The sequence below is a fragment of the Vidua macroura genome, chromosome 21 (genome assembly GCF_024509145.1).
Source record: "Vidua macroura isolate BioBank_ID:100142 chromosome 21, ASM2450914v1, whole genome shotgun sequence".
NCBI lineage: Eukaryota > Metazoa > Chordata > Aves > Passeriformes > Viduidae > Vidua > Vidua macroura.
Genome location: NC_071591.1, coordinates 5,417,958 through 5,903,944, shown reverse-complemented (window position 1 = coordinate 5,903,944; position 485,987 = coordinate 5,417,958). Strand labels below are relative to the sequence as shown.

The 485,987-nt window shown below is 47.5% G+C and overlaps 25 protein-coding genes and 2 long non-coding RNA genes across 57 annotated transcripts; 15 read left to right on the top strand and 12 right to left on the bottom strand.

Annotated features, from left to right (window-relative positions):
- The first annotated feature begins 5,867 nt into the window (after positions 1 to 5,867).
- On the top strand, positions 5,868 to 25,018 carry CIZ1 (CDKN1A interacting zinc finger protein 1). Of its 7 annotated transcripts, none has more exons than XM_053996422.1 (17): positions 5,868 to 5,949; positions 6,273 to 6,406; positions 8,293 to 8,408; positions 10,873 to 11,039; positions 12,015 to 12,150; positions 13,058 to 13,118; positions 15,947 to 16,026; positions 16,379 to 16,458; positions 17,386 to 17,568; positions 17,893 to 18,023; positions 18,438 to 18,522; positions 19,104 to 19,217; positions 19,558 to 19,737; positions 20,340 to 20,409; positions 21,496 to 21,617; positions 24,284 to 24,494; positions 24,579 to 25,018. In XM_053996422.1, the coding sequence occupies exons 2-17, from the start codon at positions 6,300 to 6,302 to the stop codon at positions 24,875 to 24,877; spliced, it is 2,142 nt and encodes a 713-aa protein (XP_053852397.1). In that variant the 5' UTR covers positions 5,868 to 5,949; positions 6,273 to 6,299; the 3' UTR covers positions 24,878 to 25,018. The 7 variants fall into 7 exon arrangements, with proteins under 7 accessions (XP_053852397.1, XP_053852402.1, XP_053852396.1 ...); XM_053996427.1 differs by having other exon boundaries at positions 24,284 to 24,483; positions 24,579 to 24,722; XM_053996421.1 differs by lacking the exon at positions 5,868 to 5,949 and having other exon boundaries at positions 5,958 to 6,406; positions 24,284 to 25,018.
- Positions 24,958 to 29,652, bottom strand: BBLN (bublin coiled coil protein). Its single transcript, XM_053996428.1, has 2 exons — positions 29,502 to 29,652; positions 24,958 to 26,492 (listed from the first exon to the last, which is right to left on the bottom strand). Exons 1-2 carry the CDS (start codon positions 29,587 to 29,589, stop codon positions 26,299 to 26,301), a joined length of 282 nt encoding a protein of 93 aa, XP_053852403.1. The 5' UTR covers positions 29,590 to 29,652; the 3' UTR covers positions 24,958 to 26,298.
- A 1,448-nt stretch (positions 29,653 to 31,100) lies between these two features.
- On the top strand, positions 31,101 to 36,875 carry PTGES2 (prostaglandin E synthase 2). Its single transcript, XM_053996402.1, has 7 exons — positions 31,101 to 31,321; positions 32,239 to 32,433; positions 32,544 to 32,599; positions 33,201 to 33,353; positions 33,893 to 34,093; positions 34,405 to 34,522; positions 34,898 to 36,875. The coding sequence occupies exons 1-7, from the start codon at positions 31,106 to 31,108 to the stop codon at positions 35,024 to 35,026; spliced, it is 1,068 nt and encodes a 355-aa protein (XP_053852377.1). The 5' UTR covers positions 31,101 to 31,105; the 3' UTR covers positions 35,027 to 36,875.
- LOC128817676 (uncharacterized) lies at positions 36,632 to 38,346 on the bottom strand. Its single transcript, XR_008440254.1, has 2 exons — positions 37,917 to 38,346; positions 36,632 to 36,712 (listed from the first exon to the last, which is right to left on the bottom strand). It is a non-coding gene; the product is annotated as an uncharacterized LOC128817676 (long non-coding RNA).
- ODF2 (outer dense fiber of sperm tails 2) lies at positions 37,616 to 55,461 on the top strand. Of its 3 annotated transcripts, XM_053996400.1 has the most exons (19): positions 39,396 to 39,518; positions 40,696 to 40,812; positions 41,431 to 41,604; positions 43,442 to 43,608; positions 44,644 to 44,773; positions 45,082 to 45,213; positions 46,087 to 46,161; positions 46,795 to 46,866; positions 47,435 to 47,551; positions 48,427 to 48,612; positions 48,905 to 49,014; positions 49,706 to 49,841; positions 50,453 to 50,563; positions 50,742 to 50,846; positions 51,357 to 51,515; positions 52,373 to 52,473; positions 53,003 to 53,165; positions 53,492 to 53,617; positions 54,346 to 55,461. In XM_053996400.1, exons 1-19 carry the CDS (start codon positions 39,411 to 39,413, stop codon positions 54,517 to 54,519), a joined length of 2,463 nt encoding a protein of 820 aa, XP_053852375.1. In that variant the 5' UTR covers positions 39,396 to 39,410; the 3' UTR covers positions 54,520 to 55,461. The 3 variants fall into 3 exon arrangements, with proteins under 3 accessions (XP_053852374.1, XP_053852375.1, XP_053852376.1); XM_053996399.1 differs by lacking the exons at positions 39,396 to 39,518; positions 40,696 to 40,812; positions 52,373 to 52,473; ... (1 more) ...; positions 53,492 to 53,617; positions 54,346 to 55,461 and adding exons at positions 37,616 to 37,805; positions 38,596 to 38,680 and having other exon boundaries at positions 51,357 to 51,656; XM_053996401.1 differs by lacking the exons at positions 41,431 to 41,604; positions 52,373 to 52,473; positions 53,003 to 53,165; positions 53,492 to 53,617; positions 54,346 to 55,461 and having other exon boundaries at positions 40,696 to 40,755; positions 51,357 to 51,656.
- A 486-nt stretch (positions 55,462 to 55,947) lies between these two features.
- GLE1 (GLE1 RNA export mediator) lies at positions 55,948 to 64,686 on the top strand. Its single transcript, XM_053996557.1, has 16 exons — positions 55,948 to 56,133; positions 56,452 to 56,673; positions 57,284 to 57,406; positions 57,570 to 57,718; positions 58,040 to 58,100; positions 58,379 to 58,633; positions 59,378 to 59,606; positions 59,725 to 59,840; positions 60,012 to 60,081; positions 60,389 to 60,531; positions 61,384 to 61,574; positions 62,018 to 62,147; positions 62,468 to 62,572; positions 63,515 to 63,597; positions 63,744 to 63,807; positions 64,496 to 64,686. The coding sequence occupies exons 1-16, from the start codon at positions 56,038 to 56,040 to the stop codon at positions 64,562 to 64,564; spliced, it is 2,106 nt and encodes a 701-aa protein (XP_053852532.1). The 5' UTR covers positions 55,948 to 56,037; the 3' UTR covers positions 64,565 to 64,686.
- Positions 64,687 to 67,286: 2,600 nt separating this feature from the next.
- On the top strand, positions 67,287 to 113,349 carry SPTAN1 (spectrin alpha, non-erythrocytic 1). 6 transcript variants are annotated; one of them, XM_053996529.1, is made up of 58 exons: positions 67,287 to 67,365; positions 75,339 to 75,578; positions 76,205 to 76,330; positions 76,644 to 76,712; positions 77,655 to 77,795; positions 78,772 to 78,918; positions 79,515 to 79,648; positions 80,314 to 80,458; positions 80,553 to 80,707; positions 81,953 to 82,088; positions 82,517 to 82,618; positions 82,849 to 82,986; positions 83,418 to 83,528; positions 83,993 to 84,070; positions 84,244 to 84,399; positions 84,741 to 84,945; positions 85,073 to 85,254; positions 85,532 to 85,775; positions 86,093 to 86,215; positions 86,927 to 87,144; positions 87,883 to 87,975; positions 88,314 to 88,448; positions 88,834 to 88,982; positions 90,330 to 90,389; positions 92,534 to 92,732; positions 93,304 to 93,408; positions 93,941 to 93,964; positions 94,317 to 94,352; positions 95,366 to 95,413; positions 95,744 to 95,835; positions 95,964 to 96,108; positions 96,222 to 96,403; positions 96,567 to 96,666; positions 96,796 to 96,993; positions 97,116 to 97,262; positions 97,998 to 98,101; positions 98,229 to 98,391; positions 98,876 to 98,890; positions 100,531 to 100,662; positions 100,981 to 101,118; positions 101,478 to 101,582; positions 101,797 to 102,005; positions 102,702 to 102,822; positions 102,969 to 103,090; positions 103,561 to 103,693; positions 104,088 to 104,186; positions 104,456 to 104,615; positions 104,844 to 104,920; positions 105,072 to 105,281; positions 105,515 to 105,811; positions 106,291 to 106,403; positions 107,219 to 107,236; positions 110,151 to 110,205; positions 110,724 to 110,920; positions 111,312 to 111,365; positions 111,771 to 111,917; positions 112,209 to 112,356; positions 113,030 to 113,349. In XM_053996529.1, the coding sequence occupies exons 2-58, from the start codon at positions 75,342 to 75,344 to the stop codon at positions 113,153 to 113,155; spliced, it is 7,503 nt and encodes a 2,500-aa protein (XP_053852504.1). In that variant the 5' UTR covers positions 67,287 to 67,365; positions 75,339 to 75,341; the 3' UTR covers positions 113,156 to 113,349. The 6 variants fall into 6 exon arrangements, with proteins under 6 accessions (XP_053852504.1, XP_053852506.1, XP_053852505.1 ...); XM_053996531.1 differs by lacking the exon at positions 76,644 to 76,712; XM_053996530.1 differs by lacking the exon at positions 98,876 to 98,890.
- On the bottom strand, positions 109,867 to 120,321 carry DYNC2I2 (dynein 2 intermediate chain 2). Of its 4 annotated transcripts, none has more exons than XR_008440272.1 (10): positions 120,118 to 120,321; positions 119,193 to 119,447; positions 118,410 to 118,519; positions 117,229 to 117,386; positions 116,697 to 116,806; positions 115,827 to 115,994; positions 115,201 to 115,433; positions 114,339 to 114,496; positions 113,418 to 113,740; positions 109,867 to 109,953 (listed from the first exon to the last, which is right to left on the bottom strand). XR_008440272.1 is itself a non-coding variant. In XM_053996537.1 (10 exons), the coding sequence occupies exons 1-10, from the start codon at positions 120,295 to 120,297 to the stop codon at positions 113,502 to 113,504; spliced, it is 1,491 nt and encodes a 496-aa protein (XP_053852512.1). In that variant the 5' UTR covers positions 120,298 to 120,321; the 3' UTR covers positions 113,333 to 113,501. The 4 variants fall into 4 exon arrangements, 3 of the variants coding, with proteins under 3 accessions (XP_053852512.1, XP_053852511.1, XP_053852513.1); XM_053996537.1 differs by lacking the exon at positions 109,867 to 109,953 and having other exon boundaries at positions 113,333 to 113,555; positions 113,676 to 113,740; XM_053996536.1 differs by lacking the exon at positions 109,867 to 109,953 and having other exon boundaries at positions 113,333 to 113,740.
- A 797-nt stretch (positions 120,322 to 121,118) lies between these two features.
- Positions 121,119 to 131,590, bottom strand: LOC128817747 (uncharacterized). Its single transcript, XR_008440273.1, has 3 exons — positions 131,407 to 131,590; positions 130,268 to 130,427; positions 121,119 to 124,219 (listed from the first exon to the last, which is right to left on the bottom strand). It is a non-coding gene; the product is annotated as an uncharacterized LOC128817747 (long non-coding RNA).
- Positions 131,591 to 131,977: 387 nt separating this feature from the next.
- Positions 131,978 to 141,674, top strand: SET (SET nuclear proto-oncogene). The gene is made up of 8 exons (XM_053996650.1): positions 131,978 to 132,315; positions 133,484 to 133,541; positions 134,495 to 134,637; positions 135,239 to 135,342; positions 135,520 to 135,633; positions 136,906 to 137,076; positions 137,178 to 137,324; positions 138,214 to 141,674. The coding sequence occupies exons 1-8, from the start codon at positions 131,979 to 131,981 to the stop codon at positions 138,235 to 138,237; spliced, it is 1,098 nt and encodes a 365-aa protein (XP_053852625.1). The 5' UTR covers position 131,978; the 3' UTR covers positions 138,238 to 141,674.
- Positions 141,675 to 143,585: 1,911 nt separating this feature from the next.
- On the top strand, positions 143,586 to 162,544 carry PKN3 (protein kinase N3). Its single transcript, XM_053996654.1, is given in 23 exon segments — positions 143,586 to 143,661; positions 143,664 to 143,887; positions 147,248 to 147,530; positions 148,070 to 148,218; positions 149,020 to 149,149; positions 149,263 to 149,414; positions 149,783 to 149,978; positions 150,272 to 150,460; positions 150,687 to 150,796; positions 151,271 to 151,414; positions 152,370 to 152,445; positions 153,682 to 153,868; positions 154,563 to 154,674; positions 155,490 to 155,566; positions 156,344 to 156,410; positions 156,970 to 157,061; positions 157,436 to 157,612; positions 157,700 to 157,762; positions 158,309 to 158,385; positions 158,894 to 159,036; positions 159,270 to 159,377; positions 159,928 to 160,008; positions 160,835 to 162,544. Coding segments are annotated over 23 exon segments (3,126 nt in total). The 3' UTR covers positions 161,048 to 162,544.
- Positions 162,545 to 162,574: 30 nt separating this feature from the next.
- ZDHHC12 (zinc finger DHHC-type palmitoyltransferase 12) lies at positions 162,575 to 168,925 on the bottom strand. The gene is made up of 5 exons (XM_053996658.1): positions 167,795 to 168,925; positions 167,383 to 167,519; positions 166,388 to 166,474; positions 165,088 to 165,254; positions 162,575 to 164,593 (listed from the first exon to the last, which is right to left on the bottom strand). Exons 1-5 carry the CDS (start codon positions 167,877 to 167,879, stop codon positions 164,284 to 164,286), a joined length of 786 nt encoding a protein of 261 aa, XP_053852633.1. The 5' UTR covers positions 167,880 to 168,925; the 3' UTR covers positions 162,575 to 164,283.
- A 1,039-nt stretch (positions 168,926 to 169,964) lies between these two features.
- On the bottom strand, positions 169,965 to 189,837 carry ZER1 (zyg-11 related cell cycle regulator). Its single transcript, XM_053996655.1, has 16 exons — positions 189,172 to 189,837; positions 185,098 to 185,361; positions 184,096 to 184,246; positions 183,366 to 183,802; positions 182,279 to 182,455; positions 181,069 to 181,183; positions 180,437 to 180,583; positions 180,022 to 180,195; positions 179,231 to 179,446; positions 178,567 to 178,608; positions 178,109 to 178,228; positions 177,551 to 177,666; positions 177,248 to 177,436; positions 176,194 to 176,291; positions 175,811 to 175,913; positions 169,965 to 174,851 (listed from the first exon to the last, which is right to left on the bottom strand). The coding sequence occupies exons 2-16, from the start codon at positions 185,253 to 185,255 to the stop codon at positions 174,794 to 174,796; spliced, it is 2,301 nt and encodes a 766-aa protein (XP_053852630.1). The 5' UTR covers positions 185,256 to 185,361; positions 189,172 to 189,837; the 3' UTR covers positions 169,965 to 174,793.
- Positions 189,838 to 190,046: 209 nt separating this feature from the next.
- Positions 190,047 to 200,342, top strand: TBC1D13 (TBC1 domain family member 13). The gene is made up of 12 exons (XM_053996656.1): positions 190,047 to 190,160; positions 190,348 to 190,421; positions 190,663 to 190,703; positions 191,119 to 191,180; positions 191,458 to 191,557; positions 192,632 to 192,714; positions 192,870 to 193,029; positions 193,802 to 194,009; positions 194,571 to 194,734; positions 196,248 to 196,408; positions 196,559 to 196,616; positions 197,342 to 200,342. The coding sequence occupies exons 1-12, from the start codon at positions 190,138 to 190,140 to the stop codon at positions 197,405 to 197,407; spliced, it is 1,200 nt and encodes a 399-aa protein (XP_053852631.1). The 5' UTR covers positions 190,047 to 190,137; the 3' UTR covers positions 197,408 to 200,342.
- Positions 200,343 to 201,454: 1,112 nt separating this feature from the next.
- On the top strand, positions 201,455 to 203,911 carry ENDOG (endonuclease G). The gene is made up of 3 exons (XM_053996657.1): positions 201,455 to 201,970; positions 202,433 to 202,542; positions 203,204 to 203,911. The coding sequence occupies exons 1-3, from the start codon at positions 201,470 to 201,472 to the stop codon at positions 203,484 to 203,486; spliced, it is 894 nt and encodes a 297-aa protein (XP_053852632.1). The 5' UTR covers positions 201,455 to 201,469; the 3' UTR covers positions 203,487 to 203,911.
- Positions 203,912 to 204,551: 640 nt separating this feature from the next.
- Positions 204,552 to 209,622, bottom strand: SPOUT1 (SPOUT domain containing methyltransferase 1). Its single transcript, XM_053996019.1, has 12 exons — positions 209,412 to 209,622; positions 209,279 to 209,321; positions 209,070 to 209,189; positions 208,594 to 208,753; positions 207,749 to 207,838; positions 207,589 to 207,638; positions 207,294 to 207,424; positions 206,831 to 206,903; positions 206,360 to 206,458; positions 205,662 to 205,764; positions 205,241 to 205,388; positions 204,552 to 205,136 (listed from the first exon to the last, which is right to left on the bottom strand). The coding sequence occupies exons 1-12, from the start codon at positions 209,457 to 209,459 to the stop codon at positions 205,062 to 205,064; spliced, it is 1,140 nt and encodes a 379-aa protein (XP_053851994.1). The 5' UTR covers positions 209,460 to 209,622; the 3' UTR covers positions 204,552 to 205,061.
- Positions 209,623 to 210,220: 598 nt separating this feature from the next.
- Positions 210,221 to 222,920, bottom strand: KYAT1 (kynurenine aminotransferase 1). 3 transcript variants are annotated; one of them, XM_053996017.1, is made up of 14 exons: positions 222,791 to 222,920; positions 218,725 to 218,846; positions 216,399 to 216,457; positions 215,287 to 215,437; positions 214,855 to 215,004; positions 214,417 to 214,503; positions 214,183 to 214,311; positions 213,732 to 213,852; positions 213,056 to 213,132; positions 212,733 to 212,822; positions 212,202 to 212,388; positions 211,925 to 212,001; positions 211,673 to 211,759; positions 210,221 to 211,253 (listed from the first exon to the last, which is right to left on the bottom strand). In XM_053996017.1, exons 2-14 carry the CDS (start codon positions 218,806 to 218,808, stop codon positions 211,185 to 211,187), a joined length of 1,368 nt encoding a protein of 455 aa, XP_053851992.1. In that variant the 5' UTR covers positions 218,809 to 218,846; positions 222,791 to 222,920; the 3' UTR covers positions 210,221 to 211,184. The 3 variants fall into 3 exon arrangements, with proteins under 3 accessions (XP_053851992.1, XP_053851991.1, XP_053851993.1); XM_053996016.1 differs by lacking the exon at positions 222,791 to 222,920 and adding an exon at positions 220,371 to 220,590; XM_053996018.1 differs by lacking the exon at positions 222,791 to 222,920 and adding an exon at positions 220,371 to 220,590 and having other exon boundaries at positions 215,401 to 215,437.
- Positions 222,409 to 243,344, top strand: LRRC8A (leucine rich repeat containing 8 VRAC subunit A). Of its 2 annotated transcripts, none has more exons than XM_053996014.1 (4): positions 222,409 to 222,446; positions 223,808 to 223,933; positions 233,099 to 235,262; positions 237,858 to 243,344. In XM_053996014.1, the coding sequence occupies exons 3-4, from the start codon at positions 233,106 to 233,108 to the stop codon at positions 238,131 to 238,133; spliced, it is 2,433 nt and encodes an 810-aa protein (XP_053851989.1). In that variant the 5' UTR covers positions 222,409 to 222,446; positions 223,808 to 223,933; positions 233,099 to 233,105; the 3' UTR covers positions 238,134 to 243,344. The 2 variants fall into 2 exon arrangements, with proteins under 2 accessions (XP_053851989.1, XP_053851990.1); XM_053996015.1 differs by having other exon boundaries at positions 222,436 to 222,485.
- A 2,854-nt stretch (positions 243,345 to 246,198) lies between these two features.
- Positions 246,199 to 252,256, top strand: PHYHD1 (phytanoyl-CoA dioxygenase domain containing 1). Its single transcript, XM_053996736.1, has 11 exons — positions 246,199 to 246,483; positions 247,303 to 247,461; positions 247,971 to 248,046; positions 248,178 to 248,225; positions 249,588 to 249,643; positions 249,828 to 249,890; positions 249,989 to 250,010; positions 250,368 to 250,496; positions 251,016 to 251,132; positions 251,279 to 251,405; positions 251,589 to 252,256. Exons 1-11 carry the CDS (start codon positions 246,451 to 246,453, stop codon positions 251,632 to 251,634), a joined length of 876 nt encoding a protein of 291 aa, XP_053852711.1. The 5' UTR covers positions 246,199 to 246,450; the 3' UTR covers positions 251,635 to 252,256.
- A 1,428-nt stretch (positions 252,257 to 253,684) lies between these two features.
- Positions 253,685 to 258,309, bottom strand: DOLK (dolichol kinase). 3 transcript variants are annotated; one of them, XM_053996255.1, is made up of 2 exons: positions 258,241 to 258,309; positions 253,685 to 256,163 (listed from the first exon to the last, which is right to left on the bottom strand). In XM_053996255.1, the coding sequence occupies exon 2, from the start codon at positions 256,063 to 256,065 to the stop codon at positions 254,494 to 254,496; it is 1,572 nt and encodes a 523-aa protein (XP_053852230.1). In that variant the 5' UTR covers positions 256,066 to 256,163; positions 258,241 to 258,309; the 3' UTR covers positions 253,685 to 254,493. The 3 variants fall into 3 exon arrangements, with proteins under 3 accessions (XP_053852230.1, XP_053852231.1, XP_053852232.1); XM_053996256.1 differs by lacking the exon at positions 258,241 to 258,309 and adding an exon at positions 257,666 to 257,841; XM_053996257.1 differs by lacking the exon at positions 258,241 to 258,309 and adding an exon at positions 257,183 to 257,308.
- NUP188 (nucleoporin 188) lies at positions 258,303 to 283,542 on the top strand. Its single transcript, XM_053996253.1, has 44 exons — positions 258,303 to 258,399; positions 260,206 to 260,260; positions 260,852 to 260,925; positions 261,147 to 261,231; positions 261,861 to 261,941; positions 262,340 to 262,384; positions 262,964 to 263,056; positions 263,173 to 263,292; positions 263,692 to 263,903; positions 264,338 to 264,452; positions 264,676 to 264,876; positions 265,578 to 265,667; positions 266,313 to 266,378; positions 266,919 to 267,038; positions 267,478 to 267,604; positions 267,727 to 267,882; positions 268,237 to 268,363; positions 268,981 to 269,068; positions 269,148 to 269,224; positions 269,377 to 269,491; positions 269,838 to 269,958; positions 270,175 to 270,241; positions 270,652 to 270,780; positions 270,933 to 271,066; positions 271,461 to 271,567; positions 272,381 to 272,587; positions 273,004 to 273,173; positions 273,463 to 273,532; positions 274,138 to 274,205; positions 274,804 to 274,999; positions 275,499 to 275,576; positions 275,907 to 275,992; positions 276,495 to 276,640; positions 277,757 to 277,938; positions 278,310 to 278,510; positions 279,157 to 279,249; positions 279,385 to 279,543; positions 279,747 to 279,884; positions 280,290 to 280,364; positions 281,020 to 281,229; positions 281,882 to 282,013; positions 282,149 to 282,219; positions 282,387 to 282,516; positions 282,700 to 283,542. Exons 1-44 carry the CDS (start codon positions 258,374 to 258,376, stop codon positions 282,868 to 282,870), a joined length of 5,214 nt encoding a protein of 1,737 aa, XP_053852228.1. The 5' UTR covers positions 258,303 to 258,373; the 3' UTR covers positions 282,871 to 283,542.
- Positions 283,543 to 285,616: 2,074 nt separating this feature from the next.
- On the bottom strand, positions 285,617 to 309,767 carry SH3GLB2 (SH3 domain containing GRB2 like, endophilin B2). Of its 6 annotated transcripts, XM_053996088.1 has the most exons (12): positions 309,674 to 309,767; positions 301,589 to 301,730; positions 301,152 to 301,280; positions 300,322 to 300,455; positions 299,755 to 299,847; positions 295,954 to 296,016; positions 291,884 to 291,907; positions 289,312 to 289,401; positions 289,011 to 289,111; positions 288,508 to 288,522; positions 287,665 to 287,926; positions 285,617 to 287,033 (listed from the first exon to the last, which is right to left on the bottom strand). In XM_053996088.1, exons 1-12 carry the CDS (start codon positions 309,734 to 309,736, stop codon positions 286,926 to 286,928), a joined length of 1,224 nt encoding a protein of 407 aa, XP_053852063.1. In that variant the 5' UTR covers positions 309,737 to 309,767; the 3' UTR covers positions 285,617 to 286,925. The 6 variants fall into 6 exon arrangements, with proteins under 6 accessions (XP_053852063.1, XP_053852064.1, XP_053852065.1 ...); XM_053996089.1 differs by lacking the exon at positions 288,508 to 288,522; XM_053996090.1 differs by lacking the exon at positions 295,954 to 296,016.
- A 396-nt stretch (positions 309,768 to 310,163) lies between these two features.
- MIGA2 (mitoguardin 2) lies at positions 310,164 to 326,349 on the top strand. Its single transcript, XM_053996087.1, has 16 exons — positions 310,164 to 310,238; positions 311,387 to 311,629; positions 312,274 to 312,484; positions 313,310 to 313,422; positions 315,402 to 315,513; positions 315,991 to 316,130; positions 317,592 to 317,709; positions 317,876 to 317,976; positions 318,465 to 318,580; positions 318,997 to 319,069; positions 319,295 to 319,381; positions 319,570 to 319,668; positions 320,025 to 320,159; positions 320,873 to 320,926; positions 321,885 to 322,001; positions 322,132 to 326,349. Exons 2-16 carry the CDS (start codon positions 311,534 to 311,536, stop codon positions 322,333 to 322,335), a joined length of 1,776 nt encoding a protein of 591 aa, XP_053852062.1. The 5' UTR covers positions 310,164 to 310,238; positions 311,387 to 311,533; the 3' UTR covers positions 322,336 to 326,349.
- Positions 326,350 to 328,996: 2,647 nt separating this feature from the next.
- On the top strand, positions 328,997 to 345,358 carry DOLPP1 (dolichyldiphosphatase 1). Of its 2 annotated transcripts, XR_008440316.1 has the most exons (9): positions 328,997 to 329,164; positions 337,345 to 337,445; positions 339,028 to 339,112; positions 339,362 to 339,461; positions 340,203 to 340,301; positions 341,593 to 341,721; positions 342,224 to 342,313; positions 342,797 to 344,442; positions 345,043 to 345,358. XR_008440316.1 is itself a non-coding variant. In XM_053996721.1 (8 exons), the coding sequence occupies exons 1-8, from the start codon at positions 329,089 to 329,091 to the stop codon at positions 342,831 to 342,833; spliced, it is 717 nt and encodes a 238-aa protein (XP_053852696.1). In that variant the 5' UTR covers positions 328,997 to 329,088; the 3' UTR covers positions 342,834 to 345,358. The 2 variants fall into 2 exon arrangements, 1 of the variants encoding a protein (XP_053852696.1); XM_053996721.1 differs by having other exon boundaries at positions 342,797 to 345,358.
- A 397-nt stretch (positions 345,359 to 345,755) lies between these two features.
- Positions 345,756 to 361,592, bottom strand: CRAT (carnitine O-acetyltransferase). 3 transcript variants are annotated; one of them, XM_053996718.1, is made up of 15 exons: positions 361,237 to 361,592; positions 358,949 to 359,051; positions 357,565 to 357,828; positions 356,973 to 357,091; positions 354,853 to 354,906; positions 353,811 to 353,976; positions 352,946 to 353,120; positions 352,330 to 352,508; positions 351,230 to 351,330; positions 350,922 to 351,041; positions 350,331 to 350,453; positions 350,064 to 350,199; positions 349,547 to 349,609; positions 348,919 to 349,056; positions 345,756 to 348,385 (listed from the first exon to the last, which is right to left on the bottom strand). In XM_053996718.1, exons 1-15 carry the CDS (start codon positions 361,575 to 361,577, stop codon positions 348,170 to 348,172), a joined length of 2,298 nt encoding a protein of 765 aa, XP_053852693.1. In that variant the 5' UTR covers positions 361,578 to 361,592; the 3' UTR covers positions 345,756 to 348,169. The 3 variants fall into 3 exon arrangements, with proteins under 3 accessions (XP_053852693.1, XP_053852691.1, XP_053852692.1); XM_053996716.1 differs by having other exon boundaries at positions 358,949 to 359,040; positions 361,237 to 361,276; XM_053996717.1 differs by lacking the exon at positions 358,949 to 359,051 and having other exon boundaries at positions 361,237 to 361,319.
- A 52-nt stretch (positions 361,593 to 361,644) lies between these two features.
- PTPA (protein phosphatase 2 phosphatase activator) lies at positions 361,645 to 384,274 on the top strand. Of its 2 annotated transcripts, none has more exons than XM_053996719.1 (10): positions 361,645 to 361,767; positions 363,807 to 363,907; positions 365,072 to 365,158; positions 370,063 to 370,188; positions 370,930 to 371,047; positions 372,517 to 372,616; positions 373,477 to 373,601; positions 374,098 to 374,198; positions 378,704 to 378,811; positions 383,808 to 384,274. In XM_053996719.1, exons 1-10 carry the CDS (start codon positions 361,743 to 361,745, stop codon positions 383,880 to 383,882), a joined length of 966 nt encoding a protein of 321 aa, XP_053852694.1. In that variant the 5' UTR covers positions 361,645 to 361,742; the 3' UTR covers positions 383,883 to 384,274. The 2 variants fall into 2 exon arrangements, with proteins under 2 accessions (XP_053852694.1, XP_053852695.1); XM_053996720.1 differs by lacking the exon at positions 361,645 to 361,767 and adding an exon at positions 362,127 to 362,202.
- Positions 384,275 to 398,217: 13,943 nt separating this feature from the next.
- IER5L (immediate early response 5 like) lies at positions 398,218 to 399,532 on the bottom strand. Its single transcript, XM_053996482.1, has one exon. The coding sequence runs from the start codon at positions 399,233 to 399,235 to the stop codon at positions 398,246 to 398,248; it is 990 nt and encodes a 329-aa protein (XP_053852457.1). The 5' UTR covers positions 399,236 to 399,532; the 3' UTR covers positions 398,218 to 398,245.
- Positions 399,533 to 485,987: the final 86,455 nt, after the last annotated feature.

Below are 485,987 nucleotides of genomic sequence, written 5' to 3'. Positions count from 1 at the left end.
GAGGCAGCCATAGTGAGCAATGAATTTGCCCCATGCTCTAACACATCACCAGTGTGCAGGTAAGAACACTGAAGGAAGGGAAGGGAGCTGCTCCATCTGTACGGGTAACACCATTGTAGGGCATACGTGGGCAGTTTTGGGGGCTGTCAATGCTATTTTTTCCTCTCAGCAAATTACCCAGTAAATCTCAAGAAATAAGCTTAAGAAATTCAATATAGGCTGTGGACAAAAGCCTTTGAGCATCCCTGCAGCCATTCTGATAATTTATGTTGAAGGATTCTGGGAAAAAACTGCTATGGATAGCTGCTCCTTGTAAGAGGTCACCACAAAAAGGACAGTGAAGAGTATCAAAGGCTCAAATAATGATGTCACCTCCCTCCCTGGATCAGAGCTGAAGCTCAGGGAACTTTAGACCATGAGGATCTTTGAAGCTTTATTTGAGGAACCATAGGAAGAAAACTGTCCTTTTACCAGGAAGTAAAAGTTCACCAACTGCAATACAGAGAAAGACTGCCCAGTTGCATCACTTCAGTCACCTCACACAATTTACCAGCTGTACTAAAAACTCTCAGTGGCCATGACCAGCCTCACCTGGGGCTTCCCCCCACATCTGTGGACCTGGGTGGGCCATCAGTCCCTGCTGACTTATGAAGAAGTGTTTGTCTCTGGTTCAGTTGCAGCCTATGGAGTCTTTGGGTCTGGCTTTCGCTCATAGGTTGACTACTTAGCTTTGTCCCCATGTACTCTGAGTAGGTATTTTGTTCTGGTTGAGTCAGCTCTAGAACTAATCATTCAGGTGATATTTTTTTGGAAAAGCTAAAACGAAACGAATCCATTTGCTTTGAGAAATGTTTGTGAAAGACTATTGGAAATACAGTATATCAACAGCTGATGTTGAAGACTGAGGGGAAAAGTAGGATTTATGTTGCCAGTTAAGGAGCTTATACAGTATAAAGGCTCATGCATGACTTCTTTGCAGGTGCTCTTTCCTACACTATCTAGTTTTATTTTTCCATGAAACTGATACTTAGTTCTTAGGAAATGTGGTCCTTTGGGGGACATATGGGGGGTTTTGGCCTAATTGAAGTCTTAAAGGGCAAAACTGGACAGCAGGGATGAGAGGAGCTAATAGGGTGCTCTCCAGCTACACAAGAAAGGAATAAAAGATATCATGGAATTGGTAAAACACGCAGAAATATTGGCGAGCTTTACATGGATCAATATTAGTGTAAAACTGAGAGATGCACAGAATCTGCTCCAGCTTCTTTGTCCTGCAGAGCTATTTGTAAGCAGATGAGCTCCAGTGTCTGCCTGCAGCGTCACCCTAAACCACTCATTTACAGTGTGAAGTCTGAGCGCTTCTGCAGCAACTGCAGCCGCTCAGCCCAGAGAGACTGACCTCGAGCATCCCAGACAGCGAGGCTTGGATTTTCTGAAGCTTTATGAACCTACTCCTCCCGTTGATGAAAAAGCGAACTGCAGGCACTCGGAATCGCTCCTAGAGCCTTCCATTTTCTCTCCTGACACAAACTGAGTTGCAAGGATGTCTCAGCAAACATACCTTTTGATTCTGTAATACCTCCTACCTGTGACTTACTCAGCAGCATTTAGCTGACAGAGCAGGAAAAACAACAGGAATTTTAGTAACTGGAATGAATAGGAAAGATCTGGTTTTTTAAATCTTAGTAGAAAAACTGAAGATGTTAGCAAAGAAAAACAAGAGGAATGAAAGATTCCCCCCCACCCCCCGCCTGTGCTATAAATATTTCTGAATGTACTTTAACATGAATCCCTAAAAATGCATGTGGCCAAGCATATGTGTGTTTCTATGTATGGCTATCAACATAACCACAGTTGTGTGTGCTGATTTTGTCACCACATGCAAATAGGACTCCCAGTTTAGTTAGCATAATTAGAAATAGACATTTGAGAGCTGGATTCTGTCCTTCATTCCTTGCCCTTGCAAAAATAACATATCTAGTCCTCAGAGGAAAATAGAGGCAAAAATGTGGAATGCAATTAGCTTATGAGTCTCTAAGTTACTTGCAAACTGTTTCTGCTGACTCCAGGTAGTGTGAATGTTTAGAATATTTCACTGTGGGTCTTGAAGTGGATAATTCTGGCCTTTTGGGTTCCTAAAAATGGTTATAGACACAGATAATAATTTAAATTGAATGTTTAAAAGCAGAGGTTAAAAGTTCCAAAAGGAAACTGGCCTAGGATTGTCATTGTCCATACTAATCCTACATGATACAGCTGATCAATAGTTTAAATTATTAACTAAAATTAGCCTCTTACATTTCCATAACTATATAAAGCTGCCTATAGAGATAGAAAATGCTTAAGTATCTATTTTATAGGTACTTAAGTGCTACTATAGTAGCAATGGTACCATAGTAACATCATCAATCTCTTGTGGTATCAGTTGCTTAGAGAAAAAAAGTTGATTTCTACTGCTCCTATTAATTGCAAAAGCTATTTGAAAGAAAAGCGGCCTTTAATTTTGAGTTTTCAAATAGAATGCTTTTCTTTGTAGAATAACATAGTGAGATGCTTCTGCATCTTCTGTGTTTAAACTGAATTGGTGTGCAAATCCCCCAAAAAGAGGTAAAAGAAGGTAAATCTGGTGAATAAGACACTAGGACAGTATTACTGTGAGTGTGACTTGCCAGAAGCCAGAGTATACATAAGGAAAGAAAGAAGCTGAATGTTATACTCCATTAAGAATGGGATCTGCACATGGATGTAAGTTTAAATTAATATTTTAAGAGCAACAAAGCTGAGTTCTCTGTGCTTTCTGCATCCAGTGAGATATCATAAAATGGCTCCTGGTATATATTTTACCTTGTGAGACTGAAAATCACTGATAGGAGCTGATTGACATGTGGTAAAATGGATATAAAAGCTATCTTCACCTCTTGTGGACTTGTCCTGCCCATCAAGAAATATCAGGACTAGGTTTCTAGATCTATATTACAAAGAATAAGAGAAAACACCCTTTAATGCACAGATCATTTTGGTTTGAAATGTTGTGTGAATACAGTCATCCTCCAGATAAAACAGACATGGAAAACAGTGTAATTCCAGTAACTAATATCAGCTGTTAAGACCATGTCTGGTGAAACTTGACCCATTCTTTCAATAGATAGGCCCCCAAACTAGGAGAAGAAAGTACTTTAAAGCTCCATATGCTTTTTCTCCAAGAAGTTTGTGAGGCTTAAATACATTATGGTGAGAACTAGTTATATCCTGGTGAAATGGATGAGTAATCACACCATCCTTGCAGATTGCAGAGGAAATTGTGGGCACCGCAGTATGTTGGTGCTGTCATAGGCACTGAGAAGCTTGGGTTTTCAAAAGTGATGTGGCTTCACCAAGGGTTGCATACCAAGCCTTTTCAAAGCCAAAATTAAAACATAAAACTGCACAGTGTAGTCATATGCTGGAAATTAGAAATCTCTGGTTATCTGCATGCCTGATCCAGTCCCTGGAAAAAATTCATATAGCCCTGCAAGAACTTGGCTGTATAATACAATCCAGCTCCTGAATAAAAAGCATTCATGTGCTCTGTCCTCTTATCTGCCAACAGATTTCATAACCCTGATCTAATCATACAGAGGTATAGTGCAGGTTGCCTTATAGTCATGATCCAACAACTCCACTGACTATAGTCTCTGCATTGCAGGATGCTTTCTGGGTCATTCTCTTAGCTTGAACTTCTAAATCTCACTCTGTTTCATTCACTCCCATTGCCAGTGAGGCACTTCCAAGCCTAGGGGATGCATGGGTTTTTCTTGAGTGATAATGCTGTAGTGTGCATTGTGGCTCTTTTTAAGGTTCTGTGTATTCTCCGAATATGAGCTGTATTTGCCACTGCACACTGAGTAGTGAGTTGCTTAATTATTGAAAGGGAGATGTTCTTTGCAGGAAAAAACAACTGTCAGTGGATGGGAGGTCAAGGTCTGTGTTCCAATGATCACTGGGCACTGACAGCATCTTTCAGCTGTCAGCCTGACACACTGACAGCCTGGTGCTTATAGTGAAGGAAAGGATCCTAACCCAATTTTCTGCGGTTCCCTTATATCTCTGTATGGCTTTCAAACTAAATGGTGTGATTACATGAATCTGGAGCTTTCTCTTCTGCATTCAATTAAACCTTCTCTGGTAGGTGTGATGTTCACATTTGAACATAAAGGCATGTCTGAAATCAGTCTTTGGGTTGTAGATTGATGGACCAGCATGTCTTTCTTTGCTTCCTACAGCTGTAGTCCTGTCTTGTGTTGTGCAGGCACAGGACTAAATCCATGTCCAGGTTTGTGTTCAAGGCAGTAGACCCATGGACTATTTATAAATTAAAAAATGTAGTTTATTTAATGATTTGTATGTAGCGCCTCAGAGAGAAAAGCCCAGTCTATGAGGGGAGCCTCTAGACTATGTCAGAACATAAAATCTAACAGTGAAGAAACTTAGTTATTTGCATGTTTTATTAGTATGGCAGTTTGTAGATCTCCAAATGTAACACACAAAGAATACTTACAAGAGTTTTAGTTGTAGAATTAAGAACAGAGGACATCAATTTCAGATTTACATTTATCTATACAACCTGAATAGGTTTGGCTAATTTATGTACTGGGATTGTAGGATTAACCCTCACCCCCACTGCTGCAAACCAGCCAGGCCAGTGGCTGCTCTAACAGCACGATTACAGGAGCAGAGGATGAACTATGCAAACTGATTTTTAAAAGACTCCATACATTTTTTTTTTTCCTCCATGTGTATGTTCCCTAGGATGACATTTAAGTTTTCATGCTTAACAGAAAAGCATTTTCTCTGTGTGCAGACAGCCATAAAGGGCTCTGGACATGAACAGAGCCCCTCATTGATTAACACGGATGATCATCTCGAAATTGATGATTGTGAAATCAGGATGGTATAAAAAGGACCAAAGGAAAAATCAACATATGCTGTTGCATTTAAAATTATTAATCATAACTGTAAATCACCAGTAACTGTCTGTGTTCAGCTTACAATGCTTTCAGGTAAAAATCAATTCCAAGGACTTTATGAATCAAGTAGTCTTTACTGGCATGAATAAAAAGACTATAAAGTAAATTACTTCAGGATGGATTCTCTGGAATAGCAAGGATCAGAGATGCATCTTGATCCTTCTGACATTTAGCATAAGAAGAAATGATAGTCACAGTATATGTTCATAGAGAGCTTGTGTGTACTGAAAGCGCTTAAAATTAATTTTACTATGGAAAACAGGCTGTGCAGGAAAAGGTTTTGCTGCAAACCCATCCCCTGCCAAAAAAACCCAAACCAAACAAACAAACAAACAAAAAAAAAAAAAGGGGGGGGGGGATGGACCTGCTAGAGAAGTCATCTCAGTCTACAGCATAAAGCAATATTGCAATCCCTGTTTGTTTTCTTCCAGGTTCTCATAATAGGCCTGCCAAGATGTGACCACTGCAAATGGCCAGAGGCTGCTTCAGGTTCTTTCGGTTTTTTCCATCTTCTCGGTGAGATGGTTACCAAAGATTACCCAGGACTATTAAAAAAAAAAAAAAAAACCACAACCCAACAAAGAGCAGAAAGCCCACGCTGTTGGATGCCATCTGCCGCTCCTGTACAGCAGTTTATTCCATTCCCTGCCCAGCCCTGGGCAGATGGTGTCCATTCCCTCCCAGCCCTCTCGAGGGACAGGGGACTTCAATGCCGCCTCTGCGCGGGGAATGAGGGATGGAGGTGCTGCGGGCTGGGGCGACCTGAGAGGAGGCTCCGGGGGTGATCCCCAGCCCCGCGGGGGCGGCCGTGTCCTGCAGCCCTGCCCAAGGAGCTGCCTCCCGCCTGGGCTGGGCCGGGGAGCGGGGCCGGGCAGGTGCTTGTTGTCCCCGGCGGGAAGATGGAGGCGGCGGGCGGGGAGCGGTGATCGCCGCGGGCTGCGCCGTGAGTGTCGGTGGGGCGAGGAGGCGAAGGGACGGGAAGCGGCTGCGGGTCCCGGCGCGGCCCCGCCGCGGGGAGCGGGACGGGCTGCGGGCGCCGCGGGCAGGGGAGGGTGGGAGCGGGTTTTGGGAGGTGGGGTTTGGAAACCTCTTCCACAGGCTGCCGCTTGCGATGACCCCGGGGGAAAGGAGGAGGCGGCAGGGGGGGATCGGCTCAGTGAATGAATGGGCGGCAGCGGCGGCGGCTCCTCTGCTCAATGGCTGCTGGGCTGATACGCGCCAGCCCCGCAGCCGGTGCCTCCCTCGCCCTCCCGTATTTTGTCTCAGGCTCGCCTCGCTCGGGGCTCCCCAGACATGTTCAACCAGCAGCAATTCCAGCAGCAGCTGCTGCAGCTCCAGCACCTCCTCCAGCAGCAGCAGCAGCAGCACCATCACCACCCTCCGGCGCAGCAGGGAGGCCGGTAAGCGTCGCTACGCGAGGCCGGGGATCCGGGGCCTATCCCGGGGGACCGCTCTCCTCCGCCTCCCTGCGCTCCGTCCCTCCTCGCCGCGGCGGGGCTGGTGCGGGGCTGCCCTCCCCTGGTGGGGAAGGCGACAAAGGGAGGCGGGCGGGGGTTGGGGGGCGCGGGCCTCGATCGGGGCAGAGCCTGGAGGCACCGAGGGGGCCGGGGCTGTGGGAGGGAGGGCGGCGGCCCCTGTGGGGTCTTGCCGCGTTCCCTTGGCGCTCCTGGGCGTTCCCCCTGTCCGCCGTCCGGGGCTGGAGTCCCCGAGAGCCCGTGGGTGACTCGGGCAGTCCGTGCAGGAGCGGTGGGTGGGTGGGTGCTCCGGGCCGAGCGTCGCCCCTCGGGGCGGGCAGGGCAGCCGGGGCTCGGGGAAAACGCCTTCTCCTGCAGAAGCACAGCACTCAGCAGAGCCACCCTCAGCAGACACGAGCTCTTTACTGTTTTATTGTTGAACTTAAGCTGTTTATTTATTTGGTTTCTCTGGCTGGGTCTGCTGGTGTGGGTGCGATGATTGAACTTGTTTCTGCAGTGGCACCAGCGCTAAGGCTGTGGCTGAGCACGGTGGGGCAGGGAGGGGATGGAGAAAATTGTGTTTTGTTTGTGAAAGGAGAAAGAACATTTGCCAGAAAATAACCACGGTTTTCTTAAGAAATGCAAAATGTGAAACAACTTAAATAGGAGCAGTTGTCCCCGATGAACTGAGACTTGTAGAACCAACACAAATTCTCCAAAATAATGCATTTATTTGCAGTTACTGTTACCTTTAAAGCTATATTCTTTGCAAATTCAAAACAATGGCATGTGAATTTAGAAAGAAATTTAATTTGTTATTTAAGGAATTATTGTATTACTTTATCCTTATAAGGCATTTGTCTCTGTGGTAAGCGTGGGAATTTTTCTGTTTTACTAGAAATATGAACCTGCAAATCTTTTTACCATTTTTATATGTTTTATACTATAAAAAAAGCTGCTCTTAAAATGCCAGTAAGGGGCTGACTGCTAGATAGCACGGCTGCATCTTACACCTATAAAAGTATGGTTTTTGTGGTATAAATAACTCAGCTCAGAGATTGGAACAATCTAGAGCAGCAAATGTGAAGATGAGCTGCTGTGAATACTGTTAAAGGAGTTGGGTTTTTTTGTCAGGGTGGATATTTCGATCCGTGTTTGTACCTCTCTTCAGCTCTGACAGATTTAGCTGTGTCAGCAGCGTGCATAGAGGTGGGCCTGACCTTGCAATCGCCTCAAGAAGTGCCTGCCAGTTTCCTCAGACTTTTCTCTCGCATCTGCTCCACCCTCCTTAGAACTGGAGAGTTCTTCCCTGCTGCTTCTTCCTCCTCGTGTTTTAAATATGAAGGCCGTGCTTTATTTTTCCATCTGGTTCTTGCAGTTAGGGGGCACCATTGACAGTTCTGACCTGTCTGGCTCCGTGTGGGAGGTGTTGATTTTGGGAGAATGAGCTCTAAGCTACTGCAAAAACTCCCTGTTTTTTAGAACTTTTTTGTTGTGTTAAATGTAGCTGCTGATCTAGATCACTCATTTCTCCTGACGGGTGCTGCATAATTCTGTAGAACCGCAGTCAGCTCCTGGGCTTTTTTTATGCTGCTTAGGAGGCTCTATGTGGGCTTGGTGCTAAGGAGTTGTCTCTGACCTCAAATTCTTTGATAGACAATCTGTCAGCTTTGGAAATTCCAGGAGAGTGGAGGAAAGAGGATACAGTGCCAGTGCATGGTATCTTTTCGTGCATGTATATCAGCCTTTCAGCTGTTTTATGCTTGCTGGGTGCCTGGAATAGAAGGGTACAGTTTTTATTGGGTTCTCATGATTGATGCCTTCTTTTCCAGGGGTTTGCCGCCACCGCAGCAGCAACAGATGCTGAGCTTACGGGCAACAAATCAGCCATCGCTGCTCAATGCCAATCCTATGCTTCAGCGGGCCTTACTCATGCAGCAGATGCAAGGTACTGTCGTTATGGGAAACGCTTACTTACTGGAGTTATTTAATCATCCTCTTGGACTGAAACCATACCATGGCTATTTCCTGCTGAACCAGTGCAGTTCTTGTACTTGGCAGTTCTGTTTGTTATCTTCTTTTTTTTTTTTTTTTCTCCCATCTTCTCTTTAAATTAGTCCATAGTCCTCAGAACAGAGGTTCTTCAGTTGTTGGAAATTACATGTGCCCAACTGATCAAAACTGGGAATAGCACTAAGAGGTATCAGGTTAAATACTAAATATATGCCTTCCCTTTTAGGCTTGATAGAGCAAGTGTTTTTTCATCAATATACTTAGATAAAATACTGAGATTTTGATTATTTGTTTGTCTTTCTTGGTTACAAGGTTAAGGCCATTTATTTAATTATCTGTTACATACACACTAACCTTGTTTGCAGTAGATTCTTGTCTTTGTCCAAAGTTAGTGCAATACAAACATATACAGTATATTAAGGTAGAAGATGGTTTGGGTGTCAATTGTATTGTGAAATGTTGATTCACTGAAATGACTGCAATTTCTATGGTGGGCAGTATCTCTGTCTTTCCATTATTGTTTCCACAAGTAGATTTTCCTTTTATTTTTGTGTTTTCAAAACAAATTTATGAAGCTGCCTTAATAATAGCATTACTAATGTAAAGATAATAGGAATAAAGATATGTTTTTATTTTTTGCTCATATCTTAACCTGACAGTTCCTTTCAACTCAGAAAATCAGTACCTGGGATAGTTTTCAAGTACCTAGTCTAGATAAATGCCTGCAGTTTCTACCTTGCCTGTGAATCATCTCCAGATGTGAAGACAAAAGATTTATTCTGCATGTCGTTAACTCTCCTTTTGTTCTCTCTTGCCCATTTAATGAGAGGGCTCTCTAGTGACTCCAGTGGCTCTCCACAGATCTCTCTCTCAGGTTGAAGGGAAAGTGACAGTGAGAAAGGACAAGCCATGCTCTGATGATTGGTGTACATATATCGTTGTCAAGAAAAATTGTGACTCCAGCCTTCAGTTAGTCATGCTCCTAGAGACGTTTGCAGTCAGCTGGCGTTTTTCCCTGAATCCTTTATTGAGAAGTTGTATTTAAATAGTGTGCCAAGGACCTGGGGCTAATTAGATAGAGCAGAATAAGATATGTTAATGAACACTTTACATGCATTTTGTCTTAGTGTTGCTCCTCTTCACCTCTCCATGGAGTTGTGACTTTGCTCAATCACCTACTTCAGGTAGCCACAGCTAATGTGGAATATGGTTGCCAATGTCCATGTGGCCCTTTTTAGTGATATGAATTTTTTGGCCATTCAGGTTTGGGTTACATGTAAGAATATCTGATGCTGTGCCATTTCGGTCCCTGGGAAGCATCAGCATAAATAATTCACTGTCTGTGTGTGGCTTCAGCAGTGGGAATAGGAAGAGATAAATACTTCAAATTGAAGCAGATGTGTGGTTCTTTAAAGGTATCAAACCTTGAGCAGAAGATGATTTCTTGTGTTAGATTTTTTTTTTAATATAGCTATGCCCTTTTACAGTAAGGGATTATATATGGGAAGTAATAATAGATTAGATTGCTTTGGCAGATAAACATAGGGAGTACTTCCTATTGTGTTGCAGGCTTTTAAGAGTGTAGCTTGGTTTTTCAGATGTTGGGTGCCTGTTTCCAAACTTTGCTGCCCTGTTTTGACAGCTGCTAAAAGGCTGGAGTATGCACTAATTCAAGTGAGAGAGAAAAGAAGGCAATTTAAGTCCAGGTTCCCTGAATGATGGATGGTTTCTGAGGGTATAGCTGAGGCATCTGGGCCCCTCCATTCCCTCACCCCTGAAATGGGGGTGACAAGAACTGTCTTCAGAAGAAATTTTTGACACTTGGTTAATAGTCTGTGGATGCTGAACTGTTCAGAAAGCAGAGCATTATAATTGGAAATGGCAGAGTCTCAAGTGTCAGAGTTGAGGTTGACATGTTGAACTTGCATGACAACCAGGTGGCAGAGAGGACTGTGGGATTTTTTTTTTTTAAAGTTCGGTGTTGTTTTAAATGAAATGCTGTTACTGGCTTGTTTTTTAAAGAGCTCCAAGCTATGGTGTGGGCAGTCAGCTGCACAAATGTGGGGTGAATTTTCCTTTTTTTACAGAGAGTTTTTGTAAAATGAGACCTTGTTTGTTGCAAACACGAGCGCTAATGTGCTCAGATCAAATAATTGCTCTAATGATCTTTGCCTGGAGTTACAATTATAATTAAATAGCCTGATCCATAGTAATGGTTGCTATCACATCAAATCATTCTGTGTGCTGAAGAGGGTTGAGCACAGAACACCTATGCAGTGCCCAGTAAAGGGTCATGTGTAGAGGAGCCCTTCCCTTCTACCTGCTGCTTATTCAGGTGAAAGATTTTCTCTCTCCTTTGCACAGCACAGGGTGGTGAAATGCTGTGTTTGCATTTATAGGAAACCTGCGTGGATTTAACATGACAGCACCAGCACTGCAGCAGTTCTTTCCTCAGGCTACAAGACATTCCCTCCTGGGACCACCACCTGTTGGGGTCTCCTTAAAGCCAACTCGGCTGGGCTTCCCCAGCCTCCCATTCCAGCGGCAGAACCGGACCTTTCGCAAGGTGGGATTGTGATTTCCAGCTGCTGGGGAGCTTTGTGCTCCTTTTACACTTGCACTTGTTGAGTGTATAGTAGGCGGAGTACAAAGGAAAAGGGAGAGAGCCTTACAAAGAAAATAATGTTTTGTGCCATGCTGCTGACACAGAAATGCATAAATCATTGCATCTGAAAGGCTTTTGTGGTCCATATTTACATTTACCATGCAAAGATTTCTTGTCGCTACTTGCCCAAGAGAGGGAATTAGCCATGATAGAACTGTTTAAACCTATGATATAAAAGGAGCCTTTAGAAGTATCAGCTTAAAAGTAATTACAACAGAAGAAATCCTGGCTAAGTGCTTTGCTGTTCCAAAGCAGTTTGTTCCCAAACAACTTGTTCCTACTATGGACACTCGGCCTCTCTGGGCTGTTCTCCCACTTTTTAAGATCAGATTCATATTTGTTCTTGTGGATTTTGTAAAATCTACAATTCTTGTTTTGTGAAAACCTTTCTCACTTTCAGTCATTAAGACCTCTTTTGTACCCTGGAAATGGTTCTTGGGTTGACTGCTACTTGCCTCCTCTTAGATTAGCTTTAGCATATTTCATCCCATTCTGTCAAAAAGATGTGGTGGATAAGGTAAACTCACACTCTTGGACTGTCCTCCAGAGTCAAAAGAAGGGGGATTATTTTGGAATATCCTTTTCCCTGCCCACGCAGCTCTTGCCAGAGTTCCTCTAGCATGATCCTACCCTCTGCAAGCAGATGGATTTCCTACAGCTGCTGCTTAAAGCACTGGGGACATGTCCTGGCTGCTTGTGGAACTGAAATACCTTGTTCTCTTTGACCATGTAAGCTTGCCTTAGGCAGGGCAGTCCATTGTGAACCATCTATTCCTTTCCATTATCACTGGAATTCCTGTCCCACAGTAAAAATCTGGTGCTTTAGGCAGTGTGTGTTAGGACTAAGAGATGGTAGTGACTCTCTGCCCATTGCAGGACTTCCAGAGAGTTCCTGACAGGAAGAGGGAACTAGATCCTGGTTCTTCATCTCAGACACAAGGTGATGAGAAAATGGAAATTCCAGAGGGAATGCAAGCAGGGTCAGAGCAGAACAATTCCTCACCATCCACAGGTAAGGGGGAGCCCGTAGTGAAACACTGCTTGCAAATATGATAAAATTCTCTTGACTCGTCCTGCAGCAAAAACTGGAGATGATTTTAGACTTAATCAGCTATGTTTCTCTCTGATTGTAAATACTCGAACTGCTTGTGATTGCCCTCTGCTATGTGCTTCATGTACCACTTTTACGTGAATTTTTTTTATTTTTTATGAGCCTGCTCCATTTCTCTTGCATGGAAGCTTCTCAGAAGTCCCTTTGACACTGAGTTCTGTTTAAGATGGGGGGGGAAAGAAAACTGGTCTGAAATTAAAGCTTCCGCATTGCCTTACCCATGCTGAAGTCAACTTCTCATGCAGCCAAACACATCAAGCAGAACCAGTTACAATCAGCTAAGAAAAAGATGAGTTGAAAGTCCTGGTGCCCCACTTATCAAAACAGAAACTGCTGGCACTGAATATCTTGATGTCACATACAACACAGATGTGGGAATGTCATTTCTGACTGAAGAGTGCACGATTTAAAACTGCAGGCTTTGATGAGGTTGTGACCAGGGAATATGCAGCAGTGAAAACTGTCTTATTAACTGGTTGCTGTCAGGTAGATGTGCCACCTTGGCTTATATTAATGTTCCCATGTTCATGGCTCTTGTCACTTAGGTACAGGACTGAGACCCACTTACTAGATATGAACATAGATTTCTTTTTTTGAGCAACACTTCATGCAGTTGCATTGCAATAAAGCTCAAATATTTGAGGTCATTATCTAACCTTGTCAGAGCAGCTCATAAATTCAGAATAAGCAAGTCTTTAGTATTATTTGCTCTAACAGAGCCTCATTGGCATTTGCCATTTAGATATGGAACATGCTCAAGGTGGCATGGTCTGTTTTGCTAAGGAAATCTCCTTCTGTGTTCCTGCAGAGCCAAGAACTCCAGCAGAGTCTGTGTTGATCACTGAGCCTGCAGCAAAAAGACTGAAGAGGTATTTATTGAATGGGGTATTGAGATAGTTACTGAGTATAGAATTATTGTCTAATTTTATTTTCTGATAACTAGGGCTGTATACTCTATTGGCCTGATGTCTAGCATGTAACAGGTATTTCAGATGCTTGTGAACAGCTTGCTTCAGAAAATCTTGTGGTGCTTGCTGAGATACTGTGTTGTGGGGTCTCTGCTAGGGGTGATCCAATTATGAGAATGAAAAATGAGAGATGCAGCTCCTCTAGATGTGCAACAAAGCTGAGTTTGCTCGTGTATTCTTCTGCCAGGATCCCTGTAAAAAGCATAGAGGTTCTTTTCTATTCTGCTGTATTTCTCTAAGTTTCTTCCCTAAATGTCAAAAAAGTGAAATGAGCAGAAAGGGAAAGAAAGCCTTGGAATATATTAGGTTACAGTAGGTGTACAGGAGGGTAGCTTATTTTGAGAAATGATAAGGTGAATCAATACTCCCTAGTATCCAAGCCTGTATCCATGAGCGTTGAGTTCTGTATCCCTTCTGCAAAGGTTGCCTTGCCGGTATCTGTGTCTGTTGGGTAAAAATAGACAAAGGCAATCCTATTATCCCCCAGGGATGCGCGGCAGGCTGGCCTTGGCAGGCCCATCCCGGCACTCCCGGCCTCCCGAGGGTGCGGCAGGGACAGGCAGGGCTGCATTGCCATCTAGTGGGAAGGCACCTCGTGGAGTTCCCGCTGCCATCTGCACTGGGCTGCACCTCTCCCAGAACTGTCACCCTTGGCTGGTGTGGAGGGAGAAGAGGAAGGAGTGAATACAGATTTCTGTAGGCACTGACTTGAGAATTCTCCAGCATATGTTAACGACGATGAGTCAGGACTCCTGGGTCCTCTTACCTTCCCTGTCAGGCATTCGCCGCCTGCTTTTGGACAAGTTTCCTCACCTCGCTGTTTCCCATCTGTAGATTACAGATTAATGGATAGCTTTAGGGGGAATATTCCAGGATTACATTATCAAGGTAATACCCAAACATCAAAGTAAAACATTAAAGAGTGGTAAATATTGTGTGCTCAGGGACCATCGTGAGTTATGGACTCTGATTAGCAAGAAAGTGAATAAATTCAATTAAAGCTAGGTCGAATACATTTGAGTGCATGCTTTGTTAATCTGTTTGCCAAAGCTAATTTAATTTTAATTACATTAATATTTAGCAGGGTATTAATCAAAGTCCTGTTACACGCACTGAAAACAAGAATCAAGTCTGAGGAATGACAGCTCTCACTGCAGCAAGCCAGCTATTAGGAAAATTCTTTCCTAAGCTGCAGTTAGGGACTGCCAGATTTGATGCATATATTATGGCTGGTATTTACCTAGAATAGATTATTCCTTAGCTTTTTTTTTTTTTTTTTGAAGTGTTTCTAGTGTCTTCCAATGAACAGATGAAGGATCTGGGAAAAAAAAAAAAGTTTACTGTTCTCATACTGTCCTTCACAGATGAGAAGGGCATCCCCCCATCTATGTCATAAAATTGTGTTTCATGCTTCATTGTTCCATTTCCCTTTAGCCAGAAATACCAGCCTCCTTCTTCATTTCAGGTTTTTCCCACTTCTGCCTTTGCTCCTATGTACCATCTGTACACCTGGAACAACATCCTCATTCCAGTGCAGAAAGCACTCATCATCTTCAAATCCTTCTTGAACACCCACTTCTAGCATGGCATGACAAGTATCCATAGAATACAATTTCCTCTTTAAATCATGCTCGTGGTGGCTTTTGCTCCCTTAGATTGCTCCTTAGGTTTCCAGTTCAGACTGCAAACCCTCACCCTGAGTGCTGGCACCATCTGTGTGTGGTACCGTTAGCGTTGAGCCTGCTGGCAGCACCTGACAAATAATGTTAATGCCAGTCGCTCTTGTTTAATTCGTGTTTGCAGTGCCCAAACCCTGCTGCATATTTATAGCCGTGTAACCCAGTTCCGTTATCACTTATCAGTCTGATAAATTATGCGGTGTGCGTGCGTTCGGATAACGGGACGCGGTACCTGCGCTATCGGCTGTCCTGCTTGTGCAGAAGGTGCTGCTCCCTCTTGGCACAAGGACACCAGCAGGTGGGAATTTGAGCCGCCCTCAGAGCAGACAGTCAAGTCATGGTGGAAAGTTAGTCCTGACAGAAAAATGGGGGATGTAGAAAGAGAATGCAGAGAACACTTTGTGCCCTCTGGAAGTCAGACATTTATTCTCAATAGTCCCCTCAGGAGTGCTTTTCTCCTTAGCAGATCACTAAAAGCAAGGCCTGTTTGATTTGCATCTTGTAGAGTTTCACTTCCCCCACAAGCAGAGCTGTAGGGACTCTGAAATGAAACACGACTGGTATGAATAGAGCAGGCAGCTGTGGTGAAATCCCTGTAAAGGCACCATGGAGAACTCCTTCAGTTCTGATAGGTCTCTTTTCTCATGCACAGAGCAGCCAGGAGCACTGTCCAGGTGTTGCAATTTCCTTAGAGGTCACCAGTCACGACAAGAGAGAGCTCTCAGAGCTCTTATTAAGAATATTTCTTGCATGAACTTAATTCCCTTCAGGCTTCTTACAGGAGAGGGCAGCTAACCAAAAAATCAGTTGTAACCTTCTTGTCCAGATTACTTGGCTGCTCTTTCTGAATCCATTCTAGAACACCCACTCTGCATTATTTTTATTTATTTATGTCAAATTCTTGCCTGAAATACCACTTCCAGTAGCTTATTGATTTGGGAGTTTAGTAGAGAGTGTGGTAGGTTAGACCCCAGCCTGTGCCTTGGTGTGCCTTTTGAAACTCTTGTCTGTAACATGGCAGTTAAGGTACTTTTCTTGATATCCTTGAAGTGTGACTGGGGAGTCTGCGTTAGAGGATGCCACAGAGAGCAAGAAAGCAGAAGTCTCATGCACCCATGTCCAAGCTGATGGTGAGTTGCTGAACCCTGTGATTTGAACTTTTAGGGCACTCCTTGTTGGAACTGCACCTGTAGGTCCCATGGGTCTATAGAAATGTTCTTCCCCCAGCTGTACAGGATGGGGAAAGAAGAGTAAAATCTAGGAACCAAATACAAACTGTGTCCCCTAGTATCTGTTACCTGCCAAAGGCAAATGATTGGATGTTTCTGTCTTAATTATTAAGGATAAGGAGAAAGGTTTGTGAACTGGCTTATGGCCAACAGTGCTGTGAGGAAAGCTCCCTGACTTCACTCACCTGCTGCTCTGTTTTTCCTGTCATTGCTGTTTTGATTTAAGACCGCTAAAAGGACTCTTCCTTCTTAGGTGCAGACAATGCAAAGGAGTACACAGCTGAAGATCTCTCCAGAGAGAGGAAATTCTCTGAGGAACCGAAGGCTCCTGAGGTGAGCAGACACTGCTCCATGCAGGGGTGGTGCAGAACATACAACCTCCCCCTCCATCCTGGAGAAGCCCGTTGCCACTGGGAACCAGCTGGCACCCACGTCTGGAGCTCTGTCTCCTGCTGTAAGCTGTTGTCCCTGGCAATAAGGCATAATATGTCTGCAATTAGTGCGCAGTCTGCTCTGACTTGCTGCTTTTGTACCTCTGCTGGCCTGCTCCTTACCTACTGCTGCCTATGGATGGGGCGTTCATTAAGATTTTTGTATTCAGCTGGAAAGATGGAAAGCTGAATTGAAAGAGTTAATTTAAACTCTATGTGCGGAGGGCCATAGCTAAATACATCTTTCATATTGCTAAAGAGCAAGTGCAAAAAGATTCAGGTGGTGTTAAAAGATGCAGCCTGAGAGTCTTTTGTATGAAATACGTAGCCCCTATGCTGGATGTTAAATCAGGACCTTGGGCTGTGTAAAGCTGTGAGCAGAGAAAGATTTAACCTCAGGTGTGAATCAGACTTGACAGTCTTCCATAATTGGAGACATTTATTGATGTGATCAAATGTATCATCCTGCCCATGTCTGAGTTCCTGACTCCATCAGGTGTTGTGCTGAGTAGGCTTTAGTTTTGCTGGGGAGAAACATGAGCCGACTGTGTCCCTTAGCAACAATTGTTTGTGGCTCCAGTCCCCGGAGACTGGATCATACAGTGGCTGCCGGGGCTGCAGAAACAACCATCTGTACTAACAGGGCTGGTGCTATGACACAGGGATTGCTGATTTAGCAGCTTTGGGAGGAGTGTGTATGAGAGTCCTGTGGATTCAAGCTTAAGTACGTTTTCCTAAAGGGTAAAGAGCTTAGGTGACATACAAAAAGCAGGTGTAATTTTTATTCTACTGAGGGATTGAACTTAATGTTGACTTCTTCTTTTGACAGGTGTTGAGCTCTGGAGGTTCACTGAAAGTGACTATTCAGCAGAGCAGTGAGAGCAGAGCTATCAGTACAACAGCTCTGAAACCAGGGCACTGGGCCTGCGACGTGGGCACAGCTGATCCCAACCCGGAATCGGTCCTTAAATTCTACTGTTACATCTGCAAGACCAATTGCTGCAGTCAGCAGGTAAAAATGCACAGGTCTGACAGGGATCCAGGTGGTCAAAAGATGGGAATTAGATGTCTGATCTCTTGTTAGCAAGGGCTCATGTTTTAGGAACAAGGAACATAAGAAATTATGACAAGTATGCAGATAAAATAAGCCTCTCCTGAGAGCTGGCAAGAAACCTGCTAGAGAGAGAATGTGGGTGGATCCACAGGCAGCCATGCTCTTAAGCTTTTATATTTCATTGTTAAACAGCAGTCAAAAGAAAGGAAAGCATAGCTCATACCTATTATTTTCTATGTTTTGGATACATTTAAAAGCATTTTTCTCCTAACTCTCTTTCAGAATTTCCAATCCCACATGGCTGGAATTCAGCACCAGCAGCGACTTGGGGAGATTCAGCACATGAGCAATGTTTGTTTTGTTTCACTACTGCCCATGGTGAAACAGCAGAAGGTGCTAGCAGGAAAAGATGGGTAAGTGTTGGTCTGCAGTAGAAAATTCAATCTGAGTGTGGCCCTATATGGGTTCTAAAATTTTTCACTGCACCAGGTTGCCTCTCAGTTTAAGGTATGGTACAAAGCCCCTCTGGTTTCAAGGGCCTTAATCTCCTTCAGGTAACTTTCTATCTTGCTGAAGGATACCAGAGTTGACTTTGACCTGTGTAGTTTTTAATACAGTAGATTAAGTAGGAGACCTGTTTTATCTGGTGCATTTCTGTCAGCACAGGCTAAAGCAACCTGTAAGTGGGTGAGAAGGAGAGAAGATAAATTCGAGCCTGTAAAGATAGGAGTTGTGAAGAAAACAATGCCAGGGACAGATTGCTACCTGCAGTATTCCATGGAGAATGAAAAAGGTGTGACTTACAGCTCTATCTGTTGTCACTTCAGAGAGACCCAGCAGCGGTGGTGTAACACGTGTCAGGTGCATTTCACCGGGGACCTCATCAAACATCGCAGGACCCAGGAACACAAGGTAACAGCCATAGCGTGGACTTCATTTTGCACTGACCTTTTGTCTGGGGACTAAATGGAAGCCTGTAGCATCTCCTACTCCCCAAGAAGCAAAGGAGAAGTGACTGAAGTGGAGGGGTGCACATTAAGTTCTGCCAGTAACTCCCTCCCTAAGGGCAATGCAGTGCTACCTCCTGCCGCTGGCATTGTTGGAGCTTCCAGTTGTCATGATGTGTCTGTATGGCCTGAGGCACCTCTAGTCTGTAATTCTTGACTTTTCTTAAGAAATATAGCTTACCATACTCACCTAATCAATTGAATGGAGGAGTTGGTGTGCAGCCTCTTTAAGCTAAACTTCAGGCAGGCCAGCATATTTATTGACTTTAAGGGAAGAAGTGACAGAACACCTATTTTAAGACACACTTATTTTGCTCTGCATGTTTTTCATCTTTTTGGTGGGTAAGAGTTAGGGAGCCCTTTCTGCTGAAAAGACTATTGTCTGTGTGGTCTCCCAGGATGCGGGGCTGACTTTATTTTAAGATTCATCTGCATTCCTCCAAGTAGTGCCTCTTGTGACTTACAGAATTGTCCCTCTTTCCTTAGCTGGCCAAACGCTCGCTTCGTCCTTTCTGCACTGTCTGCAGCCGCCACTTCAAGACCCCTCGCAAGTTTGTGGAGCATATGAAGTCCCCTGAGCACAAACAGAAAGCCAAAGAGGTAATACTGCCTGTGTGGAGAGCTGTGCGCATCTGGAGGCAGCTACACTGTAGAGCAGAATAGCTGTCTGCTTCCCTGACTACTCCTGGGCTGAAAGGAAGATGTGCACTTCTTCCAGCCGTGTTTTAATTTTCATCTTTTGCTGGACTTCAGTTGTTAGTGCTGAAAGAAGTTGAGTGAAAAGGGGAGAAGGTGTTGGATGTATCTAAAAGTAAGAGAGCTTTATGCCCCTCTTGCAGTCCCTTCTGCTCATCACATACAATCTGTCCTGAGTCTGGGCTCTTCTTGGTTAAATGGCAAGTGCAAAGTTGATCTGATCTTTCTTTTCTGTACCTTACAGGTTAGGCTAGGAGAGAAGGAGTTGGGGAGCCCAGAAGATTCAGAGGAGTTGATCACTGTGGATGCTGTTGGCTGTTTTGAAGATGATGATGAGGAAGAGGAGGAGGAGGAGGGAGGAGCTGGTGAGGAGGAAGACCATGATGCAGTGCTGATGGAGAATGAGGATTCTGCTGCCAAGCAGGTATGCTGTGCAACAGAAGAAGGAATGGCCTATCTGAGAATCTGCTGTGGGATTCTCTGAGTTAGTTGGTCTTGGCTGGCTGAGCTCAGGCTTTCAAGAGTCCGCTCAACCTTGCACAGCAGTAGGGTGGGATTCTAGGGTTCTTCCAGAGTACAGGGTGATGCAGAAGAGAATCAGGCACTATGTGTGGGATACATGAAGGTGTTTCTGCTGGGCTGTACAGCTTCTGCTGTCTTCAGACATTAACCTTGTTGAGGAGCACAAAGCAGTATTAACATAGTCTCTTTGAACAGCCCAGCAGTAGCTGGGTCTGATAGCAAATGTGTAGAGGTTTATCTTGACAAATACATTCCTAGTAGAGAGCAGTTACCAAGGAGGTACATGGCTAAGCTCCTTCAGGCTTGGAGTGCAAGGGGTGATTTTAACCCTTGTAATGAAGTGGTCTGCTGACATTGGGGTTTGCATCTGCCCCTGATCAGAGGCTGTGCAACTCTGACACTGGTATGTGAATCTTCTGTTTTGCTCCCAAGCTTACCAGAAAAATGCAAGAGCCTGACAATTGCCATAGATACAGTAGGCACTAATGTTCTTTCGGTTTCCAGACTGGGCTGAAGGAAGTGTCTTTGGAGGATTACGAAGGAAGTGAGAAGTATTGTCCAGACACAGCCTATGGTAAGCAAACAGAGTTAAGCACAAAGGGCCACACAGCCTTCTCTAGCCACATGCTGTATCTGTAGGAGAGGATGGTCTCTACCTACTGTTATAATGACTTCTTGAGCCATGGTGCTCCAGCATCTGCATTGGACTGGTGCAGGTCACTGCTGCCTGGAGAAGAACCTCTCCTGAAAGCAGGATGTTTCTTTATTACTATGTGATAAAACATGAGGATGTGATTGATGTTTGTCAACTGCCTTTTGCTTTGAAGAAGGATGAGAGCCAGACACATTTCTAAGGTAGGACATGGAACAAGCAGGGCAGGAGTACTGAAGCAAGTAGGTAGCAAATGAGGGATGCTCTGGAAAGATGGAGTCGGAAAGCTGTTGATTGGAATGCTTTCAAACGGAAATGCAGCTTGCGGAGAGATACTGAGCATCACTGACAGTATCAAACTCTGCTAGACCCAAACTGTGCATGTTTCCTCCGCTTCAGAACCCCCACGCTGTACCGAGCAGTTCCTCAGCCGTGCTGCTGGCCTGGTGGGCAGTGGTTCCTCCAGATGGCTGTATCTGGTCCCCACCCTGTAAGCGACTGACTTCAAACCCCTGACGGCCACTCGTGTTTGAGGAGGGCAGCTCTGCAGAGGCTGTTTTGTGCCCAAGGAGAGCTCTGTTTACACGAATCTTCCATATCGCTGTAACCTTCCACTATCGTGTGGCAGATGGAATAATGATTCATGCTGTGAATGTTCTCTGCGTGTTCCTCTTGCGCGCCTGCTGTCTTCTGCTTGGTTTGATCCCATTACATTAGATCACATGTTATCTGTAGTTTTCCATTGTATTCTTTTCTCCCTTTTTCCCCTCTTAATGCTCTGTGTAGTTTCTTTGCTCTGGCAGCCAGATTTCTCTCTGAATATCAACCACAGCCATTCCATGGTAAGATGAGATATTCAGCAAGTCATCTTGCAAATCCCTGATTAACAGAAGCAAAGCTTTCCACCTCTCCTTCTTTACTCCCATCCCCCTTCTCTTTTAACATGCTTTCATTATTTGAGTTCTGTTCAATGTGATCTGTGATTTCCCTTCCCCTCCCGTTTCGCAGGCCTGGATTTTCTGGTCCCCGTCGCAGGTTACCTCTGCAGGCTGTGTCACAAATTCTACCATAGCGACTCCGCTGCCCGGCTCGCACACTGCAAGTCCCTGATGCATTTTGAGAACTTTCAGGTTAGACCCTTTGGCGATTGCATGGCCTGGCATTTGTTACCCCTGCGCGTGTCTCTCCAGTGAATCCACCATGTTAGCTGTCTTGTCTCCAGCTCATTTCCATCATCCTTGGTGTCCATTATGCTGTAGCTTTCTCCTGGTGTGTTCTGTCTTTGTCTCCCTTGGCCCTTGTAGATCTAAAACCAGTCGAGTCCTGCTTCCCAGCTACTGCTGCTGTCATCTTTTTGCCTGTTTCCGGCTGGGAATCTTCCTCAGAGTGTCCGCTCTGTTTGCTGAACCTGTGGAGTCTGTCATTTAGTCTAGGCCTCTTCTCTGTTAGATTGCAGGTTGGTCAAGGTGGGATTGAGCAGGAGAAAGAGGCTGTTCCTTGTAAAGAAAGCTGGTGCATACACATCTCCAGGTGTGATACTGCAAGAACAGCTCCTTTAGCCAAAAGTGGGTGTGATTCATCCAGGAAGAGGCCTGGTAAAATCAGATACCTTAGAAACCTGAAAATTTAACATTACAGACTCTTTATGTGATAGAATCTACAAGCTGGTGAGAGTCCATTTGTCCCCAGGGTCAGCCTGCAAGAGGAAGTCTGTCTGTCTGTCTCTCTCTGTCTGCTACCCTTTCCTAGAAACTCCTTAGCACAAAGCTCTGCAAACTGATGCTGTTCCTTTGCTTTTCTGGCTCCACCTAAAGAAGCCGTATTGCCCCTTGCTGCTTTCGTATCTAAAGCTTTTCCTACTGGGCTGGCCTGGAATCTGCCTCCATTGTTCTGTCCTTGTTGACTTGCCAGGGGGTAAGGGGCCTGGATTAGTGCTTGTGGAGGGTAGGCAGGACTTGCACTGTTTCTGCCCTATCCCGTGACCAGTGCCTGGGCCCTCCTGTGTGGGAGAGCACTATTCCCTGTCCTTGGCAAGGAGGGAGGCTCCCACATCGACTTGGCCCTCTGCCTGCACCCACAATCTACTCTCAAAAACTGCTGTGCTTCCCTACCCGCTTTTTAAATAGTGTTAAAAAAAAAAAACCCAAACACACATACACACACCCCTAACCCCCCAAAACCTCATGGTTTTTTTCTAGTCCTCAGACAGAAGAAACTATTCCCATCACTGCCTCCAGGAAGGGGTGGAGTGTTTTAGAATTCTGCCAGCATTCAGAGCAGTGGATTTGGAAGGGGAGGAGACCACAGCTGTTCCTTCATGGTTGCTCATCCTCTCCCACTCCTGCAGCTAGTCATTTCAGGAATGAAGGAATTGGATTTGCTGATTTCCTGGCTTGTTTTAGATCAGCATAGAGTAAAACTTGCAGCAGCAGTCACTTATGTCACTGTTTTGGCCCACTTAGAGCTGAAATCAGATGCTCTTCAAATGCATGCCAGAATGACCTGGGGAGTTCATGAGAAGAGTCCAGACTTACAAGTCTGCAGGCAGATAGCTATTATTCTTGGCTGCCTGGGTGCCTTGGGGTTGTCACAATCTGAGTTAAATCACTGCCAATTGCTGGGGTATTCTCAGTAGAGTAACTCAGCAGAGGGTTTCAGAGCAGAGAATTGTGTGCTGTTGAGACAATTTACAGCATCACTCTGGACACCAGTTTGCATGCCTGCACCTGCTTAGGTTTGGGTACAGTATGACTCAACTGATCCAATTCCAGTGTGATATGATACTGTTCGTATCCCATGATTTGAGGACAGAGGAAGAACAAGCCTGTAGTGATAAACTGAATTACAATGTAAAGCTGCCCTGTCAGATGTGCTGTAATTCTACATTGCAGACTGGTGAAAGGCATTGTGCTCGAAATTGTTTCCTTAAATTGTCAGGTGTAATGCTAGTGCCAGTTCAAGGAACCCTTCAGCAGGCAACAGAAAGGGAGTTGATTATGAAGGGAACTGCTGTGGGAAAGAGTGAACTTCAGTTTGTTCCTTTAGGTCATGATCTGTCTGGGCATTGAAGACTGGGTTCCTGCTGTGTGTTAGCTAGCTACAGTGAGTTGTTTTCCTGAAATCCAGTCTAGAACATGCATAGTAGCCATTTTAATCTCTTTACAGACCTCTACTGGTTCATCATGATATTGAGTGCAAATGAGTAATTTTATTGATGATATGCTTACCTTTACTCTGTGGAAAACCCAAGTGACTTGTAACGAGATATAATGGATATGATATCATAGCCTTCCTGCCAACAGTTCCACTGACCGTGCAGATTGTACCAACAGAGTGAAGAACTACCAAGCTTTCAGCTTAAGCCTTGCTTTGGCTGATAAACATTAAATCACACCAGTAGCTGAGGGCTGTGCAGAGCCTCACATGCCCAGGGTATGTGTCTTGGCAGTAGCTGTCACTTGTACTGTTACATCTACAGAGTCCTGAGTCTGACTGAGATTAACAGTTGCCAGATCATTATTTCTGTCTCAGGAACCACAGGTCTGCCATGCACTCGCTCAGCATTAAGTAATGTGAGAGGGACTTCAGTTTTTAATATTACTTTTCCTCACAGGAGCTGACCCCTCTCTGTTGAGAGCCTCAGCAGCCAGGCCAGGAGCTGCTGAGATCACTTGTGCCCCTGCCACTCACCACTGGTTTTGTACAGGTGTTCCTGGACCAGCTGCTGCTTTGCTGCAGTGACAGGAGCTGAGCTGAGCTGGGCTTCTCTCTCACATTGGTTTGTTTGTATTTGCAGAGATACAAGGCAGCAAGGCATCGTGCCACAACTGCCTATCCCGAGGCTCCTTTGCATTCCCAGGGCTCCAGCTCCCAATTGCTGGATGATCCAAAACAGCCTCTTGCTACAACAGCACATACCAGCAAGAAGATGAATGATGATCATGGGATAGATAAGGAGGGCACAGAGCTGTCAGCCCTGCAAGAACAAACTTCAAGGTCTCTGGAGGGTAAGGGTGAGCTGGCCACCTCTAGGCCAGAGGGCAAGAGCCTGGCCAGTGTGACTGACGATGTGTGTGGTATCATGGTTGTAGAAGAAGAAAGTCTACAGGAAGAGAACAAGTCCACTGCCACTAGTGCCGACTGCCTGTTCTCTGAGGAGAGCCACACCGTAGGGGAGTCACTGGGACGTGAGGAAGAAGCCAACACAGCCAGGCAGAGGGCAGGCACAGATGAGCACCAGGATCCAGGGAGTGGAGGAGGCTTAGGACAGAAGGAGGCAGCAGATGCAGGCCAGGAGGCAGCAGCAGAGCCTTCCTCCCTCGCCAAAGGTGAGACAGCCGGTCTCACCTCTGCTGGGTGCAGACGCTCTTCCAGGCGCAAACCCAGATAGAGTGGCCTTAAAGGAGAGCCCTTTACATATGATATTTGCTGGAAATGTTTATTTTCTGAGTCTTTTAATAGAGCAAAACCTTCAACTTTACTGCTGTTTTTATTTTAAGAATAAATAAGCCTGGCTTTAGCGTGTCTAATACAGGATAGTGTTGCTTATTACTTGTACAGTTGGGATACAGCAGTTACTTGGAAAGACTGAGGCTTGGATTGTTCAACCTGAAAGAAGATGGTAATGGGATTCCCATAGGGGACAAACTTCATGGAGTGATGGATGCAGACTTAAGAATTCTTTGTAGTTCTTCTCATTTCCTTTCCAGGCAGAGAAAATGTTTATCTCTTGGGAGACTCTGCTGAATTCTGCTTCTCAGAACACTTTCCTTTCTAAGACACACACTGCTGGACAAGCAGTCTTGGACAAGTCCTAAACTAGGCAAAAACATGCACCTTGGTCCTTTGTTAATACTACAAGGCTTAATCCAATCTGTTCTCATAGTGGAGACTCTCAGGAACAAAGTTTGTTTCAAAGTGATTTTAATAAAACAGATTTCTTTTAAATAACTTCTTTAACTTTCCAAAAAACTCCTTTAACTCTACATAAGTAGAACAGAAAGACTTGCTTCAAAAGTGCTGGCTCTAGGACATACTGACAAGATCACAAAGTACAGACCAGACCTCTTGTGCCTTGTCAGAATGTACAGGGCAGGCTCTGCTCTCTATTGCTGATGCTGTGGTGGGGGCTCACCAGGCTGCTCTGCCTCTCCACACCTTGGTCCTTAATGGCAGCTGAAGGAGTGGGGCAGCTCACAGTTACAATGGTCAGATATATCGCCCTGGTAGCTTGTTTTATCTGCTTGGAATGGAGTGGAAGTGTCCAGTGATCTGGAACCATATGCCAGTATTTCGTACATCACAGTTAATGTGACTAAGGGAGAAGAAGTTGTAGCTTCAAGGCAGCAGCTTGAAGGGCCTAGGCCCTCCCTCTGCAGGCCTGTCATCAGAGTTACACTTAAGAGACAAGCCTGGAGTCAGGACAGCCCCTGCTGAAGGGAACAAGAGCCATAATACTTCTTGCTTGGATTTAAGGAAATGAGAGCAGAGATAATTTTTCCACTCTGTGAAGAGGGCCTGCCTGCAAACTACCTGCATGGGCTCAGGTTTCCTACAACCAGCTTTAACCAAATGTGAGTGCCAGGCTCATGATGGGAAGCAGAAAGACCCAGCTCTCCTACACCCACCCTTGTGCTTCTGCACCTGTCTCACAGCTAAAGGTAAACAGAACATGGAGATGAATGGCAGGATACAAACACAGAAAGGAACAAGTAACAGACACGAGGCACCTCTGCTATTCAAGTTTTACATTAAGTTGGTGACCACTAACTGCTCCCTTAGCAACACCAGCTGAGAGTGTGTGGTCAGACCCTAGGCAGGAGGCTGGGATCCCTGCACATCAGCTCCCGTGTTCAGCTGCTTGCTCTGCTGCTGGAACTCCAGCCGGGTCTGGCGGTTGGACTCCAGCAGTTCCTTCAAGCAGATGTGAAGGTGATCATTCTTCTCCTCCAGGTGATCCAAGCAGGAGTTAATCTGGTCCAGCATGGAGTTTATTGCTGCATATTCTAAAAGCAAGGGAAATGAGACACTGAACAATGTAAGTACAAAGTCACTGCAGTCAGAGCAGGCAGCAAGAGCTTTGGCAAAACATGCCTGCCAGCATTTTGGCTGTGTCTTATTTGCCCCTGGGTGGGTGAGCTAAAATGCAACTGAATCCTGCATGTACTCTGTTCCCTGATCAAATCAGGCCAATGAGAAGCTGGAACACTGGTAACAAGATCTAAGGCAAGGTACCTGGGCAGTCCAAACCCATTGTGGGCACATCTAACAACCTCAGATCTCACACACAAACAGCCAGCCACAGGCTGCGTGCTGACTGCAACAGTACCAGATAAATCCCAAAGACAGGTCAGCCTTTTTAGCTGCCTTTGGAATCATCTTTCCTGCTAGTACAGGCACTTTGTCAGCATGTTGCAGGGTTTATATTCTGTGAATTATCTGGATAAGGCTTCCAAGCTGGGATGTGCTTCACTTGGGCCTGGCTGGAGTCAGGCTGCCACAAGAGTGCAGCCATCATGGCTGTGGCAGGAGGAGGGCATGAGCCCAAAGGTGCTGGTAGTGGCACCATTATTTCCACAGGAAGGTAAGTGCTGGGCACTGAGTTCAGCCACAGGATTTTCATGCTCTATTAAGACTTTGGGTACTTTAGATTAAACCTAGACTCACTGGAGACGATCCTGGCAGTTGTTTCTCTAGGTAGTTTCTTACTCACAGCATTGTTTCAAGTGCAGCAGTTTGCCTCAGTACAATGGCATTTCACAGTGGTGTGTGTTAGCACTGTTACCCAGCTGAAGAGTGCTGTGCTTCTGCAACACTTGCTTTTGGATTGCTCCAAGCAATATACACACAATCCTGAAGAATAACAAAAACCCAAACTGAAAAAACAGACAAGATAAACTGCTGAGGTTATTCAGGACCCCTGGGAGGCTGAAGGGGACCCCAGAGGGAGCCAGTCCCACGTTCCTTTCTGAAACCACACAGCTGGGTGAGTGCAGGGAGGCAGAGGTGGAGCTGTGACCTGTGGGCTGATGTTTGTGAGGATCATGGGCTGCAGGACAGGGAAGGATGCCTGTGTGGGTGGGACAAGCCCACACCTCATGGGCTGGGGCTGGCTCCTCTCTACCCCGCTCCTCTGAGCCCTGTGTGATTCTCACAGTCCCTGGAACGCTGGGCTGAGCTGAAGCACGTGGAGAGAGGATGAGGATGTGCTCTGGGCACCCTAGGAGGGTCAGGCTGTGCTGAAATCCCCCAGACCAGCTCTGCCTCTCTCAGTTGCCCTTTTGCCAGGGTGTCCTGGTGCCCCAACACACCAGGTCCAGGCACTGCTATTTCCAGCAGCTTTAGAAAGAACTGTGAATATTTAAATATTGAAGTAATTTGCATTATTAGTAGCTAAGAAGTTTCATTATAAAAAAAGAATTATCCTCCTTTTCTTATAACCACTTTGGAGCTGTTCAGAGTGTTGCAGCCTTTAATTCTTTGGAGAATTGTGTAATGTTGCATTTGAGCTCATTAATAAAAGTTTGGCCTTGTAGGTTTACATAGAGGTGGCATTACGAGCGAGAGCACTGATGGTGTTCTTGCATTTAAAAATCAATTCCACAAACACATGCTTTCCAAAAAGGTGGCCAGATATCAGTATTTTTCAAACTATCAGCATTTTTCAAGGTACGTGAGTTACAGCTCTTCAATCTGATCAACCATATTCCAGTGAAAGGGTGAGCAGATTCCAAGCAGACATGGTAAAACTACTTCTGGCAAGGGACATTCATCAACTTGGCAAGAAGTCTGTAATCACAGCAGAAGCTTAATTTTCTGCATGCCTAAAACTCAAATGAAGGTTATATAATTTCTGCAGCTATGGGAAATGAAAAAAATTTAATCATTTAAAAATAAGCCGCAAAAACCTTTTATTTGATTGTTTTCCATTAGTTGCAAGCTTGGTGGATTTTTGTGGAAACACAACCATGTCCCTGTTGGAAACACTGAGCAGGAATATGGCAATTGTATTAACTCCTCTACATTCTTACAAGAATAGTTGACAAAAATCAGGTTTCCTACTTGAGATGAAGGAAGAGATCCACAGCCTCAGCCCCGCTAGACCAGGAAAAAGCTGCAGCCCTTTATGACCAGCTACTGCACACAAAGCCCAGTTAATTACAAGCTGGACAACCCAGTTAATTAGGATGTAGATCCAACTTAGTGACTTTCTCCATCACATCCAATCTTGGCTCTTCAAAAAATATTAAATACAAATCACTATGATGATGCAAAGCAGTGAATGCTCCTGGGGTGTTTCAGGGCAGAAATGATTGTCCTGTCACTGCAGCTAGATCCCAAATATAATTCCTAAAATCACCTGTGTGGGTCACATCTGGGAACAGAATGTTTTGGGAAACAGCAGAACCCAACTCCGCCGTTTTCAAAGGAAGAGTAGCAAAGTGCTTACTCTGGAAGAATTCCAGTTTTAAGGGTGACCCCTACGTCCACGTTACTGCTCTGCTGTCGTCTCACTTTCTCCGTGGGCTGGTTCTAACCGGACAGGGCAGTATCAGAAGCGGTATACCCAGGCACTGCAGAAATGCCACAAAGTGGAATTGCCAGGCTGCATTAAATTCTGTTTTTCCGTGCGTAACTACTTCTCCCAGATCTGCCCACGTGATCTGCCCTGTGGTTTCGAAACCTGAACATCCTCTTTCCTGATTCCGCATCCCGTACACCAGCAAAGGCACAAAATAATTTTTTCACAGAAAAAAAATCCATCCCAGGGCAACACGTAAGAGCTCGGTACCCCATGGCTGGGTGGGAATCAAACCCTGCAGCCCCTCAGCCCCTCTGCCGTGCAGCGGGTGCATCGCTGGCATTGGGCACCGCTCCCATCAGAACATCTGGGCACACCTGAGCACATCTGGACACACCTGCGCTCTGCCACCCGCAGCCCAGGGGACCAGGCCAGACCATCCTGCGCCACGGGATCCCCTCCGAGATGGCGGCCCCCGCTCTCCCCCACGCACCTTCCTCCTCGAAGGTGTCCCCGCCCTCATCGCCGTCGTCGCCGGTGCCACCGCCCAGCACGTGCGGGTCTCCGTTGGGCCCCGACATCCCGCCGCGCCCGCCCGCGCCTCGGCGCCTCCCGCACGGCGCGCCCGTGCACGCGCGGGGCCTTCAGCCAATGGGAGGGCAGGGCGCCTTGCGCGTCACGCAGGCCGGCGCCGCGGCGAGCTCTGTGGTTAGCGCGGAGGGCGCGGGGCGCGGGCGCGCGGGCGGGCGCGGCGAGCAGCGCTGGGCAGGGGCGGCCCCCGGGGTCAGCGCCACGTTCCCCGTTCCTCGGGGATTTTTCCCAAACGCGTGCCCAGCGCTAGGCTGTGCCCTTGCCCTCCCTAAGGTCCTCCCGAACTCCCCCGCTTAGGGTCCACCATCAGCACTAAGCGCTTCTTTCCCAACACAAGTGATGCTCCGTAGGGATAAATCTGCATTCTGTCCGTGCGGGCCATCACGTCCCGGCTAGGGCTTTGCTGCTGAACTCCCAACTCCAGCCCTGTCTCCAGCTCTGCTTCGTCCACTAAGCGGCTTGAACCAGCCTCAGGTCACCTTCACACTCCTTCCCTAAAGCAACAAGCACGATTCACTTTGCCCTTCCGTGTCTTTGGCCTGGTATCAGCCACACCTCAGTCACCTTGATGAGGAGATCTCATCGCTGTGTGGTGTTTTCATTCCCGGGAGAGAAGACACTAGGATGAAAATAACCCACAATTAGAACATTGATTCAAGCAGTGCTCCTGAGATCAATTATTCTGTTACTAACTGGGTATTTGGGACGAAGACGAAAGAAAAGGTCGTGTCCTCACTTAACATTGCAGCCACCTCTCCTTTCTGTGGGTAATAACCCTGCTGCAGAGTCAGGCTCGTGTTTCACCCCAAATAGGGAAATTGAATGTAAGTGTAATTAATGGATGTAACCACATGTTAATAAAACATCTCGGTGTGGAGATGTGCACTTGCATTGTGGGTATGTGCTGATCAGACTCCACAGCCCCACTGGGCAGAAGGGATCAGGTTGGAAGGGATCACAGTGGCTCATCTGGTCTCACCTTCCTGCTCAAGCAGGGCCACCCCAGCGCTCACAGCACAGGATTGTGTCCAGACAGTTCTGGAATATCCCCAGTGAGGAAGACTCCAGACCCTCTCTGGGCAACCTGTTCAGGGCTTGGTCACTGCACAGGAAGGAAGTTTTTCCTCATGTTCAGGTGGAACTTTCGGTGCACCATTTCCTCTTGTTCTATTGCTCGGCACCACGGCCTGATCCATTCTGTGGCCCCTCTCTGCAGACACCGACAGACATCGATTAAATCCCCTCAGCTGCCTTTTCTCGCGGCTGAACAGGCCCAGTTCCCTCACCCTTTTAACTTATTCTTTTCCTCCCACTTTAGACCCTGGTGTATTCTCAGATTTGATAATTCCAGGGCAGCGGGTCCGCCCCGTGTCGAGTGTCCCGTGCGGGGCGTGCCCTCAGCGGGGTGCGGTGCTGCCATGCCCGACCCCCGAGCCGCGGCCGTGCCGGGGCGGTGCCGCGGTGCCCGGGGCGGAGCGGCCGCTCTCCGCCCGCCCTCAGCCGAAGATGGCGGGTGCCGGCCGTGTCTGGCGGGTCGGAGCGCTGCTGTTGCCGCCAGCCTGGCGGCTGCGGGCCCCGGGACGAGCCTTCGGCGCCGCGGCGGGACGGGGAGGCAGCAGCGGCGGCGGCCGCCTGGTGCTGGGCGCTGCCTTCGCGCTGGGCGGCAGCGCCGGGCTGTGCCTGGCGGCGCGGCAGCGCCTGCGGGAGCACTCGGCCGCTGAGGTAACGCCGGCTCCCCTGATCCCCGCCGTGCCCTCCCCGAGGCCTGCGGGGACCCCGCTGCGGCGGCAGAGAGCCCCCGGGGACAGCGGCTCCCCGCGGGCCGAGCGGCTCCTTCTGCCCCGGTTTGAGTGAGGGAAGAGCTTAAAAAGGTCTGGGAGGCCCCTGGCAGAGCATTCCTTGAGGAGCTGTCAGTGAGGGCTTCCTTGGGGGTGTGGAGCTTTTTTTGTTGTAGCTTTTTCGCAGCACTCTCTCAGGGTTGTGTAACGCAGTAAATTGTAAATGAGAAACAAAGCGGGGTGGCTGCATTTGTTCTTTAATTTGTGAGGAATGATTGGCACGGCCTGTCAGGCTGCTGAGGTGTAGCAGCTTTGCGAAACATCCCGTAAGTGATGTTCCGGTTTTCCTTGCCTTGTCCCACTTTTGCCCAGGTTGGTTAATCCCAGGAATGTGAATTTGGGCAGACACGTGCTTAAAATCAAATGCAAACTCTGCTCTCCCCACCTTGTGGCGTCAAAAGAGGCTGTTGTGGGGCCGGGATTGTCTTGTAAAGGCATTATTTTTGTTTATTTGAATATTACTGCAAATGGTCGTGTTTTTCTATAAAATTCTGTTTTACAGAATAGAAACCATAAAGGGGTAAACTGTCTGGATTTAACTTTTTTTTTTTCTTCTGGCTGTGAATAGGAGTTTCCAGCACATTAAATAGATGTGTAGAGAAACAGGTTATTGGTCCCAATGGATGGTTAATATTTAAATATTTGATGCCATTTAAAGAAAGCATCTGATAGCCAAGATAGGCTCATGATCAGATGTTGACACTGAATGTCAGAACATTCAGGACAGAAATAAGGGTGGAAGGAAGGTAGTGTTTATGTTTTTAGCAGGAAATGGAACCTTCTGTTCTCTTTCTTCCCCAGCTGCCTTCAGGGAGCCTGCAGCTCACTCTCTACCAGTATAAAACGTGTCCCTTCTGCAGCAAAGTCCGAGCTTTTCTTGATTATCATGGACTACCCTATGAAATTGTAGAAGTGAACCCAATCATGAGGAAAGAGATCAAATTCTCTTCCTACAGAAAGGTGCCCATCCTGCTAGCCAATGCTGGGAGCCCTCTGGTAAGTCTCCCTGACTTGGAGCCTCAGCATGCAGGGGAAAAGGTTTTGAAGAATTTCCTTTTCAATTTAACCTGTTTCTTTTAAATGGTTGCTTTAATCCTGTTTTTCAGCAATTGAACGACTCCTCGGTGATAATCAGTGCAATAAAGACCTATCTTGTTTCCAGGTAAGAAAACAGGGTGATGAGAGAAGAGCTGAATGTGGAGGGCCCAGGTTAAGTAGAGATTTAGAAGACTCTGAGTGTGCCATAAGTCTCTTGCTGACCTCAGGCTCCGAAGCTCTGGGTGACCTGAGCCTGGCTGTGATAATATGGGTGGTGCCTATATATGTTGTGATGTGTGTGATGTAAAGCAAAGCTTGTACCTTCCAGAAAGCACTTTCTCATCTGTGAGATTTTGTCTGCACAAAACCTACTTAAATATGGACTAGTGTTAGTCCTGGAACTGAGCTTACAATTAGCCAGTTATAATATCTAGAATGAAATGGCATTGCTGTGCCTATGGCCTGTCCTTTAGGTCTGTTTGAGAATGGTAGGAAGTTTTATGCCTGCAGAAATTTCTGTTCTGCCACAGACAAAGGTATGTGCACTAATAATAGTTATTTGCAAGTAGCTGTTCCAGTCACTTTTTTTTCCAAATAGAATCTGGAACATTGTGTACTTACTTTTGGAATAATACATTTTATAGTGTGTATCTTTCAATCTGGCCTTTGCTCTTGCTCCTTTTTTGTAAGAGCCAGATCAGTGCTAAGTGTGTTTCTTTTCACAGGAGGAATAGCTTAGAAGAAATCGTGTCCTTTTATCCAGCTGTTAAAACGGTGACTGAGCAAGGCAAGGAGGTGCTTGAGTATGAGAATAAATACTGGCTCATGTTGGATGAGAAGGAGACCAAGAGAGTCTACCCTGTCAAAGAAGTGAGAGTGTAAGTGCTCTTCAGTTTCTGAGCTCTCCAAGTAAGGTCACAGCCTGCTCCATATGTACTCAGGGTTGATGTAGATGTAAAATCCCACTAGGGCTGACAAGGCTTGTCACACTCCTGTCAGTGTTTCAAGCCTCATTAGTTGGATTGCTGTGTTTGTTAGATAATTTAAAACAAAGCTGTTAGCCTAGTTACCACCACCATGGTCACACAGGCCTTCAGCTACCTTGACTTTCCTTCTTGGCCTTTCCTTTGTGCCACAGAGGAATGCTTTTGAGGGAAAGTTTCCCTTCCTGCTTTATTTCTCATATTGGGCAGAGAACTTAATACTCTATCTTAGTCTTAAATTCAGTTTGAGATTGGAGGAGCCTTGCCAGAGATAATGATGCTGAGTGCATTTTAGAGAGGTCAGCAGAGTACCTGGGTAAGAGTGTTTGACCTTGGAAGGATCTCTGGCTAGGGCAACTGTGATCCTGCCTCCTGTAGCCTTTCTATCGGTATTAATCTCGTTCACTGAAAACTTTTCTTTTGACTGCTCGTAGGGAAGAAATGAAGTGGAGAAAATGGGCAGATGATTGGCTTGTTCACCTCATCTCCCCCAATGTTTACCGCACCCCCAAAGAAGCCTTGGCATCTTTTGATTACATTGTCCGTGAGGGGAAGTTTGGCACCTTGGAAGGTCTCTTTGCCAAATACGTGGGGGCTGTTGCCATGTTCTTCGTAAGCAAGAGGCTGAAGAAAAGGTTGGTATCACTAAGCACCAAGTCCACAAGAGGAGAAATAGCACCTCCTTAGCTGTGAACTCCAGCTGTCAAAGGGCAGAACCTCAGAGTTTTAAACTGAACCATTTAATCCTGTATGAGTAACAGCTGTACTTCTGTTACTGGAGGTACTGAGCCCCTTTACTCATCCACTATTTAATTACTGACTGCCCCTTCACTCTGAAATACTGCCCTTACTTGCAAACCAAGACCAGCCCATAAGATGAGAGGTGCTAGAAGGTTAAAGAAAGAAACAAACTTGTGTCTTCAAACTGATTCTTCTCTTTATGCAGACACCAGCTTCGAGATGATGTCCGAGAAGATTTGTATGAAGCAGTTAACGAGTGGGTGAAAGCTGTTGGCAAAAATCGACTGTTCATGGGCGGGAACCAGCCAAACCTCGCTGACCTGGTAAGGGCTTAATCCCTGTGGCTATTGTCAGGTGGATCACAAATTATCCTGCTGCTCATCTCTATAAAATGGTTAATACAAGTACAGGCAGTACATGAGATACACTGTCCTTTGTGCAGTAATACGGTTCTCACATGGTGGGTACTTCCCCATAGCTGCACATAGGTCCTGATCCTTCCTTATATTTCCTCATGGAAAAACATGCATATTCTTAATTACCTTTCTGCCATTCACTCCTCCTTGCTAATCAGAAGGATGGCTCAGATGGCAGGACAGAAGAAGAGCCATACTGGCTTGGCTGTTAGGACACTTGTTGTACCCTAAGCTGTTCTCCGCTGCTTTTTCATGTTGTTCTCACCTCTCTGCTCTGCACAGGCAGTGTACGGGGTGCTCCGGGTCATGGAAGGGCTGGAAGCCTTTGATGACATGATGGTTCACACCAATATTCAACCCTGGTACCAGCGCATGGAAGAAGTCATTGAAAAAACTGGAGTTGCAATCTGATGCCAGCTGCAGCTGCCTCCCTGAAGTACTTGCATGGTGAAAACTTCAGAAGAAATGGCTTTTATTTTTAGAGTTGACTGGTCACACCTAATGGACTGACATGTGGGGACAGAGACCACCCCGTTCAGAACATCAAGTCACTGTGAGAGAACGGCCCAGCTGGGTGTTTGTAGAAGGATGGGGACAGGGAAAAGAAAGAGATTTTGGATGCTGCTGGAAAGGAGATGCTTTGAACTGGAGAATGCAGCAAAAAGGCTTCTTTCAGACGAGAGACATCCTCAGAGCAGGCTACTCTAAAAGCAAGATGCTCTTGGCTGGTGTTATGTGTCAGATGTGGTAGGCCTGACCAGCTTCTGCCTCAGGCTGTCTTCTGCTACTCATCCATGTCACCTGAAGTGTTTTCCTGACTGAGACACTGGATACTGGTTTTTAAGTGACAATATTTCCTGCAATAGAATCTTGTAAACCTAGTGCTAAGGGAACTGGAGGAATCTGCAGTGCTGGAGAAGACACCCTTCCTCTGACAGCAGCGAGGCTGCGCTTAGCAAGGCATCTGCTTTCACTCTTCCATGTAAACGGTTCTCTCAGGATTTGATTCTGTACGGTCTGCAAGGATAAAGGCTGGCTTTATTCTGTCCCCTTTGTGAGATCTGAGTTCTTACCTTACCCTTTACACCCAAAGAACATGGCCTACACTGAATTCATAAATGCAGAGCAGTTATTGGAAAGACTTGTCTTGCATGAGATCTCTCTGGAATATCCCTGAAGATCAGTTTGTTCTTGTTTTAGGAAAAGGATTAAGAGCCATCTTCATGGCCAGGGGATCTCCAGATGTTTCTGTCATGCAAGAGTAACAAAGGATTTGCTGATGTGGCAGTCAGATTAGGAGCTGTACCTGCAGCTAAGTCTTCTGAGCTGTGCTGGGTAGAATCATAGAATGGTTTGGGTTGGAAGGGACCTTAAAAACCATCATTTTCCAACCCCTGCCATAGGCAGGGACACCTTCCATTAGATCAGGTTGCTCCAAGCCCTGTCCAACCTGACCTTGAACACTTCTAGGGATGGGACAGCCACAGCTTCTTTGGGCAAGCTGTGCCAGCCATGCCATCCTCACAGGGGAGAATTTTTTTGTAACATCCCAGGTAACCCTGTTCTCTGTCAGTGGGAAGCCAGTGCCCATTGTCAAAGTCCCTCTCTAGCTGCAGAAACCATATTTGTCATAGCAAGAGACAATGCAGGTTCAAATGTGAGTGATCCTCTGCACAGCCCAAGTATCCTTAATTACCACTCTGCTCAAGTTCTGTTTCCCTGGAAGAACAGGCAGGTTTCAGGGAATCTGATTTGTTGTGATATTTCAGGTGCAGCTGAAGTTGGTCTGTAATACAAGTGCTTGCCCAGTGTGTGTTCAGGGAGGTTATAACAACAGTGGTGATAGATGTTTGGGGTTTTTCTGAATGGAGGACTAATTCCAAATTCAGTTATGATCTGACATTGAAGGGAGAAAGAAAATGTTTACAGTACAAATGGCTGCGTGGCTGCTCTGACTTGTATTTCTTTAAACTGTTCTGTACTGAAACTTGTGTTCCACAGTATCATCAGGCAATGTTCTTTTAAAGAATTATATTGAGCATGCATAAACAGGAGGTTGAAGAAACTCTTGATGATAATTTCAGCATCCACCTCAACCTGAGAGGGAGGAAGAGATTTTCATGAGGATCTGAAGCACCAAGGGCTCAGTGATTTCACTTGCTGTGCTGTGCTATGTGAATCAGTCCTCTCAAGATGAATATCCATAACACTAACATGCCAATAATATTACATTAAATAAAGATTGTTTCAGGATTTTTTATCACCTTTTATGGAGTCTTAGATTGTTAAGGGATTGGAATGGGCCTTAAAGATAATTTACTCCCAACCTTCCCTGCCATGGGTGGGACACCTTCCACTAGACAGGTGCTCAAGGACTTATCCGACCTGGCTTTGAGCACTGCCAGGATTGGGGCATCCACAGCCCCCCTGGGCAACTTGTGCCAGTGTCTCGCCACCCTCACAGGGAAGAATTTCTCCCTAATATCTAATATAAATTTCCCCTCTTTCAATTTTCACCTCGTTCTATTACTACAGTTCCTGATGAGGAGTCCCTCTCTGTCTTTCCTGTAGCCCCCTTCAGATCCTGGAAGGTGCTCAGGTTTCCCCACAACCTTTCTCTTTTCCAGGTTGAACAGCCCCAACCCTCTCAGTCTGTCTTCATAGGGAAGGTGCTCCAGTCCCCTTATCAACTTCGTGGTCTCCTCCAACATTTCCATGTCCTTGTGTTGGGGACGGCCAGAACTGCACAGTTCTGCTTAACAGTTTACAGCAAAAGTGGCTGTGTACACAATTCTGGTATCACCTTTAAGACGGTAAAACTCAAAGGCAACGCCAAGAAAATTTACTTATTAATCGAGTTATTTCATCCTCTTTTCAGACCTCCCCATTTCTGCACGGATGAGCCGCCGCTCCTGAGGGCGCCGTGCCGCGGCCGGGGCTGCCCGGGGCCGCTCGTGCCGGCCGCAAGGAGCTGCGGGCGGTTACCGGGGGCGGTTACCAGCGCTCAGGACCGTTCGAATCACCCAATGGTGGAGCCGCGGGCGGCGCGCCGGCGACGGCGGCCGGGAACCTGCGGCCGCTCCTCCTGTCCCTTGTGCGGGCAAGGTGGTCAGAACTCGGCCCACGGCCGTCCCTGCACCACTTGCCGCGCTGATGGGGAGCTGAAGTGGCTGCGGAACCCGCGTTCCTGGTGAGAGCGCCGGGCCTGCGGCGGGCAGGGCGGGGCGGGGGGGGGGGCTCGCCCTGTGGGGTGTCCCCTCACCGTGTGGGCGTTCCCTTGCCTTGGAGGGTGTCTCCTCACCGTTTGTGTGTCCCCTCACCGTGTGGGTGAGGTCCGATCCCCGGGAATTATTCCTTCTTCCCGGCCTTTCGGGCTCCTTCCTGCTGGCAGGCCAGCGGCAGCCCTCGGGCTCGGGATAACGGCGCGGTGCGGGCGGGCGTTGGGAGCTGCCGGGCCCTGCTGGCTGAAGGCCTGCCTTGCTCAGGGCTGCGAGCAGCTCACGGCCCACAGACCGCGTCTCTGCCAGTCTGAGGTGACCACAGATTCTATGGAAAACCCGCAGAGATTGCAGGAGGAATTAACGCTTACGAGTGAGCCTTGTTGCTAAGGGAGGCACAGTGACGTTTGGTTGTTACTCGTGGTGACTCAAAGGCTCTGTCAGTGCCTGTCCTCTTCCTGAAGTAAAGGAAGTGCTGCTGTGATCCTTAAAAATTGCAGCTCGAACTTGAAAGTTTGTAAGTGAATGGTGGCATCATGTAATTGTACAAAACATTTCCACTGTTTAAAACAATTTCCACTGTCAGTATATTAGGAATTATAATTCTGTGCTTTATAGAGAAAACTAGGGCACACCGACTTTTATTGTTTGGGTTCTTGCACTTGATATGTTTGAGCCTTGATATTCTCTTAAATCAAAAGGAAGAGGATGCTCAGAAATTGGCACCTTTTTCTCTAAATCATTTTATTATTTCTGTACCAGGTGTATCTCCTCTGTTAATGATGAACGTTCCTCTACACCCAAGACTGTGTCCAAGAAAGCTTGTGTCAAAAGCTTGAAAGTAACTGTAAGTAACTTTACCTAGGCTGACAATATCCTTTCTGCCAGAATCAGATTAGTGCTGCTGGTGACTTTGTGTAAGATTTGCAATTGCGTTATGCCTTTACATCAACTGAGGCTCCAAGCTGATGACCTGAACCTTGTGTCTCTAGGCTTTTCTGTGTTGTGTCAGGTTCTGGTTATGTATTTCTGTGGCGATTAAAAAAATGCTGTGATGCAATGGCTTTTAAGGATTTCTGCTTTAAAAAGATGCTCAACATTAAGCACATATGAAGGAGCATACAGGTTCAGGGTTCTAGGATGGATTGGTCTGATGATTTCCTCATGGTTTTTCTTAACTGTTCAATTAATTCTCCTCTTCTCCCTGCTTCAAATTTCTCTTTGTAATCAGATTTTGTTAGTTATGGGAACCCTTGATTTGCTCAGTTGCTGTAAGACTTTGAACTTCAATGATTCTTACAGACACCTGCTATTGATCCAGCTGTGTTTGATCTTCAGTAACCACGTTAAAAGCAGAAAATACTGGAAGCAGAGGAATTATTTGTGTTATTCCTGGCTTTACAGAAGAATAGTGTGAAGTTCAAAATGGCAGATGCTACTGATAAAAAGCTCAAATGTTAACCAAGGCTGGCCACTGTTTCTCTCTGAACACTGAAGGAAATGTTGTTATTTCCAGTTTCCTTATTCACAGGTTTCCCTTCATTGTATTTTCCTTTCCCATTTGTGGGAGAACAGCCATGAAGAACCGTTCCTCATCTCCCCCTTTGCACGTCCATGTGGATGAAAACACCCCTGTCCATGTCCATATTAAAAAGGGGCAGAAAATCACACCTGCAAAATGCCAGGTAGGAGTGTGTACATGGTTGCTTGTAAGAGCTGCAGAGAAGGTGAATGGCCCTAGAAGCATCACAGAATCTTCCAGGTCTGTTCTACTGTTGTATTAGAGCTGTCAGACTTCATTTCGTATTCAGTGGTGAATTTGCAGTGGCACATTTGCTATGTTGATTTGTTGAAAGATGGTTTTGAATTGCTTTCATGTTCATGTGAGAAATGTTGCTTCCAATGTGATATCATTTGGAGGATTTTTTCCCTTTTATTTCTTGGTCTGTGTCCTGATAATGTTTTGTATTTGGCTTCATATCTGTTTTTGGAGGAAAGCTTTGAGGAGAGGAGCACTTAGGTATTTCAAGTAGCATCTTGATTGTATTAAAAGAAATGTGCTTAGAAAAAGAATCTTGATTCAGACCATCTTCTGACATTAAGGACATTCTCTGTCCACTGAGCTCTGCACCCAAGAAGATCTCTTCCCAGCCTTATCCACAGGAGGCACAAGGCAAAACTGAAGCTGTGGTTCTAGCTATACATGGGGCTGAATCCTCTTTTGTTACTGGATATTTATGGAAAGTTGTTCTAAAAAGTTGATGGAAGTTGCTATGTCATTCTTCCTTATCTACAGACATCCTGTTCTAAGTCTTCTATTAATTCTGTGTTTGTTGCTAGTGGCAAATTTCATAATGGGATGAAATGACAGTGAAAATAATGAGTCCTATGAATTAATTGCCAGTAGGGAATGTTTACAGCATCTGATTTTTCTCTAAGGTTTGAATTGTGCAAAAACACTTTAACTCTCCTTGAGTTAGAGCAGCTCAAGTTCAATACAAATAAATGTGGAACTTCTAGTTGACTACAGAGTAGGGAAAACACTTCCAGGGCTTTCCAAAATCGATCATGGTATTAAATGATATAGCTGCTTTTTTGCGAGGTGAATTGGGGATGGAGAAGGGATCTCCCAGGGATCTGTCAGGTCCTACATCCAGCCATCCTGTCAGCTGAGTGTGCAATAACCTTTCCTTCTAGCTGGTGTCAGCTTCTTTGATGGCTGCTACCTCATCTCACCTGATGCATCCTTTGAAGCACTACTGATAGTTCTGTATGAATGATCTTTCATGTAGTTTTGCAGCACTAAAAATTGGAAATGGTTCTTTAAGGGTCTGTAATTGATTTTATTTTCTCTTTCTTTAGCAAAAGCACAAACAGAAATCTAAAGGGGATGGTATGCGCACCGTGCGGGTGAAAACTAAGGCCCCTTGGATACCCCCAGGCAAAACAAGTACTCGTGATACCATCTTGAAATGGGAGGTACAGCTGGTTTTGCTCTTTAAAACAAACTTTGAGGTTTAGCCAAAGAGGAAGAGAGCAGTTGTGTAGTGAGAGAGTTGGGCAGATCTGAAAGAAGGCTACTGTCCCCTGCCATCTATTTGAAGTGTCTTCTGTAAATCTTTTTCACTTTTTAATGTAGAAAAACTGAGAATTCATGAACAGCTTGTGGCCATGCCTTTCTGTCTCGAGAAGCTAGACACATTTATTTATTTTATTGTAATTTACTGGTGCACTTCAAGATCTCATCTGGAGGCTCAGCAAGGGACTGCTGGTCTCAATGTCTTCCAAAGCATGGAGCATTTGTGTAGCATTGCATCATATTTTCTTTCTCATGGTTCAATAGTTTTGCCTGTTGTATTCCTGGCACTTCCTAGATGAGGATTTGAGCTTTGATTAGTTTTTCTTCTTTTTCATTGTAGTCTTTCTGCATTCTTGACCTTCCCCAGATGGAAACAAAAGAGCTGTTTGTAAACAATGTTTTTTTTCTTTCCTAGCCTTGCTGCAGTGATGTGACCCAGTGTTTGGTTTTTTTTGGCAATGTTAGAATGCTATTTATAATGTTATACTAAAAAAATTATACCCTTTATTCCCTGGCAGGAATCAAGTGAACGCCTGGAAGCTACACGTAACGGTGAGTCTGACAGGATGCAGTCAGTACTGCACCTCAGTGACCTCTCCACGGATGACGATGATCCTACTTGCTGCAAAATTAACAAATATGAAAAGAAGATAGACAGCCTGATGAATATGGTGGGAACACTGAAGAAAGAGGTGAGGAGACAGTGGAAAGACTTGCTGACTGGGGCTTTGTAGTTGATCCTTTGACAAGAGGGGGCTGGAGGCAGGTCTTGGTGCAATGGAAGGCTACCCAGGCTGTTGGTAGCTTGCTTGAAAATCAATCTGAATTGTTTAGAGTAGTTGAACTATCCTGGTGAGAAATTCACTAAGCCACATTATGAAACATTTCAAAATATTATTAATTTAATAAGGTATTGCTGTGCTTTAGTTTCCACATAATCTCTCCTGGTCAAGCCCAAAATCTGAAAACTGATGACTCCAGAAGGGAAGAATACAATGCATTGATGTTTTATTGTCAAAAAATCCCCTATTCAATGATATTGTTTCTTCTGATTCAGTTTCAAAAATGTGCAACCCAGTGATGTTGTGTTTTCCAGATAAATAGATTCTTATTTATTTGACACCACTTAAAAAATACATGGGAGATGTTCCAAACTCTCATAAGATGCGTCACGATGGGCATAAACTGCATTTTTAACATTGAGTTAACACTCAGAGTAGGAAATTCTGTATTATTATTTTACTCAAAACTACATGGATATCAAATCAGTGAACAAGAATAGGATTTGAGTCAAGTAGATTCTTACATCAAGCATTTTCCATTTTATTTATGCTACAAAATTTAATGGAATTACTTGCATTATTATAGAGCAAAAATCAACTTTAGAACCACAGAATCATTAAGAATCAAGGATGAACTAGGTTGGAAAGACCTCTGAGATCATCAAGTCCAACCTATGACCTTAACACCTCCTCATCAACTAAACCATGGCATCGAGTGCCACATCCAGGCTTTTTTAAAACACATCCAGGGATGGTGAATCCAGCACCTCCCTGGGCAGACTATCCAATGCCCAATCACTCTTTCAGTGAAAAATTGTTTCCTGATGTCTAACCTAAACTTCCCCTGGTGCATCTTGAGACTGTGTCCTCTCTTCTGTCAGTGGTTGCCTGGGAGAAGAGACCAACCCCCACCTGGCTACACCCACCTTTCAGGGAGTTGTAGCGAGTGATGAGGTCACCCCTGCGTCTCCTTTTCTCCAGGCTAAACAACCCCAGCTCCCTCAGTTGTTCTTCATAGGGCTTGTGTTCCAGGCCCTTCACCAGCCTTGTGTTTGAGCATCTCAACGTCCTTCCTAAACTGAGGGGCCCAGAACTGGACACAGCACTCCAGGTGCAGCCTCACCAGTGCCATTGGGGAAGAATGACTTCCCTGGTTCTGCTGGCCACACTATTCCTGATACAGGCCAGGATGCCATTGGCCTTCTTGGCCACCAGGGCACACTGCTGGCTCATGTTCAGTTGGCTGTCGACCAGTAGCCCTAGGTCCTTTTCTGCCTGGCCAATGTCCAGCCACTCTGCCCCCAGCCTGTAGCACTGCAGGGGGTTGGTGTGGCAAAAGTGCAGGCACTTGGACTTGTTGAAGGTTGGAAAAGACATTCAGGATCACTGAATCCAACCTTTAATCCATCATCACTTTGTTAAATAAACCAGAGCACTGAGTGCCATGTCCAGTTGTTCCTTGAACACCTCCAGGGATGGTGACTCCACCATCTCCTTGGGCAGCCCTTTCCAATACTTGACAACGCTTTCCATAAAGAAATTCCTCCTGATGTCCAGCCTGGACATCCCCTGACACAGCCTGAGGCCGTTCCCTCATGTCCTGTCACTTGTTACCTGGGAGGAGATGCTTCATTTTTTTTAAACTTTCAATAACTTAATTGACTATGAATGGTTCACTGATTTGGGATGTGGATTCTGTGTATCACTTCCAAAGTCCCTGGTTTAAGTTTTATTCCAATATCTTCAGGTCAAGATGCAGCAAATGGAGGAACAGGAGGAAATCACAAAGCGTCTCCTGGAGGAGCGGAAGGAAGAGCTGAATGAGATGACACAAGAGCTGGTAGAAACAGAGCATGAGAACACGCGGCTCCGGCGCAACATTGAGCGCATAAAGGAGGAGAAGGACCTGACTATGTAAGAAAGCGTCGCTTCTCACTGTTCCTGCACTAGTGACATTCACAGGCACCTCCCTCCTTTATTGCTGACGTGATTTGAGGTTATAGCTGCTGCTGAAGAACGGATGCATTTGGATTTTTTGTCACCTTTTAGAAGGGGGCTCCAGATTGCAATAGCTTCAGAGAAAGACTCTAACATGATTTTTGGAATGGAAAAAAAATCCCTCCTTTGAGAGGAACCTGAGAGCAGTTGGCTTGTGTGGAGGGTCAGCCTGGCTCTGCAATTAGTATTTTGAAGATTAAGGGATTTTGCTTGAATTGTGATGATATTGATAGAACAATAAATGAATAAACATGGGGCTGAAAGCTAGAGGAGAATTTTTTACATTTATAAAAATCATACAGAGCCAGGAGTGACAGCCCCTGAGAGGACTGAACCATGGGCTTTTTTCTTAGTGATCCTGAAGGTCTGCAAGTCTGACATTCTTCCATCTGCTTTGTATCTAAAGAATTAGTGAAATTTGTGTCTCCAGGGGGACGTTAGTGTTTTAGGAGAGTTAGTTTTAATTTTCCTTAAGAAATATCACTTGGAAGTTAATACTTTGTATTCCTTTTTCAGAAAACTCTGTGAATGCTTCTGAGATTACAAGTGCTGGCTAAAACATTGAGCTGCATATTGTGGTGTACTCTTCTGTTTTTTGTTTGGCCATTTGGAGTCTTATTTCTGGTGTGGCATAAGTGCCCAGGAAAAGCACAGCATTGTGTTTTGGGTTTAGCAGTGTGTTCACTTTTGGTATATGCCTGTTTTGTCCCCTCTAAATTTCATACCTGTGATCTTAGCAAGCTCCTGGTGTCTGCTTACTGCCTTTTACTGCCTTTTCTCAAAACAGCTTCCACACTGAAAGAGGGTAAATCTTAAGCAGTTTTCATTTAAAGCTTTTTATCCTCTGATTTGAGCTTTTTATGAATTTTAACCCAATTAACTCTATATCAATAGTGGCTGGTACAGCTACCAAAACTTCTTGTTTCTCTGATGGCTGAATTCTCCTTGCAGGCTACAGAAGGAGTGCTTGCAGCAGGAGAAGGAATGTTTGATGACCAAGCTGAATGAAGCAGAAAGGCATGGAGCAGCAGCTGCCAGACAGATCAATGCTCTGAAAAATACCATTGGGAGACTCAACATTGTAGGTGTCCTTTTTGTTCTTGCCTTCACTACGTTATCTTGTTACATGGCTGTCTTAAAAAAGTAATATTGTAGTTGTTAATCCAGCAAAACCTAAGGAAAAGTGGAGGGATTTAACATCCTTAAGATGTTTGCTGGTTTGGTTTTAAAGTGGGGTATTTACTTCCAGTTACCTTTTGCACAGAAGTGAAAGATTACATCCTTTTGTTTATGTTTTGTGTGTTTTGTTTGAGTTGCTGTGTTTTGTTTTTCCTCATTCCTTTGTTTATTTTTGTTTCTTTATTTGTTTGTTTAATGTTTTTCCTTCAGGAGAAACAGATGAGCAGCACAGATATAAATGCTCTTACAAGACAAAAAGAGCTTCTGCTCCAGAAATTGAGCACCTTTGAAGAAACCAACCGGACACTCCGAGAACTTCTTGCAGAGCATCAGTCTCGGGAGGTGAGAACTGCTGGGTATGGAACCTGGCTGATTACAGGAGGCTGTGTTGTCTCGTGGGCTGGAAGGGAATTTTGAGTTTGAAATCTTTCAACACTTTTTCCCAGCCCTGCAGTAGACCCTGTCAACCCATAAATGTTGGATAGTTTTTATTTGGATTTTTTTCTTTATCTCTGCCTAATTCATAGAGTAAGACTGGCTTTTCTGCTCTGAGGATGATAGAGCCTCTAAGTCTTTGACTGCATTAAAAGGTTCAGGCCCTGCTGTGTTGCCAGCTGTCTCCTCTGGATATGGCTGGATCTGCTGATCCTGCTGGTCCCAAACACTGCTGCTGCACTTGGATTGCTGGAGTCTGAGGACCTGATATGGCCTCAGCTAATGGGAGCCTATGGATATTCAGAACTTTGATTTTGTAGGCTCTGAGGGCAACAACAGAGAAATTGGAAACAATTCTGTATTGCATGTACAGAGCCATTCTCTATTGTTCATAAGAGCAATAGAAAAACAAAATTTATATTTTTTCTGTAGTTTATATTCCATTTCAGCAAAAGCAGGCTGGTGGTTACCTCGGCCATCAGTGAGGTTGGATAAAAGGTCTGAATTCTTCCACACGACTTTCCCTGCATAGTGGGAGAGTTCAGAATGATCTTACATTGCCATCATGCTTTTTATTTTAATCTTTGACTGGGAAGTGGAAGAGCTTTCTAAGATGGGTAATGATATGTGAAATATTTAGCGAATGCGATGTTTTTGTATATCTTCTAAGAATTGCTGCTGCATCTGGGAGGAAATAGTTGATTTTCCCAGTTCCATTTAAAGAACCTGTATAAAATTGACTTTTTAGTTAACAATTTTTCTCATGCATTTATTTTGTAGAAAGATACCCAGAAGGTAGTGGATCGGCAAGCAATGCTGCTGAAAAGGCTGGCTGACTCAGATGCAGAGAACATGGTAAGCAAACCACAATTTCTCATTTTTAATGATGCAGCAGAAAGATCTAAAACGACATGCCCTTCTTTGTCTTATATTCTGCTGTCAAATCTTACTCTAGTGCCTTTTAGGTCAATAAAATAATTATTTGAGCTTTTGTGGTAATCAGAGCCACTACATTGCTCCTCTGGTTAACAACCTGCATTTAAAAGTGGGTAGATTTTCATTGCCTTTGAAATATGGGGGCTTAGAATGGGAATAATTCTGTGTATTGGGCTCTGTCACTGAATGAGTTACCTTGTGCCATTTTTTGTTAATTTCCTTCTCTGTAAACTGAGACAAGAGTTCTTGCATTTGCAGAAGCTACAAAACTTTCTGTGAGACATAGGTAAATGCCCTTTTCAGTCTGTGGAGTGTATATGGTCCTGACTGGATATCCTGTGCCTTGTGGCACAAATGTATGTGTATCCCTTTTGCTTCCTGCTTGAGTAGAATGCATCCTGTATTTCTGGGGATGAGGATGCTGTTGCTGCAGATGACAGACCGTGCCACAGATAGGTGGTCTTGACAGGGAGGCAGTTACACCTCTTGCCTTCTACCTGCCATCCTAAAGGTGTTTGTTCCTGAACGTCTGCATACTGTTTGTTTTTCCAGCAACTTCAGATCAGGCTTCAGGGAAAAGAAAAGGAAGTGGAAACCCTCACACTTCAGATAGTGGCAGAAAAGGTAATTTTGTTTTTCTGTTTTTCCCTCTGTTTTCTGCTTTCCAGTTCTGTAAAACCACAGGCAGTCCAAAAGATGAGTTTGTTTGCAGACTGCTGTTTTGAGATCAGATGACTGGCGTGCTTATAAAACTAAGCAGATAGCAATACCCACACCATTGTAGGTTCCATATTCTGCTAATAAGACACCTGTGACAAGGATGGATAGGTAGAATTCTCTTTGCTTGGGCACTGAATTGCCATTCTGTTTAAGGTCCTGTTTGTTCCCAATGGCAAATTCTAATCTGTTCCTTAGTTTAGGAAGTAAAGGGGGAATGCAGTGGAAGAGATCAGATATGAAGGATATTTTGCTCTAGAATATACCTTTCAGGCCAGCCATTCACATGTGTTGTAAAATAAATGGCTGCTCATTTGGTGCCTTTTTGTTGGACTAGAAGAGCTGTGAGGATCCATCTGGAGGTGGCTAGAGATCATTCCGTGAAGAAATCTGAGATTACTACTGCATATTATAAAGTGTTCCTTCTATTAGCTTGTTGAGTAAAAACATGTTTGTCTTGTTCCTGCTTATCTAGGAACAGGCAAAGAAAGCATTTGAACTCGCCAGATCCTTGGAGTCTGTGAAAGCCCATTTACAAGCCCAGCTGCAGAACAGAGAAGCTGAGAACAGCCGTCTGGCCACAAAGTTGCGGGTATGTCTGCACTGCTCCCTGGGGATTGTCTCTTCCTTTGCTCCCATGGACTGAATTCGCTCACAAGGGGAGTAGCAGAAGCTTCTTAAAGTGTCTGGTTGACTGAAATATTGGCTGGTGATGTTTATGGCATTAACACACAGCGTGATTTACAAATTAAGTAAGAAAAGAGAAATCTTTTCACTTTTGAGGCATGAAGCAAAATCTTAGCCTTAAGGTCTATGTGCATTAATTAGATTTTCTTTTTCCTAAGTTAGTTACTCCATAATTATTGAAAAGATGGCTTTGGTTTAGTCAAGCATCAAGACAAACTGAAACTATTTAATTTGCTTTTTTGGAAAAATGCTGTGCCAGTTTGATCACCCTCGTTCATCTGTTCTCCAGTATTAATGAGGAGGAGAAAGTTCCTCTGGTTTATTTTGATTAGACTTTTATATTTAGCATATGTTGGGATGATGTTACAAGGAACATAAATGTGTTAATAGTTTAGAGGAGCTTTAATCTGTTCTAGTAAGAGTTGCATAAAGCAACATTATTATAGCAAACATTTCATCAATAAAAAGATTTTTCTCAGGTAGATCAAAAGATTGTTGAAACCGTATTTATTTTGGTCAGGAGAGAAATCAGTATTTTAGGAAGCAGCTTATGAAAGAAGAAGGGAAGACTCTTGGAAGAAAACGAAGATGTCATGCTGCCATCTCTTTCAGCATTTACACAGGATTGTGTAGGTGAAGCCTGACTGCAAATACCTCCAGGCTGAACACTGGGGATTTGTGCCTGGTTCTCATCACCATTTCTAGGAAATTAGTTGCTGCTTTGGATTTGCAGGTGTAATATGGGCATTAATCCATGTGGTGGGTTTTGTTCCTCCGCAGAATCTGGAAGTCAGTGAAAATCAGACTAAGGAAGAGATGGATCTTCTTCTGGAGCAGCTGCAAGACCTGAAGTGCAAGGCAGAGAGCGATAAGGAGGCCCTGAAGAAAGCGGTCCGTGCACAGAAAGAGCGGGCGGAGCGGAGTGAGGAGTATGTGCAGAAACTGACTGCCCAGCTAGCAGAAAAGGTACCTGCTGAAACAGGAGAGGCCTAGTTTGAGGTCATGCTTTTAAATTGTTGACTTCTAGTAACAGCCCTGGGGAGAGTCTTTTCTCTTGACTAATGAAATTTATTTCTGTCTTGATGCCATGGCCCATTTATGCCAAGTTTAGAACAAATCCAGTTTGCTCAGCTGTCACTGTATTCACTGCATGTCCTAAGTTAAGGGCATCTTTGTGTATTGGCTGCATATCTCACACCAGTGGTGATTTTGTCTTCTCCCTTACTTTTTTCCCTCTTATATTTCCCTTGTCTGACAGGAAAGCACTGTTGCTGAGGCCCAGGGCAATCTCGAGTCCTGGAAGAGTCGCTGCAGCAAAGCAATGAAGGAGAAGGATGACCTTGAACTGGAAGTCGTTACACTGAACAGGTTAGAGTTAAATCAGTGCAGAGAAATAAGCATGAGTAGGGATGGGTTCAAAGTTCAAGGATAATTTAATTGAATAATAGCATTGAAATGAATATTTTAATTGGATTGTTTGTAAATAACCAAGCAAAACCAACAGTGCCTAAGGGCTAGAGCAAAGTTTGAAGAGGTGGAGAGAGACACATGACTTCTGCTGCTGACTTGCCACAGCAAAGGCAGACTCTTTAAGCTTTGCTGACTCTTAAAACTGTTCTTTTGCAATTTTGTAATGCTTTGAATTAAGATTATTTTAGTTTTGAGATCTTTTTGAATAACTGGAATGGAAGATATAAAAGAGATAAGTAGTATAGTTGATGTCAGTTTTGTTGTGAAGGTAAATAAATATGTTGGTATCACTGCAGTACAGGTGTTGCTGCAGGGAAAAGTAAGTAGGTATGAGTTGAGAGAGGCATATCTTTATCCTGTGCATCTTTGAGACAGTTCATTTGAGCTCCAGGGGGACAACTCCAGTGAATTTCCAGAAAGTATAAAAAGATTGAAATAGTCAAACAGTGTTAACAGAGAGGTGTGCATACGTGACCGGAGAAGGAAGATGAAAGGATAGGGAAAAGCCATGTGTCTGAAGCTAGTTTTCAAAGGTTTGGAGCCTTACTCTTCTTGTCACTTAAGGATTAATTTTCTTTCTGTGTGGCAGCCGTGTTGCAGACCTGGCAGAACAACTGGCAAGGATCCAGGAACAGACAAGGGACGAAAACGAAGCTTTGGCAGATAAAGTACAGAAAATGACTGGAGAGAACGGTTCTTTAAAGAAAGACAATGAAAGACTAAAGGTCAGTGACTCTAAGGGTTTGAAGATGAAATGCTAGGAGGAAAAGAGGGGGGGAATTATAACAACTTGCGTGGCCACTGAGGACAGAGTCAAATTTCACACATTTTTCCTATACAGTTTAAACCACTTCATATAACCTGACTGAGACAGTGCCAGTGTGCTGGGAGGAGACAGAGGAAGTGTACATACTGGGAGAACTGTGTTTCTTCCATGTTTTGGCTAGGAGTATCTCCAACTACTGTTTCATCTAGCTGGGATCTTAAATCTTGCCCTTACACCTTCATGCTACTGACCAGAGAACAAACAGCTGTTGTACCTCATACAGAGAGAATAGTAATCTCCAGAACAAAAAAAAAAAAAAAAAAAAAAAAAAAAAAAAGGCGTATTTCTACTGTTGTCCTTTACCATGAGTGATCTTGTGGGTGACTTACATATTTTTTTCCTTCCCAGACCTCTTTGCTCTGCTGATGCAAATTTGGCAGTCTATTGAAGTCTGGAAAGTTTTGGCAACTTGCATGGACAAAGCTGTATTTTCTTAGTCTAGGCAACATTAGACAGTTCACATGGCAGATACTTCCAAGCACTCAATGGAAAGTGTTTTCTTTTTTTCAGGCTGCTCTGATTTCAACGGAGGACAAGCTGAACCAAGCACAGATGGAATTGCAACATCTCCAGAACTCTGTCAGGAGCTACGAAGGGTTGATTGAAAACTACATGGCACAGGTGGGTCTCAGAACCTTCAGCCCTTGCACAAAGGTGTTTTCTCCTTCCACTGTGGCTTATTCTGTAATGCCTTAGCTATTGCCAACTGGGGCAGTTTCAATTACTCTAAGGCATTGCAAACATGTGTTGAAAACTATTTATAACAGATGAAGTCTGGGGTCTTTTTTTGAATGTCCAGGCACAGATGGCCCAAAAGGAAGCAGATGAGATGGCAGCAAGACTGGAGAAGTGTGAAGCAGAGAACCAGTCAATAAGGGATGAAATGAACAAGGAGATTGAAGAGGTAACTATCCCTCTAAAGACATGTTGTAGACATTCATGGGTATTAGTGTTCTGAATCTAGTGAAAAACAGCTGTAAATAGGAAATATAAGTTTTGCAGAAAGAACATTTAGCAGCTTCTTTTTGACTATATGGCATTTTTCAGAGGTGTAGAAATTATTTTGTGTGTCCTTTGCTGCAGAATTAATGGCTTTGAACAATGGATTAGGTAGGTTACACCATTATCTGATGTGGAACAGCTGACCTCAGAAGCAGAGCTTGTATTTCTAGTAAGATTCAAACCCACAATCCAAAATACTTATTCTTACATCATCCATAGGGAATTCCAGATCCTAAGTGAAAAAATTTTGGAGCAAGAAAAGACCTTAGGCTTTGAACTCCAGCACTGGCCAAATATCCACACAATGTTGTCATGGTTGTGGACTAACAAAGCTTCATTGAAGTTGAGAAATTTTTTTGTCTTGATCTTACAAACATTTGAAAGTTCCTCATGTTCTCTTCTTTGATTACAGACTCGTGAGAAGTTCCAGAAGCAGCTTTCTCAACTGGAAAAGCTGCCTGAGATCCTGAAGTACACTGAGACACAGCTGGCCGAGTGCCATCAACGGCTCATGTGTTTCGAGAAGAAGAACACGGACCTGTGTGCCATGATTGCAGATCTCCGTCAGCTGGTAAGGGACTGGGATAAACCACCCATACCAGTGCAAACCTCAACTGTGAAAGCAGAATGAATTTCTAATCACAGCAAGGTTCAAACTTCGTCTCTGTTCTCGTCTCTTTCCGAAAAGATTAAACGTGCACTGCAAAATAAAGGTGTGTGCCATGTCTTTGTGCAAGAAGTTAGCGGCTTTACTGGTAGCATTCCTTAATATTTGAAAGGTTTCTCATCCCCTGGTGCAGAATCTTTCTGGGACTTGTTAGCAGCCATGGCAGCACTTGCTAATGCCAGCCCTTGTTTCTGTTACCTCATCCTCTTGTCAGCTTTCCCTCCTGTAGTTTTCTGGTGATGGTGCTGGCCCAACCATTTTGTCACTCCAATTTCAGGTTGTTTTCCCAGTTTCTGTTTTTTGGTCCCAGAAAGACTGTGAAGGTATTGCAGGACAATTTCAGACACGGATGACATTTACAGCTGAGCCTCACGACAGCACATGATCTCTGTCTGACCACTTTAGTCTGCTTGGTTTGGAATTATGAACCTCCCGGGTGTTTCAGGCTCTGATGCTGTTGTGGGCTGCTGGCATGTTTGTGGCTGCTGTTGTTGTGTGTGTGCTTGGCTTGTAGCTGCTGCTCTACATGCAGGAATTTATGGGCCTGGCTTTTCTTTTGCAGTACAGATGACTTTTCCTACACCTTCCCAGACTGTAACTGGAAGCATCAGCAAAATGGATGTTTAGTTCTTTTCTGTCCATGGTTCCCTTTCTGAAGCTCTCCAGAAGTTATGAATGGAACATTTCCTTCTGAGAGCTGCATATGTTTTAGGTGGTTGGACACCCAACTCTGTGAAGTAATTAATTCCTGTAATTTTTAGATTGACCTCCAGGGGGACAAAATGGAGATGACAAGAGACAGATATCAGTCTGCCCAAGAGGAGAAAAAGCAACTCATCTTGAAGGTGGAGGAGCTAGAAAGGTTAGAAATACTGGGCTCTCTTGCTTTTTTAACCTTCCATTTTTATTGTTTTTACAGGGGATTGAAACAGCTTCAGTCTTGTTCCAGTTCCCCACATGCCTCCAGGATTCTGTGCATTTGCTTATCCCACAAGGTTCTCTCATCAGTAGCTGTCCACTGAGAGTTATATGCTTTTGCAGCAGCACCTGTTGTGAATGTTGTTAGACAGGATGATGGCTTAGACAGCAAAGAAACCAGCTACTTGTCCAATCTAGCCTGGCAATTCTGAGGTTACTAGATATTACTTTATTTTTACCTATGTTTATACATTTCTTTTAGTGACAGTGTCCCAGAAAATGCAGGAAGATGGGTGTAGGTCCTTCAGTATTTGAAATTTTGATTTGAGGACTGGAGAGGTCTTTCCTGGGGCTCTCACCTTTCAAGTGGGAATAGAATCTATTACCAGAGGAATCAGGACCTGACAAAAGGCAGAATGAAACACACTCAATTTAAAATGAATAGGTTTCCTTCCCTTATTGTCTTAAACTAGAAAACTAGAGTCCACGAGTGCCCAGAACATAGAATTCCTTCAGGTCATAGCAAAACGTGAGGAGTCGATCCACCAGTGTCAGCTGCGGCTGGAGGAGAAGAGCCGCGAGTGCAGCTCCCTGGCACGTCAGCTGGAGATGGCCATTGAGGATGCCAAAAGACAAGTGAGTAGTTCCTCATGTTTGTGAATTCACCCAAAGCTACCCAGGCTGTGAAAGAGGAACAGTGAGAATGCTGAAAGTATCTTCTCAGCTTATGACCAAACCCATTAAAATTGTCATGTTCAGTGAAATACAAGTAATGTGCTGGTGCTATTTGTCAGCACTGTTGAAGAACTGAACTCGGTTTGTAACAGAGAAAAGCACAACACTGAGCTGCTGTTTATATTGAGAATGTGTCAGTTAAACTTTAAAGGGCTTTTGTGGGCAATGAATAGGGAAAAAACATTCTTCCACAGACATCTTTTTAACAAAGTTGTTGTTCTGTGTAGGTGGAACAAGCTCGAGAACGAGCAGTCTCCAGAGAGAGGGCAGCCCAGTCCAAGGTGTTGGATTTGGAGACCCAGCTGAGCAGGAATAAAACAGAGCTGAACCAGTTGCATCGGAGCAAAGAGGATGTGAGTGGCTTGTGGGGAATACTCTTGCTGTACTTGTGGTGCCTTGGCAACAATTGGATTCCATAAATCATCCTGTGGATGTGCTGCTGAAGTCATGCGGAGGTGTGCCTGAATGTGATGTGCTGTTGTGTGTGTCCATGATGTGTGATGTAGGACATGTCTGCTGTCTCCAATTCAGGATTGTGTAGTAAGTGATAGGCAAGTCAGAATACAGTGATGTGAATGAACCTAGTGTAAAGTTAAGTGTGTGTAAGAAAATAATCAGACTTTCCTTGTGTTCAAAGTAGATTTGCACCACGTATCATGGACAGATTTCAACTTCATTTCCCCTATATCAGAGAGAGTGCAATTCCTCTTCTAGATGGAAGGATTTCTTCTTTTGTCCTGTCCTATTACCTTGTTTCCTTGCTTTAGTTTTACTTGGAATTGTGTTAGCTGATGGATCAGGTCAAGTTGCTTTTCAGAAAAGGGTGTGTTTCATTCCCGGTAACTACAGCTAATACATTTTAAAAGCCCAACTGATAAACCACATTGTCTCCTGCTTTTATCAGCGGGTTGCTGAATGGAGTTGGGAACGAGCAGAAATTATAAATATCACAGCACCATCTATGGTAATGTCATCTCCTGCTGTGCTAATTCTGGCTCTCCTCAGCACTTTGGGGGAAGAGTTTAACATGAACGTGATGAATGTTGCTGCCTTTCAGCCTGTTTTGTGCTCCCCTGTGCAGGCAGAGCGCCGATACGAAAGCTGCCTCCAGGACCTGCGGGATCGGCTGGAGCAGTCGGAGAGCACCAACCGCAGCATGCAGAACTACGTCCAGTTCCTCAAGTCTTCCTACGACAACGTTTTTAGGGAGAGTGTTTTTCTGGGCTCCCCCAGCCACACTCGCTCTCTTCTCTGAGAGCAATGCTTTTCTTGCACCTTTTTTAAGCACACAGAAGGAGCTTTGTTTCAAAAGCCATATTGATTTAGAAAACTGGATGGCATTTCAGGGTCACTGTTGGGAGATTTTTTTATTGCAGAATGAGAAAATAAAATGTTGGGATCTGATCAAAATGCGGGGTATCAGCAATACTGGTTTGGTGCTGGAGGTTAGTGTTACACCATAAACTGAGCCCCAAAACCAGGTGGTTTTACATATAATGGAAAAGATCCTTTTCCTCCTGTCAGGTCATGATGGTTTCAGCTCTTAAAACCTGCCAGAGGTTTGTTGAGTGTGTTAATTTTTGTAAGAGCTCTCTTCGTGCTTCACTTCTCATTCAGTTTCTCTGTTGGAGAGATCATGCGGGGTTTTTTTTAAAAATTTTTTTATACTGTTGGTGTGATGCTGAAAATAACTGAGGAGCCTGGGCTCTACACTCATGAGAGATAATCTCCTGCACAACCACAGTGTTTGTAACAATTTTATACCAGATATTATGAGTTTGGTTTGGTTTTTTATACTTGATTCTTATATACTCCCTGATCCTTACCATTTTTTTGTGAGTGCGATGCTAATGATGCTTTACTCCTCTTACCCTGATTTTCTCATCCTGAGTATACCCACCCAGGACTGAGCCAAAACAATCTAAATTTGAAAGAAATCAGCATCACTTCATTTCGGATCTTGGTGCAAATGCCATGTGAGTTCTGGGGGTGTGTGAAATCCTGACTTTGACTTTAGCCAACTTAGGAGCAGCTGGAGATCTTCATCAAATTCCTCTACACCGTCTGGAAAATCAGATCTTTTGTATTTCAAGTCTCTAAAGTCCATGTGCTCTCTCGTGTCCTATTGATTCTACTAAATGGTTCTTAGGGGAACAAAAATAAACTTTGTTTTTATTTTTCTCTCTTTTTTATACTATTTATATGCTATGTGATGTGGTCACTGGCAGTATTTGTCATGAAAGTTTTCTAAACGAATCATTTTTGGAAAGATCTGTAATTGTTCGTGTTTAACACTTTAAAAATCCCAGAAGTGCTGGGGGAGAAACCAATAAACTATATTTTAATTGGTTATGGTGGGGATTTCCTCTTTAGTAGATGTGTGTGAATTTGGAGAAGCAAACACATCCCAGGGCTGTTGGTACAGGCAACTGAATTCCAAACTATTTCTGTGGCTCACGGGTGGAGCCTTCCCTCTGCTTCTGCGACCGGGGCTAAGCAGCACAAGGCGGCCGCAGCGCTCCCTCGGCGAGCACGCACAGAATAAGCGGCAGATCGCTGAACGCGCGTCCTTAGCGCGCCGCTGCCGGGGCCGGGACTCGAACCCGCGGCCCCGGGCCGGGCCCCGCCTCTCCGCCAGGGGGCGGCCACCGCCCCTCCCGCCGGCACGAGGCGGATGCGGCCATCGCGGCCCGGAAGGGGCGGGATGGGGCCGGCCCGGCCGTGAGACCCGCCGGGGGCCGTGAGGGAGCCCCTGGGCCAGTGCAGGATCGTCATGGAGTCGTGGCAGCTCCGCTTCGACACTCTGGAAGCCCTGCGCCTCTCCAGCAAGGGCCGGCTGAGCTACTGCAGCCACTGGCAGGAGGATGAGGTGAGGGAGTCGGCCCTGCCCGCTGGGAAACACCGACCGCTCATCTCGGTGACACTCAGGGCTTGAAATATCCCCAGAGCGGGTCCAGGCTCGGGAGCGCGGGGTCAGGGAGCGCGGCTGGTCCGAGGGGGTTCAAATGTCCTGCGAAGGTAGGAGAGTCCGGAAAAAGTGTTGGAAAGACAGCAGAAAAAAGGGTTAAATGGGATACTGAGCTGCGGTGATAAAGCAGCTACTAACTGTGCGGATTTGCTCATGGTGTGTTAAAGTTTTATTGAAATTAAGGCTGTGCCGCATTCACGGGGAATGTTTTCTCTCAAGGCTGCCTTGGAAGGATGTGTGGCTCCCGTTGAGCTCTCCCCTTACTGCGGCTGGGTGCTGGACAGCCTCGGTGGGCAGTTGGCACAGGAAATCACACCCTCCGGGACTTCAACGCCCAAACAGTCCACTGCACTCCCAAAACGAGCTTCTGCGGAGAAGATCCCGCCTGGCAGCCACCGGAGCTCTTCACCACCTTCATCTACAGAGCCCAGTGAGACCAAGGTAGCTTTCTGCTTATAATTCATATGTTTATGGAGCAGCTGTGAGAAAAAAAAAAAAAAGAAGTCCTAACTTGCTGTCATAAATTGTCAGCTTAAGGCTGGTTTGTGCTCTGTTAATTTATGGGGAAAACATCCTTAGTTTTTTTGTTTGTTTGTTTGTTTTTTTTGTTTGTTTGTTTTTTTTTGTTTTTTTTTTTTTTGTTTTTTTTTTTGTTTTTTTGTAGTATGAACAGGTGATGATAAAATCAGTATTAACAAGACTTTCATAGAAAAATGTTTCGCAGTAGACCCAAAGCAAACTCCATTTTTCACCATAACTGAGGAAAATAGTTGGAGCTCTGTTGTGTTATGGATTAGCAGCACAGGATTTGTCCATTTGGAGGGATAAGGTCACAGAGGAGGGTCAGGACTGTTGGAAAAGTCCATGAGTAACCACACTGGGTTCTCTGGAGTCTTTGAGTGACTTACATGTATTCTGACTCTAGTTTACGAGGCAGAAGGGTAGGAAGCTGGGCAAATAATAGTTTAGGAGACTTGCTTTTTCTGTTTTCCTCCATGAGTTGTTTATCCTGTGCTTAGTTGCTGATTTTGCTTTTATACTGACTGTACAGGAAAATGATCATAGTCTCCTGGAAATCAATCAAGAAGTTGTTCCAGCAGTTCTGTCATCTAAAGTTGCAAAAGTCGAAGGCTGCATTCGGATGTATGAAGAGATGCACAGGCTGAAAGCAAAGGTAAGAAAAAATGATTGAGGGGCTGTCTGTGAATCCCAGGAGAGCTCCACAGTCAGAGGTAACAGTGCAAGGACAGCAAGTTATAAATGTTGGGCAGTTCAGTTTGTGTTTTCTTCTGTCCACATTGCTCAATGACTCCCTTTGGTGCCCCTCTGTAATGCAGGAGAGGCTGAGACAGCGGCAGGAGGAGCAGGAGCAGATGGTGAGGGCAGCCTATGCCCAGGCCAGTGAGCAGCTGAAGCGCTTTGATGAACTGAGGGAGCTGAAGCGGCATCAGGAATTCCAAGAGTTGCAAGAAGTAATGGAGAAGAGGTGAGATTGCCTCTGGTATCAATAGAATTTTATAGCATTTAATCAAAATGCAGATTAATTCCTGTTCCTGACAGTTCTATGCTAGTTACTTGTGGTTGGAAATTTCACCTGCTGTTTGTCTTACATTAACTATCCTGTTATAATTTAGCTGTCAGAGTAGATGTCTGGCTATTGTTGAGGTTTCTGTGGTTAGAAAAAGACAACATTTATGATAGTTAAAGTTCCTTTAGCTTGTTTTAAAAATAACTTCCTGTGTGTTGGTTTGTGTTTTGTCTCCTGAATGTCTTGAATACAGTTTTTCTGTCTTTATGTGTATTGTAGCTCAAAGGAGGCTCAGGGGCAGCAAGAGAAGTTGAAGGAAGAACACCGACATAGAGCAAAGGTCTGAGATTCTTAAGAATTGTCTTTCATAAAAGACCATGACTCCTGGGTGGGAACTGGAAAGACCAATTGATTTATTTGTATTTTCATGACACTCTGAAGTAAAGATGGATTTTCTGGTGCTGTCCTGGGCACCTGCTGCAGTGTGGAAATGCAGTAAAAGCACTTGTGTCCTAGGAACAGGAAGGCCCTGTAAAGCTGGAGCCATCAGACCAGGAAGGAGCTGTACAACTAGAGTTATTGAGGTATTTTATGACTCCTGTGTCTTTGTCTCCCCAGATATTGAACCTAAAATTGCGTGAGGCAGAGGAGCAGAGGCAGCGCCAGGAAGAGCTGGAACGTTTGCGCAAGGAAGAGGGCCAGGAGAGACTGCGCCGCCTTTATTCCATCCAGGAGGAGCTGCTGCAGCTGAACCAGCAGATTGATCCCAACTACAGGCACAAAGACTTGCCCAGAATTGATCTGTCTGCATACAGCAATCGTGGCAACCAGATCTGTGGACTGGTGTCAGGGCTCATCCGCACCACGAGCGAGGTACAGGCTCTGGAGCTGTTAACTTGGGCTGTCATTCCTTCATAAGGCTCCCTGTCATTGTCTTCAAAGGCAGCTTCTCATGAAGCCCTTAAATAAGATATCACAGCAATGATTTTAGATATTCATCCTATAAAGCACTCAATTTCAAAGGGGAATTCTTTCCTCTGGCACTTCAGCTGTTCTCTTCAAAATGGCTTATCAAAATGCATGAGAACTTCTACAGAAGAAAGATTCAAATTAAATTGCTGGAAACTCGTGCTGTAAAGTTCCCTCTGTGACAGTGGACTGGTTCATGAATTGTTAAATACTGAACATCTTACCATTCTCCTCTCCTCTCAAGCTTTTCTGCAGTAGCTGGCTTTCCTTGACATTTTTTCTTTCTAGGATGGATACAAGTCTTGAAAGATAAAGTGCTAATAAGGCTAATCCTATGTTCCAGTTTGTCACAGCTGGCTTTCAGCAGAGGGGGCTGTCAAGGCTTTGCACTGGAGTTCACTTGCACTTGTACAAGTGTATTATTAATTTTTGTTGTCCAATATCTTAGGATATTTAGTCATGGACTTGCATTATTTACAAATATTATGACCAGTGTTATGTACAAATAAAGGAGATGGGGATAAAATACGTAGTTAGCTCCCAGATTATCTGAAGGCAAATGCTTCAAAGGCTCCTTGTGCTGGCAGTTGGCCCTCTGACTCTGGAACCAAAGGTTAATGCTGTGTTACCTCTCATGTTTCTTGGCAGAAAGGGTTCCCAACTCAAACAGATGTGGCCAGCACTGAACGAGCTCTGCAGGAGATGCGAGGGTTGATATCCAGCATGCAGCAGGAAATCACTGCAGCTCTAGAAGAAAAGAAGAGGAAAGATGAAGAGGAAAAGAAACAAAAGCAGAAAGAGTTAGAGAAAAAAGAGCAGATGAAGAGTCAGACTCCTGCCCCTGCACAGCAGTCAGGGGAAAAGCAGCAGAAGGAAGGTTGGTGTGGCTTTTTTAAAAATATTTTTTATTCCTTTGACTTGCATTTTTAAAAAATGAGTTTTCTCACTAGAGGTTTAGGTCTTTTTTAGTTATCATTTTTTTTTTTTAATAACAGGACTTCAGGTTAAAACAGAAGAAAGTATCATGCAGTGGTACCAGCAGCTTCAGGATGCTGCTGAGCAATGTGTTGCTGCTTTCAGTGAAATTGGAAACTGCAAAGGCAACACTGAGGTATGAACAAATTACTAATATTGTTGAAGAGAGATTATATTAATTTCTAATTTCTTAATTAAAAAAAATTAAAACTATTGTAGCAGCCTCTGTTACCATTCTGCTCATCCAAGCTAATATAGATATATACTTATTTGGAAAGGATTTTAAAGTTGTTTGTTTGTTCTCCAGGTGAAGAAGATAAAAACCAACTTGCAGAAAGCAGCTACAATCCCTGTGAGCCAGATCTCTAGCATATCAGGTCAGGACAACACCAAGAGCTCAATCCCACTGAAATTCCTTTTGCTTTAGAGGTTTTATGAGGGCACAAGCATATAAAGTGTTCCTGTAGCAGAAAGCTGACCTGTACACAGCCTATCTGTGCAGGAGGGTTTGCTTGTGTTTTGAGGGCCTGTTGCTTAAAACATCTTTCTTCAGTGGGATTAAGTTTGGTTAATCAGATGGAGCAAGGATGTGGGTCTGGTGTTGGTGAGCTTGATGTGGTCTGGGTAAGCCTTGTCTGCTGTTCCCTTATCTTCTGTCTCCATACATTCCTTCTGTATTTGCAGGCTCTAAGCTGAGGGAGGTGTTTGACAAGATCAATAACCTGCTGTCTGGGAAGCCTGTTCAGACTGAAGGGCAAACGGTGTCCGTGACTCAGCATCCACAGGGGCTGGAGTTTGTTTGCTACAAACTTGCAGAGAAGTTTGTGGTGAGGAAATCTCTTTTTTTGGGGTGGCACAGGTAGCCAGTGCACCAGGAGATGCCTTTGGACACTGAACTGTCTCTTCAGCTATGAAGAACAAAATCATTGGGTGTTCAGTTTGCCTGTATGAATGCAGTGAAAAAACTTAGTTTCTCTTTAACTTCCAACCTTTGTTTTATTTCTTCTGGGAGGAAAAACTTCTAAATTTCAGGCATATGTCTTACATATTTTGAACTAGTTAGGTGCACTGTTGTGGAAAATAGTTTGATAGTTAATTTATGGTGTATATATATATGGTATATATATATGGTATCACAAAACTGTATATAGGCCCAAACCTTATATTTTGGCAGAATTTGGGGGACAAAAACCCGAACACTAATACTCAAGAGGCAAACTTCAGTCCCTGCTTTCTTGTTAGCACCTCTCAAGAAATGAAGTTTGAGTTGTTTTTTGAATTTGGCAGAATTTTTCTCTTGTCTTTATTTGCAAAATTTGGGCTCTTTGAAACTTTTGTCCCTGCAGGAACAAATGCATGCAAAAATCAGCATATGGAGTAAAACTGTCACTAATTTGTAAACATTTGAAAGTGATTCTTTGGGTTGAGAATATCTGTGCAGCCTGCACTTTAGGCCTGTGTTTGCTAATCCCATTTTTCTATTCTGAGCCACAGTTTATTGTCATCCTCTGTGGGAGCTAAGGATATGTGGCTTCATCAGCTTTTCTGTCCTTGGTTCATAGCCATGGAAATGTTCAGATTCTTTAGTAAAGGCTAACTACAAAAATGAGGATTTTTTTTTTTTTGCCTGAGAAATTATTTGAAGGAGTGGTGGCTGACTTTCCTTTTCTACCCTCCAGAGACATGGGGAAGGAGAAGTATCTTTTCACCATGATTCAGCTTTCCCAATTGCTGTGGTGCTCTCAGGAATCTGGGAATTACACCCTCGAGTCGGAGACATCTTTTTAGCTCATCTGCACAAAAAGTGCCCATATTCTGTGCCATTTTACCCTGCTCGGAAAGAAGGGACTTCTATGGAAGAGTATCAGAGGTAAATTTACTACTGGACTTACTCTGCATGAACCCTGCAAGGGTGAAGACTGTTTTGAGAGAGCTCCACTTTCCCCCATCCCTGAGCACATAGGCATTGACTCTGGAGGTTCACTCACAAGTGTGTACAAACCATCTCATTCCAGCCCCCTGCCATGGCAGGGCCACCTTCCTCTAGACCAGGTTGCTCAGAGCCCCATCCAGCCTGTCCTTGAGCATTTTCTTGGATGGGGGAGCCATAGCTTCTCTGTGACCTGTTCCAGTGCCTCACCAAATGGTGGAACATATGATCCAGAGGGTAATGGTCAGCCTTTGCAATAATTCTTCCATGTTTTTGAAGAATCCCTATTCTCAGTACAGTTGACTTCAAGTAAGCTGAGAGCTGCAGGGACTCAAGTGAATGTGTTTTCCTGTACTAAAACTAGAATGTTTTCTCATACTAAGGATGCTTGGATATGAAGTTCATGATTCCAAAGTGGAAGAACAAGATCATTTTCTTAAAAGGATGTCAGGAATGATTCGTCTCTATGCTGCCATCATTCAGCTCCGCTGGCCTTATGGAAACAAACAAGGGGTATGTGTGTGGCATAGAACCATGTTACTATCCCAGGATTGTATTGTTTTAAATGTATTGGAAGCTTGTTTTGTAGTTGAAGTGTGCTGACTTTAACCTAGCTCAGGATATATTTGGAGGAAAATGTTCATAACCATGATGAACAAAGCAATGCCAAGTAATTAATGGTGTGAACTTCTATTTCCTTTATGTTTTCACAATGATCAAGTTTTATGTCAAGTTTTATAAAGAAGAAAGTCAATCAGAAAACTGTCTGCTTTGATAATTGTGTTTTACAAGTCATAAAGCAAGTGCTGAGTAGCTTCTTTCTTCCTTTATAGGCACATCCTCACGGTCTGAGCTATGGATGGCGCTGGCTTGCGCAGATGTTGAATCTGGAGCCTCTGGCAGATGTGACAGCTATGCTGCTTTTGGATTTCCTGGAAGTAAGTGGTGTAGATAACTGTTAGTAGTTAAATGTCACCAGTTTACATCCCTTTTGGGTTGTGAAGGAATTGCTGAGGTGAGATTCACAGCAGGTTTTTCTAACTTGGTCTTATTCCTTCAGAAAGGAATGTGAATATTTCCACCTTCTTGCAAATACAGCTTTGGAGCTGAATGATTTCAAAACTGAAGTTTTTATAAACACAAATTCTGTTGTTGTATTTGATTCCGTTTAAGGTTTCTGGTATTTTAAAAATAGCTGTATGGCCTTATATAAGGTCTGTTCTAAGTACTTGGCAGTTTGTATTGTGCAAAGAGGTCCTGTGGCTGCTCCAGCCAAATTAGTTGATAAAACAGGATAGATTTTTCAGGCTGAAAAGATCAGAGCCTGATGGATATTAATTGTTTCTCCTAAAATAATAGGTCTGTGCTAAATAAGAGCCAAAGTTAAAGACTGAAGTCAGGGGACACAAGCACTGTTGAACACAAGCAGCTTCTCTGCTCTTCAAATGCTTCTAAAGAACTGTAAAAGTAGAGATGAGAAAGTAGGAGGTGAAATACCCCATGGGGGATTCTGTTAGGGATGGTGAAGTCAGAGGAACATTTGTCCTGTAAACTGTATGGAGAAAACTGATGAATCACTGCACACAGCAGTAATCACAGTGGGGAAATGACCACAGTGTGCCCCAGCAAATGGTGTTAGGAATGAGAACTATTTTTGGAGGGAAACTGGGGTGAAATGAAGGATGTCAAGATTCATATAATAGGAAAGAAGGTGATTGTGGTAGCAGTAATAGCATTTAGAGGATTTGCTTGTTTTAGTGTAGGTGTATTTCTTTAAATGTCTGAATAAAGCATTAAGTTGTTGGTATGGAGCAGATTCATTGCAGCTGTCATGCAAGTCTGAAATCCAGTCCTGTAAACCTGGCCTTTCTGTATCACAGGTGTGTGGCAATGCTCTGATGAAGCAGTACGGGATTCAGTTCTGGAAAACAATGTTCTTTATCCAGAAATCCTATATCCCAAGGTATGATATCTGGGGTTAGGAATGTTGGTCTACACTCTGAAATGACTCATCCATGTTTTCCAATCCCTGCCATCCACCCCCACACCCACATGTGAATCAAACACGACTTTCTAAAAGGATTTTGAAACATGCTGTTGTTTCTGCAGAATTGAAGCTGTGACCAGCTCTGGCCAGATGGGCTGTTTGTCACGTTTGAAGAATTTCGTGCAGGTAAAGCAGTTTTGGGGTTTTTTTTTTGTTCATTTAATTTTCAGGTGTTTTGGTTTGGGTTTTGTTTTTTCCCACCACTGAATATATGCATCATTTGGATAATGAGGTTGGCACTGCTTGCCACCACCAGACCTCTCTCTATGATCTAATCCATCTTTTTTAACTTTTCAATTACTGAATTACCTTAATGATAGTTATGATATCAAACATGTCGCTGCTTTCTTACCTCACACCTAATTTTTATCAATGAAAATGTATTTTGGTTATAAAGGAAGATCAGTGAGAGGGGATGTACAGGTTGAGGAGGATTCTGCTGAGTCATTTCTGTCACGGCTGTTTCTTATCAGTAGTTGCGTGTTTTTAGCACTTGTCCTGATTAAATATATGGGGAAGTGACAATTTGAACTGCTCTCTGTAGTGTTTGTTTAGCATTGCATTCTGTATATTTTTTTAATAAAGCTTGCAGAACTGTAAAATACTTGATTGTTTAAATTGTTCTGTGAATGTTGACTTAGATGATATTAAAATATGACAGCTTTGAAGTTGTACTTTCATTTAATAATTAAACTGGCACATTTTATTACTAATGCTTTGAATGTATAGTAAGAGCCATCAGAATGCCTGAGAAGAGGTGCCAAATTAAGATACACATTTATTTATCTTTATTATTTGTCTTTCTCTCCATTAGAAATGTCTACGTGCAGAGGAAATTCCATTACCAAAGGGCATTCTGACACCTTCCTTTTGGAGAACATAAATCAGCCTGTATTTCCTTTCCCCTTAAAGTTTAATTCAAGAAGACTGATTTGTTAGTCTTTGAAGCTAATCTTTGCATTAGATCTTTATAAGTTTTTGTATAATAAATTACTGAAAGTTCAAGACTTTTCCTTCATATGTTTAATCATGTGGAAGATGCTTTAAATCCATTGTCCTGATGGCTCCAGAGGTTAAGGACTCTTGGACTGAAAAATTGCACAGTGCTGTTTGGCTCATGGAAGTGAAAATACCTCACAGCTTTATGAACTCTTAACAGCGTAATCAATCTCAAAATTACTGCTAGAAATTTATTTTTGTATTTCTTACATCTTTTCAAATTCAACTGTAATTATGCTGATGGACTTGTTTGTCTCAACATCATCTAAAATCTATGGTGAGGCTGGTGAAGGTTGAGCAGTGCTGACATCTCCCTTGGATGCCACTTCACTCCGAAAGGCAGGATTCTGGGTTGAAGGGAAGTAGACTCACTGCTCCAAAAGTTCTGTGGGCCAAAGAAGAGCTCCTGTAACAATCAAAGTTCTGGTTTTTTTGTTTTTTTTTTTTCAGTCAAGGAAATCCACAGCTCCTTAATGAGTAGGGGAGATGGGAAATCTGTTGGATTTACATTGAGCTGTCAATTGAACTGTTTTGGTGGCCTCTAAGATGACAAAATTTACTTCTGAGGTCTACAAGGTAGTTAATTATTCTGGCAGGTATTCTACAAGGTAGTTAATTATTCTGGCAGTATACTGTTGCAAGTTGAAAATGTTTTTTTTTTTTTACCAGACTGGGGCTTGTTTTTCCTAGAGGCACCATGATTTGAAGCTGTAGAACATGGAATTGAGGTTCTCATATGAAAATATGAATTTGATTTTCCATATAGTTCTTGAGATTGCTTAGAAGAGGTTGTAACATGTGCTTTGGAATTCAGGCCTGTAAAACCCTTAACATTGTCTTTAAAATGGTCTAGTACCTAAGTTAAATTTGTATTTGGTTTATGTATTTTGTAAACTGACTCTGGAATACTTCAGACTGTTACCTTGTGATTGTTCTGGGAAATTGGAAATATCCTCCTGGTGTCGTTTTTGCCAGATAACTCTGAAGCAATGTGACTTTTATTTGTATACTTGAAAATGTATGAGGTTTTTTGATACTGAGTGGAGATGTTTTAATTATATATTGCATATTCATAAATATGGAGGAGATTCACTTTGCCAAGACAGTAATTAGTCTTGTCTGTTAGAAACAATTGTCTGCCTGTGCCAAACCCAAGGAAGAATTTGTTGATGTACTTGTGAAATACAATACTACTTTTTTTGCTGACAGCTACTTGGGGTTTCTAACATTTGTGGGGTAAATAAAAGTATATATTTTTATAAAAAAGCCCAAGATATCCTCTTCTGCCTCAGTAAAGAGAATCCACATGCCTACTATTTTAAAAATACTAATATGAATACTAAATGAATAATGTGTGTGCTTCATAAGAATCAATATTTGTTTTTAGATGTAGCTTGAGGTTGTATCTGCTGCTTGAGCTGAATGTTTGACTTGTTTTTGTCATTTTAGCAGGTTTGGATGTTAGCCAGTTGGTGCTGTTAAGATGCAATGCAAATAAGGTCATGTGCATATATCCCTGGTGGTTTTGCATGTATGTTTATATCAAATATGACCAAGGAGAGCATTGCAGATGTGAAAATACTGTGCCTTCAGGAAGAGATGCATCAAAGTTGGTGTGAGTCAGACTTCTGCTTGGAGACAGGAGTTCCAGGCAGTCCCAGGGATGCAGTGTCACCATAAGTGCCTGTGCTTCCAATTAAGTACTTCACTCAAATAAAGTGTTATTAATTCACACAGCCATCAAACCCACTCACCACTTTGAGCCAATAACATTCTTGCTGCCTTTCAGCCCTCTAGACTCTAATTATTTCATTTTTTTTTAGAGTAGAATGTGTCTATTTTAAACACTGATTTAATGCTAAAGGCTCATTTTCCTTTGAATTTATGCATCAGCTTTTCAGAAATAGCTTTCCCTTGACAGGCGCTCGCAGCCTTTTGATGCTGTGTCCTTGCCAGGCTTCTGGGTGACACTGTGCAGTGCTTCAAGCAGCCACTCTTACCTATACATCTGGATATAAATTTTATATATGAGTATGTGCGTGTGTTATACATATATATAAACACATATTTATATAATGTAAAACTAACGAAGCTGCTGCTTTGACCGTGGCTGGATGCTGCACTGGTGACCTGTCCCCATCACTGAGCCGCAGAACCTCGACTGTCACACCCAAACTGACCCTGACTCCGGAGAAGGGGGCAGAGACCCCTCTGCCGACCCCCTGCGCGGACATTTTAACCGATTCCCCCTCTAATAAAGTGATTTTGTGGTGCCCGAGGCCGGTCCTTGCAGGGCACAAACGCCTCCCGCCCCCTGCTCCTCGGCTCGGCTCTTTCCGGAATCGCTCGGACCTTCCGAAACGTCTCGTTCTTTTCCGGACCCTCTCCCTCGTTTTTTTCCGAACACCTCTGTGTCTCCGGAACTGCTCGTGGGTTTCCGGATTCACTCGTCTCTCTCCGGATCCCCGTCGTTCACCGGCGGAGCACTGGTGGGCGTGGCCTCCCCGCGGTCCTTTCCCGATTCTTTCCGAAGTTCTTCGTCTCTTTCCGCCGACCGGGCAGGGCCGCTCTGCGGCGCTGACGTCACCTCCGGCCGGGCTATAAAAGGGCGGGTGCGGGCGGCGCGCGCGGTCCGTGGCGGAGGGCGCGGAGCCGGCGGGAGGTCCCTGCGCACCCACAGACCCGGTGAGGGGATGGGGCGAAGGGCGGGCGGGGGGCGCCGCGCGGCCTTCACCGCGCCCCGCTCGGGCTCACCCAGCCCCGCACGCACAGCGGGCACAGGTGTGCGGGTGAGCCGGGGGAGGCTGAGGCCGGCCCTGCCCTGCCCTGCCTCCCCGGGCGTCCCGGCCGCCGCTCGCTCTCGCCCTCCGCGACTCCGCCGGGCGGTTCTTTATCGCAGGGCGCCGCAGAGCCGGGCCCGGCGTCTCCCCGCGGGCCTCGGGCGAGCGGAGCGGAACGAAGGGCGGGGGTGCGGCGCGAGTGAAGGGCGGGCGGGCAGGGAGCGGCCGCAGCCGCCCTGAGCAGCGCGACCCGCGGCTGGAATCCCATTCAGCGCCCCGGGGAGGGACAAACGGGCGGACAATAACATCCCCGGCGGCTAACAGCCCCCGCCGTGCCCGCCCGTCCCTTCGCGGGTGCCACCCGGCATTTCCCGGGGACAATTCCCGGGGGATGGAGCCCCCGGCGCTCCGCGGCGCCGGGAATCGTTGCACAGCAATGGCTCCCGCGGCTGCCCAGCCCTGTCCAAGGTCAGGAGATGCGGGAGGAGAAGGAAGGAGCGATGGAGGGGCCGGGGCCGCGGGGAGAGCCCGTGCCGCAGGGCCCGGGGGTCTCCGGGCAGGGACGGACACGGGGGCGGCTCAGCAGAGCTGACAAGCAGGGAGGCATTTAAACGGAATCTCCCGACCTCTGTTCCTTTCGTATATGTGTTACTTTGTATGTAGGGCAAGGTCTACTGCTTCCTTTGTAAAAGAATCAGGATTTGTCCCTGCCCTGCTTATTTCTTTAATTTTTATTTTAAATTTATTTAAAATAAATCCAAACCAAGTGTTTCTCAATTTGTTGCCCACATACACCTTACCTGGTTATAACCATAAAAATCTGCATTGTTGGATCATAAATATGTGCCAATAGGGCAACCATTTTCCCTGATATTGAAGGATAACCAAGCAATTACCACTGTATATTTTTTTCAGCAGGTTCATATTGGCTGTTCAGGATTTTTTTGTGGCTCTTTTATCATAAACCAGGTTTGTGATCCAGTCGAAAATGTACGTGACTCCTGAGCAGTCTTTCATACATATTTAAATAGGTTTTGAAGAGCAGTTGTCTGGAGATGGCGGATGAGCATATCAGGGAAAAAAAAAGAAAAAACATCCCAAAAAAAGCCAACTCAGCCTGAAATGGTTCTGTATCTTTCTGGAAAACAAATAATCCATTTTCTTTTGGCATTTTTGTTTTCAGCAAAGTGCCAGAAGATTCCAATGACTGTGTTCACCAAAAGGCCTTAGTCAGGGATTCAGATTTGTTCAATACAAATTTTAAACCCCACTGTTGGATTTTCATGCATTTATATGCAACTAGTTCTTCCTTGTGCTCTTTCTTGAAATCTTCATTTGTCCTTATTTATGGATTGTGCAGAGAAAATAATGGTCAAAAGGTTGAAAATGGGTTGCTTTCTGCTGCATTGTGTGCAGTATCTGTAACCGTAATAATGGAATTGTTAAGCTGTGGAAAATACTTAAACTAAGATAACAGGCTACATTGTTCACAAGAAGTCATTTATTTCTGTTCTTGTTGAAATAAAAAGCCACAATATCCATATTGGTCAAACTGAAATCAAAATTTTATTTAAAGAAACAGATTTAGATGTAATGCTCATATGAAATCTGTAGTTCAGGAAGTTAAACATAATTCTGATTGATTTTAACAAAAATGGTGGTTACATTTACACGTTTTAAACAGTTTTTGCACATTTTTCTCCTGCACAGCAGTCGGATAAGAGAGGCCTTGATTCTCTTGGTGGAGGGTGGTGCCTCTTGGTGAGAAATTTGTATTTACAACTAACACAAATAGCTTGGTATCTTCGCTGCCTTTTTTTTTTTTTTTTTAGTCTGTGTAATGTATTTTTGGGGTTGTAAATGTTTTAATCATAAATACATTGCTTTTTGGAGACCGTTGATCACTTCCCCTCTATCGGAGGAAATAATACAAATTCCTCCCTTTTCTCCTCTGCTCGTTAGTGTAGTGTGGGAGTTTGTTTTTTCCATTTGTCCCTGGAGTGAGTGTAGGCAGCAGAAGAATGGGGTGGAGCAGACTGCAGATGTCGTGGAGGGAGACTGAGGCTGGGAGCCCGGCCCGGGTTCCAGCAGGGGGAATGTGCCGGCTCCCTGCTGCAGCTGACACAGGTGAAGCTGTGCAAATGCCACAGAGACGTCCACAGCTCCAGCACGCACAAGGACACACACACTGCTGCAGTTATCCATGGAGGGATTGCAGCACGTCCGTGGGGCTGGGGAAGACAAGGAAATTTTCAGCTGAAAATTCTGTGGATTGGACATTCTTAACAGCTGCATCTCAAAAAATACCTTCTGTCGCAACTGCTACCTGTCCATTTTTTGTTGTGGCAATTGAAAGTCAACATTTTTGTAGAGATTTACATTCCAAACCTTCTCATTGAATTTGTGTCTTCAAATTAAGCTGTCACACTTGATTTATACTGTGGCAAGAACCATCATTTGCCAAGTCCAGATAACTTGCTTTACTTTCTGTTTCTGACCTTCAGATTATGCTATTTTTTTGTTTGTTTGTTTGTTTTGAACTAACTGGAAGGGTTAGTACATACTGAATTAACTAAGTTTTCCTGTTTATATTGTAACCTTCTTTTTGCATGAGAGGGTCTTGTCATTTTCCATAGCTTGGGTAATACTAACACCAAATTGTTTTATGTAAAAAGGAAGCAAAAGGAAAGTGATTAACAGGTACTTTGACAGAAAAATTTCAGCCATATCCTTATGCTGGTCGTTAGTTGAATGTTATCTTGATTTCCCCCTCCCTTTTAGACTCTACATTCTTCCATCATGTTGTCATCGTTTCGTAAAGTCAAAGTCCAGGTATTTTTCCATAATGCATGAAGTGCCCTTGCCACACTTGCCTGCCTTTATTGCAGTGACCTGTTTGTAACAAAAACCACTCGTTTGAATTTATTCTATACAGCAGGTGCTTTATTTGCACTTAGTGTGAGTCTGATCTGCCTTTCCTTTAATACTTTGAGTTGCCTAATTTCTGTCTGTGGTGCATGATGTGTGAACATTTTGTAGGAGTTATAGTTCAATATAATCAGGTTTTGATACTGATTCATTTTCCAGGAGGTTTTTATTTTAAAATGTACATGAGCAGAATCTTTATAGCTTCTGCAAATCAACTGTGAGGAGATTTACAGTGTAGAACATTGTGCATTCAAAGTTGGTCTGGTTCCTATTCATCCACTTGCACAAATTTATAATCCTTGAGTTGTTGTGCTGTAACTGTTTCTACACAGTGATGCTTCTGTTTCAGTGGTGGTAAAATAAATAGGATGTATGGATCAGACTTCAGCTGGGGAACACAAGCAATTAGATTTTATTTGGAAATGGTAGTGATGTAAATGTTTATACTGCAATTAAAATTATAATGAAAAGATAACAAATGGGGATGAAAAATGCTGGGGTTAATGATATAATCTTGCATTACCTGTAAACTGCATTTCTGCAATGCAGTCAAGGTAATTTGCTTTCTCAGGAGTCTCAGCAGAGTGCAGTCCTTGCCAGCCCTGGATAGTTTTATCAAAGGTCCGTGATGTTAAAGCAAATTCCAAAAGCCCCCTTCTATGTGAAGACACCAAATTCAGATGGGCAGTTCAACTGCTCTTGTTTAAATAGTGGAATTGAGATTTTAAGATTAAATGCCTAAAAATGTCTTTATCTGTCTTCGTATTTCAAAAGTGCATAGTTGAGGCTGTGCTCAAACCCTCTTGTCAGCCTAAATCACTAGCTTTGCAACCACTTTGGTTTAAACAATTTACGTTTCTTTTCTTCTAATGCGACAGTTTCTGCATCCCCTGCAATACCTGCTTAAATTTTGGGGCTGGTTTGAATTTTACCTGCACTGTGGTTAGTTCTACAGCATCAAACAGCAACTTCAGCACATCTTGATTTTTTTTTTTTTTTTTTTTTTGGGACTGCAGTCCTTGACTGATTTTTCTGGCTTGGAATTTGCGGAGGTTTGGGGCTGTCAGTGACCTTCCTTAACAGCATATTTGGACACAGTGTTCTGCTGCACGTAGTCTAACCTTAAAATGTCTTTATTTTGTAAAAGTTAAATTCAACAAACCAAAAGGCCGGGCATTAATTTTGTCCCAATAGTGTCCCAGTCTCTAGGATAGGATATGGCATCCTTTAGCTCCTTCTCCGTAACACAACATGCTCAGGCTCCCTTTGCAGGAGCTGTGCATGTTTTCAGAAGGATTCTCTTTGATTTCCTGGCACTACAAGTACTTATGGACTTCCCTAAGCCAGGCAGTCATGGTGGTTTGTTTCTTCCCTGGCGTTTTGAGGGAGCTGTGAATTGGAGAAATCAAAGCTGGGGAAAATGTGTGTTTGTTTTTTTTTTTTTTTCTCTGTTCTTTTGAAGGTTATTTTCACATCCATTTTTTGCTTAAAGAAAAAAGCTCAGCAATCTGTTCCCGTTCCTCAGGAGGGAGTAGCTGATATCAGTTAAATCTTCTTTAGACAAGATTGATGATGTGTGATGTTGGTGAACATAAAAAAAAAAATGCATTGAGCTATTCATGTGTGCATACTTGGGAAGCAGGAATGTTTTAGTAGGGAAAATATTTCTGTTACAGGCTACTGCTGAGGTCATGTATGATGAATATGTGTAACACATGAGGACGTGTCTTAAGGGAAAATTATTTTACTACTTCTGAAGATCTTTATGTACTGATACCTGATTGTTTTTCAGGCAAAGGAGTTAGATTTTTTTTAAGCTTTGTGTAATTGCTTTTAAAAATACACTAAAATCTTCTGCCTAGCACTGAATGTATTTCACATTTGTGCATTTAAATCCCTGAAAACATGTTTTGATGAGGGAAATGCTGACAGCTCTGCTGTGTGGCACCGCTGTAATTCCTGTTGAACCCACCTCGATGCCGCTGTTCCCGAACTTGAATGGTGTTGCTGACATCATCGCTGTTGCGCTGCAGTATCTGTAAATACCTGCAGTTGTGTATTTTAGTGTGCTATTATGTATCACTTGATTTGACTGGGGAAGGCATAAATGGAAGGATGAGAGTAATAAGTTTGTTTTGTTGTTTCAGGCTTTTCCCCTTAATTTTCCAACTTCTTTTTGTTGGTTGTTTCTTTTCCTTTTTAAATAACATCACCAAAACGGTGCGGAGTGAAGAAGCATTTCTAATATTTTTAGTTAAGACATAAGCTGACCTAATATTAGTCTTACAGCATGAAAGCAGGAATGAAATGTCACCAGGACAGTCCAGATGTGCTGTCTGGGGCCTGGAAAGTTCCCTCAGCCCCGTCGTTATCGCCCTGCACCGGCTGTGCCGGGCGGGGCGGAGGGATGACACTGGTTATCTGGGGACAGCCTGGCACAGTCATATCCCAGTGCTTTTCACCTTAAAAACTTTTAGTTGGTGGGATTCGTGCAAGAAGTGCAGAGGTGTCTTCACACGGTGTAGTTGAACCAAGAAGTTTTGGGACTATTTTGGAGGGGTGTTTGATATTCCAGGGAGTGCTGCAGTTGGAGGTGATAACATGGGAGGGAGGGAGACTGCATTGTTCTGCAGCATCCATGACTTTTGAGTTCTGAGCTCCCTGGTGGCTCTGGCAGCACAGACACTGCTGACGTCGGCTGGGGCTGCAGGAAGAACAGTCCATTATTGCTACACTAAAGCACTTCTTTTACAATTGACTCGCTCCACTGTAGTTACAAAAGGAGCCTTTCTTTTAACCAGTTCCAGCAAAAAGAGGAGCCAGATTGCCTGGCTTGTGTGGTGAGAGGCAAACCAGCTCCCAGGGTAAATTACAGAAGGTCTCCCATTTGGCTTTCAATATTTTAACAATGTTTGAAATTATAATTTAAACAATTGGAATATTTACCTAAATTAATAATATAAATAATTTAATAATTTAAAATGTTTTCAAATCACTTTGTGGAGGTTATTTTTTAATACTGAAATACAAGTTGAGTTGTATTGTACAATGAATGAGTGTACAGTGTTCCAGAGACTGACCAGGATTTAATTTTCTCTCAGCACTGCTCAAACCCAGAATCAGCAGAGGGGCTCCAGCCATGCAGTGCGTTAGACCAGCTGCCACTGTGTTATTCCAGAACACAATGCAGTTTAAAAGAAATGTTTTTGGGATTCAAACACAGCATGACAGGGCAGGAAAGGAAGTTTTTAGCAATAACTTCCTCTCCTGGTGGAAAAAGGCTGTTTGAAAGAGTGCTGGAACAAACAGCTGCTTCCTCAGGGAGCCATATCTGTGCCTGAGCTCGAGTTATGTTCAGGGGTTTGAGCTTTTAATACTCAGATACACTAATCAAGTGGAGATTTTGGTAGCACTGCCAGGCAAAACCTGGGTTTTGTTTATGTAACACAGTCTGCACACACTGGGGTGTTTTTTTTTTTTTCCTTGCCCTCTTTTGACAGTAATGAGTGGAAGGAAAAACAAAGCTGAATTTTCTTTCCTTCCTGCAAGTGCCGCAGTGCAGTTGGGGCTCAGAGTTGATGGGAGCAAGGAGTGCTGCTGGCACGGCTGTCCTCTGGAGGGTGGGACCTTGGAAGGGTAGCTCAGGAATGTGTGGATTCGTCCCCATATGTTCCTTTCTGTCAGATTGTCCTTTTACAAGTGCTTAGAAAACATGGCCCTGTAGATCACTTTCCAACCTGTGGAGTTTTCCATACAATTATGCAAGATACATGTCTAATTAAAGCATGCAGCTAACTAATGACTAAATAACAATTTAATATTTAATGACTTATTTTAACTGATTGTCTATGCTTTGCAGTCTGCAATTCTAGTCTGGATTCTTCCAGAAAGATAGGATTGAGAAGAACCTTTAGCTTGGAGAGTGTGGAATTGATGGTAGAAAAGTATTGAGTGAGTGACTTGTGTAATCACTTGCACAGAAAGACATTAATTGCAAAATGGTTCAGGCACAGAGTGTTTGTTGCAGCAACCTCTTGATATGCACTTAGTTGTTAAATAAGTGGTTAAATATTCAAAATTCAGTGATAATAATAGTTCCACTTTTAAAATTTGTGTTACAGTTATGTTCTAGTGCCCAGGTCTTTTACTGAAAGTCACATTGCTTTTGGAAAGTTTAGGAACTAAAAATTAAAGGTTGTTGCAATTTTAATTAAAAAGAGCAAAAGCAGATCAGTAGTCAGGTCTTTGCTGCCTGTGGTAACAATATTAGGCTTTAGTACATTAAGCAATGTGGAAGAATTTTCAGTCAGAGCAAGAATCATTGGTTAAACAAAATGCTCCTTGACTTACTTGGCTAAGGCCACATCTGTGAAGCCTCTTACTGCCTTCTGAAAGGTTATGTAGAGAGTGGCAGGATGGGTTTGTAACATTTTTAAATGAGAGACTAAGGAAGAGATGCATCAGACAGAGAATGTGGCTCTATATATGTATGTAATACATGTGGGCCACTTAACTGTTGCTCAAAGAAGAGTAATATTCTTTAGTTTAGTATTGAATATTTTAAATACAATATTTTGAGATATTGTATGTTGTACAAGAAATATGTTTTGTCTGTATCTACACATATTTGTGCACAAACCCACATTTTTAGCTGTTGTGTTGGACACTTGCATGATACAGTGAGATGACACAGACTTTATATGACTGCAGCCATATTTGTCCAAACCAAATAGATGTGAAATGTCTTTCTAAATTTTCCTTTACCACTTTCTGCTGGAAGTGTGGTTTTATTTACATGTAAGATTTTTTACATGTACCTGTACACACAGAGTAAGACTGTAAGTAAACCATGTGTGATTTTAAAAAAACACTTTTTTTCTGCATGAATCTCTTCCTGATCTACCAATGTTTTGTAAGACAAACATAATGGGGTTTTATTTTTGCTTTCAGAAAATGGACCCAAGTGGTGTAAAAGTGTTGGAAACAGCAGAAGATATCCAAGAAAGGCGTCAGCAAGTTTTGGACCGTTACCACAGGTTCAAGGAACTCTCTTCTCTAAGGCGCCAAAAACTTGAAGATTCCTATCGATTCCAGTTTTTCCAGCGTGATGCAGATGAGCTTGAAAAATGGATCCAAGAGAAACTGCAGATTGCATCTGATGAAAATTACAAAGACCCAAGCAATTTGCAGGCAAGTCCTCCTGCCACTTTATATTTCCTGTACTATTAATTTTAGGGCGTTCCAGGTCAGCTGGTATAGAACAAACACAGAAATGAAACTTGATTGAGAGTGAAGAAAGATGGATGCAAATACCCATGACCTTGCAAAGTGCTCTTCAAAAGCCTGGCTTTTTTGCTGATGTAATTGGAATATTTCTAATAATGGATTAGATGCTACATCAGCAAAGAACAAAGTGATCAGTGTAATGTAGTGTAAAACCAACTTTATTTAATTCTAGAATTTGTGGGATGCCTTAACTCTGTGAATAAATGTGAATTATCACTTATTGTTTCCACAAAAAAAAAAAAAAAAGGTATTTATAGAAAATAAGCTTGTGTTTGTAGAACTAGCTGACAGGTTCTCAGGGGTTTGAACACTGTCATGTGCAAGAGCAAACACAAGAAAGAAATTACTAAAACTGGGATGTTTGAATCCGCGTGTTGATCCACCACATGATACAACTGATTTCAATGGTGCAGTTTTAGTATTTGTCAGTCCTGAATATGCATAAAATACATTTAAAATTTTGCTGTTGGGGAATGTGGAGGAGTTCCTGCACCAAACCTCATTTGTATTCTTTGATGTTTTCCTTTCAGGGGAAGCTGCAGAAGCACCAAGCCTTTGAGGCTGAGGTGCAGGCCAATTCAGGGGCCATCATTAAACTGGATGAGACTGGAAATCAGATGATTAACGAAGGCCATTTTGCGTCTGAAACCATAAGAGTGAGTTTTAAAGCTTTTTTCCCCTCCCTGCCTCTTACAGGCCTTTCCTTAAGCAGTTTGTTCAGATTGCACAGATAACTCTATATTCAAAACCTCTCTTTAAAATTCTACAGGTATTTGATTAGTGAAATCATGAGAAAATTTGTATTTGTAAAGCTTGGAGGTGGTTTTCTCTTTCATGAGCACCCAGCTCATACCTTCTTTTGGATCTGGTTCTGAGGAGAACTGTTTAAAGATGAGATGTTTTTGTAGTGATTATCAAACTTAATTGATAAGTTCAGCATTTCATTCTAACTTGCCTTTACTGGTTCAGTCCTTCACGCCGTACCGGACTGCCCAGCGCCCGATAGTCACGGCCACCCAAGTGGGGTCCCACATACGAGTAGGTGAAGCTTGTGGCTCTGCAGTGCAACTTGTTTTTGCAATGTCTCCTTCCTTCCTTAGTTGACAGTTTGCACCATCCTTCTGGGCAGTGCTCAGAGCTCTTTCCTCCCTTGAAACCTCTTTAATTGAACTTTCTGAGTGGATCAAGTGGTACCCGCCCGTGATGTTCAAAAGCTTCTCTTGAATGACTTTCAAGTTTCAGGTCTTGATGAGCAAAGTGTAATAGACAATGGGTGGAGCAGTTACTTTCCTGTTTTGCAAGTTGTGTGCATGTGTAGGAGTGTGGTTTTACTTTTTGTTGTCTCTATCGTTTCTAGTGGCTCCCAATAGTATTGAAAGGCCAAGTGCAGCCAGAGAAGCTCAGTATTAAAACCAGTAATTGCTCCTAGTATGTCCATATCATGTCACTTCACAAAGTTAGCTAAATATATTTTTATTTAGTGTTAAGTGGTTAAAATACAGTGAAATAGCTTAAGTTTGACTTAAAACAAATATGTTGTCTTAAATTTGAATAAATTCTGAAAGGAAGATGCTATTCATTTACTGGTAGTTGACTTTCATATAAAAGACTGAACATTTGAAGGGGAGAGCAGCTAATTTTTGGTATGACTTCATATTAGCTTAAAATTTAAATCAAATTTTATCTCAATATGTTTAGCTCATAGTTACTTAAAGATAACTATTTGATAGCTTCATTAATTAATAACAACTATCTAAATACTTGGTTCAGTAATTTCTAATTTTGTGTTACAACACTTTATGTAATTTGAAAACTATTTACTAGAGATAAAATCATGAGGTTTGTCCCTCATCCTTTGTCTAAAGTAAGATTTAGGATGTACAACTTCAGAAGAATAAATAAATCTACTGGTAAGGACAGGAAGGGAATAAATCTCATTCTTTGACAGGGGATTTTAATAACAACATCTTTTTGTTTCAGACTCGACTGCAGGAGCTGCACCGACTATGGGAATTACTGATGGAAAAGATGAGAGAGAAGGGAGTCAAATTATTGCAAGCACAGAAGTTGGTGCAGTATTTACGGGAATGTGAAGATGTCTTGGACTGGATCAATGACAAGGTGTGTAATTACCTCCCTTTATTGTGTCCTTGATGGGAAATTTGATGTGTTTGTGTGAAAAATTTCTGTCAGCATGGAGTTGCTGGAGGTCAGGTAGCCTCAGAAAGCTTGTAAAGGTGCCTGTATGTTTTATTTAGTTATTCACACAGCATCAGCAGTATATGTGCAAAGTACTACTGTTCTTTTGCAGCCACAATAAAAGTTAGTAGTCTAAGAGGAAGCCTGTTTGTTGGAGAGTACTTTTAACATAATCATTTCATTCTTTGCTTTGAGAAGACAAATAAAGTCTCCTCTAAGGGAAATCTTCAACATGTAAAAGCAAATTTTTAAAAATATATATCCTAAATTATTTGTTTCAGACAGGAGCCAGCCCAAGCATCAAGCAGTTACTAAATGGTTGGAATATATTTAGATATACATTGTAAGGACATGAACTGCAGGAGGACTGTTGGTTTTGATTCTTTGAACTCTAAGGAAGCAAGCCACAAACCACACTATCAAGAGGAAAAAAAGCCACAAAATAATCACACTGGTTTCCTTAAATGATGGTTTGCTATTTTATATCACTGTGGGTTCAAACTGTAAACCCTGTATAACTGTTACTGAATACAATACTGCACTTTTTGTGCAGAAATCTTGAGTCAGAAGCCTGCAGCAAATGCCCATAAACAGTGTAAAAAGGAACTAATTCTAGTCACTCTGTGCGTTAAGAATTTGTACTTGAAAACTTAATATGACCAAGGAGGATGAAAAAATAACCCCCTTAGTGATCTTGCATATTTTCTGCAATAAGTGTTAGGTGTTGGGGCAGGGAATGGAACTTAATGAATAAACTTCATAGTTTTAAGTCTGACCTTAAACACTTTGATTGTCTTTGACCTATTGAAAATTAGGACACTGTGCTTCCTAATTTTTAATAGTGATTTCCCATAGGATATACTGAAATTAACTTTTTTTTTTTTTTCCAATGTGCTAGGAAGCAATAGTGACATCAGAAGAGCTTGGACAGGACTTAGAGCATGTTGAAGTTTTGCAAAAGAAGTTTGAAGAGTTCCAGACAGACCTTGCAGCTCATGAAGAAAGAGTAAATGAAGTGAACCAGTTTGCTGGCAAACTTATCCAAGTAAGTAACTTATCATTTATTGGTGTTGAAAATCTCTCGTGGCAAGTCAGTTATCACAGTAAACATTTGTCTGTAACTTCTCCTCTTTCCCCCCTGTTTTGGGGCAGATCTTTAAGCTTTGCTCCACATGGGTACTTGGCTATCTTCTCCTTAAATGGTTACCCTTTGATTCACTTGTTCTTCTGCTGAACAGCCTGAATAATTGCCCCTTCTGGGAATGCTCCTGAAAATATGGAGAGTAGTGATTAGTAAGAGAAACTGTTATATTGGAGTTAAATTTATTTCCCTTGGACAGGGAGGTTTAATATCTCTTCTGGTTTGATATCTGGGGCCTGATCAAGGATGGAGGCAGGGCATTGCAGGGAAAAAGAAGATACTGTTTATAGCCCTCTTCCCATGGCCTAATCAGTATATAGGGAAAACACTACATGAGTATTGAATGTTTGCACAGTGAAATTTCAGGGAAACTATTGAATTGGGTGATCATCTGGAAAGGACAGTAATTATAAATTGATCTCTTGAAGACCAGCAGCATTTTGTCGATGGATGTAAAAGCAAAGAACATATGAAAGTAGCATTTTTCCTTTGCTTGCCAGGAAACACATCCTGAAGAGGAACTGATAAAGTCCAAACAAGATGAAGTAAATGCAAGCTGGCAGCGTCTTAAGGGACTTGCCCTTCAGAGGCAAGGAAAACTCTTTGGGGCAGCTGAAGTTCAGCGTTTCAACAGGTAGGAACTTGGCTGGATCTGCTGAATGATGTAACCCTTGTGTGGGTGTTTAATGATGCATTCAGCTGCACACAGTAGTATGAGAAGAGCTACTGTCTCCTATGGCTTTGCTTTGCTCTTCTGCATGACTTGCTGAATGAAGACCTCATTGTTCTACAATTACTTCAAAATGGTCATTCTGATGGAGCTTTTCAGAACTTGGCAGTTTTGCTCTCCTTTCCTCTGAGGGCTTTTTCCCCCAGTTCTGTCCTAGATGAGCCTTAAATGGGGTGTGCTTTTTTTATTGGATGTCAGCCCAATTGTTCTGGAGGCTCTGAGCAATGTTTTTCTATTCTCATCTCCATCTATAGCATTTTGAGATTTGCTGTAATTAAGTTGGGGAAGGGTCCAGAGTGGGAAATGGATCCACTCCATGACAGTGCTCAGTGGTGCTGTAATTCCTGGTTTGCATCTGGTAACAGTGGCCTGTTAATATGTTTCAAAGTTTCTTGAGATGCAAAGAAAGTCTATTTATTTGTTTTCTAAAGGATGTTTGTAGTTGGCTGCAGTGTTTATATATATGGGTTTGTGTGCTACTACGTCTGGCACACGTATGGGAACTCATCCTGCTTCCTTCCTTTTTCCATACAAGACAAACTGCTTTCAATTTGTGCTTTGTTTTGAAGGGATGTGGATGAAACAATCAGCTGGATTAAGGAGAAAGGGCAGTTGATGGCCTCAGATGATTTTGGCAGAGACTTAGCCAGTGTGCAGGCATTACTGCGGAAGCACGAAGGCCTGGAAAGAGACCTGGCAGCTCTGGAAGATAAGGTACCCCTGTGAGATGTATTTCACTTACAGTTTAAATGAGGTAACCAGCTTGTAAAAGGCTGGAAGCTCACTCTCAGTGTGTGCCTGGGTTTAGGTGAAGGCCCTGTGTGCAGAAGCTGACCGTTTGCAGCAGTCTCACCCAATAAATGCTTCCCAAATTCAAGTGAAACGGGAGGAGCTCATTGCCAACTGGGAACAGATCCGCACGCTGGCAGCAGAGAGGCACGCTCGCCTCAACGACTCCTACAGGTGGGTCACTGCAGCAGGACAGTGCTGCTTCCCTCCTTGTTCACATTTGACAGAGGGATCTTGGAAGGAGAAGAAAGGGGTGCCATTTCCAAAATTTTGGGATGATTCTGGTATTTTCGGAGCAATCTCATTCACCAAATTCTATTTTACAGTAACCTCTTGTAGTAAAAGAAATATTTATGTGATTGAAAAAATATTGCATCTTTTTGTCATTCCCTGGGTGTGGCTCAACTATGAAAATAGACACAGTGATGTTTTAGGACATTTGCTATTTTCTCCATCTGGGTTGAGACGTGCATTTGGAAGTACATTATCTGAATATGTTTCAGTTTTGCTGAAAAGAAAGCTTTTTTAATACTTTTATTACAAATCTGTTCACTAGTCTTTAAGAATCTCTATGAAGACTGAAGTATCATATATTGTTTGGTATATTGTCTGAGTCCAAATGAATTCCCTGTTTCTGTGGTAGGTTTTTTTTGCTGTGGAGTTTGTGTTCATCCAGTCTGTGTCTGTACTAACCTGGTCTCTGAAACATAACCTGTTAGATTACTGTTGAGAAGACATGCTAAAAACAAACTAATCCCAATATGGTGGTTAGTTTACATTCTTTCTGGTTCTGTTTTTCTGCCCTTTGTTCTTTCCCACATTGTGGGATTTTTGGCAGTGGAGACCCACACAAATAATCTTTTCCTTTACCTTCCCTGCCATAGTCTCTTCAGAGCAATTAACAGCAATTGTAAAAAGGGAACAGAAACTGATAACTTTTGCTGATAAGTGTTACGCATATGCCAAAAGCAACAACTAAAGGCATTCTGGAAGGAATTTGAGGATTTGTTTGCTTGTTTTAAGGCTGAGGCATGTGCAGTTGAAATTTTCTGTCAGTTCCCTCCCCCACACACTATTACAGTTGTGACACAAGCAGCCCTGTGAATTATGTTTCGAACTAGATTTTGATTTCTGTTGTCCTCAGCGTGTAGTTAGGAATATTAATTTTACTTACAATATTAGCTATATGCAAAATGTATCTTTGAGACATTGATTTAGAACCCAGCTTTTTCATAACTTCAAAAGACTTCTTTTTTGATTGAAAGCATATTTAGTTACTTAATATTCTGAGCAGATTTTTGTGTTGTTTTATTCGTATCTGAGGAACAGCTTTAATGTTTGTAACCCTTTCTTTGGGGAAAGGGAGAGAAACTCTGCAAATTAATTATTCCTAATAATTTTTTGCTTTGCTTACCTAAGGCTGCAGCGCTTTCTTGCGGACTTCCGAGACCTCACCAGCTGGGTGACTGAGATGAAGGCTCTGATAAATGCTGATGAACTTGCCAATGATGTGGCTGGAGCAGAAGCCCTCCTAGACAGACATCAGGAACATAAGGTAGAGTGGTTATACAGCCAAATCCAGTCAGCATGATTGTATGATTTGTATGTCTAACACGGTCTCTGAGTCAGTGTTGTAGCACTGGAATGCTACATATGATCATGCAACTAACACAGTAGATTGCTGTCTTGATTTAATATTCTTAAATTGTTTCCAGATGGTTGATATATACTAAGTATTAAAGAATGCTTATGATAATATTTTGTAAAAAATAGGCCTGATAGCAGCCAGTTGGATTAATGATTGTTTTTGTTGTCCATCATGAGGAATTCCTATAATTAAGCAGAAAGAACACAGCTCAAATAAACTTTTTGTTTAATTTTAATATAGAAATTTATACCTAACTTATGTGCATTGTAAGGTAATTCTGTCACTCTGTGCTAAGATAAATTTTGGTAACAACTTTTTCACATCTCCTTCCATAGGGAGAAATTGATGCCCATGAAGACAGCTTCAAATCTGCTGATGAGTCAGGCCAGGCTTTGCTCTCTGCTGGGCACTATGCTTCTGATGAAGTTAAAGAAAAGGTAAGTTGAGAGCAAGAGATCCTAGAGGAATTTTGTCTCTTCCTTCTGTGTCCTTTAATTTAAAAGGATAATCACATCAGGAACTGGAGATTTCATTGTTTACACAGGAGATCATTTTCAATTCAGTGTTAACTACTTTTTTTAGAGTCACAATTTGATTTTACATTGAGATGGAAGGGAACTAGAGTGTTAAATAAAATTATTATATTTTCCTCTTCCCAATCAATTAGCTGACCATCCTCTCAGATGAAAGGTCTGCCTTGCTGGAACTGTGGGAGCTCCGCAGACAGCAGTATGAGCAGTGCATGGACCTGCAGCTTTTCTACAGAGACACTGAACAAGTTGACAACTGGATGAGCAAACAAGAAGTGAGTGCATATCTTTGAATTCTTCAGATATGGTGGACTTTAATTTCTGGGTAGTCTTTTGTAAGCTTAAGCAATTGGTATTACCTGCTGGCAGTGCCATGAACACCCACGAGTGAGTGGGTGCTGTGCAGAGTTATTTATCTGACTGCCTGAAATGGTGTGATGGCTGTTTCCATCTAATGCTGAAACTATGAGCTGTGACTAGTGGGCTTGATGTGGCTTTTGTGTGTGTTAACTCTTGTAAAATGCTGGTTGAATAAGAAGATAAAAAGAATTACTGGCTGTTAGAAGCATAAAGCAAACACCATGCCAGTAGGCCATCTTTACCTTTCAGTAATAACATATGGCAGGAAATATCCTTGGCTGTGCTTGAGCTCACTTAGAGAAGCTGAGTATGGAAACATAAAAATGTATTTGTGTCCTTACTTCAGGCATTTCTGCTGAATGAAGACCTTGGTGATTCTCTGGATAGTGTGGAGGCTCTTCTAAAGAAGCATGAAGACTTTGAGAAATCCCTAAGTGCCCAAGAGGAGAAAATCACAGTAAGACATTGACATTAGGTCATCACTAAATGGACAAGAAGTGAAACAAAGGCATTTATTGACTGGAGAGGAGACACTGCTAGAGGGTGGTAAAGGATGGAGTTTGCTTTGCCCAAATGATCTTCTGTTAAGTGGGATGTATTAGCTCTAAGTAACAGGTATTGGCTCTAAAATGGAAAATAGTGGAAAAGGTGTGGGATAGGGCTCAATTTCTGCCTCAGAGCCAGGTAATCTGGTGCTTCCTTATCATACCAGCACACAGGTGTATGAATATTTGTCAAAAACCTGCCCTCTTCCACATGGAGAGGATGAAGGTACAGAGAGCAAGGAGTGTAAGGATATAGATCTGCTAATGGCTTTCTGCCAGTTTTACTGTGATAAACTTTGGGGAATTGATACACTAAGCAAATTTGCACAAGCAATTTCTAGTACACCAAATAAATGGAAACTTGTTTTCCCTCTAGGCATTAGATGAGTTTGCTACTAAGTTGATTCAGAATAACCACTATGCCATGGATGATGTTGCTACACGCAGAGATGCTGTAAGTATCCAAAATACATTTAGACTGTAGGCATTAAATCTTGTTCTGCTTTATTATTTTGTATGATTTGACTTCAATATAGGGTAAGTCAGTGGAGGTGTCCCAGGAGGGTACAGTGGTGGTTTTCACGAGCTTGAAGAATTTAAAAACCTTTTACTTTTTTCTTTTTTCAGCTGCTGAGCCGCCGAAACGCCCTTCATGAAAGAGCCATGTACCGCCGTGCTCAGCTGGCGGATTCTTTCCATCTGCAGCAGTTTTTCCGAGATTCTGATGAGCTCAAGAGTTGGGTTAATGAAAAGATGAAAACGGCAACTGATGAGGCCTACAAGGTAAACACAAAGATGAGTGGTAGAATGCTTTTATGGCAGTACCAGGCTTAATCAGTCTAATGACACAAAACAACATCAGCCAAAATGTTGCTGATAGTCAGTGGTATTAATGGCAACAGGAGGAATTGTGTAATTTCTTCCTGACCCCAAGAGGCATTTTCCCATCGTGGAGTAATCGTGCCTATCCAATAGCTTAAGAATTCTGATTTGAGGCATATTTTTGGCACCAGATCCTCTGGTTACACCATGGCATGTCTATGAATGTAGTCCAATTTCAAAAATTCTTCAGAGATCTTTAGGTACTGATTTTGCATTGGAATGTTCTATTTCTTCATCTGTAGGATCCATCGAACTTGCAAGGTAAAGTTCAGAAACACCAGGCTTTTGAAGCAGAGCTGTCTGCTAACCAGAGTCGTATTGATGCCCTGGAGAAAGCTGGCCAGAAGCTGATTGATGTCAAGCACTATGCGTCCGATGAGGTGGCAGCTCGCATGAATGAAGTCATCAGCTTGTGGAAGAAACTTCTGGAGGCCACTGAGCTCAAAGGTATGACTTGCTCAGAAGAATATGGGCAAATTTCTAGAGGCTTTAGCTGGAAGAAGACAGGAAATGAGTTAACTTCAGTTTCCACTTGACTTACCTGTCCTGTTCTCATCTTGCCTGTCTCTGTCAGGTATAAAACTGCGAGAAGCCAATCAGCAGCAGCAGTTTAATCGCAATGTGGAGGACATTGAGCTCTGGCTGTATGAAGTAGAAGGACACTTGGCTTCTGATGATTATGGAAAAGATCTTACTAATGTTCAGAATCTTCAGAAGAAACACGCACTGCTAGAGGCAGATGTTGCTGCCCATCAGGTAAGGGAAATAATTTTTATTCCTGCAATTACAGATCTGCTCGCTCAAAAGATGGTATTTTCAGGTATGTTCAGTCAGAGACCTTAGCAGGTCTGGTCTTTATACTTTTTTTAGCTTTGGGTTTTACAGTTTGCTTATCAGAAATAATTTTGAACTAAAACATAACTTGTACGTCTCTAAAATAATAGCTTTATAACTTCAATAGAAATGAGCTTCTCAGTCACTGCAGCCACCTCACAGAAATTCTGACCTAACGCTGTTGCTGGATCCATTTTAGGATCGGATAGATGGCATTACCATCCAGGCACGCCAGTTCCAGGAGGCTGGGCACTTTGATGCTGACAATATCAAGAAGAAACAAGAAGCTTTAGTGGCTCGTTATGAAGCTCTGAAGGACCCCATGGTAGCTCGCAAGCAAAAACTTGCAGATTCTCTTCGCCTGCAGCAGCTTTTCCGTGACATTGAGGATGAAGAGACCTGGATTAGGGAAAAAGAACCTATTGCAGCTTCAACAAACCGAGGTTGGTCCAACCTGGTATCTCTAGGATTCAAATGTCAGAATTGCTCTGTTATAAATTGCATCTGGATAGAAAATTCTCTGAAAATTTCAGAGCTGTTTGTTGTATTAACATTGCCCAGAGTTACATATTTGCCATTGCCCCTGGGTCTCTGTTGTGTTGCTTCTATAATTGCATTGGTAACAAGTTTCCATAGCACTCTAGGCTCATCCTTAGCTTCTCCCTGTGCAAGTTTGTGTATTGCTGGCTGCAGCTGCCTTGAAATTTTTGTTTCATCTAGTGAGTCTGATTTAGCTGATTAATTATTTTGTATCTTTCAGGCAAGGATTTAATTGGTGTCCAGAATCTGTTAAAGAAGCACCAGGCTTTGCAGGCAGAAATTGCAGGCCATGAGCCTCGTATTAAAGCAGTCACACAGAAGGGAAATGCTATGGTGGAAGAAGGTATGTCTCAATATTTTTTAACTCTGGCTGTCTTTTGTTCTCTGGCCCAGCACAGTTAAGAATTTGTGCCTGATTTTATCCTAATAATAGGCCTGCTAGCAGAATGAACTCCTGGTCATCCTTTCATCCAAAAATAAAAATAGGTTCCTAGATGGGAACCTGTCCTAATTTTGACAGATCTCTGTCTACTCTTGATGAACACTTATTTAGCAATTTTGTGCCTATTGTATTTAGTCTCTATAAGTCTGTTAAAGGGCTCTATCTGAGGTACATAATCATGATGTGAGAGAAAATTCTCTACAAAGACAGTAATTCTTGCTTTTAAATAAATAGGCATCTTTATTTCTGTGTGTTATTAACATGAAAATTTAAAAAATATTAAAAATTAAAATTAAAGAAATAATCCTGCAGGTCTGAAATAATATTTGTCTGCTGCCAGAACTCTGGAAAGAGATGACCTTTTCTGTTTCATCATTAAGACATGTTTTATGTGTCTTATTTTATTCCTATTGGTTAAGATATGCTAGTACAGCTTGATTGACAGGGTCAGTGTTTTCCAGTCTGAGGCAAAAGGACCAGCTGAGTTATGTTTCTGTAATTGTAGGCTAAATAGGCTTTAAATTGGTCTATTTTTTTTACTTTGAAGAATTACAAGTAATCTTTTAATGTTGTCTGCTAAGTCCTATAGTTCCCTCTGCTTCTGTTCCATAGGACACTTTGCAGCTGAGGATGTAAAAATCAAACTGAACGAGCTAAACCAGAAGTGGGACTCTCTGAAAGCCAAAGCATCTCAGCGTCGACAGGACCTGGAGGATTCCCTGCAGGCTCAGCAGTACTTTGCTGATGCTAATGAGGCCGAATCCTGGATGAGGGAAAAGGAGCCCATTGTAGGCAGTACAGACTATGGGAAAGATGAAGACTCTGCTGAGGTATTTGAGATTGTTTAAATCAATTTTGCATAAGTACAGTGAGGATTTGTCCAGTGGTAAAAAAATGAGCTGTGATAGCTTCAGGATTCTTAACAAAGAGGGCAGATTCTTGCATCAAGCAAGATTTTGGCTCTCAGTCAAAAGATGACATATTTTCCTGTGTCTTAGTTGCTATTGCACATGAAATTCTGCTGCTCAGTATATTAAACCAACTGTGAGGAAGCTTTACCTCTGTATTCACTCTTTTACTGGGTTTTGTTTTTTTAAGTATAATGAAAATAATATCAGCAAATTCCTCATGGGATGAGCATTTCAGTATGAGTCTGGTTTTCAGCAGTTCATTAGTCTGGAAGTAATTTTTTTTGTCTGGATATTGTTTTATTGTTTTATTATTCTGTAGTCAAACACTACATCCCAGGCAATGCTGACCGACATTTTATCAACATGAAGTGCAGTTTAAAGACACACTTTAAACTTACCCATATCACTCTGGAAATAGTTATTTCTGGTCAGAACAAAAGAATGTTGCTAAGATAAGGTAGAGGCCAAGCACCAGAAGCATTAGGCCCACTATCTAGCCTGTGAATAAATAGAAGTGATTATTCCCATGGGAGTCACAAGGCTGGCAGCTCTGAAAAACCCACATTCCCTTAGTATGGAGTCAAAGTATTTATTTTAAGCAGAGGCATATTTGTAAAATGGCAAGGTGTGCATGTTGTTATTATCATCCACTTTCAGGCTCTTCTGAAGAAACATGAAGCTTTGATGTCTGATCTCTCTGCTTATGGCAGCAGCATCCAGGCATTGAGGGAACAGGCCCAGTCATGCAGGGTAAGGAAAGATGCTAATCATGTACCTAAAATTCATGGGTCAGCAAAAGGTAAAAACAAAGCTCAATAACAGTTGCTGGTTTTGAGAGGTTATTGCAGACTTTGCTTGATTTTCTCAAAAAAATTAGCAGTCTATTTTTATAATCATAAGACAGCTGTATTGTTTTGAAGTAAAACAATTTAATATGGTGGTTTTCAGGGTTTGAGCCCAGACAGCACCTAAACTGACTCTAGAGTAGCTTTAACTAAGGCTGAAGTCTATTCTAGGATGACAATATTGATTAAAATAAACATGGAACAGCTCATTTTTTCTTGTGCTCTTTTTTTTTTTTTTTTTAGCAACAAGTTGCTCCCACAGATGATGAAACTGGAAAAGAGCTTGTTTTGGCACTCTATGATTACCAGGAGAAGAGTCCCCGGGAGGTGACAATGAAGAAGGGAGATATCCTCACATTACTCAACAGCACCAACAAGGTGGGTTCTGGTTTCCTGCTTTGCTGCCCTGCTTGGCTCCCTCAGTGCTGTGTGTTTTGTTTGGTTTTGGCACATTTAGCCCATGCCCCCATTTAGCACTTCAGCTGAAGCTCTTCACTTCATTTCCATCATTCCTCTACAGCTGCCAACTTTTCCAAGACAGGGCATATGTCTGTGAGAACTTTAATTCCCTGATATGGAGGAATTATAATAGATCTCTATCTTCAAAAGACTGTTTGAACTGATCTCCATAGCAAGAGCAAACTGTTGAGAGCATCACTGGTTTCCTTGTGTTAATAGAAGTCTCTGATTTGCAGCATTCAGTTGCCCAGCATTCTTTGTTTGATGTCCTCACAGTGGTTGCTTTGTGGTTTTTTGCTTCCAGGACTGGTGGAAGGTGGAAGTCAATGACCGTCAGGGATTTGTACCTGCTGCCTATGTGAAAAAACTGGATCCTGCCCAGTCTGCATCCCGGGAGAACCTCCTGGAGGAGCAGGGCAGCATTGCACTGCGACAGGAGCAAATCGACAACCAGTAAGATCTAACTGATGAGATATGACACTGCCAGCATTAGCTGGCTTGGCCTTTGCTTCACAGATTGTCACCAGCTTAGGTTAATGCTTCTTACACTAGGGAGTAATTAATTGGAGCAAAACAAGGGCCTCCTTTGCCAGAGGCACCAGATTCAGTTGTTTTATTCCTTCTCTAGATTTTCTAGTTGCTTTTCCCATTTTTAACCGTTGAACTCATGACACTAGAGCTCAACTTACTGTCTGACCTGAGCATTTTATGTGTTCCTTTTGTTCTTGTACCTAACTACTTAAACTTGTTTGTGAGTTATATATGTCCTAAGCAACTCTTGTATATGTAGTTGTCACTTCTTAACGTGTGATCTGTTTTGAAAAGCTTTCTTAAATTTGATTCCATTAAGTACAGTGCTCTCCCTATACAGGGCTGCCTCTGGAGGTGCCCTCCTTACAAGCTAGGGCTACTTTGCTGCTAGCTCATCACTTTTTTTCTGAAATGTGGTGCCAATATTTGTTGCCATTATAGGAGCTAAAATGTGTTCCCCCCCGACTTTTTTTTTTTTTTTCTTTCAATTTTTATCATCTTTTTTTAAAAGAGCAGCATATCGTTGCAAACAGAAAACTGCAAGGCTGCTTGGTAATGACCTTCTTAAAGCACATGGTGGCTGGAGATTAATTCAAGCAAGGGCTGTGGGTGATAGCTGTGAGTGCTAGCCCTTCTTATCAAGCCACTTGAAAGCTGAAGCTGGAAGTTTTCTGTATACTCCCATCTGTTTGTGCAGCTACGCTGTTGTTCTGTGTGAGAATTTCCTCCCACTCAGTTGTGTTGAGTCATCAGTTATTACAGTGCCATGCAATAATTACTAGCCTTAGCTCTAGAAGTAAAAAATTAAAATAAAATCACACAAAAAAAACCCCACCAACCCATAACAAAAGCCCTTTTTACCAGTACAAAGAAAAAATTCTGGAGAATTGTGGCATATTGGTCAGGATTTTAATAATATAATTCCCTCCATGGGTTTGCATATGGCTTTTAGTAACTAGAACAGGGTGCCTTATTTTAGTGCCAGGGACAGGGGACCACCTTTTAGTTTCCAATCCCATGGCACAATAATGAGGAAATGAGGAGACCTTATAGAGAGAGCTCAACTGTACTGCTGAGGTTTCCTTACATGAATTCTACTCCTGGTCTGATTTGCTTTGCTTCTGAACAGCACCTAATTTTCTCCATTTAAATGTGAACTCTTACCCATCTCCTACCACGGACCAGCCATGGATGGAGCTGCTGCTTTCATTATTTTTGTTAATCTGACTAATTTTTCGCATGCATTTGCTGTGCTCCCTGTCTGTGCAGGACTCTCATTACTAAGGAGGTCGGCAGTGTATCTCTGCGTATGAAACAGGTCGAAGAACTGTGAGTAGGATTAGCTCTTTCCTAAACCATGCTGTCTCCACACTGTCACTGTTCATCCTCCCTTTGTTTCTTTCTTTGGGAACGCTGCTCCAAAGAGACATGAAGGAGGCCATTTCTGCAATGAGGATTAGTTTAGATGAATGTGGTGGTCTGTGTTTCCTCTGTTCCTCACAACCAGCTGCTGATCTTGCTGGGCACCTCTGTGCTGCTGAATTGGTTCATGTTTATTCCATCACACTGGTTTTGCTTACCAAAGAGGCTTTAAGGGTATCTGGACTGTTTTCCTTAAAAAGTATCTCCTGCATTTTTTGAGGTGCAGATAGAACTATTAGCTTGTTTATATAAATATATATAAAATACATCTACCAAGTATTGCATCACATCTGAATGTCTCAAGAGTTTGGGAAGGGTGGGGCTGTCATGGTCTATCATATAAAGTAACATTCATGCTGGATGCTCAAAAAACATTATTTATATAGGGTAATTATTCCTTAATTCTAACATGAACTAAATTTTTAAACCTGTGTTCATGTCTCCTGGAAAAGATACAAGTTTGCATTATACTAGTGGAAGTTGCTGGGAAATCCAAAGCCACAGTGTTCATTGGCTGTGCCTGGCTTTTCATAGCAAATTTATTCATTGAAAATTAAAAGTAAAACTTTTATGTAAATCTCTCAAGTGTTGCAAAGCAACTCTGAAGTTAGGTTTGCTTCTGAAAGAGTTTTGCCCCAGATCCTCTATGAGCTTTACAAGTATTTAATACCTGATGTTGTTTGCTGAGGCAAACAGCTGCAGTTAGGGCAGGATTCAAAACAGTGTTTTCAAGTCAGGGTAGAAAGTTTCTATCCAAACCTAATATGAAAGATTCTTAGTTCCTTTCTGCCCACTCTTAAACTACAGTAAACAGGAAGACACAAAGCCTCTGCTTCCATGGAATATCACTTTGGTATACAGATGTTACAGCCCAGGATACTGAGGATTTTTTTCAGGAGACTTTGTCATGTCTGAACTGTTGGTTAGGAAAATGCTGCAGGATTGAACTCCTCAAGATGGGAGGTTGTAACTGCTCAGTATGTGCCCTTGTGTTTTGGGGTGGGAAATGAAAACATCCCCATTTGAGGCCCCTCTAGGTACCTCAGCAGTGTCTGGTATTATTTGATTTAATAACATCAGAAGGAATGTGCTTAATAATGAGAATCTATTGCTGCTGTTGATCACTGTGGTAGACCCATGTCCAAACTGATTCAGGACATAAAAAACCCTTCCAGATGCAGCTAAAACATCTCATCTTCTGGAAGACTTAAAGTAAGAATGAGCATTAAGTGTGTTTTTTCTGAACGCAGGTTTTTAAAAAACAGGCATTATGCATTGCTAGAGAGATTTGTAATTCAGTATCAGTGACTGCAAAACTGCTCTTGGCTTTTTTCAGCAATAGCTTGGGAAAGGTCTTGTAGGATCATCTGTGTCTAGTTGATTACAAGATGGTTTTAAATAACTGGCTGGTCTTAAAAGGTTTATTTGCCTGAGCAGACCAATTTAAGCATGTTTGAGGTTTCACTTTGTGTCTGTTCTATAGTAAAGGAAGAGTAATATCACTGATGTTGAGAATTGCACAGATATAAAAAGCGTACATGAAATTAGTTTCATGTATTTCCCAGTTGAATATAGGTGTGTTATCAAAGATTCACACCTTGCTTAAACATTCAGCAGATTTTGCACTGGAAAATGGCTACTGAAGATGTTTGTGCCCAAAAGCTGGGAGGCTGGTGGATTTTCATAACCTCATGGCAAACTTGATGTACTCTAGGAAAATACCTCTTGGCAAGTAAGAGCCTGTGGAGTCATTCCTGCCCTGCAGTGATGCTGTAGTTTAAGAGCCTACTCCAGTCTAGGCTGTGATTTGGGTTTACATTTGCCCAGTGAGGTGTTGCATGGGGGAGTTCCCATTTTGGTGTGCAATCCGTGTGGAGGAGAGACATGGACCGTCTTCATTCCCAACTGCACGTGACTAGCTCATCCTCTACTGGAACAGGGCATAAGTTCAGGGATTCCTCATTTTTGGGGATCCCAATACTTGGGAAATTCCTGTGATTGGACTCAGTTCCATCTGATTGTTCCTTGCTTTCCTTTCCTGCTTGTCCCAGGTATCACTCTCTCCTGGAACTGGGAGAAAAACGTAAAGGCATGTTGGAAAAAAGCTGCAAGAAGTTCATGCTTTTCCGTGAAGCCAATGAGCTCCAGCAGTGGATCAATGAGAAGGAAGCAGCACTCACCAGTGAGGAAGTGGGTGCTGATCTGGAGCAGGTGGAGGTTCTGCAGAAGAAATTTGATGATTTTCAGAAGGTATGTTGTGATGCTGCATAATGTGTATGTTAATTTTGGCCTTTCCCTTCAGGCTTTCTGATCATGTATCCCATGACAATTCTTCATAGCTGAGTAGGAAACATGGCTTTGATTGGACATAAAAGGTCCATAGAAGGTATATATGAATTTCTTATTTCATTTTGTGAGGATAGAGAATCCCACTTTCAAGTGTCTTCAGTTTGATTACGTTCCCCAGGTTGTTCCATGCTTCCCAGCTCCCAGAGAGCTGAAACTCTTTCAACACTTTGCAGTAGAGTCTGCCAAGCTTTGGAGGAATTTCACTTTGTGTAAAGCATAATCTTCAGTTAAGCTATTCCTATTGAACAGAAAGATGCATTTGGTTTCCATCTGTAGAGTTATTTCCCCAAGATATGGGGGAAAAAAAAATAATCTGGCAGCTGAGATTCCCTGGCACAGGCTGTCTGGGAACTCAGGGTCACTGTGCTCAATTCCTGCTGTTCTCACACTGGGCACTCCTGGTGAGCCACCTTGTTCCACGTGTTCTGCTTGGCTGAATGTTAATGCTGGGATATTTCCCTGTTCTGTGTAGGATCTCAAAGCCAACGAGTCACGCCTGAAGGATATAAACAAGGTTGCCAAGGACCTGGAGTCAGAAGGGCTGATGGCAGATGAAGTACAAGCAGTACAGCAACAGGTGCTCTTTTTCTTTGCCTTAATCTAATCTAAGAAGCAAAATATTTTCCTCCTTTCTTTTGTCTGTTGTCTTTGCCTGGCATTGCAAGATTCAGGCTGTTTTCTAGTGTGGCCATCCCAAGAAGACCTTTAGAATTATATTTTGTAATAATGCTAGAGCAAATTGCAGCACCATCAAGAGCTTTTTCCTTTCTTTTTTTAGTAATGAAAAGGCTTTACAATAATACTAAAAGTCATGGAGAATACATGCATTAAGTCTGCTTCATATAAATTTCAAATTTTGCCTTTATTTATTTTGCAGGAAAATGGATGAGGAATGTTAGGGAAAAAGAAAAATAGAATAGAGCACAATTCAGAGTGGAGGGAGTTTGTGGGTTTTCTGTTTTGGTTTGAGTTTTTTAGCTTTTTTTTGCCAGCATTTTACATACTTGTGCTACAAATATTTTATCCTGTGCCAACTAAGTATGAAACATGTCGGGAAAACATTCTTTCTGTTAGAAAATAACAAATTGTTTGTCCTCTCTCCTCTGCAGGAAGTCTATGGGATGATGCCCAGGGTAAGTGTTAATTTCTGAAGTGGATGGAGTGGCAGTTGTAACAGGTTTGGCATGTACAAGGAGAAGTTCAGCCATAACTGTAGTTCATTTCCATGATGGAACTCACTAATGACATTGACTGGACATTCAAAGATTATCTTATCTATGATCCCTTTATTTCCTGAGTGTCTTGCCCCACATCACAGATCTAAGCAAGCAGCATAACTCAAATTGATACAAATACTTGCACGAAAAAATGTACTTGCTCTGTTAAGGATTGAACATAGAGATATTTTCAAGATTTTTTTACTGTATTCTGATAGTTTTAGATTCTGCTTCATATTTAAAGCTGTTTCTTCACATTTTCAAACAGGATGAAACTGATTCTAAGACAGCCTCTCCTTGGAAGGTAGGTGTCATTGCTTACTAGCACACAAAAAGAAAATAAAACAAAAATTACAGCATATCATCTTTTTTAGACCATTTGCTTCGCCTGTGCCATAGAAATTCTCAACAGCCTGGTTTTTACCTCTCTGCTACAAAACTGTTTAATTTTGAGCTTGTACTATGAGGGTGATTCCAGTTTCTGGGCAGTAGATGTTGAATAATCCCTTGTTCACTCTGCATGAGTTCTTTGCTTTCTGCTTGCTACAACAAAAATGGTTTTATTCCTCAAAGTAAAAACCATTTATGTCAATACTCCTTTAGTAAGGAATATGCTGTATTCCATTAGTCATCTCCAGCTTATTTGCTGCAATAGTTAGAAAAGGCCTTTCTCCATTCATTAGAGGCTTACAATGGAAGAGCTGTCACTTTCTAAAGCACAAAAATACCTTAAATATTTTTTTAATTATCCAACATGATGTTTTCCCTAGCATTTCATTCCTGTCTTTTATGTCTTGCATCCACCCTGTTAGACTTAAAGCTGCTTGTACATCTTTTAAGCTGTATAATGTGTGGAAACCACGTTAGCATGCAGTATGTTGACAGAAAATGCAGCCAAGTTGCCAGGAACTGATGACTTAAAGTATTTTTTTGCAAATTGCAAACATGTACATTGAATTCTAAGAGTCTTATAGTAACTTATCAGACTGATATTTTGGGGGTTTTTAATTAATGTATTGAATGTTGCCTTTAAATTTCCTCCTCTTTGTCCTCATAAAGATTTTTTTGCTTCAGTTTACACTAACATGACAGTGTTTACTTGTGAATTCTGAGTATTCTTACTCTGCTCTATAAGACCTTAGGAATTACAACCAATTATTCTTAATTCTGCGCTGGACCCAGGCTTTTTAATTTACTTACATTGTCTTTCTTAGTTTTTTCTGTTTGGTTTTTTAAGGACTTTTCTTTCAGTCTGGTTGTGCTTTTGGTTAGAGTTGACTTCAATGCTATATTTTTTATTTCTGCCTTTTCACACAGTCTGCACGTTTGATGGTACACACTGTGGCAACCTTCAACTCAATCAAGGTAATTCCACAACTTTCTCTGACCTGATTTAGAAGTTGTGGACATTTTTTATCCTCCTTTTCTATAGCCTTTGTCTTTCATTAAACTTTATAAACTCTTTCGAATCAATTTATTGAAAGAAGAATTAGTATATACAGCATTTGCTTCTCAAGTTACATCACTATCTTATATACATAAAATCATTTGGTTTTACAGCTCAGGAGAAACCCTTCAAATTATTTTATTTAACTAAGCTATCTGAATTTTTGCATTCTTCTGGAATGAAGCAGAATTTAGTAGCCTTTACCTGTAGTGAAAAGCCAGTCTTGACTTTTTGTTTCCCTCATCCAGGAGCTGAATGAGCGCTGGAGATCCCTGCAGCAGCTGGCAGAGGAGAGGAGCCAGTTGTTGGGCAGTGCCCACGAGGTACAGAGATTCCACAGGTGAGGGGTTTGTTTGGTCTTGACTCAAATGCTTTGTTTATCAAGAATTCTAAAATATTCAATCCCCAGTTTGTTCAGTGGAGGGTGGTCTTTTAATTCTCTTTTTGCCTTTCCTTCCTTCAAATCAGAGACGCTGATGAAACCAAGGAATGGATAGAGGAGAAGAATCAAGCATTAAATACAGACAACTATGGGCATGACCTGGCCAGTGTTCAGGCTCTGCAGCGCAAACATGAAGGCTTTGAGAGAGATTTGGCAGCTCTGGGAGACAAGGTGAGATTCTGAGGAAGAAAATTCAGAAGCTTTGTTTTTATCTGCCAGAAATGATTGAACTACAGCAGTTCTCTTTGTCTTCACTGTGTTCATTTCCCTTTCTCTAATCCTAGGTGAATTCTCTTGGTGAAACTGCCCAGCGTCTAATCCAGTCACATCCAGAATCTGCTGAAGATCTCCAAGAAAAATGCACTGAGTTGAATCAGGCTTGGAATAGTCTGGGAAAACGTGCTGACCAGCGCAAGGAGAAGCTTGGAGATTCTCATGACCTGCAGCGTTTCCTCAGTGACTTCAGGTAGTGATGTGATTCCCCCTCTCAATTTATTATTAGTGAAGTATACATGGCTTATTGTTCCACAGGAATATTTCTGTGAAGGGTTCAGAAAAGGATTGTTCTCCCTGTTGTGACTTATTTCAGTGGAGGGAGGGAAAAATTCCCTATTTCTGTGTGTTCACAGGGACCTCATGTCTTGGATCAATGGGATCCGGGGCCTGGTCTCCTCAGATGAACTCGCAAAGGATGTGACTGGAGCTGAAGCTTTGTTGGAAAGGCACCAGGTATGTGAAAGATAAGTGTATCATAAACATCAACAAATGTTTCTTTTTTCTGACACTTTTCAATTAGAGTTCCAAAAATAGATCAGTTCCAGCTCTGGTTATTGAGCAGTACATCTCTGCCCCTTGCAGGAACACCGCACAGAAATAGATGCAAGAACTGGCACTTTCCAGGCATTTGAACAGTTTGGACAACAACTCCTTGCCCATGGACACTATGCCAGCCCAGAGATCAAGGAGAAACTGGATATTCTGGAGCAAGAACGGACAGACCTGGAGAAGGCCTGGGTCCAGCGCAGAATGATGCTGGACCAGTGCCTGGAACTACAGGTACTCTGCTGCAGTTTGGATAAGAAAAATAATTCCTCTTTTCATTAAAAAGTTTACCATTTCATGGTGATAACAGTGCTCTTGATCTGTCTTGCTCATGCTTTGGATTTTTTTCTCCCCAGCTGTTTCATCGGGACTGTGAACAAGCTGAAAACTGGATGGCTGCCCGGGAGGCTTTCTTAAATACAGAGGATAAAGGAGACTCCTTGGACAGTGTGGAGGCACTCATCAAGAAACATGAAGATTTTGATAAAGCAATCAATGTCCAGGTGAGGAGTGAAGCTGAAGTAAGAGGAAAATAGTTTCCTTTTTTCATGTGATTTATTAGCAAAAGGAGTTCCTGCTGTGTATGGCTTCTGAAGTTCAGTTCTGAATATTCAACCATGTGGAATTTACTGCAGAAGTTTAGAAACAGTTTATGCACATCAGGATGTATCCCATTGCCTACAAACAGTGTAGAAATAGTGGCAAGTATTTGTGTAAATCTACTGATTTACTGTGTAAATCTACTGATTTGTGTAAATCTACTGATTTGAGTTCCTGCTGTGTATGGCTTCTGAAGTTCAGTTCTGAATATTCAACCATGTGGAATTTACTGCAGAAGTTTAGAAACAGTTTATGCACATCAGGATGTATCCCATTGCCTACAAACAGTGTAGAAATAGTGGCAAGTATTTGTGTAAATCTACTGATTTGAAATTACTTTTTCCCTTTATTTGTGGCAGAAAAGAGTATATTTCCAGTTTCTTGTAGCAGAAAACTGCCTAGATTTATTGAGAAATCATACTGCTGAAGTTTTTAGCTCAAAAGAGCCTTTTTTCCTAAAAGCCACAGGTGAAAAGTGTTGTAAGTTGAACTCTGCAGTCCTGTAGAAGAGAGGCTACCTTTATTAGGGTCCCAGTGTAAATTTAAAGAAGATTAAAAGGCTTGTTCAGTTCAAGACACTGCTCATCATTTGACTTTAGGGAACCACAGTTCTAATTCATGGTTTCTGGTTTGAATAGGAAGAGAAAATTGCTGTCCTGCAGTCCTTTGCTGACCAGCTGATTGCTGCAGATCATTACGCCAAGGGAGTCATCGCCAACAGACGCAATGAGGTCCTGGACAGGTCAGTGCTGCCTGGGAGGAGAAGGCAGATGACTGGAAATACTCTTTAGGGATGTTCTGTAGCTGTTGAAGGTAATGCCTCATGTGGCTCCAGTGTTTTGTTCATTGTATGTGTCAAATTACTACAGGTGGCTTCGTCTGAAAGCCCAAATGATTGAGAAGAGATCGAAGCTGGGAGAGTCTCAGACCCTCCAGCAGTTCAGTCGTGATGTGGATGAAATAGAAGCCTGGATCAGTGAAAAGCTCCAGACTGCAAGTGATGAGTCCTATAAGGATCCCACAAATATCCAGGTGAATGTGGTTCTTGGCTTAAAGATCAGAATATCATTGTTAATTTTGCAAGGCCTCCTCTGGTTTGAAAATCCATGCTCAGGAATTCTTGTTCAGAGATGACAGAATAGTACATCATGTTGGATATGTTCTCCTTTTAACAAGGAGAAAATGGAAATTACATTATGCATGAAAGGAGACCCAAAATAGGATTTGGTTAGTAATTATTCATGCCTATAATTAATTATTCATGCATATAATTAATAAGATATGTGGTATCTGCAGCAGAAAGTTTCCTAAAGAAACCCAAGTGGCTGTTCTGTCTCTCTCCCAGCATCTAGACAATAAGGAAATGGAATTCTTGGGTCTCAACTCTTTTACATTATAGAATGTGAAATCTCATTTATTTTTCAGTATTAAGGAATAAAGTTACCTCTTATGTTTTAATTCTGGTTTATGAAGTAGTATGAATGCACTGAACTACTTCTCTCAATCTGTTTTATAGCTTTCCAAACTGCTGGTAAGTAGTTTGGACTAGCCCTGGTATGTGAATTTATTTTCTCTGTATAAGCTTCTGTGTAAGCCCAAGCTCTGGTTGCTGCTCCATCCATCAGTTCATGCAATCTCTTTGTTTTCTGTTAGTTCTTGACCTCCATCCAGGTACAGCTGTTGATCCTCGTCCTATGGGTGTGGCTTTTTTTTCATTCCTATTCAGCATCATTTATTTATGTATTTGTTTTGCAGGTGTTCTGCATGATCTGTTTAATCTATGCTGTGTAATAATGAAGTTTATGCTTTTTTAGGAGTTAGCCTATAGGAAAATGGGGTCCTGTCCCCCTTTTTCAGAAATTTGGCTGTTTGATCATCACTTGTGATGATTTAACACAGGGCATAATGTCAAATCCATGAGCTTGTGTTTGTAGAATCAGATGCTGAAAATGGAGGATTCAGTTAATGATAGAACTTGATTGGCTTAGTTCTTGCAAGAACATAAAAGGGAATAAAACAAAAAGAACACTCCAGAAAAAGAGATGTACCAGATGAAAAGCCGACAACACTTGTAAGAATCTAAGAAGTGGAGTAAAAGGATCTGTGGAAGGAGAAGATAGAACAAAGAAAGGGGAAGTTAACGAGTAAGAAATGAAAAAATAATTTGTCACTTCAGAGTGTGGTACATTAAGCTACTATTTTTTTAGTTGGGGAAAAAAATTATATTAAACTAAGAAAGGCTTCTCTGCAATTTGTTGTCATAGTAATTATATGGAGATATGCAATTGGCAGCTTTTAAATTGAATTTTCCAAGTTGGTTGATCTATCTTTGAAAGGATATGCTTCCCCAAATCTCAGGATTTGTGGTTTACAGTTCCCAAAATGAAGCAGTTCATGCAGAATTTCTCATACCAGCACTATAGTATTTTTTCCTTTTTTATTTTTGATCTAACATTTCCTTTCATTCCATTCTCTAGGACACTCTCTACCCATTTCCAATGTCACTAGCATTTCCAGTTTATACTTGCAAATTCTGTCTTGTCACTTTTGTGTTGTTGTCATATTCCTGGTGGGTGGATGGATCATGGATACATGAGAGCTGCACACTCCTTCCCACACCAAGGCTCCTGTTGTTCTCATGGTGGTCTCAATTTGGCAGAGAAAAATTCTTACCAAATAATTCAGTTACATTTTTATAGAAGCTTTTGGCTGTTAATTCAGTATTTATCTATCTATATATATATAATGGGGCTGTGCATGTCTAATATCAAAACTGTGCAGAAAGTAGATAACCTGGAGCAGTGATTTCTGTTAATTACTTATAGATTAGGAAGGGAAGTAGAGATCTGTGTATTTACAAAGGGGTGCATTGAAAACTAGGAATCGTTATTCAGTACCATCTCAGCTTAGTGCAGGGAATTTTGCATTGGCACCTGTGAAATGCAGAACATGCTGCCAGAGTTCTGTGTTATCAGCTCACCCACAGTTTTGCCAGGTCAAAACTTGGTGGTTTCTCAGGTAATGAGAGTAACCACTGCAGCAAGTAGTAAATACCCTACCCAAAGAGAACTTCAGCTCAGCCTGTGCACAAAGCCGATGACCACCCAGCCCATGAGAACAATGGAGCAGCCCTGTGTGCAGAGCCTGATGGTGTTGGGTTTGTCCCTGCAGAGCAAGCACCAGAAGCACCAGGCCTTTGAAGCCGAGCTCCACGCCAACGCCGACCGCATCCGCGGTGTCATCGACATGGGCAACTCCCTCATCGAGAGGGGCGCGTGCGCCGGCAGCGAGGACGCCGTCAAGGTGGGCACCTTTGAGTCTTGCTTGGCTTTGCTTTGAGCAGTGTTTCGGTAACTGAGGCAGGACAATGTCCCTCTAGAACAAATTTTGCTTTTGTGTATCAACTACACAGTGTAGATCAGGCGAATCATTCTGCTGTGGTCTCAAAGAGGATACATTTTCTGATCCTCTGATTGAGGTGTAAATTATAGCTGAGCAGCTCGAAGTAGTGACTCTAACTTGCATACCTGGAATCAACAGCCAAACTTCCACCATGTTCTGGTTTTGCATTGATCAGAACTTTTTCCATGTTTCATTTACTTATCATTCCCACTTTGACAGGCACGCCTGGCTGCCCTGGCTGACCAGTGGCAATTCCTGGTACAGAAATCAGCAGAAAAGAGTCAGAAACTGAAAGAAGCTAATAAGCAACAGAATTTCAATACTGGAATCAAGGACTTTGACTTTTGGCTTTCAGAGGTAATAAGATGGGAATTAATTACTTGCAAAGTGTCTTTTTTATTAAAAAATAAAGTTTTTATTACCTTTGCTGATGTTAGATTTTGTGGAGCACTGTTTATCTTTGAGCAAGTCTAGGTTTATTTTAAAAAAACCTATTACTAGTAAAATTCTTGTGTATGTGTTCGTGTTATTAGTTATTAACAATAAGGTAAGAAGAAGCAAATTTGCATGGAGCCTTTTAGGTATTAAACAGGTGACATGGTAAAGGTTTAGTAGAAAATTGAGAAGTAATTTGCATGGTTTTAAAGCATTATAGTTTCAAGGAGTTTGTGAAACACAATTTGTTCTTCATTCCATGTTTCCTTCTCCATCCCCAGGTGGAGGCTTTGTTGGCATCTGAAGACTATGGGAAGGACTTGGCATCTGTTAACAACCTTCTGAAAAAACACCAATTACTGGAAGCTGATATATCTGCTCATGAGGTATTGCTTTCCCTTTTAGTTTTGGAAGATAAATCATAGTCATAAGCAAATTCTATAGGTACAGCTCCTGATACCTGCTGCAGTCACAGACTTGTTGAAATGTGGTTTTTAGCAAAACCTGTGATTGTGAGTCAGATTCTGATTTTCATCCTGACATAATGAGCACAGAAACAAGCCCTGAGCAATCCCTGCTCTCTCTCCCCTCCGTGTCCAGGACCGCCTGAAGGACCTGAACAGCCAGGCTGACAGTCTGATGACCAGCAGTGCCTTTGACACGTCCCAAGTGAAGGACAAACGCGAGACCATCAACGGGCGCTTCCAGCGCATCAAGGGCATGGCCAGCGCCCGCCGCGCCAAGCTCAACGAGAGCCACCGCCTGCACCAGTTCTTCCGGGACATGGACGACGAGGAGTCCTGGATCAAGTGGGTGTTTGGGAAGTTCTGGGCTTGCCAGTGTCACTCATATCCTTTAGAGTGGCTTTAGAGCTGCCTTCCAACAGCTGTGCGTCTATAGGAGATCACCTTTGCTGCCAGTCAAGAAAAACTGTTTCCAGTGTGGTTTCTTAGCTGCAGTTTTCTTTGGTCAAATCCCAGTAAGCAGAAAAACACTGTTTAGACTCAGACATTTCATTCTAGTCTTTTTGGAAAAGCTCCTACCAAAAATTCAAACCTTTTTCAGTTTCAAGTACTTTCTTGATTCTAGCCAGTTGTTGTAATTAATCAAATGGTCTTTCCACATTGGTACCTCAGGAGGAGGGAAAGACATGAGGCTGATAGAAATCATTCAAATTAGAGCACTTCTTTTGTCATGCTTTTAAAACAAAATTTGGACAACTTTACAAAACACATCTATATTTTTTAAAAAGAAAACAGTACAGAGGAATTCTGTCCTTCAAAGATAAATGATGGACCCTTTGTCATCTTCTTTCCCTCACACAGGAATGTGCTGCCAGGAGCCACTTGCTGTTTGCTAGTAACTCTCGCACACATTTTACATCCAAGATCTTTGTGCAATGCAAAGCAGTTGTGTATCTGAGGGGTTTTTTGTTTTCTTTGTCAGTTTGGACCTTTAGAAGTAATTTTCATGTTTTATATTTCTCTCTTCTCTGTTGAATTTAGAGAAAAGAAACTGTTGGTTAGCTCAGAGGACTATGGCAGAGACCTGACTGGTGTGCAGAATCTGAGGAAGAAACACAAGCGCTTAGAAGCAGAATTAGCTGCCCATGAACCTGCTATCCAGGTAAAACCCTGTCCCCATGGCAGATTTCTCTATCAAAGCAGCACCTTTCTTGATTGTGGAAGAGATGAAAGCCAGCAGTAGTTTTTCTGGACCCAAACAATGCACATAGGAAGGCAGGTGATGATCCAATAACTGTTTCTCTTTAGGGTGTTCTGGACACGGGTAAGAAGCTTTCAGATGACAACACAATTGGAAAGGAGGAGATACAGCAGAGACTGGCTCAGTTTGTGGATCACTGGAAAGAGTTAAAGCAGTTGGCAGCTGCTAGGTATGAATTTGTGTAAAATTCAGTATTAATTCAAAGTTACATGGACTCATAATGATCAGATTTATAAAATTTCAGGGTATGGGTTATTAGGAATATGATGTAACAGCATCTATCACTGATCACAGACTCTACAAGACTATTGGCAATTTTCCTCAGTAGAAACATGAGCCTCTTTTTGAGGTGTATGTTGTGTTTAGCCTTTTCTTGCACCAGTTGGAAACCATAGGCTTACAATTAGCTGTCTTTAATCCACAACAGGAGATTTTTCCTGATTAGAAACTGTTGGGAGAGAGTTTGCTTCAGTCCTTTGGCAGCTGCAGGCTTTGTAGTCCAAGGAATTCCTAGAGCTCCAGCCATGGCTGCTGCTGGAGGAGTGAAGTGTGAATGATGAGGTTCAGGCTCTGCACACTGTTTTTTATATCTTACATCTCAAGGCCATAAAACTGACCAGTTGCACCTTCCCCACACAGGGGCCAGCGTCTGGAGGAGTCTCTGGAGTATCAGCAGTTTGTAGCAAATGTCGAGGAAGAAGAAGCCTGGATCAATGAGAAAATGACACTGGTAGCCAGTGAGGATTATGGGGACACACTTGCTGCTATCCAGGTATGGAGGAAGTTGTCAGCACTTTATTGTTGCATTCCTATTGGGTAGAGCATAACAAACCTTTTTCTTTAATTGTCTTTACAATTTACAGGCTATTGTTGGTTCCTTTTGAAGTCCTACATTGTAAAAAATGTAAATTCATTTTATAAAAGCATCCAAATACTGTTATTTCCTGTAGAATTACTTGTAGTTTGATGTAGCTTTGTATCTCTTGACCTCTGATTGGAAGTCAGTCTCAGTTTCCTTTTGTCCACAAAAAAACAGTGAGTTGTGCTAACCAGCTAAGATTAATTTTTGACAGAAAACGTTTATGCTAACTGATTTATAAAATGAATTGCTTTTTTATAAATGGTGAGAAATTATTTTTAGAAGTGCCTGTGTCTTGTATTTGCAGGGCTTGCTGAAGAAGCATGAGGCATTTGAGACTGATTTTACTGTCCACAAGGACAGAGTGAATGATGTCTGTGCTAATGGAGAGGATCTCATTAAAAAGGTGAGCATGAACTAGTAAAGAGAAACCTTCAAAGGCTCCCCAGGACATCTTCATGTTACAGTAGACTTTCTCTTCTCTGTCATGTCTTTGAAAAGAGCTCTTACTCATTTTTTGCAGCTGAATAAGCTGTTGGTGTTTTGCCTTCAAAGCTGTTTCATAGACAATATCTTTCAGCTGAAGTCCTTGCTCTGTTACCAGCATCCTGAATGCCTCAGATGACTTCAACATCATACAGGATGGCTATATTTGTTTTCCTCCCTGTCACATAGAACAATCACCACGAGGCGAACATCACTGCCAAGATGAAGGGGCTCAGAGGGAAGGTGTCAGATCTGGAGAAAGCAGCAGCTCAGAGGAAAGCCAAATTGGATGAGAACTCAGCTTTCCTCCAATTCAACTGGAAAGCAGATGTGGTGGAGTCGTGGATAGGTATGTTCTGTGCTGAAGTACAATATTTATTAACAAACAAACCTTAAACTCCTTCATTTCCAAAAGTCTCCAGTAGCTTCTCATGTGCTGTTGTAACAAGCAGACCTAAGCCCAGAGTAATCAGCAGTGCTGTCCCTGCTTTATGCCTTTGTAGTAACCTGATCTGGAACAGAGGGAAGGTTTGAGATGGAGAAATGACATTTTTGCAAAATTTGTTTCATTTTCCAGGAGAGAAGGAAAACAGTCTGAAGACAGATGATTACGGACGTGACCTCTCTTCAGTGCAAACCTTGCTCACCAAACAGGTCAGTGCTGATGCTGCTGCCACCCCATGAGGGAGGGACCAGCTGAACTCCTGTGAACACACAAGAATCTATGTGTGAAATATATGCAGGTTATTGAAAAGGCTAAAGAAAAATGCAATCTCAAATACCTTTTGTTCTTTTAATGCTTCAGGAAACATTTGATGCTGGACTTCAGGCTTTCCAGCAGGAGGGAATTGCAAACATCACTGCTCTGAAAGACCAGCTGCTCGCAGCCAAGCACATCCAGTCCAAGGCCATCGAGGCCCGGCATGCTTCCTTGATGAAACGCTGGAATCAGCTACTGGCTAATTCTGCTACCAGGAAAAAGAAACTCTTAGAGGCTCAGGAGCACTTCAGAAAGGTGAGTGGCCAACCATGGGGCTACAAAAATCTAATTGCACACTCGATAAAAATTACATACTTGCAACTTCTGTAGCTTGTTCATGCTTTTGCAACTAATGATTTTGGAGATCCTGGAGAATTGACATAAGAATTTCTGAGATGCTTGCAAGGCAAACTCTTGCATTTTAATTCCAGATGAGCTCATCCAGAGTATTTCCATTACTGAACAACTGGATTTTTTCTCTTTTCAAGGTTGAGGATCTCTTCCTGACCTTTGCGAAGAAGGCCTCTGCCTTCAACAGCTGGTTTGAGAATGCTGAGGAGGACCTGACGGACCCTGTGCGCTGCAACTCACTGGAGGAAATCAAAGCCCTGAGAGAAGCTCACGACGCTTTCCGTTCCTCCCTAAGTTCTGCCCAAGCTGATTTCAACCAGCTGGCAGAGCTTGATCGCCAGATCAAGAGCTTCCGTGTGGCCTCCAACCCCTACACTTGGTTCACTATGGAGGCTCTTGAAGAAACCTGGAGGAATCTGCAGAAAATTATCAAGGCAAGTCAGTGAGGGAAAGAGTCTCTTCATATTTTATGACCTTTCAGTTGTCCCTGGAAGTTGTTCTCTGAGGTAATGGGTACAAGACTTTGTCACCATAATACAGCCAAAATATCTCAAAATTGGTGAGCAAAGAAAAATTGCCGTTAACTTTAAACTTGTGCTATTGTCAGTTGTTCTCATGGTTTTCCATTTGTGGCTCTTCTAAAGGCAAGACACATGTCTCACTTCCTAACTGTAATAGAAATTTAACTTCTCTGCTATGCAGTGAAGCAACTGCTGGTTCAATTGCAGTTCTCAGGACTTAAGTTCTGAATTACCACCTGAGACGCTTTTCTCTAGGTATCCAGGACACCACGCATTCAATGTTGTTTTGAGGCTCAGGACTGTGCTGGGATGCAGCTTTTAGTTTTTGCTTTCTGTTACAGGATGAGACCAATCCCTTTATTTCTCTGAAATTACTGTTGTTCGTTTCTCAGGAACGTGAACTGGAGCTGCAGAAGGAACAGCGAAGGCAGGAAGAAAATGACAAACTGCGTCAGGAATTTGCTCAGCATGCCAATGCCTTCCATCAGTGGATTCAGGAGACCAGGTATAGTTTCTTTCCAGGACCTGCCCTTAGGAAATCCCATAGGTAGTGTTTGTGTGCATCCTCTATCTCTTTGGACTGTCAAAGTTGTAAATGTCTCCTACTGAAAAACAGCTCATCAGGACTTTTCCATTCCCTGCAGTTGGGATTTGAGGGAGGCCTCATTAGCTACAGGGGAAAGGAAAGCCCTGGAACCACCAGACTTTTAAAATGTTCCTATTTCTGAATTAATTTTCCTGCAGTAATTCCAATTATCCAGGACTTCATTTTTCTCCAGTTACTCCTGAACTAGGCTGTAGCACAGCTGGGGAGGTGGAGCACAAATAGCTCCAAACAGATTCTGAAGTGCCAGCAGCATTTCTGTTAATGCCCCTTTTGTATTGAGCAGCATATTGGGAATCTTACTGGTGTTCAAATAGAGAAAGATGATGTGAAAAGAGCTTAAAACTTTGTAATCATTTCCCTGGGCTGCTGTATAATAATAACCTTCTCTAAGGAGAGGGAGTAAAGACTTAACAACTCTGTTAGAAATAAAAAGTCTCAAGGTTGAGCATTGCAGGTGCCTGCACTCAGTCAGTGCTGCCAGCAGCTCTGACAGGTTCTGGTTGGGGCTCAGAGGAGGTGAGTTCTGTTCTATGTAACCCTGTGATTCTCTGTCTGTGTGTTTATAAACAGTTCTGTATGTGTCTTCATGAAATACTGAAATATAAATATGATTTTTAACTTTTTGATGTTTGCTTCCCACCCAAATCTCTATCCCTCTCTTACTGTCTTGTCTCTGTCCTGCTGCCTGATGTTTGGATCTTCACATTCTACAGGACTTACCTGCTAGATGGGTTAGTATTGAATTTTGTATCTTTCAAATTTTGGTGACGTGTTCTGCTCTGTGTGTTTTCTCCTGTTGTTACATTGCTTGTGAAAGCTATGCTCAAACCCCTCTTATTTAAAAAGAGCAACCTTTTGCTAAGGTGCACAGACACAGGAAACAAGATTTTGGAATAACTATAACCCAGTAGAAACATAACAATCTCCTAGTCAAAAGTAGAATTACAACAGGCAGCCACTGGCACACCATGGAAGTCCTGACTTTTGCTCTTGCTTTCTCAGAGGGCTTGCACAGGAAAAGGCCCTTAAGTTGAGAAGATATGTGAGAGTGTAGCTGCTTTCCAAAGGCAGGCTATTCTGACATTTCTAGTTTTTCAGCTTAAGATACTTGCAATCTACTGCAAAACCACGGCCCACACAGATTTTAGCCTTGACAGGAGAAAACCAACCTTCCAACGTGAATTCAAGAAGCTGTTGGAATTTTCCAGCAGTTTTTAGCCCACTCTGTGTCCACAGCAATGGTTCCTGATGAGGATGTGTGCTGGCCATTTGTCTGGAAGTAGAAAGGAAATAATAAGATCTTTAAATGTTTTCAGACTGCCAAAGCCTCTGCAATTGTCTGTCCAGTTAAATTCCTTCAGCAGGACGAATCTCAGCACAGTGGAAGCTTTGTGAGAAGATGTGATGTCAAATGCCAGCAGTCTCTGGGCCAGGGCAGAGGCTGTGTGTGAGCCTGTGCACAGGGCTGGAGGAGACCAGGGCCTTGCTCCTAAAGAGAAAGCTTTTCCTAACAGAAGGATGGAATCTTCACAGATAATTCTGCTGCTTAGTTGCTCTGTAATGATCACAGTCTCTTGTGTTCTGCCAGATAAAAATAGTTTGCCCTGGTTTTGTTGTATAGTTTAATGGAACAGAGCAGATTTTCCTGGAATGGATGCTGAATTCCCTGCTCCTTTGTCAAGTAGTGATGTAGATTAGTTCTGGTATCCAAGAACGAGTGAACAGAAAGGAGCCATTCACTGAAAGACGCAGGGTCAGTTAGAGATCCTCATGCCAGGCTCTTTTGTTGAACAAATTACCAGAGGGCTGCTGATATGCCAGGCAGAATTTGTCCCTAATTCTCTGTGAGTAGATTAAAAACATGGATTTCGTTCCAAGAGGCACTGGCTGTGCTTAGCCTGGCTTGGCGAGAGGGAAGGCAGAGCTTCAAGGAAGTGTCAGAAGAGCTGCACTCCTTGCTTTGCAGCTTGTTTGTGCCCAGCACTGCCTGGGAGGGGTGTTCTTTGGGGAAGGGAGGAAGAACAATTTGGAGTTTAGAAAAAAAATGCTTTTAAACAATCTGTAGATGAGCTAACTGCAAAACTTCAGTTTGTCTCTTACCGAGACTCACTTTTTTGTGACTTACATGAAAATAATAACAGTTTATTTTTGTGTATGTGCAACCAGCATTTAAATACTTTTCTCTCATTAAGTGCTTGCTTGTGTTTGCTTCAAGGCAGTGCTGGCTTGGAGTGTGGCTCCATTGCAGTGGCCGTGTTTTGGTGTGTTCTTTCCTCTGTTCTTTCTTTCTTCCTTTTTGGAATTTACTTGGTTTCTTTCCTTTGACTAGCATAGCATATCGTCGTGTCATTCGTGTCTATCAGTATGAAGTTGGGGATGATCTATCTGGAAGGTTTTTTTCCTCTTATTTTCTTACCTCACTTTGGTTTTCAAACGCACTCGTTAATTCCAAGGCTCGCTTTCCTTCCAACTAACTTTCACGGCTTAGAGATGCTTGGAGGTTTGTTTCCCTGTTGGTTCTTTCCACGGTTGGTTCCCAGCTTCCTGCTCAAGGCTCTGGGCGTGCGCTTCATCTCTAGGCGGGCGTTGAGCCTGAGCCTTAACCCTGTGGTGAGAAACACCCAGATGTTTGGTGCATTTTCATCGCTACAGAGTGATTCAGCACTTTAAATCCCCATTCTCAAGAAGCTCAAAAACATGTGGGAAGACAGAGTCCGGTGGGGATGAAAACCTGGTTTTAGTGACTGAAATACCAGAGATTCAGGTATTAGGAACTTTAATACCCAAGAGTCAGAGGATGCCCCACCTGCACAGCACCCAGACTCACGGTCCATGTGTGGGTCGTCCAGTGCGAGCTCTCACCGTACGTGTTGGAAGGACAGAGATTCCCAAACACGGCTGCTTAGAGATTGCTTGGGATCTTGGGGTGGGGGAAAAGCAGCATCCCAGAGACTGTCCATAGCTAGTCTGTATGAAGGAGATCTTGGAGCCCCAGGCCACTGAGGGGACCTGCATGTAAAGCTCAGGGTGGAAATCACTGGGCAGAGTGGCTGAACCTCAGCTGCTCTGGGTGCAGCATGGAGAGGTGGGGTGGGAAAGGCACCTTTCCACCAGGCACTGCTGAGCAGCAGAGGTCTGTAGCTCTCTGTAAGGATTTTGCCACATTAAGATTACTTTTCAACCAAACCAGTAGTTCTCACCATCTTTTTTTACCCTCATTTTCCCCTTTGTAACACACCTTCGTAGAGCTCCTGTACCTGACTGCAAATACAGCCCATCCCCAGTGACTCACCTGCAGTTGGTGTGTGTGGTGTGTGCTGGGCACGGGGCAGGGAGGTGGGACTGCACTAAATTCTAATTCCATGAGGTCCAGTAAAGCGGGTGCTTTGAGTCTGGCATGAAGTGTGGCTGCTGATCATGTTGCCTTTCAAATGGGGCTAGAAATTAACTATATACAGAAATAAGAATCAGACAAAATGTACAGTGTCAGTCTGAAATAGGATGAGTCAGAATAAACAAAACACAAAACCAGTGTTTAAATACCTGAAAGGATTTTTCATTTCAAGGAAGGACTGTTAATTTCAAGCCCCACATGCCATTTTTTTATGAGATAAGTGCCTTCTCTCACTGTTGCTCTGTGTTTAGGTCATGTATGGTGGAGGAATCAGGAACACTGGAGTCACAACTAGAAGCTACTAAAGTAAGTGATGTGCACCTATGGCTAAAACAGCATTTCCTGCTGGCTTGGGAACACAGAGCAGGAAGGGAAATGCATGGAATTGTGTGGGAAAATCTTAACTGATTTTAGACATTTGGAATACTGAAGAGACCTCTGGGATTTTCTGTTTACATATCTGATGTCTACTTACATTGCAGGCCATTAGGCCATTAAACAACAGTGATGTAGTTTTCCTTTTTTTTTTTTCTTTTTTCCTAAAGGAGATGGGGTAGGGCAGAGAGGATACAGTATTTTTAGCACATTTCCTAATAAGAAGGTTTTTATTCTCCACAATTAGTTTACAAGTTTCCAATATTGAGCATGAAGATGAACATTGCTCTGAATCTTATTTCACAAATCCCAGTATATGGACATGAAGTCCTAGGAGAAAAAGAAGAGTATAACCCTTCCTGCCCTGCCAGTCTCTGTTCTAACTTTTTAAAGATTTTTTTTTTTTTTGGTGCTCCATGATTTCTCTCCTCTTTGCTCCCTTCTCACAGCGCAAGCACCAAGAGATCCGAGCTATGAGGAGCCAGCTGAAGAAGATTGAGGACCTTGGAGCAGCCATGGAAGAGGCACTTATCTTGGACAACAAGTACACAGAACACAGCACTGTGGGGCTGGCACAGCAGTGGGACCAGCTGGACCAGCTGGGGATGAGGATGCAACACAACCTGGAACAGCAGATCCAAGCCCGGTACTGCCTGGCCCACGTGTGGTTTGAAGTGTCTGACTGGGGGTGGGAGGAAAGACAGGAGCCACAGCTGCCCGTGCCTGCAGCCAGCCCTGCATGGTCTGTGCTAAAGAGTCTCCTGTGCTCAGAACAATGGATGCAGTGAGCTTGTACATCCCCACCACCTCCCAGTTCCCTTCAGAGGGATGAAGTGAGCAGTTTTGGAATAGCTCCTGTTGGCCAAGAGCAAGGGTGGGATCTCAGTGGAACAGTTTTATTCTGTGGAATAAGTGTGTACAAGGGTTCCCACATGGAATGTGTGTTTGCTCCTTTGTCCTCACTGTGTGGTGCAGCCACTGGACTCGGAGTACCACAGCTCAGGAACTGCTACTCATCTTTGCTGCTTCCTTTTCAGGAACACCACTGGAGTCACTGAGGAGGCCCTGAAGGAGTTCAGCATGATGTTCAAGTGAGTTGCAAGGAACACAAGCCAGAGGAAGGCCTGGGAGATACTTCTGGCACGTGGATGGCTCCTGTTTGCAGGATCCATTTGTGGCTCCTTTGTTGTCTGCCCCACTTTGTGCTGAGCTGCTCCATTCTCTGCCAGAGGGCAACAGCCTGCAGCCCCTGCTGCTGACAGTGCCAATGCATTCCAGCTGGGAATACAGCTAGGTTTTTTTTGGTGGGGAATGGGTGGTTTTTAAGCAAAGTTAAGAATTTGTGCATATTTTTCATGTATGCTAGATAGAACTATTTATTGATACAAACTCATTTGTACAGAATAGGGGCTGGTTATAACCTTGATCTAGTTTTCAGCTCACTTTACAGCTCTCAGGACTCAACTGACAGATGTGGGTTCTGGTTTTGTTTTTAGGCACTTTGACAAGGACAAATCTGGACGACTTAATCACCAGGAGTTTAAGTCTTGCTTACGCTCTCTCGGCTACGATCTGCCCATGGTTGAGGAAGGAGAGCCAGACCCTGAGTTTGAGTCTATTCTTGACACTGTAGATCCCAACAGGTATGTGAGTGGGACCTTTCTGTACTGCAAAATACATGGAGGTGTTGACTGGGGAGTTGGCTGGAAGGTCCTTCACAGGCTGAGAGCTGTGGCTGTTTTTACAGTGACTCACGTGAAAGCCTTGAGGAAGGCAAGATTGATGTTTGTAAAGAAGAAATTCACTTTGAGAGAATGATCTGGTGTTGAGTCTCCCATGTTAAGACTTTCACTCCTTCCTGAACAGCTCCAGCCCCTCTCTGGAGGGCCTGGCAGTGCTGTGCTCTGGGTGCTCACATTGTGTTTCTCTGGCAGGGATGGACACGTCTCGCTGCAGGAGTACATGGCCTTCATGATCAGCCGGGAAACGGAGAACGTGAAATCCAGCGAGGAGATCGAGAGCGCTTTCCGCGCCCTCAGCTCCGAGGGGAAGCCCTACGTGACCAAGGAGGAGCTCTACCAGGTAAGTGCTGGTTGTCAACCCCCAGGGAGGAACACAAGACTTTGGTTCATAGCTAAAGCCTGGCACTAATGGCTTGGAGGCTCATGTCACTGGGGCTGAGTCAGTTCTGACCCTGCCAGGGGATCCCCTGCAGCAAACACAGAAATTGCTGTGAGAGTCCTACTCAGTTGCTTTCTTGGCTCTATAGAGGAAGAGGAAAAGCTTTATGTACCAAAGAACTGCTCGGGTTGAGTAAAACAAGAGCTACTCAAAGGCCTGGAAGGGAGTGCACTGTCCTCAGAACTTCCATCATTTGGGAAATTAGATGGGAATGTTTCTCCAGACAGCAATTCAAAGGAAGAGCTTGAGCCTAAGTTTAGACAGTATGAACATCTCCTCCCTCTCACTGCCCTGCCAAAACAGCAAGTTTTTCCTGTCTGAATACCACCAGCTGGCAGGGAAATAAAGAGTTTGCAGTGCTTCCTTGTCCCAGTTACCTGTTCTGTCTTCTGTTTGGTGGGAAGACTCTGGTCAGGCCTTCCAACCCTTAACCAAATAGTGCCAACAGCCAGAGCATTTCCATGGTGGGCGTAGTTGTGCTGCTCTGGTTTCTGCCCCGGGGAATGGGAGGGCTGCCTGTCAATCCCCTTGGCAGCCCCAGAGCCCTCTCACTCCCACGCTGTCTCTCTTTCAGAACCTGACCCGGGAACAGGCCGATTATTGCATCTCTCACATGAAACCCTACATGGATGGCAAGGGCAGGGAACTGCCTTCTGCCTACGACTACATAGAATTTACACGTTCACTCTTTGTGAATTGATCTGAAACACTAGTACCAAAAGATGCAAAGGACATGCTCACGTTTGCTGACTGTAGCTCTGCATGTGTCTCTCCTTGTGCTCTACAATAATCAATGTTACTTTATGATGTAACCTTAAAGTGCTTAGCTTGAAACTCTTAGGGAAAAGAAACATGTTGCAGTGTGCTTCAATAAAAGTTACTGGTCGAACCACATCATCTTGTGTTTAATGGTTAAATGCAAATTTAACTGTTATGTGGAGGCAACTCTAGCTGTTGGTTACCTGTGTTTTCCAGGCCAACACTGGAACCAGGTGAGTGGGGAGTCAGGGCAGTTACAAGCTTCACACAGCTGTTGTGCTGCTCCATCAGTCCATGATCTCACTTGCCAGCTGCTCCAGGCGACTCATTTCCCTTGGTCCCTGCTCAGTGAAGTCGGAGCTCAGCTGCCAAACTTTGACTATCCCAGCAGCATCCCCTGCTGCCAGGAGCTGCGTGTGCTTGGTGTTGAATTCCAAACAATACACAGGGCAGTCACTCACAGACTGCTTCAGGGACACTGTGGGCTTCTGCGTGCTCCTCGCCAGGTCAAACAGGTGCACCTCTCCTGCAGACACAGACATTCATTGCACCTCTCCTGCAGACACAGACATTCATTGCAGCTTCGTGGCAACAGACATCGTATCTAACAGCAGGTGAATATCTGCTTAGTCTGGCACTGAGAATTATTTTTAACCTGTTTCCCCTGCTGATGGGTGTCTAGGCTGTGACAGACAGCTGACATTACTGCAGGCAGCATGGATTTGTTCTACTGTCAGAAACCTGAAACCAGCTTGCCAAATTCTGTGAAATCTCCATTCTTTAACTCAAAAATGTTTGGGCAATTTTCTAAGGAGAAAAATATTTCATTTTAAACCATTAGTTCTGTAAGTAGATGTCAAAAACAAGCTGGAAATAGATTTAGCCACAGTGATCTTGCTGAGCTGTATTCCTGTGAATACACACTATGGTAACAGATTTAAAGGTACCATCAGAAGTGAAAAATGACTGCTGGTTCACCTTGTTAAAGTTAGAAATTACTCCTTTGTACTAATTACACAGTGAAAACAATGGCCACTGCTCTGTGCTTGTGGGATCTGCTAATCAGTAAAATTGATCTGACTAATTAATACCCAGCTCAAGAGGAGGCACCTGCAGTTACTTGCCTTCCCCAGATGCAGCTGCAAAAACCAGTGGTCGAACTGGAGACCAGCATACACAGAACAGGTATTTCTTTGATAACTGTAGAGCAAAGAGGGGCTGTGTCTGCAACATGGAGTGCAAGTGAACTTGTCCGTCGGTCCCACAGCTCAGAAAGAGGTTCCTGGGGGAGGGAGAAAGCAAGAAACAGCTCTTTTTGTTTTACTGCTAGCGATAAAGAACAGAAATCAGTCAAGGAGCATGACCCCGGACAATATTCCTGCTTTGTAAAGGTCTGTGTTTCCTAAAGCAGTAATTGCCAGGCTGTGCTGTGGGCTGTTTGTTACTGCCCCCAATTAAGCTTAATGAGGGCTTGTATTGACCACTGGGGGTGGCCCAGGGCTGCCAGAGAACTGCTGATCTAGAGCTGAGCATTGTTCGAGCTGGGCTTGTCTCATGCAAATTAAAGGCAAACCTGGGCTGTCAGCATGTTTCACAGAAACAGGGCTTGGGGCCTCCACGGATGGTGGGTGAATTGCTGGCAGAGATGGGAGCTTCTCATTTAAATTCTGGCAGCTACTGATGTCAGAAAAATCTTCAGTAAGATACTTAGTGATCTGCCCAAGTGAAGGACTTTTTCGTCTCCTTGGCTTCAAATTGAGTTTTAGTTGTAACAAACAGGATGATCTAAGGAAAGTGTTAATGTTGCTCATGTGCCCACATACAGCATAGTCCAGTAGGCAGCTTCACCAGAGCCAGTGGATGTTGTTTCTCCCACAACAGGAAGTTCCTGATGCCAGGTGACCCTTTTTTGGAACTTGTACACACCCCCAGGGGCTATTTTGTGTTTAGAGCCAGGCAGTGATCATTTCCACATGCAGCACTTACCTGTGGAAGGGTGAGCAGCTCACGGAGTACACGGGCCCAGCATGAGGGGAGAAGGCGAGTTCTGCCGGTGCCCTGAGGGGAACGGAGCCAGCCGGCCGCGGGACAGCCGGAGTCTGGGCCATGGTGGAGCACCGCAGGGAGTGCCCACCTTCCACACCCACAACGAACACCCCGGGATCGAAGTGTGAGAAGGACAGTGAGGTCACCCCCACGGCTGCCTCTCCCCAGGCCACCTGGGCAAAGAGAGAGCTGGTTGTGAGCTGGCACTCCAGAGAGAGGCACACGTGGGCAGAGCCTGCCGGGGACACAGTGGGCTGTTCACAGCACAGCTTGTGACAGCTCTGTGTTTGTAGCACTGAATCCTTCCTACAAATGGGTTCACATGCATGAACACTACAAGCAAGTTCTCCATCCCGGCAACTTCTCTTTAGAGCATGGCAAAACCTGAGCTGTTGTCAGTCTTCTAAGAATGATTTCTGTATGGCAAAGGAGCTGTGGATCAAGGGTGTGTGTGTTCAGAACGGGCTTTTCCTGGCCCTTCTTGGAGCACAGCAAGGTCTGACACTTGGGCTCCAGGGTTCAGAATGTTTTTGTGAAAAGAGCACTCTTTGAGCCACTGAACTCACCTTCTTCAGCCGAGTGCTGCGAGGGATCTGCTGAGCCACGATGGCAAATCCTTCAGCCAAGGCCAGCCGCCCATCCCGCTCCTCCCTCCACACGAGGATCTTCCCATCTGTTGCCACACTCAACAGCCGGGTGTGGTTTCTGTGCTTGGTGTCAGGTAACCAGTTAACCTGTTCCAAATGCCATGAGCTCAGGACAACGGCGACTGTCACAACTGCCCAGCCCATGCAGCCTGCAGTGACACAGGAGCAGAGCCAGGCACCAGCCTGGTACCAAACAAGCTTCTGCTGGGAGCTGGCACAGACAGATTCAAGGAGAGAAACACATCCAGTGTTCAGGGCTGAATCTCCATTGCAGTTTCTATGGGTCACCTGCCCTCAGTTTTGGGATGGGTGTTTATGGCACTACTTTCACCCAGCTCTAAACAACAGCATTTTCCTGAGTAGCAGATGAGAAAAATACACAGAATGTCCAGGGTCACAAGGCCCCAGAAGGGCAAAATCCTTAGGAAGCCAGATTGCATGACATGCTTGTAAATCCCCTTAAAGCATGTGGCTTTAAGCTTCCAAGGATCAGTGACACTTTCCCATTTGTGTTTTTAAACCATTCCAAGTATCATTGCTGCATCTTCCTTAATAAACTATTGCAGTTTGGGAATGGCTCTGCTCTTCATTTATCCTGGACAGTGAGAAATTATTTTTTAGAGGCTGTCTGTTCAGGAGCTAGATTTGAGAGAAAACAGCCAACCAAAAAAGAATATAACTGCTGAAATGTCTGTGAACTGCCTGGCTGTGGATGGAAACCAAAGGGATGACACAAAGCAGCAGCAACTCTCACCTTCCCAGCCCTGTCTGCTGTCAATGTTCTGTTACCTGATAGACTGGGTCAGTGTGGGTGTCATCTGTCATCCCTGTCCTCCAGATCACAGGGTCTTCTGTCCTGCTGGTGTCCCACACCACCAACTCCCCACTGAACAGGCCACCTGAAAGGACAAATATAAAACATCTAAGGTCTGACAGCTCAGAACAAATGCACAAATGGAGCAATGGTGGAAACAGACCCACCAGCTTCAAAGGTTGGGCAATTCTGTGCAGGGCACAGCCAGTTCTGGTGTAAGAAAATATTGCTCTGCTGAAATCAGTTTACACCCAGGGCTGGATTTCCTTCTGTCACCTCTCTCTGAGAAAGGGATATAAAGGCAGGTGTCACTGCAGAGGCACCAAGTCCCAGTTCAGATGCAACAGTGCACTTATCTGTGTTGGTAGGCATTAGTTCCTCAGTTTGAGGAGCTGCAATGCTGTTCCTTTACAGGAAATCTGAGGCTGGACTCAGAGAAACCAAAGGATCCAGGTTGCAGGAAAAAAGGGTATGTTTCCAGCATGGTCTGAAGTAAGAACAACCCACCAGCTATCAGTGATGGCTGGGAGGGATGGAAAGCCAGGCACATGACAGAACTGGGAACATCCACCACCAGGTCAGGGTGCTGTGGATTCAACCCTCTTCTGTCCAGATTCCAGGTACAAACATAGGATTTTTCTGTGCTCCAGTCCCCATCGTCCAACCTGAAAAACAAAAAGCTACACTTTGCTTTGTGTGTTCCAGAAGATTCCACTCCAGCAGAGCTCTGAGATTCCCCCCTGCTCACCTCAATGTGCTGCTTTGTGTCCCATCAAGAAGGAATCATGAGGGGATGGAACTTCTCTGGGGGCTGGTTTATACAGGATGTGACAGGGCACATGTCTGTGCTTACAGCGAAGTGGCAGCCAGTAAATTCTGGGTACAATTTCCCTATTCCAAGACCCACTCACCATTCAAATAATGGGGACAATCAAAAGGGTGCATATGGAAAGTTCATGGAAGGAATTCTGCTGAGGGTACCCACAGACAAAGAAACCACATCCTCATCTGCAAACAGTTGTAGACTGGGAGAGCAGAAGGAGCAACTAACATATGGGTTTGCCCTGTTTTACTTTTCAGTATGCATTCTCTCATGGAAACCCTTTTTGCTGGGGCTTTTAATCTAAGGAAAGAGGAGCTTAAAAAAAAGGGCAGCAGTAGGGCCAAGAAAGAGGGGGCAGTTACAGACATTAATGGATTAGATGAATGATTTGTGAAACCCTTATTTCAGAAATCCTTAAACGTGTTCTTACATGTCCATGGCACCAGGCACATGCATTAACAGGTGCCAGGTTCAACCAGGGTGCTCAGAGACCACATTAAACATCACGATCTCAGTGAAGATAAAGTGCATTCTCCCAAACCTCACCTACAGATATTTGCAAGTGCATCTGCTCTTTACATTTTTCAAACAGAATCTACCTAGAAACAAATCAGTAAGATCATGTATCCATTTTCAGGATGGAGAGAAGGTAGAAGAAATAAAATATATAATTCAGGACTTGCCTGAGATTTTGTTACTTTGAAGATTAATAATTTAACTTGCATAAGGAGTATATATATATATATATATATATATATATATATATATATATATATGTGTGTCAGTTTATTACTACAGAGAAAGCAAACATATCTAGACCTCAGGTCAGCCTCAGCTGCACTCCCAAATCCATCTGGATACCCACCGGCCGTAGGAACATGCAATGACAGATCCTGTGGCATTCCATGAAACACTGGTGACCTGCAGGTTTTGATCCTGAGCCTCTGGGTAAGACAATGTATGCAAACACAACACCTGGAAGAGATCAAATCCAAGCACTGAGGCAACAATCTCTGAACAGAGAGAAATGAGATCTGTGCCCACCCCTGATGTGATTGTGTGGTTACAGTGTGGGTTTTCCTCAGTCCAAGAATTTATGTGAAAAGGTTGTTGAATTCCTGTTGGGAAACAAACCCACAACACAACTGTCACTCAAGCACAACCTCTCAGAGAGAGCACAGCTCTGAAAGGCTGTGCCTAAGAATTTACAGCAGCTGCCAGGTGTGAGTTTGGCACTCACTGAGCTTCACAAGATAGTTTGAAGATGCCAGTCCCAACATGTACTGTCTGATACAAATTGCTTCCATTCCTGAGCACCATGCAGTAAACAAATATAATCTAAGCAGGCAGAGCTGCCAACTCACTGACTGCAACTGTTCCTAGATCCCTGCTTGGCTGGAGTGCTCTGAAGGGGCTGAAGAAAAGCCTACACCAACTGCAGGCTTCCTCCTCCCACTGCTGCTACAGCTCAGGCACCAGCAGGAAGAACAGTTTTACCACGCAAGGGGAAAGCTGAAAAAAACCCCAAGGCAACCCAAGTGGTAATGTTTAATTATTAGAACCTGGTAAGAACAGTCACAGCAATAAGGACTAACAACTTAGAGTAACTGAACTCTGCTTGGACAATGACCTGAATTCTGTCACTTACTGTTTCATCCTGATCTGTCCAGTTCACTTCAAAGCCATCAAAGGCATGACTTTTCCAGTTTTTATTTAGTTCTTTGATAACAGCATCCTCCACTCTCTGAAGGAATGACAGAAGCCCAGTGTAATCTACTTGGACTTCTTGCTGGAAGTCTTGGACAGCATCTTTGCTCTGTTCTGTCTGCACCGCAGCATCTCGGGCTGTATGAGACTGTGCTGCAGCTTCTGCTGTTGAAATTTTCCCAGTCTGGCAACTTTTCTAGTGAAAGAAGACAGAGAGTCTATAATCCAAGCAGAAAAAACAAGTGTTTCACAACGCATTCAAAGCACCTTCCCCTTCCTGCCATTTCACGGAGACATTCCAGCCTCTCTGCACAGCTCTGGATCATGGTTAAACACGGGGTACCTCTGTACCTGCCCAGGTGTTGGTGACGCGTTTGTGACCTTCCCATAATCTGATCGGAGGCAGGGATGCCCGAATGCCAGTCAGACTCAGGCAGTGCTCTAAAGCATGGAATGGGAAGGACGGGAGAAGGCAAGAAGGCAGCGAGCTCCAGAGTAACGAGCGAGCAGCGCACACGGTGACAGCGCAGCATTATCAGCTCTCAAACTGCGGGGCGGCAGCCGCTCGGCTGGTCCTTCGCCAATTCGCACACAGCGGCTAAATCAGCAAAACGCTGACGGGACAGAGCCGGCGGGCGGACACAGGCCCCGCTGCCCCGGAGCCCGCACGGTGCCAACAACTCCCTGAGCGGGAGGTCTCGGTCCCGGGCCGCGCTAGAGCCGCGGGACCTGCGGGGGGGAAGAGGGAGAGGGCAAGTCAAGGCAAGATCCCAGAAGGTCCGGGGAAGGCGCAGCCTTGACAGCCGCCCCCTGCCCGGCCCGGCGGTACAGGAGCGCGGAGCGGGGCCGCCCCGGGGATCTCTCACCGCCTCGCAGCGCGCGCTCCGGGCGCTCCTCCACAGCGACTGCACGTCGGCACCGGGTGCCGTCCTGTCCGCGAACATGCCGGGACCGGAGAGGGCCCGGGGGGATCGGCGGTCGCGGCCCGCGGCGCTCCCACCGCCCGCGCCTCCGGTTCCCATGGAAACGGGCGCGCGTGACGTCATCCGAGCGACTAGCCCGCCGGCCTGCGAGCGGTAAACTGAGCCGGGCGGGGCCATGTTGGGGAAGGGCGCGGGGCGGCGGTGCCGGGCGGGCGGGCGGTTACTCCGTGCGGGAGAGCGGTGCGGTCTATCCCGGCACCTTCGTTAGAGCCGAGGGTCCGGCTGAGGCTGTTTCTTCCCCTTGGGTCGCTCCCGCCGTAGCTGCGCTGGGGCCCGGCTGGTCCCGCCGCGGGCACGAGAGGCAGCGCAGGCGAAGGGCGCGGGGCTGCCAGGAGTTAAGATGGCGGCGGGGAGGGGGCGACAAAGCCCAGCGCGGTGGAGAGCGGGACTGGGCCGCCTTGTGAGGGAAGCTCTAGTTGGCTGTCACCATGTGGTTGCCCAGGGAGTGGGCCCGACTCAGTGCACACTTAGTGCCCGGGGTGTGCTCTGGCTCTTTGCTTTGCTCGCTACATCGTTGGTTTTGATGGGGGAATGGGGGTAATCCGTGCCGAGGGTGAGTTACTGTGCGGCCGGGCTGGCTGCACGCCCGCGGGGCAGCTCTCCGGGAGCCACCCGGTACCATCCGGTACCTGGGAAACAGCCCCTGCACCTGGATAACCTGTGCTGTTCCTGTCCGCAGGGACAGTGACTGCTGGTGTAGCTTCTTTAAGTGATTATTCCTAACAGGTATGACTCTGCTTGGAGATTTTTTCTAACTAACTCATTGGAACAACTTGATGATGAATGCACAGGCTAAATTTAGTGCTGGCATAAGCAGGCACAGATGCACCAACTTCAGTGGAGTTATTCCGGCTGTTGCTGGGAAGGAGTCTGGCCTGTGTGTAGGAATCAAGATTGCAGGATACAGAGTAGGAGCTCAGCAGAGCGATCGTAGTGCTTTCACCTCTTGAGCACATGTGAGTCCATTTATATCACAGCTGAGTGCAATGTTCTTCTGAGGAATTTAAAGCACTACACAATTAACAGTGAAGTAAGAGTCCCTAAAACGAATGGTAAAGAACTCTTATAGCCATTTTACAGACAGTGAAACTGGAGCAGAAAGAGGTTCCGTGGACTGCCTTCAAAACCAAAAAGTCTCAATGGAACTGAATCCTCTAGAATTTCAAATCCTGGCTGGAGTTGGCCATCATGATACCCCATAGAAGAGACAAGAACATAAAAGCATAAACACTCTTGGGCTGGACTGATGACCCTTTTAGCCCTGTCATCTCTCTCTGATCAGCACAGGAGTTAATCTGAATTTCCAAAGTTCAAGTTTGGCATCTCCAGCAGCAGCTGGTTCATGTGGAAGCGTGAGCAATGGCAGTTGGAGACTGTCTGGATGTAACTGAGCACTTTCCCAGCCCACTTCTGCAGGCAGCTCCTCACTTTGGTCACTGCATGGGGCAGCTTTTCATGTGTTGAAAAACTGATACTAAATATTTGAACCCAACAGCAGAGTAGTTTTCTTAAGAGGGTCTTAATATTTAAAATTTATCCTCTCTAAATAGATAATCTTCAGTCATCAATAAATTATCTTTAATTGATATGATTAGAACTGCCAAGGCATATTATTCTTTATTAGAGGAGTAAATATTATGAGTGTGAATTAATATACAGGCTGCATCATCATAAAAATGCTAAGCACAAACTGCAATTTAAGAACTTTAAATTAAACTTGTCAGGGGGGACTTAAGGGGAAAGCTTTGTGGGTTTTTCAGATGGCGAAGAGATAAGAAAACTGGAATTTAGGTATGTGAAAGAGACCGAAATAAATCAATTTTTTTAGCCAGTAGTATGCAAAGTTACTGCAAATGTAGAACATGTTTCCTGTATCGTGGTGCATGTCTGGGCTTTTTCTTCCCTGAGGATGAGAAAGGAGCAAGCAGCTCCAGACAAGGACTGTTCTAAGTAACTGCACTTTGATCCTTTATTCCAATTTCTCTGATTTGCTGGGGTTTCGGTATATAAAAGGTATTTCAAGTAATCTTATGTTGCTTTTTTTTTTTCCTGGCCTGGCAGAATCAGATATATGGATGTTTTTGTCTTCACATCATCAGAAATAAGGCAAAATCGGGGATGAGTGGGGGAGGGCTGTTACTTGCCTGAGGCTACCCAGTCTCTTTTAAGTGGCTGCTTTTACGGGGCTGATCTGTGCTTTTTTCCTTCCAGTTTCAGGAGACACAGTGTAGGAAGTTTTCACTTTTACACAATGGAGCAAATCAGCATCAGAAAACAAAGAGAAGGTTGAGGTAAATAGAGAACAAAAACAAAAGTGAGGGGGAAAACGGCAGAAAAAAGCTGCACGCTAGCGTGTGATCGCTGTGACCTGAGCAAAAGAAATACTCGGAGCTGCATCTCAGTAAAAATTCCCCCACTAGTGGGTGCAGTCGCTGCCCTCGATTTGTGCTAAATGCAACTATTCAGTTCTGTTGAGGCTCCAGAGGCGAAACAGGAGATTGTACCCGAAAACGGAGAGTCGTAACTGAGCCTTCTCCTTTTACACCTTCCCCTTCGTTCCTTCCACCCCAAACAGATGCATGTAAAGACGACTAAAACAACAAGCACAGATCAATCCGGCCATGAGAGAGTTCTTGGACTTAGTCTGGCAGGGAGTGGCTTGACAGGGGATCGAAGGTATTGCCTTTGGCGTTTGATGACTGTTCAGAGGAACAAAACCTCATACATATTCTCGTTTATTCATAGCGAACCACAGCCAACAAACAAAACTCTTCAACCGACAGCAAGGGTTTGTTTCAAAGAATTGTCACTCCAGAACCTACTTGTTTCTTCAGCTTCTATAACCAGCAAGACCTAATGCTGTTCCCTGATAGTTCCTGTCCTACCTGTGCACTGCTGAACAGCCCGAGGGGACAGATGTGGTCTGCCTGAGGCCTGGGAACTGAACTATTGCCTTTGCATTAACCAAAGGATGTAACCTGGAGTTTGAAGTGGCTTTATGCTGACGTTTTGTGTTTGTTAGTTGACTATGGACAATATCTGATTAGTTATTCCCATGTTTCTTTTTTGTTAGAAATTCATGATTTTAAAATTCACCAAACCTTAAGGGAAGTGAGGTCCCCACAGCTGTCAGTGTTGAACCCATGTCCATGTACCCCACCAGGTGCTCAGTAGCCTGATGAGGGTTCAGGTCCTTGTGTGGACTCTGTATGTTACCTCAAGCTGTGTGAATCCCCCAGCTATTTCTTTTCCAGTGCCATTTGTAACAGGCTCATGTATTTTCTCTAATTTGTGACCTCCTTTTCCCTGTCCCCCCTCCCAAATGTCCCTGCAAATGCTGTGCCCTTTTTGCTTTGAAAACCTATTTTTCCTTCTTAGCAGAAAACATCAGCTTGCTTCTGAAGTCCTGTTTTACCAAAAGACATGACACGTTATCAAAAGAATCCATCTCCTTTAAAATCATGACCTATTGTGCTTTGCAAAATTAGTTGGGGGTTCCTTATAAATATGGGTGTGATTTCTTGCCCTGTACAGGTATTGTTTATCCCCTATTCATTCCTTCATGATTAATAATAAGACAAAGATTTTTAGTCAAGTGTAACCAGACCAGGAAGGAGCAGGGGGGAATCTCTGTGGCAGGTGGCAGCAAGTTACCGCCACAGGGGCACAAAGGCACTGCTGGCAGGGTTGGAGGGGAAGCAGAGCTGGCACAGGGCCGAGTGCCATGGATTGTCCAAAGAGGCATCTGTGAAAGGCTCCTGAATCCTGGCTGCCACGGAGCTCTGAACTCGGTGGCAGCTGGGAGTCTCTGCCTTGGGCAGGGGATTGCTGCTGTCAACAAGGTGACTGGCAGTGTCTCTCTCCTTTTGGTCTCAGCAGCCTCTAGTTCCTGCTGAGTTCGTAGCAGCATGTCCAGCATCTCATCTCAGAAATAAAGGTACAATCTGCTGTGCCACTCCTCAAAGGTACCTGACCCTTTGCAGTGCTGACAGCATGAAAGAAAACAGAGATCCCTTAAATTAATCCCATATTTAGTAACCATGCATGACTAAAAATTAGTTATCTGTTCTGTACATCACTTCATTAACTCATATTGCATCTGTAATATCTCAAACAGTTGTTGGAATTTTAACTGCTATGTTTAAAGTCAGTGGCTATATTAGAAAGTAATGTGGACAGATATTAATCCTCTAAACAGAACTGTCTCTCCTTGGCAAAAGTGTGGTTTCAAAACAGGACATTCAGAAGTAAGTTGTCACATTCCACTTGGTACCATCAGATTTGTGCTTGTGTAAAGCAAGCAAGCAGAATTTGCATGATAGTTCTGGGTTGCTCTTCAGAAATCTCTGTATTTATTTAATTTCAAGCATGCCACTTTCATTTCTGAGACATTATTTCTATGAACACTGAATGTTCAGTAAATACATCTTAGTTTTACTGGGGTATGGATATGTAATTTAAGAGTGGAGAACAAAATAATGTTTCTACCATGTTAGCTAATGCAGCAGGAAAGACAGATTTGCAAGGACTCCTTTTACTGATATAAATTTTACCTCCATTTAGCAAATTTGCATATTGCCAGATTAGCTAGACCAGCAAAAGCACTTACTGTGAAAGCCACTTCTTAAATAGCAAAAAATACCTCATTTGATTTTTTTTATCCCAAGTATAACAGAGATTACAAAGAACCCTGGAATGTATTACACAAGCACAGAGAGATAACTTTACAAACTTATGCACTGCAGAAAGATTATCACCTTCTCAAAAGCACATGGAAGATGAAGGGAAGCAGGGTATCTTGTATAGACAAATTGGATATGTCAGTACAAGTGTTTTAACTGCTCGCAGAAAATGCCAAGTGATTTGTAATGATCACTTTCTTTTTATCATCTCCCTTTATCTTGTAGCAGAGTGACAGTCTGGTACTGAGAAATAACAGAATGAACCACCCATACAGCCTGTTTCTGTAACTTCTTTCTTCAGTATATATGTAGGGTTCCCAACATAAGTACTGATCCCAGTCCAGCTTGGAAAAAAAAAAAAAAAAAAAAAAAAAAAAAAGGGAAAACATGACAAAACAGGGCTTAAGCAGCATGAATGTGGCTCTCTCTGGAGAAATGTAAAAGACAATTGCACCAATTACATGCTGGTTTTGGAACTCCATGTAGCTTAAGCCTATTGAAATATATATTTGTGAGCGGGAGTGGAGGGGAAGGAAGATGCCCTGGAATGAAGCCTGGAGCTGGAATGCTGTTGTAAAGGCAGCAGTAGGAGGGAGAGCTATAAACTGGCTGCAATCCTCAAATTTAAAAAAAGGTCATTAAAAAAAAAAGGAAACATTTAAATGCCAAATTATGTGATACCTTTCATTCCTGTTTTTTCTTTTGTCCTTAGTTTTCCATTTAATTGACCGAAACATTTCCTATTTATGCCACCAACTGTGTAAACTGGGCTGACTAAAGGCATTTTTATTTTTCTCTACTCTAGCCTGACAAACTGCTTATGCAACAGCTTACACCTTTAATAACACCAATAAAACTGCATCAGAACTTTAAAAAAACCCCCAGATTTCTTAGCATCAAGGCCTGAGAGAAGTTGCTGCAGTGCTGGCATGTGACAGGAGGCAATTTATAAGGAATTAACTCTGACAGTCACTTTATACTGCTGATTTTCAAAGATCTAGGCACTAAAGATGTGTTAATGAGGGTACTGAGGCTTCATAATTAATTATATTAGCATCTCTTTGTTACTCTCTACAACGGTAGTGGCTGGTTGACATTTCAATAGGAGTCTGGTGGTATTCTTTGTGATTATTATCCAGGAGTACAGTTTTACCTTAGCTCCCAGAGGGAAACGTTGCATGTAAATGCCGCTGTGAATTGCAGGGGCTTTTGGAGCTCAGTAAAAGCCCTTGAAGGAGACCCCGCTGGAAACTGAATGGATGTCAGTAAAATTTCTCCAGTCTGGAATCTCTCTTCAGATATGGACTCTCCTCCCCCTTCCTTTCCCTCCCCCCTTCCTTGCAGTGAGCTGGTCCTTCTCACAAGGCTTAAGAACAGCAACATCCAGCCCTTGCTGAATGTCGAGTTCCAGACCCCTAAAGGAAGGGATACTGACCTGAACAAAGCAGTGAACAAAGTAAACCTGAAAATAGGGAATATTTTCACAGGCTTGAATTTTCAGTGCAATAAAACCAGAGCTGCCAGAAGGAGTCCCAGAAGTGGTGAGTCAGATAATAGATGTACGGCTGTGGTGGGAGGGAAATGGTCTCTACTTTGTTTTATACCACCCCACCCCCCACTTTACAAAGGCAGATGAAATTATTTTCCAGTCATACCACTGCAAAAACAAACATGGAGTTTAAAGGTTATTTCCTTTGTGTGTTTCTGAGAGACATTAGTTTTGACTCCAAAGGGGAAAGGAAGATGTTTTGTCAATGACCTCAGTTTTTACTCTGAAAGTTTTTACAGTATCACCTGAGATGGCAGACCTGCTCTTTTGTTTACTGATATATTCCACTTGTTTGTGTTAATTTTAAAAACTTACAAAACCAAATTGCTGTTTTTTCACACCAGTGGCAGTTAGAACCTTATCATGGTTGGGCTCAGTTAAGGACACAGTTTGACAAACACCTCTGCTAAGTGAAACTTGTGCAATGTGTTCCTGACTCTTTCATTCCTGTCTTCATGGGACTCTCTTACTTGTAACATTGTTCCTGCATCTGCACCAGGGAACCAGATCAGAGTACTAGTCTGAGTTTTAAAAAAAAAGGGGTTGTGGGTACTATTTCTAATTGAAATCAGATTCAGATTCAATTTAACACACACAAAAAGAAAATCACTGGCACAATGCAGGAACAATGTAAAGGGGAAGAGGGGAGGAATGTGTGGTGGCGAATGCATAAGTAGGAACTTCTACCAAAAAATAGTTTGTCAAACCATGTCCTGAAAGACTTTACATTCTTCCAAGCCAGAACCACTCTTTGCTGTGTGTGCAGGTAGAACCTCACGCGCAGGGATTATAGTTGCAGGACTCTCAGAGCTATTGTAATACCAAAAAATAGTAACTGTTCCTACAGACTGACACAATTAACCAAATTCCACTCACAGATCATAGTTGGCAACTCATGCAGCATTTTATGTAGCTGAAGTTGGAGACCAGTTCTATTCCTGAGTTCCATCTCCAGCTCTAATGAGCAGTAACTCTGAATAACTCTGGCATTCAGTTCACCTACCAGTAAAAGAATTACTTTCCTCACAGAGCTTTTTACATTTAACCAGATTTTTAAAAATGAGCTTTGACATTCTCAGATGAAAAGAATAATGTGCACAATGTATTATTATAGCAAAAACTGTATATGACAGATTCCTACATGTTTTCCTGTCTTTTGTTTCACTTTCCTGTCACCATACTCCTACACGGGACTCAATACACACTGTAAATGTTTGAGGAACGCCAACTTCAAACTAATGAATTGGAATTAATGTACTTGTTCTTTGCTGAGCAATGTTGTGTGTGTTTATTTTTATCTGATACTTTTTGGATAGAGACAGAGGTTACTCCCCCTGAGAGTTCAAATATCAATAGTGCTCTACATAACAAGGGAAGTTTTTAATGATTCCCACAAAAACCACTGCCACTTCATAACAAGACAATGGATGAAATACTCTGAGTGTAAAATTTTTGCCTCTAGTGCTATTCCCAAGGGACCAAATCTAGAAGTGATAGTCAACTTTGCCTAGGATTCAGCAAGAGTTTTCCTCCTGTAGGACAGAGGAAATGATAAATAAGAGTTTTAATAATTGGCCAGAGTTAAAATCCTGGAAAGCAAACATTTATAAAGTGACTCTGCAGAAATATTGTCTCCCTTTTAATTTCCCCATGAGTGGAGAAGATGGAGAGGATGCTCTGTATATCTCCTTGCAGAAGCACAAGGTACAGTTTTATCTCAACCTCAACATGACTGAAAAGCTTATGCCTCATGTTCAGAAATGTCTAAGGTTTTGTTGACTTTCAATTTAATATTTTAAAGAGTATTTTGACTGCCTCTTTGCCTCTAGTATCTGGGAACAAGCACAGGTGTTATGTAACTATACATCTCTTCATGGATTACAAGCAGGTGCTCTGGTAAGTTAGAGATGTTGGTGTAGAAAAAAATAAAAGTCAGGTTTAGCAACGATGTCTAACGGATGTGTCATAAAAAATAAAAACTAATACAAATAGGATCACTGTACTTATTCAGTGACATATTGTTAGTCACTGCCTGTTGTCTGTGTTACTGAACTGCTGTCCTGCCTCAAGGCAATTATCAGTCCCGAAATATTTTCATCCAAAGGTTTAAACTGCAACAACTGTGAGGACATGTGGAAGATTCTTCTGTCATTATCTCACCCTTCAGTTCTAACATGAATACTTGACTGGGAAGGTCTGTGACGGTGGAGATGAATAAACAGTTGGAGCTGGTATTTGACTGGTTAATGTGTGTGCCAAACTGTGTGTGTAGTGCCGGGGAGGCTCAGCACTTCCTGGGGGCTGTCAGACTGATCACACACAGCAAACCAGCCCTGTGTCTCTGCCTGTGGCTCCCAGCAAGCCCTTTGCTATCAAGTACAAGCTTGTGTGTTCTTGAAATGTGCCTTCAACTCACACGTGTACTCAGTGAAAGCTTTCATATACTCTGAAAACTTGTCTTGCACTCCAAGGGGGAATCTTAATACAGAGCCCAGGCCTGCAAGTTCTCTGTGGAAAACTGGGCTCCCAGCATAGTTGTACAGTTCTTAAGCAGTTGTTTGCATTTCAACGATGGTAAAATGATCCTTGTTTTGTATTTCTCTACAATAATTCCCAGTTCTTTGGGATGGAAGGCTGTGAAACCAGGAGTTGCTATTAATTACATTGGCTTACCTGCATGATGGTATATATGACCATTTTGCCTTGCAGAAATACTTAAGGGGAGATGTACTCTTCCTTTTTTCACACATCACTGCATTATATTATATTATATTGGAGAAAATTTTAGCACATTTTCTGATTTCATTTGCCAAATTGGGGGTTCAAGTTTAAAATTTACAGCTGATTTGACAGTCCAGAAAGTAAGCATGATTATCCATTATGTCTCTCAACTGTAGTAACATACCTAGTCAAGGAAAGAAACACTGGAGATCTGAACTTTAAGGAGCAAATACGAAATTTCCTTTAGAAAGAAAGGAAATTGAGTCTGTTTAGTCAATTCTTGAGGAAAATGTGTAGTTATAACTGTACATTTAAACCCTCAACAGTTATTCAAGGACTAAAACTGCCTTAGAGGTTAGCTACAGGTCATGAAAACATTAGAAATATTTGAAGGGAGGTAACTGAATATTTATCAATAAACCCTCTATATTTTTGGGGATTCTTTTCTTACTGTTTTGGGGATATTAAACAAATATTCTTTTAATATTTACATGTATTTATATTCTTTGAAATATTTATATATAATCAATAAACCCTTTTTTTGTTGATAATAGCTAGTTTTAGGGTAAAACAGATCTTGGAAATGTTTTTTTTTAACAGTACAGCAGTTAAAATTCATGATTACTTGGTTTTAAATACATCAGAGTATCACCATAACCGTGTATTTCAGGAATACCTGGTAATTTATAGACTAAACAAGGAGTTCTAGTAGGGAACTGACAGGTGTCACTTGTTCCTGCTTGGAATTAGCTTTCAAATTTGCCACCTGTTTATTTCAAATTATAGATCTTCAAAGATTAATCTAGAGAAAGACAATATAGTAAATTAAAGGTGAGAAAAGAGCAGATATAACTTCATCGTCAAGAGACCCAAACGAAACAGAAGGAAGAAAACCAAGCTGCACACATGAATTTATCTCATCTGAATTGGAAGATATCCATATTAATCAATCTTGGGAAATGCAGACAGAATAAGGAAAGAGTCATCTTGCTGTGATGGGCTTCAGGAAGGCCTTGACACATCCCCCCCTTGGGGAGGATTTCATAATCTTGCATTTATAAAGTTGTGATGTTTTGCTTACCTTTTATGCCCAGTGGTTACAATTGCTGTATGTGAGGAGTAAGGGATGGCAGCTCCTCTCTCCTGCTGTTTGCACGGGGAAGCACAACACAAACCCTGCACATGCCGCAGCCCTTGTGGGTGGCAGTGGAAACGAGGACATAGCTGGTGGGAAGTGACAGCTGGGAATACAAAAGAAAAAACAATGGGGATTTGCAAGCAACAGGTGGGAGCAGGATTCAGAAAAGCATACTCAGGGCTTCTGAGGAGGCAGGAACTAATCCAGGCCTCACTGAGTAGGTCCAATAGAAGAACAACTTGAAGAGGCAAAACAGGAAACGAGCAGGAAGACTATGCTAAAGTTGTATGACTGGGGAAGCAAATACAGACAGCAAATTCCTACTTCATCAGAACTGTACTTAACCCGAACTGTATCCTAACACTCATCTGTGAATGATATGCTGCTGCTTTTGATAGAAAAGAGTGACTCGGCTATTCCTTTAAAAGCAAACACGGGTGAGCTGTAGCTGTGGAGCTGCACTGAGCTCTTCCATGACAGGTGGACAGGAAAGGGACAAAAAGGGTTATTTAAAGTCTGCCTGCTCTCGGTGCAGTGGCAGGTGTGCTGGCAGGCAGCTCTGTGACCTTCTGGAGTCGAGCTCCCCAGTAACTGAGCTGGATGTGACTGACAGGGCTCTGTGTTCTCAACACAGAATGTCCCAAGTTATTTATATGGGTTTGGGTTTGTTTCGTCTCAAGGAGGCGCGGGGGCACCTCATTGCTCTCCACAACCACCTGAAAGGAGGGGTGGTCTCTTCTGCCTTGCCTGCAGTGAGAGGCCTTAAGCTGAGATGGGAGATTCTGAGAAGATATTTGAGAGAGATTTTTCCCTGCTAGGGTGGCCATGCTTTGGAATAGGTGGAGTCACCATCCCTGGAGGTGTTCAAGAGGTGTCTGTATCTGGTTCTGGGTGATGTGTTTCAATGATTTGGGCCTTACAGTGGTCATACTGGGTGAACATTGGACATGATGTTCTTAAAGGTCTATTCCAACCTTGGTGATTCCATGATTGCTTTGTGCCATGTCCCAGGTAAGGCAGGCAGCACAGGGAGACCTGGGTGCACATCCCCAGAGCGTGGCAGGCTGAAAGCGTGACCTCACCCCCGGCAGGGAAGCGCTGAGCCTAGAACCAGGGGAACACCACACGCAGCGGGACCGCAGCCTTCTGAGCACTGTCTGGAGGTCGGAGGTCCCGAAATCCATTCCTGTCCCTCGATGTCCCCCGGTCGGGGGACGGGACGGGCCCCATCCCGGCCACACCAAGGGGTCGGTGCCTCCGCGGGCCGTGAGGGGACGGGACGGGACTCAGGGGGCCTCGCGCGCGCCGGTGTAGCGAGGGCGCGCGGGCACGTGCAGCGCGCGCATGCGCGGCCCCTTCCCCTACACACCCCGCGCGCGCCCCCGCCCTCCCGCGCGCCCCGTCCTCTGTGTCTCCGCGCCGCGGCCACGCCCCCCAAGCGCTTCCCGACCAATGAGCGCCCGGCTTGGGGCGGTCGGGGGGTGCGGCCTCTCCACGGCTGCGCACGCGGGACCTCCCCGGCGTGTGTGTGTGTGCGGGGTGCAGTGCGCCTGCGCATCGCACCGCCCGCGGCACAGCGCGCCCGGGGCGGGGGGCTCGGTGCGCACGCGCGGTGCGGCCGCCGTGGCCCGGCCGGGCGGGGGGGGGGCCGCGCATGCGCGCCGCGTGCCCGCCCCTCGCCAGCAGCAGAGGAGGAGGTGGCGGTGGCGGCTCTGGGCGAGGGAGCGAGAGGCGCCGTTGCCGCCCCGGTATCCGGCAGGACCGCGCGGAGGAGGCGGGAGCGCCCCGGCGGCGGAGGGACCTGAGTGGCGGCAGCAGCAGCAGCAGCAGGAGGAGTCAGTGCCCGGCCCCCCCCCCCCGCGCAGCCCCGTTGCAGCCCCCCCCTCCCTCCCGCCCTCCGCGCTCCGCAGCCACCAACATGTCGGCGCCGGCGGCCAAAGTCAGTAAGAAGGAGCTGAACTCCAACCACGATGGGGCCGACGAGACCTCAGGTGAGGCCGCGCCGGGGGCGGGACGGGAATGGCGGCAGCCGGCGCGGCCTCCGCCTCGCGCCGACCGCCATTTTCCCCCGCCGCACGGGCCGCGGCCGCGCCGGGGGCGGGCGGAGCGCGGGCCCGGCCGGGCGGATGTGCAGGCCCGGCGGCGGCGGGAGGAGGCCATGTTAGCGCCCTTTTGTCTGCGCTGCCGGCCCGGCTTCCCTCCCCGCGGGGCCGGGCGGGGGGCGCTGCGGCTCGGCGGAGCAGCGGGACCCCCCCGCCGCCCCTCCCGGAGCAGCATCCGCGGAGCCTCATTGTGCTCCGCCGCCGCCGCCATGATGCGCCGCCGCCTCCCGCGCCGGCCGCGGCCGCGTGGTGCTGCCGGGGCCGCGCGGGGATGGAGCGGCGGAGACACGCGGTGCTGGGGCCGCCCGCGCCGGCCCCACGTGCGATCTCGGCTTTTAAAGGTCGGGGTTGTCCCCGGCCGCAGCGCCTTCCCCACGTGCGTCCCCCGCGCCGGGAGAAGGCAGAGCTGTCCCCCAGCGCGGGCCGGGCCGTGCGGGACGCGCACCGGGCGCTGCTCCTCCGCTCCAGCCGCTTCCCGCTGCCGCTCATTCATCTCCCGCGCGGTGGGTAAACAGCGCTCCGTAACCCAGGCCTCGGCCAAACTCGGTCCGGGGGAAGTGCCCATTAGAAAATACCTGCCAAACGGCGGCTTTCGCGTCTCTTTCATTTGTAACTGCCTTTTTGAACGTTCTTTTCGGTTTTTGGAAGGTGGCATGTGCCCAGATAGGCTATTTCTATTGATATTCCAGCGCTCTGTAAATTACTTTACGTTTTTTCAAATGTGTTGGTCGTAGCAAACGTGGCTTACAACTTTTTTAATTAAAATATTATTCGCTTATAATTTAAGTTGGCTTGTAAAACATTGTAGCGGGATGTGAGCTGTGGTTTCTAAGGGTGAACTCACTTTAAGGACTGTTTTATCAAACTTTGCTGCACTTCATCTGCAACACACCCTGTAAAGCTGGTGCTTTGAGGCCTTGTAACTCTTGTGACATTTAATAGAAATACCTGAGAACTTCTACAGTAGATCACTAGAGAATTTCTCAAAGAGAAACCCCAGGTGATTTGTCAGGCTTGTGAATGAAGGGATATTGACACGTTTTCATCTGTTTTTCAGAAAAAGAGCAACAGGAAGCAATTGAACACATTGATGAAGTACAGAATGAAATAGACAGGTAAACATTATCTAACTTTTAAAATGTTGTAGCAGAAATTGAAATGTAGCTGACAAAAGTGAAAGTGTTTAGTAAACCCAGCGCTCAGTAGTCTTTGAACTCGCCAAGATATACCTGTGTTCTGACTTGATTAGAGACATTAAAATAACAAAGAAGTGTCCTGGTTTCTTGCTTAATTGTGTATAATTAAAGAGGTAGAACTTGAGTTTAAATTTTTTAATTAATTGTGGTATTTTTGATAATAGACGTGTATTTCACACTGGCTTCTCAAGTTAATGTGTAAGCTATTTGGTTAAAGTATTTCCCTGTTAGCAAGCAGAACCTAACACTTAGTTGAAAAGTCAGCTTTTATTATACATTTTTATTATAATATTCATGTGCTTGTGCAATAATACACAGAAAATGTCTCTGGGATGTTAATTTTGTATGCCAAAGCTCTTGGGGCTGTGGGTTCTGTGTCAGTCCCTGCCTGCATGTTCTCTCCATGCCAGTGTCCTACAAGGACTGCAGGTGGCTGTTGGGGCTGTGAGTGTGTGAAGCTGTTGCAGTATGAGGGCTTTGCCTTTTTACAACACCAGTTCAATTTTAAGTCTTCAGATTTTACTTGCACAGGGTGCAGAATTTCTTTGCTGTAGCTTCCTTGCCTGCCTAAAAGTTATAGAGGGCAGGTGATAGGGCTGTGTTAGCCTTCTGCAGGTTTTATGCAGGCAAAATGTTGAAGAGATAAAACACTGCTTTGTGTTTAGAAGGTTCTGTTCAGACCAGTGAGATTGCTTCTGTAAGAGTGTTTTTTTTACAGTTACAGCTCTGAGCTTCTGAGGTTTTTGGGACATTCATCTGCAGAATATGGCAGACTGGTCTTATCAAACCCTTTCAACTCTTAGTTAACTGCTCTGATGTGTCCTTAAATCCCAGTTCTCTCCATGTGGTTAACGTGCCTCTTTCTATTACAGACTGAATGAACAAGCCAGTGAGGAAATTTTGAAAGTAGAACAGAAATACAACAAACTCCGCCAACCATTCTTCCAGAAGAGGTCAGAATTGATCGCCAAAATCCCGAATTTCTGGGTAACAACATTTGTCAACCACCCACAAGGTACATTCTTAATAGCCCTCTTTTTTTTCCCCCTGTAAATTCAATGTTTGCTTGCTTGTTATGTGAGTGTCTTAAAGCTCTGAGGGTCTTGTGGAGTTGTTACTAGGCATACAACACTTCCTTTCTGTCCTAGATTTAATTTTTAAGCTTCTTCTTTCTTGCACTTGTTGGCCAAAGGAACATCTTGTTTACTAAAATATTTCAATCCTAAAATTTCTTTCTGCATTTTAAATTGCAAGGTTTCCACTTTATGCCGTTCATTGGGAACTTAAAGCAAAACAAACAAACAAAATTGTTCTAAATTGTTTGGGTGTTTTTTACTTGGATATGAGCTCCTTGGGACTCCTGACAATAAACTTTCTACAAAACAAGTTCGTAGACTGCTTTAGATTGGGCAAAACTGCATGCATGAAAATCTGTTTGAGAGGGAAGGGTGGGTATGTGTGGGTAGGCTGTTGGCTGGTAACTTGAAAAGAAAGAGCCATGAGAAGTTGGCTTGGACAGATGTGTTGCTTTTTAGATCTTCCTGGCTACCAGTTTCCTGTGTTTTGCCTGCCTGTTTCATGGCTTTGTTAATGTGGGGTTCCTCCTTCTCTCTCAGTATCTGCACTGCTGGGAGAAGAAGATGAGGAAGCACTGCATTACTTGACCAGAGTTGAGGTGACAGAATTTGAAGACATCAAATCAGGTTACAGAATAGATTTTGTAAGTACTTTAAATGGTTCATTCACTTGTGATTTTGCTGTTGTTTTTTTAATGTAATTGCATGTTGGGTTCTAGTTTATGACTTAAATCTCTGCAGTTACCTATTTAGTGCCAGGTTTGACTTGGTATGTGTGTTTCCATTCCTTGGGTTCTAACTCTTTGCTTTCCACTCTCCAGTATTTTGATGAGAATCCCTACTTTGAAAATAAAGTTCTCTCCAAAGAGTTTCACCTCAATGAAAGTGGAGACCCATCTTCAAAATCGACTGAGATCAAATGGAAATCTGGAAAGGTATGTATTGCATCTGGGAGAGCACAAGTAAAAACATTACCAAGTGCATTAGTTTGTCTCTTCCTTGGCCAGGATCTAGACTGTGTTGTGTTGTTTAGTTAAAATAACTATTAAATGAAGAATTCCAAGGACAACAGGTTTAGGGGGATCAGATAGCAGCATGTGATCTTATTTTATATTCTATTTCATTGACTTCATTCCCAGATGCCACATCTTTTGTAGAATTTGTAGCCATAATAATATGGGCGTACCTGTCACCCAGGCAGTCTTCAAGAATCATTAATTTACTGCAGTTTATTTCTGTAGAAGTTCTTCAGTGTTATCCTGAAGATTTTCAACTGAGTTTTTAGAAGTAGAGCTGAGGCTTGCAGTTAAATTGCCACTTGTTTTGTCACTCTCAGACCAAGGAGAAGATTTATGTTTTTTGTATTGAGAACTAGAACTTTTCCTCTTGTACCAGAAATTGCATTCCTGTACAGGCCAGTCGTGTGATCTTTAGAATACACTACAAAATCAGTGTGAATTCTGCTTTGTTCTTCTTAAACAGTCTAAACCTATAAATGTTGTTATTCTGGCAGGAGAAAAAAACACTGGAAGTGTGGTGTAACCATATGGTCAAAGAAATAAATTATTTCATTTCAGACTTAACAAAAAGATTGTTGCAAACGTACTACACTTCTTTTCTAGGATAAGGTGATAGATACAGACCTTATCCTGTGGCCATGTGTTTCAGCAGTTTGTGTGGGGTTTTTTTTGCACTTACTACAGAGTGGCCTGAAGACTTCAGAGTAGGAAATCTTAGCCAAAAAGGCCTAGGCAGGTCTTTATATCCAAATGATAAAAGAGCTTAGAGGTGTGGAGACTTTCTTAAATTGGGTGTATGTAGTAGTTGCTGCAATTACAACTACTCTGAGTGGCATTTAGTCATTGTGAGACCTTGTAAGTTCAGTGTGTCATTAAACAATTGTCATAATTGTGTTTCCCTGAGATAGGGAAACGTAAATCAGATGTGATATTATGTGAATTTTCAGTGTTCCAGTGGAGGCCGTTGGAAGAACCAAGTGGGTTTGCTGTTCTCTCCTGTTCATGAGAAATGCAGTATCTTCTGTCAGTTGTTTGGGCTTGAGATGTGTTTTACAGACTTGCCCTTGAAGAGGGACGGGGAAAGTGACTCCTTACGGTTGTTTAGACAAGTACATTTTTAAATGGTGCTTATAGGAAAAAAACACCATAGAAAGATGACTTTAGGAAACTTCTTAACTTTCTTTTCAGGACCTGACAAAACGGTCAAGCCAGACACAGAACAAAGCCAGTAGGAAGAGGCAGCATGAAGAGCCAGAAAGCTTCTTCACCTGGTTCACTGACCACTCTGATGCAGGGGCTGATGAGCTAGGAGAAGTCATCAAGGATGACATCTGGCCAAATCCCCTACAGTACTACTTGGTAGGTAACAGTCCTGACTGAGCAGGGCATTTGCACCCACAACAGCTCTGTGAAAGAGTGGATTTGATCACTGTAGTTGATGTTGCAAATGTATCTTTAAGGTTCCTGATATGGATGATGAAGAAGGGGAGGGAGAGGAGGATGACGATGATGATGAAGAGGAGGAAGGATTAGAGGATATTGATGAAGAAGGAGATGAAGATGAGGGGGAGGAAGATGAAGATGATGATGAGGGAGAGGAAGGAGAGGTGAGTAATCTTGCCCTTCATGCCATTCGTGTGGAGTTTGAGAAGGATCTTGTAAGAATACCAAGCCATTGTGGCAAAGGTGAACTGGTTCTTTTCTGCACCCCAAGGTGTGAGAACTGTGACTGCATTAACTTGAGTGGTTTCAGGTAGTAATAAGTATATTTGTGTATATGAGACACAGTGGAAGTACATATTTTCAGTAAATTTGTAAAGAAAGTGCTCTAGGAGAACTAGGATATTAATGTGACAAAATTCTTACTTCATTACTGAGTATTCTAGCAATGCTTCACATATAAATGGCTTTTGTTGATGCATCCAGTCATCCTTCCCACTTGTTGGTTTATTTCTACTTATGGCCAGCCCAGCTAACACTTTCTGTTGGGTTCAAGAATTAGAAATCTGCTTTGGTCATAAGTGGGATTTCAGGTTCATCATCCAGGGTGTTGGGAAGTTAGTTTAGAATGTCTTTGTTTCTTGGAACTGGGCGTGGTGTGTCTGACTTCCAGCAGCACAAACCACGTGCCCTGAGAGGAGGGCTCTGTTTTATAACCTAGAATTTGGCATGTGACATGTGAAGCATTTTGTTCTTCAGAGTTTTAAATGAGAGGAAAATGACCCCTTCATTTTCCACATGTTAAACTCGTGTCAGTGCTTGTAGGGATTCCAAGTCAGTTTCTCAAACCTCTGATGTGTTTTCCTTGGGAGACCCAGGTAGTGAGTGATTTCTGTGTCAGAAGCTGGGCATCCTGGGCAAGTGTTACCATCCTTTAGTGAGGGAAGAGATGATCATACAGCACCATGAGTAGCACTGTAAAAAGTTCTGGTCACTGCATTTGCTATCTGAAGTTTAGTGATTAGATTTATTTAATTCTTGCTTATCTTTCAACAGGAGGATGAAGGAGAAGATGACTAATTGAACACTGATGGATTCCAAACCCCCTTTTTACCTTTTTAATTTTTCTCCAGTCCCTGGGAGCAAGTTGCTGTCTTTTTTTTCTTGTGCTCAGTCGCCTTGTTCTCTTGAGGTCTCTTTTTCTCTCCTCTACACCATGGTTCACGATTTCTTTTGGGGAAATATCTTGAGCAGAATACAGTGGAAAAGAATCTACCAGTTTCTGTTTCAAGTTCATTTTTATCCCTTTCTGTCTCAAAACAAAAACTGTTTATGAATTCAACACACCATGTTCTGTGGGAAAAAAGAAAACCTTCTGCTCCCTTCACTCTGCTGGAAGCTGAAGAGTGCTAGGCCCCTGTGTAGTAGTGCATAGAATCTAGCTTTTTTCCTTCTTTCTCTGTATATTGGGCTCAGAGATTACACTGTGTCTCTATGTGAATATGGACAGTTAGCATTTACCAACATGTATCTGTCTACTTTCTCTTGTTTAAAAAAAAAGAAAAAAACAACAAAAAAAAATAAAAATAAAAATGGGGTTATAGAAGGTCAGCCGGGGTGGGTTTCAGAAGTTTGGGTGGGTTAAGTGGGCATTTTGACAACATGGCTTCTTCTCCTTTGGCATGTTTAATTGTGATGTTTAACAAACATCCTTGCAGTTTAAGATGACACTTTTAAAATAAAATCTTCTCCTAATGATGACTTTGAGCCCTGCCACTTGATGGAGAATCAGCAGAACCTGTAGGATCTTATTTGGAATTGACATTCTCTATTGTAATTTTGTTCTTGTTTATTTTTAAATTTTTTTTTTGTTTTGGTTTTTTTTTTGGTGGTTTTTTTTCCTTTTTTTCTTTCTGTTTTGTTTTGGTTTTTTTTTGTTTTTTTTTTTTTTTTTTGTTTCACTGGAAAGGAAAGAAAGTTGCTCAGTTTTAAACGTTAAAGTGTACAAGTTGCTTTGTTACAATAAAACTAAATGTGTACACAAAGGGACTGGTTGGTCTTCACTGAAAGAAACAGCTTTTATATCCTATTTAGAACTTGCTGTAGTTTCTTGGCATTTTTGGGGGCATTTTGTCAGTATTTCTGTAGTGCAGTGCAGCCTTGTGGTTGTGTGGACTGAACCAGTTCATGTAGTTCCCACTATTTCAGTACCTCTGAAGTGTTTCCTGTGGTAGTTCCCACTGCACACTGACTCTTGAGTTCCCTGTAGGGTCATGTGCTGTGTGTGAAGACACAGGTATATATCCATGTTTTGCAAAAAGGAAAGTCACTTGATTTGTAGAATTTTTAGTAATTTGCAGTACTGTATCTCCAGTACATAAGTTTGCATGAAAATACCATGCAAGCTCAGAATAAAGAGACTAAGGGGTGGTTTTAAAATATTTGGGTGGTTTTGTAAGTCTTTTCAGTTGAAAACGAATCTTAATTGCAACCTAATTTGCGGGCTATTTCAAAGAGCAAGATTCTTAGTAAAGTTCATGTATAAAAAGTTGCTACTTCACTGTTTTTTTTCCCTTGGTAGCAGCATGTATATGTGCTTTAGATACACTGTATTCTCATTTTAAGAGACTGCATTTGAGAAACTTGTAACAATTTCACGTAAGGTGTTGGAACTGGTATTCCACAAAATGTAATGGAAGTTGTTTTAACATGCTTTGCTTTTGAAATATTTAAGAAAAAATGTTCTATCAGCTCATCTGAAATTCAAACAGCTCTTTGGATGTGTAGAAAAGACTGTCTTCTGGGAAGACTTGTTATATTCTCTGATTCCTTTTCCTCACAGAATTTGCTGTAGTCAAATTCAGCTTTTTTTGATGCTTAAGAATACACTTGGCAGAACAAGATCAATGTCTGGTTGAGACGTGCACAAATAACATGTGTGAGGGAAAACATTCTGTAAGTGTGTGGTCCAGCTTGGATTCAATCCATTTATCAGAGACAATGCAACGTCCAGTCTCATGTGATCAATGCAAAAATAAGACAACCATGTACTTTATTCAATCTCAACAAAAGCTTCTGCCCTCATCCTGCTTTGCAGAGCCAAGTACAGCGTTGATCAGTAATGGTTTCTTACCATCTAGAGAGAGAAGGAACAAAACCCATGAAGTCCTATAAATTTTAGTGTTTTTTAATTTGATTCCTTTTTGTTGTAAGATTGAAAATAGCTTCCAGTTGTGGTAGAGGGTCAATGTGCTGTTTCTTGCCATGATGCCTCATTACTTAATTTTTATGTAGTCCTAATTGTAGTTCCTCAAGGAAAATAATCTTTTGCTAGTCTTTAATGCTTTAGGAAAAATATTGTGCCATTGTTGTTCCATCCCTGTTGGTTACTAGCAGAAAACTTATAAAAAGTGTTTTGAAAGTAATCAAAGCTTCAGGCTCTGTAAAGTCAAATACCAGAAACAAGAAATGAGAAGTCTGGATAATTAAATGCTACTTAAGAGGTTTTTTTCTTGCGCATTCTTAAGGATTTTACAGGGTGCCAAAATACTCTTGCTACTGTACTGATAATACTGAATTTGCTGTGAAACTTGAGGGTTTACTCCTGGCAATGGCTAAAGAGTAAACTGACATGGTAAAAGAATAAACCATATTAGTCAAGTGTTATTTTAATTTTTTTTTCCTAGCATGGAAATGATTAGGGATTAACACATTTCTCTGCAATGCTCGAGAAATACTACAGCTGGCCATCATGTGCTCTGACTGTTCACTTAATGTCTAATTTGGCTGAATATATGTAATGGGTGCCCATTTTTTACTGGATTTCTTTTATATGTGTATAAAGAGCTTTTAAAAAGACATCTACCTTGGATAATAATGGGAATTTAATTCTTATTAAATATCATTAATTCCCCACTGATTGTGCTCCTCACATACAGTTAATCTCACCATGTGAAATCTATCACAGGTGGTAAATGACTTCAGGTTTTTTGGGTTGAATTTCCAGGATTAGAACATAGAGTTGGCAGTAATTTAATGAAGGTGAAGCTGCTGTGCTGGGGCTATATGGCCTATCTCAAAGGTTATTTTTAAGTTTAAAGTTTAATTGCTATAAAATGGAATCTTTTGTCTGTAATTTCTCGTGCCAAAGGAAACAAATACAGCTGAGTGTGTAAATACAGTCGGGAAGGTTTGGGGTTTTTAAAGAGATTATCTGTGTACTTATTCATACTTGTCAACATAATTTCTGTCCCTGTAAACAAGCATTATCTGAATCGATTTCTCAGTCATTTATGATATTCATTTGAATCTGTAAGCTCTTTGTACCACACTAAACCAGGTGCATAAGGATAGTTCTTTGTTTATTGGATACTGTTCCTGAATTTTGAAGCCATGTTGTTTTTTGGTTTGGTTTGGTTTTTTGTTTTTTAAAGAGAATGAAATCAATGAAATAATTTCTCTGCTGTACCTTCAAGCTATCCTTCTGTTTGAAGGAATTAAAATACATTTAACTGTTACTTGATGCTACCATTTCTAAGAGTCTTTTTCAAAAGAATCAGTTTTTTAGTCCCAAACTCGGCACAGTCTTTCACGGGTGATGTGGACAGTGCTTGCTTTTCCTTTATGGAGAAGAGTGAGGGGAGGTCGCAAGACACTTGCTTCCTGTGGGAAACAGATTTATGCTTAATCTCCTTCCTCCCTCTCCTGGATTAAAATTTGAAACTTTTAAGACTTTTTCTCGATCATCACCTTTTCCGCGTGCTCTCTCGGGTATAACGGAGGCCAGGGGCTGCCGGTTGAAGGTCGGGACACACCTTTAGCCCCCGCCCTGCTCCGGGAACCCCCGAGGAGTCCGCACAGCTCCCGGGCCGGTGCCACTGCCCCTTGCCGGCTCCTGGGCAGGACCTGCGCCGGGATCATCCCCGGCACCAGGGGATGGTGCCCTGCGGGATCCTGGAAGGGCTGGAGGGGCACGTCGTGCTCCCAGGTGTGACACTTACCTTCCCGCGGGACAGGGGGCAGGAACTGCTGATCCCACGTACTGGGCCACTCTCTCTGCAGCATTTGCGGGACACAGCTGAACCATGCCCGGGAAAGGGGGCTGGGATGCTGGGGAGCCACGGCCTCTGGGATCACCCAGGAGCTGAGAGCCAGCCCTTTCCCTCCAGCTCCCCAGCATCCCTGAACTACCCCCTGCCCTTCCTCAGGCTCCCCTGGAGGGTCTGAGGCCTGAAGGAAAGAGGGGGAAGCTGCTGTAGGAACCCCGAGTGCGTGGTGGGCAAAGGACCCCTGGAGGCACCGTCCCAGCCCAGAGCCCCCCAAGCACATCCCCAGCGACGGCCAAACACAGCCTTGATCTGCTGGAGGTGTGGAAGCATCCCTGCTCCTCTAGAACTCAGTCTACACTTGCTAGTTTGATTTTCCCCTTTCCAGTATTTCCACTGAAAGAACAGTCAAATTAAAATAATTGCTTAAACACTAAACAGAGCCTGGACCATGTTCTAAATAGCATCAGGTTTCTGAAGGGTTTATATTAATCAAATGCACTTGCTTTATTAACAACAAGGGCATATTCAAAGGCTTTGTATTAGTTTAAGGCTTTATTAATTCAAGTCAGTTAAGCTAGGTTCAATTTTTTAATTTTATGATGAGTTCATTTTATTAATTACTCAGTTGCAAATCACTTACAAAATGTTTAGGCTAAAAAAACTTTTCTAATTAAGTAAAAGGAACACGTTTCTGTTTATTAGTATATTTCTAAATTTGTATGTGGGAATATTATCACCTCCAAATGCCTTCTGATTCACAGTTGTGCACTGCTCCATGATTGAAAAGCATTTTAGGATAGTAACATGTAATACTGCTGAGGAGCGTCTTTAAACACCTGAAAACAACAAGTATATTTTTATTTTGTTTAAAGCACTGGGCCTGTGACACACTGTCGGTTCTGTGTGATGTTGTGGCACTACTGCAGCACGGTGTTTTTTCTCTACGGTAGCTAGGGGATTGCTGCCAGCCTCGCCAATGTGGGACGTTTTTGCACTCAAATACCCAGCAGAAACTGCGTGTGAAGGGGCAGTTCTGCAGGGGAAAGCTTCCCCAGAGCCCAGCATCGCCCCGTTCCAGGGATGGGATGCAGGGATCCCGTCGCAAGGAGAGCTGCACTTCGCTGGTTCCCCTTCGAACAAGCGCCGGTCACGAGCCCATGTAGAGAACTGAAACTGGGAACCACCCGATGGCCCCAGCACAAAGGGCCGGGCTGGGGCCACCCGCGGGGCTTTCTGCTCAGGGCTCCCAGAGGGACGGCGCGGGGATCCGCCACTGTGCCTCCCGTCCCTTCCCTCCGGCACGGACCCACAGCCTCCACAGTGCCACCGCGGGCACTGACCCCGCCAGCCTCTCTCCAGCCTCCCCTTCCCCGGCGGGCGATGTCCGGTACCTCCGCGTCCGCGGCGTCCTCGCTCCTTCCCGCCGCCTCACGGGACCTCCACCGCGCGTTTCCCTTCGGGGCGGAGGCACCTCCTCAGCCGGGGCCCGGAGCGGCGGCTGCCCCGGGGCCGTGTGGGGAAGGGCGGCTCCCGCTCCTTGTCCCGCTCCCGCTCCCGAGGGCCGCCCTCCGGCAGCTCCCCCGGGCCGCCCCCGCGAGAGGGCGCTGGCGGCGGCCCCGGGACCGCCGAGTTTGAAAAGTGCCGGTCCGGGCGGAGCAATGGCGGCAATGGCGACCCCGCAGGTGAGCGCTGAGGGCTCGGGGGTGGCAGCGGGCCGAGCAGCGCCTTGGGGGAAGGCGGTGCCCGCGCCTTTTGGGGTTTTCTGTGTCCTCTGGGGGTCCTTGTACACTTTGGAGGTCCCTCCATCCATGCCCGGCATGGAAAGCACCGCACCCTGCTCCGCCCTTCGGAGGTCCCTCCATCCATGCCCCCGCCGGGAAAGCGCTGCGGCCCTCTGGGAGTCCCTGTGTCCTTTGGGGGTCCCTCCATCCATCCCCCGCCGGGAAAACCCTATGTCCCGCCCCGCCGGGAGCCCCCCAGAGGCGGCTGTGGTGGGGGGCTTCACGCCGCTCCCCCTCCGCTCGAATGGCCGCGCTCCAAGGAGGTGGGAGAGGGCTTGGGAAGCTGGTGGGATCCCCTAAAAATGTCCCTCTTCGCCTCAGGGAAATGGGGTTCGGGCCAAGTTGGTGCCTGCTGAGGAAATCTCTCGGCGTCGAGGAGGTGTTGGGGGAGAGGCGGCTGCTGGGGCTGGCGCGGGGCCGGGAGGGCAGCCAGGCTCCGTGTTGGGAAAACATTCGTTGTCTGGAGCAAGCTCCTCGGAGAAGGGGAGATGTTCTGCCCTCTTCCCTTGAGACGGAAGTTTCAAGCCTAATCTAGGAAAGAAGGGACAGAGAGACCGACACAAAGAGCGCTGGCTGCCGCCCGCCCGGGTTCTTCCCATCCCGGTGCTTCCCGGGCTCGCTGCTTCCCACCCTCAGCCTTGGAGTTGGGAATGCTCCAGGCAGGACCGCAAGTGTCTTTTTCCTAAATTAGCCGTGACTTTTTCTTGTATGACATGAATATAGCTGGCGTGAGGCTCCCCAACATGGGTCTCATCCCTACGGCACAAAGTTGTTGTGAAAGCTGGGATTTAAGATGTCCTGGGAATGTTTGGGCTGCAGGGAGGATGGCAGCCTCACTACTGGCTTATTAAATCAATTTCTGTTTTAGTGTTGAAAGTGTAAAGGCCAGGTCTGCTCTGGGCTTTGTGCAGGTGAAACTCATTTCCAAGCTGGGCATAACTGATGGGATGGGATCTCCCTGGCTGCAGTCCAAAGGATTAAGTGTAACGCATACTGCTGAAATTTTTGCTAGTTAGAAAGCAGTCTGGACACTTGGGTATGACACGAGCCTGGCAGAAGCTCTGGATGAGCTCCAGCATCCCCACTACAAGTGCCAAAAGCCAGCCAATTTCAGCTACTTTGGGTATTTCTCTGCAAGCTGTAAATGTATTTCAGGATTGTGTTGGAGACTGACCTTTCCAGGGAACCCTAGAGCAGCTGCAGCACAGCTCAGCTGTGGCAGTGTCCTGACACCCCACCGAAATTCCTGAGCCAGAAGGCAAAATGGCTCAACCCAAATGCAAATTTGTCTTTCCCATGCTTCTCAAAAATGGAGTGTTTTATCTTCCTGGTGCAAACAATGTTGATGTTATGGCACCCTCTGATCCGCAGACGGGAAAATGGGGAAGTGAAACATGTTGCATTCTAAACATAGAAATTTATCCTGGTGCATTTAGTGATATTCAGATTAGCTTTTGGCAGAGACTGATATAGAGGAAAATTGACCTGAGAACTGCCGAGACTGTACCTGTTCTCTGAATCAATACCCAGAGCCTCATATTCAGCACCTTTTATTGGCATTACTGTTGTACCACTGCTCATTCCTTTACTTTGAGTGGATGCGGGGGGGAAAATTCTTACACTCATTTGCATAATTTGGATAGAAGATTAATCTATGTGCTTTTATTAGTTATTTAAATGAGAATTGTAACCATCAAACTCATTTTAGTAACTTGCTACAGACTGAATAAAGAGCTTTTTGATTTTCCAGCTAAGGGCTGGTAAAGGTTGCCTGTGACTCAGGAACTCCATGATTCAAATTCTTCCTCACAAAACTTTGGATGTCTTTCAAAGCTCTGGCTTAGTTCCTGGCTTTACTAATTGGGCGAGAACTTCCTGAAATCAGGATGTTAGTCTGAACCTTTTTGTTTTGCTACCAATCTGAACAACTCCTATTTTGGCTATTGTGGCCAAAGCTTGGATTTAGGCCAACTTTTAAAATGGATTTTTTTCCTATTTTTTCTTTGTGCTATTGGACTGAAATTGTAGCAAAAACTAATCAAGGATGTTTGGTTGAGTCTTTGATTAAGTAATTGTTTCTGGAGGAGGCTTTGGATGCGCAGCACACTCTGGAAGTGTATTAATGTACATGAGCAACACAAAGCCATCATGGTTTGTTGTTGGAAATGTGGTCAACCAGTGAGAGAGTGTGAAAACTAGTCGGGATTCCCGAGCCCTGTCTTGAGGCACTGATGTGCTCTGTGATGTTAAGCCAGTTACTGTAGCAGTACTTGACCACTTCTTTTGCATTTAAGCCATGGGTGTGAGTCATTAATGTGAGGTTATGAATGCATTCATTGCTTTGGATGCCTTAAAGCTGCTCTTCCTGTTGAAGAGAGAAGCACAAGCTCTTGCTTGGATGTGTTCTGGTGTTGGGTAGCACCCTTAGGGATGGTTTGCAGCTTCTGTATGAATCCAGTGTTTATTTGGGCAGTGAGATAAACCTCTGCTCTGCCCAAACTGGATATGTCCAGAGTCTGTGACAGAGCAGCTCTGTCCAGAGCTCTTGCTGAGCCATGTATCACTAGAACAAGTGGTATTGGAAATTATGTAAAACAAAGCCCAGGACAAACGTGAATGTCACTAATGCTACTCAAAATAATCAGTGTTTATCGTGGCCTTTAGAGAACAGATATTGAGACATTAGTGTGCTCACCTTTTCAGACACAGCAGACAGTCAGACTTATTCTTTTGCTTGTTCATTTGTAGAAACAGCTGTAGGGCTTGCGATTTTCTTCTTCAGGGACAACAGCTGAGGGTTAACACATGCTTGTGGCATTCCTAAAAGCTCTAACAGATTAGCTGAGATGTGTCTTTAAGCAGTCAGCATCAAGGCATAAGCAGATAAAAATCTGTATCTAAAACATTATACTGGTAAAAGTTAATGTTGATCAGAGCAAGGGCAAATATTGGCTGAGCTTTGATTCTTGAAGAACAAAGATGTGTGTAGACATTAAATAACAAGGAAATGAGTAAAATGAAGGTTTTTTTCTCCATTATGGTTTAAAATCAAATTAAGGCATGTTAAGATCAAAGTTGTGTTCTGTCCTCTGCAATTGAAATGTAGGTTTGTCTTCTTGAAAAATTGGTGAAAATATTGACTTCAGAATTTCTGAAAGAAATGAAGGAGTGGAATCTAATGAGAGTATTGCTGCAGTGTCGTAAAAATGGTTGAACAGTGTTCTCTCTGAAATTCTCTTGCTCAATGCTCTTGGGCTGCAGGGCAGCTCTCTCTTGCAGCTGGGCAATGATGTGAACTTAATGGACCCAGGCTTCCAGCAGAAACTGGAGGGTGAGAAGGAACTGCTTCGCCGGGCTATACAGAAAGAACTGAAAATTAAAGAGGGAGCAGAAAACCTGCGCAAAGCGACAACAGACAGAAAGAATCTTGTTCACATCGAGCATGTGCTGAAATCTTCCAACCGAAAACTGGAGCAGCTGCACTGGGAACTTCAGGAGCTCAATGCAAGGATTTTGATAACAGAGAAGGAGAAGAGTACAACAGGTAGTTCTTGGATCATGATTGACTGGAACATTCTCTTAGAGTGCTTAATTCTCTAGAGATATTGAATTGATGGAGTCTTCTATTGAGGGCTCACGAGTAGTGGGAGGTTCTTGGTATTTAGCTGATGAAATTATCTGTGATATTAAAAGTTCAGAATGGTGCTATGAAGGTGAAAGGAGGTGTAGGGAGAAAACCAGCTGAGAGTGGTGGGCATGGGCAATATTCAGGAATAGGTTGTAGGTGGAACTGAAGAGATTTGAATAAAATTTCTGGGCAGTTCAACATCCAAGTATTTTATAGGACAATGAGTATAAAATTGGAAGAGTGCTTGTTAGGACAGGTTCATTGATAAATTAATAAATATTTACAGGTATGAGCTTCAGCTTCATTTGAAAGTGTTTCCCAATCAGTTTTGTAGACAAGACCTTTTTGTACCTCATTTTATAGCCTAACTTTCCTTTGCAGAGTCACCCATCTGTAACGCGGTGAAATGAAACGAGACAAGATGACTAACGGTATTGATTGTGTTGTTTGTGCAGATGGATCTGTATCTCCAGATCCCTGTCTCTGGGAAAGAAACCCAGACCCCATGGCAAGGAAGGTTGAAGCTTTGAAAAAGCAGCTTCATGTTGAAATGAAAGTGAAACAAGGAGCTGAGAACATGATCCAAATGTATTCAACATCCAAGGTAAGCAGGAATAAAGAGCCTTTTGGGAGCATGGATTACTGGATCAAAATTTGTATTTTAAGTCTATACACAAATCTCTCTCTGATAATTGATTTGGGAGAGAAATTAATTTGCAAAGTTTGCTTGCCTGAATCCTAGCTCTGTACCTTGAGTCTCAGCATAATGACAGCACATGAGGGTGGTATAAGAGGTACATTAAGTCACTGATGAGGAAAGAAAGCTAAGAAAGCATTGGTATTGTAGCTGAGTTAGTTGGTGTGATGTTTTGATATAATTGAGTTGTTTAGGATAAAGCACAGCATGTGGTATCTCTTTATATGAGAAAAATTTTCAGAGGTTTAGTGGATTCATATTCATCTTATTTTTTGAGTTTGGCATAATCGTATTTAAAAGTCAAAAGATAATTTAAAACATTTCAAATCCAAGCTTATTATGAAACTTAATTCAATAAGACCAGCAGTGTAAGAGGGCTGTGATATTTTTATTTGTTCAAAACCTCTGCTCTGCTTACAGAACACTGTAAGTGCAGTTAACCAGGGAACAAGGAGTCTCAGTGACTGCAGGACTTGGTATTAACTGGGCATGTCCTTGACCTGTCCTTTCCCTCTGCAAATGGAGATCGTGATCTCAGAGTCCTTGATCCTCAGTGGTGCCTCCTTTACATAACTACTTGTGTATTCCATTTCAGAGTCAGTTATGACCCTTTGTGCAAGTACCACCTCACCCTCATATGCGAGCACATCATCATCACCCATTTTTAGTGATCATGGTTCTCTCTCTGCATCTGATTCCTTTTGGCAGGAGCGGAAGCTGTTGGCTACAGCTCAGCAGATGCTTCAGGACAGCAAGACAAAGATTGAAATAATCCGCATGCACATTGTGAAAGTGTCTCAGTCAGCAGGAGGGATGGAAGATACAGTGGATCCAGCAGGTAACATGCTTTAAGTAACTGATACAGCCCGCAACAGATGCAGACAGAGGCCTAAGATCCACAGTACTCGGTTGGTTTTCATCCTTGCCATGTTTTACCTCCCAAATGGCCAGTGAGGATGGGGACCACCATCAGTGCTTTGGAGCTGCGGATTGAGGAGCTGAGGCATCATCTGCGCATTGAAGCTGCTGTAGCGGAGGGGGCGAAAAATGTGCTGAAGATCCTGGGGGGGAGTCGGGTACAGGATCGCAAGTTTTTGGCTGAGGTAAGCAGACATTGCTCAGGCCTTCTTGAGAGGATGGTTTCATGCCTTCACATTAGTGATTTAGCATGAACGAGCAGGGTTAACCAAGTTACTAATTTAGGAATTTCTTGTCTCTCTGCCAAGACAGACTGGGATCACTTCCCCTTCTAGGCATAGTGTTCCTTGCTTTGGTGAAATTTCTCAGGAACATCAGAAGTGACACTGGTGGGGGTTCAAGCTCTATGGGAAAATATTTTATCTTTGTTCTGTATTAGCAAGATGTTGTCTTGTTGGGTTCTTTTTAAGCTTACTCTAGTTCATAATACCTGGTCTGCATGGCTCTACATGGAAAATTTCTGCCTGCTTTCTGTTCTCCTTCACACTGGTAGGCTCAGGGTCGTTTGCAAGAGTCCTCTCAGAAGATTGATCTGTTGCGTTTCTCCCTGGAACGTCAGCTCAGTGAGCTTTCTCCTGATCACCCAAAAAGAGCACTCATCAAACAGGAACTGGTAAACACTTCCTCCCTGGGAGCCCGGCATGGCAGCATCCAGCCCACTTCAGTCATCAAACCTACAGCCCTTACAGGTAAAGGGATCCTGCATCACATGTTGTGAGGAGGACAGAGAGAAAAGTGAATTCTGTTTCTTCTCATTGTTGTCACTTGGACATTGGATTTTCTAGCAGCTGGACTTCTGTCTTCTAGGTCAGGCAGAGCTTTCTGAGCATACATATTTGCAGTCTAATAATCTGGAGTCAATTTAAACTATTAACCAAGAAATCATGAATCTAAGAAATTCTGGGACCTCTTTGAGGCCAGGCTGACTGGAATCACTTTATTTTTACATAATAATATTCCTTATTCTCCTAAAATTCCTCAGGAACACTGGAAGTGAGACTGATGGGGTGTCAGGATCTATTGGAAAATGTTCCAGGACGTTCCCGAATGACAAGTTCTTCTCCCATCTGTGGCAGCCCAAGTGATTTGAGGTCTCTTTCCCGAACACGAGTTGGTCTGGGCATCCATGGCCGTGGTGTTGCAGGAAAATACCGGAATGAAGAGCCAAGTAGTGAGTACAGGGTTCCTTGCTGACCTGCTGGTGGCATATCAGAGCAAGGATCTCACTGGATCAGCCTGGTACAAGTGTTATTATAAGAAACCCAGTTTCTGCAAAACTAAGAGAATGAATTGCATTATGCCTGGTCCTCCTGTGACTCTCCTGGAAATTGGTTGGGATTTCTACCTTCAGCATGAGAGATTAAACATTATAATCCATGTTTTCCTCCTTTGTCCAGATGAGGTCCTTGCTGTGCTCAAAGTGGACAATAAAGTGGTTGGCCAGACAAACTGGGGACCAGTGAATAACCAGGCGTGGGACCAGAGCTTTGCCATTGAGCTGGACCGGGTAAGTCTGCCTCAGATCCATGTGGTGTTTATTTTTCCATTTAACCTTACCTGATTTGCTTGTTTAGCTGTCATTCCACTTAGCTCAACCCCATATTGCTGCTGTCCCCACGTCCTTTGATTTGCCAGTTAGCTCGGCCTTCCCCTGAAGGCAGAGCATCACTGCCAGAGATTCAGCTTGAACAGCATCTGCTGTCATTCTCTCCTTATCTAAGCAGTTTCATTTCATCTTATCAGCAAAGTGGCTCTTAGGGATTTCTAAATGGGGACTCCAAGAAGGTCTGTAGCTAAGAAGATCTAAAGACATCAAAAGCAGGGAACAGAAGCACTCAAGAAGTATTTTATGTATACTCTTTAGTTTACTGATTTTTTTTTTTTTTTTTTTTTACAAATACATGTGCCATTTCTAGAGCATGGAGCAGTAGATAATTATTCTTCCTTTGTTTTCTCCCCCACCATTCACCCATCCCACCAGTCTCGTGAGCTAGAAATTGCAATTTATTGGAGAGATTGGAGAGAACTCTGTGCAGTGAAGTTTTTACGTTTGGATGATTTTCTTGATAATGAACGTCATGGGATGTGCCTCTCGCTGGAGCCCCAAGGAATGCTTTTTGCAGAGGTATAAATGTAAGCTTTGTTTCTTTCTCAGAGAATTCCATCTGTTTAGGTTGTCTGTCCTGAAAGCATTTGTTCAACCCAGAGTACAAGGAATGGAAGGAGCAATAATCTAGAACTGTAGAATGATACCTGAAACCCTCTTGCATCAATAGCCCATATAAGAATAAGGAACAACACGATAGAATAGATGTGCACATGCCATAGCCTGGAGTGACTCTTCAGCTGCTCTACTGTAACTATGTGTGTGCTGTGAAATCCATTCGTTTTTATTTGCTTTCGTTATGAGTCATTGGTGGCACTTTAATTAAACATATGGCTTAATGGTCAGGATTGAATCACAGAGACTGTAGAATCAGAGATCCAAACTCCCTCTGGCTATGCTTATTTTACATCTTTCTGAGGCTAATAATAGTTTGAAGTACCATCAATGTAGAGATAATCTCGATAATCCCTTAAAAGCCACAGTATTTTCTCCTTTGTGTTGTGATGAAAGTTCCTGTGATTTTCATTCCAAAGTAGGATCCAAACTTCATGTACCAAAATTTGCCTTCTCTCCCTGCCTTCTTGTTTTTTATGGTTGGTTTGTGGCATTTGGTTTTGGTTTTTGTTGTTTTTATTCTGTGCCATGAACTACTGTGTTTGTTATCCTACAAATGGGCGTGTTCTTTATGCATGGCTTCACAAATTAGATAAAGTTTTTGGGAGATACAAATTGGTCTTAATTCTGGGGGTTTTCTCAATTTCAGGTAGCAGATAATTCCAATCTCTAAACCCACAACTGAAGTAGCAGCTGATTAGAGGGTGAATCTAGAATAACTGAGTCTGGAGTCTGGGATTGACTCGAAATTTACCAAACAGATAGGAATGGAGATTTTGATAAGAAAACAGGCATGTGAAAATTTGGGTTTACAATTTAAATGGAGAATCCTGACAAATCCCTTTTACTTCTTTGACAGGTGATGTTCTGTAATCCTGTCATTGAGAGGAAGCCAAAACTGCAGCGACAGAAGCGCATTTTCCCCAAACAGAAAGGTGAGGTACTGGAGAAGTGACTGTCCAGGGTGAGAGCAGGGGTTTGCACAAACAGGTTCTGCTGTCCTACTCGATCTGAGAGATGTTAAAACTCTTTCTAATTACTGTGTTTGTGAAAGTTTGTTCAGTCACATGAAGTGCAGGCAGTCTGGCTACAGCACCATCTGTAATGTAGTATTGTCATGGTGCTGCTACTCACAATTAACATTGCTAGGGAGATTTAATTGCTAGTTATTTAACAGACTACTTAGCTCTGGGGCATAAGAAGGACATGGATCTCTTGCAGCAAGGAGGGCTGGAGCCCCTCTGCTCTGGACACAGGCTGAGAGAATTGGGGCTGTTCAGCTCAGGAAGGCTCTCAGGAGACCTTGGAGCCCCTCCCAGTGCCTTAAAGAGGCTCCAAGAAAGCTGGAGAGGAACTTTGGACAAGGGTCTGGAGTGACAGGACAAAGGGAGAATGGCTTCCCACTGACAGGGCAGGATTAGATGGGACATTGGGAAGAAATTGTTCCTTGTGAGGGTGGTGAGGCACAGGTTGCCCAGAGAAACTGTGCCTGTGCCATCCCTGGAAGTGCCCAAGGCCAGGTTGGATGGGACTTGGAACAGCCTGGGACAGTGGAAGGTGTCCCTGCCCATGGCAGGGGGTTTGAATTGGATGGTCATTAAAGTTCCTTCCAATCCAAACCATTCCATGATTCTATGAGAAGGTCCAGGACTCAAACTGTGCATTTAACCACCCATGCTGTTACTGATAAACAGATATTGGAAGGTTTTCTGGAAAACTCTGAATGACAGAACACTGTAGCATTAACAGGCTACTGACTGTCAAGTCTGTAGAGCTGGCATCTCAGATTTATGACATTTATGGACTGGAATAGCTTGCATACTTCTGTATTTCTCTGCAAATTCTTTCTTGTGAAGCTGAATAAGGTGAAACTTTACATACTGAGCTTTTGTGGCAATGGGGATAAATGAGATTTTATATTTAGACTCTTCAGGAAGTAGTAAAAATAATGAAAATATCCCAAATATTTCACTCTTTTAAACACATTTTCATAAACATGATCATCATCATCATTAATCTTTATTCCCTGAAGAAAAGCCCATTCTCCCAAGGGTAAGCTACCCTTTTGGGGTAACCCACAGGTGTTTAGTTGAAAACTAGAGTTTAACACTATGTGAGACTGTAATTTATGTGTTGTGTTCTTACTCGTGGTTTGACTCTGGCTTCTCCAGGGAAGGAATTTCTCCGAGCTCCTCAAATGAACATGAATGTTGCAGCTTGGGGTCGCCTGATGATGAGTTTCCTCCCTCCCTGTAGTTCCATCAGCACGCTGAGTCCCCCACTTCATGATCCCAATCACACAGACTTTCCTCCAGTTTCCCCACAAAGTCATGGTGATTCAGTGTCCAAATTGAGTAGGTAAGTGATGTCCTGAGTGTTGGAATGGCTGTAGGGTAGATCTTAAAATTCTGTTGCACCTTACTGAGGTGGAGGAAGATACTGATGAGAGAAATTTGTCTAGAAAAAAAAGTTGTACGGTTTCTGTGTTCTAAAGGAATGAAAATTCCATTCATTAAATGTCTTCACCAGAGCTATGCAAGGTCACCATGTGATTGTTGTGATAAAAATGCACTCTGCTTTCATGAGTAATGTAGCACTCAGAAGGGACATAGCTGAGATTTTGAATGTGCTATAGAAGAAAATTTCCCCCAAAATATTTTTTTTTTAAATTGAATCAGTTATTCTCCAAAGAGATTATTCCCACTGATGCACAGGACCTAGGAAAGTAAAAAAAAATTACTCAGTTACTGTGTTTCTATTAAAATCAAGATTTCTTTAAATTCTTGACTTATTTCTACATACCTGTGTTTCATTAATTTTATAATGAAATAAATATAGAGAGCCAGTGTTAGAATGTGAGTCTAATCAACTTTTAATTAATTTAGGGGAGAATATTTCTTGTTGGGACTTCACAGACTTATGGTGTGAGCCAGGGAGTCCTGTTGTCCAGTGACTTGGACTGAACTAGCACAGCAGAGGTGATGCAAAGGTGTCTGTGTAAAGTGCTCTGCCCTGAGGCAAAATCTCCTTCAATTCTGTCTTACAAATGCAGTGACTTCCCTGTGGCTAAGCTTACATTTGCTGATGAAGCACCACCCAAGCCTCCACGCCTTTTTCTGATGGCCAACTCCAAGGAATCAACGCCCTCTCCTGCAGATTCTCCGGTAACCCTCTGGGCTAATTGGAAGTGTTGTCTCTGCTGGTTGGTGTTCTTTCAAGGCCCTGTTCTTCTAATTTATTACTGAAGAAATTTGCTGTACTTTAGGCAGGTGCCTCATTAGCTGGCTGATCTCTAGGAATTCAGAATCCAGTGAACCATTTTGGCATGGAGTCTTTAAAAAGAGTTGCACTTTTTTTTTTTTTTTCTTCTCTCTTTTTAAAAAAATGATAACTTGCTTTTCTTGGAGATGCAAAAATGGGGGGTTAGGTCAGCATTGGGAATTCAGACCAAGAGTACAGAACAGACTACACAGAGAAAGCAGGGAAGGAGGGTCAGCAGGCTTTCAGGAACAAATGAGATTCTTTGTCATTAAAGAAACTGGACAAAACTAAGAGCAGGTCTACTTTTCTGACAGGAAGGAGCAGGAAAATTGCTTTGAGCAGTAAAATGACCTGTTCTACCACCTGTTCCTACCCTTTCTAATTTGGCTTTTGTGATAGAGGAAACTGCATTCTTTGATTATTGTGACTCTTGACATGAGATGCCATTAAATGAGGAATTAAATGTTCTAGACTTTTAAAAGTGTTTATTTAAAAAGATTTGACCTTATAAAAATCATTGTACATGGGAATAGTTTTGTGTGCTTATAGACAATCTGGTTTTATGCTACTTACATCCAAGCAGAGGCAATGACCATCTGCAAGAACATGTCTGTGGTCATGCTGGATCCTGGCAGAGGAGAAGAGTTGGATGTGGGTGTTCAGGTTAGACTTGGTAATTTCAGAGAATGACCGACTGTATTTTTCTTTCTCCTCCTAGTGCCTGAAGAGGCTACACGTTGAGGAGAAATCTTGCAGCTCTCCTGTAACAGGATTTCCAATCCCAGCGTCTCCAAGGTAACTGTGGATAATATGGGCTGTCTCAGGTCACAGATTAAAGAGTCACTGGGATCAAATTTTCTAGCATGAAGTCTAAAATTTTGCTCAAGGTGTGCTTTGGTTTCTCAGCAACAAATCCTTACTGCTGAGTGCGGACAATACAATGAAAAATCTGCTCTGAACTTCACTTGTCTAAATGTCTGCTGTGTCTTATCTGTTCATTAACCCAAATACTGAGCCCCTTGGTACGCTGTGCACTGCAGTGTAAGAGGTGATTTAGTAGAAGGTAAAGTCATTTAGCTATCTTCAAGGGCTTTCTTGTGTTTGAAATGCTGTGGTGTAGTATATTTAGATGTGTCTGTGTGCTAAGTAATACATTCCAGAACTACTTTTGGCATCCCTCACACTCTTCTATTTCTATTGATTTGCAGTACACTGTCTCTCGTTACGATGGAAGGCATAAACCAGGAAGTTGATTATAGTCTGTGGCACTTACACAGACACATTTTGTATATAACAAGGATACTCAGCAGTAAATATACGCAGGGCAAGTAAATAAACAGTTTATTATTATTGAAAAAAGACAATTTCCTTACATCAGGGTTACCTTCTTCTTTCTTAAGTAGCAGAACAGCAGCACAAGCTTTAGTTGTCAGGATTAGGTGAGGGGTGGTTGGCACAGCTGTTTGCTTTCCTTTTTGCTATACAGAGCTTCTTTCCTTGACACAAACACACACTCCTTTGTTATCTGCTCATGAATCTCTTGGGTACTATCTCTTCTCTGTTTTTCTGCAGGAAAAGGACAGTTCAGCTGGAGGATTTTCACTGCATTGCTGTGTTGGGCCGTGGCCACTTTGGAAAGGTAGTGGAGAAGGCCACTTTGGAGGGGGGCAGTGGTTGTGACAATGGGGCTCTGCCTGGAGGTCTGAATAGAAATATTGCAGGATAGAAGAGATCTGTTGCAGTGCAGATATGGAACAACAAACCCAGCCCAGCCACATGAGCAGCTGGTAACTGCTGTTAACAGTCAAAATTCCTGAGGATTTGTGACTTCAAAGCTGTCCTGAGAGTGCTAAATGAAAGCATACCATTACCATTCCTTTCATGAGGATCACTACTGGAAGAGCTCCATTCCCAAAACTTTGCAAGCTCCCTCTGTGAGAACTCTGAGGTGCTCCCAAAGCACTGGGCCAGCTCTGATAGTGCTGTTTGGGAGAAGGACATAACTTACACTGACATCCTTCTGGACTGCTGCAGCACAAGGAGCAAAACAGAAGTGCTGTGTTTTTCGAGTTCCCTGAGTTTGGCCTTGGGGATGACTGTATGGAGTGGATGGAAATAGTTGGTGTCAATTTGAGTTAAAGCAATCTGATAAGGAAATACGAGATTGCTTAAAGTACAGCTTTTCTGTTGTCTTTCAGGTGCTGCTGGCCCAATACAAGGCAACTGGGAGGCTGTATGCCATCAAAGCCTTGAAGAAAAAAGACATTATTAGAAGAGATGAAATTGATAGGTGAGCTTTGTTTAGAGATGGTACTATTGCCAGAGGCTACATTACCACAACTGTAATCAAACGTTAGCAGGTATGGTACTGGCTGTGTACTGGCTGTGGTACTCTTAAGGTTAAATGTGACTTTAAGAATTGGATAACTAAAATCAGAAACAAGGAAACTTAGAATGCTGTCTAACTTTTTTAAGAATGACACCTGAAGAGCACTCTAAAACTTAAGGTTTGGAAGTATATAAGATAAATATTATATTAGCCCTCATTTTTTATTTCTCTAACTTCAGATGTAAAGATTTTCTTCTTCGTCCTCTCTTTCGCAAAGCAGGCATTTCTGCTGAGTCTGTTTAGCACTGACGTTTTTGTTCTTTGAATCCTGGCAGCTTGAACTGTGAGAAGCGAATATTTGAGGTGGTCAATTCTTCTGATCATCCATTCCTTGTGAACATGTTTGCATGTTTCCAGACCCCTCACCATGCCTGTTTTGTGATGGAATACACTCCAGGTGGGGATCTGATGATGCGCATACACGAAGATGTCTTTCCAGAGCATATGGCACAGTGAGTTAGAATTACTCTTGTCTCCAGGCACTATACATTTTTAACTTGAATCTCATATATTGCCTGATAACTATTTCTGTCTTTTAGGTTTTATACAGCCTGTGTAGTCTTGGGGCTCCAGTTCTTGCATGAGAAGAAAATTGTTTATAGGTAATGCAGCAGAGACTCAAGACAGTTCAGCAACTTGAAGGTTGATTTTTCCTGTAGCTGTGTCTGGAGCTCACTTTCTTGCTGGGGTTTCTAATCTTTCTGCCTGTCTTTATTTTCCCTGTCACTATCAGCATGTTCATCATGCTCACAGTAGAGAAAGTCACCTAGAAGCTATTCATCTGGCATGTTGCAGGTGATTAATCCTCTGTGACATGTCAATACATTCTGGGGGGCACCTGTAAGTCACTGCTTTCTTTTCACTGGGATAGTCAGGTAATTTGTCATGCTGTTGTGGGAGCTCTTTTCCAGATGAATAATCCCCACCCAACTCCATGCTGCTTTTTGAGCCTTTTGTTTAGGGGAAAATATCAATCAATTAAGGGGAATCTTCCAAAAAATGCACGATTAAACCAAATGTAGACTTTACTTAATCTAGATTTTATTCTCTTGATTAACATCTACCTTCTACCTCTTGCAAAAAAAGCTGTATTGGATGGCAATCTTCAGTCTTCATCCACTGTTTTCTTTCATCTCCTGTGCTTGCAGGGACCTGAAATTGGATAATCTCCTTTTAGATGCTGAAGGATTTGTGAAGATCGCAGATTTTGGATTGTGTAAGGAAGGTGAGTAACTGGAGAAGCTTAAATTGAGCCATCAGAATTAGTTTAGGATCTAAGGGCTTTAGTAGGTGTTTGTGTGTAACTTGTATTAATCCCCATTTAAAAGATTACCATCAAAAACGCCAAACAACAAAAAACCCCTCACCTGTCTGGCCATGATGAATTTGGGAAGAATACCTTGTTGTGTAATCTTCAGGAGATTTATGAAAGCATTTAAAATGTGCTTGTTTGCTCAAAGGAGCCAGAGTATAGCATCATATAAAACATGTAGATGAATAAATGAGCAATGGAACGTGCAGGAAGTTCCCTTGGGTTTGCTGCTTATTTAAGCATTATCTGTATATTTGTTATTTGGAGTCATTGGGGGCCTCAGGTTTCACACTTCTCACTGGCAATTCCCCGTGCCCAGGTAACAACATCAAGTGACAAACTACAGTTTCAGGAGGTGAGGCTGCATCAGATTCATTCAGTAACTTGTGCTGGATTTTACTGAAGTGTCCTTTTCCTACAGGAATAGGTTTTGGAGACCGGACAAACACCTTCTGTGGCACCCCTGAGTTTCTGGCCCCGGAAGTGCTGACAGACATCTCGTACACACGGGCAGTGGACTGGTGGGGCCTGGGTGTGCTCATTTATGAGATGCTTGTTGGTGAGGTAAGGTCAGCTTCCCTTATGGGATCTCACTAACCAGGCTTGGGACTTGACCACCCAAGGTAAAATATTGCTAAACATAACCAATTAATTAGTACTTCAGTTACATTTTTCTCGTTCATAGTGCTTGCCAAACAGTAATTAATGAATCCATACAACTCCCTGCTATTCTCATGCCTATTTAATAGTGAGGAATAGGTGCTATGTGGGTTGATAATAGAATGTCCCAATTGCAGTCACCATTCCCTGGAGATGATGAGGAGGAAGTCTTTGACAGCATTGTCAATGATGAAGTTCGGTATCCACGATTCCTTTCAACTGAAGCACTTTCCATAATCCGTAAGGTAAAGGGCTGACGGGTCTCTGGGAGCCTGAGAAATTTGCATTTACTGTGTAAGTGGATCCAGAGGGACTTGATTAGGATTGTACAGCATTTGTGTGTGTAATCTGGAGCTGCCTACATAGGCTAAGGAAATATTTAAAATTTGCACCTATTTTCTCTTCCTTCTCTTTATGTAAATGCAGTTCTTCTGTGTAAGGATGACTAAGCAGGCTGCTTACTGTTCCTGCCAAGTCTGGCACATAGAAGGGTTGATTCAAGGGCAAGAATGTCACAGTCATTCAATGGAGATGAATGGATTCAGTTTTTGAATGTGACCTCATAGTCACAGGTGCACAGTTAAGCTGAGATGCTCCATGCAGTTTATGGCAGGTATCTTATCGCTGTTGGCAAATTGTTTACAAGGAACTAGGTCTGAGTTATTCCTGGCAGATGATGACCTTGGTGCAAAGTGAGAATGAAGAAACACCTCCTTTCTTTTGTTTTTCTCTCTGAAACATTATTTCTGTCCATTCTTGTTCCCATTGTTTAATTTTGAACTGATATCTCTGCAGCTGCTTCGGAAATGTCCAGAGCGTAGACTGGGAGCAGGGGAAAAAGATGCAGAAGAAATTAAAATTCAGCCCTTTTTTAAGGTAGGAACTTGGTTTATACCTCTCCCTTGTTTCTTGTGTTTGAGCAGAGAGTGATTTGCTCTCTGTTGGTATTGAGGCTTATTTCCCTTTGTTATCAGGGAGATCTTAGTGATAGTTTCTGTTGCATCTCATTGCTCCATTCAGGAATATGTATTTCAAGTCTTGCTTGAAATGACATCTCCCAAGTCTGTTTTCTGGGATCTTTATGCTTCCAGAGTCAGTTTGTTTCTGATTGTGCTGCTTCTATGTACAAATACACTTAACTTTAGAGACATGAACAAATATTTCTTTTAAAATCAAACTGAAGCATCAAAAATGTTATCTAGTGATGACAGTGATTGTCAGTCAGTCTATGTGATCACCTGCATTTGCAGGATACACGACTCTTAAGAAAAATGGAGGTTAAATTGCTTTTGTCAGGGGTATGTGTTTGTTCCAGGCAAAGGTGTTGCCATCCCTCCTCATTATTACTCATCTGTCCAAAAGTTTTTAGCCTTATAACCCTTGTCTGGCTTTGCACTGGAGCAAGAAAAGAACTTCGATGTCAGCAGAAATTGCTGGGATCCACAGATGCACCTGGCCATGGCTGAGCTGTAGTTTTGTCCCTCCTAAATACAGTTGCAGCTGTAAAATCCACTGCATGGAATCTCTTCACTACCTCCTGTGCTGTTTGTTTTGGGCCTTTTTTCAGTTCTCTTTTTTTAATTAGTAGAAATAAGACAGGTTGCAAACAATCCGTAAGGGAGGCTGCAATTCTCCCTCTGACTTTCACATTTCATAAATAATCTTTGTGTCAATCTGGCCTGTTGCCTTCCTTTTCATACAGGGAATTGATTGGAATGCCTTGTTTGCCAGGAGGCTGAAGCCCCCCTTTGTGCCCTCACTAAGAGATCCAACCGACATCAGCAACTTTGATGAAGAGTTCACTTCCCAAAAGCCAATCCTTACTCCTCCTGAGGAGGTTTCTGTCCTAACCCGCAAGGAGCAGACCGCCTTCAAGGACTTTGACTTTGTTTCCAGACATCTTTTAGATGTGTGATTCCTGGGCTACAAAAACGTGAAGAGATTGTTACCACCTTGAGAGACATAGAGAAGACTTTGCAGGGCCAGTGGAAAAGCCAACAGGATTTGTAGTACAGGTAGTGATGATGGCCCCAGTATGAGGTGCCCTGCAAGCTGAATTAACCTGCTGTGGGTTTTCCAGCCTCATGTGTTGGAAGGATCCTGGATGTCAGTTACCTTTAAGGAATAATTAATGTTTGATGAAGTATATCTTCTTCTGTCATTGAACGTAGATGAAATTTGGAATTTAAGCTGGACTTGAAATCAAATCATCTCTGCAACCCAGGTTACTCTTTGCAAAAAGCCTAAGCAGTGTGATTTTTAAAGTTGTAGCATAGCAGGGGAGTGGCCACTTCTCACTGATTTTCTAGAGATGCAGCATTCCCTCCTGGTAATGACTGTATGCCATTTCCCACTCATAAAAATGTTTATGCTAGACAAGGAATGGATTTTAACACTACCAAGACAATGATGTTTGATAATGATCCAAGTGATTTATCGGAAGGAAGATGAATCTTTCTACTTAAGGATACCAACTCTTAGCTATTGTTTATCATTTTATCAAACTCCACAGCTTTGCACATGTTTTTTTCTTTTTTGAAAATAAAGATACCTTTCTATATAATAAATATTCAGCTTTTCATCTCCTTTGTGTCAGCTGAATGTTTCAGATCAGGGCTAACCAAAATGCTCAACAGGCAGGACTTCAGTTTTCTCCATAAATGCCAGCAGTAATATTTTCTTTCTTTCTTCCTTCTCACTCAGGTTGTCTGTGTACATATTGCACAGTGTCACCAGCTGTCAGATACCAATGACTGCAGTCAGGTTATCTCTCCACAGATTTTATCAGTGTACATCCTGTATAATTTTTGGGGACAGCTAAGTAATGACAGTCAGTACTGGAAAATCAGTGAGTAAAAGGTGATTTCATTGCCTTGTAATCTATCTTTGTAATTATACTTGATAACATACATTTTCATAAATTCATAATGTTAGCTCATTGGGCAAAAAGGGAAGGGTTTTTAGAGCTAAAGCATCTGATACAAACAAGGACACAATCATTGCTCTTTCAGTTTGTCTTCACCAGATGGAGACAGGAGTGGGACTAAGGCAACTGTGATGTAGCTGGAGGCAAGAATCTAGGGAATTGTTAAGCCAAGGCAGGTCCCAGTGCTTCAGGATTCAGTGAGGTAAGAGCTCTGTTTGTGCAAACCGGGGATATTTCACACTCAACCTAGATTTCCTATTTTCAGAGCCAAGTATAGCTGCTTCTGAAAATTCCCATGTACAAAGATCCTTTCTACCTCCCACTCACCCTGGCAGTGCACTGGCCTCTTTAGAGCAGGATACACATTTTCCTCACTCTTGCTGGAGTGGCAGTTGCTGTTGGCCTCTGTGGTGTGTTTTGTGGCTTTAGTTCAAGGCCACTGAGCAGTGGCAGCACAGTGGATTGTTAGCACAGGTGAAACCTAGAACTTGGGTTCAAAGAGAGAGTCATAGACAATTTAAAAATGCATATTTAATATTTTATTTTATAATTTATGGTTGAGTAAAAAAAATGGTAAATTAACACCCAAGTGTATTTTAAAGAAACACCAGACAGAGCAAAACTGTTTTGAGCTGTTGTACCTGCTGATAAACTTTCACTTGACTGATACCTGAGGAACCAGGTATTGCAGTGTGACAGATGATCCACACTTTAGCAGGTACCACAGCAACACAAACAAACTGCAGAATACTTCTGAATGGTGTAGCAGCTTTACAAAAACAATCCTTAGCATTCTGATCTCCCTCTGATAAAGCTTCTACTCTGAACAAAGCAGACTGTGTACAGATTACAAACTCTGGAGCTGGTCAAAAAAGGGATCTTTTGCTGCATTTAAATTGCTTTTGGAGTGTCATGCTGTATTAGTAACTACGCTATCTTTTCATGAGTGTTCATCAACTTTAAACCCTGAGTGCTTCTGAGTTGGTGTTAATTCCTGAGCCAAGACAATTAAGGCACAAGATAATTTTAACTAACATTTTGTTGTGGTGGTTTTTCTTGTTTTGTTTGTTTTTGCTTTAACAGAAAAGGGTCGGGACTAAAATTCACACCACAGCCTTTTTTGTTTTAAAGCTAAGATTGGTCATCCCAAACTTCCTTTTAGTTCCCCATGGAAATCTGAAGTATGACCTTTTATTTCAATGGAAAAGAGATCCTCTTGCTACTGTCCTGAAAGCTGTCAGCATCTCTCATCTCGGGACCTGGCAGCTTTTCTCTTGCACTGAAATTGTATTATTTTATTAAAATGTCACTAGTGAGTTGAGGTAGTAGTAGTTTTACCAACAGTGTTACTTTAGTTAGGCATGAGGTGCCCACCTCTGCTCCTGCTTCTCTCCCAAGCTACAGCAAAGGCCTGAGCACAATGTTATCTGCAGAAATAACTCAGCAGCCAAGGATTACTTTTCTGTCCAAAGAAAAGTGATGGTATCATTCTTCACTGACTTGATTCAAAACAGTGAATTGTTAGCAGCATCATCAGCTTAAAAAGCTGTGAGGAAGCTGCTCAGGCCATCACAAAATACAGGTTAATTATCTCATAAGATTAATTGGATGTCTTACAGCTCTTTCTTATGCACATTAACAGTATTAAGCCTTAAGTCTTCATGGAAAGCATTAAGTTGAGGCATATGGACAAAATAAAATTTGCTTTTGACTTTCTAAATATTTACTCAAATATTTCTCTTACATGCCTGATCCTACTGCCAAAAGGCACTGCAGTTCTCACAGTCAGAACTTGGCTGAAAAAAGGCCACAGGAATTACACTGATCCTGGCTGGTTTTATCTGTAATTGCTGCTGTTCCCTAGCAGCAAAAGGCGAGGGAGACCTTGGAGAAGAGAACACGAATAGTCACACTAATCTTGCATTTCTTCTGGAGAGATGTGGATGCGCTTAACAAAAGGAAATAAATTTAGAGAGATACTTCCTTCAGTCTGGAAGTCAGCTCTCCTGGCTTTGCCCTTCCCAGAACTGTATTCTTGCTTTTAACAGTGTTATTTATACATAAAAAATAACCCTGACTATCCCTGAAATGTAATCTGCAGATGAACAGGTTGTGGAGCAGGTTGCATAGTCCATGATGTATTGAAGTTCAGTGCAAGGAAACAGCAGCCATTGCATTAGCAAAGTTTTACCCAGCAGCCTGCCAGGTGTGCTGGCACACTGGGACTAGACAGGCTCACTGTTCTTGTGAAAATAGATGTTCTCCCATGCAGTGAGGTGGTGTGAACAGAAGAATCTCCAGAGATTGAGGATTATCCCTTGGTCAAAGGGGTTCTCCAGCTCGGAGTGCCGCAGGTAGGAGATGCGGTGGTGTGACATGAACTCCCAGGTCGTGGTGTTGCATGAGATCAGGTACAGGTGAGAAACAAGCAGCAGCAGCACCACAATGGTGAATATGAATATCAGGAGGAAGGACACAAGGAGGAGAATGTTGTGCTGCAGCCACTCCCGGGATTGTTCAAAGTAGAGGCCTGACCTTTCAATTCAAACAGAAATAAATCTGCAGTTAAAGAAGCTGAATTAGTTTCATAAACTAAGCAAACCTGATGACACATTTAAGTTTGATTCATAACTAATGAGCTGCTAATAATCCTTGACTACAGAGAGTTAATATACTATGAAGTCCTGACAGACTGCACCATAGGGATTGGAATCTAAGTTTAGAAGATGCTGTTTCCCTGACAGCTGTGAGACACAATCACCCTGCCTTAACTCCTCTCCTGAACAGCTGGAACCCTGTTGGAGTTTCCAGCACTTGAATGTGTAAACAAAGATCCTGTTACAGGGACTGAAGCAAAATGAACAATGAAACCTAAATTATCAGAGACTGCTCAAGATTAGGGGGCTCTAGGATGCAAAAGAGGGTGAAGATCCAAAGCCAGTCTAGCCACTGCTATGTTCTATGCCAGCCCAAGGAGCACTACAACTTTCAGCAATCTCAGAGGTCCAAAAGCCATCTCCCAGCCTTACCAAGCAACATGGCCTCCCCACAGCAGAACCACAAGCTGCACGCTCAGGTAGACTATGAAGAGGGGGTGATTCCTTTCTCCTACACAGTTCTCAAGCCAGGGGCAGTGATGGTCGTAGCGCCGCACGCAGTGCTGGCACACCTGGCAGTGCTTGGCTCGCATGGGTTGCTGCAAAAGAATCAGGAAAAGAAAATCCCACTGGCTACAGTTCATGACTGTCCCACTCCTGTTTGGTAGAAGAGAATATCATGCAAATCTGTCTTTCTCCACAATACTGGCCCTAAAACACTCGCTTGTGAGACGACAGCACTTCAACATCACTAAGAAAAATCAAAGGGATTGTGATTGTCCTGATGAAAACCCAGAAGGGTGGCATTCAAATTAAGTGATTTTCCCACACTCCTATCTACACATTTTCTTTATTATCCACCTATTATAGGAAGTCCAGCATCCCAAGGAGGAAGACAAAGCCAATCAGTATAGTCAAGAAAGCATGAACCAGAGTATTGAAGTGAAAAACTAGAACCACTGCTATCAAATAGAGTGGGCAAGGATGTGATGCTTTTTGGGGATGCACAGAGAAGTGCCTCCATGTGAGTAGAAAACAATTGCACAGAAAACAGCTCAATTACCAGGCACAGAGAAGGTGAAAGACCTGGCTGAGGAAAGTAGTGCTTCCTAGGATTTGTCCCCTGCAGTGTATAAATGCTTTGCCAGCTTTCCCCTCTTGCAATAAGCTCATTCCTCCTCGTTGATACTCTTCAGGACTTTATGGGAGCTGAGGTAATGCTTAATTTCTTTAAACTGATAAGGATCACTCTGAAAACAAGCCTTTCTAGGTTTAGGCAAACTGTTTTAAGAGCTAATTTCATTGCTGTAATTTCTCCTTCATGCTGTCTTTTACCATTCAGGCCAATGTTTTGTTGTTTTAAGGCCCTGAACAAGTTCACAACAATGAGCAGTTCCCACATGTTACCCTCAGCTGCCTTTCTGACTATCAAGGTATTTTCAAAATAACTTCTTTGACAGTTCTGCAAGGTCTGGCTGACATGACAGTAAGAATGTGGAATACAATTTTCTCATGGCAAAAAAAAATTCTTGTTTCTGTAAGCCAGCAGGGACTTGTTTCAGCCTTGGAAAACTGGTCTGTGTGCCAGTGTCCATCACTACTACTTGTGTAGCTACACAGTCAGCCCAGCCTCCTCTAAGCAGCAATTACAGACCACCAACAGCAGCTGAAGAACAATATAAGCTTTCAAATCACTCATCCCTGTCTCTTCCAGCATGTTTTGGATGCCCACCTTCACCAGGCAGTAACCACAGCGCCGCAGCTTAATGTCACCTGTAATCAGAGGGATCACCACACCTTGTCCTTTATCTTCACCCTCCTACAAAAAAGAGAAAGGGAGGGACTGAGGAGGGTTCTTGGGCTGCTGTCTAGGCATGACTGAGCTGTCTTGCTGCATCTTTTTACTTAACAATTACACAGTGCTTGTTATCTCTATTATTAGGAACAAAATAATCCATTAGAATACCTACAGAAGCTGCAGACAGTTGTGGTACAGTGAGAGAGAACAGGTTACTGTAACCCTCCAAAGAATGTTTGCAGAGAGGCAGAAATAGCTGTGGACAAGATACAGTCTGGGACAAAAACAAGGTTAGACTTCACTTCTAAACACAATAACAATGTCTTTTCAGTATGAGCACTGCTAATTAGTCATACACAGGCAACGCTGACATTAATGATGGATGACTAAGATTGATAGTGCTTCTGTCCTACACAGTCTATAAGGCAGTGAACCTTGAGCAGACTAGCAGTTACTAGAACTTTGCATCTCCATTTATTTCACTGTAACTTGTTTGTGGATGTGTCCTCTGAGAGAGCAACAAATCCATAAAGAGTTCAATAAATAGAGCTGCAGAGAGCACTGTCTGCCAAGCCTGCCCCTCAGTTTGGGGCTTTTTTTGCACTTGTACCACTTAGCAGTGGTTATTGTAAAATAGGTCATATACACATTTCGCAGGGCACTGCAGCCTCTGCTCTAGGAGAGGACTTGAGCTCAAATGGCACAGTTACATACAAGGGCAGTGTGGTGTGAAACGCACATTTAATAGCCCTATTGCTGTTAAAAAATACCAGTGTGAGACAGTCTGTCCTCATCTCCAACGGTCTGTGCATGTGTCCTTCAAGCCAGCAGAAAAGAAACTGTTTCAGACTGTTCTTATCTACCAGGGTGGAAAAAGTAGAAAAGACTTTACAGCTACTCCACTTTGTTCTATTCATGAAGGGATTTACCTTCACTTCCTCTTCAGGCTTAACAAAACCCGGATCCATGAGAGACACCTTGAAGTACAGCAGGATCGAGCATAAAACCAGCAAAACGAAGATCAGCGGCTGAAGCAGCTCCCCGCGCTCCTCTTGCTTTTGCAGATCTGAAAGGTACCCATAAAAGACAGAGAGCAGCAGCTCCTTGTGAAGCGTCCTGGATTTTTCTCTCTGGCCTCAACAAAGGCGTCCCGAATCTATGAAGAGGAAATGAGGAGAGACCAGGCGGAGAGAGGAGAGGCTGAGAAGGGGCTCCCCAGACCCCCCGCCCGTGTTCCGCAGGGCCCGCACGGCCCGGCCGCGCTCCGCGTCCTCCGCCTGCCCCGGGGGCGGAGCGGCCCCGGCCACCCCCTCCCCGCAGCCCGGCCGGGCCCCGCCTCACCCGTGCGGTGCAGGAGGAGTCCGAGCAGCAGGGCCGCGCTGAGGGCTGTGTGTGCCGCTCGCACCCAGCGCCCGCCGGGGCCCATGGCCCCCCGGCTTCACCGGCTCCGGGGCTCCGCCGGCCCGGAAGGCCTCAGGGCAGCGCTGGCAGGGCCGGACGGGACACGGGCAGCGCCCCGAGGCGGGGCCAGGGCGGCCCAGCCCTGCGGGGGAGGCTCCGCTGGGCTGTTGGACTGGTTCCAGGCCCAGCGCGGGCCCGGGCTCGCCAAACATCGTGAGCCGGGGCTACTTGGCTCCTTTTGTCCCCCGCACCGTTGTTGTGCCCTGCGAGCCGGGCCTGCGGGGCCTTTCCTCGAGGAATGTGTTTTCCCTGAGCCCTTCCCGCGTGTCCTCCCGCCCTCACCCCGGGCTCTGGAGCGCGGGGCTGGGCAAGCTGTTCAGAACCTCCGTTACACCGGGGCAGACACTGCTGGGGGTGCAGAGCTGTGGAAGGGTCTGGCAGTGATGGGTCGGGCAGCAGGTGCCGTTCAGAGGCTCTTCCAGGTGGTTCCCGAGGTGCTGCTCTGCGTTAATCCTGCTCTCGCCATCGTGGTTATTCCATGCGTTGGTTTTCAGCCCCCGGGAAGAAGCGCAGAGAGGCTGTGCCCGGCTGGAAGCAGCTACACGGCCCCCATTAACCAAACAGGGCCTGGAGAACCTCTGACATAACTCGAGGAGGGATTGGATCTGGTTGAGATGGCTGCAGTCAAGAGGCTCCTGGCTGGGTGAGGTCGTTGAACTCCCCCGAGGGCTGCCGAGGGAAGCAGGTGTGTACAGACTCTTCTCAGCTGGAACAGACACCTAAAAGCAATTGAATTGCACCTGAGATGCCTTTTTGTCTCTTGCTAACGATAAAAAAAACCACCGAGGTGACTATAGCACGTATATATTTACACTTTGAGTGTCTAAGGGAGATTCATGTCATCACAGATCTGTAGAAATTCCAAAATCAGTGCTTTATCTCCTTTCAGTTTTAACATAGATAATACCTTGCTGTTTTTGTTACCTTCTTTCCCAATAAAAATTTGGAAAGAAATATCATATTCTTTATAAATTTACCCTCCAGCACCTGGTAGTGGATTCCTTGGCATTGTTTGCCCACAAATTGATTATTTTAGTCTCTTCACATGAGTCAGTGGCCACCTGCTGATGCCAGGAAAGCACCTGGTTGTGTGGGTCACTTAAATGGTTTACCTGAGACAGCTGGGTTGAAAAGTTAACAAAAATTGTCGACTAAATTTCCAGCAGTCATTCAAAATCTTTTGGGTTTTTTTTTAATTCTATGTAAATGCAAAGTCTATGGCTGTCTTCCCTCAGACACCTCAGGCTGTACTGGTGCTCAGAAAAAGGTGGGTAGTGTCTTTCCTTCTTCACAGAGAGGTGTAAGTTTTAAACCTTAATGAAAGAAATTTGAGTAGTAATAATATTATCCACTTGATAGTAGAAACATGTTGATCTAGAATAATCTATCCTAAGGAATATATTCTCACTCTTTGTAATTTAAATAATTTTGTGCAAGTTACTCTTTTTATCTTCTCCTTCAGCTTTGAAACCTATCTTACAGAGATCAGAGCTTATCTCTTGTCTCAAGAGTTTCAGTCTCAGGGACTGGTTGGAATTAGGCTCAGTTATAGAAGGTCTCTACTAGTAAGTTTCTGAGGAGAATCTTGGTTCCTATGGCATTCCAGCTCAGAACCCCATGCTGCTGGAAGGCTAAGGTATCTCTCTGGACTTTTACAACACAGCATGTTTTCAGAGGCAGTTCAGCTTCATACAAATGTTCCTCCCAACCTGTTCACCTCACTCCTTTACAGACTCCACAGTGAGCACTGAATTAACTGGCACTGAGCCCTTCCAGGACCAGGGTCTTAAGAAGAAAGTCAGGCTGGCCTTAAAGCAGATTGGCTTTTCTTAAGGGCTCAGATCCTGCCCCTTACAAAGCCCAGGCTGTGGAGTGTGAACTGCAGATACATTACAGAGTTGAGAGCAATCTGGACACTCAAATATTGTCCTGATTTTTTTCTCCTCTCACACAATTTCCTAACAATGCTCTTGCTCCACTGCTTTCTTCTGTTGACAAGCAGTATTGTGTCTTTTGGAGTGATGAAAGGCAAAGGCACTGAACAGCATCATCAACACGTGGCAGTTCATTTTTAATTAAATATATGACAGCCAATGGACCAGTAATGTACCTAAATAAACCACATTCATAGAACAAAGGAAGAAGACACTCTTGAGCGCTAGGTTTAATACACAGAGGGTATCCAACGGATACAACAGAAAAGTTAATTCATTCAGAATTGTAAGGAAGCAACAGTTGTGCATTTTGATTTTTTGCTCAGTTTCACCAGGTACAAACATTTGAACCAGGCCTCAGCATCAGGCAGGTCCATGGACAGAGTAAAAGGAGACACTTGCTCATTATAACTGAGGGTATTTTCATTGCAAAACAAGGAAATACATATTTAGTTAGCTTAAAAACTTTTTTTAAAACAAGAGTTACAGAGAGAATCAGTGACAATTATATGAAATCAAAACAGTCTGCTAAAGCAAAAGTGTTTCAGTTCAGCAGAGTATCTCCCTCATTCCTTAAGTGCTCTCTTCTCCTTCAGCCCCTGTGTTGCTTTTCATCTATTCCTGATGAGTATTGCCCTCTGTGCTTCATCCATATACATGGTTGTCTTGGAGACCAGCTGTTTCCCTACTTTTAATTATCTGTTTCCAGCACAAGCTGTCCTCTAACACCTGAGCTGTGGCAGATTCCTCCCTAAACAGTCTCAAGGAAATGTCTTTTCTATGGATAGTGCCTGACTGCAGTGCCCTCTAGCTCTTGCCCTACTGGTAATTAATTGCCTTCTTCAGGTAATGAGAGGGAACTGACTCACAGCTCCAAGACTTTTCTTCCCACTCATCTTTTGCAGAGGCCAGAGTGACAGCAGCAGAAGCCCAGCCAAGGTGACAAGCTGGGTAGGATTCAGTGCTGAAGAGGGTAATTTCAGTAGGAAGGTGCAGGGAAACAGCAGCCATGGTGCAGATGAATTATCTGCAGTGTTCTGATTGCCACAAATATCAGTGCTAAACTTTCTTGGCTTGGTCTAGATGAGAAAGTCTGGTGCTTCTGGGTGTTAAACATCATCCAAGTAGATGCCAATCCTTATGAGCAATTCCTCCCACAGATTTTGTAAAATGGAAGCACTGGTGGGAAGTTGCTCACCAGTTTGCTCTTATCTGCTCCAGAGAACATGGACACCTGGCACTGCTGGGTCACTGACAAGGGCCACTGGAGGACAGGGCAGCCTCCAGCCAGGAAGGAAACCACACACAGTTCAGGTGGAGGGTTCCTTTGTTTGCACAGTCTCTGCAGGGAGCTACTGAGTTGTTATACATGTTGTACATGTTCATGCTCTGCTTGCCAAGCTTTGGAATATTAAAGGAAATGTAGTAGTGAAAACATGAAGAGTCTGAGTGGGCCAACAGCTATTGAGCACAAGGAGCCCCTCTGCAATATCCTTACGTGCTATGAACTTCTCTACAGCTGGATTTTCATTTGAAAAACAGAACCCCATTCTGGTTTTCTGAGCAGGGTTGATCACTGGCTGTATAATTTTGTGTGGAGCTGAAGTTTCCTGGCTTGTTCCTTTGATCCAGCAAAGCTGGAAGGCCTGAAAGGCATCCCTGGAGCAGTCAAGCATTTCAGGGTATCCAACTTCCCCTTTTACATTAAACCTTCATAAAAAATCTGCCACTTGGCCCTCGCTTCCTTTGCAGAACATTGATGTGATGTCTGCAGGCAACTCTCCTGTTCTGTCCTCAGCTCTGCATCTATGGCACCAGTTAAATCCTTGCCACCAAAAAACGTTTGCAGGTCATGCATATACCGTTGTTTCAGTTAGGGAGACTGCGGCCCAAACTAGTTTCAGACTTCTGATTAGGGGAATTGTTGGATTGTGCTCTGGTGCTCAAAGGATACTTTTTACTCTTTGATCCTTACTGAAGGGAAAATGTTATTTTTCAGCTCACAAAATCTTGAAGACACTGAAACTTGTAGGCAAAGCTCATGTTACTCTAACAGGGGTGTTACTCCTTTTAATGTGCTGCTTTAGGCATTTACCTTGCTGGTGGCCTGACTCAAAATCTTACGTGAGGCTTTCTGCAGTTGCCCAGTTAAGAGTTCCCTCTTTCACCTGGGAATGGTGACAGATTTCAGCAAGCTGAGCTTTTCTGACAGCCTGGCCTGGTTCCATTCATCTCCTTATTGCTGGGAAATTGAAATCTTTTTAACCTGGTTCAGGCTGAGGTACAGCTTGCTGAGATTCTGTGAGCAGTGAGAACAGAAGTTACCTCTGCAGTGTGAAACAGCTTTGATGCAGCGTGGATCTTGTTAGTTTGGGATGCAGCAGGTGAGACTCCAGTAACTGCTCAACTTGTGGAAGCACCCCAAACCTTTGGGGTCTTAAGGCATTGGTTATTATTAGCCTTGACGTAGTTGTGCTAAAGTCTCAGAATAGAGCCCAGCTGCTTGGCTTGGATTGCAGTGAGAGGCTGGGATCTGCTCCAGCTGAGATGGGAGTTTCCCAGCTCCACTGTCTCCCCAGCGTGGCAGCTGCTTTCTGGGGACAAGGCTTTCTGATACCTCATATCTGTCATCTGTCCCCTTCTGCTCTACTCCTACCTTGCCAACATGGTCAGAATCTTGAGTGCTTTTTGTCAGTTGGTTCAAGATTTTAGTGGCAGGAGCTTTCACTACATGGGCATTGGAAAGGAAGCAGATGTGGTGGGTGGTATTGCCATGTGAAACAACTTCCCAAGGACAGCAGCACTAAATGGAGGCTAAAGAGCAAAGCCTGACTCCCCTAACAACCAAGGCTGTATTTGCAGCCCCTCTTAGTTTTGCATCTAGAAGGAAGATTAGCAAATGTTACACAGAAAACAGATCTTGAAATAAGCTTCCCCATCTAAAAGCTCATAGGGACACAAATTCTTGGGAAACAAGAATAAGAGAAAAATACATTTCAAATGACTGCAAAAAAGTATAATTTGTCAAGTTTTGCAATCTTATGAAAACAATTTAAAAGTGACACAAAAATATATATAAGTTTGAAAAATACTTAAAAGAAAATAGTACAGATCTCACAATACCAAAACAAATTGACGTATGGTTAAAAAGAAAAAAAAAAAAAGACATTGAATAACACCGTATTGGCAGTAAAAGTAAACCTCTCCAGGCAGTTGTGTTTTGTCAGTTAAAGTGTCAGTTTGTGGATCAAGGATCCATCTCTAACGTGCTCACAAGGACAACATGAACTCTGAGCATTAGCAGAACCTCATAGCAGCGACTCAAATCCGAGAGCAAAGGGTACAAGGGAAGAGAGCAGCGAGTTACTGTGCTCTGAGGCCTGAAATGTCCCAGCCTGCATGGCCATGGGCTCATCTTCCTTCTACCAGGCACGGCATCTTTTCTGAGTCCCTTCTAAGGGAAGATTTGTCAAAGAACTGTGATGAGCAGTGGGCTATGACATAGACAACTGTGCTGTTGAGTGCCTGGCTGTGAGGCAAACCTTGGCCTTCAGCTTCTTGAGCCATTATAGGTCTGGAGTGTCACAGGTGAAGACCAGCTCAGTGGGACTTTCCTCTCACCTGTGTCACACAGACTGGAGTAATGCTGCTGATGGGACTGGGACTGCACTGGTAAGTGCTTCTGGGAGTCAGAGAGGAATAGGGCCTTCTGCTTCTGAGAATAGGGGGAAGATGTTGGGGTGGAACAAAAGGTGCTGTTTCCTGGGACTGCCCTTCAGAGGGTGCCTGGAGACTCCCCACCTCCAATTCCAGCAGTTGTGCTGCAGTGAGCAGGAGAGTGAGGGAGAGTGTGATGCTACTGAGTACAGCTTGTGATGACACAGACTGAGGAAGGGCAGAACAGCTCCAGTCCCTTCTGGGACTTGCATGAGGGGGTACAGCTGCTCAGGACTAGGGCCTAGCAGAGAATAGTATGCAGAGGGAAATACTCTGGCTTTGTAGCCCTTCCCTACAAAACAGAACACAACTAAAAAAGGTGGTGAAGGACTGGAATGAAGATATGTAGCCCTTTGTGAACAAACCTTGTGCCTTGTTGCACAGACTCCCTTCAAGAGAGAAGCTCTGTGTAGCCAAGAATGAATAACTGGTTCTACTGGTCATCCCTGACCTTTTGAGGCTGGGTGGGCTGGCAGATCCTACTGTACTGCCAATGGGGACAAAACAGACCTCTTGACTTCATTGGGAATGTCTTACTTCCAAATGACCCACATAGAATTAGCAATGTTTCCATTAATGTGAGTCTTCTATTAAAAAGCCCTTAAGGGAGTGAATTAGCTTCAAAGATCTTCTCTAGTTTTTCCATTTCTAAGTCTCACTAAAATGTCAATTCTTTTGGTCTATCTCTCTGGTATTGTGTCCCCCAACCTCTCTAACCAAATAAATAACTCATCACTGCCTGTTGCCCCACTGAGCAGCCAATGCTGATTCAGGACCGGTGTTCTTGCAGACATCACAGGACCTCATGCAGTACAGCAAAAGGGAATTTTCTAAAAAGTAGGAAATAAACATGTCACACTAGTGATCACACAACTAGGTCTTCAAGCTCATGGTCATTTGAGGCTCTCTGTGTGGTCTAAAATAAAAGGTTAAAAGATACATAAATGTAATTGTCTTTGTTTTTTGTTTTCTTTTTATACAGAAATCATACACACAGAACTTCAACCTGAAACTTCATAACAAAAAAGTCCACTAAGTTAAGGAAAGCATTTTGTTGTGCAAAAAGTCCCTCCCCCCTCCCCTATTCACCTTCATCTACTGAGGGTCTCACACACACACATAAAGTTTCCTTCCAACGGGCGAGTTGGTAAGAAAGAGTCCTCCCTATGTACAGTGAGTTAGAGAGAAGCTGGATACAGTGCTGGCAAGAGGCATTGGGTGATTGCCTCTATCTGGAAGTGTCCATGTTCTCCTCCTTAAAGTTACTGCAGTGCTCTATAACTTTCCTATGGATAAAACAAGGACAAGGAAAGAGGGTTTAGTTTAAAGCTTATTGCATCTCAGCTGTGGGACAGTAAGGCAAGAACTGTCCCAGAGTTGATTTCTGTGTAACAGTGTCCTGTTTGTATCTGAGACACAAGCTGTGTCAAAACCAGTAAACTCCACAAAAGCAGCTCCCAACTTGGAATGTCAAGTTATGGTAGTGCATATCCAGATGCAGTTGTGACCATTCATTCATTACCCCCACACCCAAAACCTCAGATGCCTTTAAATCCCACCAGGAAATACATTAATACAAATGTTTGTCCTTTACTGTGCTGTCACCTGTCCTATCCCACACACTGTGTAACTGTGACTGTCTTCTGCAGGCTCCAGTCCCCTCCAGAATTTAGCAACCCTCAGCTGTGGGAATACCTGCTGCCCACTCACCAGGTATGTACTCCCAGATCTCTACCTCTCTCTTCTATTCAGCCTGCAGGTATGAAATTACAGCTCTCACTTTGTCAATGATCAGAAACTGCAGCTGGCTTTTACAGCTCTGAAAGGATGACTCCAAATAAAGGTGTCATTGCAAGGGTGATGGACTCTCTAAAAAAATGCTCTCATTTTGGCAGTTCAGTGACAGGCCACTACGATTCTGAAGACAGGCAGCCCACCCAAGTACAGGGAAAAGTGGAAACTGGAGACTACTGGCCTAAGAACTGCAATTAGCCATGTGGCTCCCTTGCTCAACAAGCCAATCTACAACCCAGTTGCCTGGTAATGATCTGTGTGTACTGCTCATCTATAAACATCTCTAGTATTCTGTTTTCATCCTCTTTTTCCTCTGCTTCTCCTGTATTCAATTCATACCTCTCGTACACATCGCTGCAGGCCTTGCTTTGGTAGCCTCACTTTATGTGGAAGAATTAAAAACTAAACTAAGGCTAAACTGAGAGTTTGTCATGGTGCACTGGTGTCCTACCGGGCCATTTCCTTGGTCTCTTGTCGTGCTGAGGCCATTTTAATCATGTCCTTCAGGAGAGGAATCCCACCTTCTTTGATCAGCAGTGGGCAGTACTTGTCAGCTGCAGAGAAAAGAATAAATCAGATCCTTGTTAACCCTCACAAGAGTGTACAAAGGGTGGCAGGAGGGGAAGGAGAAGGATCAAAGCAGTGAAGGAATTTCCTACACACCAAGTCTAATTAGCTATATTTGGCTGTGCTGCCTGGACATTCCTGCATCATTCAGAGAAGGTTTTCTCTACCTGCGTAGTTTATCTCATAAAGCCTTTTCTACTGACAGCCTCAGGTTCACCCCCTCAACTTCTACAGTGCAGGGAATATGATTTCAAAAAAAGAACCTACGGTAGACAGAGACCAGGTTGTAGAGTGCCCAGGTGGCCCAGTGCTGGCTGACTGGGGAGATCCCTTGTGGAAGAAGTCGAAGGATTGGTTCAAATGACCTGCACAGAAATATTACAGGAGTTGTTAAAAATCCAAGAGCTACTTCTTTCAACACCTTTGTCACTCACAGCAATACAGTACAGCAAGGGATCTGCTCTTAGATACCATAGCAGTAAATCCGTTGGCATTTCAAAGATTCTGGCACCAAGGCTAAGTCAGTGTCCCAGGGCAGTGCTGGCAGGATTAAAGGCCCCACCACTTCAGCACAAACACACTGCTCAGAGAAATAGCTGCAATGAAGGCAACTGAGCCCAGGAACTGATTTCCATCTCCATTAGGCATTTCCTCACAAGAGCTGAAATCCAGCAGCATTGATTGAGGAGGGACAAAGCCAAACTATAACCAGGCAAAGCTGGCTGCACACATGCAACGGTTCCTGTGTTTCTTCTGACAGTGGTATATACTGTCTATACTGTAAACAGGCACTGGAATGCCAGTTCTGGATCCCTGCCCTGGACTAAGGGAATTCTGAGTACCTGATAACCTCTTACAGGAAGGGGTTTAGAGGATTCCAGCAGTTGTATTAACCTTTGAAGGGATTTCTGGTACCTGTGCCCCAGAGAAGAGTGAAAGCATGTAGCTTTGGGAAGCAAACAGACTTAAAAGGACAGATTGCAAAGGACAGCAGTATCAGAGGAAAATGCTTAGGCAGTCCCAGACAGACCGTGGTTTTCCTGAACTACTCAATTTCAGCAGAAACTTGCAGGAGAAATTCTGCTGGGCTGCCAAACTTCTCCCATAGGAATTGTCAGGTAAGGTGTCTAATTTCAGCATCTTATGTAACATGTAAAGGAAGATGTAAAACCCTCACTAAAGATTATGTCCCCAAAGATGTTTCTCCTTCACTCTCAAGAGAGCCTCCATGCTAGGCTCTCTCTCTTCCTTTCTGTTGGTGTTTCCTTCCTGTGACAATCCTGGCTCCCATGTGAGTGGACCAATCTTTTCCACTGCTCACCTGTAATTGATATTTCTCCTGGAATTGATATCCCAGCTCTGGATGGCTGCCCACATCCTCTTCACAACTTCTTCTCTGTGAGGCTCACAGATCCCCCAGGCCTCTAAACCATCAAACATGATATGGGAGAGCACTCCACAGGCATTATATGACACCTCAATCCCATCAGCTTTGCTCTCCAGCAGGTTGCTGCCAAGAGAGAAGAGATCACTTAGAGCTGCTGATTGCAGTAAACATTCACAAGTCACCAGGTGGTTCAGGAGAAGAGATCAGAGCCCAGATGGTCACCAGCCAGGCACTCACCTGAACACACTGATGAACTGGGAGGTCATGAGCTGTGGGCGGAGCTCCTTCACTTCTGCCACATTGCCCAGGAGGCCCAGCATGTTGCGGTGCAGCTCCTGTTTCTCTGGGAACTCCTGTCCAGGCAAGGAACAGGATTATACACAGGTAGGATTCTGTGATGCTGATTACAAGCAACCCTGGGAAAAAGCTGTACAGCACATCTAGAAAAGCTCAGTATTTTTGGGTAGTCAGCAATGGCTCCTTGGCAGGTGCCAAATGGTGCTTAAGGTATGTGTGAAAAGGGAGGATCAAAACCAGGCTCACTGTTCACTGCTGCCCTGCTTGAGGGGGCTGAACAAAGATGGGCAAAGGGGAAGATGTGTTTGGTGTAAGTTTCTCTGTTCTACTGGCTGCATGGAATGATGTGAGAAAGAAGAACTTACACAAGCTTTCTCTTTCCTGTTTGTGAAGTGTAGGAAGTAATGCTTGGAGAGGAGCAGAGCCAGGGATCCTGCCCAGGCACCTGCATCTCCACTGCTCCTGTCAGCATCTCTCCAGAGACAATCAGACACTTACTTTCAAGCACTCCAAGAACAGTTTCATGCCACTGTAGTTAAGGAACATCTCACAGTTATCTGGGGTCTCATCAGTGATGTTCCAGAGGGCACTCCAGGAGAACTCCATCACCTGATCACACTATAGGGAAAAGGACAGAATCAGAGCTTTGCTAATGCAGAAGCCTGGTGCAAACCAATCACCTGTTTGCTCTCTGGCATCACCCTAGATGACTCCAGAGGCTAAGAAAACCTTGTTGTTCACTTTTAACTTTTCAGTAGGTGGGTTTTTTGTTTAATATTTTTGCCTCCCTGTCACATTCCCCTGACCTCATCCTGAACAAGAAATTCTGCAGCATCAGCTGAGATGTCTTGTGTTTGTTAGAGAAGCTGAGCTGGCACTCTGGGCTGATTTCCATGCCTAAGTCAGACTGAAGAGAAAATACTCTATTTTTTTTTTTTTTTTGGGGAAACACTCACCGTTTTATCAGCCAACTTCTTCTGAATCAACTTTAGCATTGTCTGTGGGCAAAGAAAGGGGAAGAGTGAGAAACGGTTCAAAACTCAGATAAAACTTAACCAGCCCTGCAGTATGACAGCAGTTATGGCCAATTTTGATCTTTTGCATAAACTGGTCTAAACCAGTGGGACTGGGTCATCTTCCAAGTTGTAAGTATTCACAGAGCTGAAATATGCCACAGTCCCTGAGCTGTTGAGTTTGCAGTTGAGTCAGTTTTGAGCTGTATGACAAGGTCTGAGATGCACCATAACTGCACCAAAGCAACAGCCTTTGCAGTTCTTGGAAAAGGTGGGGGATATGGGTTCAGTTGGGAAATTGATGCAAACTTGGGGAGAAGCAGGAGACAGTCACAAGGTGATACCAGATCTAGAAATAACCTGATATGATGAGGTCAGGTGTTAGGTTACAGTGCCTTCCTGCCCTCACACCAGCCTGTCTCCGAGACCATAACCTCCAGTGCTAGTAAGCAAGTAAAGGGGTGGGTTCCAGGAGATGTCAGCATTGCTGGTTCCCTTCTGTGATATTGCAAGGTTGGATCATGGCTGGAGGCATTTGATGGACAGCTGTAAGGGAATTGTCCTAGCCTGGGTTATGGATAAGTAGACACCTTGGGACCATACCAACCATGACAAACCCCATCTTGCCCACGGCTTCTTTGTGGTCGTTGTCCACCTGGCAGACCAGGGCATTGCAGAGGTGCACAGCGATGCGCTGGATGGATTCGTCCTGCCGGCTTTGGTTGAGGATGTTCAGCAGCAGCTCGTTCACTCGGCGGTACTGGAACTCCAGCTCCTCGGGAATGCTGAAGTTACACAGTGTCAGGCAGCAGTTCCGCTGGACCTGGGTCAAAAGGAAGCAAACACTGGGCCAAGTGGCTACAAAAGCACAGACCCCACCATCTCATGTTTCCTTGCTGCTTTGTACTGAAAGCTTCTTCTTGCCTGACTGCAACTACTGAGATTTCTGTTACCCTCTGATCTTGTGCTGTGCTTCAGCCATGCTCCATGACTGTCACTCCAGTCTCACAAGGCCACCCAATTATCCAGGGCCCATTGCTTTCCAAGCCAGTTCCTTACTGCCTATTGGCTCTCTACACAGCTGACTTCCAGTACAGAGATTTGAGATGATTCTTTTCGTTGACTCAACATCCCCTTTACCCACAACAATTTCACCCCACAGACAGTGCCGGGTATCTGTGTGTCACACACACGCTTTGACCACTGTTCATGGATAAAAAGGAGCATTCTGTAGGTAATCCCCATTGCTGAGTGGAGACCAGGAGAAGACCTGTGCAGGCAGTAACTTCTCTGCCTTGTTTAACTCCCTGCAAGCAGAGGAAACCCAAATGCTGACACATGGCTAAAGAATCGATACAGGTGGACTATGGGAACCAAAGGTGCCTGGGCTGCTCTTACTGTGACCTCCTGGTAGGACTCCATGCCATTCAGCACCACCTGGATGACCTGGCGGCGCAGCTTCACGCTCTGCTCCATGCGGTACTCAGAGTTGGTCAAGTAGAACAGCGCGGCGCTGCCTGTCACCTGGATGTTTTTGTCATCTTTGTGGCACTTGAGGGCTGTGATCACCAGCTGCAGAGAAGCAACACAGAGCTTCAGTGCCACGGACTTGCTGCTAATTCTTGGAGTGACTGTTAGAAGCCTGCAAGGAAAGTGTGGCCCAGGCATTGCAGGAACGTGCTTAGGAAATGAAGGTACCCAGTTCCACTGCGTCACTGGAACTTTCTCTGGAATGGCCTGATACAGTGTCCCAGGGTGGAAAAAAAGACTGGGAGTGCAAAATTCCCCTTGTCAGGGTGAGGCCAAGGCTTACCTGGAGGGCTCTCAGCAGCTGGCTGCAGCGCTCGATGCGGGCAATGTCGAAAAGCAGGTTGATGGCCCGGGAAGTGATTTCCGGCCGGTGCTCGGTGTAAGCCTCGATGGCATTCAGGACTTGCTCTTCGTTCTTGTCTCCACTCACCTGGCGTGGAAGAGCAAAAGGAGTCAGGGGAGAAATTATGAAGGAGGAAAACCAACATAAGAAGGAAACTCTGCAAGGTCAAAACTTTCCCTTTGCCCTGAGAGTAGATTCAGCCCAGGATGAGGCAGAGGTTGAGTCACTTTTCAGTCCAGGGGGATGAGAAAGAGCACCCTTGGGGCAGGAGGATGCTATTCAAAATTAGGTCTCCTACTGTCTTAAATCCTTTTCTGTAGTCACAGACATCCTCCAGGAAGAATGACTTCTCCATGCTTTTCTCCAATGTTTTTCAATCCTTATAAAAACTATGTGGGGTACAGGTCTTGCTTTCTGGCAGTTTTCTTGCATTATGAAGTAGTTATTGAAAGGTCAGAGCTCAGTTGTCACACCCAAGACCCGAAGAACTCCACTCTACTGGCAGCCAGGGTTCTCGTGTTCTTTCAACTTCTAACAAGTTCCTACTGCCAATATCCCTGCAGCCTCCTTACCTTGTAGGCTGGAATGTGGGTCAGGCGGCAGAGGGATGTTTCAAAAAGGCCCAAGAACTGCAGTGGTCGTTTCAGACCCCGGAAGGGAGCAATGCTGCTCTTTGCTGGCTCAATGCTGGGGTGAAAACACAAGAGATTGCTCGTGTTGGTACCATGTTTCTTTAGGTGTCTCCTGCCACAGAGATGGCTGCCAGCCCTCCATTCACTCTGACTGTACTGCTTCATACCCACAGTGGTAAAAGCTACACTTCATTTTATACCAGGCAGCTGCTTATGAACATAACTCTAAATATTTGTTCCAGGTGATCCTGAGTAAAAGGTGAATGTGCTGAATGGAACCAGCAGTAAGAATTACTGCAGACAGGATGCAGCTTTCCCAGGTAAAAATTTATCCTGGAAATTCACTAGTTGGGGTGAAAATTTCCTCTTAAAGGGCTGTGGATTTCACTCATCCAATGTATTTGTAATGTGATAGACATGCTAAGTCTGCTTCTGTGAGCATGCAAGAATACTGTTTTTGCTGCCATGTTCCTTATTGACCAAGAACCAGTGCATTTTCACCAGCTCTGGTGAAAAGGAGCTAGTACTGTCTCACTTCTTTGTTTCTGTTCAACAAGTGCTTAATAGGAGGGCAGAGCTCTTGGCTGATGTGGAAAACCAGACCTCTAGGTATGCCTCTGCTGAGGGGGCACCAGGATTTCCAAGGGTTGATTTCCCTAGTATCCAGGTCAAATCTGAAAATAGACCTTTAGATTCCAAGCTCCTAAAACACTCAGCCCTCCTATGAGTGCTGATGTATTGATTCAGTGTATAAATGTTCTGTTAGAAGAGCCTGGATTTCCACAAGGGTAAGAGTATTTTGTGTAGGAAATGTGTAAAGGGCTTTGGAGAAATTTCAGAAAAAAATCCAGCAGAAGATCCCTAGGAGAATGTGTGTGGAAAAGAACTGAAATACTTCAGATATGCATGGCAGGCAGATGGGATGAATTCTTTATTACTCTTACAAGTCTTTACATGTGTTGCATACAGCAATCACAGCTGATTCTCACACTAGTCTCTACTGTCAGGGGAACCTGGCAAGAGTTGTATCCTGCTTTTTAGTACTGATTAGACATACAGAATTTGAGAACTCAGAAGAGGGAACTGTTCTTAATTCATCTTTGACTGATCTACCCATCCAAGCAGACCTCAGTAACTGCTGTTCCCTTACCTTGTCTGGCCCATCTTCTCCTCCATGCTGGGGATAGTGCAGTTCTCCAGCATGGTGTGCCCTGAGATGTCGAGCGAAGTGAGGTTCACCAGGTTTTCCACAAACAAGTTTAGAACCCGCCGGGTCAGCTTGAACTTGTAATAACTGGACAGATGGTCTCGAGAGATATCCAGGTGCCTGCAAGTGATAGAGAACATCTCACAGCCTGGAAAGCATTAGCTGGGGCTTCTGCCTCCCTACCAGAGCCAAGTGTGATTATTATTTATCATTATTTCCTTCCCAAGATACAGGAATGTGATTCTGTAGGCTCTGGCAGCAGCAGCTGGCTGTGTCTAACCAAAGCACACAGGTATCTGGTAGAGGGCTACTTGGAATGGACCACAGTGAATCATCTAACCACACATCACAAAGGAAATTGCTCCAGGCTCAGAAACTGCCTTTTCCAAACTCCATCACAGCAGCCACCTGAGCATTTCTGCCTGGAGATTAAGATGCACCAGAAGATCCGTGCATCCTCAGAAATGTATCTTGCCTCATCCCACAAATTAAATTGCACAGGTTTTTGTCTGCTTCCCCAATCTTATAATTTTTCCACCCCAGGCTATTACATTATTCTGATTTCTTTCAGGTATTTAAATACTTAAGCTTTGAGGAAATCTTGCTGCTAAGGGAGTGGATGGACAAACTGACCAGCCATTGTGTGCAGGTGGGGTTCCTTACAGGACAGAGAGACTTTGCTGGCTCGTACTGAAGACTGGAGCAAACATCCCCCTCACAAAAGTGTCTTCTACCTGTTGCACATCAAGTGGGTGTGATGGGGTCAGATATGTGTTGTTTTTTGCTTTTTTCAATGGGAAGTTTCTGCTAAGTGGTGTCTTCTTACAAGCAAAATTCAGGCTGGCTTTAGACATGTCAGATATGTACAGTGATGTGTACATATATAAAATGAGTGAGCCTGTTCACAGGAAGGTTTATAAGCTGAACCCAGCAGTGTGTGCTTCTCTGATAGCAGGCAAGAAGACCATTCCTAAAAGACCTTTCCCTATCAGCTAGAGAAAGATAAAGAAGGAAGAACAGATCTGCTGACCTGAGCTTGCGAAGCTGTGCAATCACTTGGATGTGCTCCTCTGAAAGGTCCATGTTGTAAAGCACTAAGGAAACCAGACTGTCCTTCCACTGGGTCAGGAATCCCACATCATTCAGCTGGATCCCAGAAAGGTCGAGAGCTGCAAGGGAGGCCAGGGGCCGCAGCAGCGTCTCCACGTTTACCCCCTCGATCAGGCGGCCCAGGTTCAGGATGCGCAGGCGGCTGAAGCCTTCAAAAGTAAAGTCCTTGACCAAGACCTGGCGAGTGGGGTTCACCAGGCAGTCGTCCTCACAGCCCCCAGGATTCTCCTCCTCGTAGAAGATATTGCTGCAGCCAAAGAGGCTCAGGGAGATCAGTGTGTGGCTGAAGCTCACCAAGGTTTGCAGGCTCTTGGCTGTCAGCTTCTCACAGTTAGTCAGGTAGAGCTCAATAAGATCCTGAAATAAGGGAAATCAAGGTTAGAGATATTTCACAGGTAAAGTGCCCACCCTGTTTGCCCCACACCTCCCACTGCGACAGCCTGAAATCATGTATCACCCAACTTGACAGTGTCCTATGCCATTCCCAACACTGGCTTTGGGAGCTGAGAAAGGAGAAGCTGAGGTTAGTCCAAAGAAGACTTGGGCAGCGAAGGATGAAGCCTTGGGAATCTCTGGGTGTCTGGGATTCCAGCTGGTGCCCGTGCAGCAATGCTGCTATGTGATGTGGCAGCTGTCAGTGCAAACCCCACCTGCTTCCTGATGGCCTCCAGGTCCTGGTCCTGCACGATGTGCTCCCGCAGGTGGATCCGAGCTAGCCTGGTGCTCCGTGGGTCTGAGAAGAGGGTGAAGAAGCTTTCGTGGGGTTCAAAGATGCTGTCTGTCTTCACCAGCTCCACGTACCTGTGTGGGGCAATGGTGTTAGCACAGCACAGGCTCAGCTACAGCTCTGGCACCTGCACTGGTGACAAGGAAGTGTGACAGAGTTGTGAGCACACTCCAATCCACCCTCTCCCAGTATCACCCAGATCAGCCTGTGGGGCAAAGGAGCCCACCCACCTCTTCTGGCACAGAACCAATGAGCTGTAGGAAAATCTTCGGCAAAGATTTGTGCAGGACTCAGTATGTGTGAGCAAACTGGATTCTGGCAAGTATAGACTCCAGGAATTTTTTCCCTAGCTGTTTAAACTTAGTAATTTGATGATTTTTTCCCCCATTTTCCAGAAATTAGCTGCCCAGATTTCTCTCAGATTTTGTGGGCATAAGTTCAGCCAAGAGAGACTGTGACAGCCAAATTACATAAATCTCTGGAAACAAGTTGCTTTATAAAACTATGGGAGCAGCAGCATTAAAATTTTACATCTGTTAGCACTTTGCACTCTTATTTCTCTGCTTGGACAGAGTGTTATAATGCTTCAGTGATAGGAAATGGGAAGGCTTCCTTGTTGCTCACTGACATTCTAGGAAGAAGCAATGACTGTTTCACTCTGGGTTTACTCTTTTCATTTCCCTTTTTACAGCATCTCACTGAGCTCTGACTAACTTGGAAAGGGTGACTACCACAGAAATTAGAATGATAGCAGTACAAAAGGGAACATTTCCTTCTGAAGTTCGTGCAAACCCTTATTTGCCAATATGATCAATAGGAAAAACCCAGCCCTATGAATTCTTTCCCATAATTCTTTTTGGAGAATTTTTAGAGCTTCTCTGAGCTCCCAGCTCCTTCCCAAACCAGAACCAGGCCTGAAACGTACTCGTTGACAAGTTTGTCACAGATCTCGCTTGGCAGGAAGATGTCGGGATGGAGCCGGAGCGTTTCGTTGTCCAGGAGGTAGCAGAGAGTCCCCTCCAGGTTGCGAAGGCAGTAATCAGTGCACAAGGTCATCAGCGACTCGGGACTGTCGGATGCCATCTTGAGGGAAATTATGGGAAGGGGAAGAGCAGAAGGAAGCGTTTGATGCAGGAGATCCTTCTCTCAAATGAAGTCCTGGGATGAATTTATGGAGTCATCAGGATAGCTATAAAGCAGAGAAGGGAAAAAAGATGCATTGAGAAAGGCACAACTGCAAGTGTCCCACAAAGCTGTCACACCAGCAGGATGTTGTATTTACAGCTCATCACTTGCTGACCTCAAAAGTACCTGCAGCAGTTTGGCCTCTCTGGCAGTGTGCCCTTAATTCCTTGGTATTCCCCCTCCAAGGGGATATTGTGGGAATGAATTAGTGTGATGTGTTTGGAAACGAGGCTACACAGCAAAATGTTTCCTCATTGCAGGGTTATCTGGCTGACAAAGGCCCTCAGGAAGGGAAGTGGTAGAAGCCACATTGCTTGGTTTCCTTCAGGGTGGATTGGATAAACCAGCAGAACATTTACTGTCAGCATAATCCTTTGTAAAGCACCAGTAGGATCTGTGGCCCTGTATCTCCTGCCTGTCATTCTCTTTGCAAACATTCCAAGTCAAGTTTCATTTTCGAGATCAGTGTTTTTCTGTAGTACCAAGTCAGAAGCTTCATGCAAGTCCCTGAACTAGAGCATGAAGTGGATCAGAAGCCAGAGTTTAAAACACAGACTGGTCTGGGATCCCCCTGAGTGCAGTGTAAAGGCAAGGATTGTGATTGTGCCGGACACCTCTACATCCAGCTCACCCTCACCACCCAAATCTGTCACAAAGAGTGACTAAACTGGAAAAAGGCCAAGGTGCTTTTGCCCTTTTCATTTTTGGAACAGGATAAACGATGGGTGAGGCAGACAAGTGGGGGAAGCTATTCCTGTTTTCTGATTTGAAATGACCTGACTGTTCTGGTATCAAGACTTGCTCACTGGGGCCCTTAGGGGCTTATCAGAGAAGTTAGCTTGAAGACCAACAGTGACATTTCACGTCCAAAGGGTCAAATCACATTACAAACAAACCCAAACTTTTCTAAATATTTCCACAAACACAAAAAAATGTGTTGAAATGTTTATTTTTGATATAAAACCTATGTCTTATCAAAAGTCTGTCCCTGCTGGCCCTGAGAACACTGATGCTGTGGAGGTAGTTGTTATTCTCTCTCCCACAGCTGAGCAGCCATTGCTGGAGAAGTTGCTGCAAAATGTCCTTAACCATATTCCGTTTCTGATCTTTATCCTGCAGCTGCAAATAGCAGGACATTTTTATGTGTCACCAGCTCTCTGCTTCTCTAAAACCTCTGCTGCTCTCTTTCCTTCATTCCTATGGTATCAAGACAGAAGAGTTTAACTCCCATTCCTCAGCTTAATCACGCTAAAAGCTAATGCTGAGGCAAAAAAACCCCAAAACTTCAGCAATCATACAAATTGTACTTTAAACTCTCTCCAATCATGGTGTTAAGGGTGGAACTTGCTATTTTGGTCACCGAGTGCTGAGGTGGGGGTCACAAGAACATAAAACTGAGACTTTTCAATAGTGCCACAATAGCTCCATTGAGGTGCATGAGGTCCAATAAACGAAAATGGAGGGTTTCAATTTTGATAAAGGAGGAGCTCCACAATCCATAGTTCTCACCTTTGGAGTTAAGAAAGGTGAGAAGTCAAGGCTGAAATGTACCAGTGAGTGCAGAGTCTTCCTGGCTGGGAGGTCCTGGCAAAGGGAACGCAGGTGGGAGGAAGCTGTCCTGTGTCTGCTTTGGAGATGAATCGGCCTCACCTCCAGAACAAGTCCCTCTCGCAGATTTTGCCTGAAGCTTGCTGGAGAGAATCTTTCCAGAAAGGCAAGATCAACAGGAAGATCTGAACCAGCTGGGAAGCGTGTTCTGCTGTCCCTACCAGTTCCCCTGTGCCATCAGACAGGAGGTCTCTGCAGCCAGTGTTCTTCCACTGTTTACTACCGACGGCCAGAGAACTCGAAAACAAATTCCCATTGACAATCTATTGTCACGTGCAGCTGGAAACGGCCAGTGCTTGGGACTTGTCCAAGCAGCTCAGAGCACCAGAGGGCAAGGACTGCCTTCCTGTGGCTCTGACAAGCCTCTGTTCCCTCTCTGCTGAGACCAGCACAATGCAGCTGGTTGATCTCAGCCCTGAAGAAATCAGCTGCCCTTTAACTTCTGAGCTCCCCCGTGATCCACCAACACAATCCCATGCAGAAGTTTAATATCAAGAATGGTTAAACTGTCCCACTGAAATAAGATCAAAGAAAAGCTTTCATTCTTCTGATTTATTACATATATCTGAGCAGCTGCTGTGACCTTTTCTCCAGGAGACAACACAAGCTGGCCTCTCCCTCCTTAGACTGAAGATATGACACCTCAGCAGCAGAGAGGGAGGTAAAAGTGCCAATAGCTGCCCTGATCAGTACTGTCTCTAGTCATAACCTCGATGTGTGACAAAAAGAAAAGAACTGGAGAGGCTGAAAAATCATTAACGTTTGTCTAATTGTTCTCCTCGGGAAGCTTCACACAGGATGAAGCTGCCTAGTGACTGCCACCAGTGCTTTTCCACCAATGGGCTTCCTGGTGCCATGTGGGTTTTGGTAGAGTTAAAGATAGATGCATGAAGGATGCAGAAAATTCAAGAGCAAGAACTGAGAAGTGACCAGAACTTCAGCTGCCAGTATTTTTTCCAATTTATTTCTCTGACAGGTTTACTTCCATCTTAGTGCACCAAGGAACTGAGTTCCTCAGAGCCTCAGGAACAGGCACACAAGAGCCCTTTCCATGGGCACACAGCCCCCTGTGCCCTAACAGCACCCCCCTGCTATTCACAGACCCAAAACCAGGTGCAGTACAGGCAGCTCTGCTTATCCCCTCCCCAGCATCCAGGACCCACCTGCCTCTTTGCAAATATTGCTTATTTCCAGGCTGCACCTGCATTGTTACAGCACTCCAGGCTGCGCTGGCACGTGAGGCTCGGGGCCTCTCGTGGGGCTGCCGGTGCCAATATCCTCTCCCTTGGACTTCAGACCCATCATCTCTCCCAGCCTCTCTCCAGGCAGTGCCCGGAGCCAAGCCAAGCCTGACTCACTGTGGCTCCACGCCAACCACACAACGTTTACGCTGTTGCTACAAAAATTATTGGCAAAGCTGACTGTTCCAGCATCAGGGACTCATCCAAGGAGAGGGCAAACAATATGCACTGACATGAGCTGATTACAGCGACTTCAGAATTACAAATGTAATGTAAATGCAGAGTTTGGCACAGGTTGTGCTCTGAAAGGAAACTGCACTGTCACTTTAGCTGGCATCTTGCAGCTGCAAATCATTGTGATTTTATTAATTGATGGGTCATCGCTGCCTTTGTGGGGAAACACCATCCCTTCCTACACTAGGGAAAGTGAAGTAGGAGGAGATCGAACTATCCTCTGTCCCAGCAAGGCCTGCAACTTCCAAACTTGTCAGCCAGCCAGGCTGACATCGTAAATGAGGCAGCTCGCACTTGCCGGGGAATGCGTTGGTCTTTACCTGCCTGCAGTAAAGATGCTCCTTCAGCTCACTGAATTACAACACGGATTTTCATAGGTCGCCTGCCCAAGAAGACCACCTGCAGTCCCTGGTCACGGCTCTCTGGGCGCTGGGGCTCCATCAGCCCGCGATGGTCTCTATCAACCCCGCGGGCAGCGCTGGCCCCGAACCCGAGCCCTCCCTCGTCCCCAAGGCACTCAGAGGTCACCTCGCCGGACAGCGCCGGAGCTGCTGCCGCGGGCCGGAGCCCTGCCCGGCGGGGCCCGGCTGCCCCCGGCAGTCCCGGGGAGAGGAGGGGGACTGCGCCGGGAGCACCGTGCGGCACTGCCGGGGGCGGCGGTTCCTCCCCCCGCCCGGGCGAGCAGGCCTGTTGCCCCAGGCCGGGCTGGGGAGGGGGGCACCGGAACTCACCTGGCGCCATGGGGGACTGGTCCCGGCTGGTCCCGGCTCCCCGGGGCGGGCCGGGGTCCGCGTCCTGCTCGGGCCCGCTCCCCCCGCCGCAGCCTCCGCTGTCAACAAACCCGCCGTCACTTCCTCCGCCCGCGCCGGAAGCGCCAGCGAGTCCTTCCCCGGAAACACCGGCCCGGCCGGAACGCTCGGTCAGCGGGAGCCCGGCGGGGACGGGGATGTTCAGTGACGTCACAGGGCCGTGACGCCACGCGGCGGAGGCACTGACGTCACCGCGCGGGGCAGAGCTTGGCCGCGGCCTCCCGGGACGGGTCGGCGCAGCCCGGCCCGTCCCTCGCTAGGGCCCGCGGCTGCCGCCAGTGCAGGGCCAGAGTCCCGCCGCGCCTCCTCACTGAGCGGGGCCATTCCCGCGGGCCCCGCTCACGGTTGCCATTGGCATGAGCAGGAACGTGCCCGGGACAGCGCGAACCACCCCGCGGGTCTCCTCAGTGCTTGGGGAACCGGCTGCTCCAGCCCGCGGGGTCTGTCCTGGCGCTTGGTGCCCGGGGAGGGACCCACGCCGTGTCCCGCAGGCCGAGGGGCGCGGGGAGCCGGGACAGGGCAGGGACCGGGCCCGCGGGGCTCCGGGAGCGCCCCGAGGCGGACAGGGGGCGGGGCTTACCGGACAGGGGCGGGGCTGACCGGATCGTGAACGCAACGGGGGCGGGACGCGGCGCGGGGGCGGGGCTTGGCGCTACGGGCGGGACGTACGGGGGCGGAGCTTTGCCACGGGAGGGGGCGGGGCCAATCGTTCGGGAAAGGCGCCCTGAGGCGCGCGGGGGCGGGGCTTAGCGCAGGGAAGGGTCCGTGTGGGGCGGGCGGTTCCGCCACGCCCTCACGGGGCGGGGCCCGTCCCGCATCCCCCTCCCCGGGCAGCGTTTCCAGCCGGAGCGTTTATGCGGCGCGCGGGGAAGGGGCGCCGGGGCCGCCATGTCGCGGCTGCACCAGAGCAGGTCGGTGTCGGTGTCTGTGTCTGTGTCTGTGTAGGCACGGGGGTCTTTCCCCTCCCCACCCTGCCGGGGCTGCGCTGCGCGGGGTGGGGGCTCTCGAGAATCGGGGGCTGTGAGGGGTTGGAGGCTCTGGCGGATCTCGGGTTGCCTGTACCAACCTTGCTGACGCCCGCGGCTTCGCTCCCCTCAGGATCGCGGACTTCCAGGAGGTGCTCGGCGAACCCACGGTGGCTCTGACCAAGCTCCGCGAGCTGTGCTTCAGCGGTGAGTGCCGCGGGGACCGGCCCCAGGCTGGGGAGGGGGCTCCGGGCACGGCGGTGCCTCGGGCTGGTGTCGCCTGACACGGGGTGGAGATAACCCCGTGGATAACCCCAGCAGCGTCCCTGGGGAAGCTTCGTGCCCCTCGGGGAGGAAAAGTGCTGCCAGGCCTGTTTGTGAGGTGACATCAGCAACCCGCGGTGAGAGATGGGCTAACGTGGTTATTTCTCTGCCTGGTGTTCCACAGGAATTCCCTTTGATGGTGGGCTGCGCTGCCTGTGCTGGAAGGTGGGTTTTGCTTGGGGCGCTTTTCTTTCTTGCGAGTGATGCTTTGGGTTGATTAAGTACACATAGCACTTTTTTGGCGGTTAAAGTTGTAAACAAACAATAAATCCAGAGCTTAAAAGCCATTAGAACTCAGCAGTAGCTTGTGGAGATCAGCACTTTTCATGTGAACAGCCTCAGTTTTAAGCAAGCAGTGCATTTCGGTCAGGTTAGCTATTGATCCGTCCTACAAATAGCTCTGTGTGGAAAGCCAGTCCCTGAAATATTTCTGACTGTTGCTTAGCAAAGTACTTGGCTTTCTGGAGAGAACTCCCAGTATTTTCCAAGAGCCAGTTCGAGCCACTGTGTTTGCTTTGCTCATCTTGCAGGTGTGATAGCTCGTTGAATACTAATTCCTGTTCACCTGTTTCCTGTGCAGATACTCCTGAACTACCTCCCTTTAGAGAAAGCCTTATGGAGCTCTTTGCTGAAGAAACAGAGGTGAGGCTGTTGGTACTTGTCCCTTTATTTTCAAAAATACCTGCAGAGAAGAAGAATAGTCTCTAAATAATTAAGTACTTTCATAAAACAAATTGTTCTGGTGTAACGTGCTGTTCTCCCTGCTGCCTGGTAGACTGACTCCTTCAATTACACTGAAGAGAAAATCAGATGTCTTCTGGCTGGGCAGGGTGGAACAGAAACATCTGTTTGAACTCTGTCTTGTGTGCTCACCTTGACCTTATCTTCCTCATTGCAAATTCCTCTTTCCTTCTTCAAGGGATCTGTATTCCCAGTTCCTAAAAGAAATGATTATCCAGCCTGGGATTGCCAAGGCCAACCTGGGTGTTTCCAGAGAAGATGTGACCTTAGAAGATCATGTAAGTGTTGTTAAGCCTTTGTTCTGCAGAAAATTCCTCGGGGATTTTTCTGCCCCCCTGGGCTGCTCCTGGCTCTGTTCCCAGCTGTTCTGCCCTGCCAGGGGGAGGGATGGTTCCCAGGTGGCAGCCTGGCACTTTTGTCCTGCTAGCCTTGAGTGTGAATTATTGGCAAAGCACCAATAGCTCCATAGAGAGCTGTTTCCAGCTGTGCACTTCCCTCCTCCTGCCCTTTTGGGGCTGCCTGCCCAGGCTATGGGTCTCCTAGGGAATGGGAGAGGCTCACAAGAGGTTCCTGGAGCCATGAGATGCTCCCCTGGGAAGTTGGGTCCATGAGTGGATTCGGAGCAGAGGATAGAAAAGAAGCAGGAGAGTCAGGCTGGGCTGTGGTGTGGAAGGCAGGAGAGTTGATTATTTCTAGTAATGCTGCTGGGTTGTTATTTTTTCTAACAGACTATTTCCTGCATGCCTTGGCTTTCTCCTCTTCTGAAAGTGCTGTTAGGAGTGTGTGTGTGGGAGGAGTGAGGGAAGTAACTGATCAGAAGAGACTGTAAAATGATACAGCTGCTCCCATGAGCATTCTGAGCGTTCACTCCCCTGCAGTCACCTGCCCCACTGTGATCTCTGGAGCCTTGGTGGTGTAAAACTGGCATGTCTGTAATACCACACAGGCAGGTCACAGTGATCTTTGAAGCCCTTGGAATGTAGCTTGTTGTTTTTTTCTTGGTTAGTTGTTAACTTTGTGTGGATCTTGGTGTGGAGAGAAGAACCACAGCATCAAAGTACCGGGTGGGTGGATAACTCTTACCCCAAGTCCAAATACCTTCTCCATGGTACAGGTTTGGAGCTGCAGTTAGTTGGAGTTTGTTAACAGAGGGGAAAAAAAACTGAATTGGGAACAAACTTTTGAACAGATGAGTGAAAAGAATCCAAAATGTGAGAGAAAAAAGGACCCTGATGTGCTCAGATTGTGCTGATGGCAGAGGGACAGCAGAAATGTTAAATCACTGTATGTATACTGAGGATTTTGATATGTGTGGAACACGCTTGTTCTGTTTCTGTTGTTTCTCTCTTTAGCCCCTCAATCCAAATCCAGACAGTCGATGGAACACTTACTTCAAGGATAATGAAGTGCTCCTCCAGATAGACAAAGATGTCAGGTGTGTGAGGCACAACGACTCAGATTTCTGAACCCGAGAGGTTTGGTCAACAAATTGTACTTTGAAAACAAAGTTTAATATTAAACCGAGCCTCCCACTCAACATGGGGCACGTACTTCCTTCTTGTCCCTGATTTCCTTCTGTGTCCATCCTAGGAGGCTGTACCCTGACATGGCGTTTTTCCAGCGCCCCACGGATTATCCCTGCCTGTTAATCCTGGACCCCCAGAACGAGTTTGAGACACTGCGCAGGCGGGTGGAGCAGACCACGCTCAAGTCGCAGACGGTGGCACGAAACCGCAGTGGGGTGACAAATGTGAGCTCTGGGTGGGGGCTGTCCCTGTCACAGGGCAGGGTCTCAGGTTGGGAAGGGGAAGGGTGATTCTTGGGCTGTTCTCTGTTTCTCTTTCTGCTTGTGCAGTGGAATCAAGGAAACACCCCAGCATACTGAGCCTTCTGGGGGCTGGACATTGTAGAATCAGTTGAAGTGCCTGACAGACTGTAGGGAATTTTAGGTGTATTTAATTTTAAAGATTGTTTTTACCTGACTTTGGTAGAATTTAGAGTCAGAAGTTATTTTATGCTGACATATGGCTTCCTGTGTGGCAACAAAACACCAAAGAGTTAATTTACTATGAATTTATTAGAAATTTCCATAGTCCTCCAGAACTGGATCTCAAACTTGGAATTAGGAGCAGAGCTGAGTGTCTGTTAAAATGTCTAGTCTCTTTTCCCTTTCATGAGTGTTACAGCACACGTGCTCTTGGGGAAGGTGGCTTCTCCCACAACTCTCAATACCCTTCCCTCATACTACTAACAAAGAAGTGGAACTGCTGTGGTTTTTACTGTGTGAAATCATGTGGTACAATGATTCAGAGTGTTGTGCATTGCTGCACAGACTTATTCTTCAGGGACAGCCAGCACCAGGACTTCTCTGCCTGTGTGCTCCCAGAGTTGCTTGTCTTGGTTTATGTGATATAAACAGCCCAGATCTTTTGGGGGGGCCTATGTATGTTAAAAGCCAGGCTTGGCACAGGTGCTAAGGGATCTGTGCCACTTGGTTATCCTGATTCAGCTTTGTTTTCCAGGTGAGCTCCCCTCTTAAAAGCACCCCCAGCTCCCTGAGCGAGTACGAAGTTCTGCCCAACGGCTGCGAAGCTCACTGGGAAGTGGTGGAGCGGATCCTGTTCATCTATGCCAAGCTGAACCCCGGGATAGCCTATGTCCAGGGCATGAATGAAATCGTGGGGCCTCTTTACTACACCTTTGCTACAGACCCTAACAGCGAATGGAAAGGTGAGGAAGCCTTCTGACTGCTCAGCAGTGCCTGTGGTACTGTGACTTCTCTGCATGGCATGAGGAGTTTTGGGGAATTGCTAGGAGCTGAATGGGCTGGGAGTGAGGACATGGGAAGTGAGGATTTTTGAGCAATTTTTGTTTGTTAAAATCCCCTTAGCTCTTGTTTCCTTGTACTTTATATAGATGGTAAGGAAAAAATGGAAAGAGAGGGCTTTGCCTGTTGCTTCTGCTTCATAGGAGCTCTGTGGGTGTGTGCTGGTGGCAGATTATGTTCTTGTGCATAGATAACTGTTTTGTGACCTCATGTCACGAAGACCTTGTGTTGGACACAGGGTTAGTATCTGCAGTGGCTCTGTACATGTTTCTAGTTAAAAAAAAAAAAATCTAAAAAAAAGGTTGTCTAGTTTTGACCCAGACCAAGGAAGCCAAGATCTGGTAGGATCTACTCCTCAGATCCAATACAGCAACCAGATTATGGAGCAAGGACAATTTTACAGCTCTGTACCTCTCTCAGTGAGGCTTCCTCTATTCTCCCATGTTCTTCTTTTCTTTCCCCAGAACATGCTGAAGCAGACACATTTTTCTGCTTTACCAATCTAATGTCTGAAATTCGGGACAACTTCATTAAGAGCCTGGATGATTCTCAGTGTGGTATTACCTACAAAATGGAGAAGGTGTACTCCACCCTGAAGGAAAAAGATGTGGAGCTGTATTTGAAACTGGTGAGGAACTAGGTGTTTCCCTGGGTCTTGGGTGGGATTACAGTGGCTTAACAGTGCACATGAATGTCAGTTTTGTTAAACTGTGCTTGAGTAGAACACAGAGAGTGCATGAAGGGCTTTGCACGTGGGGCAGAGAGACTCTTAGCTGAGAGCTGAAACAGCCTCTCCTTGGAGTGAGCCCAGAGTGAGCTGACACAACAAGGCTTCCTCCCCTGCCTGCCTCTGAAAGCAAACTGTGGTTGTTGCACAGCTGCCAGCTGGGAGTCTGAAGGGACTTGGCCATGATCCTTGGTCACCTGCATAGCTGGAGCTGGAATCTTTACTCTCCTGTAGACATCAGTCAAAACATGAGTTTTGCTGTAGAGCTCTTCAGCATCCAGCTTACAGAAATCGTTTCTGCTTTTAAGAGCAAAACAGAAACCATCCCTCATGCTGCACACACAGACACTTCTATTGCCTCTGGCTGCCCTGACAGCACTGACTTAAACTCCATGGAGCACATTCCAAAGGAGAACTGAAATCCAGTGAGCTGGGTGATCCCACTGGCCAAATTATACTGTTCCCTTTCATCCAAAGGTTTTCAAGTGCTTTGGGTTTGTGTGAATTTTGTAGAACAATGTAGAAAGCAGCTTTCATTACAAACATCTCCAGTTTTATAGTCCATTTGGTGTGAAAGTGCAAGGAGACTTTGGAAGGGAAAGCCATTCTTCTTACTGCAGCCTTGACCAAATTACACTGAGATCTTTTTCTGTCTACAAAAGTCAGGATGTATTACTTCTATAATCCAGAAGATGGTTTGTCAGCACACTGACACAGCTGAGAGTGTTGGCTGGTAGCTGATTCAGTGGGGAGAAAAACTGCTTAATGTTTGGCTGGCAGGAAATGGTCTTGGCCATGCAGCAGCTGGCCCTTAAGAATATCAGCAGAATCCTGAGCTTGTTTGACCTTGGTTAAACTTAGGCTATATTGGATTTAACATCAGAAAACAGGAAAACTTCAGGCTAAAGGTGCTTACAGCATGTTTTACCAACCATCAGTGTGAACAGTGTTCCATCTTTGTTTATCTTTGTGAATAGTAAACCTTTTCATAAATACAAGGGTTCTGGAAAGGAGAGGAAATCCTGACAAACAGTGCCTGTGCTAGTGGGGGAGGGCTGCAGCTTTGCAGATAAAATGCTGTTGAAATGGGAACTTTAAAATTACTTGGCAGGTTCAACGGAACACAAATAGAGCCTTTAGGGAGAAAAGCTTCCTTTACTCCATGTTGTGGATAGAGAAGCATTTTCTGGCTTGACTGTAGGTGTGGAGTGTGGCTGCACTGAAAATGTCTCTGTCAAGGTTGAATGGGAGAGTTTCCAAAGGATGCAGAGGTTTTCCTGCTGCTGCAGGATGAGCTGGGAGCTTAGAACTGTGTTGGGGAGGAGGCGGGGATGGAAACATGGGGTGCACCTCTTGCCTGTAGGGAACTGGCCGGGAGCACGTACTCATTGTTTGCCTGGTGCCTGTCTGACAGCAAGAACAGAACATCAAACCCCAGTTCTTTGCCTTCCGCTGGCTGACGTTGCTCTTGTCCCAAGAGTTCCTGCTGCCAGATGTCATCCGCATCTGGGACTCCCTCTTTGCTGATGACAAGCGCTTCGATTTCCTCCTGCTCGTCTGTTGTGCCATGTTGACGTAAGTACACACACGGCCTTCCTCTTACTCTCTTCCATGGATCCTGGAGTCTTCTGAAGGCATGTGTTAGGGCATCTGGTGAAGAGGTTATTGGTTTTAAAGTTTCTTTGTAAAGAGTCAAAAGTAACTGGAATAATTTTAATCTTTCAGACTCATTCGGGATCAGTTGCTGGAAGGAGACTTCACTCTGAACATGAGGCTGCTACAGGTAATTAAATAGAGTGGGTGCAGAGAGCAATTGGAAAAGTCTTAAAATAGTGCTGTGAGAGAGGATGACAGTATGTGAGAGGGTGGGAGTGTATGCCTGGTTCAAGACAAGTACCACATTTGTGATGTTTGCATGAAGGAAAATCTGCAGGGATCTTACAGCACTCTCATTACTGGAAGTGGAAATCTTTAGCACACACACCCTTTCTACCCTACTGAGAAATTATCATAGGTTGGAGGTTTCTAATGTTCCTTTGGTTTGCAAAAAAAATTTGAATAATTTCAAGCAGAAATCTGTAACCTTATGTAACACTGCAAAATTTTTTGGCCATAGGGTTTTGTTCAGTTCTGAGATCTGTGAGAGCCTTAGGTTGGAAACGCCTGCACTGCACAGTTGGATATCTCACGTTCTGCCAGTTCCTGCTCTGGGCTGTGCAAGATACTGGCTTTGATAAGGCTCTCTGGCATGAGACAGAGCCCTGTGGCAGGCCAGGTTACTGTGCCCTTGGAAGACAAAGTGAAAAAAACCAGCAACAAACATTCTGGGAGGGTATTGAGGTTTGATCAGTTACAAAACAGGAAACTGTAGCTGTTAAAGGAGTAACTGAACATGGCTGTATATTATAATAGGCCAAGAACTTTGTCAAGGTTTGCCTTGCTTAAGTGAGATGATCTGTATCAAAAATCCTGGGAAGTCACTGAAATCCCTTTGCTTCTTTGCCATAGGATTATCCTATCTCTGATGTTCATCTGATTTTGAAGAAGGCAAAGGAACTTCAAGATTCCAAATAGTCCATGGGCCTAACAAAAGGTGTTAGAGAACTGTGTGGCAGTGGATCCTGGGAGATGGCCCCTTGCAGTGTGGTGCACTAAAGCTCCTACTGGTCTCTGCAAGACTTCAGGTTTTGTTAGGGCTACTGGCCACCTTGAAGACTTCTACTCTATTTATTAGGTCAAGGACTGATTACTTCCCTATCTACTTGGGTCCTGCACTCCAGATTTTTCCACATCTCAAATGCCTCTTTGCTGCCAAAAGCAGTTCTTTGTATCTTTTTTTAATGACTTTGAGTTTGGGGAGAAAGAAGCCTTCTGTCTGCATATCCCTGAAGGGATGGACTCCTGTATTGTGGAAGTAACACACGGAGTAACTTCTGATGGGGAAAGGACAGACTTAAGTCCAGTGAATTTTGGTGGATGAGGATAGAAGGATCTTCCTCCTGTGAATAGAATGTATTCCAGTGAAGTCACACATTCTGCCATTCATGTAGATTCTGGATTCTCCTCTCTCTGCACTTGGCTGTCCCTGAGGCGTGTGAAGAAGATTGCATCACTTTCTGGTGAAGGTCACCTGGCAGTTTGCACTCCTTTGACTGGGAAAGAGACTTGGGAAGTTGAGGTGGGAGGACATGGTGACAGCTGGTGGCTTTGTGCACTCAAACTGCCTGAATCCAGAGCTGCCTTATCAACGAGGTGTCCTTGAAAGCAAGACTGGTGATTTTAATCCCCCGCTGAAGTGTAGTTCCAAGTAAAGCCTTACTACGCACAGCCTTAGAGCAGGATTGTTGCTGAAGGGAGGCCTCATGCTGCTCTGAACTGGAGCATATCCAGCTACAATCAGGATTCTGAAATACAAGAAATGGACACCTAATCATGTGCAATGAAGACAGATGTAGTTTAGGGGCTTATACAGGCACAGAATTGGAGTTTTCTGCCTCAGTGGCTTAAATAATACTACTCTCATTGAGGTCTGGTCACAGTAACCTTGCTATTGTCTCACAGTACTTCTTCCCAGGAAGAGACAGTTCTGATCTGCAATAAGAGTCCTCCTCTAGCACAATCCAGCAGGCATACAAGCATCTGTCATGAGCTGACTGCTGGGGCTGATCCACTGTTCTGCCCTGGTCCTGTTGGAGTCACAGTCCTGAGTTGGACACTTGTTCCTCCTGAAAGGGAAACTGCTGCACTTCAGATACGGTCCAGTGGGCTCAGGTGAACAGGGACTGAGACAAGCCACAGGGAGAGCTGCTGACCTGCCACAGTGCCGAGCTGAGCAGAAACCCTAATCCTCAGAGAGAGAAACTGCCAGCACCCAGGTGCTTTTGTGGTGCAGAAGCTCTTGAGTGAACACTAATCCAACATGCTTTTCCCTTTCTTTCTGTGCTGTGCTGGCTCACCTCTGCTGTTGGACTCTGCAGTTTTTGGTATTTATGGGTGTTGATTTGTTAAAGGTCAGTCAGTCTTTGTAATACCTGCTTAAGCTGCTGCTGGCCTAGACTTGCCCTAGCAGGAGGGATGCTGGCAGCCTTCATTTTTTTTACTGGTGTTATTTCCTTCACTGAAAGCCTTCACAGGCTGCTGTAATTCTCACCAAGGTGTGTGGGGAGACGGCAGGACAGGTTGGTGCACGTACCCATGTTCTTATTGGCAATCCCAAGCAATCTCTGCCTCTTGAGAAGATGCTCAAGTACCACTTGTGCAGCCATGTGTTGCTGCTGTGTTGCAAGAGCAATTTAAGGTTTAAAGCAATCTAATTAACACCTGTGGCAACAGTATCTCCCTCTGCTGCAATCTTTTCTTGAGGGTATAGCTTTCCTCCAAGAAAAATGGACAGCAGTGTGATGAAGCAACCTGGCTGCTCTGGCCACTGGATGGATGTTCTTCCTGAGCTGTTCCAGGTGGTCTTATGTCTCAGCTCTTGGGTACCTGCATTAGGGAGGCTGTTGGCCAGACCTTGTGTGGCCAAAGAGCCACCTGGGAGGTTCTCTACAGATGTAGAACCACACTTAGGCAGAATTGTGCCTGCTCCAAACACTTCTGCCTCAGAACTGCTATAAATACTGCAGCTTTCCCATTCCATGCACAAACTCTGCTCTCATCTCCCTGCATCCTTTGCTGGGCTGTTCATTTTGGGTTTCCCTGGCGCCTGCAGGGTTTCCTTATGCTGGAATTTCTTACTGGCAACAAGACCATCCATGAGTGTTCCTGCTCTGAGCTGCTGGAAGACTCCTTAAAGTAACCTGAGGAGGCAGCAGGCAAATCAGGATGAACACATTACTTGGAGATGAACTCCTTCACGTTTTCAGCATAGCTTTGGGCCCTGAGGGTGACCATCCCACTGGGGAAGGCACGGGGGAGGTGGCAGCACAGGTGTTGTGCTGTCTTCTCCCTTCCTAGGTGTCCAAGGGCTCGTGTTGTGTCACCTTGCTTCAGGGGGTGACAGTGAATGCTTTAGAAAGGAGTTTGCAGTGGTTTAAAGGGATGCAATGAGAGATTTGGCTGCTGGAAAGGATCTCTGGGACAAATTCTGTAGCCTTATCCAAACTATGGCTGCCAAACCTACTGAGTTCTGTGGGGAGAGCTTGCAACAACTTTGAAACATCCAGACAGGCTGTTCCATACATAAAAAGGTGTTCTATACTCCTGCTTATTTCCTTCCTGTGTGGTAGAACCTCTGTCCTGCTGGTGAAAGGAGTGGTACTTTTCATTGTCTTGGGACATCTATTTCTTTATTCCAAGACTTTCTCCTTTCTTTAAGAGCAAAACCAGATTTTCTGAGGAGACAAAAGAAAATCTTAACCTTTTACCAGCTTTTGAATCTCCTCATGTTTCCCTTGACTTCATTCTTCAAAGGTTTTTGGTGATTTATTTTTGTTGTTCTTGAAGTGAGACAATACTTAACTGGTGTTTCCTTGCTTGTGTGGCCAAGTAACACCTGCTCCAGCCCTGAGATGTTTCTGCTTCTGGTTTCTTACAATCCTGACCTGCTGAAAGAACTGATCTTTGGGGTGGGAGGTGTTAGTCTGGCTGCCTTGGGGACCCATAATCTCACAGGGACTTGAACAGAGGAAGTTTAAATAGGTCTTACCATGTGTTCCTCACAGGCAGGACTACTGCCAGACAGGGGAAAGGGAAATCACCTTCAGCTGGGAGGGTAAAAGGACACTCCTGGATGTGGGAGGAGATGAGCCTTCCCTGGGAAGGAGAGGTCTGTTCTACCTGCACCTCACTGGGGTTCAAGCTTTGTAGAACTTTGTGGCTTTGCCAGTGAGGTAGATCAAGTTGCTGGTGATGGTCACTCGGGAGGCTGATTTTGAGTTTTAATTTTGTGACCTGACCTAGAATTATTTGCACTTTGGCATTGAGCAGAATGAAGGCCAGAAGTTGTTCTGGGGGAGTCTGGGGTGTTTGGGAATCAGAGGCTGATTTTCCTGAAGGAATGTAAATGACTTTGTTTTAGATGTTTAGAGCAGTCTTCTAAAATGCCCTTTCCCCAAAGAAAGGAACAGATAACACTTTTTTTTCCCACTTTGTTTGTGAAGAGCTGTGAGAAAAGGGTGTAGTGAACATTTCATCACACTAAAACGCCTTATTTTATGCTTCTTTTTTCAAACACTATTTTTATAAGGTTTCCTTTAACTAAACGGATGTCTGTGCAAACCTCTCCAGTTGGTGTGAGTCGGAGCTGGGGCTGTTCCAGGTTGCTGCTGCGGCGTCCGTAGGTGTGACAGCAGCACAGCGATCAGCAGAGAGCCCTGGCGAACCAGCCTGGCTCCTCCACCGCCTTCTCCTTTCCGCGATGGTTTTGCTTTGCCTTCCCCAGGAATACGTGGCACAGGTGCCACCGCACCCGCGAGCGCTCTCGGTGGCGGTGGGAGCGGGCGTCCCTGACCGCTGTGTCCTTGTGCCCCGTGTCCCGGGGCCGCTCCCGGCCCGGGGCCGCTCCCCACGAGAGCGCTCCCGGGGTCGCTGTGCGCGCTCCCCCCTTAAAGCGGCGATGCCGCCGCCACAGCGCGGCCGCCTGGGGCTCGGGCGCGGCCCGTTTAAAGCGGGGCCGGGCCGCGCGGTGGAGCGGCCATGCTGCGGGCCCGGTGGGTGCTGCCGCTGGCGGTGGGCGCGGGGCTGGGGGCGGCCCTCGCCCGCTGGGAGCGCCGGGAGCACCGGGAGCGGGGCGATGCGGCCGACGGGCTGCTGGCCCGCCTGCCCGTGCTGCCCGCCGTGGCAGCGGCCAGCCCGCCCGCGCCGCCGGGCTCGGGGCGCACCGAGCTGAGCAAGTACGGGCTGCCCGGGCTGGCGCAGCTGCGGAGCCGCGAGTCCTACGTGCTGTGCTACGACCCGCGGAGCCGCAGCGCGCTCTGGGTCATCGAGCAGCTCAACCGGGACACGCTCAGCGGCGCTTCGGACCGCGCCGCCTGCGACTTCCAGGAGGACGACTCGGTGCACGAATATCACCGCGCCACCAACGCCGACTACCGCGGCAGCGGCTTCGACCGCGGGCACCTGGCCGCCGCCGCCAACCACAGGTGGAGCCAGAAGGCCATGCGGGACACCTTCTACTTGAGCAACATCGCCCCGCAGGTACGGCCCGAGGCCCGCGGGGGAAGCCGGAGCTGCCCGCGCTCAAGGGCAGACGCTGCTCCGTGCGGGAAACCCCCGGGAGCGTCGCTGAGTTTGTGCCTGCAGCAGTTCAGGGGTCAAAGTCACTCGGAGGCGCCGATTTCCTGCTAAATTCAACAACAGGGATTCCCCAATGCACCTGCGTGTGTGTGCCTCTCAAGCCATAAAAGAGAGACCCCGTTCAGTGCAGCTCCTGTCAGGAGCAGAATCAAACAGGTAGACGCACACTTGATAAAAATTGAGGCCTTAGGCAATGGGTCCTGTCCTGGGTGTGCAAACCAGGCCATCATTGCTCCCAGAGCAGAGGTGATAGTGGAGGTCTGGTATGGAAAGTGCTTGGGGCTCTGTGGGATGTGTTACAGGTGGCGTTACTCTGAACAGTGAGGAAATACCCCAGCAACTGACTACTGGTTGTGTTTCTAGAATCCTCATTTAAACCAGAATGCCTGGAATAACCTTGAGAAGTACTGCAGGAGCTTGGCAAAAAACAACAGGAATGTCTATGTCTGCACAGGACCCCTCTTCCTGCCCAGGTAAACACGAGGGCTGAGCTGGACTGGCACCCAAAAGATGTATTGTGCTGGCAAAGGAGAACAGGCTAAAGGACCAGACAGGAGGGATCTATCTACTAAGGGCCTTCTCAGTAGGTGAGACCAGCTGTGCACAGAGATTCTGTGGAAAGGTACCTTTTTAGGATTAGGATTAGTTTATGTATTTCCCATCCAGATGATTATTTCATGAGTCAAGTGGCATTGCTGAGCTGCAGTATAACCACAGCTTGTTTTTGTTTGCAGTCCTTAACAATTTAGTGGATTAGCTGATTACCAGATTAGACTACTGACCCCATCCCTGCAGAATAAGGCTTTCAGGTTCAGTGTCATGGACTACTTCTCCACTTAAGGACACAATTTTATTTCCAAAGATCTCCACGTAGCACCAAGGAGCAGCTGTCTCGTGTTGAGATCCCTTCAGCAGCAGGAAATAGCTTGGGAAGCCTGTTAAAGAGAGCCAGCAGGGAGGGGATTTGGGAGCAGCCCCAATGCACGGCTCACCCTTACCATGTCACATGGCCCCAGCCACCTTTTACATCCCTGTTGCAGGAGCAGAGCTGCTGCCTGCTGTGGGTGGGGTCTTACTGAGGGAGTGGAGTGACACCAAACTAGGAGGTAACCCGGGATGTTGCTCTTGGTGCAGGATGGAGGCCGATGGGAAGATGTATGTGAAGTACCAGGTGATTGGGAAGAACAACGTGGCTGTCCCCACCCATTTCTTCAAGGTGCTCATCTTGGAAAAGGAGAGTGGGGAGATTGAGTTGCGCTCCTACGTGATGCCCAACAGCCCTGTGGATGATAAAATCCCCCTGGAACGGTTCCTGGTTCCCATCGAGAGCATTGAGCGAGCTTCAGGGCTCCTCTTTGTCCCAAACATCCTTAGGAGGACAAGTAACTTGAAAGCCATCACAGCTGGAAAGCAGTGAACCCTGACTAGAACAAATACAGGTAACCCCTGGCAAGGGACTGGCAGTCACCTGCAGAATCATAGTTCCTTGTGCAGTTGTAAATGTGGGAATTAAGATTCAAACCTGTGTTTCCTTCTCCCGTTCCCCACGTGTCTAACTGAAACACAGACGCACAACAGGTCTTCAGAGTGGTCCTGCAGGAGGCTCAGGGGCACCTGACACTGCAGTAGCTCTCTAGGATTTGCCCCTAATCCACTGCTGCCTTGGAGTTGTGTGAGGCTCGCTCAGGCAGAAAGGGAAGTCAGCTGTTGCTGTTTAGCAGGGAAGGAGGGGGAGCAAGGTGGGTGCCAAGGGAGTAAAGAAGTTGCTGCCTTCCTGTGGCCAAAGAACTGTACAATTGTTTTCTCTCAGAAGATGGTTTTAGCAGTAAAGCTTTGAACACCCATGGTATTGGTTGTTTCTTATCTGCTCTCACCAAAGCTCTGAATATCTCAGCAGGAGGAGGGGAGGATGGAGCCAACTTTTGCAGCTGCTTTCCTGTCTGAGCTCACTGTAGGCAGAGCTTAAGGCATCACAGACAGAGCCAGACTGTAATGAGATGATGTGTTTTAGTGCTGAGGCTGAATTGAAGCTCCAGCCCTTCCTGCTGCTGGGAAAGATGAAGCCTTGAAGGGGGGCTGGGGGAAATCAGGCTGAGGCAGGAACAGTTTCTTAGCATAAGGATAAGTTCTGACTTTGTTTCAGTCTGAAGGCCGCATCGCTCCAGAGGCACTGCCTGAAATCCAGGCACACACCTGGATTTCACAGCAACTGAGGTTCTATACTGCTTTATTCCCACCCCAGATGTCCGAGTTGCTGAGACCAAGTCTGCTGCCAGGCTGGTGCCAGCTGCTGGGAAGCAGCAACCAGCCCCTGGCTGGACCATGCAGGCAGGAGGGCACAGACTTGCTGCTCCCAGCAGCAGTGAATGCCTGGTTGGGTGTTGTGGCACATCCACAACCAGTGTCTGTGAGCCACCTGCACTCCCAGAGCCCGGAGCACGCTTGCTTAAACTGCTGACAAATGAGGCAAGATGGGTCTGTGTGGGGCTCCAAACGTGGTTTATTGCAATGAAGACGGTCCAGGGACAGAGACAAAACGGGGCTGAGGACACAGGGTTTTTTAAGGGGGAAAAGGGGCGCGTCTGAGGGTCAAGGGCCAATGGGAATTGAGTACCAGTGGTGCACAGCAGGGGCAGCCAGCTGGGGAACAAATGAGGTAACAGGGGGCAGAGCATTGCACTAAACCAGGACCAACAGGAGACAAGAGAGGGGAGAACATTTTAGAGGGAGTACATATAAGGAAAAAAGAGCAGTTTTACTAGGTGATACCAATATAACCTGTGGCATTAACATGAGCCTGCAACTGCTTATGGGCGAGGCCATTGTATTCAGAGAGATGTCTCTCTTTGACCCTGGGCTTCCACAGTTGGGCAGCACTGCCAGCTCCAGTCACACTGTGCCTTGGTCCCTCCAGGCTCCTGGAGTGACTTGCCCAGCACCCCACATTTGAAGAGCTGCCTCCACAGGGGCAAGGTCAGTGGTTTCCTTTCTCTCAGCTGTCTCTGGGTGTCTTCACAGCCTCCTCCATGTGTGGTCTCAGCGCAGACAGAGAGATCAGCAGCGCTTCCTGCAGCAGAGCCAGGCCAGTCAGAGCACACCTGGGCACGTGTGTCACTGCCCCAGGCAGACACCCAGCACTGCCCTGTGCATGCCCAGTACCATCAGCCCCACCTCTGTCCGGATGGTTCTGCTGCCTTGGCTGGGACACGTGTTCAGGTAAAAGTCAAACAAGACACTTGGGTCGGTGACCTCCAGGTTTGGGTCCACATCAACCCCAGCTTCCAAGCCCTCAAGGCCTCCAAATACAACAAGGGCATGCCTGGGGAGAGCACAAAGACAGGTGAGAGGGCAGACTGTCTAGGTCTGCATCCAAGCTCCTGTGTGCTGCTGGAGCTGTCTGTTGCTGATGGTGCCCACTGCAGCTGCCTCCCCACCAAAACCCCACAGCATCTGGCCAGTGTCACAGTCCCTGCTACCAACTCCAGAGAAAGAGGAAAAGATTTGGCCTTGTTCTGAGGTATTTCCCCTGCTCTGCTGCCTGCACCAGCCTCACTGTGAGCTCTGAGTGGTGCCAAGCAGGCAGGACACAAACCTGAAGGAGGGCAGAGTGACCTGGTCCACGGAGCTGCCCCGCTCTGAGGTCCCAATAGAGAGATCATAACCTTCCTTGAATGGGCACTCAGAAAAGACAGCACCTGGAAAACAGAGTTTGGGGTTACTGCTGCCATGTCCTCACCCATGTGCCTTCTGGACAGGTTAAACACAAAAGGAGTTGCTTTCAGTGCCAAAAGTGCAGCTAGAGACAGAATGACTCCTCTTTTCTACATAATTCCCTTGCTGCAAGAGTCTCCCACATCCTCTTCCTCAAAGCTCAAGACAAGTGCCAGGAACCACCCCCTAACAGCTTACAGTCTTCCTACAAGGTCCAATCAACCAGAAGATACAAAAAGAATTTTCCAGGGCTCTTGAACTGAAATTCGACTGCTGCCTCTGATGTGAATGAGTGGGATGTAGTTATCATGGAAATAGAGAAGGGCATCAACTCATCTTTTGCTGTTGTGCAGCCATTTGGAGCAATGGTGAGTGGAGGTTACAAGGCGGAGACCTGGAGGGTGACTGAGGTGGTTCATGCCTAATTTCAGCCCTAAAATTTGACTGCCACATGACTGCTGGCTGCACGTGTAATGTGTGAGTCCTCTTCAGACAAGATTTATAGGAAAGAGATGCATGCAGCCAGTAGCCCTGAGACTGGTGTGGACGTCCATGTGGAGAATCTCTGTGGATACTCACTCAAGCAGGAGGCCAGGCGGACGCTGTAACCCCAGTACAAGCCTGAGATTGTCCGGGGGTGGTGCGAGGACACCACGGTGCCTTTCCGCACTTTGGCTTCTGAAAGAAAGCAAAGAGGTTTAACAGCCCCTGTGATCTGGTGAGATTTGACCAGCCACAGCCAGCAGTTTCTCCTGGAACAGGGCACTGACTTGGTATGCAACATCACTTTCTTGTTTTCCAGAATGTGAATAAGTATTCTGAAAATTTGGTGAGTTCTGGAAAGCCTGTGAGTGTGTTTGGGCTGTTTACTGCTGAGAAGAGCTGACAGTTCTTTACACTTATTGAGGGAGGCATGGTAAGGGTGTTATTGAATTTGTGTATGGAGTGAAGGGAACATGCAGAACTATTGGGTACCTTCAAACCTGTCATACAGAAGGACCAGCTCCTGCAGGACTGAAGTTTACAGAGGCTCCTGGAGCCATGGATTACCTGGATTCTGGGGCTCCTTCAGGCGCACGGTGACTCGCAAACCAGGGTTCAGCTGTTTGTCAATCTGCACCTCCTGCAGTGACAGTCACCATCAGCACCAGACATTCTGGAAGAACTGGGGAAGGTGGGGAAGGAAGGGAATCCTTTGAGGAAGTAGGGGTCTGGAGTTGGGATGAGGAGCTCTGTGTGTGGCTCAGGGGCTTGCTCATCAGTCTGAAGCTTATTTTGCTACTCAAAAGTTCAGCTGCAGCAGTAGAGCAATGATCTGCTGGAATGCGTGGGGCCTGCTGGGACTTGGGAAGCCACAAACATTGCCAGGTCAGAAGGGACAAGACAGCAACAGCCTTAAACCCCCCACCAGCCCACTGCAGCCTTCAGAAACCCAGCAGCGCCCACCCTGCCTGCTGCAAATCTGCCAGAGAGACGAGGGAAGTTGTTTTGGCATCTGTGGTAACAGACACACCTTCTTCATCCCACAGTTAACAAAAGAGCCTCTGCCTGGCTTCGTTGGCCGGTCCAGCACGATGCCCTCCCGGTACTCCGAGTCCTCGTCCATCCGCATGTGGTGGGGGCTGTCCAGGGGGTTGAGCAGCCCTAGAACAGCACAGAGCAAAGAGGAGCCGGGAGGAAAACGCAGGTGTAGGAGCAGCTGCTCCCCTGCTCCTTCCCTCTCACGTCCAGTGCCAAAGTGGGGAAAAGTCCTGGCTGTCCCACACACAGAGCCAGAGCTCAGGAAGGAGAGAGACAACTGCACTTACCTGCAAACTGCAGATCTTCGTGCTTTGGAAAAAAGGACTTCCTCAAGTACCTGTCACCAGAGAAAGGTGAAGTGTGAAAAGGTATTTTTATGGAACCTGGATCTCAGTTCTAGCCCTATTCTGACTTAAATGAGCAGAGTATAGAGAAAAGCAAACTTACTGAGGGCACTCCAAGTACTGCAGGATCCGAGCCAGCTGCACACAAGCCTTGCCTTTCCTCCCAATTCCTTCAAAATCCCCCTCCACGCTCCTGAAAGTGAAAGCAAGCAGCCTGTTAACTCGGCATGAGATTGGTCAGGTCTCCAGAAGACAAGCCTTGCTTCTTAATCTGACAATAGCAGCATATCCCTCCCCTCTAACCCTTGTAAGAGGGCTGCTCCAGAGGCAGTCTGTGAACACATCATCCTTCAAACTCTCTCCAAACCAAGTACCTTTTTCAGTTTTGTTTTTTGATCTTTATGTATTAATGTGATGTGGCAGGATGTCAGGAAGATGTCCTGACAGATGTCCTGTCCCTCCACAGCAAGGTTTAAGGGTATAGGAGAACTCGACCTCCTGTTGCTTTGTGAACTCCATGTTGGGATAAATGATCTGAGCTGCCAGGGCAGTTCAGTCAATATCTTTTTCCCTGGGGTATAGTGGTTCCTGTAATCCTGGCACATGCAGTTCCTTCTTGGCCTTAGCTTAATGAAAGAGTGAAGAAACAGAAAGCTGAGAGGAAATACTGTGCAAAACAAGATGGCTCTTCCTTCAGAGAATCACAGAATGGCCTGGGTTGGAAGGGAGCTTAAAAGATCATCTTGTTCCACCTCCTGCCATGAGCAGGGACACCTTCCACTATCCCAGTTTGCTCCAAGCCCTATCCAAGCTGGCCTTGGACACTTCCAGGGACAGTGCAACCACAGCTTCTCTGGGAAAGCTGTGCCAGGGCCTCACCACCCTCACAGGGAGGAACTCCTTCCTGAAATCTAATCTAAGCATGCTCTCCTTCAGTCTTCGCCTTACTTCACATCCTCTCCGTGCTCGTCGAACACCACGATCTCATCCACGCAGAAGATGGCGCAGGCGCGGGCGATCTGTCCCGCCAGGTACGCGCGCAGCGCCGGCGACTGCGCGTTGTTCAGGATGGAGCCGGGCAGGGCCACGCTCAGCGTGTGCTGACGGCCTGGGGAGCAGAGACATGAGAGAGCCACGGCCTGGCAGCCAACGTGCAGCATCACATTTACTGCTTCAGCTGCGCTCCCGGTGGGGGAAAAGCAACTTCTGGTTCTTAGATTCAATCACTGGTTTTCTCTTAAGAAAGATCTCTAGTGCAGTGGTTGCTGCACAGTGTTTGTGCCTGTTTGGGCATGTGGACTGATCCACGTCGGATCTATGAAGTAACACCTTTCCTATCGATAGGTAACATGGACTGCCTTTTAACAGCCAGGTTTTCTAGCACTTTCCACCCAGGTCTCCCTGCCGGGTCACAGCGGCATCACCTCTGTCTTCCTTCTGCTCCTCCTGCGTCTGGGCTTGTTGTTCTGCCAGCTCTCGAACCCGCTGTTTCTCCAGTTTCTTCAGCAGCTTAATTTCCTTCCATTTCTTCGTCTCTGCTTTCCCTGGGACGGAGAACAGCGCCTGGCGTTAAACACCGCGCCGTGACCGCTCCGAGCGGCCCCAGCCCCCGCGTGTGCCCGCCCTTCCTTACTCTCCTGCTTCCAGCGCCGCCAGTCCACCTTCCTGTCCTCAACCTACGGGGGACAGCACGCGTTACCGCCGGGCTCCCCTCAGAGCCGGATCCGGGGAATGCCCCGGGCTCCCCTCAGGCCTCCCCAAACCACCTGCGCGCCCCTGGGCCGCTTCCCCACGCCGCTCTCCGTGTCCGCCATCTTCCCCGCGCTGCCGGCCGCGCCCCCGCGCTGCTGATTGGCCGGCGGGCGCAGGCCCCGCCCACGGCGGGGAGGGGCCCGAGTGACGTGTTCGGTGTTTCAGCGGCCCGCGCGGCAGCGGAGCTAAGCAGGGTCGGCCGCGTTCCGCGGGAGGATGGGTGACCCCAGGGAGAGCGGAGCGCCGGGCGCGCCCCGTGCGCCGAGAAAGATCGCAATTCCCGTGTGGGTGTGCGTGTAAAATCTGCGTACTCGCGTCTGCGTGTCTTTGCACAAGCCCTGCGTGTGTTTTGGACGATAGGTAGATGTACCCTGCCCTTTGCAGGTTGTGCCATGGCCTAGATAAGAGCCCGCACATCGGGGGTGTTACAATTAATGTTCATATTAACAATCTAATTGCGCGGTTCTTCCTCTGTTGCAGCGACTGCGACTCTCCCCACGTTTGGTACATATATGGGTGCAAAAGGGCTTTCAGCAGCACCCTCGCCCACCCAGGCTGAGCAAGCAGGTGAGATGGGACACCAGAAAAGGCAGGTGGCTGTTTGCCTCCTTCCCTCTCTCCCTCCCTCCTGCTGGCCCATGCAGCTCTGCCTCCAAGGGGACTGGTATCACCACCTGCAGCCCAATATGGAAAACCTACGGAGCTCTCCCCACCAGCCTGAGTGGGACAAGTAGCCACCATCACAGGACCCAGCACAGATGAGGTAGCTCTCATGGAGAGCTCCATCAGTCCTGCAGTCATTACAGAGACACTTACTCTTCTGTGATTGCAGTAATTCCACTTTAATAATTTAACTGCTACAAACACTCATTGCACAGTCTGTTGTACACAACTCCCATGTGGTTGATGATGATGTTTTACACTCTTATCCAGGCTGAAATCGACCCTGATGCAAGAATTGCCTCTCCAGAATTGCTCGTGTCACCCTAGCAGCTGACTGGGTGGGAGGTTGTGGTGGCCACCGGCAGTAGGAGCAGCCAAAGTCACGGTGCCCATTCTCCCCAGCCACTGTGTGTATTTGTCAGAGGCCAGAAGATTTTGCTCTGCAGCCTGGACGATGCTGCCAAGCTCTGAGAAAGTGCCAGGAGTAATTTGGAAGGTTTGACAATAGCCAGGCTACTGGTGAAAGCCTGTTTCCGGAGGGAAACCCAATTTTGTGGTCATCTTCTCCAGAGATTCACAGAAAAAAATAGTGGGAAAATAGTTTATGGTGGGAAATGTCATTTCACTGGGTTTGTAATTGTCAGGATCATAGGAGTCACCTTACTGATGGCTGGTGATACTGTCTAGTCCTGTGGGAACGTGAGTGCTGGTGGAAATGCTGCCCTGAGTGGGGATGTGGAGAAACACAAACCACACTAACCCTCCAGCACAGCCTTAAAGGTAGGTCCTGAAACACCTTTTCAGAATTTGGTGGTGAGATAGAGCCCTGTAACCATCCTCACCTTGTGTGTTGCTGGACGCATCCCAGAACTGATTAGCAGAATTTTTACATGTAAGAAATGTCAAATGTTGTTAGTGCACACAAAGTCTCACTTCTTGAAATCATTTCACAGTGACTGAAAATGTCCCCCAGGCCCTGAGCCTGGAAAAACATAACCATTTGTCTCACAGAAAATGTTGTTGAAAGTACTGAAGTAAGAACATACCAAAGTTTGTAGATAAGTGAAGAAGAAGAGCAGTTGGGGCAGATGAGGACCAAGGAGAGCCTGGTTCTCTCAGTGTATTCAGGAGCTGGTTTTCTCCTGTTTCCATTTTTGCAATATGTCACTTGCTGCCTTCAGTGTAGCTTCCTCCTAAAAAACACCACAGGTTTGGTCAGTGGCTCCCAGCCAAATCCTATTTCCCCTCACTGCAGCCATTGTTGATACAAAAATCCTGTTCTCATTCCGAAGCATTGCAGGTTCAGTATGAGACAGGCACAGCCATCTGTGGGACAGGCACAGCCACTGGGCAGCTAAAGGGGCACCTAGAGAGTCCCTTCCTTGGCCAAGAAATGTAGGATGCTGATGGGACAACCTTTAGGATGGCCCTGGCACATCTGGTGGCCCCTGCTCAGCTCGTGTGTCTGCAGGAGTGGTTGCTCCAGCTGGGATGCCATGGTGGGGCTCCAGTGCCCACGACATCCTGAATTTCTTCTTGCCATTTCTCTCATTAAACCGGCCCTGATTATTACTCCCAACCTTGCCTTCCTTAGTGCTGTCCCATATCTCACTTTTGCAAAGCAGAACCGGATGAAATTGGTGTAGTTGCTCTTGTGGGCCTCGCTGTAGAAAGCAGAGAGCGGGATGGCAGCAAGCCCCTGGGAAGAGGAAGCACAGGGAGCTGAGGGTCCTGCTCTGGGGCTGGCCTGCAGCCTGCTGTGCCCCAGTGTGGGTGAACGCCAGGCCCCCCAGCCATGAGCTTGGGTGGGCACAAACCCACCCAGGGCCGGTGGTAGGAAGCAGGAAGGGCCAGACCCTTTTACCTTGTTCTTGACCATCCACTTTGCAAATCTGGAGTCATAGGGCTCATCTGAGCTGGGGACATCAGGGACATCAGATTCTGCAGGAGAAGCACAGCAGGACAGAGGCTGGGGCAGCTGCCAGGTGCTTCAGCCGAGCCCCAAGCCCACATCCTTGCAGCTGGTATGGGGAACATGCAGCCCATCCCTGCTTTGATGATGGTTTATGCAGGTTCCTGTCCCTGCCAGTAGTACCACACCCCACACCCAGCCCACCTGGGCAGGACTGCAGGTGACTCACTGAACGGGGAGATGTCTGCCACCAGGAAGTAGGTGCCCTCTGGGATGATGGGTTTCATCCCCACACCATCCAGGCTCTGAACCAGCCAGTCTCTCTTCTGCTGCAGCTCCTTGGGCAGCTGGACAAAGTAGCTCTCTGGTTTTCCATAGAGCATGAGCTCCCTCTGGAAACCCTGAGCCACGGCCTCCTGTAAGGAGAGAGGAGCCAGTGCCCAGTGGGAAGATGGTCAGGGCTGTCTTGGGAACTGAAGTTCCTGCAATTCACAGGTGATTAGGGAGCTCTCTGCCTCCAGCCCCTCTGAACTGCCTCTTAAATTTGTCAATGCAAGATAAGGAATATACCCCAGGCAGGCTGGACTCCCCCCTTCCTCCCAGACACAGAACAGCTGTAGGGAGAGAGGAAGGAGCCTCTCCAGGGCACCACAAATCACTTGTGTGTGCCTTTCAGGTCAGCTGTGGGGAAGAGGACCATCTCTTACCCCTGCTCTGAGGGCTTGGGAATTGCAGGGCCAGGTGCAGGGAGGTGCCTTACCTGGGCAATTGTGGCACAGTGGTACACCGAGTTCTGGTGCACAGTACGGAGGTGCTGCAGCAGCCTGTCGGGCCCCACAGCCCAGCCCACCTGTGGCCAGGAGAGGAGGAGGAAGATGGTGAATCTCTGGCTGCCTGCGCAGGCTCTCCTTTCTGTGCCTGTGCTGGTTTCATTGCACTTTCTAGACAGAACTTTCATAAAGCACCTCTGGTACTTTCAGACCCCGAGGCTCAAAGCAGAGCGTGGCCACAGTGTCCCTGGTGCTGTGCTGTGGCAAAGGGACGGGGATGGGGACACAACGAGGTGCCACATGGGATATTCACCTTCCATCCAGTGGCACTGAAGGTCTTCCCAGCACTCCCGATGATCACCGTGCGGTCCCACATCCCTTGCAAGCTGGCTGGCAATGAAAGGAGAGAAACCCCAATGGCAGAGCTCAGCATTAATGGCACGTGGTCTGTCCACTATCATCCATGGTGATCTTTTGTGTTCACAGCACATCTTTCACCTGGATGAGCCTCAAAGCACATCCCAAGCAGGCAGCCAGGTTTCTCAAAAGCATCTGATTTTAATTAAGCATTTTCACAGTCATGTACCCAGCCCTAGGGGCTCTCAGAGATGCCAAGCACCATCACCCTGCATCAAGGTGATGGCATGTTACTCCAACTGGAAGAACAGGTTGAAACCGTGTTGAAATTGATTTCCTGGAACTAGAGACACTCGGAAAACTGTCTTTACAAAGCATGGGAAAAAAATCAGTTTCACTGGAGCCAAATGGCTTTTTGTTCTAGACTGCCCTTCTGACTGGCTCTGAAGTCAGAGCTTCTGTTTAGGACCTGGTTTGGAAGCTGAGACTGAAGTGCAGCAAACCACCCTCAGTGAGGGATTCATGCCTAGTACAGCTGTGCATGCAGGCAGCTCCTGGGATTTCCAGGGGCTGCCAGTGCAAAGCCCATTCCCTGCCCTGAGCAGCCCCGCCCAGCCCAGCCCCGCCCGTACCGATGCGGGTGTGCTGCTTCCCGTCGTAGACCAGCCACTCGTACACCTCGTCGCTGATGCACAGCACGTCGTGCTTCACACACAGCTCCGCAATCAGCCCCAGCTCCCCGTGGCTGAACACCTGCAGCAGGCACAGAGTGCAGCAGGGGTACAGCAGGAGCATTTCTGAGCCCCTGCCTGTCCCTGCTTGTCTCTGAAAGTTGTGTGTATCCTCCTGGCACCATCTCCCATGCCAGGGAGGGGTAGGAGCTGGCTGCAGTGGTCTAACAGGGCAAAAGCACTGCTGGCACAAAAGACAAGGCTTAAAAACACCAGGAGACTGAGCACAGCATGTGGTGCCCCCACAACACCCACTTCCCTTGTGTGCAAGGCAGGCTGAGTCAGTGCTGCACTGCAAATGTGGCTGCAGCACCCCAGCAGCTTCAGGGCCCAGCTTGGCCAGCAGCGTTACCTTGCCCAGAGGGTTGTTGGGTGAGTTCAGGACGATGGCTTTTGTCCGTTCACTAAATTTAGAAGCCAGTTCAGCTGGGTCCAGCTGCCAGTCTGCACTAGACATCAATTTTCCATCTTTTGGAGGATTCTAGAGAGAACATGGGAATCTTGGTTTGCTTTGCTACCTCTGCACCTTGTTTACCACTCACCTCTTTCCTGACTGCTGTGACTCTTCCCTTCTCCACCCACTCACCGGCCTCAGAGGCACAAACACAGGTGTCCCACCAGCCATTTTCACCATTGGCTCATAGCAGTCAAAGAAGGGTTCAATGATTATCACCTGGAAGAAAGGGACATGTCAGCATCCTCATGGTCCTGCTCAGACTTTCCCTGAGGAGTGCAGAGAGCAATGGGAGGGACAGGACATTTTAATCCCTAATTACTGTAATGGAGAACCTGCATTGCCTGTGGGGAGTGCCAGGAAGGACACCACCACTCAGGACAGAAAGGGTTATTTTGCTTTATGCAGAAATGATGCAATACCCTGCAGCAGATAATTTCTTCCTTTGGAAGCTCAGGTACTGCAGAATGGGGATAAAATTGGTTTTGCTTTGGAAAAGGACAATGAAAACCAGCCTGCAGGACCCCTGGGGGAAGGCTGCCAGTGCAACAAGGCCTTCTCTTGGGTTACCTCATCACCTTCATCCACTAAAGCCTGGAAGCAGCAGAACAGGGCCTGGTATGCCCCCACAGTCACCATCACATTGGTCATAGGATCCAGATCTCGTCCAAGCAGCTTCTCAAAAAACTGGGCTAGGACCTTCACCAGAGGCGGGTGGCCCTGTGGGGTGAGAGGAGGGTGGGAATTGGGTTGCAGAAGACTCCTAAACCAAGGATAAACACTTGGAAGGGGACTGGGAAGCCAGGAGCCCTGTGAGATCTTCCAGCCCAGCTGCTTCAAGCATCCCAGTAAAGCAGGGAGTTACAGGGAACAGTGGGTCGAGGCTGGATGTATGTTTTGTCTCATGATTTTTCCTGTTTACTGCTGCCTGGTGAGCTCTGAAGCAGCCAGGGCTGGTGGGGACTGAGGGGGTAGTGCTGGGCAGGGGGATCTGTCACGCACGAAGGCACGGGTGTACTGGTGCAGCATGTGGTTCCCCCCGCCGAGGGCTCTCGTGAGTGCCTCTGTCAGAAAGTCTGGTGGAGGGAAGTCGGGGAAGCCCTGGCCCAGGTTCACCTTGGAGTAGGTAGCAGCCAGTTTTACAAACTCCACCCTGGAAAGAAGGGAAACAAAAGCACTTTCAGAAGGTCTGAGCCATGTGCTGGCACCGGGTCTGCTCGCAGCATCCCTTTGGAAGGGAGTGGGGTTGGAGTCCCTCCTGCAGAGCCATCCTGCTGCTCACAGGCAGGCAGGACCAAGCACAGGTCATTTCAGACCTGTTGCAATTAAACCAAGGATGATTAGCTATTGCACTGGGGGAACTGTTTCAATTTAATTTAATTTAATTTAACTGTTTTTCTCCCAGGAAACAGCTCTGTGGTCAGTGTGTGGTCACAGCTGAAAGCCTGTGGTGTTTCTGATCACACTGGACTGAGCAAGAGGGCACTTGGAGGTTTTCAAGCTCATACCAGCTCTGCAAAATTTAGCAACTAGACATTGTGAAGGCCTCTGCAGAGGGCAAGGTGGGTTGAACTCGCTGCTCATCTCAAACCAAACAAGAGCCAGCTCACTGGCAGTTCATAGCTTGAACCCAGACACAGCAGGACCTTGGGGAAAGACCATTTAAGTCTCTTCCAGCGCAAAACTTTCCCAGTGCTACATTGTGCCTGGCAGGATGGGAATGGCATTGCAGCAGCCCTGCCTCTCTGGTTGTGGTGCCCCAGGGGGAGCTTGGAGCAGGTGCCAGGCTGCAGCCAGTGTGCAGCAAACACTTGGCTCAGATTTGGGTGCCACTGGGATCATTTGGGTGGATGGGTCAGGGGGAGGGCGGTGCTTCTGCCTGTCCAGTGGTGCAAAACACCTGATACACCCAGAAGTGAGAGCTGCAGGTACAGCACTGACTCATGGTAAAGTCTTCTGGGACAAACTTGCTCTGATGTGCTTCCTGAACACATGCAAAACAGTTGAGGGAAACTTCTGCTCTGTGCTGTGTGGCTACTGTGGTTTCAATCTGGTTTTAGGATGCCTAAAACCACATCTACCACCTGGGTAAACCAGATATTCTTTTAACTCACCAGATATTTTTATCTATTCCCTCCAGCCTCCGAGCTTGCACTGGCCTTGACATTTTTGCCTGCAGAGAATGAGAAAGAAAGTGAGTTTAAAGCTTTTAAATGAGGCCACAAAAGGGCTGTGGCCTCCCTAGAGAAGTTTTTCCCAACAGAAGGTGTGCCCTTTAGTATTGCTTCATGGGCTGTTCCTGACTGATCTTGGAGCAGTATTACTGTTGCAGTGGTTTCTGCTTTCACTTACAAGTTTCAACAAGAATTGGGAAAATAGATGAACAAGAGAACCTTTTGTACACTCACTGTGGAGGTGGCAATGCCTTAAACCTCATTACCTGTTTGGATCAGTCATGGGGTCAAGCTCAGCCAGGCTGTATCAGCCAGGCCAAGCACCCCAGACCTCAGGCTTTTACATTCCATAACCTCTCCATCTTCATGGGAAGGACCTCCTTACTCTACAAGCCATGAAATACCCCCTTTTCCTAGAAGAACAAACTAGTTTATTCCATGCTGTTCTATGAAGGAGCAGAAGTAGATACTCTTCTGTACTGATGAAGTGCTTGGTGAGGAGGCTTGCTCTAGATGCTATAAAATGTGCAGTTTTCTATTTAAAGTTCATGTCAAACCCAAGCAGTAACTAGGTACAGACAAGAGAGAGCAGAGCACAGAGGTCAGTGTGATGTACAGACACTGAGGTACCATGCCATGACTGGTTTGTAATTTCCATGTACATCATGGCTCAGGGGAGTGGAAAGAAAGACAGCAGGAAACACTGAAAGCAAAACCCTCCTTCCAGTTGGATAAGCACAGTGGGAGAAAGTTAGATGTGCTTTATGGGGAATTCATCACGAGGATGATGAAAAGCAGCAGAGACAGAATTTAGTAGCTCAGCAGTGCAGGGAAAAGGTACCAGACAGGGAAAGGGCTGGAAACTGGAGACAAATGATGCTCAGTGCACCAGAAAGAGCCAGCGTGGGGGCACGAGGAGGGCAGCCCTGAAGCAGTGAGTCAAGAAAACCATTGTCACCACAGCAAATAAAATACATTTGAACTGGAACAAGGAAGGCATGTGAAAGCAGCTGAGCTGAGGTGCAGAGCTGGGATGTGCAGGGGTCTGTGCTCTGCCCTGCCAGGATGGTGGGGGGGATACCAGGTCAGCCTCCTCCCAACACTCAGCTGCAGCAGGACTTACCTGCTCCCCTCTGCTGTTTACACAGTACCGCACTAGAATTTGGCAGTGCCCCAAGGATACTTTGTGCTGAGGTCCTTAGATTTTTATACAGCTTCAGCCCTTACCTTTGCAAACACCCAGCCGAGGAGCCCTGTGTTTCAGAGGGCACCAGGTGGACTCTGCTCCACCCTGGTGCCAGGCAGGCAGCCAATGACAAGCAGAAGTCACTGGCTCCAGGGCAGCCTCTCTTCTCTCCCTGTCCATCTCCCTCTCCTCTCCTCTCCTCTCCTCTCCTCTCCTCTCCTCTCCTCTCCTCTCCTCTCCTCTCCTCTCCCTCAGCTTTGCTCTTTCTGCACAAGCTCATGGCTGTTACAGTCACAAGACCCGGTGCCTGAGCTGATTTGGGTGGGAGCAGAAGAATTTATGGCTTGGGAAGTAAAAGATAGCTGGAGGCAAAATATTAACAGCTCCAGCGCTGTTCTTGCAAGGTGGGGCTGCTGCAGGCCACAGGTCAGAGAATTTAACAGATGACAAAGTGTGGTGGGGATCAGAGGGAAGAAGGTGCCTTAAGCCTTGAAATTCCCAGTTCTGAGGAAAGGCCTTGTCTGCTTCAGGAACAGAAATAACAAATATTTTTTTTTTTCTCATGCCCCCTCCATCCCATCTTATCCCAGCCTGTGTGTGATGCTGCCATGGAGAGCAACACAGGCTCAGGACCATGCAGCCCTCGAATCTGTTTTAGCCTGTTCTGTCCCCAGACAGAAGGTGCAGTTTGCCTGGCAGCCACACAGGAGAGCTGAGTGCCAGTGCAGAAGACTTGGCATCCATGACCTTCCACCACTGACTCTCTGCTCTGCTGTGTGTGACTGCCTTGCTCTGTATGTTGGGATCTCTGAGTGGGATGCTGATATTTTCCAAGTACTTTGCAAGCCAAGAGGCTCTAGTAGAGACCATCAGATGAAGCAACCCCACAAACAAGGAGCCTTCTCCTCTATGAAGGATATCCCCTTATGAGGATCCTTTAAACGCTCCCTGGAAATAAGCAGGTACAGAGGAAGTTGCACAGAGTGACTTTTCCTGACGTGCTCTGTCTGCTCTTGCTGCCAAGCTGAGCTGCCCTGGGCAGGCTGCCAGCCAGGAACAGTCCCACTGGGCATTCCATACCTCTCTGGAGCGCGAGCTATGTCCAGCACTGCTGTTCCTCTCCAGCAAGAAGTGACGCAGGGACGGTCCCGCTCTCCTGAGCATGCCACGGCTCCTGCTGTCTCACTCCTGCAGGCACAGACCTGCAATTCCCAGACAAAGGACAGGGCTGGGACAATTGCTCCACAGGGTTAAAGCACACTTGTACCTGTACCAGGCCCAGACCCAAAGCAGAGGTTGTTCTGCCACAGAGAGGAAAAGGCAAAACGAGCTGCTTTGTGTGTCATCACTGCAATGTCCAACAGTACTGGGGCTGTACTTTGTGCCCATGGCACACAGGATCAGGATCACAAGGGTAACCATGACTTCTGCCTCCTCTCTCCCAATCCAGGCTTCCCCCACTTTCCTCTGCACCAATGGGAGTATGGACACCAGTGAGAGGGCATCCTCTGGGAATTTGGTACTCAGCATCAGCTGCCCATCCAGTGTCACTGAGCCCAGGTAACTCTTGCCTCTGCCCTTCCTCCCTTGCAACATCTTCGCCTTCCTGGCCCACACAGAGAATCTCTCAGCTGCTGCAGCTCTGGTTTAGTCACAAGTTTTATTCCAATTAACAGGATGTCACCTTCTATCTCTAAAGTGATTTTAGTGATTATCTTTCTTTCAAGGCCCCAAACAAGTTGATTTCTGTGTGTAAAATGCAGCCTGTTCCTTCACCTCAGGTTCCTTCAACTATTCTACAGCATTACTTAAACATGCAGTATTTAAGCTAAAATAAGTGAATGTTTTGTTAGGTACTTGAGATAAAAGCAATGAGGCTGGACGATGTATGCACCTTTATTATGACCAGCCATGAATTAATTTACCCATGTGCCAAAAAAATTAATTAAAACAGATTTGAAGCTAAGCTGACCAGCCCAGAGGTAAGCTCTCAATACTCTTAAGGGCACTTTCCATCCTTTCGTGCAGGATGCAAATCCCCAGTGTCTGCATTTTCTGTTATTTCTAAAAAAAGTGCAAAGCAGCTGCCAGCTGAGACCAGCGGGGTTTCACATCTGTTCATCAAGTGGGAAAAAATAGCAGAATTTATGGAAAATTTGGAAGCCAGAGCATCATATTGCTTATAACTGTAAAATCTCCTTGTGCTTGCATGACACTGAGATGTGGGAGGACACTGCTTTGGGGTGCAAAGCAAAGGAGTCCTGGAATGAGGGGATCTACCATGCAGGGGACAGAATCAAAGTGTGGCAGTAGAAAAGGCTTTATCAGATTGCAGCAAACTCCAGAGCTGTGTAAGAGCTGTGCACAGGGCTGGGGGCAGCACCCGGGAGCAGCTGACCGGGACACGGCTGACTCTGGAAGGGTGCACTGGGCTGAGCAGAGGATTTTGGAGGTGACAACCGGGAAGGTCACCTCGGGGACTGGTCACTCACCACCTCCAGCCCGCGGGTCGCAGCCGTCTCCTCCATCCCGGTGCTCCTCAAGCCCACCCTTGGCAGCTCGGGGGTGCACCCGGGAGGCTTTGGGGACACGGCTGTCCCCAGGACACACTGCATGTGCCCCAGGACCAGGGCGGGTGCAGGGCGAGAGCAGCAGCAGCGCCAGCAGGAGCTGACACTGGGGACAAAGCAGCTGCCAGAGGGACTGCGGGGACAAAAACAACTTACATCGAGCTGGGCCGCGCTGCTTTACGCTGCAAAGCCTGGCACAGCTGCCCGGGCACACATTGTGCCTTCTCCTCTGCCCGAAAGGCTTCACCTGCGGCTGGGACTTCCTGGGAGGAGTCGCTGAGGCCGCAGGAAGGCAGCGGTGGAGCTGCAGCCCTGGCGGGGAAAAGCGTTCCGGCAACAGGCTCTGAGGGCTCTGAGGGCTCTGAGGGCTTCGGCTGCCTGGGAAAATACCCCAGCTTGTTGTTCAGGCGGAAGCTCATGCTGGCATAACCATAGCGCCGTATTTTTCGTGGTTTGGCTGTAAATACTTTAGCGTGGCAATGGCAGGGAATTTCCCTTTGAGTGAAGCGTTCCGTCATTTTGAAAAAATAATTTATATGTCAAAATCCTCTCAAAAATTTCATCCTGCAGGCTTAATATTATTAGAGAAGGGAAGGGATAAGTGTAAGGTCCTCTTGCCTAAAGCAGATCCTGCAGCATTGCCCGACGCTGGGCTGTGGGTGGCCAGGCAGGGATGGCAGCGATCTCAGTGGGGGATGCAGGAGCTGAACTCTCCGTCAGTGCTAGAGAGCTGGCAGCTGCTGCAGTGAGGTGTTGGGAGAAATCTGTCCTCTCTTCCCTCTTCCTTTTGTGACAAGGCGTGACCTGCACCCATGAGTCAGGTCGTGTAAGTCTCCTGAATAATTCCTGTCGCCCTTTCACAGCAGGAAAAAGTGAGCCATGGGGAAAGGAAGCGGCTGCATCCGCTGTGCCAAAGGTTCCCAATCCCAACGCGACACCCCACAGGCATCCCTGAGGTGATTAAGCGGGAGGGAATGTCTGCAAGGAGAGGAAAACTCTGTTTTCTACGTTTCTGTTCAAGTCAAACGCTGAAACAAACAGATGGAAGGAAAACTTGGTTCTGTAAGAATGTTCACATCACATCCAGAGTCATCAAATGGCTCAGTGGCATTTTTTCCTGTGCTTTCTTTGCCCTGTCCTCCACCAGCCTTGTGCCTTCCCTGATTGTTGTTTGCCCCCAAACTGAGCTCGTTTAATTAGATATTAGTAAAAAGCCAATTTTGCAGAAAAGTGGCCAATTTTCTGTCAGGTCCGTGAGCTGAACTGGCTCAGGGTAGATGTGAGGGCAAAAGGTCCTCCAAGGAAAAAGAGATGTGGGCAGGGAGGAGTAGGGAGAAAAAGGGATGGACACAAGCCCCCACCTTCTCTGTCAGGATTTAGACTTTATATTGGTCCAACAGTATTACCTTAATGCCCTCTTGAAATTTAGCAGAAATTTCTGGATGGGGTCAATGATGTAAAGGCCTTGTACTTTTTACTGTAAAACTCAAGGAATATTATGACCTTCTTTTTCTTCAGGTAATTTTAATTTAACAAATGCATCTGGATATGAACAATTCTTAATTAGCGTTGAGTTAAAAAAAAAAAAGCTATTGCACTGGGATCCCAACACCTCTGGTATACTCTGGCATAGGTCCTGTGCCTGTGGCTACAGGAAGTTGCAAAAACTTATAATATTCCTAGAAAGCCACAGATGCACTTTATTGTTACAGGCATCACTGGTGTAGACAAGTTAAAATTGGCTGCATTTAACCACTCAGAACCGCCTGCTGTATGCTAATAAAATTACAACTAATGCCTTTGAACCATCCTTTATGAATTTAAAAAGAAATTGTGCTGCACAATGTTCTCCATTGCGTCAGACAAGTAAAAATAACTACCAGTGAATCACTTTTTTCAGGCACCACAAAATTCACAGCAGCTGAATGCACTCAGTTCCGGCTGGAGCTGAGGCGGCTCCTTTAAGGCTGGCGCCATTTTGAGCGCTGCCCGGCACCAAGATGGCGCCGCCGCCCTCACTCCCCCCCCCTTCCCGCCCACCCCCCTGTGGAGCGCGCCCTGCACAAAGATGGCGCCGCGCCCGAGTCGCCCTGCCCGCCACCAAGATGGCGGCGGGACGGGGCGATGGTGGCAGCGCTGGCCGGGTGAGGTCAGATCCGGGGCGGGGCCGCTGCGGGCAGGGCGGACAAAAGGCGCCGGAGCGGCGTAAGGGAGGGTGGGCGTCGCGGGCAGGTGGGTGCGGTGGGTTCCCGTCACGGCCGCGGCGGGCAGGTGGGTGTGCCGCGCTCCCCTCACGCCATGGGCGGGCTGTGGGGACGTGTCCCCCTGTGGGGTGATGTCCCGGAGGGGATGGGGTGGGACGCCGGGTCGGGGAGGGCGCGGCTGAGGGGGCTCGGAAGCGGCGAGCAGGAAGGATTTGCTGAGTAATTGGGCAGCGATTCGGTTTCTCCGTGTCCCGCCGTTCCTGCTCTCACACCGCCCGGGCAGGGGGGGTTCTCCCCTCGTCTGTGGGGCGAGGCAGGGCCGGGGTGTGCGCAGTGTCCCTCCAGCGAGGGGAGGACGCCGCTGTTCGTTACCTGCGGACGGAAGCGCGGTGGGATTTATTTATATCTCCCAGAGGATGTTTCTTTCTGTGTCCGGAAAGCCGCGGCGGAGTGGCGGGGGCTGGTGCCGAGGTGTGCTAGGTTGAGGCTGGTACCCATTGCCTGGAGCGGGGAGAAGGTCAGAGAGTCCTCTCCTCCTAGTGCTGCCTTTGCGGCACTGTGGTACGGCTAAAATGCAATAGCTTTGGATTCCAGGGTGTTGCTTCAAAATCTGTCAGCCCAAATGGTAACTTTGGGATCACGAGGAATGAACCCTCGGACATGTTCAGCACTGTGGGGCTGGACTTTCTCCTACTGATGTCCGTTCTTATTTCTCCCTGCTGTTGACACAACGCTCTCCGATGTTCCGCAGTCCTCTCCTACATGGCCGGGAGGCTGGATGCTTGAGAGATCCCTCTAAGGATCTGCTCCCTTGCCTGTTTTCCCATGCCCCGTGCTGACATGCAGGAAGCAAGGAAAAAAAACTCCAGCCCTGTTGTAATTTTTGTTGATGGTGCTAAACTGCTTCCACTTCAAGAAGATATGTGTTGAGAGGGAAGGGGGCAGTTGCTTGAATCTGGAGTGGTTAGGAGTGTGATCTATGCTGTCTGATACCCTTGATAATAACATTTAGAGGATCAGGCCTTTCAGACTAGAAATTAGGCAGTAAAGTCATCTCTTTCCCCATCTGATAATGATTTGTTTTTCTGCCTCTGCTTGTGTAGATTGAGTTGTGATATTAGTGTTCAGCATCTCTTTTGGCTGGGTCTGCAACACCTGCTTTTTGGTAACTTCTGTTAGAATAACAGATGCTGGAAATTCTTTCCTGCTGAGTTTTACTTGGCTCCTAGTGTTCTTGCCATATTTCTAGGTATCAGCATGTCTCTTTCTGGCTCCCAGTGACCCTCTGAGTTGTTTGTTGCTTCTTAAATACTGTTTGCTGAGCTTTTACATGTCCCTTTCTGAACTCAATCCCTTGTTTTTTTGCTGATAACCTGTGTTTCATTTCAGGGAAACTGTTCCCATGGCTTGTGGGGAGTGCAGCGCTTCAGCACTCGCTCGGGATCCAGCAAGTAGGAATATCAGCCACTTCCAGCACAGAGAACTGACGTGCAGATAGCAGAACCCTGCTGCAAGGTGAGGGCTCTGGGCCAGCTCTGAGTGGTCAAGCCAAAAAAAGAAAAAGACCAGGATCCTGCTTAAACATAGATGCAAAGCACAGTGCACGAAATAATTGATATGGAGGAAAGGTGGCTGGTCAGACAGTAGTGGGGAGAGTGGTGGTATTTAATTGTGGTGGTATTAATTAAATTCCGGGAGCCCTTAGCCAGCTTGGAGATCACAAAGGAACTGAGTCTTGTAAAAAGTATATAGTCACCCATAAAACAAAATCCTGGCCACATAAACCCTGACTTGTTACTGTACTTAACGGTAAACAGAGAGGCTGCCCAGTAGATGTTGTGGTGACTGCTGCCTGAAAGGAATGCAGCTGAGAAATAGGAAGAGCTGTTGGGTTTGGTGGGTGCTCTTCCATTTCCAGTGGGGTGATGTTTGTCCTCCTGTATAGGCGTCTCCAGGCAACTTTTCCCAGTGCACTCACCTGTTACCTGTGTGGGTGTCAGTTGGGCAATGGCAGAAACTAGCTGGAGGAATCTCCCAGCTTCCTTGGTTCTGTACTAGGACAGTGATTAAAGGGATTGCAGTGTTCTATGCCCATCTTAAAGATGGGAAATTCTGCCCAGCTTGGCCGGGCTCTGAGCAGGGATCAAATTGATTCCAGAATAGAAGAAACCCCTAAGGCTTGTCTGGTGTTCTGGCAGTTCACTGACCCTTTTCTTTTTTTAACTTTGTCATGGTATTTGAAAACTCTTTTAATTCTTGTAGGTCAAAGACAACATGCATAAATATTTCCTTAAAGCATGCCAGAAGCCATGTGTTAAAAGCTAATGTTGCCATGCTTGAGATGTAAGTGCCTGAAACCTTTCAGTGATGATTTTTGTAAGCTGGTTACATTATAGTAACTGCTGCAGGCAGTCAGAGAGATGGTCTGTGGTTTGGGGGTCCCTGATGGTATTTTTAAAAAAGAAATTAAATAAGCAGTGGAGGTCACTGTTTGATTAGAGCAGGCATTTTAGACGCCTTCATGTGCTTCTTCCACATACTAAAGAAGGTTTTTGTTCAGTAGAGTACTTCAGAAGCAAGCCTTTTTGTGTTTGACTGAGCTTAACTGGTATCTCAGAAAATAGGGGGCACTATCTGGTGAGTGGTGTTAGAGATGGGTTTATTAGGATTTCTGTATGGGGCTCATTAAAGTGAGGAGAGGTGTGCACAGCTATTGTTTTGGTAATGGTCAAAATTCAGTCTTCAGCTGCAGTGTGGTGAGTCTCTCTTTGTGCATTTTTACAAGTGTTTTCAAACCTAGCCTCAGTTTAGGATATGCACACTAATACTGAACAGTCATTCAGCAGTCTACATGCTTTGGAGAGTGTATCTTGAATGCTTCCAAGCAGCTTTTATCTTAAACAGTTGATGTGGTACATGTGTCTTGTATTGCAACTTGAAATCCAGTTCCTGTAGCTGGGTTATATCTGCCCTTCCCGCTGCTGTGGAACTGCTTTTGAAACTAAAAGGTATTCAGTCCTGACTCCCTTGCTGAAGTAACAGTGCTGCTGTTACACAGGCATTGTTACAAGCATTGTTGTGTACCAAGCATTGTTAACATCTGATATAAAATTACCTTGGCAATTCACAAAGCTCCTCTGGTGACTGCTGCTCCTGTAGATTCAGCCTGCTTCTGTGTGCAGTAAAGATGTGTGCTGGACTAGTTAACAGGTTCTCCTTTAGAGTTGTGGTTTTATCAGGCCTTGATGATGCAGGGTGAGGTGGTCTGTTCTTTATTAACTTATACAGTCAGAAAATGTTCTGTTTTGGAGCTGGTGGTCCTGAGGGCAAGCCCTATAGGGAATGTATGAAGAGGTACTTGCTCCTCTTTGCTCAGGCTGGGGCAAAATATTAGTCTGCTGATAGTTGATGTCTTAGTTGTCTTGCACTGCTCTTGTCTGTGTTGTCTTTCATCCTGACTGGCTCATCTCTCGGAGCTTGAAAATAGCTGTGGTAACACCCATGGATTTGTGCATGTTGTGACAGTCTGTCATCAATGAATTACGTTATCCTTGCTTTTACTCACTTGGAATTTAGTGTTGACTTCTTATCTGTTGTTAGTTATGCCAAAGCTCTGCTCTGTCTACCCTTCCCACAGAGAACTGAGAAGAGCTGGTTCCTCCAGCTCTCAGTGCTGAAGAGCCCCCTCCTGCATCTGGTGAGGTGCTTGGAGCTGGTCTGGTTTTCTTGAGTAGTTACTAGCAGAATTAATTCAATCACTTCTATTAGGCAGCACAAGGGACTGCTTCATTGTGTCCTGTTGGAGGAAGCCAGTCGTACTTTTCCAAGACAGCTTCAATTCCCTGTCCTTGAAGCATTTTTGTTATGGCAAAGAGAAAATTAATTTTGGATAGGAAGCCTGTGGCCATGTACATTCATAATTTATAAGCTGACACAGCCGTTTTGCTCTGGTTTACATCAGTGTTGCAAGTCATCTGATGGACTTAAATTTACAACACCAGCACGCAGTCCCTGCCCCAAGTGTCAGTGATGCTGGTAACTACAGACTGTGCTCAGTTCTGTGCAGCTGGGGCAAAACACTGTCAGGAGGCAGAAAATATGGCAGGCCAAGTCTAGCATGGATTGTTTTGGTGGTGCAGCTGTTCTTCCCTGTACTTGTCAGGACACGCGTGGTTGTGTGATGGAATACAGGAGCTGTTGCACTAGGCTTAAGAGTGACAGTCTTGCATCTGACAGAGTCAACTAATGGGTAGGTGTAAAGATGATAAAATACTATCCCTAATGTAGGTGGATTATGCTTTTTAATGAACTTCAATAAAGACAATGTGATGCAGAGAATTCACTTCATCCTGCTTTGTCATGTGGCTTGGGTGGGGCTGAATGTTGTGAAAACCACCTTACCCTGCTTTCAGTGTTGGGTTCGCTGCCTGTTCCACTGAGAGAGGAGTGTAAGTTCTGGCAGCTGCTCTTCTACCAGTCTCCCTGTCAAAATGATAAATGACCCTTTTAACTTGACATAGAATCATAGAGTGGTTTGGGTTGGAAAGGACCTTAAAGATCATCTAGTGATCATGTTCATTTCTCTGCCTCAGATGTTTTGTCCCACAGGAGGGGTTTATCTTTTTAAAGCAGAAGGGGCCTGATACAGGAATAATGGTTATTTAGGGCTTTGGCATCTGGCTTCACTGCTGTTTTGTTCTAAGCAGCAAAGGACAAAGCAACCTGAGTTGTTCCATCTCATGTCTTGGGCTTTTCCAGTTGATCATGTGGCTGTTCTTGAGCTTGGAAGGTTTTCTGAGGGGTGCCTGAAAGCAGCTCTGTTTTCAGCCTTCCTTCCCCCCCCCCCCCTCTCTTAATTCTGGACCTAATAAACATGGGGGAGGAGAAACATAAATTCCCAGTCCCATTTCTGCCCAGTAAGCTCTTGCATTTCCTGATTTTTGAACAAAGAGCTCAGTGTCGTGCCCTTCTTTAGGATTTCAGGTGGCAGCTTGCTGAGGAGGGAAGCTCTGCTCTGTTGAAAACTTACTGTAACGTGTTGTAGCTCGTTAATAATCAGGGCTGTAGTCTTGAAAGCATCAAGGCTTTTTATTTGTTTTATCCACCTCTGATGCTGTCAGCACCTGAACAACTCCCTCTTTCTCTGGGCTTCAGAGAGGTAAGAAATTCTGTCAGCAGGGTTTGACTTGTGCTTTGCAGTCCACAATCTTAAAATGAAATCATCTGGTAATTAAAATGTGTAGATGAAACAAAAGGGTTGCCAGGTTCAACATAAAATTCATGCACATCTACTTACCCAGAGCTGTTTTGTGAGACGAAACGTGAGGATTTTCTTCAAATCAGGGGAGTTTGTGCATTCTTGTATGTGTCTTGAGGTTGTGCATCTAAGTGCTTTCTGACCAATAGCTTTGTTAGTAACAGAAAGGCCAACAGAAAAGAGGAGGCTGGATAAAGTATTCAGCAATGATGAGTCAAGCTGACAAACTGGCCATGAAACAGAACAGTGATGTTATTTCTGTTCACTCAGTCCTGGGCTGGATGTGCTGGCCAGCAGCTGCAGGCTGGAATTTGAAGTACTGTTCAGCTAGGTGTCTGTTGACAATAGGTCAATCTTCAGGATTTTGAAATTAAATGGCTTTGGATAGAGGAGTTGTCAAAATCAGAGAATAGTTACTCTGTTAATACCTGTGGTTTGTGGGAAGTATTCATGCTCTCAGCTCTGTCAGCCTTTAAGAAGGTACTTACTGCTTTTATGCTAGATGCATTTAATCTTGTTTCTGAATGGTTTTACTGTGTAGGTGTGGTTTGTTCAGAATGTCCCTGTTACTCAAACATGACTGATTATCTTTCTCCTCCAGGTGTGTTTGGTAAAACATAGGATTAGTACTTGGTGATGCTTATGGTTGGCTGAAGGCTGGGTAGGTTTGGCAGGCTGGTTATGTAAGTCTGGAACTGCTGTTTCTTCACTTGGGACAGCCTGTTCAGCATTAGTGGGGAGGCTGTAGGTTTGTGCCCAGCAGGCTGAGGCAGGGATGGTCCCTGGTGGGATGCACATCTGGATCCAGGTGAATTTGGAGGCTCTGAAGAGGTATGTAGTAGCCAAACATGGAATGTGTAAACATTTCAGGAGCATATTTATCTAGGCTGGATTGATCCTGTTGTATGACAGTGGGGCTTTAGCATACAGGTGTTTTACTGAACAGTCTCAGATGTTGCTGCTCTAAACTGTCCTCAGGTTGTTCTTTATTGGGTATAGAAAAGCTCAAAGTAGTGTTGCTTGATGTAGCTGAAACCCTCCAATGTAAAGTCATTTCTGAGGGGGCAGGGGTTGGGGGACTGCTCAGGGACTGTGGTAGATGTGTCTGGTAAGTTGACAGGAGTTTAGACAGAGAAGTTTTGATGTATCAGCTTATGCAAGTTTAGTGAAGTCAACTTGTCCTTAAACTTAAGCACTCTTTCAGAATCTCAGTATTGATGACTTCCTGTGGCAGAGATAACTACACTGCAAATACATTGCTTGTTCCTGAGCTCCAACTGGAAGGCTCTGCAATTTGAAATGTATATGAAGGAGCTTGGACCCTTCTTCACCAACACTGCTCTGACACTGAACTTCTGTAGCATCCCATGAACTCTCCCACCTTGGTCAATTCCCAAGTCCTCGACCCTGGCAACGGCAGTAATTACTCACCATAGAGTCAGTCCTCCTGGGGGGAAAAGCAGTCTCTGTGCCATAACTTCCCTTGGTTTCTCCTTCCCCTGTCCCCTCACTGGATTGGTATCCCTGGTGGCCACCTCCCTTTCCTTGGAGACCAAACCCCTCTGCCCAGCCCTTGGCTCCGCCCCCCACCCCTTCCCCTTCTTAAGCTGTCTCCTCCAGGCGGTCGGCCTCTCTTTTACCTCGCCGTGTTCCCTTCAGCTACGTGTGATATCCTCCGCTGGAATAAAACCCTGCAAAAAGAGCCTTTCTTGCCTCCATCGCTGAGCCAGCTGCAGTGAGTGTTGAGTGAGGGTCTGACTGCGTTGCCTAAAGGTTTTCTCAACTTGCTTTTCTACAGGAAAGGCTTGTGGAGGACAGATTATAGGCAGCAGCAAGCACTACTCCAACACCTGCATTTTTAAACTTCCTTTTCTGTAGCTGTTCCTGTCCATAAACTCAGTCACTCAATTCAGGTGTTCTGTGCTCAGCCCTTGGTGAGGCTGTGTGATAGAAGTGACTTGGCAAATAAAGCTTCTTCACAGTGGATATTTTGCTGCTGACATACCATCCTGGAGTCCAACTCTTAAAAAGAGCAGAAGCTTGAAATCTCCACTGTGCTGGTCCCAGGGATCTTGGTTTACTCTTGGTCACAAGGGAGGTAACTTTATTTCTGGCCAGCTCTCTTCATGCAAGGATTGCTCTCAGTCATAATAATACCCTCCATGTAAATCCCTCTGTTCTACTGCCCATGTTGGAAGAGTTGGTGTCTCAGCTACCTGTGTGTTTTCTTCCTATAGAGTGGTGGAAATCCCAGTCCGTGTGGGAAGAGTCCTTCTGTGCATGGGAGAATCAAGTGACAGAGATGAGCCCTGAGAATTTGACTTTTAGTCTGTTGTTGTCATCCACCCCAGCAGCAAAACTGCTCTAATCCAGCATGGAGAATGTTGTAACAAGAATCGTGTTCTAAAATCATTACAGGATGGAGTTCACAAAATAAAGATGACGTTTGATGACCAGATACATCTCCTGATGTAGAACAATCAGGAACTAGAACTGAATTGCATGCACAGGGAACCTGGTGAGGAGGGATGTGACTTTCCCCATCTACTTTTTCAAGCTTTTGCTGAGTACTTTTCCCTTGTATTGCAGATACTGGGAATAAGTGTAGATAAGATAACAAATTCCAGCTCCTGCAAAGGTGGCCCCTAGTTTGATTGTTCCTCTCTGGGACTTGGCTGGGGTCTCCACTGCTGCCAGAAGTGGGAATTTGCTGTCAATGTTCTTTTCTTCCCCTAGTGCCCCTGTCATTGTTCCTGGAAGGCAGGAGATTTCCTGCTCCACCCTGTTAATTGCTGACACTGAAGTGTAATAGGTTTCAGGGGATGCTCGTGATTTTTTTTAGCTGTCTTGTAAGTGCACAGTGTAAAGGGGGATTTCCTACCCCATGTAAATGGTAAGCAGAATTAGGGAGACAGCTGTGCTAATTTTTTTTCTTGTTTTCTTTCCTACATATCCTGAGCTACAAATCAAAGTGAGTAAAAGGTTCATTTCTTGTGAGAAAGAATTAAGCATTTTCTGGATTGAGCAAAATGAGTAAACCCAGCTCTACAACACATGTTTGCAAATGTCATGAGACCCCAGTTCCTGAAAAGAAATCATCCCAGTTTCATAATCCTGCTGTGGAGGGTCTGATATTTCCTACAAGTTTCTCTACCAAGAGGGATGAAGGAGGAAGCAGGAAGGATCTTTAAGGACAAGTGGTATCAAGGCAAGAGGAAAGAAACATATTTTTCCCTGTTGATATAGAGTAGAAGGAGTAGATTGTTTCATTAATAGCTGTTTAACTGCTGGATTCATTTCAGGTGTTCTGGTGTGTGGAGAGAGCTTCTGTACCCTGCTTTATCCTGCAATTATTATTTCTCTGTACTCACAGACAGCTTTTCCTAAATGTATCTCACACATGGGCTCTCCCTTCCTGAGGCAGATGTATTCAAGGAGGAAGCTGGAATGCTTTGCCTAGGGCTTGCAGCAAGGTAGTCACAGGGCTGGGAGGGAGGCTTTCAAGACGTGTCACTCTTCCCTGGCTGCTCAAGTGCTGTCCAGAAGAGGTTCAGCTTTGCCTGCTCCCTCCCCTGTGGATGCACAATTCTCCTGCCCTGTTTAGTGCAGTTCCTTCTGCAGAGGTGTGTCAGCCACTTCTCAGGGGCTCTGCAGTCCTAGAGGACATTTTTTTTTTTTTTTGTCTGACAGTGCTCTAGATGGCTGTTTTAATCCCTTGTTTGTGACTTTCCTGGTTGATCATTAATAGATTTGCTGTTTCTTGTTTTACTGAATTTGTAGAACAGGCAATACCACTCTTTCCTCTCAAAATTACCCACAAAAAGAAAGTGGCATTTCCCCAGTCTGGCTTTTGTGATGGACTAATGTAGTGTTGGACCTGGATGGGCAGAAGGAAAAACTTTACTTCAGAAATGGTTTTCATCTATCAATCTACTCCTGTAGTTGCTTGAAACCTTCCCAGGCAGCACTGAGCCAAAGCTGTCATTTGATCATTTATTGTTGTAAACAGCAAACCAAAGAATAGAGTTCTGTATTTAGTGTCTCTAGGCAATGAGGTGCTTTTTGACTTCATGTTAGGAATGGCTTTCTTTGCAGTTCAGTGGTGGAAGTTAATTTTAAATAACTTGAATTCTACCAAAGCAGGTGGTGTGAGCACCCCCCGCCCTTGTCACAGAAGGCTTTGTCCCAACCAGTGATATTGAGCTTTTGGCCCTCCAGGACTTGTTGGACTGTCTGTACAAATGAAATCTTATGGCTTGGGGTAGCATGCTTGAATTTTTGTTTTCTCCTTTATACTTGAATTGTATGAGTTTCAAAATGACTGAAAGATTAGTGCTTGTCTTACTCCTGAACTTTACTAGAAGGATGCTGTGGTATTACTGCTTTTTTGCCATCATTAGAATGAGTTACAGTGACTCCATGTTCTTCTGTGTTACCTGACAAATATGGGAATTTTGTGAGCTCCATTATCCATGGATCAGTCAGGCTTTGGGGCTGTCTATGGCTTGTTGAGGAGCATACTCAAAGTTTTATCTGCAAGTCTAAAGGACAGAATAAGCACTGCCATCAGGCCTGTGCTTCCCAGAACCTTTTGGTTTCCTTTGTGACATTTAAATCCCAGCTGAGATGAACTCTAGGTGGGAGTGGTTGGTCAGAGAAGCAAATTCTTCGAAGTATGTTTTCCCCTTTCTCTATTTCTGAAGTAAGTAAGGCAAAAACCCAGCTGCTACAGCATTTCAGTACTGAATTTATCAGAAGGCAAGTAGCTAATCTTTCCTTGGAGAATTAACACAAAGGAAGGAAGCCAAAATTAATTACTTGGAAAAAATAATGATATTGAGCAATGTTTTTTTCTCTTTTCCAGCTTGTTTTATGAATGTCATAATGAGTTGCATCAATGAAGTGGTTATAGGAAACATGACTGTTTTGTATGTAGATCTTTTTCCTTGTCCCTTCAATCTGAGAACCAGCCATATGCAGAATTTTATGTAGAAGCAGTAACAAACCAATGATAAATATGCTTTGAGTGTAGATTTTACACTTCTAACAGTGCTGGCAAATTCCTTCATCCCTGAAATTAAATCCCTAGACAAAACAGTAAATTTCCAAATACTGGTCTGGTCAAGGGAGTTAAGTCTGCCCTGCGAGCTTTCTTTGAGTGAGTCTTACCCCACAGACTGCTAACAGTAAGTACCATTTCTGAAGTTTTGAGACAATTTGTCTGTCAGGGAAGGCTGAACAAACTTCACCGCCTGGGCTGTAGCAAATGACTCACAGGCAGCCTCATTCATTTGTCTCACAGTTACTTGAAATTGCATCTCTGCTAATCCCGGTTTTGCTATGCCAGCACTTAACATGTGTTTTCTCATGCCCTCTTGAAGAGCAGAACAAAACCCTTAAAGCTATTTCTGGTTTGCTTCCAGGTGAATCATGATTCCAGTCACCGAGCTGCGCTACTTCGCTGATACTCAGCCAGCCTATCGCATCCTGAAGCCGTGGTGGGATGTCTTCACGGACTACATTTCCATAGTGATGCTGATGATCGCCGTGTTTGGAGGGACGCTCCAGGTCACCCAGGACAAAATGATTTGTTTGCCCTGTAAATGGGTTACCAAAGACTCTTGCAATGACTCCGTCAGGGGATGGACAGTGGCAGTCCCGGAGCGTACCTACTACAACACTAGTCTTGTTCCCTCTGCTGATTCGGGGCCTACAGGGATCCGATACGATCTGGACCGGCACCAGTACAACTATGTGGATGCGGTGTGTTACGAGAACCGTCTTCACTGGTTTGCCAAGTATTTTCCTTACCTAGTGCTGCTACATACCCTCATCTTTCTGGCTTGTAGCAACTTCTGGTTCAAGTTCCCAAGGACCAGCTCCAAGCTGGAGCATTTTGTGTCTATTTTGCTTAAGTGTTTTGACTCTCCATGGACAACGAGGGCATTGTCTGAGACGGTGGTGGAAGAGAGTGATACCAAACCAGCATTTGGAAAAATGAATGGCTCCATGGACAAGAAATCCTCCACGGTCAGTGAGGATGTGGAAGCCACTGTTCCCATGCTGCAGAGAACAAAGTCTCGAATTGAGCAAGGGATTGTGGACAGGTCTGAGACTGGTGTCTTGGACAAAAAGGAAGGTGAGCAAGCCAAAGCACTCTTTGAGAAAGTGAAAAAGTTCCGTACTCACGTGGAAGAGGGAGACATAGTTTATCGCCTGTACATGAGACAGACCATAATCAAAGTAATCAAGTTCATTCTGATAATTTGCTATACTGTGTACTATGTCAACAACATAACGTTTGACGTGGACTGTAAAGTGGACATTGAGAGCTTGACTGGCTACAGGATGTACCGCTGTGCTCATCCTTTGGCCACTCTCTTCAAAATCTTGGCTTCTTTCTACATCAGTCTGGTGATTTTCTATGGTTTGATCTGCATGTACACCCTGTGGTGGATGTTGAGGCGGTCACTCAAGAAATACTCCTTTGAGTCCATCCGGGAGGAGAGCAGTTACAGTGACATTCCTGATGTGAAAAATGACTTTGCTTTCATGCTCCATCTGATCGATCAGTATGACCCCCTCTACTCCAAGCGCTTTGCTGTCTTTCTGTCAGAGGTGAGTGAGAACAAATTGCGGCAGCTGAACCTCAACAATGAGTGGACTTTGGAGAAACTACGCCAGAGGATCACCAAAAACTCTCAGGATAAGCTGGAATTGCATCTTTTCATGTTGAGTGGCATTCCTGACACAGTGTTTGACCTCATTGAGTTGGAGGTCTTGAAGCTGGAGCTTATCCCTGATGTCACTATTCCCCCCAGCATTGCTCAGCTCACCAGCCTTAAAGAACTGTGGCTCTACCACACAGCTGCCAAAATTGAGGCCCCAGCCCTTGCCTTCTTGAGGGAGAATTTGAAATCTCTCCACATCAAGTTCACAGACATTAAGGAGATTCCTCTTTGGATTTATAGCCTGAAGACACTAGAGGAGCTTCACCTGACAGGGAATTTGAGCGCTGAAAACAACCGGTACATCGTGATAGATGGACTGAGGGAGCTGAAGAGGCTGAAGGTGTTGAGGATGAAGAGTAACCTCACCAAGCTGCCACAGGTGGTGACAGATGTTGGTGTGCATCTTCAGAAGCTTTCCATCAACAATGAGGGCACCAAGCTCATTGTCCTCAACAGCCTTAAGAAGATGGTCAACCTGACAGAGCTTGAGCTGATCCGGTGTGACTTGGAACGCATTCCTCACTCTATCTTTAGCCTCCACAATCTGCAGGAAATAGACCTGAAGGACAACAACCTAAAGACTATTGAGGAAATCATCAGCTTCCAGCACTTACATCGTCTCACTTGCCTTAAATTGTGGTACAACCACATTGCCTACATCCCCATGCAGATAGGCAACCTGACCAACTTAGAACGCCTTTACCTGAACCGTAACAAGATAGAAAAGATCCCTACCCAGCTCTTCTATTGCCGAAAACTTCGGTACTTGGATCTCAGCCACAACAACTTAACTTTCATACCACCAGACGTTGGACTTCTTCAAAACCTGCAGAATCTGGCTGTAACAGCCAACAGGGTAAGTGAGCAAAGAGCTGAGTTGCTGTGTGAGGAAATAGTGCTGGCACTTCTGTTATCTGTGTGATTAAACATGCTGCAATGGTCTGTGGATACAACTGGCACTGCTTTTGTATCTCTGAGGGGTTTATATAAGGCCAGACATTGCAGATAGCTCCAGGGCAAGCCTGTCTTCCAAGAGTCCCTGTCCTGTTGCATTTCCTCTCTTGACAGTGAGACTGCTTCCAAGTGCCAATTAGAGGCTGTTTAGAAACCCTGCAAGTCAGTTGTTTCTCTGCAGTTGGAAGCATGTAGTCTCTAGACTGGCACCAATTTTGGGCTTAAAAGGGAGATCTGAGAAACTGTAGTCTTAATCTAAAACGATGTGCTTAACCCTGTCTACTTCAGACACATACATACACTGTGGGAACAGCCATTTAGGGAATGCATGACTGGCTTACAGCTTTCCTTAGAATACTTTGCATTTGCAGGGAGTACTCCATAGTTTGTTCTTGTAAACATGTGCTTTTTGTTTCAGTCTAAGTGCAGGGCAGATAAGAGAGGATGACCAAGTGTGCTCTGCTGCCTGATTACCATGAGATGTTTCTTGGCTTGTGTTGGAGGGTGTTTATTTGCTTAAAGCAAACTATACCCATGTCTAGTTCTTTGTTTAAGACTAAGGAGACTTCATTTACCATATCTGACAAAGCTGAATCTTTCATTCATTCTGTCTGCAAATTCCTGGGAGATTTTTTTTTCCCTTTATTATCACCTAAAGTTGAAAGAGCATCTAACAAGTACAAATTGCAGACAGATAATTAGGTTCTTCTGGGACCAAGGAGAATTGTCCTGGAGCAGTGCTAGTTTTCACTGTCATACATCAAGGTCCTTCCTACTATTGGCAAGATCTGTTCTGGCTGAACACTGCCAGATTGCTTGTGAGAGACACACAACAGCTTGAATGTGGTTTGGCTTTTCACAGAAGTGCTCTCAAATCAAGTATTTAATTGCTAGTGTATTTCAGTATTAGACAGGGTTCCTAAAACTCTAGCCACATTTTGAGGTTAGTGTCTGAAAGCTTGTGCCTCTGCAGACAAGGGGCAGTCATTCAGCAATTCCAGCTGAACATCTGCTCACTGGGGTTTCCTGGCACTGGAGGGTTGTGCATCTGTTTGTGTGGGTGGCTGAAGCTCTGGTAGACTCTGTGGTATGTTACTGTTAGAACTCAGATAATTCTGCACCATTTGCCTTCTGGCAGCCTTCCTAGCACAGCTTCCCAAGGGTTAATCTGCAGTGTGTCCTCTGCAGTTTTGAGGTGGAGCATTTCTTGGATGAGTGGAGTTAAGAGGCAGCTCCATTTCCTGCAGCACACTGTGGCACCACCCATTTCTCTCTGGAGAAAAAACATGCAACAGGAAGGCTGGAGCAGCCTTTGCTCCAGTGTGTTCGGAAACAAACGGTGATGAGGACCCCATGGAGCAGCCAACCTGTACTAGATACCTGGGCAAACCAGAATTACTGACAGCCTGGTTACTCCCAGTAAATGGTGACAGCAAGAAACACAAGGACTGGTAGACTGGCACTTCCCAAGGCCAGGAATTATCTCAAATGTCCTTTCCTAGCTCAGCAGTCTTAGTAAATAGAGACCTCTGGAGTTGGCTGGCACTACTGTCCTGTTCTGGAGAGCGGGCTGTTTTAACACATTGCTTCCTTCCTAAACCAATACTTCTCCCTCAAATAACTCTTATTTTCGAGAGTCTGTGATCATATGTTGCTGTTTGCAAAACACTCCAGTACCAGTAACAATGACTGCATTGAGTTGTCTCTAATTGGTCTGGTTTCATCTTGGCTTTTCCTTCGATTCCTCCTCGTTCAGAATGGATTACAGGCTAATTTAGCCACAAATGATATAGTACATAATTTGAGTTTTAGAAGAGTTGTGTTTGCTTTTAAAGGCAAACAATAGCCTCCAAGCTGAGACTTTGTATTAAGGGGAGAATCCTGAGTTGCTCCATTTAGTTTCTAGCCTAGTGTTTGCTAAACCTTAGCCATAGAAAGAAATTCTTTGGGAAGACTGGACTATTACAAAGATTTGCTAAAAATAAGACTTACTAAATTAACGATTCATGGTTATTTGAAGATGGTGCTGGGAAAGCTAACAGCTGATGACTTTGCTGTTGTATTTTGGCACTGTAAAAAACCCCTGTGACTTGGAGCTTAGAAAGTCTTTGCAACATTTTGCAGCCCTACAAAAATGATGGAAGAAGATTCCCAGTTCTCAGGGCCAGGAGGTTGTACCTGTAGCTGATAGAGATGAAAGCATATGACCGTATAGGCTGTGAGCTGATTTCTGGTCCTCTAATCCTGGCCTTGGAGACAATATCTGCTTCACCCATCATCATTGGTGATCTCTTGTAACTACTGCAGTGTCTGAAAGAGGAATCCATGCAGTCATAGTGCTGGGAGCACCCAAAGCAGGAACTCGCTTAAGGGAGAAGTGGACAATTGAAAACAATGTCTCTGTAAACCTTGGAGCTTCGTGTTGGCTTGTTGGTCACCAACAAGGTAAAGGTGTGTCTGTTGGTGACTTTGCCTGTGATTGGTTTCTTTTTTTCAGATTGAGAGTCTCCCACCAGAGCTGTTCCAGTGCAGGAAGCTGAGAACCTTGAACCTGGGGAACAACGTGCTGCAGTCCCTGCCCTCCAGGGTGGGAGAGCTGACCAATCTGTCACAGATAGAGCTGCGAGGGAACCGCCTGGAGTGCTTGCCTGTGGAGCTGGGAGAGTGCCCGCTGCTGAAACGCAGTGGGCTCGTGGTGGAGGAGGACCTGTTCAACACCCTGCCCTTGGAAGTCAAAGAGCGCCTGTGGAGGGCAGACAAAGAGCAAGCTTGAACCCCCGAGAAAAGGGGAAAGCCTCTGATCAACTAGAAGGAAGCAAAAGGCCATTTCAGTCCCCTTTCACCCAGATGCTCCCCTTTCTCCACTCCAATCACTATCAAGCTGGCCAAGGAGTACTTGACAAACATGACTCTTGAGTCAGCTTCTTGCCTCAGATGCAGGATGGGGGAGGCTTGGGATCAGGATGTGGATCAAGACAGATTAATTGGCCTCTGAGCAGGGCCCAGGGGGAATTAGAGGTGTTGCTGTTCTTCTGGACAGGAATTGGGGTGAGGTGGATAGTGCTGGTGAGAAGAAATGACCTTTGAACAGAGGAGAAAATGAATGTAGGGATTGCTGCATTGCTCTTAATAGGGCTTATATGTGTCAGGGACCGAGGGAGTCCAGTGTCCTGCAAGCAAAGATCAAGAGACAAGGAAACCTCTTGAACCTCCATCTCTGGGACAGCTGGTACTGCTCTGTTTGGACTCTGATTCAGTCAGTGATCCCCCAGACTGGGATGGAATAGGACACAGACAGCTGATCTTATCTAGATGCTGGCATTAGGATTTGGGAGATAAACATCTCACAGCTGCTTGAAGGCAGAATTTTTTTTTTTTACTAATTTTCTTTCCCCTTTGCACACTCCCCACCTTCTCTGTCCCTCGAGAAGGAACTAAACCTTTAAGATTGCACTACTGTAACGGTTTCAAGTCACTTGTTCGGGTGAGTAGATCACAGCATCCTTCTCCAGCTGATGTTCTGGAGGCACTAACTGACACAGTTCCAGAGCTTTAGCCTGTTCTGAAATGGATGGTTATAGTGCAGGTGGGAGATCTGGATAAAAAGCAGTTGGATTGTCTAAGCTACTCTCTCAGAAGCATTGAGTTGCTTCTGGCTTTTCGTTCCAAATTACTTTTTATTTGCTGGTGTTTTGTTGCATATCAAGTAGAAATGTACAACTGGCCAGCGTGTCAGGGGCTCTCATGGGGCTGGAGAGGAAATTTGGGTTTCCTCTGCACCTCTTGTCCCCCATTCTGCCTTCCCCCAAAATTAAGTTGATAAATTAAGTTGTTCAGTGCTCTGCCAGCGTTTTTCATGGATGCAGTTTAGAGAGCTGCTTGATTGTTCTCTTCTGTTGTTCCCCTCACTTTAACAGCTGTCAGTTCCTGTTACATCTCTTGACCTAAATAAGCGGCTAATGCTGATTGAACCTGGTGCTGGAAAAGAAATCTTGTCCTCTTGTTTGTTTCTTCCCTTTTCATTTTCTGTGTTAAGGAGGAGAATGAGAATCCTCTGTGGACTGAGCTCTTCTGACTTCCTGAAACAGAGCAGCCTTTACTGAAACAAGTTTGACCTGTTTGGTGGTATTTGTCAAAAAACCCCTCAACCTTCTGGGCTGGCAGAGGTAGATAATGTGTAACAGTTACTGATCATCATGTCCTTAAGGTGGGGTGGTTAAGATGCCTCCAGGACACAAAGGTCGTCGTTTTTCCATCAGAAGGAAGAGGAGGAGCCTAGACCTAGAGGTCCTGGTTGTAACATTCTGCATCAGACCAGCAGGTCAGCTCCAAGGTGCAGTTCTGCAAGCTGGGGCATGAGAAGTTTGGAGGCCTCCCATGTGTACAAAGAGGGAAGCTACATCCAGCTGCAGAGTGATTCCTGACAATCTGCCAGCAAGTGCCCTGACTTATCACCTGGCTGGTGATCCCGTGGATGTTGGGGCAATAAGGCACAGTGTGGCTGTCTTCATCAGATGTAAGATATGAAATACATATATACTAAATATGCTGAAACCATGAACAATGTTAACTGGACTCTGGATTTATTGATGTTCAGATGCTTAAATAAAGCTACATTAAAATCAGGAGATCTGTTTATAAAACTGCTTTTAAGAAAAATGTAAATCTTGCTTCCCTTAGTCCATTCATTATGAAACCTCTAAACAGTCCAGGGGATAATATAATTAAATCTCCATCTGGGAGGCAAGGTACTGTAAAAGCTTTTCTGGCTTCTAATAGAGTTAGTGTCTTGAAATTGTGTTAGAGCTGGGGCCACAGCTGAAAGGATGGGGAAGGACTGATGCTGATTGGATTGTATTTGTATTTGCCTGAGCATTTTGGATCACAGAAAGGACAAATTGCTAGGTGAGCTTTGCTTCCTGAGTAAAGCAGGAATGGCTTCAGGCTTAGCTACAGAATTGCAGTTTTCCAGTCAGTTCCCTGTGGTGGATGTGAGGGCTGTTTGGGTGGTGAAGGAAACTTTTCCTTAGTCTGTGCTAAAAGATAGCACTGGAGAATAATAGCCATTGAATGGAGATGTGGACTCTGTCTGCTATTCAAGGCCACTGGGTGACTGTTTTATTACACGTGTATTTTAGACCAGGAAGGGCTGAAAGGGCAAAGCACCCCCTGGGAGTTTCACCTGGCTCACAAGAGCAGTGAGATTTCTCCAGGATGTCTAGATTGGAGATGAGTGCTTTGGTTCTTAATTCCAGGTGTGGTCTTAGTTATACAGCCTAAACTTTGCACAGCTAGGTTAGAGTTTCTATAAGCAGCTCCCAAAAGTATGCTGCAGTGCTTCTAGAAGCTTGCAAGCCTCCTGAACAACTCTATCCCAGCAGGCTGGGTGAACAACAGGCTGTTCTACCAGAACAGGGGAGGGACTGCCTCCAACTCCTGACCGAGTCACAGTGCTGTCCTCCAGCTGCTTCCTGAGTAGAGACTGCCCTGGGCCTGAGGTGTGCAAAGCAATTGTAAGACAGGCTGGTAATTGATCATGCATGAAACTGCCAGCTTTGTGCTGCTTTTGCAATAGTTCAAGCTTAACTCTTTTGGTTATGGCTGCTGGGGCTCCCTGGGTGGCAGAATGGGGATGAGCAGTCCGATAACATTTTGTACTGGAAACAGGTGGCACAAATACATTGTCACTCTGAAAGACAGTAATATGCATTATTTACTTCTGATGTGTGCTGCTTGGTCTCCCTTTTGATTCCAGCGTATCAGTCTTGTATGACGAGGTGGAAAAAGCTTTAAAACTTCCAAAGACAGGATCTAGACCATAAGTCCTGATCATGTTCATCACTGAGGACTGCTGCAAAACTCAACCCACAGCAGAGCGAGTCACTTCCCAGACTTTTCTGGATTGCTCATTCTGTGAGGGATGTCCTTCCATCCTCACTTGCAAGTATTCAGTCCATGAATATTCTGTATTTTTCTTCAAGTTTCCATCAGACTGAAGCTTAGGGGGTTTATTTCTGACACAGGTCGGTGCATTTGCAAAAAGCATTCCGTTTAAGCAGTCACTGCCCTGGTCAGTGTCTTGTTCTCCTGACAAGCTTTTCAAAACAGTAGCAAACGAGATTATTTATTAGCTGCTAAACCATACAGCAACTTGAATTCAACCCACCTGTTTCCTTAATAGCACTTCTGAGCTGAACAAGTTCTTGGGGATCACAAGCATGCTCATCCCATGTTAGGATTGAAGGTTAGTGACATACACTTTACCTTTCCTGCTAAATACCCCAAAAAGTGATAAGTTGCAATTAATTATTTTGAACCAGCTGAAAGGCAAGGAATACCAAACCTATTAAATGTGTAAAATTGTGCTGAACTCTGACACTATGCACTGGAATGTTAGCTGAAGTTGTTCTGTGTTTCAGATTACTTTCTGATTTTATTATTTGATTCCCAATTAATTTAGCAGCTGGAAGTATTTTACTCTGTCAGTCTGAGTGGTTAAATAGCTGTTACCGGTCTCTTTCATGATGTGCTGGTCTTTTATATTAATTGTCACTTATTTTTAATAGCCTACCTCATTTTTTATTTTTTCTTATTACCATTTATACACTCCATTTAGCTCACTCAATTTTAATTAAAGTTCTGGGTGTTCATTACTGTAAATAGTATTAAGTGGCTTTCTGTTGCTGAACCACATGAAGTCCTCTTTTTCTTTTTTTTTCCTCTTTAACAGTTGATTCTAGGAATTTCGAGAACAATAACACATCCTTTACAGAGGATGAGTTGTCTGGAAAAAAGCTTCAAATTTTATTGATTCCTAGGCTGTGACATTGTTTCCTTTTCTTACCTCTTTTCCTGCTTTAAAATGGAACCCACATGGTTTGAGTTCCTTGGATTTTTAAACTTTTTTTAGTCCTCCTTTGGGGAGGAGTAATTTTTTTCCCCTCATCAATAGCTGTGCCTTCTCTATAGATCTGTTAATGTAACATCTCCCCAGAGGCACTTGCTCCCTGGAGTGTATTTGTAGCAGTGCCTGCCTGAAGCCAACTCATTGCTTGGATTCTTTTTCTTTCAACCATGGAGAGATTGCCTAACTTCTGGGGTGATTTCTCACTGCCAGACAACACTGTCATACTGTAAGCAGAGTCACCTGCTCTGAAGGTCACCTAAGGTAAGGCTGTGGGGATGCTGACTAGTAAAATGATTGCTTAAACTTCCATTTTAAAGTTGGTTTTTTTTCCATTTTAACCCTACTGTTTTTTTCCATTTTAACCCTTACTGTTTCCCTACTGGCCACAGTGGATAATGTACTTTTCCCAAGGATGTGCCAAAAGTGAATGAGTTTTCTATCCCACCTCATTCTAACAGTGTACAAAGCACAACTAGAATGGGGCAGGATTATTAAAATTTGATTCAGACCCTTCTCCCTCCAGCTGTGGCAATGGGTTAATATTAAACTGCTTTGGGAGTATGAAATCCTCCAGAAATCTCATATCCAAAATCCAGTTTCAAAAGTAGCAGCACTTGAATTGCTGGACCCCAATGGCAAAGGTTAACTTCGTGTGAGTTCACACAAAGACTTAATTTAGGATTCCTGGAGTTTTCCATCCCTTCCTCCATTTCCTTTAAAGGAATTTTATTTGACAATGGAAGAGTTTTTCTGGAGGAGGCTTAATGAGAAGGGGGCTACTGAGCCTGAGTCATCTTTACAGCTGACAAATGTGTCCATTTCAATAAGTCACTACTCATGGCTTAAACATGGTTCACTCCCATTGTGTAAATGCACAAGCAGAGCTGTGGTTTGGCATCTGGGACCTGCAACTTGGTGTAACATTTCAGAATCATGACATTCACTTTGTACGTGGGATTGTTTGGGCAGCTGAGCAACAGCACCTTCCCCGTGAGCACTGAAGGCTGTTCTTGTTTGCTCTGAAAGACTTGTACAACTGGACACTTCACCAGAATAAAAGTTTTAATTTGCATTTTCTTTCTATGTCTGCTTTCTTTGGTGTTTCCTGTGTATGAAGTCATTCAGCTTCCATGATGTCACTTTTCAAAAGACAGATGTTAATGATTCCAGCTATTGTGTAGGATTATTGGGTTCTTTTACTCATTACAAAAGTCTTAGTGGATTATGACAATCCTCTATGAATTAACTTGATGTATAGAGAAAGAGGTGTTGCTCTGTGACAAGCTGGAGCTGTGTCACAGATTTCACTATCACTTCAACAAGTGTCTGAAACAGTTTCCATTGCTGAATTTAAGGCTGTTGCCATAGGAATTGTCTTCAGACTGGTAAATTACTTCAGTACCTGCCTTCCCCATGGGCTCCTTAACTGGAAATGCTGACAGATAGTGTCTTTCCCAAATCCTGAAGTGTTACAGAGAATCAGCCTGTGACTTCCAAAGAACATTGAGTTTCTGTGCAGCTCTTTTATTGTGTAGAAAGGTGTTTCTCTTGAGTTTTGCCTTTCCTCACTTCCTTTGTGACTACTTGACCACGGTGACATTGGACCCACTTCAGACAGAACGTAAGTGGGCTTTGAAACAGGTGAGTGGGAGTTTGTAATGCTGCTTACTGATGACTTTTAATGAAATGCAAGACTGAACCAAGAAAGGAGAGGACAAAATGTCCCTTGTCATCTAAGGCTCACCTGGACCTCAGCTCCTTTTGGCTGGTTTACCTTTTGGAGGACTTACCTGGTCTTTGAGGAGCTGAGGAAATCATGATTCCTTTGCTCCTTGTTTCTCATTAAATATTCTCTCACTTGTTGCTGATCAAAGACTTCAGGAGAGGTGAGGTGATCCAGTGGAAAATTTTCCTCCTTGATAGCCCTGGCAGTTCCACAGCAGCAATTTTGGTGCCAATGCTGAGCCGCTTGAGCTGGCTTGGCTCCAAACGGCTTCAATAGGAACCCTTACTGGGATAATCATGCCTGTCCAAAGGCATTTGGAACACATCATCTGCACCTTTCCTGCAGACATGGGATGGGCTTTGGCAGCCTCCAATGGAGCTTGCCAGAAGTTTTCTTGCAGAGCTGGCAGGAGAAAATGTTGAGTCTGCAAAAAGAACTCTTGGAGGGGGAGGAAGGGAAGGAAAAGGAGCCATTTCCCACTTTTGTCTAAGTACTGTCAACCTTTCTGTGTAAACTTATGGGGAGAGAAGGCATTACAATGGTAGCATCCTTCTCTTTGACTTTTTTTGGGCATTGTGTGGCTGGAGTGGTTTTCCTCTTGCTGGAAAGGTCTTTCTGAGCCTCAAAATAGGGGCATGGCTGGAGTGGCAAAGAACAGGAGGACTCCTAAGGACAAACACAGAGAGCTCCTGGAACCAGGATGGGTTTTATCTCCTAGTAGTTGTTGCATTGTTTGCTGTGATCTGCTATTTATATTGCTCAAAACATCCCATGGAACAGGAAAACTGTGGTTTGCTGCTGTGGCATGAACCAAAACAGCCTCTGGAGTCATCGTGTGTGCGTAAGGTGGGGAGTGGAGAAGGTGACGTGATAAATTGCTGGGAAAAAACACTGCGTGTGGGAATGAGAAGGACATGACACGACAGTGACGGAGAGGGGCTAAGGAGTGGTGTGGGAGTGTTTTCCAGGAGTGTTTCTCCAGGATTGCTGCCTCCTGGGGAGGGGTGAGATGGGTCACACAATGAGCTTGCAGGCAACAGCCTACAGCTGTCTTTTTTTCCCCACTGGTCATGCATCTTCCTTAAAATTTTTTCCACTCCATCAGCTGGTGAGAGTGTTAAGAGGAAGGAGGAACTACTGGAATTTTTTTTGAGCTTTGCAGCATTGGAGACTGATTTTTTTTTTTTCCTCCAGGTTTATAGTCCAGTGATTAAAGTATCTGGCAGAATTTAGCTTTTTAAACTACTGAGTTTATATCCTCCTGTGTACAGGGAAAAGCTGAAAAAAAGTTAAACCCCTAATTTCCTCTTTATTAAAAAAAAAAAAAAAGTTTTAATAAGGTGCAGAGGGATTTTATCCACGATTCCCTTACAGAATAGTAAACTTAATTTTTTCAAACAACCTCTCTTAAAATGTATTTTCAGTTGCTAGGATGTAAACACTTTTCTGTGAGCATTTTGCATTCCTCCCTTTTGCTGGGTTTTCCTTTGGCTGGGTGAATGATGCAAGAACACGCCCCCATGGTGTTATTTTTTGTGAAGTCCTGCTGCTGCAAGGGTGTTTTCGGTGTTTCCTGTAGGAGCCAAGCTCATTTTCTTCTAGAGAGAAAAACCTTCCCCAGGGATTCCCGATGGGAGGGATGTCTTGGCTGGGAGCGCCACCACTGGGCTGGCAACTGTTGCTCCCTCTCTGCCTTTTAGACCCATTTTCTGCATTTTCCCTCTCTGGTTTGGACTTTGGGTGGATTTGGCTTTACTTATTTGTAAATATTACATGGACTTCTGGAGCTGCAGGAGAGTGAACAGAGCTGCAGGAGAGTGAAGGTGTAAGTTACCAAAAGCAGCTGTGAATGAAAATAGTAGAAGTATTCTCTATGGGTTTTACCAAACCCTCAGTGAAAGCTTTTTACCACATTTTAGTGTGTCACCTCCTGGGCTGGGGAGCCCTTTCAGAGGATATGCTGAAGTGCTGGCAGGACTCACTGACTAAGCAGAAAGGGCTCTATAAGACCTTGAATCAGTACTTTAACTTTGTTCTAAGACATCTTGATCTTTTCTTCACACTTTAATCTTATTTTAACTCTCCCTTATCTTACTTACCCCTGTGATTACCAGTTTAACTGCCTTATTTTTAAATCTGGGTTATTAATTAAAAGCGATTCCTCCTTGGAGCTCAGATGTTCATCAAGTTTGTGATTGCACTTGAATAGAAAATGTTTGTGTGCTTTGTTACCACCAAGAGCCAAAGCAATACTGTGCAGTCCTGAATGTCCCTTCCAGGAGCAAAGAACTGGTGACGGGGACAAAAATCTCTGGAGCTGTGCAAGAGTCCACCTGCCCAGTGCTGGCTTTTATCACATGCTGGGACAAGGATCACGTGGAGAGGCGGGGAGTCAGCCCTGCAGGGCCCAGGTGGCATCGCTGTGTTGGTGGTGGGATCTGGGGAGCTTCTGCCCCGATGGCATCCGTAACCCAGCAGCAGATCCAGAAGGTAAGGAGCTGCTCTGCAGGGAGGGAGCGTGTCCAGAGTGCAGGCAGGTGACACAGTGTGTAGGATGGTCACTGCTAATTAACCTGGCAGCAGGTGTAGCAAAGATCTGCTCTACAAACATTTCATATTCTCCTCAGCTGCTTCTATTACGTTAATTTTGGTGCGTGAGTGTCATGGCTACAAACCCTTCTGGGGGCAGCTTGTCCCACAGAGCTCTTGGAGGGATTTCTCCTTTGCCCCTTCTGTCTGTATTGCTCAGCTCTCATCCCTGAACTCGAAATCTTCCAGGCAAAGGATAATCCCCAGGGTATTCTATATAAAGAAACTGAGTTCCCTGCCAGCAGAGTTCATTTTGTAAAAGATTGTGTAGTGAACTGTGAGAAATCACCCAGGGTTTTTTTTTTTTTCCCTTAGAGAGAACAAAGCTTTCCAGCTTGTAAAGGAATCTCATTCTGATTTGGCACACAGGCATGATTGCCCTGTTTGTGTTAGTGGGCTTGGTAGTTTAATAGCTACTGGTTACAAGTGTTAGATAAAATATTCTTGAACCACAAAAGGCTCTAGTTATGAGATCTTCTCTGTTTTGAGTAGACTGAGGGATTGAAATAGATTGTTCTTAACTGTTTGGAATTTCAGCCTCTTAATTAATCTTTTGCAACAGAAGCCCCTCCTGAAATTAAAAATTAAGAACATGCTGCCTGGCTGCAGAGCTGGAGCTGGGATGCTCTTCACCCTATAAAGGGCCAGAGCTGTTTCCTCTTGCTTTGTGCTGCTTCTCCCGAGGACTCTGGGGAAGAGCAGTCACCCCGTCTCTTCCAGTTCCACAAGGATGGCTTCCTTGTCCTGGAGCAGTTTTTCAGTGCAGAGGAGTGTGACAGCATGAGGAGCCAGATCCAGAGAATCATCGCGGAGATGGAAGTGCCGCCGCACTGCCGCACCGCCTTCTCCACCAAGCAGGAGGAGCAGGTCCAGGAGCAGGTACCGAGAAGGGCAGGGCTGCTCCTGTTGGAGAGCTGGGAAGAGGAAGGGAAAAGGCAAATTGCTGATCAGGGTTTGCTCTGGGGGAACAGGACTCTTCCTTCTAACTAAACATAACACCGGGAGAGGAATTTGCTCTCCAGCTTTTTGCAAATGTTTGCTGGGGTCTTATCAAGAGTCTTATCAATGTGTGGCTCTGCTGTGCTTTCAACCCCTGGTAGCCACAAGCAGCTCTGACAGATCCCTTTGTACATGTTCTGCCGACAGAAAACAGGTTATTTTCCAGGCAGCTAGCAAAAGAAAAGCGAGGTTAACCTCGTGTGAGAGGTTCCCTGATCAGCACAAAGACATGTAGTGTTGTGGAAAGCCTTTTTGAGTGATTTTCCACTGTGTTTTGCTTATGCTGCGGCTTGGTGGGAAAAAGATGCAGGTGAGTGTTAATGCTTTGATTGAAAGTTCATTTATGTTTTTACAAGGATGCTGTCTTTACTGGGCTCTTATCCCTGCAGGGTAGCTCGGATTATTTCCTAACCAGTGGAGACAAGATTAGATTCTTTTTTGAGAAAGGTGTTTTGGATGAGAAAGGTAAGCCCTGCAATGAGCTAGCTACACAGAGGGGATCAGAAAAAGCTGAGTGAGGGATTGGGGACCAGTTTCCAGCTCAAGGAGTGATTCCTGCTTTTCAGACAATGTTAAATTATGGTTTTGTTTTGTAGGTAACTTTCTAATTCCAAAGGAGAAGTCCATCAGCAAGATTGGCCATGGTATGTTTAAAGGATGGCGTTTGGAGAGGGATGGACAAAAGAGATGTGGTTTTGAGACACAAGGATTTCTCCAGACCTGCTCGCTGTACATAACTGTCTCTGCAATTCTCTCCGTGCAGCCCCTCACTCTCTGCTCTCAGAGGACTGGATCTTCTGTCCCAATCCTTTTCAAAAACCCCTTCTCAGAGGTTTTTCAGTGATGAATAGCTCAGAATCACTGACATGCGAAAGTTGGGACTTCAGCCCTTGGCTCTTTTATGTAACAGATTTGCTCTAAAAATTTACCACCTGAGACTGGTGACATTCAGTACAGACCAAACTCTCTCCTATGTCCTGTGCTGTGCTGGGTTGCTGATATTGAAGCTGTCCTCCCTCCTGTGGTGTCACCAACACCTTTTACCCATACTGGTCTGTTTGACCTACTTCTTCTTTCCCAGTTCCTAGACTTGCATTTTGATCCCTTTTGTTTTCCAACAATACATGGAAAATGAGAGCAGGATTCCCTGTGCCTGCAAACATGAACTTTGTTCAGACTAAACTTGACTACATTTGGAAATTCAGTACTGAGAGTTCTTGTTCTTTGGTTTTCTCAGAAAACCACTCTCCTCTTCCCAGGCCCACTGCCATTCTGTCACACTTCAGCTTTTCCTCAAGGGAAGTGAAAACAACTGTAGATTCCTGCTGAGCCAGCAACTTAACAATTCAAAAGCCTTCTCTAGTCTTATTTTCTGTAATTACTTATTTTGGTCAAGTCTCATCCCTTGCCTGAGAGCAGCTCCTGCTGGACTTGAGCATGTGTCCTCATGGCAAATCTGACCAGGATGAGCTGGAGGCACAACTCTGAGTCTTTGCTTTGTGGATTTGTCAGAGCTGGGTTGTAGCAAGAGTCTATGCACACACTCTGACCTGCTGGTTGGGGCTCTCTGAAGGGCACCAAATATGAGCTCTAGCTCCTTTTTGCAGTACTTCACTTTTCTGGTAGGTCTTAAGAGGTGTGTTTGTAAAGGATGAATTCACCCATATGCCTCAGGGTCATGTGTAATGGTTGTCACTTGTGTAATATAATAATACTGAATCACATAATATTTCATTTTGTTCACACAGTTGTACACTGGCTTTTATGTGTGTGCAGTTTGTGGCTAGGGAGTGATAATATTTATAGTCTTTAATGATGATTGTACAACCTCTAAGTGTCCTATTACCTTAGGTGTGATAAGTCACATTTATCCATCTTGGGAGGGATGAAAGTTTCTGGCTGCAATTTATCCTGCTTGGCTGTGGTGTCTGCAGCTCATCACTGAGGGCTACCATGTTCCCTTCTCTCTCTGAAATCTTCTGTCTGAGCCTTGTCTTTCCCCTTAGCTCTACACGCTTACGATCCTGTCTTCAAGCAAATCACCCACTCCCCCAAGGTGCAGGTGAGCTGTTACTGCTTCCTAGAATGGTCTTGGGGAAAAATAATAAATTGCAGAGTAGTTAATTTTAGTTTTCTATAGTCCCAGGAGAGGAGTCATTTTGTCAGTGAAAGGAAATTTTAATATATTCAAATAATAATGCTAAATAGTGTGCAGAAAACATAAATCTTGGAAAATTTTCTTGCAGGAACTGGGAAGAAAACTAGGCCTTGAGAGACCAGTAGTTGTGCAGAGCATGTATATCTTCAAGGTACAGTAATTCAAGTTGTCTTGTCACTCAAGAAATAAGACCCTGTTAAGTGGGAAGCTGTGAAATTCTTCACACATCACTTTTCTTTTTCTTTGCAGCAACCTGGCATTGGTGGTGAAGGTGAGATTTGTGTTATCTCTATATTACACTGCAGAAAATGCTCCTTTAGGAAAGGAATAGTACCAGGGAAAAGGCTCACAATCAGACTTAAACCTGTGAGTTTGCTGGTTCAAACCTTCTTAAAATAATCTTTGAAATCCACATTTTTTCAGAAAAGTTTCTATGTCATATGCAGCTTGAACAAAGAGCTGTTTTTACACTTGCAGCAGGCTAAAAGGTGGTATTTTAATGTCAGATTTAATGTATGTGATAGGTGGGTGGGCAGGGGAGGGCTCTGAGTCAGGGAGATGCAACCCTGAAGTCCTTCTAGAGGAATTGAATCCCACTAAAGACCCCAATGGCAGTCTCTTCTTGCAGTGACACCACACCAGGATGCCAGTTTCCTGCACACGGAGCCTCTGGGCAGGGTCCTGGGGTTCTGGATTGCCCTGGAAGATGCCACACAGGAGAATGGCTGTTTGTGGTTCATCCCTGGCTCTCACACCAGTAAGAGCATGTGTGTGACCACTGCTGGTCACCAGCACAGTTCTGCTTTTCCCCACCTCTAGAGCACACAGAGCAGCTTTAAACTTCTGCTCACTTAAAGATTCACTCAGTGAGTGTAATCATAATGCTCTTCAGGTTTTAAGCTACTCATTCCTCAAATCCTGGAGCCAGCTGTACTCATATCATGGTTTATGCTCCTATAGAAAGCACAAATGGACCAAAGGTTGGTTTTTCATGTGTGTGTGACTATTTGTGTTCCTAAGGGTCTGTTGCAATGCACAGAAGGGACTAAAAAGGCAAACAAAAGGCAGCTGTTTTATCTATTTCTGCCACAGCTGGAAAATCCTAAATATCTACTTAATGAAAAAGACCCCACCCAAATTATTAAGGGAAGTGTGAATATAGTAATAATAAAGTTCCTATCATTACCAAGAGAAATCACTGATATTGTTCCTTTGCTGTGCAGAATGTAGCCAGGTGTTTAATTTTTGTGTGTTTGCTTATTCTGTGGATTTGCAGATGGGATTAACAGGAGGATGGTCCGTGCAGCTTCAGGTGCCTCAACATGTATAGAGTTTGTAGGCTCAGAGCCAGCCTACGACGACAAGCAGTTCATACCTCTGCCCATAAGTAAAGGTACAAACAGCCCCAAACATGGCACTTCACAGCTCAAGAAAACACAAGGGAGCTAAAATCATATTTTAACCCTGCACCTTCCCTCCCACTGGAAAGCCAGAGCTCATCTTTTGGAAAACAGCAGCCCAGGTGATTCTTTCCCACAGGTGGACTCATCCTCATCCATGGCGAGGTTGTCCATAAGAGTGAACTCAACAGCTCGGAGTCCTCTCGCCACGTGTTCACCTTCCACGTGATGGAAGCCAAAGGCACCACCTGGAGCAAAGAGAACTGGTGAGGTTGTGATCCTCACCAGTGGCTGAGGAAATCGAAGCCTTTCCAATGCAATAGTTAGGATAACTGTTGGGGGTCTTGCCTGTACAGTTTGTTGGTAGTGCCTCAGCTGGCGTTGATTTTGTACCTGCAGAACTGGAATAGCCTCTGAAGTTTTGCTTTCTCCTCTTCTTTACTCCCTAGGCTCCAGCCAACTCCTGAACTGCCTTTTCCATCGCTCTACACTTGAAGTTAGTGACTGGCTTGTGGAGTCAATAGCTGATAGCTGATCAATATTCCTTTCTGATTGTTCATTCACAATCTCTTTAAAAGTAACCTCCACTAGATCAGCTCTCAATGTTAATTTATCCTCCTCCTCAAAACCAGGACCATTATAACAGCCCAAAACCTGCAGCAGACAGAAGCTTCTACTGCAGCAGGAGCCCTGCCAATATGAGAGTAGTCACCCAGTCCTTTTGGTAAGGAAACACCTTCAGTCTTGAAAACAAACCAGTGAAGACCATTGCACCTTGACTGGGACCACTTACCAAGTATTTCTCCTTGTAGATACTCAGTATTTTCCGGTGTTTAAGAGCTTAAGTGCATTTCTTGGCTGGTTGACTCCAGCAATGCAAGTGCACATGTTGTGGGGAGATGTTTGATTTTCACCCCTAGTTTTCTGTCTTATTGTTGGAATAACAGTGATATAAAACGATCTTGTTGTGGGTGAAATGAAGCAAGAAGTCTGCTTTTTATAGTCAATCTTCTAAGTACTCCTGGCAGAGAGTAGCTGAGTGTTTTCTCTGAGTGTGATTAAAAATACAACAATTTTTAAAGATTCGTGTTGAAATGATGGAAACAAAGAACCTCAATCAAACTCTTTACACTTAAATAAAAAGATAGAAATTCTTGTTTTCATCTCCATCATCTTTTCTTTGAGGAAGACACAATATGACCTCCAACAGATGGGGACAGTGCTAAACTGTGAGCAGCTGGAACTCTCAATATGCACAAGAATAATTTCTATCTCCAAAACCTCACCAAACCCAAACCAACTTAGAGCAAGTAATGTTTGGAAATGCAAGCTACATCCCAGGCAAGCTCCAGTCTGTATCCTGAACTGAACAGAAGCTGTGTAGGTGTGATTTCACCAGCACTGGTGCAGCAGCAACCCTGAGACAGGAGCCCAGTGTCACCAATACAAGAATTATATCAGAGTAACCCTAAGGCTGCTGAGGGCTGTGGTAGAGTGGACCCAAATCTTACTGACTCATCTCTTTCAAAAGTAAATTGGGGAGCTGGGTCATGGCAACAGCAGGATCATTGAATGCAAAATTTCTGCATTCAAAAATGACCTTTCCTACAGTTTGTTTGAAAGTTGGAAGCAGGGTGGAAGGAAAGCAAATTTCTCTGGTGCAATTTATGAGATCAGTGGTGAAGGCTGTGGCTTGTGACAGAAGCAACTCAAGTTTTGTCTATGTCCTTCCATGAGAGCAGTTAATAATTTAGAATTCTGCTGAGGAGGGATAATTTGTCCTGCACCACTACCAGCACCACAACCATCTACTTTGAGTGCATAAATAAGATTTTAAAAAGCTGGATTGATTGGCAGGATTTCCTGTTAAACATGAAGGAAACAGCCCAGCAGTTACTGAGTTTGGTTTCCCACACAGTCCCTGACAATTTACTGTGTTAGTAACCAGCTGTGGCATCCTCAGGAAAAGCAGCACCAAATTCCAGGAGCCCTTCCCAGGCAGGAGGATGAATTGGGCAATGCTGCTTCTCAGCTATTCCAGTCCTGGCTTGTTGCAGGGACACACAATACTGGATTCTGGAGCTAATTCTGCTGACTCAGGCACTGGTTTCACTCCACCCCTGGTCTTAGGCTCCCTCCCAAGGCATGGCCTCAGAGCTACAGGCCTGCAGGACGGTGTTGTGTAAGGTACCTTGGACTTCCCCCAGACTGTTCCCAAAAGTGAATTTAAAAAGGGTCAGAAGTGAACTTCATGGTGCAAACTAGAAGCCTGGGATGACAATCTTCTGCTTGGACACATCCCTGGAGACAGGAAGGGCACCATTGTTCTAATGGACACTAATGGGCAAACCAGTGAGAAGAGACTGTTGATACAGAAGGGTTTCATACATAGAAATGAAGTGCTTTTTTTGGCCACAAAATGGTAGTTGTAATTTTAATTAAATGGATGGAATTCAGTAGCTTTAGTCAATTTGTTGATAGAAGCATTTTTATACGTTATTTGATTAAATATCTGGCTGAAAAAAAAAAGTGAAAAGTAGGAAAGTGTAATAGTAGAAAATTTTATTGACTTTGACAGATGTTCTGCTTTCAGGATTAATGTGTAATTAGTTTTAGCTGTGACTTAGCTTAATTTCCCCCCCTCTCCCCAATATTCCTTCCAAATTAATTTGGAGATTAAATCTTGAGAAAGATAAAACATTTTTCTTGCTGAAGCAAACTTCAGGGCTAAAGATCCACTGTTCTTATTAGTATGGTCTGGAATGAGCAGTGTCTGACATCCCCAAACCTTCACCACCCACCCTGGATAACTCGGCTGTGGCAAATACTGATTTTGGAGTTGTGTTTGTGCATCGTGGTGTGGTTTTGGCTCTTGCTGATGAGGACTGGACATAGCTGGACACTTGTTCCTGGTTCCTGTGCCCCCCCCATTATCAAACATGCTTTACATCGTGCTTATACAGACATCAGAGTTCACACATTAAACACGAGGTGTGGGACTCGGTACAGAAAACAAGGTACAGTACAGAGGTAGCAACATCTGAGAGACTTGCTTGTTTATTTTTTCCTCTCTAATTGACTTACCTCTTCTTCCCTTGGGCACCCAGAAGAAACTTAAATTGGATTATTAAACACAAGTGCTGCTTTTATCAGTCATGTTGCTGTTAGAACATAAATCTGTCTATTTTTAACAGGGGTAAAAACAATCAAAATCTTTATTTTAAATTAGTCTTTCTCATTTCTGTTCTCAACAGCTTTCTCTGCTGTACCGAAACATCAGCTTTGAGCTTTCACTGAAGTGCATTTTCTAGTACCTTTCTCTAGGAAGGGAGAAAACTGTTCCTGGAAGTGCTTCTATGCCATGAGCATGATCTGGAGGTAGAGAGGCAACAGCAGATTATCAATTTGAGTCGTGTAAGCTTCCAAAAGAGAAACCAAACTCACAGATGCTAGAATCCAGGCATAGCTGGAGTTCAGATTCACACTGCTGTCAAAGATCAGAATGAGAGCCACAGCAATGATCTGAGCAAAAATAGCTGTCATTGTCCCTTCAAAGGTCTTCTTTGTTCCTGGCCATTTGATTTCTCCCATTGTACTGCCAAAAACAGAGGCAATGGTGTCTCCTACCCCTACTGCCAGCACTCCAGAGTAGGGGACCAGTGCCCCTGCCCCGGGCAAGGTGCCTTTAGGAGCACAAGATCTGGGAAACAACCACACTGGGAGGGACATGCCAAGGAGGAGATAAATATGAGTCAAGATTAGAGGTCCACTGTCTCTTTCATCCAAGAAGAGAGAGAGCAAATGCCTCAGGGTTTGTCCAAAAGGTTTGATCCTGAAGTACCGAACGTACTCTAAGAAGATAAACACTGCCAGACACAGCACTGCAGCAACATAGAGGAGCTGGCGGTCATAAATTAGTCCGGGAACGTAAGTAGCTACAACAATGAAGTGGAAATATTTCCTGGTTATAGTTGAGGCCTGGTGTTTTTTAGATTCAGATGATCTCTTAGCATTCTGGTAGAAAACCACCCCACATGCTGAGGCAGCCAAGAAAGTCCAATACACAAGGAGGTAAAGTCTTGTCTGTGTCTGAAACAGAAACTGGAGCAGCCAGAACAAAGGGTTCCTCTGGATCAGTCGGTACAGCCAAGGCATGATGACCCCTAAGCCTAACACTGCTGTCATCATGTGGAAAAACATGGAGGAGATCCACGTGCCCGAATCCATGAAAACGAAGAGCACGGTGAAAAAAAGACCAAGAAGAACAACTCCGACAACTGCTACCAGAAGGAAGAAGTCAATGGGATCCCCTCTGCCCTCAATTACATTCAGTGAGCGTTTAATGAGCTGATTGAGAACAAAACTTACACCTCCGAGAACCAGCAGCGCTTCGCCGGGAGTAAAACATCGAGGCAACAAGTACAGCAAGATCATACTGAGGTAGACAAAAATGAGCAGCACTTCTAGAACCTCTATCACTTCTGAGACAGTCAAGGAATGTTTCATGGTGTAGATAATTACGCTGCCAGCAACGCCAGTCAGGATGCAAGTGTTGGTTGGCACAGGTTTGGTGATGCCAACTGCTAGGACGGACAGGAAGAGAGCGAGCAGCATTCCCGTGGAAGCCACGACGATGCCGAAGCGCTCGAAGTAGACGATGCCGGCAGCCCTGCACCTCTCCTTCATCACCACCCCCAGCAGGGGGATGACCATGCTGGCGGGCAGGAGGCCGCTGTTGGCTGCCCCCCGGAACTGGAACACGGCCCCCCCCTGCTGCAGCAGCCGGTCCCACTTGAACTGGACGTAGAAGGCCTGGGCGGCCAAAGCCACGGCGCACCAGGAGAAGCGGTCCCACACCACGGCGTGCACCGACAGCACCACGGCGAACACCAGCAGCGACTCCACCAGCACTGCCTTGTTTGACATGGTTCCAGCCCAGCCTGCCTCAAGCTTGCAGAATCTCAGGAGCCCCGATGTGCTCAGTTGTCCATTAGGAAGAATTCCCTTCCATGCTACTGCAATTGCTATTAAAAAAAAAAAAAAAAAAAGCAAGCAATTAAAGCAACTACTTGGACAGCTGAACTGTTTGCACAGCTGTTTGGTCCTTAAACTCGATTTAAACTGATAAAGTGACAATTGCTAATGTCAGCACACAGATGAATTAAAAAAAAAAAAAGTGAGGTGAGCAAATCCTGCAGTTCACCTTCTCTAAGTGAAGGCTCACAGCTCACTGACAGCCCTGCAAACCAAACTTTGCTTTAAACTTTTGGACTGGAAGGTAAGCACTTAAGATAATCAGCAACAGGCACATTTACTCCGTTAGATTATATCTCATCTTATCTCCTTCAAAGAATTGTGGGCATTGACAACATTGTGCAATTCTCACCAGCATTTATTGCTTTCTGGCAACCTTGATTTCTCTATGGATACATAATTTGAAAATCGGTCATATGTAAACCTCTGCCATTACACTGGCACCTCTTCTGGGATCTTTGAAGTTCTCAGGTTCTTTATTTTTATTGGAAATATTATGGTTGATCCAGCTGTGAAACAGGGGCTTACTTTATCCTTTCTGGCCCACTCTTAAGCTGATTAGCAGCAAAGTCTTACTAAATTCTGCTCCCCAAGTCTCAATGCCAGTATCTACACCAGCTCCCTCATGGAAGGCCAAAAGTTTATTTAAGGTTCTATTTTGGGTTTTCAGCCAGTGTTCAATGGTGACACCAGATTACAAAGTTGACAAAGTAATAGGAATATTACTGAGGAACTATTACAGTTTGTACTGTCAAACTTCCTTAGTGTGTCTGCAGTGTTTAGATATTTATAACTTTGTACTGAAAACTTAATTATTGATGGATTGCTTTTTGGCATCCTTATCCATATAGCCTGAAATACTTGATTGCCAAACACCTTCATTACATGCACTGTTGCTACACAGCTCCTTCAGGCCAAATGTAATCTTTTGTCATTGCAATTAAATTTTAAACAGGAGAAGAATTAATCATACAATCAGTAAAACAGAACTGGTCTGGGCAATACCTACCTCCAACCAATAACAGTTTTTGGGTTGTACTCCCTGCTGTTTCTGAGCACTGGGGACGGGGAAGCCTAAGGCTTATTTGAGAAGAAGCAGAGTAAATGCCACCTGCCAACCAAAGACCGAGTCCTCCTACTCAGTCTGGCAACCTTAAGATTGCACTGACACCAGATGACACAAGGAAAAACGAGCCACCACAGCTTTGGTCACGATGAAGAGACTCATTTATTTTCTCTGACTCCAATCTTTTATAGTTCTCAAAAGGTGCCAGTGGATTGGAGGGTGAACGTGCCACCTCTCCAACGACACTGGACAAACCACCTGTACATCAAATTTCTCTGCCTCTATGAAAGAGTGCAGAACAATAGGTTGTTTACAGAAAGTTGTGTGGGAAAGTTCTCTACAAGAATGTAAACTCAGAAGGCTTTAGAAAACTCTTGAAAATCAGGGCGACAATTGCACCCCAGCTCCCGTATCGATGGCACGTACAGCTCCCCCGCCAGGCTGCAGAATTTCACCCTGCCTGAGGTCTCTGATGGAGCAGCTCTGAATGTTTAGACCTGACAATCTGCAACGCGCTGTATTTCACTGCTGAGTTATTTCGTTTTCTTGTGCCTGCCGCAATCCCCTCCTCTGCACCTTCTTTCAGGTAATGTGCCGCTCTCTCATCATCGAACGGGACCCACCGCCTGCGCTTCAAGCCGGACCGAGCGTTTTGTGCCCGTCTCGCTCTCCGCGTGCCGGCTGCTCAGGGCAGGGAAGCTTTCCACTGACGCGCTGCCAAACATCCGCCTCGCTGCAGCCCCTGCCTGCTCCCTCTCTTCCCCACGACCCCGCAGCGCTGTGGACGCCCCTCAACCCGCGGGCTGCCCGCGCCCTGTCCTTCTACGCTGCTCGCCGCCGCCTCTCGTTCCCCTCAGCCGCGACACCCACATCCCAGCCTCCGCTACTGGGAACGACATCCGCCCGCGGGCGGTGTCGGAGGCGCTCGCGGGTGATTCCCGATTCCAGCGCGAAGCTGCGGCCCCGGCCCGGCCGCCCCCGGGAGCCCAACGCGCACCCACCTCGCAGGGCGCCGCCATCTTGCCGCGCCGCCTGTCACATGACCCACATATGGGGGCGTGGCTTGTGCGGCACCACGTGACACCGGCGTGGTGGAGGGAGGCAGCCCCCGGGTCACGTGACAACGGAGCGAAGATGGCGGCGGGCGGGCTGAGCGCGAGGTGCGGGGCCGGGGCCGCTCGGGCGGAGGGAACGCGGGGGCAGCGTGGGGGAGGCCCCGGCTCTCGCTGCGGGCGGACCGCGCTCCGCGGGACCGGGGGCCGAGAAGGGCTGGCGGGGAGGGGGCGCAGCGCGGGGCAGGGAGGTTTTAACTGCGGCGGGGCGCGCGCCGGGCTGGCCCCGCCCCCGCCTCGCGCGCGCGGTGAGGCCCCGCCCCCCCCGGCTGAGGGACCCTCAGGGACCCCCGGCTCAGAGACCGGAGTGAGGAGCGACTGTCGGGGGTTTTGTGGTTATTCGGTTCTGCCGTGCGACATGAGGCGCCGGGCAGCGCTCTGGGGCAGCCGCTGCTTTGGCGGGGCCGGGGGCCCGATCCGCGCTCCCTTGGCGGCGGTGCCCGTCAGACGCTCGGCTCTTCCCTGGGGCTCGGGGCGCGGCTCCCGCAAACGTGTGAGTCAAAATACACACGTGGAAATGTGTAACGGAAGCGATTTAATGAATCCCGTGTTCAGTGATCATCTTAGTTCGGTGGTTTCGTTCCTCCAGAGCACGTTTTTTGTTATTTATTATAACGGTTTTTTGTTCTGGAGTTTCACTAGTGTCTAATTTTTATTAAATTAATGACACCTCTGTTACTTGTGGTCGTATACAGAGAGCTTTCCTTCCTTAGCTGTCTTGGAGCCTTATTAATGAGGGGACAACAAACCACAGTCTGTTTTATTCACAGAGGAGATTGTGAAGGAGTGAAAAGTAGGTGGGTTGGCGTTGCTAGGCTGGGGCTCAGATTTGACAATAAGTGAAAGAAACTGCGTGCAAGACAAATGAAGGCACTGATCTGACATGATCACTGAACACGGGATTCATTGAATTGCTTCTTTCACATTGCTGTTCAGTTCTTGGTAAATATCTGGGCCTTGGGGTGCTCTGTTCATGGCAGAGAAGTGCACCCGGCTATCGAGGAATGAGCAGGGAGCAATTACGCTGATGGGTGTGCTGGAAATAACAGGTGTTGTCATTCATTAAGTGTTACCACATGGCAGGAGTCACAGATGACTTTTACTGCCACAGTGAGTTATTTTAATAATGTTATTCTAAAAATAAGGCAATGAGTGTTCTTGTGTAGACAGTCTTTGTGTGGGGAGTTGGAGTGTTTAAATCCTCATTTGTAATGTGTTGCTAGCAAATCGTTTATCTAAATGAAATACTCTTTTTGGCAAATATCTTTTCTCTGGGCTGTTATAGGGAGACTTCTTTTTGAATGCATGTGCCAGGGTCAGGGAGTGATCTGTAATTTTTATAGTGCAGGTTGGCTTTTCTACAGAGATCTCTTGAAGAAATGAGAAGCTGAGTGTAAATGTTCTGGTGTCTGTGTAAAGATGGTGGAGTTTTTCACTTCATACAATTTTATGCTCTGCCTAGAGTGGATGATGAAACTGATGGAAAACTTTGTTTGAAGGAGAGCATTGAATGAAACAGTAGAATATTGCTTTATGCTTTAATTTTCTTCTTAGGAGCCTTAAATGTTCAGATAGCAAAATCAAATTGAGCTGGTAACCCAATATCAATGTGAAGCTTTGATGTGAATTCACAGGTCTTGCTATGTCAGTTGTCACCCTCCCTGGGTTTTTCCTTGTTTTTTCTAGGACATGTGAAACTCATTAGCTAAAAGCTAATGTTCCTTAAATCATTTTTCTTGCATCGCAGTGTCATTCGCTGCAAGTTAATTGTAGGTTTGAAAAGTGTAAGCTAAATGGAAGCCTGGAATAACATTCATCATTAAAATGCTCTCCACCTTTTCCTTGTGTTTGCAGGAGCAGCAGAGAATTATGGACAATTCTGCTGGGCAGATCAGCTTTAAGAGAACCAGTAAGTTCATTCCCTGCAGAACAGGTTTGGCCATCACTTACTGGGCTCTGTGGCCAAACACATCATTTGTACATCTCTTTGAATATTGGTGAAAACATTTTCTGCTGCCCTTCCTTCTTTCGCAGCATGATTTTTGTTCCTATACCTCTGCTACTTGTTCATTCTTCCACTGCTTGTTTTCAGCTGCTGCATGAACTGCCTGGAAGGGTGTATGGAAAAGGTGGTTCCTTTTCTGGAGTGGGCACAAGTGCTGCTGCCTGGATTGCCCTGGGGTGTTCATGTGTGGTACAACTGCTGTCTTATATTGAGGGCTGGAGCCTGTGCTTTCAAGAATTTGGCCAGAGGTTGGGAATCCAAATGTTTCTAAACCCAGTCCATTGCCTCTCTTTTCCCCACCCTCCCTAGGAATGGGCAGTGCAGCTCCCTGGCCTGTTCTGTACTGCATCTGGAATCACTCTGAGCCATAGACACCTGTCTTGTGTTATTCCTGCTTCTTTGTGGTGGGGGGATTTCTTTGCTGAAGTTTAACAGATCTGATGTTTGGTAATGCACTTTGAGGAGTCTGTTCAGTGGTGTTTGGTTCTGTTTTAGGCTCAGATTGCTGCAGAGTTGAACAAGCACTGGCAGAGGCTGTTAGAGGGACTGTCATACTACAAACCACCGAGGTACAGTCACTGCCTGCCTTTAGAAATGAATCTCAAATGTGGAGTTTCCTAGTAGATAAAGAAAACTTACAGAGTTTTGTTGTATGAAGTATTGAAAGGTCACTGAGGAAGAAGCAAATGTTCAGTTTAAACTGATAGATTGGAGAACTTTAAAATTATGCCTATTTAATTTTTCTTGAGATTGCTGCGTTTTTAATGACTAAAATTTCTTTTCACTTTAGTACAACTTCAGCAGAAAAAATTAAAGCTGATAAAGATGTAGCTGCTCCACTAAAAGAGTTGGGTCTGAGAGTCAGCAAGTTTTTGGTGAGTGAAACTGCTCTTGGATTATTTTTTATCCCTGGAATGAATTGTTGCAGGATTCTGATAATGAAGTAATCTTCATGATGTTGAGTAGAGAGACACTTAAAGTCCTTTCAGTTCAAAGTAATCTAAAGGATGTTCTAAAGTACATGTTGAGGCTCTAGGTCAAACTTCCAAAGTGATGAGTAACTTTGAGATACTGTGGTTTTCCTGGTCCTTTTCAGGAGCAGCCACCTGCTATGGGTCTGAGTTGGGTTCTTCCAGGCCAACTGCTCAGCTAAAAAGCTGATGTCCCTCAAATCAGTTGCCTTATTTGACAATCCTCTCAGTTTACCTGCAAGGTTCTGTTTCTTTAAGGCAGAAATTTAGAGTTCAGTGGCTGGTGGTACCTTTATTTAAATGACTGGTGCTTCTTTAGCTGAAGTTAAACTGCAGCTCAGTGACATTAAAGGTTATATATTTGGCTTTAAAAGAAGTGCTGATTAAAGCATTTGCCTGGTGCAAAAATATTCTTTTGGCACGTTATTTGTTTTGAAGAGAAGAGCTGCCTGAGTATTTGAAGAGGATATTAATCTTGAATGAATTCTGTTGCCTTTTATTAATTTCAGATAATTTCTCTTTCTTTTGTTCAGGGTCTGGATGAAGAGCAGAGTGTGCAGTTATTACAATCTTATCTTCAGGAGGATTACAGAGGAACAAGAGACTCCCTGAAGGTCCATAGCACCCATGTTCTATTTACTCCACATCTTTCCTTAATAACAGTAGTTTTTTGATGCAAATGGTCACATGTGAATCCTAGTTCTGACTGGGAAATGGCTTTGTAGCTTTTCTTCTCTGGAGCTGCATCCAGTCTTATCTCTTCCTTCTTGGAGCTCTGCAGGAGCTCAGCCTCTCTTTCCATCACAGGAATACAGGAAAGCTACAGATTTGTGAATGAGAGTGGGGCTGAAAAATAAATACGTAGTTAAAAATGAGTGGTTCGACTTTGCTTTTGGAATCTGTCTTTCCAAATGAAAGAAAATTATCTTTTCTTTTAGTCATTTTGTGAACATATGTTTTGTCAGTAGGCATTTCTCCAGTAGCTGTTTATTTTGTTGTATTTTGTTTACAGACAGTTCTTCAGGACGAAAGGCAGAGTCAGGCTCTGATGCTGAAGGTTAGTCATTTCCATTTGTATTTTCTGTGGAAAAGATCTGTTGGCAGCAAACCTACTTTATTTCTGTGGAAAATCTTGAAATAATTGAAATATTCCTTCATATAAAGGATGGCTTTTAGAAAGCGCTTCTGAAATTGAGGGATGTGCGTGTAGACTTGAAGAGCGTTAGTAATTGCTACAGAAATGAAATTTTAGGCTTGATATTAAGGAATTTAGCTGGGTAGATGTAAACTGCCTTATTTTCCAAAGCTTGTAGGTTTGTGTTTCACTCTCTGACATGACAAGATTGATGATCATTTCTGACAGAGGGTAATAGGGATGTCTTTTTGCCTTTCTTTTCCATGTTTTCTCATTCAACAGTGTAATTATAGACCTGTCGTTATGGCAATGCTAGATTGAGTTCTGTAATGTTTATTAAGTGGTGGTTATTTTCCTCAAATTCAGAACTGCTCCGCTGAAATTCCATCTGTAGTAACTCTGTATTCCTGTGGTGAAGGCCTTGGCAGTGGTTGGGAGAGGGAGGTGGCTGGTAGTTAGACACTGTGCCAGGTTGGTATTGATGGCACTTTACATTCACAGCTTGCTGACTACTACTATGAGGAGAGGATCTGCATCCTGCGCTGCGTCCTCCACCTGCTCACCTATTTCCAGGATGAGAGACACCCTTACACAGTGAGTACAGGATATCATGTCATTGAAACAGGCCAAATGTGGGGTAATTCCCTGCTTGTGCAAAAAGCCCACCAGTGTGCATGTGAGAAGTTCATGGACTTGTTTGTTTCTTTAAGGCACAGTACTTCCAGTGTGTTGAAAAGTTGGACAAGGAGCTCGTTCCGAATTACCGCAAACAGTTTGAAGCGCTGTACAAAGCAGAAGCTCCTACATGGGAAACACATGGAAATCTCATGGTATTTTGTTTCTTACTATTATTTCTCAATCTTATAAAGCAATTTCTTATATGTAGTGTATTGGAAAATACATCTGTACAGATGCAGTTAAACAGGACATTTCTCCTGGTCCAAGAAACATAAAATTTGTTTTCTCTGTAACAGAACACACTTTTGCTCAGAGACAGAGTTTTGTGAAACTTACTGTTCCTTGTAATAAATCTGTGGAAAGCACTGGGCCAACAGAGCCATTTATGTGTAGTTGTTCATGATCTCTCTGGACCTAGAGTGGCTTTCCTTGCCATTGACACAGTTGCTGGCTGCACAAGCTGTTGAAATGCCTCCACACTTCTCAGCTTCTGACTTCTTTGGCTGCCTTGTGAGCTTTGACTTGTGATGGTGGAACTTTCCTTTGTGCAGACAGAACGTCAGGTTTCCCGGTGGTTTGTGCAGTGCCTTAGGGAACAATCCATGCTCCTGGAAGTCATCTTCCTCTACTATGCATACTTTGAAATGGCACCTGAGGAGCTCCTGGCATTTGCAAAGATGTTCAAGGAGCAGGGATTTGGCACAAGACAAACCAACAGACATTTAGTAGATGAGAGCATGGATCACCTCGTGGATCGTATTGGGTAAGTGTTGTGTGTATTTGTGATGTGGGTACAGAGCAAAACAACTGTTTTTCTCAGGAAAAAATGCATTTATAATTATATCTTCGTTGTTCTGTGTGGGTCATGACTCGAAGGGGGAATGAGAATCCTGCCATACCTCCTGGTGGCAGAGAGTTATAATGGTGGAAAAGCTGTATTCAAATTTCAGTGACTCTTTTTTGTCTGTTCAACCAGAAAAGGTAGTTCTGAAGATTGTATTTTTTCCTGTACCAGCATTTCAAGACAAAATTTGGATTATATGCAGTTCCTTTCTTGTAATTTCTTATTGCTTCAAAGAAAGCTGAACAAAGCAAACTAAAGGCTGCTTTTTGACCTCTTATAGTTAAAAAAAACCTCACCTGAATTCTCAAATAAAGTTACTGACCTACTTGTTTTTATTCTCCTACTGCTTGTAGCTACTTTAGTGCTCTTATTCTGGTGGAAGGCATGGAAATTGACTCCCTCCATGAGCGCGCTTTGGATGACAGGACAGAGGAACACAAGTTGGCCAGCAATCAGCACATCCACCAGGTAAAACACTGGCAGAGTAACCAACCCCTCCTCAAGCCTAACAGTACAGAACTTACTGTGATTACCCAGGCTGTGTCTGTCAACTTCTGGTCCTTGTGCTTGTTGGACAAGTGTAGAAACTGTCATCTACATACCCTGAGAAGGACACAATCAGCTATGTGCTTGTTGAGTATGAATTACTTTCAGATCTCAGTTATTTTGCTTTTGATTTGTCTCTGTGCAGGAGATGGACAATCAGCTGCTGCAGTTAGGGGATGTCTCACATCATGCTCCGGTGCTTTTGGCCTGGGCTCTGCTCCGTCACACCATAAACCCAGAGGAGTCCACAAACATCATCAGGAGGATGGGCAGCACTGCTATCCAGCTGAATGTCTTCCAGTATCTGACAAAGCTGCTGCGGTCCCTCAGCAGTGGGGGCAAGAATGTGAGTTTCTTCAGTTGTACATGTAAGCTTTTGACGGTCTAACTGCTCCTGATGTACAGATGGGAAGCAGATGATTGATTGAACCAATGTTCTTTTCAAACAGGCAGTAAAGCATGTTCTGTCATCTTAATCTTCTTTCAGTGAGGATCAGAAATCAAGTTGGAGCAAAACAGATTGTTATGTCCAGAGAATTAAGAAAAGCTGTGTAAAGCAAGGAACTACATCTCTCTTGAACAGAATAGACTCCAGTTAATCAAAGTTTTTGATTTGCCTCTATAAGTGTATTTGCCATTGTGGATCTTGAGTATTGGATGATTTAACTCTGTAGTTATTCCTCTCCACTATTCTCTGTATAAAGCTTCATTAGACAACATGGTGTATTAGGGTAAACTGCTTTGTAGACAGAAGCCAGTGAAAGCAAATCCTTTTGATTCCTAGAAATGTTGAGTGCTTCTTTTTTATTTTGATACGTGCAAGGCATTTCTAGTGATAGTGGTAATGGTAACACTTCCCCTTTCAGTGAAATATTTTGTGTTAATGTGGAGCTTAACTAACGACTTCTCTCTGTTTTGCTGCCCCTTTGCAGCAAGGATATCTAAAAAAGGCAGTTACTTGGTGTGTAAGACAGACTGAGTAGAGTTACAGTGTGTTTGTAATTCATAGTCTTTTCCATAACAGCCTTGTGTATTCTGTCTTTGCAGTGTACTGCCAGCACAGCTTGTATGTGTATTTATGGACTTCTTTCCTTTGTCCTGACGTCACTGGAATTACATACATTGGGCAATCAGCAGGTAAGCATCCAAGACCTGTTGCATTTGTTACATAATTTAAAATAACCTGTCATAACTGATGCTAATTGCCTATTAAATTGTAATCCTGCATTACAGACTGCAGATTTGAAAAGCTTTATGCAAAAGTGCATGATTTATGCAAATATCCTTTATACAAATTTGCTTTAAACAAATTTGAAAGCTTTATGTGGCTTAGGGAGACCCAAATGAGTGATTTGCTGGTTTTCCTACTGCATTTACACCATGCAAATCTGGTAAACACCTCTACAGACTGTCAGATTAGTAATGAAAGAGCACATCATGCATTTGAAGTCTTATGGATATGAAGCTAATTGTTGATGTGTTATTCCCAAAACAATGGAAATAATACAAACTTCATTTCTGAGTTGCACTGGACATTTTACAGCCCTCTACAGATATTGTGGACATGATTGTTGTGGCCAGTTCATTAATGATGAAGAGCATGGCTTTAGGTTGTGGTCTAGGGGTGGGTGTGTTTGGTATTTTTTGGCTCCCAAAAAGTAGTTACATCTTGGTGGGTAAACATGGAAACTTAAATTTGAAAGATATGGCAGAACCTGGTTGGAACAAAATCCTTCTGTGTAAAGTAGCTTTGATTTTTTTCCATCCTATCTTCCTTTGTAGGATATAATTGATGCTGCATGTGAAGTTCTGGCAGCTTCCAGCATTCCTCAGCTCTTTTGGAAGACGGTGAGTGTGTTTGCAACTTGTTGGACCTACCTTGTTTATAACTATGACCTGATAAAAGATTCCCTTTTAGGAAAGGAACAGCCTGGTTGTATTTAGTGAGTTGGTTTCTAGAGGGCCTGAAGAGCAAATGTTCATTTGCATCTATCTTTGATTTACTTTTGCCCTTTCCTGCTTTTTAGGTACAGCCTTGGCTTTACACTTGAAAAGGATACTGGAACGAGTTTTAATATAGGTGATAGTTGATAGCAGGGCTGGGGCTGCAAGGATTGAACTAACTGCTGGCAAAAGCATTGTGCTTATTTTTTGTTGTCACAGAATTAGGATGATATGTAATGCCTTACAGTCTTACTTCTTGCCTTATATTTGCAGGCTGCCTCATGCTTTAGTCTGTGCAAGTGTGATCTCCGGTCACTGGAGTGATACTTTTGTGCATGATTAATGTTAAATGTACAGCTTAAAATAGAACTGTAACCTTATGCTGAGACCCTTTTAGCTTTTCTTTTTAGTAATAAGACATTTGTTTTCTGTTTCCACCACCAGGAACCTACTGCAGGTCTGGGTATTATCCTAGACAGTGTTTGTGGAATGTTCCCCCATCTTCTCACTCCTCTCCTTCAGCTGCTCCAAGCCCTTGTGTCTGATAAATCGACTGCAAAAAAGGTACAAGATCTCTCTTGGTGTTTTGGAGATGATTTATTTTGAGTCAGGGATGACATGTTCTGTGATTCTTTCTTTCCATTACATGTGCTTATCTCAATTGCAGTCTTAGATAACAGACATAAGCCTTTGTCTAAGAACAGTGGACACGGCTCCTTCAGAGTTGTGTGCTGTTGCAGGATGCTGTTTTCTGGCTTTTAGAAAAATTTTAATCTTTAATGGTTGAAGATTAAGATGCTAATTTTCAGGTGGTCCTTACCTGATTCATTAGATGAGACTTGTCTGAACATGAGGGCTGTGTAATAATGTTTTGGTAGGGTTGATGGTAGAAGGATATTGTACACCTCAAGTAAACTTGCCTGTTACTGGAAATGACCTGGTTGATAAATTTTTAAGAAGCTCTGGCTCTTTGGCTGTGTTGTTGAAGCTCTCTCTGATGCAGGTATACAGTTTCCTGGATAAAATGTCCTTCTATATTGAGCTGTACAAGCACAAACCTCCAGATGTGATCTCCCATGAGGACGGCACACTGTGGCGAAGACAGGCTCCAAAGCTCCTCTATCCTCTTGGTAAGGAAACTGCACTTCACCTTTTCTTACTGAAATGCTTTGGGGAATTTAGCTTTTTCTTTACCTGGCTTCTAATTTGTGGGTAAATCTGTGACTTTGTTTTACTTGCTTCTTCAATCAAGGACTAGGTCAAACAAATCTACGGATACCTCAGGGAACAGTGGGCCAAGTGATGCTGGATGATCGGGCTTATTTGGTACGGTGGGAGTATTCCTACAGCAGCTGGACTCTGTTCACCTGTGAGATTGAGATGCTGCTCCATGTTGTGTCAACAGCAGGTGAGACAGGCTGGGAGTGTAAAAAAGAATAAATAATTATTAATTTGTGTCAGTTTGAGGTTAGTAGTAGGACTGAACAGCTCTGAGTGCATTTGGAAGAGCATGGAATACTTATTCAGAAATCTGATGATGATTATTCTGTAAAAATCACTGCAAAAGGCTAAGAGCATGTAGTGTAATGAGATACACTATAGATGAGGGAAAAGCTGAGATAGATAAACAAATGGTTTTTGATATGGGAGATGGATGGTTTTGAATCATGCAGATATATGGTAAGATAAATGTGCATTGTTCCAGGCTTGATTACTGCTGAAGTAAAATTTTCTATTTTAATGTTTGGTTTTCTTTACCCAGACGTGATTCAGCATTGCCAGAGGGTCAAGCCCATAATTGATCTGGTTCATAAAGTCATCAGCACTGATGTGTCAATAGCAGATTGTCTTCTGCCAATCACATCACGAATCTACATGCTCCTGCAGAGGTGAGCCACTGACAGCAGAGGTACCTAAGCAGATAGAGTGACCCAAAGGATAACTGATTACTTATTTTGCCAAGAGCTTTACAGGATGTGTGTCAGTGCTTGAATTCCCCAAGACTGGCGTTCAGCTCTCAAAACTGTTCCTGGTTACACATAGATTAATGTTTTAATACAGCAGAAATGGCCCCTCTTCTACTTCTTTCCTGAAAAGTGTGCAATTTTATCCCTTTAAAGGTAATTTTGATTAGTACCTGTATTTACATGAAACAGGGATAAAACATAGCATTAAAGCAGTAGCTCATGGGTTTCAAAACAGTTATAATTATTAACTCCTCCCAGAGTTAACTGCCTGGGAATTGATGTTCAGCTGTATAATTATTGTTTGCTGTAGCAACCTGCTGTCTTGCCAGCCTTGTTCTGGCAGTAAATTGATCTGACTCAGGTGTGAGGGGGAGGTGGCAAGTCTAGACTGAAAGTGCTGACTCTGGTGTCTGTATTTATCTGCTTAAATTTTATATATGCGTACTTCAGTGAGAGGGAAAGAAGCTTTTTGATTCAAAAACCAGACTAGACTACAGGTGGCAGTGCTTTTTTTCATGCATGCTGTTTCTCTTTTATAGGCTAACAACTGTAATCTCTCCCCCTGTGGATGTTATTGCTTCTTGTGTCAATTGCTTGACAGTCCTGGCTGCTCGGATGCCAGCCAAGGTGAGGAAAGGACCTGCTGGTGAGAGCTAGTACATTTATATGTGAATCAGAAGGAGTATCTGTACCTCTTCTCTTGCAGGTTTGGACAGACCTTCACCACACGGGGTTCTTGCCATTTGTTGCCAATCCACTGTCCAGTATGAATCACATGATTAGGTATCCGTGTTCCCCACCCCATTTATTTTGCCTAATCAATTCATAACATACAATAAGAACTTCTTGCCAGTGTGCAATCTCTGCACCTGACATCTCTCACTCATGTCAGAATCCTGCTATTCATGTGATGACCTCTCTTGCTCATTTCACAGTGCAGAGGGAATGAATGCTGGGGGCTATGGAAACCTCTTGATGAGCATGGAACAGCCCCAAGGCGAGTACAGTGTTACCATCTCCTTCCTGAACCTGGTAACAACTCTTGTCCGGGTGAGTGCTTCTGGAGTGCTCTGGTGTGACACCAGCTCTGAGCTGTTATGATTGAGAAGTGAAAGTGATCTCAGCCATGTCTGAGATCAGTCTCTTTGCAGCAGGGCTCTCTAAGTAATCTTTGCTTGACTTTTCCTTTTGCAATGTTGTTTGTGCTTTCTTTGATCTGATTCTTACAAAAAAACATTTTGACTCATCTCAGATGACTACAAAAGACTAGAAATTGCTTGTAAATCTATGTTCCGTGTTCCATGGTTTTCTCACACTTCAAAGACAATAAGAAATATCTTCCTCCAAAAGTTCTCTTGTTCCCCTCCTGGTTAAATAACATTTCTTTTTCTCCTAGGGACAACTTGGTAGCACCCAGAGCCAAGGCCTGGTGCCCTGCATCGTGTTTGTTCTGAAGGAAATGTTACCAAATTACCACAAATGGAGATACAACTCTCACGGAGTGAGAGAGAAAATTGGTAAGGATGTTAAAAGGGGGGGTATGAGGGGAAGGGAATACAAGGGATCACCTACCTTCTTTTCTCTAGCAGCCATTTGGGATTTGCATTGTGTATCTCCTGATTTGGGATTTGCATTGTGTATCATCCTTGTTAGATGCTGTGATTTGTTTGAAAACACTAGGAACGAGGCAAAAGTTTTCAAAAACTGAGTAGTCCATTTCATCTCTGTTTTAGGGTGCCTAATTCTGCAGCTGATCCATGCTATACTGAACTTATGCCCTGAAATGGATCCTCGCAGCAGGTAAGACAGGTGAGAGGTCTCACACCTGCACTAGCCTGGTTTACAGTGCAGGAATCACTGTCATTTTGTTTCAGTTTTTGAATTCAAATGACTAGGAGGGAGCTGGCATAGCTGTGTGGTGCTGGTTTCAGCTCTTTGCTGCATTACTGAGTACAGGAAGGGTAGCAAAAGATTAGGGACGGAGCAAATCACATTGGTTTCTAGAACTTCTGGTAAAAAAAAGAGTACATAGATTTCTTGGGACAGACTGCCATCCACTTTCCTATTTGGTGTGCTCTGGTGAAAGTAGAAGGGAGAGTAAAGGAAGGGGATGTAGAAATGAGGAGACTACTTTGTGGTAGTTTTCTAAGTGCAATGTGGCAAAACACCTCAAGTGCTCCTGGTGACACTGTCCTGTGTTTGTGTCACAGCAATGCCCCCAGCCTGCAGTCCTTGTGCATCTTCAGCCTGGCCAACACGGAGGCAGGGCAAGCTGTCATTAACATCATGGGAATTGGGGTGGACACCATTGACATGGTAATGGCCTCCCAGTCCGGCAGGTGAGCGGGGCGTGGCTGCTCGGGCAGCTTCTGTGTGCTGGCTCTGAGTGAAAATGTCTTGTAACTGATGGAGTTTCCTCTGTGAATGTTGTGCAGTTCATAAATGTTGGTTGTGAATGCAGTTCCTTACTTTGGTTTCTCTTTGGAAGCAGTGATGAGTCCCAAGGCCAAGGCCAGCTGCTGATCCAGACAGTTAAGCTGGCGTTCTCCGTTACCAACAACGTCATCCGGCTGAAGCCCCCGTCCAGCGTGGTGTCTCCCCTGGAGCAGGCACTCACTCAGCATGGTGGGTACTGCTCCCTGGAGTAGCCTGGGAGCTGTGCTTCTGGGTCATCTGCAAATGGCACTGTGTTTCTCATCACAAACACTACTCAAGGTTACAAAAAGTGGTCGCTACTGATGGGAGAATGCCTCTCCTCCCTCCTCTAAGGCATTCTTCCCCTCTGGGACAGCTTTTAATGGATTAATCAAACATGGGCTTATCGTTTGCTGCTTTGTAATGAGATTATTGTAATTACAGAATATATTAAATCAGCTGCTGTTAATGTCTCTGGCTGGACCCATACCATGTTCTTTTGGGAGACCAACTTAGTTTTCATCTTCTGCTGTGGAAATCATTATTTGGTAAATAGTTACATCTTGTTGTTTCTTCTCTTTGATTTTATTTGTGTTCTCTCCAGGTGCTCATGGGAACAACCTTATTGCTGTCTTGGCCAAATACATCTACCACAAGCATGACCCTGCACTTCCACGCCTGGCCATTCAGCTGCTCAAACGACTGGCTACAGTAAGATAAGACACACATCAGTGCTCCTTTGCTTCTCCCCTTGTGACTGATTCCACCATTGAAATTTTTTCAGATAATCTCCTCAGGCTTTTTTGTATCAGGGAGCTTAGTGCAAGTCACTTGAAGCAGGGTGGACTGACAGCTGTAAGTTAGGGTACATGAAAAAATCATCTAAATGATCCTTTAGTTTTTTGATGTGATCTGCTGTTTCAGAAGTCACTCAGCACTCACTGAGAGGCATCCCATGAGTGGGGTTTTTTCTGCAAAGTATTTGCACCTCCAGTTGTTTTCTTCCCAATTTTTGAGCAACTTTCTCTAGTCACACTCTTAAATACAATTCCTAGACCTTCCTACCTGGAATTGTACCATCTCACTGAGAAGAGTATCCTATTTAAGTTTTTATTGGGACCTTTCAACTTTTAGACTTCTGGACTTGGTAAAAGTAGACTTTAGACTTACAAAGCCTTCTACACTTACTCTTTTTGTCTGCTGTTAGAATATTTGTAGCTTTCTAAAAGCATATAAATCCAGATATTAGCTTATTTATTTCAAGAAATGTAATTCCGAAACTGTTTTTTCCTTTGTCTTTTCTATTTCTTTTGTAACCTTTGAGAAATAGGTGAGGATAGAGCAGAATTGCTCAAGAGGAAAGTTTGGATCACTTGTCACATTTCTTCGTGCTTAATGACAGTTTACTTTGATAGATTCAATATTAAGTATTTTTGAGTTTCAATACAATCACCTTTTATGTAGAATTAGGCATTCTGTACAGCATGTTTATTTTCCCCATGTGATGTTTGTTTCCATGGGCAGGTTGCTCCCATGTCTGTGTATGCCTGCCTGGGCAGTGATGCTGCTGCCATCCGCGACGCCTTCCTCACCCACCTGCAGAGCAAGATCGAGGACATGCGCATCAAGGTCATGATCCTGGAGTTCCTCACAGTTGCAGTGGAGACACAACCTGGGCTCATTGAGCTGTTCCTGAACTTGGAAGTGAAGGATGGCAGTGATGGGTCAAAGGTACAATAGCAGATACTTGCCTGAGGACTCATTAGCATTTTTTTTTTGCATATTATGGCACTGGATGCTAAAATCTGATAGTTCTTACTTGTAACCTGATGTCTTAATGTAGAGATAAATGCAGGTTGTGCTTGTGTTTAATGGATGTGGTGCTGTCCTAGTTTTGCTTTTTCCTGTAACCAAAGAGAAGCTTTCCCCAGTATTTCAAGGCAGATACTGAGTTAGCAACAGAACATCTTCTAAGACCAAGGGTGCCCGTGACCTGCTCTCTTCACTCTGTGTGTGTTCTTTAAGCAACCTTAAAACACTTGTTCATGACACTCTGGCATTGAGAAAGCTAAAAATTTGTGTACAATGGACAATATAATTCTCCAGCATTATAACCTCCTGTAACCTCTTGTCTCCTTTTGCTTTAGGAATTCAGCTTGGGGGAGTGGAGTTGCCTCCAAGTGGTGTTAGAGCTGATTGACTCCAAACAGCAGGAGAGGTACTGGTGCCCTCCCCTCCTGCACCGTGCTGCCATCGCCTTCCTGCACGCGCTGTGGCAGGACCGTCGTGACAGCGCCATGCTCGTGCTGAGGACAAAGTGAGTTGGTGTTCCTCGACAAGGCATTTTCCTTCCTCTTTTCCAAAACACTCTTTCTGTGGTTTATCAGACTTTTCAGGGACATTTACATCTTAGTCAGTGTGTGGTGAGGGTACGTAGTGTGTTGGCTTTGAGTGTGGAAGATGAGAAGCCCCAGTGTGTCAGAAGCAAATATATTTTTATTTCATTTACCAAAGCATATTTTCTACAAAGTTTGGGACACTCAGAATGCTGCTAAGCATGTGGCATGAGGCAGATAACTGATAATACTTTTGTTTATGTCTTTTAGGCCAAAGTTTTGGGAAAATTTAACTAATCCCCTCTTTGGGACCCTTCCTCCACCTTCTGAATCATCAGAGGTGAGTTACATCCAAATAAAATGAAGGGATTTATGTACTTCTCAGAAAAGGCTTCTAAGTGATCTGTGTGGCTGTTCCCTCTGCTTGCAGCTTCCTAAAAGGAGCTGTGACCAAGTAGGTTAAACAAATGCAGAAGATGAAGTGAATGCTGTCTGACTTTTCAGAGACTGGGCAGCTGTGAACTGTCTTTTGAAAATCTCTGCTATTTATTCACATATGAAATGAAAATAGTTGTGTGGCAGCTATGGTAACACTCACTGTACAAAGTGTGCTGTCTGAAGTATATCCATAATCTGGACTCAGGCTGACTGGTATGGAGGAATTTATTAGGTTCTTGTTCTTCCTTTCTGTGCGAGTTTTTTCTTTCATTCTGAAAGTTCTGTGCTCTCACTGAAGAGTTCAAACTCTGAGCACAGTATTCTGTCCCTATTGTCAGCAGTCTGTGGTCAAAATAGCATAAGTGTTGCTATTGTGGGAGAAATAAGTCTCCTGCAGAACTGGAGTATCAGCCATCCCAAGTGAATGGGTAGGGATAATTTCACTTACCCTGTAGAGCTCAGAGTTTGATTTTTTTTTCTTGGTGTTTTGGTTTTTTGTCTTCATAGCTCAGTGTCCTGGATACCTGTGCCTTAATAATGAAAATCATCTGCTTGGAGATCTACTATGTTGTCAAGTGAGTCTTTGGTAGTCTCTCCTTCATCCCTGTTCTTTTTAGTTATCTAAACTGTGTGTTAACTCTTGATACACCATATGGGCTTTGATGGGCAAAGCACATATAATCCTGTGAAAATCTGGAGGTGATTCATGAACACATGACAAACATTCGAGATTCTTGTAATCACTAATTGCAGAAAGATATTACAATTCTTCTGCAGCCTTTAGGTGAGAATGCATTGGTATTTTCCTTGTATCCTGAAATAAGAATATACAGTATTTATTAAAACTTAATTGTCAACTAAGCTGAGTAAACCTGTAGTGATGGAATCACATTTAGTTGTTTTCTCCTACCTGATTTGTTTTCCTGAAAGTAACATCTGTTGAAACGTCAGGATTAATTAAAATCTGTTGTAAAAAAATTATAGATTTTTATTCAGGGACCATGTTTTTCCTTCATATTTGATGCAAAAAGTGGGATTCCCTGCACAGGTCAAATATGTGGAATAACCTTCCCTTGCAAGCTGTGTCCTTGGCTTTCCTCCCTGAATCTCAGAAGAAGTATATTTTCTGACCCAAGAATAAATGAAGATAACTTCTCCTCTTGATTTGGTCAGGGGCTCACTGGATCAGTCCCTGAAAGACACGCTGAAGAATTTCTCCACCAAAAAGCGCTTTGCCTACTGGTCAGAGTACGTGAAATCCCTGGCACAGCACGTGGCAGAGACCGAGGGCAGCAGCTGTGCCTCTGTCACCGAGTATCAAATGCTCATCTCAGCCTGGCGGATGCTGCTCATCATCTCCACAAGCCATGTAAGGGCTGCCTCTTACCCTGCAGGAGAGGCTGAAATGAACATTTTAAATAATACAATGTCAGCAGCTTCCTAAGGCCTGCTAAGCAGAATTCACTGTTTTTTTCTTTCAGTTTTGTTGTGTGTGTGAACACAGTATGGGTTGGCATGAGCAGGGTGCAGGCATGAGCAGGGTTGTGTTTTGCTGTTTGATCAAAATGAGCATATTGTCCTCTCAGCAGAGGACAGAGGTAGTAAATAATTTTTAGAAGGTTTCTAAGTCCTGACAAAAGCTGCAAAGCCTTTCCTGTGTTGAGTGACATAGGGATGCACCATTAAGCAATTAGTCATTGCCAGCTTCTTTTCAATGGTAATGTAGGACTAAAGTGATTTCTGTAAAACTCAGCAGCTATAATATTGATGGATTCTTAAAGTAACAAATTAAAACAGTAAACTGATTTTAGCCTGCTTAGAAGATTCACCTTTTGTTGTGCTGATTGATCTTTATCTTGTTGATTTAGGCTGATATCATGCATCTGACTGATTCTGCAGTTCATCAGGAGTTGTTTCTGGATGTGCTAAATGGCACCAGGGTTTTGGTAGGTGTTGCTTTCTATCAGTTCTTTCATTTCCTAATTATTATCTTCTTTGCACTATTTCTGCAGATGCTTGTAATCATAGGGGGTTTTAGATCCTGTGAAAAAGAGCTGAAGCAGTCTCTCTCTCCACTGATGAGCTGCTTAAATCTTTATTTTGTATGTGTCATTCTTGTCATCACTAAATGACCCTGCGAGCGTCCTGGCTCTGGTCCCCTCAGTTCTGCTGAAGAACAAACCTGGTCATTTGGTGGTGGTGCTTGGGCTGAGCATTTCTGAAGTGTTTCTACCTGTGACTGTTCCAGCTGTAACTCTTACAGTATTTCTCCTTAGCTCCAGGTTCCCATGTCAGTGCCCTGTCTGCAGCTGGGCTCTATGCTGTGTACCCTTCTTCTGATCCTGCTCAAGCAGTGGAAAAGGTAGGTATTTTGTTTGGATAATTGTTAGTCACTGCTAGAAATAAAAACTTGGGAGGTCATGTTTGAATAAAAGTTTGGGAGATTATGTTGGAGTGTTTTGCTCTAGTGAGAATCCCTTACTGATCTGGGGAAAAAATTGAAGCCTTATCATTGAATTCTCTTTTGGAATGTCAAATGTCTCTTGGTTGTTGCTGAAATTGTGAGAAATCTCTAGTAGCAATACAGTTAATTTGGTTTCCTGCTTGCTGGTGAAAAGTAGCAAAAGAGCTTTTGTGATGTTAGTCCTGCTTTCTCACTCTGATTCTCACAATGAAGGGAAAATGCATTCTCTCATTCTGTGGAATGTCTTTAGTGAGATCCAGGTGGTGACTTAAACTTTACTTTGAAGAACTGCTTTTATTTTTAGGGATCATATAGCTTATGATCCGCACAGCTCATTCAAGTCAGTATATTTATTGAGGGATCCTGTCTAATCTGAAGAGCTCTCCCTTTTTGTTGTCAGCGAGTTGAGTTCTGTGGATAAAATCATAAACTCCTTGACGCAGATTCTGGAGGGAGTACTACAGGCAGATCAGCAGATGATGGAGAAAACCAAAGCCAAAGTGTTCTCAGCTCTTATCACTGTTCTGCAAATGAAGGAGATGAAAGGTGAGGTGGTGCATGTGCAGGTTGTCGAGGTGCCAGGGCTGAACAAGCCTTACACCCAGCATGTGTAAGATAAACACATGGTGCTGGTAGTAGTGCAGGGTGCTGGATGTAGTCACCAGCCTGTGGGACTTGTCTCCTTTTTTCTTCCTTTCTTTAGCTAGTTTTGGAAAGAGGTGAGGTTTATCATTCGTTCACTCTATGTCCATGTCTTGCCTTGTCTTTCCCTGACAATAACCTCTGCTTGATCAGTTTAGTTCCTGTGTGTTTTTGGAAACAGCTCAGTGGATGTGTAAGTCAGGCTCTCTCAGGATGACTGTAGAGCTTAGATTCTGACATGGATTTCTAGTTAGAGATAACAAAAGACTCAAATACAAGAAAGGGTACATTTTGTTACAAGCCACAGAAACCAGTCTGGTCATTACTCCTGTCCTTTGTGGGGCATCTGGCATTGCAGTGGCACTTGAAGACCCTCAGTGCAATCTGGGCAATATTTCTCTGTGCAACACATACAAAGGCAACTGTGATTAAAAGTGTGTCAGGTTACTTGTCTGTGTTCCTTGTCCCACTGCTTTGGCTCTGCAAACCTGTTCATTTTGAAAAATAAGTAGAAAGTGGAGGGTTGGTTGTTTAAAGAAAACAATTTTAATTGTTTTCTTTGCTGTTGAATTTGAGGTTTCTAGTCATGCTGGTAAAAGGTGGGACAATTTTATAATGGTTTTGATAATAATGTAGTATTTATATGGATTCACAGATCATGGACTGCACCCAATCTGCATAGGCTGATACCAGCAGTCTGGAGCAGTGGGTGGGAATTGCTGTGGTAGAATAATCTGTCCATAGTAGTGCTTGATTTGTGTTTTGACGTGTCGTGAGCTTATATGACTTTGTATGACAAAAACTACATGGTTTTGTTATTGAGATGAATGCAATCCCTTAATATATCCTAGACATAAATATCTAACTTAGTCACAGTTCCTCACATTGTTTTGTAGGTTTTGAAATGAGAACAGAATGAATGCTAATTCCAAGCAATGTGGCTCAGTGATGTTACCAGTTAGACTGGAAAGCTGAGTACAAGGACTGTGTGTTAACTGGTGTCTGTTGTGTGTGTCACAGTGAATGACATCCCCCAGTACCCCCAGCTGGTGCTGAGTGTGTGTGAGACACTCCAGGATGAGGTCATTGCTCTTCTGGACCAGACTCGGCACAGCCTGACCTTGGGAGATGCTGCAGATGACAAGGACAGCATGGAGACTGACGATGCCTCCCGAGTAAAGCACAAGGACCAGCGAGACGGGGTAAAGGACCTCTTCTTCTGCTCTGCAGTCTTGTCTCCTCTCTCTAGACAAAAGTTTCATGATGCTTGGAACAACTTACCCTTGTACCCTGCTGCCTTCAAAGGAAGTTTCAGCAGTTTTTATTTCAGAATTACTCGATGTTTTCTTGGCTCACATCAGTCTGGGAAGTTGGCTGTTGCTGCCTCTTCTTCAGATGTGTCCTAAAAAACATTTTCATGAGTGCTAATACAGCCAAGACATGTACAGAGTATAATGTAAGGGATACCAGGAGCCTTCATTTGTGATTCTAAGAATGTTTGAACTTTACGTTGTGCTTTTGAGATTTTCCTTGGTACAGCCCTGTACCTACCTGTCTTTCCTTGTCACTGCAGGTGTGTGTTCTGGGTCTGCACCTGGCTAAGGAGCTCTGTGAAGTGGATGAAGATGGAGACTATTGGCTGCAGATTACTAGGAAAGTCCCTGTGCTTCCTACCATCTTTGCTGCACTGGAGATCAGCCTGAGAGTTAAACAAAACCTTCACTTCACAGAGGCCTCGTTACACTTGCTGCTCACCTTAGCAAGGACTCAGCAGGTGAGAGATGCAGAGAAGTGAGAGTGCATAGCTGTACACTTTAAATAAGAGAAGTCTGTCTCATTTTTTATCTCATTATCCTGTCTGTGATGCAGCTGAATGATGAGCTGTAGATAAAGGGGTATTTTTTGGAGGATGGCAAGCAGCAAGTCCTGTATGTACACCTGCTTAGTGTGCCTTGTTCTCCACAGTGGGATGCCTGGGAAAAGCTGAGCCAGCCAGCCAGACCTGTCATTTAGAGCAGGCACTTTCACTGAATGGATCCTGCAATGCAAATGCCCCCTATGCCCCCTCGTTAAACCAGCATTGAGTGTCGGAACCTGCTTCTTCATTAGTTTTAATCAAGTGTTATTTATTTTAAATTCAACTTGAGTGGGGTTTTGGGTGAAAACAAGGTTGTTCCAAACCCCTTTGCAAAGATTTTGTACATACCAGAGCAGGTGATAAATGAAACTTTGAGTACAGTTACACAGGCTTGATTTTGCTTTTCTTGATGTTGAAGTTTTAACAACACAGAGGTGTACGTAGATGAAAGTTCTTTAAAAGGGTGGTGACAGTGCAAAGGACAGAAATATCTACTGCAACACAAGTCTCTTCAGTCTCAGAGAACAGAGGCACAGATCCCAACAGCAGTCTCTTCTTGCAGGGAGCAGCAGCAATGGCTGGAGCTGGTGTCACCCAGAGTGTCTGCCTGCCCCTCCTGAGCGTGTACCAGCTCAGCACAAATGGAGCCATTCAGGTGGGTGCTGCTTCCTTCATTCCAGCTGGGAATGCACCCAGAGAGCTTCCCATGCCCTTGCAGGCTGTGGCTGGAGACTGCCAGAACGGTGTGGAGGGAAAAGAAGTCACTTATTTTTGTATGTGATTTGTTCAGACATCTGCTTCATCCCGGAAGTCCCTGGATGCCCCCTCCTGGCCCGGGGTCTATCGCCTCTCCATGTCCCTGATGGAACGTCTTCTCAAAACACTGAGATACAACTTCCTGACAGAAGCACTGGACTTCGTGGGTGTCCATCAAGAGAGGATCCTTCAGGTGTGCCACAAACTGCCTCTATGCTTCACTTGGCTCCTCTGTTCCAACAGCAGTGGAAATGGGTCAGAAAGGGCAGATGCATTGAAAAGTCACTGCTGCCTTGGGAAGGGTTGCAGTGGAAATAGCTGTGAGAGGAGGATGGGATGTTACCCCATCTGTCCCTTACCTGTCATGGCCCTGATTCACTTTTCTCTCCTTCCCAGTGCCTGAATGCAGTACGGACCGTGCAGAGCTTGGCCTGTCTGGAAGAGGCTGATCACACTGTTGGCTTCATTCTTCAGCTCTCAAATTTCACAAAGGAGTGGCATTTCCACCTGCCACAGCTTATGGGGGACATGCAGGTAGGAGTCAGGGTATTGCTGTGGAAAATGCATTGCCTTGGAGTGCAGGGATTTAGTTGTCTTAAGAGAAAATGACACTATATCACTTTTTTATTACTAGTCCTTTAATGGGAATTAGAGCTGAGGTTATTTAACTGCCCATTCTGTCAGTACCTTGTCTCAAGTAAGGAAATATAACTTGGGAGAGAGAGAAGTGGTAGCTTGGTAAAGTCAATTGGGTAATTCAGTGGCTTACTTTCAGTTCTTAGTGCCAGGTGATTTCAAAAAAATACTGGGAAATTAGGAGACTGCCTGGATCTTTTATGATCACAGTGCTATGTTTGGATTTTCTAGCTTCCAGCAGTGGCAGTGAACAGACAGGGTTTCAGCTTTTATGAGATTTCTCCCTGACTTTATTTCTTTCAGGTGAATCTGTGTTACCTGTGCCAGGCCTGTACCTCCCTCCTGCACAGCCGTAAAATGCTCCAGCACTACCTGCAGGTGAGGATCCTACACCAAACTTTAAATGTTGCATGATCATGCATTATTCATTATCAAGGGTCTTGGATATTGAATGGATTATTGATAATCCTCGTGGTGATTATTGACAGCCATCAACAGTTAGGATTTGTATTTCTTCACAGAAAAAAAAAAACTGCTGAGAGTCTGGACTCTGAAAACCTTTGGACTGTATAAAGCCAGTCCTAGATATCCAGCAGTCTGTGCTGAATGGCCTGTTGTTATAAGGAGGCTGCATTGCTGTAGGACTCTGGAGTGCCACTATTAATTAAGCCACTGGTGTCCTTAATTTGACTTAATTTGTTAAAGGAAGATGGTTCTTGTTCTTGGGACATCTTCAGATGCACAAGGTGGAGATGATGCATTGCTGCTGCAGTGTTCCTTCAGCATGGCTCAGGCTTGGTGTGTTGATCCTTCTTTTTCCTGAGTGTGGAATCCAAACAGCCTCTGCAGCTGCCTCCCTGCAATGCAGTGTCTCCCCAGCCCACACCAACTGTAGATTCTCAGCAAGTGACAGACTTTGGGTGCCTTCTTTCCTCATTCTCTTTGTTCACAGCGTATTTTTTTCTTTAAACATTTGTCTTAGTGCAAAACAATCCCATCTGTATTCAAGACCTTCTCTTTGCTTTCTCCACAGACAAAAAACGGCGATTCCCTTCCATCGAGCGTGACTCCCCGAGTGCAGCGTAATCCTCAGGCCTCCTCCAAACACCCCAGCCCCGAGTCAGAGGCAGCAGAGCAGAAGGCCCTGCTCACAGTGCAGTACAGCCTCCTCAAAATCCTCAGCAAGTCTCTCGCTGCCCTGCGCCATTTCACCCCTGATGTCTGCCAGATCCTCCTTGACCAGGTGGGTGCTCCAAAGGGGGGAGTTTCCAGCATTTCCAGGGATATTCTGGATGTGTGTGTCCTTGATACAGTGACCCCACTGTATACCTGTCTGCTGCTCTGCACAGAGCAGGAAGGCAGGAGACAAGGAATTTGCCTTGGGAATCAGGCACTGCACAGTGTGAAGGGAAGACTTGGCTGAGCTTTTGTGTGATCTACACACGGCTGTGTATGTGTGACCTTACTGGAGCAGACAATAACCCAGTTGGTTTGTACGTTCAGTATTCTACAGGAAAAATCCTCTTGTCATCCTCCCATGGTGATGTGACCCAATGCCTGGTCTCCAGGTTCAAAAAAGGAAGGTTTAATCCTTTATTCTGGCAGTGTCCTGCTGCTAACTGTTGGGTAGGGAACATTCTTCTCTGCCTCTGGGAGCAGCCAGTACTTTGGTGTGCCAGTGATGGCAGCTGTGAGAGGAGAGCAATGGAGTCTGATTGTGCAGTGCTGTGCAGGACACTTTACTGCTCCAGCTGCACACCTGAGACTTGAGAAATTATCACAGTGCTTCTGTTTCTCCATATAAAAGGTGTGATAAGGGACTGGGTATTCCTGTTCCTATGGCAACACCATACTCATGGCCTCCCGGGCTCACTTCTCTTTCTGTTCCTCCATAGTCACTGGACCTTGCTGAGTACAACGTGCTCTTTGTCTTGAGTTTCACCACACCAGCCTTTGATTCGGATGTTGCACCTTCCTTTGGGACCCTCCTTGCCACAGTCAACGTGGCCCTGAACATGCTGGGAGAGGTACTGACCCTTTCTGTGTCCGGGAGCACGGCAGTTGCAGTGATCCCAGAGCGCTCATTCAGCTGAGGCTCTGAAGAGCATGAGTAGTTCTTTCCTATCTCCTGTCTCTAATGCCTGTCTTTTTTTCCCTTGAAGATGGATAAGAAGAAAGAACCTTTCCCTCAGGCTGCAGGGCTGAATATGCAAGAGGGAACCAAAACCCTCAAGTAAGTTTCTAGTTGCTTGATGTAGTTACAGCCAAGTAGCAGTCCGAGCTCCTCAGATCAGAACTGGAGTTTAGAGGCATTTGTGTATCTTCCTACATCTGTTTTAACTATTTGACCTGGAAATCAGCGTGCTGACCTTTGTGGCTCCTTTGTGTTTCTTTGCCCAGGTCTCTGCTCATGTTTACAATGGAGAACTGTTTCTACCTGCTCATCTCCCAGGCTGTTCGGTACCTGCGGGACCCGGCCGTGCACCCCCGGGACAAGCAGCGGATGAAGCAGGAGCTCAGCTCGGAGCTGGTGAGCACCTTGTGCTGTCCTCTCACTGTTCAGCGTGTCTTGTCTGTGGCTGCCCATTTCCCAGCATGACTGAACAGCCTTGGGCTGCTCATACTGGCACGTTCCTGTGCCACAGCACCCGGCTGGGAGAGGGAGAGGGGGTGTGATGGAACAAAGTTGACTTGTTACACTCTTGAATTTCAGAGTACACTGCTCTCCAGCCTGTCCCGTTACTTCCGCCGGGGTGGTCCCTCTTCACCTGCCAGCGGGGTCCTTCCCTCTCCCCAAGGAAAGTCTGCCTCCAAGCTGGGTCCAGAGGGGCAGGAGCCCTTGTTTCAGCTGGTGCAGGCCTTTGTCCGGCACGTGCAGAGATAGATCCTGTCCTGGCCCTGCCTCCCTTGTCAGGACTTGCAGCGGAACAATTCACATCCACCACAGAAGGCATCACCTTTGGCAGAGCTGTAATGAGGACTGGGAAGGGAGGGAGGCCAGGTGTGGGCAGTGGTGTCACCTGAGCAGCGAGATCCCATGGAACTCTTGCCACCCAGGAGCAGAGTGAATGTAAGGAGAGCCCAGCTGGCTCTCCATGAGCAGCCCACGTGCACAGTCTGCTCGCTCTGTCTGCCAGAGCATCCTGGCTGGGTACAAGCATTGAACAGTCAAAACCTTTATTTTTATAGCTTGTACCTCAGCTGGGGAAGCTGTGGCTGGGTGGAGAGAGGAGATGCTTTCTGCTGGGCATTAACTCTGCTCCTAACACAAGGTGCAATCTGCGTCTCCTGCGTGGAGTCCAGCTAAGGCACACCCAAGGGATCAGCCAGCAATTCAGAGACCATCTTTCTACTGCTATTTTTGTACTGAATGGTTCAAGGCACGATGGTGTATGTGTGCTCACGCCTTCCCTTCACCCTGCAGTCTGTGTGTTGTGTGTGTTTCTGAAGAGCAAGGCCTCATTTAAGGTTTTTACGTCAAAATTCCATTGCTCCAGTCTTGCAGTTTTTTGTAACTGTGCCCTATTTATACTGATATTAAAACCTTTATAAACAGCAGCTGTGTTCATGGGTTTGTGTTGGACACAGCAGCACCAGTTCTGCAGTGTCTGGGTGGTAGTTCTGCTGAGCTGAAATCCCAGCTAATGTTGTGACTTCTAAGTGACAATCCAGAGACTGTCTGAAATGCTTGTAATTAAAGGCTGATTCCCTGGCTTTCCCACACCCACTCCCTTTCTCTTACTCTCCTGTTGGGGAACTCGTAGGAGGTTTGAAACGAGCAGCACTATAAAATACTCCTCAGGGATGATTCCCCTGCACATGGTGGTATGAGCCCTGCACAGGAATCACTGTCTGCAGAGTGAAGGTGCATCATGTGGTGTAGCTCTGGATCAACGAACTCTTTAAGGTTCTGAGGCTCATTGTGTAGTAATGACAGTAAGAGAAAGTCAGTGATTATTGCTTAAAATACAGCCTGAAATCTAGACAGACTTACCTAAGCTTAGAAATCAAATTTCAGTGTAGCTCTGAGCTATTAACTTTTTTTCCTAAGCAGACACTTAATTGCTTTACCAGCCAGAACCTTTTTAATTTCAACGGTTTTAAGAGACTAGAGCTAGAAAATTAGATTATCTTTCTTTGAGATTGTTTGGGCTTTTTTACCTTATAAGCTTAAGTGCTGGCAATATCCTGGCACATTTGTTTGATCTAGTGTCACATGCCCTGAGGGCTTTGGAGAGATTTGAACTGGCTGGAATAAAGTTTTAAAGTAGAAGGGAAAGGAGCTTGTGAGGTGGTGTGACAGTCCTAAACCCAGTGGTGTTTTGATGGGGCAGCCTGTAACCAGAAACACCTTGTGCCATGGGGAACTGGGGAAGAACTATGCAGAGACAGTAAATGGATGAGGGCTGCCAAGGGGAGGGGAAGCAAAGCTGGAATCTGGTCCATCTAAAGCAAGTTCAGTTACAGCAGAGGCTGTTACTTGACAGCTGTGGTCGGGATCTTTCCTTTTTCTTCCTTCCTTCCTTTTGGCTTTGGAAGCTGCAGTGTGCTCATTGCTGTATTGGTGTTCAACAAGAATGGATTCTTCTAGGTGTTTATTCAAGCACCAGAGTGAGTTGGTGGTGCTTGGCAGGAGCCCTTGGTGCCAGACAGCAAAAGCAGTGGGTGCTGTTGGTTCCGTGTGTTTTAGAGCTACAGCAGCATTTCAGTCCTGAGTTGTACCTGTCCCTGTCCTTCAGGCACAGAGGGGATCCAGCCAAGGGGGCTCCCCTGACATCTGCAAAGAAGCAGCACGATTGTCACCTTCCTCTACAGAGTCAGGAGTAGCAATAGATGTTCCAAGGGCTTTTTTTCCTACTGCACAGGGAACAGAGTGCTGGTGCCAGGAAGAGAATTCCTTCTGGCTGCTCTGAGGGAAGAGACCATTTTCTGCTTCATTAAGCTGCTGCTGCTTTAATGTACCAAGGAGAGGAATAACAGGGAACAGGGATATCACTGGCCTGAAGGAAAATACACATGCTGGAAGGGAAATAGGCAGGAGTAGATCTCTAATAGATCAGGACTATGAGAGTGGTAGTCCTGGCAGTTTTAAAACTAACTGGAACAGCAACATCATTTGATTTCCCTGCTCTCTTTAACTAGAACAGCCAAGCTTTATTTGCTACATTACAGAGCATTTCAACAGCTGCTTTTCCCAGGAGTTCCTTCCAAGCTGGGTGTAAGGGACAAGACTTTAGATTAGCAGCAGATCTAGTTTCCATAACAACTAAAAAAGTCTGTTTTATCTAGAATAGCACTTGGGTCTCTCAGCAGCTGAAGTCATCCTGCTCTATTTTTGCTTCAAGTGCAGGAGGAGCTGTTGTTTCTCAGAGCCCCTGAAGCTGTAGTACAACTGAGATGTGTCAGCTGGGAAAGGAACCACAAGGCTCTGACAGTGTGTTGGGAGTGCCAGGTGGGACAGGAAGGATGAGCAGCTTTGTTTTGCTTTTAACCCCAGCTTCCAAGCCTGGGGTAGCAGGAGGGCACTGCTTTCACCTGAGCTGCTCCCTTTGTCTCCCTGCTTGTCCCCACAGTCCCGTGGCTGGGGAGCAAGGACAGCCCTGAGCCCACAGAAGATGCTGAGGCAGGAGGTCAGGCAGTTTGTTTATTGGCAAATAAGTGCTGAAACCCATGAGCCCCACAGACACAGGTGCTCAGTGCCCTGTTACATTAGAATGGTCACGAAACCTTTGGGGAAAGTGCAAAAGATCAATAAACAAGCAAAGTTAGTTCTGACATACCCGGGGAAGGGTGTGAACAGAGTTTGGTGCAGGTGAGTTTCTCTTCCATCCAGCTTGAGTGGAAAACTTGTGACACATCAAGTGGAAGGTGAGCTCTAGCTAAGAGTTCATTCCAGAGTGAGCAGGCGCACACACACCTGAGCTAAACCACCCCACCCCTCCAGGACAGCCTGGGTCCTGGTGTGTGTGTGTGGCTAAGAACAGCTCCTGTGGGGGTCACAGCAGCTGGGACTGTCCCTTTCTGCACTAGGATGCACCAAGTCTGTTCACTGCTGACATGGGAGAGGAAACATTCATTAAATCAGTGATTCAGGGTGGAAATAAAGTCAGGCTAAAACATGCCTGGACAGACACACTGAAAGAAAAGCCTGGACAATAACACAGGGAGCAAAGCTTGTAAAAAGGCTTGTAAACTTTGCAGTCCAAGAGCAATTTCCCAGAGGAAATGCAAGCAAGATGCATGGTCCCTTGCACAGAGGTTTGGGGTTAGGCCCTAGGGTAGCAGGTTGGTCTTCACAAAGAAATCTTCCAGCTTCAGGGGACGGGGTAGGTGAGAGCCTCCAGCCCCAGGACAGTGACTGTGGCTCGTGGCCAGCCGTGCATTGCTGGCCTCCCACAGGAGGGCAGGGTGAGTGGGGTTAACAGGCTCCTAAATTTTAACTGCAGCCTCCTTGCCTTATGTGCTGGGACAGGTCAGAGAGGATGTGTGGGACACTTCCCTGCTGGAATGCTCAGTGGTTGGACTTGGGCAATTCTACTGCTGGAGAAGAGAGGAGGGGCAGACAGGCACTAACCCACACCAGACACAAGGAAAGTGTAACTGCTGAGCAGCTGCTGAGGGACACAGCTCACTCAGCCCAGGAAAGCCACTGGGAGGAACAAGACTAGGGCAGGGAAGGGAAAAAGTAATCAAGGAATCTTGTGCCATCAGGACTAACCTCAAAGCAGGCTGCAGTGGTAGGTAACAAATTCAGTCTTGGGTGCCATCAGCCCTTTCCCAAAACCTCACCATAACAGTTTTCCCACTTCTTTCCCACAATTCCCATATTAGCAATGGAGTGTTGACCCTGAAGAGAGCAATGGTCTCGGATGAAGAACTCCGCATTAGAAGTGCCAGATGAGGGGTGCATTCTGCTTGTACATTCTTCTTCCTTAACATTTAACTTAACAGTTCCAAGTAAGTGACAGGAACTTTCCCTTTCTGGTTCCCTCTTTCCCCTATGAGCCAGTCTGGATCCATGCCTGGCAGGCTGTACACAGTGATCATCTGAGGAGAGAAGACAGCACATTAGACAGGACCTTATTCTGCAGACAGAGCCAAGAAATTCAGTCAGATGAGGACTGAAAGAACAGTAATTCCTGAAGTTCATTTAACAGGCATCTATGCCCTTTCCCTGGAGCTATCTGCAGCTTTAACACAAGATCTATGGAAAACTGCCCAGTGATGTCCCTGTTGCTTTTTCATTCTCCAAAGTGACTCAAGGTACTTTAAACATGTTGCTATGTCATCCCTTCTGAATATGGAAGTTCAGTCTAGAGAACAGAAAAGTTTCCAACTTGTTGATTTTTCTTTTTTTCTTAGCATGATTAGAGCAGGCCTCCAGCCAACAGCTTATCCCATGGCTCTGGATAAGGCAGCTGTATTTGAGGGTCGCAGTGAAGATACTGAGTATTGGAGTATTTTATTTTGGGTATAGTTGGGCTTCAACAGGAGGAGTTAAATAGTAAATGGCCGTGAGCACAACCTCACTGCAATTCAGCAGATACTGGTATCCAGGAAAAGGCTCTATTAAGAAAGCAAGTTTTAGGGGCAGGAAAAGGAACCAAAGTCCTTTTTGGGCACACCATGGGCTGCTGGGTAGCTATAGCCAAATCCAACACTCAGGAAAGCCACCAACCTCATCTGCAAGAAGTGCCAGCTCGGTGCTGTCAGCTGCTTCGTAGTCGTAGAGGACTCTGGCCCTGCGTGTCCCACTGGCAGGAGGCTTGACTTCATTGGGGTTCAGCACACCCTCTGCCACGGTGTTGGGCACCCCAACAATTGTGGGCACCACTGGAATTGTAGGCACAGCAGGGAGCGTGGCAGCAGCAACAGCTGGAGGAGAGGTAGCGGCTGCGGGAGATGCGGATTCTGCGTTGCCCACGAATGTACCTGAAAATCTTACAGGGGAGAAAAAAAGCACAGTTCAGCGAGGCTCCAGCCTGAGGAACCACAACGAGCTCTTCCTTTCAGCAGTTGCTCTGCAGAGATGATGCTCAACACTTGCAGCCTACACACCTTAACATACCCATGCTGCCCTTCATGTGGGGCAACACCCTCAGTTCCCAGGTGCTGACTGTGCAGCAGGTGACACTGTGCCTATTCTGACTGCAGTGCTCTGTTTCACCAACTTGCAGAGTACCAGACTGATGTGTGGCACTGCAGAGGGGGCTGGGCAGGTGCTGCTCTCGCCTCTGTTTGACTGGGTCCATTGTGCTGTGTCCTTGCCCTGCTCTCACACAGTCTGTGTTACCTGTTCTGCCTGCTAATTCTTCTGCAAAGGGATGGGCATTGATGCTGTTGAACTGGATGCCACAGCTGGAGGCTCCCGGGCTTTGCAGGCTCTCTAGGGAGACACAGTGCTCAGGCTCAGTTATCTAAGGGGGTATAGCTCTGGCCCTGGCAGTGATCACACAGATACCCCAGAGTCACTGAGGGGAGGACAGCCCTCAGAGCCCATCCTGGCCAATATCATACTTACATTTCTCCTTTGGAGCTGCAGGCATGGAAAAAGAATGGAACAGGAGTGTGAGTGAGCACGTAGAGGCAACAGCCCCTCCTGCGTCAGGCCTGTGGCAGTACCAGACAGAACATCCCAGCCCACCCCACGGGATGTACAGCCAGCAGCACAGAATATGGAACCTGGGATTTGTTACTGCTGCAGCAGAGCATGCTCAGGCTCATTGCTTGGCAACAGGAATTTGAGTCCTGTGTGTGATTGAAATAATTTAGAGGAAGAACGTTCAAACTCCCATGGCCATCGAGCTTTGAGAGGGATGTAAAAATCCAATGGCAAAGCCTGCTCCAAATGCACCACCACCACCAGGACTGGTCACCACTCTGTAAACTCAGAAACTCTGTCACAGCTGTGAGGGCACTTTATAACTTCTGCCCAACACTATGATGTGGGAGGGGGAAAGAGCCCTGAGCTGGGGGTAAGGAGATCAATAACCCTCAGAGAATAAAAGCAGTCTCTTGTCTTACCTGCCCAGTTGCTTCTGTAGATCCAGCATGAACTGGTAGCACTGAGCATAGTAGTTGGTCTGAGACTCCACAAACTCGTGGAGACAGCGAAGATGATTCACCTGGAAGGAAAAGGACCATCAGCTTGGCTGAGTTTGGTTGCCAGGCACGGAAACTCTCTTGCTGCAGCTACTGCTCCCCTGAGGTACCCCGAATTTACCAGCTCTTCTACCCCTATTCCACATGCAGGACTCCATGATCCTCTTAGCAGGAGCCAAGAGTCTCTGTAGTCCCTGCCAGCCCGGTGCCCAGGAGGACTCACGTGTGTGCTGCTGATCCCCTCCAGCAGCAGACGGGTCACCTCTGCCTGCCGGTCGAAGTCGGTCTGTGTGAGCCTCAGCTCGTGCTCCGCCTGCAAACAGGAGGGGGGCTCAGGCAGCACAAAGCAGGAGCCCTGTGCTGCCTCTGCAGCCCCCTACCTCCACACCCCCTTTTGGCAGCAAGACACGGGTGCTGCAGGATCCACGTGCAGCTGTGACACTGAGCAGCAGGCACAAGAGACCCTGGGCTGGGATCCCAGAGACCTCTGGCTGTATTTCAGCCTGATTCCTTCTCAATCCTACATTGGATCACTGCAGGTGAGGGAATGGCAGCTCAAAACTGATGCATCTAGCAAGGAAGCTCTTACTCCCAAAAGACCAGAACATGAAGATGGGGAGGCTTTGTTAATCCTGAGGTATGTGGAAAGTCAGTCCCATGCCAGCTCCGGTCCCTTTAATCCCCTGTTTCTGCACCTGCAGGCATAGGAATGTCACAGCCTCCCTAGGCTTCTCTCTGGAAGTGCAGTGGTTTCGTTTTTATCACCACAGAACAAAGACTGAGGTCAGGCAGCATTTACCAAACTGCTGCTGCTGCTAATTAAATCTGCAATGGAGATGAACATCCCAATCCAACATCCACCCAAGGGTCTCCTTCGGGGCTAGTTACTGATTCTGAGCTAGGAGGAATTAAACACTGGTGAACAGCAGGCAGCTCCACAGCAGGCTGTGGGAATTCAGAGACAGACTCACACTGGAGACCCATCTCTCCCCCTGACAAACAGTGCATTTACACTGGGGCAATTCTGCAGTACCAGAACACCCAGGTGGATCCTGGCAAGGAGATCTCCAGAAGTGCTGGAGCAGCCAAGGGCTCTGGTGATGGCTCTCCCCTCCTGCTGATGGAAAAGGGTGACAAGCATCCCCACGTGTTGTCTGCAGTATTCCTTAACACCAGTGCTGGTGTCCTCTTGGGACATGCTGGGACTGGTCACAGGAGAGTGACACCACTCAGCTCCAGCTCACTGGAAAGAGAACCCTTCCCCTCCTCCAGGAGCGTGCAGCCATCAGAGCTGCCTTGGTGCAGGGGTTCCTTCTGCTGCTTTGGGAATGCCCTGACCATTCTGGCACAGGACTGACGTGTCTGGAATTGAGCCCAGAGGGCTGATCCAGCCAGGCTGACAGTCTCAGAGCAGAGACCACATCACTGCTGACCCCAGAGGAGACCCAGTATTCCCAGCAGGACAAGCTGGAGGTGCTGCTGGGGTCAGCACAGCTCTCATCTGGTAGCAGCATTACCAGTGTAGAGCCAGGCAACAACAAAGAAATGCTTTGACTGTCTTATAATCAGATTTGTCTATTTTAAGCTGCACCTCAACTGATCTATTTTCTTGCATCCTCTGTATGAAGGGGATTATTTAAAGGAGAAGGGGGAATGTAACAGAAAAAAAACAGTGCAATGCCTTCAAAACACCAAGTGATTTTTGCTCCTGTGAGCTGAGACTCCAGTATTCAGAGCTGTTTAAACTTGTGCCAGGCAGACCCAGCTCCATTTGGTGCTGCCTGGGATTTGCCTCTCCCTGCCAACTCTGAGCAGTTGCAGGACGTAGTTTCCTATAAAGCCAGAGCTGGATGGTGACCTGGGAGGCCCCTTCCAGTCTTGTGCTTCTCCAAGACATGGAGAACTTCAACATTTACTTACACACTTCGATCTATCCAAGCAGAATAGCCCAAAGAGAGGATAGAGGAACAGATCCTTGCATGCTCATAGCTGACTGTAGCCAGCTTGTTTGGTTGGGGGACTGAAGGATTTAAAGAACAGGAAGAGCTGGGTCAGGAACAGCCAGTCCATCCTGCAGATGCCTTGGAATAACAGCAACAAGCTGCTGTCATGCACAGCACACAGAACTTCTGCCACCCTGCACCTCAGGCTTCACAGCAATGCCTGCTGGGGGTGTTCAAGGTAAGAACAGGAGCCCAGGTGTCTCTGGAAGCTCCACGCTGTGCTGGAGCTCCACAGAGAGCTCACCCTGGTCTCAGTCTTCCATCCATCTTCATGGACAAGTCACACTTCCCTTCCAGAGCCTCCATGGATCAGAAGGGTAAGTGCAGCTCATCCAGAGAGAATCAACTCCACGAGGCTTCAAACCTCCCCCCCGACCGAGCTGCTCCCTGCAGCAGCTGGGGATGTGCTCTGTCCTTGCTCCAGCTCTGTGTGGAGCCAGCTGGATGGATTAGGGGCTACCAGAGGCACATGGAGGATCAGGGCCGTGGCCACAGGAGCAGAACTGGTCACACCTCAACCATCACCTCTGCTCCTGTCCCACAGTGCAGGGCTCTGAGCCTCCTTCTGCCACACGCAGACACACACCTGGATACCAGGGAAGTGTCTCCCACCAGGGACAGCCAACGGGCCCATGGCTCATCCCTGAACCACACAGAGGGATCAGGGCTGGGGCACGCAACAACAGCAGCGGCCCCTGATCCTCCCTGCCTGCGAGCAGGAGGGGTTCCACAGCACCCCTGTCCTCTGAACACCCCCAGAAGGTTTGAGCACAATTCCAGCTGGGTACTTACTTTTTCCACCTCGTCGCTCCAAAGCTGTAGGGGCCACAGAGCAACAGGAAAGGAGATCAGTGTTGGAGACGTCGCGAAGCACTCGGCATTAACACCAACAGGCAGGGACGCTCCATGGACACAGCAGGCCAACTCCAGGGACAAGCCAGCCCTTCACCCAGCAGCAGCTGCCAGATCCATGCCCCTTCCCCTCATTCCTGCACCCTCGAGTTCAGTTTCACAATGGGAGAGCAAGTCCCTGCCAGGGCTGCTACAGCCACTGCATTCCATGGGCTCCAGGAAAAAAAGGATTAACAGCAGAGTCCTCTGCACAGCAAGGCTCACTTTGCTGTAGCTGCAGAGGCTGGTGTTGGAGGACAGCCCTTCTTTTAGGATTGTGGAGAGGTAAGTGAGCTTTTTGAGCTCAGGCCACATAGAGGCAAGTGTTCCTCACCCACGGTCCAGAGAAGTGGGATAATCCACCCAGCCTGCACTGCCAACAGGCCTGTTCAGGCACAGCAAGGAGGAAGCAGGGGATGGATGCTGCCTCTGAGCCAGGCAAAACATCACACGACTCCTTCCTACTCTCCTCATCCACAGGGGCACACCTGAGGCAGCAGAACACTGGACACCTCCAGCTGCTTGTGGGATCTGGCTTCAGGACATGAAACAGTGAACAGAAGTCACACACAGCAATGGCAAAGGGAGAGAGGAGCCAGAAAAACACATTGATCCTTCCCAGAGGTCCTTGGCTTGGCCTTTCCTCAGCAGCCAACTGCTCTCTCAGTCCTGGCAATGTGAAATCCCCCTGATCTGGGAGCACAGCAGCCTGCAACACCCACACCAGTGGGGCCAGGGGAATGACCCCTGTGGAGCTCAGCTTCACCACCCAGTGTCACCTCTGGAGGTCTGGGAAGGTCACCAGACACAGCTGAATTTGCACTGGGGGCACCTGTGCAGGACATGGGTGTCAGAGGGAGAGCAGGCTCTGTTTGGACCAGGCTTTCCCAGTTGAGCTTTGCTCACCAACTGTCTTCAGGTGGGCTGTGGGAGCCTCAGGAGCAGAGAGACTTCAGCAGCCAATACAAGGAGCACCCACAGGACCTGCCTGCACTGGGGAGGGGCTGAAGCTCCTCTTACTTGATTGGCATTATTATACTGGTCTGGGTGCTGAGGCGTTTTCTTTGACTTTTATGGAGATGTTTTGTTACTGCAAATCAGGAATTGGTTTGAGTAAGGCCTGGCCAATTTCAGCCATGTGTAGGGACACAAGTCCCTTCCCCTTCTAAGAGCTCCTACTCTGGAAGGAGGTGGTGGCAGCATCCTGTAGGAAGCTGAGAAACAGATCCTGAACTGCTTCTCTGGCACAAGGCCTTTGCCAGCACATCCCCAGGGTTTTGGAGCAAGATTTACTACAGGAGCAAGGGAAGGCTCTCCTCTGATCCCAGGCCTTCCTACTCAGACACTGTGGACAGTACTTAAGCCATGGCAGCCCCATTTAATCAGTGCAGCACCCACTGAATTTGTAGCCAGATTTGTTTCTCTTCTGTTGCCTTTGCTGTGCCACCTCCAGAGCTGACCCTGTGGTGTTCTGGGACAGCCCAGCTTTGCCCAGGTCTATCCCCGGGCTAAGACTCTGTGTGGCTCCTTTTTGGACAGCTCAGAGAGCAAAAAAGGCCATGGTCTGCTATTGTCTTCCTGCACCCAGCTCAAGCCAGAGGAATCCTCCTTAAGGCACTCAATATGTTTTTCTTGGAATCATTCCTAGGAGTACAGCACATGGCAGGGTCTGAGAGAAAGGGATATTCAGGCTTGCACAGCTCATGTACACCTTCTTACACAAAAACAAAAGGTCAGTGTGGGAGAGAGGAGAAATGGCTCCTCAGCCTCCAACTCATACAAAACAAGGGAGGTGCTTTTTTTTTCTTGGATTTAATTCCATCTGAGCCTTCCTGTTGTGGAAGGGGGAAAAAAAAATAAAAGCACCGTGTTATCCACCTCTCCAAAAACCAACAAAGTAAATTTAGAATCCAAATCAGAGCCCAGCTGAGGGCGTGTGGTCCAGGAGAGAGCTGACCTGTTTGCTCACCTGTAAGACAAAGCTGTTACCTTGGGCATAACCAACCCCTCCCTCCAGAAAGGAGCCGAGCTCAAGAGCGAGGTGAGCAGCAGCACTGCTCTGCACTCTCAGTGCACACTAAGAAGTAGCACAAGGACTCTGGCCTGGAAGAAAAGCAGAGCAACAGGATGAAGAGCTCCTACCTTGCTGCAGTGCCTGACCCTTTGGGATGAATGCTGGGATTTGAGAGCTTGCAGCAAAGCAGTCCTGCCTGTACAGAGCCAGGGAGCAGCCTGGGCTCAGCCTGTGTTTTGCTAATTAGAGATGCAAACTGTCATTCAGGTCACCACTGCCAGTGCAGCTGGACTTCAGGTGGCCCTTCACCCACTAACTGCAGCCTCTGAAAGAGTTTTGGAAGCCACAAGGCCTGACACTGGTCAGGCCAACACATTTCCCACAGGCACTCCTGGTAGGAGGCCCTGCTGCGCAATCATCAAAGCCCTTCGGGTCAGTGCTGGCTGCTCTCCCCGAGCAGGAGTGCTCCCAGAGCCCTGCTCTCACTGCCCACTGCCACCAGCACTAGCAGAGCCTGATGAGGGAGCACTGAACTAGGCACAGATGTCCCAGGGTAGACACTTGTTGCTGGAACACCTCACAAAATCTGTTCTCCTGTTATGTTCCTGTATGTGGCACCTGCTCCCCAGAGCAGCCTTGCAATAGAGCAGAAGCAGATCAAGGTACTTTTTGGTGAGGGCTGGCTGTGTCCAGCTGAGTGTCTGAGCACTCCAGGAGATGCCAATGCATGTTGTACAAATTCTTGTCTTCAGCTGTGCTTTAGCCCTGCTCTGTTTAGAGGCAGGGAAAGCCCAGTTTCTCTCCTCTGGGTCTCCTAGAACTTAACTGCAGTCCCTTGGAACAGACCTTCCCAAGGGAAAAGCCAGAGCCACAAGCTGGCTCTGAGCTGCACTAGGAGACAGGAGAACTGAGCAGCATCACCATCAGCTTCTTCTGCAGGTCTCTCATCACTGAGCCTGAGACTGATGGAAATTGTTTTCTAATGTTGTGCAAAGCTATTTCTGATCCCAGCATCGCTCTCCAAGAAGGTCAGGACAGATCCCCCTAGGAACTAACACTGATGCTGTCAGCTCAGACACACCTCTGTCTCCAAATGGGATGGGTTTCCCATTAACCAAATCCAGCTTGTTTCCATAGTGTTTTTTGTTTCTGAGAAGGCTGGGCTGTCCTTTTTCATATCTGTTGATCCCACTCCCCAGCACTTCCATTCCCAATTATTCTATTAGCAGGCATCAGTGTTGTTCTGAATGCTAGTTAGGAAGCAAGATGATCAGTTTTCAACATTTTAACGAGAAATGTGACATTGTGCAGTGGGGAGCCATGAACACAGCATGGGAAGTCAATTGCTTGGCCACATCCACTCAGTGCAACAGAGTGGAGACACAGCGGGCTCTCACTCACCCGGGCACATCTGGCTGTGGAACAGCTGCCAACACAATGAAACTGTAATAAATGACCTCTGTTTGCAGAACAGACAAACCTGCACTGTTATTGACACTGGTGGCAGAGAGATTCCTCCGCCTTTGCTTGTCTTGACCAGCTTCAAAGCCTCTGACTCTGACACCACAGTACAGATCAGGCAGTCACGAGTGTGATACTGCCACTGTACAGCTGGAACCATCCAGAAACGCCACTCTTGGGGGTTGTTCCTCTCAATTGCTCCCCTAGCAATTAAAAACTATCAGAAGATCCCCACTAGAAATGTGGAAGAGGGCTGGCAGGGAAGCTGGTTTGGAAAGCAAACCCAGCTGCAAAGGGCCAGACCCTGAGTAGGCACCCCCACAGGGGTGATGTGAATCCTCGAGGCCGAGTCAGAGCCTGGGCAGCCCATGTCACATTAAAATGTTGAAAACAGCAGAGCACTAGGCCCGAGTTTAAGTCAGGTAGAGAGAGGGGCAGGAAGAGGTTGGAGAGGCAGTATCCAGGAGGAGGAGTATCCAGGAGGAGATGATCTTACCGCTGATGCGCTGGCGGAGAGCACGTAATTACGAGGTCTGGTTTCCTGAAAGTCAGGCACAGCCTGGGGGGGAATAGAGTGTCATGTACAAGGCACTAGAGGAGCCAACAGGAGTCACTGGGTGATGAGTGGAACAAGAGACCAGTGGCTTTTTTCCTGCCTGTGCTGGGAGTTTCGCTCAGATTCTGATGAGAGGCAGGAGGGAGGTCTCCTGACACCTCAGCAGCAGCGTGTGGAGGCCAGGCCTGTGCAGTGGGAGGTGGACTGGCTTGTGCAGTCACACCTGGTGCTTGAACAGCAGACATTCCTGCTGCTAGGAACTCTGCCTGTACTCACAGCTATCAGCTCATACAGCATGATCCCAAAAGCATTCCCATTCCCTTGCAGCCGGCAGGTTGCTCTTGCTGCATTAACTCAGTCCTGTGGGCAGGACCTCCCTTCCCCTTGTTTCCTGTCTACAGTCACTGTACAGGGCCTTGCCCTTAAAGCAGGAGTGTTCACCAGCACTGGAGCATCCCTTCCACAGTGACTTCTACTGCTCTCACTCTCTCCAAGCCACATTTCCTCCTAACAGCCAGATCTGCTGTTTTCAGGAAGGCACATGGCTTAGCCAAGCCAGGTCCAGCCAAAGGCAGTGTAGGAGTTTTCATCTCAGAGGTCAGGAAACCTCCAAACCACCTTCTCCATAGTTAAACTTCTGCCCTGGGGCGCGAAGACTTGAACACTCTGGAGATTTCCTCCCTGGAAGTGCAATGGATCCAGTCCACCCCCCACAGTTATGGGCTCACTAACCACCACATGACGTGGTGCTTTTATTCAGTTAAGACCAGGCCTCCTCCTGGGATGGCCTTTGGCTGCAGCACTACCTAAAGAGACAAACCAAGGAGCTGCCTGACATCAGGAATCCTCCTGGCCATTACTGCGCAGAGGCTGCTGTGTAGGGCTGGCACAGTCCTGCTGGATCCCAGCTCTGGAGTTAATCCCCTCTTTCCCTCTCCCAGGTTAATCTCTCTGCAGTCACCCAGATCCACTTATACACACTGACCCACTTTGCTGGGCCCCAAGCAGCCAGCTGGAATGAGTGACCAGTGTGTGGAAGAGCAGTCAGGCAGTCCCAACCATTTTTTTTTTTTTCATACCATTTGGGAGTTTTAGGGATGGCTGGAGGAAGGAATAAGGAGGAGCAATCCCTACTGCAAGTTAAACCTGAATATAGGGAGAAAAATGCACCAGTGAGGTTTGAGGCCAGCATAGCAAGTAGGCTGGACTCCTCCCTGTGGAGAGAAAGGATGTTTCAGAGAAATAGCTGCTTATGCTTTTTGGTTTTTGAAGATCAAGAGCAACTGAAGAAACCTCTCCTCCCATTCCCTGGTCTCCAGGGAGTCCCAAAACTAGTCACAGCACATGGGATGAAGCAGGCAAGCTTCTCTTGTACTTGTGTGCATGGACAAGTTGTATTTGCAAGCAGCGGTCAAAAGGGACCCACCTCCCTCCCCCTTCCACTCTGGTAATGGGGAAAAGGGACAAAACAGCAGCACAACCAGATCATCCTGCCTGTCATTGTCTCTGGGCTGCCCTTCCAGAGAGGGACTGGCCACCCAACCCCACCTCCTCCTGCCTGCAGCTGGAGGAGCCCGAGGGGGTCTTCAGGGGAGCCCCTGCCTCTCTTGAGCACTGCTTGCAGGCAATGTGGATGGACCCAAGGGATGCTCCAGAGGGGCTGCAGGCAGCTCTCTGACACTCCCATCCTTCTGGAGCACCTTCCCCAGGCAGCCACAGCCCTGATCACGCTCAGAACATGCTGCAGGGCCAGTCCCAAAGGGACAAAGGAGATATGAATTTTCTTTTTAAAAATGGGAAAGAGACAATGAGAGGTGTTAAAGGAAAAAAAAAATCACAGCACTGTTAGCACAGTCAATACTCACATCTCCCTCACACTGAGCAAATCACAAAGAAACAAAACAAAAAGGTTAGTAAACAAAACAGCATCAACAGGGGGACAAAGCACAGAGTCCGTGGGAAATGCACAAGCCCAGGTGCTCCACAGCAGCTCACGGGGTCTGGGCAGCAGCTCCAGGGGCATCAGGAGACAGAAGCTGTGGGAACACGAATTTGCACTACAGAGGGGAAGAGCAGCAAGAGAGAGGTGAGCTGGGAGAGCTGGGATACTTCAGCTTGGATGGGGAGGTGTGACACAGGACTCCAGGCATGTTCCAGGGAATGCTGTGATCTAGATGAGGTGTTTAGAGCAGAGGAAGCAGCTCTCCCCACTGCTGGGAGCTTCCACCTTGTCATCCAGCAGTCAGGGAGGCACCCAGAGCCCAGGGACTCCACCCTTAGGCTGAGCTGGGTGAGAGATGGGTCCCCACAGCAGCAGCTGAATGTGCTCTGCTGCTGTGGTCAGTGTTTCAGCAACTCTGCTACTTTTAGGCTTGGCTTGGGGCAGACACCCTGGAAAGCTTGGATTGACTCTGGAAAGCCTGGATTGGCTCTGCACCTGCCTGGGGCACCCCAAAAGTTCCAGTGGGAAACAAAGTTTTTCTTTTCCAGCTACAGGGGAGTCCCTAAACCAGGAGTGTGTGTGCAGGTGAGAGGTTTTGGGATCACCTCCTGTAGGAAGCAAGGTAAAGAGGGTGGAAAGGGAGGAAGAACAGGAAGTATCTGAATTCCTGCTCTGAGCTTAAAGATAAAGCAATGGCCACCAGTTTCCCCTGAGACTGGGGGCACTGTCCCCTTCAGATGGGGAATGGGGGATTCCTGAACTTACTTTCAGAGGATCTGGGGAACCTGGCTGATTAGAGAAGGCTTTTTTAATAGGGCAGCTACTACTTCTGTTCACAGCTGCCCTGTGTAGGTCTGAGCACTCTGTCAGGGCTGCTGAGCTTAGCACAGCTTCCCCATCTGCCGTGGATGTAACAGGAGCTGGAGGAAAGGGGAAACACCTGGGAACTGGCTACCCAGGGAGAGACAAGGCCAGAGGCCCAGCTGGCAGATGGTTAGAAACAGGCTCATAGCAGGGCTGCTGGGCTGGTATCCCAGTGCATCCCAGAAACTGACTGACAAGGACAGTCTGATTCTGACTCGCACACATTTGCCAGTTGAGCTCCTGGCCCCAAGGCAAAAGCAGAACTTGGCAGGTCCTTGTGCCAACAGCCAGAGCTCTACAGTATGACAACCAACTCCAACCAGGCCTTCCAGGGAACCCATCAATGCCCAATGTGATGAATTCCCCAAAGCCAGAGGGCAAGACAAGCCTGTAACTAGAGCACCATGAACAGAGAGGCTCAGGGACAGACCTTGTAGCCAGTCTAACCCTGGCCACCCCTTACAGGCTCCCACAGCACTCCTGCCTGGGAGCTGGCAGAATCCTAACTAGTCTGACAGCCCAGGACTGCTGCAGAGCTCCAGCAGCCTTTCCCTTGTGCACCTCCCAGCTCAGCTCTCTCTTGGCTTGGTTTAAGATCCCCTGTGAAAATTAGCAAGTCCTCAGAAGATGCAGCCTTTTAGTTACTAGCTCAACTCATCCAGCAACCCTGATCAGTCAGGAGGCAGGAGCCTGGGTCAAGTGCAAGTTTCCAGACTCCAGAAGCTCACAACTGTTTGCTTCAACAATTCCCCCAAGGGAGGACATCTCAGAAACAGGCACATGGCTCCTGCTCCCAGGTCCCTTCCACCCCAGATGAGGAATTCCCCCACCCATGCCTGCCAGAGACAGGACACAGCAGGGTAGCCTAATTTTTGACCATGTGAGCCAAGCCCTGGGGCCAGAAGGACAGGGAGGGAAATGAGGGGAGGAGTTACCGCTGCTTTTGCCTCGGCAGCTTTGGCCTTCTTCAACCTGGCTTTGCAGGCATCCAGATCCAGGCGTCGGTTCTGCAGGATCCTCCTCTCTTTCTGGAAGGGACAGGAGATGGCTCAGAGCACATTGCTTAGAAGCAGGGTTGAGGAGGGGATGTGGTATCACCTAGGAATCGAATCTATTTCTTTATTAAAACATGCCATGGAGAAAGAACCAGTTGCTATGCTCATCTCCTGAGCAAGAGTTTTGGGGCTGGTTGCCAGGGATACAGGATAACCTCCTGGAAACAGGGCAGCCTGTGATGGGTGGTGCCCACAAGCTGCAGGAGTGGGGAAATGAGTTCCTTTTTTCATGCACATCAGCTGGCAACCCTTCCCTATCAGAGAAGGAACCCAAGCAGATCTAGGGCTGGTACTCCCTCATCCTTGCATTCCTTAATGGGAGAGGTAGGGAGTCATCCTTTAGCATAGGGAAAGAAAAGGGGTTCTCTTAGCACCGTTTCCCTCTGCCCCTGCCCTCCTTGTCTCCAGGGACATGACAAGCTTCCCCTTCCCTGGTACCACACTCACAGAGATGGTTCTCCAGTCCCCTTCCAGGAAGTTGCGCAGTGGGGTCAGGAAGCTGATGGAGGCAGAGCGGATGAATTCCCGTTCCGCTGCACCCAAGCGCCTCTGAGTCTCTCCAACTTTTATCAAAGTCTTTCCTGCAACAACAGGAACCTTCAGCTCCAGAGAAACCAATTAACATCTGTTGGCTTCAGCCAACTCCCCCAGAGCTTCCACACTGCTGTTCTGGGGGACACAGGCACAGCTGTACCTGGCCTGGGCAAGGTGACCGTGCCTGCCCCACCCCAGCTCCAGCCCTACCCACTCTGCTGTTGGCCTGAGGCATCTTTTCATTGCTCCCAGGGCAGCTCTGATCTTATCTACCTGCTGAGGCACTCATGCCACTGATGTATTTTACTGCTCTACCTGCTTGCACAGACTGATCCTTCTTTGCCTCATAAAACAGAGGCACAGGAGCAGAGCAGCAAATTAAAAAGCACCAGAGCAGAAAACATGAGTTGATTAGGCAGTGTTGGCTATAGATGCAGTTACAGCTGCTGTGGCTGTAACAGGACTCACTATTGAACAACTATTGATTTGGAGAGCAGGAACAAAGCTCATGGCAGGGGCAAGGACAGCTGGAAGTGAAGGCTGTGTCTAAGTGTAGGTCTGCTACTTAAAGAAGCCCAAACCTCCCCCAGGAAGGGACAACTGTGAGGATTTAAGAGCAGGAAGATGCTCTGTGTGGTCAGGAAGGAGCCTGCTGCAGACATCTCAATGCAAAACAGTATTAGGGATATTCTTTTGGGAAGGGATGGATCCCCAGGACTTCTTCATTAGCCAGGCTGACTTACCATAAGGTGTCCCTGGCCCAAAGTCATTGGCTGCCTCTGTCATGTACTGTGCCAGCAGCTCCCCATTGGTGACCCGGGAAGGCACCTTCCGGTCAAGCTTCTCGTACAGGAATTCTTCTACTCTGGCACCTGGAGTGGGAACACCAGGGAGCCTGAAAGAGGGTCCCTGAACTGGGATTCATGACAGCCCAGCCCATGCAGTCCTCAGTGATGCACTGGACAGCAGGCACCAGTGTCAGGAGCAGGTGTCCCCGCCCCAGGGCACTGCCAAGCTGTGGGGTGCTCTCAGCTGCTCAGGGAAGAAGGAGAGGCGCTGCAAAGACAAGTTTCTCCCAAGCCCCATGAACTCTACAGGGCTCCCTGCCAGAGGCCATGTCTTTCAGCACTGAGCTGCAAGTGACATTTGTCCTTCAAGCCTTAGGAGAAGCTGGACTTACTCGGGTTTGGCTGTAGCAGAACTTCAGTCTGACGCAAGATCTTCTCTGTCCAGTTCTTTGTGCAGTCTGCCCTGGCCAGGAGGTTTTCAAAGTGGGCATCAAGTTCAGTCTTCTCAGCCTGGCCCAGCTTTTCTTCAGTGAACTGCAGGAAGAAGGCAGTCATTAGGTCTGTTCTTCCAAAGCAAACTGACAGTGTGTTAGAGAGCTAATAAGGGACAGTGAAGCTGCTTTACCTTAGAATAGAGCTAAAAATGCTTCAAGGTATCATTCTTTTTTCCCAGCTATCTTTCAGGGGAAGAGGGCAATTTTTTTTGCCCAAGAGTAGAACAAGCATTGGGCTAAAAATAGACTCCAGGTTTGAGAGGTGTTCCAGAATAAGTAACTTTTAATAAGATCTAGTACAGAAATACTCCAGGTGTGAGGGATCTATTTAAATATGCACATGGCTTCCACTGCTTCATGCAGGAGAGCAACAGACCTCCTCCACATGAGGCAAGGTGCTAAATCCCTTCATCTCCTACCAACCAACTCTGTGTCCTGCAAACCCAAGGGGTCAGGAATGCCACTACCACCTGAAGTCAGGAGACTCAAACTTAGCACTTAGATAAAACCACTTTCAGCAAGTGACTCTTCTTCTGGGACACACTCTGAAGCAGGGAATTGAAACATAACACTGTCCAACTCTTCTCAGCACTCAGATTCGTGCTGGCAATGGACAATCCCTCCCTCTGCAATTCCTTTTAAGTTTAAAATTAGCAGCAGGGAGAATTAGATGGTGAAAGTCTCCAGTGTTTTCATACTGGGCAGTGGCATCTGACCAGGTTTGTCAGTCAGGAGATGCAGCCTCAGATGGCCTGGACACCCTCCATTGCAGAGGGATTTCTGAGAGAAGGGCCCATTCCCTCTCATCCCATCCCCATTTCTTACTTGCTCCTTTCAGTGAAGTTGGCCAATTTCATTGTATTTTTAAGCACAATTCCCTGCCCTTGACAGAACCAGCATCTTGCTGGATCATGGTAAAAGACCCTTTGGACAGCTGTGCCATTTGGGGTCCAACAGAGGCTCCAGTTGTCCCTTAACCCTTGTTAATGGTCTCTGATGCCATTGCTGAGTCATCAGGACATGGTGCTGTGCAATACTGGCACAGTCAGATGCCAAAGATAAAAGCCTGGCTAAATTTCTGAGATGAAATGCAGCTCCTGTCTGGTCTACCACTGGTACCTTCTCCTCTCTGCTTCCCTACAGCCACTAGGTGGGCTGAGATGTCCCTTCCATGGGGTCTTGATCTGGTGTCTGCTGCCCTTCTGAAAGGCTTCCTGGCCAGCTCTTTCCTTCCCCATCCAGCCCGATGCTGGCAGCCAAGTGAGATAAGGAGAGCCCAGAGCAGGGGCAAACAGCCCTTGGAGTCCTGTTACCAGATGTCTGAGATATACAAGCCCTGCAGGTATGTTTACACAGCGACCTGTTTGGCACCATGAGCTCCAGCCACTGGAGTGCTTTGTCACATGTGGGTGGTGACAGGTCCTCAGCTGCAGGGACAGGGATCCTGTCGCTGGTCTCTGCACCAGCAGCCCCTGGTTACTGGCATGTAATTTTACCTAGGTCTTGCCATGGTCCCCTGGCCACTGCTGGACAGGGGTAAAAGCAGATTTGAGGTGAGAGGGTGTTTGTATTGTCTGGTCTGTGATTTCTTTGGGGGTCACACATGGCTCTCAGTGGCTGAGGCTGCTTTCCTCTGTCTGGGAGCCCAGGGTTGTTTTCAGAATCTGCCAGGCTGGGCTGAGTCACTGCCATGCAGCAAACTGGGACTTCCCAGGTATCTGGCACCAATTCTTGAGTCATCTGTTAAAGATCTTTCCTAAACAAGCCAAGACTCTTTGATGCAAAGGTAAGTCTTTCCCACCCCCTTTTCCCAGACAGCATTTTTAGACCTCATCTCACTTTCAACTCCAGCTCTTTTTTCCTGCAGTTTAGGCCTATCCTGCACCAGCATCTGCCCTGGAGCTGTCAAACCTAAACCCAGTTTCTTATCAGCTGAACTGAGTCAGCTTCTTACAGCATTGCTGCAGTGCCAGATCACTGCTGAAGCCCTCCAGCATCTCCACAGTGCTACTGCCACTGTCCTGAACCACTCCAGCTCTGGGGTCCTTTGCTCTATTAGCAAGTGACATCTTTGGCATCACTGTCCTCTGCGGCTGTTTTGTGTAACTCAGTGCAGGGGTCACAGCTCAGCATTTGCCAGAACTCAGAAACTCCATTTTTATTTCAAGTCAGGCACTGAAGCTGTTTGTCTTGCAACAAGGCTGAGTGCAGCACAGGATCACAGCAGGCCTGGGGATGCCTGGCAATGCCATAAGGGGAGGGTGGGCAGGAATCTCAGTCACAGCCCCTGGTTCCAAAGAGTCAGGCCAGAAAACAATCTCTTATTCAGGCTTTCTTCCAGGAATGGGAAGGAGGGCATGAAGGTCGGGAAGTGGGTGCAAGGCACGGGAGGCTGGGACTCCACTGACACTTAACTCCCTCAGTGTCCCCCTGACCCCTGCCCAGAGCTGGATGTGCTGAACCCAGCCCAGGCACAGCCTTGGGTGCTTGGTGCCTCACTGCAGAGGCTGCCCTGGGTGCTATCCCTGCCCAGTGCTTCCTCCTCCTCCTCCCTGCGCAGAGTCACTGATCCAGCTCAATTTGACCTCTAGTGGGACTTTTTAGACCTATCAGAGAACCCACCCGACTTCACAGCAGAGGTGGGGATGTGCCATGAAGTGCAAGGAGAGCAGGACCACCTGCTGCAGGAGCAGCCTGCCATGAGATCAGATGAAGCTTCTCCTGGAAGCACAGCCAGAACAGGAGATTACAGGTAAGCTACACTGACCTACAAGCTGGCTTGTGTTTTTGTCTGGAGCAAGTGGAAATCTGAGATTTTGGGTAGCAAAGATCTCAGCTGCTGGTCCCTTCTTACCTGGCTGCCCAGTGAAAAGAAGGGTAGAACAGCAGTTTATGAAATTTGGCTACTCAAGCACTTCAGGCAGAACTCCCCTGTAAAGGATTTATATTCCTGAGAATCTGTTTTCATAACACAGAAATTTGATTTAAAAGATTTCACTGTGACACCAAGAGATGCAGGAGAAATGAACTAATCATACTCTCAAGCCTCCTGACTGTAAAAAGACAGATTTTGAGTATTTTATGTCTTGTTGCTCCCAGACTAGAAGCACTGCTGTTTTTAACAACAGATTGCCAAAAATGGGAGTGATACTGGGTTTTATCAAGTTGATTTACAGGCTTGGTGCAGATCCCTGGGGAAAGAGGCAGGGCTGGCAGAGCACAGGCAATTGCAGTGCTGAGAAGAACCTCCAGCTCCTCCATCCTGCCGTGGCAGAACTACTCCCATTTGTTTTCTAGAACCTGAGGGCTGGGTCAACAGCTCTGAACCAATTCCCAGATCTGGATCCTGGGATCATGAGCCAGGTGGCAGTGCTGAGAGGCTGTTCCCCTGCAGGAAACATCCTTGCAGCTGACCCAGAGCAGGTGCTTAATAATGCAGGGCAGCCTTTTGTCAGTGCCACTCTCACTCTCCAGGAAGAGCAGAGTTGTGCTGCATTCCAGGACATCAATAATTCAGCCAAAGGTTGGGTTTCCTCTGGGAGGCTTGGCTGGCCAGCAGAAATAAGATGCTTTATCAGGGCCCAGGTGGGCAAACAGGGTGACCCAGCAGGAAATCAGCACTTGAGCCACAGCCCCAAAAGGAGCATGGATGTGCTGGACTGCAATTAGGGCAGCTGCCCTGAGCATTCACAGCTTGGGGAAAAGCCCCTTCTCCCAAGAGAGCTGGCAGACACATGTCTGGGATGTCAGGAGGGCCAGCAAGTAGTGCTGAGCTGGAGGGGCCCCCCTGCACTACAGGTACAGATCAGACAGGCTGGGACTGTGACTGAAGGACAGAGTTTGGCTTTAAAATAACCCGTGCTGAAAGCACCAGCACCTTCATTTCCTTCAAAGGGGAATAAAATCCCAATAGAATAAAAGGCCAGGCCTGTTTGCTGTGGTCTCTGACAGGGTGGCTGCAGCCCCCTTGCAGAGGATCTGGTGGCAGAGTTCAGGCCCTTATACCACTTGCAGGGTCCCTGTTTTATCCAGCTGGACGTTACTTATGACTTTCCACTTTAGATTACAAAGATCAAACTGGAGCTAGGAGATTTAAACCAGGAATAGTCTCCTGTAGCTGCCAGTAGATTTAGACTATTGGGTTTTTCAAAGCCTCCAAAACACAGCAACATTTGCTCTTTTGGTGATCAAAAGCACAACACAGTCAGTTCAGCAAATCTGGCTCCCTCTTTGCACAGGGTTGCAGTGGGAAAGAAGCCACAGCCACTCAGCATCTGAAAACTACCTGATTTTCAGCAACTCTGGACCAGATAGAGAGTCTGCTCCAAGTATTTGGTCACCAGGAGGCAGAAAAGCCAGGCTGGGAGCCAAGTGAAACTGTGCTAGAGGACAGAAGGAAGCCATTAACAGGGACAGCTTGGTTAACTCATGAGCACAGCGTTCAGGAGAGGAAAAACACTGCGATGGTGGCTTGACCTTGGCTGGACGTGAGGTGCCACCAAGCCTATCATTTCCTTCCTCAGCAGAACAGGGGAATTGAAAATAAAATGGAAAAACCTCATAGTTCAAGATAAAGTTTAATGAAGAAAAAGTTGTGTGTGGAAGCAAAGGAAACCAAAATATTTTCTTGTCTTCTTCCCATCTGAAGTGACGTGTGACCACTTCCTGGGAAGCTGGGCCTCAGTACGTGCCCAGGTTACTCCAAAAGACAAATGTGCTCTGTAGTAATGTCCCACCTCCTCCTCTCTCTCAGGTTTTATTGCTGAGCAATGTCCTGTGGTATGGAATAGCCCTTTGGGCAGCTTGGGTCAGCTGTCCTGGCTGTCCCTACCAAGACCTTGTCCTTTCCTTGGGTCACCTTCTGCTCTCTCAACTTTTAAAGTGTGAACACTAATACGGTTGGCAAGCAGAGGGTTTATTTTATCTACTAATGATAAAAGTCTATTTTATCACCAGAGTTCAGGGAGCTGGGGCAGTCTGTCTGTCTGCAGGGGCTCCAAGATGAGTAAGTCAGCCTCTAGCTGTTTTAGCAATGACATTAGGGGAGGATAAGCACCCAAAAGCTGTATTCACCGTTGGGCATTTTCCCCCAGAGCCTGCTTACATCAGAACTGCCAAAAGACAGACACCTACAGCGATTTCCAGACCTCCCTGAAAGAGCCTGGCTTGCAGCCTATCTAGAACAGAGACATCCAGTGTGTGACCACAGAGCTTCCACTGGCCAAGGTTTGGGATCAGACCCACTGAGTGATGACTGGAAGGTGCATCTGATCAAAGAGAGAGGCCCTTCTTCAAGTGAGGATGAAGAGTGACTTGTTAGGAGTGTGTCTGCAGGTGCTGCATCCCCTCAGAGAGTACAGATCTGATGGCTGCAACTGGTGCAAGTGTCAACAGAGGCCATGCTCAGGTGAAGGCTGAATCCTGTACAAGCTCTACACCCTTGCAGTGCCCCAGCCTAGAAGCTCATTCCCCACTCCCAGGGTAGCAGAGCTGTTCACTTCTTTCCTACCCCAAGGTTCCTGTCTGCTCTGCTTTTCTGGAGGAGTCCTGTGACTGAAGCCTGAAGAAGGAAGAGCCAGGTAAAGGAAGCACTGGGTTTGAGCTGTTTTGATTGGGTTTTGTCATGAGGAGCCTAGTCCAAAATCATTCTTCCAGCACCTGTGTTGGGTTGTATTTGACAGATTTCAAACCAGCTCCTGCCCTGAGCCAGCCCAGAGGTGCTGTGCTGACCATGCCCTGTCTCCTTTCCCCCTGGCTGAGCTCTAATTCCAGTTCAAGTAAAGCTCCTGTGTTGGTCAGACAGCTCTGCCAGACAGCAGGAGCAAATGCTGTCTGAGTGGAACAGCACATAATGGCCAGTCCATTTATCTCCCAGTTGCTGCAGTTCCAGTAAAACATCACTTTGTTAAATGCCTGGAGCTGGAGAAAGCATCTCCAAATGCTACAGAAAACAGCTTTTTCTAGACAGCTTATTCCCATCCTAGAAGATCTGCAGTGCTAAAGAGGGCTACAAACCCAGCCCTCACTGCCCACAGCAGAGCTCAGCTGTCAGTGGTGGCTCTGGGGGAGATGGGGCAGGGCTCACCCACACCAGGGCTCCGTGGGCACCCAAAAAGGCTGAATTCCCCCAGCAGTGACCCCTCAGGAGTTGGTTTTCAGCCTCAGAGATCTCTTTCCTTCCAGTTCTCCCTCCTTACACACCTGCTCGCTGTCCACAAGTGCCAGTGCTCATTTGGTTTCAAGAAATTACTACTGTAATTAGGCATATGAATATTCATGTACGAGACAGTGGAGTAGGTGTAGCAGGCAGCAGCCACGATTTATAAACGCCTCCTTGCTCTGGAATCACTGTGTGCAGACGCTGTTCCCAGGCCTGTCTCCTTCCTACGCCTTGGAGCTAAAAAACACTTATCAGAGACTTACAATAAGGCTTCTAAACAGAAGATTTCTTTCCAGCATTTCTTCTGCATCCAAGGTCATTTGCATGAGAACAGCATCTTTAGGTTTTCCATCTGCTCCTTATTTTGCACCTGTAGTTAATATCTCCCTTTTTCATAACATATGACTCACTGGCACGGTTACAGGAGGTGATATCTGCTTACAGGAGACCGGTCCTCAACAGAGCCAGAATTACTCCACTGCACAGAAGGTCTGGAACGAGGCAGCTCTGCTCTCTTTGTTTACCAGCCCCCACACAATAGGCAGAGCAGGAAGCCCAGTCCCAGAGCCACCAGCTGGACCTCACCTTCCAGGCAGGATCCCAACCAGTTCTGACCTGCCTCTCTCCTCTCCTGGCCAAACAAGAGCAGTTTTTCACTCGTTATGCCCAAGAAATGAATACACTCAGCAGCTCCATCTCACCACCTGCTGCACGTCTGCTGCTCGTGTGTACATTGGTTTCTTCACAGCTCCAGGGAGTGTTAATTCATCCCCAGAAGCTCCTGATCTCAAGTTTGCGAATATCAGAATATTTTGAGGTGGAAGGACCCACAGGGATCATCGAAGTACAACTCCTGGCCCTGCACAGAAACAGCCCCAAGAATCCCGCTCTGTGCCTGAGAGTGAGAGCGTTGTCCAAACACTTCTGGAGCTCTACAGGCCCTGGGACCGTGCCCATTCCCTGGGGAGCCTGCTCAGTGCCCCAGCACCCTCTGGGGGAAGAGCCTTTTTCTAATTCCAACCTAAACCCCCCGACTCAGCTCCTGCCATTTCCTCGTGTGGCCCTGATGCCTCAGCAGCCCTGTGAGACCCAACCTGCCGGCTCTCAGCAGCTCCTTCCCGTCCCTTGGACGTCCCAGTGTTTTCCCAGGACTCGGGATCTCCTGCTCCTCCCCAAGGGCTGAAGGGCAGACCAGGTGCAGGGCACCTCCACCACCCTTCCCCAGCGACAGGAACCACCCCACAGACTCCCACATGATGGGGGTTGGAAGGGACCTCTGGAGGACATCCCGTCCAAGCCCCCGGCCAAGGCAGGGTCACCTGGAGCAGGTGACACGGGAACGCGCCCAGGTGGGTTTGGAATGTCTCCAGAGTGGGAGACTCCACGTCCTCCCTGGGCAGCTCCTCCAGAGCTCTGCATCCCTTCCCGGCGGCTCTGGGCACGGACAAAGCAGCCGTATGCCAGACCACACAGCTTTGTTTAAGGTCAACAAGCGCCAGGCACGAACGTCCCCCCGCACTCCCCTCCCCATTCCCAGCACCGTCCCCGGGGCTCTCCCCTTGGACCTTCCCCGGCACCCCCGAGCCATCGCCGGGGGCGATGCTCCCGAGGGGATGCTCCCGAGGGGATGCTCCCGCGGGTGATGCTCCGGGGGCTGCGGCTCACGCAGACGGACGCACCCAGCTCCGATCCCCCTCTGCAGCCTCCCCGGGCCCGAGCAAGCCCCCCCGGCTCCGCAGGGGCCTAGACCCGCGGATCCCCCGCGCCTCCCGCCCCGCGTCCTCCGGGCGGTGCCGCTGCCGTGGCGACCCGCCCCGCCTCACCTGCATGGCGCGGGAGAAGAAGACCCCCGCGTCCGACGCCAGTTTCTTCACGTTGAACTCCATGGCGGCCCCGAAGCCGCCCCGGCCGCGCCGCGCCCCCGCTGTCACCGCGCCCGCCGCGCCGCCGCCTTTTATAGCGTCGGGTGACGCCTGCTCCGCGCCTCTTAAAAGGGCTGCGGCTGCTTACAGGGTCCGTGAGCTCCGGCAGCGCCTCGGCGGGCGGGGGCGCGGGCGGCGGGCGCGGCCCCTTTAAGCGCGGCGGCGGCGGCGGAGGGGGCTGTCAGCGCCCGCCAATAGGAACTCGCGCCGCGCTCCCCGCCCCTTCTCTCCCCGCTCCACGGCGATCGCCGCCGCATCCCCGAGCCGGGCGCGTTCCGATTGGCGCGGCGGCGGGCGGCTCTCCGCTCTGATTGGCTGGAATGGGAACGGGGGCGGTATCTCCGCTTGGCCCCGCCCCCGGCGGGGTGGGCTGCGGCGCGGGGGAAGGAGACGCTGCCCTTCCGCGGCCATGGCGCGCGGCGCGGGGAGAGGGCGCCCAGCGGGGCCGCGCGCCCCCCCCGCCGCGGTGAGTGGTGCCGCCCGCGCCCGCTCGCTGGGGCCGGGCCCGCCGGGCCGCACCATCGTTAGTGGGGGGGAAGCAGAGGGGAGCGCCGGGCCGGGGACCCCCGGCTGAAGCCGGTCATGGGGGTGGGAGGCGCGGAGGGTGCGGGTGCGCGGGCGGCGGGGATGCACCCGGGGTGAATGAACGCCGGGGATGCAGCAGGGGTGCGGGGCACCCGAGGGCGCAGGGGGGATGCGGGGGATGTCGGGGGTGCGGGGATGCTGCGGGGGGTGCGGGCGCCCTTTCTGCAGGGCCCAGCGTGCTGCAGTGCAGGTGCGGGGGGTCCCGTGGGACGCTCCCCGCCGGGCCGGGGGGCTGAACCCCACGGCGGGCAGGGCTGGGGGGAGATGTCCGACAGAGGGGCTGCCTTGGTACCCCGGTCCCTGTGCTCCCTGTCCCGGTGTGGTAACCCCGGGCTGCTTTCTGTGCCCAAAATTCCCGGCACTTTGCTCTTCTCGCCTCTGCCGTGGGCAGGACGTTGCGTTTAACCTTGTGGGGAGAGCCCATGTGCGGTGTCCGCTCCCTGCGGGCTCCCACTGCCCGGGAACATTCCGTGAGGTGCTCGGGGCAGCGGGTGCGGGGAGGGTGTCAGGCGGGGGCACGGCTTTGTCACCGCGCTCCGGGCTCACACATCAGTGCCTTCTGTCGCTCTGTCCTTGACCTGAGCACATCCCTCCTGCCCAGCCCCGAGGTTTCACATTGAAACCTCCTGCGCAAACCCCCTTTGGTTGGTGGCTCTTGAGCAGGGCTGTGATGCACAGAAAACTGCGTGAAAGCAGAGTTTTGGCAAGGAAAATGTGTCTATGGTTATTTGGGATAATTGGGACTTTTTTTATATGGGGACTGCAAACAAAATCCCTCCAACCATGTGCAGCCAGGTCTGGTACACGTAGAAATCTCTGGGAGCTGTCAAATCCCAGGGTGCTGCTGCTGAAGAGCAGTTTGGGAATCTGTCCCCGTGGTTAGCAGGACAAACAAAGGAATTGCTGCTGCTGGTGAGAAGATATTTTAGATTTGCTGTTCCAAGTGACATGGTGTGTGGTTTGTAAAGTGCAGGAAGCAGCAGGGCAGGTGCTCCCTTCACTCACCCGATTTTCCCCCTCTTCCCGCAGGAGGAGGATTGTTGGATGAAGGCCAACTCCAGGACTCTGAGCCAGATGTCAGAGAAAAGTTGGATTCCTTTGTGAGCAGCTCACACAGCATCCACAAGTGCCCTTCCCCGCTGTGGCTCCTGAAGGCGCCGAGATCCTGGTGCAGACATGGCGTTCAGAAGGACAGAGGGAATGTCCATCATGCAGGCCTTGGCAATGACCGTGGCAGAGATCCCCGTGTTCGTTTACACGACCTTTGGGCAGGTACAAGGAGCAGGAAGGGTTTTCCTGTCACATTCCTTGGGCTGACTCTGCGGGGTTGTCTGTGTGAGATGGAGGCACAGTGGGGTGGTGCTGGGGCACCTGGGCAGTTTGAGGGATTGGAGGACTTGCAGGAGGAGTTTGGGGTGGTGGAAGAGAGTTGTTCTGAGTGGGCTTGGAGAGAAAAGCACTTCCCACATCCCTCCCTGGGAGAACACCCAGGTTCAATCTTTCTCTTCATCAAAGGCTCTAAAAAAAGACTTGTCTTTTAAAGAAGAGTAATATGTTCCCCACTTGTAGTGATGCAGCACTTGGAGCAGTAAAGCTCAGCTTCACACCAGGGTTTCAGAGCTGAATTTGGGTAACCTGGATTGCATCTGTCCCAGGCCATGTGCAGATTTTGCAGTGTGTTTTGGCAATGAGGATCAAGACCCAATTTCTCCAGGTCCTGTCAAAATGATGCTCCACAGTCTCTTTGCTGCTATGTCTTAGTTGTGTAGCAGAGGGCGTGTTTGATGGGTGGCAGGGTAAAGCCAAGGTGTTTCATGTTTAACACTGTTTTTAATTGTTTTGTTTTGTTTTTTTTTTTTAAAGGGCAGTGGAATTGGTTTTTCATTGTTGCTCTTCCATTTCTTTTGTGTTTAAAGTCTGTCTTCTCTCAGCTGCGGCTCTCTCCAGGCCTGCGCAAGGTGCTGTTTGCCACAGCTCTGGGGACGGTGGCCTTGGCTCTTGCAGCTCATCAGCTGAAGCGGCGGCGCCGCCGAAAGAAGCAAATTGCTCCGGACAAGTGTGGCTTTAAACCAGGAGGGATCACAGTGCCCATCCTGCCAACCAGGAGGGTCTCCTCCGTGAAGAAAGGTTGGCCTCGCAAAAAGGGAGAAATCCCCAAAGAGGTTGTACAGGGAGCGATGGGGAGGTGTGGGGAGGGGAAAGCAAAGCCATTTGTGCAGTGCTCTGATGCAGAACAAAGTGGGAATTCTGAAGAGCAGTGCCATGAGCTCGGGGTTTGGGGAGCAATGGGAGAGATTGTGAGCTCAGTCTTGGGAACAAAAGGTGTGCTGATGTTTTCCCTGGGGTTTGTAGTTCCCATCCCATTTCCTGTAGGCAGCCTGTGGACCATTACCAGGCTGCCCCAATAATAACAACCCGGGCATGCAGTGACCTGGTTCTGCATTGATCTCGTGATGTCAGTGCTCAGCTGAGGGGAGGGGAGGGTGGCCTGAGCCAGGCTGGGCAGTTGGGAGTGTCCATCCAGCTCTGTGGTGACTCCCAGACCTTGGGCAGCTTCCTCACCATTTGTACTGATTTTAGGGGTAAGACTGATCCAGGCCCTCAGCAAAGCACTTTAGGGATTAAGCATTTGTTTGGTGAAACATGAAAATCAAGGGAGCTGTGTCTGTCTTCTGCCTGTCCTGAGGGAAGGTGGAGGAGTTTTTGCTTGATTGTTTCCACTTGCCTCTTGCTGTCCATAAGCAGTGAATACATTCCTCAGCCTCAGATCCCCACTGACACAAGTCTCAGAGCAAAGCAGAGCAGACAGGAGATCTGTGGCTTATTTCTAGGTATTGGATACTGCTTTTGCCATTCACAGTTACAGTGGACAAGGTGATGTTCCCCTCCCTGTTCCCTGCTGCAGTCAACCGTGCCTAAAATCCTGTTTTTGTGTGACCTTCCCAACTGCAGGATACTCCAGCAGGAGAGTCCAGAGCCCTGGCAGCAAGAGCAATGACACCCTCAGCGGGATTTCCTCCATTGAGCCCAGCAAACATTCCAGTTCCTCCCACAGCCTCGCCTCGGTAAGGACCTTGTTAGCAGGGCTGGGAGATGTCAGAGCACAGACCTGTCATGAGCTCACCAAGTCCTTGGGCTTGTGCTGGCCCACGGAGCAGAACAGATTGCAGTATAATTGTAGGGCGGGTTCTGATGTTAATCTTGCACTGAGTGTCTGGAGTTCCCTGTGAGTAGCAATTTTTTTGTGGCCAGGAGCTCCAGGGTTCCTTGGCCAGTTCTTTGGCCAAGGAGGAGTCTCAGGAGGGATTTCCCTGCGTGATGTGGCCATGATTCCTTGGAGCTCTCTGTTTCTGGGTCTCATAGCAATGGGGAGCTTGTTTGCTTCCCTCTGTGGTGGGGGTTTGGGTGGCCCAGCAGCCCCTCCCTTCTGTGCTGGGGCTGCTCACAGCTTGCTTTCTTCTTAAAACCAAATTAGCTACCAAAATCTGATAGCTCTGTTCAGGAGACAGCACAGGGTGAGAACACAGCTCAGTCATTCTGGGCCAACCCACCTCCTCCAAAGCCAAAAAAGCTGCCTATGAGTACAGGTATTTCAAGCTTAACCAGGTGGAAGAAGCCATTAGTGCTTATAGCCACCTTTTGTGAGACCAAAACTGGAAGCATTTGTGTCTTCAAGACCTGTTTCACATCCCCATTGCTCAGAGCTAACGTTCTGTTGGAGCAGGGGGGACACAGATGAACCTCTGTGAGGTGCTGCAAAGCCATCCCTTGTCATCGCCCAGGCTCAGAAGCTGCTTGGCAATGCTGGGCCAAGGAGAGGGGAAAAATCACCCCTTTGAAAGGAGCTGTTGGGTTCCAGCACTCCTCAGCACATGCTGGTGTTGCTGTTTTTAGTACAGCTAAAGCACCGGGAGTTGCCAAAATCCGTGCTGGCCGAAGTGTGTCTCCAGCAGGCGGCAGTGCTGGCACGGCGCTGGGCAGGCTCAGCATTCCCTGGGGAACTGGGGTGTGATGGGATGTGTCCCTGAGCACCAAGCTGTGTCCAGCTCTTTCCCCTCCACAGGGACTCACATCCATGTAATTCCCCCATGGCTTCTCTATTCACACAGATGCTGTCCAGGTTTTGCATCACTGAAGTTCTATTTCTCTTTAAATAAAAAGCAGTCCATAAATAAATACCTTTTTCCACTGCTGGTGCCTGGGTGGGGATATCCCCACAGAGAGGCATCTGTTTTTGTACAGATGAGCTGACCCTGTACTTACAGTTTTTATATTACTTGGTGGAAAAAACCAGCTCATTCTTTGCACAGCTGCAGGTTTTGCCTGTGCTCTCATTTGCCTCCTGGGCTCCTCTTTGTCATCCATAAGTAAATTGGCAGCAGTGAACTGATGATTTGCAGTTCAAGATCTCAAGGTGATTTATTAACACTCCACAGGGATTGATCAATGGAGGCAGGACAGGAATTCATCTGTCAGCTGATTAGTGTAGCTTTTTTTTAGTACCAGGCTCATGTTTGGAGATCCTTCTGTAAGCCACAGGAAAACACTGGTCACTGATAGTGTTGAATCCAGCACTTTATTGGGTCAGACTTTAGAAGACATCGATGCCCTGGTGTGAAATTGGACAAAGCTGAACTGACACCTCTGTGTGGATTGTCAAGCTCAGCCCTCCCAGGAGAGGATCTGGTTACAAAGAGGAGAGTGAGGATTCCCCTTGCCCTCTGGGGAATCCTCAGCTGTATTTTTTTTGGGAAACTGTTTCTTTTGTTTGGCCTGTTTTGCTTCCTTGCCACCTCCAGTGTTTTCTGTACAGGCAGCTGGGGCTGACATGATCTTTCCATCAAAATCCTGATGCCTTTGTAGTGACTGCTTTGGAGCTTTCCTGGGCTGTTTCCTCCATCAGTGCTCATTGATACAGGGGAGCACAAGGGCAAACATGGGGAAGGAAAATGCCCTTTTGCTGAAGGCTGGCGGTGTTTGTTTGATCCTAGCATTTCTAAGAGAATTCAAAAGGCATTTGCTGCTCTCTGGTCCCTTCCTGCAGATGGTAGCAGTCAACTCCTCAAGTCCAGTACCCCCAGGGATGTGGGAGGCCCAGGCAATGGGAGATGCTGGAGCCATTGGTGATTCCAGTGCAGAAAGCCTCTATGTTCAAGGTAAGCAGGCACAAGGGTAGCATTGCTCTGGGGAGGGGTTGTTTACCACTCTGAGAGCAAGAAGAGGGTGAGAACTGACACAGAGCATCAGCAGCTCAATGTAGAGCTCTAACAGAAAGATCCTTCCATTCTCAGCTTAAGCTCAAATAAAAATCCCATTTTCTCTTACAAAAAAAACAAACCTTTTTTGTCAGTGAATAATTTACTTCCAAAACACTGTTCTTGAGCAACAGGCTCATCTTGTGCAGAGAACAATATTTTGGCAGTAACATGGATGATGCTTTAACCAGTTTGGGAATGTTCTAATTCAAAGTAAACCATATTTAAACAGGAAAGAAATAGAATATGTTTATTCTTTATTCTGGGGAGGGATTTCCCTCTTTGCTGGATTGTCTGAGTGAGCAAAGACTCATCCTGTATCTCTTTGTTCCTGAGTGCCCTGGGACTCTCACAGCCAGTATTTGGTTGGGTTTCCAGGCATGGAGCTGTTTGAGGAGGCCCTGCAGAAATGGGAACAGGCTCTGAGCATCAGGCAGAGGGACAGTGCTTGTACCAGCACCCCTGTGCCCTGGGACAGCAGGAAACAGCAAGAGAGCATGTCTGAGAACATTTCAGAGGTAGGTCCCCACATGCTGAAAGGCCAGCCTGGGTGCTGGAAGCTGTAAACAGTGGGAGGTTAAAAGGAGAGCAAATTAAGGGCAGAGTCAGGCCAGACTCTGTTTAAGAGCTGTCTGTATCTGCAGCTTCCTTATGCAGTGGGAGTGGGTGTTTTTAATTTCTTTCTCTTTTTAATACGTCTCGCCCCCTCATTCCCCAGCGTTTCCATCCACCTTCCAGCCTTGTGTCACTCACTGTCACACGTGTCCTCCCGTGGCACAGCCTGTGGTGAGAAGAGGCTGTGATGAAAGCAGCACTGCTTTGGCTGGCAGGGTTGTCTCTGTAACTTTTTAATGCATTTAAAATGGAGATCTTGATGGTCACTGCCACTTCTGGGAGCTGGGTGGAGAGCAGAGCCCAGCTCTGTGTGTGTGGATGAGGAAAGCAGTGGGAATTTGGTAGGAGCTGGGTATGGCCCTGGTCCCTGCAGGGAGATGTGTACCTCACTCAGCCTCTGCAGCTACAGAAACCAGGATTTTAGGGCACCCTTTGCTGTCTGGGACTTGAGGACTCTGCATGGAAGACCTGTGTTAAAGGAGATCTAAACTAGAATGGCTCAGTGACAGCCACAAAGCTAAAAAAACCTGCTGTAACTCAGGACTGTGAAAGGAGCTGAACTCTGAACTCTCCAGGAGTTCTCACTGGAAAAAAAAGTGTTCCCAGCCTTTTGTAAACAGTCTGGTGTAGTAAGTATGTGGGACATTTGTCTTTTGTGCTGGATCATATTTATCCAAGGCAAATCTGGATTCTGTTGTTGTTGGCTCTCCTTAAAGGGCCCTGTAGTGTTTCTAAAACTGCCTTAAAACCAGTTGATTCATTATGAAAATAGATTCTGTGCTTCTTGTTAATGCTCCTGTCTTCTGGGTGAGATACTCATGCAAACATAGAGGCATGAAGGCAAGATGCTGTTTAAGTCTTATTTTCCCCACACTTTTTTTTTTCCATCCTCTTGTGTTGTTTATAGCAAACTTAATTTATGCCCAGCATCTTAATCTAAATATTCAGTTTTCCAGTTCTGGATATCCTGTTATATTCAACACAGGTTTCCTGATGCGATTTCTCCTGGAAATTAGGCTAAAGTCTAACTTCAGGAGAGATTTAAGTGGTGTATAACTTATTAAAATACCTGTTTTTCTGGCTGGCAAGTTAAAGTTCTTTAGTTCTTTCTTCCGTTTTTAATAGGAAAACAAAATTGTGAAGCTCAAAAGCCAGAGGGTTTGAGTAGGCTGTGTAGAAGCTTCCCTCCCCATACATTATTAGCTGCATTGTAGGATTAATGACTCCTCTCTCTTTTTATTTTTAATCATTTAATCTGCAGACTGCAAATCCCATTTTTACTGAAAATTTCCTCCCATATTTGTGCTGCCCAATCTGTCTGTGCCCAGCTGGCTAACTAAGGGTGACATTTCTGTGTGTTCCAGGAGGAGTCCCAGAAAAGAGAGTTTGCTGAGAAGCTGGAGTCCCTCTTGCACCGAGCCTACCACCTCCAGGAAGAGTTTGGCTCCTCGCTCCCGTCGGACAGCGTGCTGCTGGATCTGGGTAGGGCGCCTGGCTGCAGTAAAATGCCAATTTCCTGCCTGGTTTTACATCTTTTCTATAAGCCAGGTGAAGGAGGAGTGGCAAAGTGGGAGTGGAAGAGAGACAGGAGCTAAGAGGAATGTTGGTCCATGAACTGCAACACATGTGGCTTCTTTCTCTCCTCCAGAGAAGACTTTGATGCTTCCGTTGGCGGACGGATCATTGCGGCTGCGGACGGATGATGAGGACAGCTCCGCTTCGGAGGATTCCTTCTTCTCTGCAGCAGAGGTGACTGAAGTGTCACCTGTGTGTCACAGCCCAGTGGCTTGGAGGGAAGGCACAAAGGCAGCAGAGCAAAGCCAAATATAATCTTGGGAGAGGAAGATGGTCAAACACAGAGCAACAGCGCCAGGCTGGGAGGTTCATGATGGATGTTAGGGAAAGTTTTAATGAGGGGGATGGTGCAGGCTTTTCCAACCAGCACTTCCATGTCGTCTTCTTATCTACTACAGAAAACATGCCATAACAGCTAGGAAAGTGCTGTTATCTATGTAAGATGGCTTGGTGGTGTAAATTTTATGGAATATTGAGCGGTGTCAGAGCTGAGACAGCTTTTGGTGAGAAAATAAATATCTTTGCATGAAACAATTGTCACTGACAAACTTTGCTAGCTGAAGATTTTCTGAAGAAGGCCCACCTTGCTTGTGTGCACTGTGTGTTTGCAAATATTTAATGAGCTCACTTTGTTCTTCCCATGTTTCTTGTTACCTCTACAGCTCTTTGACTCTCTCCCCTTTGAGCAAATGCCATTCCACCTCTCCAAGCCAGTGGCAGCATATGAAGAAGCTCTGGAGTTGGTGAAAGAAGGGAAGGTCGCGTGCCGGACGCTGAGGTGAAGAGCCAGCTGGAGCTGTGGGACCTGGTGTCCCCTGGAGTGCTGTGAACACATCATCTGCCTTTGAGCAGCCCCACAACCAGAATAACCCATTGGGGTCATAAAATCACAGCATCCTTCCTGCTGGTTCGGCCTTCCCAGGGAATTAACCCCAGATTTTAGGGACTCGCATGTTAAGAAAGAGTAATTGTCTCAGGAAATTAGTGATAGGAAGTGTGACTGTTCTGGGAGGCTGGCACAGTCCTGTACCAGCCTGGCAGAGGTGCTCTGTTCCCCCAGGGAGCTGGATAAAGGGAATGTGACTGTTCCTTTGCACACAGTGGGAATTCAGTTTTTTGTTTTTAGGGGACTGTAGTTGTAGGAACACCAACATCAGAACTGGAATTTACACAATTCTTCCCCTTTCCCTTTAGGACAGAGCTCCTTGGCTGCTACAGTGACCAGGATTTCCTGGCAAAGCTGCATTGTGTCAGGCAGGCATTCCAGGTGAGAATGGCTCCAGGCTCCCAGGTTTCCATGGCACATGGCTGCCAGCAGCATGTTCCTGGAGACTGCAGTTTTGTTTCCTAGGTTCCAGCTTATTAAAGGTTAACGACACTGGTGTGTGCAGCATTGCACTGCTTCATGTCCTGCCCTTTTTTTTTGTTTTTTCCAGCTTGGAATTTGAGGGTGTGTAGGTGCTCACAAGAGACATCTGTGTTCCCTTTGCAGGAGCTGCTGGAGGATGAAAGCAATCAGCTGTTTTTTGGGGAGGTTGGGAAGCAGATGATGATAGGACTGATGACAAAAGCAGAAAAGGTAGGAAGTTTGTGTAACAACTAAACTGTGTCTTGAGCACAAGGATACTTGTTCTCCCATCCCAACTCAGACTTTTTCCAGTGTGTTAGAAGAAGAAAATTTCATCTTCATGCTGGTGATTACTGTCATGTTGATGTCAGCTCAAATACAAGTAGTTAAAGTTCTGTTTTGTTTCTCTGCTCTTCCAGAATCCCAAAGCTTTTCTGGAAAGCTATGAGGAGATGCTGCGTTATGCCTTGAAGCAGGAGACCTGGCCGACCACTCAGCAGGAGCTCGAGGGAAGAGGGGTTGGTAAAGACATTGTCTTTACAGAGTTGCAGAGGAGTTAGAAGATAATCCTTGCCCATAGAGGTTGTGGAAGTGCTCAGAGGCAGGCTGGATGGGGCTTGAAGGAGCCTGGTTTAGTGGAAGGTGTCCCTGCCCATGGCAGGGGTGGAACTGGATGGTTTTTAAGTCCCTTACAAGCCAAACCATTGTGATTGTATTACAATGCATATGTAGGAATGGCCCAGGTGTGAAAGACCTGCTGTTGTAGTACGATTACATTGACTTCAGCTTGTTACGTCTTCTTGCTTCAAACCAAAAGAGCCTGTCTCTCTTTTTAAAACCTGTTCCCTTCACAGACTGTTCTGCTCCCTGACAGGTGGTGTGCATGAGCTTCTTTGATATTGTGCTGGACTTCATCCTCATGGATGCTTTTGAGGATCTGGAGAATCCTCCCTCCTCCGTGCTGGCTGTGCTGCGCAACCGCTGGCTGTCCGACAGCTTCAAGGAGACGGTGCGTGAGACAGGGAGTGCTGGTGTGAGTGTGAGATCAGTGCCAAGGCCAGAAAAGAGCATAACCTCATCTCTCCCAGCTCAGCTGAATTCTCTCTTTATAACTGCCATGCTTTCCTGAAGTTCTAAACAACAGCCTTCTTGTGCATGGAAATTGTTTACAGGAAAGCTTTCCTTATTTTGAAAGCATCTGGTTGGCAACCAGACTTACAGCTCTAGGGGCTTTTATCAGTGATGCCATGGAGACGTTAAAAGATGACAGCATCTATTTTTATGAATGAGAATAAAAGGGCCAAAATGTAGGGAAAATTATGTGGGTTTTAGCATGTGGCCATTCATTCTGGCAGTACCTCAGCAGACTGAAGCTCAAATTGCAAAGCTTTCCTTTAGTTCTGCCCTCCAGCTGTATTTTTAAGACTGATTAGTTTGATAGATTGAGAGTAAGATAGCACTTTGTAACAGCTGTCTGCTTACAGGGGATCGTGGGCTGTTGGGCAACTATGTCAGATCATATTAACAATCCTCAAAAACCCTTTGGCTTCTCTGGAATGGATCTGAAGTGGCTAAATCTGCTTCCAGTTCACTTCAATTTTGTAATTTTAAAGATTTTTTGGCACAAAAGGGCAAGTGATGTTTTGATGACAATGTGTTGGTAAACTTTGTGTTTTTTTTAAATAATCCGAGTAACGAATGGACTTTCTCTGTTAATTGTAGGCTCTAGCAACTGCTTGCTGGTCAGTTCTGAAAGCAAAAAGGAGGCTTCTGATGGTAAGCAAAATTAATCAAAAGGGAAAGAATCTAATGTATTTGAGGCTGAAAACAGAACACATAGATCTTGACAAAGTGCAAAATCTTAAGTGGTAGAAGACTGAACAGAGTCACATTCTTTGTGATGCTTTACAGCCCTGGGGTCCTGCAGTCATGGCTCCAGTGCTATGCCAGTATTTTATTGAATCAGTCTGAGTTTATTCTCCCTTTTTCTTAATGTGAGGATTCAAACGACAGTATTGCCTGTCTGGAATTCCCTCTCCCTGCTCTCAATACTGTAGGAATGGCCACAGACCCCAGGCAACAAGGGACTGCTCCTGAATTGTGCTTTCCTTGCTGGCAGCAAAAGGAAGGTTCAGGCACTGCTCCACTCCCCAGTGCTGATGCTAATTAGCCATTAGTTGATGAGTTTTACTTAAATCTGTGACTTCCCAAAGTATCGCAGCAGACAAGTTTATGGAGCAGGGGAACAGGAAGCCACAACTTCACAACCCTGGTGCTGCCACAGGGTCTGTGGCCTCTGGCAATTTTTCAGCTCAATCCCACAGCCAGCTGGTACTACAGGGTTTGGCTCCTGAGATGGCACAGGGAGAAATGAGAGAATTGGAAGCTCTACTGGTGCTGTCATGCAGTAGCTCTGCCTTGGATATTTGCATGTCCTTTCCTGGCTTGGTCAGCAAATTATACATAGAGGCTATAAAGGCTGGCTGGTGATTGCTTTTCATTTTCTTCTGTTCATTTTCCTCTTGAAATAGCAGTTTAGAAACATGAAGATAAAAAGCTCTAGTCATCCTTCAAGGGATCTGAAAGATAAATGTAGTTTTGTAGGAAGAGATGTTCCAAATAGCTCTTCAGTTACTGAAGCTTTCTGGCAGGGAAGTTGGTGGCCGATATGGAATAAGCTGCTAATTCTGTCTTGAGAGTGAAGACCAACTAATTCTGTTCTTCCCTGTGACAGGTACCAGATGGCTTTATCTCTCATTTCTACTCCGTATCGGAGCATGTCAGTCCTGTTCTAGCCTTTGGTTTTCTGGGGCCCAAGCAGCAGCTATCTGAAGTCTGCAGTTTCTTCAAGGTAAGGTGTTTTTTCTGTACCTCATCTGTTTGGGACTCCTGTCTGCTGGCTTAAAGCTGCTGATGTGTGCTCTTGGTGGCTGGTACCGACAGGTGGAGGAGGTCTGACTGTAACCTTCCTTTTCTTGCAGCACCAGATCGTGCAGTATCTGAAGGACATGTTTGACTTTGACAACGTGAGGTACACGACCGTGCAGTTGCTGGCAGAGGACATTTTGCAGCTGTCGCGGCGGCGCAGCGAGATCCTCTTAGGGTATCTGGGCACCGAGACTTCCCCGGAGATGAACGGCGTGCTTCCTGGGGAAACCGAGCCGCTTAAGGAGGAGCTCATCTGATGTCAGTGGAGGAAAACACTTTTGTACAAGGACCTTTTTCCTCCCCAAGATGGATAAAACTACCTGCAAAGTGCAGCGGTGGCAGCAAGACTATGTGAACGCACAGCAATCTGGTGGGACCTTCTGCTTTTTGTAGCCAGTAGTGTTTGCTGGGATGGATCCAGGACCACTTGCCAACTTATGGTTTGAATTTCTTCTTTGTTCCACCTTCCTGTCATTATTAGAACTTTCAATGTTTCATATATACATTGTGTCCTGAACTGCCCGGGCCCAGATTTTTGCCCAATTCTCTTGAATAGGGCAATGTATGTACCTGTTTTGCCTTTGTGTTTTCTGGGAGGTGAATCCCTGACGTTTACGATTGTGTGTGGGAACAGGAATATCGTTGGTAAATTCTCCACTTGACCATTAGCTTCTCAAGGAGGCTTTGCTTGCTTTGGGATTTTTATTACTGTTCTTCTCTGCTGTGTTCCTACAGACACTAATTACTGCTGATTTGTACCTTAATGTGATAACACATGCAATGTGACTAGCAAAGGTTTCTTTCCCGGGGAGGAAGAAATAGTTCTGTAAAGCACTGAAGTAAAATGCAGACTTTTGTAAGCAGTCTGAAGGGGAAATTGGTCTGTTCCCTTGGTATTGCTGCTCTTTGGAGACCGGATGACGAGCTCTGTGTCCTGGTCATCCTTGCTTAGGAAGTTGCTGAGGTTTATGTTTGCCCCTAAGGCAGGTTAGTGTGAGGAGAGGGGGGGATTTGCATCCTGCCTGTGCTTGCACAAAGTCTTTGACATCCATCAAAGTGCCTTGCTGGATTTCAGAATGAGCCAGCAGCAGCTTTTGCTGGGTAGGAGGTGTGGGGTGTGTACAAGCAGGGGGAAGGGGTAATTACATGGTGCCTATTGCTGTTGTGCACAGGGTAGTGAGAAGTGTAGATGCTGGATGTGAGGTTATGTGTGTGGATAGTTGGAGAACTGTGATCAAGCTTCTAGAGAGGAAATGAGTCTTTACAGTCTGTCAGTTCTAAGAAATGCAGCATAATTTTGGGTAATGATCAGATGTGTGTGTGTATGGTAGTGCTTCTCAAATGCTGTGATCCTGACTGCCCAGCCAGCACCTGAATCTGGCTGCTTTGGGATGTGAGCTGAGCTGGATACTTGTGTAGGACAGCAGCAGTGGAGCGTGCTGGACTTAGTGAATCTTAAAAATTACAGAATAATAGAATGTGCTGAGTTGGAAGGGACACATCAGAATTAAGCCCAATTTCTGTCTCTGGGCAGGACACCCCAACATTACCACCATGGGCTGAGGGAGTTGCCCAAACTTCTTGAATTCTGTCAGGCTTGGTGCTGTGACTGCTTCCCTGGGGAGTCTGTTCAGTGCCCAACCACCCTCTGGGTAGAAAACCTTTTCCTGATATCCAACCTAAACCTCTCCTGACTCAGCTTCATGCTATTGACTTGAGGCAGTCCTGGCTTGCAGGACTGAGGCTTGCAATGATTTGCTGAGTCCTCTGTGAGCACAATGCCACAGATAAAAGTAGAGATCCAGCCTGTGCCGCCTTCTGTTTCAGTCCATAATACAAGTCCAAGTCCAACCCTCAGAATGAGGAGGTCTTCAGGACTTCCACAAAAACATGAGCCTCACTGTTTTTGTTCCAGACTGGTTAGTTACCCCTTGTGCCTCTTCTGGGTGAAAGACACAAGGCTTACCCGGATGTATTTTTGCAAGTGAAAAAACAGGTAAGAATCTGGAATTTCCACATGAGTGGAAAGTCAGTGTGTGGGCTTGGAGAATACAAATGCTTTCTTCCTCTTCAGATATCTAATGTGGATTCTGGTGGTAAAAGCAGGAAGGAAATAAACAGAGAAAAAAAGTAAACAGGAGGATGTAAAAGGAGCAGATAAATGTGCTGTGCCATGTGTTTCAGGGACACCCTCCCTGAGCAGGGAGGTGGGACCAGATGACCCACTGTGGTTCCTCCCAACCTGACCCTTCTGTGGTTCTGTGATTCCTTGAAATGCTCCTGAGTTGTTTGCAGGGGGGGGTTTGTGTAGAGCACAGTAACATCTGGTGCTCTGTAAGCACATCTGACTGATGTGGCTTATCCTGGAAACCAGATTAATGCAATAAACAGGACAATGCTGAGGCAGAAATTAGGAGCAGCTGCCCCAAGTGAGGCTGCGTGGAATAAACTGTTATGAGAAGGCTTTAAGAGACAGTAGTTGAAACTAGGAAGGGTCTGTGAGATGTCTTGCCCCTGGTAGTGTGCAGGAAGAGAAGAAATGGAGGATGTATTAGCATGACACACCTGCTACATGTAAACTGTGATTCGAAAGTAAGGTATATTCTGAAAGCAAGTTACTTCGCCAAAAAAAAATGTTCATAGTGCTTTGTGCTCCTGTATGGCTGGTTTAGAAGAAAGTCACTTCAGCAGCTTTTGTATAGTGGTTAAAAAGATGCTAAAATGTGAAGATTAATATAATGAGATGGACTGTAATTCTAAACAATCAGTGCTGTTAAATTCTCGGTTTTAGTGTTGTTTTATGTGTATTTATTTTCTATTTTGAGTGTCTTTGTCCTCAGTTCTTGGGCAGCCTTCCTGTTTTGTGTACAGACAAAAACACTAGCTGCTGACTTTGGGCTTTTGCATCCTTTTGGGAGAGGATACTGAAACAGGGTCCCCCTGAAGCAAACATTAACTTGCACTTTTTAAGCTGAGAAATTGTAAATTCCTTATCAATCGAATGAAGAAAGACTGTTTTATTACAGCTTGATGCTTTTCCTTAGCCCTTATTGCAAGTAGGTTACACAGCCCTCCCAGTAAAGGTAAAGAGGAATCTGCCTCAGGAACATCTGCAGCTTCTTGAAGGTCGAGTTCTCCACCTTTTCTCACCAGCAGTGACTTGGTCCTGCACCGGCCAAGGATGTTTGCCGAGACAAACTGGTTTTACCTTTACTGGGATGGATGTTAAACTTCTCTACACCTCCCCCTCACCTCATCGCTGCTTTTTGTCCCTCCCCAGTCCCAGTGTGGCTCAAGAGGAAAGGCAGAAAGGCGTCTGCAGCCTCTGAAGGGAACTTCAAGGATCAGCGGGTTGACAGGAGCTGTTCCTGTGGAAGCAGCTTTCCCTGGCCTGAGCAGTGGTGTCAGGCACCTGCTGCGTTCAAGTCCTTTGGATGCAGCCCTCAGGCTGATCCCACCCAGAGCAGGGCCCAGCCCAAAAGGTGACTCTCCTACTCACCTGTATTGCGGGGTAGAGTTAAAGGGTGTGATGGAACACCTGCCTGCCCTCTGGCTTCCTGAGATCCCTAGAAAACCCCTTCCCCAGCATATTGTGTTTAGCAGCGGAAATTCTTCAGTATTAGTAGCAGCTGTGTATTCGGGTAGAATCCCTTGAGATAAGATGTTCACCTTTTTTTGTGATGAACCCTTATTCTCAAGGGGTTAAATCATCCTGGGCTGACACTTGCAAGATTTTAACACTGATGGGGATTTAAAGTGGCTTAGCAGCAATGAAATAAAATCCCTCAATAGTGTCTGATGCTTAAACAGAATTTAAAATATGCATGACTTTCATTTTTTATGTGGAGGTTGTAACAAGCTTCACCAGAGGTTAAAGTACATCCTTGGTACTTTAGTATGTATGTAGAGACTATGCCAAATGGCTCTAGGAGGGTCTTTATGGTCTTTAAAGCACATTAATAAAAAATTTTTGAGGAAAAATTTGCCTTGTATCTACAAGATCAGTGTGGCTTTGAAGAGCATGACTTGTGTTGTCTCATACAGGGAAGTGGGAAAGCAGGATTTTATTTATCCCTCTTCAGTAGAACATTCCTCTGCCATATCTGAAACTAATGAATGTAAACTTGTGCCTATTTTTTTCTTGATTTCCTAAAGGTGTAAAAATCTGTTCTTGTTTTGCTTTTATCTTTTTCTTTGCAGCTAATTTTTAAAAAAATATCTTTAATCTTAGGATGTGGGCATTACAAGTAAAATAAAACTTTCCCTCATGATTGTGGTTTTTGTTCCTAAATTTCCTGGAGAAACATGCTTGAAACTCAGTCTTTGGTTCTTATTTAGGTGGCAGTTGTGGTAGCACCTCTGCTGTAGTGATGGTATCAAACAAGGTTTTCTGTTCCTAGGGCTAAAATGAGGAACTTGAAATGTTTAAATGTAAAGTAAAGGGGTTTGATTGCATGGGGAGTCTTCCTGGGTCTGCTGAAAAGTCCACAGATGAAGTGGGCTATAAAGTAAGCCAAAGAGCTCCTTGTACTTTGAGCTGTGGTTGGAAACTGTGGGGTTTCATTTTTCAGATTTTTCTGTGGTGGTTTGGCTGTGTTGGGGTGTGGTGTGAGTAGGCTGTGATGAAGAGATAACAGAAATCCCAGTGAGGAGCAGAACCTCTTAAACATTATCCAAGGTCCTATAGCGTTTACCAGCTTCCCAAACTCTGAAACCCAGACTAAAACCTGTGGGTTGGTATCAGAGCTGCTTATCTGCTGAGCAAGGCAAGAAAATAATCTTCTTGCTCTCCTGAAACAACTACAGTGGATTTAAATACTTTCATTTTCAAACGATAGAGAAACCAGACTGAATCAGATTGGCTGATTCTTCCACAGTGATTAAAATTTCATCCCTGTGCTTAAAAATAAATAAAAAAAAAAAAGTAAAAACGAGTCTCTGTTAGCATTAATGCAAGCCTGTCATGAACTCGGATATATGCAAACGAAATGTTCATGGATAGGAAAATTTTTGACTCACGCCACACCCTGTGATCATTAGTTGAGAGAGTTAAAAGGAGTTTATCTCAGTTTCCATGGAGTCAGACTCCACACTCATTACAGCTCCAGAGTAGCTTTGTGCTTTCTTGTGCTGAGGCACAGAGCAAAGGCTGCTCCGTGTATTGACACCTTTTTTCTCCTGTTCAGGAAGGAGTGGGTGAATACAGCAATGAAGCCCACAATTTTCAGTACTTGTCATGGTACATAGATCAAATGTAATCCACTCTGCCAGCATAACTCTACATTCAATAGCTTGGAAAGGAGGAGATTTATTTAACTTGAATAATGAAAGGAGTAAATCACTCATGCTCCCTCCTAGCAGTCTTCTGTGATGAACTGAGCTCGTGCAGTAAATATTTTCTCTTTCTTTCCAAATAATAAGACTTTAATGCTATTTTACTTCTTGAAATGGCAGCGAGAATGTCAGCTCTGAAGAGCTTATTGAAATTAATGGCACATAATCATAATTGAAGAGGGTATATTACAACTGCAGGAAAAGGAGTTTTCTACCCTTTTTGAAACCTTAATGAACGGGATAGAAATCCTGGTCCATGTGCTTCCCTGATGCAAATTAAAGGCAACCCCATGCCTTTCTTGATCACTTCTTGAGGGCCTCTTACATATTTATTTTTCTAGACATTTCATTTTTATATATATTGAATTAACATTGGTTGTTTGGTCTGAAGGTGGATTTGCCTTCTGAAAGCTTTTCTGTCCAATGCTGCTCCATGTTCTTCTTTTTCTGAGGCTCCCCAGGTAAGTCTTATTTCTGGGGTCACATATGGGAACATTCCTTTTGGCTTGGTCTTCAAAGTGATTTCAGTAGTTTAAGGTATTTGGGGGGGGGGGGGAAGTATCACCTGGCCCAGGTGTTTGCCTGGCCTTTGCAGAATGTTTAAAGGATTCTCTGCCAGGACTTAGGAAGAAATTGTTCCCTGTGAGGGTGGTGAGGCACTGGGACAGGTTGCCCAGAGAAGCTGTGGCTGCCACATTCCTGGAAGTGTCTAAAGCCAGGTTGGACAGGGCTTGGAGCCACCTGGGCTAGTGGAAGGTGTCCCTGCCCATGGCAGGGGTGAAATGAGGGCCTTAAGGTGCCTTCTGAAACAAACCTTTCTGAGATTCAATGACTTTACCTCAGGTTTTTATTTTCACGTGTGCACATCCACACAGGAGCTGCTCGTTCTTTACAGAGCTAGATGTAATTCCTAAGTGTTATTTTAAAAAAATCCAAATATTCACTTTCAACAGCGCTTGGATGTTAGCAGTGAATCACTTTTGTGTGGGGCAAAGAGAAATGAGCCCGGGGTAGGGCAGTGATGTAGATGGTGTGATGGAGTATTTTAAATCCTTTTTTTTTTTTTTTTTTTTTTTTTTTTTTTTTTTTCAGGAACTGTGGCGGCTGCAGCGGGGTGTGAGGGCAGCCCGGGCGGCACCAGAGCGGGAACCCGCGGGATGTGAGGGAAGCCCGGGCTGTTCCCGCCGAGGTGTGAGGGGAACCTGGGGCGGGTCGCGCCGGGGCGCAGGGACGTGAGGGGAGCCCGGGCCGTTCTCGCCGCGGTCTGAGGGGAGCCCAGCCCGGCCATTTTCCCGCCCAGCCCCCGCCTCAGCGCCCCGCGCCCGCCGCGCCAGCGGCGCCGCTGATTGGCTAAGATCTGGCGCCAGAACGAGCTGCTGATTGGCCTATCCGCACGGCACTTCTGGCCAATGACGAAACGCTATGCAGCCCGCCTTTCTTCCGATTGGTTGTGCCGCTCCCTGTGCCCGCCCACTGCCGGGCCGCGGTGCCGCCAGCCGATTGGCTGAGACGCTCCCCGGGCTGGATGTTTAATTGGGCGGTGCTGGGCTGCCCGGCGCCTCACCTGCCGCGCGCCGCCATTGGCCCGTCGCTCCCCGCGCCCCCGCCCATTGGCCGCACCGCCCCTCAAGAGCGTCCCGATTGGCCGTAGCGGCCCGGCCCGGTATCCGGGTAAGATGGCCGCAGTCGGGGAGTGCTCGCTGCCCGCGCCGTGGCGGCCGGTCTCCCTCACTCACGTCGAATATCCCGCAGGTAACGCTCCGTTTCGCCGCCGCCGGGCCTCCCCACTGCACCTCCGGGCGCGGCGGGCCCCTTCCCGCCGCCCCGCGGCGCCGCCGAGGGCCGCGCTGGCGGCTGCCAAATAGTGAGCCATTTAGCAGCAGCGCTGAGGCGGCAAGGCGCGCGTGCGCGTTGGGGGCGGCGAGGCGCTCTGCCAGATTGGGAGCCGCGGCGGGAGCGGCGCTGCGCATGCGCGGTGGGGGCTCCGGGCTGGGGGGCTCCGTGGGGGGGGGGGGGGGGGGGGGGGACGGGGAAGGGGACCGGGAATGGGCTCGGGGGGCGGCTCCGTCCCGGGGATCCCGGAGCCGCCCGGCCCTCCATTGCCGCCCTGCCCGCTCCACGCCGCCCCTGCAGCCCTCTGGCCATGTGTGGTGCCCCCCGGCTTCGAGGCGAGGGTCCCACCCACGGTCTGCAGCTCCCCGCTGCCGCCCCAGCGCCGTGCTGCTGTCGGTGTCACCTCGCTCCGTGCGCTGGGGGTCTGGCTTGGTGTGTCACCGTGCCGGCGGACTCCGGGGGCCCTCGTGGCACCCCAGGCAGCGGGGGTGTGCCAGGGTGGCCGTGTCCCCTGGGTGGGCTCGGCTGCCAAGGGAGTTTGGCGGCTGTGCTGGGAGAGGGGGTGGCAGGGTGTCCCTGTCCCAGCTGGGTCTGGTGGTTTTTCTGGGAGCACTTCGGTCAGTCAGCGCTGAGGGAAATGCCCCGAGGACTCCAGGCACAGGATGTTTTGTGGCTCAGCTCTTGGCAAGGTGGGTTTGTGTCCTGGCAGCGTTGAGGAGCAATAGGTGCCTGAGTGCAGGATGGGCTGCTCCAGCTGGGATAGGTATGATCCACAAAGGTCCTGCACACCAGCAGCCCGACCGGGTGGAATGAATTCCTGATGTGCACGAGCAAATGGGGCTGTGTTTAGCTGGCATATGCCTAAGCTGTGTCCCATCAGTACCTGTGGTTGTTTGGAGCTCCTGTGGGTGCTTTGTGCTGGGTTTGGGTGCTTGTTATAATCAGAGATAATAGAAAAATGAAGTGTCAGAGTTACAGTATTAACCATTTGCTCAAAATCCAAATCCTGTCTAAACACTCTTCTCAGTATTTCCACTTCTAGTGAGCCCCCAACTTGCTATGGAGTGTTGCTGTATGTCCTGTTTCAGTAGCTGGATTTTAGTTCCTGGTGAAAGCTCCTCTCAGCAGTGCAATTCCTAAAGCTTTTAAAGTGCTTAGGGATCTTCTGGGTTGAAAGTGCCCATTTGGCTAGGAGACTTGAAATGTGACAAGGCTGAAAAAATATCTGGCACTGGAGATACATTATTTCTTGGCCCTCCCCCTTACGGCTGTTTCATGGTTTTCTGTGATGCTTTGTGTGAAATACTGGCATTTCCATTTCTGTTTGCATTTTTCTCCACATTGTCAGCTCCTCTGCCATCCCCCTTCTCAAATATATTAATGTGTCAGTTTGGGAGAGATGGGAAATAATCTTGCCAGTAGTACTGATATATTCACCTTTGTATCTTATCTCCTTATCTGAACCTGGCAGTATACACAGAGCGTCCTGTGCTCCATTTGTTGGATTGGTTTGGGAAATGAAGGTGGTGGAAGTCACTGTACAAGGGTTATCTATCAGATCTTGAACAATGTGACATAACCTGATTATTTTCTCTTGGCGTTGAGAGCTCTTAAACAGGCAAAGGGAGGAGATGATTGTGTGGAGGGGTAAATCACCACCCAGCTTAGGGTTGTGTTTGGAGGGGATGGGCACTGTGTTTATCTTGGATAAAACATGTGTTCATGAAAGCCTATAAAGTGCAGACAAAGGACTAAAACAATAAAACAGCTGGAGGTATAAAAGTTTGTTAATTATTTTCGTAGAATCATTTAAGTTGGAGAAGCCACTGAGGTCACCGAGTCCAGCTGTTCCTCCAGCACTGCCAAGGCTGCCACTAAACCCCATCCTCAAGTGCCACATTTACACAGCCCTTAAATCCCTTCAGGCATGGGGAATCCACCACTGCCCTGGGTAGCTGTGCCAGGGCTGGACAACACTTTCTGTCAGGAAGCTTTTTCTTACATCCAAGTTAGACCTCCCCAGGTGCAACTTGTGGCTTTTTCCTCTTCTCCGGTCCCTGTTCCCTGGGAGCAGAGCCTGATGCCTGCCCCAGAGCTGTCAGGGAGTTGTGCAGAGCCAGAAGGTTCCCCCAGGCCTCCTTTTTTCTCTCCAGGCTGAGCCCCCCCAGCTCCCTCAGCTGCTCCTGGTGCTCCAGGTCCTTCCCCAGCTCTGTTCCCTCCTCTGGACGTGCTTCAGCCCCTCTATGTCTTTCTTGTTGTGAGGGGCACAAAACTGACCCCAGGATTTGAGGTGGGGCCTTAGCAGTGTCCAGCACAGGGAGACTTGGTGTCATCAGTGAACTGAGAGTGCACTCGATCTCCTTGTCCAGATCATTAATGAACATGTGAAACAGAACCTGCCTCAGAACTGAGCCTGGCCCCAGCTGGATTTAGCTCCATTCCCCACCAATCTAGGCTTGGACAGGTTTATTTACCTGGAAAACAGAGCACCTATCCAAGGTGTGGATGTTCTCCAGGAGAATGCTGTGGAAAGCAGTGTCAAAGGCTTTACTAAGTCAAGGTAGACAACATTTTGGTCTAAAATAATGACTTGCAGTAAACCATAGGTCTGATGCTTTTACCTGGATTTGGGGAAAGTACTCTTAACTTTATTTAGAAAGCTGTTTCTGTTCAGCCTGGGCACATCTGAACTCCAGGTCCATAAAGTGCCTAGGTAATGTATATTTATAAAGGAGTGATGTTGGCAGCATGCTCAGCACAGTGGAGTTAATGTAGCCTTGTGCTGCTGAGAGGGTCGGAACGAGAAATAGATCCTGCTTTTACCAACATCAATTATTAAGCTATCTTGGCATGTCATGCACTGCTCTGTGGCAAACAGCTCTGGCTCTTGGCTGATCCCAGAGGCTGCTGAGCTGCTGTGGCAACCACCTCTGAAAATCTCACATCTTTAAAGATTTCCAGTGCAGAACCCCAGCTTTCATCTGTCATGGGTGACGGTCCTGGGACCGGGTAAAAAGCTGTCACTGCTGATTTCTGCCTGGCAGGCAAAGCCTGGATTTGGGCTTCTGTTTCTAATTGTGAAGGGGAGAGGTGTCTCCAGAAAGGTGCTCCCTGTTTTGATCTAATGTTTCCTTATCAATAGTGATACATCAGACCCATCCTTAGCTGCTTGTGTGGCTGCCCAGCTCTTCAGGGCTTTCTGTGATGTCCACTTTGAGCAAAATAAATGAAAAACAGCAAATGAATGCTGTGGTAATCAACTGCAGACTGGTCTGAGGAATGGAATCTTGGAGACCTGACTGAAATACTACCCATAGGGAATGTTAGGATTAAACATAGGGAGAAAAAAATCAGCCATGGCAGTGCTGCCTGTGTGTGCTAAAGCACGCTGCTGCAGAGGACAGCCTGTAAAAATATCATCCTGATGCTGCTTTCAGTATTTTTTGATCCTGGAGCATTTCATATTACCAGCTCTGCTTTGGTGAGACCAAGGAATGATCTGGCATAGTGTCAGGTTGCTGGCAGGTAGGCAGGAATAATCCTTCTTCCTTATGTCCTTCCAGTAATGAGCTGGTGATTGCATCAGGACTGTTAAGTCCTTTGATGGATGTATAAAAGCTGTATCTCTAATTGTTCTTTGAATCCATTTCCGCTTTGGATCTCACAGTATCTCTGGCACTGAGCTTTGTAGCTTAATGTGGTTGTTGTTTCTTTTCTGTTAAGTCCACTGCTCAGTAATTTCATCAAACACTCTCTCATATGTAGTGAGAGGCAGCAATTGTTTGCTGTCAATTTCTCCGTATAATTCATGACTTTATGGAACTGTTGTATCATATGTTTTCCTTTTCAGCTGAAAATCTGGTTTATTTGATGTTTTCTGAATGGCTGCTGTTGCATACTTATCTTTGTCCCCATTCTATTTGCCTTTTCTGTGTGTACTCTCCCTTTTTAGCTGGTGACACCACAATTGCATAATAAATTTTTGTAGTGCTGTAACAGTAACTTCTTTTGTGCTCTTAAAAATGTTCTTCTTGCCTTTTTGACTACTGCAGAGCACTGGATGCTACTCTGAAGGTATTGGCACACAACTGAGTCTGAGGGTTTTTGTTTGATAACAACTGAACTAAATCCTGTCATGTCATGGGTATAATTAGGGTTGTTTTTTCCCGTATGCATTGCTTTGCATGGGATGACTTTGTGCTGCAGACTTAAAACTCATCTTCAGGGACTTCCTGCCTGTAGGGTGAGTTTCACTGGAGAAACACTGAGTTCCTGGTTTGTTTGGGTTTTTTATTATTATTTGGAGAAAAGAAAGAAAACTTCCTCTCTTCAGTGCAGCTGGGATTCTTAGAGCTCTGGGACTTTCTGGACCTTCTCACACTGGATAAATTCCTTAAGGAGAGAAACCTGGTGTGCCAAACCTTATCTCTGCAGAATGACAGAATATTCCCATTTTCCCAGTTTCTCCAGGATGTTTCCTACAGCCAGGCAGAGTTGGAGGGGCAGGTGTGCAGAATGTCAGCGAGTGAAGAGGTTCAAAGGTGCTGTGTCTGTGCTTTGGCTCAGCAGTTCTTGTTGCTGTTCGGTATCACCGCATGCAGCTCCTGTAGGAATGTTTGTTCTGATAACCCTCCTGTGTCTCTGTGCAGGCTGGGAGCTCACAAGTCAGGGCTCATTCCAGAGCTAAGCAGTATCTCTTGGAAGAAGCAGATCCCACTCTTGTTTGGCTGCTTTAATGCAGGGTTTATGTTTCATCTCCCTGCAGAAGTTATGTCTGATTCCTGCCTTTATGCCATAATTTACACCCTCCTGCAGATATTATTGCTGTCCCACAGCTCATGTTATGGGAATATGCACAAGCAGAGGAAATAACTCTTTTATACCATGAATATTTAGTGATGTAAATGCCCGTGACACACATACACTGCATGTTGTCTGTGCAACTTGCACATGTGCACTTAGCCACGATCTCACAACCAGTGGCAGTGCCACAAATAGATCCTTCAATAGGAAGTGGTGGTGGCAAAGCTCAGTCTTGTGGTAGGATGTGGTTGGGGGCTGTTGATTCACATTTTTACATCCTATACAGGTTAAGTAGATGTGGTGAAGCTCAGCTATTTCCACCAACAGGATGCTGGGTAAAATGTTGAATTGGAGCAGAAGTAGATGCTGAATGAAGGCTGAAAAAAATAGCGTGTGTTTGAGCTATGTATAGCGCTGCACGTACTTATCCCTTGGCTGCCCAAAAAATGGGGTAGTTGCATCCTTTATTTTTGCTTTTTGAGCTTCAAATAATGTCCAGGGAAAGCTGGACTGTAAAAAAGCAGAATTTAAAACTAAACGAAACCCAGGATATATATTAAGTAGATTCTCCTTTTGCATTTTTGCAGAGATTTTGTCTCTGTTCCTGCTAGATGGATGAACTGCTTTAAAATTCCCAAGTGTAGTAAATTAAAGGAAGATTAATTTTTTATAAAAAAACAGGGGTGCTGCTTGCTAGATCTGACTGGACTTTAAACCGTGGCTCTCCTGCACGTCTCCTTTCCCTGGGAATAAGTCTCGGAGCGCACTGGAGCGTGAGAGGAGACAGGAATGACAGAAGTAATCACGCTCCAAGGCCCCTGGAGCGCTGAGCAGCGCTGGCCTTGCTCTCAGAGCTCACTTTGCCTCCTCCGCTGGGGATTTCCAGTCCTTTCCGAGCTGGTTTAGTCACTGAAGCTCTGCCTTGAGCCGCTGATCCAGCGGGGCCGTTTGTGATGGCATTAGTGTGTTCCTGGGGTAGCTCCAGTGCTGCCTTCAGTTAGTACCCAGCTGTTCATTTGCCTCCTCTGTAGAAAAAGTGGCTTCAGAATGTGACTGTGTTTAATTGCCATTAGCCACAGGAACATGAAGTACTATTAGTAACATCTGCTCTAAATGGACTGCTGAAATATTTGAGGAGCTTTTGTGTTAAGATTGAGTAAAGGACTTGGTGCCTGTAGGCACATCTGGGAGTGATGGTGTTTGGTTCCCCTCTCAGGTGTGGTTTTTGTGCCTGTGAAGTCTGGGTGATTGATTTATTTGGAATGTTATCATGTAACAGAGGATTTTGAGTTCGCCGCTGCTGATCCTATTTAAATTAAAAGACTACTTGTTTAAGTACCTTTCCACCATCTGCACAAGAAATAGAACCCTCTGAGAAGATAAATAATGTGGTTTGGTTTCTACTTGACAAACTTATGGCTTTTAATGTGGAAGTGCTAAGCCTTTATGTACTGTGGATTAACAGAGTGAGTGATCTGAAATGTGGTGATCTCTTGATGAGCTCTCTTTATTTGGTAATGCTGGAATTGAGACTTTTGGAAAGTATTCCTAAGGCTTTCAGGGTAGTTTACTTGTCTCTTGACAAGGTGGCTTCTCTCATGAATTCCCTCATTATTGATGACAGAACTAATTTTGTTGAGAGTTTGTGATATATGTAAAACCATAAGGGGCTTGATTGTCTATTGCCAAGTAACTGGTACTGTCACTTAAATCTCCTTTGTGTTACCATAATCCATTGCTTTGGGAGCATTTGGAATGCACCTGATGAAAGACAAACCTGCCATATGGAGCAAGAAAAGTTTCAAATTCAGCATCTTCCAATGATTTTCAGGTTAAAACCAAAGCAGAACCTCACTTCAGTGGAAACCCAGCATGCCTGGAGGTTTTGTCCTCCAAATCTTCCTCCTTTCACCTAACTCCTGCTAGGAATCCTTGCTGATGATGTTGCTGGTTCCCAAATTTAACCCAGAGTTTGGAATGCCAGAGCCTTCCATGCGCTATACCTGATGTAACCACAACTATGTGGCAATAACATCAGCAGCATGAACTTTGTTGTAAAGAGGCAATAACTTGTTTTTTTTATCAGTTCCAGCACTTAGAGGCTGAGGTTAAAGTTCTTTTTGCCAAGTGCTGCTTTAAAATGTGGGTGTGTGGGCTGGGGAGACTGGGTGTCTTGCAGTGGAATTGATCTAGGAATGAGTCCAATGCTCAGACTTGCAGAGGCATCCTGTCTCCTTTTGAGAGGAGGCAAGAAGGACAAATTTATGTGGGGGCTGAGCCTTTTGTGTTCAGTGATGGGATGGAGAGGATCTGGTCTGTGAGAACCAATACTCAACCATCTCTTCTGTTGTTTGCTGGGTTTGTACAGCAAGTTTGTGGTGACTTCTGTATTTAAAGATTCTCTGGCAGACAGTTCTCACTCTTCTCATACAAATTGCTGGTGTTGGAGCAAAATTACTCTGATAATTTTTTGTGTCCTCGGAATTTGTGCTGCCATCTTTTCTCCAAATACTTCTGTATGTGTCCCTTTTTGGGGAAGAGAGGCAAGAGAAACTTGGATCAAAATGCACAGCTGCTCCTTACTGTTGCTGCCCACTTCTATGTCTGTTGTAGTTCAGAATAAAGGTTTTGAGGGACCTTATGACCTCTGTGAGGTCCCATTGCTGCTCCCTGATTCTCCCTGGGGGATAACTAGACTGTTTGGGTTGGAGGCCCAAATCCCCCTCTCTGTGGTACAAGTGGGCTACTGGTTAAAAAGGCAGAGTCTTCTTTATTTCCCTGACATCTCCTGCTATGTTTAGCTATTTATTTCCTTCCCATTTTGCTAATGCTTGTGTTCATGCAGACACATGGTGAGACAGATTAGGAAGCTGATCCAGCTGAAAACTAACCCATTTTAGTGAGGGAGTGGCAAAGGATTTGTTTGGGGACTGTTTGCTGGCTCAGAGAAGAAATAGGAATGAGGGGAAGGGAAAGATGCTGCCTCTTTTGCAGCAGCCTGTGCTCATATTGGATTAAAGTGGCTCTGGGCCCACACCCATGGCTGTTGTTATAAACTGGGTGGCAGCAATCTCTGCTGAATGATTCCAGGCTCCTTTCATCCCTGATTTTTGAATCTGTATGGAAGCACTGCTGTCTCTCTGCCTCAGCTCCTCTGTCCTTCTGGAACACGGGGACTTGCTGCACTGCTGAGTTTGCCCCCTGCTCTGTGATTCAGGGCTCTGACTGACCCATGTTGTGGCAGGCAAGTACCTGTGAAGTTCACACTGATTGGTTTCTCTTGTTTGTTTCCCCAGGTGATTTCTCTGGCCAGCTTTTAGCTTATTTGAGTCTTGGTCCAATATTCATTATTGTTGGCTTTGTAACACTCATCATATTCAAGAGAGAGCTTCACACGGTGAGTCCTTCTCTCCCTTCCCAGCCTCTCCTTATGACAAAAGTCTTTTCCTTTGTCACCTGGGGCTTCTGTATTCACACTTCTTTTTCTCTCTAAAAGGAGCAAGCTGAGGAAAGCCATCTTCCTGTCAGGGAACAGCAGGAGACACTTAGCACCCGTTCCAGGTTAAAAGGCTGCTCAGGCTTTTCTGACTTCTCTGTTATGCTGGTGTGTTTTGGACATTATCTGTCCAGAACCATCAAGGGAGATGTCTGACCAAGTACAGAATGCTGTTGCAGAGTGGGAACACTCACAAGATCCAGTAGGATCATAGCACTGGGCAGCATATGCAGGAAATGGTGTGTGTAACTCAGGGGGATGCACTTTCTTTGAACTACTGAGGCAGAAAAGGGGATAAAAATAAAACCTAAAGCTTTCCAAGGGAATGGATCTGTCTTTAAGGGCTGTTTTTCAAATGTGAGTTGAATACTGGGGTAGAAGAGACTTGTTTCAATCAAGATTCTTAAAATGCTTTTATCTGCTCTGCCAGGTATTTGGGAATCAGTGTCGTGGATAAAGTCCCTCTAGGACATATAAACCTCTTGTAACATTTGTCCTCAGTAAACAGATAAAACAGGGGCCACTGAAAGGAGTTCGAATGTAGGGCAACAGTGTCGTGGGAACCAGTGGCCCAAGGGACCTGGGAATAGGACTTTTAACTAGGGAAGGCAGCTGTTCAGTTTTGACAACTCAAAGGTTTTGTGTTGGCCCAAAAGAGAAAAGAAGCCAGAGTAACTATTGCACAGATTTATAGGTTTCTCAATACAGGGATTTGTTTGGTGTTGGTAATGAGACAAGTGTTGAGGTTGATTCTCAGTTCTTCATGTAAGAAGTCACCACTGGGCTGGAGAGAGACACTGGCTGATTTGCAACAGCCTGATCTGTGGCTCAGGATGTGGAGTGAAAAATTACTTCATCATGATGTGGAATGGGACTGAGTGCTAAGGAGGCAGTGTCATCACCAGCTGGGAATTTGATCACAGCAGCAGGACTAATTTAGGGGAGGTGTATGAACTGTGAAGTTGAAGAGCAAAAATAAATGCTACCAGGTCTGGCTTAGCTCAGAATGTGAATTCATCTTAGACTGAAGACAGCAGCTTCAAGATGAAAATATTCATAGATGGAAAAGCCAGAAAGCCTAAAAAGTCACCTTTGTTTTAAACTATTTACCCAAATAACAGTGTCTGCACTCCCCCTGTTGGTCATTGGGAAAAGCCAATTCCCAAAAACCTGCCCTATTAAAAAGGTCACTTTTTACACTCGCTGGTACAAGGTGCTGGCAGAAGTGCCCTACTCTGTCATTTTTGTCTTTCTGTGTATCAGCTGCTGAAAAGCTGCATGTACACAATATGTTGCCAAATAGAAAGTGAGGTGAAAATAAATGCTTTTCTTCTCAGGTACAGAATTTGGAAGCCATTGGTTTTAACTCTAGTAGTCAAAAAAGAAAATTAGAAACATAATGTTTGGGGTTTTGTCGAAAGAGAGAGCCTGGTAAGTAGAAGGATCTCTTAGAGGGGATGACACAGCTGTCTTGCCTTCACAGATCTCTTTCTTGGGAGGGCTGGTGTGCAACGAGGCAGTGAACTGGTTAATAAAAAATGTAATCCGGGAGCCTCGGCCATGTGAAGGTAGAGTATGGACCATGAGCGTGGGGAGTTTTGGGTGGAATGCTGCCTGGGGGGATTTAGAGGGGTTTTCCCCCTTTGCCTCACATTGGCTGTGGATGTTTGGGTGTAAAAAGGCTGACAGAGCCTCCTGAGCAGGGACGTGTCCTGTGAGCTTTGTGCATGCTCCAGCAGCATGGTCTGGCTTCACATCTGGAGTGTTCCAGCTGCTGACCATACCTTGACCATATTCTTTTTTTCTTCTCTTCCCAGAAGCCCATTCAACAGTGACCACAAAATATGGGATGCCATCCAGCCACTCCCAATTCATGTGGTTTTTCTCTGTCTATTCCTTTCTGTTCCTTTATTTAAGGTAAACATTCCAGGTCAGATTTTGGCTGTTAATATGTTGAAATGCCTGAAATGGGTGGTTCCCTTGCTAGGTGCCACTTGAGTGGGATAATGGAACTAAATCTGAGGACCTGCACAATTTATTGTGGCTCAGGTGGGATTGGAGCATGTCTGTCTCAATCTGAATGTAGGGCTGGAGTTACTTTTTCTAAGCTGTGATGGTGCCCCAGTGTAAGGGAGGAGGTGGGGGATAGGAAGGAGAAATGAAGAGCTGCTTTCTCATTTTGTCTCAGTTTCAGTGGGTTTATCTACAATCTTTTGGATAATACCAGCTGTCCACTTGCATGTCTTTTTAGTTGACTTCCCTTACCAAGTACTGGGTTTACCTGTGCTTTAATGAAATTCTTGCTGGGTCATGGCTCTGTCTTGTGGCTCTGTGTGTGGAGGAAGACAAAACTCACAGTTCCTCCTGGCTCTGTGGGTGATGGAGGGACTCTTGTCTTGGCTCCCTGTTGCATGTGCTCAGCACTTGCCTCTCACATCAGTGTGAGCATCCTGCCTTCCGTCACAGCAATCCCTGTTCACAGTTGGAGAGGAACACGTGTGGCTTCTTGGCTGCTCTTTAAGTGCTGCCAGTGGGACAGATTGCTGCTGGGATGGGATTGAGCTGCCCATGACCCCAGTGGAGTAAAGCTTTCCTAGGGAGGGAGGTCAGGACTGCTCAGCCCCCTGCCCTGTGCTAATGGCTCTCCATCTCTTTCAGAATGCACCAAACAAACAATGCGAGGTTTCTGGACTTACTATGGCGACATGTGCTGTCCATCTGCCTCGTCACAGTGGCTTTGCTAGTCTCATATAGTAGGTATGGAGCAACTGTTTCTCTTCTGCTCTCATACAGCCTCGTGGCCTGTCCCAGCCAGCAGCCCTGGCATTCCTTATCTTGCCTTTGCCACCTCATTCTCCACTGCGCCGTAGGAATCGGAGCTTTGTAGAAGTGTTGCCATGAGACTCAGTAAACAAAGGTGCTACGTGTGTGGTGCTTCACAGAAGCATTTACAAAACCCCAAATCAGCTGAGCTTGTGCCAGTTTCCCACAGGCTCCAGTGCTATGCTCCATCCACCCTCACTGCCTCGCCCTCTTTCCAGCACTAAGTGTGGAGGCATTGCCCCATGCCTGGGCACACCAGCATCTGCAGCATGTGGATCACTGCAGTTGATCAATCCCACTGTTTTGCTTGAGCATTAGTTAATCAAAACATTTATAGCTGTTGGCTTGCAAGATTTAGTTGTATTGAGATGGATAAAGAAAATGGAACTGTGATCGTGATTTTTTTTCTCTCTTTAGCAGATTAAATGTAAAGTGAGCTCCAGTGATTGGAAAAACAGACAAATTCAAGCTAGAAATAGGGTCACATTTTCCACAGGAAAGTAATTACCTGTTGGCACAGTTGACTGTACACTACAGCTGATTACTTATTACTAATTATTTTAAAAGCCTGACAGGACAAATTTGTCAGAGGTATATGGTCTAATTAAAACAAAATTAGAGGAAATCAAGTGACCTATGTTAGACAGAAGGTCAGATAAGATGATCATAATATGTGAGCAAAAAGGATTTTGAATGTAACTTGTACACACATGTGACAGGCCAACAGTGCAGCTCTGAGTGGCTGCAGTCAAGTGAGCACATTGGTCATGCAGCCTCTGTGCCTGTCACATTGGAGAGCACCAAAATCACAAAAAAAAAAAAAAAAAAATGCTGTCCATGTTCTTAAAAGCCTTTAAGCCCCAGCTTTGGTGGCCTGGAGGAGACTTGTCCTGTTACTGCCTTTGGAAAAGCCTCTTGTGGGAACTAACAGTATTAGTTCTTCAGCTGATCCAAAGATGGATGAAGAAGAATGTGGAGGGTTCTTGAGTTAAGCTCAGACTAGAAGTGCTCCAAGCTGAAACTGCTGTAGCAGGGAAGAATTTTCCCCATCTTTTCCCCCCACTATTTTTCTATTTTTCCAGCTTTTTACTGAAAAAAGACACCTACTTTTAATGTCTGGAGGATAACTTGCACCCATGTCTGTGGGTCCAGTGACACCTCAGCTCATGAGTCTTGGCTCCTTTTGTTTTAAAGCCTGTCTGGTGACTCTTCTCTTCCACTGCAGGGTTTATTTGCTTTACCACACCTGGAGCCAAGTCCTATATGGTGGTGTGGCAGGAAGCATCATGGCTGTAGCCTGGTTTGCCTTCACACAGGAGATCCTAACTCCCCTCTTCCCGAGGATAGCTGCGTGGTAAGGCTCTTTATTCTGTGGAGGTTTGTTATGGATGATAGAAATGAGAATTCCTGGGCTCTGTCCCAGTTTTGCTTACTGGCTGTTGTGTAACCTACTTTGTTCCTCCATGTTTTCTTTTACATGCATATATACAAAGGATCATATGCCCTTGATAAGGGTGGGGAAGAGGGAATTCAATCAATTGCTACATTTTGTAAAGCCCTGCTAAAGCTGTGAGGTGTGGCAGCCTCCTGGAGGAGCTTTGCAAGATGAACAGCAGACCTTTCTTAATAAATGTCTAATGACCTAGTCAAATTGCAGAGCTATTTACATGTAATATAGTCTGCAAATATTGCATAAGGAAATAAAAAAACCATTTTTTTAAAAATGTAACAAAGAATCCTTTTGACAGCCTGAAGTGGTAGAATGGTATTGTTAAGTAGAGCAGGTTTTTTTTTTAATCAAAATTCCAGTGAAGAAAGTCTTCTTATTGTCCTTTGTCCACATTGTCCTTTTTCAGGCCAATTTCAGAGTTCTTTTTAATCCGAGATACCAGCCTCATTCCTAACATCCTGTGGTTTGAATACACAGTCACAAGAGCAGAAGCAAGGTAAGTTCTGTTGGGAGTGGCGGAGCTGTTGCTGCTCTGACCTTTCAGATGCAGTTATTAATTAATTTTCTGATATGTAGCTGATAATTTTTGGCTCCTGTGGGTAGAATAGCTCCAAGTAAGGAAATACCAAGTTGTGGATTCATGATTGCATCTGAAAGGTGAGTCTGGAGAGGGTGTGATTTAAGAATTTAATCTCATTTAAGTAGCACTTCAGCTCCCTGGCTTATGTTTTTTGCAAGCAGTTGTATATAATCTTGCATCCACATGTGAGCTTGTGTACACTGAAGATGGGATGGGTGTTCTGGGAGTGTGGGGAGAGGGAAAGGCTGATCAGCTTGGCGAGTATGGCAGGGGCACTTTGGTTTTGTGTGGAGTAGGCAGAGGCATCCTTTAATCCTCCTGTATTTCCCTGTGGTTTGTTGCAGCCCCTGGGATGGGGCTGGGGTCCCCTGTGTCACCCGTGCCTGTGTTGCCTTGCAGGAACAGACAGCGCAAGCTGGGTACGAAGCTCCAGTGACCGGGAACGAGGGGACCAGGGCGCGTTTAACGGAGACAGACAAGAGCAGAGACCTGGGAGCAGCAAGGAGCCTTTTAACAGACGGACCAAAGGAACAGGCAGGGACCATACCCAAAACCTGAAAGCCTTTGCTCTGCTTTAGCAGCTAAGCTGGATGCTCCCTGATGCATGTGGGACCGTGCAGGAGTAGAAACTCATTTTGAACACAGATGCACATGGTTGGATGTACCATCGTGTCTACGTCAGGGGAGGGGGGAGAAAATGCCTGGTGTCGTGTTCGGGGGAGGGAAAACCAAAAATGAATCCTTTCTGTGACTTTTTTTTTCAGCATGAAATATACACACTATTTATTTATTTTTTTAAATGGAACTATTGTTTATGGGGTGGGTGAGGTGTTGATTGTGTGTTTTGCTTTTTTTTTTTTTAATTTTCTTTGGAAGAAGATGACAAAACTAATCTCAAGTTGGTCATGTTTAATTAGGGCTTTTAATTCTTACATGCTTCTTAGGAGGGAGGGAATCTAGGAGGGGTGACAGAAGGGAGAGGAAGACTTTCCTTTCTGCAGTCAGTTTGGGAGATCAAAATCAATTCCAACTGTACTTTGTACAGACAAAAAGACAGTCTATAAAGATCTGATTTTTAACACTAGTGACAGTTCTGCAGGCAATCCTGCATGGATACCAATTAAGGGGAGTGTGTGTGTAAAACAAAGGAAAAACACAAATATACTGACTCTTATTTTTTTTCCACTGCTGCTCCTGTTGTGTAATTAGCAAGAGTGTCCTTTTCAGAATCTCTTCTAGGTGGCAAGATTATCATACATATCTCACATTTTTTCCATCTCTTCCTTTATACTTTTATTATCTCAGGGTTGCTGTGATCTGTACAGCTTTTGTTGTACTGAGTGTGCTGAGGGCACTGGGAAGCCCGTTGGTTATAAGCAGTGCTGTGCTCCAGTGAGAGTCAGCCCAAAGCCTTACAAAATTCAGTTGCTGGTCTCTGTCTTAAGCACTGGATTTTTATTTTTTTTTTCTGTTAAAGCTTAAGGAAGGGATTTTTAAGAACGAACATAGTGACAACCACAAATGACCAAGGCAAATGACTAATAACTAACTCAGCTGCTCTCTGAATTATTCCTTGAAGAGCCCTGTTAGACTCCATCCATGAAATCCAAGTAGGGAACTTGTCCTAGCAGAGGCTCCTGCCAGTTATCACAGTAGCTTGGTTGGGGTTCTGCAGCTGTAACCTTGAATGCTGAACTCCTACAAGCAAGTTTTGCTTTCCATCCTTCTTCCATGCCGGTTCCCCGTCTGGCCGGTGGCGCTCTGGATGCTGTGTCTCTGTGGGAGTGTGCCTGCCATCTCTGTGTGCTGGTGATGCCTACGACCTCTGTGACCCATGAGTTGACCTGGCAAGGGCTATACTCAAAGTGCTTCAGGGCTGTGCATGGACACTTTCTGTATTTCTAGTATATAATGCAGCAGTTCAAGTGTAACTACAGAGAAGTATTTATTCAAAGCACAATTGACTTGAACTTTCACAGATAAAGGACAGCTTCTGAACTGGCTCAAAGGTCATCGGTGTGCCTTCGATGCAGTCATGAGCAGAGGTAAAATGACTGTCACATCTCAGTCTTGCTGCTTGTTTTACTATCTCCACTTTAATCAGACTCCTGCATTATAAAGCTGCTTGAAGTGAGATTTTTTTTTCTGTTCATCCTGGTTATTTTTTTTTTTTAAGTTTTCATCTGTGCCTGTTGCTATAGGACTTTGTGTGTTTGTGTGGAGTGGGAGCTGCTGTTGGACACCCAGAGTGTAAACTGTAGAAAATGATCCTGATTCAGGAGATCAGGAATTAAGGCTGTTTAAATTTCTGTGTTTAAATAGCTACGGGTAGTAAATGAACTGTTTCCAGTTGGTACAGCAAGTATATATATAATTTTTTAAAGAACTGTTTAGTACTTGCATAACATAAGCAATCCTTTAACATCTGAAGGACCCAAGCACTGGATCTGCTTTGAAGGTGCATCATAATAAAGAGGCATCTTGCAGCTTTCACAAGGACATTTGATCTGCCTTAGACCAGCTGTGTTGGGATGAGACAGGACATGAGATAGGTCCCGTGACATGGTGGCACCATATGTTTCAGTTTGAAAACTGGTACTTATGTCTTGCAAAACCATTCATTTTCTCTTTATATCTCTTGTAAGTGCACTGACAAAGCCAGAACAGAGATCACACCTCTCTTCCAAGGTCACTGAAGGAGTGGATTGTTTCAGGAGTGGCCTAGCACTTGCCCAACCTCTCGAGCTGTTACGACAGACTGCTGGAAAAAATAAATGTATGGAAACACCTATTGAGCATAGGGAGGAGGGTTCATCTCCTCATGGAGAGCAGTGCAGTAAAAACCTGTTCCACTTCATGTTGCCTTCAAACCCAAGCTTCCTACAGTAATTCTTAGGAGTGAGGGAGAGAAAGAAGAGTTCTTGTAAGACACTGTAATAAACTCTCCTCTGTTCTCTCTGAGTTGTTTGTAACCTGCATCTTTTGCCTACTTTTGCTGTACCTTTTCAGAAATCTTTGCAATACTTGATATACAGTAGAAATTCCTTAGTGATTCCATGGATTTTCTTAACTAAATGGTGCTGTGCAGGAAAAAGATTTGAGCCCTGCCTTATTATCCTACACTTGTATGAAGTCTCCTGCCACTAGTTTTCTGAAATTGAATGTTTTCTTTAGAATACGTGGCTTTGCAAACAGATGCTTTCTCTTCCTCCCCTGTACTCAAGGGGGCTGGATGGAGATATGACAATAAAAGGAAGGTGACAGAATGCTGTGGTTCACTGTTCTTGCTATCCCCACACAAATATTGTCTCATTAAGGGCAGTTATGTAACTTCTACAGTGTTTAAGGAGATTTAAGCCTTTTTGTAGCATTTATCTGTTTATTGTGTCCCAGTTAACTTAACAAACATTTCCAAACTTTGCATGACATAGATCCCACTACCCAACAGTATTTAACACAGATAACCAGCAAAACATGCAACACTATCAGGCTGTGTCAAAAATTGCACTCATACCCCAAGAGTTATCTGAATATTTTCAGTCTATGAATTTCTGAAATAATTTGTTCCAAATAGGTCGTTTTTCTAGAACTTTCGTTTCTTCTACTTAATGTGCCTTTAAGACAATGGGCATCTCTTGATAAAACAGTCAGAAACAGGGAGAAGAGTATTCAGTCAGTCAGCAGTGAAAAAATCTTGAAGATACAAACCAGAAGGACATCACATTTGAGAACTTGTACCATAAGAAAAGACTTTTTAAAGAAAAAACCTTGTAATGATTTTAGTGTCCTTTCAAGCACTTTAAAAATCAACTTCATTCATCTGAATTTCAGCTTTATGTTTTAATAAGGATGCATTAGGTGGTTTATAAATCTTGCATCTCTTTCAGTCTGCTCCCTGCAGCTGTACTCTGCTGAAGCTAGTAGGATGTCCAGATTTAGATCCAGAATAGATCCAATCTTCTGAGGTACAGTCTTCAGCAGCACATGCTTATGTTTAATCTTTAATAGGCACTTTGCTTTGAGAGCCTTCCCCTTTGAGACAGAAGTGGAAAAGGGCCAGTTTCAAATACTTCAGTGGCACTACTTGTGCTTGAAGGCATTGCAGACATGGAAAAATAATTCATCCCGTGGTAACAGAAGCTGATTCAGTATGGGGGGTGGATTACTTTGGCAAAAGGAATATTTTTTTCCATGTAAAAGGCTCCATAAATCCAGATGTTATTCCAGTAAAGTTTGTTCTTGTCTGTAGTATTTACACAATCACTTAGAGTTTGATAATACTGAGTATCCTCTTGCAGTTTTCAGTCTTATTGATACAGAGGAGTCACCAGAGCAGGGATTTCTGCTTGCAGGTCTGTAGTGCTCCTATTCATGTTTTTAGGCTGTCTCACTCCATTCAGGATTCTTCTAAAAGATCAACTAAATCCATGTAGATGATGTGAAAGTGGCAGTTCAATCAAGTTCAATACAATCACTGGCTGTGCAGGTGAGTTTCAATTAAATTTTCCTCTTTTAAGGTATGTATTAGGTATAAGATAGAAGCTTTGAAATAACATACTTTCAGGAAAAAAAATGCCAAAGCATTGGCATATATATTTTGAGAAGCAAATTGGATTTTTTCTTCTTTTACTTTAAAAAGCTTTAGTGCAAATTTGTTCATACATGTTCATCAAGTCACTTTGATCATGTCCCTTGCAATTATTTCCCTGTTAACAAAACAGGCCATCACACTCCTAATGCTTCTTGTTTATGGTGACATCCCAGCAGACACATCTTGAAGGGTGTGCAATTTAAATACAGAATTCCTACTGCAGAAGGAGCACTAGAATTCTTTATTACCATATGGTTTCACTAAATAAAAGTGTAGTCAGGAGCTTGGGTTCTGACAGATTGGTTGGAAGTAGTTCCTATGCTACTGTTGTATGTTAATGTTTATATATAATCTTTTACTGTCTCAAGTTTGTCAACTGAACATAAAAACAGTATCATATGAGATCATTCTCTCACAGAATAAACCTGGCACAAATTGGAGTAGTATTTCAGTAAGAACAAGAACAAAAATAACCTGAAACAGTGAAAATCACCTTAGTTTGTATCAAGTCATGTCCTGTTGTTAAGAGGGTCAGTGTAAGACAAAGGAGATCCCAGTGTCCTGAACAAGGGGAAGGGAACATTGCTGTAAAGCCTGTACTGGCTGGAGTGCCTGGGATAAGTAGTGCAGTGAACTCTAACAAGACTGGATCTGCTCTGGCTTAACTTCCCCTTGCTGAAGTTGAATGATGAGGCTTTGCTGGAACAGTAGAAAAATCTTCAGTCAAGACCAGAAGATACTCTTCAGAAGATGAAACCAGGAAAAAGACTTGGTTTTACAGTAGTTCTGTCATACAATAAACATTCCCTGCTTTTCATGGACAAGAACTACCCTCCTCACCAAATGGATTTAGATACTGGCAAGGACAGTGCTTTCTGTATTCCCTTATGGTAGTTTTCATAAAAATCATATTTGTGTCCTCTTTGAGGACAGGAAGGTGCACTTTGCATTGATGGGAGAGGCCTGCTCAGTTCTACTTTGGTTTGAGGCAGTGTTTCCTCTCACTACAGAGTCTGACATCTGTGGGTGACTATTCTGTAACATCTTGCTGAAAACAAATGGTAGCTATCTTCTTAGGTTCCAGGGCAAGCTGTTCTCTGAATTGTTTTCTGAGGAACTGGGAGCTTCAGTGCATCAGGGACAGCCCATTTAACTGGGGGGGGGGGGGAGGGGGTTCCCTCTTACAGTTTGGATTTGGGAGCAGCCTGGAGCAAGATCCTCATGTCTAGCAGTGCTTTCTCAAGATAATGTGCCATGCGGGCTGCGTTTGTGTCAGCACAGCTATTGAAGGCTGAAATTGCAAAGTTGATGTGTTCCTCCATAGGGTTGTAACACACTCCATAGCCATCTGGAACCACGGGACCAAAACACATCACACAATCTGTCTTGGCTGGGACCTGTGGAGACAATGTGATTAAAACCTTCTGACCAGAGAAAAATGAAACCATCAAATGCAAACAGCTCTGTCAACAGAGGAAACTCATCTTATTAAACTGCTGTAGAAGGGCCTTTGGTCACCCTCACCTCCCACCACACATGTGCTGGATCCTACCATTTAGCAGCAATTTTTTTGTTTTCCTCTGCATTTGCACAGGAGTGCTTCTCCCCAGGGTAAGCTTGTAGTAAGTCACAAGTAGAACTATTCAGTAAGAATCAGAGCACAGCACTTAACACAAAGCTGTTCTGGCTGCTGATTTCATTGATATCACTTCAATTTAAACACCAAACACTCTTGGCCATCTTGGTTTTGGTTGTGTTAGTGTTTTATATGTCTGTGAGGGACTGTGGCAGGTGTAAGATCAGATCTGTAGCTTTATGGGATTGACAGCCAGTTTAGAAATTTCAGACCCAACGTAGTTTCTAACAGAATGGAATTGAAGAGAAACATGGAGAAGGAACAGAGAGTGCTTTTGGCTCAGATGAGTTGTACCTGGCTGGTTGAGAGATTGAAGTGCATTGCAACAGCATAGGCTGTGTCCATGAAGAGCTCGGGCATGCTCACCAGGTCCTCGATTGCCTGGAGCTTCAGCCCCAAGAGGTGCCGGTCTATTGCATTGCCCCGTATGGCCTGGAGGAAAGCAAGGATGGACAGATGAAAGCCAGGCCAGCAGCAAGTGAGCAAAACTATTTATTTGGGTTAAAGAAAAGAACACTTCTAAAAAGTCTCTAAAGTTAGAAGGAAACTAGACGTTGCCTTTGAGAACACTAATCTTGTTTGTAAGGACTGTGAAATTAAACACAACAGTGGAAACAACCTTACAGTTCCTGCCCATGGACTCCCTCTGGTTTAAGGGCTCCTTGTGAAACTTCGATGGTAAGAAATGAAGCTATTGTAATATTTGATTCTCTCCTTTAGGCCAGTCACAAGGGACACTTAAACACCAGCTAGAGAGGATTCAGTCTGTGGCATCAGAGCACTGTCAGATCAGAGTCAGACCTTTGCAACACTAATGGCCACACTGCTGTGTCGGGAGCAAAAGGTGTTCAGGTCTTGTCTTTCCCCAGAACTCTCATTTCCTGGGTAAACCCCCAAGCCTGTCTGCATAGAGGACACTCACCATGTCTGTGTATTCCCTGTGGGCCTGCGTGGCTTTCCTCAGCAGGTCTGCTTTCTCCTGGTCCTGAGAACACACAGATCTGTTTAAGTTTTTCTGCAAAATGCAGAACCTCATTTTGGCTGTTCTCTAGGATGGAGGACATTTCTGCTTTGTGTGTCTGTATGAAACTCATTTATATTTACTAGATTTAATTTTTACATCATTTTGTTTGGCAGTGTTACTTCATTCTGAATAGCGTTCATCCACCAGTAGCAGAACTTAGTCTGAGTAGCTGAACAGCCTTACAAAGGACTTTTTGGTGGGCTCAGAAACATCCACATGGTGTTTCCCAGGCTTTCAGTACATATGATAGAAAAGTCAAACCAAACCCCTGATGTCTAAAGATACTGCAAGCTATAGTTTAGCTCAATATGGAGTGCAGCCCTTCTTAGCTGAAACCAGATGAGATGAGGTCAGCCAAATAAGCAGCTTTTCCCTTTTTCGGATTCCTCTTACTCCACTTCTTTGAGATCCTCACCGATTTGTCAGGGCTGTCCATGGATTGCACAAACTTGAGGGAGTCCACAGAGGTGGAGCGGATGGTGTCGGTGCGGCCCAGGCGGAACATCCTCAGTGACGCGCTCTCGTACGTGGCACAGGCGTGGCCATACATCCTGGGACAGGGAGGAGAAAGCCACACAAGTGAGTCTGTCCTGGGAAAGCCTTGTCTGTGCCATCTTTATCAAGCTCACGTGTTTGAGTCTGTCACTGAGGAGGTTGAGGAATGACCTATGGGTGGTCTTACCTGTAGTATGCCAGCTGCAAGGCCAGCTGGATAAAAGCATCAGGGCTTATCTTCTCTGACTTGGGGAAACCTTTCCCAAATTGATGAAAGACCATGACTTTGATATCCAGATCTTCAACCATGCTACAAAGAAAGAAAGAGGAACTGTTCCTTTGTTGCTTATTCTTGTAAAACAGTGGCTTTCTCAAGGCTCAGAGGGAACAGGCCATCTGGATCTGACCTATGCAGGGACATAGAGCTCCAGCACACATAGATCTCTTTGGGCAGCACCACCAGAGGTAAGAATTTTTGGCCACTACTGAAAATCTTTACTAGGTTAGATGGCCATGTGTGTGTTTATGGTCCAGTATTCTTAGCTGGATCCAGTAAAGCCTTGCTCTTAGAAAATGGGATGAATCAATAATAACCCCTTTCCAGCACCTCTGCCCTTATTCTTGGCAGTGCTTTTCAGCTCAGCTCAATGCTGTTGAGCCCAGAAGTTACTGGGAAAACTCCCTGGCTGCAGTGGGGAAAGCCTCATTTAAACCACTGACAGGCTCCAAAGGGGGGAGAATTACTCTCTCAGTCACCCACCCACTTCTCCATACTCACATGTTGAGGTTTTGCTTTGCCTTCTCTATGTCGTTCTTGATTTCTGGGTTGATGTTAAACCGCAGCTTTTTGGGCATTGGCAGATGAACTGTAGATGATGTGCCCATCTCGGGTTTCTTCCTGCTCAGAGAAATGGTTTTGTTTAACCAGACCTTTGGCATGAGGCTCAGCTAGGAATGCCACAGCCTGGATAGAAATGCACAGGAGATATTCCCTAACACCTTGTGACACTGATCACAGCCTGGCAAACCCCTCACAGTGCCAATAAGGCATCTCCAATGCTGAGGAAAAGCAGGGGCAGGACTCACGTGAACTCCACAATGTGATCCAGAAGAGCAACGATAGGTGGGCCTTCGGAGGGAGCATGCTCATATACGAGACCACAGGAGCCATCTTCAGCAACGATGAACTGGGAGAGAAGCATGAGAGGACACTGTTGAAGACAGGCAGTGTGTGAGGCAGAAGATACCCAGAGAGACCTTGGTGTCTCCCTGTCTGTATCAGAGCCTGTCCTTGCACACCGAGAGGTCTCCTTCAGCAGCACAGCAGTGGAATCCTTTCAGCAGGTGCAGAAGATCTGAGAGCACTGTTACAGTTCTGCAAAATTCCCTGGATAAGGGTGTGCCTGACATATTGGTGTGCTCAGTGCTTTGGCCACACGGAGAGGTTCAGTGGTTCTGATTTACTGTGATGCACCCAGAGTACGGGAATAAGATTGCCACGTGCTGGCTTACCCTTACTTTTCAATCAGCTGGAACATCTAAACTTTATCCCCTTGGTGAAGAGTTCCAAACAGGAACAAAACAGCTGAAAACACTATGAAGAGTTCAGCAGGTATGAGAAGAGTTCTCTAAAGCACCATTGCAATCCACAATGAACCAACTAATGAAGGAAAAACTCCAACAGCAGCTGCAGCTGCTGTTGAAGGATCTTGACAAGACTGAATGGAGAAGAGATCAGAGGGATGCTGTGGGATAGCAGTGCATGTTTCAAAAAACTAAACAAAATGCCATTGGGCAGCTTCTGGCAGAACTAGGAAAAGTGACAAGCCTGGAGGAGATCCAAGGAACAGACCTCCCATTGTTTGGGCTGCCTCTGAGCAGATGAGGCATTGTTGACCGCAGGCAGAAAATTGATTTATAAGGAATACAAAGACCTGCTGCACTGAATAAATGTGGGCAGAGGCAGAAAAGAAACAAGTCCCCGAGGCAGCAACAAATGCTGGTGACTGCAGGGGGAACCACAGGATCTCACACCGTCAGCCACCACTCCTCGTCTCCCTTGTTTTTCCACTATCTTGACATGAGGACCTTTGCTGCAAAAGGTTCCTGGGATTTTTTAGATTTTGCAGTCTCAGGAAACACCTCCAGAGCCACCTCTTCAGTACCTTTAGAGCATCAGTTCTTACCTGCAGGGTTTTGTCGAACCATCGGTTGCCGCTGTTCAAGTGGCTGCCGCCGCCGTGCAGCATCTGCGCGGCCACGTGGCTCTTGTAGATGTCCTCGGACACCCGGGGCATGGGGGCATCCAGGCACACGGTGCAGATGCTCTTCTCAATCGTACGCACGGATTCCTTGTTGGTCTTATCTGGGAGAGAAATGAACTGTAAGTAAGAGGGAGTTGTGTCATTGGAAGGAGAGAAATTTGAAAGAGTGGGTTTGAAGGACGCAGTGCTGGGTTCCTGCTGTATCTCAGCGGGGGTGTACACAGCTATCAAAATTGCAGCCAGCTGGGTTACAGGTGTGAACATGCTGCATTCACCCAACTTTTTTCACTTTTCTTACATCCTACTCATTTGCAAGGCAACAAACTCTGAAATTTCACTAAACTTCACACTTGGAACATGTACCTCCCAACCCAAAAATTACAATAGATTGCAATGATTGCTTCTTTAAGGTGGAGGGCTCATGTTATCTGTCCAAAACAAGCTTCCTAAAGAAAGAACTGAGCAGAGCACAGTGGGGAGGTTTATTATTCAAGGATTTGCAGTGTTTGTTAGCACACGAGTTAGGGGCTCTACAGACCTTTCAGGAGGTTGTTGTAGGCTTTTGCCCAGCTGTTTCGGTGGTTGGTGGTGAGGATCCCAATAGGTTCTTTGTTTGTTTGGAGGGAGGTGTTCCAAATCTTCTCCAGCTGAATGAAGAGCTGGTCAGCGGTAAGGGGAGATCCATCACTGTTGTAAACATCCAGCTCAAAGAACTGAAGGTGAGAAGAGTGGGCAAGGACAGAGACAGACAGTGAGAGAAGGTAATTGTCCAGCCCCAGAAACCGGCAACAGCTACTTTGAGAAGGTAAGGCCTGGCTGAAGAACTCAGCTTGCAAGACTTTCGAAGGATGCTCAGAATTGAGAGACCCAAGTCCAGCTTCCTTTGCAGAGCATAAATATAGTCCTGGTTTTATGAAGCCATGGTAACAAGGACCAAGAGGGAATTCCTGTTTCTGAGACTAAGCTGCAGTAGGAGCTCCAGCTTTTTCCATATGTCCACTGGGCTGGTGGCCAAAGACATGGAATAAAATGTACATTCAGCAGGGTTTGAGCTCATGCTTTGAGCATGAGTGTTCCAGAAAACAACCTGGAGCTTTCCTCTTTCAGCTTCAGTTATCCAATTTTCACTTTCAGTTTCCAGTTGCAGACAAGGTCTCTGGGCTTTGAGAGGCAGGAATTACAGGGACAAGAAACAGAGGAAGACAGTATTTTTCTGCCTCTAGTCTGTTGCTTACATGTGGCAATTCTGCTGCTGGCTGAAGGGAATAAAAGGAGCAGGAACATATCCCTGGTGAGAAAAACCTTGTGGGCAGAGACTTTGTTATTCCCTTTCCTCTGGATAACAGCTAGCAAAAGGGACACCTGCACCTCAACAAACCTTGAAAGCCCGGCAGTTGCCTTACCTGGAAGTTGTGAACGACCGTGATGTGTCTGGACTGCTTTTTGCCTTTGGCGTAGTTGACGATGGAGTCCCGCTTGGGCCCAGGAATGCGGCAGGATGAGAGGATCTGGTAGTACTGGTTCATACAGAGGGGCTTCCCAGCCATGTACTCCACTGGAAGGGTCTCACTGGAGACACAGCAAGGTAAGGAGGAAGGAGAGAGAACAGATCAGTGTGAGCAGGCCTGTGCTTCCCACACAGGTTACAGGCTCTGCCCTGCAGCTGCGCTCCCTCCCTCCCTCTGGCAAAACCTGAAGGTATTGGTGGCATAAAAAAGGGGCTGTCCTTCCCCATTCCTGGCAGCTTTCTTAGTACAGGCTACAAAAAAATGTCTGTTTGCTGGCATTTCATTTGGGAAGGGAAAAAACACTGTCCTTTCTGTGACACCAGAGAATCAGGTCTCTGGACATAGTCCATGGCTGTAGTTCTGAGTGACGAGTGTCTGATGTGCTGTTATGATTCATGAACTAGGCAGGGGCTCAGTCACTCGCTTCTGCAGTCATATTCCAACTACCCTGAACTTTGTCTGACCATTGGTGTTAGTAAACATATTTTTGGACCTTAAATAAGGTGTGTCCAGCAGACATTTGCTGGTGACCAAAAGAAAAAGGGTAAGGGAGGAACAAATTTCTCTAGAGCTCATCCCATCTAACTGGGAGGTGAGAAACACCAGGAACACAATGTTAGAGACTCAAATTCCTGCTGCCTGAGCTGTAGCTTGTCCAGTGAGCAAACAGAAGTGCAAAGCTCCGTGAGACTGTCAGTCGTGCTCGTTCCCTCCAAGCATGTTCCCATACCAATGAAAGCATTAAGGTAAACAAAGAACGTGAAGACAGAAGAGTAAGTTTGCTTTTTTCCACTGGAGGAGACTGAGGATTACAGTATCTCTTTTCAAATCTGTGCTGTCATCTCTTGCCTTTCTACCTGGGAGATTTATGGACAAGGCTCAGCCTCTCTGTGATGTTAAAGAAGGTGTGAGCTCTCAGGAGGGTCAAGTAACTCACTTGTCAATCATGGTCTTGAAATCCAGGATACCCTCGATCAGCTTGGCAGCAAACCTGGAAAAATACCAAATGTAACAAGCTGAGATCAACCACAGATGTGTCTGGGGCTGAGGGACGAGCTGAGGAGGATTAGCAGAGCTGTTCTCTACTCCTCAGAAAGTTCAGCCTTCCTGCCAAGCCCCTGTTGTGTCCATCTCTGGTTAACTGACACAGCCACTCTGGGCTGTGATTTGAGATTGCTGGATAGTCCTACTGTGGGGCACTTTCTTTTTTTATGTGTCTTACTATACAGCCAAGGAACTCTGGACAGCTTTCAAGAAAGAAGGATTCAGTCATGCATTAATGACCCTCTAACAGCAGTGTTTGCTGCTGATGTGTTACAATTTTATCACATCTGAGTTCTGATTCTCAGCATTAAAACAGCACCAAGAGAAGGGGATTTCTGCCCTTCCATGGCTAGGGGCCAACTTGGAGTGTCAAGCCAAGATGCAGCTGTTTCTTCCTGCATCTAAGATATCACTGGTGACTGAGTTCCTACCCCAGGGAACATCCTGCTGCTAACATAACTCTGGAGAACCTTCCTCTGGCATTGAGGGCTTGGAAACAAAGCAGATGTGCTGCATGTGGACACTGAGGTGGTGTGTTTACCAGGATTAACGTAAACAGTGCCAATGCCAGCTCCCAGCAGGGCTGTGACATGCCACACCAAGCTGCTTAGCTAGAAGTGACAGATTGGCCTTCTCTGACATGGGAGCTCCCACCTGTCCCTGAAGGAAGGAGGTAGGAGGTCACTGGGCCAGGAGGTTGTGTTGTTGGCTGAGTGACGTGGTGCCAGCATTTGGCATTTGCAGACAGTATCCTTTAGATTGGCTCAGCCTGCCCATCCCTAGGAAAGATCAAAGGACACAACTCCAAGAACCTAAGGGTTTTGTGAAATGAGACATTCTGCAAAGTAGTTTTCAATTAAAATTCCTCAGCCTTACTGCAAAACATGAGGGAAACACCAGTAAGAGTGCCTATGTTCCTTTCCAGAGAATTAACAGCTTGGAAGCAGAGTTTGGGCTTGAGGAGATAGGAGAGGTTGGTTGACTTGTTTTCAGCCAGCAGTTTTGGCAGGTTAAGGAGTAAAAAACCACCACTTTCCAAATTTGCCTTTTGCTTTTGGAAGCTTTAGTTTCAAGCTGCACTGTCAAACTTCTTTGTGCAGCCACAAACTACCCAAACACACAGGAGCCCACCTTCTTATGCAGCTGCTGAATTCCACTGGTTGGGCACTTGCAGTTCTCCCAATTATTTGGAAAACTTAAGAGTAAATAATATGACAGAGAGCTTTACAGACATTTGTGTACTCTTGCACTGTTGTGAGGCTAATCCTCTGCTCAGGTGTATCGAGGGGTGGGAGGATTTGTTCCTAGCCTCATTGATCCCCTGGCTGGGGCCAGGGCAGTGCTGACTGCTAACTGTGGCAAAGGTAGCTGTGTAAAGGTTAGTGCTGAAGTTTTGCAGATGGATTCAACACACTGGTAGTGGTGGTTAAAAATTAAAGGGAGCCCATGAGGAAGAGAGGGTATGGCAGGGTCTGATTGCAGGGAAAAGCTTGGAGTGGGAAGGTTGGTCACTGTGGTTTCCCAAACCATGAATCACAATAGGGGACAGTCCCTATCAGGCTCCCCCATCCCTATAAACTAGCAAACTCCAGAGGTATTTCTGAGTGATCTCCTTGACATGAAAATTTACAACAAAGTTGCCTGGGCTACTTTTGGTGCCTCCTTTAACTGCACACACAATCACAGTGCCTCCAATACATCCTCACAATGTCTTCAGACAGTGAGGGGACCATTTTGCAGTGAAGATCTGTGCTTGAGCAAAGACCTAAATGTAGATTATCAGTCCCTGTTTAATACCTGAACCACTAAACTCTTTTGTTTTCTCCCCTGATGAAATATTTAGTCTGGTGCAACCAGGAGTTTCCTTACTGGCAGCCTTGCCCTTACAGCAAAGACAGCTCAGACCTGGGGACCAGATTATTCATTCCCAATCTGCTTTAATACCCTCATCCCTGTTGAACACAGAAAGCTCATCCCACCTATAACCTAAGGGAAGGTGGGAAAGGATTTTACCTGAGCTGACCTTGTCGATCCAGAAAATCCTGCTTAGGTAAAACCACACCTGGGCTGGAGTGGACCACAACTGGCAAGCGATATTCCAGGTAAGCTGTCTTCAGCCACCAGTCTGAGAGCTGGGATGGAAAAAGAAAACATGCAGGGAGCTGCTGCTGCTGTCCAACCCAATTCTGGCTGATGAGTCTCGGCATCCTGCCCCCCGTTCTGTCCCACACTTTGCAAGCACAGTGTTTGGGGTTTGTACTATGCAGGTAGAAGGGGAAAGGAGGATTTGAGCAAGGCATGGGTGGTTTTGGTGCAGGGCTTGAGCAGAGGGTTTCCTTCAACTTCTTGAGGCAGTTGCGTGATGCTGACAGGTTCAAGCCTTCAGCAGCCAGAGGCAGGGCCAGTTGACTCCCTGTTCTGCCATAACCTCTCTGCTCACCCAAGTCCTGGTGAGGAGTTTGCACAGCTTGGGGAGATCAGCAGCAAACTGGTCAGGAAGGTGATGTCACTAAAACACAAGTTCCAGTGGATACAACCAGGACACGGAAGAGATGCACATCAGCCCTCCACCCTCCCTAACCAGAGGGCCAGAGCCCTGACCTACCCAGTTCTCTGTTTTCCTGGCTCTTCTCTCCAGGCCTTTCTGCAGCCTCTCCCCGACGCCTCCCGGCTTGCGGAACTCAGCCACCAGCTCCTGCGTGTGGCTCAGCTCCTCAGGGCTGATGATGGGCTGCAGGGCCAGCAGGTACCGATCCAGGGTCTGCTGCAGCGGTGGCACGGGCAGGGGGGGCAGCGCTTCCTGGTGGAGCTGGAATCTGCCCGCGATCTTGTTTAGAGGTGTCTGCTTCAGCAGGCCACAGGGCCTGGCCTGCAAAGCACAGAGCAAATGTCGAGACAAAACATCCCCCGAGGTAGCAAAGAACCTGGATCTAGGAGTTTCCATCCCAGCCTCTCTGTGGGCACATGGATGTCCCAGCCTGGGAGCAGAGCACGGCTGTGTGCTGGAGAAGGGTGCAGGACATCCAGGAAAGCTGTGAAAGACAAACTACATCTCCAAGGTACCTATTCTTAGCTCCTCAGAGAAAATGCTGTGGGGATAATGACACATCTCCCCACTCTGTGGACACCTTTCAGCTGAGAGTCTCCATGTGATGGACCAAGTCAAACCCTTCCATCCCGTGGTAAGTGGTAAGAAAGTTGTGAAAAAAATAATCATCTTATGTACTATCAGAAACTTTCATTATTTCTTACAAAAGCATAAGGCTAAAAAGCAAAACCCTTGTGCCAAACCAAACTACCCTTCTGGCTTTGAGGAGGCAGAATTTAGCTAAGTTTGGGGTAGGATTAAAATGCCTCTTCTCTGTCTATTCAAGAAACTGTGGGTGATGCCAAAAGGCTCCTGTGATCCAACCGGATCATGTGGGAACAAAAGCACCAACCACTTCCCTAGCTGGAGAAATATAATGGAGCAAACCCAAGTGCTCACCAGGAAATCAACTCACCAGTTTTCCCCAAAAAGAATAACAACATCCTTTTGGATGAACGGGGTTGGACATTCTTCAGCTTGAAGATGTTTCAATAGTACTCAAGGTTTCCAGTTCCCTCTGCACCTCCCTCTCCCATGGATCTACTGAATCAGACACTCCTGCAGGACTCTGGACTTTGCATTGTCAGTGTACTGAGAATGCAAAGCCACTGAGAACATTCCCTTTGACTTCCAAAGCAGTAAGAAGATAGCTGTCCCCACACCTCCTCCCAGCAGTTAAGCACAGAGAAGAAAGAGATAAATCTACAAAGTGACAAAGGCCCCCCAGAAACTTCCCTGTTTTTGGGCAGCTGGGTCTTTGTAGGACCTGAGAAGAGCTGAGATTGAGGTTTGGAGAAGGAATGAGAAAAACACCAGGAGGAGGAATTACTGAAGCATAAAAGAAGAGTGGGACTGGGAGGAAAAGAAAGATGTTGATCACAGCAGCTTGGGCATACTGTACCTTCTCTGCTTGCTTCTGCTTCCTATCCATGGCTGGTAGGACAGAAAAGACCGTAAACCTCTCCCTCGGCCTGTCTGGGTCTCCTCTTCCACCTGACAATGTGCTGCCCATGCAGGGCGTTACCTCATTAGCCAACTGCCACATGACTGCTCTGATCAGAGGGCTCAAGGGCTGGCACAGCCCACAGGGGACAGGAATTATCAGATCACTGGATTGTGACAACTGCCCTGAAGGTGCCCCTCTGGGCAGCTGATCAATACCTGGCTAGAGCCTCTCTCTGACCAAGCTCTGGGCTCCAGCTAGGGCAGAAGTGGGGATGTTGTTCCTTCAGCCTTTGCCTGGACCCTGAAACTACTGTGGCTGTTGGGATAGCTGGACATAAGGCAGGAGAGACCTCAGTTTATGTCCTGGAGGTGGCACCATGGGCAGCACCTTAACTGCCCTCACTGCCCATGCATGTGTGGTCATTGTTGCAAGTTGAGACTTTGGGGAGTTCTGGGTTGTCAACTCTTAAAAAAAAAACCCCAAAACAACCAAAAAGTATCTTCACAGCAGGGCAATGAGAGTGCCATGCAGTCACAAGGAATATCAGCCCCTCCTTTGTGTCTGTCTAATGAATTGAGGGGCAGACAAGCACAGTCTGCATAGCTTGTATAGAGTATGATGTTCTCAAACAAACAACTGCAGATTTTCCATGGGGTAACAATGAAAATCCCAAAACAAACCCATGGAAGCCACTGTATGTTAAAATGTGGAATACATTTGTTATCTTCCCTCTTTTCTGTCCCCTGCTTGTTTGGTTTGGGGTTAAACTCAAGGATTTGGTGGGAGAAGGAACAGTGATCAGAGCTGAGGGGGCAGCTGGCAGCAAACAGAGGGAACAGCTCAATCCTCCCCACAAGCAGCAGGAAAACAAACACAGTGGAGCAGGGTGTGCAGACAGGGCCAGCCTGTGGGCTGGCATCGCTGCTGAGCCACGTTCCAACACACCAAAGAACCTTTTCCAGAGCCTGCAAAGCTGGTGGGAAAGGAAATCCACCTGCTGGGGGGCAGAAGGAATTTCCTAGCTGATTCTTAGCACAGCCACAGAATTGAGTACCAGGATATCAGAGGTTTGTCTTTTATTTTTAAATTATAATGTGGAGTGCCCCTTAAGCCCAGAGACAACTGGCCCTGCCTGGTCCCTCAGTAACTGTGAGTGGATTTGCACTGTAGCTGCTGTTCTGCTGCTCTGTCTCCTCTCAGGACCCAAAAGGGACTGCAAAGAGCAGCTCCCAAGCCTGGCAGGGGTCTGACAGCTCTGCCGTGTGTGCAGCAGGATGGGCACGTTGGGAGCCACCAATGCCATCTGCCTGGGCTTCCCTGGCCCCTCCCTGTCCAGCAGCCACCTTCCTGCTGTCCAGCCCCAACTGGACATCTCGGGACAAGACAAGGCACTGGTGGAGAGGGTCCAGAGGAGGACATAAAAATAATTAAGGGACTTGAGTATCTCTTGTATGAGGTGAGTGAGAGACTGTGTGAGTTCATCCTGTTTAATCTGAAGAAGAGGAGGCTGACAGGGAATCTGAACAATCCGTATAAATATTATCGAGGTGGGCGTCAAGAGGGTGGTGCCAGACTCTCTTCAGTGGTGCGCAGTGACAGGAGGGGAAGCAATGGCCATAAACTAAAACACAAGAAGTCTGCCCTCAACATGAGGAATAACTTTTTTACACTGAGGATGGCAGAGCACCGTGCCCTAGTGCCTGCCCAGCGATGGTGTGGAGTCTCCCTCTCTCGTTTGGAACGTCTCTCTCTGGAGACGTTCCAAACCCACCTGGACGCGTTCCTATGTCATCTGCCCCAGGTGATCCTGCACTGGCAGGGGTGTTGGACAGGGCGATCTCCAGGGATCCATGCCTTCCAGCCCTGACAGTTCTGGAACTGTCACCTCCGTGCACGCTGCCGGCAGGCACGGGAAGAAACCAGCGGGCCTGGGGGACTGACTTCGGCAGGGTCCCTGCCCCGCTCCCGGGGGAGGTGGCACCGAGCCCATCCGAGCGCACCCGCCCGCACCCCGGCCCTGACCGGGGACCCGGGCTTGTGCTCCGGGCTGGGGCGCGGGGCCGGACCCGACAGCGGCACCGCCGAGAGCGAGCGTCTGCGCTGCCCCGGCTAAAGGCCCCGCACGGACCCGGCCTCGCCCCTCGCCCACTGTACTCTGCCCGATGTAGCGACCCTCGGCCGCCGCCTCGCGCCCCGTCTCCGGCCGGTCCTGGCGGAGCCGCCCCTCCCGGTGTCGCTCTTACCGCAGCCCTGGCCACCAAGGCGAGCATGGCCGCGCACCCCGCACCCCGGGCCCGCCGCAAGGACAGCCCGGCCGCCGCCGCTCCACCGCCCCGGGGCGGGGCCGCCCCGCCGCCATCTTGGAGTGGGGCGAATCCCGCGTTGCCATCTTTGGGAAAGGCAGAGCGATGCTTTGAGCGGAAGGAGCGCCGCGGCCGGTGGCGGAGCCGTGCTGCGGCCCCTCTCTCCGCTGCCTTCTCCCGGAGATGGTGAGGAGGGTCCTGTCTCTCGCCCCTCCGCTGCCCTCCGCGCACATCGGTCCCTGCCCAGTGTGGGCAAGGAGGGCCGCGCCCTGCACAAACATGGCGGCGTGAGCACTACGGTGGCCGTTAGGGGCCGCTCCGCCGTGTGACAGCCCCAGGAACGACAGGGCCGGACGGCGTGCCCTGCTCAAAGATGGCCGCCGGCGGCTTCGGCGTGCGCGGAGGTGGGAGGTGAGGGCGGCCGGGCCGGGCCGGGCTGCGGGAAGATGGCAGAGAGCGAGCGGCGGACAGGTGAGGAGCGCCCGGGGGGCTCTAAGAACCACCGGGCTGTGGGCTGCGTTCAGGGCCTCTCAGGGGCGTGCTCGGGGCCGGGGAGCGCCGGTACAGGGCCCCACGCTCCGGGGGTGCTGGGCCGAGGGCGCCGGGGCCGCGTTGCGGGGGGCGGTGGCAGCAGCGCCCGGCCCAGGGTGGGGAGGAAGGGGGCGATTTGCTGAGGGTGTGAAGGACCTGGGCCCCCCGAGTCTTGGCACCACCCCAGGGCGAGGTTGGTGGTCGGGACTGAGCCTCTGGATCGGCGATCCCTGTGACCCCCAGCCCAGTTTTGTGACTGGTTCTCGTGCGGAGCCTTTGAGTCCCCCTCCTCACACAAGCCTGAAAGTGCCTCCTCTGTCCAAGCTGCTTCTCGTCATAAAGCCGACCCGCCAGGCTCCCGTCTCCATCATACCAGTACACTTGGACTCCTGTGTATTCATCCCAGAATACTGTAACCCCTGCAGCCCTCACTGTTTCCTTCCTTGAGTGTTCCTCACCAAGAGGAATTGCACAAAGTTTGGGTCAGAAGCAGTGATAGCTGAGAAACAAACGCAAAGAGAGGAAAGGAGTTCTGGTAATGGTAAACACCCAGATCAGGACACTGCCCTGGGATTTGTGTGTCACCTGTACTGATGGACACATCAGCGTTTGCCTTTTCACTTCACTCCTTGGGAGGTTTTCATTGTTTTCATGTTATAAACTCTTAAAAGCAGAGCTCCATTGGTGTGGTGCCAGTCGCTGTGAGTTGTGTGCTGAATTTTCAGAAGAGAGACACACGTGTCTTTAATTTAAATTCTTCACATGTTGTTCCTCTCATCCTTCTACCTGGAACTTTTGCTGTAACTTCTGCAGCAGTGAACTGAACATTGCAACATTCAGGGCAGGAGATGAGGCTGAATCTGTTCATGGCATGGGAAATGTGAAAGGCAGAGAAGTCAAATGACTGTCAAAGGTTGTATGACAAATCTACAGCAGACTCTGTGTTGTTCCTGGGACTTTGGATTCCTTTTAATCTGATCTGCCTGCTGGAGAGCATTGTGGAAAAGGCTGCTGATGCTTCTGGGTGGTGTTTTCTATGTAAATGCACCTGATGATATTTTAAGGAGTTGGAGTTTGGTGGTGTTTGTTAGGGAGACAGTGCCTGAACTGGCTGGGCTGTGGACAGCAGTTGCTGGAGTGTGTCAAGGCAGCTGGTGCTGCATAAGTGTCTGCAGCTTTTCTGGGTTTAAAAAGGTGAACTGAGTGACTGTGACAGAACTCATAAATTGACATTAGTGCCCAGGTTCCTTGACAGTGCTCTCTGCATTGCCTCTTCCTATTAAAAGTTGCACTTTCAGAAGCATAATACAAATTACTTTAAATCTCCTGGAACTTTTCTGGTTCTGCAGGTTGGGCCCTGGGTTCAGGTGCTGGGGAAAAGAGCCCCTCTAATTCATTAGCAACTCACATTTGCATTAAATATTGCATCTAAGGCTCTGAGAGGGCTTTGAAATTAAATGATCTTCACAGCTTTTGCCTGGAAGAGGCTGTGTCCCATCATCCCCCAAGTCCTGGTGCTGCATGGACCAGAGCTGTGGCTCTGGGCTGCATTTATTGCACTGCTCCAGCTTGTTCATGCAGGAATTATCCTTTCTAGAGGAATGAAGGTCAGGCTTAACACCTAAAAACAAGGCAGAGTTAGTTTGTAGGAGAGCTCAGTGCTTCAGCATGACCTGAGGCTTGGCTGCACTAGACAGAAATAATTAAACTGTTGCTTTTGTTATCTCCTGCACTAGTCTCTCTGTCTGAATGGGAAATGCATCTTTAACAATGAAAACAGACATAAATGCTTCTGTCTGAAGGCTTGCAGTGTCCTTAGGAGGATGTTGGTGAGAAGGACTCGGTGAGATTACAGCCCAGCTGGGATGGATTTGTGTGCTTTGTATCTCCTGAGAAATAAAGCTCATTACTAAGAAAGAAAAATAGAAGATTTCTCCTTCCCCAGTGCCTCTGTTTTACCTCTTTCTTGCATCTCCCAGGTGCCTCTGAGGAGGTGGCTCCTCCTGTCCAGCAATGCTTCATGGTCCCCAAAAAGGAGATAAATGTGGTTTCCGACATGGCCAAGTGGAAGAGATCTCAGGTATGACTCTGGGGACAGGAAATACTGGGAAATGCTGCTGATCTTTTGGTGGCAGCCAGGTGTGGTGTGGGAACAGCCAGGAAGTAAAGGAGGCTTGGGCAGAGAATGGGAAATAATTGAATTTGTGTTTTAAAGAAGAAGAGTTGGTGCTTGTTTGTAGGAAAATTACTTGGCAGTAATGATTACTGCTCCCTCCCAGCAAGCTGGATGAGAAGCTGGTGACTGTTTCATCCTACCTGGCCTGTACTTTATAACCAAACTGGATTTACCCAGCCCTGTTTGAGCTCACCTTAAATGGTTCTGCTGCCTGGCCCTGGTGGCACCAGCCTGGGTTGGTTCCTTCCCACTGTGCTGTTCTGGAAAGGACTCTAGAGCTGAGCCCTTCAATTTCCTGGATAATTTTTGTTTACAGCCTGTGTGGAGCTGGTGGAACAAGCAGGTTCTCCCCTCTCTGCCTTTGAGGGATTGGGGTGTTGGCCCAAACTTATCCCACCTCTTAGGAGCAAATTCTTGCTTGATGACTGATGTGAGATGTCTTGAGAGAAACTGAGGTTATAGGCAGGTGTCAAGCAAACCTCTGGGTGCAGCTCCCAATTTAAGTCTTCTGGGTTTAAGGACTTGCTCCTGGTCAGGATTTAGGCAGAGAGGGAGAAGTGGCAGTGTGCTGCTGTGGAGCTGCACTGGAGATGATGCTTCCAGAGCAGCAAATCTAAAGAGGGGAGTGAGGAGCTTGGGCTGTCTCCCTCTTCCCTTTCATGAGCATGGGGGGATAGTCCAAGGGGGAAAGGGAAGGTAACAGCACAGGTCTGGGAGGAGCAGTGCAGGGCATAATGCCTGGGCACAGCTGAGACTTTGCAGAACTGAGGAGTTTGAATTTTACCTGATGGGAGCTGAGGGAATGATTTTGGGGTCAGTTTGAGCATTTTTAGGATTCTCCTTTCTCTAATTTTCACAGCAATGCAATCGCCACCTGCCTTCTGCTTCTGGGGCTGCCAAAAAGAGCAGTAATTTCACAGCAAGCCCTGCACCCCCGGGTGTCTCCAAGGAAGCAGTGTTGTGTGTTGGGAAAGATTCCCTTGGGGTGCAGGATGCTCCTGTGCTGTGGTTTGTGCTCTGACAGACCTGGGCTCTCCCTAAAGCTCTGCCCTCTTGGTGTTTTCACAGGCATATGCAGACTACATGGGCTTCATCCTCACTCTGAACGAAGGTGTCAGGGGCAAGAAGCTGACCTGTGAATACAAAGTGTCAGAGGTAGGAGAAGAGTTTGGATCCCCTTGTTACTTCTTTCCTGCCTTTTTTCACCTTTTTTTTTTTTTTTTTTTTTTTTTTTTTGGATCTACAATGAATTATTTCCTGGGTGAGGAATGAAGGAATGAATTAGTGGCTTATCTGGGAGCCGAGGGAGATTGAATGTGGTTGGGGATGCAAATGTCAGGGTGCCATCTTCCCCTCAGGATGCAGAGAGTCTGGATGTGCTTGGTGGATGAGAAATTGAGCAAGAGGGCAGAAGCTGGTGGGGAATCAGTGATGCTTTGAAGATGTGATATTCCCTCCTCGTTGCAGGCAAAAGGCTGGAATGTCTGTACCATTCCTGTAACCCAAGTGGTTTTTCTGTAGGAAAATCTGTGGGCAAACCACTTCTCTCCCTGTCCCTTGTTGTTGCTCAGACTGTGTTAATTGCACCAATCTCCTCAGCCCAGGCTGTAGCTAAGTTGTGCAAGCTCTGGTTGGACAGTTGTGACCTCAAGGTGTGTCACTGGCTGCACCTGCCTTGCCCAAAGTCGTGCTTAAAGTCCCGGGGCCTGCAGAGCTCACAGGGATGCTGGGTTGGGCTGGGACATTTCAGGGGGCCTGGGAGGTTTAACCTGTGGGGCAGGATCTCCCCTTCCAAGGTGTTAAGCAGAAAGCACTTGGTTTTCCCCTCGCATGAAAGTGGCTGTCACTTGTCCCTGCCTGCTGCCATAGCCACGTTTAATGGCTGTTCACCTTCTCAGGACATAGTGGAGCCAGAGAGAAAGGGCAGGCACCCTCAGTAGTGTCACTGCTGCCCCGAGGGCTCTCTGGGTGCTGCCAATCCACAGAGCACACATTGGCCACCAGCTTTGCTTCCTTGTTGCACGCCGAATCCCCCTCCCTTGGTCTGTGCTGCAGTGAGGAGATTCTTGGATACAGTTTTACTGATCACGGCTGTGCTGGAAAGCTGAGAGATGTATAAAGATCTAGGCAAAATAGGCAGCAGACTGGGCCTTGTGTTTATAGCTGTTCCTTCTGGTGTGGGAAGGCAGCTGATGGTAGTGTTTAATCCAGTCTTCATGTTTAAAGTACTGTGTTGAGTCCAGCCTTCCCTTCTAGGAGCCAGTGTGTGAATGAGAAACTCCCCTGTAGTTCATGGAGGGGATCAGGGATAATGAGTCTCTCCCTAACAGGCTTTGTGCCCCTCTTTTGTTCCTTCAATTAAGTAGAAACTGCTGTCAAATGCTGCTCTTGCTTTCTGCTGTTTGCATTTCACCTTTGAATTTTGCCTTTGTCGTGATCTCGCTTGTTCCCAACCATCCGCAGAGCACTTCTAGGGAAACAAAGCATTAAAAATGAACAAAACAAAGAGGGGGGGGGGAACCCAACCTTCTCCGACAAGCCCTTTGAGCTGTCAGGAAAAGCTGTACCAGGGCTGTGTCTGCAGAAGAGCTCTCTTGGAGTGAATGTTTTCCATCCATGGTCCCAGTCCAAGTAACAAACAAGAGACACAATCCCAACTGCTTGGGAAGTGGCAGGGAACAAATCTCATTCCTTGCACACTGAGGAGAGCAGAAGCTTGTGACTTGAGGCACAGGTGGAGCATCCCCAGGGTTGTCTTGTTGATGAGGTTGCTTGTTCATACAGGCTCCTTTGTAGATCAAACTGCTTATCTGTGCTTTTAAAAGCTCAGCCCCTCGTGGCCTCTTCTTGCATCTCTGCTCAGCTTTCTTCTCTTTTGCTGTACCTGCTACCAATGTGCTTTTGTGCCATCCCATCTTCCTCCCTGATCAAATGCCAGGGACACCTTCCTTTGGCAAATGACCTCCTGAAATCCTTTCTGCTGAATGCTTATCCACTCTGTGACTTACTGGTATTGCTTTGCCATGGAATAAAAAATGGAAGTATGGTCCCCTCTGCTTTGAAAGAGGCAGCTTAGTGGTTTCCAGAGAGTGTGTGTTGATACCAGCCTTTCTGCTGGATCCTGTTGGGGCTGAGTCCCCTTGGAGACTTGCTGAGCTTGCTCTGCTCCTACTGACACATTGTGTGGAGCTGTCCAGGGTTTGCTGCAGGCATCTGACAGGCACTGATAGCAGACTCTGGCACAGACACCGTGTCTGGCACAAGGTTGTGTGAGTGATAGGCTGTGACCTGCCTTCCCCTCCTGGAGGGAGTGCTTTCCACGTGGGGATCCATCAGCAACTTGCTGGGGCTGCAGCCTGGAGCAGTGACTTGGATCAGAGGTGCAGTGCAGTGAGGAGGACGAGGTTAATTTTTGCCATGCAAGGAGCAGACCTTCCTGTCAAACAGCCCAGTGCACTGGGGGAAACTGGTCGGTCTTGTGGCTTGCTCTGCTTCCAGGAAGGAAGTGGGGGAAGCAGCAAATGCTCTGATTTTAGCAGCTCCCCATTCTGACAGGGCCTGAGGAGCCCATAGGGGGAGAGTTGGTTGCTGTGGGCAGCTTTGGCTGCCGTGATGCCTCCTCAGCACCTCTGTCTGCCTGGCCTCTGCTCTTGAGAGCTGCTGACAGGTCTGTGCTCTGTAGGAAGCCCTGTGGTTTGCCTTTGGGACCGGTGGCAGACTCAGGGTCAAGGAGATGCAAAATCAGCACAACGAGAAGAGCAAGGAGAGCAGGGGGGAGGCTGCCCTTGCTTTGATCACTGGAAAGGTAAAGCAAAAATAGAGCTTAAAAACCCAGCCAGGCAAAACAGGCTGCAGTGGTGCTGATGGCTGTGTTCCCATAAGCTCCTTTCTCCCCCACAGGGGTCAGCCCTGGATGTATAGGCTTCCTCTGCTGGACAATGGGAAGCTGCTTCTTTTAGTTACCCCCTTTTCAAAGGGCCTTGAGCCCAAAATGAACCACAGCTCTTTAATTATTTATTGATGTGGCTGAGCCAGCAGCTGGGTCCTGCTCTCCCGTGTTCAGTGGGGCTGGGCTTTTAATCCCTTTAAAGCCAGCGAGTGGGGAAGGGAAGGTTGGACTCTCTGCTCCCCAGGGAAGGAGCTGGTCCATGCCAGCCATTTATCCAGGCAGCACCGAGTGCTCGTGGAGAGGGTTTGAAATACGGTGGCTGCTCATAATGAGCTGCTGGTGCCGGCGGATAAATCACCAGCACAATTTAATTATTTAATGCAACCCAGTGCTGGGGATGCTGTTGCTTAATTGGAGGGGAATGCAATAGCCAGGAAGGAGTAGGGCTGAGTCCAAACGTGGCCCAGTGCAATGGGAATGTGTTTGATTCCTACGGTGTTTTGGGAGCAGGGAGCTGAAGCAGAGGGGGCTTCGGTCCACATATGTCTGGGGCACTGGTCTGTTAGTGCCTCCAGGGTCACCCAGAGCTTTTTAGGCTGCCTTGTCCCTTTTTTTTTGTGTTCTCAGTGTGCTCAGGTCTTGTCGCAGTCTCTGCTCTGGCTCAGTGACTAAATCTCAAGGCCCTGGGTTGGGAGGATCCCTCTTCTGCTTGTTCCCACTGGCTGAGCCCTCGATGTCTTTGGGGTGGCACCTCAGGAGTCACTGTCTGTGGGAGGCTGTGTCTGCCATGACACCCTTCCCCCCAGGAGTGACCTGCAGCTGGTTCAGTGGCAGCACAGCTCTGCCATGCCTGGCTCTGCCCACCCCCTCCCAGTGGCACTTCAAGGGCTGGAAACTTGCTGGGCTCTGCTGTTTCCTTGTCCTCCCGACAGCAGCGTGAAGAATTGAACCACAACCCAGGAGACCAGCCAGCTTCACACGGTCGATGCCTCCAGCAAAGTCAAACCAGCCGCCGCTTCTGCTGTCCTCTTTGTCCCCTTGAAGGAGGAATCCCCTCTCGAGACAGAGGAGCCTACATTGCCCGGGGCCTGGCCAGCTGCTGTGGCGGCTGATGGCTCTCCAGCTGCTTGGAATCAGACAGGGAGAATCCCAGAGCCTCTGGCAGGCTTGACCAGTTGTCAGCAGAGCCTCCTGAAACCGTCTGGAGCTGATAAAAGTGCTGCCTGTGGTGTTGCCTCTTGGTATGGGGGGTGTAGCTGTTCTCCAGCCATTTGGGCCAGGCAGGGAGATGGTGTGCATTGGCCAGCTCTGGTCTGACAGCACAGCTCGAGACATTGTGCTATATCACCTGCTGCACCTCTTTTCCTTTCACATGGGTCCCTCACTTCCAGTCCTGGGTGTGAGAAACATGGCTGTGGTCTTGTTGTTCTTGCTGTCTTCCCATCAGCTTTGTGTTTGAATTGAGACATTTCTCTGAGAGCTGAGAGTTTCTCATTCCTGATGAGAGCACTGGTGGGCTAACCAGGCTGCCTCTTCCCCTGGGTAGGTTGTATTTTGCCACGTGCAGTGGGTGTCCCTGGGCTGGAGCTGCCTGGTGGTCTGGCTGGTAGGAGTTTGAAGCAACAGGAATCATGCTGAGAAGGTTGACTTGCTGTACAAATGTGTCCTGGCTCCTAAGAGACACTTCAGGACAATTATTAGAGCCTTGAGAAGGGCCTTTAAATCACATCATCAGCCAATGGTGAGGATGCATAGCACTGTATATGTGCTATTCTTTATCCTATGGGGAATGCAGGACCCTTAAGATATTGAGCCTGAGTTATTGTGTTGAAGGTCCCTTACCTGCCTTTCAGTCCTGTGAGGACTGCTCTGCAGCTCTTCTCCAAGAGATTTTGCAGCATGGTGCTGTTACAGCTCATGGAAGATTGTGTGGGTGACTGAGGAGTCAGCCTCAGGCTGGGCTTTGTACTGGACTGCTCTTCTGCAGGGAAGAATGGTTTTTCTGTCCCCTCTGCATTTTGAGGAGGATTGGCACAGCCCGTTTCCACATGCCTCTCTTGGGAAGCATGGTATGGGCTTTAATGACTCTCAGTGAGGGGAGAGATGTCAGAGACTGAGGGACTGCTCTGTTTTATGTCACTGTGACCCCTCACCCTCTTGCTCTCTGTAGCCCATTGAAAAGCTGGTGGCTCTGCTGAACACCCTTGACAGATGGATCGATGAAACCCCGCCAGTGGATCAACCTTCTCGCTTTGGGAACAAAGCCTTCAGGACCTGGTACGCCAAACTAGACCAGGTGAGCATGTCTGTGCTGTGCAGTGTTACCTGCAGCCCCCACAGAAGGGCAGTGTGCCCAGCAGGGGTGGGGGAATGGCTCTGTCACTGTGTGGCAGCCAAGCAGCTCACAAAGGAATTACTCAGATAAGCCTTGAAGGATCCACCTCTTGGCACGCATCACTTACCATAGACTTGGTGCTATCTTTTCCTCTTGTGAGAGCATATGGGCCATGTAAACGCTCTTGGCTGAGTATCCAGGTTCTGGATGAGTCAGAAGGGCTGTCAAAGCCCAAGGAATTTCTCTGCTTTGTAACTGCCCACTGTGTCACAAAATGAGAGAAATATCGGGGAAAACTGCTCGAATTCCTTCAGCTCAGAGCACTTGCCCTGCACCAAGCTCTGGAGGTGGCACAGCCCCAGTCCCAGCAGCAGTGACCTTGCAGCTGCTCTGCTGTTCTAGTGATGCTTTTGTCCCTGGTGATGGCTCAGTGGGTAACTGGTTCAATGTACTTGGGTGATGAGGCTTTTCTGTCTTACAGGATGTGTATGGCCTGAATAGGTCTCAGGACAAGCTCTCCCTGACTTGCTCCATCTCTGGAGATGACTTCTCCAACAGGAGATTTTGCTCCTCTCTCTTGCTTCCTCCAGGCATTGCAGGGCACTGTTGCAGCCCTCATGCTGTGGCAGCATCTGAGCACAGGGTGCCTTGTCCCTGGGGATTGTGACAGATCTGTGCTCACACACACCCTGTGTCTTTCAGGAGGCAGAAAAGTTGGTGTCAGCAGTGATTCCCAAGCATTTGGCTGATGCTGCCCCAGAAGTGGCTGTGTACCTGAAGGAATCCGTGGGGAACTCCACCCGCATTGACTATGGCACAGGTACCTGGGCTTGCACGCTGGCCAAGGCTGGGTTTGTCAGGAAGGGACCTTTGGAGTTGGGTGCTGTATTTATTTAAATATATCATTACCACTATTTTTAGGGCCAGCTTGAAATGAACACCTTCTTTTTATGGCCCCCTCACCCCTCTGCCCTGTGTGGGCTGTGACTGGGAGCTGTGCTAGAGCTGTGACACCCTTTCACATCTCATCCAATGAGATGGGAACCAAGTTGTTATGGGATGAGCTGTAGGACGTGCTTCACTGCATGCAGCAGTCCTGCAGCAAGCAGTTTAAAGGATAAAATATGCTGGCTTGCATTGGAACTAGAGTGAGAGCCATGTTCATGTTCGGTGGGAGGTGTCCCTAGAGGGACATCATAATGGTCTGGTGGTCCCTAGAAGTGGATCACTGCTTACAGAGGGACTTTGAAATCTGAAGTTAGAAGCATCTGAGGACATACTGAATTGCTGGTGAAGTAACCACACAGGCTTCAGTGAGAACTAAGTATAGAATTGTCTGCATGCTCTGCTCCTCTCTGGAGGATAGCTGTGTCCTCACCAAAAGGCAGGAGAACAGGATGCTGTGAGTGCAAGGAAACATGACTTTGAGCTTGGGCAGGGAGAGGAAGAGGAAGCCATGGGTAAAAGCTGAAGGATTGGAGGCTGTGCAGTGCTGGCTGCGGCTCACTGGCACCAGGGGGAGATGTTGTCCTTGGAAAGGCTGGATGGGGTTTGGTCAGCTCAGAGAAGGAAATTCAACCTCTCCTTCCATCCAGTGTGTCCCAAGCCAGGGGCCTATGTCCCAGCTCACAGTGTCCAGACCATGGGTGCACTTTGTTCCTACACTGGGAACTGCCATCCACACCTTTCTATAGTGTGGATCTGCTGATCTTGTACTTTCCCTTCTTCCATGGTCCTTCCCACTGAAAGACATTTCTGGGTTTGCTGGTTGTTTCTTTTCCTTGCTGTTAGCTGGAGGGCCAGGTTGCAGAGGCTTAGCCTGAGATCCCAGTACCTTCTGGGACAGACTGTTCCTGGCAGTGTTGTGGGATCAGCATCCTTCCAACACAGAGATATTTTTGTAGCAGGAGGAAATCTGTTTGCTTGCAGATGTGAGGTTCTCTTGCATCCCCCAAGAAGATGACTCTGCAGTGCTCCACTTCCCTTGCTGTGCCAAGCTCCTGGGAAAGTCCCTGCCTTGCTCCCAGCATGCCCAGTTTGAGCTGTTTTCCCTTAAGAACTTCTTTTCTTTAAGTTAATGATCACCTTATGAATGTCTAGAAGGTATAATTTGGGTGGGTGCTGCAGGGGGATAAAATATTGTCAACTCATGGCATTAACAATGACAACAGGGTTGAGAGGGAACTGTGACTGCTGTGATTGCTGAAGAGCTGTTGTGGTGCCCACAGAAAGGTTGTCCTGGGGGCCAGAGACACCTGTGTCATATCTCTGCATGTCTTTTTACTCCAGGGCATGAAGCTGCATTTGCAGCCTTTCTCTGCTGCCTCTGCAAAATTGGTGTGCTCAGAGTGGATGACCAGATGGCCATTGTCTTCAAAGTGTTTAACAGGTGAGGTAATGGGAGGAGAAGGGCTGGAAGTATTGGGCTGTCTAGGGGGAAGGGTAGAATGGGAAAGCTGAAGACAATTTTAGACATAATTAGGAGCAGATGTACATTTTAATGGCCTGTACACTGACCCATTATAACTGTCTCAAAAAGAGGAGATGGCCCCTTGTCTTCAGAGGCATTGTCCTCCTGGAAAGTTACTTTAGTGGAGCACAAGTTACTGAACTCTGTGGGTGAGGCTCTGTGCTTTGTGATAGACAGGAGTATCTGATCAGAGGCTAACATCTCTTCAGGCATCAAAAATAAAAAATCTATGCAACTGGCAGGCCTCCACTACTCCTCTAGATGTGTTTCCAGCTCAGGAGGTAGAGTTGATAGGATGAAACTGATGGAATGGGTGTTTGGAGTCCAGGGATCTAATCCCAGCTGTATCACTGTTTGGTGGCATGGAAACAATTTCCTTCAATAGTACTTCCAGCTTTAATTTTCCACCTGAAAAGTGGAAGTAGTGGTTGCTGTAAGGTAGAAAACTCTGTGCTTTTCTGGAAGTTGGTGAAGGGATGCGAAGTGTCAATGTTTACAAATAACAGTGGGCGTGAGGAAGGATCTGCACTATCATAAGACTTTGCAGATAAAGCAAACCCCTGCCCCTGGGTTTCTCTGTGCATTTGGTGTTAGGTACCATCAGGCTGCTTTCTATGGCAAAAGAGCTGAATATGTATTCAGTGAACTGTGCTGTATGTGGGGGTCCTGCTTACGAGTGATAAATTGTGTCTTTTCCCCAACTGGTTTTTCTTGTCCTCGCAAAAGTCAAAGAACAGGAGAAGGCCTTGCCTTACCCTTCCTGTTCTCTTTGGTCTCAGGTACCTGGAAGTGATGCGAAAATTGCAGAAAACCTACAGGATGGAACCTGCTGGCAGCCAGGGCGTGTGGGGCTTGGATGACTTCCAGTTCCTGCCTTTCATATGGGGCAGTTCCCAGCTGATAGGTACTAATAAAAATCTTGTGTCCTGGCTTACCCTCTGCCCCATTTGTGTAGGATGTAAAGATGGTGGGACTTGGGGCTGACTTTTAAATTCAAATATGTCAGATTTGTGTATAACACAACAGGAAAGTTTGGGGCTTGGATTTTTTGTTTTACCTCAGTGTAAAGCTGAGGTAAAAGAATAAAAGCTGGTTGGGAGATAGAAAGCTTCCTTTTATAGTACTTCAGTCTTTATTGCAATGATTGCAATTAAGCTTTTTAAAAGGAGAGTCTTGGTTTTGGTGCTAAAAAATGCAATTTCTGCTCAGTGGAGTTTTGTTCCTGCAGAGGCACTGGAGTGGGAGATGAGATAGAAGGGAACAACTCTGTGCTGCCTTTTAAAGAGCTCTCATGGGAGGGTTGTGCTTCTGGGTGAGGGGCAGCACACCACCTGGTTGAACTTGATCTCAGGAGGGGATTGCCATACAGGTTACTTCCTGTTGCTTCTTACTCTTTTTAGACCATCCAAGTCTGGAGCCTCGGCACTTTGTTGATGAGAAGGTGGTAAATGAAAACCATAAGGACTTCATGTTCCTGGAGTGCATCCTCTTCATTACAGAGGTGAGGAATGGAAGGTTTGTCCCACAGGGACATTCTCTTGACATTAGATACTTGGCTCTGGCAGTGGTTTACTCTTCCTCCTTTGCCTGTTTGTTTGCTCTCATGGAACTGTGCAGATGAACCATTGTTGCATGGCAGAGGTGTTCTCCTTGAATGAGCTGAGACAGGGATGTTGAGAAGAAAGTGTAATTAAACTGGATGGGCTGTGGATTGTAGTTGAAGGGAGCTGTAACAAGTGCAAACAAATAACTTTGGATCATCACTTGGATCAGTCAGTGGGAGCTTGCATGGAGAAGTCTGGTTCCCGTAGATACACTAGGAAGATGAAGTAGGAGCTGTGAAATGACTCTGCTTGCCAAGACAACCTCCCTTCCCTGCAGCCCTTGGGTGCTGCCTGGCAGCCCTGGGCCTCCCCTTGCTTAGGGCAGGCCCCCAAACCTCTGTGCTGCTCTGCCTCCTCCAGATTCTACCAAAAGAGTTGCCCATTAAATGCACCTTATTTGCAGCTGACCTAGAGCAGAGGTGGTGCTGAGATTCCCCCAGCTGGCAGCGCTCTCAGGACTGTTTCTGCTCAGGCACTGCAGGGCCCTTGGGAGAGGGGCAGGTGATCCTCAGCTTGTTGGCAGCCCTGGGCTGTTTCTCAATGAGGGAGCTCGTGGCTTGCTGCCTGCAGCATCAATGGAGGATTTGGCCGTGTTTCTCCCAGTTCCCTCACTGCACAGTCTGGACAGGGAGAGCAAGAACTACCCGCTCTGTTGTGGTGAGGGATTTCTTGTCTCTGGCAAGAGGAAGTTGATGGGATTAATTTTGAAGGACAAGAGTGCAGTTCTTCCCTTTTGTTCTGTTCACTTTCCCCCTTCCTCGCCTCTCTAATTTAGTGATTAGATGGGAAGGGAGGTTACAGACTATGAACTTATCCTTTCATGTAGGAAATCTTTATAGGAGCCTTTGGCCCAAACCCCAGGAGGTGCTGTGTCAAGTCCTGTTAAATCTGGTAGGGTTTGTTGGTACTCAGCACCTCACAGGGTTTAACCCTTAATGCCAAGATAAATCATACCATGGGTAATAAAGAGGTGCTGGTAGAAGAGATCAAGATGAGGACAGGAAATCAGGAGCCAAGATGGTCAAAGATTTATTTTAGTTTAGGCTTCTGTGATATCCAGACAGTGCACTGACCTCTTAAAAAACTTACATCTCTTGAGATGTGTGTAGAAGATTCTGCAGCGCCCAGTTGACAGGTGATGTTTAAAATACCCAGCACAATCCTGCCGCTTCAGGTCACTCTGCTTCTGCCTGCAGAAAGTCAGCTTTTTAGTAGGCTTTTCAAATAAATGTTTTGAGTTCCTTTTCCACACATTTGTCGTGAATTGTGGAATTCAGTGTTTCTTCCGAGATCCCCAGTGCCACCTGGTGGCAAGGAGCCCTCTTGGCCCTCCTGCCGTGAGCTGAAAGGGACGGCAGCAACCTGCATTACCAAAGCCACGGTATATTCAATGCATCTCCGTGCGGGTTACTGCTTCACTTTTATGAAGATTTTTCTTTTAAATCTTGAGTTTTTTCCCTCCCAAGCGCCCGGGAAGGCCGTGACTGCCACTAGGGGGGGCGAGGCAGCCTCAGTGCCCTCCAAATGCTTTCTCTCCAAAATCAACAACAAAACAAAATAGCAGGGAAAAAAGATAGAAGGGATTAAAGACTTCAATAAATGAACGATATTGTTTTCTTCTCAGCTTGTCATCTGGAAACAGCTCTCCTTTAAAGGTGTTAAACATGTAACAAACACCACAGCAGTTCCCATAGTGGGTCTGGTACATCTTGCCGACATGAGAGCAGGTTTTGTTTCAGACTACAACTGAGGAAGGTTGTTTTCTGTCAACTGAGAGAATATTTTCTTGAGCAGATACTGTTCTCAGCCCCCAGGTGATGTTTCAGGAATATGAATATATGCTGTTGTGGTGTTTGCCAGGCATGTATTTAAACCTCAGGCTTTTAAAGCAGTGGCAAGATGATGTCCAGGCTGACCCCACCACGGCATCCTCCTTAGAGGAGCGCCCAGGCACGGCACTGAATCTTGCATGAGCTGACCTGATGTTGGGAAATCTGCAGGGTGGGTTTGGACCTGAACACATGCTTCTGGAACAGGGTGAGGTTTGTAGAGCTGGCTGGCACTCGAGCTGTTCCCTTGCTGCTGCCTTTGCCTTGACAAAGGGGTGTGTGTGGTACCTGAAAGTGTGAGGATGAGGAGGGTTTGGGAGCATCCCTATGGAGCCTGCCACACAGGGGCTGTAGAGGACAGTGATGCAGGGCTGCCTGTGTGTGGGCAGAGGAGGGGAGCTGGGTACACCCAGCTGTTGTGGGAGATCAGTGCACTTGCCCAGATGCTCCTCTGAGAGCTCAGGGCAGGCAGCAGGAATTTCAGCTTCAATCTGGCTTCTAAATTTGGGAAGGGAGAGCTCGGGTTTCTGCTGGAAGGGAAGGAGCTGACAGGAAAGCACGGCCTCAGCCGTCCCCCTCCCCCCTGCACTGACAGAGGAACCATTTACAAAAGGCCGATTCTCTTGGGAACCGAGAGGCAGGAACGCCACGTCTGTGAGTAATTTCCTGCTCAATATGGCTGCTCTGACTCACTCCGTTCCCCTGGGGTCACTGCGGGACTGCAGCGCTCGCCGCCTCTCGCTCTCCCCCCCAGCTCTCTCTCTTCGCCCTTTGTGGCTGGAAGGAGATGGGTTTTTTTTTGGTTCCCCTTCTCATCCCTCTTATTTTTCCCGCTCCAGCTTGAAACCATAGCCAAGCCATCCCTTGCTGGGTGTCTGGGTGAGGAGGGCCACAGTGGTGGCCATGCCAGGCATGAGCGTGGGACTGGCAAGCCGTGCCTGCCTCCTTCGTGCTCTCTGGCTTGGGAAGGGGAGAAGAGCACGGTGGTGGTGGCTGATGCCAGCTGTGCCCCTCTGAAGGGCGGTGACACCAGGGGAAAGAAGGCTTGGCGTCAAAACTCAGGCAGCCAAACCTCCTGTGTGGGGAGGGGAGGCTCTGGTGGAGCCGCCTGTCGCAGAGCTCCCTGGCAGCCGCTGCTTTGGGTGCCCACCGGTGCCAAATCCTGGCGCTGGGTAACGCGCCGGCGCTGCCAGGGAGCGCCGTGCTTTGTGTGTGTGCACGTTTCATCTCATAGCCACGAGGGAAGCGTGTGGCGGAGGGGACAGGGAGAGGCTCATCTGTCATCCCCCAGCTCACAGGAACCTCCGAGGGGAAGTGGAGATGCACCCGCGCTCTCCCGGCACCAAGCAGAGCTGCAGACTCGCTTCCCCTGCTGCTCCAGCCCCAAGGCCAGCGGGTTTGAAGCACATCGCCCTCCAAACAGTGAGGTTTTTGGGTCCTCCCACCCTCTCCCTCTCTTCCTTTCTTTCTCTGCTGCAGGCTGGTGTCACACAGGCATTGCAGAAAGGCAGCAGCATTTTCCCAAAGCACATTGATTGGCCCTGCTTGCTTTTTTAGTGAGCAGAGAGGTTGTTTTGGAGGCGCTTTTCCCACCCTCTCTCCAGGCCTGTGCGTGCATGGAGGGAAGGGGTTAGTTGTTCGAGCCCCAGGTCGGGAATGAAAGTCCAAAAGATTCCTCTCTCCCCACGCTCCTCTTTAGCGTGAGCTTCGGCCTTGTGGTTTCTGATGTCATGGGAACTTTGCTCAGTCAGAGTGGCTGTGTTGTATTTCTTTTTCTCCCTGAGGGTCTGTTTTTGTTCATGGAGGAGAAGGAGAGACAACCACCCAGGGAATCTACATGCAACTGCCCCTGATTGCAGCTTCCCTCCTGCCCTCCCTCCTCCAAACTCCTTGCCCTGGGAGGAGAAACAGTGGAGTATTAAATTAAAAAAAAGAAAAAAATGTAAAGCATCTACTGCAAGCCAGCAGCTTGCAGCTCTGGAGCCAGTTTGGAGAGCATGTCCCCTCTGCTCCTGCTTCCCCTAGAGCCCTCCTCAGCTAGAGGCAGGTGTGGAGTGGGCTGTGGACACAGAGCTGCTGCCAGCCTGCACTGCCCTCTGTATTCAGGGAAGGCAGTGGTGGCTGTCGCTGCTGCTTGTTGTTGATCTGAATGGGGAATGAGTCATTTTCTTGGAAAGCCCAGCAGTGCTGCACTGGGAGGTTTCTGGGTAGAATAGGAACAGCGTTGAGCCAAGCTCTGCTGGGGGGAAGAACAGGACTTATGTGGGGCTTTTTTAATACAGTCATTAAAAGGGAGGTGTGCAGAAGGAGGTCTGATTAGGAAAGCATAGCAAGAAAAGGCTTAATTTTATCAGGGAAGGAGGGGAGCTGGATTGCCACGGGTTCATGTGATGTGGCCACAGCAGGAGGGAGCATGTAGGGAGGGGGGGAAGACACAGTGAGGTGGCTGGTGCGTGGGTCACTGGGCTTGGTGGGAATGTTTGCTTGGAGAGAGTGTGAGCATGAGTCACTGCTGGTGCACGAGCTTCCTGGCTGGCCCGGCTCCCTCAGCCCTGTGCTTGGGTCTCTTTCAGATGAAGACAGGCCCCTTTGCTGAGCACTCCAACCAGCTCTGGAACATCAGCGCCGTGCCCTCCTGGTCCAAGGTCAACCAGGGCCTCATCCGCATGTACAAGGCAGAGGTGAGTGCTGTGGGCAGGGGGAGGCTGCTCGGCCACACACCTGCTCTCCCACAGCACCATGGGTCAGCTCTTGTGCTGCTCCAGGTGTGGGGACCCCATCACAGCCATTTGTTACTCCTTGCTGACTGTGGCTTGGGAGCACTTGGCTGTTCAGGTGCTGCTGGCTTAAAGGAATCTCTTGCCTCGTGTTTGCCCCAAAACCAATCCCAAAGTGGCCATTCCTTGCACACATGACTTTTGCCATGTCTTGTCTTACCATAGTGCAAGTGCAGATCTCCAAATTACGGCAAATGTCTTGACCTCCTTGTTCTTCTGGTCCGCCACTATTTTACCAGCTAGAGAAGACTTATTTTAAATTACCACCCATGTTTCAAGAGCCCCAGGGCAGGCTGAATACTTCCTACTGATTTACCCTTTCTACAAGCCCCATCCATGCCATGTGCCAGCCCAGTGAGACCACAGCCACCTCTCTGGTTTGGCCATCCTCCGCCCACCAGCTCTGCTGGCATCGCCCCAGGCTTTCCTGGTGAACCCTGACCTGGAGAACAGGGCAGTTTTGGCTCTCCCTTATCTTCCTTCCCGCTCAAGCTAACCCTGGGCTTGAGGAAGTAGGACAGGAACCTCCAGAGGGAATGGTGTTGGCTCTGCAGGACACAATGGCTGCACTAAAGCGCTGGAGGAGCAGGGATGGTGCAACTCCTTGCTGGCACTGGGGGGTGGGGACTGGTGGTGCCTGAAAGAATGAATCCCACACCCTGCAGTGCTGCTGGTGTCAGCCATGCTCCTGTTGGGAGCTGGGACAAGCTCCTGTTGCTGGGACACACAGCTCTGCGGGCAGCTCTCTCAGGCCCAGCGCACAAAGGGGTTAACTGTGCCGAACGGCCGCTCCCTCCCCCAGCCCTTCCTCTGCACTGCACATCCTGTGTTTAGGTTCCAGGCCACATACCTCTCTAATCTGTGAGGTGTCACTCCCAGGCCCGCTGGCTCCTTCCGCCCCCAGCTCAGTTTTCCTCCCAGCCTCCAAAGAGGAGAAGTGGGGCTGGGGGCCGACCCCCTCGCCTGGCTGCTCCTGGGAGGGGTGCCCCAGGCTGCTCCTTGGAGAGGGGCTGTCCCTGGGCTGCAGCTCTGTCACAGGGGCTGGAGACACTGCCTGCTGGAAAACCCTGAGCTGGAGGCTGAATTGTGAGAGCTGAGGGGTCTGAAGGGGAGACCACAGCACTGTGAGTGCCTTTAAAGTGAAACATGAGTGTCTTAAAACCTAGAGTTTCAGTGTGGTCTGCTGCTGCCTCAACAGCCTTGCCGTGGTCCTTCCTTTCCTTTGGATCAGTTCCTTCACAAGCTGGATGCTCCCCTGGCATCCCACATTCCCTGGGATGTTGGTGTTCTCCTGCCTGGTACCCCACATGCCCTGTGCCGTGGTTGCTCCCAGCTGTACATGGCTGGAGGAGCTTGGCAGTGATGAGCCCACAGTGCAGTGCACACATTCACTGATGTCTTGGGGCCACCATGTGCTGGCAGATCTACCTGTCCCCTGCCTGGAGAGAGCACAGCTCGGGGATTCTCTAGAGACTGGGAGATTCTTTGGCTCTTCTATGTGCATCCAAGATATGGTCTTTTCTGAAGGCCTTAGTCTGTTTTGAGTAGCAGGTGACTTTCTGTGTGAAAATGCTGGATCCAGTACGGGTAGGTTTCTAGAAATATCTAGATGTAGCTGTGTCAAGGGGAGAAAGCAAAAACTGCTAGGAAATGGTACTAATGGTACTAATTTTGGCTAAAGCATAGAAAATACTGAATCAACCAAAGAGCTTTAAATTTAGTTTTTTTTCCTCAGATAATGTTTGTAGGTCTTAAAGGACTAATCCTAAAAACATGATTCTTGTGCAATGTTGTCCTCTCTTGCCGTGGTGTGGAAGTTGTGTTCACCTGGATAGGCAGAGGAGAGGGGGCACTCCTGCTCAGGGGTCCTCAGGGTTCTTTACAATAGAGATATCTTTAGATATAATCTATTCTGGGGAGTTATCTAACCTGATGCTGGCTCAACCAGTTCCTGCCTGGCTTGGGAGATGACAGGGGTGTGGATGTGGACATAGTAGCATGGCTGGGCAGAGCTTTCAGTTATGGTGTGCCTGGCCCTGCAGGTTACACCAACATTTGCAACTGGAGGATCTCTAGACTGATTTTCTGGGAATGACACAAGGTTAGGAGTCACTTAACCTTCATCCTTTGCAAACTGAATCCGTCTGGGTGTCTCAGGCCAGGCTCAAAGTCACTGCTGGAAACCTTGTCTCTTTTCTGCTGGCTCCCAGCGTATTTCTGCTCTCTGTGTAGCCTTCACCAGTGCAGTCTTTCTGCAATTAGCTACTGCCAGCATTAGCAGAGGAGAAGTCAGCAACACCCCTCAAGTACTGACATGGATCTTTGTCCAGCTCAAGGCAGGCAGCTTCTGTGGCAGAGCCTGAGGCATGTGATGGCAAAGAGAAGGAAGGTTTGGGGTTGTGGTGTCGCTTTGTCTAACTGGCCAAGTGAGAGCAAGATTTCAGGTTTTATTTGTTTTCCCCTCCCTTCTCCCTGCCCCTCTGATCACCCATTGCAATTGATCAGGTGAAATCAGACACTCAGCTGGAGGCTCCTGCTCTGTAACACTCCTGGGGTGGCTGAGGAGCGCTGGGTGTCGGACAGCACTGACCAGAACCGGGACTGAGTGGAGGCAGCAGCAGAGGATGAGATCACTTGCTAGAAACAGACCAGGAGAAATCCCACTTGGTGGGAGTGGGGCAGTCCCAGACCTAGTTAATCTAAAAATCACTTCAAAGGCTTTATCTCTTCTCTGTCTTCTCTATGGGATGGCTTTAAACAGCTGACAGAAAGCTCAGGTGTGTCTGTGTCCAGGAGCTGTGGTCTGGATCCAGGCACTCCAGGGCAGATGAGCAGTAGACTGAAGACAGTGTGTCTTCAACTCTGTGTGTTTATGAAATCCCAAATGTGTCTATTTATAATATAATGGGTGAAGACGTGTTTGCTTGAAAGTCCATGGGCTTTTCTTATTCTCTCCATCAAAGGCAAGTGAAGAAGTTGACAGAATAGAGTGTGGTTAAAGCAGCAGCCTTGATGTTTTTCCCCTGAGCCTGCTTTTGAGTCTCCTGACCTTTACTTCTCTGCAGTCAGTCAGGAAATACTTCCCATTGTAACTAATCTAGTCCCAGTTCCATCTTTAAAGGTTGGACTTGGTGCATGAATCTACTCCCCACTAAGTCCCAATCAGACCTTCAGTGGGATCAAGATGGTGGCAAGAAGAAATAAGCCTGAAATTGAGCTAGTCTTGGGTACAGTTTCATCCACAGCTGATGCAAGGAAGGCTGTGTTGCTCTGTACAGCTGATAATTCAGTAAACTTGTGCTAGTCCTTCTGAATAGAGGAGGAGAAATTTCTTTGCTTGTCTCCTCTTGAGCTGGCAATGTGTTACATGGAATGGATACCCCTTCTTCCCACTGGTGGTAAAGTCTCTTCATCTGGAGCCCAAACCAGTCTGGTCTTCCATGGGACTCCTTGGAACTAATTGGGCTGACATTTTGAGCTGTCAGCATCTCCAGTGTTCATTTCTCTCTGCTCTCCCCTCATGCCCGTGTTACCCAGCCCTGCTTCCTCTGAGAGTTTGTCTAAGTGGTTGTGTGGAGAGACAGCAGCAGCTCTAAGCATTAGGAAGCTTTGAAGGTGACGTGCCCTGATGCTCACGGGACTTACTTCTTGGTGCCTTGCCATGGAGATTTGTGGTTTTCTGCCTGGCTCTTATTCCCCAGGAGTGGATACAGCCATGCTGTACTTTCACCACCTCCAAACTTGTTTGGCTCTGGTGTGCTGGTGCTTGGAACCAGTTGCCTGGCCTCTGGCTCCAAAGGGATTACTGTAGGCCTGGGCTTCTGAGCACTAATCTTCCTGCTTGCCCATGATGACAGCACGAGGGCAGGGTGCCTGTGCTCAAGTCCTGCCTTGGGGTGAGAGCTGTCTGCAGTACATGGCTTTCTCCCCAGCCCCAGAGTCTCCCCTGCTGCAGCAAGTCCAGTTTGGCTCCATGGAGAGTTGTAACCACGTCATGGCTGGTGAACACGCACTGCTGAGCTCTGTGTGATGGAGTGGAGCCTGCTCTGTGCCCTCCATGAGGTTTGGGCAGTCTGAGTCTGCTGTGACTCAAAAACCAGAGCTCTGAGAGGCTCTGCCAGGCAAGTGCTGGCAAACTCTGACGTTATTGACCACAGTCCATGGCCTTCCTGCTGTTGGCTGGTGAGTGGAAGGGGCTGTGCCCTTGCAGCCCTGCTCACCCTACGCAGAGCCTGGGTGTAGCTGCAGGAAGCAGCTCTGAGCTAGTCTGCTTTGTAGTGGATCTGTGTGACTGACCTGTGATCCATTACTCTTCAATGGGAGGTGGGAATTTCAGGGGTGAGGGGTTGTTAGAAATAGGATCATATTTTAAACTATGGCTGCAAAATCACTGGTGCTTGTCCATCAAAGACTTGAGAGTCTGGAATGCAGTTTGGGCAGTGCCTTGCAGCTGCAGAATGGTGCCTCAAACCCAGAGTGTGGGCACTGGCCTGGGGGGGAGAGTCTCTCTCTGCAATGTTGTCCTCTGCAGGGGGGATTCTGCAGTTCTTAGTATTTGTAGGGTGAAGCTCTTCAAAGACATCAGCTTGAGCAAGGAGAGTGGTGAGGGAGAAAACTGCTGACAGACATGCTACTTCTGCTCATGCTCCAGGCCTCCCCATACTGAATTTCAGTAAGAAAAAGACTCTGGCTAAAGGGAAGGGGATAGGGTTATGAAGTGCTGCTACTGGCCTGAGAAGCCTGATTGGAATGTGGAGGGGCAGACATGGGGCTGATCCTCTGCCTTTGTCTGAGATGAGTGGTCCTGAACCCTGACCCTCTGGACAGGATGTGGCTCAGGCTGTGTGTGTAAGGTGGAAATGTCTCCTGAATTCACCTCTCTTTATCTCCCCTCCTGCAGTGCCTGGAGAAGTTTCCTGTGATCCAGCACTTTAAGTTTGGCAGCCTGCTCCCCATCCAGCCTGTGACATCTTAAAGGAGCCCGCAGGAAGAGCCGAGGCAGCGGAGGCACAGCACGGCGCTCTTCCTCCTCCCCTCACCCCTCCTCACCACCCAGCCCATCCTTTCCTGCACATCCTCATCGGCAACCACAGATCCAAAGCACTCGCCGGCCTGGCAGGGGAGATGGGACCTGGAGCAGCTCCTCCTGCATGTCCTCACCCTGGGGACGTCTCGCCAGCGGCCGAGCTGGGGCCGTGCTGCTCTGCTGTGCCGCATCCCTGCCGGGAATGGGGATGGGTTTGAGCAGGGGCTCCCCTGCAGAAAAGGCCCTCTGCTTTGCTTCCCAAGAGAAAGGGGTGTGGAGGGGAGGAAGGCACATGTGTATGTGTTGGGCAGTGGTAACTGCAATTTCCCTTTTGAATTTCATTGGAGTTTCCTGTTGCTGTTTGCTTTGGGAAACGACTGCGACTGCGCGGGTTGAGGTGTGAGCCTGTGCGTGTCTGTATCAGCCAGCTCTGCCTGCACTGGAGATCTGAACTGGAAAAAGGGAGTTGTAGGGAGTGCCTGTGGCTTGTGGAAGCCCAGGGTACTGTATCTCCCTTTTTCTGGGTAAGGAAAGCACCCTCTCTCCACCTCTTCTGCAAGGTTTCCTGGGTCTTCCTTTCCCGCTAGCACCTCTTCTCTTGAGTGAAGCTGGGAACCTTCTGGGCTGCGGGCGTCTGAGCTGGCTCTGGAGCTGGAGACAGGGTCTCTGGAGGGACCCAGCTCTGTGGGAGCAGCTATGCAAAGACACTGCTCAGGCCTTCTCTTAATTGGCACAAACCCTGACACATTCACACACATCCATAACTGGGTCCAACCTGCCCTCTGCAATCCCCGTGCTTTGCTGCTCTGGGGCTGGGCTGGCCTCAGTGGCACAAGGTGACTGTGGTTGCTCCTGCTTGGTCATAAATTGTAGTGACAGCCCCATAGCAAAGGGATTTCCCCACGAAGCAGCACGATCCCCCAGCTCTTCAAGGGGGCCATCCCTGGAGCACAGGCAGCATGAGGGGGCAGCATGTGGCTTCTCATTAATTTATATACTCGTGCTGGAAACAAAAAGCATAAGTAGCCCAGGATAGCAGGTTATACCTGGAGAAAGCTCTTTCCCTTTGTCCTTCCCTGCTGGTGTTGCTGTGCTGGACCTCAGGCAGGGGAACCACACTTGCAGTGCCAGCAGCAGCACTGTGTTGAAGACAGGTGGTCTGGTTCACACCAGCAGCATCACTGGAGGGCAGAAAGGGCTGGTGCTGTTTTTGAGATGAGCTGTCTGTCCACAGGTCATGACCAAGCTGGTGCACAGCTTTGCAGCTGCAGTGGGGATGTTTCTTCTTGGGGTTCCAGGCTGGGTGTGGCAGAGACAGAGGCCTGGACTGGTGTTTGCTGGGGATCAGGAGCAGCAGGAGTCTTTCCTCTGGCATTCCTGCAGACCATGAAGGAGCTGCCCCCAGCCAGGCTGCTCAGCTTTTGCTGCTTTACTGCTGGGGTGGGAAGAGGAAACATGGTTGGGATTTTTTTTTTTTTCTTTTTTTTTTTTTTTTTTTTTTTTTTTTTTAATTATTTTTTTCACCTACTCACTCCTTCTTGTAAAGGTTCTTGCAGGTACTCAGGGTACTCTTACTCAGAGTAAGAAAAGAGTCTAAGTTAAGAGGTGGTGAAATGTCCACAGAGCTGAAGCAGAGCTTTCTGGCACTGTTGCTGTCCTGTCTGCTCCTGGTTTGGCCCTGGGCAGGGGTTGGGGGACAAGGAGCTTTTGACCTGCCTGAAACAACTCTATAAAGTTGTATTTTAAATGAAAATGGAAGACTGGGGTTAAGTCTTGTTTTACTCCTAAATAGGATGTGTTTTGTCTTTGCTTTCCAAATGGATCCACTCCTGGAATGTTGCTGGAGATCTGGGTGCTTGCTGGGACTTGATGAATCCATCTTCAGTGGAGCAGCCTGTGCCTGGAGCAGAGACTCACGGTGTCTCCACCTGTGTCCCCTCACGTTGCTGTGTCATTTGGCAGGTGTCCCCATACTTTAAATGACTGTGCAGCATCTGGCCAGCAATGGCTGAGCAAAAGCTGCTGGTTTTATCTGCCTGAGGGTCGGGAAAACATCCCTCCAGGTTATCTTGTGGAAATGAGGCTTCCATGCAAAAGGATGAGTGGAAATTTTGACATTGATATGTGGGAGGGCCTCCAGGAATGTGGAATACAGCACCAAAAAAGGGTGGAGAGGTGCTTCCTTCCCCTGCAGCTGCAGCATTGCTCCCTGGGACAGTGTCCCTGGGCTTGGGACCTGCGGAGGCGGTGGGAGGAGGCTCACGCACAGCTTTGTGTTTGTTGTTTGCCCGAGTCTGCACATCTGTCCTGCTGGGGATTTTGGGATGTCAAACAGCTAATTCTCATTTGAGTCTTATCAGCCCGCTTGGGATGTGCCCCTGTCACGTGGCAGCCACTTGCTTTGCCTCCCTCCTGCTCCCAGTGACATTCTCCACGGGCTCAGCTCCTCTGCCCACGCACGTGGCAGCACCCAGGGCTACTCCATGTCTGAAGCAGCACTTCCCACCTCCCCCTGTGTTGTAGGTTTAATTAAAGTTTCTGTGTTTTGCACTGGTGACTGTGTTGGTCTCTCTCAGACTGGCTTTGCTCCTGCTTTGGGAGCAGAGCCAGCAAAGCCAACGGCCAGAGCCTTCGGCACAGGGAAGAGGCCTTGTGGACACACTTGCCATGTCGGTGGTTGACCTCGTGCTTGCACTAAAATTGATTCTTTATTTAACTGCATGATCAAGTACATCTGGTCTGTCTTTGTGTCCTTCCAAGGTGTCTTTCTGTTGTATTATGTGGTTTATTTATTAACTTTTTTGCTGTGTCCACCTCCCAACCCATCTGACGTTTGGCAGGTAGGTGATGTGCAAAGCCTGATCCCAGGCCAGCAAACCTCTTGAAGATCAGAGACTCTTATAACCAAAGGATGTTTGAGCCTTGTTTCTAAGGCACAGTGAGAACTGGAACCTTTTCCTTCAGGTGTTTTTCCTGTCCTGCTGTAGGAGCTGACTCACGACTTCCAGCATCAGTGTAGTTCAGCAGCTTTGTTGGACTTACAATAGACCTGGATTAAATTAAACCTAGACCTTCTCACAAATGGTTGGAGGTAGTGTAGCTGTGCTTAGCAAATGCTCCTTTTCTTGTCTCTGGGTTACATCTTCTCCATCAACACAGGCCAACTGTGTGAGTGTGTGTTGCTAAAAGCAGCAGCAGTGTGGAGGGGTGGATGGTGAGCAGAAATGTCATCTTGGATCACAAATGTTTTCTTTGAAGGCACTTGAATTTGTCTTGAGCGTGTCCCTTGGTGAACATGACGTGCAATGAAGGGGAAGCAGATGTAGCTTGGATTTCTGGCCATCTTCCCCCTCAGCCCACTGACAAGCCATTTTTTTTTAAATTTAGTTTTCAGAGCTGGATCTTTGGGGTTGCCATACGTAGGCCAGTTCATGTTGCTGTTTAACAGCTGTTGCCTTTGCGCGGGGTGCGTTTCGTGAATCGCCCTCAGCCTTGCCCTGTCTTTTCTGCCACAGCCCTCCTTTATAAATGATGGCTTATGGCAGCCAGTGATGAAGTAAGAGTTGAGAGAAGCAGCCTCACGTGGAGATAGAAGTAACAGAATAAAAAATAGAAGTACTTGATGATTGTTGCTGTATTAACTTGTCCCTGGTGTGTGGCTCAGTTCCACTGTGCAGTGCTGGGCTTCTGTGAGTGGATAAACAAAGCAGCCCCCACAGCAGGACCTGCAAAATCTGAGTGGGCACTTGCCAAGATGAAGATGCACTTTGTACCCCAAGGACCTGATGCTGAACCACACAAGAGCCCTGGACTCTGCACTGTGTCCCTGCAACTGCACTGGCTTCCTGAGAGAGGGAAGGAGGCAGAAATGGGTTGGAGGAGGTGAAACTGGTTGTTAATGATAACTGCTAAAGTAACCTGAACTCTCCTGCTGCCAGCGTGCTGGTGGAAACCTTGTACAGTTGAGAGGCTCACAAGAATCCTCTTGCTACTTCAACAAGGACTCCCCTGGCTCAGAGGTAGAATTTAGCAGGGCTTTTGGAGGTCATTTCATGCTCTAATATCCAAGAGGAGATATCTTCATCGTTTAACTTTGCTTCCCCTTCAGTGGATGAGCACTCTTGCCATTGACATTGGAGAAAACTCCTTGAACATCCTGGGGATGCACAGGGTCTTGTAAAATTGTGCCAAACTTCAAACTAGGATGAGCCAAATTGAAAAAGGGCTGTCTCCACATCAGATTCAGTGAGGGCTGAACCGTGACGGGCATCATCAGCTTGGAGATAGGCTTGTTCTGAGGAGCACAAGGCTGTAAGCAGGTTTTGGAGGTTAGAAAAGGCCTTTCAGGGGGTGGAGTGGTTGCTTCTGCTTGCTATAAAAAGCCTGGGCTTGGGAATGTCTACATGGGCCGGCTCTATGCAGGGCATTAATGCAGTTGTCGCTAAAATTGGAACGAGTCCCTCCCCATGTTCCCAGTTGCAACTGTAACACTGATAATAAATAACATCGAAATCCCACATTAGAATTTGGGCTCCTTAATGCTCGGTACAGTCACACCCATGGAAACAAAAAATCCTCAGGAGGGGGGTCCTGTAGGAATGGTGCTGTGGGGCCCTGACCCAATGGGCACCAAGGCGAGGATTAAGTCCTCCTGAGCACATTTTCCTTTCTTTTAGAAAGTAGATTAAGGTTTTCCTGACCCTATAAATGGAGGAAGGAGACAAGGCAGAGGATCAGTTCTTTATTGCTTCTCCTGTGTTTTAAAGCACCTGGGAGGGATAAACCCAAGCAGACTGCACTGCACAAGTCAACTACCGAGATTTTCCATTTGGACATGAATTCCTCCCAGTTCTATGTGTGAAAATTGGGGTTTTCTTTGAAATGGTGAAGTATGTGATGCTGGACACCAGCACCACGCTCCAAGAGCTCTTGGGTAGACACAGCACTTCAGGCTTCAAGTGCTGATGCTGCTAAAGGATATCTGTGTTGTACTGTGGCTAAAAGAGCAAAGCATGACAATATTCCCAAGAGTTTATGTGTCCTGGGATGATACAAACTAGGGAGAAATGACTGGTGTGGTTAGAAATTCCAGCTAGATTGTAAGATACGAGAGTAAATTCTTTTATCAAGTACTTGCTGGTCATTGGAAGTGACTGCTCTACAAAGGGCCTTACTTCTCCATGTTTAGAGCATATACCTTTAAAAATATTAGTTTAGGTATTACATACCCCCTTAGAAAAAATTCCCTTGTAGGCAAGAATAAAACTTACAAAAAGGCTGTTACAGAGATCATCAACTCTCTATTAGATAGCTTGGAATATGCTCCACTAGCACCAGAGTTTAGTCTTCTCTAAATTACTGGAGAGGATTTGACTGTATCTTGCTGATCCATCCACATTTTAATTTCCTCTGCACGGATACATATTGCAGGATGCTGGAAATCCCCAAGCCCACTGGAGCTGCAAGACTGGATGTTTCATCCTGTAACACCAATAAAATGTTAATGCATACTAATAGCAACAGCAAAGGGGTTTATGGAGCGAGCTTGGAAGTATATTATAATTGGTAGGGTATCTGTGTCACAGAGAATTTGGGGTTAGAGTCATCAAGTATTGCACTTTGTCAACACAGGAAAAGAAAAACTCTCAAAATATACCTCAAACCTACTAATTTTTATAATTAAAGGGGAAAGATGGGAGATGAATCCCTGGGGAGAGAGTGAAACATAAATTTCATATACATGAGAGAGCTGCCACTGGTTGGGATGGATTCGGGATCTGTGTGTTCAGTTGCCTGCTCTGCCTGGAGCCCTGCTGCAACCCTACCTGAGGACACTGCCTTCCTTTCCCACCTGGAGGCCAAGGATAAAAACACCATCCTGCTGTACAAACCCAGTGAATCTGGGCATGGGGTGACATAAATACATCAGTAAGATGAAATCCAGGGAGCTGACCATGACTTGGCTTCCAGCAGCTCATTGTGTGTCCTCTCTGCCCAGCCTGGTGGTGTGGTCCTATTTACTGCAACCTGAGGTACCAAAAACAAGGAAAATTTGAAACTGGGGTCAGAAGGACCAGATTTCCTCCCTCTTGCAGGGTTTTCATCTGTCAGTCTTTGGTTGCACCCCTTATCCTGCCTATTCCAAACAGTGTCTGGGTGCTCTGGTTGCTGCCAGAGCTGGAGCGTGGTGAGGACTGTGGGACAAAGAAAGGAGATCATACCCTGTCCAGAGCACCGCGTGGGAATTGCTGATCTGCCCTGGCTGGCACTTGGCTCCCCTTCTCCTCCCACTGGATCGAAGCACGAGGTCTCCTTGGTTGGAGGACAGAAAGGGACAGAGCCTGGATGGCCACAGCGCTGCTTGTCTTAATAGATGTGCTCCAAAACCTGAGGATTTTCCCGAGTCAACAGATCCCCAGCCCGGGAATAAGCCAGAGGCACTGCCTGACCCTGCAGGCACCAATGGGCTGAGCTGAAGGAGCTCTGGATGTAAGTGCTCCTGAAACAACCCGAGTTAATCCAGTGGTAACTCCAGGGGGAGAAACTGGAGGCTCAGTCCTCCCCCTCATCTGCTGTGTGACCCAGCCGAGGGCACAGCGCCACGGAGCCTGGGGTTTCCATGTGCTGGCTCCTGGGGCTTCTCAGCCCTGTCCTTGCCTTCTGGTGCTTGTGGGAGTGGAAGAGCCAGGATGCTCATGGTGCTGTGGGGACAATAAGCTGGGGGGAGATGGGTGATGGAAGAGAGCAGACACAGAGCCTGGATATGGGGGTTCTCCCCTGGCTCTGAGCGTTCCCCAGACACCCTGGGTGCTGCTCTATCCCTGTGCAGGGTCATCCCCCATCCCAACCCGAGTCCTGCTGGAAGCTGTCTGCAGAGCTTTCCCTTGCCTCACACCAGCACGGGGCTGGTGAGGGTGAAGCCTGTCCCTTCACACGTATTTTGAGCTGGTGTTTGCTCTCCAGCACCAAAGCAAACAGAAGGGTGAGTTGCTGGAATGCCCTTCCCTGAGCTGCGCACCCGAGCAGCCCCGGCTCTCTGCTGGGGAGGAATTCACGGGAATATCTCCGAATCCTGAGCGCTCCCTGCCAGGCGGGCAGCACCGGGCTGCGCTGGCAGCCGTGAGAGGAGGAGAAGGAGGAGGAGGAGGAGGAGGAGTGGGCATGGGCAATGGTTGGTGTTTTGTTCATCCTCACCAGGGAGAAGAAGAGAAACAAAAGCAGGAGCAGCGCAGGGCACCGGGCTGGCTGGGCGAGGAGGAGACAAAAATAATTGTGCAGAATTTCATCGGGGAGCTTGAAAAAGGGTGATTTTGTGAGCAAACAGTCACCTCCCAGCACAGAACTTCCCAGTCTCCAATTTCAAAATTCCATTCACATCAACATCCACTTTCATGTTGCAAAACCTGGGGAAAAAGGGAAGGAAAAAAAAAATGCAGCTTCACACATTTCAATGCAAAAGTCTCGTTTTGGTGAGGAAAAGAGGGAGAAAGCACTGTTTTGGGGGTTCTTTATTAGAAATTGAGCTCCCAGAATGGAAGTGTGGAAATAATCAGGGACCCGAGGTGGGGGGGGTTGCCCCAAAGCTGCTCCTGTCTGTTGGGGCTGAGCCCAGTGGGGCCATGAAGTGGCTGCTGGAGCTTCCCACATGGAAAAGGTGGGAGCAGGGGCACGGTGCAGAGGCTGTGCTCTGGCACACAGGAGTCCTCATGAGTTTGGGACAACAGGTATGGGGGGGAAAACACATGGATCCAGCCCTGTGGGGGACCTGCCAGCCAGGCAACAAAAAGGGGCAGCTTCAGTCCTAGGAAAAGGAGGAGGATTGCAGGGAGCAGGAATGGTCCACAGCAGCACCATGGATGTGGGGGTTTCCCTGGGAAAACCCTTTTCCTTCCTCTGGGCAGAAGCACAGATGGGGTTATGCTCTGTCTCATTCCCCACAGGTGTGGGACAGGTGATTCTGCTCAGCTGGAGCAGTCATGGGGTGAGGAGTGAGGATAAGAGCAGGCTTTGCTGAGGGCTTCTCCTCTCTGTGCTCCTTTATCTATAAGATGTGGAGTCAGTCAGTGTTTTCCCTGAGGAAAAGGAGCCAGAGCAGCTCTGCCTGGGCTTTGCCTCTGGGTTTGGCCCTCTCCTTTGCTCCATGCTGACCTCCATGTGCTGTTTGGCATTGGCTGAGATCTTGGATGAAGCTCCTGCCTGCCTGGCGTGGAAATCCCAGAGAGCAGCTCTGCTGGAGACGTCTTTGCCCTGAGGAGCAGCTGGAGAAGCCCTCAGCCTCCAGGAGTCTGGGTCAGCCAAGCAGCCCCAGGTCCCTCTGCAGGTGACCAGGACCATCACTGGCAGCACGGCCCCCTCCCCCAGGACCAGCAGTGACACCAGAGGAGCCAGTGCTTAGGAGAGCAGTTGAGCCCACCACTGGCTTATGGATTTTGCTTGGCTGAGCTGTGTAAGTCCCAATGTGGAGAAGTTAGCAGCTGGTTTTCCCCATTTCCCAGCTTGTGGGGGCAGCAGGTCCTTCTCTGCAGACCCCTCGTTGTGTTTCCCTGATGGAAAGGTGGCTGAGGGGGGTCTGTGCACCCCAGCTTTGCTGCAGAGCTCTGCCCAACTTGTGTCTGTGGGGTGCCAGTAAACCTCTAAATCATTTGGCATCAGTGTCTTTTGAATGCTGAGGGAGGTGTTTTGCTTCTCCTGCTGTACAACCGAGCTCCTCGTGCGTCGATGGTGGTGGCAGAGTGTTGCTGAGATGGCTGCTCTGTGCTTAGAGGCTGCTGCTTCTGTGAAAAGTGCTTTTTACTCTAATTTTTCTATTGTGCTGTTTTTGCTGTTCTGTGTGAGGACAGCAGCTTCTGCCACACAACAGCCTCCTCCTAACTTTCCCACCGTGCGCTGGTAAATCCAGGACAGGCTTAACTCAATGAGCAACATTAATCATCAAATCTATAAGCAGGATATAGAAAGGCCAAATGTGAATAATTACTGCTCAGGTGCTAATTACCCAGGCCCAGACCAAACCCAACATATTAAACAGACCACTAATGGCAGCCTCTCCACCACGTTGTGGGTCCCCCATTGCTCTCCTACTGCTCTCTCTGCAGGGGACTCCTGCAAACATCTGCTAACATGTGCAAATCCCAAAATATTCTTCTGCTCATTCATGTTTAAGCTGGGGAGATGAGATGGGAGGGATCTGACTCAAAATCAACAGATGGAAGGAAGGACAGATAGATCCTGCCTGGGTTCTGCGGAGCACAAGGTTGCTCTCCTGAGGATGGGCTGCTGGGCGTGGATATGGGCTTGTTCTTGGCACTTGTGGTTTAGGAGGACATGGAGCTGCTCCAGCTGTGGGTCAGCACCTGGGAATTAGTGCTTGGCTCATGGTGTGAGGGTGGGTTTTCCTCAGGTGATGCCCAGCCTCCCCCTGGGGGAGCTGGGGGTGAGCTGGGCTGGCAGATGGGGAGGTCAGTTCTCCATCACTGTGCATCCTGGTCCCTCCTGGTGTGGACGGAACTGCTGGATGTGCAGTGACATCTGGGCTGAGCTGCTTCAGTGGCATGAGGACTTTGCTGAACTGCTGGCTTTGACACTGGGCTTGATCTGTGACTCCCTAATGCCAGATCTGAGCCCTCCAAGCACCAGTGGGGTGTTGGGGGTGCAGGGCAGAGCCCTGTGACCGGTGGGTGCTGGGTTTGTGCTGACCTTCTGCTCTTGGTGAGCCCGGCCCTGCAGCCACCTCTGCAATTGCCTCTGGGTCAGGGAAATGAAGCGAGATCCGGACTCTCCTGGGTTCTACAGGCAGCGCCCAGGTGCCTTCTGCCCTTCCTGCCCGCTCTGCTGAGGGCGGCTCGCGGGAAAAGCGGGCTGGGCTCGGGCTCTGCTCCAGCCTCGGGTTGAATTTCTGCCTCTGTTACCGGAGGCAGCGTCTCTGCTCCGGGCAGGGTGACTCCCCAGACAAGGGGGTTCAGTGTGGTGACACTGAGGACACCACAAGCAGCGGATCTGATTGTGGAGAGCATTTTGCACTGGGAAGGGAAAGCCACATGTGTCTCGCAGCTGGCAGAGAGAGCGGTGTGTGCACAGAGCCGGCTCCCTCTGCCTTGGCACGCTGCAGGACTGCCCTGGCTCCCCTCACTCTCCCCATCTCCCACCTCCTGCGGTTCTGTGCCAGCCACACTCCACCTGTCCCTTCCAGAGGAGCCCTCTGTGCCTCATTCCCGCTCCAGGGCTGCCGGGCACAAAATGCTGGCGACGCCCGCTCACCTCCAGCCGGGAGAGCACTAAGGGGAGACATGGAAGGATTTTTAGGGTCAAACTCCTCAGCATCAGCTAAAGGTCAGGCGGTGCTGGGGCACGTTGGACCACGCTGGGGACAGGCGGTGACACGGGAGCAGAGCTCACGGCTGGGCTGGGGGGGTGCAGCGGTGGCAGCTGAGCTCCCCCAGATTTTGGGTCCTCCACCCTGCTCCAGCCCATCTGCTCTGCATCTCTCACCGGAGCCGGGGACCAGAGGGGTGGGGGGCGAGGTGGTGGGTGCCTACCGCGTGCTGGGGGGGCACAGCCCCCTTCCCCGCAGCACCCAGGGGGTTCCGCCGACTTGTGAAGGGATCAAAACATTTTGTGCCTGGAAGACGAGGAGCGTGTGCGAGAGTGAGGATGGGCTTGTGTTGGGGGGTGCAACCTTCCCCTGTCACCTCCCTTCTAGCCTGAATGCTTCTGCCATCATGATTAATTTATCAGGTACTTATGAATATGCAGATGAGACTCTGGTTTCCAGGCTCTGCTTTCAGGAGAGGCTGTGATGGGCTTTCTGCTGCTGCCGCCTTCGTAAGAAGAAAAATGTCATGTACCAGCGTTTAAAATAAATAAATAACTGCGCCACCGAGAGCGTGTGAGTCTTCGCGGCTCCGCGGAGCTGTGGGATCTCCTCGTTCCTCAGTGACAGGGATTTTTGAGTGTCCCTGTGGCATATGCACCCCGACTCCCCCTCCCCGTGTGTGTACCGGCGATGCGGAGGCGTCTTTGCCAATTCCAGCCTTTGAAACCTTGACTGAAGCCCCAGAAACTTCCACTGTGAAGGCGGGCGAGAGCTGGCTCCCCCCGGGAGAGGGGAGATTTGGAAGGATAGGTGCGCCTGGGGTGATGGACCCTGCAGGAACGGGTGCTTGTCCTGCTGATGGCCCCTTTATCACTGGAAACCCCGAGGTCTGGGAGATGGGGAGCGGTTTGGGAGGGTGATGAGTGTGTGTGTATGTGGCTGTTGGACTAAAGCGAGCTCTGACCCTGGCTGGCTGGGCTGCCTGGAGCAGGGGCTGTAGGAAAAGCGTTTGGGTTTAAGATTCAGCAGCCGGCCATGCTGACCTGTGGGCGTCCGCAGAGGAACCTGGGTTTTAAAACTTCCCCCAAATACTGTGTGCAGCAGCCAGGGCTATGGGTGCAGGAGCTGCTACTTCTAATCCCACTGCCAGGGCCCGTCTCCAGCCGCCTCCGTGCCGGGGAGCCTCGACTCCCGGGGCAAGGAAGTGGGATGGGGCCGGGGGAGGCCCCCAGGGTCCCGGTCCGAGGGGCCGGGAGGGGACTTCTCCATGGCCCCGTGGGTGAATTCTCTCTGGTCAAAGCATCCAGCTCTAGTTTCACAGAGCGAGCGCTGGTGCGTTCAGCAGTGCTCCCGCAGTGCCTCTGCGCCTGGGCAGGGGGTTACAGGGCTTATATTTTCAACTGGAATTTTTTTTTGAGGGGAGGCTGTTTGGAGGATCAGCATGGGAGGGGAGCGGCGCTCAGCCCTGCGGCGTCCTGAGCAGGACAGGGCTGCCCGGGGGCAGCAGCCCCGGCGCTTGGGGACAACGCGGCCGCCCCTGCCCCTTCCTCTCGGCACAGGGGGGGGGGTCGCGGCCGCCCCCTCTCTCCCTCTCTCTCTCCCTCTCTCTCTCCCTCTCTCCCTCCCTCTCCCCCTCTCTCCCTCTCTCCCTCTCTCCCTCTCTCCCTCTCTCTCTCTCTCCCTCTCTCCCTCTCTCCCCGCTCCCCCAGCCCCGCGCGGCGCTGCAGGTCCCGCGGCGGGCGCCAGGGGGCGCTGCGGGCGCGGAGCGGGCGCGGGGCGCGGAGCGGGGGCGCAGCCGGGCCGGGGGCTCCGCGCTCCGGCTCCTCCGCGGCCGCGACCCCCCCCCGCAACCCTTCCGCGCCCCGCAATCCCATGGTGTCGGTCTCTCGGCCCCGGGAGAAGGGAAGGCTGCGCTCCCACGGTGATGCGCGGGGCTGGGAAGGGGGGTTTTGTCCATGTGTTGATGTGGGGAGGTCCCGGGGATGCTGGGGGTGCGGGGGCAGAGGGACGGCTTCATCTGCGGGATTTGCGCTGCATGCTAGGAACTGCGCGTTGTGCACAGAGTTAAAAAAAATAATAATTCTCCCCTCCTGAGGTGGCCGGGGGGTGTTGAAGGGGTGCGGAGCGGCCCCGGCTCGTTCCTGTGGGGTAAACGAGGGGAGGAGAAAAACACATGCACAAAAAGGGGGAAAAAAGGAAAACCCGCCCGCACCACCCAGCGGCCCCGCGCGGGGATAACAAACTCCAACTTAAAAAAACTTCCCGAGCGCGTCGGGGGGCGCGGAGGAGGCGGCGCTGCCCAGGTGCGGGTCGAGGCAGGGCCGGGGGGTCCTGGCTGCTCCCTCCGCCGCGGGGCGCGGGGAGGGGACCCCGGCTCCGGCCCCTTCCCCACCGGTCCCTTCCCCACCTGGGACTCGCTTTGCGCGGCACAGCCAGACCTAAGGGGGGGCTTTTGTTGCATCCTGGCAGCCGGGGGGGCTGCGGGTGTGTGTGTGTGGGGAGAGGGTGAATCTGGATGGTGTTGGGGAGGAGACAAAGGGGTTTTTCCGAGGCCGGGGGGTACACGGCGAGAGAGGGGGCGGGCGGAGTCGGAGTTTCGGTAAAGGCTCCCTGGTGCAGAGGGGAAGCAGTGGCTCAGGAGAGGGGCTTCAGCGGGCTGCGGGGTGAAGGAAAGGAAGGGCACAGCAACTTTATAATCGACTTTTTATTAAGATTATAAATTTAAACAAATCTGAACAGTTTTACCCGGTGATATACAATTCCATATGCACAAAAATACAGGCTTACAAACAAAGAAAAAGGAGCAGAAAAAAAAGAAGACCCCAACAGACCGTTTGGCAAAGCATCCTCAGTTACACACAGTGCTGATACCGTGAAGTTGGGAGTGGGCAAAAGAAAGAGGAGGGGACGACGACCAGAAAACCCACCTTTTTACAACAAAAGGTTTTTCTTTAAAAAAATAATGTAAAAAAAAAAAAAATCAAGAGACTCTACAGGAGACAAATCTCTTCACAAGACCAAACACTGCTGGTTTTACGATTGGGAAGGCTGAAACCAGAACAGTTAAACTTAAGAAAAAAAAAAAAAAGGGGAGAAAAGAAAAATAAAAAGGGGTCAGACCCGACACACACATTGGAGACGTGAGTCGTGTTACACGGGTACCTGCGGCATCACAAGCACACGCCGAGGCGGAGGCTCCGGGCTGCCGGGGGTGGCTCGCCCCCTCCCCGGCGTGGCGAGGCGCAGCCCGGAGGGACCCCCGGATCCTGGTTTTCCCCTTCCCACATTCAGCTCTCAGAACCCTCCAGCGCTCCCCTGGCACAAGCGGTGGGAAGAAGTCACATCGCACACGTTTCTTCTGGGTGGAAAGTTGAAGTGTTTTCATTTCTGCCTTTTTTTTGTTCTTTTAAATATATAAAGAAACGCACAAAAGCCACGGGGCAGCAGCGGCTTTCCCCTGTCCGCACCCTGAAACACACCGAGCCGGGGGCGGTGGGACCCGCGGGGCGGCCCGGGGCGGGGAGCGGGGCCGGGGGCGCTCCCGCCGCGGGGTCCCGGGGCCGGTGCCGGCTCTCACGTGGCGCTACCGGCCGCCAGCACCGGCCCCAGGAAGCCCGCCGCGAAGAGAGCCCGAGCGGACACAAAGAGGATTATTTAAATAGGTGCCTCGTTGTTTTTTTTTTTTTTTTTTTTTGTTGTTGTTTGTTTTGTTTTCGTTTGTTTGCTTGTTTTTGTTTTTTTTTTTTTCCCTCTCATCTCTGCAAAAATAAAGTCCCAAGATCTCAGATTTTTTTTTTCTTTATTGTACAATTTATAAAATACTAGCGCGGCTCAGCCCCCCCGCCTCCCCTGCGCACCCCTCGGCACCCCCCCCTCCCCTCGCCCCAACCCCCCTCCCTGCCTTTGTTTCAGGGTCCCCCCTCCGGAGCCGCCGTCCCTCGGATCGCACCCCCGTTTTGTCAACAGCCCCCCCACACCCCGTCTGCTCCCCCACTTCTCTCTAAAACGCGACGATGGCCCGAGTCCAGGCTCCCAGGCTCGCCAGCGCCTGCTTGCTGCACAGCTGCCCGTTGAGGGGCTGCTCCGAGTCCGCCTGCTGCCGGCTCACCAGCCCCGTGAAACCGGAGCCGAAGATGGAGATCAAGTTGGAGATGTTGGAAGAGTCCTGGGGGTGCTCGGCGCTGTACTCCTCGAAGCGGGCGCGTTTGGTGCACGGGGCGAAGGGGGGGCCGCCCGCCACCCCGCCTCCCCCCGGCTCCCCTTCCTCCACCCCCTCCTCTTCCTCCTCCTGCCCCGGGTAATACTTGCGCTTGGTGCCGGGCGCGGGCGGCGGGGAGGCGAGCCCCGGTGCCGGCTGGCAGCAGCAGGGGCACTGCGAGCAGCAGTCCTGGTGCAAGTACCCGTTCTCCACCGTGGTCACGACGTGAGTGTCCAAATCCAGCACCGTGGTGCGGCTGCTACAGTGCGGGGCCCCGCCGCTCCCGAAGTCACAGCCGGCGGCGTAGAGCAGCCCCGGGGCCGCGCCGCCTCCGCCACCGGGACCGGCGCTGCCGGCGGCCCGGTAGAAGCCCGGGGACGAGTCTCTGCAGGGCGCTCGCTGCATCTCCGGGGGCACCGCGCACACCGGCACCTCCAGCAGCTCCGCACCGCCCCGCGCAGCCCCGCAGCTCCGCGCCTCGCGGTCCTGCGTGTCGGCGGGCAGCGGGAGCGCCGCCAGCTCCGGCGGGGCGGCGGCGGCGGGCGGCGGGCAGGCGGGCATGGCGAGGAGCGGGGCGCCGTCGGGGTAGTGCTGCTGGCGGCGGTAGAGCTCGGCGTAGCGCTCGCTCAGGTAGAGCTGCCGGGCGTTGCGGAGCACATAGGAGACGAGCAGGTTCTTGTGGAGCTTGATGCCGCCTCGCTGCGTGCGGGAGCTGTGGATCTTCCGCAGGGAAATACTGATCAAACTCTGCGCATCGAGGGTGCACTCCATCCTCCTCCGGCCCCTCAGCATCGGCTCTCGCCGCCCGCGCAGCCAGGCACCCCGGCCCGCATCCACACGGCAGCCGGGCGGGTGCGGAGGGTCGTAAGGAAGGAGGATAAAGAGGCGGGGGGGGGAGGGAATAAAGGGGAAGGGGGGAAGGGGAAAAGGGGGGAAAAGAGCCTGAGGTCGCTGGAGAAGGGGGGCAAATAGAGAGGGGTGTCTTCAGGGGGCGGCCAGCGGCGGGAGCAGCGCGGGCATCGCCGGGGGCTCCCGCTGCTGCCGCCGCCGCCGCGCTCCGAGCACGGACGGCGCGGGCGGGCAGCGCCACCAGCGCCGCGCGCGCCCCCGCCCCGCCCCTCCCGCGCGGCCCCGCCCCCCGCCCGCCCCTCCGCGCGCTCCCGCCCGCCCCGCCCACCCGCGCGCGGCCCCCCCCCCCCCAGCGCCCGCCCGTACCTGTCGCGCAGAGACACTGAACGCCCGCCCGCCCGGCCCCCGCCTTTTATACCGCTGCGCCGGCCCGCGAGCCCCGCCCCCCGGGGCCAGCTCTACCAATGGAAAGGCGGAGGGCGGCTTGACGGGCGGGCAGCGCGGCCAATAGGAGTGAGGCGGGCGCCTCGCGCCGTTCAAATGGTGCCGGGCGCGGCGCGGCCCGTGAGGGCGGCGGGGGCTCGGCCGGGCTGGACGAGGGACGCTGAAGGCACCGGGGGTCCCGCCCGAGCGGCGGCGGAGCCGGGGCGCCGCCTCCCCGCGCCGCTCCCCTCACACAGGTGAGCGGGGGGCGGTGCCCGCCCCAGTGGGCGGCCCCGAGCCGCCGCGGGGGCGGGGGCGCGGCACGCCCCGCCCCGTCCCGCCCTGTGACACCCCTGAGGCAGCGCGTCCCCTCGGCAGGACCCTCGGTGGTACCGGCACCGTCTGTGAATCCCATCCCCGCGGGTGCGGTGGGATGCTCCGCTCCGCTTTGGGCTGTCCTAACCCCGGGACGTTGCCGGTTCAGGTGCTAGCCGCACCCCAGTGTTGCCGGGTACCCCCGCGCCCCGACAGCCCCCGGCGGGGACACCTCTTGTGCCTGCAGAGCTCCTGCCATCACCCCGCGTTTGGAGGGGAGTCAGGGCTTTCCCCCGACGCGGGGGCAGGACCGTGCATCAGTCACTCCTCACAAAGTGCCCCAATCACACCTGGTTTTCCCCCAAAGTGAGAGCAAGACCGCGCTCAGGTTAATTATGGGCTAATTAAGGCCTTCCGTCCCGCCTCGGGGCACACGGCAGTGTTGGCTCTGCAGGGCAGCGCAGCCCCTGCTCTACCTCGCTGAAGGGTGTGAGGGGAGGGGTCTGGGCTGGTCCCTGGGGGGTTAGGGACTGCAGGGCCTCAGGGCTGGGTTTAGGGGATGCAGAGACTCAGGGGTGTCCCCACGTTTGTCGCTTAAAAGCTCCAGTCACCGAGCGACCCAACAACTGCGCCCGGGGAGCAGTAGCAGGCAAACTGGGGTGAATGATACTCTGTGCTTTCCCAAGCTCCCGTAAGATGCTCTTGTTCCTTGTTCATAACAGAAAAAGTGATCACAACCCTGTCCAAAGAGGTGGCTGTGGCTCAAGGCTGTGGGTACAGGCAGTGTTGGAGATGGGGGTTGTGCTGTGTCCGTCCTCTCCTCCACCAGGATCTCTCCCTTGCAATTCTCCCTGGCTGCAAGTTGGCTTTTCCAGGGCTGTGGCTGCACAGCAGCTGGAGGTTCAGGAGGTGATAACTGGAGCTGGTCTGTGCAGATACTATGGGATGCTGTAGGATTAGGTTTGGACACAATGTATAGGTCAGTGCTGAACTTTGGGTGCTTTGGTGTCTTGAGCCAGGTCTTGCTGCTGCTCAGTGAGATCAAAGGCTCTGCCATCATGGGCTGTTGGGGTTGGTGCTTGTGGACTGAGCCACAGCTGCAGCTCTGCAGCATTTTCTCTGTCCTCATGGGCACTGAGGAACCAGGGCAGCAAGCACTGCTGCTGCCAACCTGTGCCATATCCTCCACCCAGCCAGTGCAGGCAGTGATTTCTTCTCCTGCTCAGCTGGCATTTGCTGCTCTCTGGCCCATCTCCAACTGTAAAACTCCAATTTAAGTGGTCCAGGCTAAGAGCTTGAATTGCCCATTGGCCAACTATGATGGGGTGGCTTGGGCAGTGCAGATGGGGCCAGGCACAAAGCATTGCCCTGGCAGACACCCTCTGCCTCGAGCTCCTGCTCACCTTCCCACCTATGACTTGAGCATGGCCTCAGGACACTGCCCAGTGCTGGCCCTCTGCTTTTTAATCATCGAGTGACCCAGCTGGCCTCAAGTTGTGGATTTCAGTGAAGGGTCAGGTTTTGCAGAGCTCTGCTCACAGCAGTGCTGGGTTTATGGAGCTGCAGAGGGCTGTGCATCTTCGGGGCTGGTCGGGCACCGCGGGGCAGCCCTGGATGCAGGAGCTGCTGCTGTCTCTGGCTGTCAGAGAAGTGCCCTCTGCTGTAACTGCCTGAGAAGCTTCGTGGCACCAGGAAAACCCGAGAGCGCAGCAGGAGCCTCTAGGAGATGAAGACGGAATTAAAACTTTAATCTTATTTAGACTCTGGGTAATTAATATAAAGGCTGTAAAACGTGGGCCTGATCCTGGCGCTGGCTGCTGGGCACCGTGCTGTGGCCGGCAGGGCAGCAGCAGCTGCAGGCTGGCTCTCCTCCCCAGCTGGCTCTCCTGGCAGGTGCCAATGTTTTGTTTGCAGACACGGTGGCTTTAATCCTGGAGCTGGGATGGGCTGTGCACTGCAAGAGCCACGCTGCTTCAGTTTGGCTTGTGGACTCCAAAATCTCCCAGAGACAGGAATCTGGCTGATACCTGTCTTGGCACATGATTGCAAGCTCTGTTTTTCTAAAGAGGATAACGAGTCCTGTCCATTTTCTGGCTCTGAAGCAGCAAGGTGGGGCAGGATGGGTTTGGTGCTTGCCTTTCTCAGGAAAACCTGTGTGTCCTGTCCAGCATCCCTATTCCCTGGTGTTGGGGTTTGGGTGCCCTTTCCATGGGTAAGGCCCCTAAGGACCCTAGTGCTGCAGTGGACAGTTAATGTAAAACCATCTTGGTTAAATGTAATTCCAACTTTTACCTGGCCTTTATATGGTGAGGACCATTATTTCCCCAAAGGAGAAGAGAATGGGCCCAGGATTTGCTCTCTGAAGTGCTGAGCTATCCATTTTCTGGTGTAGATGATGCTGGTCCTGGGGACTGCCTGTGATGTGGGCATTGTGAGGCTGCTCCTGGGCTGGGATGGTGCAGCTGTACCACACCTGGTCCAGCCTTGCTGATGTCCTGGTGCCAGGGCTGGTTTTGCAGCCGTCGATCCTGCAGCAGGATCCAGCAGCAAAACCTGGCGGTCCGCTGCTCTCAGCTGCAGAGTAAACAAGCTGGCAAGAGAAACCATTTTGCTTCAGCTAGTAGGAGAAACCCTTTTTAGGTAGCACTTCCAACTGGCAATGCTCTCCTTCATTAACCCCCTCCTTCCCTTTCCAATGAAACGTGAATTTGCAGTGATTGGAGATCAGGCACTTGCCAGTGCAGCTTTGCCACCCAGAGCAACGAACACAGACGTGAATTTACTGCTTGATCTCATAATTTCAGTGCAATTAGACTGGCTGCTATAAAGCAATTTCCCCTTGAGCCTCAGAGTCCTGGGCCTGGGCACTGCCCAGCTTTTCTCAGACAAGGAAACGGAGGCTTTTGGGTATTGGCTGAAACATGAGTTTTTTTGGGTGCACCTGGAACTTGACTCCCTGGAGATGTGTCTAAGAGCTGGAGCTGCAAGTGCCTGGCATGTCTGAAAAGGAGCCTGCTTTTCAGGCTTACTTATTACAAGTCAGGCACCCAAAGCTAGTGGGGAAACAAGCCAGAACAAGGTTTTCAGGCTGAGCTCTTGGAGTAGGGCTGGCTTCTACCACCTTCTCCTCTGTGCTGGGCAAGCTTAATGTTGCCTGGCTCTCCAGGCTATTCTCCATCTTGAGGGGTTTTATAGGGCAGACCCACAGGTTCTGCTGCAGTGTGTGGGGAATGGGGCATGTCAGCTCCCAAAGCCAGCAGCCCTTGGAGAGGCGTATCCATCTATATTGATTGAGCGGGCTGTGGGTAGGGCTGTCACCTCGCTGTAGAAGCTGTTAGCTCTTTCTCTCAGCTTTGGTATCACAGTCAAATACTTTGTATAAAATCCTGGAGAAAAAGGGATTGAAACCATACTGAAAAAGCATCCATTGAATTATCTGTTCTCCATGTTTTTAGGTGGGGAGCTGTAAAATGCCTCCCAAGTGCCATTGTGGCACTGGGCATGGATGACATGCTCAGTGTTTTGATTTGGTCTGCTTCTCTCTAAATTCACCTACTCATTTCTTTTGTTCCTAGGAACCACTGTGCAGGGTATGGGTGCTTCTGTAAGCTTCCCTGTCATTGCTTCATGGCCTTTTGCTGCTGTGTGACCAAGCACCTGTGCCCCATGTGGTGCTTACAAACTCTCCTAGTGCCTACTGGAGTGTTGGGAGGTCCCTTGGATGGGAATTGTATAATTCTTCTTTTGACTTATCCTGGAAGGATGGAATTGAAGAGGTCATTGCTGCCAGGATCCTACTGCTGATCCTCTTCTGAATGGCCTCTGCTTATCCTGCTGCAAGGGGGAAAATGCTGGCTCTGTTGGCCAGCTGGTGGTGTGACCCAAAGGAGAAGGGGGTTTCTGTCTGTGCTGATGTATTTTAGCCCATTGATGGCTTGCTGTGCCCACAGGTCAAACTGCAGTAGCAGATCCGTTCCTTGCTAGAGCTGAGGAGGGGAATGAGCTGCTGATGGTGTAAGCAGAGCTGTGGGTGCTCATGGAGAGGCTGCAGTGTCCTGGTTGGTTTTGGTATGATTTGTGTGGCTCATCTCATGCCCTGAACTGCTTGTGTGATGCTCTCCAGGGGCAGCATTGTAAAGCTCCTGGCACAAGCACTTCCCCATGTCTCTAACAAACCCGTCCAGCTGTGCTGGTTGCTGTTGGTGCCTTGTCTCCTTGTTTCTGGCATTTGGAGGCCACTGATTTCCGGCAAAACCATTGCAGGATGCTAAAGCTGCAAGATAATGGTGTGTGGCAAGCTCGGGAGCTGCTCTTTTGGGAAGAGGGGATGAAGTTGGGGTCTACTCCTTCCCATGAGCATTTCACACCTTGGACTGGGTGCTCCCCTGGGCCCTGCCAGCCAAGGAGCTCATTAAACCTCCCTGACAGATGTGGTGCTCATCCTTCTCCTGGGGTCATGTGGTATCCTGGGAGTTCCTCTGACACTGTGTGCTGTGTCAGGGGACTCCCTCTGGAGCTGCTGTGGGGTCTTGCTGCTGCTGCCCCAAAGCATCATTTCCAGGAACCATGAGGTGCCCTGGGCAACCAGCGCTGTTTGCTGGGCTGTGGTATCTCATAGAGACCTTATTTTAATTGTTAGGTCAGATATCCTGCAGTCTTTACTGCTGTGTAGCCAAGAGTTGATCCCTGGACTTGGTCTGACCCCGAGTTGCAGCTGTAAATGAGGCTGTGCTGGAGCACAGTCCTTACCCAAACTGGGAAGTCTGTCTCCAACACCAGCATGAACGAGGGATCTTACCTGCAAATCCTGTTCCCGTCTGTCCTGGGTGGAGCAGGACAGGACTTGCTGGGGACTGAGTAGGATTTGTAATCGTGCTCCCTGCTGGCGATGGGAGCAGCAGGCTCGGAGGAGGCTGGGCATCACCTGCTATAGGGTTCTGGGAGGGGTGGAGACCGGGCACCTGTGATCTAGGGCTAATCCTGTCTGTTTCCCCTCCCATCTCCCCTGTCCCGTGGTTTACAAATATTCATCAGAGTAGGGCAGGGCCTGTCTTACCACACAGGCAGTGTCTGGTGCGGGGGACCCTCGGGTGACTCCTGTGATGGGCATTGCTCATTTCCAGTGACACGACCTGGCCAGGGCTCGGGGTGCCACGTGACGCTTGGCATTGAGGGCAACTAAACCGAACTCTCTGTTCCTGCCAAATCTGTAGGGAGGGCAGTCGGGGTAAAAACTGTAGTAACGTTGGAGCTGTGGCTCACCTGGGGAATGAACGCTGGGGTGCTGAATGGCAGTTTGGCCCCAGGCGTGGTGGGGTCCCAGTGGGGATCCCCTTCCCCGCTGAAAATGACTCCAGGAGTGCTGGAGTGCAGCGGGCGCGGGGCTCCGAAAGGGTTAATGGCTGCTCGTCTGTCATGGAACCTCCAGCCGTTCCCGAGCAGAGCCCCTCCGGCCGGTGCCCCGCGGATGGACGGGCAGCCGGCGGCAGAACTACAATCCCCGGCACGGAGCAAACCCCCGGGGTGTGCCGGGACTGGTAGTCCGGGGGCTGGCGTGGGGGTCCCCGCTGCCACTCGTGGCTGGGGCGGGGGGACCCGGAGGGAATGTGTCGGCTCGGGGAGGAGCCAGCGTGTTCACCCACTTTGTTGTTATATACCTTAAAGGAGCAGTGGCTGTGCCCGAGCGAGCTCCCTAGCGGAGCCGCGCAACCCGGGCTGTGGGCTTTTTAAAGATAAAAATCACTCGCGTGGCCTTCCTTATTAACGACATCTCCCGCTCTCAGTAACTCCTTCGGCGCCTGGGCATCGCCAGCCGGCGCGGTGCTGGGCCCGCCCGCCGTGAGGCTGCTGCGCTGCGCTGGACCGCTCTGGTCCTGCATCCCTGCCAGAGCATCCTCCTCCCGGCGCTCTCTGTCTGGGAGTCCGGAGCTGCCGGGGTGTGAGTGCCGAAACCCCCAGCGCTCTTCATGCCACGGAAAATCTATTTCCTTGCAGGGGAGACATCCCCGCTCATGGTCGCCGCAGATAAAGAGCTCTGAGAGAACTGTGGAGTAGCGACGACGTGGGCAGCGCGGCAGATTTCTCATGCCGCTGTGGCACAGCCGTGACCTGGAGATTTCTTCCTCCCTCCAGCATAATTCAGTCTAGCACCCGGTGCCTCCAGCTAAACACCCTGGCCCGGCCCTGGCATGTGCCCAGCAGACACCCACATCAAAGCCACCGCGGCTTGCCTGGCCCCTCGCCAGCAGCTACCTCTAGACAGCTTGTGCAAACCTGGAGGGAGATGACTGCGGAGCATCCAGCCCTCAGCAGCTCCCGCCTGCTGTGGGGCAGGCGCGGCTGCCTTGGGTGTGTGGTGGGAGCCACAGCTGGGTGGGCGAGCCCACACTGGGATCGTGGTGGGGGTGCCTGTGAAACATCTGTCCCAGTGAAGCTGGGCAGCTGCAGCCTGGCACTGGCTGCTTCCAACTGCTTTGTCTCTGCTTCCCTGTGCCGCTGGTCACTGCCTCCATGCCCCTCTGAGCCTCGGCAGAGGGGATGAAATCTCTCTGGCAGGTGAATGTGCTGGAGAGAGGCTGGTGGAGTGCAGCACGGGAACCTCGCTGACTGGAAAAGCAGGAATAACCACCCAAACGCAACTGGTGTGGGGGGGGACCTGTGGTGCTGCAGGGAGCTAGCTGGCAGCTGAAGTGGTTGGTGCTGGGTGATGCACTGGGGCAGGTGGCCCAGGCCTGCCTTTGCTTCCCAGGGTCACACACTGCGGTTCACACGTGGGTTGTCACCAGCATGAAGACAAGGGGAGGGCTTGGGTGGCAGAGGTGAGCCCAGGTTCTTGGCTGAGCCTTTTGCTCCTGGGCTTTTGGGTGCAGTTCAGCCTCCTCATAGCCTGGATGTTTGGCTGCTGGGGGGACTGTACTTAGTCCTTTTTCCTTCATGAGTGTGGGTGTTGGAACGAGCATTGGGAGCACATGCTCCTGCCTGGAACTGGGCTCTAACTGGTCTGTGCTATGAGTTCAGGATAGAGTCCAAAATGCTTCCAGCCTGGTGCCTGGTCTGGCATGGCTGGTAGTGGGCAAAGCTACTGGTCTTGTTCGGTTTTGGAGTTGTCTGGGTGAAATTCATACCCAGAGCAGAGGAACTCTTCCCTGGGGTGCAGATAGCCCCTGGTGCATGAGTGACATGGTGTGAGCAGAAGGGCTGAAGCCCATCAGAGCTTGTATCTGGAGAGCTCTGCTGTGCCTGGCCCTGGCTGCCCTGTGTGCAGGGACTCGTATGGTTGGGTGCTGGAGCACAACCCATGCAGCTGTGACCTCTTGGATACACTGAGAACAGCAGAAAAACCCTTCTGGGCTGCAGCAATCTCTATCACATCCTTTTCTGTGCAAAAGGAAACAGTGGAGTGGGAGAGGCTGCCTGTGGTGAGCTGCTGGCTGCTGCATCCCTCAAGGAACCTGGGCTGCAGGGAGCCCATGATGCTACTGTGCTGTGGATGCAGCCAGCCTGTTGCCTCAGGGATGCTGAGACAAGGAACCATAAGGGGTCCTGCCCTTGCTGGTGGTGCCACTTCACAGGAGTCTATGGAAGCACCAGTGCAACCTTTATAGTGAACTGTGAACAATGAGGATCCTATGGGATGCAGGGAAAATGGCAGGGGCTCAGTCTAACATCTCATGCTGTGCCTGGCTGCTCTCCAGAGCTCTCCTGTTCAGGGGCTAGGTGAGGTGGGGGGCGCTGTATACTGGGCTGAACCCTGGTCCAGTCACTCACTCCCTGTGCTCCTTAATGCTGCAATGCTGGCAAGTTGCTGTCTTGCAAACAGCTCCTGTACATGTGTGTGCTGTGCCTGGCCCAGTAGGGAACCTGCCTACAGGGCTGTGTGAACCCTGATACAGCATTTGGGGGGAAATTGTGGGCTCCACAGAGACCTGGTGAAGATCTCTGGTGGAGAAGGGCACAGGAAAGCTCTCCTACAGGCCTGTCTTAGCTTTGTTCATTATTTCTTTTTGCATTTCATCCCTTGCCTGCCATTTGGAAGCCTCCTACCAGCAGCCTTACAGCTGCCTAACACATTGTGATGGTTGTGTTGCAGCAGGTGCCTCTAAGGAGCCCTGAACTGAGGTTGCTGAGGTGTGCACCCCTCCACACCCCCCAGCCTGATTGCTTCTGACATAGTCGTGCTCAGACTAAGGCTGAGCCTGGACCCTTCCTGTCTGATGTTGGAGCAGAAGCCCCAAAGGGTGAAATGCAGCTGCTGGAGGAGGCAGCAAGAACTGTGGATTGGGGGTCTTGGAAGTGAAGCTGTTTGCAAACAGCTCCTGGGCGCAGTGGCACTTTTTACACTGTGTGACTTTCCCGTATGCACAGGCATCCCCAAGGCTGAAGGGAACTTTGACTCTGGCAAGGGTAGAAATGAAACGTGGATAACATCGCTAGGCTAGCGTTGCTAGAGGAATTAAGAACCAAGCAACTGCATCCATAGGAACCTCAGTTCTTCCCTTATCCCTTTGCACATCGAAGTTAATTGCATTTCCAACTGACACATCAAGCTGTCCTGCCACGGTCGTCTGCGGCAAAGTCAGCGCATCGTGGCTGCTCTGGGATATAAACCTCACCTCTGGTGTCTCGCTCTCTTGGGGGATAATGTCTTTCCCAGGGCTGTTTGTGGTATGGTCAGGTCTTAAGAGCCCAGGGCTCAAGCTGAGTTGTCTTGTCAGGTCTTTACGGGTATCTCTTGAAGGTGAGACTTGTCAGGCTTAAGCAATGGATGAAATTTTTTTAATGGGTGTTCAGCAGCCACTGTGGAGATGCTTAAGGGCATAAATTTTTTAAGAGCATAATGGATGTTAAGCTCTCAAAAATAAATCCTAAGTCTCTCTAGCCTGTGTTTCCCAAGGTATTGGCGGCTAGCTTAAAATGAGAGAGCAAGCGAAATGAAATAAAAGGCTTTTAGATGGTGCAGATCACCAGTGTGGAGCTTCTACTTTCTTTGTGAGTCTGAGTTAGCACTTCAGGATGCTGAGGGTCAGGACGGGGAGGTCTTAATTCCTGGTTGGTGCTTTGGGGACCCAGACTGGAAAGTAGCATTAAAGGTTTTCTCCACAGCAGGAAGACTGGTAGGGCAGAGTGGGCAATGCTCGGTGCTCTGGCCCAGAAGACTTAGTGATGGCAACCAGAGAGATGGAAGTTCTCTTGATGAAGCAGAGCCAACAAAGTCTGGGTGTGGGAGATGGGCTGGTGCCTTCCTCCTTCGAGCAAGAGGCAGGAAGATCTGGACAGAGCAGCTCTGCGCAAACAATTCCAGGGAGATGACAATGAAGCTGTGAGGGCTTCTTCTTCCACCCAGCCCAGATGAGCTTTTCCCGTGGAAGTGACAACCCTGTGCAGGGATTTCACCCAGTCCTTGTTGCACAAGGAGCTGGGACAGCAGGAAGATGTTCCCTGCTGGCTGGTGCAGTACCCCAGAGCTGGGAAATGGAGAGGAACTGGCTTCATCCTTCCCCAGCCACTGATACCCCCAGGCTGGGAATCAGAGCCGCTCATTTTCTCTCTCCAGCCACAGCGATGGGAAGGAGGTGGAAGAACGCTGTGCTGGCATGGGCAGCACTGTCGAGGTGCCAGGAAGTGACAGCCCAAAACTTGTTTGATGTTGTTTTCTTCTCCCACCACTGCAGAAGGGAGAACTGCATCTCCAGGAGCATGGAGCTCATGCTTGTCTCCTCCTGCCCAGAGGACATGGCTCAGAAAAAGTGGGAGCAGCCCTGATCCCATGTACAACCCTGGGAGGTGGTGTGAATGCAAACACTGGCATCCTGCAGCACTGCACCTTTGTGTTGTTCATGCCAGCTTCCCTCCCAAATATGGTTGGAAACATTCCTGCATTCCCCATAAGGTCAGCTCTGCTGTGGCTCTGCTTGCTGAGGTCAGCTTGTACCTGCTGAGGGCTTGGCCCCATTTTATAGAGCTTTTCCATGAGGTGTGCCCTGGGAATGCCCTCCCCTGGGCTGTGGTAACAGTGCTTGGAGATGAGCAGTGCTGGTGCCTTCAGGAGGCTGAGGAAGTTGAGGTGCTAGGTGATTTGCACCTGGAATTTCTGTTCCTTTCTGCTCCTTACTGGGGTTTGGAGGTAGGTGTTGACCCACTCTGAGGTGACAGGTTCAGAAACATCAAGTTGTGAGTGCCTTGGTGGCAGGAAGAAGTAAGAAAAGTAGAAGATTTGGAAATGACCAATGAGGGAAAAAAATACTCCTTGAAGTATGGGTTGATGGAGAAATGTTATCTGCTGCTTTTCTACTTCAGCCTAACCCTGTTCCTCAGTTCAGGTAGTGATTGGTGTGTAATAATGGGAATAGCAAAAATATATATATTTCTGATGTGGGCTGGGTCTGCTCAAAGGGCTGTTGTTTATAAAGTCTGACTGCCTTCCTTCATCTCAAAGGCACCTCTGGATTCTCTGTCCCATCACAGCTAAGCCAAAGGACAAAAGGCTCTATCTTCCCCTCTTCCCTAATAGCTGTGAGGATCAGGGCTCTGGCTGCTCCTCAAAAACAGAAGGTGTGTCTGCACCAAGAGCCTCTGGCAGGAGGCTGGCATGGAATGTTCCTCCTTGCTCTGTTTTGCACATTCAGATTTTCTTTCCTGCTTCTCCAGTCCTCTCTAAACACTGCTCACCCCTGCTCAGGCTGGGAGAGCCTTTCTAGGTGATTGCTGCTGGAGTGATTGGAGGTGGGAGAACATCCTCCTGCTCAGGACGAGTTTGCAAGTTCTCTGGGCTCCCTGCTGCTCTGGCTGCTGCTGCTGCCTCTTGGGGGAGGACAGGAGGGACTGAGCAGGGGGTCTCTTCTCTTTGGCACAGCTGCACTGGGGCTCTCTGCAGCTCCCGGGAACCAGGCATGGCAGCTCTTCCCCAGATGGAGGACAGGACCCTGGGGGTATTGACCGTCTGCTGCTTTGCTGCCCAGAAAAGCCTGAAGGCTGTTCAGTGCTGCTGTTCTGCATTGGATTGCACCAAGCCCCATGCTCCCCTCTGTTATCCCTGAAGATGGATGCAGATGACTCCCCTCCTGACATGTGCGTGATCTGTGTGCGCTTGGCTCTCCTCTCTTCCTAGGCAGCTGGCAGGTTATTTTTGGTTCTGGAGCGGCCCAGATCTGGTTTCTGCTGGGGTGAGTCCCTGCCCAGCACACCTCTTGCATCCTCCGGGCTTGTGGGAGGTGAGGAGCAGTCTTCCCTTGCCCACATGTCAGCTGGAGCCGGCAGGGATGCTCAAGTAGTCCCCTGCTGAAGGGCTCATCTGGCATCTCTGTGGAATGGCTGAGAGAAGGGGGCATTGGCCAGGTCTATGGGGACTCACCTGGATGTGGCAGCCTGGGAAACCTGATCTGTGCGCCTCTTTGGGAGGAAAGGGATGGGCAGGAGCAGCTGGTGTTCTCTCAGGGCTTGGAAATCCAAGCCAACACCTCATCACGTGCATCCCTCTTGGCTCACAGGCTGGAGGAACAGCATCTCCCTTCCCTCAGCTTCTGGCCTCCTGCCAGTGTCCCGCAGTGAAAGCCCCTTCAGAAGGCCATTGTAGGGGCTGAAGGGTTTTCTGGGGACAGCCCTGGGGAGATGCTGGGGACCTCCTGCCCTGCGTCTCCTTGGGAAGGCCTCACTTGCAAGGCTGTTCCTTCTCTTATGCTCCGTGCAACTTCAGCACTGTCTTAAAATCAAGGTTTGTCCCAACAATCGTGGAGCAGGGCTTTGTTCCACTGTAACAGGCTACTGCTCAAAGCATCCTCTCCTCATCCACATGGGATTTTCGGAGGTCCCTGCTTACCTGTAGGGGACAGAGAATAAATGCAATCAAATTCATGTTTTTCACATGTTAGACACAGGCTGAATATTTTCTGGCACCCTGGGCTGTGTGGGAAAGTGAGGCTGCTTGTTTCTCTGTGCCCAGATGTCTCTGTAGGCTGGTGGAGCTGAGCACCTTGCTGGAGGTGAACATCTTGGTGGAACTGAGCCTGCAGGAGGTATTTTGAGAGCACGTATCCATAGTAGATGTGTGTCCCCAACTGCATTGCTGGTGCTACGTACAGAAATCATTATTCAAGGCTTTTAGTAGGCTGGTATCCTGTTTATTCCAGTATTTGATCCTATGCTCCATACAGGTGCTCGAAAGCCTGTGTGCCCAGCAATGGAGGTGGGGTAAGAGCCCCTCCCCAGGCAGTCCTGGCTGCCATGGCTAAGGATACTGCAACCAAACAATGCTGAGGAGAGTGAGACTAAAATCATGGTGCATATACTTGTAAGGTGGTGGCTCCAAGTATTCTTGCAGGTCAGCTGCTGCCCTGATGTATTCTGGGCACCACCAGAGGCTGCAGCACTCCCTGTCCAGTGCTTCCCATCCTCAATGGCACAGCTTTTTCTCACTGAAAACTGTGTCCTTTTCTCTGGGGAGGGAGCATCAACACACCTCCCACGCTCCTGCTCATCCCCTTCCAACAAAATGCTGCTCTGACGTTTCTCTCTGCTCCTGGCAGGGAGTGAAGCTGTTTCCAATCCTTGACTGGGGCTCGTGGTGTAAGTCGACAGGTCTGGGCTCTTGTGCACTGAGCATCCTTCTTTTCTGCTCTGTGTTGGGTTTCTGACTCACTTCTCAGGACCTGAGAGCCTGTCTCCTAACTCTGCAAGACTGGCTCCTGCCAGCTCTTCTGTGGGAGAGCTCATCTCCCCATGAGGTGAGGGTCTTATGCTACCGAAAACAGAACCAAATCAGCTGTGAATAGGCTTTAACTTACTATTCAGGAATACAATAGAAAATCAAAGAGATGCTACATCTCCTTTGACTGTCTGTGTGCCTGGTTTCCTTTGTTGCAGGTGACTGAAAGAAAGAAAATAGGTTTGTTATGAAAGCACCAGGTCCAAACTGCCCTGCTCTGGCAATCTGGAAACCAGGAGATGTAGAGATGCTGGCTTGTGTGGACCAGGGCTGCTGTGGGTGGGACCAACACAAGGCTGAGACTGGTGGCTCTGTTGCCCCAAGTTGGCTCTGCAGGGTGCAAAGAGCAGCTGAGATCTGCACAGCACAGTATTTTTTATGTGGGAGGCTTTGTCCAACCTTCATCCCTGCCCAATCCCTTGCAGAGGACAAGCTGCCTCCTTGTGCCTCCTGCTTTTTGGCTGTACAACATGGAGCACATCTTCTGCCCCTGTGTTGCTGGTCTGTGATCTGTTTCTTCCTTGGTCTGGCTAGTATGTTGGTGGGCACAGCTTTTGGCAAAAAATAACTAGACCAAGAGCAAAATTCAAATGCACAAAGCAAAGTATTTACTGTGAGGAATCCTAGGGCTGTTCTGTGCCACCAAGATGTCTCATGGGATGTGTGGTAGGGCTACAGAGCTACTGTCAGGAATGTGGTGCTGAGCAGGGAGAAGGTAAGGGGTCCTTCCTACAGAGATGAATTCCAAGGATGCTGCTTTTAGGGTGGGCTTGTTGGCAGGGGACTAAGTCTCAGCCCTGCGCCCTCCCTCAAGCAGTGCTCCACGTCCAAACCCTTCTCTCCTCTCTGCCTTAGCTGGTGCACAAACCATGGACAGCCCAACAGACGTCCCCTGCTGCACCGGGCTCGGGAGGGGAGGCAGCAGCGTGGTCCATCCTCGGCCCCACGCGAGCTCCTGCCAGCCCCGGGTGTGGGTGCGGGCAGCAGCCTGTGGTTAGGCAGCGCATTGGACCTGAATGCAATGTGAACTCAGGCTTCCCTTTTGAAGTTTGACACCCGGGATTTTCCCCACCCACCAGGAGGACTGAAGACAAAAAAGAGCAGAAAAGAAAAAGGGGGTGGAGGGGGGAAACCCTCTTTAAACTGTTGGTGAGGGCATGTCAAAGAGGCTGAAGCTAAAGGGGCTGTGGGGGAGGGCTTGGTGCGTGTCTATCTGGCCGGCCAGCTCTGACTCACCAACATGTGCAGGTACAGCCCTGCTGCAGCCGTGTTTTGGGTTGAGCCTCGCTCGCCTGGTGATGCCGAGAGGGGTTTGCAGAGGTAGGAGGGAAGCAGAAGAAAGGGAAGAGCTTGGCAGTGTATGTTGGCCCCTGAATTGTGTCCCCTCTCTTGGCCCTTGCAGTCACTCCCTCTTCCCAGCTGCATCCCAGGCTTGGAGGAATCAAGAAAGGTCCATCCAACCCTGGGGGAATCAAGAGAGCTGGGATCTGGCCCCACTGATGTAAGGGTTGCAGGATTAGGCTGCCTTAAACAACAAAGGCCTTGCTCCACCTGTCAGACAGATACCCCAGGGGCAGACTGGGAGGGTGTGGAGTAGAAGCTTCTCTTTGCAGAGGTAGGATGGGAATGTTTTCTGGTCCTGCCTGTCTGGTTTAACACTCCCAGCTGGGGCTTGGATGATCCAAAAGGGAGCTTGATCTGTGAAGCAAGGCTACGACTTATTATTATTTAAAATGTCTAAAGCCTGAAGCTGCAAAGCTGTGACTTGGGCAGAGATTCACCTGATAGACTTGATTTGCCAGGGATGGAGTTATGGACAAGGGTTGGGTATGATGCCTGTTTGTGGAAGGTTGTGCTGGTGCAGCTCCAAATGAGACCTGCAAAAGCAGCATCAGGATCCCACCCCATCCCTCATCTCCACCCAGCTGTATGCCTCAGCTTTTGGTTTGAAGTCAAAGCTTTAGGAGGATGAATGTGGCTGCCTTTGGCATCCCCAAACCCAGGCTTGACTCACATGGTGTGTGCTCATCTCTCTGGAGAGAAATTGATGTTTTGTGAGTCCGAGTTTGGCCAGATGGGTCCTGGAGGATCTGCTGGACCTCACTGGAGCCCTGAGCAATGCCTGCACTGGTGTAAAGTGACACTCGGTCCAGCTTGTACTTCAGCACCATGTAGAGAGACAAGTGAAATTCCAGTCCCTAACACCATCCTCTACCTCATCCTGCGGGGTGGGAGGGGAAGGTGCTCTTGCCAGAGCTGCTTTCACCAGGAATGACCCCATGCCCACAGCAAGTAGAAGAGGGGTTTTATGACCTGATGATGTGACATGTCCCAGTGGGAACTCGCAGCAGCTCAGAAGCCACCCTTTCTGTGACTGCCCCATAAGGTTAAGCTCAGAGACGTCTCATGGGAAATACTTCCAGCTCCTAGAGTTGCAAGGAGCTGCTGATGTATTTATGCCTCAGGAGGACAAATAGCTGGGGCATTGCCTGTGACAATGGTGTCAGGACCATGCCAAGTTTTGTATGGGGTCTCTACTTGATGAGGTGAGCCCACCATCCATGGCAGGAGGAGAATGGCTTTGTAGTCCTGAGGCAGCTGGGGCTTGGCTGTACTGTCACCCCAAAAGCTTGGGTCCCATCTTCTTCCTTTCTTCCTGGCCCATCCCCTCTTGTTGCAGACTATGGAGTTTAGCCTTATGATTTTAGCCCACCAAATGGCATGGTCCACTTCTCCTCAGGGAATTTGCAATGTGCTGCACAACAGAACAACTGCCTGGCTCTGCCTGAAGGTGTCCTGCCCTTGGCACCACAGCCATGCCAGATGCCAAAGTCTGGAGAGCAGCACTGAAATCACTATTTCAGCTGGAGCTACTTGCTCCTACCCTCATGGAAGGGATGCCATGTACCAGTTCCTGGCTGTAAGAACCATGTGAGCAGAGCCAGAGGAGAGAGCTGGGGTGCCTACTAAGGGGAACAGCAATTCCCCTCTCTCAGTTCTGGGTCTGTGAACCACACAGTGAGGGAGGGAGGTAGCCATTCCACCAAAAGGTTAAAATAAATGTGCCAGGATCCTGCTGCCTTCTGTAGCTGGGGTAGGGGAGGGAGGAAGCTGTTTGTGTAGCTGTTCATAAAAATCAAATGTGAAAGGAGCTGCGGCACAGCAGAGGGCATCTTGGAGGGGAACCTGTGTGCCACCTGCATGAGGTCCATCAGCTCCTGGCTGAGATGCTGAGCTCAGCACTACTGAGACACAGGGAATGGTGTCCCTTGAAACCCTCTCCCTCGCCCCACACAGTGTGGCTGAGGGTTTGCAGCAAAACCGAAAAATGCCTCATCCTAGAACTGTGCCTTCTGCCAACTTGTCTTATCAGACCCTGTGCGTTCGCCTAAAGCCAGTCGCTGTAGGGCTGGGGCTGGGGAACAGCCTGCTCTTACACTGCTCTCTTGCCTGCAGCCTGTTTGCATTCATGATTGCATCCGTGCATTAAAGTGCTTTGAGCTCCTCGTTACCAAAGTGCAGAGTCTGAGTTTTAACGAGCCACCCGTGGGAGCTGGGACTGGGAGAGACGAGCTGCCGTCCTGCTGAACCGCGGCAGAGCTTGACAACAGGCACTGCTGCCTGGAAACGGTGGGCAAAGGCTTTATTGACCACTGGAGGTCACTTTTTCAATAATGCAGTACAATCCAACTTTATTTTGTCAGTACCTTTCATGCAGGCTGCTTCTGAGCTGCTCAGCAGATCCAGTGCAAAGGCAGGGAGAGGAAAGACTTATAGAGCTGGGGAGGTGGAGGCTGCTCAGCAGCACGGGGTGCAGAAAAGGCTCTTGTGCCTCAGCAAGAGCCAGAGGAGGAGTAGAACAGAAAATGAAGCAGTCTGAATGCTGCTTCCCTGAGCTGTAGATGCACCTTCAGGCTCTTCATAAGTGAAGGAGTGTGTTTGGTGCTGGGGGGCTGGAGGAGGGGTGGGCATTGCAGAAGGGTGCTGGGGGAAGGCAGGTCAGTGCAGGTGGGGCTGGGTGCTGTGAAGGGAAGGTCATCCAGCATTTCTCAGCCTGAGACAGGCAGTTGTTGGGAAATGAAGGCCCTATAGCAGCGTGGTCAGGAATCCAGCTTGCTGCAGCTGTTTGCTCTCCTAGAGTGAAGGAGCTTCAGAAAGAAACCCTGTGATTTTAGCTTACAAAAGAGGCTGGACGTGGGCAGGCTCAGGCCAATTCTGAGCAAGAAATTGTGCCTGAATCATGTTCCTTTGCTCCCTGTGTGGTGCTGAGCTGTTCCTGGGAGGTGCCTGTGATGTCCTGCCTGCACTGCCTGCCTGCTCCAGGCATTGAAGCAACATTTCTATCCAGGCTGAAACCCCACAAAGGCTTGATCAGGCACCTGCTCCCAGCCCTGAATGCTGTCCTTGGACAGGAAGAGCTGTGGGGCACTGTGAAAGACTGCCTTTGGTCACCCCAAAATCCCATGCAGGAGTGAGAAAGGACATCCTGTGACTCTCTGATGCTGGCAGCTGCTGCTTTTCTGAAAGCACTGGGAGGGTCTCTGTACTGGGAGGAGCAGAGTCCTTGAACACAGAAAGGGATGAAGACTGAGAGTGGAAAACACAGCCAAAAGCCTTTGCTAAGGAGTCATGTTTCTTTTAGCCATATAGAAAGTTGGTTGAGAAGCTGGTTGTGCCAAATCTGCTATGTGAGAACCACTTTTCCCTGCTGCTCTTTGGTGTTCAGGCTGACCCAGGGCCAGGAGTGGCCAGAGATGGCCTGGAGGGTCTTTGTGTCCAGGCTGCAGACCCCTAAGACAGACAACAGGGTTGCCTCTTATGATGATGCTTGCTCAATTTGCCACCCCCTGACTCTTTATTCTGGACTAGCTGGTTTAGAAGGTGATGTTTCCATCATCACCAAAATGAGCAGATGGGAGGATTTTGGCTAACTTGGTGTTATCATTTCTCTTTGAGAGGTGGGGAAGGAGTTACTGTTTTCCACATCTGTTTCTTCTACAGCTCAGGTAGGAAGGGGCTAGGTTTGCATGGAAATGTTGGCATTGTGCTTGGAGATCTGGGCTGGGAATCAGTGCTGTCCCTCTCCCCAAATTGCTGCAGGACCTGGACACATGTGAAGACTGTGAGCATTTAACCACCACAGCAGATGGGACTCAAGACACGTCAGAGCAAATATTTAAAGATCCATTTTTATAAAGCCACTTTTTGGCCTATAAACCACCCTCCCCACAGCTCCCAGTGTTCATTGCTGTGAACTCCACTGCTTGCTGCTCCTACTGCTTAGCCCTGCTGCCAACTGGCAGGGCCCAGAAACGTGCTGTTTTGGTTTAGCACTGGATTTTTCTCCTTTCTCCCAAACTCAGGATTTTATTTTATTTGTTTGTTTTATTTGTGGAAGGGATTTTCCTGCTCTTGGCAGAGTGGAACAGGAAGTCATTGTTCTAGTGAGGGAGGGTGTATCCTGCTTGCTGCCCAGCCCCATCCCTCTCTCCTTGTTCATGCAACAATTTTTACTGTCTTGGCTGTTGCTGGAGCAGCACATGGTGAATCTCTTGTGCTGGAGGCAGGAGCATTCCTTCCTGAGCTGTTTCCCAGCCCCTGTTCTAGGACATTTTAGGGGACAGGGTAATGTTGCTGGAGGGGAGCTTTGAGTCTCCCTTTCCTACTCTTTTACTGCCTTTTGGGGTTTCTGGGATCAGACAGACTCCAAGGCTCATTGACACATAGCCAGATACAGGTGGATGTCTTCCTGCTGCCTCAAATTTGTTTTGCAAAAGGCTGAACTGAGGAATATGTCTCCAGAGGGTGGCAAGGTTGGGACCTTGTGTCCCCTTTTGCTCCAGAATACATCAGGGACAGATGCCAGCTTCCCAGAAATTATCCCTACCTTGTTTACACAGTATGGAGCACTTTCTACTTTCCTCTTCCCTTTGCTGCTTTGTCTTTTAGCCTGGGCCCTGTGGAGCCAAGAATTGACGTGGCTGCTAACATGGGCAGCTCTGCTACTGAATGAGCAAAAGAAAAATAAATAGTATCTCAAATTGCAGCTTGTGTGCAATGGGCCAGGTTCCTGCTCTCTTTGCAGCCCTGTGACTTGGAGTAGTTACTTCTGACTCGCTTCTGCTCTGAAAGTAAGATGGTCACTGAGCCCAGGGACATTTTGGGATAGAAACAATTTAATCTCCCAGTGCTTCCATTTCTACCTTGTATTAAAAGCTGCTCAAACTCTCCTAGGAGAGCTGCTAACATAACTCACTGGTGTCTCTGCAGTGCTTGGAGATCCTCAGATGTGAGTGGTTAATGGTTGGACTTGATGATCTTACAGGTCTTTTCCAACCTAAATGATTCTATGATTCTATGGTTACAGAAGCTTTTAATAGCACTTAACTCCTCTGGAACGAAGTCCAAAGCAAGGGGAAATTCACAGCTGATAAGAAAAGCCATGTTGGTGCACTGGGTTAAACCCAGCATTGTGCCCTCTAATTATGCAGCAGTGGCCTGGGCTTCTGGAGTAACCGGGGAAGACAGGATGGTTGTGCTCGGCTGGAGGGAGCCAGGGCTTGATTTAGAGCCTGTTGAGATCAAGGGGCCTTTGATTTCAATGGGTATTGAATCAGGCTCTGCAATATCAAACAGGCTAATCAGATAATAACTTCAGATCGTCTGACACAGATTCCTGTCCCTGAGTTGGGGCAGGCAGAGTAAATTGGGCAGCCAGCTGGACAAGGCTGAGAGCTGTGGGCTGATAGCCCATCCCTAATGAATGGGACGTCCAGTAAGGAACTGGACAAAGATGGTCTGGTACCTGGGATGGGATATGGGACAGGCATTGTCCCTCCAGGCCAGACATCCAGCATGGGGCTGTGCCCCTCTCCCACCTTACTCCTGTGTGGGATTAATGCAGGGCTGCCATGCAGGATAATGGCTACAGAAGCTAAAGAGGGAGAGAAATTTGGGGTGATCTTGCATTGTTAAGCCCACATTTCCAGGTTTCTGTATGCTTCCTGCAAGAAAGGATTTCTTTTTTGCAGTCCTTGCTGTATCAAGCATGCATGTGGAATCGTGCCTGCTGTAAGTGGGGAGATTGGGCACAGGAAGAGGTAGGATGTAATGGGATACTGATGCTTGTGGTGGTTGACCCTGACTGGCTGCCAGGTGTCCACCAAAGCCACTATATCACTCCCATCCTCAGCTGGACAGGGTGGAGAAAATACAACTTAAGGCTTATGGGGTGAGATAAGGGCAGGGAGAGATCACTCACTAGTTACTGTCATGGGTAAAACAGACTTGACTTGGGCAAATTAGTTTAATTTATCACCAATCAAATCAGAGTAGGATAATGAGAAATAAAAACTATATCTTAAAACACTTTCCCCCCACACCTCCCTTTTCCCTGGGTTTAACTTCACTCCCAAGTTATTTACCTCTTCCTCCCTCAGCAGTGTAGGGGGACAGGGAAAGGGGACTGCAGTCAGTGCATCACAAGCTGTCTCTGCCTGTTTCCTCCTCAGAGGGAGGACTCCTTACACTCTTCCCCTGTTCAGGTGTGGGGTCCTCCCACAGGAGACAGCTCTCCATGAACTCCTCCAATGCAAGTCGGGGCTGCAGTTCTTAATGAACTGCTGCATTGTGTGTCCCTTCCTTGGCGTCACAAGTCCTGCCATCAAATCTGTTCCCATACAGGCTCTTCTCTCCATGGAGCTGCAAAGTCCTGCCAGGAGCTTGCTCAAGCATGGGCTCCCCATGGGGTCGCAGCTTCCTTCAGGCATCCCCCTGCTCTGGCATGGGGCTCTCTATGGGCTGCAGGTGGATCTCTGAACCCATGTGGACCTTCGTGAGTTGTAGAGGCACAGCTGCCTCACCATGGTCTGTACCACTGGCTGCAGGGGAATCTCAGCTTTGGTGTCTGGAGCATCTCCTGCTTCTTCACTGACCTTTGGGTCTGCAGAGCTGTTTCTCTCACATATTCTCATTCTTCTCTTTAGCAGCAGTTGCTCTGGGTGTTTTGTCGGATTTTTTTCCCCCCATTTCTGGTATGTTATCCCAGAGGTGCTGCTTTGTGGGCCTGTCTAGGAGCTGTCTGGCAAGGGCTTTGTTGGAGATAGGTGAAGCTCCCAGCAGCTTCTCAGAGAAGCCACCCCTTACCATGCAAACCCTCAGTGCTCCTCGGAGATGTTAAATCTCCAGGATGCCCGTTTGGGGGGTGGTTGTCCTGAGACTTGAGCTTTTTCATGCTGAATCTGCCTGTGCTGGCAGGGAACCTGTTCTGTAGCATGGGCTATGATCCTTTCCCAGGATGCTCAGGGAATTGTGCCCTGCTCTTGCAGGAGCATGAGATATTTGCACTGTCCCTGATCTCTCTTGTGCTGCTCCTGTGGCTTCTTTACTGGGGTTCTTGGTTATTTTTCATTTGGTAGGTCCTGGGGAGGTGTGTGGTGGGGAACTGGACAGAGGCAAGGTACTCTGGGTGTGGGGTATGTGTTTACAGTGATTGCAGCATCATCTCTGCTACCAGTGCACGTCTCCTCTGCTGGGAGAGGGGTGGCTACTGCGATGTGGTCAGCTCAGGAACAGCCCCTCCAGCTGTCACCTGAAGCCTGGGGTCTCACCTCACTTCTGGCCTTCTAGATGAAAGGCTTTGGATGTGCTGCTTTGCAGGTGTTGAAGCCTGCAATTCCCAATCCCTCTGGCTTTGTCTAGCAGTTGGTTTTTAAATCACAAGGTCTAATTCTGAAGCCTGTTTCGTTTCCCTGTGTTTGGGGAAAAAAACCTGTAGTGTCCCACTCTGTGTGTGTTATGTGTTGTCTAAGCCGAGTTTGAGCCCCAGCCCATCCCACGATTGCTCTCTGTGGCTGCAGGAATGTTATCTCTGAGGTCTGCACCTGCCCTGATAGACTTGGCTGGAAGTGGGTTAGTAGGTTTAAAAGTTCTGGGAAGATATGTTGTGATCGTATCAGCGTCACACCATAAAAGAAACAGGCTTGAAGTCAAATTCAAGGCAACAATGAAAACTTGGAGAGGAATAGAGAGAAGAGGCAGCGGATCAGCAGATGCAGAAATCCCTCTGGGTCCTATCAAGTGTTTTGCCAATGTTAAATGCTGAGTAAAATATAGTGTCTGAGAGATCAGATCACTGGGTATTCCCTCCGGATGGGGAGATCCCGGGTTGAATATCTCTTCGGTGAATCATCTTCTGGAGCTGTCAGAGCAGAGGTCTGGCATGGGGTTATCGCTGGGTCCGACTGGCTGCTGGAGGTGACGTTGCTTCCAGGCTATTTGGGCAATCCTACTTGAAGAAGACACATAAATAGCATCATCCTGCTCTCTGCCACTAAAGCTCTGCTTCCTAAATGCTTGGATACAGCAACAGCAAATGAAACTCTTCTGGGATGGTCTGAGAGGGCATTTACAGAGAAAGGGGCAACCAGAGGAGTTTTGGCAGGAGCGTGCTCTGCTGCTTTTGTCTCCATCAGGGCTTGGGGAAGGACAGCTCACAAAACTTCTTTAACAGAAGCATCTCGGGAATTTGCAAGACCCGAATCCAGGTCTTCAGCAGCTTCTGGCTGTTTTGCTAGATCTTCCTCTGGGAGCTGAGAGGTGGGTTACTGGCAGAGAGATCAATACAGGAAAAGAAGCAATTGCTAAATGACCTTCATGAAAGATGCTGAGGGGCCTGTGTGGCACAAGAAGGTATCAGGCCAACATGAGAGAAATTGTACAAGAAAAGCCTGTGAAAGAGATGGTCCAGTTAGATTTTTTGCTTTGCTTTTCCTTTTAATCCCTCACTGTGACTCTTACAAAGGGGAGTTTGGATGTGAAAAGACTATCTTATGTTGCATGAAGAACATGGTGGGAGGGAGAGCAGCCTTCATGGTGCTGTGGAGATGGGTTGTCTTCTCCAAGTCTGGTCTGGAGACATGCTGTGAGAAGAGCTACCTAGTGCATTTCTCCCTTGTCTTGGGAAGCCAGGTGTCAGCTGTAGCTGATCTTGGGAACTGCTTGCCTACATTCTTCATCTGGGATCCTTTGAGACAGTCCATGTGGACAGCATGAGTTGCAGATACTCCCTTTGAAAAGCTGTAGAATTACTGGGAAAGTGAGTGGGTTTAAATTGTATCTCCTGCAATAAATCGGCACAGGCTGGGTCTCCCTGCCCCCATGGGGGCATGTATTTGAGGGAGAATCCCAACCACCCTTTGCTTTACTAGTCCCTGCTCAGATTTGCTCAGCCTTGCACCAGGACAGCTGCTCTTTAAACACCAGGAGAGTTGTCTGAAGCAGTCAGCAACACTGGGCTCGCCTGTGCTGGGCTGCTCTGCGACTTCACTGCTCCGAGTACAGACAGCAAGCTGTTCTTGCGCGTGGGCTACCGGTGCTGCCAGGAAAGCTATTCTCATTCAGGAGAGAGAAATGAGCTGTGCAAAGAGAAGGCACGTCTTGTATCGATAGGCATCGCCTGCCAGTTCAACCAGTACGTGATGGTGCTGCTCCATGGAGCTGGCTCAGGAGGTTTCACGGGGATGTGTTGGATGCAGGCAACCCTTTGGGCTGTGCAGGTATCGCTAAAGGATCCTCCTGGCTCCTGTGGTTAAATTGGTATGGCTGGCCCTGGGTGGGATTCTACAGGAATTCCTTGCAACAGGAACGGAGTGACACATTATGATGTGACACAGTGGAGGGCACAGTCCCTTGTGTGTCATGTGGATGTTAAAAGTGATGTCCCACTGCTGCTCCCAAGGCATTTCACCCCTTCTGGCCCAGAAAGAACATGGGCGTAGAAATGCCTTGGGCTGCTTTTTGGGCTTCTGTAGTCTCTTTAACATTTTTCCTTGTGTAGTGTGTGAAGCTTGCTGAGGATGCTGCCTTCATGCTGCACAAGGAAGGTTTTATTTCAGCCCTTTGCTTGCATCTTTCGGGAGGAAACTGCTGGGAGTTTTAAAAGAAATGTCGACACAATCCTTCCTTTTGGAAAATTTCAGCTCCTGGTGGAGGTGTCAGTGTGTCCTCGAAGGGTTGGGCGGAGGGCGCTGGAGCCACTCCATGCTGTAGCCTGAGGGCTCTGATTTTGGGTAGAGCCAGGCTGGCAGGGTGCCGAGCTGTGGGGAGACTCTGTGAGTGCTGGTATCTCCTGCAGATCTGGGATCTGCTCAAGTGTGTCTGCCCTGACGCCAGCCCCTGCTCCAATGGTTTGTGTGTGTGTGCCTGCCCTGTGATCCCTTGGTCTGTTTCAGAGATGGGAGCTGCGTGTGGGATTGCTTTCACCCCCAGTTTGGCACGGGCGAGTAAGACAAGGGGAACTGGCCAGAGAAGCGGGGAGATTTCAAGCCTTGCCTCTGGGGTGGGAGAGGAAAGCTCGACTTCTATGTGTCTCGTTACATCACATTTCCTTCTTCTTCTCCCAAAAAAGCCCCCAAAAGCTATGCAAGAAAGTGGGAGACGTGTCTCACCCTGACAGCCCTTGTGAGGGATGGGACCCCAACTCATCTCTGCCTTGCCAGGGCAAAACTCCTTCTCCCTCCCCTTTGTGGGGGGCTGTGGGGCTCCTCAGTCAGGGGCTGGCATCCCCCCTGGCCGTGTTGGAGGCCCCTGGCCCACCACGGGCCCTGTCCCCTGCCGGATGTCAGGGAGCCAGACGGGCTGCCCTGGCCATCGCAGCTGAGCTCCCAGCCCTGAACAATGGGGCCATTGAGGGGCTGGAGCTGGGGGTGAGGCCTGGCTGGCCCGGCTGTGGGCTGTGGACAGGGAGGACAGCTGAGCCTGCTTGTTCCACTCCAGCCGAGTTACAGCCCAAAATAGGCACCTGGTGGCCATTCAGAGGCTTGGCCTCTTTGTCTGGAGGCCACGGCTTGTTTGCATGTGGGGATTTTGTGGAGTATTTATGGCTGGGAGAGGGGAAGCCTGCCAGTTGTGTGACCTTATTTTTATTTGTTTTTTGGTGTTAAAAAGGCAGGACTGACGGTATTTTTGTCCCCACCCCACATCTTCCCGTAGGTGCTTATGCTTTCTTGCAAGCCAGGCACTTCTGTCCTGGTGCAAGAGCAAGATGGTTATGATTACCATGATGGCTGGGCTGTGGAGCCAAGGGGCAGAGAGAAGAAAAGCCTCATGGTGAGGTTGTGGTGCTCCCAAAAGTCATTGACTGTGGGCAGTGAGAGGGATGAGATGTCAACATCTGGTGAAGCCACTTCCCTGTCCCCATTTTATGTGCTTGCCATCTCCATCTGCCATCCTGGCTGCTAGTCCCAGGTTCCTGTGGCTGCCACAGCCACCTCCTGCCCCATGGGCTGCACCTGGGTGTGTGCAGATATTACTTCCCCGTCCTCCTTCACCAGACCCCCTCTGATCTGCTTTCGTGAAACTGAAATGGATTCTGTATGGCTCTGTTAGACACTGAGCATCTGCTGTGCCCAGTGACTCCGAAAATCGCTCCTCTTTGTAGCTGTGCATGGATTTAAGGACTCGACGTGAGGTGTCTGAAGGGGTGGTTGTGGTTCGAGCCCACTCTGAGTTCTGCTGCTAAAAGCAGGGGTTATATCTGCATTGGGAAGGGTGTAAAATTAATGCAATGTTTGGATCAGCTCATTAACTAACTGTGCTGGTCCAAATCTTGCCCTTGGAGGCATGTGTGTTGCTGCCAGAGCCATCAACATAAAGCCTCTCTGCAGCACAGCCGGGGAGAGGATTTGGCCTGTTTATATTCACGGTGCAAAAAGGACCGAAGGATTAATGACTGATTACTTCTCGGGCCAGCGGGAGCCCTGGGTACCCATCCAGTCTGCAGATAAAATGCAGGGCAGACCAAGACAAAGCTTTGCAACAGAATCCTCCCAATTACCTCACCGATCTCCCCGCACGCCGTAAAATGCACCGTCAGCTCTGCAGCCAGCTCTCAGCCCGGGGACCAAACACTCCCCGACACTGCTCCGAGCCGCTCTGCGAGGCTTCAGGGAGAAAAGCCTCATTCTCCCTCCGCCTTGCCCCTCTCCCTTGACCTGGGCATCATTTGGAGGTGGTTTGGTGAAGCATTGGCTGGTCCCTACCTGTCTGTGCATGTGTCTGAGCATCCTATCGGCCCCCCCAGCGGAGCCTGCGCGTTGGATGCAGTTTCTATGGTTACTGCAGCTCTCGGGCCCGGGAAGAGCAGTTGGATGCTGGAGCTGGCAGGACCGACGTCTCCCTCTGGATCAGCCAGAAACTTGACAGGGAGTGTGCAAGAGCGACAAAGAGGAGGAGAGAGGGAACCCAGGAAAAAACCCTGTGCCTGCTGGGTGCAGGGGTTGCCCCCAACAGGCTGTCCTCCAAACAGGCTCCAACACAGAGAGGGGGAGGGAAAAAAATAAAAAGAGTGATGAGAAAATTGCAGTTCTGGTGCTCACATGAAGGTGACATTTGTTGTAGCATCTCTAACCATCGATTCGGGAATCTAAACACATGGAAGTTTTAACTGCTGCCAGAGCCTGACTATTCTACCCATATTTGTTTTCTCCCAGCCCTTCTTTCCTCTTACTTAATTCTTTAAGGGTTTTTTATCTTGATATTTTCCTTCCTACACACACAAGTTTCCTCCCTGTGTCCATATATTCCTCTTCTGTTGGTTAGGCTAAAAGTTCAAGGCAAGTTTAGCCCTCACCACATGTGGTATTGATGGCATTTGGGAATAATTGGGAGTTTTTTGGCAGCCTTGCTGCTGTGGCCACCCTGGGGTCCTGCTGATGGATGTGAGCACTGGTGTGCAAGGATGCAAACCCAGTTGTGGGTTTACATCTGCAATCAGGGACTCCCATTGTCCCATCATTTCATCTACCCTGCCCCAAATACTCACTCTACCCACCAAATTGGGTTCAACCTCATAGGCTGCACTTGCAAAACTCTTTCTTTCTGGCTTGGCCACTTCACCTCCTCGGAACAGCCGTCAGACAGGGCAGTGGCTCCGAAACACACGTGCTCTAATAGGCATCTCCATCCCTGCTCTTATGGGCAGGGTGTGGGGACAGGAATGAAAATAATTAAGCCAAAGACTTGGGCAATGAAGGGCTCTCGCCCTGACCTGCTTGGGAGGTAACTGGGAGCACAGGTCTCCCTGTGCTTCCCAGATGAGGAAGGCTGCTCGCCCAGGGAGCTCTCGGTGAGCCCTGAGCCAGTCAGACTGGCTCTCCCATCTCCCCGGGGCAGCTCCGAGCACTGCGGCTCTGTCAGGGAAGGGGTTGCAATGGGTTATGGCTGTCAGAGAGAAGAGGACAAGCAGGAAGGGGAAGGATTTGCAGAGTTCTGGCTGTTTCCAAGTCTGGCAAGTTGAAAAAAAATTCCTATAATGCCAGGCACCTCACCCTGCTTTGTGCACCAGAGTGTCTTGTGGGTGGAGAAGGATAGAATATGAGTTGAGTGGCTCTTCTGGATTTGCACTGGGGACTTCTGCTGTCCCCAAAACACACTGTCTGGCCCTGCCCACCTTGTGAGTGGGGCCAGTGGCTCTTCGGACTACAGGGGTGGCAAGTCTCCTCCTCATACAGGGCCAGCCCAGCTCCTTGCACAGGGGAGAGGCAGCAGTGCCTGGGGAGATGTTACATGAATTCTTCTGAGCTGTGGCCTAGTTTCAAGGGAGCCACTGCCCTCAAAACTGTCCAGCCCTTTCCCCTCACTTCCTCCATGCACTCACATCACCAGTCACATTCCTGACCTACACTAGGGCTCCTTGCTAGGCTGAAAACTGATTCACCCAGGCAGAACGTTCTGGACTGATCAGGCAGATTCCTAGGTCCCAGGCAAGTTGGGGATACTTCTTCAGTGGGGTGGTTGCAGTTGCAAAGGCTCGTTCCTCTCTGTCTCTCAGCTGGATGAGAATCAATGCCCAATATCCTGAGCCCTTCTGTCTGAGGCTGTGCAAGCCTGGGCTGGATGCAGAAGGGGTCAGCTCCGACTTGGGTGTTTCCACAGGGGCAACACCATGGGTGTTCCCAAGGGGACATCACAGTGTCTGCAGCAGCACTGGATGCTCTGCTATAGGACCTACCCATGCTCTCTTGCTTCTTTTGGGTCCTTTGGGAGGTTGTGAAGCAGAGCAAGAAGCAGCAATTTACCCCAGACCCTGTAGCTCAGCCTCCCTGTCCTGACTTTGCTAGGTGGACTCTGCAGCCCTGGCAGCCAGCACATTCCTGCCAGCAATTCCCAGGCTGCTGCCACCACCAGAGATGTTGGTGGGAAGCAGAGAACAGAGTGTCTGCAGGCCCCCAGCTCTCTGAATCACCTGCTGAGCCCTTTGGTTGCTGGGACTTGCAGCTGCTTAAGCCGTGTTTACCCTTCCCCAGTCCCTTTTCTCCCTTTTCCCCAGGCAGACTGAAGCCAGACAAGAAAGGGCAGATGCGTCTCCCCCTCGACAAGTCGCTGCAGGTGAGCCGGGAGCTGCTTGGCACGCACACCTGAGCCACCTGGCCCTCCTGCTGCGTTAACCATTTTGTGCAGGCAGGCAGGAGCAGCGCTGCAGCGGGGCTGGGCAGCTCGCCAGGGAACGCGTGGGAGCAGGGGCCGGGGATGCTTGGGGAGAGGGAACGGCCCCGGTGAGGATCCTCTTCCTGTGGCTGCAGGCGTCGAGTCGGGCCACTCCCAGTCTGGATCGGTGGCTCACGGTGGCCTCTGGAAATGGAACGTCAGGCCCACAGTTTTCATATTTTCCTTCCTCCTGCCTTGCTCCTTGCAGAAAGGAGCCCCTGGAGAACCGGGTGCATCTGGGAGCAGGGGATAGAAGGCAGAGCTGGGCAGTGAGCAGGGTGTTTTGCACCACTGGAGCTGGGTGAGATGGGTAAGGTTCCCTCCTAACCTAGAACATTGGATGGCTCGTGTCTCCCCAGCTGAACTGGACCCAGACTGGTCCCTGTTAGAGGTGTGTCCTGGCTTGACATCAAAACTGGACTCCCTGGAGGGCATCATGCTCTCTGAATGGGATCACACCTGCAGTGCTGTCCATGTGCTTTCCTTGGGTTTCAGTGCACCTGCCTGGGTGGCAGCGGGAACAATGTCTTGGAACTGGGTGCAGGTATCCATTTTCAGGAAAGCTGCTCAGAAAGTAGCCTGGTTTTCTGAAAGAACAAAAGCTTTACTGAAAGTAAGACTTTCCCTCCAGTCTATTTTCCTTGTCATGAAGGAGCCATGGTGAATTCTGTTGAAGGAAAGGAAACCCAGTTTTGGTTCCATGTTCTGAGAAATGTTTGAAATACAATGGAGAATGTTTCTGTATTGGTTTTCAGCCCAGGCAAAGGGCAAAGTTCTTGACTGATTTATATTTCAAACCTCTCTCGCCCCACTTGTCTGCCTGGAGTTCCAAACCTCAAAGTGTCCAGCTCCAAGGAAGTATTTTGCACATGGGCTCATTTGAATTAAATTCAAGGCTGTTTTTATCTGCTTCAGGTAAATGTCATTGTGATCCTTTTGGTGTCACTTTGCTGTTCCCAAGTAAGGAAGCTGAACATGTACATACATCTCTGAAGCACTTGGGTATTTCCAAATGATGCAACCTCAGATTCCTTCCCCACCTCCCCCCGTTCCTCTTTGCTTTAGCCTTTTTTAGCCTTAAAGATCAGCTTGGGTTTGGGATTTTTTATACTGTTTTAGACTTCCTGAGGCAGAGCCTTGCCTGTGGGGTGGAGATGGGCAGCCCAGAGTGAGGGTGATACAGGCAGGGTAGCTGGGGAAATGCTGACCCTCTGGGGAGACCTTGTTCCAGCCTGTAGGCCCATCTGTGATTCTGGCCTGATTGTGAAATGCTCCCCTGGCCAGGACACATGATCAGGTGAGAAATAACATCAGCTATTTGCATGCAAGCTAAGCCCATGGATCAGGCTGAAGAATGCTGAAGTGCTGTTTTATGTGCAAGACCAGTTGCCTTTCCACCAGGAGAATCCATCTGTGTGTTAAAACAACAATTTAAGTAATTTGCTGTTTAGATGCTCTGTAAAACCATGGATTTTGGCCATTGGTGGCCATTGCTTGCTAGAAGATCCCAGGTTTCTACCAGGCCTAACCTTCTAATTGTGTGTGTCTGTTCCAGTGCTATGTGACCTCTCAGCCCAGTGAGGGGTTTTGCTTGCTGAGGCTTTCACACAGGCTGTTCTCCCCAAAACCTGCCCCGTCGCTGAACATGTGCCAATGAACCAGCCCAGGTTTGTTCCAGTTTTGCTCACCAGCCCAGACTGTTCCAGTTTTGCTCATCCTCCAGACCTGTAACCAGCTGCCAGCAATGTCAAACATGACTTGTCCCTGTAGACAAAGTCATGCTTGACATCACTGTAATTAATCTGATTCCTCGAGGTCGTGGTTCGAACGTAACCTAATTGTCTTGGGGAGGCAACACCCTCTGGATCATGTGGTCTCTCCTCTCAGGTGTAGGTACTGTGTGAAACCTGGGGAGCAGCTGAGCTCAGAGGGGTTTCCTGACCCTGAGTTCTCCCCCCAGTGCTGGGGACTCCAAGTGAGGGGTTGGGAACTGCAGTAGAGCCATGGTTTCATGTGAAGACCTGCCTTTCTGCTGCCCACCTGCCTATGTCTCCCTAGGAAAAAAAGAAATGTTTGAAATTTTGTTTGCTGCTGGGAAAAGAGGCAAGCAGGAAGTTTGTGTTCTCTGCTAGGATGTGGGACTGGAACGGTGAGCCCAGGGAGGGGAAGGAGACATGTTTTCCCATCTACAAAAATCTTGAAAAAATAAAATCCTGCCCTCCTACTGCATAGAACAAACCCTTATGAAATAATTTGTCAGAAATTTCCATCAGGGCTCAGGCTTTCTGAGCCATCCTCTGGAATAAGGAGTGATAGCATCTGTAGCCTTTGTGTGGGCTGGGGGGACCTTGATGCTCCATGGGGGGCTGACATTGTTTGTTTGCCCTGAAGGCTCCATCCTCCCCAGGACAGACCTGGGTGGACATTCCCTTGGGTCCTGCTGTTCCCCACAAAAGCTCTTGTTTTCACTGTGCTGTAACAAGGCTTGTGGAGTTGTGTTCCCACCAGCTCTGCCCTGTGAAGGGACACACGTGGTGGAAGAGAGGGGGAACTCCAGTGCCTTGGTTCTCTATTTCCTCTGCTGGGTTTTTATTTCCTGAGGAGCTACAGTTCATTGCACAGGCAATGCCCTGTGCTTGAGCCTTTGCACTGATTTTGTACATGAGGGTAGGGCCCCAATCTCTCAATTTGTCCTGCTGGCACTCTCCTAAAACCCATGGGGGAAGGAGTTTGGGCTCCCTATTTGCAGGGAACAAGAGTCCCAGTGGTGAGGCTGGGATGTGAAACAAGCCAAGCGTTTTGTTTTGTAGCTCTGTACATGGCAGCGTGGCTAAACGCAGAGGCAGATTTCAAGGCACGGTCGTTTAACTACACTGGGAACGTCTGATTCCAGGCATGCTTATTTCACAGATTTTAGTTGCACATTTCCTGGGCAACAGTTTTGCAAATGTAATTCTGCAGGTAGGCTTTGGGGGCTGAGGGCGGTGGGTGCAGCTGGGCAAGCGCTCGCTAGCAAAGGAACATGAAACCCTCTCCCCCCTGTGCCTTGTGGGTTTGGTGTTGTTTTGTTTTCCCTCTTCAAATGAAGAGTTGGAAAACATCTGAGACCAATACTGGCATAGAGTGGGAGGAAGGGGAGATTTTAAAGTCCTGGTCAAGATAATGGGAGCATTTTCCTTTATGGATTATGAATTTGCTTTCATGGCTTGGCTCTAGTTTGCTTGCAGGGAAGATGGTTTGGCTCCCACTGTCTTCAGCAAAGCTGCAGAGAGATGACCAGTGAAACACAAGAGATAACTCAAAAAAGTGCAAGACAGACTCAGAATCTGGCTTTAAGGGACCCATTCTGTTGCTTGTTAGTGGGTCAGATTTTGGAGCTCTGACTCAGGCTGAACTTTCAGTGGCTTTTGCACCTGGAGATTTAAATATCTGTCTGCAGGGGAGGTGAACACCAAACGGCATCCTTAGCTGCAGCTCCTTAAGACGTTACCTCCCCCTTCATCCCCTCCAGCTGTTTATTATTTCCCTTCTGCTGCTGCTTACCACCTCCACGGTGTGTCAGAAGAATGGGACATGAATGCTCCCACCTCAGCCGCTTCAGCACAAAGTCTGGCAGCGGCTTCCTTCCAGCTGCTGGGGAAAGGGGGTTTAGGCAGAGCTGCCAGCCTTTGCCCAGGAGCCTCGGAGGAGAGTGCGAGAGCTGTTCCACCGGCGCTGCGCCGGCAGCGGGAGCCTCCGGCACAAGGGAGCAGTTGAACAAGCTGCCGGGGGTGGCAGCGGTGGTGATAACATCTGGACCCACCCGAGGAGAGCACATCTCCCGATGCTGTAAGTGCAGGGCTGGGACCTTTCGCTGCTGAGCTGCCCCTGCTCCCACTGAGTTCAGCAAGAGTTCGGGTGCTCAGCCTCTCGCAGGTGCGGGGTCGTGCAAGCCGCTGGCATTGGGTTTGATAGGAGCCACACCTGAAGGAGCGCGCTGGGACTGCTGCCTGCCGGGCTGGGCGAGTCCCTTTGGGATGGCTCCTGCCAAGTCTCCAGGTACAGCCTATTCCAGTGCAAGAGGGAGTCCACTGGAGCCAGCTGTTGAGCTGCAATGATCTTCCTGGGATGAGAAGTGGCTAAAGAGCCACAAATAGCCTTTAAAAAGAGTTGCTGTAGAAGCCAGAGAGTCCCCGGGGAGCTGGAGCCTCCCCCCACCTCCCTTTGCTGGCTGGCGGGGGGCTGCGAGCAAAGCTTTCCCACCGCTCCGTGCAGGGACACAGCCCCGCCGCCTTGCCGCAGCCAGGGAGGCATCGCTGCTCTGCCAGCTCCCTCTTCCCTTCCCTTCATCTTTTTTTCCTCCTCCCGAATCCCCCCCCAGCCTCAATCCGACTTGAAAATCTCGAGGCAAATCCTGCTAAATAGGGAGATTTCGCCCGGCTGCGTCCCTGCCCTCCCTGGTCTCTCGCTCCCTTTGCCGTTTCTGGCCTGCTGGGTTTTGTGTTTCAGTTGTTATAAATAAAGCTCCAGGCACTGATTTGGGTATACAATGACACCTTGTGTTATTAGACAGCACAGGACAGACTTTGCAAGGGGAGCCTGCTCGCCCGCCCTCCCTCTCCTCCGCTGCCTGCGGTCTGCGGGCAGCTCGCTCAGGCTCGGGGGTGGCTGGCAGCAGGTGCTGCTGCCTCCCTGCTGCTGCCCAAAATCACAGCCCCCAGACAGAAAACCCACCCCCGGGGATCTCGGCTCCTGCTTGGACCGGGCAGGGTTTAAATAGAGGCAGCGGTGGGAATTTTTGCACTTAAAGAAGGGAGGCAGAGGATGATGGGAAAACTCTGGATTCCCCCTGTTTTGTGCAAAAAGTGGATGGGAAGGGTTTGCAGGGGTGAAGTCAGGGATGTCATTGTCACCCATCACCTCAGCCCTGCTGGGAGTGATCTCAGCTTACCTCCAGTCACCCAATGCCGTGGAGCTGGGCAGGATTTCACCCTGTAGCTGTGTCACCTGGATCCTTCCCTGCATGGCAGAGGTGGGATCTGAGCATCCTTTCCCCTCACGTTGCCACACTGCATTCTCAGCTCCCAGGAAGGGTTTTGTCTGGGGAAAGACACTTCACACCAGCTACCCACTCATCTTTCTCTCCCTGGGGATGAGCTGGCTGGAGTGGGGGGAAACTGAGGCAAATGTTGGGTCACATGTGCCTGGTTTTGGCTCTTGGCATTTCCTCCCTCACTTCAACACTGAGATTTGAGAACAGGACCCTGGGACAGCTTTTTTTTGAGTTATCTCTTGTGTTTCTCTTGGTCTTGAGTTATCTCTTGGTCATCTCTCTGCAGGGAACTGGAGCCAGTGTCTGAACGTTCAAGTTGTGGAGAATTCAAAGCAGCAATTTAAAGGCAGGGAAATAAAAGTGCAGCCTGCAGAGGGAAGGTAGCCTCTCATCAGGGCTGAGTTGATTTACGTAGATTATTTTAATTCTTTCAAAGGCTTTAGGAAGTGGGGTTTTGGGGCACTTTTCTAAGTGGTTCTGGTTATTACAATTTTACTGTTTAAGGCATTATTTGAATTGTGTTTGAGAAGTCAGTGAAAATATAAAATATTAAAATTCCCCCTTGGAAATTGTTTTTTTTTTTCTTTTTGGTATTGTTTGGTTTTTGTTATTTCCCTTCTTTTCTGTCAGCTGTGCATTTGGGCTGTGAGGATAGGGTACCCCAAAACCTCTTTTGAGCTGGATGAAGGGTGCCTCACACTTGCTGGCATGTCACTATGGCCAGAAAAGCAGGCTGGGATTGCTGTTTACAAATCTCCTGCCCAACTTCCTCCTGAGGAACAACATGCAATCCACTTGGTGCCTGGATAACTGCTGGTCTCCCCTCTCCCCCTCCCTCCCCACCTCTCATGGAAGGAAGAACATGTAGCACATGGGGTTTTGCTTTTGTGGTCTTGTGTTCACTTGGCTTGTATAGATGCAGATTTAAGAAGAAGGTACTAAGTACCCTCTTTTCATGGTTTGTGATGCCCATGTTACTTTATAAGGTAAATAACCCAAACCATCCAATAAAATTCCAACACTGTGCATCAATAGAGTAATGGAGATATTTAACGTATGCAGTAAAGTTGCTATTCCAGAGCCCTAGGCCTGCTTTAGTAGCTATAACATGAGTGAATAAGATCTTTTCCTGCTTTTATTTATACACATATAATATCAAATATTACTGAGTTGTTGCTTGTTAATGTTAGCCAAAGGGGTTAGGAGAAATAAAAAGGGATTTTGCAACCATATCAGGGGAAAAAGAGCAAAAGTAGGCCCATTAATAAATGAGGGAGCTGAATCCAGCAATGATATTGAAGTGACTAAGTTACTGAGCTGCTTTTAAAATCTGTCTCTGGTAAAGTCAGTGGAGACAATTAGGAGACCTTGTCAGATACAATCACGGGCTCCCAAATAGAAGAGCAGCCCATGAGGAAATAGAGAGGCCATGAGGATTAGGGGAATGAAGCCAGCAGCTGTTGAAGTCTGAGGAAAGGCTCATGCTGACTCCAGGTAGCTGTCACTGGGATGTTCTGCCAGCAGGTCAGAGATGTCCCCGCTGTGGGATGGGTGCTCGTGTCTCACCTGGGACACAGGAGAAATGTGGGATGGGGTGGGAAAGCCTGGGGCAAGGGGGGTTGAGGTAGGAAAATAGGATGAGCTGGGCAATTTTCAGCTGTCCACATGGTAGGAAGAGCAGGGCTGGCATGGGGGGAGAAGTGCTGTTTCACACTCCCAGCAATGCTCCTGTGTTGTCTGAGCTGTTGGAGGTGGCAGGATTTTGGGAAGAAGCATGACATGGCACGTGGAAGTGCTTATTGGGGGTCAGAGCAGCCCAAGGGAACTTAATGGACACAATATTCCAGTTCTGCCCAGTGCCTCTGGGCATCTCACTGGAGATACATGGCCATGGAATAAAAGCTGCTGTGAATTCCTGTAAATGAAATGTAGATGAACAGGGGTAGGCTGAATGGTGGGAGCACCCAGCACCCATCCAAGGGTACCATTATCCATCATGGGCTTTTCCTCAGGGTGGTCAGTGTCACTGTTTACATCCCTCTCCCACATCTTTGTGAATGTTTTCATTAGATGCACAACGACAGTGAAGCCGAAGAAGAAAGAACTACAAAGAAAGCCTGGGAAGATTTGCTGTAAGAGGGCAGAAATAGCCATGCCACAAGGAAAATGCCAAGTGGATGTAATTGCAACAGAGATCCAGAGGAAAAGAGCTTCTTGCAGAACAGCTGAAGAACTGGAAGACTTGGAATAAATGTCACTACAGAAATGGAGAGCACTGGTTTAAATAGTGTTGTTGGGGACCCATCTCTTAAACCAGTTGTGGTCACGGGAAGGCTAAAACCTACTGTGTGCATCTTGTGTAAGGGCAGGATTTGCCATTTGATATTTTTGGGGCAACAGATGCTGAGGCCACGTGTCAGACAGCCCTGGAGACGCTACCCTGGTTCCTTCTCCCTTGCTTGTGCTCACAGCACTTTTCCAGTGTTCAAGTCTGGGCACTGCAATGACAGTTGAGTGTAAACCCAGTGGGAAGGGATTTGGAGTAAAGTACTGCAATGACATGGAGCCTGATGGGTAAGTGCAGGAGGAAAGGTTAAAGGAGTTAAAGCCTTGGATTCTGCTGGTTACTTTGCAGGGATGTCCAAGGTGCAAGAGACCAAAGCACAGCCCTGTGTGCAGTCCTTGGTGAAATGATGTGTGGCAGAGACTGTCACTGTTCTCTAGAAAAGAAGGGTGTAAATGCAAAGAAAGGGATTTGGAGGTACCCAGCCTTTCAAATTTCAAGTGAAGGTGGGAGCAGTAGGACTAAATCACACAAAGGAAAATGGAGACTGAATAACAGTTACAAATCCCAGCAAATGAGCCAGCAGCAAGAGAGTGACTCTCCAAAGACAGGCTGGCAGTGCCAGGTTTGAGTTGTTTTAAACAGAATTATGCAAAGATCACAGATTTAAAGGTGTTTTGCAGTAATATGGTAAAGATATAGGTTTGCTTCAGCCTTTTTCTCTTTGCTTGCCCTGAATTCCTTTGGCTAAACTTGTTGTTTTTAGAGGAATTGGTTCTTGCGGAGCTCAGCCAGGGCTTGCAGCTGTGCAGAGGGTGGGAAAGCTCCCTTGGAGTTCCCCAACTCCTCCTCAATGGGAGGCAGGCTGGCTGGTTGGTTTATTTGTTTATTTTGGTGCAGAAAGATAGGATTTTGGAATCTGAGTTTGATTCCTAGCTTGCGGGCTGTTCAGTGAATAACAAAATCTCTGTTCCTTGGCTATCGTTCTGTAATGGGGGTAAGGACCTTTCCCTCCCCACTCCCTGCTTTGTCATCACTGACACTTGCTGGGATGGCTTCTGATCCCCTGGTTGTGTGTTAGATTGACCTTCATGTTTGGAGCTGTGGGAGGGGAAAACTGGGACAGTGTTGCCCAGATCTCTGTAAAAGCCCTGTTCCTTCTAACTGCCCCAAAACGCCGGTTGAAAATGTTTGATAAGAAGCCTCCCAGTGTTATATGCTTTATTTGTTACAAAATTTGAAGGAGGGGAACTGCTGATGAGGTTTGAAGAGATTCCCTTGGAAATGTAAAACCATGTAGGGATAATTTCTTGATTATTATTTTTTAAAGACGTTGGGACTAGGAGGATCCTTGGAAGAATAACAAGACAAGCAATCCTTTCTCTGCAGGTAGGAGTCACAATTCTGATTCCCATGTGGCTGAGGTAGCCAGTGCAGGGATGAGCATTGGACAAGCGTCCATAGTGTTGGGGAGATGCATCAGCTCCAGCTCTGCTGGCTTTTACTGGAGGCTCATATAGGTTGGCCCTTCCTTCTACTTAATCCCATTCCTGCTCCTCTTTCCTCTTTCACTTCAGCTATTTAATCTAGAAAAATTCCTAATACATTTTTAAGGTGGCTTCCCTGCATGCAGGTTTTCTTTCTTTTCTCTGTGCAGACACTTTTCACCCCCTTAATGTCCCTGAGCTGCACCCTGTGGCCCACAGTCGAGGTTGGCCATGGTGGGTTTGCCCTGTGTGCTGGAGTACCAACTGCCAGTGCTTTCCTCCTGTCACTTCTGATGCTCAGTGCCTTTTTCCCCCCTTCACATGACTAAAGTTTGTATGAATCTGTTCTGGTTTAAATCTACATTATGTATTTGAGAGAGAGGGTGGGAGAGAGGCATGCAGACCTCCCCCTGAGAGCCCAATCCACCCCTATTCCCAGACTCCTTCCAAAAGGAAAGGCAAAAAAGAACCAGCTGATCCCCTTTTCTTCCAAGTCACATGATTTACAATCAGCCTTTGGTGGGGGGCTGCCCCATAGAGTTAAAATTCTGGAGGACACCGATTTCTAGTGGTTTGCACACCTTGCCTCCTCTCCAGAGCCACAGGAGCCACTCATGAAGGAGAACAGCACGCTGGCCTCAGTGGCACCACATACATTTAGTCTCATGTGTGCCCGTTTCAGAGGTTGGAAATGTCAACCAAGCTTTGTCTTTGTGTCGGTGACCTGCCTTGAGTGTCTGCCCTTCTGGCACTGCCTCCTCTTTCTGGGTGGCCCCAATGGGGTGGCTAATGGGTGATGCCACCCACCGCTGCAAGATGATAAATCTGTACTTGCAGAGCCACAGGCACATGGGCTGAATTTTGCCAGATTTGACCCCTTTTCTCTCGGTTGGATATGTGAGGCCTGGAGTTGTCCCCAGGAAAAAGTGTCCAGCTCCCCTACAAAGGATTGTTTATGTCTCACTTCAGTTTCCTATTTACACAGCCCTTGCTGCTGGAGGTGCCAAATTCCCTGGGTGACCACAAAGGAGGTGGCTGCCCACTGTCACTGTGGTGGGGACCCGTGCAGGACACCCAGCAGGAGCCCACTGCCTGCCCAGCCTGCAGTCCCGTGCTGCTCCCTGCTCTAGCCTGGCTGAGCCGGGAGCTGGCTGGTGAGCCAGGGAAAAAAGAGGCTGCAGCAAAAGATGGAACAAACAGAATTTTTTTTTGCATCTAGAGGGGGAAGCACAGAGCTAAAAATAAAACGGGAAGATCAGTATCTGTCAGGCTGACGGCGGATTGGCTCTGTGGAAATGCATGTAATTACCAGGCTGTAGGTAGACATTTGCATGGAGCGAATAGCAAGCTACTGAGACAAGGTTACGCTTTAACCTTTAAGTCCTGAATCTGCTGGAAAACTAAGACAGAACTGCAGGAAATTAACTTAAATTAATAGAGTTGCTGTGACTGAGCCACATGTTACTTCGATGTGTGTCACTTCACAGCACAGAGTGTCTTGCTGCCCCTGTGCCCTGGCTCCTGGAGGAGGGAGATGTTTTGGAAGCAAGTTTGGCGTGCGTGGATCTCCTTCCTCGCTTGGAGATTCAACTTGACTGGAGAGAGTAGATGTGGCTTTTTGTGGTCCATATTCCTCCTTTCTTAGCTTCCTTCGAGTTGCCAGTCTCCAAAGGCATTGAAGGAATCTGGGCAAAGGGACCCCCCATCCTGGGGGATGCTGCGCTGTTGGATGGTGTGTGGGGGTGAAATCCAGGTGTGCTGCTCCATGGAGGGCCAAGGAGGGGATGTGGTTGGGGGATGGATGTTTTGTTGAGTGTCTAGAGCTTGAGCTCTGCGTGCAGAACTCTGCAGGCACTATTTAGTGCTGAAATTGAACAGATTACAGCAAAGATGGTTCCTTTGTGCATAAGAACTGCTCCAGTGAAAAACACAGAGGAACAAAATCATGCCAAAACAAAACTGTGTGTTCCCACTCTGGGCTCCTCTTGATGTTCCTGATGCTCTTGGCTTACATGTTACCTGCTTCCCCCTCTTGCAGTTGCCCATCATCCACTGGTCAGGCAGCACTGTGTGATGGGAAGAGAGGGACTCCCCATCAGGGAGATGGAGAAGCCATGGGCACGTTTCTCATTCCCAACTGGCACAATCACTAGAGCTGCTGCTGCTGTGGGATGCAGGTATGAGCAGCTTAGTTCAGCTGAGGATGGAGGGCAGGCGGGCTGGAAAGCATGAAGCTTTGAAGTCTGCAGTGACATTTTGCTTTCTGTTGTCACTATGCTGTCATGAACAGTGGGTGTGGTTTGGAGAATCCCAATTTTTCCAGCCTCTTTGCTAGCCATGTTGGCCAGGCAATGCTTGTTTCCAAAATTACTGTCTTCTTCCCTCCAGCATGGGGACAATCTTGTGTGCTGTATTGAAGCCATGGCTTGGCTCAAGCTGGCTGTGCTTCTGTGCAGTGCAGCAGAAGCTGAAGGCAGAAACAGTGTGGTGGGACCAGGTGGTGCAGAGCACCATCACTCACCTCCCCAGAGGGCTGGGCCACCGGGAGCTCAAGCTGCTCCATTGGCTCCCCATCAGCTTCAGAATCCAATTTAAGGCTCTGACCCTAATCTTCAAAGCAACTAATGGAGGGAGTGCCAATGGCATCAAAGGCTGATTTTTGTTCTGTCAGCAGCACAGAGGCTTCTCTGAGGCAGTCCAGAGCATGAAGGCTGGGATGAAACCCATGAGAGCAATTGCAGCTGGCCAGGATGTGGCAAAGGTGGACAGTGGTCAGGGCTTCTGACCCTGATTCTGGGATTTTGAAGTTGGTTCTTTGCTCTCTGTGACACTGGGCCCAGGTTCAGGTGCCTGAACACCATGAAATCCTCAAACCTGGTGCTTTGAGGAGTTTATGTAGAGGGAAGCTGGTGCTTTGTCTCTCTGCCTCTCGTGACCCATCTGCAAAAGACAGATAAGTGCTGCCTCATTTCTTGGGGCAGCCAGAGGACAAGCACTTTGGAGACTACCAGACCTGAGAACTGGAGACGTCCTAGGATGTACTTTAGGCATGAGAGGGAGCAGAGTCTGGGCAAATCTACACTGTGCTTATCATTAGGGAACAACTCATCCTCTTCTGCTCTTTCATCAAACAAAGGGATCTTCATCTCCCCAGCCCGGCATTAGACCCAGCAGGTATCTGGCCCCCAAAGGCAGCACTGCTGGAGACTGCACAAAGCCTGGAGGATGCTGTAACTTCAGATGTGGAAGGTACTTCCATGCTCCATCAATGACCTGGGATGAAGCCCACAGTCTTCCTGCCTGGCTGTTGGGAGGTGGAGGATCAAATTGTGGCGATCAAGGTGCAAAGTTTGGCTCTCCATGTGTTGAGTCCCTTTCTTGCTGACAAAATATAAGAGTTTAAATAGTCATATATTAGCTCAGGGGATGATTTGCTTTATGACTTCTTCACAATGAGAGTGCACCCCCTTCACAAAAGGGACATGAGGAGCAGATCTCTCATTGTGCTTAGTTCTGTAATCCATCTGTCTCCTGCCTCCCTGGATCTGTGTTTGAGAAGTGGAGACCAAGGCAGCTTCACACATAGAGGATATCATTGTCTTGAAGTGGTCCTGGAGTCAGATCTTGGAAAACTTTCCCTTCCCAAAGAATGCCAGCCTCTTTGGAAGTCTTGCTTTGATGGTTTCTTCTCCACCTTTTCGGAAATCCCCCTCCTGGATGCCTTTCTGTTTGAACTCATTGCTTTTTTCCAGCCCTTCAGCCAGTAGTGTTTTTAACTCAGGGTGCAGCCTAGGAAAAAAAACTGGAACACCCTGTTTTAACTACAGGCTTCTCCTGCCTGCAACATAGACAGACCTTAAAGAAAGCCAGTTGTGCCCAAAATTCAGGCTGTTGTTTCTCTGGCTCTGTCAGCTGGCCTGATAAAAGCTATGGCCTCTCCTTTCTCCCTCTCTCAGACTGCCTTCGATCCATGCTCTTTTTTTTTTTGGATGTTGGTTCCTCATCAGCAAGCAGCAAGCAAGAGCCCTCCCTTGTTACAGCAGTGCAAGGCAGAATTTAAGGCAGTAAGATCTTTTGCAGGAGGAGAAGGAAAGTCTGAGACAGTTGTTGGAGAGGGAGGTGCTGACAGTGGGGATGACCACCAGCTTTCCAGCAGGCCTTTGTTGAGTGTGCTTGGGGAAAGGTTTGTCCCTGTCACTTGTCCCTCTGTCGTAACAGGCTGCTTGTGCCCACAGGCTTTACCATCATTTTGTCACCTCCTTCCTGGGTTCCTGCTTTTGTTGATTGTTGGTGAAATCCTGAGGGGATTGAATTGTCCTTGGAATCCCAGCCACAAGGCAGTGCCCCAGGGCATGGGGGGACAGTGAAGGAGGCTCCTGCTTTGCTCTGCCTGTGGCTGCTCACACAAAGAGGGATGCTCAGCTCATGATGCAGCTCTGGAAACACCACCTTCCACAGCGTGCTGGTTTGAGGTGAATTCCAGTTGAATGCCATATTTTAAACTTGGTGTGGGGAAGCCCTGCAGTCTGGTGTGCCCATATCTACCTGAAACTAGCTTTAAATTAGTCTTGGTAGCAGGGCATAAAGGACTTGTGTCAGATAAGACCAGGTCTGCCAAGCTCTGTCTCTCTTGGAGTGAGCACATTCTCTACCCATCATTAGACCAAGCTAGTTACTAGGATCAAGTACTAGTGCTGTAAACCCACACCTTGATGAGCCTGGGAAAGCTGGAGTGCTGTGGAAGCACAGCTGACTTGGTCTGAAGCACCAAGTGCTCAGTCCAGTCTCGTGTTGGGCATCCTTGCAGCTTTGACGCAACGATACATTTTTGTTTTTGTGGAAAACAACCAAAAGAATGAGGGGAAGTGCTTACAAACTTGTTTTTAATGAAGATCCTGACATGCAGACTGATCCTTTGTCCAGATATGAATGTATTTATGGTGGTGGCACCTTGCCATTCATACAGTGACTTACGCACTGTGTAATGTGATAGCAGTGTATACAAGTGAGGCTGGAGTAGAAAAGATTGAGAGATCAGAGTTTAGTCTTTCCTTCCCCTGTTCTTTGTGGGGTTGCACTGGCTGATACCAGCTAATGAAAGAGTGCTGTTATTTTTCCTTAAATTGGTTTAGAGGAATACTAAGCTCCAGTATTTGGTGTTGGTTGTACATCCATGGTAGTGTTGTGCTGGGGATGCCTGGTGTGATGAAACCCTGAGCTTCAGTGCACTTGAGATGCTGGAAAGAGGGTGAAAATCCCAGCTTTCATCTTTTGTCACAAGCAGTATCTGAAGGAATTTGTACTATTTTTACTGTTTGTTTTTGTTTCTCCCCTCCCCTTTTAACTATGCACCTTAGCATTTTCTGTGGGCCCTGTCACTGGGATAGCTTCACTTGGACTTTGAAACAGATGACTCAGCATCATGGTTGTTTAGAATAGTTTTAAGTTATTTTTGCTATCCAGCCCCATTTTCTATCATCATGCTGCAATACTGAAGTTCCAGCTCTGCAGGGGAACACTTGCTTCTTTTAAACAAATGGTTTCCTTTGGAATTAGAAAACTTTGTTTATGGAAAAAATTCTGTGGGCTTTTGATTATTAATCTATCATGAAGATTCTACTTCTATTATATTAAAAATATGAAATCTTAATTTTAGCAAACCTAAATTTCGAAGCAGCTTTTGAACCAAGGCAATTCCTTTAACGTGGACTTTAGTGTGTGTGTTTCTTTTTAAAAGGTAAATCTGCCTTTTGTTGGCTCTGTGATATGTGGTTAATCCTGTTGGGCCTGATCTGATGGGACTGCTGCTGGAGGGAGCCGAGCAGGGCTGAGTATCGCTGAGGGAGATCTGATCTCCACTGGGAAGGCAGCCTGGACTGGGGCTGGCTGACACCCCCTGCCCCTGAGCCTCTGTTCTTTCTGCCTGCCAAAGCCACAGGCTCAGCTCTGGGTTTCAGTGATCCTACCTGTGCTGGGAAGGGCTTTGTCTGGTTTTTCCACTTAGTCCAAAAAAGAAAAAAAAAAAAAAGGAAAAGCATTTGCTGTTATGTTGGATCCATAAATGGGACTTTTAAGCTGTTGCAGCTGTCTGGAGACTGCTCAGACCAAGCTGATTTCCAAGTGGGGTGGCACAGGCATGTTTTTGTCCATTCACATGGGTTGATGTAACACCTGGTTGCTGTTTTTTCAGAGGTGAGATGTGCTGGTACCAGCTCTGGAGGTGCTGTGACACCTTCTCCTGACCCAGCTCTCAGGGACCAACTTGTGTGGGAGAGCAGAGACCAGATCTCTCTGGGGGATCAAGAAATCAGGAAATCAAGAGGAACCAGGCTGAGAAAGGGGCTGGGGAGAGGCACGACCGCTGGGCTTCCTCTGGGCACTCAAGATTGTCGCTGGCTCTTGATGGGTGCGAGCAGCCATGTGCCAAATCCTGCCTCTGAGTCATGGGGAATTCACACTGACAGACCTCGGAGCCAAAACTCACCCCGAGAGATTTCTCCTCTGGTGGTGTTGATGAGAATCTCTCCTCAGCACCATGATTTTAAATGGTGTGAATGGAAGGACTCAACATTTCCCTTCTCTGGGGTGCACAATAAGTCTTGCCAGGCTGTGGCTGTCCCTGGGTCCCCCACAGGACCCTGCTGAGGGACATCATCCAGGACATGGGGCTATGAATGGCAGGGGACATCCAGCTGTGCAGTGCCTGGGGCTGTGCTGGCTGCTGGGAGCTCTGATGCCTTTTGACCAGGGCTGAGGATGGTCCCCTGCCTCTCCATCAGGCCATGGGAAGGGGAGGAGGAGGGCTGCATTCCCAGGGATTTTTTAGGGTTTTGTGTTTTTTTTTTTTTTTTAGGGAGGGAGTGGTGCTGCATTTACATGCTTGATCTTAGGGTGGATTCCTCTCTCCCACTACCTTTGGACTCTTGAGAAGCCTCTTGGCCACAGCAGGGAAGGGGTTAAGGCTTCCTCGCTGGCCTGGGAGCTGCTGCTGGCTGCCTGTTGCCCTTCCGGGGCTGCCGGGCTGAGGTTTGCTGGTATGTGTGCAATGCGGTGCCGGCCGGCCAAGAGCACCCAGCCCTCGCCCCAGCGCTGCGAAATTCCCGGCACAGCCTCCCCTGGCTCGCTCCTTCAGTGCTGAGTGATGGGGCTGGGGATCAGGGACCTGCTGGGACAGCAAAGCCAGGGGCTGGAGGATTCCAGCTGGAAAAGAGTCGAGCTGCAAGGCAGCAGCCTGGGCTCCACTGAGATTCTCTTGCACAGAGGACACATGTGTGTGTCCCTGGACACATCTTTTGCTGGCCCAAGGTTTCATAGCTTGTCTGTGCTCATGTCTTCATCTTCACAATGCCACAGGCAGGGAAGGGGAGGGTGGCAAGGTGCTTTGGCTGATGCCGTGGGATTACACCTGAGTTTTGAGCAGGCTCTTGCTTCCTGGGGCAGGGGAGAGGGTTTAGTGCAGACACAGGCAGGAGCTGGCAATCTGCAGCAACAGCAGTAGTATTCAAGCCGAAACATAGTGAGAAGCCTTGGAGGGCGATGCAGACTTTGAGGGAGATGCAGATTGCCTGGAGTTCATTCTGCAAGAAAAATTTATGTCCCTTATATAACTGGGGAAAAGCAAACAAAGAAACTTGTCTCCAAGTGGGAACTTGGTGTCACTGGGAGAAATCTCACAGCAAGAGTGAGGCCTCCGCTTCGCTCTCAGGGCTGTTAACTCTTTGGCAGAAGGTCAAAGCTTTTAGTGCTGATTTTCTAGATAAATCTCTTGAATATTCCTGAAGAATTGTGCACGAGTTGCCTGATTTAAGCAAATGGCAGGAATGATTTTTCACTCTGGTGCTTTCTGGGGTTCACTGGGGCTTCTTCTGCCCAGGGAAGGGATTGCTGCTGGCTTTGCAGAGCTCCCCCCATGTTCTCCCACCAGCCAAAACCTTTGCTGTTGCTGAAGGACTGTGCTTTGCTTTTGATCTTCTACAGCACCGCCATTGACATTGGCAGGAGCAGTCCTGCAGACCAAGGCTGTTATATGGTGCTAATTTTGTAGTCTCAGATAACAGAGCCTCTCTAAAAATGTCATTTGGGGCCATTTGCGGGGTGAGTTTGACATCACTGACTACTGCTGGGATGCGTGTCCTGCGGGAGGACCTGGCACACGTGGGAGGTGGCACTCAGTGCCACTGGGGAGGTTTGTGGACAAGTTTTTCAGCAAAACAATTTTCATTTCTCTACTATCTCTTAATTTTCCAAACTGACAAATAAAACCCTTGGTTCCTCCAGACTCTCAGGCCAATGCAAAAATAAAGTCAGTCAAAAAAGGAATAAAAGGAGGAATGTGATTTTGGGTTATGGTTACACCATAACTTTCCTATTAACTCAAATTAAGTTAAAAAGGAAATTGATTTAACCAAAGGAGGCATTTCAGATACCAGTGGCAATATACTTGATTGTGTTTTTTTTTTTTCCTCTGCACAGGCAATTATCAAATTAATCACCTTTGATATCAGCTTAATATTGACACAATCACTAATATATTTATACTTGTCCAGTGACAGCTATTCAATAAGTTGGTTTTCTGCTGTTTAGTAAAACGCTACTTTCTTTTGTCTTCATGTTTCTCTGGCAAGGCAGAAGGACAGTTTCTGGTAGAAATCCCCGAATTCCCTCTGTGAGATTCTCACCCACTGCCCTTTCACAGGGGTATTGCTATTACAAAAAAAAAAAAAAAATTCAATCTGAACATAGTTAACAGCCCAAATTGTTTTCAAATTGTTCCTTGCTGTTGGGAGGGGAGCTGGTGTTGTGAAGGGAGCTGTAGAAACCCCCATGTACAGATGAACCAACCCTTCCCAGATTGTTTGTGCCTGCAAATCTCCAGCAGCTGAGGCAGAGGGGTGGGACTGTGCAGCACACAAGCAAGTCAACAGCTCAGCTGGTGCACATTGCCACTGTAGTCTTACTTTGTTTTGTTTTGTTCATTTTTTTTTCTTTTTTTTTTTTTTCCTTTTTTTAAGGGAATAGGCCCTCTGTGATCCAGCCTGTGCATGTGTGCATACGTGTCTCTGCTTTTCTCTCTCTCTCCATTTATTCCCGCCTCCCCCTGTTTTTTACCCAGCGACGAGTTCCAATTACATTTGGCTGAAGGAAAGAGCTCTTGTGTGGCTCCCACAAGCCTTGTGAAAATGGGTGGGTGGGTAAAGAGAGAGTCGAGCGCTTGATAGCTGCATGGGAACTCAGCCCTTATGAGACACCAGAGAATCCACACTGGAAAGGCTACTGGGAAGTCTGTTTTGTTTGCCTTCCCACCCCAAAAGTGCCTGGTTTAGAGGAGCTGGAGGGTGGTAGGGAGCAGAAGATAGCTGAAAACTGCTTTGCTATGCTGGGCTTGCTGGACCTGGCAAAAGGGATGTTTCTGGAGGTTGGTGGGGAAGATCTGGCAGCATGTTCCCCTGCTTGTCCTTTGGGCTGTAGGTGCAAAGGCAGATGAGGGTGAGTCAGCCACGAAGAAGCAGGTGGCTAGATTAGATCTGGCTATAGCAGGGGATAGCTGGACAAGGGAGGAGAAGGCAGGCTCCAGACAGCATTTCCCACAGGAGCAGAGGGGCCAAACCCTTCAGGACAATGAGGTTTGGTGGGCAGGTATGTCCAATTGTCTGTCTGCAGCCTTGGGATCTTCAGGGATGGACAGCTGAACTTTGCAAGTTCCTGGTTTTCCAGAAGGGACCCTTGCAGGGAGAAGCTGAGAGTATGTGATGCAAAGCAGCAGCTGCTGATACACCATAGCATGATTCCCTGCAGAACATTTATAGTTTGTGAACTTGTACCATGTCAGGGTGTCCCCACTGGACCCCCTCCTTGCCATTCCTGGTCCTGGTCCTCTGCTCTCCATGTGCATCTAGTGGGTTTTAGTGCTGTGGCTGGGAAGTGAAACCTGACACAAGTAAATACCTTGACAGCCTGTTTTCAGCTGGCAGGGAATGTAAATTATCTCATTTGAACAAGGCTAATGCAGAATCAAGCCGTTGGTCCCAAATATCCCTTATAAGTGCAGATGAGAAATATTCATGGCATCTTCGCTCCCAGAATATTGCTTTTATCTTTGTGGTTCCTTGAGTGGCAATATAAAAGTTACTGATTTTGCACTTTTTATGCATCTGAACCTGCAGACTTTGAAATCAGTAGGTTTGCCTGCGTGATTTGCCTCGTTAGATCTGTATCCTTGCAGACACTTTGGAATGATCTACTACGTAAGCTCCACTGTACTTACTTGTTGTCTTGGGTGTAACATCCTATCTTGGGAACATCCTTAACCAGGGCATTGGGACGAGTGAAGGTGAGGTTGGGTTGGGTCATTCCAGGGCAAGGTAGAACCTGACCATGGGAGAAGCTTGTGTGTGCAGTGCTGTTGTTGTGACTTCTGTGGCTCCGGTGGTAGGGTGCATGTGAAGATCCACGGAGCCAGCAAAGAGATACTCAAAAACTTTTTACCAGAGCCATTTTGGGGAGTCATACCCTCTAGGTTGGCCTTAGCTTGGAGCTTGGCCTTGCTTTCTGGAGCTCCCCATAACTGGGATCATCCAGATATAAAAAGAGATGTGCACTCAGCACTCACTGTTCAGTCAGGAAAGGTACTGGGATGCAGAGGTTGGACTTCTTCAGGCACCACTTACTTCTTCCATGGAGCCCAGCTCAGGCTGTTTCAGGGATGTTTCTGTGCTGCCCTCACCTGAGAGCTTGATTACTGTCAGAATATCTTGCTTCAGCTCAAGCACAAGCATGGCTGGCATTGGGGGTCTCACCAGCTCTCCTCCCATTGGTGATAATGGGAAGAGGACCAAAGGCACCAGTCTGCCTGGCTGGAACCATGGCAGGGGCAGCAGCTGGACATCTCTGGGACCTCATCCTCCTTCACAACAGCCTTTGCAGGGCTGCGAAGGTCAGATTGTCCTGAAACCCTGACAAGTGTTTGCGGGCGGACGTCTCTGGGCTTTGCTTTTCTCTCCGTAACAGGTTTTTCCCTTTAAGAACGCAGAAGATTGATTCCCTTGCAGGGCGCATCGCCGAGCCGAGCCATGTCCAAATGGTTTGCACGTCTGCATTTTTTACTGCTCTCGTTTAATATGTATGCAAATGCAGTCTCTCCTGTCCTCACTCTCTGTGTGGGTTTGCACAGTCAGGAGCACATTCCCATTACTGCTGCCCATCTCCTGCTCTGCTCGGCATTCGAGGAGACTGCCTTTGAAACGCTGATAGATGGAGGTGCAAGGGGAAAAGAGAGAAATGACGGATTTTTGTAATTTCTTTGCTGGGGAGGGTGGAGGAGTTGGGAAACCAGAGAAAGGAGGTTTAAATATATGCAAAATTGTTTATTGGGAGGAAGGGGGGGTGGGCTCCAACTCTGAGAGTCAGGGAGCGTATTTTGTATGCCATTCCATTTTCAAAGGATTTTAGCTGGAGGTTAGGGAAAAAAAATCTAAGCACTGGCAATAATCTTGTGATAGTGGAAATATTCAGCTTTTCTCCTGATAAATAGACACATGTCATAACTGAATCAGTGTTTCAGGCCTGGAAAGACATGTTGGGTTGTTTTTTTAAAAATTTTAATAAATAAGAAGCAAGATGTCCAGGGTAGTTCCCTACAAGGGCGATAGTGTATGGGTGCTGCTACTTTTTCCTTCCTATTTTAATAGCTGTATTTTTCCAAAGCACTTCAAAACCAGCACCTGTGAACCTTGGACACTTGTATACCAGGAGCTACGTTTTTATAAATGAAATGGGAAACTGCACTCCAACTAAGGCCAAAATGTGGGAAGCAACTTTAGAAACATGGCCAGAAGTGGGGAGCTTTTCCTGTCCCCAGTGATAATAGTTTTTTTTTTTTTAATTTGGCCGTTTGAAGTTGCAGATCTCCAGTTTTGCATCTGCTTGGAGGTAACTGTGAAGGCTGAGGAGGTCCTTGCTCTTGGTGTGGGAAGCAGGGGATGACATATCCCTTCATTTCCCAGATGAATCTGGAGGGGAAATGGAGGCTCATGCAGCTTCCCACCTCCTGCAGTGCAACTTTAAATCTGGTCAAAGAGCCAGATTTTCAGGTGTATTTTAGGCGCTTCAAGTAATTCACTGTTTTCATCTTTAAACACAAGACACCTTTAAAACCTGGTTAGTTTCGAGGCCCATTATGGAGTGCCAAAGCCTTACCAAGCTGCCATGTCTGGTTGGGGGTGTGGAGCAGGAAGGCTGCCCAGAGCTGGGGGCCACGTACCCCAGGGCAGGGGTAGCCGTGGGCCTGTGCCCTCCAGAAGCCTAGCTCTCTCCATGGAGCATGGATAATTAGGTCGAAGCCAGATCTTTTTCAACCTCTTCCAGGAAGACAAGGTTACTTTTGTTTCTAGAAGCCAAAGGGCCTTGTGTGCTGGGAAACCCCCTCTGCTGCTGTAGGACTTGTCAGATCTGTTGACTTTTGCATCTTCAAGTTGTGTAAGAGTGTTCTGTGTCTCTTGTACTCGATGTTGTGAAACTCCTTTCCGTGCAGTAAGCATGGAAAAGTCCCTCTGTGGGGGAACCACAGCAGCGCACTGCTGCTGTGCTGGAGCTTTGGCTCGTGGAACTCAGATCTTGTCCTTGTTTTTGGTACAGAGTTAGAGGGACCAAGGGGCAATGTTTAAGAGGCATCCTGGTGTTTGGAGGTGCTCAGCTCCTGTGGTGGTTTGCAGGAGTGGGTTTTCTTCATGCAACAGGCATGGGAAGTCTTGCTGTTTAGAGATGAGCTCCACAAGCTACCTGCTCCTGCCTTTACCTCCCCGAGAATCTGGGAAAAGCTGCCTTTGTCAATGTTGAGATACACCGTAGCTGCCAGCTCTGGTGGGATCACAGCCTCCCCTGCTCACTGGGTCCACAGCCCACATTCAGGGCTGTCTCTGACACAAAGGGCTGCTCTTTCTGCTTTTCTTTCCATCACATTTGGGAAGTTTATCCTGTCCCTTATCAAGAGCCATGCTCTTGTAGGGCACAAGCGCAGCTCCTGCCCGCTGATCCTGCCTGTCCCTCAGTTCCTCTTCAGCGTGGTTGCTGTGAAGTGTTTTGTGCTGCTGTGTCCTCACTCTGGTGGGTTTGTGCTTATGATCACAGGCTCTAAACTTCCCCTATTATGGCTGCTTTTTGAACAGTGCCTTTTTATTGGCGAGTAGATTCGTGGAGCCTTTCTACTTCCTTCATCTGTAAATTGTCCTCTACATAACGAAGGAACCATTCTGACTATGTTTTGATGTGTGTGTCGCCCAACAGATGTCTGGGTGGTTAAAGTGCCCCCTGAGTACAAATATCCTGTGTTTGTGAGCTCTTTGATAGTTGGTTCAGGAATCTTTTTGTTCTTTCTTTCTCTCCTCCAGTCCTGGGGGTCTGTAGCAGCTGCCTGCCGAAGTCTCTCCTTTGTTTTCTGCTCCTGATATCTGTGCCCACAGTGTCATTCCTCTACCCTCTCCCTTATCAAATTAGATTATCTCCTTCTCATAAGTACTTTTGACACGTGCAGCCGTGCAAAGGCACGATAAGCATATTGGAACACACTGTTGTGTGTCTGTTGTTCATGTCTCTTGTCCTCCTTGCATCTTAGGGCCAAGCTGGTCCTGTCATTCATACTGGTACCATCAGAAGTAAGTTGAGCTGGCTCCTCCTGCTTGCAGCCAAGTCCAACACCCCTTTTGGGCACTGCCACATCACCCTGCATGGGAATCCCAGGCCCATTTTGCCAGGTGTGTCCTCTCTTCTCCTCCCTGCTCTCTCCATCATCTCCCTTTGTGTTCTGGGCTTGGCTGGTGGCACTGAAGATCCTTCAGGGTGTTACAGGCTTCTCCTTGCTCATTTCTTGGCTTCCTGCCTTTCCTGGTTTCTACGTGTGATCCAGGAAAACCTCTTTGTTATTCTGTCCTTCCTCCCCGCCACGAACTCGTGTTTCTGTTCCATCTTTCATGAAAAGGTCTAAGACTGAAGGTGAAATGTGATAACAGCCTTCAAAAATATGTCACTGGCTGCTGCAAACAGGACAGGAATAAACGATTCTCCATGTCCTATGGTGGGTAGGACAAGAAATTATGGGCTTAAACTATAGTACAAGAGAGATTTAGATTTCATGTTCAGGTATCCTGGGGATATAGCACCAGAGCAGGCTGCTGGGGAGTCACTGGAGGGGCAGGTGAGATGAGCAGCTGTCAGAAGAGGCTGGGAGTCAAGGGATACTGGGGTGATCCAGAAGATAATTTTTCATCGTCTTCAGCCCTCTTACCTTCCCTTCCATGTGATGGAAGCCTCCAGCTAGGCAAGGGGCTTTTAATGGCTTGCTCAACCAGGCTCATGCCTTTCTCTGTCCTTACTTTTTGTCTCTGTTGCAGCAGTTCTGGCAAATGCAATTTGCAGCAAGCCTGGAAATAGGGCAAGGCTCTCTTCCCCAAACCTCTCCTTGGTGCTTGCTGGCTCTTTCAAATCCCATACACTGGTGGAGGCAATGGCAGCTGCCATCAGAGCACTGGGACGTGCAAAAGTGATCAAAACAAACAATTTGGTACACCCAGAAGGGTTAAGGGGGCAGGCTCAGAGGTGCTGCTCAAGGCCCTCGATGGGGAAGCTGCTGCCAGCTTTGCAGAGGGATGTGTTTGGCGCTATCAGTGCACAGGTGAGATGGGAAGGTACTGATGGCTCCTGGAAGCGCTGTCTCAGCTGGTGGTGTGGGGCTCTTGGGCTGACTGTGAGAGTGTGGGCACGAGGGATGGGAGCTGTACCACTGCCAGCAGGTGTGTGCCCACCCTCAGTGGGACACCAGGACATGCAGGAATCTGGGGATTTGGGGGAGTCAGGGAAGCAGGACTCCTTGCAGAGCTCCCCATCCCCACCTCCTCAGCAGGACACTGCAGGGCATCAGCCAAACTGCTGTCTTTGCCAAAACAAAAATGAAGGAGCCCAAAACTCACAGAGGGCTCCATCCAAAACAAGCACACGAGCAGCCACGTTGTTTCTGATGCTGCTGGCTGGGAGGTTGTGCAGTCCCCTGGACACCCTCAGCTGCCTGCTCCTGACACCCACCTCTCCTCACCCTTCCCCATCTGGTGCTGCCATGATTGTGTCGGGGTCCAGCCACATTTGTGCTGTCCCTACTTCTCGCCCCAAACTTTCCTGCCTCCTCTCCCTGGGGTGCTGGAGGAGTCCAGGGTCCTGGTCAGCCATGACCCCCTTCACTCACCCTGCATCATCAACCCCCTTTCACAGCTCCCTACCATAAGAGGCGGGCAGGGAGAAACAGGCAGATGAATAATTTATTATAACAATGCAAAATAGGGTTTTAAAACTCTACCCATATAAATATTTATTTTTGACTCGTTAGCACCACAGCTGCCTCCATGCCCCCAACCCTTCCCCTTCTCCTTTAAGGGGAAGATCCCCCCAGCCTTTGGGCTATCGTGGCTGGTTCTCCCGCTTCATCTGTCTGTCTGTCTATCCTGCCCTTGCTTTTCACATGATCTGAGCCCTGGTGCCAAACGCTTCCCGGGAAAGAGGAAAAAACCCAACTCTTTCTTGCGTACACGCACACAAAAAACAACAAGGGGAGGGGGGAGACGGAGCAGCACACACAGGCACACGCACAAAACCCTTTGAAGCCTGTGCAGGGTGAGGGTTGTTTCTGTGGTAACGGCGCGGGGATTGGCGGCGGTAGGCGAGGGCCTCCATCCCGCCGTGGTGCCGAGTGATTAATGAGCCGTTGCTGGGCTGTACGGGAGCGCCTGGGCCGGGCTGGGCACCACGGGGCTGCTCCAACGCCGCCGGACTTTGGGCGCTTCTTCGTCCTCCTCTGCTCGCCCCAGGCATGCTTGCTTCAGCAGCGCCCCACATCTCCTTGGTGTGGGCTCTTGTGGGATGTCAGCCCTCTGAGGGATGGGGCAGCCAGGCTTGGGACATCCCTCTGTCCCCTGCCCTGATGGTTCCAGACCATTCTTGGGGCTGTGGCCTTCATCGTGACACAGGGCCTTGCTCCTCTGCACTGTTGTTGATCCTAGAGCAAGTCCGGCATCTCTTCTGGTGCAGAGATGGACCAGGGCTGTGGGGGTACATGGTGGCATCAACAGGGCCACAAGGCAGACCCATCTGGTGGGTGCAGGTGAGCCCACACTATTTTGGGGAGTGTCACTCACAGCCTCACCTCGACACCCGCCCTTGGCCCCGTTGCTTCCTGCAGCTGCCTGTCTCTCTCCCACCCTACAGCTTCCCAAGGCTGAAGGTGGCTTATGACTGAGCAGTGACAAGAGCTGTGCTCTCCTTGTCCCATGGCCAGCCTTGTTTTGTGGCACTACTGGTTGATCCAAGTGTCACTGGGGTGCTTCTACCACCTCCCAGTGAGAGCTGCAGTTCCCAGAGGACCTTACACCACTGTGAGCTTTGAAACTCACCTCGTTTTGCTTTCCACTTTGAAAAGGCAAAGGAGAAACAGGCATCATTCACATCTCTTGGGTGAACAATAATAATGAGTGAGTTTCAAATCTCTTTCCCCCAAAATAGCCAAACCAGAACACGCACAGCCTTCCCGAGCCGCTGTCTGAAACAGATGTGCTGCCAGTGAGCAGCTATTTATAATGTGCAGCATTCCCTTTTCAGCCGCAGCGACTCCAGCCCTCGGCTCTCGCGCTCGGCAGCTCCTTTTGAAGCCTGTAGCTCTAATCTGGGGACTGTTCCTGGTGCTGCTAAAAATCTCCTCGTAAACCCACCGGGGTGCCAGGGAGCTGGAGCCCTGCCTGCTCTCTGCCTCTAAAGGGGGTTTATCATCCTCAGAGGCCATGGGATGGGACAGTCCTGACCAGGATGGAACAGCACTGGGATCTTGTTGGGTGCTTTGTCCCAGACATCCTCACAGCTGCAGGCTCTGCAGAGCACTGGTCCCCCTCTGGCCCAGGACTGGGGGCTGAAACACTTTCCCAACCCCTCATTTGAGAGGACAGAGGACAAGAGAGGGTCAGGACTGTGTTGCTGTGGGGGAAGAGGCTGGTATGGGTTTGAACTGGTCCTCAATGAAGGAGAAGCATGTCACGATGGCCTGGAGGGATGAGGAAAACTGGGGATCCAATTAAAGTGAGATTTAAGGGGGTTTGCCAGCATTGGAGCCCACACTTACACTGGTTGTTTGCTGGCCTGGGGGTTCTGCAGCACCACTGGAGCTGTGGCACAGCTGTGGGGTGGGCATCTCGGGCTATCCACACCCCCAGGGACTGCAGGGGGCTCGCAGGACCCTGTCCCAGGAGGGGCTGCAGCCCATGGTGCTGCCTCAGCCCCTCGCACAGGGATGAATAAGTGTGCTGGTATGTCAGGGCTGAGGGCTCAGCACAGCACAAGCATGTGGAAGCTGTTTATTGCCAGGGCTGCTGCAGGCCCTGCTCTGCCTCCCCCAACCAGCTGGGCCGGTGTGGCCACTCTGCGTGGGGCCAGTGGGGCCCCAGCCTGGGGAGGGGGTGGGTGACTGCTGGGAGACAGGGCTGGTTGGGCCAAGGGGTTTGCTTTCATCACATCCCTTATTTTCTGTTTGTTTCTCTCCTGAGCAGGGTGTTTGGAGACATGGAGATCACTGGAACCACAGCCTAGGTTTTGAGGACAGCTTGAAACCTTGTCCTTCCTTCCTGGATAGCCTGGAGTTTTGTCCCCAGCCTGTCACAGCATGGTCATCTGGGCAGGTGGGAGCTGGGTGATCTGTAAGGAGCTCTTTGGAAAGGGAGATCCTGGAAAGCACCCCCCAGAGTGGCCTAAAATGTGCTGCTCTGGCTTTGCTCACTCACTGTTTTGGAGGTGCCAGGGGATGGGGTTCTTCATCAGCAGGCAGAGACCACCCACAGCCCCCAAACTCTGTCCTTTGACCTCCACATCCCATCTTGAGGGAGAGTATTAGCTTGTCCTCCTGAGCACACACCAGGTCAGCCTTGAAAAGAAAGTGGAGAGTTCAAAATGGCCCAGTGAGGTGTCTCTAACATAGGGTGGAATTTTGGGAAGGAGCAGAGGATGGGCTGCCTTGGCAGGGCTCCCTCACCTTGGCTCTGGCAGCGTGATGGATCAGCTCAGCCCAGTGGGGACACAGAATCAGGTTCCCCATGAGGACAGCATCCCTGGCTGAGACTGGAGCCTTCCCTGTTTCCAGTGGTAACAGACAAACCTTTGCTCCTGAAAGAGGGACTGTTACACAGCCCATGGCAGTGAAGCCTCTTAAAAGCTGGTCTCATTGCAGTTGTGTTAATTATTAATAGGATATGGGGAAAAAAACACTGGAAAACCCCAACTGTTTAGGGCAAGCTGCTACCTTATCTGTGTCCAGTGGTGTGGGCCTGGCTTTCCCCTGATCCAAGGGGAGATTTATGGGTGTCTCTTCCAGTGACTAGTGTTGACAAGTAGGAATGAAGGGGCTTGACCACCTCTCTGAAAACCACAGCACTCCTAAACTGAGGAGCTAAATGGGTCTTAGCTTGGTCTTTAGCCAAGATTTGCCCCCCAAGGGATAAAGTCCTTTTTGGCAGCATCTCTGCCCAGCAAGTTGTTGGAATTGCAGGATCTGGTGGCACATAGGCACTAGGGATCCTGTCCCAGCCTGGGGCACCCTGCAGAGCTGTGTGGCCAGGATGAGACCCAAAGATGGTGCTTGAACTGCATCCACATAGTGAGTCAGAGCTAGGGGAGCTCAGCAGGCAATTTTAAGGAAAAACAATTGGGGATTTTTCATCCAAAAGGCTTGGGGACTTTGAGGGTTTCTTCTGACTGTGGGTACCAGGGCCATCTCCATATGGGTAACTGGGAGGTGTTTCCATGGGAACCAGCAATGTTGTTGCAGGGGGGACCCCATGGCATCGATTTGGGCCCTTCATCAATGCTGCAGGAGCAGTGCTTGACATGGAGAGGTACCAGCCTGCTGGAGGCTCTTGGCAGTGCCCTGGCTCCATGGTGTGCAGCTGGGAGAAGCTTTGCATTGCCCATGGTCTTCCACGTGGGGAAGAGATCCCAAACCTCAGGTGCAGGTGATAGCCATAGGTGCTCCCAGCCCGTCTGCCTTCCCAGCACCCCTTCCAGCAGTCCCTGCTTCCCACAGCACTCTCCTCTCTCCCCTCTCCCTTCTCTTCCTTTCCACTCCTCATTCCCTTTCTCTCCCTTTCTTCCCCTTGCTCCACCCCCCTCCAGACTCCTCTATGGGGCATTGATTTTTCCATCCATCAGCGAAACGCTTGAGGAAAATGAAAGAGCATCTTCTTGATCGATCAGGAGAACTCTTCAGCCTGGGGTCAGGAAGGGTTTGAATCAGCTGCTCCTCTGGCATATAATTACCCCCTCTCTCCCAAGCTGGGGCTTTTCACACGCCTGCAGGAGCAGCCACCCCACTGCGGGGACAGAGCATCGCTCTGGAGAACACATCCGTGGGTGCATCCATGCTGGGAGAAAGTGCCTGTGGATGTGCTGGGGTTTGGGGCTGCTAGAGCTCAGTGCTGGGCCGGGTCTGAGCGCTCACACTCGCTCTGTGCCGAGCAGGGTGTGTCGAGTGGGTGTGAGCTGCTCACAAGCCGGAATCGACCGCTCTGTGTCGAGCTAATTCTATGCAGAGCTTAGTGAGAGTGGGGAGCTCTGAGGCTGCGAGTTTAGAGAAGCTGAAGGAGAACTAAATCTGATAGGAACCGGGTGCCCGACTCCCTCCTCTGTTTTGAACATCTCATTTGCACGGAGCACTGTCTGGGGTATGCTGCACATACGGACCGCGTTGGTAGCAGCCTGGAGATGCCTGTGGAAATGCCAGAGTTTGCCATCTGGTACCACGCTGGCCCCTGAGGTCCCACCGCTTGCTGCCCTCCCCCAGAGAGCCAGCAAATAGCTGAGGGAGCTTCTCATTCCACCGTGGGGTGGCTGCATGCAAATGTTGACTTCTTCATGGCAACCGGTGTGAGTCACGCTGGGAGCTGGAGGGGGACGGCGGTGCCTGTAGCTCTCCTCTCTGCTTGTGGACTGTTGCCTGCTTGCACGGAGGTGTTGGCACAGCCTTCCTGCAGCTCTTGCTGGAGCTCCATCTCTGCTCGGTGGGATGTGCTCACTGCCTTTCTTGTGAGAGGTTCCCAGTGCACTGGCAGGGTTCAGCAGTCGAAGCATGTCATGCATGGGGGCTGTTGCCTTGAGTCTTGTGACACAGCAGGGAAAATTTATCCTTTGGATTTGTCCATCAGCATGGAGGGATACCAATCCCAGAGGCAACACCAGACATTTCAGCATGTCCCAGAACTGAGAGATTCAGCATTGCCAGTCTCCACTGACCCTTAGGCTCCCCGTTCCCAATTTCCCCTTATTTTCCATAAGTATTGGTCAATATATTTCCTGAGCAAATGAAGGGGTTTCAGACCTAGGGGTGAACAACACATGGCTGGTTGGAGCTTGCTGGGCTAGAGCTGGGACCCAGCATCTTTCTGTGGTGGGTTGTGCATCTCCATCTAACATCATGGGCAGATGCAGCATGAAATCATTGCCTCGAGGGTGATAAAGAACAGTAAGAGAGCAAGGGGGAAATGCATTAACCATGGGGGTTTTGCCCCATGTTGTGCCACTTTGACCTGGGAGCTCAGAGCCATTTAATTCTCCTTGTGTTTCCTTGCTGTTCTGGGAATGAGTAAGCACGGCAAGAGATGAGGACAGAAAAGCAGGGTGAGAAACCAAAGCTGAAAGCTCCTGCTCCCACCACAGCCAGTTCTGACCAGCCAGACCAGAGCTCCACTGGAGAAGGACAATGCAAAACTTTGGCTTTCTCTCTCCAAACCAGCAGGCATGAGGCTGCTCCAGCCTGGATGTGTTGCAGATGTGCTGATAGCAGTGAGCTGAGTGCTAACACTGCTGTGGAGGGGCTGCAGGTAAGGCAGAACTGGGTTTATCTGCACCACAGATAATGTCTTCTGCTGAACGCAGCTGAAACAGCTGCATCCTGGCGTTGTGGCATGGTTTATTTTACAACAGGCAATAAGAGCTTGTCCCATGTTCCTGGTAAAAGCTTGACATAAAGCCCCATCTGATCAGGGTCTTTTCCCTGGTGGTATTTGGCATCAGTCAGATAGCTGGGGGAACTTCTCTTAACCTGTGAGTGTTGCATCTTAATATAAATGTGGATCTAACTCAGTTTTCTTGAATCTGCATTGCTCCACTGATAGCAAGGGAGAGAGGCTGATTAATGCAGGTGGGTATGGGATCTTCCTGTTATTCCACCAAAGCAAACAGAGGCTTTGGTGAGCTGTCACCAGGTACAGTCACTGCTGGTTCAGTGCAGATAATGGGGATGGGGGAATCTCTCTATTGCTCTGCTGACCATCTTGCTGACTACCGTTGGTCATATTCCTTGGTCTTCCTGCTGTCTCCTTCTCCCAGGTCTGTAAAATGAAGATAAAATACAATCTGACTTGCCGAGGAGCTTGCAGCCCAATTAAGAAGTGCACGCTAATTAAAGTGAGCTCCTCCATTCCTGTTGATATCCCATAGCCATCAGTGGGGCGCTGGAAAGCTCTGGGATGTGGGAGTGTGAGGTTGCGACAGAGACAAAACAATACGCTCTCAGACTGCTGAACAGAAAGTGGATCCATGTGTTAATCTGGGAAAAGGAGTGTGAAAATAGCTGCAAATCCTTCACGACTTTGTTGTAATTTCTCCCAGATAGGATACAGCCTGCTCCACACTCCAGCCTCCTTGGCTCCCAGGTCATTACTGAGCTGAACCTGAGGCTGCTGCAAGAGGAAACCCTGTCCCATTGCTGGGCTTTGTGCGGGACTGCTGGAAATTTAGGGGGAAAGGGTTAATGATTGCATTGTTTGGGGGCAGCTGGGGTCCCAATGGATCGAGGATCAGCCAGGTCTGCTCCCTGATGTGTCTGGGGCAGGTTCCTGGCTGCCGGGGGAGCTGGGAGGACGCCTGGGCAGGTAGAACTGAGTGGTGCCTTTGACAGCAGCATGCTCACATCGGGTGGGTGACCGTGGGGTGTGGAAAGCCGACCCCTCCCAGCTGCCCAGCTGCCTTTCTGCTAATGCTCATCTAATTAAACAGCAGCCTGGAGTGGCTGAAACCAGGGCAGCGGGAGAGCTGAGGTTTGCATTCAATAGGTTCCTGTCTTCAGCCCAGGAACCAGAAGAAAAACCCATTTCATATTTTCAGATCAATACACAGGTGGCGTTCCACCTCCTTTTCCGTTCACCTTCTCCTGCTCTCCTTTCCCCTCCCGGGCCAGGGAAGCTTTTTAAAACTAGAGCTGGGTGGGATTGCTAGCTGTTGGTTTTTGCACTTCATCCCCCATCCTGGATGCCGTGCATGCCACACATGTGCTGGACAACTGAGAGGTGCCAGGAATGGTGATTGCTGGGACCATGATCTCAGCAGGTATCTGGAAAGTGAATCTTGGCTTCAAACCGGGGCATGGCCCCTCCTTCTGGGAGGATTTTCAGTCACTAAGGTCTCCAAAGAGCCACTGAGCCAATCCACTCAGCTCCAGGACTGTGAATATGGGTAGGATTTGACCAGCAACTTTTGTCCTGCTTGCTCAGGTACAGGCGAGGGTTAACAAGAAGCGACATTTTATTTTGCTGCATCTTTGGCTTTCTGGAAGGAGATGCTCTTCCTGGTGCTTCTGCTGTTGTAAATGCATTCTTCTTCCCAAGGTGTCTTCTGAAAATGAGCTCCAGCATGTTGTCAGTGGTGGAGCGATGATTATGGAGAAGCAGCTGTCCGTCCCCTCCTGCCAGCTCCCGGCGAGGCAGCGGGAGGGGTGGCAGCTCCTCTGGGTGCTTGCTGCTGGCAGCAGATTTTGCAGTGCCTGATCCAGGCTCTGGTGTGAATAAGCAGCTTCAGGCTGTGGCCTTTCCCACCTCATCTCAATGCACTGGGGCAAGCAACCACCATGCAGTGCCCAGCTCTGTGCAACCTCCAGCCGTGGGGGTTTTTTCACAGTAAGAAAGTTGTACAAATCTTCCCCAGACGTCAGCCTGCTCAGGCAGCCTGCAAGGGGTCGGCTTCAGCTCCTGTATTGTTTCTCTCTGCAGGAGAGAAATTACTGTCCTAATTCTTCATGCAAAAATGAGGGATTGGAAACGGGCTGAAGGGGAGAGGAGCTGGATGGGTGCCCCAGTGACCTCACCAACTCAGAGGACAGCAGCCCTGGCTGAGGTTACCTTCTCTCTGTCCCTTCCCTGGTCCCTCTGTCATTAATGCTGAGCTGGATTTATTTGGTTTATTATCCGTGCTCCTGCACCAGGATTCAAACACTGCCCAGCAGCGTCTGAGCCATTCTGGATCACAAACCATCTCGGGATGCTCCAGCCAAGAGGGAAGTGAGCTCCACACCTGCTAGCAGGGCAGGGCTGTCACAGCCAGATGTAAGCTCTTCCCCCGTATCTCTCCCTCTTCCCCTTGCCCTAGCCTCAGGCCAAGCAGGAAAAATCCTTCAGCAGACCCCAGCTGGGGCTGCTGGCTGCCGGCTTTCCATGGCAACAGTCCATCAGGGGGTCGGAGTCGACAGCAAAAAATGCTGCCCCCCCTCCTTCCCCCGCCTGGGCTGCCGGTCGCTATTTTGATTGCATTCCTGGGGAGCTGGGCTGCAGATGTGGTCGCCTTATCTTGGGAAGGTCTGAGTCAGTTTTTCCCTGTGTGACAGAGCAGGCAGCTGAGGGTTGGAGGGAGGAATAAATAACTCCTGAGGTATGCCAGGGACGTCTGTCCCTGGGGACAGGGTGCTGGGCCAGGAGCCTTCCACCACCCCTATCCTGGAATCACGGTGCCCATGTTTCACAGCGCTACATAGGGGACAAGGGAGATGTCTCCTCTGAGCAACCTTCATACATCCTTGACGTCTCAACCAAGAGAAAAAAGGGGTTGGCCCAGGAGCATCTGTGCTCTGGGCTGGATCCTGCCCCCAGGAAGACCTGAGGAACCCATCCATGGGGAGGAAGCACGTGCACCCCACAGCATGTGTCCATGATGGAGCTCACTGCTCCTCGAGCCTCCCTGGTGTGTCAGTGCAGGATTCTCTGCAGCTGTGCAGGGGGTGACTGAGAGCAGGATCCAGCCCCACAGAGCAGACACCCTGACTGTCCCCCAGTCCTGGTCTGCATCCAGGGGCTGTGAGCAGAGCTCAGGGTGCAACACCCATGGTGGTGCAACTGCCTGGCTCTGGTGTGAGGGAGGTGGGACAGTCACTCTGGATCCTCTGTTGCTGTTCTGAAAGGGGAGCTGCTTCCTTCCCTTCCTCAGGGAGATGATGTCCTCTGATTGCTTTTCTGCTAAGAAGCTCACTCCGGGATGCTTCACCATGGAGATGTGGTGTCTCCATTCCCAGCAAAGCTGGGTGCAGCCCTGGTGATGGTGCAGGTTTCATGCTGTGAGCTGAGCTCCTTCTGTAAAGCAAAGACAGAAGGAGGCAGAGCCTGCTCAGAGCTGAGGGAGGGTTTTGTGTAAGGTGCTGTTACCTACCCCTGCATTAACCCCTGCAGAGGTCATGCACTGAATAATTATCAGTCCAACATAAGAGAAAACAGATCTACATTAAGTGTTAAACACGTTGCAAGTTTTCCTTCTGTTGGTGGGGTCCTTAGCTTGGGTTTTCCAGCATTTTCCCAGTCTGGCAGCTCAGGGAGCAATTCTGCTTTGTTTTCATCTTTATCTTCCTTTCTCCAAGTGAGAGTGGGGTTTGTCACACAGCCCGTGGCTCCAAGAGCTGGTGGTTAAAGGCTTTCAGGAAGGGTGGCAGGCAAAGAAGACCCTTCAGTGATGGAGGGTGGGGAATGCAGAGCCTGGGGGATGACAGGACACCAGGGGCTGGCTGGTGCTTGGGGTGGCCACCACGTCCTCCCTGCTGCAGTGGGACCTGGGGCAGCAGCACCAGGTTCAGCCCATGTGGGACTGGCTGGACACCATGGGATGTACCAGTGGCATCAGGACTGGGGTCCAAGCTGGCTTCCAGTCTCTCATCTTGGAGCAGCAACCAGGAGCCAGGGCTCGGGAGAGGGTTTCTATAGCAACAGCTGCCACTCACTCCCCATCTTGGATGTAAATTAGTTAGGATTTTATTAGTGTGCAGAATTTCAAGAGGCCAGAGCTGGCAAAGAGGCCTGATGAATTCGGGACAGGAGTGTTCAAGGGGAGCATCTTTGGGAGTTTGAGCCAAGGCAGGGTTTGGGGTTTCAGAATTGTGGGAATGCCTGGTTCTTCACCCCAGGGACAGCAGCCACATCTGAAATGGCTCTGGGATTTCCACACTTCAGGCAGGATGTTGGATATGGAGCACCTGCTGTCAGGTCCTGGGCTGGACAGCTCTGTGTCTCCAGATGGAATTTCAACACCTCTTTACCTCTGTTTTGCAAAATGGTTCCTCAAAAGGGCTAAAAGTGTGAGACCATCTCAAGTGGCCACAGCTGGTGCAGCTGCCTCTGGAGGGTATTCAGTTAACAGCTTGATGGTGAAGCAGCCTGATGGGTCAGCAGGAGAGTTGGTGGGTACCAGTGACCTTCTGGGCCAAAGGGATGAGGAACTGGGGATTTTTGAGAGTCATGGGTGGGGCTGCAGTCTTTGTTAGGGGGTCTGCATGTCTGACATCCCTGGGCCATGGGGCTCCTTGTTAGAGGGATCATGTCTCGTTAATGGATATCTCCATGGACATCTGGATTTTTGCTGGAGCTGACTCTGTTTGGAAAAGTGCTCCTGGTTGTCAGTGCTGCTCTGTTGGGAACTCTCCTCTTTGTATGCTCAAATGCAAGCAAATAAGGAGTGTGATTGTAATGCCAGTTGTTGCCCCCAGATCAGAAATCTGCTATAAAAGTTGTGTGAAAAATTCTGATTTCTATGTGTTTTCCCTTTTCTGTGTGGTTAGGAGCTGTTTTTTCAGAACTCATATTTCCAGGTCTTTGCCTCTAACCATGCGGGCTGAGGATTTTCCTGTTTAATGAAAGAAGAGGTTTGGTTTTTTCTTTTTAAAATTTTTCTTCTATAACTTTATGGCTTGGGAGCAGGGGCTTTCTGGAAGTCAAAAGGTTGTGCAACACCTTGTGATGGTGCTGTGATATTTGCCAACACTGGGTTCTAGCTGGCTGGTGATGTGTAAGGTTTATATATCTAGTGTAGAGGTAGTAAGAATGTGCTTGTGTGCAGCAAAAAAAGAGGGCTGGAAGCACCCTTGAAATACTAGAAGTGTGGGGCTGGGCTGGCTGGTTGGCAAGTGTCTACTTGATTTGGAAATGGGGGTGGGGGGGGAAGCCAGATTTTTTTGTTTTAGGAGTTTGTCATGCTGCAAAACGACTTAGAGGAGTGGCTGATGTTCAGCTTGGATGGGTTGTTCTGGGATCAGAAAGAGAGTTTTCCTGCCCCATCCTGTGCGAGTGGGGCTGGTTGCAGACAGACCCAGCTGCAGTCAGTGCTTGGGGGGACCCTCTTGGCCTCATCCATAAATACTGACATTATAATTACTATAACAACCTGCTGCTCTCTTCCTGCATGGTGTTCATTCCCTGGCTTTAGGTAACACTTTTTTCTTGTTGATTTGCTCCTCCTTCACCTCTCCCTCTTTTTAATTCCTCAACACACCGTTGAAACATCGATTAATTAATATAAATAATAGTTATTATTCAAGAACCAATTTACTACTATGGCTTGCACTGGTGTGGTGAAAATAACCCATCCAGGTGATGAGAAATATGGGTTTTTGGAGCTGGGGCAGTTCCTTCTCTGGGTGTGTGTCCCAGTACAGGGCATGGTTGGTGCTGTTTGGTTTAGCAGGACTCTCTGCCTGCCCAAGGTGCTGCCTGCTGGAAAGGACAGCCCCTAAGAAAGGTTTACTTTCAAAATAAATTGGCCTTTTGTAGGGGACCATGTCCTAAGCATGATGAAAATGCTAAATGTGCTGATAATGCAGCTTGAAACAGATCTACAGAGACTTTGCACTGGTGTCCTGAATGTGACTGGGAGTAGAAAAGGAACTGGGTGATGTGTAGGGTAATTGAGCTGTGAACTCTGCAGGTGTGTCAGCAGTGCAGGAGGTGCAATACTGGGCTGGAGCAGGGGTGCTGATCAATGCTCCCCCCTGATTTTGGAGAGGATTTGATTCCTACGAGGAAGTCAGTGCAGACTGTGTTTGCCAGAGCAGCAGGCTCTGGAGACTCTTTCTGGTGCTCCGAGGTCAAGTTTGGGCTCCAGGTCTTGGGGTGAAGTGACCCTGAGATGGTCATGTCTGTCCCACTCACAGGACCAAGCAGAGTGTGCACAGAACATGAGAGAAGAATTCTGTCCTTGAGCTGAGGGAGACTATCTGAGTCCCCACTGTCCTGATGGTTTCCAAAATTAGACCAAACCCTTCCCGGGCAGCAGCTCTGGGGCCTTTGGGCAGGCAGCTGCTCTGCTGGATGGGATGGGGACCACACAAGCCTGATGCAGGGAGAGTGATGACTGCTCCATGCCTGGTGTTAATCAGCACTTTGGAGAATGGTTGTGCCCAGGAGCAGAAGGCTTTGCATTTACAGGAGGAGATGTAACAGCTTGGGGACACCCACATGCCTTCCCCAGGTTTGGGTGGGGGCCCCGAGCCAGCCCCAGTTCAGAGAACTGACCTTGGTGAAGGCAGCTAATGATGTGAGAACCCTTGAGCTTGTCCTTCAGCTCCACTGAAGGAAAGAGACTTCTAGTGCATGCTTGAATTAAGTGCATGGCAAAGTCTGTTCCCGTTCCTGGGCCTCAGACAGGGCAAAGATGGCTGCAAAAATCAGGAGATAGTGTGACAACACAGCTACAAGCTCATCCCCATCTCACACGAGGCCGACTTTGGGGATTAGCACTGGGCTGCTTATTTTGCAACCCCAGAGTTGGTGCTCTGGAGCTGTCCCGCCTCTTTGTCATCTCCTGAAGCCTCTCTGCATCCTCCTCCTCATCACAGGCTCCATCCTTCCCTCTCTCTGGCGTCAGCCGCTCTCCCCAAGGCTGCTCCATCCCTCCACTGCCATCCCGCTGCCTGCAGAGCAGAAAGCTCGTGGCCCAGATATTTTACTTCACATCAGCACAAACCTAACCCAGATCTTTCTCCGAGATGGCTCAGCCGGGCACTGCATGAGCAGAGCCTGCCCTGCAGCCGGGTGGTCGGGGAGACCCCCGAGGTGCCCCTGCCCCTCTCTGGGTTGCAGTTCCCCCTCTGTGGCCGTGCATCTGGCTGCTCTGGGCTGGCTGGGAAGCTGGAGCCTGCGATCAGCTCGGAAGGCAGCAACAGCAGCCTCTGCTTTTCCACACGTCGGTATTTTTAGCTCTGCTGTGCATTAGCGTGCAGGAGCTCAAACTGCGAATCCTGGCTGAGGTTTTATCTGTTGTGACAGCCCTTAGGGCTGTAGTCAGACACTCTCGCTTGCTCGCTCCCTCTCTCTCTCTCTTTTTTTTTTCTTTTTCTTTTCCCTTTTTTTTTTTTTTTTTTTTTTTTTTTTTAAAGTTTGGAGCTTGAATCTGCTCTCTCCCTATGGAGACACTGTGCAGCTGTCAGGACAAGGGACCAAGGGCAGGGAATAGGGTCCAAATTGTGGTTTGAGCCCCTTTACAAGGGAGCTCTATTCAGCTCCTTTCTGTATTTTTCCATTCCTCCTTGCTGCTGCTGTCAGAGCTGGAGTGGTCAGAGCTGATGCTGCAGGATTAGGTGCTGCCTCGCCCCTGCTGCCCTGCCCCAAAGGGTCCCCAAAAAGCTGTGCTGGGTGACAGCTACATGACTACTGGGACAGCAAAGCAGAGAGCAAAGGCCAGCCCTGTCTAGCATGCTGGGGTTTGGCAGATCTAGTGCTCTGTCTGCTGCTGCTTTTTCCAATTTCCCTTTTCCAAACAGCACAAATGTTGCCCCTGTTGGGGCTGCTTTGGGCTTCTGGCACCCCAGAGCACTGGGGAGAAATCAAAGCCCCTTGTGAGGGACTTGCTTCAACACAGAAGGTTTTTACTGTGCTTAAACTGTGTGTCTGGTCTCCCCCAAGAAAACAAGACCCATGAATTCACCCTCCATCCTGGCTCCATACAAGCACCTAACACTTTGGTTTGGTTTCTTTAAGGAGGATTTTCTTTATTGCTTCTTCTCTTCCTGGACACCTTCCACCCCACCCCCAGGACATTTTCTAACTCCTGGAGAGCTGCACAAATTTGAAGTATCTTTTTGCCACCCCAGTACATATGAAAAATCAGCTGGAAGTGAGGTGGCAGAAAAGGCAGCATTGGTGATGCCCTTTGGAAGGGTGAAGAACAAAAGTGCTGAATGGATTTTGGCTTTCCAGCCCTCTCAGTGACCTGCCATGCCAGGCTCTGCCCACGTAAATGTGAATTTAAAGGGAACAGAAGTTGTCTGAAAATCTAGTGCCCCTGGAATTTGTCCAAAGTCATGGGGGAAGTCGTGGATAGAATGGGAATGGGATCTGGCTTCCTGTCCCACATGTCCAGCCTTTCTCTCTAACCCTTAGCACATGCCTGCCTCACATCTTTCTGGCTGGAGCTTCCTGCACTGAGGTTTTGGGATGTCCATGCCAAGTCTGATGTCTCTTGGAAGAGAGAACAGACCCTAGGCAAGGATTCATCCTCCTTTCCCTTCTTGGGAAGGGCTTCTTTAGGGTGCTTAACCACAGAGTGTTGAGGAAAATCTGTATTTAGGTAGTAAATAGTGATTTGGTATTTTAAAGGCTTTTACTGCCTGAGGAGATTGCACTCCAGTGGTCCCAAGGTGGCCTGGGGCTGTGTGTCCTCAGGAGCTCAGTGTGCATGGGTGCTGAGGGGGCTGGAGGGAAGCAGAGGGGAGAGATGTTTGTGATGGGTCACAGCTCCTTTGCACAAGCCTGCCCACACCACATTTCCTTGTGTAGTTGCTTTGTTTGCAAGTGCAGCAGGTTCAGCATTCAGCAGCTCCCACATCTTTGCCCGAGACGGTGCTGGCGGAGACTGAAAGGCTGCAGTGATGGGGCAGAGGGTTCCAGGAGCACCGGGGGCCAGCCTTGTCATCTGGTTATCTGGGGACAAATCCAATGGGGAGCCTCGGGTATCTCCCTGGGTCCGCCTGCTTCATTTGCATTGATAAGGTGTGGAGGGACATCCAAAGTTTGTCTGGCAAGTCCATGAATTGGGCAGCTTTTCTAATTAACTGTCCCTCCGCTGTGATTCCTCTGTTCTCCCCCACAGTTCCTCCCTCTCTTGCTGGCAGCAGCCAATACCGTGAGCCACAGAGACAAACTGCACAGTGCTGCCAGCTCGACCTGCAGCAGGGATTGCTGGAAATATCTGGTGCCTTTGCCCTTTTGCAGGGAGCACCAGGGATGAGGATTTTGCAGCTCTCATGTGCAGAGCAGGGTGCGTGCGGCTTTGCTCCAGTGGCATTTTCTTTGTGCAGGTTGTTTGTGCTGCGTGTGTCCTTGGGAGCAGCCAGAGCTTTGGCATCTCCAAAACAGTTCCTGAGCAGCTCTGTGAGGTTGGGTTGTCAACTTCTTCTCTCCCCCAGCCTCCTGGGGAAACCCCACTGATGGCTGCAGGGGGCAGATGCAGATACTCTACATCACTGAAAACCCAGTACAGCAGCTCAGGTTTGGAGCTGCTTCACCCTCTCTGGGCTCTTCCTCTTGCTAAGGAAAGATGCTAACAGCAGCTGGAGCTGTTTCCTGGTGTGTACAGGATCTTCTGTCATTGCAGTGTGGGGGCAGGAATGTCTTTCTTTCTTCCTTTGTCCAGTGGCTGTGACACCTGAGTAGCCAGATGAGGTCTAAAGGAATTTAAACATTGCTGGTTTTATTTCCGGATGTTAAGCTGGGAGATTAAGGATGGGGGAGTGGGGATGGGGATAGAGGATGTTAGTACTTAGGAGTTTTTAAACTTTAAAAACATCTTGTGGCACCCACGTTAATGCATCTTCTTGCATTAATAGTGTCCTTACACAATTCCAAACTCCCTAAGAACTGGTCTCTAAGCTGTTGGCTGATGTCCTTATGGAGGACAATAAAGACTCAAAGGATGATGGCTGCCATGGGGCACTTTGCCCTTGAGCCAGCTGAGCTGTTCCCAGGCTATCAGACCAGTCCCTTGGGCACACCAGCTCTCCCTGCCTGTGTCCTGGAAGGGGCTGGATATAGGCAGGTCTGTGTTGGGGCTCTGGGTGACTCCAGGTGCTCATGGTGCTGTAAATCACACTCTTCCCTGCTGCCTGATATCCTGAGCTTCCCAGGCTGCAAGCAGTTCCTCTGCTTATCCCCAAAACCACCCACTTTTTCCGCATCCCACTCCTTTGCCTCCCTGCTCCAGAGCTGTCTTGGGCTCTCAGCGTGGCCGATGCTTCGGTGCTGCCAGGAGTTTGATCTCCAACTGCTTCCCGGCCCCCCCGTGCATGTGGGCACCGGGAGGAGCTGAGAAAGTGGGGAAGAGATGAACAGCAGGAGAAGAATTCTTAAGTGAGGGGATGGGGGAAGGATGAGGAAAGCAAGGAGGGGGGAGAAAAAGTGAGAACAGGGAGGAGGAGGAGGAGTGAAGGATGCTGCCTTGTCCTTGGATTTATACTGGTTGAGTTGCACTGGATTAGCTAAAAGTGGTGCAGAGCTTCCTTCCCCTCCCTTTTCCTCCAGGCACATGCTCCTGTTTGGAGCTGAATGCCTTAATTCACTTCAGCTTCAACCTGCTCCTAATTGACTTAAACCACATGGAAAGAAACTCTGCTTCCCCAGCAAGTGGCTGCAAAATTGCACCTTCAGTGAAGTCAGTGTGATTCTGCATTTAAAGAGACCCGGAGTCTGGCAGGGATGTGTGCAGGGATATTGGTGCCAGGGGGCTGTGCTGAGCTGTCCAGAGCCCCACTGGGCTGCTCCTCTCCAGAGGGGTTTTGGTCTCACACTGAGCAAGTTGAGTTTTGGGGGTGATGGGGGGCTTTGAGTCATGGGGATTTGGCTGTTAGAAGAATTGCTGTTTCTTCTCATTCCTCTCTCCTCTATCCCTCTTCTCCTGCTGCAGATGTCTGCTATAAAAAAGAGAAGAAGGGGGGAAAAAAACCCACCCTCCCCAAATGTCATGATAATGCTCACTGGAGGGCTGTTTCTGCTGCACATCTGATATGTATGACAGGGTCATATTAACTGAGCCTCTGATTTCCAACCACAGCTATTCTGAAGGCACCAAAACCAATGCAAAACACCCCAAAGGGACTCTTCTGTGCTGAAGAGGAGCTGGCCAGGCAGGATGAGCTCATGGTGCTCTGGGGATGTGCCAGCCCAGTGCTCGGCGGGACCAAATGCTAGGGAAGAAAGAGGAGAGCATGCTTTGGAGATGAATCTGGTCTCCTCAAACTCAGGCTTTCAGGGAGGCAGAGATTTTTCCTTTGTATTTAAGGCTGCAGATTTCAAAGACAGAAGGGGAGCAGTGCTGGTAACTACAAGAAGGTATCTGATGTCAGGGGATGTTCTGAAAACCCCTCTTCCTTGTCAAGGGCTCCTGTCACACCTGGACACGCTGTCTGAATGGAGGGCAGGAAAGCCTTTTTATTCCTTCCTCCTATTCCCTCCTTTCCCAACCTCTCTGCATCCTCCGTCACCAGTTTTGGCTTTGCTACATTTCTCTTCCTCTGTTTAATTCTAAACCCAAGGATTTACCCAAGGTTCTGGCTCAGCTGTTCTTTTAATGAGACATTTAGCCATTTTGAGGCCTAGAAAACAGGGCTGGAGGTGACCTCTGGAGACTGATGTATCCTGGTGGCAGGAGTTATGCCCAGACAGTGTTTAGCTTTTCCCCAGCAGTGAGTCCACCGCCCTGCACAGGGCTTCTGCCCAGGTTTCCCTGGGTGATGTCTTGTCCCAGGGCAGCACTGTTCATGTGGGATGGCTGCCAAAAACATCAACACCCGCTCTTGCAATGGAAACTGGGGCTGGAGATGCTAAAGGAGAAAATGGGTCCCAGGGAAGGATGGTGAAAGTGAGAGGTGTGGGGGACCCCCTTTTGGCACAGGGCTCTGCTCCCAAAGCCGGTGCTGTGCCTCGCTGGGTGGGTACCCAGCCGGTGCTGGGTACCACTGACCCTCCCAGGGGCTGGGAGGGGCTGCACAGCGGGTCCTGCCAGTACACGGGACACCTTATGAGCACCCCTTGTAAGTCTCTGGTCGCACTGGCTGAGTCTCCCTGGGATGGGGCTCGAGCAGGAAATCAAGATGAGAAGAAGGGGTGGGAAAAAAATCCCCAAAAATCCCCACGGAGCGGGAAGCAGAGTCGGGAGCAGAGCCGCTCAGCTGATGGGGTTGCCATGGCGACGCGGCGGTGAGGAAAAGGAAAAGGCAGAAAATAGCCCGATGCCGGGCTGAGACCTGCGGGAGCCCGGCCCGGCAGTCTCCTCCATCCCCGGCCCTATTTCTGTCCTCCTTCCTTTCTCTTTTTGCTTTCCTCCCCTCATACTGTTTGATCTTCTCCAGCCCCTCTCCAAGGAGCCATCAAGGGGTGACCGGGGGGTTCTTTCTCTGCAGTGCTGGGGTGGGGGGGCTGAAGGGGGAAAGTGTGAAGGATCCTCTTCTGTAGGGCCGGTTGTGGTCAGGTCGATTCCCTTCAGGCAGAAGGTTTGGAGGCAGCCAGGTCATACACAGAGGACCAAAATGGGTCCAGGGTTAGGGCTGTGCTGTTGGTGGAGGATCTGGGATGGTACCTGGAGAGCGCAGGGACTAGCACAGGTTCAGTGGAAATACACTTTACCCATGCAAGCCAAGTTTTGTTTCTCAGATCATGCGTGGGTCAGCTTGGGTTGTCTGTTACATCCTGACAGGTGATGGCTGGTTTTAAGGATGGACAGAGGTTTTGTTTCATGTGCTGGATTGTTTTCCTCTCTGGGAAAGCGGTGCTTCATAACCACAGCGAGTCATTTCCTCTCTCTGAGTCAGACTGGGGCCTCTTGCATGGTGTGTATTGGGTCTAACCATTGAACCCAAGCTCACTGAAAAGGAACAGAAACCCAGACTGGGTAGAATAACAGAAAGTGTTGTTGTGCCAAGCCCTGAGGGATTTGCCCCACAAAACGGAGACACTGACCCAGGCTCTTTGCTTTATCACAAATACTTACTTTAAAGTTAAGGTTACAGATTCTGGTGCCCATGAGGAGATCTTACTCCAGTAAAAAAAAATAAAGGTAATGTTTCTACCTCCTGGGGCCACAGCAAAAAGCAATAAAGGTAAATATGACCTCATAAAGCATCAAAAAGCAGAAGATACACCATAACCACCCAACTGAGCACTCTTTGGACACAAACCCTTATAGACCCTCCTCATAATTTTGTTTGGGGCTTGGCAGTGACAGATGGATACCTGAAGCTGGCAGTGCTGCAGATGAGGAACTCATCCTGCTTCTTCTTCCTCCTCTTCCCTCCACCTCTCTCTTTTCTTGCCTCTGCAGCAGTTACAGGGCTGTACCTGGGTGTGAGCACCTGTGCACAGAGCTGTGAGTGCAGATGCACCACCAGGGTGTTTGTGTTGCTATCCCTGAGCTCAGTGTGCCTTTCCCGTTCTCCTTCCCTTTGCTGGGGTTCTGCTCCAGCAGAAACCTTCCTGGAGCTCCCACGTTCTTCCCACAAGGGAAGAAGCCATTGCAGTTTCTCCCACTTCTCCCTGCTTTTGTGCCTGTGCCACATCACTCTGTGGTCTCTAATAACTTGTGCTGGTGCTTGGGATGTAGATAGCCCAGCTGATGGGGCTGGAGCAGTAAATCTCCATTACTGGGGCCAGTTTTGTTATCCCTCTCTGTGGCCCTGACCCTCGCCTCACCCAGGCTCTCATCCCTGGGAGGCCAGAGGGGAACAGGAATTCCTCCTGATGTCAGTGATGTTCCTGGTGCAAAGGGAAGTGTTGGATCCTCCTGGCCTCATCAGCTGTTATTTTGGAGGCTGGCTCCTCTTGCAAGGTTTGTTCCTCCCTTCCCTGTAATTCCCAGAGGTGTTCTGCAGACACCCCAGTTCTTCCTCCCAAAGGTGTGTGAACAGCTTTATCTGGAGATATCACACCTCTGTGTGAACCACCCCCTATAAACTGTCCCTGCACTCCCTTTTCCCTAAGGACAGGGGCAGGAAGCATGCTTGGAGAGGTTTCCAGGTATTGGGGTTTTTAGTGGGAATACATCACACTGAGGAAGCAGAAAGCTGCCTGGAAACTGAAAAATGGCCTTGGAACTGTGGCACACGGTGCATAATCAACCCTTTCTGTTGACTTCCCCACCACAGTCTAGATTTTGAACATGTGCATTTCTCTGTGCAGTCTAAATATTGAGCATAGCTTGACTAAGAGTTCACTTAAACCAGAGATGGACAAATATCTGAAGGTCATAAACACACAGCTGAGTAATTATTTAGAGTGGTCTAAGGGATATAACTATGGGTAATGGGATGAATGGAGGAAAGGAAAATGCAGTGCAGTTGTCAGAAAATTCTCCTCAGGTCCCTGCTTAGTGCTGCAGAGGGGAACATGTAGGTCCTTGATAAACCTGAAGGGATGATTTATGGATTGATACATGAAATGATGGCAAAATCCCCAAGGAGAAGTGGTGAATGGCCCATCTCCTGAGACTCTGCAAACTCAGCTTTGCAAATCTAGATGAGAGACAATGGAGCACCGGGGCAGGAGAGGAGCTGTTTCACTGAGAGATATTGTTGGCTGATGACCAAATGACTAGAAAATGCCCACAAGTAAGTTAAGGCTGAAAGTGAGGAACTGGTTTCTGGTGAAGGAGGGGATGAGACTCTGGGCCAGCCCTGCTGGAGCGGGTGAAAAAGCTGATGGGTCTGGAGATGGAGCAGCTCACGTGTGGGGCAGAGCCGGTTTTGTGACCCAGCTGCTCACAGGTGACAAACGTGGCAGCCTCCAGGCTGTCCTAAATTCCTGTGTGATGTGCCCTGTGAGGCCAGGTCCATCCTCATGTCTCCACTGTTATACTGCCAAGAATAATCAGAGCTCAGGGAGAGCAGCAATCTTCCTTGGCAAACATTTAGACATTCCCCAGTGAATCTGGAGAGCTTCTTCTAACTTTAGTGGATGATGCATCTTGTAACACGAAGGGCTTATGTCTGTATCTTGTGAAAACATACCTAAAAAATTGCTGGAATTGGTTTGAGGGATGTGCTGAGTTACCTTTGTAATGTTTCTACCTCAGCATCAATTGTCTTGGAGATGGCTGCATCCTCTACCAGGGTGAGAGGGGTACCAAGGACCAAAAAGGGCTTTTCTCATTCAATCTCCCTTTCTTCAAAAAGTAACTACAAGAAAAATTAAAATACGGTGCTGTTTCTAGAAAGCCCTTTGCACAGCTGAGTCTGGTGTTTCCAGAGGATCCTCCCTCTCCCAGCATGTCCCACTCCTACCAAGGATGGGAGTTTACTCTCCTGGGACTTTCTCCTTTCCACATGGATGGTTGAAAGGAGTCCTGAAAGGATCTGGGGAGATCAAGGGCTGGGAGTGTGAGGAGTGAGGCCAGGGGCTGACGTGGTCCTTTTTGGTGTCCTGTTCCACATATTGTCCCTCAAGTAGGTGTGAGGGAGAATGGAGGGTGAGGCTGCTCATGTTCCCATAGCCCTGCCCCACAGGAGGACAAACAGCCTGGGACAGACTGTGAGGAGCGAGGGACTTTGGGGGCTGCTCTGTGAGGGTTTTGGTGTCCCCTGAGCATCCACAGTGTTGCCTTCCTGGAGCTGTTGGTTCCTGGCTCCTGATGCTGGCAGGAGCTGGGCTCAGAGCATGGCCATGCTCCATCTTCCTCCATCCTGGCATGGCTTTAACCATCTCCTCCTGCACTGGTTTGTGCCACTTTACTGCTTCCTGCTCCCCAGCAATATTTTACATCTTGCCCAGTAATGCTTGGTTTCCTTAATAGCGTCTCATGTGGGATTTTTTCAAAGGCTTTAGGACAATCCCAATAAATTATATCTAGTGATTTCCCTTTATCCATAGTTTTGTTGATTCCATCAGAAATCCTCTCCCAGAGAGGACGTGCAGGCTTTGCCTTTAGAAGCCAGCCAGGCTTGTTCAATTTCTAGCTTAGCCATTTCACGTTTCAATTAATTTTGAAACATTGAATTATTGCTCTCAGTAGCCCTTGGAAAGAACAATCTGAGGAACACCACTGGCTTGTGCTGCACCTTGAATCTGCACATAGCAGTCATAGTTCCTGGTCAAGAGGGGATGCTTTTGGTGGGATGTTTGCAGAAGTGGTGCTCGTGTTGAGACACCATCCCTGCTTCCAGGAGCTGGGATTTTCCCAGCAGCAAAGGGATGCATCTGAAATAATTTGCACTCCAAAAAAGCCCAGCTCCCCTCGGAGCACAAACGCAGGAGGCTGCTCGTCCCCTGCGATGTCAGCTGACCACTAACTCGCTCCGGCTTTGTCCTTGAAACCCAACGAGTGGGAGTTTGCCGCCAGGCTGGCTGCGGCTGTGAGGAGCAGGGAGGAGGCGGCGAAACCGGTCCGCCAAGGGTTAATAATTTCCATTGCAATTGTGTCATCTCTTCGGGGACCTCTCGCTCATTTCGCGAGCGGGCGCTGAAAGCCGAGGCACGGGGGCTCGTTCTTATTCAGCTGCACGCAGCTTCAGAAGCACCGGACGGCCGCGCAGCTGGGCTCGGCCACCTCGGCCTTGCAGATGGACGGAGAGAAAGGATTTGTGTGCCTGCGTGTGCTTTGCTTGCGTGCATGTGTGTGTGTGTGTGTGTGTGTGTCTGAAACCTAATTGTCTGCTGTCTAATCCGTCAGCCGGGGGGACAGCTTGCACAAGCCCCTTCCAGGCAGGCTGATAAATGCAGCGCTGCCAGGCCCCTGTGCGAGGCAGTTTGGTTTAATTGGGATTGCTACGTGCACGGATTTGGCGTGCGTGGAAGGGATGCTGTGCGCAGGGAAGTGCGTGGCCAGGCTCCCAAGGGATGGCCCCTGCCTCCAGCCGTGCTCCCGGTGGGATCCTGGGAAACGGTGTTTAGTGAGAGATGTGAGTGCAGCCTAGTGCTGGATGGGTGAGGTTAAGGGTGGCTCCACGTCGTGTTAAACCAGTGACAGTAATAGTGGCACCGTGTGGTCCTGCTCTTATGAGACTTTGTACCTTGGAGCAGTTCAGTACCCCCAAGACTGGGCCGTAAATACACCCGGCTGATGGGACCTGGACATCACCCAGAGTGTGACACAGAACCTGTGGACATCAGCGTGCTGGCTTGGAGATGTCACCTGCCATCTGCAGCGTAAGGAGCGGTGCAGGGCTGTCCCTGCTCCAGCTGTCCCCTGCCTGTCCCCAGAGTGACCGGGACCTATGAATCTCTTGAGCATCTCCAGCCCTGAGCATGTGGCAGCTCAGGGACTCCCCAGGCTGAAGTGGCATTTCATCTTTAATACCCCTCAATGGATTTCCCATGAATTTGTCTAGTTGATTTTTGTAAACACGTAAGTTTTAATCATCCCCAGAGAGCTGTGGCAAGGACTTCACTGCTTAACCATGCACTGTGTAGGGAACCGTCTCCTCTTGTTTCTTTTGAACCTGCTGCCTCTTAATGTTATTGGATATCTCCTAATTCTTTTATTGGGAGATGCAGCAAGCAATCAATCTTGGTTCACCCTCTTGAGGCCACAAGTGTGCCTCTCTGGCTGCTGCTTTTCCAGGCTGAGATCTTCCTCCTTTGGACTAATTTTTTTTTTTTAATCATTCTGCTCCAGATCTTTTTCCAGCTCTGATGGTGATGTCAGCAGTTCGTATGTGGCGACGTCCTCATCCGTTGTGTAATTAAAGGTGATGTCATTATAGCAGATGGTATTTGCATCAGCTTTGGTTGCTTAGTGCATGTTGATGTCAGGGGATCCTTGTGTCCTGCCCAGTCACGAGAACTTCTCAGAGGCTGCTGATCCAAAGCCTGAGGGTTTTGTAATAATATTTAGCCTTTGAGTTCCCTGTCTGAAAGAGGCAGGGTCAGGTATTATTTATCAGGGATCGCTCAGTGTGCTTTGCAAGACACTCCTAACTTAAAGGAGTGACATGTCCATGTCATTTCATCCCCCAGATGCAGTCACCTGTGGATTGATACCCACCAAGTCTTCAATCATAAATGTATACCAGGTTTCAGGACAGGTGATTTGAAGGTATTGTGCTTGCAGGTGAGGGATTAGAGGATGCCAGACTGCCCACTTGTGTAGGCACCTCCCTCATGGCTGGAAAATAACAGTGTGCTGCTGCTTTATCCCAGACCCCAGCAGGGTCCCAGACTTGCTGCAGGGTTTGGAAGCCAAGAGGAAGGAGCAGAATGCCCAAGTCCGGGGTTGCCCTGACCCAGGCTGGATCATGTTGTGGCACCTCCAGCCTGTTCATCCTGTGCTCCCCTGCCCATGGCCGCCCCTGGCCTGAACATGTGACCAGTTACCAACAGACCCCCACCCAGTGCCCTGCCCTCCTCCTGCTCTCTGCTTCCCCACCCCTCCTCCTCCCTCTCCCTTTCTTCCTTTACCCTCTCTCTTCGCTTCTCTTTCTCTCCACACCTGCTCCTCTCTTTCCTCCCCTTTTCTTCTTCCTCCTCCTCCCCTTGCTTCTCTCTCTATCCTCTTATCTCGTCCCCTTGTTTTTCTCCTCTCTGCCTGTCCAGCTGATTTACATGCACGCTGTGTTGCAGCAGCTCAGCTGGATCTAATGCCTCCTGCCGTGAGGAGCAGAGCCATCTCCGGACTCGGCGCGCAGCGTCCCTGGGCAAGGGCTGGGAGGTCCTCTGTGCACCCCACCACCTTGGCCCACGCTTTGGCCTCTTTCTGCATCACATTTTGCTCTTCATCCCCTCTCTTTCCTTTCTCCATCCTTTAGCTGATGCTGCTGCCCTCGCTGGTGTCTTCTCCATTTCTCCTGCCAGGTCCCCAGCCCGTGTGCCTACTCCATCCTCGCTCCTGGGTGGGTGCATGAGGATGGACCAAAGCCCTGCAGCCAGCCTGGGGAATGGTTTATTATGACTGGGGCCATTCCTGTGACCTTGGCACCAGTGATGACCTGAAAACCTGATGCTGAATATTCCCTGATGCTGAATTTCCCAGGTAGAGCCCATGGGTCCCCCCTTCCTCCACCTGAGTTCTGATGTGGGAGCCTGGGGCAGCTCTCCTGTGCCCTCATGGCCCTTGCTGCTCATGGAGCTGGGATCGATGTGTCTGTGTTCTTCTCTGGCTCTAATCACTCCCGTTTCCATTCTGCTGATTTGCATTTCCACAAGAGGAAGATGCCCTGATTAATATCCCCTCAGAAGAGCTTTATTGCGATGGCTCCTGCCTCTCTAATTGGAAAGTGGTCTTAACCTTTCATGCAAGTGGCTGGGACACGCCCTGACTGCCAGAAATTCCATGAAGGGTCTTACTTGTCCTGAATTCCAGGGGAGTGGTAGGTTTGGAAGATCCAACTCTGCCTCCAAAGTGGGGTAGGGACCCCTCTGCCCATGGAGGACTCTCCTGGGCATCATTCCTCTGATAGCAGGGATGGGACCATCCCCAGCACAGTTGTCTAAACAGGAGTCAAGGAAAGAGATTGTAGCAGGTGGGTGTACTGGGGTGATCCAAAACCAGTGAGCACCCAGCCAGCCCTGAGCAAGCAGATTGGTGCTCCCCAGCTCACACTCAGGTGCCAGTGAAGGGCCCATTGAGGAGAATGTTCATGTGGTGTCGATAGAGCTCTTGCCATTTACCTTCCTGTGGCTGGGAGGCAGGATCTGACCTGGCAGCTGGGATTCTACAGCTCTTGCTCCCTGGGGAGTCCCAGGCCCACCACTAACCCACAGTGGCAGCTTGAAAGCCTGCTTTGCACTTAGCTGCTTTCTGATCTTCAAAGGCTCTGAATGCCCAAGGAAATCAGACCTCATGCCTTTTCTTTCCATGCAGTTCCCAGATCCAGACTCTCATGCAATTTATTATCCCTGACACGTGCCACTCCCACCCTGGCTGTGCATGGGGAGGGAGCATACCCTTCCTCGGGTACCGGAGCCGGCTGCCCTGGCCATGGTGCGAAGCAGCTGCTCCTTGCGTGCTCCCCTTCCCATGAAACTCAAGGCAGAGCCAGGGAAATGTGCTGGCATTGGCACTGACAGCTTCACCCTGGCTTCCCAGTGATGTGCCCTCTGGCTGAGGCTGGCAGCTGCCTGCTCCAGGCACGTTCTGGGGTCTCCTGACAGTGGGTTTTGCTGCTCTATCCCTCCAGCCAGGGTTGGCCATCCCCACTGTGCCAGCTAGAGAACCTGTTTTGCCTATGCCCATGGCTATTTTATCAAGACCCTGACTTGTCTCCCAGGTGCTTTTACTTCCCCTTCCCCAATCCCTCTCCTTCTGAGGTTACAGAAAAGATTTTGGGTTTATTTTTAATTATTTTTTAATTTTGGTATTTAAGCTGGTTTAGCGGCTGCAGCAGTGAGTGTTCCTGATAAACAGCCCCGGAGATCCAGAGAATAATCTCTCTGCTTGGTGACGGCACAGGCGCCTATCGCAGCTGCTGGCAGCACGCTAAAAAGCTGTCTTCATCTGCTGCCTGCTCTATCAGCCCAGGGAGGGAGAAATTGCCTCCATCCTTAATCACAGAATTTAAAATCCCAGCTAGTCTGCACCTTTTATTCTTCAGGTTCATAGTGTTTTGCAGTGTGGGCAGGGGGAGAAATATGCAGTCCTTAGATGGAAGCAGGAGTTGGGGAAGGGAATGGGAAGAGATGGGTGGGCAACAGCTTTTTCCCTTTGCCAGGTGTCTCCGGGACTTGCCGCCCCATGATGCTTTTGTGGAAACTCTCTTCAGGGAGGTGAGTTAAGGCTGTATTTTTGATAGAGTCACAGAACACCATACTCAGGGGCTCTTGTGTACTCTGAGAGTTTGTGTAACACCCCTGTGGTTGGAGAGGGTGTGTGCACTGACAGCCACAGCTCCAGTTCTGGAGCCCCAGCGCCAGGGCAGCTCAGGGAAATCTGGTAAAAAGGGCGGATGAAAGAATAGAAAAATACAAGGAAGAGCTGAGATGCATTATTATTTCCTCACCAATGAGAAAGATGCTCAAGCTTGTCGCTGTGTCATAGATCAGGTCAAGTAAAGCAACGGGGTTTGTGGCATAGGAAGGGCCCAGGTTTATGGACAATGTCCATAAGTGGCCGGTGCATGATGCAAGGTCCCCAGCCACAGAGGTAACGAGCCCTGCCCAGAGAATGTGTGATGCTAAGGCCATACTATCTGTCAGGGGGTGGTTCTGGGGTGCAGGAACACCCCTCAATATCCCACAGTGAGTGCAGAGCAGTGAGGGGATGGAACGCGCCTCTGCTCCGTGCTCAGTGCCACCAAATGACAGTGTGGCACCCGTGGGCTGTCACTGCTGACAGTTGCTCAACCCAACAGTGGGAACACAAGCGCCAGCCATGCCAGAGACTGGTGTCGGAGTTGCTGGAGATTGCCTTTAATGAGACAGATAAAGCAAAATGAAAAGCAAATTAAGATGCAGGGCTGTGGGAGCTGTCTTCAATGCAGCACTGTGACTTTCCTAGGGGGAAGCTGGGGTTGCAAATGATGGTGGAGGCACTGGAGAGGCAATTGCAGGAGATGGTCACCTTGGAAGGGCTCAAACCAGAGAGCCCTTGAATCCTTCCCAGTGCATTTTGCAGGTACCCTACTTCTCCAGAACCCACTGTGAGATATGAAACAGACCCTTGTGTTGCACCTTTGGTCTCAAAGTGCACAAATAATGGTGTCTCAGCTCCCCTGTCCTTCCCCCATCTCCAGTGGCTGAAGTGGGTTTGGGAAGCCCTGCAGTTGCAGGAAAACTTTTCAATCATGTCCCAGTGATGCTGATGGAGATTGCTGGCTCCCTGCAGCAGGGCTGCTGTGGTCCAGGGCAGTCTGAGATGTTGGCAGTCCATCCTAAACTTTCCATTGAGCTCAGATCATCTGGGCTATTTCTGTAAAAATCCTGTGCTGGGTCAGGAGGCAGGAAAGGGGCTTCTGCTGCAGCCAGGTCTGTTCTTAAGCAGAGAATGTTTAACACAAAAATCCCTCCTGTTTCTCAGCAAAAAAACACTCAGGCATTGACTATCAACGTGAGCAGCATTGCTCAGGCAAATGCTGTTTACACCCCGAAGCCTTCAGACTTTCTGGATTTTACCTGCTCTCTGCAGAAACCCCTTGAGAAAATGTTACTGAACAAGGCAATACTTGGGTGGATAAATTGCCTGGAACAAATGAGCTGGAATTTGTACGATCCCATTCTTCATGTAAGAAAGATGTCACTCCTTAAGCAGTCCCTGGAGAAAGTGCCCACCCCAGGGAGCATCACCCTGGGCTGCCTGTGTTGGCCATCCCCTGATCTGGACCGAGCTGCTTGGGCTTCCATGCACTGCAGTGCTTTTTGCCATCCTTTCCCAGGAATCATGAGTGGAATCACAAACAGGGGAAAAGCAAGTTCTCATTTCCCTCCACCCCCCTCCCCAGCCCAGCTGTTGAAGTGGGGTGTCAAGAGGGAGGTTTGGTGCTGCATTTTGCTGGTTCTGTGGGAGCTGATCCCATGGCCAAAAGCATTTGGGGGCACATCCCCTCCAGTGATCATTACTTGTTCCTCTTGTGGTGCAGCTATTTCTGCCTCAACTTCCCAGGAAGCTGCCTCCAACGCTCCCCAGTCTAAAACCACGCTGGTTTAGAGAGCCAATTTCATCCCTGCTTCCATGCCTCATTTGCATATATTTGCATAGCACACAGGTTTATGGGAGGGGAGGAGGCTCTGGAGAGGCACATCCTTTATTCCTCTTGTTTTCTTTTTTCTTCTTCCCTTTCAGCAGAATTGTATTTATTTATTTAAACCCAGTGCTGCTGCTCTGAGGGGCTCACTCCCAGCTGTGTCCCACAGGTGACTCGGTGGTGGGTGACCTAATGCAAGCTGGGAGCAAACTTACAGAATTTTCACTCACTATTGTGTGGGGCCTGGCCCTTGTCCTTCTTCTCACAGCATCTTCTCTGGCAGGCTCTGGTGCTGCCTGGCTTGGGAAGGGGGTAAAGATTTCCTTGCCCCGACTCCCGACTTGTGATAGCCTTGTGGAAGGGAAAAAACACCTCAGTTTTCCCCAGAGTCTGCTGGATTTTCCCTCCTCTGTCTGTTGGTCTCTAGGTTTTGGTACTTCTCTGACACTCCTGAAGGGCTGTTCCACTAGAATTTGACACTTTTCTTGGAAAATGACAAATCCTTTCTTTTGGAATGGGTTTCATGAACCCCAGAAGTGGCCCTTCTGATCCTGAGAAAGGTACCTCATTTCCCTCCTGCCGTAGCCTCCCGTCACCTCAGGATGCTGGGAATGTGGACAGCTGGAATAATACATGCTCAGGGGGATGTGATGACCCCAAAATAGCTCCATCCCTGTGGGCAACCAGGAACTGGGCAAACGAGGCAGTGTGTCTTGGTGTTTTGTTTCTCATTTGCTGGTGGACCCAGAGAGATTTGGGAAATGTGGGGTCATCCTGATCAGTCACAGCACTTCTGGGGTACAGCTAATATTGCTTGTCATAAAAAAAAATTAAACAGGTGGACCCAACCAACTTCTCTGCCTGTTGCTCTGTCCTCCTTGGCCTTGGACACATCCCTTTGCATCTCTGCCACGCTGTCCTTTGCTCTAAGATGGATGATATCAAAGAACTTCTTTCCAGCCTACTGAGGAAGAAGGGCAGATCAGCAGGGCACCACTATCATGTTGGGGTCTTGGTCTGCCACCAGCAGGGCTGTGCAGACCTGGGCTCCCTTCAGCTGGGTTTCTTCCTACCCCAGGGCACGAGGAGAAGGAGAGACCAGCACAGGGCAGGTGAGAGCAGCCATTGGCAGAGAGGGTGAAGGGAGCTAAGTTCCTGGAGCAGTGAGGTGCAGGGTACTGGGATGTTGTGAACCAGCCCCAGGCTGGTGGAGCCGCCTGGAACATCTCGCATTTGGCTGGGGTTTCATTTTTTATGGAAAACCCTGTTTGCAGTGAGCGCGGTGCTGCGGTTCCCGGTATCGCAGAGTGCGGAGGCGAACTGCTGAGCTGCCGGCTGTGCTGAGAGCTGCTCTGGCTGGGCAACGGGGAGAGCTGGCTGGCTGTGACCAGCATGGCACAGCACGGCTCGGCTCTGCCGTCCCCGTGCACCGCAGAGGCACCTGGGCAGGGCGGTGTGGCCAGGGGGAGCTTGGCTGTCACCGGCCACAGCTGGGCTGTGCAAAATCTGGGCTGGCAGCACAGCAGGGCTTGGCAGAGCTCCATGCTGGAGAACATCTCCTTTAAGACCTGGACTCAGAAAAGTCTAGAGCATTCCCTGGAGAGAGGGCCACAAAGGCCCCAGCCTGGACGGGCAGAGGGCTCAGCACACAGCCTGCTTTTGGCTCCAGTGCCCTCTCGCTCCCGAAGCTTTCCAAGCTGCCCGGCTCAGAGGCTGTTTGTCTTCAGCTTGACCGCCTCCCCCGCCTGTCTACTCCGCTTCCTCATTCTCGCAGTTGGGTTGAGCAAGAGCAGAGCGGAGCCTCCTCGGGATCAGGGTGAGGCCGGGGGGGCCTCCAGTTCCAAGTTCCTTTTTTGTTGATGTTGGGTTTTTTTCCCCTCTATTTTTTTCCCTCCTTCTTTGCTCTGCACACAAAGCTGGGCTATGATGAAACTCCAGCTCTGCCTTGCTCACAGCATTCATGCACGGCACATGCTGGAAATAATTGTCCTTGGTGGAGCTCTGCAAACTGCAGAACGATTTAACTGAAAAGAGGTGGAAAGGAGTTTTATTTCTACAGCGTTTGAGGCTCAGTGCAGCCCCAGGTTCACCTACAAGGTGGATCAGAGGCAGGCGTGGGCTCAGGCTGGATCTGCAAGCCCTGTGACCATGGCCAAGCCTGAGTTAGTATCTCTTGCTATTCAGGGGCACTTTTTACACTGAGCTTGACATAGCTTTGGTCTTCTTAGCCTCAAGCTGTGGCTGCCTGCAGTGCCCCATGTTGTGCAAGCACTGCAACGGGATCAGTATCAACCCTCCTGTTGGTTTCTCCAAGTTTGGGATCAGATGCTACAGTGGGAATTTCTGTAGGTGCCAAGTCATGCTGCTAAGGGAAATATGTTGAGTGTAGAGTGTTCCTCACAACCTGGCCTCTCCTTTGCGTGCCACAGGTGATTTTGCAAATCTTGCTTTACTTTTTCAGGTGTACAAATGAACTGGGAATGCCTGTCTTATCCATTGCATTATTTTGATGGGCAGAGGGAAGCATAAGCTCAAAGAGGAGGATTGGCTCCAGAACCTTTTGGAGGTGTTTGGAGCTAGGATTTTGTCTGATCTGCTTTAAGGAAAGGGCCCACCTTTACAGGGCAATGATGTAGAAGCCCCAGCCACCATAAAACCACTTTGAGATTTTGTCTTGCCTAATGAGAGCTCCCTGTCCTGTGCCAGCAGGGGTTGTGTGTGCAGAGGGTGTTCTCAGCACCATTCAGGATATAACTCATTCTTTGATTTGCTCATTATTCATACCACGTCCTCCTTCTCCAGTTCACACAACAGAACTGTAGTTTGTCAGGATGTGTTGTGGAATTTCTGTCCACAAAACTAATTTTTCTTCAAACTTCCCATTCTTTCCAGTTGCCAACCCATTTTCCTGTGACATTGCTCTTGGTCACTGTTGTTGTTCATCTCAGCTGGCTTAGCACTTTGCAGCTGGTCAAAGTCAGATGTGTTTTCTGATCCCATTGGGATAAAGACCCAATCCTTTTGCTGTGAAAACCTGGGGCACAACCATCCACCCCTTGGTGAGGAGGACCTTGCCACTGCTTTTTTGGTTTCACCAACGTCTATTCTCTTCTCCTCTGGCACGAGGAACAATGCACAGCCTCTAAACTGTTTTCTCCTACCAACTCAGGAAGATGTGACCTCACATGTTCTTCTCGGAGCTCTGCAGAAAGAGGCTTTTGCATTATTTACTCTGTTTTGGAGCTGGAGCCAGACCCGACTCTGGGCTTGTTCAGCTCAAGGCAATAGAGGTGGGAGTGAAGCCCTCCCAGTAACACCATCAGATCCACTGGAGCTGGGCTCAGGTTTCTTCCCTGGCTGCTTCTCCTGGCTCAGCAGAGTCCAGCCCTGCTCCCTCCTGGTGTAACGCTGACACGGGAGTTTTTAGCTCAGTTCAGCCCTGGTGTGGCTTCCCCAGCTACCACCCACCAGTCAGGCTTTGTGCTTGGGGTGCTCCATCCCAGCTGACCTGGGGCCAACCAGCCCTTTGCAGGCACTCGGTGGTGAGGCAGAGCCATATTCTTGACTTCTGGCCCTTCAGCAGTGGCCAGGGACGGTGTGGGGTGGGGAGGAGGAGGAGGAGGAGAAGGGCTGCAATGTCAGCCCCGGTTGGAGTCCCCCCACCCCCGCACCCAGGGAAGACAGGCCAGTGATGTTCTTTGCCCGCTGGCAGCCGACTTTGCCCCCATCCATCCACCCTTTCTGAAGCATAGAGCCCGGAGTGGGAGATCCATTCAACACCTGCTTTTCTTTCCCCTTCCTGCCGCCCTGATCTCCCTAATTCTCCCCCACCCCCCAGAAAAAAAAAAAAAAAATCTTGCATCATCTAAAAAAAACCCCACATTCTCTCTGGCTGCTTTTTCTTGCTAACCTCCGTTCGCTTTGCCTCTCCTCCCCTCCCTCCCTCCTCTCCATCTCCCTCCCTCCCTCTCTCTGGGGGGAAAAAAGGTCATTGCGCAAATGATTAGTCAGAGCTCAGTTGCTGTAGCAACCGGCTGCTGGAACTGGGACAGGCGTGCAGCGAGGACAACGGAGAGGTCGAGCATCAGCCGGGCTGGGGGAGCCCAGCCTTTGTATGTGCGCCTAGGAGCCGGGGAGCCGGGCGCTGCGGAGCCCCCGGCTCCACGCCACGCGTGGGGCCCTTCCACCGGCAGCCCCGACCGCTCGCTCGGCTGCGGCGCGTTCGGTTGCCGGCATCTCGATGCCACCGTGGAGTCGGTACCGCCTTGGTGTTTCTCCGGTGTCTCTTGGCGTGGTGGCACCGTCCCTCGCCGGGAGGGAGGGTCCTGCCCTCGGCGGAGCGGCCATGGAGAGGGGCACGTCGTGGATTCCTCCCAGGGAACACATGCCGCTGGGGTTCAGGGCTCCTTGTCCTCTTGCAACATCCCACACATGAAATATGAAGCCGAGTTCCTCCTGATCCTTCACGAGGAACCAGGCGTTAACTGTGTCCTGCCCAATTCCAGTTCCAGAGTGCTGTAGTCCCTCTGCCTTCAGACCCCAAGCAGCTTCAGACAGAGACTTTTTCAAATCTCCCTTCTTTTCTCCCTGCCCTAAACTTAGGACAGCAGCCTGGCATGCAGCATCCATGGGCTGCTTGGCCTTGGAGTACAGAGCAAGGGCTCTTCTGGGAACGCTCGGGGCACATGCACGGTGGTTTCCATCACTGTGGTCATGACCTCCCAGTGGTGTTTTGCCAAGGCTGCTGGGGGCCCTGCACTGCTGGCTCAGCCTGTCCCAGCCAAGCCCCATGCTGGACAGTGGGGCCAAGGAAGGTTGGTGGCAGAGCCAGTGGCAGCACAGGCACAGACCCCTGCAGCTGTCTGGTGGGTCCTGTGCTGTGCTGCAGAACCGGGGAGGATGGAGGGGGGAACCCATCCCAGACCCTGCCCTGGGCACTGCAGCACTTCAGCTCTCCCCCACAGCCCCCAAAGTGCTGCCACATGGGCCCTTCAGGGGACCTCCATGTGTGAATCTCTTCCAGTCACCAGCTCCCTGCTGTGGAGAGAAAATCAGTTCTAAATTGTGTGGGGTGAGAGAACCTTGACACTGGACTGTCTCTATCCCTGCTGTTCCCTTTGCACACCAGTCCTTCAGGGGCTGAACACCAGTTTATTTTCCAGTGTGCACTGCCTGGGTATTTGAGTAAGCTGCTCCTCGCTCTTTGCGTGTTGAGCAGTGATTTGGGGTCTTGCTTCTATCTGGGATGTGGAGTGTGAATGGGCTTGAGGTTGCAGGGGGC

Coding starts and splice junctions, on each gene's coding strand:
- PHYHD1 (XM_053996736.1), top strand. CDS start 246,451: ATGGCATCCGTAACCCAGCAGCAGATCCAGAAG. Junction 246,484..247,302: donor CCCAGCAGCAGATCCAGAAG/GTAAGGAGCTGC, acceptor CGTCTCTTCCAG/TTCCACAAGGATGGCTTCCT. Junction 250,497..251,015: donor CATCCCTGGCTCTCACACCA/GTAAGAGCATGT, acceptor GTGGATTTGCAG/ATGGGATTAACAGGAGGATG.
- SPTAN1 (XM_053996529.1), top strand. CDS start 75,342: ATGGACCCAAGTGGTGTAAAAGTGTTGGAAACAGCAGAAGATATCCAA. Junction 82,619..82,848: donor CTGATGAAGTTAAAGAAAAG/GTAAGTTGAGAG, acceptor CCAATCAATTAG/CTGACCATCCTCTCAGATGA. Junction 101,583..101,796: donor CTGATATATCTGCTCATGAG/GTATTGCTTTCC, acceptor CTCCGTGTCCAG/GACCGCCTGAAGGACCTGAA.
- ODF2 (XM_053996400.1), top strand. CDS start 39,411: ATGAAGAACCGTTCCTCATCTCCCCCTTTGCACGTCCATGTGGATGAA. Junction 46,162..46,794: donor ACTCAGATGCAGAGAACATG/GTAAGCAAACCA, acceptor TTGTTTTTCCAG/CAACTTCAGATCAGGCTTCA. Junction 48,613..48,904: donor CTGCCCAGCTAGCAGAAAAG/GTACCTGCTGAA, acceptor CTTGTCTGACAG/GAAAGCACTGTTGCTGAGGC.
- ZER1 (XM_053996655.1), bottom strand. CDS start 185,255: ATGGCATCCGACAGTCCCGAGTCGCTGATGACCTTGTGCACTGATTAC. Junction 182,456..183,365: donor GCACAGCTTCGCAAGCTCAG/GTCAGCAGATCT, acceptor TATCACTTGCAG/GCACCTGGATATCTCTCGAG. Junction 175,914..176,193: donor CAACCTGGTCTCTGTCTACC/GTAGGTTCTTTT, acceptor TTTTCTCTGCAG/CTGACAAGTACTGCCCACTG.
- KYAT1 (XM_053996017.1), bottom strand. CDS start 218,808: ATGCTCAGGAGAGCGGGACCGTCCCTGCGTCACTTCTTGCTGGAGAGG. Junction 214,504..214,854: donor TAGTGGATGAAGGTGATGAG/GTAACCCAAGAG, acceptor CCTTTCTTCCAG/GTGATAATCATTGAACCCTT. Junction 211,254..211,672: donor TCCGGTTCTGCTTTGCAAAA/GTGAGATATGGG, acceptor GGTGTTTTTTAG/GAGGAAGCTACACTGAAGGC.
- DOLPP1 (XM_053996721.1), top strand. CDS start 329,089: ATGGCCGCAGTCGGGGAGTGCTCGCTGCCCGCGCCGTGGCGGCCGGTC. Junction 329,165..337,344: donor TCACGTCGAATATCCCGCAG/GTAACGCTCCGT, acceptor TTGTTTCCCCAG/GTGATTTCTCTGGCCAGCTT. Junction 341,722..342,223: donor TTCCCGAGGATAGCTGCGTG/GTAAGGCTCTTT, acceptor GTCCTTTTTCAG/GCCAATTTCAGAGTTCTTTT.
- PTGES2 (XM_053996402.1), top strand. CDS start 31,106: ATGGCGGGTGCCGGCCGTGTCTGGCGGGTCGGAGCGCTGCTGTTGCCG. Junction 34,094..34,404: donor AGCAAGAGGCTGAAGAAAAG/GTTGGTATCACT, acceptor CTCTTTATGCAG/ACACCAGCTTCGAGATGATG. Junction 34,523..34,897: donor AGCCAAACCTCGCTGACCTG/GTAAGGGCTTAA, acceptor TGCTCTGCACAG/GCAGTGTACGGGGTGCTCCG.
- LRRC8A (XM_053996014.1), top strand. CDS start 233,106: ATGATTCCAGTCACCGAGCTGCGCTACTTCGCTGATACTCAGCCAGCC. Junction 235,263..237,857: donor TGGCTGTAACAGCCAACAGG/GTAAGTGAGCAA, acceptor TCTTTTTTTCAG/ATTGAGAGTCTCCCACCAGA.
- IER5L (XM_053996482.1), bottom strand. CDS start 399,235: ATGCTGAGGGGCCGGAGGAGGATGGAGTGCACCCTCGATGCGCAGAGT.
- GLE1 (XM_053996557.1), top strand. CDS start 56,038: ATGGAGTCGTGGCAGCTCCGCTTCGACACTCTGGAAGCCCTGCGCCTC. Junction 58,634..59,377: donor TCATCCGCACCACGAGCGAG/GTACAGGCTCTG, acceptor GTTTCTTGGCAG/AAAGGGTTCCCAACTCAAAC. Junction 63,598..63,743: donor CAGAAATCCTATATCCCAAG/GTATGATATCTG, acceptor TTGTTTCTGCAG/AATTGAAGCTGTGACCAGCT.
- DYNC2I2 (XM_053996536.1), bottom strand. CDS start 120,297: ATGACGTCACGCGCGCCCGTTTCCATGGGAACCGGAGGCGCGGGCGGT. Junction 117,387..118,409: donor ATTGCATGTTCCTACGGCCG/GTGGGTATCCAG, acceptor TTTGTTTTTCAG/GTTGGACGATGGGGACTGGA. Junction 114,497..115,200: donor AGCTGCTCACCCTTCCACAG/GTAAGTGCTGCA, acceptor TCCCTCCCCCAG/GAACCTCTTTCTGAGCTGTG.
- CRAT (XM_053996718.1), bottom strand. CDS start 361,577: ATGTTTGTGCAGGGCGCGGCCCTCCTTGCCCACACTGGGCAGGGACCG. Junction 359,052..361,236: donor CCTTGGTGGCCAGGGCTGCG/GTAAGAGCGACA, acceptor CTGCATGGGCAG/CACATTGTCAGGTGGAAGAG. Junction 354,907..356,972: donor GATCGACAAGGTCAGCTCAG/GTAAAATCCTTT, acceptor GTATTTTTCCAG/GTTTGCTGCCAAGCTGATCG.
- TBC1D13 (XM_053996656.1), top strand. CDS start 190,138: ATGTCGCGGCTGCACCAGAGCAG. Junction 191,181..191,457: donor TCTTTGCTGAAGAAACAGAG/GTGAGGCTGTTG, acceptor TCCTTCTTCAAG/GGATCTGTATTCCCAGTTCC. Junction 194,735..196,247: donor TGGAGCTGTATTTGAAACTG/GTGAGGAACTAG, acceptor CCTGTCTGACAG/CAAGAACAGAACATCAAACC.
- DOLK (XM_053996255.1), bottom strand. CDS start 256,065: ATGTCAAACAAGGCAGTGCTGGTGGAGTCGCTGCTGGTGTTCGCCGTG.
- ENDOG (XM_053996657.1), top strand. CDS start 201,470: ATGCTGCGGGCCCGGTGGGTGCTGCCGCTGGCGGTGGGCGCGGGGCTG. Junction 201,971..202,432: donor TGAGCAACATCGCCCCGCAG/GTACGGCCCGAG, acceptor TTGTGTTTCTAG/AATCCTCATTTAAACCAGAA. Junction 202,543..203,203: donor GGACCCCTCTTCCTGCCCAG/GTAAACACGAGG, acceptor CTCTTGGTGCAG/GATGGAGGCCGATGGGAAGA.
- SET (XM_053996650.1), top strand. CDS start 131,979: ATGCGCGCCGCGTGCCCGCCCCTCGCCAGCAGCAGAGGAGGAGGTGGC. Junction 132,316..133,483: donor TGGGGCCGACGAGACCTCAG/GTGAGGCCGCGC, acceptor TCTGTTTTTCAG/AAAAAGAGCAACAGGAAGCA. Junction 137,325..138,213: donor ATGAGGGAGAGGAAGGAGAG/GTGAGTAATCTT, acceptor ATCTTTCAACAG/GAGGATGAAGGAGAAGATGA.
- NUP188 (XM_053996253.1), top strand. CDS start 258,374: ATGGCGGCGGGCGGGCTGAGCGCGAG. Junction 271,067..271,460: donor GCAGGCACTCACTCAGCATG/GTGGGTACTGCT, acceptor TGTTCTCTCCAG/GTGCTCATGGGAACAACCTT. Junction 275,000..275,498: donor TCATCATCTCCACAAGCCAT/GTAAGGGCTGCC, acceptor TTGTTGATTTAG/GCTGATATCATGCATCTGAC.
- BBLN (XM_053996428.1), bottom strand. CDS start 29,589: ATGTCGGGGCCCAACGGAGACCCGCACGTGCTGGGCGGTGGCACCGGC. Junction 26,493..29,501: donor GGACACCTTCGAGGAGGAAG/GTGCGTGGGGGA, acceptor CCTTGCTTTTAG/AATATGCAGCAATAAACTCC.
- ZDHHC12 (XM_053996658.1), bottom strand. CDS start 167,879: ATGGGCCCCGGCGGGCGCTGGGTGCGAGCGGCACACACAGCCCTCAGC. Junction 165,255..166,387: donor GTGGTTACTGCCTGGTGAAG/GTGGGCATCCAA, acceptor ATTCTTTTGCAG/CAACCCATGCGAGCCAAGCA. Junction 164,594..165,087: donor TGGGGAGGCCATGTTGCTTG/GTAAGGCTGGGA, acceptor TTGAATTGAAAG/GTCAGGCCTCTACTTTGAAC.
- MIGA2 (XM_053996087.1), top strand. CDS start 311,534: ATGGCGTTCAGAAGGACAGAGGGAATGTCCATCATGCAGGCCTTGGCA. Junction 311,630..312,273: donor TTTACACGACCTTTGGGCAG/GTACAAGGAGCA, acceptor TTGTGTTTAAAG/TCTGTCTTCTCTCAGCTGCG. Junction 320,927..321,884: donor CAAAAAGGAGGCTTCTGATG/GTAAGCAAAATT, acceptor TCCCTGTGACAG/GTACCAGATGGCTTTATCTC.
- SPOUT1 (XM_053996019.1), bottom strand. CDS start 209,459: ATGGCGGACACGGAGAGCGGCGTGGGGAAGCGGCCCAGGGGCGCGCAG. Junction 209,322..209,411: donor AGCGGCCCAGGGGCGCGCAG/GTGGTTTGGGGA, acceptor TGTCCCCCGTAG/GTTGAGGACAGGAAGGTGGA. Junction 207,639..207,748: donor CAGTACTTGGAGTGCCCTCA/GTAAGTTTGCTT, acceptor CTCTGGTGACAG/GTACTTGAGGAAGTCCTTTT.
- SH3GLB2 (XM_053996088.1), bottom strand. CDS start 309,736: ATGGAGTTCAACGTGAAGAAACTGGCGTCGGACGCGGGGGTCTTCTTC. Junction 301,731..309,673: donor TCTTCTCCCGCGCCATGCAG/GTGAGGCGGGGC, acceptor TTCTTCCTGCAG/TTCACTGAAGAAAAGCTGGG. Junction 300,456..301,151: donor TGGGCCAGGGACACCTTATG/GTAAGTCAGCCT, acceptor CTGTTGTTGCAG/GAAAGACTTTGATAAAAGTT.
- CIZ1 (XM_053996421.1), top strand. CDS start 6,300: ATGTTCAACCAGCAGCAATTCCAGCAGCAGCTGCTGCAGCTCCAGCAC. Junction 16,027..16,378: donor CACCCATGTCCAAGCTGATG/GTGAGTTGCTGA, acceptor CTTCCTTCTTAG/GTGCAGACAATGCAAAGGAG. Junction 19,218..19,557: donor ACAAACAGAAAGCCAAAGAG/GTAATACTGCCT, acceptor TGTACCTTACAG/GTTAGGCTAGGAGAGAAGGA.
- PTPA (XM_053996719.1), top strand. CDS start 361,743: ATGGCAGAGAGCGAGCGGCGGACAG. Junction 370,189..370,929: donor GGTACGCCAAACTAGACCAG/GTGAGCATGTCT, acceptor TGTGTCTTTCAG/GAGGCAGAAAAGTTGGTGTC. Junction 374,199..378,703: donor GCATCCTCTTCATTACAGAG/GTGAGGAATGGA, acceptor GGTCTCTTTCAG/ATGAAGACAGGCCCCTTTGC.